General features: G+C 47.6%; 3 protein-coding genes and 1 pseudogene across 11 annotated transcripts in view; 1 reads left to right on the forward strand and 3 right to left on the reverse strand.

Moving 5' to 3' along the window:
* Positions 1–25805: 25805 nt before the first annotated feature.
* TSSK6 (testis specific serine kinase 6) lies at positions 25806–29894 on the forward strand. The gene has a single exon (XM_085638408.1). It carries the CDS (start codon positions 25992–25994, stop codon positions 26817–26819), a length of 828 nt encoding a protein of 275 aa, XP_085494534.1. The 5' UTR covers positions 25806–25991; the 3' UTR covers positions 26820–29894.
* Positions 29895–70297: 40403 nt separating this feature from the next.
* On the reverse strand, positions 70298–468818 carry GATAD2A (GATA zinc finger domain containing 2A). Of its 9 annotated transcripts, none has more exons than XM_085639714.1 (12): positions 468530–468818; positions 353909–354174; positions 283259–283450; positions 281744–281873; positions 213841–213981; positions 213335–213427; positions 206872–207000; positions 194764–194955; positions 165839–166109; positions 121208–121506; positions 74658–74847; positions 70298–72361 (listed from the first exon to the last, which is right to left on the reverse strand). In XM_085639714.1, the coding sequence occupies exons 2-12, from the start codon at positions 354163–354165 to the stop codon at positions 72231–72233; spliced, it is 2025 nt and encodes a 674-aa protein (XP_085495840.1). In that variant the 5' UTR covers positions 354166–354174; positions 468530–468818; the 3' UTR covers positions 70298–72230. The 9 variants fall into 9 exon arrangements, with proteins under 9 accessions (XP_085495840.1, XP_085495842.1, XP_085495839.1 ...); XM_085639716.1 differs by lacking the exon at positions 468530–468818 and adding an exon at positions 447868–447973; XM_085639713.1 differs by lacking the exon at positions 468530–468818 and adding an exon at positions 434385–434596.
* LOC146772255 (importin-5 pseudogene) lies at positions 248877–277425 on the reverse strand (annotated as a pseudogene).
* Positions 468819–523028: 54210 nt separating the features above from the next.
* Positions 523029–576716, reverse strand: part of MAU2 (MAU2 sister chromatid cohesion factor) — an 88999-nt gene continuing 35311 nt past the window's right edge. The window contains 8 exon segments of the mRNA XM_085638915.1: positions 523029–524479; positions 527535–527662; positions 529901–529991; positions 544905–545016; positions 545756–545833; positions 546879–546928; positions 555871–555954; positions 556404–556469. Coding sequence (XP_085495041.1) covers positions 524405–524479; positions 527535–527662; positions 529901–529991; positions 544905–545016; positions 545756–545833; positions 546879–546928; positions 555871–555954; positions 556404–556469 — 684 coding nt within the window. The 3' untranslated portion in view covers positions 523029–524404.

Below are 576716 nucleotides of genomic sequence, written 5' to 3' on the forward strand. Positions count from 1 at the left end.
ATGTCTTAACCCGGTGTTAAATGAAAATTACTACTCAATATCCAAGCCTGATTGATAAAGTATTATTGCGTGTAGTAATGTTAAACTCTGGTGTTAAGTGTGTCTTACACGTTTCTAGCAAAGTGAAGACATGCTTCATGGGAATTCCAACAGAGTAAAAATACCTGCAAAGCAGGCAACTGAGCACCAGTTTGTAAACTGTAAGCTATAGGAGAGTAGAAGGTGAACATAAATGAATTCCTAGTTTAAAGCAAGTGACTACAGCTTTTATGCATTTTGAGGTAGGCTCAATGTTTTCAGATCATTGGTGACCTCTTAACGTGATTAGAGAGGCGAATTTCTACAGTTAAATTCAGGACAAATTACTAAAATTATGCACAACTACATTTCTCTTTAGCACAAACATGAACTATTCTTATGGTGAATGGCATCATGGTGTCACAGAGTTGCTTCAAACATAGGGCATCATTAGGATGGGGGGCGGACTTTGTCCGCCCTCCATCCTGACGGAAAACGGGACCGCCCGCCATATGTGCGGCGGTCCCGTGGGGGAGATTAGGATGCGCCCGCCAAACTGGCGGGCGCATCACACATTTTTAACATTGCGGCGGGCGGTGCTTTCAGCAGCACCCGCCGCAATGGTAAAAATGCATGTTGTGCATTTGTCATGCACAAAGTGGCAGGCACCGCGCGGTGCCTGCCACATTGTGCATGCTAATGCAGGGGGGTACCATAGGTACCCCTCATGTGCACCCCCACCCCCCCTACTTCCTGGGGGCCTGCAACAGGCCCGCAAATGTGAACTCTGCATGCCTTTCCGTGACGGCGCGTTGCCGCCACGGAAAGGCTGCTCTCTGCCTGCATACTAACCATATTAAACCCTTTTCCACCTGGCCGACTCGACAACCAGGCGGAAAAGCGGCGGACGGTCTTCCCGACTGCAGCGGTACCCCCCGCCATACTGATATGGCGGGCGGTAATTGGCATGCGGGCGGTGTAGTATGGCGGGCGGATCCGATCCGCCCGCCATACTAATAGACCCCATAGTCTCAAACTATGTTTAAAGGTGCCTTTGATTAGTAGATTATAGACTAGTAAAGTCCAGGATTTAGCCCTATTGTTAAAGGTACTTTAGTAAGTGTATAGTTCTTTTTATCTGCTAGAGATAAAAATACATGGAGACATTCATACTTCAATACTGGTCTGGCCTGTATTTTTAAGTCCAGGACATTAACATTATTTGGAAAAGTAGTGAATCTCAGTATTTTTTCTCTTTTGAAACCTAAACCTAAAAGAGCATTCTCTTTTGAAACATAAACCTAAAAGAGCAAACAGATAAAGAAATTAGTGAAAAACTATCAGAGAAATGTCTAAATCATTTCAGAATCATTATAGAAAACAGAGCTATAATTGTCATATTACAAATACATCTTGACAATTTACATTAATTATTTCACCTACCAGCGCTTAGTTGTTCCAGAATTGCAAAACAAAAAATGCACAGTATTTATTTCTAAGAGAGGAGGCAACCCTATTTGATATCCAGTTAGAGCTGCGATACCCAGCAAGAGCTGTGATACTGTGGAGAGCAAGAGGGACGGTAAGGTTGAAGGATACACTGAAAAAATGATCACAATTTGCCCCCTCCTTTTTATTTGTATATGTCAGTTTAAGGTGCAGAACATCTTGTTCTACCAATTTTGTTATTTGAAGTAAATAAGTATAAACTGTTTCCTTGAATTGACCCCAGTACTCCCAACATGGCTTCTCTACACTGGCACTGTAGGGACTCAAGCATAAATGGAGCGAAGAAGTTAAGCACTGACTATTTTTAAATTATAACTATATTGTACTATGTAGCGAGTCTACCCCCTACCTTAGTTGGGGTTCAGACCCCAATGAAACACTTACTGTGAAAAAAGCACCAAATTACTAACTTTTGTTCTTATAAACCAGTAATGTATATATTATAATGCATCCCAAGAGAGCATATGTTAAGTTATATTGGAACTGCAATATACATAAATCCTTTTGAAGGTCTAGTTGACAGGGATCCACCAGTCAAGTTCTCTAAATTGTACCTTTAAATCAGTGAATTGTGGGAGTTATCTTTAGCTTATATTTGGAATCTAAGGCACTAAAGACACTAGTGCAGCAAGGTGCTAGATTCTGTTAGAAGTCCGCATGAGATCAAGAGGAATTCCACTTTGCGGGGCAAAGATCAGAAACCAGGCCTTCCTATTTTATATCACAAAGTACTGCAGTGAAGGTAAGTGTTTTGTTCATTAACCATACTCAAAACCTGAAAGATCTAATTTAATAGCTTTGGCACATGTTCTGCCAAAGAGCAATAGATTTTTTAAATGTTCTTTGAAAAATTTATATTTTCAATGTATACTGCAAAGAATATTCCTTCTTTTAATTTATTGTTTATTAGCTCATACTGAATGATGGACATTTCTTTAGAAAGAAATGGAGAGGAATGTGCACATCTGTCCAGAGTGCCCCCTACTGTTCAACCTTTGTTTTGTCGCTAGTGCTCGCCCTCTAGTGCATCTCTGTCTCTAATGATCCATGCTATCTTTCTGTTTCTGATTCCTTTCATTGGGTTTGCTCAGTTGTTTATGTCTGTGCGCCACGGTGGGCTTACTCTCGGGCCCATGGAACATCTTCCTCTGGCACACTTCTGCTTCCAGTGATAGGATTTCAGAGGAGTAGAAACAGACACACTCACACAAGAAAGGAACAGACCCCATAATCTATGATGCTGCTCTGAAGTAACTTGTATGAGAAAACCTGTGAGACAGAGAATCAATTAGAGGAATAATTTACATATTAGTTGTGCAAAATTTCAGTGTCTCAGAATTCTGCATTGAGAAAGTTCGTGAAATTTTGTGACATTTTTTTTAAAGTACCTCCTGTGAAAACTAAGAGCAATCACTTACTTACCCTCACTTTTAAAAGTCGCAGTAGACACCAGAGAAAGATCTGGTATAAAGAGAAAATTTCTCCTGCAGGACATTGCCTGCTATGTGAAGTCTGCATCAGCAGTTTTGTTTAAGTAACGTATTGTATGTCCTTTAGTTATGTTACAATCTCAAATGAAAAATGTGTACAAAAAAGAATGTGCTACCTTTATAAATTGCATCTAACACAGGAATCTCAAGGCTCCACAACGCATTTCTTTTGTGTTTCCGACAGTGAACGCTGTAGAGCGCACATGACCTATTAAAGAAATTATAACCAGAAAGAAGTAGAGCACAATACTTCATTTTCCAGAGTGGATACGAGGCCCCTATTTAATAGACCAGCAGTTGACGCTCAGGAATAATTGTATCTTCACCTAAGAAGAAAAGGTAAATTAGGACACTACAATGCTGAGTTCCCTTGCAGTAGCTCAGCTAAGAGAGAATGAAACCCCAAAAAGAGAGCTCTAAAGAGACTTGTACTTTCACCACCGTGGTTGATGCCCAAATCCTACACAACATCCTTTCCTGAAGAACATATAATCATTCTTTAACTGCAAAAAATGCCAACAAGCACTATTTATAAACATTTTCAAAGAGTACCAGGAAAGCTGAAAGAATTATCCTGAAATAGAAATAATAGTAGTAGTACAGATATAGAACACGAAAGCCATAGGCAGTAAACTGTTTGTAATTGCTAAGGTATCTCCAGTGTATATAGACTGCGTCGAGATAGCTTCTTTGGTGGAAGGTTTGCCCAACTCTTTAAGAGTGTGAGCAGATGGCCTGGTATATGCTGTCCAGTAGTTCTAGTGGATACCTGGTACCAGTCCAAACAATCCTTATTGATAAATAGGTTTAAGACAACCTTTATTGAAAGCTATCCTAGTGGTAGCTATAGGGAGCAGCCTTCAGGCCAAGTCTTGAAGGAGTGTAAAGCAGCTTGGTTTACCAGATTATATCCTCTTGAATAACTAAATGAAAGTAGAACCACACAAGGTATATATTATATGTCTCTATTTCTAAACACTCTCTACTAACCTCTATATGAAGTTAGAGAGCAAGGCACACAATAACACAGTTATTAAACAACAGTAAATAGCAGAATATACAATGGGCCCCAGGGGGAGTCCAAACCATATATTAAGAAAGTGTTATAAGAACCACAACTTGACCAGGCACAGTGCCTAGAGCACGTAGAATCGCTGGGACCCCAAGGAACCACCCAAGGTAATGACACAGGAGACCCACAGGGGACGTGTGCAGTGAGAACACAGCCCGAGCCCCGTACAATTCAATGGGAAAGTCGCGGTTGGAAATGTAAAGAATAAGGACACTTAGAAGAGGACTTTGAGCAAACCCCGTTAGACTTAGAGGGTTCTAGGGCCAGCACACACGGGAGCACCGGAGTACTCGTGTTACCTCACCCAGGGAAGCCGGGTGCATAGGTGTCAAATGGTGTCGGGAATCGTTGTTGATTTCAATGGGGATGTGCTGCAAAGTGCTGCTGCCATGGAAAGGAGAAGTGTCCGATGTGATCCAAGCCTGGATCGAAGATGTGAAGAACCTGAAAGCAGAGGGGACAGAGTCTGGGTTACCTGCCAGTGACCAGGGGCACGATAGACGAATGCCCACCGATGTTGGGTGTTTCAGGTGCGAAGAGGTGTAGCTTCACTCCACTGCCACGGGGACCATGAGGCATCGACGACGACCACAGTCCGCAGGCGAGCTGTCCCACGAAGGATGTCGAGTGCTGGGGGGTCAGTTTCCAGTTTGGAGACCAACAAGCCTTGGCAACTTCAACCCACGCGGTGAGAGGAAAATGGCTTTGGTGTGGACCAGCAAGGTCCTGTGGACTCCCCTAGCGATGGAGAGTCAGGGCACGTCTGGAGCAACCAGGAAAGCCCGTTGAAAATTAAAGTACCCTTCTCAGGGACCCACAAGTCAACGGACAAGGGATCGCGAAGGAACCTTGAGAGAAATCACTAGATACCAGCCCACGGGTCACTCGAGGAGTGTAGGCCAGCAATCTTCGGTGGAATCACTACTTGGGGTCTGGACTACAAGTAGCCCAAAGCACAGCCTCAGGGATCGCCAAGAAGCATATGCTGCCGCAAATGGTCGTAGTGTTCAGGGGTTCGGGTTGCACCGTCCCCACAAGGGCTTCGGATCTCAGAGTTGCTGAGAGCATGGATCAGCCTCGGGGAAGCTTGGAAACCCACCTCCTGTGTTGCAAAATCGTCAGTGTCCTTCGGGAGCATTGTCGATGAAAACCGGACAGATGCGTCTTTGGTGCCTGCCTTGCAGGGGAGTAACTCCTTTACTCCAAGGGAGATTCTTCGGTCATCCAACGTCGTGTAGATAGTAGAAGTTCTGGTAAATCTGTAGCAGAGGTTTGTCCAGGTACATCTAAAGTCCTGTAGTCAGGAGTTCCTACTTTATACCCAAGGAAGGGGTGGGAAAAATTCTGGGGACCCACCTATGGGAGGGTCATGAAAGAGGGGTGGCTACACCCATTTCCTTTGTCCAGTTTCGTGCCATAGCAGGGGCTGGTAGGCCCTGCAAATGGTTTGAGCTGGACTATGAACAGGGACACCAAATGTTACTGGTGTGGGGTATGATTCTAAGGTGTTTGACACCAAACACAACATGTTTCCATGCAGCCATTTCAAAGTTAGCATTTACCGCGAGGTTATAATGTACTTAAAAGTATATTGTTTGGCTGCATCACAAACAACCCCGGAATAAAGGTTCCGAAAGCTGCAGAGCGGCTCTGCTCATGCATGGGCACCCTCTCACATGAAACCCAGCACCCTGCCTTCAGGATTGATAAGGCCTGCCATAGGGGTGAATGATAGGTCTACATGTGCAGTGATATGGAGAGATATAGGTAACCTATATCTCAGTAAGGGGTGTATACACCACCTTACACAGGCTGCTGTAGCAGACCTGTTGTGTCATTTTAAATGGCTTCCCAGGGGTGGCACAATACAGGCTGCAGCCCCTGGTAGGCCTCTGGAGTACCTATGGCCTGGGTATATAGTATACCATATATTAGGGACTTATAAGGGTACCCCAGAATCCAATCTGGAGTGTACCTAAAGTACATGCAATCAATTTAGAGAGGAAGCAGCTATGCTGGGGCCTTAATAGCAGGGTCCCAGCCAGATTAAAGTCGAAAAACAGTGAAACACCAGCAAAAAGTGGGGGTAACCATAAGAAGCAGATCCTACTCTCCTGCACACAGTTTCAGTAAAAGTGGACTACCAGAACAATGGAGAAGGAATGAAGCAAAATCAAATTTCCCGCCTGTGGAGCATTGGCAGCGGTACATGAGCCGCTGAGTACCAATCCATGGGTCTTTAACATCCCATCCAGGTATCAGCTGTGCCCCCACCCCAGAACGTGCTCAAGGGTCATTCTGTCACCCCTGGCGGTAGATTAGGAAAGTTTACCACAATTCTGGCCTCAAGGGTCAAAAAGACACCAGGGATTTAGTTTTTTAGTTCTAGAAAAAAAATTGGTGTGTGTGCTACCCTGGTGTTGGGCTTATTAAAGCACATAACATCCCCATGGCAAGTAAAAGATTCTTTTGGGCATAGGTTTGATGTTTAGATTGGCAGAGTGGGGTACATCCAAATTTCCTTTTACTTTCTATACAGAATGACTGCACTATCTGGGCTCTTGCTTGCCACCACCCATGGAAACCTACATAACCCAGAAACTTCAGAAAACTAGACACACAAGGGAGTACACGTCAGTCTGTCTTGTGTGAGTCCCACTACTTTTATTTACCCACAGCGCTGCAAACCTTAACCTTTGCCTAAAATCATGGATTCTCCTTACATTTCCGTGATGGAAACTTTTGTAATCTGCATGGACCCCCAAAATTACTACCACAGTGTTCCCACACTTGTCCCGAGAAAAATGCTACACCACTTGTGTGTCTTGGCCTAGCTCCTGCAACATAAAGGGCCATAAAACGCAACATAAAAACATTGGCAATAGGGATAGCTGTGGTATTTGGGCCCGGGCTTGGCTGCCACCCAGGGAATCCTATAACACCCATACATTTTTTAAAACTAGACATTCATGGGAGTCCAGGTTGGTGTGACCTGCGTGGACCATATCACGTTTTTGAACCCAAAAGCCCTAGCAAGGCTCAAACTTTGACAGAAAACACACACATTTTTCTCACATTTTTGTTAGGGAAAGTTCTGGAATCTACAGGATCCATAAATATTCTGCCAACCTGCGGTCCCACACTTAGCTCGATAAAAACTCTACCAACAGTGACAGAAAAGACCACAAACAGCAACATGAACAAATCAAAGTTTTCCACTCAAAACTCACCCAAATTCTGCAATGACCCACATTGTTTTTTTGTTTTAAAAAAGTGTTGATTTTGCTGGGTGAAATGTGAGATGTGAGCCACACAAGCTAGGGAACCATTTTTGTCGGGGGGACGCACGGGAACACTGAATAGTATAACATTTAATAATACCAATCGGATTTCTGTGCATTTTTATGTTTGAAGTGTTAGCCAATGTGCATGGCAGAAGTCTTTGCAAAATGCCCTTTGAATCATATGATAATATCAATAACCTCAAATTCAGAGGTGTACAAATTAACCACTGTTGTGTGACTCAGTATTTTGTTCACCTTTCGTAAATACATAGGTTTTATTCATATTTCTTTTTTATTTATTATATTGTATCATATGAATTCAATGGTCGATGCACAATGAAGAATCTTTATAAGCTGCAGCTCTGTTGTTGGCTTTGGGTATCGTGTATTTTTGGAGAATGCAATCCCTTATTATCCTTGCAACCAGAAGGGCCTATGGGACGTAACAGAATACTGCTTTTGTAAATCAGTCATTGTCACAAAAAAATTATATAAAAAACATTGTCACCAATGGCTATATTTTGCTATTTTCACTGCTTTTTATGTCTCGCACCTAGCGATGCAGTGCATAGCACTGATCGCGCAGCGAGAGACCTCTTGTACGGGGTTCTGAAAACGGACCTAGGAATCGCACACGCTCGTGCGTGTGCTTTTCCTTTTGGCCCATGCTATTGGCCTTTGCGTGCGTCTTTTTATGAAAGACAGCACGCAATTGGCCAAAGGCGGGTGCATTGCTCCGCCCATGACATATTGGTGTCTATTACGCGCATCGCATGGCAGCGGTGCACGTAATAGACATGGCTCGCAGTGGCGCGCGCGCACCACTCATAGGCTTGTTTGTTTTGCAATTGTGATCGCTTTCACTACCGTTTTTTTAAGGGTATTTATTTCTCTGGTAATGTTTTCTCACTCTGTTCCACATCGTTGCTTTCTCCTGCCCACACTCCAGTGTTCTCAGAAATGGTTTCCATCAGCACAGGGAATCCTTTTCTGTTGAAAAACCCCGTAACATAAACCTTAGCAAAGGTAAAATGAAGATTCAAAAAGGCTAAAGGAAATTCTTGAGGAGATTTTGGGGAACATGACCTCACATTTTCACAGAGTCCGAAGAGGTCTTTTCTAGGCATTCTGCAGTGCAAGGTTCAAAACAGAGCTGTAGATGTACTTGCACAGAGAGCCTATTACGCCCCCCCCTGGCACTCTCTACTGGCCAGCACGACGAGAACACACCCAGGGATCGTGGCAGCAGGTTCCCACGCCATCGCATCGCGGTGATAATCTCTTACATAATATTTACAGCAGACGCCTCCTGCGCTCGGGCCTCTCGGACACCATTCTCTGCTCCTGGGCTGTGCCCAACTGTTGTCCGACCCACCCAAAGCTCCGTAAACAACAAAACACCCCCACACCAAAGAAATCCAGGCCCCTCACAAGGCCTCTGATTTGCAATTTCTCGCCTGAAAAATGTGCACTTTGGGGGCTCTCGCTGCAGTCCCGGTGGCGAGCAGAGGGATGAGGGGGTCAGCGGGATAAAGGGATTCTGAGCGAAAGCTTCGGTGAGACCTCCCACGTCCGCGGGAGGGACGTGCCACAGCTTTAATGTAATTTTTACTTTAATCTAAGCTTCGAGGAGGGTTTCTAGGCCAGAGGAGGGCATGGCTTGCATTCCTGCAGAGCCTAGCTTCCAGCCCGATGTGCAGTTGGAATAGGTGCAATATCGTGTTGCAGTGAGGGTGGCAAGAAAACAGAAGTAGGGAAGATGTCGCGGACCAGGGCTTTAAATGTAGGGTGACCAGTTTGTCCGACCCAAAAACCGGGACATTTGGCAAAAATAGAGGAAGGACTACAATTTTACATCAACAAAGTGGAAAGAATGACAGCACTCATCAACATAGAAACACAGAAGAGGCACTAAGAAAATAAATAAAATTTAATTTTTAAAACCAGCATCCTACCTCCTAATTAAATTGCTTACTCATAACAACTGCTAATTAGCCCTGCTTTGGTACAACTAAAAAAGTGCCTCTCATCGTTTTCAGTTTACCCTCTCAAATAAGCATTTACAATGCAATAGGTCTCGCATTACTGAAAGCTTGAGCTCTTGGCATTGCATTGTGATGTGCAACGCCAATAGCTAAAACTTGTATTAATGCGTGACCTATTGCATTGCAAATGCTTGTTTATTTTAGCATTTAGTATCTTTGGGAAAACCTTGAGGAATCCACACAAATGAACCCTTGATGAATTTAGTCTTTCAAAAATGTATAGCTATCCGGGATCATTCACACAGGTTTCCGTGACAAACTGCAAGTAGGTTGAAACTATATACATTATGAAAAATTGGGCTACATCTTAGAAAAATGCAAAAATTCTGGTTCAAAAATGTTTTTGAAACATCTGCTTGATCCTCAAAGCTGGGAAATGGTGATCCTAGCACAACACACCTTTAATTGATGTTGTTTTTCATGAAAAACTATACACTTTCTTGCACAGCAGTCCCCCCCCCCCCTTTTTTGCCTCTCCAAAAAAGGGCAACATTTTTCCTATTTTCAGTGGATTCCTCTAGGCGAATCCACAAAACGTTGAAATCATCTAGTATCCCCATGATGTTTGAAAAAAGGACACAAATTTGGCTTAGATACATTTTGTGGATAGAAATGTATGAAGACCTAAGCCCAAATTGCCCCAACATCCAAAAATATCTCAGCATTGGGGAAGGAAAAGCCTCTGCAGCTAAGGAGTTAAAGAAGCCAGGTGTTGCGCCAAAGGTGTTAAGCAACTATCGACCTACCTCCTTGCTGCCACTCCCAGCCAAGATTCTGTACAAAGATCTCATCACATAACTATCCTTGTATCTTCAGTCTCACTCTTTGCTGGATGTCTACCAGTCAGGATTTAGATATCTGCATTGCACGGAGTCTGCAACACTGGCGGTGGAAGACAAACTTTGTATGATTTTAGGTCAGGGAAGTTCTGCGCTGAGCGTACTCAATATTGCTGTAGCATTTCTTACTGTTTTGTATTCTATTGAAATTGTCTTAACAAAAATGGTATCTGCAGACAATTGCTTGGTTGATCTAATTTCTTTCTCTCACAATGCCTGCAATCAGTTATGCTGCCTCCATACTCCTCTGAGGAAATGCTAATTATTTTTGGAGTCCCTCAGAACTCCTTTTTGAGTTTCACTCTGTTGAATCTTATGTCTTCCCTCTGGCCACAATGATTTACATCTTTTTGGTTTGAGGTAAAGTCCCATAATGACGACACCCATATTGTGATTTCCTTCTCAGAATACATTGCATCTACACCGAAACAGTTCTGATCTTGGGAGCGGTTGCCGCATAGATAAAAGCTAACTGTTTGAAACTTAATGGAGAAAAAACTAGGATGCTCTGTTTTGCTTGACAAAACTCTGTTTGGTCTAATAGTTAGTGGCTTGCTGAGCTGGCTCCCACTCATGTCCATTTTGTGTAAAAAACAAACAAACTTGGAATTCACTTTGAACATTAGCGCTCTTATTTTATGAAGATAAATAGTTCAGCCGCCAATTGTTTGTTCTAGCTTATAATGCTGAGGACATTTATTTATTTTTTAATTTGTTTTTATTTTGCAACAAATTACAATCGGTACATTTTTGCATAATAACAGACAGTAGTCATTGTTGTTCCACATATGTATACAGTTACATTTCTGCTTAAACATTCCTGTATTATTTGCTAGTTTACAAATAAGGTATAAAATTAGGTGGGCTTGCCTCTCAATATTAATTTTTCCCATTTTAATCTCCATTAGTCACTAACATCAGATATTGTGTCCTCTTGGGGTGGTTCACATATATTGCTACGGTAAGTGTTCCATTTTCCCCATATTCTGGCCCATTTTTCTGGCATCCTATATGTACATATACTGCTTTCTCAGTTACCATTGCGGTGTCCATATCCTGGCACCAATTTCGCAGAGTAGGAGTCAGCCTTGATCCCCAATTACGAGCTGTCTTCCGTTTTGGCAGTGTCAGGCCAAGCGTTACCCAGTCCTGGCCCGAGTGATTGAGGTCTGTTGGTTCCCATATATTAATGAGGCTTCATTTTGGTTCCGGTAGAATTTCTACCCCCGTGACTTGTGACATTATGGTCATAATTGCTTCCCAGTATGACATGATGTTGGGACATTCCCAGATAGTGTGCAGGAACGTACCAGGGAGGCCGCACTGTCTCAGGCAAAGCGGTGTATCAGTGATTCCCAATTTATGAAGTAGTGTACGTGCGTAATACGTTCTGTGTAAGACTTTTAATTGTAGTAGTCTCAACCTTGACGGGATCGCCACCTCCCTGGGAGATTCCAATGCTTCCTGCAAGTCTGCCTCATCTAGGGGCCCTAACTCTGTCTCCCATCGTTCCTTAAGGGCTAACATGGGGTCTGGCTGATTTTTGACTATTTTTCGGTATACAAGGGAGATGGCTTTCTTATGTAAATGATCTGTGAGGAGTCTATCCTCCAGTGGTGAGGCCTCTGGCAGTTGTGTGCCTTGTTGCAGGGTACTCTGGAGCGCATGCTTCACCTGCAGATATCTAAACATCTTTGTCTGTGCTAATCCATATGTTTCCTGTAGCCGTTCAAATGGGATGATTTCTCCTTTTTTCCAAACATCCCCTACCTTCGTAATGCCTATTAGGTCCCATTGTCGGAATCCCTTCGTATTGCTCAGTTTGCCTAGCCGTCGGGTGTCCCATATAGGTGTGGCCTGTGTAATTACCCCCTCCCATCCCAGCGCACGCTGTGCCTCAAACCAAATTTTAATCGTATGTGCTGGTAGGTCGTCGTTTTTTTATTGTATAATGTCCCCAGAATGCCTTCTTTAGGTCTCGCCTGCGTAGGCTGCGCGCATGCGCAGTCTCGCTGGCGAGATTTAATGAGATGTGGGTATTTCTGTAAGGGGCATTAAGCCCCGCCCCTCTTTTCCATTGGCTGGCGTCACCGTTTATGCTAAACGGTGGCCAGCGATTGGGAAAGAGGTGTTGGTGACGAATTTGCTTGGCTTTCTGAGCCGTCCCATTTGGACGGCCTGGCCTGCTTTGCGTTCGTCGCAAAAGGTTTCTTATCTTTATGGGGCCAAACACATGGCCCCATAAAGACAAGAAACCCATTAACAGGCGAGGCCATCCAAGTGGCAGAGAAAAGCACGAGCAAATACTTCATGGTGATCTGCTCCGTGCCCGCGGTCGACACCTGCCACCAAACCGCCACAAACCGACGCCGCCATGTTGAACAGCAGCTGCCTTCTTGGAGGAGCGAGGAGGAGCGAAGAGGAGCCGCCGTGCTGCAGCTGAGCGTGTGCTGCGGAGGGCCACGCCCCCGCAAGGGGAAGCGGACTGCGGGTGTAGCGACAGCTACAGCTCGGACTCCAATTCCAGCCCCTGCAGCCCGACTGCGGAGTCTCCGCGCTTCCTGGTACCGGAAGCTTCTCCGCCTGCCACCACTGGTGTAATTTAGGAGTCGGTGAGTTCACAACTACCACGGAGAGTGTGTACTAACACAGTCAGCGGCCCAATGCCCTTCATGTGTGCGTCCTCCCATTGCCCTGAATTATGGCTTTCACACCTGAACTTCTCTTTGGCGGTCATGCGTGCTCTTACACAAAACATCCCCAAATTCTCTGTGGGTGAGCACTGCATACATACATCCCCCCGGAGTCATTGCTGGGTGCACAAACACTAATATATTTACTGTTGTAAATAGTGTGTTCACATGCATTAACATCCCATTGTCCTCAGAGTGTGCGCTCATACATGAAAAATCTGTGTTTCCACTAGCATGAGGTCACACTATCACCCGAGAGCGTCCTGAACCGGAACGTGAACTCACACCCTGCACACCCACGAGTCTGTAGTGACTGTGTTCACGCAGATCGTCTAGGAGCACATACGAGTGTTTGTTCACACTCAACATACAAGGGCATGCAGTAAGTGTCTATTGACAAGCTGAGCATCTGCAAATACTTAATGAATGTGAAATCACACAAAGACCATCAAAGAGCCCGTTGTGCGTGCCTGCTCACAGTGAATATTCAAGTGTCTGTAGTGAGTGTGTGTGACACTGGTTATTGAGCAGGATGTTGAGCAGACGCCATGCCGAAGTCAGCATCTCTGACTGTTACGCCACACCCCCCCAAGTAAATATGCTTAGTTAATAATGCCAACACCCCTTCCCATTTGAATATTGCTCCAGAGAGCTGCTAGAAGACATCTTATCTAAGTAGGCGCTTGCAAGAAATTGTATTTGTATCTAGCGCTTCCTATCCCTGAGGATGCGGCTGTGATGCACCAAGCCTTTGTTCCAGAGCCGGAATCCCCTCTCTGCTTGGTCCTCGGGAAAGGATGGTGGCCCTCGTACAGCACCGTCCAGCAGCCTCTTAAAATGCACGGATTCTGCAAGCAGTTGAACTCGCACTGCATCAAAGATTGGCGCTGCGGGTGGTCAAGATCCTGTTTTCAACTCGGTGGTTAGAATCCCATGACGTCACAGCCACACCCCCGACTTATCTTCGTAGTTCTATGTCTTTGCATGAGGTTATTAGCTGACCCGCTGTCTCGAACATCAATAAGGTAGAGAGATTACAGGAAAAGGTGCATAAGAAGGAACTGATGACAAACAAGCACATGAAGACTCAGGCACAAGCAGAGACAGGCATTCACACATACGCTCAGCACACAAACACACATGCATGCATACACCCAAAAACATGTATATACCCTTAGCGCAAACACAGAGGCACACGCATAGCCACGTGCACAAACACGCACAGATGCAAACACGCATTCACAGTTTGACACAAACTCGCACACGCGCACAAAACACTCACCCAAGGCGGATTTCCTTTGTGCTGTCAAACGGGCATTCCTCTCCCACAGCGGCACGCGAAACAGGGCCTTTCAGGGGTAAATAATATATGTCAAATCTACGCGGGAAAGTAGGCCACAAGCCGCCTCACACTAGCCACTGGTGCAGTGTCTGATCAAACACATGCCATCTTGGGCGACTAAATATACACACACAGGGCAGGCTGTGTGGGAGCTCTCACTGTATTTTTACTTGTGACATTTGACACCACCAGCTGGAGTAGCGGCATATAAATGGAAGAACCAATAAATAAAACAAAAGACACTCCGTGCACTGGAAATAATAATAAACAAGCACTGGCACAGCCAATAGGTCTTGTGTTTAGAGAGAGCAATTGGCTTTGTTAAAGTTTTTAATATGTGTTGCAGAGCATTGTGAATGTTGCGCAGCATGTTTAAAAGTTATAAGTAATAATTAAAAAAGTGTTATAACCATTTGTCACTTTATATATATGACCTAGAAAACATTATATACAACTGAAGTATCCTAATACAAGCATTTGCAATGCAATAGGTCTCGCATTTATGCGAGTTTAAGCTATTGGCATTGTAAATGACAATGCTTTTTATTTATGTTTGAAAAACGACAACAAAAATAAAAGGCATCGTCATTTGCAATGTCAATAGCTCAAACTTGCGTAAATGCGAGACCTATTGCATTGTAAATGCTTGTTTTCAAGTAGATGTCTATCCATGCGGAAAGCTGGCTCTTCCTGTGGTACATGGAGCCACTGGTTTAAAACCATAAGCAGCCCATTAATATTGTTTAACATTGGGAAGGGCAATTCCCCTATCGTACCACCACCGCATGAGCTTTTGTAGTACTATCCGACTCACTTTACCATCCCACAATAGCTTGGTCACTTCTGCATTGATCGTTGCGAAATATGCGGGTGCTACTGGGAACGGCATATTTTGAAGGGCGTATATAAACAGAGGAAGCGCCATAATTTTAAAAAGGGCTGCCCTTCCGAGTAGTGTTAACGGCAAGGAGCGCCAATGTTTGACATCGCTTTGGAGCCGTGTTAGTGGTTTTGTGAGATTTTCTGCAATAAAGCGTGTACGTGTATGCGTAATGTATATACCCAGGTATTTGCATCCTTCGGTCGCAATTTGTATGGCGCAGTGTTGTGGGAGTTTTGGCGCAGGTCCGTGCAGTACATAAAGAAGGGATTTTGCCCAGTTTATCGTGTAGCCTGAGGCACATCCATACGCCACGCAAATATCCAGCAGGCTGTTTATGGAGCGTGTGGGGGAGGCCAGATATAGGATGATATCATCCGTGTAGAGCAAGATACAATCTTCCCACCCCATTGCCCGCCGTAGCCCCCGTTTGACCAGATCTTGCCAGATCCATGCCGCCAGGGGTTCTAGCACCAGTGCAAAAAGTAACGGGAGACAGGGGGCAGCCCTGCCTCGTCCCCCTCCCCAATGGTAAATTCATCGAAATACGACCGTTAACCACCACCTGAGCTATGAGGTTTTGTATATAAGAGTTCTACCCATGCACAGAATTTTGGACCAAAGTCCATACACCGAAGCACTGCGAAGAGGAAGGGCCACTCTACCAAGTCGAATGCCATTTGTGCATCCTGTGATAAAATCACCGCATCTTCCTCTATCATGTCTTTGCGTGCCATTATACCATGCAATCTTCGCAAGTTGAGTGCTGTATTACGATTTGGCATAAATCCCGACTGGTCCGGGTGGATTAAAGTCGGGAGGTGTGCCTGGAGTCGCGTAGCTAACGCTTTAGCTAGTATTTTTGCCTCCACGTTTATGAGGGAGATCGGTCTATATGATTCGCAGTCCTCCGGAGGTTTGCCCGGTTTAGGGATAGCAACTGTCGTAGCCAGGCGCTGGTCTCTGGGCAGTTCTCCTTCGTGCAAACTATGAGTAAACATACGGAGCATAGGTGGCATAAGTTGTGTTGCAGATTTTTTTTTTATAGAGTTCTACTGGTAACCCATTGGGCCCCAGTGCCTTCCCTGAGTGTAATGCTCCAACCGCTCGTTGAAGTTCATCACTGGTCAGATCTACTTCTAGATTTTGGGCGTCTCCCGGTCCCAGTAATGGCATTTGTATGTCTTTGAGGAAGTCTATATTTTTGGCAACAGTGGCCGTTGTGATCGGCAAGAGGACATTTTTGTTACCCCTCCATGAGCAAACTAAGAGAACGGTTATTCAGTGATTGATTATTATGTAACTGGATTATGGTAATTACCTTTACTGGTGTCTGCCTAATTTTCTTATCAACTGCCTACAGGCTCTTCAGAAAGTGGCAGTGCATACAATTCTTAAGTACCCTTCACACCAGTCAGTTGCCTCTCGCCTAGGAGACTAAGAGACATTCATTGGCTTCTGATTGTGAATTGCTCTGTTTACAACTATGTGCATGACATTCTGAGCACTCCACAAGACTGAACATCTTTATCTGAGACAACAATTTTCTCTGTATCAGCCTAAGCACACCTTAAGATCAGTGGTTACTAATGTGCTGGTCATGCCTTTTATCAAATGATATGGTTTGGGAGGAAGTCTGTTTTCCTTCCTGGTAGCTAAATGGTGGAACACTCTCTTTGCTGATGTAAGATCATTTCCTTCTTTTACTGTGTACATGAAGAAACTTAAGATCTGGCTTTTTCAGCTCCCCTAATTTTGCAAATAACATGATGGACTTAGGTCAGGGAAGTTCTGCTGCGCACACCCTTTCATGGTAGAAGTATTGTAAACAGCCTATAACATACAGCATGCAGGCAGTGGTGCCACAGCTTGGGGTGGGCTTTGCTTCTCTTGAGGACCTTGTTTTTTTTTTTTTTTTTTTTTTTTTTTTTTTTGACCTTGTCAATGGAGTGTTTTTCTAGGCCGGGGCGGAGCTCATGGAGTTTCACCTTGCAGAATTCTGTGGAGCTACTGAATAATTCCACAGAGTTCCGCAAACATCAGGCGTTGTATTGGTCGGCCACCCCTACGTCCAGAGTCTGGTCTTCAGCTAGGAAGGGACTAGTGAGCGAGGCTAGGCGGTGGCGCTGGGCCTGCTGCCCCCGGTGAACTGCATCAAACGTTTTGATGTGATTTTTGCCAATCGAGTGAAGGACGCTGACTACTGCCACTTGCGCACTGAGTCCTGAACCAATAATGGTGCCACGCACAACTCAAGTAAATAAGTAAACAACACTGTGAGCAGCGCCACATTCAAGCCGTTGCCTCAGTGCACCGTCACACAAAGCCGGCACAGTGACCGCACTCCAGACGCTCCACTAACATCACCAGCGGCTGCTCCTCTGCAAAGGTACTGGCTCAGAGCCAGCAGCTGAAAAATAAAGTGATATTTTATTATTTTTCAGCTGCTGGTTGACCTAGCGTGTGCTGGGAGGGGCGGAGTCGGGCCATGGGAGGGGGAGGAGAAGTGGTTGGTGCACTTCTAAGTGTATGTCTGTTTGGCCGACCGTCTTAGGCCGGCCAAACAGACATGCACAGCTAGGTTTCTCCATCCAAGCTGTATTGCACAGCCGGGTTGAAGAAACAGCACAGACTTTCTGTGCTTGATCGAGCTTTATTCCATCCCACTAAGGCCAATCTCCCCCGCTGCTCTCATGCTTGAAAGCAGAGCGGGAATTGGATGGGCAGTCTGTGATACATTCCTAGGGACTGCTGGGACCAAGAACTGGATGCATAGGAGCGTGAGGCGGCCGCCAGCACCAGGTAAGTTTTTTTAAAAATTATTATTAAATCCCCCCGCCGCACTCCCCCATGCGCTCCACCCACCCCACCACTCTCTATCTTTGTCAGCTGCCACTGAACATCACATTTCAGTGTCTAAAGGCATCTGGGCCCAAAGATGAGGAAGTGCATCAGGTGCGGATGAATATGACAAATGAGCGAGCAAGGACCTAGGGCGCATGAGGATCTTGCTTGTCCTAGAAAGAACATTTGGACTTGCCCCTCTTACATTACTCAAAAGAGAAGCAGCCCTTCCAAGTAAAACACACACCGACTCATCTGGCTTCTCCTCTACCTGCCCCACCCTGGTTGGGACCACTTCCTCCTTAACCTGTGCAGCACCTGTTGTGCTATAGTACTTTATTCCTGATCTAGCTCGTGGCGCCAGGAGCAGCAGGTGAAGGCAAGATGTAAGTAACTGTTCACTCCCAGAAGTGCGCTTTATATAATGACATTGAGACTGCACTGTGTCTATCAGTGAAGATGAGAACTGACATGTTTCCGGATGTGTCCTGGATCGCACATTGAGCCATCGACAATGTATACAAATTTCTTTCCAGCAAATATTTTTTATCTGGCCTTGTGTCCTCGTTGATGCATGCCCGGTCTTGTAACCATGGGTGAGGGAGGGGATGGGGTCAGTGTTCTGAGAGTCGACAGCGGACCAGCCCTTGACCCAGTCATTGGTGGACTGCAGGGAGTGCTCAGCTCGCATAGAATTAAGGGGTATCCAGCTACACCGTTGTTCTTGTTCATCCGGCCTGCTATTTATACAAATGTTTTTTTCTATTGATTTACACACATTCTTGTGCAGCCAGTTCTCCTCAGTGGCCAGATTCACAAACATAATAAATAGAAAATGAACGCCTTTTAAATTTTGTAGAAATCTATTGCATGGATGTTTACAGTTTTGTGGACGCACCACGGTGTAAGGACACTGAGTATCATTTGGAAATCTCTAAAGGTCACTGGTTTATGTGGGTTTCTTACACCACTCTCAGTCTTTTGAGTTCTCTGCAGTGTGAACAAATATGGGATCAGTGTTGGGACTTGGGAAGACTAGAGCCGAGGCTAACATAGTGTGCAAAAATCAAAGTAAAATAAAAAATATACATGCCGAAAAGATGGTGCAGTGAGTCAATTGCTCGCTGCTGGCATTTGCCGTGAACTACAGGACATCAATTGGTTTCCTGGCAGGTCAGCTTAGAATATAATACTTCCAACGTGAATATAGTGACTACCATTACATGGGTAACAGTAGCAGCCAAGGTTGCCAGGCATGCTGGCCTTTTACCAGTTTGACAAGTTTACTCTTTCCTTTACAAGGGCATCTAAACCACATCCTTCCCTACGTCGGTCACTTAACACCGGATTAAAAATTATTTGTGAACGTTGTTAATACATGTCATAATTGCCGATGGACATGTGACAAATGGAGCCTCCTCCCCCCCAAACAACCCCCCTCACCCCTGAAAAAATAACCGCAGTGTGTAAAGGGCGGAGTCGCTGACATTATTTGATGTAAAGCCAAACATGTGGCCCAAATCTGATTCCATTTGCACATATTTGTGAATTTAAAAAAAGGCACACAATGCATGCACTTAAATAAATGGAAAGCTTAGATTGCCAGGAAAATGCGAATGGATATAAACTTATTGTTTCTTTTCATGAGTATGAGCGGTAGGGAATTGTGAGGGGAGGCTAGGCTGGGTAGAGAAGTACTTGGGTCTCTGAAGCAGGAACATTAGGATTTTCCCTGCCAGCTCCTCATCGTACTCGTGACTTGATTTCCCAGAGTCTCCATTCATGGCTTGGGCAAACAACAACTGAGGTCCCTGCTGGCAAGAAGGCTGGAACAGGCCAGAGCCTGGAATGCATCTCCCTGCCACTTCCCTCTCTCATTCTCGGAATCTCAATCTCACATGGTGGACAGGGGGTGGGGTGGTGTGGTGTGGTGTGGTGGGTTGGGCACGGGGACCTGCGGGAACTGTTCCGATATGGTAAGGGACTTGGAGCCAGATCCGAGGAGAGAGCGGCCGCCTCTGTGTGTCTCTGAGACTGTGTCCAGACTCAGGGGCGGGAAGGAGTTGGGAGGAGGAGCAGAAGGTGAGCATCCCCGACAGCCGCTCCCAAGCGACTGCATTTCGACAGACATTGTATTTAAAAAATAGGGGTGAGTATTGAGCAGCAGCACGTGGTGAACTTCGCTCTGCCACCCGTTTGCAGAGTTTTTGTTGAACTCCAAGCGGAGTTGGAAAAATTTTGCAGATAGGGCGGAGTTCTCCCCCCATCCCTAGTGTTCCCTTGGTTGACACTGCTCTTGACACCTCTCACCAGGTAAACATTGGACAAGGAGAAGGATGAACAATCACATGGTACGCCGCAAGCCTGCACACCATATGGGAGACATTACAGGCCCTTGGAGATGGTAATCCGCACGATCAGGCAGAAATCGCTCATTTCCACCAAGATGTTGTTAGACTTACTTACTTACTTTTAGTTATGATTTTGGAACTCAAGTGAGATCCACATAAAAGGATAACACATGGAAAATACATTTTCATGCATTTAAAATCAAAATAAAAACAACAAAAAAAGAACATTTTGAGAACCTCTAGTATATATCTAGAAAGCTTTTAAAAAAGTTGAAGATTTTATAACAAAACATTTCATTGAGGGGATTATAAATGGCGTCTAAGAATGTGGTGGCAGACAAAATATTTAATTTTAAACAAATTGGTCTCAACCACTTACGCCGATGTAAAAGCAGAGCTGGGCAGACAAAGAGTACATGAGTGATATCCTGAGAAGCATTATTACAAAGATTACACATTGCTGAAGAACCATACCATCTAGACAATAAATTATTCAAAGGAAGACGATCCTGCCTCAATAGAAACAAAAAGCGGCATACACCATAAGGAAAGTTCCAGGTAACATAGGGCTGTATTTTCCTTATTAGGCAGGAATCAATGGCCGGGGAAACACCTTTCTTTAAGATGAGGGCTTCCCTATCCATCCCAAAACTTAATTTCCATGTAGCTAGTTTCAAGGTGGACTTCAGCTGATATGCAGATAGTGTAAAAAGTGCTGATTCATCCAATTGTAAAAGATCAACCGCAATTCTGAAATTCTTTACAATTAGGGAGTGCTCTTTTAGGGATCCCAGTAGTTCTTTTTGAATAAGATATCTTAGAGTACCGGGTTCTCCCTTTACAATATTAAAGACCCATCGCACTAGCCCAGCGAGGCCCTGGACCCAACTGCTACGCAGGCCGAATTCCAACCTAAGAGCGGCCACGGTACAAGCGGTTTTAACCGTAGTTAAATACCGCAAGATCTTTCCCTCCGTAACGTTCAAAAAACCCCATTTACCCAATTCAAGTAATTCAATGCCATACAGTAGGGAAGCTGGGATTTTGGCACGGAAGACCTCTAGCAGAAGAGCAAAATGTCTTCTGCCAGTAGATCTATAAAGAGAACTTAAACTTTTACATTGTGCCAATGCCTTCCGGGTATTATTTGCTATATGGGCCTTATCACTTAAATTACCAGATATTGTTTTTCCTAGGAAGACATAAGATTTTACAACTTCTGTCCACCTACAGACCAAGTAAAGCTCCCATATTTCAGCTTTTTCGTTCCCGTCATACACATTACTTTACTTTTAGACACATTTATCCTCAGATAGTGTGTCTCTGCGTAATCATGTAGTGCCTGTAGACGATTGTTTAATCCTCTTGGAGTTAGGTCCAATATTAATATATCGTCTGCGTATAACAGACAGACAATCGGCTTCTCCCCTAATACAGGGGGAATACCATCGCTTAAGGACAGGGCATGGGGGAGGTCAGATATATATAGGGAAAATAATAAAGGGGCCAATAAACAACCTTGTTTTAGTCCATTAACTGAAGAAATAACTTGAGAGAGACCTCTTTCCCCTCCCAATAAAACTCTACACCAGGTATCAGAGTGAAGAGCCCGAACCAGCTCCAGGATCGTGGTTGGCATGCCCAGGTCCGATAATTTCCTCCACAGCAAAGGACGATCTACTTTGTCAAATGCTGTGGAGAAGTCTATGAAGGCTGCATAGACTTTCCCTCCTCGGACTTTGATGTATTTTTCTGATATAACTTGTAAAGCCGTTAAGATGTTGTTAGACCCCAGACCAGGGCATGGCCACGAATAACACAGACACATTGTACGTGGAACTGGATGGGGCCTCAGTGCCCATGCTGCTTTTTAGGTCTCGCCTGAGCCAGTGCGCTTGCGCTGCTCTGCGAGGCTTTTAGTAAGGGCTTTTAAACTCTAAACATACCCTCCTGCGTGTGCTTTTTTTTTTTATCATCCGCAATTTTCCTTTGCATGCGTCTTTCTAAGAAAGACAGCATGCAATTGGTCCAAGGCGGGTGCATGTCCCGCCTTCTCTGTCCCCTGGCCTAGGGTGCTCTGGAACGAGCAGCAGTGCCATCTGTTTCCAATTATCGTGTGGTGTGTAATTATGTGGCACTGAATGCAACATGCACTCCAAATAATACCACTCAGTGCCACATAATTACACTATTCATTGCAACATACACTCCACATAATACCACTCAGTGCCACATAATTACACGCTACTCAATGCAACATACACTCCACGTAATACCAATCAATGTGACATAGTTACATGCCACATAAGTACACTCTACTCAATGCAACAAATACACCCCACACACCACTCAGTACCACATAATTACACTCTACTCAATGCAACATAAATACACTCCACATATTACCACTCAGTGCCACATAATTACGTGCCACAAATTTACACTCTGCTCAATGCACCATAAATACTCAACATAATACCACTCAGTACCACATAATTACACTTATTTCAATGCAACATAAATACACTCTACATAATACCACTGTGGCATATAATTACATGCCACATAATTACTCTCTACTCAATGCAACATAAATACACTTCACATACCACTCAGTGCCATATAATTACATGCCACATAATTGCACTCTACGCAATGCAACATAAAACCAATCAACATAAATGCACTCCACACCATGAAACAATTTCACTAAGCATAATTTCACTCTACACCACAGTTCCAGGCCACACAATTCAACTCCACACATTTCCAATACACACAGCATAATTACACCCCAAACAACATATTTCAAATCCACAACGTACCTCCAATCCACACCATATAGTGTCACCACCTGAGCACCAAACATCATTCACCACCACCATTTTGCATCAGCCCACCACCTAAGCATCACATCAGTCTGCCCTTGGAATCTGGCATCTGTTTATTCTCCCCTAGTGTCCGTCCGCTGCTCCTTTTCTAACTAAATTACTGTTTTCCAACCTCCAATCCCCCGTTACTTATGTCCCGCTCCCCCATAACTAACATTTTTTTTTTATAACAGACAAGCATGAGAACAGGCAGGAAAACGTTGCCAGCAGTTCAAGTACAAAAAAAACTAGAAGACATTGTTAAAATCTTTCTTTAATCAGGTTTTCAGTTGTATATAATTATAATGTCATCTTGGTTTGTATAAAGGTAACATAAATGCTTAACACTTTTTATTATAACTTTTCAACATAATGCACAGCAGCCACAATGCTCTACAACATAGCCAAAAGTTCTGGCTCAATGTCCCAAAGGCGAGACCTATTGGCTATGCCAATGCTTGTTTATTAGCCCAGTCACATGGCTTGTAACATGGGTGAAGATATTGGCGTGTGCATGTGAGTGAGAGCTCAAGGAATAGACAAGGTTTTTCCATACAGGCTGCTTGTGTTCCTAGTAAACCAGTGCAGGCTGCATGAGTTCTTATGAGGCGTGCGGGCTGCTTGTGTTCTTACCTTAGCAGTTCAGGCTGCCTGTGTTCTTACCTGAGCCGTGCACGTTCCTGTGCTTTTATCTGAGCTGTGCAGGTTCCTGTACTTTTATCTGAGCTGTGCTGGCTACTGTGTTCTTATCTGAGCCATGCATGCTGTTTGTGTTCTTATCTGAACCATGCATGCTGTTTGTGTTCTTATCTGAGCCGGTCTGTGTTGTTATCTGAGTGTGCAGGCTGCTTGAATTCTTATCTGTGCCGTGCAGGCTAGTGTGTTCTTATCTGAGCCGTGCAGGCTGCTTGTGTTCTTATCTGGGTCATTCAGGCTGCTTGTGTTCTTATCTGAGTCGTGCACCCTGCTTGTGCTCTTATCTGAGCTGTGCACCCTGTTTGTGTTCTTAGCTGAGCCGTGCAGGCTGCTTGTGTTCTTATCTGGACCATTCAGGCTGCTTATGTTCTTATCTGAGCTGTACAGGCTGTTTGTGTTCTTATCTGAGCCGTGCAGGCTGTTTGTGTTCTTATCAGAGTCGTGCAGCCTGTTTGTGTTCTTATCTGAGCTATGCAGCCTGCTTGTGTTCTTATCGGAGCCCTGCAGGCTCTAGTGTTCTTATCTGAGCCGTGCTGCCGGTCTGTGTTGTTATCTGAGTGTGCAGGCTGCTTGTGTTCTTATTGGAGCCCTGCAGGCTCTAGTGTTCTTATCTGAGCCGTGCTGCCGGTCTGTGTTGTTATCTGAGTGTGCAGGCTGCTTGTGTTTTTATCTGAGCCATGCACCCTGCTTGTGCTCTTATCTGAGCTGTGCACTCTGTTTGTTTTCTTATCTGAGCCTTGCAGCCTACTTGTGTTCTTAGCTGAGCCTTGCAGGCTGCTTGTGTTCTTATCTGGGCCATTCAGGCTGCTTGTGTTTTTATCTGAGCTGTGCACTCTGACTGTTTTCTTACGTAAGCCTTCCAGCATAATTGTGTTCCTATCTGAGCCTTGCAGGCTCCTGAGTTGTTATCTGAGCCATGCAGGCTGCTTGAATTCTTATCTGCACCGTGCAGGCTGCTTGAATTCTTATCTGAGCCATGCAGCCTGCCTGTGTTGTTATGTGAGTGTGCAGGCTGCTTGAATTCTTATCTGTGCCGTGTAGGCTCGTGTGTTCCTATCTGAGCGGTGTAGCCTGTTTATCTGAGTATGCAGGCTGCTTGTGTTCTTATCTGAGTATGCAGGCTGCTTGTGTTGTTATCCGAGTATGCAGGCTGCTTGTGTTCTTATCTGAGCAGTGTAGCCTGCTTGTGTTGTTATCCGAGTATGCAGGCTGCTTGTGTTCTTATCTGAGCCGTGTAGCCTACTTGTGTTGTTCTCCGAGTATGCAGGCTGCTTGTGTTCTAATCTTAGACGTGCAGACGTGTTCTTACCTGAGCTGTGCATGTTGCAATGCCTCTTATGTAATCCAAACTTTGTATGCCATCCATATTCGATGCGAGGAAATTCGGTTTAGCAGCATAGGCTGCGTGTTGTCTGTTTTTTGGGGGTCCGCGTGTTGCTATTCTTCGCATCATGTGTTGCGCTTCCTGCTGTGCTCAGGTCTGTACAGCATTCTGTCCCAAAGTGACGTGTAGACTGGTGTCCTGGTTTTGCAGCCGATATGTGCACACTATACTTTCCAGTCATAGCACTTGATGTTGATCGGGTGGCTGCGCGACGCTTCACGCCAGATCCGATCACGGCTTCCGTTCTTTCCGGTCTGCGCGCGTTCCAGGCCCAGGCCTGCGCCGACGCGCCTTCGAGGCAGCCGCGTGTCCAGCACGTGTCCCGAGCTCGGCGCGCCGGCTCTATCCGTCAACTCGCATCTTTCACGGCCTCCAAGCTCCACTGTGCGGACAAGAGCCATCCCCTCCTGCCCCCCACGGCCCCGCTGGAACGAGGGCCCCCAGACCCCAGCTAGAAGCGAGCCGGCGCCGCGGCCACTGCGCGCCCGTCGTCACTGCTCCCCGTGACGTGCCCTCCACTTCACAAGGGCAGAAATTGTTACAGGGCGGCGGGTCGGCGCGGCCTCGGGCCGCGCGGCTCAGAGGGGGTGTCCGCGCCGGGGGGAGGGATCGCTTCTGCACCCCGTTGTTCCGCACACTATGCCTCTGCCCGCGCCATGGGTTAGACAGCGAACATGTCCGCCACCGACACGCTCCTATCCGACCTGGGCTACAAGGTGGGCCGCACGATCGGCGAGGGCACATACTCCAAGGTGAAGGTGGCCACGTCCAAGAAGTACAAGGGCAGCGTGGCCATCAAGGTGCTGGACCGCCGGCGCGCGCCCTCCGACTTCGTCAACAAGTTCCTGCCGCGCGAGCTGGCCATCCTGCGCGGGATCCGCCACCCGCACGTGGTTCACGTCTTTGAGTTCATCGAGGTGAACAACGGCAAGCACTACATCATCATGGAGCTGGCCAGCACCGACCTGCTGCAGCTGGTGCAGCGCAGCGGCTTCCTGGCGGACGCGCGCGCCCGCGCAATCTTCGCGCAGATCGTCAGCGCTGTGCGATACCTGCATGAGCACCACGTGGTGCATCGCGACCTCAAGTGCGAGAACGTGCTGCTCACGGAGGACCACCAGGTCAAGCTCACCGACTTCGGCTTCGGACGCAAGTCACAGGGCTACCCGGACCTGTGCACCACCTACTGCGGCTCAGCCGCCTACGCGCCGCCCGAGGTGCTGCTGGGCATCCCCTACGACCCCAAGAAGTACGACATCTGGAGCCTGGGGGTCATCCTCTACGTCATGGTCACCGGCTGCATGCCTTTCGACGACTCCAACATCGGCCGGCTGCCCAAGATCCAGCAGCGCGGCGTGATCTACCCGTCCCCGGAGGAGGGCGGCCCCCCGCCTGTCGAGCCCAAGTGCCGGGCACTTATCGGCGACCTGCTGCAGTTCACGCCGCAGGACCGGCCCGACGTGGCGGCCCTGGCCAAGAGCCCCTGGCTGCGAGAGACTTAAGGGAGGCTGGCGGGGGAGGAGGCGGAATGGGGTGATGATGGCTGAGACATTCCTCTGCTCCTACAAGTGGTCATGCCCCCTGAGCATGCCGCGTATCACTCCCTTCCTCTTCCACTGCCACACAAGGCAAGGACCCAAGTCTGTTCATAAAGCTAAGTAATGGCTTTTTGCACCCAGGCTAATTCAGGTGTGTGTCCTTTATTCCAAAACATTAGATGGGGCTAAGATATGCTCATATTCATGGGTAAGGAGAAGAATCCTGCCGCTTTGTAGATATTCATTATGACCCAATAAAAGCAGGATAAATCGCCTTTATAACATGCAATGACAATGTATAGAATACTATGAGTAAAGACTGGAAAACAAAAGCACAGCGGTAGAATGATGTACTCCAAATGTCCTCTGAACTGAGCTTTGTTAGATTGGAACGGGGTAGAGCCTCGTGAAATTTAGGTCATTCTCTCGGGTCTGACGCATGATTTACTCCAGCATTCATTTACTGTTTTCACCAACTCTATACATTAAGCAGAACGGGAATTCAGTGAATCCTCACTTGTGCAAGTGCCCGTGATTCTGATACGCAAAGCTGTTTTCTGTCATTCTGACTTTTCCCCCAAATGAAGGCATAAGGTACTCATAAATCTTGAGTAAATCCAATTTGGAGAACGTAAAATTTATGAATCCGGGCTTGCGATCGTGCTCTGCCAAAAGATAAATTGCACAGTCTATGCCTTGTATTCCTGGGTATGCCAAAATATACATTGATGAAATGATCAGTTGATGCAATAGCCACAAACAGGACATTCTTACAGTCACACAAAAAGGCTGCATTAGACTGATGTATTACATAATGTAACATGAAAAGTAAGTCTGAACATGGCAGGGAATCCAGAAAGTAGACTCCATGCTGTACCTCTGAGTGTAAAGTCCCTTCCAAACTTTAGTGAATTAAAGTATTGTGCAGTTTCAGAGGATTCTGTTAGAGAAGAGCATCAATGAATCATACATTTTAGGATAGAATTTCACACTGTAATTTTATTGCGTCTTTCTCATTTATAAACAAGTTAAAATGGTTATTCTTTCTGGCCAAAACCAGGAAGAGGGACACCACGAGGCCAGAACTTCCTAAGTTATCATGCCTTGCGCTACAATACCTTAAAACAATTCACGACTACTGACAACCTCATTGAACCCGCTGTTGAGTCTATTATTCTTACAGCACACAAAGAATCGCTACCATATCGCAGGGAATTATTCTGTTTCAAGTCTTATAAATAGCATATCTGTTTTATAAAAGCTGTGATGAAGTAACATTGTTCCTTATAAAGTCGCGGAAAAGTGTTGGCGTGAGTTTTTTTGAAAGAATAACCAATTTAATTAAACTCAAGAAGTATTACAATTTTACAGTTAAGAAAAATCCTGTCTTCATGACTTAGGATGCTCTTCCCTACCAGAATCCTCTGAATCTGTCTTCTATCCTTCAACGTGAAAAGAGACTCCACTCGGATTGTCATTTTAGAATGTTTTCCTTTCATATAGTATACGTTTTTGGGGTTCTAGTGGACCTTCTCAAACAACAAGTATGGAAGGGCTGGATAGATGAGGCACTGTAAAAATAATAAAAATCACTCACTTCATGTACCAATCTAAATCGTCTGACACAAGTGCAGTCAAAATATCTAAAGTTCAATACGATGATGCAAAAAGTATGAAAGAAACATTTTTATGTACACAGACTGAGGGGTATAGACTTTTAAATATGTCACAGTAATCTGCTTGTAATATATGTATAAAACTTGGCACAGTTTGGTCTCAGTTTTACTTGCAATCTGTCATGGTTGTCAAAGAAGGCACATTTATTTCAATGGTTCTCAAGTGGTATTTGTTTAGCACTTTCCAAACCTCTTACAAGGTCTTAAGCACTTTGGTGTATTATGTGTTCTGCTGTACAACAACTCGCTCCCTCACAAAAAGACAATTCAAAGTTAATCCTACATACATTAAATAGTATTTGGCCATCACACATGGTTTAGGACTGTAACAGTTTCTTTTCTGTGGTGTCTCCCCGGTGGCTACTAAACACTAGCATGGCAATGCAATGGTCATCCTACTGTGCCAACAAACTCGCTGGTTTACACCCAAATCAGTGACACCTGTGAATTTTTCCATTCTCATTTGGTTGCCTGGAGGCACTGCAGAAAAAAGTGGACAGAATTTATAATATTCCTTTTAACAGGTTAAATTGCAGAATATAGTACAGAGGTTAACTTTTCCAGCTTTCTTAAGAGTACCGCAGTCTAGAGCAGACTGCCTAGCACCATTCCCAAAAGGGGTATTTAACAAATCTAGAATTTCTGCGGTAGCCTCTAACTGGTCAAGCTATAGGGGCGTTGGCGTAACTCGAGTAAATTGCTGTAGCGCAATTATGTGAAATTATAGCTGAATTGTGCAATATTAGGCAAGGAGTGTAATCCTGAATTTAACATTATTTTTTTGGCACACTTGTGTCTAAAATGGACCAGATTAGATTCGGTATGCCATGGTTAATGAAGATCCATGAAGAAAGGGAGGAATAATGGGGCAGGGTTAACAAATGTGGCGTTACCCAATTATAACTCTCATAGGACTCCTTGCTCATTTTTTTTACAGATAAAACACAGAGCATAATTACACTATACTCGGCAGTAAAGTAGAAGTTAACTCTAGTGCGTCTTTGCTGGATTCGGTGTATATCTGTTCCATAGTTTTTGAGAGCTAGCTTTGCAAAAATGTTAGGCCTGAAAGGGTTAAAAAATTAGAGACATTGTCATGTTTGAATACGCGTTTTTTGATTTGCTTATAATTTGTGCTGTATGACAAAATTTGTTACTAATGTAGGATGTTCAGCTCTCCCGGTACAATCAAATTTGAGAAGATTCATAAGGGGGGGGGGGGCATAGTTAAAAGGAGACGTCAAAAAGTGTTTATCTACTGATAACTGATATATCTCAAATCCACAGAAAATTTGACAAATTTAGCACGTTTCGGATGACTGCTTCCTGGTCCCTTGTTGGCATATGTCTAAGGTTCATTTAACGGCAGCTGTCGCACTCACTTAGGAGTTCTAATGAAGTAAAAGCAGGCCTATGTGAGGTCCGCTGTTGTCAATAGAACTCACATTAAAAGTATGATGAATGAATGAAAGCATTTATAGAGCGCACAGCTACTCAACAAGAGGACAATGATTTACAAATGCGGTTTCTGACTGAACCGTGACTAAGACAATGCCAACTCAATTACTGAAGGAATGCATGTCCCATAAAACGTTAGAATTCTGCATCTTGATTGTGTTGGGGCAAAAAGGTCATATTTCATGAGTCTATAATAGCAACTAGTAAACTGCAGTAACAATTTAAAGAACAAGAAAGCCAGCTCTTAGAGATGGATAAAACAACGATATTGGCTGTATTCCCCATCACGAAGTACTGACTTCTCTAAAATTTTAATATTTCAGGAAACTGTTCAAATAACCCTACTACCAAAAAGCTTTTTAATTCTTTGAAGGCTATAGACTTAATATAACAGGTTACAAACACATCACCACTCTTAATAACCAAACAATTGAGATTCCGTAATTCCATCTCTTATTCCAAACTTCTTTCTGTATGTTATGTTCCAGCAAGCTAACACAGGTTTAATCAAGTAGGTGTAAGTCAATGACTTTATCTGGTTTCATGTCTTGTTGAGTGTCGGCTTCTGAAAGTGCAACATTTTTTGTTTTAGATTGTCCATGTATTCTGGAATTTATTAGTTGGATCCCTTAATGAGGTGTTAGGCTCGGCATCCAAATTCTGGATTTTGCATATCCTGGTGTAGCCTTAAGGGGTGGTATCGTTCTATTGTACAACACTAACAATAAGTATTGGATAAGAACATGACCTGTGCTACCAAATATGTCAACAGAGGCCAAGATTTCCCAGTTACTTCCCTCTGGACCAGCCAACCTCCTTTGAGCCATCCCAAGTTGCCCATTCCAGTACACTGGAAGTTAGGCTTTCACACCACCTCCGACACTGGATACAGATAACCAAAGACACACAGGTCTTCTTGGTGGTGAAAAAACGCGATGGTCAACAGCTGCCTCTGCTCCAGTTAGCTTCTCAAGATAATTTAGAGGGTTTTGGGGTGAGGTTCTGCCTTCTATAGCAAATTGTGCTGCTTTCTCCCAATATTTTCATGTAAGAAAGGAGGATGGCTCTGTCTCATTGTAGATCTCTGTGACCTGAGCCAGCTGTTATGCTCCAGAGGTTCAGGTTGTTTACAGAAGCTCACTTTGTGGCCGCTGTCTTGAAAGACAACTGGCTGATGTTAGTGAACTTTGATGATGCCAACTTTAAGCGTACCTATCCCAGAAGAGCTCAGCAAGTACCCCCATTTCTCAATGGAAAACCAGCACTATCTGTTCCAGACACGGATACTGGATTTCAGTGCCACATCTTAGATCGTTACAGCCATCCTGGCCCTACTGCAGCCTTTCTGAAATAAGAGAGTTAATTGTTACAAATAGCTGGACTTCGGTTTCGTTAGAGAAGTGTACAAAAAGAATGCAAAGCCCAGATTAGCACTCATACTCGGGAACAGTTGCTGAACAGCTAGTCTAACTCATACTGGTCCATATGTCTCTGTACTATACCTTGAATGTTGGGCACATTCAACCTTGTGGTGGGGTGAACTTACTGTCTTTGCTCTCCACAGATTGTGGTCATTCCTTGCCTTTCATTGTATGGGGGTGGGTCTCTCCACTTAATCCTTTGTGGAGTAAGTTATGTTCATCCTTGAAGATAAATGTTTTGAGGCTCTTGGCCTCTAGTGTATACCTATTAGAGCAGTCATCCATGGTGGTGATGGTCCACATAGATGAGACATACCCTCTTCTGTCTCAGGAAGCAAGGGAAGCCCAGTCCCTTCAGCTTAGATCCCCAACTCCATCTTTGAGTTTAGGGGTCACCCAAACACTTATGACTGCAGCTCATCTGAACACCAAGTGTGACTATTTCCCTTCTTTGGAAGAAGGGGGTTAGTGAACCAAGGGAGGGCCTGATGTTCAATTTGATAGGTGGATTCCTGTAGGCCTACCTCAAAACTCCTCTGATTCAGAAGGTCTTTCAGACCATCAGGGAGAACCTGGGATGCAGTCACACTGGTGCCTATGGCTTAATCACACCAGGATAAAACGTTCACTTAAATGCACTTTTTGGCACAATGATTTCCTACGTGAGAAAAGGCATGCATAGCATATAGTTAATTGCGATTTTTTTTTCTGGGGTCTCCTTATAGATGTATGCCGTATGGGGGCCATGGTCCAACAGCTCATAAGCTGCCCGGGGCATCTGGTTGCAGAGGTGCTGGTCAGGTTGATAGCTGTGCCCTCTACACTGGTTGAAAAGGGGGTAGGGGAACCTATAAACAGGCTGCAGAGGGGGCTCGGGGACAAGTCCGGGAGCTCCCAACAGGGGGCTCAGGTCACAAGGATCCTGGGGGCACAGCCTGTTCATCGGTACCCAGGCTGGGATGCTCGGGTGCAGCGTGGAAAGACATCTGGGCTCTGCATCTTGGTGCCTTGTGGTCGCCTGTCTTGACTTGAGGGTGAAAAAATCAGGACAGCTGGGGCCACTCTGGAAGTTGGTCTCTGTGGTGCTTACATTTCTTGATGACTGCTTTGTCTTTGAGTCATCTGAGTCCCAACTGGACTCGCACAGTCTGCTTGCTGCAAGGGGTCCAGTACCCCGAGTATTGGTCCTGTGCTGCTCCGGACAGTCCTGGTGTCTTCTCACTTGGTGGGGTAGGACAGATCTGACCTTCAGGAATACAGGGTCCTCTTCCGGGGGAACTACTGAGTCGGCTGGCTGATGAGCAGCGGCTCGGTAGACCAGACTTTGCATTATATGCCCGTGGACTGCAGGGGAGTAACTTCTCTTTTTGATCCATCAAATCAGATTTCTAGTGTCAGGGGTCCCACCTAAATACTCAATTTAGGGCCATTACGTGGATTCTACACTCTCTATAGGACCACTTCCTATAGGAAGTCAGCAAAACACAGACAAAGAGAGCCTAAATTCCTCCAAAACTAAGTTGGTGGAATTTCTCAAGTTGTGTCCACATCTAGTATCCCACCTAGCTAATTTGGCTGCCTGTCCCAGTGACAAATGGGCCTGGGTGGCATTTCACCTATTTGGCAACGCTTTGGGTCGCATATCAAAGGAAGCAGGGCCCTTTAAGCCCACTGCCTTGATATGCTGATCATTTAGCGATCCTGCTTGGAGGAGGTGACAACACCTCCGGCCGGAGCATATATTGTCTACCCTCAGAGAACGCAGGCTGTCACCAGCAGGGGGTCAGAAACTGGTCTGTGGTGGCCGGTTGGTCTACATCAGTCAGCTAGCACACTAGTAGTCAGTAGGTTTTTAGGGGGCACATCTAAGGTGCACTCTGGGTGCATGTATCAGTTCCATCACTGGCATCAGTGTGGGTTTATTAATACAGGATGTTTGGTACCAAACATCTCTGGTTTCAGTGAAGACATCATGTAGCTGGGGGAACTCGTAATTACCAGTGTCCAGCAAGTGTTCAAGAATGGCTTCCCTGTTCATTTATAGTTAGGGCTCCCGGTTTTATGGTATATTTCTCCAGTATTGGGGTGTCTTTCATAGATTCACATGCTTGAATATTACCCGTCCTCGGAGTGGGAGTCCCACGGTAAATAATATAGCAATATATACAGTGATAATATATATATATATACCTATACATACGTAATCATATAAAAACAGATATAAGCATATAATAACCTCAAGAATGTCCCTATATGAAATTTCCATAGAGATACTTGGAAAGAGAAAAAAGACATTTGCAGTCTATCTCTGTCATTATGTTAGTCCGAACTCCAGCCAATCAGGCGCCAGCTCCTCTCTAGAACCTTCTCCTCAGAGCTCCTCACCTCAGATTTTCTACCGCACGTCGTGTGAAAGGGAGTCTCCCTGAGCTCTGCTCAGTTTTTTCTCTTCAGGATGACTTCAAGTAGAAGTCTTTGTTTAGACCTTGTTCTTTTGTGGAAAGCTACGTTATTCTCAGAAGATCCACACAGTAAGTGTATTTACTGTCTTTACCCTAACCATGAAGTGGGTGAATGTAAATTCTGTAGAATTTTTTTCTACAAAAATCTCTGAAAGACAGGGAAGGCCGTCTCTGGTTGTGGCTCCAGAGACTTAAGGATAAAGATGAAGTAATTTTCTGAGGTAGAAAACTTTACTTCTGGCCGTTCCTGTAGGAGAGTAGGGTCTGCTTTCTATGTTCACCCCCACTTTTTGCTTTTGCTTTACTGGTTTTCGACTTAGATGTGGCTGTGGGCCTGCTAATCAGACCCACAGCCCTGCTGTTCTCTCTCTAAATTACTACTATGTACTTTAGGTGCATAACCCATTTGGATAGGATCACCTTATTGGCCCCTGTACAGTGTACCCTAGGTACCCAGGGCATAGGTGTACCCTAGGCCTACCAGGGGCTGCAGCATGTATTGTGCCACCCCTGGCCTGGCCTTCCATTTTGACACAACTGGCTGATCACTCAGCTGGGGCAAGGTCGTGTAATAACCCCTTGCTTAGGTGTAGTATTCCTATACCTAACTTACATATAGACACATGTGTACCTATCAGTCACTCCTATGGCAGGCCTTGACAATCCTGGAGGCAGAGTGCTTGGTAACATGTGAGATGATGCTCTAGCATGAGCTGAGCCTGTCTGCAGCTTTCGGAACCATGTCCTTATAGCTGTTCTATGATATAGCCTACCATATACTCTTAAAGTGCCTTATAATCTTAGACGGTTATGGTAACTATGGTTTGGCTTTATCAAAACATGTCGTGTAAGGTGTCTAACACTCGGGAATAATACCCCCATGCCATTTCTGGACATGAGAATATTATTCCCCCCTTCTAGAGGGAAAGACATGTTAAAATCATACTTCAACTGTTAGCCTCTGACCAAAGCCTCAGCATCACAAAATGGATGCTGCTGCCACGACACAAGTCTGACCTCCTGCAGCTGGGAGTGATCCCAGCCAGGGAGGCCTGGACAATAGGTTTCCTGCTTGGGGAGGTGCTAGCACCTCCCCAGACAGCCTTTAGTGTATTGGGGCAGGGTGGGCTGAAAGGAATGAGACATGCCTGGGGCACACAAGGTGTTCCTTGCATAGTCCAGTTCAAACCGGCGCTGGGGCACTCCAGCCCCAGCTCTGGCGCGAAACTGGACAAAGGGAAGTGGGTGTAACCACCCCCTCCCAGGTCCCACCCATAAGGCGTGACCTAGCAGGTTTCCCAGCCCCCCAGATTAGTATAAGAGTGGGAGTTGGGCCTCAAGACTTTAGATTATCCTGAACCTGCAAAACTGAACAGAAACTCTGGACCTTCGACATTCGACGAAAGAAGAAGACTGAAGAATCTCCCTTGTAGCCAAGGAGTGGCTACCCTGTGCAAACAGGCACCATCAAGTGACTACCCTTTGCTTTGTGAAACGTTCGACGAGGAACCGATTGCAGAGCCCGACCAGAGCCTTGATTTCCAGACTTCTCCGACCCTCATCCACATCTGCAGCAGAGCTGAGATCCGTGGAGGCGACGAGCGACGTGGGACCGGCTACCTGGGAAAAGTGGCTAGTAACTTACAGCGCAGCTTCTGAGGTACCCTCGAAGTTGTGCACCGGGGATTGAGAAGCCCCAACCCCAAGCACCATCTGCACCGAAGACCAGCCCCCCCACACTCCACGAGTCCTGCGTGGGGCCCTTCAGCATTTTCCTGCTTGCCGCGTCTGTCCGGTTGCTTGCCCGCTGGCTAGTGGCCTTTGTGACGACGCTCCCTGAAATCTTCTGCGCTGGTTTGGCTCCTCCAGACTGGCTCCCGCTTCTCTGCAAAGAAGAAGCACCCCAGACCTTCCTGGTCTGCACCAGAAGCAAGTCCTTCGTTCTTCGTGGGTTCCGCTTGCCAAGGCTTGGTGAGTCCTAGTCCAACTTCGACGCCGCCGACAGCAAGAGCCTTCGTGGGACAGCTCGCCTCCTGGTCCTGGTCGTCCTCGACGCTTCCTGGTCCTCCTGGCTGCAGCGACAAGCTTCACCTTCACCTGCAACTCTTCACGACATCGCCTGGTTCCTTCCTGGTTCCACGTGGTCACTGGCTAGTGACCTTGACTCTGTCCCCTCTGCTTGCAGGTTTCTTCCCTTCTTGATCCCAGGCTTGGGATCCACCGGACACTCTCTCCTGACTGCCTGTCAGCATCTTTCTTCAGGCATCCATAGGAGTCGACGACGAAAACGACGCATCTTCACCCCTATGCACCCGCAGCCTGTGGGCTAGGTAACTTGGGTACTCCGGTGCTCATCAGGATAGCGACTATCCTAGTGTCTAGTTTTCAAGTCTCAACTTCCTAGCTACTCCGGAAGTGTCCTAAATCTATCTATTTCTAAACTGTAACATTGCTATTGACTTTTACGCATTACGCGTGAGTGTTTCCACTCTGCACACGAATCCCGTGGGCCTCCCACTTCCTAACTAACGCTAGTGTAGTGTAGCCCCAGCGATTCCCTAGGCCTATTCTATTTCCGTGACAGTGGTTCTTATACCACTTACTTAGTATATGGTTTGCGTGGCCCCTAGGGCCTAACTGTATTACTTACCTGTGTGACTTACTGTATGCATTAATAAGACTGTGTTGTACTTACCTCTAAACTCATAAAGAGTGCTGAGGGTTTGCTTAGAATAAATACACTTTATTTTATATATATATCTGTTGTGGTGTCCTTTCATTTGGTATTCAAGGGATTATATATGGTATCACAGCTGGCTTCACATGCCATTCAGAGTTTAGCCTAAGACTGCTCTTGTCCATGCTACCACTAGGATAGCTGGTCTATAAGGTTGACTTTACAACCAATCACCATAAGGGTATTTGGACTGATATAAGGTGTACACTATAACTAGTGACATCATACATCAGGCCAACTTCTCACATTGGTGAGCAGCGGTTGGGATCTGAGCTTGCTGTTGTAATACCATTGTAATCTTGAGATACTAAATTGAAAGATCACACAGATATTGTCTAGGTACATATAACATAGATTATTATACTTAAGTCCTACTGGACTTCGTAGTTGTAGGTTGAAGGGAATAACACACCCTGACTACAACTACTAGAAAGGTTTAGTAGATACAACTAGTGTAGGTAGGTGCACACACCACACCCTCACTAGATCATGCCTCTGGGAGGAGATCAAGTAGATGCTCTCTCAGGAGGGGCAGGTCTGCAGAAGACCCCCTCTAGGTATGATACCTTAACATTCCAGGAGATGAGACAATTGTGTACCTCCAGAGGAATAAAACAGGGTGCAAACCCTACCCTCCTTCAGTTAAGACAACTCCTAGAGGAGTATGATGCTCAGAGGGCATCTCAGGAAGGTGCCCTAGGCACAGAGGAGGGTCTACCCACCACAGAGGAGTCAGATGGGGCTTCAGATGGGGAGGTAGATAGCCAGAGCCAAGTAAGGAGACTTAGCCAGGCTAACTTAAGTTTACATGGGAGTTTGCATGGGGTCCCCCCATACAGACCCACAAGTAGACATTCACAGAGAAACAGGAAGGACAGATCCCCTTCAGGGGAATCCATCCACTCCCATGTCTCTAACATCTCTAATGCTTCCTCTCACAGGGGAATGACTTCACCTGAGAGAAAGGAGCATGCAGCCAGGATGAGGGAGGCTAATCTGAGGATTCAGAGGGAAGAACTTGCCCTTGCCAAAGAGAAGCTTGCTCTGGCTAGAGAACAAAAGTTAAGTGGGTTAGAACCCACTGGTGGCAGCAACATTCCTAGAGATAGAGACAGGCACTATGATAATAGAAACCTGAGCAAGATTGTCCCTCCCTACAAGTGTGGGGATGACATCCACAAATGGATAACTGCTTTGGAGAGAGCTTGCAAAGTACAGCAGGTACCCCAAAGTCAGTGGGCAGCTATCTTGTGGCTCTCCTTCTCTGAGAAAGGAAGAGACAAGCTCCTCACAGTTAGTGATGAGGATGCAGATAATTACACTGTCCTGAAGAGTGCTCTGATTGATGGGTTTGGCCTAACCACTGAACAATACAGGTTGTTGTTCAGGGATACCCAGAAGACACAGACTCAGGACTGGACTGACTTTGTAGATTGTGCCACTAAGGCTCTGGAAGGCTGGCTATTGGGAAGTAAGGTTAAGGACTATACAGGATTGTATAATTTGATCATGAGAGAACAAATACTTAACAACTGTCAAAACCAGCTATTGCATCAACACCTGATTGATTCTGATCTGACTTCTCCCCAAGAATTGGGAAAGAAGGCAGATAGATGGGTCAGGACTAGAGTTAAGCAGAAAAACCAGAACCAGGGCGGTGATCAGAAAAAGGCAGACCAGAAGGGTAATGATCAGAAACAAAAAGACCAGAAGTCTTCACCAGGCCCCCAAAAGGCTCAGGGGGAGGGTGGTTCCAAAAAGGATAAGAAGAAAGAAGGCCAAAAGAAACCATGGTGCAACTATTGTAAGTCTACCTCACATTGGTTTAGTGAGTGCACCAAAAAGGATAAGCCCCCAGCCACCATTGCCCCTAAGGCAACTGTACCCCTTAGTTCAGCTGTAAGTGGTGGTTCCCAGCAAAAGGGTGTAGTAGGGTTAACCCTGGGAACTGAGGAGGATTCTGGCCTAGTCAGAGTACCTACTCAGGCTGTCCTGATCTGTGATGGGGACTTAGCTTTGTCCTCTACTGTAGGCCCCAGTAACCTGGGCAAGTACAGACAGACACCTTTTATCAACCAAAGAATGGCTCAGGCCTACAGGGACTCTGGGGCTAGTGTCACAATGGTGACACCTGCTTTTGTGGACCCTGGACAGATCATACTAGGTGAGAATTACCTAGTGACCAACGCTAGCAATGCCACTACCTCCCATAGTGTGGCTATTGTTAACTTCTCCTGGGGAGGGGTAACTGGCCTCAAGAAAGTTGTTGTTAGTTCAGACCTTCCTGTAGAGTGTTTACTGGGCAATGATCTTGAAACTTCAGTTTGGTCTGAAGTGGAGTATAGGACCCATGCAGAAATGCTGGGGATAGATGCACATGTCCTTGCTGTGACCAGGTCACAGGCCAAAAAGTGCAACACTGAGCAAGTGCTGGATCCTGAAATTATGGACCAGTCACAATCCAAGAGAAAGAGCAGTAGGGTTAAGGCTGTGCCTTCCCCCCTGCCTCAGGTGGTGGATCAGCCCTCCCAGGAGGATGATTCTGAGAGCCCTGAAGGAACTGTCCTAGAAGAACAAGTGACTAACCTTCGGTAACGATGTATCTGTAAGAAACATTAGTTAGTTAGATTCCTCACCTTAGAATATCCCCAGGCGTCAGACTGGATCCGGAAGATTTTTCGTCAGCAATACCCCTTGCGCGTCGCTAGGCGTCGTCTGCGGCTCCGCGTCCGTCGTCGGCGTCGTCGTGCGCCGGGATGACGTCGGAGTACTTAGACGCCGCCCTCGCGCGCTGACGTCAGTTCTTGTACATAGCCTTCCGCGCCAGGAACGCAGAGCCATGCAAAGACCGACACTGGTGCCAAAAATAAAATCTAGGGGCCTGAAAGGACAACCTTAACCCTAGATGTCAGTTCGCAGAACGGGGAGGATGGGAGGGTCGGTGAGGAATCTAACTAACTAATGTTTCTTACAGATACATCGTTACCGAAGGTTAGTAACTTGTTCATCTGAAAGAAACACGTTAGTTAGATTCCTCACCTTAGAATAGATACCCAAGCAATACCATCCCTGGTGGTGGGTCTGCGAACCAAGATCACACCAGAAAGTCCTGGAGGACAGAACGGCCAAAGAAGCCATCCCTCCGGACTTGGCTGTCAAGGCAATAATGCCTGGCAAACGTGTGTAGCGAAGCCCACGTCGCCGCCTGACAGATGTCCTGCAAAGGGACTCCCCGTCCCAAGGCAGTAGTAGCCGCCGTGGCCCGAGTAGAATGGGCGCGCAGCCCAACAGGAGGGTCCTTTTTAGCCAAGGAATAGCAGATTTTTATACACAAAACGACCCACCGAGAGAGGGTTCGTTTGTGCACAGCTTTCCCCTTCTTAGCGCCCACGTACCCAACAAAAAGCTGGTCGTCCACCCGGAACTGTTTTGTGCGGTCCAGATAAAAGGAGAGCGCACGTTTTGGGTCCAGACGGTGGAGCCTCTCTTCCTCTTTGGAAGGATGCGGAGGCGGAAAGAAGGTGGGCAAGGTGACAGACTGCCCAAGGTGAAAAGGAGTCACCACTTTAGGAAGAAAGGAGGGACGAGGCCGAAGGACAACCTTGTCCGGATGAACAGATAGGAAAGGAGGCTTTGAAGATAAAGCCTGGAGCTCACTCACCCGTCTAGCCGAGGTGATGGCTACCAGAAAAGCAGTCTTTAGAGTTAGAAGACGAAGAGGGCAATTGTGAAGAGGCTCGAAGGGAGCGCACATCAGGAAGGTCAATACCAGATTCAAGTCCCACTGAGGCATTACAAAAGGGACAGGAGGGAACGTGTGTGTAATGCCTTTGAGAAAGCGTGTAACCACAGGGGACTTGAAAAGAGAAGGCTGATCAGGAAGCCGCAAGAAGGCGGAGATGGCAGCAAGATAACCCTTCAGGGTGCCCAGGGCAGAGCCCTGCCGGGCCAGAGAAAGAAGGAAGAGGAGAACCTCAGAAAGAGGGGCGGAAAGGGGATCCACAGCCTTTGCTGTGCACCATGCCACAAATTTGTTCCACCGGCAGGCGTATACCGACTTCGTGGAGGGACGCCTGGCTGCCAGAATGATATCACAGACTTCAGGAGGCAAGTCAAATGGCATCAACTGCCGCCGCTCAATCTCCACGCATAGAGGTGGAGGCTGGACAGGTTCGGGTGGAGGACCGTCCCCTGCTGCTGCGACAGAAGATCCTCCCGAAGGGGCAGACGTATCGGGGGATCGGTCAACAGACTGAGTAGCTCGGGATACCAGTATCTTCGTGCCCAATCCGGAGCCACCAAGATGACTTGGGCCCGGTCGCGCCTGATCTTCTTCAGCACTCTGGGCAGAAGTGGTATAGGCGGAAAGGCGTACAACAGACCGCAACTCCACTCGTGACGAAAAGCGTCGCCGAGCGAGTGCCGCCTTGGAAATTCCAACGCGCAGAACTGCTGACATTGCGCGTTCTCTTCGGTGGCGAATAGATCTAACCAAGGCTCTCCCCACTGCTGAAAGAGGCCTTGCACCACTTCGGAGTTCAGACGCCATTCGTGATCCATCATGCACCGGCGGCTGAGTTCGTCTGCTCTGGCGTTCAGAGAGCCCGCCAGATGTTGAACCACCAGGGTGACGCCCTGGTGTTCCAGCCATGTCCAGAGGCGCAGAGCCTCCTGACAAAGGGTCCACGACCCCACCCCGCCCTGTTTGTTGCAGTACCACATGGCGGTGGTGTTGTCCGTGAACACCTGCACGACACTTCCCCTGACAGAGGGAAGGAAGGCTTTCAGTGCAAGCCGGATCGCTCTCAACTCCAACAGGTTGACGTGGAGACGAGACTCCGCCGGAGACCAGAGGCCTCTGATCTCCGCCTCTCCCATATGGCCACCCCAACCCAAGAGGGACGCATCCGTCACTACGACATGCTCCGGTTGGGGAAGGGAGAGGCTCTTGCCCTTGACCCACTCGCGGTCCGTGAGCCACCACTGCAACTGCTGTGCAGCGCCCTCCGAGATCAAGACATGGTCGGACAGGTTGCCGTGATGCTGGGCCCACTGAAACTTCAGGTCCCACTGCAGAGCCCGCATGCGCCGCCTGGCGTGATGCACTAGTAGGATGCAGGAGGCCATCAGCCCCAGAAGCCGCAACACTAGCCTGACCGAAACCCGGGATAGAGGCCGAAAGATGGGAATCAGGGCCTGTATATCCCGGACCCGCTGTTCCGGTGGATGGACCCGGAACTGCGCCGAATCGAGAACCGCTCCGATGAAGAGGAGCTTCTGAGAGGGACTCAAGTGTGACTTCGGCACGTTGATGGAAAACCCCAGCAAATGCAGGAGATCCGCCGTAGTCTGGAGGTGGGAGACGACTGCCTGGGGCGAGCCCGCCTTCAACAACCAGTCGTCGAGATAGGGGAAGACTGGGACCCCTGATCTGCGCAGATGAGCTGCGACCACCGCCATCACTTTCGTGAACACCCGAGGGGCACTGGTGAGGCCGAAGGGGAGCACGGTAAACTGAAAGTGCTCTTGGCCCACCGTGAACCGCAGGTAACGCCGGTGGGCCGGCAGGACGGGGATATGGAAATATGCGTCCTGCAAGTCCAACGCTACCATCCAGTCTCCAGGGTCTAGGGCAGCTAAAACCTGAGCCAACGTTAGCATCTTGAACCTTTCCTTTCGGAGGAAGGCATTGACGTTCCGGAGGTCCAAGATAGGGCGCAGGCCCCCCTTGCCCTTCTTGGGAACCAGAAAGTAGTGGGAATAACAACCACGACCTACTTCTGGACTCGGAACGCGCTCGACGGCCCCCTTGGCCAGGAGAGCCGAAACTTCCTCGCGGAGAAGATCCAAATGATCCCCCGAGATACGGTGGTGTTGTGGTGGCATGGCTGGAGGGGTCGTCTCGAAGGGGAGGGAGTAGCCCCTTCGGACGATTCGCAGCACCCACCTGTCCGATGTGATGGACCGCCAGTGGAGCAGGTGATGGCGAACTCTGCCGCCCACTGGCGTGGTATGGGCCTGAAAGCTCGGACTAGGAAGGCTTTGAGGCGGATGCTGCCGGGGTGGATGTGGGCTGACCACGTCGGCCTCCATTTCCGCCACGGCGGAAGCCACGTCCGCGACCGCGCGCAGGTTGGTTCTGCGGCTGGTGGCTCTGCGGACGTGAGGAGGCGCCCCTTCCTTGGCCACGAAAGGGGCGAAAAGCGGAGGTGTGCGCCCGCGGAGCCGAGAGGCCCAAGGACTTGGCCGTAGCCCGGGAGTCCTTAAAGCGGTTCAGCGCACTGTCCGCCTTCTCACCAAACAGGCGAGTGCCATCAAAGGGCATGTCCATGAGGGTGTTCTGGACATCCCCGGAAAAGGACGTGGACCGCATCCAGGCGTGGCGGCGGAGCGCCACCGTGGTGGAAATCGCCCGACCTAGCGAGTCCGTGGTGTCAAGCCCACATCTTATGGCGTGCCGTGCTGCATCCCTCCCATCGGCCAGAGCCTGGGAAAGACGCGTCCGGACCTCCTCCGGACACAGGGGCAGCACGTCCTCCACCGTATCCCACAGAGAATGGGAATAACGGTCCAAGAGACAGGCGGTATTTAAAGACCGCAGGCCCAAACTAAGGGACGAGAACAGTTTCTTGCCAAACTGCTCGAGTCTCTTGGAATCCCGGTCCGGCGGAGCGGTCGGGAAGGAGGATTGGGAAGTAGAGGCCTGGATAACCAGACTCTCGGGGGTGGGGTGTTGGGACAGGAAGCTGGGGTCGCCCGGAGCAGGGCGGTGGCGCCTGGCAACGTTCCTATCCACAGGAGGAATTGTGGAGGGCTTGGACCAGGTGCCCTGCAGAACGTCAGTGAGGGCCTCGTTAAACGGCAGCAGAGGCTCAGTGGAGCTTGCTGAGGTTTGAAGCACCTCAGTGAGGATGTTGGTCCTCACAGCCACGGCAGGCAACTCGAGCCCAAGGGCCTCAGCCGCCTTGCGCAGCACCACAGAAAATGCTGCACCCTCCTCCGAAGCCACGGTCGGAGGAGAAGTGAATCCAGCGTCTGGCGAGGTGTCCAGCCCGCTGGCCTCCCCCAGTTCATCTGCCCAGTCCTGAGAAAGCTGTGACTGAACAGCCAGAGGGTCCTCGAACCCCTCCCAGTCGCCCCCTTCTTCCGATTCCTGATAAACAGGAGGAATGATCGGAACCGGACTGTAGAGATGGTAGGTCTCTAGCGGCGTCGGATGCGGCGTCGGCGGACGCCGTGCCGGCGTCGGGTCCGGATGAGGGCTAAACTGGGGCGTCGGCGTCACAGGCGTCGGCGTCGGCGGCGCCGGTGACGGCGTCGGTGGTTCAGGCGTCGGCGCCGGTGGAGGAGTGACAAGGTCAACCGGCGTCGACTGGGGCCCAGGCATGGGCCCCGCGGGGACCTGCGGCGTCGAGACCGGAGCCGTCGACGGCGCCGGGGCCGGAGCCGCCGGCACGCGAGGTCGCCCAGTCGAGCCCGCGGGGCCCGAAGGCGCGCCAGCGGGCGTCGACGGCGGGGCCAGGCTCCTCATGGCCGAGAGGAAGGCACTGATCTCCGCCGGCGCCGCGTCAGCCCCAGGGACCGGAAGGTATGGGGGCGGACGCGGCACCTGCGGCTCCGCCGGAGCCGCGGGGGTGGAACCACTTGGACCCTCGGCCGAGTCGCGCGACCGGCGAGGGGAGTCCGAAGAGCGATGTCGCCTCTTGGACTTCTTTGAGTGTTTGGACTTACCCGACGACTTGGAGCCCGACGATCGATGGTGGCGTCGGCTAGGGCTCCGCGAGCGATCCTTGGACCTCCTCCTGGACCGGGATCGCGCACGACGCGGAGCCGAGTGGCGAAGCTCGAGAAGCTTGCGGGACCGCTCCCGCCTAGCCTTCGAAGTCAGGGCCTGACAGTCGTTGCACGACTCCGCGTCGTGGTCGAGGCCTAAGCAATAGAGGCACCGGCGGTGGTGATCGGTCACCGACATCAGTCGATGACAGTCTTCACAAGCCTTGAACCCAGGCATCCTACCGGCACCAGATGTCGACAGACAGGGATCAAAAATGATCAAAAAGATTTAGTCAAAAAAGACTAAAAGGGGTAGCTCTCCCGGATCTGCGCTTACTGGCGCGGAAAAAAGAAGAACTGACGTCAGCGCGCGAGGGCGGCGTCTAAGTACTCCGACGACGTCATCCCGGCGCACGACGCCGACGACGGACGCGGAGCCGCAGACGACGCCTAGCGACGCGCAAGGGGTATTGCTGACGAAAAATCTTCCGGATCCAGTCTGACGCCTGGGGATATTCTAAGGTGAGGAATCTAACTAACGTGTTTCTTTCAGATGAACTTGAACCTGATCAGGTTGAGTTTCTTGGGACAGGGGGACCTTCCAGGGCAGATCTGAGGCAGGCTCAATTAGACTGCCCCTCTCTTGAACCCCTCAGACAGCTGGCTGCTGCTGAGGCTGCAGGGAATGCTCAAGGTACCCATAGAGTGTATTGGGATGAAGGGCTACTGTACTCAGAGGCTAGAGACCCCAAGCCTGGTGCATCCAGGAGGTTGGTCATACCACTGAAGTTCAGAGGCTTCCTTCTAACCTTGGCCCATGATATTCCCCTTGCAGGACATTTAGGCCAGAACAAGACTTGGGACAGGCTTGTCCCTCACTTTCACTGGCCCCATATGTCAGAAGATACTAAGGAGTTTTGTCGCTCCTGTGTCACCTGCCAAGCCAGTGGCAAATCAGGTGGCACCACAAAGGCCCCCCTCATACCACTACCTGTGGTGGGGGTCCCCTTTGAAAGAGTGGGCATAGATATTGTAGGACCAATGGACCCACAAACAGCATCTGGGCACAGATTCATACTGGTGATAGTGGACCATGCCACCAGGTACCCAGAAGCAATTCCCCTGAGGACCACAACAGCTCCTGTTGTGGCAAGGGCCCTGCTTGGAGTATTCTCCAGAGTGGGCTTTCCAAAGGAGGTCATTTCTGACAGAGGTGCCAACTTTATGTCAGGATACTTGACTGCAATGTGGAAGGAGTGTGGTGTTAACTATAAGTTCACCACACCCTATCACCCACAGTGCAATGGGCTTGTTGAGAGATTCAACAAGACCCTAAAGGGAATGATAAAAGGATTACCAGACAAGCTTAGGCGAAGATGGGACATCCTTTTACCCTGCCTTCTGTTTGCTTACAGGGAGGTCCCACAAAAGGGGGTTGGCTACAGCCCTTTTGAGCTTTTGTTTGGACATCCTGTAAGAGGACCCCTGTGTTTGGTGAAGGAAGGATGGGAGAGACCTCTCAGACAACCCAAACTAGACATAGTGGATTATGTACTTGGTCTCCGCTCCAGGATGGCAGAGTATATGAAGAAGGCTTCTAAAAACCTTGAGGCAAGCCAAGAACTCCAAAAAGCTTGGCATGACCAAAAGGCTGTACTGACTGTTTACCAGCCAGGGCAGAAAGTGTGGGTGTTGGAGCCAGTGGCCCCAGCAGCACTCCAAGACAAATGGTCTGGACCCCACACTATTGTTGAGAAAAAGGGAGAAGTCACCTACTTGGTGGACCTTGGGACTCCCAGAAGCCCCCACAGGGTGCTTCATGTCAACAGATTGAAGGCATATGTTGACAGGGCAGACATGGGGCTACTCATGGCTACAGATGAGGGGCAGGAGGAAGAGAGTGACCCTCTCCCAGACCTGTTGACTCAGAACCCTGATGATGGCTCAGTTGATGGTGTGGTCTTTTCTGACAGCCTCACTGTCCATCAGCAACAGGACTGCAGACAAGTTCTGCAGGCCTACAGACATATGTTCTCTCTGACCCCAAGTCAGACAAACTGGTGCACCCATGAGGTGGACACTGGCGACAGTCTGCCTGTGAAGAGTAAAATCTACAGGCAACCTGACCATGTCAGGGACTGCATAAAAGTTGAGGTACAAAAGATGTTGGAGCTGGGAGTCATTGAACCTTCAGAGAGCCCTTGGGCTAGTCCTGTAGTCCTTGTGCCAAAACCTCACACCCAAGATGGTAAGAGAGAGATGAGGTTTTGCGTGGATTACAGAGGTCTCAATGCTGTCACTAGGACAGATGCCCACCCAATACCTAGGGCAGATGAGCTCATTGACAGACTGGCAGCTGCTAAGTTTTTGAGCACATTTGACCTAACAGCAGGCTACTGGCAAATCAGACTAGCTGAGAGTGCAAAGGCCAAAACTGCTTTCTCGACCCCAGGAGGACATTATCAATTTGTGGTAATGCCCTTTGGTTTGAAGAATGCACCTGCCACTTTCCAAAGGCTGGTGAATCAAGTCCTTACTGGGTTGGATGATTATTGTGCAGCTTATCTTGATGATATTGCTGTCTTTAGCTCCACCTGGGAGGATCACCTGGTCCACCTGAGGAATGTTTTAGAGGCCCTGCAAAAGGCAGGCCTCACTATCAAGGCCACTAAGTGCCAGATAGGGCAGAGCAAGGTTGTATACCTGGGCCACCTAGTTGGTGGGGGTCAGGTTCAACCACTGGAGAGCAAGATCCAGACCATAAAGGACTGGGCTCCTCCAACTACCCAGACTCAGGTCAGAGCTTTCTTGGGCCTGTCTGGGTACTACAGAAAGTTTGTTAAGAACTATGGGTCCATAGTGACACCACTTAATGACTTGACCTCCAAGAAGATGCCAAAGAAAGTTCAGTGGACAGCAAGCTGTCAAAAAGCATTTGATGACCTGAAGCAGGCCATGTGCAGTGCACCTATTCTGAAAAGTCCAGACTACTCCAAAGAGTTCATTGTCCAGACAGATGCTTCTGAGTTGGGTGTGGGAGCTGTTCTTTCACAACTGAATGTAGATGGTCAAGACCAGCCCATTGCTTTTATAAGTAGAAGGCTGACCCCTAGAGAGAAACGTTGGTCAGCTATTGAGAGGGAGGCCTTTGCTGTGGTTTGGGCCCTGAAGAAGCTGAGGCCATACTTGTTTGGCACTCACTTCAAGATTCAGACAGACCATAAGCCCCTCTTGTGGCTAAATCAGATGAAGGGTGAAAATCCCAAACTTCTTAGGTGGTCCATGTCCCTACAGGGGATGGACTTCACAGTGGAACATAGACCTGGGACTGACCATGCCAATGCAGATGGACTCTCCAGATATTTCCACTTAGAACATGAAGACTCAACTGGTCAAGGTTAGTTTAATGTCCCTAAGTTTGGGGGGGGGGGGTTGTGTAGGAGAGTAGGGTCTGCTTTCTATGTTCACCCCCACTTTTTGCTTTTGCTTTACTGGTTTTCGACTTAGATGTGGCTGTGGGCCTGCTAATCAGACCCACAGCCCTGCTGTTCTCTCTCTAAATTACTACTATGTACTTTAGGTGCATAACCCATTTGGATAGGATCACCTTATTGGCCCCTGTACAGTGTACCCTAGGTACCCAGGGCATAGGTGTACCCTAGGCCTACCAGGGGCTGCAGCATGTATTGTGCCACCCCTGGCCTGGCCTTCCATTTTGACACAACTGGCTGATCACTCAGCTGGGGCAAGGTCGTGTAATAACCCCTTGCTTAGGTGTAGTATTCCTATACCTAACTTACATATAGACACATGTGTACCTATCAGTCACTCCTATGGCAGGCCTTGACAATCCTGGAGGCAGAGTGCTTGGTAACATGTGAGATGATGCTCTAGCATGAGCTGAGCCTGTCTGCAGCTTTCGGAACCATGTCCTTATAGCTGTTCTATGATATAGCCTACCATATACTCTTAAAGTGCCTTATAATCTTAGACGGTTATGGTAACTATGGTTTGGCTTTATCAAAACATGTCGTGTAAGGTGTCTAACACTCGGGAATAATACCCCCATGCCATTTCTGGACATGAGAATATTATTCCCCCCTTCTAGAGGGAAAGACATGTTAAAATCATACTTCAACTGTTAGCCTCTGACCAAAGCCTCAGCATCACAAAATGGATGCTGCTGCCACGACACAAGTCTGACCTCCTGCAGCTGGGAGTGATCCCAGCCAGGGAGGCCTGGACAATAGGTTTCCTGCTTGGGGAGGTGCTAGCACCTCCCCAGACAGCCTTTAGTGTATTGGGGCAGGGTGGGCTGAAAGGAATGAGACATGCCTGGGGCACACAAGGTGTTCCTTGCATAGTCCAGTTCAAACCGGCGCTGGGGCACTCCAGCCCCGGCGCGAAACTGGACAAAGGGAAGTGGGTGTAACCACCCCCTCCCAGGTCCCACCCATAAGGCGTGACCTAGCAGGTATCCCAGCCCCCCAGATTAGTATAAGAGTGGGAGTTGGGCCTCAAGACTTTAGATTATCCTGAACCTGCAAAACTGAACAGAAACTCTGGACCTTCGACATTCGACGAAAGAAGAAGACTGAAGAATCTCCCTTGTAGCCAAGGAGTGGCTACCCTGTGCAAACAGGCACCATCAAGTGACTACCCTTTGCTTTGTGAAACGTTCGACGAGGAACCGATTGCAGAGCCCGACCAGAGCCTTGATTTCCAGACTTCTCCGACCCTCATCCACATCTGCAGCAGAGCTGAGATCCGTGGAGGCGACGAGCGACGTGGGACCGGCTACCTGGGAAAAGTGGCTAGTAACTTACAGCGCAGCTTCTGAGGTACCCTCGAAGTTGTGCACCGGGGATTGAGAAGCCCCAACCCCAAGCACCATCTGCACCGAAGACCAGCCCCCCCACACTCCACGAGTCCTGCGTGGTGCCCTTCAGCATTTTCCTGCTTGCCGCGTCTGTCCGGTTGCTTGCCCGCTGGCTAGTGGCCTTTGTGACGACGCTCCCTGAAATCTTCTGCGCTGGTTTGGCTCCTCCAGACTGGCTCCCGCTTCTCTGCAAAGAAGAAGCACCCCAGACCTTCCTGGTCTGCACCAGAAGCAAGTCCTTCGTTCTTCGTGGGTTCCGCTTGCCAAGGCTTGGTGAGTCCTAGTCCAACTTCGACGCCGCCGACAGCAAGAGCCTTCGTGGGACAGCTCGCCTCCTGGTCCTGGTCGTCCTCGACGCTTCCTGGTCCTCCTGGCTGCAGCGACAAGCTTCACCTTCACCTGCAACTCTTCACGACATCGCCTGGTTCCTTCCTGGTTCCACGTGGTCACTGGCTAGTGACCTTGACTCTGTCCCCTCTGCTTGCAGGTTTCTTCCCTTCTTGATCCCAGGCTTGGGATCCACCGGACACTCTCTCCTGACTGCCTGTCAGCATCTTTCTTCAGGCATCCATAGGAGTCGACGACGAAAACGACGCATCTTCACCCCTATGCACCCGCAGCCTGTGGGCTAGGTAACTTGGGTACTCCGGTGCTCATCAGGATAGTGACTATCCTAGTGTCTAGTTTTCAAGTCTCAACTTCCTAGCTACTCCGGAAGTGTCCTAAATCTATCTATTTCTAAACTGTAACATTGCTATTGACTTTTACGCATTACGCGTGAGTGTTTCCACTCTGCACACGAATCCCGTGGGCCTCCCACTTCCTAACTAACGCTAGTGTAGTGTAGCCCCAGCGATTCCCTAGGCCTAGGCCTATTCTATTTCCGTGACAGTGGTCCTTATACCACTTCTTTAGTATATGGTTTGCGTGGCCCCTAGGGCCTAACTGTATTACTTACCTGTGTGACTTACTGTATGCATTAATAAGACTGTGTTGTACTTACCTCTAAACTCATAAAGAGTGCTGAGGGTTTGCTTAGAATAAATACACTTTATTTTATATATATATATCTGTTGTGGTGTCCTTTCATTTGGTATTCAAGGGATTATATATGGTATCACAGCTGGCTTCACATGCCATTCAGAGTTTAGCCTAAGACTGCTCTTGTCCATGCTACCACTAGGATAGCTGGTCTATAAGGTTGACTTTACAACCAATCACCATAAGGGTATTTGGACTGATATAAGGTGTACACTATAACTAGTGACATCATACATCAGGCCAACTTCTCACAGTTCCCACACAGCCTCAAAACGCAGTAGTGTACAGGAGTTACCTACTCCTTTCCTTAAAAAGAAGAAAATGTCTCTGACTATGACATCTGCCACTTCTTCTTCTTTGAATACTGCTGTGTCGCCCATGAGACATAGTTCTCAGGCTAGTGAGGCTTTCAACTTTCCAGTTTCTCAAAGATGGCTTCATCGTCTGCGATGGCTCCGTCTACGATGGCTCCGTCTACGATGGCTCCGTCTACGATGGCTCCGTCGACGATGGCTCCCGTCGACGATGGATTCCGTCGACGATGGATTCCGTCGACGATGGCTCCGTCGATGGCTCCGTCGACGATGGCTCCGTCGACGATGGCTCCGTCGACGATGGCTCCGTCGACGATGGCTCCGTCGACGATGGCTCCGTCGACGATGGCTCCGTCGACGATGGCTCCGTCGACGATGGCTCCCGTCGACGATGGCTCCCGTCGACGATGGCTCCCGTCGACGATGGATTCCGTCGACGATGGATTCCGTCGATGGCTCCGTCGACGATGGCTCCGTCGACGATGGCTCCGTCGACGATGGCTCCGTCGACGATGGCTCCCGTCGACGATGGCTCCCGTCGACGATGGCTCCCGTCGACGATGGATTCCGTCGACGATGGATTCCGTCGACGGTGGGTCCGTCGACGGTGGGTCCGTCGACGGTGGCTCCGTCGACGGTGGCTCCGTCGACGATGGCTCCGTCGACGATGGCTCCGTCGACGATGGCTCCGTCGACGATGGCTCCGTCGACGATGGCTCCGTCGACGGCGATTCCGTCGACGGCGATTCCGTCGACGATGGTTCCGTCTACGGTGGTTCCGTCTACGGTGGTTCCGTCTACGGTGGTTCCGTCTACGGTGGTTCCGTCTACGGTGATTCCGTCTACGGTGGTTCCGTCTACGGTGGTTCCGTCTACGGTGGTTCCGTCGACGATGGTTCCGTCGACGATGGTTCCGTCGACGATGGTTCCGTCGGCAACGAATCTTTCGATGGTGGTTCCGTCGACGATGGTTCCGTCGACGATTCAGTCTACGAAGATCTCTTCAATAGCCTTCTATGCCTCAGAGCCCGTCGACTGCAGTCTCATCGGTGGAAATAAGGGTTTAAAAAAAAAAAAAAAAAAAAAGACGACTTCTGCACAGAGGTCATTAAAAAATCCAAATCTCTTCGACATATACAGCGACTACTTCGTCCTGTGCTGCTGTTCCTTTATTACCATTACCACCGAGTACTTGACAAGATATGTTGGGTGAGGTTATATCGGTGGAGGATTCCCGCCTTCCTTCACCATTGTTTTACCACTGACTCAGATCAAGATTCAGAAGAAAGTTTAGCTGAATCGGTTGTGCCAACAACTATATCGGAACCGGTACCGGCTCCAATACTTTGTGGTAATACCTACAGTACCGCTGAGACATTCTTCAACTCGGACAGTACCTCCTCATGATACTGAAGAAGAAATTCCTCAGGACAGGGAGGATGGTGAGATTCTCGATGATGGTGGCGATGCTGATGATGATGGTATGGCGGAGTGGGATAACTATCATGCCCAAACACCATCTCCCTCTCCGGTGCTACCTGGTGACTCACCACCTGTTGATATGCAAGTTCCACCAGTTAAGGGATAGGCCAGCACTAACGTTCAAATTAACGAAGGATTATTTCCTGTACGATTTCAAAGATCAGCCTGTTAAACAAACACATACAATCCCTATAATCGAATTTATTGGGGAGGAAGGCAAAAAGATTATGGAGGCCTCATAGTCTTCCAGCACGGGTGCCTAGATTGGAGGAAAAGTACAAATCACCATTAGGAGCACCAGCGTGCCTCACTGGTCAAGCGAAGCCAGATTCTGTAGTCACACAGGCAGCGCAACGCCGGGCTAGAAACCCTGCATCTACGATCACTGCACCACCTGATCGTGGTTTTTGTCGTTTGGATGCCATAGGGTGAAAATTCTCTTTGATGGCTTCCACCATGGTGAGAGCAGCTAATGCTTTGGCCATCCTGGGTCGTTAGGACCGTCAAGGGGCAGATATGTCAACACTAGTTGAGCAACTGCCGGAACCGTCAGAGACCATGGCATATGACGAAGAAGAGGTTTATTCGGAAATCAGGTGGATGAAGCTCTCCAATCGATAAAGAAAGATACAGATACTGCTCGCTCTCTGGGCACATTGCAATTTTGAAAACAACCCTTTCGGGGTGCACGCGGACGCGGCACCTCCTCTAATTTTCGAAGAGGAATCAATCAATATAGACCTTATAACCAGGGTTCAAACCGATATTCCTCTAACCAACCGCAAACTTCGACAGCAGTCTTCCAAGACTTACAGAGGAAAATCCTCTTGCAAGGGTTACACTCCTAAGAGACATGACTTCCATCAGTCCCAGAAAATTGGGGATCGAATCTATCGGTACTATTTTCAATGGTCCTCCATACAAGGAACCGTTGGGTTTTGGAAATTATAGAAAGAGGTCACACTTTGGAGTTCATCGAATTCCCTCCACCCACACCACCTACCGGACTGCCACAGGCTCATATCGAAGAACTGTTACAACAAGTTCAATTTCTATAACACAAGGGAGCCGTAGGAGTAGTACCAAGATCTCAAAAGAGGGAAAGGATTTATTCCCGATTCTTCCTGATCACCAAAAGGAAGGGGGAATGGAAGCCCATTCTGGATCTGAGGGCTCTCAGCAGGTATCTAAAGAAACATTCTTTTCGTAGGCGAACGCATGTAGAGATCTTGCGATTATTTTCACAAGGAGATTTCATGGAAACAATCGACCTCCAAGATGCATATTTACATATCTCCATACTACGACAATATCGGAAATTTCTTCGTTTGAGTGGGTCGAGGTGTTTTTTCCAGTTCAAAGTTTACCATTCGGACTACGCTCGGCCCCTCGAGTGTTTACAAGGGTGCTAGCCCCTGTGGTAGCGTCCTACGTTCCAGGGTGTTCAGATCTTTCCATTTCTGGACGACTATCTCCTAAAATCACAATCGAAAGTTCAACTTCTACAACACACACATCTTTGACAGGAGGTGTTTTCGCGCCTTAGGGCTCTCCATAAATACCACAAAGTCCCATCTACAGCCTTCTTATCGCACGGATTTTCTGGGCGCAACTTTAGACAGTGTCAGCAAGGGCACTTCTCTCCCAAGACCGTCTTCAAAAAAAAAAAATTCTCCGACTGGTAACCCTTATCAGATCAAAAAGACCCGTTTCTGTAAGAATATTGAAGTCCTTTCTGAAAATGGCGTCATCATGCATTGCATTGATCCCTCTTTACAGATTACAGACACGCCCCATCCAAGGAGTACTGGAGGTCCAAGAACGCCAGGTTACAGGTTCTTTAAACGATGTTGTAAACGTCACAGATCGGATGAAGTTGGCGCAAAGGTGGTGGACGCAACCGTTAAATCTAACGGAAGGCATTTCTTTTCTGACAATGGTACCAGACATGACAATAACAGACGCCTCTCTGGAAGGATGGGGTGCTCATTTGGAGGATTTATCAATAAAGGGAAAATGGTCAATATGTCAAAAAAACCTGGCACTTCTACAGGTTGGATCTCATGGCTATATATTGCTGGCTCTCAAAGCTTTTCATCCTTTAATCCAAGGAGAATCAGTCCTGATACAGACAGACTATACAACCTGCATGCACTATATAAACAAGCAGGGCAGGATAAAATCTCCGAAACTGTCTCGACTAGCTCAGTCGATTTGGGATTGGTCTGTCAACCATCGCATCATGATTGCAGCAGTTAATCGACCGGGGGTATCCAATATCCTGGCGGATTCCCTGACCAGGTCCTCCTCATCGACCCACGAATGGGAGTTGCATCAACCAACTCTAGAGAGGATATTTCAACGATGGGGTCGCCCACAGCTGGGTCTCTTTGCCACACTAGAGAACCGGAAAAGCGAGATTACGCAAGCTGGCATCCCCACAAAAGATCTCTGGGCAATGCCTTTTTGATGGACTGGTACGATCCGTTTGACTACGTTTTTTCTTCCCCCAATCCCACTCGTACCTCGAGTTTCTGTGAAAGATGCGGAGGCAACCTTGCCATCTACTTCTATAGCCCCCCGTTGGCCTCGGCAGGCATGGTTCTCAGAAATACTCCTACTGTCTCAATGCGAACCAATCATTCTACATCCTCGTGCAGATCTACTCACGATGGACAAGGGGAAAATTTGTCATCCGAATCCCTCCTCACTGAGCTTATCAGCTTGGAACCTGAGCACTGTGAATTTGCCCATTTGGATATTCCACAGGACTGTAGAGACATTTTAGCTCAGGCGAGGGCTCCTTCTACGGTGAAAACGTACAAATTAAAGTGGAAAAGGGTTCTCCGCTGGTGTGCATCTAATGGGGTGCACCCGTTTTCACTCCACACCAGAACAATTGTTACCGTTCTTCTTGCATTTAGCTAACTCCGGGTTCTCTCATGCAACCTTTAGGGGTTTTTTCTGGCGGCAATTTTCCGTTTCCGTCAGGATGGTTCAACTTCCCTTTGTTCTTCAAGGATTATCCATCAATTCGTCTAGGGGTTATTTTGCAAATTTCCTCCTGTTAGACGCCCTCCTCCATTGTGGCATCTGAACATCGTATTGGCTCAACTAATGAGACCACCGTACGAACCGATTCACAAGGTCGAGTTGTAGTATCTAACATCGAAGGTGGCTTTTCTTCGGGCGCTAACGTCTTCACGTCGCGTCCGTGACATTCATGCATTTACAATAAATCCACCTTTTTCCTACAGTTCAAAACAGATTCTGTAGTATTGCGTACAAATCCAATTTTCTTGCTGAAGGTGCCTTCAGACTGTCATATTAACGAACCAGTGATTTTAAGAACTTTCTTTGCTATCCACAAACTCCTGCGGAGCAGAGATTACATTCCCTGGATGTGAAACGATGTTTAACATTCTACATCAGCAGAAGGGCTGCTTTACGAAGGACTGATCAACTATTCATAGCTTATGGACGCTTTCACAAGGGTCGTCCAGTGACGAAACCAACTATTGTATGTTAAATTTTCAGCTGCCATCGTCTTCTGCCATCAAAAGGCAAACAAGCCATTGCAGTCACCAGTGAGGGCTCACTCCACCAGAGCAATGTCTTCCTCAACTGCTTTATTTGCTGGAGTGCCTTTGCATCAGAGCTGCAGAGCAGCTACGTGGTCGAGCAGACACACGTTTACAAGGCACTATTGCTTGACAACTTTAAACGAGGAGGATGCTGCAGTTGGGCAGGCAGTGCCTCGCAATCTTTTTAAATAAGATGAGCCTCTTCCTTCCCTCCTCCATATTGTTTCCATTTATAATTGACATAATGATGCATTTATACTGTTACAGTTATTCAGTACTGTCCTATGCATAAGAAGATTGATTGTCATTACAATTTCGAAGCTGTGTGATCATGGAAACAATGTTATTGTTACTGCTAGCTATTCTATATTCAAGCATGTGAATCTATGAAAGACACCCCAATACTGGAGAAGAACAATTGTTACTTACCTGTAAACAGGTGGTTCTCCAGTATTGGTGTCTTTCATAGATTCACATGCGACCCTCCCTCCTCCCTTCAGAGGCTCTCTTCTCCTCATACACTCTAAAGTCACTATGGTGCTACGAAAATCTGAGGTGAGGAGCTCTGAGGAGAAGGTTCTAGAGAGGAGCTGGCGCCTGATTGGCCGGAGTTCGGACTAACATAATGACAGAGATAGACTGCAAATGTCTTTTTTCTCTTTCCAAGTATCTCTATGGAAATTTCATATAGGGACATTCTTGAGGTTATTATATGCTTATATCTCTGTTTTTATATGATTACGTATGTATAGGTATATATATATATTATCACTGTATATATTGCTATATTATTTACCGTGGGACTCCCACTCCGACGACGGGGAATATTCAAGCATGTGAATCTATGAAAGACACCAATACTGGAGAACCACCTGTTTACAGGTAAGTAACAATTGTTCATATATATATATATATTCACTGAAAAAACCATAGGTTTCACACGTTATAGTTAGCTGGACATTTTACTGATAAAAAAACCAATGAAATTCCCCCGTTATAGTTACTGTAGGCAACTATAACTCACGCGACCGCAATCCTCTGCTGATGCTAATACTGTATTTAGACACTTATTTGCCCATATCTTCTTCCATTAAATTTTAGCTATACATATATTACAAATATTTTTTTTTCATAAAGACACATATGTCATCAGCAGAGGATTACGGTCGCGTGAGTTATAGTTGCCTACAGTAACTATAACGGGGGAATTTCATTGGTTTTTTATCAGTAAAATGTCCAGCTAACTATAACATGTGTGAAACCTATGGTTTTTTCAGTGAATTAGCAAGGTTTTTTAAATGCTATTTCCTAACTATAACGTGTGTGAAACCTATGGTTTTTTCTGTGAATTTGTACGGTTTTTTAAATGCTAAGTTACTTTACGCCATTTGTGGCGTGCGCGCCCACTTAACGCAGTTCGTTCCGTGCACGGTTTTTATCAACTTTAATAAGCCCTGTACATTTGGTGGCCTTCGGCCACCAAAAGCACAGGGGGTGAGGTCAATGTGGATAGTGTTTTTTTTATTTCGATTTTATAATTTCATGTTGCCAAAATTACGTTTTTTTTCTCTATTAATAAGCCCTGCACATTTGGTGGCCTGCGGCCACCAAAAGCACAGGGGGTGGGGTAAGTGTGGATAGTGTTTTTTTTATTTTTATTTTTTTACCCTAAGCGTACGGTAAGCTTACGGTAAGCGTACGGTAAGCGTACGGTAAGCGTACCCCGCGAAATTGCCGAAAAAAAAATAAAACCGTTTTTGCTCTTGGGGGATGTTTGGGGACTCCCTCAACATGACTATGTGGGAGGGAGTTGTCAAAACAGCCCCGTAACAAGTTTTTGGCCATCATGTTTGATAAACAACACTCAGTGCGAGAGACAAAATGGCGGACGCCGCTTCCTGGTTTCGGCCGATTCGAATGTTTACTAAGATCTAAGAGCCAATCAGAATCGCGCTCGCGCACGCCACCGTAAGCTTACGGTAAGCGTACGGTAAGCGTACGGTAAGCGTACCGTAAGCGGGCTCAGATATATATATTGATTTAAAGGCTATTTTCTCAGAATCTACTGAACAGATTTACACCAAACCTACAAAAGGCACTTCCTTGACCTAGGGACTACCTCTCTGCCAAATTTCTAGTAATTCTGTTCAGCCGTTCGGGCTGTAGCTCGTTCTAAAGGTCCTCTGGAAAAATGCATGGGAAAAACGCGTTTTGGGACCCCCCTTTTATCTCAGCCCCCGCTTGACGAATCCCCCCGAGACTTTCAGGGTAGGAGCGGAGCGTAGCGCCCCACCTATTTTGAGAAATTCGCGAGGATTCGTCGACCGGCGCCAAAGTTATTCAAAATAGAATGTTGAGGTTTTCCTATGGAAACGTGGTCCTAACTATAACTACCTACTGGCGACCGCCAGTAGGTAATATATATATATATATATATATTTTTTTTTTTACATTCCCTTCTGTATTTATCCATATTTATTTTTTTGATCATTTTATCTGTATTTATCCACATTTTATTTTGCTGCAAGCAAAAACAGAAGATGCAGCTAGTATTTTTCCACATTTATTTCAATAGGCAATGCGCGCTTGGTTGTTATAGGTTTAGATGGATTTAGGTAGATGGTAAATGGGTAATGTATAGTTTACCTGTCAGTGTAGTCTTGCAGTTTGAAGACTATGTGGAGTCACTATGCTGTGCATTATTCCGCCATCTAGTGTTTGGGTCCAGAATTGTATTATTTACTTCTTTTTTTTTTCGTGGCCCAGGTGGGCGTCGACATACCACCATTTGGTGTCCTTCGTGATGACGCGCTTCCTCCTTTGGTCGCCATCTTCGGATTCTTTTTTCTTGTCTTGTGTTACTTTTTTCTCATCTAACCTTGTAAAGTCTTTCTTCACCTTCTGCTCCCTTTATCCTCCTGTCTCATCTTTCTTGCGGAGGAGGGTGGGTTCGCTAGTGAATCCAGAAAGTCTTCAAGCTGCAAAACTACACAGACCTGTAAGAAACTATAAGTTTTGCAGCGTGAATCTTTCTGGATTCACTGTGCTGTGCATAGACTTTGTAGCGGTTTTTCCTTATAGTGGTGGTTGGGTGGAAGATGAGCACTGGTTACTGAAAATGTGTTGCAAGACCTTCTGTCCCATTTGCGCTTCTTTATTCATTTGGATATCCACACAGTAGTGCTTAGTGAACGTGTGCACTGAAGACCATGTAGCCGCTTGGCAAATGTCTTGAATTGGTGTGTTGGCTAGAAACGCAATTGTTGCTCCTTTCTTCCTTGTTGAGTGAGCATGAGCTGCTCCTTGTAATGGTTGAGCTGCCGGTTTGTGGCAGAGCAGTATGGTTTGTGCAATCCATCGTGCAATGGTATTTTTGGTAACGAATAGTTTCTTACCTGTCGGTGTAGTTTTGCAGCTTGAAGATCTTTCTGGATTCACTATGCTGTGCATTATTCCGCGATCTGGTGGTTGGGTCCAGATTCGTAGTCTTTCTTTTTTTTCGTAGCCCAGGTGGGCGTCGATGTCCCACCATTTGGTGCACCTCTCGTGACGTCGTCGTGCTTCCTGCGGAAGTCCCACCTTTGGGGCGCCATCTTCGGGTTCTTTTTTCCCTTTTGTTTTGTTGTTTTTTTTCTTTTTTTAACCCTAGGCGTTCTCTTAATTTTCCTTTTCCATTTTCCTTTAGTATTCCAAATATTCTGTTCTTCCTTGTCCTTCCACCTCTTTCTCCATCCTCATCTTCCCGGCGGAGGTGGGTGGGTTCACTAGTGAATCCAGAAAGATATTCAAGCTGCAAAACTACACCGACAGGTAAGAAACTATTTGTTTTGCAGCGTGAATCCTTCTGGATTCACTATGCTGTGCATAGACTTTGTAGCGGTTTGTTATCTTTGTGGCGGCTGGGTGGTAGATGAGTGTTGGCTGTTGAATATGTGTTGAAGCACCTTCTGTCCTACTTGTGCTTCCTTGTTCATCTGAATGTCCACGCAATAGTGCTTAGTGAACGTGTGCACTGAAGCCCATGTTGCCGCCAGGCATATGTCCTGAATGGGCATATTTGCCAGAAAGGCAATAGTTGCTCCCTTCTTCCTTGTGGAGTGGGCTCATGGCCCATCCAATAGCTCCTGCCCTGCCAGTTTGTGGCAGAATTGTATTGTCAGTGCAATCCATCGTACAATGGTGGCTTTTGTCACGGGTCTACCCAGGAAACTGGTTGCAAAGGAGACAAAGAGCTGCTTGGTCTTCCTGTGCTCTTTGGTCCTCTCAATGTAGTGCACCACTGCCCTTCTAGCGTCTAGAGTGTGCAGTGCCCTTTCTGCGCTTGTCGTGGGGTTTTGAAAGAAACTCGGTATCTGAATTGTCTGGTTCATATGGAATGCCGACACCACCTTAGGCATAAAGTGTGGGTCCGGTCTTAGAACCATCCTATCCTTGTGTATCTGGATGTAGGGCTCTTGCAGTGTCAGTGCTTGCAGCTCGCTCACTCGGTTAGGACCACGTTCAGGCTCCATGCCGGCAGCGGCGGCATCCTCTTTTTGCCCCCTCCAGGAACCTCTTTACTACCTGTGACGTAAAGAGACTTCCTCCTCTCTCCCCTCGTGTGTAAGCTACGATTGCCGCTAGGTGCACCCTTAGGGAGGATGAGCATAGATTACTTTTTAGTAGGTGTGTGAGATATCTAAGCACCGTTGACTCTGTTGTCATTTTATTCAGTAGTTTATTTGTGCTGCACCATATTGTGAACCTTTTCCATTTCTCCCCATAGCATTTTCGTGTTGTAGGTCTCCTTGCCTCCCGCAGCACTCGCATAGTGCTTGGAGGCAGGTTCAGGTGCGCAAACTAAGTCTTCAGGAGCCATGCCGCCAGGCTGAGGCTCTCTGGTTTTGGGTGCAGGACTTCTCCGTTCTGCATGGAGAGCAGGTCCTTTCTTCTTGTGAATTTGTGAGGAGTGCCTTGTGCCATTTCCACTATTTGAGAGAACCATGGCTGCCTTACCCACTGCGGTGCTACTAGGATCAGTGTCATGTTGCTGGTCCTGCACTTGTCGAGCACCCTGTGTAACAGCGGTATCGGTGGAAAAGCGTAGGCAAATGTCTTTGACCAACTTATCCACAGGGCATTCCCTTGCGATTGCTGTTCTGGTTGTCTGGATGCGAAGTTTTGGCATTTTGCATTCAGGCGTGTTGCAAACAGGTCTATTGTCGGTGTTCCCCACCTTTGGAATAGCCTCTGCGTTTCCTGTCCATTGAGCTCCCACTCGTGGGATGCCGATGTCTGTCTGCTGAGCCAGTCTGCCTCCACATTGTCCTTCCCTGGTAGGTGTATGGCCAGCAGGTCTATCTTGAGTGGGATGGCCCATTTCCAAATCTCCTGTGCCAGAGAGGAAAGGGGGAACGATTGTGTCCCTCCCTGCTGGTTAATATAGAACATGGTAGTAGTATTGTCCGTCTGTATCAACACTTTCTGGTTGTATAGCAGTTTCTGGAAGGCCTTCAGGGCTAGCAGGACAGTCTTCAATTCCAGGTAATTGATGTGTCTGACCGCATCTGCCGGAGCCCACAGACCCCTCACCCTGAGTTTGTTCATGTGTGTGAGAAAGTGCCATCTTTCTTGCATGGTATGCCCCCACTTTTTGCTAAATTGCTGAATGTACTTCGATTGAGTGTACCCTGGGTTCCTGCCAATCAGGTGCCCAGGGCCTATGTTCCTTCCTTAAACCACACAAACTCCAAATTGGCAAACCCTGGCCACATGTCAGCCCCTAGTAAATGGTACCCTAGGTACCCAGGGCCTTGTGGCCAGGGAAGGCCTCTAAGGGCTGCAGCACTCATTGTGCCACCCTCAGAGGCCCTGTACCCTTACACACACACTGCCCTTGCAGGCTGAGTGTCTGGGTGCAGGACAAAACAAAGAGTCGACATGGCACACATCACTGTGTACCATGCCCATCACCTACACTGCCAAGGCATATGTCAGCCACCCCTCTAGCTGGGTGCATTACGCCTATGGTGTGGGCACAGGAGCAGGAGCCCTGTGCCCCTACAGTACCCGGGTCCATTCCTGGGCACTGTAAGTGCAGTGCTGCCATTTAAGAGTACATGGTGCTGAGAGCTTGTCAAACACGAGCTCCACAGCACCATATTGGCAACACTGAAGCCTGGGAAGTTTGGTATCAAACTTCTCAGCACATTGAACCCACACTGATGCCAGTGTAGGATTTAATGTACTAAGCACCCCAGAGGGCATCTTAGAGATGCCCCCCTACAGCTAACTTACAATCCACGTCTGCTCTGAGGCTGCCCAGGCTGCCACACAGCAGACACGTTGCTGGACCCCTGGGTGGGAGAGCCCCTGCTCTCCCGGGCCTGCAACAATGCACATCCTGGGTGAGGTGAGAAATCTCCTCCCCCAGGATGAGCAAAGGGAAGCTTCAAAGGCAGGCCGCCATTTGGAGTTTCCCCAGGCCACTGCAACCCCCCACTCTGGCGGGAAGCTTGGCCGGAAACCCCATACAAGGACAGGGGATGTGCCAGCCTGCCCACCCCACCCCTCAGGTGGGGGAGGCGAGGTGAAGCACATCTCCGGGCTCTCGCCATCTTGAAGATGGGAGGCCCTACCCTATCAGGATTAGGCTACTGCCCCCCTCCCACATGAGAGAGGCAGGATAGGGGGTGTACCCACCCCAGGACAAGGACCCATTGGTCCCTGGCCTTCACCTACCTGTAACGCCCCTAAATCTAGTATTTAGGGGCACCCTGAACCTTCCTTCCTTAGATTCCAGATAGAAAATTACAAGAAGAGCAAGAAGAACAAAGACCTGCCCTGCAGCTGCTAAAAAGAGAAGAAGACACCAACTGCTTAGGCCCCAGCCCTACCGGCCTGTCGACTCTCGAACCTGCACCAGCGCGGCATCTCTCGTGGCCAGCAACCTCACCAACCCCGGAGGACCTGGCTACCTTTTGACTCTAAGCCCCTGGGACTCCCATGAGTAGAGGCTCTACTCAAGAAACCTATTTTTAACCCCTGGCAGCAGCCCGGAACCGCGGACCCAACACACTCTGCACCAGCCAAGCCTGGCCAGTGCCGGAGAGGACAAAGACCCTGAGGACGACCCCACGGCGACTGTGACCCCGAGTCCGGCACCCAAGGACCCCCCTCGACATCCCAGAAGAAGCCTGCAGCCTCAGAACCAAGTGCCACCCCAACCGCGATCAACCAGAGGGTAAAATTCCCGACGTCAAAAGGCACCCCTGCACCCGGCGCCCTGCGGCCCCCTGTGCCCAATCTCGGGGTACCCACCTAACCTACAACTACCCAACTTACCTCTCGAAGTGGTGGTGGCACCTGAAACATCCTCGTCCCCGAGCCTGCAGCCTTTTTCCAAACCGGAACATTCCCATTGATTTCCATTGAGCGCCCGAAGGCTCAAAAGCACCCTGCACCCAGCCGCCCGAGTGGCCCTGGCAGTGCCCTCTCTACACTAACCTACTTCCCCACTTGCCCTGAGTAAGTGACCAGGAGCCCAGCTCCCACAGCCGCGTGGCTTGCCAGACAGCAGCCACCAACCAAGGCCCCCCCTATCCCTCATAGGATAACATTGGGCTTAACTCTCCCTGCACCCGGCCGTCCTGAAACCGCTGAGGGTGAACCAACTGTACCTACCTGACACTGGGGGACCCCTGAGTCCATGCCCAGAATTTCAACTCTGCCAGTCGAGTACTTACCCTTAAACCGCTAACTTCCTTTTCCTCATAGGGTAACATTGACTGGCTTTTTCTTCAAAAATCTTCTAAGTGTGAACTTTTCAAAACTGCAAAAATTCACCAAAAATCAGCCAAGTGACAAAAAGGAATTTACTCACCTGCTCCTAGGTGAGCTCCCAGTGCTGGATCTTGGTGCCCAGCCCTGACCCTGAAAAGTGTTCACAACTATACTTACCTCTAACTCATTTTTCTCCCATAGGAAACCATTGTCTGCTTTTCTGTGAAATTTCTTCTACGGGTCTATTTTTGCAAATTTGAAATATTCTTTTAAAATCGTACCATTTCTGCAAACGAAATTACTTACCTGTTTTTGATAAGGACCCCAGTCCTGGGTCTAGGTACCCAGTCCTGGATTACTAAAGTAACGATAAAGTACTCTACCTGCAATTTGAATTTCTTGCCATAGAGATCCATTGAATGTTTTCTTTGAAATATTTTCTAAGTGCTAACTTTTGAAATAGCTAAATATTATTTAAAAATCATTACAGTTATTAAGTCGACTTTCATCACTTGATTCTGAATACTGACCCAAGGCTGGTTCTAGGAGCCAGACCTGGAATTCCAAAAGTAATCTGAAAAGTAATTTATTACAAATAACCTGAATTTACCATTGAGCTCAATGCATTGTTATCTTTAGGAAATAGGATTGTTTATTGCAACCAACTGTGACTGTTTACACAAATTTATTGCTTAAGACAAAAGTATTTATATTCAACCTCTCATTCTGAGAAAGTATATTTTTACCCCCTTTGTGGTTCTAAAAATAAAACAAGCATATATTTTTCTATATATAAACCATTGGCCTAGAGTTCAGTTATTGAGTGTGTGAAACCATTTGCTGACTGAGTGTGTACAATAAATGCTTTACACTGTCCTCTGGTACTGCCTTACTGCTCGACCAAGCTACCACTTTTGAGAGTAAGGTCATACCTAACTTTGACCTCTATCAGCCTCTGGGGGACTGTGGACTCTGTACACCCTGTACCTATTAGGGAACAGTATATACAGAGCCACTTTCTCACATTGGTGGATCAGCGGTGGGATACAAACTTGCATTTGTTGGACTACTTGGTTACCATCTGATCACACGACAGAACTCTTAAAAATTGCCTTTAGAATTCTGATTGGTTTTTCCAAAATTACTAAAAGTCTTGCTAGGGCCTTGCTTAAGTCCCATTAGCATTTTAGAAAAATAAAAGTCACTATAGTCAGGGTAGAGGGTTAGAACTGTCAGGTTAGAATGTCTCAAACAAACCCAGCTATTAGTGATAATAATAACATGGACCTGGTGGAGGAGCTCGACCTCACACCTTACTTACACTTGTCTTTCAAGGAATTGAGGTCCTTATGTAAACTCAAAAACTTACAAATGGGTCAGCATCCAACCAAACAAGGGCTCCAGGAGCTCCTGGCTGAGTATGCTAAAGACCACCCATCTGAACATGGTGATGGCCAGTCAGATGAGGAAAGGAAAACAGGGGAGGTCGACAGCAACCTCCCCATACTATTCCCTAGGGAGGAGATGGCACCCATACCCTCCAACTCAAGACATAGCATCTGGGCACCTAGAGACCACACAGGTGGCTCTGGTCCCAGAGACAACACTGGGGGACCCCCCAGTGAAGAGGACAGCCTTGTGAGGCTGGCCAAAAGAATAGATCTAGAGTCCAGACTCCTGGCCCTAGAAAAGGAAAGGAGAGAGATGGGTTTAGCACCCATCAATGGTGGCAGCAATAATAAAAACAAGGATAGGGAGGAAACTTCTGACCCTAAAATCCCAAAAGGGATTGTCACTGAATTTGAGGAAGGTGATGATATCACCAAATGGTTCACAGCCTTTGAGAGGGCTTGTGATATCAGGAAAGTAAAGAAACCTCTCTGGGGGGCACTCCTGTGGGAACTGTTCTCTGGTAACTGCAGGGACAGGCTTCTGACTCTCTCTGGGCCAGAAGCAGGATCCTATGACCTCATGAAGAAAGCTCCGATTGAGGGATTTGGATTCACCACTGAGGAGTATAGAATTAGATTCAGGGGGGCTCACAAAACCCAGACCCAGTCCTGGATTGATTTTGTAGATTTCTCAGTGAAGACACTGGATGGTTGGTTAGCTGGACATGGTGTGCAGGATTTTACTGGATTGTACAATTTATTCATGAAGGAACATATTTTGAGTAACTGCACAAATGAAAAGTTGCATCAGCATTTGGTAGACCTAGGTCTAATTTCTCCCCAAGAATTGGGAAAGAAGGCGGACCACTGGGTCAAGACTAGGGTGACCAAGACAACCACTGGGGGTGACCAAAAGAAGGTGGTCACAAAACCTCCCCAGGGGAAAGGTGGTGAGAATCCCCAAGATAAAAAGTCTGAGTCTTCCAAAGGGCCCCAAAAACCTGTTCAGGTGGGTGGGACCCAAACTACTCCCTATGTGCCCCAACCATATAGGGGGAAGAACTTTGATCCCTTAAAGGCCTGGTGTAATACCTGTAAGAAGCAGGGACACCTAACTGTAACTTGCCCCCAAAACAAAGCCCCTAAGGCACCCAGTACAGCCACTCCTGGGGCAGCAAGTATACAAATGGGATCAGAGGTGTACCCTGAGCAAATCTGGGAACACACTGAAGCAAGTTTAGTCTCCTTGGGAGAAGTGGAGTTTGCCACTGTGGCTGTGTGGCCCCCCCAACTTAAAGAAATACTTACAGTACCCCTGGGTAAATGGAACTAGGGTAGAAGCTCTGAGGGATACAGGTGCCAGTGTCACTATGGTGAAAGACACACTGGTTTCCCCTGAGCAATACTTGATTGGGAAGTCTTACCCAGTCACCAACGCTGACAGTGTCACCACTAGTCATCCCATGACCATGGTAACATTAGGCTGGGGGGGGTTTACTGGCCTGAAACAGGTAGTGGTCTCTCCAAAGTTGCCAGCTGCATGTCTGCTTGGAAATGATCTGGAAACCTTAGCCTGGGCTGAGGTTGAGTTAAAGGCCCATGCAGCCATGCTGGGCATCCCTGAATTGGTGTGTGTGCAAACCAGAGCACAGAGCAAGAGGAAGGGTGAAAAAGTAGGTTTGGAAAGGACGCTCCACTCTCTGGACCTCAAAAGGTGTCTTAAGTTAGACATAGACAAAACAAAGAGCTTCAGGAAGTCATCACAGCTATTTGTGGCCTACAGTAGGCCAAGGTTGGGTATGCCTCTAACAAAACAGAGCATCTCACGGTGGATCTCCTCAGCGATAGCATTCTGCCATGACGGGGCCGGACGGCCTTTAAGAGACAGGGTGGAAGCGCACTCCACCAGAGCGATGTCCACATCAGCAGCGCTGTTCGCTGGAGTGCCGATTTTGGACATCTGTAGAGCGGCGACGTGGAAGTCACCGCACACCTTCTCCAGACACTACTGCCTGGATGCCGAACTTATGAAGGATGCGGCAGTGGGCCAGGCGGTGCTTCGCCATCTATTCCAGTGAGGTGAGCCTTCCAACATCCCGCCATCCTGGTATGCACATCTTTTGCTGATATACTGTTTTGACGTATGCCAATGTTTTAAACTGATATGGTAATATGTGTATTATCTAAAATAACTATATGGCATGTTACATCAGAAATGTGCATAATGTATTGCTGACTACTCTGATTCAAGCATGTTAATCTATGAAAGACACCCCTAATACTGGATAAGAAACGCGTTACTTACCTGTAACAGCAGTTATCCAGTATTGGTGTCTTTCATAGATTCACATGCAACCCTCCCGCCTCCCCTAAAAGGACTCACGTCTCTCTCTAACTATGTTACGCCTACCTAGCTTGGTGCGTACGAAAATCTGAGGGACTGAGGCTCCTGTCAGGAAGGTTCTAGAGGGAGGCGACAGCTGATTGGCTGGCTCTAAGAGTTTGGTCCTTTTTACATAAGGACTAGGATAGGCTACTAAGGGGAGGCCCTTAGGCCTATTTTTCTCTATGTAGGTCTATAGGACATTACTTTTTTATGTACCGGAGGCTCCAGTTTTGACGACGGGGAATGATTCAGGCATGTGAATCTATGAAAGACACCAATACTGGATAACTGCTGTTACAGGTAAGTAACGCGTTTCTTTCAAAAGGACTCGCTTAGAATTCACTAGATTATTAGGGGTCCGCATGGTGCCAGAGGCCCACCCTGAAACGCAACCACCTCAGGACTTAGTCCTATTCCAGCACCACCGTCCACGTTTCTTCCGCCTCGTGGGTCTGTTTTGTATCGGCCAGAGTGGCTTCTAGGCTTACCTCGGCCACTACGGCTTTCGTGCAGTCAGGACACGGAGGGGGGTCGTGCCAAAGCGCCAGGCATTCATGACAGCAGTGCGGGGGCTTCCAGTGCGAAAGAAAACAACCCTCCCTCCACCCCCCGGCGAGCAGCGCCAAGGGGACCAGCAACACTAGCACTGGGGGAAAGCAGCTGAACTTGGGTTCCAGGTTATGGCACTACAGGTTCACCCTCACCTGTTTCACAATCGGTAAGATTTGTTTTTTGTCTTCGGCTGCGCCCTCAAGGAAGCAGCCCATGGTATTCTTTTAACACCCTAAATTACAATGTTACCCCGTGTTTTACCGTTTGGTAAATTTAAAACTGTCCCATAATTATCCTGGGACGGGAATGAGAATATTACATTAACTTTGCCTCATTTGCAGCAACTATGCTGCCCTGTGAGCGCAGCTGTAGGCAGTAAACTCAATGCATTGTCTGGAGACTACAGAGTATAGTTACAGGTTATGAGAAAGAACAAACTGTGACGTGCTGCTAACTTCTAATGTGCAATACAGTTCTGGAGTGATTTTATGAGCACATAAGTACTTAATTGACCGCACCTTGCAACATAGAAGAGTTATGATGGGGGGGAACTGATGTTCAGAGTTTGGTATTTTGGGGTGTTATAACACCTGGTGGTGCACTATCCCTGCTCTGGGACATACGCGGAAGAACAGGGACTGTCCAGATGAATACGGGACATCTGATCACCCTATCACACAACGTTGTGATCATGACGCTGACCCGACATTCGTCTGTATCAATTTCGTACCAAGGATGCTGTGGGCTCTAATGCAGAGCTCTCGAGTTTCATTTACATTTAAGTGCGCAAGTCTTTGTTTTGTATTCTGGGACTTCACTTGTGGCCATGTTCATGTTGTAAAATCAGGACTTCAAGTACTAGAATGCAAGTGAATCCAGTGGTGCGCGCGCACCACAGAGGAGCGGGGGAGGGAGCGTGGCAGCAAGGCGAACGCACGCTGCTGCGGGTGCTAGACACGGTCGGGAATTGGCATTGCAAAGGCGGGACACGCGGCCGCCTTTGCCCAATCGCCTGCTTTAAAATAATTTTTAAAAAACACGAAAGCCAATGCCTGCCGGCGAAAGGAAAGCCTGATCACACGCACGAGCGTGTGGTCAGCTTTTAAACCCCCATACATAAGGGCTCACACTACAAGGTAGGCGCGAGCCCTAAAAAAAAAACACGCACGAGCGTGTGCTCAGAGTTAGAAGTCCTTACTAGAAGCCTCGCAGGGCAGCGCATGCGCGCTGGCTGAGGCGAGACCTAAAAAGGACATCACTTAGAAAACAACTAATCAGATGACACTGCCCTGTAGAACCTTCCTGAAAGGAGCTATAGTCCCTCAGATTTTCTACCGCATGTCGTGCTAAGCAGTCTACACTGAGCTCTGACGAAGCTATGAGTCCGAACTTTCTTTGACAGAGAAGGTCCCCCTCGTCGACAAATGGCTGCTCCTGGGCATGCTCCACACCAAAGAAGTCAGGAGTATCGTCAGTGGCTCTGTAGGACATCTCGAATCGACAAGCTCTCCAATCCCGAAGAGTATTTTTGGAGCAGAAGGACTTACAGGTGTCTGACCACTTTGCTGTGCTGGGGGGACGAGCACAGGTTGCACACACAGTGTAGGTCTGTGTGAGGGTGCTTCGCGGGGCAACTCGGACAGAACCGAAAGGGCATTCGTTATATTACCAGTGGAGCATTTGAGAAGATGGGTAACAATGAAGGTAGGCCCTAAAGCGGCTTCAGTTTATCAGAGTTAAACAGGCAGAATTTTAATTGGGAGTTGCGGAAAGAAAAGTGTGAGTGACAAAACCGTAGAGGACAGAGAAAAGAACAGGAAAACCGAAATGAGTTGAAACACCGAGCTGAGGCACATACGTCTGAATCAGATGGCAGAGAAAAGTCTATCCAACAATGGAGTCGATGCCCCCGCGCATTACAACAGAGGAGTCACTCGACATCATGACTGGAAAGACTTCTTCCAAGAAAAACAACTTGCACAACTCCAGACCTAACTCTAGATGGCAGGAGCATGTGTATCTACAGCCACACATGCCGTTAAATAGAAAAAAAACTGATGTCAGTGTGCGGAGGCAGCAGCTATGTAGTAGACCCTGATGTCACAACGGTGGTAGGACGCACCAGAAGTGGAGCCACACACCACCGCCTATCGAGACACAAGTGAATTGCTGAGAATATTCTCTGTATCCAGTCTTGGGGGTATTTACAAGGTGAGGAATTTGCAATTAGAACTATCCATCAGAAATAGGTTTTACTGAAGGAAAATTCATCATGGCCCATCAGAAAAGTAAGAAGGAAGAGGTTGATGTTAAAGACATACCCAATATATGTGTACCATAAAATACCCTTTACCTTTAGTCTACTCACCATTTCTTTGCCAGTGTGCTGAAATCACCTTTCTGGCTGCATTACGTTTTGGACTCATCTTGGGGCGCTATAACAAATATAAGTATCTGCATCAAAGGCAAGTGTGTTTGTACAAGTCTCTCAAACCATAAATGAGTCACAATAAAAGTCTTATGAGTCAAGTTGGTTTTGTTTTATTATTCGTCAGAAACGCAGTTTGGCCCGTGTCATTAAATAGAAATGGCTAGTAATTATCAGTGAGGGTATAAAACAGCTCTCTTGCCAGGCACAGGAAAACGCAAGGAATAGAAATGCTTGCATACTCTAGTTTCTTTGTGCAAAAAAGCACTAAAATTCTCCCACTCCCTCTTGCCCCAAACCTGATAAGTGAATATCCCAGGAACCCTCTGATCGGCCCATCAAAAAACTTCCTTGGAATGAAAAGAAAAACCTCTCGCATCCCATCTAACTTTAACCATACACTTGGAAAAAAGTCAAGTTTTATTCTAGGGGGATTTATATAACAAAAATACCATTTTGCAAAAGTAGGCTCCTAGGTTACTGTATACCTATATATATATATATATATATATATCTATCAAAAATGTTTGCTTAACATTGATATTCACACAACAAAAAAGGGGCTAAAATGTGCACTTGTTAACTTTTTTGCATTCATTTCTAGTCACACTGATGGCTGTATTGGAAGAGGGGACAGGTGGTTTTAAATTAAAGCATATAAATGCAGCCATTAGCATATCATTCCTAGAATATGGGTGAGAAATTAATTGCTGCATGCCTGTGCACCAATGTCCAGCAACCCGCACAGCCTGCATTTTGCAGCAATGTCTGTTTACATCAGCACAGAAGTCCAGTACTGACAAAAATGTAAAAGAAAACCAATTCTAGAACCCTAAAAGTAAAGTTGCTCAATTTGCCTAACTGGGAAAGATGAGAGAGATGGCGGTTCAACTACGTACTACAAACTAATATGTACCAGGAAAACAAAATAAATTAAAATGTCATAACCACACAGAGGTCCCCACTTAAGAATAGTTTTTCTTTTCACACCAAAAGTGGGAATACTGACGTGATGAAATAAAGCAGCAAGCTTGCTTTGTGCGCACTAGGGAACAGATGGTACAGAAGGAGGTTTGGGGTGGAAGGCAGCCAATCCAATCTACAGTGCACCGAGACTCCTGGAACATCTCCTGGAACATGGGTATCAAACCATTTCTCCAACACTGTCAGGAAGTCCCATCTCAAACCCCTAACCTGATTATGAAATATTACCCCCACTAAATATTGTCATAGCTTCCCTTCCACACCACCTCTTTTTACCGCTGCATGGCACTTTCCATAAGGAGTGAATCCCTGACAGATCATGCTGCTCGATTCCTGGAGGGCAAATAAGACTTGAGGTACAGAGCAATGATGAAGTTGAAGTAATTTCCCTGGGGAACATATAAACTCATGTTATGCTTTTCCTTGTGGCCCGTCTAGCACCATGGTGCCCTGCCATAAGAGATACTGCCATCATCCAAACCGTATACCTTTTGTCTCTTAAACCTGATTGAAAAAGAAAACTTGAATTTGCAGCTGTGCCTTTTAGAGAGGGGCAAACAAGGCAGGAGTGATCCCGACACTGCATGATATTTTGTTTCTGTTAATTATTTGGTTTGGTTTCCATGAGCGCGCCCACAGAAAAGCTTCCTGTCAATGTTTGAATACCCAGCATGCGCCATAGGTGGTCCCAACAGAAACAGGTAGAACTTTGTCCACTCCTCTTTTGTGCTGGTGACAAGGAAATAAAACGAACAGAAAGCAAACTGGGGCTGGGAACGTGACATGACCTCTCCATTTGGCAGCCACTTTTGTCCGCAGGGCTGCAAGCCTTAACAAAATATCCAAACAGCCAAGACCAGCATGTTTCCCTAACCAATCCCGCGTTGCTTTAGTCTTTGCCTTAAACGTAAGACATCAAGGCAATCTGGTCTCTTGTTGGTTCTCAGATTAAAGCCTGTGCCACTGAACTTTGTTATAAAACAATGGTAGAAACAGGGGAAGCCTCTGTTGGGATATCCGTGTTCATGTTTTTGCTCTTTGTAATGTTATTTCCACGTGGTGGACTGAGTGATGGACCGTGGAGGGATCATGTCTAGAAGGTATTCACGTTGCCTTTCAACAGCAGATGATGACTTGTGCACTGATAAACTGGGATTCACGAAGGTCAAAGTCCCCCCTAGAAATGAAAAATATTGAGACATTAGTAAAATTAGAGCACACCTCATTTGCATGAAAAATGGCAACATCAGTAAATAGCATCTCGATTAAGCAATAAATGGAACGAAATAACATAGGGAAATTTAAATACCCATGACTCATCCTGAAAAAGGCAGGTGTCGGGTGCCACCATTAAGAGGTTGAAAAGCAACTTTCTTTGTATGAATGTACCACAAAATTGACGGGGGACCGCCAACAAGGTGAGCAAGTGAGATTTCATGAAGGGTTGGTCAACTTTCACCAGGAACAAGTTCATGTCAGCCCCCCCCTGAACTTGATATGGTGCAGTCAGTGGAAAAACAGGAACCGATGAACTCCAGGAGTGCTGTTTGAAGGGCACCACTGGACTCCTACACAATTGGCAGAAGAAGTTACCTACGTGTAATGGTGGTTATACCTCATTCTAATCCTTCCTACATTCACATGTTATTTAGATATTTTACCTATCTGTGATACTCGGTAAGTATATGAGGCAAGTTATTTACAGAAAAGTTTCATTGACACTACCCAGCGGTCAAGAATATCAGCCTTTGCTTCTGCATCATGCTCAAAGACGGTTTAGCAAAGTGGTGGAGTGGGGTTCTTTTTAATTTCCACCACCAGTGTGCTGCTCATTAAAGAGGTATTCGCTCTCTCCATCTTCTATAAAGGGCAGTCACACTTACTCTGTAGCTGGCATCAATCATTGCTACAGGCCCCTTGCAATCTACATGTAGCAACCTTGGCCGCCACTTGTCCCTGCATAGGGAGTCCATAGCGATAAAAAGTTGGGTGGTAGTCCTAAATTAAAAACTTCTGCTGTCCAGTACTCAGTTCACCTTCAACGTTCACTACCTGAAAAACACTAGCAAGGTGACAGCAGAGTTAAAGTCCTCCACTATTTTCAGCATGAACCTTCATGTTTCTGTATGATGAGGTTATCTTCATGAGAGTGTATGAATCTACCAACATCAAAGCTTTCCTCTCCTCCTTTCTGCTGTCTGAAGTGATAGCCATCAGGAAGGCAATCTGTGCTAGGTGATTTTGGTCAATCCCGCTCATCAGCCTGCAGGAATTTAACACGAGGCACCAAATACCACATTGAATGTACCCCCCCCCCCCCCCCCCCCCCAAAGAACATTCAGCAAGCCCTGTATTTCCAGCAGAATGACGAGGGTAGCATGGCCCGTCTCTTTTCCTATCTTGAAATTACCACCGGATGCACTCTGATGTCTGCACTATTTTTAATTGCACTTCCTTCCATTAATATATCATAGCGCCAATAATTGGGGACTAGTCTCATGGTACTCTGGCAAGCTTAGACTTGTGCTATAATGTGGACTATACCAGTCAGATTCGACAGCCCCCCTGAATTGACTCACCCTGGATGCAAGTCATTTTCTACATTTGCACTGTCTGTTTTTAAGGACAGCCTTTCCTTCTACTGCAAAACATACACTTTAATGCTTGGGATTACAACGCAGTGATGTACAGCTTCCTTTCCAATTTGGAACCCTTTGGTCATGATTGAGTTGAAGGGTTCTCGCCAACCCTGCATGAGGCATCCCCATTAAAACCAAGGAAAGAGCACAGAAGCATACAAACATCCATTACATATACTAATCTCTATCCATAGGCTTTGGAACTCCTCCTCGAAGGTTTGCTTCTGCAAAACAGAATCATGATGCAGCTCAAAAAAGTGACCTATAGAGCCAAAAATCGAAACCTTTGTTTTATCATATTATAATCAGTGACAACCTATTTCTTCAGATGCTCTCCACTGAGGGAATACAACACAACTACGGATGTGAATCCATAGGGGACATAATCTCCAAACAGTACAAAAAATTTGTTTTCTAAAGTTGAAAAAATAAGAACGAATAGAAAAATCTGTTCAGAACCAAGCAGCACATTCAGTTTTTTAGTAGTCACTTGAGTGCATTGTTTGAGTGGTCAGGATAAAGGGCTTCAGAATTTCTGCTTCCACCAAAGGACATCAATTGTCCTTGGTGGCTAGCTGTAGCTGGTAGGGTTAGGGACACACCACTAAACCACTATTTATATCTAATCAGCCACTGATTCACGCCCTAAAAATAACTAACAGGTAAGTCTACATCTCATCTATGGCCCAAGTAGCATATGTCTTTACCATAACAAATGCTGCGCCATTATGTAAGATTGGACTTACGGACGAATTTCGACCATTTTACTTAAAACAGTGGCTGAACAAAACAAAAAACCCTTAAATTTCAATGTCTTAAGTGGATTTAATTTACCTGGGTTCATTTGACTCTTCTTCCAGCTGGTGGCAGTCATGTTGCTTTTGTTCATAGGTCTCTCGCCGTGCTTACCTGGCCGATTGATGAGCGCTGCGGCAGCCGCATTCTGAAGCTTTGGCGACTGGCTAAATGCATGCAAAACTCCACGTGGAGTTCCCTGGAGACCTCGAGACAGCTGACTGGGTGTCTAGTAGTCAATGAAAATAGCAAAATGAGCATTCAAAGCATTTCAAACCATAATAGTGCCATTACACTTAGGACTGCTGGGATACTAGAACAGATTAAAATATTGAAAATATTAAGAACCAAAAAGTTTGAAATTTAGAAAACAAAATCAATTATCAGATAATGCTACAGCTTAATTGGGAATTCAGAACGGCACATTAAAGGGCATTACCCAACCAGCTCCCATCAAGCTTGTCCATCTTTCCATGAGCTCAAGATACTGCTTAGTTAGAGAATATGCCAAAAACACATGTTCTCTAAACCTTTTCCGCAGTTTAACTTCAGTTTAATTAAACAAAAAAGTTTGATAAAGGCCATTGTTGTTAACTGTATTAAGGTTTACAAGTGATTCCAAATAGGGTAGGAAACTGAACGGAAGATGGAAATTCTTTTTTTTTTATGCCTACCAAAAGTGGCATAACGCAAAATTATGTGCCCCCCCCCCCCCCTTGCAAAATGTGATGAGGCCCCCCGTGTATCACGTATCTCGCAGATAGTCATGGGCATTGGGGTGAATGCCCCCACCCCTTTCTGAAGCTCAAGCCACTTAAGAGCGCTGCGCCGTCCACTGCAGCTGGGAGGAGAAAGATACGCCTAACCAAGCTACCAGCCAAGACAGAAAAGGTTACTTGTTATACTAGGTGTGTCATGGGGATCTTTAATAACGTTTCAAGTCAATATTACCACTCAAAAAAAGCATTGTGTGGCTTATTTACAAAGAGATAATCACCTAAAATGAATTTTTTTTAAGTGCCTATCTAGAGTAAAGTAATTAAATACTTTGTTTTTATTTTGGGAACTAGCTAAGTAGGACCCTGAAAAAGAAGACTAGAAACAGCGTTCCTGTAGGAAGTTGGCTATTTATATTGTGGACCGAAAAAAGGTACATTGCGTAGAGAGTTCAGGCAAACCCCTAACTGGTTTACAGAGGTACAAATGACACCCCAAATGCTCTTTTGTGGTAGTGTGGGCGAGCGGTTAGGCATATCAGAGGGTAGTGCTAAGCTTTTATGGCACACTACAGCAGTAAGTGAGACAAAAATCAGACACCAATTAAGAAAAATAACATACTTTTATATGAATGTCATTGGAATCGGGTAAGTACTTTGAGTCAAAGTTTTCAAAAGTTTGACACTGCAATTTTTGGGTGCGGTAATATCCTACGGGGTAAAAACATGTACTGCATTGAGGCACTTAACATCAACTTACAGGATTGTTCTCTGGGACTTAAGGTGAGTATGGGCAATGTCCAAGGCCACACCAACAGGTCACTGAAGGAGTGTAGGAAGCTGGTTCTGTATATACTATACTAAAGTGAGGTATAGTGTGCATAGAGTCAAGCGGAACCCCAAAGGTAGGTAGAGGTAAAGTTAGATAGCACCTCACTCTCTGTGTTAGTGTGGTCGAGCAGTAAGGCAGTATCAGGACAGTGTTAAACGTTTGTTGTACACACTCAGTCAGCAAATGAATTCACACATTTAAAGACTGAACTTCAGACCAATTGTTTTTGGATTAAAATATTCTTTTAGTTATTTTATGTTCGAGGCATATGAGCTGCATATTATACACTGTGCATAGATCGCCATCTGGTGTTGGGCCTGGATGTTTGCAGTTTGTTTTTCCTCTTGGAAAGTCTTTGGAAGTCACGAGTTCGGTGACTCCCCCTTTGGTTCGTATTGCGCATGGGCTTCGACTCCATCCTTAGATTGTTTTTTTCCGCCATCGGGCTCGGATGCAATACTTCACGCTCCGGTTCCGAACTTTTCCAGTTCAACGATCGACGCAAAAATCCTCGCTCATCGAGCTCCTTCAAATAATAAATCATCTTAATCACCTTCTCTTCGGCACTTCTTCGATTCCGGTCGTCGACGACGGCCTTCGGGCCTATTCCGGCTCCGGTCTCGGCTGATGGAAAGAACTCCCTTCAAGAAGTGCCCTCGATGTGGGTCCAAGTTTCCCCACACCGATCTTCATGAGGTGTGCAACCTCTGCCTCTCCCCTGAACACGAGGCCCGAGACTGTCCCGCCTGCAAGTCTTTTCGCTCTAAAAAGACTATTCGAGATCGACGGGCTAGACGCATCATGGCGCACTCCTCAGCCTCCGCTCCAGTCGACATCTTCGGGGACGACGTCGAAGCTCCAGGACAGCAGAACATCGAAGAAGAGGACGACGACCTCGTCAGTGCTTCCGAGGTCGACGACTCAGATGTGGAGGACATCACCCCGGCGAAGAGGGTCGTGAGTACAATACCCCCTCCCACACCCATGCCGATACCCAAAAAGGCTTCAGTCACACCTTCGCCTTCGGGCCTAGGCAAGACCAAGGATACTGCTTCTCACACCCCACCTTCGGGCCCGGTAAAGAAGCCTATTAAGCCTTCCGGCAGCTCAGGCTCGAGCCAGCCTACCATCGGTACTGAAAAACACCCTTCGGCACCGAAGAAAAGATCGGCCTCCATCTCCACACCGAACCCAGTACCAAAGCCTTCGGTGTCGAAACCTGCCCTTCCGGTGCCGACCAAACATCACAAGGCCCTCGGCACCGACACTCCCGTGCCGAAGCCTTCTTCGGCACCGACTAAAAAAAACCGGAGGTCCCAAAGAAGCACGGCTTAGACAAGCCTAAAAAGCCGTCGGCCCCGAAAACTTCGGCGCCGACCGAACAACCAGTGTCGCAAGAACTTTTCACACCGGATCCTCTCCAAAAGACACTCACCAAGGATCCAAAAACTGGACATTTGACATTGTCTTCAAAAAAGGGACACTTGGACAAACCAGCTCCACCTCCACCTCCAAAGAGGAAAGACACTGCTACCTCCCCTTTCAGAGTGCCTTCCCCACCTCCTCCACCCTCCCCACCTCCACCCTCTCCACCCCTGCCTCATCGTTCCCCAACCTTGTCTCCTGTCCCAGACGATTTAGGAGACCCTTATTATGATCCAGCAGATGTGCCACAAGACCCCACCCCTACTGGATCTCCAGACCCATGGGACAATTATAACAATCCGGACATCCCAGATGTCCCACAGGATGACCTTTACCCATCTAGGCCATCCCCACCTGAAGATTCCTTAGGCTTTCACCACCTATTACAAAGGGCGGCACACTACCACGGGGTGGAGTTACATACTGACCCAGTGGAGGAAGATTTCCTCCTAGACACCTTTGACAATGCACATAGGTCTACTGCCATTCTACCTATGTTAAAGGGAGTGATTAAACATGCACTGGAGGTTTTTAAAGACCCAGTCAGGGCCAGGGTCCTAAACCCCCGTATAGAGAAAGAATACAAAGCCGCCCCCACAGACCCTTCATACATTAAAGGCCCTGCTCCATTGGATTCTCAAGTGGTATCTACAGCTAGGAAGCGCTCAAATTGTCAGGCGTCAGGCGAAGCACCACCACCTGACAAAGAGTCAAAGCTCCTAGACGCGCCAGGGAAGCGCACTGCGTCACAAGCCGCCAACATATGGCGTATCGCCAACACGCAAGCGCTATTGGCCAGATACGACAGGGCGCATTATGATGAGTTGGAGACCATCATGCACCCTCTCCCTGAAAAATACAAGAACAGGGCTAATGAATTGATCTATACGCTGTGCCCTAGATGCAGCAGATACAGCCTCCAGGGCCATAAACACCAGTGTCCTTCTCCGTCGCCATGCCTGGCTCAGAGTTTCAGGTTTTAAACCTGAGGTCCAAGCCTCTATATTGAACCACCCATTCGACCAAAATCATCTAATTGGCCCAAAAGTTGATGAAGCCCTCGAAAAGATGAAAAAAGATACTGACACGGCGAAATCCATGGGAGCCCTACAGACGCACACTCCTAGGCGCTCTTTTTGCCGCTCTTCCTTTCGGGGCACGGGCAGAGGCTACTCCTCGGATAGTGCATCCACGTCCTACAAATCCCCTCCTCAATCTACCTTCACAAAGGGTTATCAAAGAGGCGGATACAGAAGCAATAATAATGAGGGCAGAGACCAAACAAATACCGCCCGCTCTGCCACACCTACTACCCAATGACTTTCCCCCGCTCCCTCCAGACCATTCCACTCCGGTCGGGGGCAGAATACAACATTTCCTTCACGTCTGGGAGACAATCACCTCAGACAAATGGGTGACCCAAATTATTCAGTCAGGGTATTGCCTAGAATTAACATCTATCCCCCCAAACATTCCACCCAGGCAACGCCCTATGTCTCAAGAACATACTACATTACTAAAACAGGAGGTGATCTCCCTCCTGCAAAAAGAAGCCATAGAGCAGGTCCCCATAAATCAGCACAATTTAGGAGTCTACTCCCTGTACTTTGATTCCAAAGAGAGACGAGACTCTACAACCTTTCCTAGATCTCAGACCTCTAAACACTTACATTCAGACCATTTTCACATGGTAACCCTTCAACAGGTTCTTCCACTCCTCTCCCAGAACGATTTTCTCACCACTCTGGACTAGAAAGACGCATACTTTCACATCCCAGTACACCAGACTCGCAGAAAGTACCTCAGATTTGTGGTGGACGGGCAACACTACCAGTTCAAGGTGCTCCCATTCGGGGTAACAACAGCACCAAGGGTATTCACCAAGTGCCTAGCAGTAGTGGCTGCACACCTCAGAAGACAGCACATTCACGTCTTCCCGTATCTGGACGACTGGCTAATAAAAGCCACGTCCTACGAACAATGTGTGCAACATACCGCCGCTACAGTCCAACGACTTCACCAGCTAGGTTTCACGGTGAACCATCAAAAATCCCACCTGGTACCATCACACACAAAACAATACCTCGGTGCCACCATAGACACCTCAAAAGCCATAGCCTATCCCAATCCTGCCAGGATTGCAAATATACAGGCTTTGCGTCAAAAATTCATATGTCAACACTCTCTCCCAGCAAGAGTGTTTATGCAACTGATAGGGATGATGGCCTCTTGCATCTTCATAGTGCCCCATGCAAGACTCCAGATGCGTCCACTACAAGAGTGCTTAGCGCGCCAGTGGAACCAGGCCCAGGGACAACTGACAGATCTGGTGTTGGTAGACGGTCGCACCCAGCAGTGGTGGAACACCACAAACCTTTCCAGAGGTCGACCGTTCCTGGACCCGGTCCCACAAATAATCCTAACAACAGACGCATCGCTCTACGGCTGGGGAGCTCATCTGTTACATCTCACAGCACAGGGCACATGGACGCCGCGACAGAAGTTACTCCACATCAACTATCTGGAGTTACTGGCAATCTTCCTCGCCCTAAAATCCTTCCAGACGCAGATTTCAGGCAAGGCAGTCCTCATTCGTACAGACAACATGACTGCCATGCACTACATTCAAAAACAGGGGGGCACACACTCTCCACAGCTCTCCCAATTAGCACAGAGCATATGGAGATGGTTAATTCCGCAAAAAATCTTTCTCCTGGCCCAACACGTCCCAGGAGTCCAAAACATCGTGGCAGATCTGCTCCGCAGACAAACGCAGCAGATCCACGAGTGGGAACTTCACCCACAGGTTCTTCACCCGTTCTTTCAGAAGTGGGGGCATCCACACATAGACCTATTCGCCACCCACGAAAACAAAAAATGCCCAAGCTTCGCCGCCAGATATCCACACCCATTGTCCAAAGGCAATGCGATATGGATGAACTGGTCAAACAAATTTGCATACGCTTTTCCACCTCTCCCACTAATTCCATTAGTGGTGCGAAAGCTACAACAGCATTCCCTAACACTGATTCTAGTAGCTCCAACATGGGCCAGACAACCGTGGTACACCACACTGCTGGAACTCTCAGTAGTACCACACCAAAAGCTACACCTATCACCATGCCTCCTAACCCAGAACCATGGAGAGATCAGGCACCCGGACCCAGCTCAGCTCAACCTAGCCATCTGGCTCCTGAGGTCCTAGAATTCGGATACCTTAACCTTCCCCCTGATTGCATGAATATTATCAGGGAAGCTAGACGCCCTACTACTAGAGCATGCTATGCTGCAAAGTGGAAAAGATTTGTTGTTTACTGCCACAACAACACAATCAATCCTTTAAAATGTGTCCATACAGCACATTATAGGTTACCTACTCCATCTACCAAGGTGTAACCTAGCATATACTTCCATTCGGTTACACCTGCTGCAATTGCTGCTTATTTACAGAACAGGCAGCACCTATCACTTTTCAGAGTGCCTGCCATCAAGGCCTTTATGCAAGGCCTCAAAAGAGTAATTCCACCCAGAGTACCACCCTCACCTGTCTGGAACTTGAATATAGTTCTCACAAGGTTAATGGGACCCCCTTTCGAACCATTACATAAATGTGAGCTCCAATTTCTCACATGGAAAACAGCTTTTCTAGTGGTCATCACTTCCCTCAGAAGGGTTAGTGAAATACAAGCACTCACTATACAGGAACCTTATCTCCAAATGCATCAGAACAAGGTTGTACTCCGCACCAACCCAAAATTTCTACCCAAAGTCATTTCTCCATTCCATCTAAACCAGTCGGTAGATTTACCAGTCTTTTTCTCACAACCTCAAACCGTTGCGGAAAGGGCTTTACACACACTGGATGTTAAAAGGGCTTTACTTTACTACATCCAAAGGACACAACCTTTCAGGAAAACCAAACAGCTATTTGTCTCCTTCTCTCCACCACATAAAGGCAACCCTATTTCTAAATCAGGGATAGCTAGGTGGATTGTAAAATGCATACAGATTTGCTACCACAAAGCAAAACGAACGCTGTTTCCCCCAAAGCCCACTCTACAAGGAAGATAGGGGCTTCTATGGCTTTTCTAGGAAACATACCACTAGATGACATCTGCAAAGCAGCCACTTGGTCAACACCGCACACTTTCACAAAACCTTACTGTGTAGATGTGCAAACCAAGCAACAAGCTAGTGTGGGCCAGGCTGTACTAAAAACACTGTTCCAAACAACTGCAACAGATGCCGGTGGTCGCCGCTAGGGTTGGGTACTGCTATATAATCTATGCACAGTGTATAATCTGCAGCTCATATGCCTCGAACGGAATATGCTACTTGCCAGTATGCATCTGTTCTTGTCATGTAGAGCTGCAGATCTATACACGCCCACCCGCCTCCCTGTATCCGTTCCAGTTCATCTTATTTAGATAGAACACACATGGGTTTGTTTACTTTTACTACTACGCTCCATCTTTCCCTGCTGGCGAAAATAATCTAAGGATGGAGCCGAAGCCCATGCGCAATACGAACCAGAGGAGGAGTCACCGAACTCGTGACTTCCAAAGACTTTCCAAGAGGAAAAACAAACTGCAAACATCCGGGCCCAACACCAGATGGCGATCTATGCACAGTGTATATATCTGCAGCTCTACATGCCAAGAACAGATGCATACTGGTAAGTAGCATATTCCTTTCTGGAACCAAGCAAGGCTGGCACAGGTAAGTAATAAATACTTTACAGTATTAATGCAGTTTGTAAACAGTTTGAATTGAAATTGTATATGCGCTTTGATATGACTTACAGTATGGTTTCAGAGAAATGCAATACTTTGTAAATACAGTACATAGACTTGAATGGGCTTTTCAGTAAAAATACAGTTAAGTTCCTTTTGAGATTACTTTTCTTACTCAGAGTAGTATACCTGGATACTAGTCTGGGGCATTTTCTGTAAACGACTAAGTAAAATTGTTTTGTGAATTAGTGCAATTTTAAAGAATTTCTTCAGGTTTCAAACTCCACACAAACTTTTCCAAGAAAAAAAACTGTCAATGTAATTCTATGGAGGAAAATAGTGTTATTGGTTTTAAGGTAAGTATTTGGGAGTGGGAGTTGAGGTTCTGGGGGTAGACTCAGGGATCCCCCAGGGTCAAGGATGCACTCTAGTTACGCCTTCAGTGGAACTAGGGCAGCCGGGCTTAGAGTGCTGAGGTCCAATGTTATCCAATGAAGGATAGGGGGCCTCTGGTTGGTGGCTGCTGGCAAGCAGACCACTTGGTTGTGGGAGCAAAGCTCCTGGACTTTATCTCAGGGCAGATGGGAAAACAAAGTAGAACCTCAGCGGCACTAGGGCAGCCGGGTGCAGGGTGCTGTTTCGACGTCTGGCACCCTGTTTTCAATGGGGAACCTCCGGTTTGCACAGGCACTGCAGGCTTAGGGATGTAGGTCTTCTGGGTGCAGCCAACACTTCAAAAGGTAAGTTGGGAAATTAGGGGTTGGTTAGGCACCCTCTGTTTTGGCACCCAAGGCCATGGGGCGTCAGGTGCAGGGGTGCCTTTTGGGGTAGGATCTTCTTACGAGCTCCTGGTCGCGGTTGGGGGGGGGGGACCTTCTGGATTTAGGCTGCAGGCGTCGGCTGGTGGCTTGAGGCAGGTCAGGGGTCGCCGGATCTCTGGTCAGGATCGCCGTGGTGACCTTCTCGTGGTCTTTGCCCACTCGAGCTCAGGCCGTGGACGGCGGGTGAAGAGTGGGGTGGATTCGCAGTGTCTGGCCGGAGCCAGAGGTTGCAGATGAACAAATCCGGTGTTCATGGGAGACAAAGTCTTTGGGGTGAAGGCAGGCAGGTCCTCCGGGTTTGAGGTTGCTGGCTGCAGGACACAACAGGATTTCGCAGGAGCAGGTTCGAGGTGGAGACAGGCCGGTAGTGCTGGGGCCAAGTCAGTGGGCGCCTTCCTCCGGCTAGCTGCTGCACGGCTGTTCCTTGTAGTTTCTTCTTGTCTGAGGAAGCAATGTTCAATGGTTCCCCTAAATACTAGATTTAGAGGCATTACAGGTAGGTAAAAGGCAGGGACCAATGGGTTTCTTCCCTGGGGTGGGTACACCCCTTATGCCTTCCACGAGGGGGGCATGAGTCTGTCCCTGGTTGGCTAAGTCCCCCCAGCTGTAAGATGGCAGGGACTGAGTTGTGCTTCACCTCGCCTCCTCCACCTGAGGGGTTGAATTGGTAGAGGTGGGCACACCTCTCTTCCTCACTTGTTTTTCCCGCTGGTTCTTCCGCCCAAAGTGGGGGTCAGAAGCAGTGGGGACCAGTTGCTGAAAGCAGCAAGTGGCCTGGGGAAGCTCACAAAGGCGGTATGCCTTAAAGCTTCCTCTTCGTGAACCCTGCCTAGCTTGGAACCTCGTCTGAGGATGTGCATTGTTTCAGGTCCCAGAGAGCCACAGGCACTCGACCCAGGGGTCCAGAAACATGTCTGGTGGTGGCAGCTGAAAACAGCCACTTCGCCTGGACACTAGTGGTAGGTTCGTTTTCAGGGGGCATCTCTAAGATGCCCTATGTGTGCATTTTTCATTAAATCCCACACTGGCATCAGTGTGGGTGCAATGTGCTGAGAAGTTTGTTACCAAACTTCAAAGTTTTCAGTGTAGCCATTATGGTGCTGTGGAGTTCGTAATGACAAACTCACAGCACCATATACTCTTAATGGCAGCACTGCACTTACAATGTCTAAGAATGGCCTTAGACACTGTAGGGGTACAGGGCTCATGCACCTGTACCCTCGCCACTGGTAGAGTACACCCAGCTAGAGGGGTGTCTGTTCCATGCCAGGGCAGTGGTTTGTAGGCATGGCCCACAGGGATGTGTGCCATGTCGACTCTTCACTTTGTTCTGCACCAAGACACGCAGCCTGCAAAGGCACACAGTGTGTGAGTGTAAGGGTACAGGACCTCTAAGGGTGGCACACTAAGTGCTGCAGCCCTTAGAGGCCATCCCTGGTCGCAGTGCCCTGGGTACCATTTACCAGGGACTGACCCGTGGCCAGAGATGCTAATTGGGTTTAGGCTTCAATGCAGTTTTAGTGAGAGAACATAGGCCCTGGGTACCTGATTAGCAGGAGCCCAGGGCACACTCAGTCAAAGTACATCAGTAATTCAGCAAAAAGTGAGGGGCAACAATGCAGAAAGAGGGCACTTTTCTCACACATAGCAGCAGCCTATGTGCCTACATTGCCGTATTGCTCCTTCGCCATTTCCTTTAAAAAGGCAGCTTGTAAACGAGATGTATAGGGAAAGTTGTAGATTTTCTTAGTATGCATCATTTATTTGGCATTTTTAATAATAAATTAAAGTAACTGCCTAATAGAGCCAATTTGATAGTCTGCAAAATGTTCTTATAAGATTATATGGTTATAGTTGGCCTTCCTGAACTAAGGTTCCATGATCCCTGCAAATGGACCGCTGGACTATTCAGCGCTTAGGATTTCAATGGAGATCCCCCAAGAGAGAAATGTCATGATTGCAGATTGTAAAAGGAACCCATGACCTACACCTGCAAGCAACAAACCTTGCTATGGTTTCCAAGGTTGCCAATCTCTTGTAAGAGGAGCAGACAAAGAAGGTAAGCGGCCTTCCTACTGGAGGACGACTACATAACTATGTGCAATACTTCAGCAGTACTTACTTATTCAAGAACTGTTAACAGCATGTGTGTGTGTTCACAGCAGCGATTGTTTCATTTTTGAAAACTTTTTCACACTACAATATACAAACAGCAATATAATTTAAATGGCCAGCATGCAACATAATGGAACAAGCTGGTTAGTTTTTTAACAAGCCAGGATGGATATCTATGGAAAACCACAACTCAATAACAAACCAGGAGAGATTTTGAACCATCAACATTCAGATGGAATTATACATCTCCTAATGTCTTCGCACTTTCTTAGAAATGTCGATCTCTAGTTGGCAGGTTGTTACCCTTACCAAGTAAGGACCTTTCTTTCATGTCAGGATATGGGAATTACACTTCTAAAATAGCCACTTCTCACCCCCTTGGTAGCTTGGCACGAGCAGTTAAGCTCATCTCAGAAGCAATGTGTGAAGCATTTGCACGAAACAGTAATACAGTAAAAACACTACAAAAGGCCACCACACCAGTTTAAAAAAAATAGCCAATATTTATTATCTTTGTAAAACAAGACCAAAGTGATAAAAAAATATCAAACATATAGTTAATCAAGATACCAATAATACAAAAATAGACTTTAAATACTGTTCCTTAATGTCATTTGCTCCGTCCAGGGCCATCACAGCGCCATGATCAAACAAAGCCAAAGATTCAGGCCTGCCGCAACATCTCGGGTCAGCAACTATGTCGACGAGACGCACAAAACAGTGCCTTTAGAAATCCAGGGCATCAAGGACCTCGCGATGAGCTTTGGCAAGCGTTGGTTTTGGGGGTCGGTGCCGGAGTCAGTTCAGTTCAAATACCTTTATTTCGATTCTTTAGAATCATAAAAGTTTACATATATACATTGGAAAAAAACGGTTTAAAAACATTTTTAAAAGTTTCCACATGTTCCCTTCCATAAATCTTTGTGTACCAGTAAAAATGTAATCATTTTTAAATCATCATACCCCTCCCAAACAGTTTATACAATTGACTAGTTCTAAATGATACCTATAAAGATTTTAATTCCTTTGCACAATTCATAACGTTTTCCGATTGAGTGTACAATTCTAATAAAACTAAGCACTGCACTTGAGATTGCAGCTGTAGACAATGACCTCAAGTAGTCAAAGCATTCCTGATGGGAACAGGGCCGAATAGCTTTCAGTACAGGCTTAATAAAGCGTGCTCTTGGGTCTGCATAGAGTGCGCATAACAGCATTAATTGCATTGTGCTCGGTTTGGCCAGATTGTTACAAGGACAAGGGGCTAGTCTCTCACACCAGCCAGCCTGTTTAGGATAGGCCAATAACAAGTTCAGAGTGCCCAACCGAAATCTGGCCCACCTCGGAATGACAAAATGATGTTGGAGAGCTACTAGAGATCATTAATAATCTTTTTAAAAATGTACTCTCTAAAACCTGAATCTGGTAACTCTTATGGGAACCCCATACTCCGGCCCTGTAGGTAGCCACTGGCATTTTGACTTGTACAGAGTTATTTCAGCTACCGGCTTGTGTCCTAATTTACAAGCGAAACGAAACGAACAAGTTACTTACCTTCGGTAACGCTTTTTCTGGTGGATACAGTATCTGCCTGTGGATTCCTCACCTTGTGAATATCCCCTGCACCAGCATTCCACAGAACTTTTTTCCCCAGCTCTCTACGCCGACGTGGACGACGTCATAATGCATCGGCTCCGCTCGCGACTCCATATGACGTCCCCGGAGCCATAACAGAGCCACGTCAGCGTGATGACGTCAGTTCCAACCATTTTTTCCCGTGCCTCCGAGGCGCACAGGTGGACCAACGACAGACTCAAAGTATACAATATACAACCAAATATACACAGTACATAAACAAAATAAGCATTTCCTACAAATGTACCAGAAAGCATAACATCTCAAACAAGACAACTTTTAAGGTATACAAAGGTGGACAACGGGGAGGCGGGTGGGCCAGTGAGGAATCCACAGGCAGATACTGTATCCACCAGAAAAAGCGTTACCGAAGGTAAGTAACTTGTTCTTCTGATGGATACATCTGCCAGTGGATTCCTCACCTTGTGAATAGATTCCCACAGCTGTCCCCACTCCCGGAGGAGGGTGTCCACCTTCCTATACCAGAAAGTCTTGCAACACAGAGCGCGCGAAGTGGCCCTCCCTCCTCATCTAAGAGTCCAAGCAATAATGCTTTGCCAAAGTATGGAGGGAGGCCCAAGTCGCGGCTTTACAAATATCTGCCACAGGAACACCCCGGGCCAAAGCAGATGTAGATGATTTAGCTCTAGTTGAATGAGCCCTAATACCCTCAGGAGGAACCTTACCAGCCAGGGCATAGCAGATCTTGATGGCAAGGATGATCCATCTTGATAAGAGTGCGCTTGTGCACCGCTCTTCCTTTGGAATGTCCAACATAACCCACGAAGAGCTGATCATCCAGACGATAGTCCTTCGTTCTGTCCAAGTAAAAGCTAACAGCTCTCTTTGGGTCCAGGCGATGAAGCCTTTCCTCCTCCTTGGAGGGATGAGGAGGTGGATAAAAAACAGGGAGAGTAATAGACTGCCCCAAATGAAACGGAGTAACAACTTTGGGCAGGAAAGCAGCCCTGGTCCTGAGTACCATCCTTTCAGCATGTAATGTTAGAAAAGGGGGTTTAGAACTAAGAGCTTGAAGCTCACTCACCCTCCTTGCCGAGGTTATGGCTACAAGAAAGACCGTCTTAAAGGAAAACAGCCTCATAGGACAACTATGAAGAGGCTCAAACGGGGACCCCATCAGAAAAGTTAAGACAAGATTAAGGTCCCACTGTGGTATTACAAAAGGTGTAGGTGGAAACTTGTTTGTAAGGCCTTTGCTAAACCTCAGTACAACCGGAGATTTAAATAATGACGGTTGATCAGGTAGACATAGAAAAGCAGATAAGGCCGATAGATAGCCCTTGACATTGGCCACAGCACAGCCCTGCTGAGCCAAGGAAAGAGCAAACTGGAGCACCTCAGAAAGATGGGCTTTTAAAGGGTCAATGGATCTCTCTCCACACCATTTTACAAACTTGGACCACCTGTAGGAGTAAATGGACTTGGCGGAGTGTCGCCTGGCCGATAAAATAACATCCACCACATCAGGTGGGAGAGAGAAAGAACTCAGGTTGCCCCGTTCAATCTCCAGGCATGAAGGTGTAAGCTCTGGAGGTGGGGGTGTAGAACCTGCCCCTTCAACTGCGAGAGGAGGTCTGCCCTCAGAGGGAGACGGAGCGGAGGGCACGAGGAGAGGTGGAGAAGATCTGTGTACCACACCCTTCTTGGCCAATCCGGGGCGATCAATATAACTTGGGCCCGGTCTTGGCGAATCTTCCTCAGAACCCGAAGAATCAAGGGTATGGGAGGAAACGAGTAAAGGAGTTGTGAGCCCCAACTCAACTGAAACGAGTCCCCCAACGCCCCCTGCATCGGAAACTGGAGACTGCAGAATGACGGGCAGTGCGCTTTCTCGCGGGTGGCGAACAGGTCCACCCGAGGGGTTCCCCACATCCGAAAGACGTAACGAACCACCTCCGGATGGAGCCTCCACTCGTGGTCGCCGGAGAACTGACAGTGTGTCCGCACGCACGTTAAGCACCCCGGCCAGATGATTTGCCATCAGATAAATCCGATGGTCCTGAGCCCAGGACCAAAGACGCAGGGCCTCTCTGCAGAGACAATGCGACCCCACTCCTCCCTGCTTGTTGACATACCACATCGCGGTAGTGTTGTCCGTCAGGACTTGAACAGACTGACCGCGAAGGGAAGGGAGGAAGGCCTTGAGTGCCAAACGAATCGCCCGCAATTCCAAAAGATTGATGTGAAGCAACCTTTCCTCTGGAGACCAAAGACCCTTGATCTCCAGATCCCCCAGATGAGCACCCCACGCTAAGGTGGAGGCATCCGTTATCACTGTGGCCACCGATGGAGGTAGATGGAAGGGCTTTCCTTGGGACAGATTGCCCTCCACGCTCCACCAAGATAGATCCGCTGCAGCTTCGCTGGAGATCCTGATCGACTCCCTTAGATCTCCGTTGTGCTGATACCACTGCCTGCGGAGGCACCACTGGAGCGCCCTCATGTGCCAGCGTGCATGGTTGACCAACAGAATGCAGGAGGCGAACAGACCGAGCAGGCGAAGCACCTTCAGAACTGGAACAACCGCTCCATTGTGGAATAAAGGGACCATCTCCTGTATGTCGAGAATTCTTTGAGGAGGAGGAAATGCCCGACACACAGTAGTGTCCAATACCGCCCCTATGAACAGGTTGCACTGAGAGGGCACCAGGTGAGATTTGGGCACGTTTATCGAAAAACCCAATTCGAACAACAGCTGAGATGTTACCTGCAGATGATGCTTGTGAGAAAGTGCCATCTTTCTTGCATGGTATGCCCCCACTTTTTGCTAAATTGCTGAATGTACTTTTACTGAGTGTACCCTAGACTCCTGCCAACCAGGTGCCCAGGGCCTATGTTCCTTCCTTAAACCACACAAAATCCAAATTGGCAAACCCTGGCCACATGTCAGCCCCTAGTAAATGGTACCCTAGGTACCCAGGGCCTTGTGGCCAGGGAAGGCCTCTAAGCGCTGCAGCAATCATTGTGCCACCCTTAGAGGCCCTGTACCCTTACACACACACACTGCCTTTGCAGGCTGAGTGTCTGGGTGCTAGACAAAATGAAGAGTCGACATGACACACATCTCTGTGTGCCATGCCCATCACCTACACTGCCATGGCATATATCAGCCACCCCTCTGGCTGGGTGCCTTATGCCCATGGTGTGGGCACAGGAGCAGGAGCCCTGTGCCCCTACAGTACCCAGGTCCATTCCTGGGCACTGTAAGTGCAGTGCTGCCATTTAAGAGTACATGGTGCTGAGAGCTCGTCAAACACGAGCTCCACAGCACCATAATGGCAACACTAAAGACTGGGAAGTTTGGTATTAAACCCACACTGATGCCAGTGTGGGATTTAATGTACCAAGCACCCCAGAGGGCATCTTAGAGATGCCCCCTTACAACTAACCTAGCCACACAGCAGACACGTTGCTGGACCCCTGGGTGGGAGAGCCCCTGCTCTCCCGGGCCTGCAACAATGCACATCCTGGGTGAGGTGATAAATCTCCTCCCCCAGGATGAGAAAAGGGAAGCTTCAAAGGCATGCCGCCTCTTGGAGTTTCCCCAGGCCACTGCAACCCCCCACTCTGGCGGGAAGCTTGGCCGGAAACCCCATACAAGGACAGGGGATGTGCCAGCCTGCCCACCCCACCCCTCAGGTGGGGAGGCGAGGTGAAGCACATCTCCGGGCTCTCGCCATCTTGAAGATGGGAGGCCCTACCCTATCAGGATTAGGCTACTGCCCCCCTCCCACAGGAGAGGGGCAGGATAGGGGGTGTACCCACCCCAGGACAAGGACCCATTGGTCCCTGACCTTCACCTACCTGTAACGCCCCTAAATCTAGTATTTAGGGGCACCCTGGACCTTCCTTCCCCAGATCCCAGATTCAAAACTACAAGAAGAGCAAGAAGAACAAAGACCTGCCCTGCAGCTGCTAAAAAGAGGAAGACACCAACTGCTTTGGCCCCAGACCTACCGGCCTGTCGACCCTCGACCTGCTCCTGCTCCAGCGCGGCATCTCTTGTGGCCAGCAACCTCAGAAACCCCGGAGGACCTGGCTACCTTTGAACTCTGATTCCCTGGGACTCCCTTGAGTAGAGGCTCTACTCAGAACCTATTTAGTATTTAGGGGCACCCTGAACCTTCCTTCCCCAGATTCCAGATTCCGAAACTACAAGAAGAGCGAGAAGAAAAGAAGACCTGCCCTGCAGCTGCAAAGGAGCGGGAGACACCAACTGCTTTGGCCCCAGCCCTACCGGCCTGTCGACCTCGGACTTGCTCCTGCTCCAAACCCGGCATCTCTTGTGGCCAGCAACCTCAGAAACCCCGGAGGACCTGGCTACCTTTGAACTCTAATCCCCTGGGACTCCCATGAGTAGAGGCTCTACTCAGAACCTACCTTTCACCCCTGGCAGCAGCCCGGAACCGAGAACCCAGCCCACTCTGCACCCGCCAAGCCTGGCCGGTGCCGGAGTGAACTAAACCCACGAGGACGACCACACGGCGACTGTGACCCTGAGTCCGGCACCCAAGGACCCCCCCTCGACTATCCTGAAGAAGCTTGCAGCCTCAGAACAGAGTGCCACCCCAACCGCGATCAACAAGAGGGTAAGATTTCCAACGTCAAAAGGTACCCCTGCACCCGGCGCCCCACGGCCCTCTGTGCCCAATCCCGGGGTACCTACCTATCCTCCAACTATCCAACTTACCCCTCGAAGTGGTGGTGGCACCCGAAGAGTCCTCGTCCCCGAACCTGCAGTCTTTTTCCAAACCGGAGATTTCCCATAGAAATCAATTGAGCGCCCGACGGCTCAAAAGCACCCTGCAGCCAGCCGCCCGAGTGGCCCTGGCAGTAAAAACTCTACTCTAACCCACTTCCCCACTTGCCCTGAGTAAGTGACCAGGAGCCCAGCTCCCACAGCCGCGTGGCTTGCCAGACAGCAGCCACCAACCAAGGCCCCCCCTATCCCTCATAGGATAACATTGGGCCTAACTCTCTCTGCACCCGGCCGTCCTGAAACCGCTGAGGGTGAACTAACTGTACCTACTTGACACTGGGGGACCCCCGAGTCTATGCCCAGAACTTCAACTCTGCCAGTCGAGTACTTACCCTTAAACCGCTAACTTCATTTTCCTCATAGGGTAACATTGACTGGCTTTTTCTTGGAAATTCTTCTAAGTGTGAACTTTTCAAAACTCAACATATTCACCAAAAATCAGCCGAGTACCAGAAATGAATTTACTCACCTGCTCTTAGGTGAGCTCCCAGTGCTGGATCTTGGTGCCCAGCACGGACTCTGAAAAGTACCCACAACTATACTTACCTTTAACTCATTTTTCTTCCATAGGAAACCATTGACTGCTTTTCTGTGAAATTTCTTCCAAGTGTTGATTTCTGCAATTTCCAAATATTCCTCAAAAATCGTATAACATCTGAAAACGTAATTACTTACCTGTTTTGGATAAATGTCCCAGTACTGAGTCCAGACACCCAGTACTGGATTACAAAAGTAACGATATGTAACCTATATTTCCTTCCATAAGTAATCATTGATGGTTTGCTCTGAAATATTTTCTAAGTGCTCACTTTTGAAATAGCTAAATATTAGTTAAAAATCATTACAGTACCAAAGCCAACTTTTAACAGCTGGTTCTGAGAACTGACCCAGGACTGGATCTAGGATCCAAGCCTGGAATTACAAAAGTAATCTACAAAGTAATCTGTTGCATATAATCTGAATTATCATTGAGCTCAATGTATTGTGTTTAGAAATAGAGTTGCCTACTGCAACTATTTGTAACTGTTTACTAAAAAGTCAATTGCATATACAAAAGTATTTTTATGAAACATCTCCTGTCGAGAAAGTATATTTTAATTCCAAGTGTTGGTTCTAAAATAAAACAAGCATATATTTTTTATATACAAACCATTGGCCTAGAGTTCAGTCATTGAGTGTGTGGAACTATTTGCTGACTGAGTGTGTACAACAAATGCTTTACACGTCCTCGGATACTGCCTTACTGCTCGACCAGGCTACCACTTTGGAGAGTAAGGTTATATCTAACTTTAACCTCTGTTAAACCCTTGGGGTCTGTGGACTCTGTACGCCCTGTACCTATTAAGGAACAGTATATACAGAGTCACTTTCTCACAATGCTGCACCATCTCTGGGGACTCTGCCTTCAGAAGCCAGTCGTCCAGGTAGGGGAAAACCGGAATCCCCGACCTCCTGAGATGGTCCGCTCCACTGCCATCACCTTCGTGAAGACTCGAGGTGCGGTAGTAAGACCAAACGGGAGGACCGCAAACTGGTAATGTTGAGACCCAACCGTAAAACTGAGATACTTCCTGTGCGACTTCAGGATTGGGACATGGAAGTACGCGTCCTGCAAGTCGATCGACCCCATCCAGTCTCCTTGCTGCAACGCTTGAAGAACCTGCGCAAGGGTCAGCATCTTGAATTTCTCCTGTTTCAGGTAAAAGTTCAAGACTCTGAGGTCCAGTATCGGACGCAATATGCCGTCCTTCTTGGGAATCAGGAAATACCGGGAGTAGCATCCCTGATCCCTTTCCTGCTCCGGAACCACTTCTATTGCACCCTTTTGAATCAAAGCTAGTACCTCCTTCTGCAAAAGCAGCACATGGTCTTCCGAGCAGTAGCCTTGGCAAGGAGGGTAAGGGGGAGGAAACTTCCGAAAGGGAAGGGCGTACCCAGTCTCCACGAGTTTTAAAACCCAAAGGTCGGTTGTAACAGATTGCCAACCCCGCAGAAAGTGGGACACCCGACCCCCCACAGGTCTTACATGATCCAGGATGGGGGATCTAGTGCTGCTTCCCTGAAGCTTCATTGGGAGCAGAGGAGGCAGAAGATGAAGAGGGGTTGCGGCCAGAACCTCTCCGACCTCTTTGTCTCCCTCTATAGGACCTATAGAGGGGATTCTGCTGTTGCTGCTGCCGGTAGGAGCGAAATGAAGACCTCCCGAAACCCCTGAACTTCTTAAGTCCAAATCCTTTAGCAGGAGCCTGCAGACCTAAAGATTTAGCTGTTACCCTACTCTCCTTAAATCTCTGTAGGGCAGAGTCAGCCTTTTGACCAAAAAGTTTTTGTCCGTCAAAGGGCAAATCCACCAAGCTGGCCTGAACGTCCGTAGGGAAGCCAGACAAACTAAGCCACGCCTGCCTCCTAGTGGCTATAGACGACCTCATTATTCTTGCCACCGAATCAGCCGTATCAAGGCCCGACTGAATGACCAGTCTCGCAGCTGCCTGAGTATCTGCGACCACCTCCATAAATGACGCCTTATCACCGTCTGGCAGCTTAGGGTCTAAAGATTTCATCGAGTCCATCAAAGCATGAACATAGAGCACTAGCAAGCACGTGGCATTAGTGGACTTAAGCGCCATGCTCCCAGATGAAAAGGTTTTCTTAGCCGCTTGATCAACCTTTTTGGACTCCCTGTCCGCAGGAGTCTGAGGGAATGCTCCTGAAGCATGCTTCGAGCATGCCACCTGCACCACTAGACTTTCTGGCGAAGGGTGCGAAGATAGAAAATCCAGATCCCCAGGAGCCACCCTATATCTTCTCGCCACCTGCCTGGAGACCGCTGGTGAAGATAGCGGCTTACGCCAGACTTCCACAATTGGCTTCATAATAGCCTCATTGAAAGGAAGCAAAGGCTCACTGGTCGAGGAAGGCGAATGTAGCACCTCCGTAAGAAGGTTAGGCTTATATACCGCAGAGGGCAACTGCAAATCCAACAGCTCTGCGGCCTTTATCACCATATGATAGGGAGCCAGTTCCTGCGGCGGAGAGGACCTAGTAGAAGAATGCTCCAACTCCGGAGTCGTGTACAGGCCACTAGCCTCCTGAATCCCCTTAAACTCATCAGAGAATGTGTCAACCTCACCTTCCTCCACCTCCACTCTATATCGTTCTTCATCCAAGACCCTTTGGGCCTCTCTTCTTGAGCGGAACCGTGGAACCGGCACCGTACACGGAGTCGGTGGAGCCAGAGACGACGAGGTTGGCGGCGCCGGACGCGGCGCCGAGGTAGACTGCATCGGTGTTGAGGAAGGCTCCCAAGAAGGTCGATCCTTTCGAAGCAGAGATGGATCCCCAGACTGCGCCGGAAACTGCCACAAAGGCGCCATCGGCAGGAAGGGCATAAACTGGGCTGGAGCGTAATGCTGCGGCACTCCCAGAGTATAGGCCAAAGAACCCACGGGACCAGTATGTGCTCCAGATGGGAAGGCAGCCCGTTGGAAGATTCCATACATTGTATTCAAAAAATGTGACGAATCCGTACCCGGGAACTGTGGATAATGGCCTGGTCCCAGATCCCTCTGCGGAGTACCTGGTACCGGCGCCGCAGTGTCCTCCACAGGCGCCGCAGGCTCATCGGGCTCTAGAGAAGGCTCTTCTCCTTGCTCTTGCTCAACCTCAGAAGCCGAAGACTCCACTGGAACCGGTGACGGCGCCGGAGACTGCGCCTGGGACTGCGCTGGAGCCCGCTTCGGCGAAGGAGATCCCCAGGAGACTTAGAAGGAGAAGCAGAAGGAGATATATCCTTACTTCGGCATCGAGGCGAAGTCGATCTCGACGCCTTGTTCTACGAAGACCGGCGCCGAGAGGAATGCTTCCTTTTCTTATGGTGTTTCTTCGACTTCGAAGAATGCGAAGTCGGCGACTCCGGCCTCGATCTCTCCATCCTACCTCTCTTCTCCTTTTTGGCCTTGGCCATGAAGAGCTTCGCCTCCCTTTCTTTCAACGCCTTGGGATTCATCCTCCTGCAGCTGGAACAATGGATGAAAGGCACCACAAACAATCATCATGGTGGTCTGTCAGACATGTGGCCCCCACATTCCCTACAGGGTTTAAAACCAGACTTCCTTGTCGAAGACATGAGAAATCTTTTCCAATAGTAACACCAAACGACTGCAAAGTAGTGAATATGCTACTTACCAGTATGCATCTGTTCTTGGCATGTAGGGCTGCTGACATTCATATCTGTGCATAGATCGCCGCCTAGTGTTGGGTCTGGATGATTGCACGTTGTTGTCCTGGAAGAGTCTTCGTAGTATCCTGGGATAGGTGACTCCTCCCCTGGACTACAGTGCGCATGGGCATCCTCTCCATCCTCAGATTGTTTTTCGCCATTGTGGCAGTGATGGAGTAGATACAGAAAGTGATGACCATGCTTTACAGTAATTCTGAGAGCTGCAGCTGCTACAGACGCCGGGGAGGAGGGAGGGCGATATGAATGTCAGCAGCCCTACATGCCAAGAACAGATGCATACTGGTAAGTAGCATATTCAGTTCGAGGCATGTGGGCTGCTGAATTCATATCTGTGCATAGAATACATAGCAGTGCCCTCTATTAGCGGCGGCTACCAGTGCCAGCTGCAGCGGTCTGAAAAAGAGTTTTGAGAACAGCCTGTCCTACAGCTGCCTGCTGTTTTGATTGTACATCTACACAATAGTGTTTGGTAAATGTATGTGTAGTGGACCAGGTGGCTGCTCTACATATATCATGCAAAGGAATGTTTCCTAGGAAAGCCATGGAGGCCCCTAACTTACGTGTTGAGTGGGCTCGTGGGGGAATCGTTAAAGTGCGTTTAGCCTTTTGATAGCAAATTTGAATACATTTAACGATCCATCTGGCTATACCTGCTTTGGAGATAGCGTTACCTTTGTGGTGTGGGGCAAAGGCAACGAAAAGTTGTTGTGTTTTCCTAAAGGGTTTGGTCCTGTCGATATAATACATGAGGGCCCTCTTTACATCTAGTGTATGGAGTGCCCTTTCAGCGACAGTCTGTGGGTTTTGAAAGAAAACCGGCAGTTCAATAGTCTGATTCATGTGGAACTGCGATACCACCTTGGGCATGAACTTGGGGTTGGTACGTAGTACGACCCTGTTGGCGTGAACTTGTATAAATGGCTCAGTGCCTGGAGTTCACTAACTCTTCGTAAAGAAGTTATCGCTACTAGGAAAGCTACTTTCCAGGTAAGGAATTGAATCTCGCATGAGTGTAGAGGTTCAAAGGGTGGACCCATCAGGCGTGTGAGGACCAAGTTGAGGTTCCACATTGGGGCTGGTGGGTGGCTAGGAGGAATGACTCGTTTGAGTCCTTCCAAGAATGCTTTGATGGCAGGCACTCTGAATAGAGAGAGGTGCTGCCTGGTCTGTAGATAGGCTGATATTGCGGTCAAATGGACACGTATAGAGGTGTACGCCAGATTGCATCGGTAGAGGTGTAATAGGTAACAAATAATGTTTTGGATGGATGCGTCTAGCGGGTTGATGTCATTATTATTGCAATAAATGACGAACCTCTTCCATTTGGCTGCATAGCAAGCTCTGGTAGTGGGTCTCCTGGCCTCCTTAATGATGTCCATACAGTCAGGTGGCAGGTTGAGGTAGCCAAACTCTAGGACTTCAGGAGCCAGATTGCCAGGTTCAGCTGTTGCGGATCTGGGTGCTGAACCTCTCCATGGTTCTGCGTCAAATGCTCGGGTTTGACCCGCAGCCGTTGATGCGGCACCACGGAGAGTTCGAGAAAGGTGGTGTACCACGGCTGGCGTGCCCACGTTGGAGAAAACAGGATGAGTGTCAGTGAGTGTTGTCTGAGTTTGCGTGCCACCAGCGGTATTAGTGGTGCTGGGGGAAAAGCGTACGCAAATCTGCCGGACCAGTTCATCCATATCGCATTGCCCTGCGACTGCGGATGTGGGAACCTGGCGGCAAAGCTTTGGCATTTTGCGTTTTCGCTTGTGGCAAATAGGTCTATCTCTGGATGACCCCACTGCTGGAAGTACGGTTGGAGTACTGATGGGTGTAACTCCCACTCGTGCATCTGGTGGCTGTGTCTGCTGAGCAGATCCGCCATCTGGTTGTCCTTGCCGGGGAGGTGTTCTGCCATGAGGAACATGTTCCTCTGAATGGCCCACTTCCACATGCTCTGAGCCAGATGAGACAACTGTGGAGAGTGTGTTCCTCCCTGCTCGCTAGGCCTCCCAGTCGAGCCCGCGGGGCCCGAAGGCGCGCCGGCAGGTGTCGACAGCGGAGCCAGGCCTCTCATGGCCATGAGGAAGGCACTGATCTCCGCCGGAGTCACGTCAGTCCCAGGGACCGGTGGGTATGGGGACGAACGGGACTCCTGCGGCTCCATCGGAGCCGCGTGGGTGGTACCCCCCGAACCCTCAGCCGAGTCGCGAGACCGGCGAGGGGAGCCCGAAGAGCGATGTCACCTCTTGGACTTCTTGCTATGCTTCGACTTACCCGAAGACTTGGAACCAAGCGAGTGGTGGTTATGGCTGCGGCTCTGCGACCGGTCCCTCGACCTCCTCCTCGACCGGGACCGTGAACGGCACGGAGCTGACTGCCGGAGCTCAAGTAGCTTGCGGGACCGCTCCCGCCTAGCCTTTGAAGTCAAGGCCCGGCAGTCAGAGCACGACTCGGCATCGTGGTCGGCCCCAAGGCAATAGAGGCACAGGCGGTTGTGGTCCGTAACAGACATCAGTCGGTTACAGGAGTCACAAGCTTTAAAGCCAGGCATCCCTACTGGCACCAGAGTCGAGTCGACGAGAATAGAACCAAAGGCGTTCAAACATTTTTTGTCAAAAAGTGACTAAAAGGGTATGTTCTTCACGGATCGGCGCTGTCTGGCGCGGAAAAAAGAACTGACGTCAGCGCGCTAGGGTGGCGTCTAAGTACTCCGACGACGTCATCCCGGAGCACGACACCGACGACGGACACGGAGCCGCAGACGACGCCTAGCGACGCGCAAGGCTATGCTGACGAAAATCTTTCCGGATCCAGCCTGACGCCTGGGGATATTCTAAGGTGAGGAATCTAACTAACGTGTTTATTTCAGATAGACTGTTCGGGTAGCACACTATGGAAATCACAGAAATGTAGTTTACATGTTTACGCCGCCCCATTAACTACATAGGCCACACTCCTTTCAGAGACCCCCCCACACACACACTTTTTAGGTCTCGCCTGACCCAGCGCATGCGCTGGTCTGGCGAGACTTCTTGTGAGGGCTCCAAAAAGTGCTACCAGGCCAGCCTAGAGCTACAGTGCGCAGGCGCGCGCCGCGCTTGACCGCGATTACTTTCACTTTCGTGGCCACGCGGCCGCTTTGCATAGCCAAATAGGTCTCGCTTTTGGACCTTATAAGTATTTAGTTATGCAACTGTTGCATGGCTAAACACTTATAAGGTCCCAAAGGCGAGACCTATTGGCGATGCCAATGCTTGTATACTTTTAGTTCTCGCCTGACCCAGCGCATGCGCTGGTCTGGCGAGACTTTTTGAGAGGGCTCCAAAAGGTGCTACCAGGGCAGCCTAGAGCTACAGTACATGTGCGCGGGCGCGCGCGCCCCGCTTGACGCGATTACATTCACTTTCGCGGCCTCACGGCCGCTTTGATGTTTAATTGCGATCAGTTTCGCGGCCGCAGGGCCGCTTGTTTATTTTTGTGACATGCATGAGTTGCTTTAACCCACTACCTCACGGCCACAGACACTGTTTTTAATTAACCCCCTTGCTGGTTTTAACCCACCTCCTCCTCACGCTCTCCCTCGTGTCCCCCACCCTTTTCCTTTGTGTCCTTTTTAACTTCATTCAGGTCTTTTAGCTGTTTTTGCAGTTGTATATAGTGAAAGCTCAACCCAAAGGTATTGGAGCGCTTTACATGAGCACCAATTACATTACACATGGCCACTTTCATTTGCGTTTTTTTTTTCAGGTACAGGAAAATGAAGAGGTTCTCTAAGAATCACAGGATGTTAAACCAATGACAAGACTCGTACCCGGTTCACCAGTTCCAAGGTCAGCAGCTCTGACCGTGGTGCCATAACCGGTCACTTTTTTATTTCCATTTCCTTTTAAAGAGAAAGAAATTGTGGCGTTCGGAATTGAATTAACATTGATAATGTTATTTGTTTAATCACATAACAAATGAAACGCCAATAGGCTGTGTTGTACATTGTCAGATGGCTGACGTAATCCGATTGCAGCTCACATATGTTCAGTGCACTGTGGTGCCTGGGTGCATGATACGCAGAAGAAATGCGTACCTAAGATTTCACATTATTGGGCTATGTTTTCCTTTATTCTGGCCCAGCACTCTTCCCACCCAACACCCTCACCCCCATTTTAAGTGTGCACAAATTGGGGCGGCTCTTCTCCTCAATCCGGGACAGGGGGCTCATGTGCAGCATTTTATGAGAGCTCAAAGTTCCGGCAGCGAGACAGTTTCTGAGAACCGTCCACAGTCAGACGAGCTTCACCACAGCTTGCTGCAGTGCACTCCTTAAAGTGGTTTTGACCGGCCGTCCAGCAAGAGCCGCTCTCTGACAGGCATCAACGTGAGACCCTGGGACACATGATTAGCAAATGCTCGTACTGAATTCCAAGTGCATTTAAGTAGAGCAGCATGGCTAAAAAGTAGAGTTGTGCCACAGCTATTGTTTTCTTGACTTAAGTCCATGCTGGACAGCAGCCCTCGCTGTTGGGCAACATGTCTAAGTAACAATGACAAAGCCAATAGATCTTGCATAGGCAAAACCTATTGGCTTTACTAATGGTTGTTTTCCCTGATCTCAGCATAGCAATGCCATCAAGAGTCTCACCCCAGGCCGCTGCTCCACAAGGACAAGTCAAAAGCAGCAACCTCCATCAGGGCCTGGCATCCCTCACCCTTCTGCAGGCCTGCAGCACGCACCCAAACCACGACCCACCACAACTCCCATGCGCACCAATCTGCTTCCGGACACTCCTGAGGGGATCTCCCTGGCAGTCAAGTTGGGGGCCATGGGCAATTGCCCACTTTGCCCATGCCTTAAAATGTCTATTGGCAGGATCTTTACAGGGTAGAACCCCAAAGTGGAGGCACGTAGATGTTTTAGCCGATGCCTCAGCTAAAGCGATGAATTTGTTCAAATCATTAATGAATCAAGTAATCCGATTACATTCCATCTGGTCATGGCTGTGAGCAATTCACACCCTTCCAAACTTTTATGAATACTCACAAAATGTCAACATTGCTCCTGTTGGTTTGAATGGCTGCCCTTTTCGCTAACATATCTGTTCTACTTCACAGGCTTATGTAGAAAGATGACCAAGTAGGTGTACTTACCCGCATGAGTAAATCAGTATCCATTTGTGTGAGAAAGTGCCATCTTTCTTGCATGGTATGCCCCCACTTTTTGCTAAATTGCTGAATGTACTTTGATTGAGTGTACCCTGGGTTCCTGCCAATCAGGTGCCCAGGGCCTATGTTCCTTCCTTAAACCACACAAACTCCAAATTGGCAAACCCTGGCCACATGTCAGCCCCTAGTAAATGGTACCCTAGGTACCCAGGGCCTTGTGGCCAGGGAAGGCCTCTAAGGGCTGCAGCACTCATTGTGCCACCCTCAGAGGCCCTGTACCCTTACACACACACACTGCCCTTGCAGGCTGAGTGTCTGGGTGCAGGACAAAACAAAGAGTCGACATGGCACACATCTCTGTGTGCCATGCCCATCACCTACACTGCCAAGGCATATGTCAGTCACCCCTCTGGCTGGGTGCCTTACGCCTATGGTGTGGGCACAGGAGCAGGAGCCCTGTGCCCCTACAGTACCCGGGTCCATTCCTGGGCACTGTAAGTGCAGTGCTGCCATTTAAGAGTACATGGTGCTGAGAGCTCGTCAAACACGAGCTCCACAGCACCATAATGGCAACATTGAAGACTGGGAAGTTTGGTATCAAACTTCTCAGCACATTAAACCCACACTGATGCCAGTGTGGGATTTAATGTACTAAGCACCCCAGAGGGCATTTTAGAGATGCCCCCTCACAGCTAACCTACAATCCACGTCTGCTCTGAGGCTGCCCAGGCTGCCACACAGCAGACACGTTGCTGGACCCCTGGGTGGGAGAGCCCCTGCTCTCCCGGGCCTGCAACAATGCACATCCTGGGTGAGGTGAGAAATCTCCTCCCCCAGGATGAGCAAAGGGAATCTTCAAAGGCATACCGCCATTTGGAGTTTCCCCAGGCCACTGCAACCTCCCACTCTGGCGGGAAGCTAGGCCGGAAACCCCATACAAGGACAGGGGATGTGCCAGCCTGCCCACCCCACCCCTCAGGTGGGGAGGCGAGGTGAAGCACATCTCCGGGCTCTCGCCATCTTGAAGATGGGAGGCCCTACCCTATCAGGATTAGGCTACTGCCCCCCTCCCACAGGAGAGAGGCAGGATAGGGGGTGTACCCACCCCAGGACAGGGACCCATTGGTCCCTGGCCTTCACCTACCTGTAACGCCCCTAAATTTAGTATTTAGGGGCACCCTGAACCTTCCTCCCGTAGATTCCAGATAGAAAATTACAAGAAGAGCAAGAAGAACAAAGACCTGCCCTGCAGCTGCTAAAAAGAGAAGAAGACACCAACTGCTTAGGCCCCAGCCCTACCGGCCTGTCGACTCTCGAACCTGCACCAGCGCGGCATCTCTCGTGGCCAGCAACCTCACCAACCCCGGAGGACCTGGCTACCTTTTGGCTCTAAGCCCCTGGGACTCCCATGAGTAGAGGCTCTACTCAAGAAACCTATTTTTAACCCCTGGCAGCAGCCCGGAACCGCGGACCCAACACACTCTGCACCAGCCAAGCCTGGCCAGTGCCGGAGTGGACAAAGACCCTGAGAACGACCCCACGGCGACTGTGAGCCCGAGTCCGGCACCCAAGGACCCCCCTCGACATCCCGGAGGAAGCCTGCAGCATCAGAACCAAGTGCCACCCCAACCGCGATCAACCAGAGGGTAAGATTCCCGACGTCAAAAGGCACCCCTGCACCCGGCGCCCTGCGGCCCCCTGTGCCCAATCCCAGGGTACCCACTTAACCTACAACTACCCAACTTACCTCTCGAAGTGGTGGTGACACCTGAAACATCCTCGTCCCCGAGCCTGCAGCCTTTTTCCAAACCGGAACATTCCCATTGATTTCCATTGAGCGCCCGAAGGCTCAAAAGCACCCTGCACCCAGCCGCCCGAGTGGCCCTGGCAGTGCCCTCTCTACACTAACCTACTTCCCCACTTGCCCTGAGTAAGTGACCAGGAGCCCAGCTCCCACAGCCGCGTGGCTTGCCAGACAGCAGCCACCAACCAAGGCCCCCCTATCCCTCATAGGATAACATTGGGCCTAACTCTCTCTGCACCCGGCCGTCCTGAAACCGCTGAGGGTGAACCAACTGTACCTACCTAACACTGGGGGACCCCTGAGTCCATGCCCGGAATTTCAACTCTGCCAGTCGAGTACTTACCCTTAAACCGCTAACTTCATTTTCCTCATAGGGTAACATTGACTGGCTTTTTCTTAAACAATCTTCTAAGTGTGAACTTTTCAAAACTGCAAAAATTCACCAAAAATCAGCCAAGTGACAAAAACGAATTTACTCACCTGCTCCTGGGTAAGCTCCCAGTGCTGGATCTTGGTGCCCAGCCCTGACCCTGAAAAGTGTTCACAACTATACTTACCTCTAACTCATTTTTCCCCCATAGGAAACCATTGTCTGCTTTTCTGTGAAATTTCTTCTAAGTGTCTATTTTTGCAAATTTGAAATATTCTTTTAAAATCGTACCATTTCTGCAAACGAAATTACTTACCTGTTTTTGATAAGGACCCCAGTCCTGGGTCTAGGTACCCAGTCCTGGATTACTAAAGTAACGATAAAGTACTCTACCTGCAATTTGAATTTCTTGCCATAGAGATCCATTGAATGTTTTCTTTGAAATATTTTCTAAGTGCTAACTTTTGAAATAGCTAAATATTATTTAAAAATCATTACAGTTATTAAGTCGACTTTCATCACTTGATTCTGAATACTGACCCCAGGCTGGTTCTAGGAGCCAGACCTGGAATTCCAAAAGTAATCTGAAAAGTAATTTATTACAAATAACCTGAATTTACCATTGAGCTCAATGCATTGTTATGTTTAGGAAATAGGATTGTTTATTGCAACCAACTGTGACTGTTTACACATATTTATTGCTTAAGACAAAAGTATTTATATTCAACCTCTCATTCTGAGAAAGTATATTTTTACCCCCTTTGTGGTTCTAAAAATAAAACAAGCATATATTTTATATATATAAACCATTGGCCTAGAGTTCAGTTATTGAGTGTGTGAAACCATTTGCTGACTGAGTGTGTACAATAAATGCTTTACACTGTCCTCTGGTACTGCCTTACTGCTCGACCAAGCTACCACTTTTGAGAGTAAGGTCATACCTAACTTTGACCTCTATCAGCCTCTGGGGGACTGTGGACTCTGTACACCCTGTACCTATTAGGGAACAGTATATACAGAGCCACTTTCTCACAATTTGTGGAAATAGTCTAATTCTGATTCTGCGAAACAGGCTTTACGTTTTATAAACCCAATTGTACGTTTTTGTGCACATATGTAACACGTGTCCACATATTTTAATTAAGTAAGACTTCCAGTGTTACGTTTTTGTTGATTTTCTACACAGCATACAGATGAAAATAGTGGTTTTCCCTGTATGTTTTAGATTTATATTAAAAAAAATACAGAAAGTACGTCTTGTTTTAAGGGACTATCTATGCTGTCTATCGTTACCGTATGGTCAATGTCTGAAGAGACTGACAGTATTGTGGATTTAAAAGGAAAAGGTTTCCTTGTATATGTTTAGATGTACACGATTTTGCAGTACAGTCCTAATGCTGTATTAGATATGTCTCCCTGAAGATCTAAAACCGGTCGTTTAACAGTTAAATCCATGTAGAAATGTATTAGCTGAAACTTATTTTTCACATAACACAATATAAATATGTATGAGCACTAACATCATTTTATTTCCAGAATGTGCGCAATAAAATAAATACGGTTGAATGCAGATAGCAATGTAAAAAATACAAGTAGGACCCTGAATAGGACGCTGGGAGCGGTCTGCTGTAGTCCGGCAGCTGCTACTGAAGAGGCTGAGTGGGCGCCACGAGACGAAGAAGCTGTTAGACCTGACATCCTTGGAATGGTATTTCCCCAAACCTTTTGACTCCAAACCCTGATTTTTGCTGAATTCAATTTCAGGCTAAAATGCTTCTGCTCTCTCGCTTAAACGTGGTAAAATTGCACTACACCTAAGTAGCACATTTAAGGGCACATGCATCATTGGAAATTGAGGTCACAAAGGGGCAGATTCTTGCATTTGGGATGAATCATCCCAAATGCAACAAGCATTGGCATAGCAAATAGGTCTCGCTTTTGGGACCTTATAAGTTTTTAGCCATGCAACAGTTGATGTTATTGCACCAAGGATATTGTGCTGCATACCCAAATACTTATAAGGTCCCAAAAGCGAGACCTATTGGCTATGCCAATGCTTGTTTAAATTAAAATTAATGCCCTGCATAAAGGGAACTAGTTGGTGCAACTAGCAAGGGACAAACTACATGGAAGGCAATGTATATCACTGTTATAAGTGATTGCAGATGAAACGGTCCCTAAAGGGACCTCTCAACGTCACAAACCAGGGGCTGACATGTGGCCAGGGTTTGCCAATTTGGGTTTTGGCTGTTAGGCAGTTTTTAGGGAAGGCACACAGGCCCTGGTCACCTGATTGGCAGGAGCCCAGAGCACAACAAGGAAAAGTGCATCAGCTATTAGGCAAAAAAAGGGGGGGGGGTGGAGGGGGTTACTGCAACAGAAACCCACTTTCTTACACCTACTATATCAGTATATCAATATGAGCAGTATAAACAATGTCAGTCAGTACCACATTATCTTCTGGAGTGATGTTAGGGCCAGATTAATAGCTCTGACCGGGCCAGTCTTGGAGGGCACGCCGCGTTCTGCTTTTGTTGGCGTCACCGCCCCACCAGGGCCCGGGAAGAAAGTGCAGGTGTGCTTGGGGGTCCAGAAACAGCAGCAAAATTACGGTGCCGGTGCTCGCGGTCTCGCCCACAGTCATTAGCCGTACCCTATGTAAGTTATTATGACTTACCGGACCACATGAGGAAATCAGAAGTGAAAAAAGACGGTGCTCTCAGATGGGAGGTGCTGAAAAGTGCTGCCCGAGAAGCACAGGTCCACAGAGCCTCAGTACCTTGAAACCTCCTGCTCAGACTCCTGCTCAAACTCCTGGCTCCCACTCTTTCACCCCTCGCTGTAGCTGTGGGCTAATAAGCTACGAGGACCACTGGAAGCTCCCCTGAGGGAAGCGGAGGTGTAACAGGATTTTTGTGAGGTGGGCAGATGGTACAAGGCAATACAGGGGAACAGGAAAACAACAGAGTGCAGTGAAGAGCAGCACGTCTCCCCCCTCCCCACTGGTTGATCTTCGCCTCGCTTCGTCCACTTAACTCGAGGCTGCTCAGAGCTGCTCACGTCACGTTCAATGCCTGTGTTCAGTGCCACGGGAAGCTTCAGAATAAACAAATGCCATAGTGCGCAGTACCTGTAACAGCCTCTCGTGTCCTCTGGCTGGGCTTCTCAAGGGTTAGCGTGATAGCTCTAATCTCCACAATCACAGGTAGTGGTGAGGTAACGCTGTCACCACGGGAGGTTCGAATTAAATGACAAACTACACAGAACGCATGCGCACTAAAACGGCAGAACAGCAGGAGTCATCGGGCCCTTGAAGTCACATGCATTGCAGATCGAACTCCGTGAGGTTGAAGGCGGGTGAGTCAAGTGTCGGGGCAGCGTGTGAAGTGCAGCTGTGCGGTGCCCTCAGGTCACGGTGCAGGCAGCAGCGACATCATTGTTGAAGCGCTGTCGTGAGCTGATCAACTGGTCTCTGACACCAGTGTCAATGGGCCAAGACTGCGGTGTGGGACGGGCGGTGCATCGTTTAACTTACAAGCGTACCCCCAAACCAAGGTGCAGGCAGTGGCATCGATGTCAGCATGGAGCGGTGTCGGTGGGGATACTGGGGTGGTGGTGTGAAGTGAGGCGGTGCGAAGTGTGGTGTCCACAGGTCACGATGCAGGCAGCAGCGGTGAGACCAGGGTTGCTGTGTGAAATGCTGGGGCTGCCCTCAGGTCACAGAGCCAACAGCGGCGTCGGGTTGCTTTTTCTTCTGCTGCAGCACAAAAAAACAGTTCCTGGTGCTGGTAGCAGATAAGCTTTAAGTCTTTGCTGTCCCTGAGACTTCTTGAACTGGGGGCAAGCTCTACCTCAAGCCTTTGGAGTAACTCAGAAAAATAAGCTGCAGAAAGTCCAATCCTTTCACTGTCCAAGACAAAAGCAGCCACTGCAGGCCAACACAGCAAAGCACACAGTAAAGTGGTAGTCCCTCCTCACAGCTTCTCCAGCTCTTCTTCTTGACAGGTTCCTTAATCCCAAAGAGTTCTTAAATCCTGAGGTCAGGGCCCTAATATTTATACCACATTTCCCTTTGAAGTTGGTACCAACAAAGTTCCCCTGGCATACATAAACCAGTTCTGCCTGGTTCAGCCGAGGAGGGGAGACAGCTTTGTGAGAGGGAGCCACAGTCCATTCAGGTGCGAAAACTCCTCCCACTACTCTAAATGCAGTATGGTCTACTCAGCCTGGCCATGAGTTACCCAGGAAAGGCACGACAACTCCACCTCCCCCTTGTGTCTTTCTAGTGTGAATGCACATCCCCAGCTCCTGACAATCTTAACCCAGACGGGGAATACACCAAAGGCACACGGGATGGTTAATCAAGAAAAGGCCCACTTTCTAGAAGTGGCATTTTCAAACACACAATATAACAAGCATTTACAATGCAATGGTCTCGGCATTGTTAAAGTTAGAGCTATTGGCATTGCTCATGACATTATTTTTGTTTATGTTTTTGTTTTTAAAACATTTAAAGAAACGGCATTGTTATTTACAATGTCAATAGCTTAATCTCTCTCAAATTCGAGACCTATTGCATTTGCACCCACAAACATAGCCACACACACAAAGCCACCCACACACAGAGCCACCCACACACACAGAGCCACCGACACAGCTATTCACATGGAGCCATCTGCACACAAAGAGCCAGCCACACAGAGCCACCTACACACACACACAGAGTTACCCACACACAGACAGAGCCACCCACGCATAGAGCCACCTACAAAAAAAGCCACCCACACAGAGCCACACACACATACGTACACAAGAGACCTAAAAACTGATTTTGATTCTGTTACTATGCATAACATAAGGACAAGACTACTAGGATGAACTATAGACGAGCACCCTGAACAGTTTACACGTGATGAAGTGCTTACCAGTACAATGTTACCCCAGAAGTGGCTTGACAGATTTCTAGCTAAGGAGTGAAGCATTTTTGCCCGTACACACCTTTCATTTTATCTAAGTGATGTTGCTGGCTGAAATATGATTCCCAAATCTCAAAGGATAAAGGATTTCAATTCTTGAATTATCACACAAACCAGATCCCATTTCTATAACCTTAACCCTGCCTCTGCTGCCTGTGCTTAGGACACGGAGAGACAGATGGTTCATCTGAGAGTGCGGGAAGGTGGGACGGGCACTCAGTCCAAGGCTCGCCCTCTCCCCTCCTGCGCCCTCCTCCCTGCCAGCCATTGGCCGGAGACCAGCTCATCCCTGTGACCCAGGGAGCCCGTGTCAGACCTCCCTTCCCCGGTACCTGCTGGAGACAGCACAGCTGGACGCGAGCACCCGCCCAGCCCCCTGCAGGGCTTTGCACACTCACTTTCACTAAACACAAACCCACAGCAGCACACACTAATAGAAACGAAAACAGCCGCTGTGCACCCCCAGAGGCGCTGAACGTCTGTGTGCCTGAGGCCTGGGGTTCTACTTCAAGGGGTCCTAAGACAGCGAGCTCTTGTTACCAACCAGCAGCTACACAGAGCTGAACTCGCAACAAAGTACAGCGCACTGAGGCAGCCTCTCACCGCTGGGTGTGCTCTGCAGGTCCGAATCTTAACCGCTCCTTTCATCCGTGCCAATTAATGCGTGTAGGGTTTGAATGGAGAATCACGGTTTAGGGGAAACTGGCAACTTGACTAAAATAGTAAATGTATGAAAAGCGGACTTTGGGACTCCGTGTGTTGGCAATATTTCACCAAACTATAACGCAAAGAGGTCTGGAGCGCCCCAAGCTACAGAAACATAGCGCTTTCACATAAAGACGTGGGCTTCCAGCAGTGGCTCCCTTAAGGCACCGCCGGATGAGCAATAATAGAATTTTAAGGTGGAACTTGAGATGGACAGGACGGGGTGAAGTTGGTTTCTTTGCTACAGGCGCACTCACCCAGCAGCATCCACAGTCTGCATTTGGGCCGGGCTTGACCAGTGTCCCTGCCGCTGCTGGGCTCCCTCTGAGGTGCTCCTGCCCCATCCGGCAGCGCTAGAACTGTGATTAATAGTAGCAAGAGCGCGCTGGCCTCTCAAGGAAGCGATGAAAACGTCCCACCGCCCACTGAGTGATTAAAGGCAGAGGCCCCGGTGTCACTGCACCTGCCGCACAAATGAACGCTGCGCCCATTTAGGAGAGCGCTGATTCTGAGACCCGAATACAGAAGGTTTCGCAGCCGGCTTTCGGCGTGTTATGTGCCGGCAGTGATCTTTATTTTGAAACCAGCTCTGTCTGGGATCAAAGAGCTATTTATATTTATTTTAACAACAAAATATTAATCTTTACCCTGCTCAGTCCGGATGCCGCGTAATTATTTCGATATTTTAAATACATTTGAAATGTCTTGGTAGCCAAAGGTCAGTTTTTGGTGGGTTCTTGTTGAAATTCGTACCCGAAATATGAAATGGTCTCACTAATTGTTGTGATGCAGATGTAACCCACCGGAATGTGTGCACCGCGACACGACGGAGCAGCCGTGGAGATTATCGAGGTGAATAATAGCATTGACTTTGCAGTTTCTTTAAATGTTTTTTAAAAAAACATAAACAACAATGTCATGAGCAATGCCAATAGCTCTAACTTTATCAATGCCGAGACCATTGCATTGTAAATGCTTGTCTTCCTTGAGGACCGGCCGCAACCTATGGGGGGCGGAGGATGAAGCCAGATTAAAAGCAGTAAAGTCCCTAGGTCCGGGGGCTGCTGTGGTGGTTAGTAAAGGGGTGGGGGTCCCGGCCCTTAACACTTCTAGGCTGCTCCTCCTCGGCAGAAACTGGCACATGTGTACCTAGACAGCAGGACACTCCGACCACCCAGCACAGAGGGGCAAGGGAGGAAGTCCGGAATGGAGTCCGATGTCCACTTGAGAAGCTGGACGAGCATGGAGGGAAAATGAAACGTCGGTGTGTGTCAGAAGGGCGAATACGAATTAGATCCATGCCCCACAGCCACGCCGTGAACTAAAGGACACATAAGCACCAGTCATGTATAGAAATAAAACGTAACGTGGGAGCGCGCGCAGCTAATGAAGAGGATCATGCATGATGAACTCTTAGCAGCCGCTGTGAACAAAAGAAAAGAAGTGAAACACTGTCCCAGTGCCGCTGAGTATTTAAAAAGTATAGTTAAGACGCGGTAATGAAGAGGAACATATGCGAAGATCTATTCAATATTACACACCTTTCCCCTCCAATTTTGAGTTAAAATATGGGGAGTGCTTACCTTAACCGCGGCCTGGGTAAGTTTACAGATTCTTCCACTCCCCCTCATCTATGGCTGGCTGCGTGCCTGAAAGTGACGAAGGCGGATGTTGAGTAGGTGCTCAGTGTTGTGAAGGGGGTCGGGTAAACTGTTTTGGGTGGGTGGGGGCACTGCAAAGGGAATAGGTATGCGGCCTAGGAAAGCTACTCACAACTGGGTCAACATGAGACCACTGGACTGGGTGACCCGCTCGCACAAGAGACTCCATTTTGATATCTGTGCACTGAGAAAGATGGCAGCCCCTCTCAAGCCGACAGTCAGAAGGCCGAATTTGGCCTCGATGTGGGTTAGACCTCAGCATCCCGGGACTACGAGTCCCAGAATGCAAAGAAAAAATCCTGTACTGGAGCAGCGAGTCATACGCGGACTTTGGAAACTAGGACAGCACCTGTAATGTTAATAGGTCTAGATTATGTGTTAACTTTTTGTTGTGGGGGTAAAAGTCCCAGCATGCTTGAATGCCCACTGAAAATACAATAGCGCCAATAGAAGCGCCCTCACGAAGTGGGATCTTTTGATGGCAGTATTCGCGGGTTCATGTTACTTATCAGAGGCGGGGCCAATGATTTGCACGCTTCTGTGGACTGCCCCCCCCCCTCCCCCACCCGATGTGTCCACAGAAGACACCAGTCAGATCGAAGACCTGCAATGCAGTCTAGACTTTAACATACCATAGCAATTGCGGAAGGTTGTGATGTGTCCCGCTAGTGGAACAAAAGCAGACCCCACGATCACACCAGTCCCCACTAGCCACAGCTCCCACTACAATATTCAGATTTTCAATCCATTTCTCTCACTCTCTCCTTGAACACTAAAAACCCAGGCACAACTAAAGCATGCAACTGGTCGAACAGTAAACTACATGCGAAATCGAGACAAAAAAATAAAACCACCACAAGACAAAAATAACCGATTTGCTGTACTAATGTACCGAACGCCAATCGCAGGTGTGTTATATCTTCCACGAGGAGACGTATTTTGAGAACTGAAAAAAACTGTAAACGAGCGTTTTGGATGTTTGTATTCCACTTACGCATATATACTAGAAGCGTTTTGAGTTGAGAAGCTGCGCAAAATGTAAATATCTCATACTATGCCTGTGTTCACGGCACTGTGCCCCTCAGCCAAAACCCTTTCGAACGCTAATTTACTAACACCAGGAAGGGTCACACATTAGGAAACAATACGTATCTGACTGTAAACAAGCTAGCCGCTATGTGGCGCCAGAACGCAATCTATTTCCCACAAACGACCATACTAGTCAATCAGATACAGCAACGAGTAGAAAAAAAAAACAACTGATAACGTATTAATAAAGGGGAATCGATGAGTTATAAAATAAATATACCAGGTTTGAACCGAAAATACTTTTAATAAGCAGACTGGTAAAGTTTCAGGCCAGACCGTCTTGAAATAGTGTTTTTTGAGAGCGAGTGTTACTTATAGAGCGCAATTTAAAATGAAGATGCTTAGCACAGCAGAAATGCCTCGGAGAAAGGCAGCGTCCTTTTCGGATTCGGGGGCGTGTTTTGCTGTGGTCTCCTCCCTGAGACTTTTCGCAAAAAACACGACCCCGATCCGAAAAGGACAGGGCATGATTGGAGTGACGGGACCTCTTCTCCAATGGCTGGCCAGCATTTACTAGGCCAGCCAATGGAGAACAGGGGAGAAGAGGGGCGGGTTCAAGCCCCTCTTCTCCCAAGTCATTATCTCTCGCGAGCGAGACTGCGCAAGCGCAGCCATCGCTAGCCGAGACCTAAAAATCATCTTCACTAAAAGATGCATTTTTAAATTCGGAGTGCAGCAACCCTAGAATCCAGCTATTTCGTCTCAATGGAAAGTTATGCTTGTAAGGTGTTACAAGGCAACTTCCATGGCAACGCACAAGTAACTTACCTTCGGTAACTATAGATCTGTATGAGACGTTAGTTAGTGATAGATTCCTTACCTTAGAATTACCCCCAGGCTTCAGACTGGATCCGGAAAGTTTTCGTCAGCAGTACCCCTGTGCGTCGGAAGGTGGCGTTGTGCGGCTCCGCGTCAGTCGAAGGCGTGATCGCCGGGATAACGTCGCGGCAGCTAAGACGCCGGCCTCGCGCGCGGACATCAGTTCTGTACACTACTTTCCACGTCAGGAACGCAGAGCCATGCAAGATACTGATCACTGGTGCATTGAAACTAGGGCCCTGAAAGGAATGACCTTAACCCTAGAAATCTGTTCGCAGAACGGGGAGGATGGGTGGAGCGGTAAGGAATCTATCACTAACTAATGTCTCTTACAGATATATCGTTACCGAAGTTAAGTAACTTGTGCATCTGAAAGAGACGTTGGTGATGGATTCCTTACCTTAGACTAGATACCCCAGCAATACCAACCCCGGTGGTGGGTCTGCGAACCAAGATCACACCACAAAGTCACGAAGAACAGAACGGCCATAGAAGCAGTCTCTCCGGACTTGACTGTCAAGGCAATAATGCTTAGTAAAAGTGTGCAGCGAGGCCCACGTGGCTGCCTGACAGATGTCTGCAGGTGGACAGCACGTCCCAATGCGGTAGCAGCTGCTGTCGCCCTGGTGAAATGGGCACGCAGCCCCACCGGAGGCTCCTTTTTAGCCAGAGAATAAAAGGCTTTTATACATAAGACGACCCAGCGGGAGACAGTTCTCTTGTGTACAGCCCGACCTTTCTTGGCGCCTACGTAGCCTACAAAGAGTTGGTCATCCACCCGGAACTGTTGTGTGCGATTCAGGTAAAATGAGAGCACACTTTTTGGATCCAGACGGTGGAGCCTCTCTTCCTCTCTGGAAGGCTACGGAGGCGGAAAGAAAGTGGGCAAGGTGATAGATTGCCCTATATGGAAGGTAGTAACAACGTTTGGCAAAAAGGAAGGACGAGTGCGGAGCACAACTTTGTCCGGATGAACAGAGGTTTACAGGAAAGAGCTCACTCACGCGCCTAGCAGAGGTGGTGGCAACCAGGAAAGCAGTCTTCAAAGTCAATAAACGAAGAGGACAGTTGTGCAGCAGCTCAAAGGGAGGGCACATAAAATAGGTAAGAACCAGATTCTAGTCCCACTGCAGCATCACAAAAGGAATAGGAGGGAAAAGGTGAGTAATGCCTTTGAGAAATCTATTTACAACAGGGGACTTGAAAAGAGAGGGCTGATGGGGGAGCCTGAGAAAGGCTGTAATAGCAGAAAGGTAGCCCTTAATAGTGCCCAGAGCAGAGCCCTGCCGGACAAAAGAAGGAAGAAACAAAAGGACTTGTGAAAGAGGGGCAGAAAGGGGAGCCACAGCCTTTGCTGTGCACCATGCCACAAATTTGTTCCACCTGCAGGCGTATACCGATTTAGTGGAGGGACGCCTGGCAGCCAGAATGATATCACAGACTTCAGGAGGCAAGTCAAATGGAATCAACTGTCACCACTCAATCTCCAAGCAAGGAGGTGGAGGCTGGACAGGTTCGGGTGGAGGACCGTCCCCTGCTGCTGCGACAGAAGATCCTCCCGAAGAGGCAGTCAGATCGGGGGCTCCACGCTCATACTGAGTAGTTCGGGATATTAAACTCTTCGAGCCCAGTATGGGGCCACAAGAATGACTTTGGCCCGGTTGCGCCTGATCTTCTTTAGCACTCTGGGTAGAAGTGGTATAGGCGGAAAGGCGTACAATAGACCGCAACTCCACTTGTGACGAAAAGCGTTGCCGAGTGAGTACCGCCTTGGAAATTCCAACGCGCAGAACTGCGGACATTGCACGTTCTCTTCGGTGGCCAATAGATCTAACCAAGGCTCTCCCCACTGTTGACAGAGACCTTGCGACACCTCCGAGTGAAGACGCCATTCGTAATCCATCATGCACCTGCGGCTGAGTTCGTCCGCCCTGGTGTTCAAAGAACCTGCCAAGTGTTGAACCACCAAGGAAATGCATGGTGTTCCAGCCATGTACAGAGACGCAGAGCCTCCTGACAAAGGGTTCACGACCACACCCTGCCTTGCTTTTTGCAGTACCACATGGCGGTGGTGTTGTCTGTGAACACCTGCACTACTCTTCACCTGACAGAGGGAAGGAATGCTTTCAGTGCAAGTAGGATCGCCCGGGGCTCCAGATGGTTGATATGGAGCCTGGACTCCGCTGGAGACCAGAGGCCTCTGATCTCCGCCTCTCCCATGTGGCCGCCTTTAACCAGGAGGGACGCATCCGTCACCACTGTGTGCTCCGGTTGGGGAAGGGAGACTGATCTGCCGCTGACCCAATGCTGGTTCGTGAGCCACCACTGCAATAGTGGTGCAGTGCCCTCCAAGATCTGGATGTACTCGGCCAGGTTACCCTGATGCTGCTCTCACTGGAATTTCAGGTCCCACTGCAGAGCCCGCATATGCCATCTGGCATGACTGGTCAGCAGGATGCAGGAGGCCATGAGGCCCAGCAGCCTCAAGGTCACCCTGACCGAAACCCAGGACAAGGGCCGAAAGATCGGAATCATAGCCCGAATGTCCCGGACTCGCTGTTCAGGAGGATAAACCGAAAACCGCGCCATGTCCAGAACCGCTCCAATGAAGAGGAGCTTCTGAGAGGGAATCGGGTGCAACTTTGGCACGTTGATGGAGAACCCCAGCAGTTACTGGAGGTCGGCCGTAGTCTGGAGGTGGGAAGACGACTGCCTGGGGCGAGCCCTCTTTCAACAACCAGTCGTCGAGATAAGGGGGGGGGGGGGCGGAGACTGAAACCCTTGATCTGCGCAGATGAGCTGCAACCAATCAATCAATCAATCAGAGCATTTGTAAAGCGTACTACTACCCGTGAGGGTCTCAAGGCACTAAGGGATGGGGAAATGCTGCTATTGTTCGAGGAGCCAGGTCTTGAGGAGTCTTCTGAAGGTCAGTAGGTCTCGGGTCTGCCGGAGGCGGATGGGGAGGGTGTTCCATGTCTTGGCGGCGAGGTGGGAGAATGATCTGCCGCCGGCGGTCACTCTTCGGTTGCGGGGGGACAGTGGCGAGGGTGTAGAAGCGGAGTCGGCTGTGGAGGTATGCTGGTCCGGTGTTGTTGAGTGCCTTGTGTACGTGGGTGAGGAGCTTGATGGTTATCCTCTTGTTGACAGGGAGCCAGTGCAGATCTCTCAGGTGGGGTGTGATGTGGCTGCGGCGAGGGATGTTGAGGATCAGGCGTGCAGAGGCGTTCTGGATGCATTGGAGCCGTTTCAGGAGTTTGGCCGAGGCTCCTGCATAGAGGGCGTTTCCGTAGTCCAGTCTGCTGCTGACGAGGGCCTGGGTGATCGTCCTTCTCGTTTCGGTGGGGATCCACTTGTAGACCCTGCGGAGCATGCAGAGGGTGTTGAAGCAGGAGGAAGAGACTGCGTTGACCCGTTTCGTCATGGAGCGGGTGGAGTCGAGGATGACCCCTAGGTTACGTGCGTGGTCGGTGGGCGTTGGAGCTGTTTCTAGTGCGGTCAGCCACCAGGGGTCGTCCCAGGCAGAGGGGGTGAATCAGAGGATAAATAGCTCCGTCTTGTCCGAGTTCAGCTTCAGTCGGCGTTTTCTCATCCAGTCGGCGACGGCCTTCATTCCTTCATGGAGGTTGGTTTTGGCGGTGTGGGTGTCTTTGGTGAGGGAGGATCAGCTGGGTGTCATTAGCGTAGGAGATGATATTGAGGTCGGGCGACGTGGGCGAGCGGTGCCATGTAGATGTTGAACAGCGTTGGGCTGAGGATGAGCCCCGGTGTACGCCGCAGATGATCTCGGTGGCTTCGGACCGGAAGGGAGGGGGGGCAAACGCTCTGTGTTCTGCCAGCGAGGAAGGAGTTGGTCTAGTCCAGGGCCTTCTCTTGGATCCCGGCGTCGTGGAGGCGTGTTCGTAGCGTGCGGTGGCAGACCGCGTCGAAGGCGGCTGACAGGTCATCGAAGTACAGGTTCACTGATCAGTTTAGCTGCTGCATTCGGTCAGCAGAGAAAAAAAAGAGGATTATTTGATTATTAGGATGAGGGCCGCGGTTTCTCTGTTGTCTCGCAGGGTCCTGATGTCGTCTGTGGCGGCGGCGATGAGGACAGTTTCGGTGCTGTGGTTGCTGCGGAACCCGGACTGGGACGGGTCCAAGATGCTGTTCTCCTCGAGGAATCTGGTCAGTTGTTTGTTGACGGCCTTCGATGACCTTCGCCGGGAACGGGAGCAGAGAGATGGGTCGGACGTTCTGGAGGTCCTTGGGGTCTGCCTTGGGTTTCTCGAGTAAGGCGTTGATCTCTGCGTGCTTCCAGCTCTCTGGGAAGGTAGCTGTCTCAAAGGAGAAGTTGATGGCTTTCCGGAGATGGGGTGCGATGGTGGTGCTGGCTTTGTTGAAGATGTGGTGTGGACATGGGTCTGACGGGGATCCGAAGTGGATGGAGTTCATGATCTTGATGGTGTCGTCGTTGATGTGGGTCCAGGAGATCAGGCGGTTGGTGCGGGTGGTGGTCGTGGGGATGGGGGTGGAGGCTTCGGTGGTTGCCAGGGCGGTTGCAGTGTTGAAGCTGTCGTGGAGGTCTGCGATCTTGGGATGTCGTTGGTGTTGGAGAGTTCCTTCACGATGTTGAAGAGCTCTTTGCTGTTGTGTGCGTTGCTGTTTAGGCGGTCTTTGAAGAAGGTCCTTTTGGCAGATCTGATGAGGTGGTGGTGTCTGCGGGTGGCGTTCTTGTCGGCTGCGTAGCTTTCCGGTGTTCGTTCATGGATACAGTTCTTCTTTAGCTTTCAGCAGGTTTGCTTGGAGGACTGGAGGTCTTCGGAGAACCAGCTTGCTTTCTTTCTGGTGTGGCTGTTGCAGGGCGAGGGCGGACATTCGCTGTTCTTTGGTGACTTTGCTCCAGCATCGGCGAGGCATCTGCTGGGTGCGGTGGTGTGTGGCGGGCTTCCGGAAGGTGAAGTGGATGCAACGGTGGTCGGTCCAGTGGAGTTCGGTGGTGTGGTTGAAGAAGACGTGGGAGCTTGCTGAGAAGATGGGGTCCAGCATGTGGCCGGCGTAGTGGGTGGGTGTTGTGACGAGTTGTCGGAGTCCGAGGTTGGCGAGGTTGTCGATCAGGGCGGTGGAGTTGGGGTCGTCGTTGTTCTAGAGGTGGAAGTTCAGGTCCCCGAGGAGGATGTAGTCCGTGGAGGCGAGGGCGTGTGTGCTAATGAAGTCGGCGATGTAGTCGCTGAACTGTGGTCGGGGTCTGTAGACGACGGTTCCTCTGAGGGTGGTGTTGAGGTCGGTGTGGATCTGGAAGTGCAGGTGTTTTGCGGTACTGAGGGTGTCATCGGTGTATGTCGAGATTTTGAGTGTGTTCCTGTGGACGATGGAGATTCCTCCTCCTACTCCATTGGTGCGGTCCTTGTGGGTGATGTTGTAGCCTTCTGGGATGGCTAGGGCCATGTCCGGTCCGAGTAGGGGTTCAGCCAGGTCTCAGTCAGGAAGGCGACGTCTGGGGTGTTGGAGTCCAGTCAGTCCCAGATTTGAACGGCGTGTTTGCGTGCGGAGCGGGTGTTGAGAAGGATGCATCCGAGGTAGTTGGGTTCTTTGGTAGGTGGGTTAGCGGGCCGGACGCTGGAGAATCTGAAGTTCCGGCAGGAGAAGGGTCCTTGGGTGCGCTTCAGGGCGGTCAGGCAGCAGGTGCATGATCATCCGGTGTTGAGTGCGTGGAGGGTGCAGGGGTCGTTGAGGATGTGGTGGCACTTGTGGGATGTGGGAGGGTGGAGCAGCTGGGAGGCGGCAGCGGGCGGCGAATGGGAGTGCGGGGGGCAGGGACGCAGAAACAGGGAAAACGGGCGAGGAACGGCAATAAGGCAAAAAAGGAAATTAAACAAATTAGGTACAGAAAGAAAAACAAATAAGGCACAGGAACACCAAAATGTAAGCAAAACCAATGCGGGTCCGGGCGGCGAGGCAGGCAAAGACGGACAGAGCCGTGCAGCAGCGTGGGGAGCGACCTGCCTGTGAGCACTTTCGTGAACACCCGAGGGGCACTGTCAAGGCCAAAAGGGAGCACGGTGAACTGAAAGTGGCCTACCGTGAACCGCAGGTAACGGCAGTGGGCTGGCAGAACGGCGATATGAAAGTAAGCGTCCTGCAAGTCCAACGTCAAATCCAGTCTTATGGTCTAGGGCAGACAAAACTTGAGTAAGTGTGAGTATCTTGAACTTCTCCTTCCGGAGGAAGCGATTGACGTTCTTAAGGTCTAAGGCCTTTGTCCTTCTTTGAAACAAGGAAGTAGTGGGAACAACAACCAAGACCAACTTCTGGCGTCGGAACGCGCTCGATGGCCCCCTTACCCAAGAGGGCCGCAACTTCCTGCTGGAGAAGTGTCAAGTGATCTCCCAACATGCAGTGGAATTGAGGTGGCATGGCTGGAGGGGTAGACCCTTCGGACTATCTGTAAAACCCACCTGTCCGAAGTGATGCTGCGCCAGTGGGGGAGGCGATGGCGAATCCTGTCGCCCACTGGTGTTTGATGGGCCTGAAACACTGGACTATGAATGTTTGGCGGCAGGGGGTGGTGGTGGATTGAACCGCCCGCTGGCCCCGTGACCCACCTCTGCAGGTCCCACGGTTACGACTGCAGGGAGACTGTTGCTGCACAGGCCTGTGGCTCTTAAACGAACGTGTTTTGGCGCCCCTTCCTTGTCCACGAAAGGAGCAAAAAGCAGAAGTCGGCGGTGTCAAGACCAGAACGAATCGTGAACTTGGCTGCATCTCTCCCTTCAGCAAAAGCTTGGGAGAGCACTGTCCGGGCCTCCTTTGGACACTGAGGCAGCACCTGCGCCACCGTATCCCACACAGAGTGAAAATAATGGCCCAATAAGCATGCGGTGTTCACAGACCGCAACCCTGAACTGGCGGAAGAGAAAATCTTCTTCCCAAACTGCTCCAGTTTCTTGGATTCCCTGTCCGGAGGTGTGGAAGGGAATGCGCTCAGGGATGCAGAGGTTTGGACAATCAAGCTCTCGGGTAGGGTGTTGGGAGAGGAAAATGGGGTCGCCCAGGGCCGGGCGTTGGCATCGGGCCACGTTCCTATCCACAGGAGCTCCTGTGTTGGGCCTGGACCAGGTGCCCAAAAGAACGTGAGAAAGTGCGTCATTGAAGGGCAGCAGCGGCTCCACAGAGAAAGCCGCCGGCTGAAGCACTTCTGTCAGGAGGTTAGTCCGGACGGCCACTGTAGGGAGCTCAAGGTGGAGAGCCTTGGCTGCCCTACGCACCACCACTGATTAAATACCACCCTCCTCCGTAGCCACGGTAGAAAGAGAGTGCGCCAGATTCTGGAGAAAAATCCAGTCCACCTGCGTCCTCCAAATCCTCTGCCCAGTGCGGCTCTAACTTGCATTGGGCTGCGAGAGGGTCTTCAGACCCCTCCCAGTTCTCCCAGTCCTCCGTAACATGCTGGTCAGGGGGGAAAGGAGGTGGAGGATGGAGAAAGGGATAGAAATTCCCCATTGGCGTCGATTGACACCGGTCCGGCACCTTCTCCATGTCCGGGTGGAACCCGGGGATGACATCGGCCGGGTGGGCGACCGGCGGCAGTGCCGTAGACGTCAACGGAGGTCGTACGAGGTCAACTGACGTCGGCTGTGATCCATGCATGGATCCATGGGGGTCTCGCTGCGCCGAGGCCGGAGCCGTCGATTTCAGGGCCGGAGCCGTCGACGAAGAAGGGCGAGGACCCCCAGTTGGACCCACATGGCCTGAAGGCGTGCTGGTGGGGCCCGATGGGCCAAAGAGGCGAGCCATGGCTGACAGGAAGTGCTGCAGCTGGGCCGGAGTTGCAGACGGACCTGGGAAAGGCGAGTAGGCCGTCGGCAACTGCGTAGACTCCGCCGGAGCCACGGGCGGCACCACCCGCACCCTCAGCAATGTCACGCGACAGGCTTCTTCGACTTCTTGTGCTTCGTCTTACGTGGCGCCGAGTGCGAAGACGTCGAACGATGATGGCAGCTCCGCGACCGGTCCCTCGACCTCCCACGGGAACGGGACCTTGAACGGCGTGGCACCGACTCCCGGGCCTCAAGCAACTTTCAGGACCACTGCCGCAAAGTTTTCAGAGCCATGGCCCGGCAGTCTGGGCACGACGTGGGGTCATGGTCGCGCCCGGGCAGTACTGGAGACAGTAGACAAAGTAGAGGATGGTGTGCGGTGTGCTTGGTAGCCCATTTGATGCCGTGCCCAAAAGAAAACTCACTCCACCATCACCACAACTACGGTTTCAAATTTCGACATCACCAATAAATACTTCAGTATTGCTTACACCTTTGCCTACATATTTCTTCCTGCACGTCAATTCACTTCACAGCCATCCTCTGTGAGACAGCTGTTACTGCAAGCTATCCAATACAACAGCTATCTAGGACAGTTTACGTCAGCAGAACTACCAAAACCAAGCACAGAGGGGCAAAGCTCTAAGCAACACACTGCTCTGGCATGAATCTGGGGGTAACTTAGTTGTACAACCTTGACCTCAGCTGTGCAGGGGTACACTTTTACTCACCCTCTTCATTCATGTGACCTTCCAACAGTACCTGCGCAACCAAGCTCTTTGTGGGAGGCTGCTTTCTTTGTGGACAAATGAGTGGGTCAATAAGCTACATGGGGAAAGGAGCACTATAATTCTGGGCATATAACATGGTGTTCAAGACTACTACAAATAAGCACTCAAACAAAAAAGCCCCCAGCCATGTACTTACTGTTCGAACCTGCTTCAGAGCATGATGCTGTGCTACAGATTCCTGCTTGGCTTGTGCGGAGGCAGCAGTCTGCTGAAGTATTCGCTGTTCAATCTCCTGTTCCTGTTGAAGGGCCTTCACAAACGCAGCTTTTAATCGGTTTGTGTGTTCTGCCTTCAATGCCTTCTTTTGGTTTGAGGCCATGCATGTTTCACACATAATAGTGCCGTTCTTCTCCTCCCTCCAGCGGCTAGTGAAGTCAGTTTTACACTGGGCACAGCAGTATGGTTCATGGAAGGCAGCTCCAGTTGAAATTTTGCCTGTAAAGCATGAAAGAACATGTGGTATCAAGAGAAAAAACAGCATTGTCCATAAAGCTCCCATCTTATATCATTCCAAGGCTATCTCTTACATCGATACTGAACAATTATCTCAAGTGTTGTGGATGTTCAATGGCAAAGATCATTCTGCTGCTCAGATGTTAATACATGAGTGTGAGAAAAGGCCCCTCATTAGGTCTCGCCTGGCGTTGGAGCGTGCATGCGCTCCTCGCCTGCGAGAGCTATAGTAAACAGTATGAAGAAGGTGACTTTAATCCACAACCTTTTTAGGTAGTGATTAATGTATTTTCTGTGCTTCTGGTTTGCTGGCTGTCACTTTTGTTGACGCCCTTGCAGTTTTCGGATGCCACCCCTCGTGACAAGTGCATCTATTTTCACTCAGCCCTAGCGCGATGCAAATAGAAGCGGCTGAATGAAAACAGATGGCAAACGTAAAGGCAACGTTTTGCGTGCGCACCACTCTGACACCTGGGCGTGATAATGTCAGAGAGACCCCGCACAGCCATCGCCTGTGCTCTGCAGAGATCCCGTGTTTTGGGCAGCAGGCAGTGGAATTTAATTTCAAGCACGGCTTTGTCTGAAGGGCTCGCGATGCGGGGCTTGGAACAGACGGTGGAATCTACAGAGAGGCTGCCTTGGGGACTCCGCCTCCGCCCCCATCAATCTGCTGCTACCTCGTCTTCATTGAAAACGCATCCCCAACCCTTACTGAGCAGAAAAACAACCTTTCGCAGCCCTGCGCATCCGCTGGGGCTCAGAGCGGCCCCGGCTCTGGGGGGATGTCATCATTCTGAAAGCATCCCTGCCCTTTGATACTCCTGTGTGAAGGTGCTGGCTGCGTGCGAGCCGCTGTGCAGCTTCGGAGCGCTTGTTAAAGCTCACTGGCCAGGTTGCACACACTTCACCACATTAAGGACATTCTCGGCTGAAGGCAAGGGCATATACTGTACCCGGCACCAGAGGCAACAACTGCACACCGCAGCTGGCCGAGGAGAGGGAGAGCCGAAGCGAGGCAGACCGGGAGCACAAGGGAAGACATGAAAGCCAGCTGTAGAGGGGATCGCCCCTGCGCACGGGGACCAGGATTCTTAGCAGCATCGCAGAGCCCCGGACAATCCATCCCTCTTAAATACGTGCCGGGGCCACCCCAGGGGCTTGTCAGTGATTACAGGGACCCGTCTTGCACGGAGGTGGTCGTCGGGTGTCTGCTAGACAATATTAACCCCCTATGTGCTCTCTAGTACTCCTGCCGTCTCACTCCCTTCTCCGGCTGCACCTGTAGCACTCAGTGTCCTGTCCCACTAGAGTTCGGGTGTGGAGGTCCCTCCTGCTGTACCACGGGACAGGCGTGGCAGCGCAAGGGGGTGCTCCAGTGCCAGTGTGTGAGCAGGAGTAGCACATGGGTTCCAGGGCAAGGAATCGGCAGGGGGGGGGGGGTACTGATCTTGGCGCCGAGGTGGAGTAGTTCACGTGCATAAAACAAGGGCCGTGGAGGCGAAGGGATCTGAGGGCGAGTGGGTTACCTTCCCTCGAAGGAGCAGAGCAGGTTCTCTGCATACCTGGGGAGGAGGATGGGTTTTGGCGCAGGTGCTGGAGCCCACGGAGTGTATTTTTCAGTGTACGAGTTTGGCTTCCCCCGAAGGGTGGTAGCATCCACCTGTAGGGGCAGAGGTCAGCGGCAGCCGGACTACAACCCGCCGGCACCATGTTTTTTTGAGCATCCCCTCCACACAGGACCTAATGGACTCCTTTGGAACCCGCTATGTGGTTAAGTAAGTACCGTAAACACTACGGGGCAGATTTACAAGCCCCTTGCGCCACTTTTGCATCACTTTTCCAATGTTTAAAGTGGCGCAAGGGGCTTGGAAATCTGCCACTACATCTGGAATTTAAACGCGCATGGTGTCGTCTAGCCCTGTGTTTTCACTGACTCGGTTGTGCCCTTTGATTCCAGCTTTATTCCCTGTATCCGAAGGGCTTCCTGCTCTGCAATGTGCGCTACAGTGACCTGTACAGGTGGAATGAGAAGGTATGGGACGCAGAGTGTGCTGGGCCTCCTGCTGGGTGTGAGGCGTGCGTCGTGTCTCTGGTAGCGTTACCGGCGGCGTCAGGGCCCCAGGAGAAGAGCTAGATCTGGGGGAAAACATTTCGGGAACCCATAATTTAGGGGTCAGGGTATGGCAACGGAGTGGGGGTGAAATTACGAGGGGCAGAGGCTGACGGGCAATATATATTGTTCTGAAAGAAACTGCAATAAGGACAAACGTCACAGCAAATCTGTTCTTGCCTAAACTGGTCACAAAGGGTGTATTTTAGAATATTTTATGAGGTTGGGCAAGGCTCTTGCTGCAAAGATCTTCGTGTGTGTAGAAAATCCCAGAGGGTATTAATGGTAACATGACTGGTGGTTAGTTAATGCATTTACTGGAGAGATCTGTGTTTTGTCTAGTCACAGTGTGACTCTCAAAGTTGTATAAGAGGATTATTTTCTCATGTAAAACAAACATGTTTATTTTATGTAGATAGATATGTGGGTAGTTGCCCTTGACAAAGTGATAATTTTGTTTTTGTAGTTCATAAATTTCAGTCCTCTTACAATAGCTCATTGAGCTAAGAACCACCATCTAGAAGCTGCATGCAAACTACAAAGCAGGGATGTATACCCTTATTGTTTATAACTCTGGCCCCATTATACAGCTCCTAAAAGAGTTCATTTGGAAACTCCTAATCAATAATTATACACGCATGCGCATCGCGCGCTGCTGAGCCCGGCGGAGCAGCGGACCCTGGAGCTCCGGAGGTAGAGAGGCGGCGGGGGTCATGTCACAGGCCACAGCGCCTGGAGCCCCAGGACTGGTTTCGGATTCCAACAGGCTCCTCGCGTGGGGAGATTTGCACCCGATCTTGTGGTAGGTTTCTACGGGCTCTTTGAACCAGGGTGCCACAGATTTAGTTAGTGGCCCAGCGGGGGCTGGCCGTAGCCCACTGGCTGTGTCCGTTTATTTGTCCGTGGTGGGCAGGCCCCCCTGGGCGCATTCAGCATGATAAAAGGTGCATACAGAGTGGGTCAAAGGTCGGCTCCTTCAATCAGTTATCGAGGGAGGGGTTGATCAGAGACCCTGGAACTGTTAGTAGTTTACCTAAAAGATCAAAATTTAATTCCAATGATCGAGGACACAAGAGGCACAAAAAACTGTCATGTTGGGGATCTGTGGCTGCGCCAGTTAGAGACACCACTCCCTGTATTCTTTTCTTTGTCTCACCCATGACACTCCACCTCCCAAAGTTACTAGACTAGTTCGCAACTACCATAATGCAGATACCTTACTGGGATATTCTGAGAGGTCACAGGCACAGCCGCTGGTGCTTCTGCCATGAAGCCGGCAGGGACATACGCAAAGATCTGCTGTGCACAGTGTAATTACTATGTATATCGGATCAAATCTGCGAAGTGGCAGTTGTGCAGTGCACATTTGAGTAGGATGTCCCAGAAAGTGTGTAAATGTCTACTTTGTTAATGGAGGAAAAAAACGATTTAAATGTCACCCGCAGGACAGCCCTCAGCTTGGCTCAGCCCATGGCTTGCCACTATGCTGCACCGCAGGACAGGCTGCTGTGTCTTCAGCATCACATTGCTGCAGGTAATTCAGGTGCGTCTGCACATGTGTATTTGTTGTCCAGAGCTGCTTTACAGACGATCGCCAGCTCTCTGGTTATGGTGAAGCAAGAGCATGTTCATTCGTAGTCTCCAGAACTGAGTGACTCACTGCTAGAATCGAAGCCTCTGGGGCACACTACCAGTGCTGGGAGTTCGATTTCAGCATACGGCGAGCTACAAGCGCACACAGACCCTGCATATTAGGTGGTAAGTTAGTGTTCTTGGCTGCAGGTCTGTTGGTCTTTGCGAGTAGAAATGTCTTTTTTTTCTTATTTTTGGTATAAAGCATATAAGCGTGTTTTTTTTTTTTACTGTCCTTCCAGTGCTGCATGGCTGAATAATTAAAAGGTCCCAAAGGCCAGACCTATTGCCTTCCTCCCGAGGGAAGAGGAAATGGGCACATTCCAATCATTCCTGCATGAATGTGGAAACCATTGTGTGAAGCAGGAGGGAAGGGGGTGGGGAGGCTGAGTGCAAGGAGACCCCAGGCCTGTCCGTCACGTGTGCCCCAGCACAGGCCAGCCGATCCCTCCTTTGTGCTTCACAAAGGCCAGTTGCCCTTATGTGCCCTTACACGGTGTGGACTGTCACTCTCCTATGGTTTTACCGGGTACGGTCGTTTTGTGTGCCTTTTAAACAGGCCTGTCCCCTAAACAAGGCAACCTCTCAGACTCTCATTCAGGATTGTTTACCATGTTTTTGTGTCCTCATACATGGGGATTCGTCACTGCTCTATACCCATACAAAGGCCGCACTACAACTTGGACTGTAATAACTGTCCTTACAGCTTGTTTATTTAATTTTTTCAGGTAAATTTTGTACAATTGTATAGCGTGGGCACGGGGGCTGTTAGAAAAACCCCACTCCCACACCAGAAGAGGTGGTGGTAACGGGGTCTTCCCAGACATACACAGTGGTAGCTTGGCTCGAGTGGTCAGGGGTCAGGCACCGTGTTAAGCATACGCAATACCCACACAATAACCATGCGTGCATCCGTTCCAAAAACGACACTACACCTTAAAAATTATACTGAAAATATATCTCTTTATCTTCTTTTCTCTTAGTTGCTGATTAAATAAATAATAAGACAATTACAGTACACAAGGCTTTTTCTGTGGAATGGTACGTCAAATAAGTACTGTCTTAACGATTCAATAAATAAGGTAGATCATAAATAATCAAGGCATAAATATAAGTGCATTACATTACAGGCAATTAAATATTATGAGGCAATAAATACTGTACGACAATAAATATTGTGAAACAATAAATACTGTGAGGCAATAAATAGGATAAATACAATAAATACAGTGCTCTCAATAAATAATAAAAGCCAACAGTGACACTTGTAAAATCAGATCACATTTAAAATACTATGGGCTGATTTGGCCCAGTCACAGCTTGTGGTGAGGTGGATGGCCTGAGGGGTATACTCCCTGGCTTGGACAAGGCTGAGGCCTAAACTGAGGTAGATCAAGGGGGAATCTAGAGATCTGGCTCTCCCACACTACACAACCCCTCTGTATTAGTCTCAGCTCACCCCTGGCACAATCAAGCTGGTTCCAGCACCTCTCTAGCCCCTAGGATAGTCTCTCAGGGCTCCACAGGGCCTTAGGCGCCCTCTATTCCACTTACTCCCCTTTTTATGAAGCTCCGACGCCGCTGGAGTCGTGTCGACGCCGTGAGGCGGTTCCGGTTCGATGTCGGCGGCCTCGGCGCTATGTCAGTTCTTGACGACGTCGATAGGCGGTTCCGGTTCGATGTCGGCGGCCTCGGCTCGATGTCGATCTCCGGTTCGATGACGTCGGGCAGTCTTGGCTCGATGTCGACTTCGGGCAGCTCCGGTTCGATGTCGGCGGCCTCGGCTCGATGTCGGCCTCCGGTTCGATGACGTCGGGCTGTCTTGGCTCGATGTCGACTTCCGTCGGCTCCGGAGTGCGACCTCCACTCCCGACCTCCGGCACGATTCTCTTCAGGTTCCGGCGACTCCGGAGTGCGACCTCCACTCCTGACCTCCGGCACGATTCTCTTCAGGTTCCGGCGACTCCGGAGTGCGATCTCCACTCCCGACCTCCGGCACGCTTCACCTCGGTCTCCGGCGACTCCGGAGGGCGGACTTCACTCCCCCGTCGACGCCGCTCACTCGACCTCGGGTGACTTCCTCCTCGACCTCTGGTACTCTCCACGACCTCCGTCGGCGCCCTCTCTCGACCTCTGGCGGCTCCGGGTACGACGTCTGCTTTCCAGTCAGCGCCGCTTCTCCACCTTGGGCTCCAGGTCTCGGGCTTCTCGACGTCGGACTCCAGGGAAACCAATAAACAGGTCAGATTCTTGCTTTGCTTTACTTCTAAGGCCTGTACCTGCTGTCCAGGTCCTTAAGATGGTTTTTCTTGCTTTTTCCCCACACAGGGCTCCAGGCTGGGCATGTGTGTTGTATCTAAATAAGATAGACTGGAACAGATACAGGTAGCCGGGGAGGCGGGTGGGCGTGTGTAGATCTGCAGCTCTACATGCCAAGAACAGATGCATACTGGCAAGTAGCATACTCCGTTTGAGGCATATGAGCTGCAGATTACACACTTATGCATAGACTATATAGCAGTTACCAACCCTAGCGGCGACAACCGGTATCTGTTGCAGTGGTTTGAAATAGTGTTTTTAGTACAACATGGCCCACACTAGCTTGTTGCTTGGTTTGCACATCTACACAGTAATGTTTGGTGAAAGTGTGCGGTGTTGACCATGTAGCTGCCTTGCAGATATCATCTAATGGGATTTTCCCTAGAAAAGCCATAGAAGGCTATCTTTCGTGTAGAGTGGGCTTTAGGGGGAACAGATAGCGTGCATTTTGCCTTTGGGTTGGTACGGAGGACAACCTTGTTCGGGTGCATTTGGAGAAAAGGTTCTTGTATAGTAAGTGCTTGTATCTCACTGACCCTTCTAAGGGAAGTGATGGCTACAAGAAAAGCTGTTTTCCATGTGAGAAATTGCAGTTCGCATTTATGCAAAGGTTTGAAAGGCGGTCCCATTAGCCTAGTGAGAACTATATTTAAGTTCCACACAGGTGAGGGTGGTACTCTGGGGGGGAATTATTCGTTTGAGGCCTTCCATGAAGGCTCTAATGGCAGGCACTCTGAAAAGTGATAGCTGCTGTCTGTTTTGTAGGTAAGCGGCAATTGCTGCGAGGTGTATCCGAATGGATGTATATGCTAGTTACACCTTTGTAGATGGAGTAAGTAGCATATGATGTGTTGTATAGATACGTCTAGAGGGTTGGTTGTGTTATGGCAATAAATAACAAATCTTTTCCACTTAGCAGCGTAGCAGGCTATAGTGGAAGGGCGTCTAGCTTCTCTGATTACGTTCATACAGTCAGGGGGAAGGTTAAGGTATCCGAATTCTAGGTTCTCAGGAGCCAGATCGCAAGGTTGAGCTGAGCTGGGTCCGGGTGCTTGATCTCTCCATGGTTCTGGGTTAGGAGGCATGGTGAGAGGTGTAATTTTTGGTGTGGCACTACTGAGAGTTCCAGCAGCGTGGTGTACCACGGTTGTCTGGCCCATGTTGGAGCTACTAGAATGAGCGCGAGGGAGTGCTGCTGTAGCTTTCGCACCACTAATGGAATTAGTGGGAGAGGTGGAAAGGCGTATGCAAATTTGCCTGACCAGTTCATCCATATCGCATTGCCTTTGGACAATGGGTGTGGGTATCTGGCGGCGAAGCTTGGGCATTTTTTGTTTTCGTGGGTGGCGAATAGGTCTATTTGTGGATGCCCCCACATCTGAAAGAACGGGGGAAGAACTTGCGGGTGAAGTTCCCACTCGTGGATCTGCTGCGTCTGTCTGCTGAGCAGATCTGCCATGGTGTTCTGGACTCCTGGGACATGTTGGGCTAGGAGAAAGATTTTGTGTGGAATTACCCATCTCCATATGCTCTGTGCTAACAGAGAGCTGCGGAGAGTGTGTGCCGCCTTGTTTTTGGATGTAGTACATGGCGGTCATGTTGTCTGTGCGGATAAGGACTGCCTTGCCTAAAATCTGTGTGTGAAAGGATATTAGGGCTAGAAAGATTGCCAGTAGCTCCAGATGATTGATGTGGAGTAACTTTTGTTGCGGCGTCCATGTGCCCTGCACTGTGAGGTGTAGTAGATGAGCTCCCCAGCTGGAGAGCGATGCGTCTGTTGTCAGGATTATTTGTGGAACCGGGTCCAGGAACGGTCGACCTCTGGAAAGATTTGTGGTGTTCCACCACTGCAGAGAGCGATGGGTGCGACCGTCGACCAACACCAGATCTGTCAGTTGCCCCTGGGCCTGGTTCCATTGGCGCGCTAAGCACTCTTGTAGAGGATGCATCTGGAGTCTTGCATGAGGTACTATAAAAATGCAAGAGGCCATCATCCCTATCAGTTGCATAAACACTCTTGCTGGGAGGGAGTGTTGAAGTATGAATTTTTGACGCAAAGCTTGAATGCTTGCGATCCTTGCCGGATTGGGGTAGGCAATGGCTTTTGAGGCATCTATGGTGGCACCGAGGTATTGCTTTATGAGGGATGGTGTTAACTGGGATTTTTGGTGGTTCACCGTGAAGCCTAGTTGGTGCAGTAGCTGGATTGTAGTGGCGGTGTGGTGTACACATTGGTTGTAGGACGCGGCTTTTATGAGCCAGTCGTCCAGATACGGGAAGACGTGAATGTGCTGTCTTCTGAGGTGTGCCGCCACTACCGCTAGACACTTGGTAAATACCCGTGGTGCTGTTGTGACCCCGAATGGGAGCACCTTGAACTGGTAGTGTTGCCCGTCCACTACGAATCTGAGGTACTTTCTGTGGGCATGATGTACCGGAATGTGAAAGTACGCGTCTTTCAAGTCCAGTGTGGTGAGAAAGTCGTTCTGGGAGAGGAGCGGAAGTACCTGCTGAAGTGTTACCATGTGAAATTAGTCTGAATGTATGTATGTGTTTAGAGGCCAGAGATCTAAGATAGGTCGTAGAGTCTCGTCTCTTTTTGGTATCAGAAAATATAGGGAGTAGACTCCCACATTTTGCTGATCGTGGGGGACCTGTTCTATTGCGTGTTTTTGTAGGAGGGAGATCACCTCCTGCTTTAGTAACGTGGAATGTTCTTGTGACATTGGGCGTTGCCTGGGTGGAATGTTGCGGTATCTGAGGAGTAGCCTCTGCCCGTGCCACGAAAGGAAGAGCGGCGAAAGGAGCATCTAGGAGGGTGTGACTGTAGGGCTCCCATAGATTTCGCCGTATCTATCTTTTTTCATCTTCAAGGGCCTCATCTATCTTTGGGCCGAATAAATGTTCCTGATCGAATGGGTGGTTTAATATAGAGGCTTGTACCTCGGGTTTAAAGCCGGACACTCTCAGCCAAGCGTGCCGATGGAGTAGGACACTGGTGTTAATGGCCCTGGAAGCGGTGTCTGCTGCATCTAAGGCACAGCGTATAGAGGTATTGGTTATGGTCTTACCCTTTTGGATTAGTTCATTGGCCCAGTTTTTATATTTTTCTGTGAGATGGTGCATGATGGTTTCTAGCTCATCATAATGTGCCCTGTCGTATCTGGCCAATAGCGCTTGCGTGTTGGCGATACGCCATATGTTAGCTGCCTGTGACGCAGTGCGTTTTCCTGATGCGTCCAGGAGCTTTGATTCCTTGTCAGGTGGTGGTGCTTCGTCTGACGCCTGAGAATTTGATCTCTTTCTTGCGGTGGATACCACTAGGGAATCCAGTGGCGCTGGCCCTTTGATGTAGGCAGGGTCTGTAGGGGCAGCTTTGTACTTTTTTTCTATACGTGGGTTTAGGACCCTAGCCCTGACTGGGTCTTTAAAAACCTCTGGCGCATGTTTTATTACCCCTTTGAGCATAGGTAGTATAGCAGTAGACCTATGCGCTGTATCAAAGGTATCTAGGAGGAAATCATCCTCTACTGGGTCAGTGTGTAGCTCTACCCCGTGATAATGTGCCGCCCTCTGAAGTAGGTGGTGAAACCTAGTGAGTCTTCTGGCGGTGATGGCCTGGATGGATATAGGTCATCTTGTGGGACATCTGGAATGTCCGGATTATTATAATCATCCCAGGGGTCTGGGGATCCTGTAGGGGTGGGGTCTTGTGGCACATCTGCTGGGTCGTAGTATGGGTCCCCCTGATCATCATGGTCTGGAGACTGGGTCGGAGAGCGATGAGGCAGGGGTGGAGAAGGTGGAGGGGGCAGAGGTGGAGAGGGTGGAGGAGGTGGGGAAGGCACTCTGAAAGGGGAGGTAGCACAGTCCTTCCTCTTTGGAGGTGGAGGTGGAGCTGGTCTGTCCAAAAGTCTCTTTTTAGAAGAAAGTGCCAAATGTCCAGTTTTTAGATCCTTGTGTCTTTTGTAAAGGATCCGGCGTAAAAAGTTCTTGCGACTCTGGTTGTTCGGTCGGCGCCGATGTTCGGGGCCGACGGCTTCCTTGGCTTGTCTGTGCCGTGCTTTTTAGGAACCTCCGATTTTTAGATCGGTGCCGATACAGGCCTCGGCGCAGGAGTGTCGGTGCCTTATGATGTTTGGTCGGCACCGAGAGGCTAGGTTTCGACACCGAGGGCTTTGGTGTGGAGCTCGGTGTCGAGGTAGAGGCCGATCTTTTCTTCGGTGCCGAAGGGTGTTTTTTGGCACCGCTGGCAGGCTGGCTCGAGCCCGAGCCGCCTGAAGGCTTACTTGGCTTCGTCACCGGGCCCGAAGGTGGGGTGTTCGAAGCAGTGTCTTTGGTCTTGCCTGGGCCCGAAAATGAAGGCGTGACCGAAGCCTTTTTGGGTGTCGGCGCGGGAGGGGGAATTTTACTCATGACCCTCTGCGCCGGGGTGATGTCCTCCACATCCGAGTCGTCGGCTTCGGAAGCACTGACGAGGTCCTCTTCGGTGTGCTGGTGTCCCGGAGCTTCGACGTCGTCCCCGAAGATGTCGACTGGAACGGAGGTCGAGGAGTGCGCCATTTTTCTTCTGGCCCTTCGATCTCGAATAGTCTTTTTAGATCTAAAAGACTTGCAGGCGGGACAGTCTCAAACCTCGTGTTCAGGGGAGAGGCAGAGGTTGCACACCTCATGAAGATCGGTGTGGGGGAATTTGGACCCCCATCGAGGGCACTTCTTGAATGGAGTTCTTTCCATCAGCCGGGACCGGAGCCTGGAGAGGCCCGAAGGCCGCCGTCGATGACTGGAATCGAAAGTACGTCGAAGAAGAAGGTGATTGAGGAGATCAGTATCTAAACAATACCACAGAGAGCGAGGATTTGCTTCGATCGTTGAACTGGAATGTTCGGAGCTGGAGCGCGAAGTATTACTTCCGAGCCCGATGGCAGAAAAAAAACAATCTGAGGATGGAGCCGAAGCCCATGCGCAATACGAACCAAGGGAGGAGTCACCGACCTTGTGACTTCCAAAGACTTTCCAAAAGGAAAAACAAACTGCAAACATCCGGGCCCAACACCAGATGGCGATCTATGCAAAAGTGTGTAATCTGTAGCTCATATGCCTCGAACATATACTTACAGCATTGAAAGAACGTAGAACATCAAGAGAATGCCAAAGGGCCTTGAGGAACAGGAAAAAGGATGTATTATCTTTTGAAGTGTCTTTGGAAGAGAAATGATTTGAGGTCTGTTTTGAAAGTCCGGGTAAAAGTGGTGGTACGGGGAAATGGAGGAAGAGAGTTCCAGATTCGGACTACATTGCCTGAGAAGGATTGAGCCATCGATATTTCTTTTTTGAAGGTAGGGGGCTCAAACAGCAAGTTTTCAGCATTACGAGAAATACTAGAAGCATTGAACCCTCGCAGAAGCCTGATCGTTTTATCTGTTTTGTTGTTTTTAGTTTTAACTTAATTACTGCTGCTACTGGTTTTAAAATACTGCTGCTACTAGTTTTAAAAATTGTTTCCTGACGTTCACGAGGAGAGCTGTGTTAAAAAGCTCGAGGGTAGTGGGGCATCCCTCACACGCACTTAGGCGCTGGGTCAACCCTCTAGTAGCTGGAACCGATGCATGACTGACACCATATAAGCGCCAGATGACGGGACCGTTCAGCGGGCGTGCCAAAGGCAAGCCCGTATGCGCCTGAACGGGCCCAGGGGCCAGAACCTCTCCTCCCCTAGATTACTACTGTTACACCAGCTCGCAGCTCAAACAGTTAAATAGAATCTCAGGGCCACAATGTGCACACTATCTTGATCGAGACGCTTCCGGACAGGTGTCATCACTTTCGGTTTGAACTTTCTGCACTAGCTGTCTCCCCACCACCCCCTTTGAAATTATATCAATTATTCCTACTTAACTGTAGATCTTTGCACCAACATACGGCGGAAATCTCTATGTTCTTAAAAGACTCCAACCCAGAAGTCCTGTTCCTCACAGAAACCTGGCTTAATTCCAGCTCAGAGCCGGATATTGTCCAAGCACTTCCCCCTGGACATTTAATTCAGAGGGTGGACAGAGCGACAGGCAAGGGGGGTGGTATTGCTATTATTTATAAAGACTATTTGACTTGTCACCTGTCAGGCAGCCCGTTATCTGACTGAGAATTCCCACTTCAATAGAATTTACCCCCACCCTCATTATCAGGTATTCTTATCTATCGCCCACCTGGGGTGACGGGCCAATTTTGCAAATCCATGCTAGAAACAGTTGTCAATCTTGCCAGTGTCACTGCTAATTTTACTCTCCTAGGAGATTTTAATTTGCACTTTGATGACCCCTCAGCGCTCACCGCAACTGAACTAGCGCAAGACATCACGGCCTATCTACTGCTTCAGAAGTTCCAGCAAGCAACCCATGTTAAAGGGCACCTCCTTTTGTCTAATCTGGGAGACCTAAAGGGGAAAGAACCCATCCCCCTTCCGTGGTCAGACCACTTTTTTATCCCCTTCTTCTGGTTGTCATCAAGCACTGTATCACATACTCAACTAACACGAACCCAAATTCGACCTTGGTCCAAACTCTCCCTGGAGAGGTGGACTCGAACTCAAAAAGACTAAACCGAATCCTGATCCTAATCCAGTTGCAGCCAACGAAAGCTTTTGCAATTGGATCGAGGGATCACTCAATTTGGAGTTCCCTAAAATATCAATTCAGAAGAAAGCTGGATCTAACAAGTCCGCCTGGTTTCCCCCAAATTACATATATTAAAACAGCAATGTAAAAAATTGGAAAGGGTCTGAAGGAAAGATTTCTCACCCGAGAAGAAATTGGACTATAGAGCGGCCATTGGACGGTATAAGGCATAAGGCAGAAATAAAAAAAGCCCAAGCCACCTATTATGAGGAAAAGATCGTGTTCGCCGCAAATTCCTCTAGAGAAACCTTCCTCATTGCCAAAAAGCTACTCAAAGTCGCTGGCCCTACGGCTGTACCGGACACCTCAGGTTTCCACTGCAATGAAAACGGTAAAAGTGTTGCTAAAAAAAAAAAAAAACCTGGACCCAGCCGACCTGGGTAACTATCGCCCCATTTCGCTCCTCCCTGGAATTAGCAAGATGGCGGAGAAATATGTTCACCACATGCTCTCCGCGTTCCTAGAATCCAATGATATGCTCCACCCCTCCCAAACAGGCTTCCGCCCACGCCAAGGTACTGAAACCACCTTACTAGCAATGGTGGAAGAATCTAGAAAGATTTTCGATTCAGGAGGGTCATCAGCCATTATCCTCCTTGACTTGAGCGTGGCCTTCGACACGGTATCTTGGTTCACGGCCTCAGGAGTGACAGGCACAGCCCTACTATGGCAACAATCTTTTCTAAGAATAAAGATTCTTCCAGGTGTTTGAAGGCAATACCATCTCAAATCCTATTTCCTTGCAGTGCGGAGTTCCTCAGGGTTCATCCTTGAGTCCCACTCTTTTTATTATTTATTATTATTATGATTTGTAAGGCGCAACAAATCATCCCCAGGGGGATCTCTCAGCACCTATGAAAAAAACAGGTCTTAAAACATCCAGGTTTTAAGCAGTTTCTTGAACTGTGCCAGATTAGAACAGGCTCGGATCTCATCTGGTAGGCTATTCCAGTGGACGGGGGCTAGGTGAAAAAAAGCACTACTGCCCATTTTAGTTTTCTTGATTCTCTGCGTGCAGAGCAATTTCTGGTTGCTCGATCTCAACTGATGCATGGGAATGTACAGCTCTAGTTTCTTCTTGAGGTAGGCAGGGCCCGTCCCCTGAAGAGATTTAAACACTGTACACAGGAGCTTGAAGACTGCTCTTTTCCTGATTGGAAGCCAATGCAATTGACGCAGGAGAGGTAGTGACAGGGTGCATGCAGGTTTGTTGAGGGCAAGACTGGCTGCTGTATTTTGGACTACCTGCAACCTTGATAATATATCTTCCCTGATTCCAACTAGTAGTGAGTTTCCATAATCTAGTCTGCTGACCAGAAGCGCCTGAATAAGGGTTTTTCTGGCCATGAGAGGAATCCAGGGGAAGATTTTTCTCAACATTCGCATTATTCCGAAGCAGGTGCCCGAAATAAGCTTTCCATGGAGGAGCATGTGAAGACTATCATCAATTAATTATGCCCAAGTTCTTTGCCCACCTTTTTGGTGTCGGGGCTTCCCTGAGTTATACCCGCCACCATTCAGGGGTCCACAATTCCTCAGCTTTACCAAACACCAAGAGCTCAGTTTTATTGGAATTGAGCTGAAGGAAGTTCTTACTTATCCATGTGGCTATTTTTAGTATACAGCTTTTGAACTTTGCTCTGGTCACTGCGGGGTCCGACTCTCTGGGGACTATCACTTGAGTGTCGCCCGCATAAGAGATCGTCTCGAACCCGCAGGATCTAATAGAGGCCAGCGGCGCCACATAGATATTACGTGGTCTGAGACACACAAGTGTCCAATTGGACACACTGTGTTCTGTCGGTTAAGAAACTTTGCAGCCTTTTGAAGGGCATTCCTCTGACACCAACGTCTCGTAGCTTATCCAAAAGGATTCTATGAGAGATGGTGTCAAAGGCTGCCGACAAATCGAGAAGAACTAGCATCGAGCGAGTCCCCATTATCCAGTGACATCCTTCTTGTGTCAGTTACTTTCGTCAATGCGGACTCAGTGCTATAGCATGCACAGAATCCCGACTGGGAATGGTCAAGAAAATGATTTTGTTCTAGATAGCCGGAGAGTTATTAATCAATGCCTCCATAATTTTTGAGCAGCATGGGAGGAGAGAGATAGGTCTGTAATTTTGTAGATCTGAGGGATCAGCTAGTGCCCTTTTCAAAAGTGGCTTAATTCGCGCATTCTTCCACTTGCGAGGGAACGTGGCCAACGAAATATTACAGACTTCAGAGAGCGCATGGGAAAAAACCGGGGAAAGTTCTGAAATAATAAAAGGGGGAGCCAGGTCTAACCGAGAGCCAGATTTTGTGTGCGCTAATAAGGACACCACTTGCTCGCTGGTAATGGCTGAGAAAGACTCTAAACCAGGTGATATGGGGTCTTCCAACGGGGATGCTACCCCCTTACAAGCCTCTTCCAGCCTTTTAATGTCTATAGCGGATATTGTATCCCCCTTCAGGATTCATACAGTGACATACGCCGACGACACGCAGCTGGTTGTAGCATTGGACCATCCCGACCAGTTGTCCAGTGACCTTCACTCCTGCCTCGAGGAAGTTGCCAAGTGGATGAGTTTGTCTCACCTAAAACTTAATGGCAAAAAAAACGAGCTTATGATTCTCGGCAACCCTCTAAGCTTTAAAGCAAGAACTATGTGGCCGGCTAGTATGGGCCAGGTGCCGGCCTCCAAAACTGAGATAAAAAGACTAGGAATTTGGCTAGACCAAGACCTTACTTTTAAGGCACAGGCTAGGAAGACTGCTGCCTCATGTTATGGCTTGCTTAGAATGACCCGCAAAGTTCTCCCCCTCCTACATTTTCAAGCACAATTCTTTCAAGGATAGATAATGGCAATGCCCTTTACCTAGGGGCCGCGAACTCCGTGGTCGCGAAACTTCAGATTGTACAAAATTGTGCAGCGAGACTGCTGACGGGGACCCCCTATCGTTGTTCATTAAGGCCCGCGTTATGCTCCCTCCACTGGCTCCCGGTGCAAGAGAGAATTAACTTTAAGGCCCTCTGCGCTGCCCATAAGTCTTTGGAAGGAAGTGGACCTCCTATCAACAAAGCCATGATTCGCCCGTATAGGGCGAATAGAAAACTTCGCTCAGATGAGCTCCACGTAGCAGAGGTCCCTAGGATCAAGAAGGCCAGAAGTGGCGGCCGGCTTTTTTCATACAACGCCGCCATACTCTGGAACACCCTTCCGCTGTATCTTCGTAGGGAACCCAACCAACTTACCTTCCTAAAACAGCAAAATACCTGGCTTTTCCCCTAGGGTGTCTGTTGTTCTAGTTACGGTGTTAGCGCTGGGATGCTCCCAGGTAGCCATGCGCTATATAAACGTCATTTCCTTCATTCTAGAGCCTCCAGAGATTTTAAGTTTATTCACCAGGTATCGAGGGGAGGAAATGTGCAGGGCTTTTTGGGTGATACAGGCAGTCTTGTAGATTGACCTTGTTTCAATGGGAAGCCATTGAAGAGAAAACAGTATGGGTGTGATGTGATAATTTCTTTTTGCCCCAAAAACAAAACGAGCTGCTAAATGGAGTAATTATTTCAGAGGGGGGAGGTGGGATTAGGGGAGGCCAGCAAGGAGAGAATTTCAATAGTCCAATCTAGAGAGAACCAGAGATTGGACCAAGATTTTTAGGTCTTGCTCCGGAAAGAAACGTCAAATCCCCCAGAGAAGACGCAGTTGGTAACGTGCATTCTCTGCAATGGAATCGATGTGGGAGTGTAGATTGAGCCTTTTGTCTAGTATAACACCAATAGATTTTGTGCTGTCGACAACAATAGGTTTGTTGTTGAGTAAATTTAGCTTATCCATCCAAGATTGAACAGGAGGAGGAGAGAGTGAGGTCGAGAGAAAGAGGAATTCAGTTTTGGAAGGATTCAGAACGAGTTGATGAGCTGACATCCAGTTTTGGATAGAGTTGAGTTGTGTTTAGGATCGAGAGGTCGTGAGCGGAAGACACCTTAAGGTAGATTTGGATGTCATCAGCATAGAGGTGGTAACGGAGCTCAGATTTACTAAGGAGATTTCCCAAAGGTTCCAAATAAAGAGGGAGCGAGGATAGATCCTTGAGGGACGCCTTGACCTACCGCTATTGAAGACGAAAGGTTGTTAGAAATTTTAAATCACTAGAGATCTATCCAAGAGAACCCTGTGCCTTCCAAGCCCATTCTTTTTTTAAGGTGTTCAGGAGAGTGTTGTGATAAACAGTGTCAAAGGCTGCAGAAAGGTCTAGAAGAATCGGAAGACAAGACTCCCCCGAGTCAAGAACACGCAGGGCGTCGGTCACTTGCAACAGAGCTGTTTCAGTGCTGCAGTCTTGCACGAAGACGGATTGAAATTAGTCGAGAAGATTGTTATCCTTGGTATGTATGGAAAGTTGTTTCGCTACACATCTTTCTGCGATTTTCGCAAGAAAAGGGAGGTTGGTGATGGGGCAGAAGTTGTTAAGGCCATTCGCATCAGAGGAGTGGGGTAACGTGACCTGTTTTAAGGGTAACAGGAAGGGAGCCTTGCCTGAGGAAGAAGTTAACCAGACTGGTCCAATAGGAAAGTGTGGGTGTAGAAGTCAAAAGCAATGTCACTAGGGATGGGGGGGTCAAAAGAATGGTTAGTGTTTTGTCTCGAGAATGCTTTTAAGGAGGGCATCCTCTGAGATGACGTCAAAGATCTGCCAAATGACTGAGGATTTGCGCTCCTATAGGGGGTAGGGCGAACGACCTGATCCACCAGTAGTTTCACTTTTTCATCAAAGAATATAGATAATTCTGCTGCTTTCATTGGAGGATCGTCAGGCTTGATGGTTGAGGGAGAAAAACTTGTATTTTTGAAGAGGTCAAAAAGTTTTTTTGAGTTGGTTTTTGGCTGAGTCAAGGAGGGTTCTGAAGTGTGAGACGCTTTTTCACGGAAGATGTGTTTGTGGTATTTTGATCTTGAAGAACGTAGATTAGTGGTGGATGGAGATTGTCTCCATTGTTTCTCAAAGGATATCATGTTCTTCCTTTCTTCATAAAGGGCTTTATTGAACCATGGTGCAGAAGGAATAGGCCTTTTCTTCTTGCTTCTAAGTGGAGAAACCTTATCACTTTCGACTGCAAGACTCGAGAGGCATTGGGATGTAAGATCGTTGACATCAGAGTTAGGGTCTAACATTGGAAGAGATAGCATTGAATAATTGCAAAGAGTGTCATGGTCAATGTTTATGGTGTTACGGAACCAGGTGGTAGTCTTTTTAGGTTGGTCAAGAGTTAGAAAGTGAGATCGGTGCAGAGAGAAGGGGATGAGGAAGTGGTCAGACCAGTCTACTTGAATAGGGTCAGCAATAGTTAGCGTATCTGCTTTAGGTATAACAAGGTCAAGAACTGAGCCCTTAGAGTGTGTTGGTTCTGTGCAGAGTTGGATAAGATCATTTGCTGAGAGAAAAGTGGCAAGCCTATTGGCAGCTGAGTCTTCCAAAGAGCCCCAGTGAAGACCAAAGTCTCCCAGAAAAATCTGTCTGTCCCTTTGAGAGTACTGGTCGCTGGCAAAGTTGGTGAATTTCTCAAAGAAGGAGGTGCAGTCACCAGGCGGTGGAAAATGGCATGAAATCTGAAAGGGGAGCAGTGTTTCACTTAATCCAGAGAAAGGCATTTGAATGTACGGAAGGAGCCGTTGGGAAAAACCTTGAATTGAAGGGAGTCTCTGAAGATGACTGCAACACCTCCCCCAACTTAATCTGTTCTGTCGTTTCTAAAGATGGAATAGTCGGTGGGTAGCAGAAGATCAAAAATAGAATGAGAGGTGTCGTTGAACCAGGTCTAAGTGAGGAAAAGAATGTTGTATACATATGAACAGCGTCGAATCTGCTTTGTGCCCACATGTTTAATGCCTGTGCAACAAAAAACATTGTGTTGCCGATTGAGTGAATGTTTCTTAGACCTACATGTTTGATGCCTAGGGAATAAACCACCCCCACTTGTATGAATATTGTTAAAGCAATCCCTAAAACTCTATTTTAACCAACATCACGGCAATATTTCATAGCAAACGGTAAACATTGTGAAGGATATCGTGTTCCCTGGCCTTAAGCCTTTCGTGATGTTTGAAAAGTGAGGAAAGTTTGGGAAACAGGTAAACATCCCCAACAAACAGCATAGTGGGTTTCAAATGCAGCTATAACAAGCATTTGCCATGCAATAGGTCTCGCATTTACGCGAGTTTGAGCTGTTGGCATTTATGTTTTGGTTTTTTAAACATCAATAAAAAGCCTCGTCATTTACAATGCCAATAGATTAAACTCGCGTAAATGTGAGACCTATTGTTTTGCAATAGGTCTCTCATGCTTGTTATATATAGTATTTGTCATGGGGCTCAACAATGCAAAGTCCTGTGTTGCTGTATTTGACACTGGGTCTGCGTTAGCAATATGTCTATCAGTTTGGAACAATGGGACTACTCTTCAAGGGTGTAATAACACTACTCTTGTCCAAACAAATGCTTGGAGAAGAATTATCAGCATAGTGGCGTAACAAAGGGCCCTCTTTCAATAATCTACAAGCTCTTTTAAGGGTAATCACCGCATAGCTGCCAAGGTTTCAGATTCCTATGTGACATTTTCATAATTTCAGTGTAATTATGAGTGACATTTCAATGACTGAGTGACACTTTCTCACAAGCGAAATCAAGCAATGAAGAGGAGGGACACAAATATCAGAAATTACACCCATTTGAGCAACAGGGAACTCCAGGACCATCTTAAAACTGCTGCTAAGCACCAGAAAGTTTCTCTGTCCATGTGGGACCCAGCCCAACAGGAAGGATGTGTGAGGCCCCAACATGAACAAGTTGCACACAGAGGCATCTCAGCTGGTTAAGTGCCACACTCTTAGCTGATTTGCGCGCAGACAGTCTGCCGAGCACCATTTTGCATTATCTAGTCACAGGCTGAGGCCGGCGCAGTAATCTCCCATACAACATAGCAGACAGCTTATGATGGTCAGAAACCTGCTTTAAATTACCCCCAGCAGTTTTGAGAAATAAACCGCAAACATAAAGGAGGAGATAGAAACACACACCTGGTCACAGCTCTAACCACAGCAGTCAGCCAGTTACCCATTAGCTAGTCTCATTCTTTTAGCACTAAAGTCACAAGGACAGTGACATTGAAGACTATACTGTCCTGTTTTGAACATGCTTTAGATTACAGGCTGTTCATTAAGACAGAGTTGAGAGAGGGAAAGAGATCGAAAAAGAAACGGTATAGGTGATATTGGAGGAGAGAGAGAGATGGGCAAAAAGCTTAAATGTTAGTGGAAAAGCAAATGTGAGGCACTTGACATGGCTATTGCAGAAAGTAAATATAGCCAGAGATGCGATGGCCAGCTTGGTTGATTTACAGATAAGATCTCGGTTATGGGATGGAAAACTAATGTGCTCTGCTGTGAATAACTTTACTGTTGCCTTGAAGCTGGGCGAGCACCCTGCGCCTTCCGATAAGTAGTGTCTGTGGATCCCCAAATGTAGGTCATGCAAAAAGTGTTCCATATTTGCTGAAGGGGCCCTGTCTGTATGGGCCCCACAGAATCTGCTGTGCATCCTAAACTAAATGGTTCTGAGCATTGAGGTTGCCAGGGAGTGGTGAGCAGAAATGGTTCAGGTGCAACAAGTAATCCTTTATGTGTTTTCTTTGTGCTCTACATTTAAAGAGACAGTTGGCAGTGAGTTTCAGACTCCTCTCCTCCAAGCTGGAGGAAATTGCTCCAGCACTGAGCTCATTCCCAGCTTCTGACAGAAAGATCCAGCGTTACCAGACCACAGAAGTACGAGTTACTTACCTTCGGTAACGATGTATCTGGTAGAGTCTATTCTAGCCACAGATTCCTTCACGTAGCATTAACCCCAGGCGTGAGACTGGATCCGGTAAACATTTTTGCCCAGCATCCCTGCGCGCTGGGGGAACGGCATCATGCGACTCCGCCAAGGCGTCGTCCGCGCACGGAATGTCAGCGAGGTCACGCAAGTCACACCCGGCGCGCCTACGTCAATTTTCTTCGGAGAACTTTTCCGCGCCACAACGCAGAGCCAGCAGACAATACTGCGAGAGTACAGGAACAGTGTGCGAAAGAGCAGAAAAAGGAATGGTGAGGAACAACACCATAAAGAGCAGTGCCCGGCACTGCAGTACCCAAAGGCAGGGAAAGACTAAAGAACAGAGCAGCAACCCTGTCAGTAAATAACCCCCCCACCTCCCCCCCGGAGACAAGGGACATGTGTAACAAGCATTGGCATAGCCAATAGGTCTCGCTTTTGGGACCTTATAAGTGTTTAGCCATACAACAGTTGCTGTTGTTGCACCAAAGATATTGTGCTGCATCACTAAATACTTATAAGGTCCCAAAAGCGAGACCTATTGGCTATGCCAATGCTTGTTTTTTTTTGGGGGGGGGGGGGGTTTACCACAGGCAGGAGGCATCTTAGGACTTTAACAACAGACAACTAAAAGCGGTCTATAGATGAGGTGCAAAAAGGCGCCTTCCCAGATGAAGCAGAAAGGGATTTAAACTACAGTAAAGAACATCTGACAAACATCGGTGTGAAAAGTCAGAGCTCTTTTAAGACAGACAGCAGGGAAATATGAACCGAAACATTGTGGACTTTAATTGCAGCCCCGCCTTCCTACAAATAAAAATGAACTTAAGTCACTCACGGGAGGACTCGTGTATTCATGCTCTGATGTCCCTCTGCTGAACTCTTCTTCCAAAAATATCTACCCCAAAGCAGCTGCACGAGACACATTTGGTCTTTTGTGCTCTTGCGTCATCACTTCCGTCACGGCAGACACATTTTAACACGGCTTCTCTGTGTAACAACTAAACATCTGAAAACCTCTCTGGTTCTTCTCACATCTGCAGATGTTGCTCTGCAGGGGGACTTTGTTATTGCCGAGCATTTAATAACTTGCAGACTAGGTGTATACATTTAGTTTAATACACTCTTAAAATGTTTAACGTTCAGAACCGATTTTGAAATTGAAAAACTGCAAGTTTGGTGGTTTAAATGTGATATTTAATAAGTACCTCGCCATTCTAGGTAGAGGAATATCCTACCTCGATCACCACCTCCGTTCTGTAAACCAAAAGCTGCATGACTACAACTAAAACAAGCCCGGCAGAGCGTGGCGCGCCCGTGCTTGGGGGCGGGGGAGCGCATTCCAGGCGGGGGAGCAGACCCTTTGAAGTGCTCCCAAAAAGCGGATTGCATGGCGGCACGATGCGCGTGCTTGTGCGCGTGCTAGCCATGCAATCCGCTTTTTGGGAGCACTTTTAAAAGCACCTATAGTCTTGCTTGCGATCGCTTACCTAACAAGCATTTGCAATGCAATAGGTCTCGCATTAGTAAAAGTTTGAGCTTTTGGCGTTGCAAATAATAATGCAACACCAATAGCTCTAATTTTTAGTAATGCGAGGCCTATTGCCAACAGACAGCTACACAAAAATAACGATAAACACAAAAATCACTCTCAATAGAAAGCAACAAGCTCCAGACTCCAATGCCAAACAATTGCTTAACCTCAGAGTGACGGGGTGCCAGGTCGAAGATTCGCAAAATGTTTCAGTTACTCTCTCCATCTCGACGGCAGGATACAGTATTGTTGCATAATAACAAAATAATTAATCATAAATAATTTGTAAAACGTGAAAACTTGTGCCGTGGTTGCGTTGAAAGGTGGGCCAGGCGTTCCTCCAGTGATTGCGGCCTTCAAATGCACAGGATGTCTTTTTAATTCAACTGCTGATTAATGTAATTAAATCCAATTAAAGAAACGAAACAAAAAGCTGAATGCTGGCAGTACTGACCCAGCCTGAATCGCCCGGGGACACGTGTAGGTTTCCAAGAAATTTTTGTTCCATTTACTGCTGCGCTGTGAAAGGCGTTAACGAAGGGGTTGTGTGGTGCCCGAGGCGGATTCTTAGATCTTAATCATAAAAGCCTTACGCACGCACACCCAGATTGACTTAGATAGAGTGGCACAGACATCCATGCCCATGCACTTTTAAAGAAATACACAAACCCGCACACTCAGCTAGAAGGGAATTCACACACAAGGCGGCCAAAAAGATTACATTATGGACTTGGCCCATTTAGAGGTGCTGGCAATGGTAAAATCGACCGAAAATTATGTTTTACTAAATGTAAATGCAGGTACGTAGCTTCAGATGGGCTGTTTGGGCGGGACACCCCCTTATGATTTCTCAGTCCGGTCATGCTGCGAATTGCCATGCCAGGGTGCAAGGCGGGCGATCAATGGGCAGGTACCGCCGCCATGGCACCTCATTTACGAAGAGTCAAGAGAACAGTTAATGCAATTTACAACCAGCTCTGATAATATGAAAAAACAAGCGTGACCAAGGCGGACCGCACTGAAAGCGGACCACGCTGAAAGGAATATGCTACTTACCAGTATGCATCTGTTCTTGGCATGTAGAGCTGCAGAGTTGTACACTTAGCATAGATCGCCATCTGGTGTTGGGCCCGGATGTTTGCAGTTTGTTTTTGTTCTTTGGACAGTCTTTGGAAGTCACGAGTTCGGTGACTCCTCCTCCGGTCCGTACTGCGCATGGGCTTTGGCTCCATCCTCAGATTGTTTTTCGCCAACAGGGAAATGATGGAGCGTAGTAATAACAGTGAGAAACCCATGTGTGTTGTATCTAAATAAGATGGACTGGAACGGATACAGGTAGCCGGGGAGGCGGGTGGGCGTGTACAACTCTGCAGCTCTACATGCCAAGAACAGATGCATACTGGTAAGTAGCATATTCCGTTTGAGGCATATGAGCTGCAGATTGTACACTTAGCATAGATTATATAGCAGTACCCAACCTTAGCGGCGACCACCGGTATCCGTTGCAGTGGTTTGAAAAAGTGTCTTTAGTACAGCCTGGCCCACACTAGCTTGCTGCTTGGAATGCACATCTACACAGTAATGTTTTGTGAAGGTGTGTGGTGTTGACCATGTGGCTGCTTTGCAGATGTCATCTAAGGGTATGTTCCCTAGAAAAGCCATCGAAGCCCCTAACTTTCTAGTAGAGTGGGCTTTAGGTGGAACAGATAATGTTCTTTTTGCCTTTTGATAGCAAATTTGTATGCACTTTACAATCCACCTAGCTATCCCTGATTTAGAGATGGGGTTGCCTTTATGTGGTGGAGAGAAGGAAACGAACAATTGTTTAGTCTTCCTGAAAGGTTGCGTTCTTTGTATGTAGTACAGCAAAGCCCTCTTAACATCAAGTGTGTGTAAGGCCCTTTCTGCAACAGATTGAGGTTGCGAGAAAAAGACAGGTAATTCCACCGATTGATTGAGATGGAAGGGGGAAATGACCTTGGGCAGAAACTTCGGATTTGTACGAAGTATGACCTTGCTGTGATGTATTTGTAAGTAGGGTTCCTGTATAGTGAACGCTTGTATTTCACCAACCCTTCTAAGGGAAGTGATAGCTACGAGAAAAGCTGTTTTCCAGGTGAGGAACTGTAGCTCGCATTTATGCATTGGTTCGAAGGGTGGACCCATTAGCCGTGTAAGAACTACATTTAGATTCCATACAGGGGAAGGTGGTGCCCTGGGAGGAATTACTCGTTTAAGGCCTTCCATAAAGGCTTTAATAGCGGGCACTCTGAACAGTGCTAAATGCTGTCTGTTTTGTAGGTAAGCAGCAATCGCTGCTAGGTGTAGGCGTATGGATGAATATGCCAGGTTACACCTTTGGAGATGGAGCAGATAGTATATGATGTGCTGTATGGATGCATCTAAAGGGTTGATTGTATTGTTATGGCAGTAAACTACAAATCTTTTCCACTTTGCGGCATAGCATGCTCTAGTGGTTGGACGTCTGGCTTCCATGATAATGTTCATGCAATCAGGGGGAAGGTTAAGGTATCCAAATTCTAAGATTTCAGGAGCCAGATCGCCAGGTTGAGCTGAGCTGGGTCCAGGTGCCTGATTTCTCCATGGTTCTGGGTTAGGAGGCATGGGGACAGGTGCAGTTTTTGATGTGGTACCACCGATAGCTGTAGTAGTGTGGTGTACCACGGCTGCCTGGCCCATGTTGGAGCTACTAGAATGAGTGTGAGGGAGTGTTGCTGTAGCTTCCTTACCACTAATGGAATTAGTGGGAGAGGTGGAAAGGCGTATGCAAATCTGCCTGACCAGTTCATCCATATCGCATTGCCCTTGGACAATGGGTGTGGGTATCTGGCGGCGAAGTTTGGGCATTTTGTGTTTTCGTGGGTGGCGAAGAGGTCTATCTGAGGATGCCCCCACTGTTGGAAGAATGGGTGAAGAACTTGTGGATGCAGTTCCCATTCGTGTAGTTGTTGCGTTTGTCTGCTGAGCAGATCTGCCACGGTGTTTTGTACGCCTGGAACGTGCTGTGCCAGGAGAAAGATGTTTTGGGGAATTGCCCATCTCCATATGCTCTGGGCTAAGCGGGAGAGCTGGGGAGAGTGTGTCCCCCCCCTGTTTTTGGATATAATACATTGCAGTCATGTTGTCTGTGCGAATGAGGACTGCTTTGCCCGAAATCTGTTTTTGAAAAGATTTTAGGGCTAGAAAGATCGCCAAGCGCTCCAGATGGTTGATGTGGAGCAATTTTTGCTGTGGCGTCCATAGACCTTGCATTGTGAGGTGTAAGAGGTGCGCTCCCCAGCCGGAGAGCGATGCGTCCGCTGTTAGAATCACCTGAGGAACCGGGTCCAGGAACGGCCGCCCTTTGGAAAGGTTTGTGGTGTTCCACCACTGCAGAGAGTGATGGGTGCGGCCGTCCACCAACACCAGATCCGTCAGCTGACCCTGGGCCTGGTTCCACTGTCGTGCTAGGCACTCTTGTAGTGGACGCATGTGGAGTCTTGCATGGGGCACTATGAAAATGCAAGACGCCATCATTCCTATGAGCTTCATAAATACTCTTGCTGGAAGAGAGTGTTGAGGAAGGAATGTTTTGCGCAAGGCTTGTATGCTTGCGATCCTGGCTGAGTTTGGATAGGCAATACCTTTGGAGGTGTCTATAGTTGCCCCGAGATATTGCTTTGTGTGAGATGGTAGGAGGTGGGACTTTTGGTAGTTCACCGTAAAGCCTAGCCGGTGGAGTAGTTGAATGGTGCTGTTGGTGTGTTGCACACATTGGTTGTAGAACGTGGCTTTTATGAGCCAGTCGTCTAGGTAAGGGAAGACGTGAATATGTTGACGCCTGAGGTGTGCTGCTACAACTGCTAGGCATTTGGTAAACACCCGTGGTGCGGTGGTGACCCCGAAGGGGAAAACCGTGAATTGGTAATGCTGACCGTCCACCACGAACCTGAGGTACTTCCTGTGAGAAGGGTGTATTGGAATGTGAAAGTATGCGTCCTTCAGATCCAAGGTAGTGAGAAAGTCTCCCTGACAGAGGAGCGGGAGGACTTGTTGTAGGGTGACCATGTGGAAATGGTCTGAATGTATGTACGCATTTAGAGGCCGGAGGTCCAGAATGGGCCTCAGGTTCCCGTCTTTCTTTGGTATGAGGAAATACAGGGAGTAGACCCCTAGATTTTGCTGATTGACGGGGACCTGCTCTATACCGTGTTTTTGGAGGAGGGAGAGCACCTCCTGTTTGAGCAGTGTGGAATGTTCTTGAGACATTGGACGGTGCCTTGGTGGGATATTGGGTGGGGTAGATGTTAGCTCGAGACAGTACCCTGACCGAATAATTTGGTTCACCCATTTGTCCGATGTTATGGATTCCCATGCGTGGATAAAGTTTTGTAGTCTGCCCCCGACCGGAGTGGCATGGTCTGGGGGGAGTGTAGGGAAGTCATTGTGCGGGCAGGGTGGCAGAACGGGTGGTGTTAGTTTTGCCCCTGCCCTTATTGTTGTTGCCTCTGTAACCACCCCTTTGGTAGCCCTTTGAAAAAGTATTTTGAGGAGGGGACTTGTAGGAGGTAGAGGCGCTATCGGTGGAGTAGCCTCTGCCTGTGCTACGAAAGGATGAGCGTCGAAAGGAGCGTTTAGTGGCCTGTGATTGGAGTGCCCCCATAGACTTTGCTGTGTCTGTGTCCTTTTTCATCTTTTCTAATGCTTCGTCCACCTTTGGCCCAAAGAGAGTTTGTTGGTCAAAGGGGTGGTTTAGTATGGACGCCTGGACTTCAGGCTTGAACCCTGAGATCCTGAGCCAGGCATGGCGACGAAGCAGGACGCTGGTATTTATGGCTCTAGAAGCGGTGTCGGCTGCATCGAGGGCACACTTAATGGAGGTGTTTGTAATTAGTTTACCCTCCTGTATCAGCTCATGAGCCTTGCGTTTGTGTTTTTCGGGGAGATGCTGCATAAGAGCCTCAAGCTCGTCGTAGTGTGCTCTGTCATAGCGCGCAAGTAGCGCTTGTGTATTTGCAATGCGCCACATGTTTGCAGCTTGGGAGGCGGTGCGCTTGCCAGAGCGTCTAGAAGTTTGGATTCCTTATCTGGCGGTGGGGCTTCTCCTGAGGACTGGGAGTTAGCCCGCTTTCTAGCTGTGGACACAACTAGGGAATCTAAGGGAGCAGGGCCCTTAATGTATGCAGGGTCTGTGGGTGCTGCCTTGTACTTCTTTTCTATTCGAGGGTTCAATACCCTGGCCCTGACAGGGTCTTCGAACACCTCTGCAGCATGCTTGGTGACACCTTTAAGCATGGGCAAGATAGACGTGGACTTGTCCTGAATGTCAAATGTGTCCAGTAGGAAGTCGTCTTCCACTGGTTCACTATGCATTTCCACCCCATGGTAGTGTGCTGCTCTCTGCACTAAGTGATGAAACCCTAAGGAGTCCTCAGGGGGAGACGGCCTGGATGGGTATAGGTCGTCCCGAGGCATATCTGGTATGTCAGGGTTGTGGTAGTCCTCCCATGGGTCAGGGGTCCCCGGTGGAGTGGGGTCCATTGGGGCGTCCGTCGGGTCATAATCTGGATCCCGTATTTCGGATCTGGGGACGGGGTCGGGGAGCGATGAGGTAAGGGTGGCGGAGACCTGGGGGGGGGGAGGGGGTGGAGGAGGCAGAGGAGGAGGTAGTGGGGAGGCTACTCTGAGAGGAGAAGTAGCAGAGTCCTTCCGCTTGGGTGGTGGAGGAGGAGCCGGTGTGTCAAGACGTCTTTTCTTGACAATTAAAGTCAGTAGCCCAGTCTTTGGATCTTTAAATAGAGTCTTTTGCAAAGGGTCTGGTGTAAACAGATCCAGTGGCGCCGAATCGTCCGCTGGCGCCGATGGTTTCGGAGCCGAGGGCTTCGATGGTTTCTGTGCGCCATGCTTTTTTGGAGCCTCCGGTTTTTTCGGCGTCGAAGGAGTTTTCGGCGCCGGAGCGTCGGTGCCGACAGATTTGTGTTTGTGTTTGGTCGGCACCGAGAGTCCAAGCTTCAGCACTGGTGGCTTCGGAGTCGAACTGGGTATCACTTTCTTCAGTGCCGGATGGTGTTTTTCGGCACCAGGCATTGGCTGGCTCGAGCCCGAGCTGCCGTGAGACTTTTGAGGCTTCGACACCGGGCCCGAAGGTGGGGTGATGGAAGCTGTGTGCTTGGTTTTACCCAGGCGTGCAGGCGAGGGTGTAACCTGAGTCTCTTTGATTTTGGGCGCGGGGGTGGGAGGGGGTACAGTACTCACGACCCGCTGCGCTGGTGTGATGTCCTCCACGTCGGAGTCGTCGGCCTCGGAAGCGCTGACGACGTCGTCCTCCTGCTCGGTGTGTAGTTGCCCCAAAGCTTCGGCGTCGTCTCCGAAGATGTCCGGTGGAGCTGCGGTCGATGAGTGCGCCATGGTGCGTCGAGCTCTTCGATCCCGGATGGTCTTTTTTGATCGAAAAGACTTACAGGCGGGGCAGTCTCTGGCCTCGTGTTCTGGAGAGAGGCAAAGGTTACACACCTGATGGAGGTCGGTGTGGGGAAATTTAGACCCACATTTTGGGCACTTTTTGAACGGAGTCCTTTCCATCGGCCGGGACCGGAGTCGAGGAGGGCCCGAAGGCCGGTGCCGATGTACGGGATGGAGAAAAGTGCCGCTTCGAGAGATGAAGATATGATGAAGAAACTCGAAGAACGAGGATTTTCCGTCGAGGCTGGAACCGTAGAAGTTCGAAGCCGGAGCACGAAGTATCACATCCGAGCCCGATGGCGGAAAAAAACAATCTGAGGATGGAGCCGAAGCCCATGCGCAGTACGGACCGAAGGAGTTGTCACCGAACTCGTGACTTCCAAAGACTGTCCAAAGAACAAAAACAAACTGCAAACATCCGGGCCCAACACCAGATGGCGATCTATGCTAAGTGTACAATCTGCAGCTCATATGCCTCGAACATAAAGATACAAAATACCATCACAAAACACATGCCATCAGGGGGAGGAGAGGCTGTCAGGCCGGGGGCACCCACCTTCCTGCGCAGCCGCAGCAGGCCGGTAAGGATCGCCAGCAGGGTGGGGTCAGGCTCCTTCACACTCACGCACACATGCCAGCACGGGGTGTCAGGCCGATCACGTGCACATGCCAGCAGGGGGTGTCAGGCTTGTCCACACTCACTCACACATGCCAGCAGGGGGGGTGTCAGGCTCGTTCCAACTCACTCACACATGCCAGCAGGGGGGTGCCAGGCTCGTTCACACTCACTCACACATGCCAGCAGGGGTGTGCTAGGCTCGTTCACACTCACTCACACATGCCAGCAGGGGTGTGCCAGGCTCGTTCACACTCACACATGCCAGCAGGGGGTGTCCGGCCGATCACTCTCACATGCCAGGAGGGGGTGGGGAGGGTGTCTGCCGGGGGCACCCACCTTCCTGCGCAGCCTCAGCTGGCCGGTAAGGATCGCCAGCAGGAGCATCTTGAGCAGCAGTGTGTTCTCCATCCTCGTGGCCGTGCGAGGGCTGCTCTCTGCCGAGGGTCACCGAGCAGTGCGTGGCTGCGCTGGGAAGAGGCACTAGGTAGTCAAAGGGGGGAGGAAGGTGACTCAAAGGGCAGGGAGTAAGACAAAAGGGGGTCGAAGAGGAGGCAGGGAGAGGAGGGGAGAGAGCTGCGAGGGAGGAAGAGAGGGGGCCTCAACGGGCGGGAGAACCTGAGCGTGGGCTGAAACGCCGGAGGGAGGGAAAGCGAAAGCACGCCATGCGCGCGTTGAGGGATACGCATGCACTGGCTGAGGGCGGCTGGTGCGTGTGTGTTTGTTGGCGCAGGGGGCGTAGAACTCGGCGAAGCAGGCGCTGCAGGAGTTCAGCAGGTGAGAGCAGGCCGAGTCGGAGTACAAGATGACCAGCGGGTCTTCCCGGGAGTACATGCCGGCCCAGCGACTGCGAAATATTCGTTGTTGCTTTGAATTGCGCTTGCATTAGTGGTTTGCCTACCAGGCACTAGGACCGGGGGCTCATGCCGATATGTTTAGCTGCCCGGGGACTGCCCCAGGGTAGCCAGCGATGGGGGTGGCTGGCCCGCTTTGGATTACACTTGGGCAAGACTGCCCGCGAGTTCTCTCCTCGCTTCCCCCTTCAGCCAGACCGGGTTTCCTGACAGCCGGGATCACAGATCCTTTATCCTGTCCCTAGGGGGGGGGTGATAGCGCGACGGCCTAGGGGTGCAAGGCACACTACACGCGTTGTGTAGAGCAACACAACATAATGGCTAGAGCGTGGGACTTTGAAGCTGGGGAATCCAGTTCGAGTCTCGGCACCGACCCTCAAACATCCGGTGATTCTGGGCAAATCGCCTAGCTCCCAGCGCTAAAAACCCTCCCGTTTGCTATTAGCGGATGTAGCGCGGCATATAGTATGACGGAGCGCGCATAAGGCTCGAACCTGTTAATATGTACACATTGAAATGGCGCAAGGGGCGCGAGCACTGGAGTTCGAGGGCTAGGTAATTACCGCAGCATGTGGGTACCAAGGTACAGGTGGCGCAGGTCCATCGTACCTCTCTGGTGTGGTTCTTGTATTTTTACCGCTGCGCCATAGCCATAGTTCAGGAATTGAGAGGGGCCCGAGTCTTTATGAGCGCGTTCACAAAGAAACTACTGCCTCGAGCCTAATTAACACGGCACCAAGCACCAGCTGTACACGTTACATGCAAGCGCCAAAAGCCCTGCGGATGCCCAAATGCTGCGTTTTTAACGAGTGAATGTTCACGAAAGTGAAACTGCATGCTGACTTGCGAGGGAAGGGGGGCAGGAGATGTGCACGCCGCGTGGCTGTAAGCGCGTACACCAACTCAAATCCGCCAAGAGCCTGCGCGTGCCCATCTCCTGTCCCACTTCCGAGGCAAGTCAGCAACAATAGATCTCGCTGGCGACAGCGCTTCGCGCTGCGTTCGCCAGGCGAGACCTAAAAATGACACGATAACATGCAACAGGACAAAAACCCCAACCAAAGACAAGTAAGGGGAACCAGTTGGGGACACACAGGGAACGACAAAACCCCAAGACATCCCCATCACAGTGTGACAACCCCCATCAGGAACAAGGGCAGAGGCACAGCCAAAAGACCCCAACCTCAAGGATCGCAAAGAGCCAGAAGTACCAACAAACCTATCCTCCCATGTGACAACGGGAAGGAAAAAGGGACAGCCTGACAGAAAGAGAGAAAGAATGCACTCATACAAGACACAGCCACCCACAGGGAAGAGAGTGCAAAAGACCAAATCACAAGCCCTCGCAGAACGGGGAGGAAGGGCGGGCCATGAAGGACTCTGCGGCTAGAATCATCTCTACCAGATGCATCGTTACCAAAGGTAACAAACTCGTACATTTGATAGAGACTACCAGCCGCAGATTCCTTCACGTAGAATAGATACCCTAGCCATACCCAAGGGGAAGGAGGGTCTGCGAGAGGACCCCACCCACCTGGGCAGAACAGAGAACCGCACGGGGGCAGAGTCCAAAAACAGGACGAGGAGCCCCGTCCCCCAGGCAAAGGGAAGAAGAAGAGAGCCTGTCCCCACTCACCAGAGGAAACAAGGCAAGGCGCAAAGAGGCCAAACACCCCACGCCCACGTGGGGCAACAAAACCTCCGCCCAAGGCAAGGAAAGGAGCACCGAAGGAGAAGAGCCACCTAGAGACTCCAAGGAGAAGAGGCAGAGCAACGGCAATCACAAGACAGAATGGCACCGAAGGAGAAGAGCAACCGAGAGACTCCAAGGAGAAGAGGCAGAGCAAAGGCAATCCAAGACAGGATGGTGCCGGCAGCAAGAAGCAGACGGAAGCCGAAAAGGGAAACTCAAGATCACCCAGGAAGAATCGTCCAACGCCCCGCAGGGACAAAAAGCGCCCGCAAGAGGGTCCAGAAGCCAGGGACCATCCCCCCCAGAGGGAGAAGAGGTAGAACCTAGTGCAAAGCCCACTGGAAGCAGCGGAGAGTGCAGGATGACAGTCCCACTAAAGCCCGAAGAAGGCACAACGGGGCAGAAAGAAAAAGAGGCAGCACTGGCAAGCTCCACCAGGGACACCACAGAATGAACACTCAAAGCAAAAAAGCGAAGAAGGTTGCTTCGGCAACCTACCATAACGCCACGAAGAGCAGAAGCCCGCAGGCGACCACAACTCCCCAGCACATACCAGGGCTATATAACAGTCAACCCTGCCCCACATAGGGCATGTCATATCCCAAAACATGGGAACCTCTTAGGAAGAAACTTCCGCAGCAGAGAACAAGAAAAAAGACCTTCGGCAAAAAACCCCACAGGAGGCCTATCAAGCAGCCAGAGGGGAAACGCAGAAGGCCCAATCTCAGGCCCAGCACGGTGTAAAAAATCCAAAGGAAAAACACACTTTCAAACAAGCATTTGCAATGCATTAGGTCTCGCATTTACACGAGTTTGAGCTATTGGCATTGTAATGACAATGCCTTTTATTTTGGTTTTCGTTTTTAAAACCTAAATAAAAGGCATGGTTATTTACAATGCCAGTAGCTTAAACTCGCGTACATGCAAGACCTATTGCAGTGCAAATTCCTGTTTGCGCGGCCACTTCCGAAGGTGCGTGCTTTCTCTCTCGGATCTTCATCCTGTCACGAGAACAATATCTACCCGAGCATGCCAAGTTTGGTGACAGCCTTTGATCTTTAAAAAAATCAAAGCGACAAAGTCAGGTGGGGGAGAAAGCGCATCTGCGCAAAGCGGGCCTTTCTGTTTTGCCGTATTAGCTGAATACTGGGAAAACTGATATAGTTAGATAATTAATGACCCCCCCCCCCTATATGCTATTGAAGGCCCTGTTCTTATGACAAATGTTTATATTCCCCCAATCTCCTTTATTCGCAACGTGGGTGTGACACGGAAGAAAAAAGGAGCCCTTGTGCATTTTTGATGAGTTAACCTGCTGATAATGTAGGCCCCACCTCCAGAGTAGGAAGCCATTTTATGTGTTTTACTTGTTTTTATTGTTTCAGAATAGTGTAGTTATATATAAGAAATACTGATTTTGAACAATGTTTGTGGCTGTTCTTTAGCCCATTTGTGTGTATGATTCTGTGCGTGATTGGTTGTGTTTTTGATCCTGTGAGTGTAGGTAGGAGGGAGAAATGCATTGTGTAAGAGAATGGGCCTGAATGTGTGGGAAAGACACACATTCTATTTAAGCGTTGGGCAGATGTGGCCATGTGCCTGTGTGTGCATTTGTGACCACGCATATGTGGTTGTAAGGTAACATGTGTTGTGGAGTTTATAATTAAAAGAACTGAGTATGCATCATTTGTTTTAATGTATTTCTGCTTTTCGTTGTCTTTGTTTTCTGTTAATGGTGGTTTTATGGTTCCCTTTTTATTGTGACATTTGGCTTACCAATTTGAAAAGTATTTGGCCCTGGTGAAGAGATGAGATTTTATACGTCGCGACACATAATGGCCCTTTTTTCCCAGTGTAATCATTCAACAAAAGGCTTTTTCTTTTTTAATGATCGAAAAATAGGCCTATACGCGTGTTTATGTAAAAAAAAAAAGATAAAAACATCATGGACCTTTAGAAACATAACTAGTCTCGTGTTGTTTAAACACTACACAATCTTTACCTTAAGAGTAGAATCTTGAAGAAGCTACCATTATCATAGTTTAACATTACTTCGGCGCAACACCTCAAACATTGTCCTTGTATGTTCCGGAGTTGAATTTGTGTGATGTCTTGTGTTTGTTTGGTATTTGCGATTGGATGGTCGCAATGGTGGGTTTACTGCATGTACTGAGTATACATGCGTGTGTGCGCCCAAGAGATTGTGTGTAGATTGTGCTGTGCTTTGCTTCCTGCCCGCTACACATGTGAATTATCACACCCAGACACCATTGTCTTTCTCATCTAGCTGTGCACAACACTTGTTTTTCACGAAGCGCTTGTCAGTGTGCAGAGTAGGCCGCAGCCGTGCCCGGTCGTCGAGGACCGCCGGTCTCCACAGCAAGAGCTGTTAGACTGTGGGAGGCAGTGCTGCCGTATGGTCACTAGCTAGTGGGGTCAGAGCCCACCATCTGAATGTTGGTTACACAGGCCTGGGAGGGTCAGAGCCCTGCATTACAGCGAGGGACCCCGAGACGGACATATGGTAACCATGGAAACCGTTCCCACCGCAAGGCCGCTGCTGAGAATGTGAGGGGCTAGGGAAGAGTTAAAAGGGACGGGCAGGGGAGGCTAAGGGGACAGGGTACTGAGGGTTGACGGAGTAAAGAGGCATGGAGAGTGCTGTGGGACTGTGTCACAGGGTGAAGTGTAATAAAAAGAAGGGGCGAGCATTTGGCGCAACAACCAGAGCAGCCAACTTTGGAAATGGGGAAGCCACCCTGTGATTCTGGGAAAATCATTTGCACTAAATCTCCCCGTGCCTACAAAAATGTGACGTAACTGGTGCACAAATAAAGCGCTCCATTACCCTCGGGTCGAGTTAGCACGATATAAAAATGCAAACAAAAGAGGGCAGAGTAAATGAAAGAAGGGCTGGGTTAAAGATGAGAGCTGAGTAAAATTAATGAAAAGAGGGTTATAGTGGAGAAGCCTGTGTTAGGGAACAGGAAGAGTGCACTCAGGTGGTCAGGACTAGGTCATAACAAGACGAGCCCGGCGGAGCGTGGCGTGCACGCTTGGCGGGGGGGGGATGGCGGGGGAGCGCATTCCACGCGGGGGAGAGGACCCTTTGAAGTACGATGCGTCTTGGGGTAATCTGCAGCCCTTGATATAAAGCAACCGATGTAATGCTGATACTCGAGATTTGGTGGGGTGGGGGCTTCAGAAATCGTTTATGGAAAAATTGCATGTGGCAGGCGATGCCTCCTGGAGGGAAAGATCTTGCAGACAATCTCATTGCTGGGCAATTCCTTCTTCTGGACTCTAGATCATCAGCGACGCGCGGCCGCGAGACACGCTCTGTGGTGGGGGAGAGGGGGGAGGAGCATTGAGGCGCAAAAGGCAAAGCAGGCTGGCTGGCGTGGTGCGAAGTGCACGCACCATGACGAGAGAAAAGCCATATGGCGCCTCTGCTCGTCATTGTGCGCGTAACCGCACGCCCGTCACCAGTGCACGCTCCAGTGGGCTGAAGCGCTTCCCCAAAAGTGGATTGCATGGCGGCACGATGCACGTGATTGTGCGCGTGCTCACCATTTTTGGGAGCACTTTTGGGAGCCCCTTACAGTCTCGCTGAGCTATCGCTTATGCGATAGCCAGGCGAGACCTAAAAATATATTTGTAGCGGACGGATAGTGGGGTCGGAGGGCAGGGAGGTTAAAGATTAGGTATCCGTATTCAACAGAGGCTACTTTTGCCATAGTGTTTACCACTTTACTTTGTTTACCTTGTTTAAAATTGTTGCCTGCATTTAATGTTTTAGGTGCGGCCATTTTAATTATTTCCTTTTTAATCCTTTAAGACGTATCGATTTTTTTGTTTGGTTTCAGACAACTCAAATTTGTTTGTACAATTTTCCTTCCTACCTTTTTGTTTTGCACATTATTCATTGGCAGTTTTCATGTGAGTCATTTCTAAAAGCCTTCTATCTGATCCCATAATCCTTTGCATTTCTGCTCTGTGATGGTGCTTCCTTAGTGTGCCTTGAGGCTGCCGCCTGGTGCCCTCAAGTGTAGACCTGCTTCCCCCTTGCCAGTGGCCTTGTCCTGGGTGCCCCTCACTTCCGGTTTCAAACGGAAGTCCTGTGCATCGAGCACCGGCTGTTACGAATGTGTCACCTTCTCCAGAGCTAACGTCGTTCTGTCGTTCCTTCTGCTTTGAGGTTCTCAAGAAGCTCTAGTGCAAGAATTTTCAATGTACATTTAACATGACATTTTACTGTTTGGGTGCTCCCTCTCCAGTACCAAAAAGCCACGTTGGATTCATTTTGGTGCAGTTCGACCTGTCTCCTGGTCATTGCGTTGGCTTCAAAAGGCAGCTGGCGACAGTGCCGAGGAGCCCTCTGAACAGCCAGCGACAATGGACGGACATGGATGCGCAATGCATCCATGCCGGGACACACTAAACTTTAAACAACTTGTTTTCAGCTCCGCTAAGTGAGGAGGATAAACTTGCAGGTTTCAAAATAAAAGCTAGTAAATAACACCGGATGGGAATAGCATGACAGTTGATGGGTGAGTGTCGAGGGTTGCCCAGAAACCAAAATAAATTACAAAGTGAAAGATTACTAAACGGGAAAAACAAGCATTGGCAAAGCCAATTTTGGGACCGGTTTGTCTAAAAATTGTCTTTTGGCGTTGTTATACAATCGGCAAAAAAAATGTACAAATACAAAAAGGGTGCATGACTTGATTACGTGACTGCTGGTGGTTGCGTCATTTTTGGATTGGTAAACCTGAAAGCTAACATTTTTATTTCCGAGTCAAACCGCATCCAACGTTTATTAATGATACTTTCTCAAATATACATGACAATTCAGGCGAGGCATGGGCTGTAACATTACAACTCAATACCCCACGCCCTTCCTCCTGCGGAACTGCAAACAAATGTACTATAAAACCAATGAAAATAAAATCTTTCCGAACAGAGTAGAGGCGAGTGAGGGTGGACACTGCACATTCATGTTCTCCAACAGTTCACGAGCCTTCCCTGACCAAGGGACGTTTAAAACTGCAGAAAGGAGCCAGGATATAAAATGCATGTTATTCCATATTACAAACACGTTAGAGCCTTGGGGAAGTCGTGCCCTGTGCTAACCCAGAAACCTCAACAAATGGCAATTAAACAACTTCACATCTTCAGCTTAACTAAACATTTTCCAACGGAAAAGAACTAAAAACAAGCGCGCACTGAAGTTGACGAGGAGGGAGTGGGAGGGGGGAGTGGGGGCGGGCACAGTGGTGCGGGACATCAAAGGGGCCGCGAAAGTGAAAGCAAACAAGTGCTTTCAGGCCTCCAAATGGGGCGCGCGCCCGGACGGCGCACATGCACTGTATTTGGAGGCCTGCAAAGCCACTGTTTGCACTGCCAAAACTCGCTTACTATAAGTCTCGCCAGAGCAGCGCTAAAGCGCTGTCTCAGGCGAGACCTAAAAAGGGCTGGCCAGCAGCGAACAGAACCACAACCTCAGCCAGACAACCGGGGCGACCTGCCCCAACGGAGGAGCTCCAAGAACCAGAGCAACACGCAGGTCACTGAGGAGGAGAAGGACGAGGACGAAGCCCCGCGAAAAACCTCTGGATGGCGGAGTCTGCAGGGTCATGGAACAAAAGAGCCCCATCAATGGGAAGGTCCACCAGCCGTTCTCAAACATTCTCCAGGAACACACTGTCCCAAAGCCAGGCATGGCGACGAAGGGCAACCGAAGAAGCCATGGCACGATCCAGCACCTCCGAGATGTCCGGAGCGAAGGATAAATGCCGCCAGCTCTCGACCATCCAAGACATGATGTCGCAAATCCACACAGGCACCCTCTTGAGAAGCGGCAGACATAAGGGACGCTGCCGAGTCCCACAAGCAAGAAGTGGCCCTTGCCAAAACACACAGTGTGTTAAGGGCAAACATATTGCACCCCAGGAGTCCAGCCAGCGGGCCTCCCGTGAAGGGGGAGACAACAGCAGCGGCAAAGCAGGAAAGGCAGACTGCAAAAAGGGGCCTCTGGTCGAAGGGTGAAGAGAATGGCACACCGGATCATACGGTGCCGGATGATGGCGGTGCAGAAGATGCCGGGGCACCGGGTCCCCCGTGGCGGGACGGCCCCAAGTCCCCAAGAGAGAAGAGTGGAATGAACCCTCGAAGGGAAGCAACAGTTCCCTACCACCAGAGCCCTGATGGAGAACCTCCAGAAGATGAGCTGCGGGAAAATAAGTAGCGGGATCACCCATGCGCAAAATCCCTACAGCGTAGAAACAGCGCGGATGAAAGCCGCACACACCTCCGTAGGGCCCCACGGAGGGGAAAGCAGCTCCTCGTTAGGCGACGGCTGCAAGCTAAGGCGGCCATCCCCTAAGCCAACCGGAGGAAGGAAGGGCCAAGGCCGAAAGGAAGGAAGAGGGACCGAAGAGTGGGGGACTTGCGGCTCCTCCAGGGAAGACCGCGGTCGTGGGGACAGCGAGGAGCCGCCTTTAGATGACGTCGGGGATAAAGCCACGATATGGCGGCCAGTCTCCAGCGAGGACACCCGCAACCCCCGAACCTCTGGAGAAGAGGAGGCGTCCGAAGACGAGTCAACAACCTGATATCGGCCCGGCGCCGAAGAGTACGCAACCTGAGGCAGGACACAGTCGCCGACCGGCGCCGGAGGAGATGCTGTGGCGACCTCCGACACAGCGCAAGAGACCGGAGCTTAACCAGAGCCGGGGTGGCGAAGGGACGGTGCCGACCCGACCTCCGACAGATGCGACTCGTGACAGGGCGAGACGGGCCCTCCGTCGACCCCTGTGGCGCCGCCAGGGCCAGCAGCTGCCTGCGCCGTAGCGGCGTCACCTCGGCCCCGGACAAGGCCGCCGCCTGTCCTGAGGACCGAGAGGGGCTTGGACAAGAAGGGCCCTCCGCCGACCCCTGTGGCGCCGCCAGGGCCAGCAGCTGCCGGCGCCGTGGCGGCATCACCTCAGCCCCAGACAAGGCCGCTGCCTGTCCCAAGGACGGGGAAGGGCTCGGGGGTGCGACCCGAGCCCCGACAACCTCCCGCCACACCACAGGGACTCCTGCGGGAGTTTGCGGCGAAGCAGAGGCGCCGTGGTCCGAAGGAAGGACCCGCACCCCAACGGCACCACATCCTCCGAGCCTGGATCTGAACCAGTCGGTGCCGGGGAGGGCCCCGCACACTGCAAGGGATCCACTGACATCCCAGGAGGGGAAGGAGGAGGAGGAGAAGCCAGCGAGGCCTGCAAAGCCGCCGCATATGTCTTCATCTGGGCTCTGGTCGCCCCCACACCGGGAAACGGCAGATAAGGGGATGACCCGCGGGGCCGCGCGACCTGCGGAGAGCTCACGCCCCCAACAGGCCGTAACGCGACCCTTGGGGACAAACTGCGACACCAAGAGGTGAGCGGCGCACTTGTGACCTGGGAGAAGATCGAAGTCGGCAAGTGGAAGCCACGGGTCCGAGAACCCTCCTTAGGGGCCGGGCGAGGTGTTGACGCCGACCTGGACACACGAGCCGAAAGAAGTTTCATCCGGCACTACCGCCGGGACTTCGGCTTAATCTGCGGACACGCCTCACAATCAGTGGAGTCGTGGTGCTCCCCCAAACAGCACATACCGATGGGGTGGGGATCCGTCGCCGACATGAGGCGGCCACACGACGACAAGTTCTAAAAGCCCGAAGGCATGCGCACACTGTTCCCACAAACACAGCAAACAGAAGGGAAAGGCCTAAACAGGCCCAGAGCACAAACTGGATCCGCGTTGCACGCGGAAAAGGAAAAAACTGACGTGGGTGGGACTTATGTAACCTCGATGACGTCATGAGCGCAGACAACGCCTGGGCGGAGTCGCGTGATGCTGTCCCCCCCGGCGCAGAGAGATGCTGGGCAAAAAAGTTTTCCGGATCCAGTCTCATGCCTGGGGATAATTCTACGTGAAGGAATCTGCGGCTAGTGGTCTCTATCCGATTGTAGATTCTTTCAGAAAGCAGGCTGCAAGCATTAAAAAAATTCCTTTTTAGCCCTGTGGAGGTGACTAGTTAGTAGCAGGTTGACAGGTGAGCGATGTGCAGGAACCAATGGGCACACCACCCTTGGCAGACACTCACCCTCAGACTGTACCCAGAGTCTGTTTCTCCGATTATTATATTTTTGAGCGTGAGGCGGAGGGGCCGGGAGGCTCCAGGCTGAGAGCTTCTGGCAGTTCTAGGCCTGTGAGAGGCAGCCCGGGACCAGAATGCAGCCTGATCGGCTCTGTGCCTGCGGAGCAAACCTGGAGGGGATCGCAGGAGGGGTGCTCGGAGATGGGTCAGAAGGTACAGGTCAGCTCACTGAGGCATGGGAAAGAAGGTTAGGAATTAGGGAAAGTCTTCAGGGAGGCAGACAGCAAGCAGGTACAGGTCAGCGCACAGAGCCTTCCCCTGGGGATGGCAGTTTTAGTGATTAGGGAAAGTGTTCAGCGGAGAATCCAGCAGGGCCGGTATGAATACACGTGTGAAATCACATTTACATTTTAAAATTAGATTATGTATATAATAAAGGGTGTCGATCGACATTAGATCATGCAGCCACGCCAGGACACTACAGAACTTCTGAGCTTCAGTAAGTTCTGTACATGACTGGCATCCACTGACTGCAGGCAGCTGCCAATCGCGCGCTGCCTGAAGGAATTGTTCAATCGCACACACAGTGTTTTAGCTGCATTTCACCACTTTCTCACTTACTTCTCTGCCAGCAATTCTTGCGGGGACTCTGCGCTGCGCGATAGGCTCAGCCGGCAGGCCTCGAGCCATCATGCAATTACCGTTTGCCTACTCAATTCTCCGAGCCAGGCCTGTCGGGTCCAGTGACAGTCCTGTCACTGCTGCTGCAACGGTCATTGCATGATTTAGGCCCAGGTCTCTGTACTGGGGTGAATGTATGACATTGCTCTGCATTCTGTCCATCAACAGTTGTTTTTGCATTTGTCACCCTGAGTGGGACGGGTATGCTCAGACGTGAGTCCTCTGCTCTCCATGCCACTGGAATCAAGCGATCCTGGCTGAAGAGGGGTGAAACCCCGAAACCGGTCCTAGGATGCTTGGTTCCAGTCCAGGGAGGACCTAGCTTGGCAGTTCGGGCTGGACTGTTCCCATGAGGCACAGGGTCAAGACTGATTTGCATATGGCTGTGTTCAAACTGGAATGGCATGGTGAGCAAAAAAACGATAGATTTAGGCCCAGATCTCTGTACTGGTGTGAATGTATGACATTGTTCTGCATTCTGACCATCAGCTGTTGTTTTTGCATTGGTCACACCAGTATGGCTCTCTTTGCAATTTTAAATCACCGCGGGCGGCTGGGGCTCAAATATTTAGGAGCTCTAGCACCCAGCTGAACTAGCTTGATTTAAATGCTTCATAATCAGATCAAAGATCTGTGTATATGTTAGGTGGTTATGGCATACACTCACATCACCTCCGTAGACACTCCCCAAAAATAAAAACACATTCTTGGGCTCCTTTATTCCAAACAGGAGACAGCACCCGCCAGAATAAAAGACAGAGTGGAACGGTAGAGGATGAATCAGCACTGAACTGCAAGACCATAACGAGGTGGAAAAATCACAAAATCCTACCGGTGCAACCCCTAGTGCTTCTAACGGCACTGCAGACTCCTGATGAAGAGCATAGCCTAGCGCCCCCGCTCAACATAAATAATACAGAACAGCGCCCAGCTCGAGTAAGCACTCACTCACGTCATTACGGGCATTTTTTCATTACTGCACCTTTCATCTACAAATCACTGATTTAAAACAAACAGAGCGCGGTGTCCCTTAAGTGGGCGCCGCGCTCCAAAGTAATAAATAAATAAACAGAGCTCGTGCAGAGATGGGAAACTGTGGGATCGCGAAGAGTAAAGAAAGTGAAGACACGTGCTGCTGTAACAGGAAACGCCCGGGGAAAGCAAAGCAGCGCGTGCATAAGTCCTGTCCAGGCGCGTGCACATGCTGTGTCCCAGCAGGCACGCCGAAGAAAGACAGGGAGGGAACCAAACATGCTTCCCTCCCAATAGAAACCACGGATTTGGCGGGCGTGCCAGTAAGAAGCGTGGGTGGAGCTTCCAACCTCGCTTCGCAAGAAAAGCGACGACAATAGATCTCTCCTGGAGCGAGCAGCGCATGCGCTACGTAGCTAGGCGAGACCTCAAATGCATTTAAGTGCGTTCACAAAGTAATAAAGCATAATAGGAACTGTGTAACAGCACATTGTAGTAAGCATAGGCATGCTAGACATGCTGATATTTACAGACGTTTAACACGCTGTTGATTTTTATCAAAAAACTAAAAGGTTAAATAAAAGCGCATTCTCTTGCTAGTGTTAAGTGTTGTGAAGGATAATGTGCATCTCCAGCCTAAACTTTTAGCGATGTTTGAAAAGTAAGGAAAGATTAGGAACCAAGTAAACATCCCCAAGAAAATACAGCAGTATTTCAAATGCAGCTACAGAAAACCTTCAAGTGCATTTCCAAAGCAATATAAAGGCTAATACGAGGTAACAGCACCTTGCATTAAGCATAGGCCAGCTAGACATGTTTAACCTTTTTTTGGGCTAATGCAGGGAGCAGGTCACACGTGTTCCTGCTCCTATAACATAGTAAAAGGGAAAATTCTTACCTCGTCCTTTCTAGTTTTTTAGATAAAGCATGAGGTCCCTGCCTCACATTTTCCAAATACCTCGAGAGTATTTTCTAATGGCAGGGAACGTGTACTTGCCTACTTGCATGAGGAATAACGTGAGCAGTGCCAATCAAGCTGCTTTCTCAAGATTAACCCCTGATGCAACCCGCACTTCTCTCCCTTCTGGTGGGTTTCCTTTGTTGCCTGTTTCTGCTGCATTATTTTCTCCGCAGTCTGCGGGGCACCGCTGATCTCCTTGGCAAAAGATATAATCTGAGTATACACACACACACACACACACACACACACACACACACACACACACACACAAGGGGGGCGGTAGGCGAAGCCTGATGGATCTGGATTCTAACACCCATTGACAATAACCAAGTACAAGCAGCACTTTACGACTTCAAGCACTAGATAACGGAATATTCATAGTATGGGAATTTAGAAGACGTCCATGTTGGAAAATTACCGCTACCACTGCTACTGCCTCCGCTTCACTCCTTATGATGAACCTTTGGTTTTTTATTAGTGCTGACAAGAAATATGGTGGGGTGCCGATGATGTATTCACCAAATGTGACACTATGGTAATGAACTTGCCACTCTGTTGTGCTCCAGTAAGGGGCAGCTTTATCAGTATGAGTAGACTAGGCTATTAATGTATAATGTGATGTGGTTAAGTTATTATACTGAGCATTCTTAGGCTGCAATGGGAATCGTTCAACACATTTTAATCTACGAACCCCACCAATGTTGGCAAAGTGAAGTTTTGATAAAAACCACTTTCTTTTTGGGGATTCACAAACAGTAGTTACAATAGCACATCGGGATCGACTGGACACCTAAAGCAGGTGCAGCAATGTTGCACTTGCCAACTGGGCCTCAATGCAAGAAACTTTCAGCTGTCAAAGTTGAACAGAACTCAATGTTCGTTCAGATGACCTAAACATGTTGCCTCGGACCAGTCAGTCAACATGTAACAAAAATGTACACATTTGCAACTGACATCTTAGGCATCACAAAAGAAAAGTCCAACTTTAACATACAGGATGCACAACCCTTTTAAAATCCCACGCCCAGCTAAAATCAGGCCATCAAACCCCTCATCCAAGCGAAAAGAATATGCACAGAGTGTAGACCAAGTGCAGTAGCTCCTAATGAAATGGTACAAACAAGTTGACATCCTTGTGAAATGTACTGAAAGCGCTGGGAGATAAGGACAGCCTATTTCAAATGCAGGCTGGAAAAATAAAATACTTAACTCGTCCTAACAAATTAACAAACCAACAGCATACCTGCAGATGGCTACACTATTCAAGGAGTCACACTATGCAGCCAGTTCCAAAAAGACAACAAATCTAGCTGGCCATCGAAAGAGTTTAACACTATCTGGTTATGTTTAGTTTTGATTATATGTGAAGTACAAGTCATGTAAAGCAATCAGTGTAACACACATTTTGAAAGCACAAGGTCTGTTCGGAGAGGTTTCTGGGACCAGCCTCCCAAATCTCCAACGTTTTCCACCAATTCTCCATGAGTTGCCTTTTAACCGCCTCACCAATAGCAAATCCAACCAGATATCTTAGACCGTACAGGATTATAAAACAGTTCAAACACTTGAACAGCGATCCACCTGAAAGTTCTGTAAAATCTGTCCATTTAACTGAATACATATCAAACCAGGTACAGCCATATATAGATATTAACTAAATTCAAAGTATTTTAACTGATACAACAAGAATTACAGATATCAACACTAGTCCTAATAACAGACTTTTCCAGTTACAAAAAATGTGACGTACTTCGAAAAAGTGATAAAAAAAATTTTGATGCTTCAAAAAATTGTAATCGGAGGGGAAATGAGGCCAATATACCTTGAGTCTCTAGCAGATTCTGCACCACCGCTTCCAGGCCCACCAGGTAAATAAACTCATTGTTGGCTGCACTTGGCAGGAAGTTCATCTCTGGGGCAGGGGGTTTGGGGGGTGGGATCTCTAGCAAAGTCTTCTCCAGCTGCTTGCGCAGTGCAAGTTTATCTGCTGCTTGCCTGCTGGCGGGTGAGAAATTTGAGTTTACTATGGAGGAGATTGTTGTCGTAGCGTTGCTGGATGTCACTGTTGTACCTTTCATTGAATTTGGAGAAGCCTGAAAAAATAAAGGATGAAAGGTAATTTTGATAGTGACATCATAATGAAATATTATACAATAGTTGCATGCATGAAAAACGCAGCAGGGTGGTATGCTGGCTCTTAATCCAAAGTGGACACTCTTTACATGTTTGAATCCAGCTACAATACGACAACGGTTGACTCTTCGACTCACCAGTGACTTATATAAACATACCCCACCCATCTGCCCACATCGGAGCAGCAAATGTGGCAATCTTATGTGTGGCCAAGCTGGACCCACTATTGATGCCTAGCTCCTTACATTACACCACTATAGCTATTCATTTTATTTTAATGTAATAACTTATTTGCATGCTGCAGAGTTATTGTGCAGATGATAAAGCATGTATTTGCCATACATGCAGCTTAAGCTCAGAGACTCGATTCTAAATGTGGATATGGTGGACTGATGGCATGTATGAAAGTTTTATGCTAGTTAATGTCATAACGTGTCATACCCAAAAGAAAGCTTAATTTACTTACCTTCAGTAACTCTTATTCAGATGAATACATCATCTTCCTCTACATTGCTCACCAAAAGTACTTTCTAAGAGTCTTACTGGACCAGTAATATTTTCCCCAAGTCAACTTTCTGGTGCCGCAAAGGAAATCATCCTAGGAACAATGCATAAATTGCCTCCAGATGCCAAGTGCCAACTCCATGAACCAGAATCAAGAATATCCTTCCCAAAAAACGTCCTCACTCCAGAGGTCAGAAATAAATTCCCAATACAAAGAATACCATGATGAAAAATGTAACAAAGAATTACAAATATACATAAGGGTGCAGTGGGCGAATGATAAGCAATTTACTAGATTATGAATTATCCACCAGAAAGAAAATTTTTGATAGCAGGAAATTATTTTCTGTTAGATAAGTCTTACTGCAGATTGCTCATCCATAAATACTCCCAAATCAGATAGACTGGAAGCTGGATGATCAGAATACAGGAATAACCAGTCAAATAGACAAAGTGCTTTTGAAAGAGCTAGACTAAAAGAGCCTCATTTTTACAACGTAGTTGATATATTGCCAAAATATGTAATTATCACTATGTAGCCAGTTGACATATTAAGCACAACAGACTCTGGTAAGTTAATAACAAGCATTGAAAATGCAATAGGTCTCGCCTTTGATTAAGTTAAAGCCATTTGCTTTGCTAATGGTATTGTATAGCAAAGCAAATGGCGTTAACTTAATGAAAGGCGAGACCTATTGCATTTTTAATACTTGTTAAATACAATCATTCAATTGTCTATGGGAAAAATGGCAGACTGGTGGCTCACTGTACCGGCAAGCGGAGTATACTCGTTGAATTTTGTTAACACTGGGTACTTGGTTTCTATAGCATGTAGTTTTTTTAACCCATGAACACCAGCATGTCGTCAAAGGACGCTGGTAAAGAACGGGATACCTTTGAGCACATAGCATCTTTGTAGACTACGCAGTAGCTTTTTTTGTGAACACCAACATGCCCGCTATAGCACAGACTATTTTTTAACATCAGCACGATGGTAAAGCACATCTGTAAAACACGGGACACCTTTGAGCATGGGGTATTTTTGTGTGTACCGTGCTAACTTGCTTTGTGAATACCAGCACGCTTTGTACTACATGGACTATTTTTAAATACACAGCTGTCAATGCAGTAACTTTTGTATTGATTGCATGCCGTCTAGACCCTTGAGCACATACATGGGGATATACACGCGTGGCACTTGTTAACGCGATAGATGTTTCAAAACACTGCAAATTCTAGCGTAAGCACCAGTTGGATGTTGTTGGATCGCTTGTGGGGATGCTTAAGCAACAGATCACTGTGTCAGCTGAAGAAGGGCCAACTGTAACGTGTAAGTTTAAAGCAACTTATTGCACATGGTCAAAAATAGGCAGACTGCAGTCGGTGGTTTGGGGGGTTTGAATGTCACAGGAAACATCAATTAAGAAGGCTGTGTCTATGTATGTTGTTGTTTCCTTCTTTATTTTTTCGCTAACACGTTTAAAATGTTAATTGAGTATTTAGGCAGGATGCCTCGGTGTTTGCCAGAGTGGGGCCTTATGTCTGTTTCCCCTGTAACGCTATACAATGTTCCATTGGCGAATACAATTATTTGTTTTGAATTCCATGTTTAGAGGCAGGAGAGGTTATTTAGCAATGCAGGGAACGTAGAAACTCCTTTAAAAGATTGCCCAATGTATGTGTTGTTAACACACCACATTTTATTTATCTAGCAGTGTAGTTAAAAAAAGTTCTGGCTGGAACGTCTGAGGGCAGCAGTGCGTGTTACAAGCTGGCTTTGAAGAAGGTCATGCAGCGCCTAGAGTGGACCAGATGGTCCTGTTTATGACCTACAGATAGGCGTGTGAAGTGGGCGCAGATGAAGTGATTGGGGGTGAGGGGGTATGCAGCCTGTTGTGCTGAAGCCTGTAAGAAAACATGGCGGGGGAGAGATAGGCGAGAGGCATGTGTGTGTGGCAAACACTGTTGGGGCGCGTGACATATCGATCTGGGCAAAGCTGCAAAAAAACATATGGTTACTTAAATCCTGAGACGCAGAATTATTGGAGCTCATGTTATCGACCTTAGAAGGATGAAAAGGGAATGAGCGCGGCCTATGTTAAGTTTGTAAACGCAGAAAGCGTGCAGGGTAAACTATTTTTTTGGGTTGTTTGAGACGCAGGGGTGCGTGTGATCAGTGCCTGTGTGTGTGAGCAGTGGGGCTGTGTGTGTGAAGTGCCTAAAGTTACAAGAAAACATATGGTTATTTAAATCCTTAGACGCATAATTAATGGAGCTAATGTTATCGACCTTAGAAGGATGACAAGGGAATGAGTGCGGCGTATGTTAACTTTGTAAGCGCAGAAAACGTGCAGGGCAAACTTATTATTTTGGTTGTTTGAGACTCAGATCTGGGCAAAGCTGCAAGAATACACAGAGGGGGAAGGGCGGGCTGTGTGCCGAAAGGCAAAGAGAACACGGGCATGAAAGTGAAATCGATGGATGGCAATGCGTCCGTGAGACTAGCCCTGTGGTGGGGGAGGGACAGTTGTGAGAGGCGCCATGAGGAAACAATCTCTCGGCATGCGGGGCGGGGAAGCGCATTCCAGGCGGGGGAGCGGACCCTTTGAAGTATGATGCTGAGGCTGTGGCTACACGTGCACGCGCCAGTGGGCTGAAGCGCTTCCCCAAACGGATTGCATGGAGGCACGATGCACGTGATTGTGCGCGTGCTCGCCATGCAATCTACTTTTGGGAGCACTTTGGAATGCCCCTCTTACTAGAGTCTCGCATAGCCATTGCGTAAACGCAATAGCTAGGCGAGACCTAAAAATGGATGCAACAATGGTTACATGTACCCCAATGCCATATGTTGGAGACATTTTACACCAAATACCAGGGCAGAGTAAAATTCACATGCAAACGGTTTACTTTGTAGTTTCTTGATCGTTCTTCCCTAACAATTGGTCATGTGCTCTGCAGGTAAATTCTATAATATATATATATATATATATATATATAAACACACACACACACACACACAGGTTACAGCTTCTTGTATAATTTATTAAATATCACCAAAAAGTGTGTGCAGACAAGTGTCCGCCCCGATCTTGATCACCTGACGCGCTGGTGACGGGTATCCATTTTTAAACAGATTCCAACCAATGGAATTCGTAAAAACAATTTATTCTGTGTAAATACAGAAGAAAGAGTAAAAAGACTAAATGCACAATTAGAGAAAACATCCTAATTACTTTGTCTCATTACAATTATGATAAGTAATGTGGCTAGCACATAGATTGAAAAGAAAGAAACCATTCATTTTTGCTGAATGCCCTCGCCGCTAATTCACGAAGACAGGGACTAGAGCTTGTATCTAGCCATGCTCATCTTATTTTAGTCACAATGAACATTTCAAAGAACAACATTACGGAAAAAAATACTCAGCTGTCGATTGTCTAATAGCCAGAAAACATATTCTGGCAGTAAAATGATGATTGGCCAATGCCAGATAATTCACCTCCCATATTGCATTCAATGAATTCGGCTGATTATAAGAATGTTTTAGACAAGTGCCTTGTAGTTGCCTGATCGTTCTCCACTAACAATTGGTCATGTGCTCAGCAGGTAAATTCTGTATTCGGTCTTCACTTGAGGAGTGCAGACGATATCAGAGCACAGCAATTGTCAGTATTATATATATATATATATATATATATATATATATATATATATATATATATATATATATATATATATAATCTCCTGTATGCATCTGTTCATAGTATGCAGTAAGTCTTTCAAGTAATGAGGTGCATTGTGACTTCTCATTAGTGGGCAATGCGCATGGGCACCTACTCCATGCTATATTGTTTTTCACATAGCAGGTGAGAGCATGTCGCCCCATGTGTATTGTCAACCAGGTAATGCCAGGAGAGAACCGCAACAAACATGCTTACGAGGAGTGATTTGTATGTAAATCTACAGCGCTATATGCTATAAACTGATGCTTATAGGGTAACACTTTCTGTTCTTAGCACTTGTGGCTGTAGATCAACATGCTCTGCATAGACTATAAAGCAGTATCCTCCATATGCAGTAGACAATGAGCGGATGATGCAGATGTCCATACAGTCTTAAGGACTTTATTTCAGACAACCATAGCCTGCTGGCGGGCTTAGATGGCTACACAATAGTATATACTAGAAGTGCGTGAGGTTGACCAGGTGGCTGCGTTTCTATTTCTTTTTTACCAAGAAAGACATGGTTGCCCCTTTCATACAGTTAGTGTGTGCCATGAGGGAGAACAGGTAAGGCTCTTTTAGCATTATGAAAGCATGTTTGGATGCACTTAGCTATCTATATAGTCAGCCTTAGAAATAAGTTGGCCTTTGTGAGGTTTTACAAATGCTACAAAGAGCTGGTCTGACTTGAGGAAGGATTTGTCCTGTCAATACAATATACGAAATCCCGCTTAACATCTAAGGTGTTAAGAGCTCTCTCTGCTTAAGAGTTTTGCTGTGGAACAAAAACTAGAAGCTCTATGGTCTAATTGTGTTAAAAAGAAAATTCCACCTTAGGGGTGTACGTTGGGTTAGTTGTAAGAACAACCCTGCCCCTGTGAACCTAAATGAAAAGCTGTTGCAGGGTCAGCACCTATAGCTCATTCATATATCTGAGAGGAGTTATGGCTACTAAGAAATCCACCTTCCAAGAAAGGAATTGTAAAGGGCAAGAGTTGAAAAGGCGGACCTCATGCGCCTGGTGAGAACTACATTATGGTTCCACACAGGTGTGAGGGGTACTCAGGGAGGTATGATCCTTTAAAGGCCCTTTATGAATGCCTAGACTATTGGAATTCTTAACAGGGAAGGTTTTTCCCTGTTGTGCATGTAGGCTGAAATAAAGGCAAGATAAGCCATGTTGAATAGTGTAGTAGAGACCGGACTTATGAAGGTGCAAGCGGTAGCAAATTATGTCCTGGACGGTGGGTTTCAGAGGGTCCAATGGTGTGTGTAGGAATGCCATAGTGGACACACCTTTTCCACTTTGCAGCAGAACAGGCCCTTGTGGCAGGCCTGTGATCTGAACACAAGGTAATCATGCATCATATGGGAGATGAAGGTACCAAACTCCAAGACCTAAGATGCCACATTAAGCTGTCTGGGTGCCTTATCTTGCCTTGATTTGCATCAGTAGTTTAGGCATGGATTGGAGCTTCTCATGGGAGCGGACTAACATAGGAATATCAAGTGTGTCTGGTCCACATGGAGAACACCAGAATGAGTATGACGGATGTTTGCTGCATCATACTCATCGCACACTGAAGGATTGGGGTAGGAGGAAAAGTACAGGTCTTCCCCCAAACTAGTTCATCCATAGTGCATTGCCCATGGACTGTATCTGGAGTCAAAAGTCGGACACTGTTCTCGGGGTAGCGAACAAGTCTGTCTGTGGGTTGCCCCAGCACTAAAAGTGACTGAGTAGGACATACGGGTGGAGTTCACACTCATGGAATTGTTGATGCGTCCTGCTGAGCAGATTCGCAAAGTCACTATCCACCCCCTGTGAGAAAGTGGCTCTGTATATACTGTTCCCTAATAGGTACAGGGTGTACAGAGTCCACAGTCCCCCAGAGGCTGATAGAGGTCAAAGTTAGGTATGACCTTACTCTCAAAAGTGGTAGCTTGGTCGAGCAGTAAGGCAGTACCAGAGGACAGTGTAAAGCATTTATTGTACACACTCAATCAGCAAATGGTTTCACACACTCAATAACTGAACTCTAGGCCAATGATTTGTATATATAAAATATATGCTTGTTTTATTTTTAGAACCACAAGGGGGTAAAAATATACTTTCTCAGAATGAGAGGTTGAATATAAATACTTTTGTTTCAAGCAATAAATTTGTGTAAACAGTCACAGTTGGTTGCAATAAACAATCCTATTTCCTAAACATAACAATGCATTGAGCTCAATGGTAAATTCAGGTTATTTGTAATAAATTACTTTTCAGATTACTTTTGGAATTCCAGGTCTGGATCCTAGAACCAGCCTGGGGTCAGTATTCAGAATCAAGTGATGAAAGTCGACTTAATAACTGTAATGATTTTTAGATAATATTTAGCTATTTCAAAAGTTAGCACTTAGAAAATATTTCACAGAAAACATTCAATGGATCTCTATGGCAAGAAATTCAAATTGCAGGTAGAGTACTTTATCGTTACTTTAGTAATCCAGGACTGGGTGCCTAGACCCAGGACTGGGGTCCTTATCAAAAGCAGGTAAGTGATTTCGTTTGCAGAAATGGTACGATTTTAAAAGAATATTTCAAATTTGCAAAAGTAGACACTTAGAAGAAATTTCACAGAAAAGCAGACAATGGTTTCCTATGGGAGAAAAATGAGTTAGAAGTAAGTATAGTTGTGAACACTTTTCAGAGTCAGGGCTGGGCACCAAGATCCAGCACTGGGAGCTCACCTAGGAGCAGGTGAGTAAATTCGTTTTTGTCACTTGGCTGATTTTTGGTGAATTTTTGCAGTTTTGAAAAGTTCACACTTAGAAGATTTTTGAAGAAAAAGCCAGTCAATGTTACCCTATGAGGAAAATGAAGTTAGCGGTTTAAGGGTAAGTACTCGACTGGTAGTGTTGAAATTCCGGGCATGGACTCAGGGGTCCCCCAGTGTCAGGTAGGTACAGTTGGTTCACCCTCAGCGGTTTCAGGACGGCCGGGTGCAGAGAGAGTTGGGCCCAATGTTATCCTATGAGGGATAGGGGGGCCTCGGTTGGTGGCTGCTGTCTGGCAAGCCACGCGGCTGTGGGAGCTGGGCTCCTGGTCACTTACTCAGGGCAAGTGGGGAAGTAGGTTAGAGTAGAGAGGGCACTGCCAGGGCCACTCGGGCGGCTGGGTGCAGGGTGCTTTTGAGCCTTAGGGCGCTCAATGGAAATCAATGGGAATGTTCCGGTTTGGAAAGAGGCTGCAGGCTCGGGGACGAGGATGTTTCAGGTGCCACCACCACTTCGAGAGGTAAGTTGTGTAGTTGTAGGTTAGGTGGGTACCCCGGGATTGGGCACAGGGGGTCGCAGGGCGCCGGGTGCAGGGGTGCCTTTTGACGTCGGGAATCTTACCCTCTGGTTGATCGCGGCTGGGGTGGCACTTGGTTCTGAGGCTGCAGGCTTCTTCCGGGATGTCGAGGGGGGTCCTTGGGTGCCGGACTCTGGGTCACAGTCGCCGTGGGGTCGTCCTCTGGGTCTTTGTCCACTCCGGCACTGGCCAGGCTTGGCTGGTGCAGAGTGTGTTGGGTCCGCGGTCCCGGGCTGGTGCCAGGGATAGCAAGTAGGTTTCTTGAGTAGAGCCTCTACTCGTGGGAGTCCCAGGGGCTTAGAGCTAAAGGGTAGCCAGGTCCTCCGGGGTTGGTGAGGTTGCTGGCCACGTGGGATGCCGCGCTGGTGCAGGTTCGAGAGTCGACAGGCCGGTAGGGCTGGGGCCAAAGCAGTTGGTGTCTTCTTCTCTTTTTAGCAGCTGCAGGGCAGGTCTTTGTTCTTCTTGCTCTTCTTGTCGTTTTTCTATCTGGAATCTGAGGAAGGAAGGTTCAGGGGGCCCCTAAATACTAGATTTAGGGGCGTTACAGGTAGGTGAAGGCCAGGGACCAATGGGTCCTTGTCCTGGGGTGGGTACACCCCCTATCCTGCCTCTCTCCTGTGGGAGGGGGGCAGTAGCCTAATCCTGATAGGGTAGGGCCTCCCATCTTCAAGATGGCGAGAGCCCGGAGATGTGCTTCACCTCGCCTCCCCCACCTGAGGGGTGGGGTGGGCAGGCTGGCACATCCCCTGTCCTTGTATGGGGTTTCCGGCCAAGCTTCCCGCCAGAGTGGGGGGTTGCAGTGGCCTGGGGAAACTCCAACTGGCGGCATGCCTTTGAAGCTTCCCTTTGCTCATCCCGGGGGAGGAGATTTCTCACCTCACCCAGGATGTGCATTGTTGCAGGCCCGGGAGAGCAGGGGCTCTCCCACCCAGGGGTCCAGCAACGTGTCTGCTGTGTGGCAGCCTGGGCAGCCTCAGAGCGGACGTGGATTGCAAGTTAGCTGTAAGGGGGCATCTTCTAAGATGCCCTCTGGGGTGCTTAGTACATTAAATCCTACACTGGCATCAGTGTGGGTTCAATGTGCTGAGAAGTTTGATACCAAACTTCCCAGGCTTCAGTGTTGCCAATATGGTGCTGTGGAGCTCGTGTTTGACAAGCTCTCAGCACCATGTATTCTTAAATGACAGCACTGCACTTACAGTGCCCAGGAATGGACCCGGGTACTGTAGGGGCACAGGGCTCCTGCTCCTGTGCCCACACCATAGGCGTAATGCACCCAGCTAGAGGGGTGGCTGACATATGCCTTGGCAGTGTAGGTGATGGGCATGGTACACAGTGAGGTGTGCCATGTCGACTCTTTGTTTTGTCCTGCATCCAGACACTCAGCCTGCAAGGGCAGTGTGTGTGTGTAAGGGTACAGGGCCTCTGAGGGTGGCACAATGAGTGCTGCAGCCCTTAGAGGCCTTCCCTGGTCACAAGGCCCTGGGTACCTAGGGTACCATTTACTAGGGGCTGACATGTGGCTAGGGTTTGCCAATTTGGAGTTTGTGTGGTTTAAGGAAGGAACATAGGCCCTGGGCACCTGATTGGCAGGAACCCAGGGTACACTCAATCGAAGTACATTCAGCAATTTAGCAAAAAGTGGGGGCATACCATGCAAGAAAGATGGCACTTTCTCACACCCCCGCAAAGTACTCTGCCCAGAGGCATATGCAGTGGCAGATGGTCCAGTGCCAAATCTCCTGCGCTAGTGCAAACAACGAGGCAGTGTGTGTTACGTCTTGTTTAATGAGGTAATACATGAAGGTCATTTTGTCTGTTTTGATGAGAACAACCTTGCACAGAATGACTTGAAAGGCAGCTTTGAGAGCTAGACACGTGGCCAGCAGCTCAAGGGGTTTAATGTGGGGCACATGATATTTAGGGGGACACATTCACTTCACAGTCATTTCCGAGATGCAGAGCACCCGGCCTGAAAGAGCGGAGATCAGCGCTGACTGCTACCAACACCATATCTTCGCAGAGACCCTTCACATGTGACCAGTGTGTCGAAAGACATTCCTGCAATGGTCGTATAAGGCGCCTGGCATGAAATATAATGGAGATGCAGGAGGACATCATTCCAATGCGGCACAACATGGTCCTGACTGCAAGTTGACCACTGGGCTAAAAAATAAGGAGCAGCTACTGAAATGCAAACAACCGGTTTGCTGGGCTAGGCTTGGCTTGTGATTGTATTTAGGACTTACCCTATGAAGGGCTGGACCTGCAGTGGCAGAACGTGGGACTTAGTAACATTTATGGTGAACCTTTAGCTGTGGAAGAGGGAGATTACAAGTTGAGTGTGGTCTAGGCATTGCTGTCTCCACTCTTGATCAGCCAACTATCGAGGTACGGGAAAGACACAAGTTCCCTCCCCCGTAAATAAGTGTCTACCCCCGCCAGGCATTTTGTGAAGACTCATCGATTAGTGGTAGCCCCAAAGCAGAGTCCATTGAAGTGGTAATGTTGTCCATTTATCACAAAGCAAAAGTACCAACGGTGTGAAGGATGGATGGGTATATAAAAGAAAGCATCTTTGAGTTACAACGCTGTCAAGTAGTCGCCTTGTGGGAGCAGAATAATAATGGGCTGCAGGTTATCATGTAAAAAAGTTCAGATCAGATTTGTTTGTTTAGATGTTCTCTGCTGAGGATGTGTGAGCAGGGGGGAAGTATTTAGGGGTTGTGTGAAGTTCTAGGCAGTTGCCATGGTGGACCTCCATTAAGACACACATATATGGTGTGAATTCCTACCAATGGGAGAGGAAATAATGCTGTATCAATAAATTAAACTTAATAGTAAATCAAAAAAGATCAGTAAATAAAAATGAAAAAGTAGAATTCAAGAACCTTTTTCTTTAGGTAGAAGGTCTGACAGAAACAAAAAAGGGCATGGGGTCAATGGAAAAGGCATGAGAAGAAAGCAACGGGGAGTGGGCGGTGGCAGGGAAAAGCAGCATGAGGGAAAACACTGTGTGCGGGACGGAACACACGAGCGAGAAGGCGGGGGGGTAGTTTCACAGGGAAAAGCACATGAGAGGGCTTTGAACATGTGGTCAACCGCAATATAGGCATGGGGCGGGTGTTTGGTGGGGCGGAGAAGCACATGAGTTAGAGGGCTGGAAAAGGCATTCACTCACGGACAGTCCTTAAGCTAAAAGAAAACCATCCCATAAGACTCAGCAGAGAAAGCATAAAAGCCAGTCAATCACGGAGAGCAAGACAAACAAGGTGGCAAGCTGTGGCAAAGAAAGCCATCAAAAACAAAGCAAACATATGAGTGCGAAAGTCAACCAATTGTAAGCAATGAGGGCTATAATCCTCAGTAAATTCTTGGTAAGCCTACAATAGGTATTTCGCAACCAAAGAAATTACCCTATCTAGTAGACTCAACCTAAATATACACACGGTTCACGGGAGGACTACAGATGAGCATAAGAATTCCGACTGTGCAATGCAATAACTTCAGGCGATTCTCAAAAACGAACTTGTGTCACAGATTAATACAAAGCGTGCGTCTCCAAGAAAACATGAGTATTCTTGGGAAGGGTGGGCAATGTCTACCGAATAGTTGATTCCAAAACAAAAACTCTCCACCTTGTGAATGCACTGTTCTCTGGGCACCTTCTTTGGAGAATCCTTATAAAAAAAATAAGAGAAGCTCCAAGCTCCCCTTCAGAAGCTCTGAAAGGGGGGTATGAGCAAAGATCACGGGCAGATGCAACGCTACATGCATACTTGGCCATAAACATGACAGGGTTCAATTTAGTACAGCTTTCCTCAAACTGAAATCCAGAGTTTTAGAGTGGTCAGATTAGTGCAGGACCAATCTCAGATGTACCGCATTTTCACAGTGAGTGCACATTAGGCTAGAGTGAGCAGCATCATCGCCTAAAATCTTAACAGGGATATATGAAAAGCCACCCTCTGTTGAAAACCTTAAAGTGGAAATTTGCTTAGGGGATTGAATTTCTCAAGGGCAGGGGTGAGTTATTCCTAGTAAGGGTAGCATTAGATGCACTGGTGACAAAGCCCAACGCTAATGCAATCTCACACATATGTAGAACCGGATCAGGACTACGGGTGTTCTCTTATATCACCCCTAAAACGGAGCGATCTCCCACTTCATGATGAGAAACTTCTAATAGGCGGTGAGAACCCAGCTTTTCAATTAACAGACCTATCCTAGGAAGGGCTAGGCACGCACACAGCTGCTCAGTTGGCTTTACAAAATACACATAACATACTGAGACAAAGAACAAGATATGGGTGGATACCACAAGCAGAGACTGCCTGGATGCAGTTGTCTTTTTTCTCCTCCGAGTAATGAGTACCATGTGAAAAATGGCTCCATGACAGTGCAACACGGTATTTAACTGGAGAGCAAACTCAATGCTTCTCTTTCCTGTAGAGTCACAAATCCTTACCATCACTTGTGTCTGAGTTGCAAGCGAGTACACATGGCATATGTCTCAAACTTGTGGTCAAGATCCAGAAATTACATGCAGCAGCCATGAATGCCCAGCTTAGGCCGAGCTTGCTGACGTTTGTGCAAAGTTTGAAGGCAAAGGAGTTCGGGGGCAGCATGTTGCTGTCAAAAATAAATGGAAAAAAAGGTGATGAAAACTGAGAACACTGAAGCTCTGAGTTCTTAGCATCTGATGCGTGCAGACAAAAGAAACGAATGGCTACCAATTTTATTAAACAAAATGGCTACTTACCAGTAGTAGCAGTTTTGCAGCTTGAAGAGTTTCCTGGAATTACTTGCTGTGCATTAATCCGCCATCTAGTGTTTGGGTCCATAATCTTCTTGTTAGTCCTTTTTACCCTCCCTTTGTTGTTGTTGAGCGTCTTCATCTTCAGATTCTTTTTTACCCATTGGCGACTTTTGTGTAATTTGGCTTCCTGTGTGTGCCCTCTTTATCTTGCCTCCTTTTTTCCTTGGGGAGGTGGAAAGTTGCATCTAAATCCAGAAAACTTTGGATTCACATACTGTACATTGATTTTGTAAAAGTATCACTGGCTTCGGTTAGTGGTGGTGTGTGAGAAAGTGCCCTCTTTCTGCATGGTTACCCCACTTTTTGCTGAATTGCTGATGTGCTTTGACTGAGTGTGCCCTGGACTCCTGCTAATCAGGTACCCAGGGCCTATGTTCTTTCTCCAAAACTGCATTGAAGCCTAAACCCAATTGGCATCTCTGGCCACAGGTCAGCCCCTGGCAAATAGTACCACAGGTACCCAGGACAGGCCTCTAATAGCTGCAGGACTTATTGTGCCACCCTTAGAGGTCCTGTACCTTCACACACACACACAATGTTCTGCACCAAAACACGCAGCCTGCAGAGGCAGAGTGAAGAGCTGACATGGCACACATGTGTGCCGTGCCTACTGCCCTGGCATAGCTCAGTCAACCCTCTACCTTGGAGCACTATACCAGTGGTGAGGGTACAGATGAATGAGCCCTGTACCCCTACAGTGTCCAAGTCCATTTTTAGACCTTGTAAGTGCAGTGCTGCCATTAAGAGTATATGGTGCTGGGAGTTAGTCTCCGCAGCACCATAATGGCTACACTGAAGACTGGGAAGTTTGGTATCAAACTTCTCAGCCCATTAAACCCGCACTGATGCCAGTGTGGGATTTAATGAAAAATGCACACAGAGGGCATCTTAGAGATGCCCCTTAAAACTAACCTACCACTAGTGTCCAGGCTGAGTGGCTGCTTTCAGCTGGCACCACCAGACACATTTCTGGACCCCTGAGTAGAGAGCCTGCTGCTCTTGGTGGCCTAGAACAATGTACATCCTGGGACAACGTGCCAAGCATCCGCCCCCAGGATGGGCAGGGTTCATGAAGTTGAAGCTTCAAAGGCTTGTCGCCTTTGTGAGCTTCCCTAGGCCACTAGCTGCTTTCAGCAACTGGTCCCCACTGGTTCTGAATCCCACTTTGCGCGGGAGAACCAGCAGGTAAAACAAGTGAGGAAGAGAGGTGTGCTCACCTCTGCCAACTCCATTCCTCAGGTGGGGGAGGCGAGGAGAAGCACAACTCTCAGTCCCCGCCATCTTGCAGATGGGGGGACTCAGCCAACCAGGGAAAGGCTATTGCCCCACTCCGACTGGAGGGTGGCATAATAGGGGGTGTACCCACCCCAAGAAGGGACCCATTGGTCCCAACCTTTTTACCTACCTGTAACTCCCCTAAATCTAGTATTTAGGGACAACCCTGAACCTTGCTTCCTCAGACCAGAACCTGCAACAAGCAAAGAAGAAGGGTCGAACAGCCGTGCCGAAGCCAACAAGAGGAAGACGCCTACTTGACTTGGCCCCATCCCTACCAGCCTTTCTCCACCTCAAACCTGCTCCTCCGAAATGCTGTGTGTCCTGCAGCCAGCAACCTCGAAAACCCCAGAGGACTTGCCTGCCTTCAACCACAAAGACGGTCTCCTTTGAACACCGGATTTCCATGATAGTCAAACTAATTCTAAATAAATCTAAATCCAGTATTAGTAAAGCGCAAACTACTCACCCTTACGGGTCTCAAGGGGCTGGAGGTCGTCGTGGAAATTAAGTGAGCTATTGGCCAGACTCACATGGTGCTGAGCTGATCTACCACTGGAGCCGGGGAACGAACCGTGAGCCCTGTGCTCCAAGGTCAGCTGCCCTAGCCGCTGCACCACACCTCTCTCCCCAGTGGAGTGGACAGATACTTTAATGCTCCGTTATTATTGGTTTAGTATGGTCCTCAAAAAGAACGGAGGTGACTGCATCTGGCTGAGAATGATGGGATATTGATGGTCTCTGCTCTAGAAGGCACAGCCTACTTTTTAGGTCGAGCCTAGAGCAGCGCGCATGCGCTGCCCTGCACGACTTTTAGTAAGGGGCTTCAGAAAGCTGACCACACGCTTGTGCGTGTGTTTTTGTTTTTCTCACAGGCTATTGGGCTTTGCGTGCGTCTTTCTAAGAAAGACAGCACGCAATTGGGCAAAGGCGGGTGCATGTCCCGCCTTTGCTCCGCCCATGGCCTTTTGCTTGCGGTTAACCGCACGGACGACATCTGTTTACAATTATCGTGCCCAGACGTGTCCGCGATAATTGGAAAATAGATCCCTCACACAAGCGTGCGCGCTCGCTCTCGAGCACCACTCACGGGCTTGTTTTAACCGTCCCCGTGTAAAGGGTTCATACCAGGTCATCTCTTAATAGCAGAAACTAACAAAACTACACTCTGATTTGTGCTCCATTTTCGAATTGCAGAACCCTTTTTGTGCCAGACAAGTAGAACACCAGCCTATGCAAACATCACTTAAGAACTCTTGGTGCAAGGTGAGCTTGCAGGCAAAAGAATTATGCGTGCACGGACTCCGGCGCTGCAGCAACAAAAAGAACATCCCCACTCCAAAGGACACCATGTACACCAGCCAACACTGGGAGCAGATCACCGGCTCAGCGGCGGTACAGGATGCGCTGGCACCGAGCCAAGTCTTGACAGAAGCTTCTGCAGCAGTGCGAGGCTATCCCTGCCGGTGACGGGAGGGGGCGCTGCTGCTGCCAGCAAGATATCAAGAGGGCTCAGGCAGCGACCGGAAACTTCCAGACCTGTCGCGCGGGCACTTCTGCACACCGGAGCGCACGAGCCAAACACGGCCATAACAGTTAGACCCTGTAAGACCGGACACTTACAGAAAGTGCTAATTAGAGGGCGGTCTGAACCGGCAACAAAAACAAAGAACACGCTTTTCAACCCGAGCAGCTCAGTCAGTCTGCACTTCAGTGACGGAGGTGGGCAGCCTGCCTTTGATCTAGCTGCCGGATTCTTGCGCGCAGTCTGAAAGTGCCTCGGTTTAGTATTTTGCACTTGCGGTGGAGCCTGAATTAGAAAAGCACACCAGCGAGGCCGGATGAGACCTCGATGACATCTGTGGAAAGAACTTGACAAAACATCGGCTCAGATTCAAATTTGACATAAGGTCCACATCCTATTCCAGATCTGAGCCTGCTACAGTGGCGCCCGATCTATATTTAGCATAACTCTACTTTTAACAATATAATAATTTGCAGTTTTGTTGCCAGAATCCTAAAAATTCACGGAGCGCTCCATCCTTTCACTCCACATACCTGTGAGTTGAACTAAGATTAGATAGGAAAATGATGATATAAAATCTGAGGTGAAATGAAAGCCCCAATTAGGAATTTGTGCTAATCACCAGTGTGTCAGATATGGTTTTCAAAATGTTTTACAAACGCATTGCTTTGTAAGCCTGGAAGGACAGTGCTTAATTTCAGTCAGTGTTTGCTGGTGGGATATGTAGGAAAGTGGCTCTGTATATACTGTTCCCAAATATGTACAGTGTGCACATAGTCCACAGTCCCCAGAGGTTTGGCAGACGCTAAAGTTAGATATAACCTTACTCTCTAAAGTGGTAGCTTGGTCGAGCAGTAAGGCAGTATCAGAGGACAGTGTAAAGCATTTGTTGTACACACTCAGTCAGCAGATGGTCTCACACACTCAATAACTGAACTCCAGGCCAATGATTTGTATATAAAAATATATGGTTGTTTTATTTTAGAACCAACAGTAGGTATCAAAATATACTTTCTCAGAATGAGATGCTTTAGTTAGATACTTTGCAATAGGCAATTGACTTATGAATGCAACAGTTACAGTTTGTTGCAATAGGCAACACAATTTCAAACACAATAATACATTGAGCTCAATGGTAATTTTAAGTTAAATGCAATTGATTACTTTCAGGATTACTTTTTTAACTCCAGGACTGGATCCTAGATTCAGTCCTGGGACAGTTCTTGGAAACACGTGAGTAAATACGTTTTAGTTACTGCTGTGATTTTTAAGCAATATTTTGGTATTTTAAAAGTTGACACTTTCTAATCAAATTACCAATGTTATCCTAAGGGAGGAAATTCACTTAGCAGGTAAGTGGGGTTATGGTTACTTTTTCGGGTTCAGTGTTGGATCCTAGATCCAGCACTAGTATACCACCTGTAAGCAGTTGATAGAATGCGTTTAGGTTATACAGGCGATTTTTGACGAATATTTGTAAGTTTGCTAAATCGACACTTAGAAGAAATTTCACAGAAAAACAGTCAATGGTTTCCTACGGAAGAAAATTGAGTTAGTAGTAAGTACGGTTGGAAGTACTTTTCAGGGTCAGTGCTGGGCACCAAGATCCAGCACTGGGATCTCTCCCAATAGCAGGTGAGTATTTCCGTTTTCGTTACTCGGTTGATTTTAGGGGAATATTTTAAAGTTTAGAGACTCCAGACTTAGAAGAAATTTCAAGAGAAACCAGTCAATGTTATCCTATGGAAGAAAAGTGAGTTATCGGCTTTTGGGTAAGTACTCGACTGGCAGAGTTAATGTTCTGGGCATAGACTCAGGGGTCTCCCAGGATCAGGTAAGTACAGTTGTTACACCCTCAGCGGCACTGGGGCAGCCGGGTGCAGAGTGAGTTAGGCCCAATGTTATCCTATGGGAGGCAGAGGGCCCTTGGTTGGTGGCTGCTGACTAGCCGGCCACGCGGCTGTGGGAGCTGGGCTCCTGGTCACTTGCTCAGGGCAAATGGGGAAGTAGGTAGGAGTACAAGTTACACTGCCAGGTCCACTCGCGCGGCTGGGTGCAGGGTGCTTTTGAGCCTTCGGGCGCTCAATGGATTTCAATGGGAAAGCTCCAGGTTGAACAAAGGCTGCAAACTCGGGGACGAAGATTCTTCAGGTGTGACCACCACTTCGAGAGCTAAGTTGGGTAGTTGGAGGATAGGTAGGTACCCAGGAGTTGGGCACAGGGGGCCACAGGGCGCAGTGGTGCCTTTTGGTGTCGGGAAATCTTACCCTCTGTTGATAGCGGTTGGGGTGGTCCCTGGTTCGGAGGCTGCAGGCGTCGTCAGGAGCATCGAGGTGGGTCCTTGGGTGCTGGGGGGACGTCCTCGGGGTCTTTGTCCACTCCAGCACAGGCCAGGCTTGGCAGGTGCAGAGTGTGCAGGGTTCGCGGTTCCTGGCTGATGCCAGGGGTTGGTTACTTGCTTTGAGCAGTGCCACTGCTCGTGGGAGTCCCAGATGCTCAGAGTCACAAGGTAGCCAGATCCTCCGGGGTTTGTGAGGTTGCTGGCCACAGGAGTTGCCGGGATTTAGAGTGCAGGTTCGAGGGTCGACAGGCCGGTAGGGCTGGGGCTAAAGCAGTTGGTGTCTTCCTCTTGTTAGCAGCTGCACGGCAGGTCTTCTTTCTTCTTGATCTTCTTTGCTGTTTTGGAATCTGGAATCTAAGGAAGGAAGGTTCAGGGTTCCCCTAAATACTAAATTTAGGGGCGTTACAGGTAGGTAAAGGGCAGGGACTATTGGGTCCCTGCCCTGGGGTGGGTACACCCCCTATCCTGCCACTCTCCTGTGGGAGGGGGGCAGTGGCCTAGTCCCCATTGTGTAGGGCTCCCCATCTTCAAGATGGCCAGAGCCCGGGGATGTGCTTCACCTTGCCTCCCCCACCTGAGGGGTGGGGTTGGCAGAGGCTGGCACACCCCCTGTCCTTCCTTGGGGTTTCCGGCCAGTCTTACCGCCAGAGAGGGGGTTTAGAACCAGTAGGGGCCAGTTCCTGGGTACAGCAAGTGGCCTGGGGAAGCTCACAAAGACGGCATGCCTTTGAAGCTTCCCCTGCCCATCCTGGGGGAGGAGACCTAGCACCTCGCCCAGGATGTGCTTTGTTGCAGGCCCAGGAGAGCGGATGGCTCTCTACCCAGGGGTCCAGCAACATGTCTGCTGTGTGGCAGCCCCTCAGACCAGACGTGGATTGTAGATTAGGTTCAGGGGGCATCTCTAAGATGGCCTCTGTCGTGCATTGTACATTATATCCTGCACTGGCATCAGTGCGGTTTTAATGTGCTGAGAAGTTTGATATTAAACTTCTCAGTCTTCAGTGGAACCATCATGGTGCTGTGGAGTTTGTGTTCAACGAATTTCCAGCACCATATACTCTTAAATGGCAGAACTGCACTTACAGTACCCAGGAATGGACCTAGGTACTGTAGGGGCACAGGGCTCATGCTCCTGTACCCACACCACTGGCATATGGCACCCAGCTAGAGGCGTGGCTGATGTATGCCAGGGCAGTGTAGGTTGTGTGCCATGTCGACTCTTTGTTTTGTCTTGTACCCAGACACTCAACCTGCAAGGGCAGTGTGTTTGTGTCAGGGTAAAGGGCCTCTAAGGGTGGCACAATAAGTGCTGCAGCCCTTAGGGGCCTTCCCTGGTCACAAGGCCCTGGGTAGCTAGGGTACCATTTACCAGGGGCTGACATGTGACCAGGGTTTGCCAATTGGGTTTTAGGTTTCAGCATAGTTTTTAGGGAAGGAACATAGGCCCAGAGCTCCTTATTGGCAGGAGCCCAGGGCACACTCAGTCAAAGTACATTCAGCAAATGGTGGGGGCATACCATGCAAGAAAGACGGCACTTTCTCACAGTGTGTGTCAGGGTACAGGTCCTTCAACGGTGGCACAATAAGTGCTGCTGCCCATAGGGACCTTCTCTGGTCACAAGGCCCTGGGTACCTAGGGTACCATTTACCAGGGGCTGACATGTGACCAGAGATGCCAAATGGGTTTTGGCTGTTAGGCAGTTTTTAGGGAAGGAACACAGGCCCTGGGCACCTGATTGGCAGGAGCCCAGGGCACAACAAGGAAAAGGGCATCAGTTATCAGGCAAAAAGTGGGGGGGGTTACTGCAACAGAATCCCACTTTCTTACAGGATGCACTCAGCGGCGGCTCCTCTGCAATGTTGGAGGAGCGTCGCCCCACTGCCTGGCGTAGAGCCAACAAATGAAAAACAAGCACTGGCATAGCCAATAGGTCTCACCTTTGGGACCTTATAAGTGTTTAGCCATGCAACAGTTGATGTTGTTGCACCAAGGATATTGTGCTGCATAACAAAACACTTATAAGGTCCCAAAGGCGAGACCTATTGGCTATGCCAATGCTTGTTCTTTACTTATAATGGCAGTCTATGGGCTACATTGCCCTGCACTTCTTCATTTCTACTTTCTCATAGCAAAAGTGTTAGGGAAGGTTCTTTTTTCTGTGCCATTACAAAAAATTCATTTACTGAGAGCATATGTAATTACAGTCTCTTCTTTTGCCATTCCAAGATGAAGAATTCTGACCACTGTAGCTAACCCCCAGGCTGCATTATGACTAAGTGACTCTTCAAGGCCTCCCTGAAGAAAGGCTAACGTCAGCACTTAAACTTATATTGGATAAAGTGCTTCGGGGTCCCCGCAGATGGGTGGGGCTATTCAACACATGACTATACATGGAAATACCCCTACAAGAGAACTGGAGTTACAGGTGAGTAACTAATGTTCTTCTTCCCAGTAGCTGTGGGCATAAGCGTTGAGGAGTGGGTTTGAATTTGCGAATCTCCACAATCACAACCCCCCTGTCAAGTTTTTGGCCTACCATCTCCACGCTGTCACTCCTATTCTCTGGAAGGTGGGCCTGTGGATATTGCTAAGTTGGCCCTTTTCCTCGCCGTGGCCTCAGTGATGTTGTCTACTACTGCATTCCCTTTGATGTATATGGGGTCATTTGAGGAGTGTTTATATTTCTTCTCAATTCTTGGTATTAAGGCTTGCATGATACTGGTTCATTAAAAGCTCCCCTTCCATGATCCAGAATACTTGGCAGCATGGGAAGATATTGGTTCCTGCTTTAGGATGGCAGGATGGTCTACAGGAGGAAGCTGGCCTGAGTCTTCTTTTCTAACCATACTCCACACTTGTCCACTGCTCTTTTCACGACTGCACTGTACATTGCAATGTTGTCGGGCGATGATGGTCTTGATGGGTATGTGTTCAACAATTCTTACTGGGAGTTTGCCTCAAGGTCTTGCTGCTGCCAGTTGCCGCTTTTGTAAACTTGTCCGATAACGTGCTCTTCAATGTCTACCTCGTCATAGGGATCCAACTAGTAGTGTTGTTGCGGCACAGGGGTTGCCGGAGGCACGAGTTCACTGTGTTCTTCCTCCCCTACAGGTTTGACAGAACCTGTATTCCTTCATTGTGGCTTCAATTTTTTTTTATTTTGCAGTATCACTGCCATTTTTGACTCAAGCCACCTTTTCTTCCTCTTGATTTGCAAGGGTTCGATTTTCAATGTCAAAGGTTTTCAACTGTCTTGCTGGAGCCCAGCGCAGTCGCCTTTTGACGAAGGTGTTTTCTAAGGGCCGATAGCCATCGGTGACCCCCAGCAGGTCCTGTGTTGGTCTTTTGGCCTCGACTCCCCTTTGGTCACGGAGTGCTTCGTCAACGAGGCAGCCTTCAGTTTCAATTCTGGAATTTTTGGCTCAGTCCTCAAATGTTTTTGGGATGTTACCTGGCTCTCTTTTCAAGGAACTCCCTCCTTGGACTTCTTTGTTGGCTGCATGGTCACTGTTTCGCTGACCTCCTTTACTTCATCACAGCCCTCCACCGCTGCTACTTCTGTCTCCTTAACATTGTCGTCTTCCTCACTTGACAGTACGAGACCTCTCGGCGAGAAGCAACATTGGTTTTGTGCTTGCATGCTTGTCTGGTGTTCTCACTTCAGTTTTTCCCTCACACAGGGTCTTAGGCCTGAATTCAGAGCACACTCTGCAGGTCTTAGTATCATGGTCTCTTGGTAGGCAGAGGTTGCAGCCCTATTGGTGGTCTTTCTACCCGAATTTTCAGTGGCAGAGGGGGCAGAACCTGAAGGTGTATTTTCAATGTCCCTGGGTGGCTGGCTCTCTTCTCTGACTGGTCGAAAGCTTTTGCAGTCTACAGTGTTCTTCTATCACCTTTTTCAATGCTTTTGGTGTTCTCACCTTCTATGGATAGCTTTCTCCTTTTATCTGGTCAACAAACCATAGGATTGTGGGGAAGCTTATCTCAGCACCGTCGGAGCTTCGGCAGTTGCTCCCAGACCAAACGGTGGCAAAAATAATAAGTTGAAGATGACAACCACACACAAGGGCTTCTAGGGTGTATGTCTGATGTCACAGGAGGATGGGAACAGCACAAATGGCTGCTGACTAAACTGCCCCCCCAAAAAAAAGAGGACTAAAAAGAAGATTTTGGACCCAACCACTACACGGCGGAATAATGCAGAGTTTGTGAATCCAGAAAAGGATTCATGGTGCAAACCTGAAACTTACAGCTGAAGACTACCGGGTAGTGACTGCAAAGTATTTGTGTCACCAGGCACTCAGCAAGGTAAGCTGAAAAACCAAATCCATGTCCCAGCGGATATCTGTCAAGTGCTTATAGATGAGAGACCTGCACAAGTCAGTATCCATTAGAAACAGAGCGGGATTATATTAAGGAATATGCTACTTACCAGTATGCATCTGTTCTTGGCATGTAGAGCTGCAGAGTCACACACTGAGGATAAGATCGCCATCTGGTGTTGGGCTCGGATGATTGCAGTTGTTGTCTTCGGAAGAAGCCTTTGGTCACGAGGTTGGTGACTCCTCCCCTGAAGAAATTTAGGGTTTGTCCTAAGAACCACTTTGTTACGGTGTAGTTGTAAGAAAGGTTCCTCAAGTGTAAGGGCTTGTATTTCACTTACTCTGCGCAGGGAAGTGATTGCGATAAGGAAAGCTACCTTCCATGTTAGGAATTGCAATTCACATTTGTGCATAGGTTCAAATGGGGGACCCATGAGTCTTGTTAGAACCACATTGAGATTCCACACTGGTGCAGGTGGCAATCTTGGGGGAAGAATTCTTTTGAGACCTTCCATAAACGCTTTGATGGCTGGTACCTTAAAAAGGGACAGGTGTTGCCTATTTTGCAAGTAGGCTGCCAAGGCTGCTAGGTGTAAACGTATAGAGGAATACGCTAGATTGCATCTTTGCAAGTGTAGTAGATAGCAAATGATGTTTTGGATGGAAGCATCCAATGGATGTATGTCATTATTAGCGCAGTAGATGGCAAATCGTTTCCATTTAGCGGCATAACACGCTCTAGTAGTAGGGCGTCTGGCTTCTTTTATGATATTCATACAGTCTGGAGGGAGATTGAGGTAACCGAACTCTAGGACCTCAGGAGCCAGATCGCTAGGTTCAGTGTTTGAGGATCTGGGTGTCTGATTTCTCCATGGTTCTGGGTTAATAGATCCGGGGAGAGGCGTAGCTTTTGATGTGGAACTAAAGATAGTTCCAGAAGTGTGGTGAACCACGGTTGACGTGCCCAAGTGGGAGCCACTAGTATTAGTGTTAGTGACTGTTGTTTCAGTTTGCGTACCACAAATGGAACTAGTGGGAGAGGCGGAAAGGCGTACGCAAATCTGCCTGACCAGTTCATCCATAGGGCATTGCCCTTCGACTGTGGGTGTGGAAACCTGGCGGCGAAGGTTGGGCATTTTGTGTTTTCGGGAGTGGCGAACAGGTCTATGTCTGGTTGTCCCCACTTTTGGAAGAAGGAGAGTAGAACCTTGGGGTGTAGTTCCAATTCGTGGATCTGTTGTGTGTGGCGACTTAGGAGGTCGGCCACTTGATTGTGGATCCCTGGGAGATGTTCTGCTAACAGGTAGATGTTTTGGGGAATTGCCCATCTCCAGATTTGCTGTGCCAGTTGGGACAGTTGGAGAGAGTGTGTCCCTCCCTGTTTCTGTATATAATACATTGTCGTCATGTTGTCTGTGCGTATGAGGACAGTTTTGTTCTTTAGGTGAATTTGAAAGGATTTTAGTGCTAGGAACACTGCTAAGAGTTCCAGGTGGTTGATGTGGAGCAGTTTTTGTTGACTGGTCCATCTGCCCTGAGTGGTATGGTGAAGGAGGTGGGCTCCCCACCCCGTGAGAGATGCGTCTGTAGTTAGCACAACTTGTGGAAGAGGCTCTAAGAACGGTCTCCCTTTGGACAGGTTGATGGTGTTCCACCATTTCAGTGAGCGAAGTGAGCGACTGTCCACCAACACCAGATCGGTAAGTTGTCCGTGAGCTTGGTTCCACTGTTGTGCTAAGCATTCCTGTAAGGGACGCATTTGAAGTCGTGCGTGTGGGACTATGGAGATGCATGACGCCATCATGCCTAGGAGCTGCATGAACACTCTTGCTGGAAGAGATGGATGAGTTTGAAATTGAGAGATGAGATTTTGTATACTGGCTATCCTGGCTGTGCTGGGATAGGCAATGGCTTTGGATGTATCTATGGTTGCTCCTAGATACTGATGTAAGTGGGAAGGTTGTAGGTGGGATTTGGGGTAGTTGATAGTGAATCCCAAATCGTGGAGAGTTTGAATCGTGCGATGAGTGTGGAGAACGCATTTTTGGTATGTATTGGCTTTTATGAGCCAATCGTCCAGATAGGGGAAGACATGGATCTGTTGTCTTCTGAGATGCGCTGCCACGACTGCTAGGCACTTGGTGAACACTCTGGGTGCCGTTGTTACTCCGAATGGGAGAACTGTAAATTGATAGTGTTGCCCATCTACCACAAATCGTAGATATTTTCTGTGAGCGGGATGCATAGGGATGTGAAAGTATGCGTCCTTGAGGTCCAATGTGGCGAGGAAGTCTCCCTGTTGTAAAAGTGGGAGGACTTGTTGGAGAGTGGTCATGTGAAAATGATCCGAATGTATATACTGGTTTAGTAGTCTGAGATCCAGTATGGGCCTTAGTGTTTTGTCCTTTTTGGGAATGAGGAAGTATAGAGAATATACCCCTTTTCCCTGATGTTGAAGGGGGACTGGTTCTATCGCATGTTTTTGTAACAGGGATTGAACTTCTTGTTTGAGGAGAGAGAGATGATGCGAGGACATTGGACGTTGTTTGGGCGGTATGTTTGGGGGGGATTGTATGAGTTCGAGGCAGTAGCCAGACTGGATAATTTGTCTTACCCACCTGTCTGTGGTGATGGAAGTCCAGACAGGTAGGAATTGTTGGAGTCGCCCCCCGACCGGAGTGGAATGGTCTGGGGGGAGTGGTGGCAAGTCACTGTTTGGTGGCTGGTGAGGTGCGGGTGTTGTTGTTGTTGCCCCGCCCTCGACCTTTGTTATTGTTTCCCCTATAACCTCCCCGGAAATAACCTCTGTTAGGGGATGTTTGTCCAGAATTTTTAAAGGTGGACGTGGTCTCAGTTGATGTGTTTTTGGAGCCTCCTCTATAAAAGGAGCGACGAAAGGAACCCCGGTTTTGAGGAGACTGCAGTGCTCCCATAGACTTGGCAGTTTCATTATCCTGTTTCATTTTTTCTAATGCAGTATCCACTGCAGGGCCAAATAGCTGCTCTTGGTTGAAAGGTTGAGCTAGAATTGCGGTTTGAACCTCCTGTTTAAAACCGGAAATACGGAGCCAGGCATGTCGTCTGAGTAAGACGCTAGTATTGACCGCTCTAGAAGCAGTGTCTGCTGCATCTAAGGCGCATTTAATGGAGGCATTAGATATTAATTTGCCTTCTTGGATGAGGTCAGAGGCCTGGGACTTAAAGGGTTCAGCCAGATGTTGCATAAGGTCCTCAAGTTGGTCATAATGCGCTCTATCATACCTGGCTAACAGGGCCTGGGTATTCGCAATACGCCAATGGTTAGCCGCCTGCGCGGCGACCCGTTTGCCTGAGGCTTCTAAAAGCTTAGACTCTTTGTCTGGGGGAGGCGTTTCTCCAGTTGTCTGTGAGTTAGCGCGCTTCCTGGCATTTGATACGACTAAGGAGTCTAAAGGGAGCTGGGCCTTAATGTATGCAGGGTCTTGCGGGGCTGGTCGGTACTTTTTTTCGATGCGTGGGTTGAGAACCCTAGCTCGAACAGGGTCCTTAAAGACTTCAGTAGCATGCTTTATAACCCCTTTGATCATGGGCAGTATGTGAACAGTCTTTTGTGACTGCTCAAAGGTATCAAGGAGAAAGTCCTCTTCAAGGGCGTCTGTGTGCATTGTGACGCCGTGGAATGTTGCTGCCCTATTTATAAGTTGGCCGAACCCTAGGTGGTCATCAGGAGGGGAGGGCTTGGAGGGGTAGGTAGTGGGGTCAGGCATGTCAGGTATAGGATAAGACCAGTCATCCATGGGTGCTGGGTCTGGGAACGTAAAAGGGTCGTTTGGATCAACAGGATCATTAAATAAATCAGGGTCCGCCCCTCCCCCTAAGTCATCATTATCATCCTGTGGAGGAGGTGAATGATAGGGAGATGGTAAAGGTAAAGGTAAAGGAGAATCAGGAGGAGGAGGGGGGGACGGGTTAGGAGGTAAAACAGGAGAGGAAGGACGAAGTGGTGAAGTAGCACAGTCCTTTTTCCGTATGGGAGCTGGGGGAGGTGTAGTGTCCAGCTTCCGCTTTTTATATGGGATGGCAGTCACATGTCCCGTGTTAGGATTGATGTAGATCCGCTTTTGAGTAGGATCTGGTCGAAAAAGTTCATCTGGCTCCGAAGGTGGTGGCTGCGATGTCCGCTTCGGGTCTTTATGAGCTTTTTTCGGCGGGGACGCAGTTTTCGGCGCCGATGATTTTTTCGGGTCCGATGGATTTTTCGGAGCCGACGGATTTTTCGGTGCCGACTGAGTTTTCGGTGCCGACTGAGTTTTCGGTGCCGACTGAGTTTTCGGAGCCGACTGAGTTTTCGGTGCCGACTGAGTTTTCGGTGCCGACTGAGTTTTCGGTGCCGACTGAGTTTTCGGTGCCGACTGAGTTTTCGGTGCCGACTGAGTTTTCGGTGCCGACTGAGTTTTCGGTGCCGACTGAGTTTTCGGTGCCGACTGAGTTTTCGGTGCCGACTGAGTTTTCGGTGCCGACTGAGTTTTCGGTGCCGACTGAGTTTTCGGTGCCGACTGAGTTTTCGGTGCCGACTGAGTTTTCGGTGCCGACTGAGTTTTCGGTGCCGACTGAGTTTTCGGTGCCGACTGAGTTTTCGGTGCCGACTGAGTTTTCGGTGCCGACTGAGTTTTCGGTGCCGACTGAGTTTTCGGTGCCGACTGAGTTTTCGGTGCCGACTGAGTTTTCGGTGCCGACTGAGTTTTCGGTGCCGACTGAGTTTTCGGTGCCGACTGAGTTTTCGGTGCCGACTGAGTTTTCGGTGCCGACTGAGTTTTCGGTGCCGACTGAGTTTTCGGTGCCGACTGAGTTTTCGGTGCCGACTGAGTTTTCGGTGCCGACTGAGTTTTCGGTGCCGACTGAGTTTTCGGTGCCGACTGAGTTTTCGGTGCCGACTGAGTTTTCGGTGCCGACTGAGTTTTCGGTGCCGACTGAGTTTTCGGTGCCGATGGACTTTCAGGCATCGTTGTTGAAGAACGTCTCGGTGCCGGTGGAGACTTCGGTGCCGAGGAACGTTTCTGTGCCGAAGGAGATTTCGGTCTTGGAGCCTGTTTCGGTGCCGACAGTGGGTTTTTGGGTGCCGAGGGTGTTAAAGGCACAATCAGGTGAGGTTTGCTCGAGCCCGAGCCACCCACAGGCTTAGATGTCTTCGGAGCCGGGCCCGAGGGCGGGGCTTCTGAAGAGGATTTCCGGTCGCGACTGGGCCCAGCTGGCGGAGTCTTGACCAATGCTTTTTTGGCAGGGGCAGGGGGGGTGGTACTCACACGCTGCCCTGGAGTGATGAGGTCATCGGAATCGTCGGCCTCGGACACGATCTCTTCGGTGTCGTCTTCGGGAACATCTTGAGCAAAGATGTCCTCCGGTTCTGGAGCTGGTTTGGCCATAATATGGCGTCGAGCTCTTCGGTCCCGGAGGGTCTTCTTCGAACGGAAAGCGGAACAAGCTGGACAGGTGGACTCGTTGTGTTCCGGCGACAGGCAGAGGTTACAAACCTCGTGGTGGTCACTGTGGGGGAACTTCGCTCCACACTGGGGGCATTTTTTGAAGGGTGTCCTGTCCATCAGCCGCTTGCGGAACCGGTCCGAGTTGAGTTCGACGTCGATGGAATGAAGATTAAGTATTTAAAATGATTGCTAGAAGTTTTCTGCTGGAGCGGAAAAAAGTTCATCCGAACCCAATGGCGGAAAAAAACAATCTGCCGATGGAGTGGATGCCCATGCGCACTGTTGTCCAGGGGAGGAGTCACCAACCTCGTGACCAAAGGCTTCTTCCGAAGACAACAACTGCAATCATCCGAGCCCAACACCAGATGGCGATCTTATCCTCAGTGTGTGATCTGCAGCTCATATGCCTCGAACCATACCTTTCCTGATAAACAAGCTATGCTGTGGAACTTCTACTACTTCACAAGTAGACAATACATGTTCAGGCGAGTCATAGTCTATGTGAATCATTCAGTCACTACTTCTCAATGTTATTTATTAATCCTATATATTTTTTTAATGTTACACACTCCATATAGGGTTCTTGCAACAAACAGCCTGTCTTATCAGAAAACAGCCTAAAAATACAAGAAGAAATAAACAGTGGCACATTTTGTAAGTGAAAAAGCAATGTACACGTAGTGATCTTTAGGTCAAAGACGTCGCCTAGTCTTGAGGAAAAGAAAAATCAACTTGGTTTCAGTTTTCTTTGGAACATGGTGACTTGGTACTGAAGCACCTGTACCAACAGTACTTTAAGGTGAGAATAAAGCAACCCTGTCTGACAGCAGCTTTTGGTGACCAGTGAATTGAGGAAAACTAAAGGCATAAGAAAACGTACGCTGGTTATGTACGCTATGACTCACATTTGCGATGTGTGGTTGTATTTATATTTAAACAAATCTGTAAATTAAAATACTAAAATAAAATAAACACCACCATACAACTGCTGGCCGTAGTCAGCATTTGTTTACAAATTACCCCTTGTATTTCTAACAATCCAAGCAAATGTGGAGAGCACGGATTATAACTCCACATTCACTTACCCACAAAACCATTCACAATCTCAGGCATGCTCTATTGACTAAGATTTTAAAAATTCAAACGGACCTCTCAATTGTGTCATCTATACCACAAAATCTTGTTCATGCATTTTGTGCCCCATCTCAGCATCCCTAACTTGTCTTAAGTTACACAGGAACTGTGATTTGTAAAAGGCAACTTGAAAATTCAAAAAAGAAAAATATCATCAGCTACTCACCTGGGGTATGTTGACAAGTAGGCTCGTATTAGGCACATTAGCAACCCGGATAAGACCCTGCTGGATAATTCGCTGACCCTGAATTTGTACACTTGGTACAGATGCCCGAGGTGCTAACAGCAGAGGAGGGGGCCCCGTGCTGGAGTGCTGTCGGATACTGGGGATCTGTTGCTGTGAGACAGAGATTGGCTGCTTCCAAAGGGCAAAAAATAGTGAAAAAACAGGAGGAAAAACCAAAATAGTGCAGTTAGCCAACCCAACATTTACTTAATGCAGACATAATTACAAACAATGTCATAAATGCCATGAGAGCACCACAGAAAACAAAGTATACACTTTAAAAGAAATGACACTCAATGGTCAGTGAAGTTTTTTTAAATGCCTACTTGTGAAGACCGAGGAGCCACCAATTTTCTGACTGACCAGTACATTAAATGCTTCAATTACTTTATCTCTGTATTGATGCATATTGGTAACAAACCAGGTTCTTATTTTTCTGTCACCATGGTGATCGATTCTGCTGGCTAGCAAACCAGTTTGAGTTGAGGTATAATTTAGTTTTCCCATGTGTTGGGTTGGCTAATTAAAGTCACCTTCAAAGATGTGCAACTTTGAAATTTCATGACCTATGGGGCGCATTGTACTCTTAATGAAGCAATTTTGCCGTCTCCAGTATTAGATCTTCCATCATTGCGGTCATCCGACTGGAAACCTATAATCAATGCTAGCATAGCAGTTTACCATTACACTTAATAGCACTGAAAAAAGCCGAAGACTATAGACCAAACCAGTCCACCTCATTATGTGACCAAACTTCAGGACTCGCAGCACTATCTTTGACAGAGGCCAGATTTTCTACTATATGTTCAGGTATATGAAATCCTTTACAACTGTCCATTTGATTTTTAGGTCTCGACCTTGCGATCGCAAAGCGAGACTATAGAAAGCGGGTTTGAAAAGTGCTCCCAAAAAGCGGATTGCATGGTTAGCACACGCACAATCACGCGCATCGTGCCGCCATGCAATCCGCCTTTTGGGAGCACTTCAAAGGGTCCGCTCCCCCGCCCCCAAGCGCGTGCGCGCCATGCTCCGCCGGACTTGTCTTGTTTTTCTTTTTTTAACTTCAAGCGCGAGGCGCGCGTGCGGCCAATGCTTGTCTTTCTCTAGTGCTGTATCTTCCTCTCTAGCCTACGTCCCCTGTTGCATTATTTCACTGTTCTTAAATTGTGTTTTGTTCTTTTTTCCGATATCCTTTTTCTTCCCCTTTCTACGTTATCTCCTCCCTCCCCCCTCTTTCTGTCTCTCCCCTCTTCGGTATCTACCACGTCTGGATGTTTCTTTCTCGCCCTCACTCTCTTAAACGAATCTCTCTCAAACTCCCCTCTTCATTATTTTCTTCTTTCCAATAGCTGACCTAATTCATCTCTTACTCTTGCCGTCTTTCTCACCTTGACTCCGTTCTCTCTTTCTTTACAACTTTACTTATCTGCCGTATCTCTACTATCACTCTTTCTGTCCCCACTTCTTCTCCGATGCTGTTTTACCTTTGCCTATCTTCCTTCAAATAATGTCTGTTACTTCTTCACGATTTTTTCTCGGACTTTCCTCTTTTTAGCTCCCTCGCTCATTCTATTTTGTCTGTCTTCTCTCTATTCTACGCCATCTCCGCTCTTTACTTTTCTCTTCTCGCTCAATACACTTAGCTTTTTCTACTGTTTCGCTCCTCACAAGTCACAACTGTCTTTTCATTTTGAATCGCGTTCTGTTGTCCGTTCCCCCTGCATGTTTCATTTGTCTCAGTGGGTTTTTCTCTCTCCCTCGCCTGTTTCTCCCTTAGCCTCTCCGCGCCTTGCTCCCAACCTGGCTCTCTCCACCTGTTGGTTTCCCAGGCCAGGGCGTGGCGGGTGAAGGGGAGTTGCATCGGTCTGAGACAGGTGGACCGAGGTAGGCACACAACGCCCATTGGTATGAAAGGGCTTCGGTACCCACACCTACACCACCAACCCCTCCTCCCTAGAGTGCCTCAGCTCGGGCAGTTGTAGCTTCCAGGACACACACAGTTCTGAAGCTGGAGTGAAAAAGCGCTTCGCCGCCTCCCCTGAGGTAGTAAGCGGTATAAACGTGTAATTACAATACAAGGTGTGTTGGTCTGCCTGGACATGTGGCCTCAATGGCAGCCTCCTACAAAGTATTTCCTACGTCATCCAGAAGTTGAGATGCATAACAAAAGACCTATGGAACTCTGATCCTGAGAGGAGTCTTGGTGATGTGACTAAAAAAAGAACACAATATTCTGAAAATAGTTTGTTGACTTTCACCTAGAGGTACAAACATATAAAATATAATGCAAACACTTTAAATGAAGAATACATTTTAAAATACAATAATTTTTAATTTAAGGTGAGCGCATTATATTCTATATGTGGAGTAAAACATGCACTCTTTTATGTTCTGAAAGATTAGTTGGTCAGTTTGGTCACTGTAGATGTATGTGAATGCAACTTGCCAAAGAACTGAATTCTGCTTGTGTCACCAGTAGAATAGTGGCGTGCACTTATAGTTCCTCGAGGTCCCAGCCTGTGACTGAAAGCACTGTGAATGTGCACGTCATCTTTTAAAATTGTATTACACGCAGTAAAAGAAAGGCTGTCAGAAATGTGCGAGGAGACTTAGGGTCAGATTTACTAACTTTTCACACAAGGCAGCCCAGCATCCAAAATTGCTGTATTCGGTTGAGTGAATAGGAGAGAGCGGAACAACATCACATCTGCCTAGACATGGTGCTGTTGTCTCCCTGAGGTGGCACACTTTAGGTTGACATGCCAATTCCTACACCCCTTCGTCAGAGGGCATGGGTGTGTGTGTGCTGTTCAATCAGATGTTTTGTACTTGAAGGGTATTTTTCCAGTGCAATAAAAGTGTGCTTAAATATAGATTCAACACTTTTCTCACGTTGTACATGTGCTGTACAGTGCAGCACAAAACATGGAAAGTTGGAGAAGTTTAAAGAAATAAAAAATTTTCTCCAATGTATAGTGAGCCAGTTCAACAGTTTGCACCGGCTTGCATCACTTTTGTTACCAGGTTCAGATTGTTAGTAATTCTGTCCCTACATACTTTATAAAGCTATATTTTTAGTAATACCCAATCAAACTGGACCTAGTGCAAACTTTTTAGGTCTCGCTGAGACAGCGAAAGCTGTCTCTGAGACATTTTGTAAGTGGGCTTTCAAAAGTGCTACCCACATGGTTTTGCTGGCCTAGGGCTTGAGTGCACGATGGCGTGCAGGTGCACAGCTGCTCCTCTGCTCCTTGCATTCCCCCCTCCCTTCTCACCAGCCCTTTGATGCTCTGCTCGATTACTTTCACTTTCGCCGCTTTGATGTTTGATCGCAAACGTGATCACTTCCGCTTGGCATAGCCTGTACTTGTTCTCTTTGTCCTCACACATGCTCTTCCCTCTTTGTTTTTCTCTCTGGTCTCACATGTGCTATCCTCTCTGTATATTCACTCTGCCCTCACATGTGCTTTTCCCTCTCCATTTTTAGGTCTCGCCTGAGACAGCGCTTTAGCGCTGCTCTCGCGAGAGCTTTTGTAAATGGGGGATCTGGAAGTGCAAACGAGTGCTTTAAGGCCTCCAAATACAGTGCATGTGCGCCGGCCGGGCGCGTGCACCATTTGGAGGCCTGAAAGCACTCGTTTGCTTTCACTTTCGCGGGCCACACGTCAGTAAAGATCGGCTGTAAAGATTGCAATCTCTTTGTTCCCAGCATCAGTGAGATGCAAATGAATAAACAGCGTGAGGCCAAAGGTCTTATTTTTTTTAAAAACAAACCAGGTCACTGCTACAGTGAAAGGAACAACAAGCATTTACAATGCAATAGGTCTCGCATTTACGCGAGTTTGAGCTATTCACATTGCAAATAACAATGCCTTTTATTTGTGTTTTCGTTTTTCAAACATAAATAAAAGGCATCGTCATTTACAATGCCAATAGCTTAAACTCGCGTAAATGCGAGACCTATTGCATTGCAAATGCTTGTTCTCTCTTTCCTCACACATGCTATTCCCTCTGTATTGGTCTCTCTTCCCTCACATGTACTCTTCCCTCTGCATTTTTTTACTCTATGCTCTCACATGTGCTCTTCGCTCTGTATTTTTTTCGCTGCCCTCGCATGTGTTCTTCTCTCTATATTTTTCTCTCTGCTCTCACATGCTCTCTTCCCTCTATGTTTTTATCTCCGGTCTAACATGCGCCCTACCCTCTGTATTTTTCGCTTTGCTCTCACATGAGCTCTTCCCTCTCTATTTTTCTCTCCTCCCTCACATGGACTCTTCCCTCTGTATTTTTCTCTCTGCCCTCACGTGCTTTTCCCTCTGTATTTTTCTCTCTGCCCTCACATACTCTTCCCTGTATGTTTTCCTCTTTGCCCTCAAGTGCACTCTTCCCTCTGATCACATGCATACACAACTATGCACACATACAAACACACACATGCATTTACACACACATATGAACATATACAAACACACACAGGCATGCATAAACATATGCATATACATACACACCAACCCCACATACACATATAAACAAGCACGCACACCAACATACTCAAACACATATACATACACACAAACATGCATACACAGACATAGGTATACACACAAACATATGTGTACACATCCATGAAGACAAATGAACACAATGACACACCCATACTTGCACACCAACACACACATGCATACAGATATATACATATAGACACACACACTATGCACACACACGTATCTCCCGTACTGTCTCAGGGGAAGAGTCGGTGTCAGCTGTCTCCTAGAGGGCGATCTCGCATGAGACAGTAAGACTGAGAGACATGTGGCGGTGGGGAGAGACAGACATGCCTCCCTTTAATTGTGTTGTTGCAAGATGGTGACTATCTTCTGCCACTGGTGCATTCAGATAAGCGGCAGGAAGTTCGTCGGACACGTGCACTGGTTTCAATTTCGAGAAAGTGGGGTGAACGTTTCACAGATCGAGAGTGTGTGTCAACACGTGTTTCTCCTTCACGGCAAGGCCAATCAGTACGTTTTGTTTAACCGTGTGGTCATGAATCCTTTAATTGCATAAGTGAGCGGGTATGGATGTAAACAAAAATGTAACACTAATACCACATTTTCTGTCACTCTTGTGAACAGGTTTGCTGTGAATGTATGAATGAGAATGGCGTTTTAGAATATGTTGCATGGAAAAGGGTCAACATGGTGTATACGTGTTTTTGGGTGTTTTTATATTTTTTTAATTTATTTTTTATTGCATGGTTAACGTCATGATATACCGGATTCGGATGCTTCATTGCAGCTCAGTTGTTTGGCCCGTGGTTATTTACGAGTTTGGAAAATACTTTTGTATTGTTTCGATTCTTTTTGTCTCTGCCCTATCTCTTGGCTGCGTCCTTACTCTCTCCCATCTTCTCTCTCCACCTCTTTGCTACATGTTCTCTCGTAATGTTTTCATTTTCCCCAACTCTCCTCTTTTCTCTCTCATTCTTTTTTTGCTCCTTTTCTGTCTCTGCCCCTTCTATCTTCCTTCTCTCCCCACCTGTCCCTTCTCTAACCCCACTCCTCTTCCTCTGCCCCCCCCCCCCCCCCCATCCCTCTCTCTCGCAGTACTGCAGCATAGGCAGCACCAGGTCTCTGATGCCTTCTCAGTGTTGGCCCTGGGGGTGGAGGAGGTAAGTCAGCCCCCCCCAAGTGAATCCCATTATCAACAGATAGTGAACCTCTATTTACCAACAAGTACGGAGCGGTCGCAGGTGACGGCTGATGCGAACAGTGATCTGCTCTCGGCCCCGGCAGGGCCTGTGGGGTGGGGGTGTTACCTTACACTAGGAGAGGAAGTAAAAGTGATATCCTCCCCTCCCCCCCACTCCACCACTGTCTCTCCTTACCCTCCACCTCCGTCTCCGTCTCTCCTTACCCTCCACCTCCGTCTCCGTCTCTCCTTACCCTCCACCTCCGTCTCCGTCTCTCCTTACCCTCCACCTCCGTCTCCGTCTCCCCTTACCCTCCACCTCCGTCTCCGTCTCTCCTTACCCTCCACCTCCGTCTCCGTCTCTCCTTACCCTCCACCTCCGTCTCCCCTTACCCTCCACCTCCGTCTCCCCTTACCCTCCACCTCCGTCTCCGTCTCCCCTTACCCTCCACCTCCGTCTCCGTCTCCCCTTACCCTCCACCTCCGTCTCCGTCTCCCCTTACCCTCCACCTCCGTCTCTCCTTACCCTCCACCTCCGTCTCCGTCTCTCCTTACCCTCCACCTCCGTCTCCGTCTCTCCTCACCCTCCACCTCCGTCTCTCCTCACCCTCCACACGCGTCTCTCCTCACCCTCCACACGCGTCTCTCCTCACCCTCCACACGCGTCTCTCCTCACCCTCCACACGCGTCTCTCCTCACCCTCCACACGCGTCTCTCCTCACCCTCCACACGCGTCTCTCCTCACCCTCCACACGCGTCTCTCCTCACCCTCCACACGCGTCTCTCCTCACCCTCCACACGCGTCTCTCCTCACCCTCCACACGTCTCTCCTCACCCTCCACACGTCTCTCCTCACCCTCCACACGTCTCTCCTCACCCTCCACACGTCTCTCCTCACCCTCCACACGTCTCTCCTCACCCTCCACACGTCTCTCCTCACCCTCCACACGTCTCTCCTCACCCTCCACACGTCTCTCCTCACCCTCCACACGTCTCTCCTCACCCTCCACACGTCTCTCCTCACCCTCCGCCTCACCCTCCACATGCGTCTCCTCCTCACCCTCCACATGCGTCTCCTCCTCACCCTCCACACGTCTCTCCTCCTCACCCTCCACACGTCTCTCCTCCTCACCCTCCACACGTCTCTCCTCCTCACGCTCCACGTGTCTCTCCTCACGCTCCACGTGTCTCTCCTCACCCTCCACGTGTCTCTCCTCACCCTCCACGTGTCTCTCCTCACCCTCCACGTGTCTCTGCTGCACGCCTCACACTGCTGCACGCCTCACACTGCTGCACGCCTCACACTGCTGCACGCCTCACACTGCTGCACGCCTCACACTGCTGCACGCCTCACACTGCTGCACGCCGCTGTACGCCACACACTGCTGCATGCCGCTGCACGCCACACACTGCTGCATGCCTCACACTGCTGCACGCCTCACACTGCCGCACACTGCTGCACGCCGCACACTGCTGCACGCCACACACTGCCGCACACTGCTGCACGCCACACTGCCGCACACTGCTGCACGCCGCACACTGCTGCACGCCGCACTGCTGCTGCATTACTCACTGCCGCATGCTGCACGACACTGCTGCACGCCGCACACTGCTGCACACCGCTGCACGCCACAGTGCTGCATGCCTCACACTGCTACACTAAACACTGCTGCACGCCGCACACTGCTGCACGCCGCACACTGCTGCACGCCGCACACTGCTGCATGCCGCTGCAAGTCACAGTGCTGCATGCCTCACACTGCTGCATGCCTCACACTGCTACACGAAACACTGCTGCACGCCGCACACTGCTGCACGCCGCACACTGCTGCACGCCGCACACTGCTTTTATGCGAGTTTATGCTACTGACATTGTAAATGACAATGCCTTTTATTTGTTTTAAAACCAAAACATAAATAAAAGGCATTGTAATTTTACAATGCCAATAGCTCAAACTCTTACAAATGCGAGACCTATTGCATTGCAAATGCTTGTTCCAGGTGGTTTTCCCATAGATATCCAATTCCTACAGCTTCAGCTGTAATTTCTAGTAGCAAGGCGTATTCTGCCCTGTTTTTGTCACTGGATTTCTTTCTTCCTTTGCAATGGCAAAGGCCGTTTAGGGTCAAACTTCTGGTCAGCCGTCGAAAAGCAGGCAGAAAAGGATAGACACCCTAGATGCACAAAACAAGGAGGTGAGTGTTGCCATGTCTAAAGTTGCTATAGAAAAAGGAATATATTACTTACCCTGTAAACATCTCTTTGTAGCATGTAGCACCATAGATTCATATACTTACCATTATCCTGCCGTCTAGTGTTGAAAATTGACAATTACGAGTAAATTTTTTCTTTAAAGCAGTCTTCGAGTCACAAGATATAGTGACTCCTCTGGAGTGTATTGCGCATATTACCCTGCTGCTTTAATATTTTTTGGGCTCATTTGGTGACAGCAATAAAGTGACAGAATAAAGAAACATGCGTATAATTGTGAATGTGTAAATTAGGTTTATAAATATTAAGTAATGCAACCCAAAGCTTCAAGGGAGGAGGGTGGGTGCATATGAATCCACTGCACTACACGCGATGAATAGATGCTTACAGGATAAGAATATTCTATTGGTAGCATCTGTTGGCCATAGATACATAAGCTTAGCATCGAATGCAAAGCAGAGCTCCCCTTTATGGTGGCTAGCGATTGGTTCGAAGTACTTGATTGGAATTATGTTTTAAGTACAGCTTGCTTGTTGATGAGTAAATACATCAACACAGTAGTGCTTAGTGCAGGTATGTGGATTACTCCATGTTGCTGCTTTACAAATATACTCTAAAGGGATATTTCCTATGAAAGCCATAGGGGCTTCTTGTTTATGTGTGGAATAAGCCCTTGGTGGTATTGTAAGCACCTTTTTGATAACATGTCTGAATATATCTGACTATCCATGTAGCAACTCCTACTTTGGATATTGGTGTCCCCTGTTGAGGTTTGTTAAAAGCAGCAAAAAGCTGTTGTGCCTTTCGAAAAGATTTTCTTCTGTCAATGCAGAACATGACAGCCCTTTTAACATCAGCTGTATGTAGGGCTCGCTCTGCTCCTGTGACTGGTTTAGAAAAAAACCTCTGTAGTTTGACTTGTGTGAAAGGCTGAGACTGCTTTAGGTAGAAATTTTGGATTCTCCAGTATTGGCTCTTTCATAGATTCACATGCTTGAATCATCCCCGGAGTGGGACACGGACTAGCTATAGTGGTATATATATATTGTAGGTTTACGGGCGCCACACAGGAAAATAACACAAGTTCGAAATTGTAAGAGATAATATCTGGGTAACGGTGCTAACAGGTGAGGAGAAACCACCAAACTCCTCAAAGCTTTGTGACCTGGGTCAACAAATACATTCAAAATTTCTTGACAAGTCCCCAGCACACGTCAGAACAGTAAATTTTATAGATTGGAAATAAAAATGCGAATGAGTAAGCACAAAATATCTCAGACATATGTAAGTTTTCTAGTTTTTTTTAAATCCAGTGTATCTTCAGGCTGAAAGAATCTCCTTGGGACATAAGCAGCAGACACGTGTTTCGTCGCAAAGGGACAGTATCCCGATACTTTTTCAAGGCTGCAATAGACAAATACACCAATGTATCCCCTTACAACATCGGGAGAACCTAGTCTAGAACATTTAACAAATGACAAAGACAGAAGTCTGAGAGATCAGCATACACATATTAAAACAAGGAAGATCTTATTAGGGACTAAAAACCGCCCCGAGTAGAGATGGAGAATACCGGAAGCGATAGAAAGAAATGTGACCAAATGCGATAAGTGAAAAATATGAGTAAGATCTGTAAATGATCAGAAATCATCTGTATTTACTGGAAGACACCATACCCGGTGAAACACTACAGCTATGAGTGTCCACAAAAGTAATAAATAACGCTGGTGAGAAAATATCTGTAAAATCAGGCATGCAGAAGTGTCGATTGTACAAGTATCATTCAAAACAATGTGCAAATGTGCACCATGTGTGACCCATATTATCATTAAATAGTTTGATGGGTACCAATATAAACCTCCGTCCTTTATGAAAGAAGATTCTGTGAATAGAAATATGAATACTCTATCAGACAATGAATAAAAAGGACAATAAGCAATAACCTCAGTGACATGGTGCCAAACCAAAAGAACCTGGAACCTACATGAATCCTGGTTGTAATTCCGTCCCACGAGGGATAAAAAATCTGCTCAATTTAAGTTCAATAATGTTCTTAGGGTCCGGAAAGCATGAGTAACGCAGTTAAATCATCTGAGAAAGAAAATAACCAGGCTATAACACTAGTGCGTGATGTTAATTATGAGCGTTTCAAAACTAAATTAGAAAGCCAAACAAAGGCGAGCTAAAGTAAACATGCAAAGTTAAGGCAGATGCGACCGTTCTGTAACCTGCAATTTCATCCAAGTAGTGTCCAGGATTAGTGTACAGTTACCAGTCTCTAAGGCTATTATTTTGGAAGGCCAAAACTTCAAATAAAGTCCAAATACGCGCATCGAAAATAAGCAGATACCACAGTAATAAGGCAAGTAACCCCTCCAATATTATGTGCTACACGCTTAAAAACACAAGCGTTCACGACTGAGAAATTAATAATAGAGCTCCAAATGGGTCTTGAAATGCTATCTGCATATGAAAATAGCGTGCTAAAGGAATAAATGAAGACAGCCTAATGTCAGCACGTACGTCAACAGACCGTGATCTAAAATCTGCGCCCAAATTTGAGTAAAACAGTCGGATATTCATCAAGTCCTCCTTACTAAAACGATATCCTCCTAATACTCCAAAGGTCCAAAGATTGTATACATAAAGGACATCAAGTCTACATATAACGGTGTACAAGTATCTCTCAGCACAGTAAGGAAACGAAATGGTCTGAGACAACAATACGCGCTATGCGCCTACGTCTGCAAAAAGGTGTCTATGGCCACATGTATAAAAAACGGATAAAGTGTCAGGGTGAGATACTCCTCACTGCAGCGTGCTTACCTTATAGCTGATGCGAGGAAGGCGAGTAAACGCAACCAGGCTTAACGCGAAAACAGAGTACGATCAACAGGTGGTGTTCCATGAACGGCGCTTTTGAAGTGAAACCAAAGACCACATCTCTTGGAGACGCCACGTCAGTGCCGGTGGACGGAAACAAAAATGAAAAAGGGACTAGGACGTCCAATGCTAATATGGCGGCCATCTTCAAGTAGTGTTATTAACCCCTTGTGTGCCCCGCCCTGTGCCGGGCGTTGAATTAGCGGGCGGGGTTCATGACGAGATAGTCTCGTCATGGGCACAACGCAACCGCGGCCCATGACGAGACTATCTCGTCATGGGCACTCAAGGGGTTAAAAAGGAAGGTGCTGAACTCATCCAAACATGAAACTATTGGTCAGTGAGATATGAATAGGCAACACAACGCTTCTTAGCAACGTCATATTAAAAGATTCTGTCTAGTGTGTGTAGTCAATAATAAGGATTAGAAAGTAATAGGTTTGATAGAAATGTGTTGGCAAAGAAAGTATATGCTCCATCTCTCCCAAATTTGGTAGCAAACCTACAAGTATTAAGACAAACACACCAGGGCAAAATCAAGATAAAATTGAAATAAGCAAACCTAGCAAGCAAAAGTAAATATATGATTATATACATCATGTAATAGTCTATGAATTGTCAGCATGAAATATTCATTCACATAGGCAGAATAGCAAACATTTTGATACCGAAAGGTAGAAGGACGGGGAGTGGCTTCCCCATGTCTATTATTTTCCTAAGAAATAATGCAATTCCTGGTCAATGTTAAGCCCTATGTCAGTACTACGCAATCTGAGTATCCACATTGCCTCTCTCTTGCGAAGGGCTAGTTCTCTGTTTCCACCCCTCGGATGTCGTAGTGTTTGTTCTATGCCAAAAAACTCGAAGGATGTGTGTGTAGATTGTACAGTACACTGCGCAATGTGTGCTGAGATGGGATACTTCACATCTCCTTGTTTGACAGCTCTTATATGTTCATTGATTCGTTCTTTTAATGTTCATATTGTGCTACCCACGTATTTCTTTTTACATTTACATTCTATGGCATACACAACATACTTCGTAAGGCAGTTGATGTTAGTGTTTATATCATAGGTTCTGTTTCCTGGTCCATCAAAATATTTTTTTCTTGCAGGCCCATTTGCAGGCTGCACAGTGTCCGCATCCATAGAAGCCTCTAGTGCATTCTGTGAGCCAGTTGTCCCTTGACTCCTCCCTCGAGTAACTAGGACTAAGTATGTTCTGCATCACAGAAAACACTGTTTAATCCTACTACAAAAGCTTACCTGTGCGCCTCTAACCAGAGGTGGCATGACTATCTGCGTACTCTGTTGAGGCCCCATCTTAGAGGGCATCTGCTGCCCACCACGCACCAGAGGAGGAGGGATAATAGTTCCTGAAATTCGCGTTGTCGCCTATGGATCAAAAAAAAAAGAAAAAGAAAAATCAGAAATTCAAGGCTGAAGCATTCCAGGTTGTTGAATGGATTAAAACTCTGCTCTATATGGCGCAAATTATCACATAAAACACAGATTGGTTCTATGCACTATGTGTACATTTGTCCTAAGTCAGTGCTGCACTGAGGTTTTGGCTAGTGAAGAGAACGAATAGTTTCTTACCGGTTGGTGTACTTTTGCAGCTTGAAGATCTTTCTGGATTCACTATGCTGTGCATTATTCCGCGATCTGGTGGTTGGGTCCGGATTCGAAGTCTTTCTTTTGTTTTTTTGTAGCCCAGGTGGGCGTCGACGTCCCACCATTTGGTGTACCTCTCGTGACGTCGGCGTGCTTCCTGCGGAAGTCCCACCTTTGGGGCGCCATCTTCGGGTTCTTTTTTCCCTTCCTCTTTTTTTTTTTTTTTTAACCCTAGGCCTCAAGTAATTCCCTTATATATATATATCCTTTCAGTTTTATCTTGTTATTTCGGTCTTTGTCCTTCCACCCTTTTTTCTCCTGCCTCATCTTCCTGGCGGAGGTGGGTGGGTTCGCTAGTGAATCCAGAAAGATCTTCAAGATGCAAAACTACACCGACAGGTAAGAAACTATTCGTTTTGCAGCGTGAATCTTTCTGGATTCACTATGCTGTGCATAGATTTTGTAGCGGTTTGTTATCTCTGTGGCGGCTGGGTGGAAGATGAGCGTTGGTCGTTGAATATATGTTGGAGCACCTTCTGTCCTACTTGTGCTTCCTTGTTCATCTGTATATCCACGCAGTAGTGCTTGGTGAACGTGTGCACCGAAGCCCATGTTGCCACCAGGCATATGTCTTGAATGGGTGTATTTGCCAGAAAGGCAATTGTTGCTCCCTTCTTCCTTGTGGAGTGGGCCCGTGGCCCCTCGGATAGTACTGGCCCCGCCTGTTTGTGGCAGAATTGTATTGTTAGTGCAATCCATCGTGCGATGGTGCTTTTTGGCACTGGTCTACCCAGGAAGCTCGTTGCGAAGGACACAAAAAACTGCTTGGTTTTCCAGTGTTCTTTTGTCCTCTCGATGTAGTGCATCACCGCCCTTCTAGCGTTTAGAGTGTGCAGTGCCCTCTCTGCGCTTGTTGTTGGGTTCTGAAAGAAACTTGGTATTTGAATTGTTTGATTTATATGGAATGCTGACACCACCTTTGGCATGAAGTGTGGGTCCGTTCTCATTACGACTCTGTCCTTGTGTATCTGGATGTAGGGCTCTTGTAGCGTTAACTTGCAGCTCGCTTACTCTGCGCAGTGAGGTTATTGCCACCAGAAAGGCTGTCTTCATTGTTAGCATTTGAAGGGAGGCCTTGTGAATGGGCTCAAAGGGCGCCTTCATAAGTTCCGTCAGGACTATGATGAGGTTCCATGCCGGAGGCGGCATCCTCTTTGGTGGCGCTATTCTTTTTGCCCCTTCCAGGAATCTCTTTACTACCCGTGAAGTAAAGAAGCTTCCTCCTGTCTCACCTCGTGTGTAAGCTACGATCGCCGCTAGGTGGACCCTCAGCGACGATGAGCATAGTTTCACCATTTAGAAGGTGTGTGAGGTATCTAAGCACCGTTGATTCCTTTGTCAATTTATTTTGCAGTTTATTTTTGCTGCACCACATTGTGAACCTTTTCCACTCTTCCCCATAACATTTTCGTGTTGTTGGTCTCCTTGCATCCCGCAGCACTCGCATAGTGCCTGGAGGTAGTTTAAGGTGTGCGAACTCTATGTCTTCAGGAGCAAAGCTGCCAGTCCGAGGCTCTCTGGCTCTGGGTGTAGAACCTCTCCGTTCTGCATGGAGAGCAAGTCCTTTCTTTTTGCGAATTTGTGTGGAGGTCCCTGTGCCATCTCCACTATTTGTGAGTACCATGTCTGTCTTTCCCACTGTGGTGCCACCAGGATCATTGTCATGTTGCTGGTCTTGCACTTGTTGAGTACCCTGTGTATCAGTGGTATTGGTGGAAAAGCGTATGCAAAAGTCCTTGACTAACTTATCCATAGGGCATTCCCCTGGATTGTTTTTCTGGTTGTCTGGATGCGAAGTTTCGGCATTTTGCATTCAGGTGTGTTGCAAACAGGTCTCTTGTCAGTGTACCCCACCTTTTGAATAGCCTTTGCGTTTCCGGTCCATTGAGCTCCTACTCGTGGGATGCCGAGGTGTGCCTGCTGAGCCAATCGGCTTCTACATTGTCCTTCCTTGGTAGGTGTATCGCCAGCAGGTCTATTTTGAGTGGGATGGCCCATCTCCAAATCTCTTGTGCCAGAGTGGAAAGGGGGAACGATTGTGTTCCTCCCTGCTTGTTGATGTAGAACATTGTGGTAGTACTGCCCGTCTGTATCAACACTTTTTGGTTGTATAGCTGCCTCTGGAAGGCCTTCAAGGCTAGCAGTACGGTCTTCAATTCCAGGTAGTTGATGTGTCTGACCGCATCTGCTGGAGTCCACAGACCCCTCACTCTGAGCTTGTTCATGTGCGCTCCCCATCCTATCTGGGATGCGTCTGTGGTAATGGTCACAGTTGGGCTTGGTGGTGTCAAGGGCCTTCCTATAGTTATGTTCTTCCTGTTCCACCATGCTATCTCCTCTTGCACTGCATGCGTAACAACCACTAGATCCTCCCAACTTCCAGTTGCTTGTGACCATTGTTGTTGCAGCCATTCCTGGAACGGTCTCATGTGAATCCGTACATTGGGGACTAGGTGAATGCATGACGCCATCATACCCATGACCTTGCTCGCTGTTCACTGTCAGAGCTCGCCCCTTCTGGTAGAGACGAGTCTCCTTCAGCAGGGCTATTGTTCTCCTGTCGCTGGGCATGACCGTTTTGTCCATGGTGTTGATCTGCGCCCCCAGGAAGATCTTCACCTGTTCTGGTTCCATTGATGACTTCCCCCAGTGTATCGGAAACCCCAGGTTTGTTAGTGTTCTTGTCACCCGCTCTGCGTGTTCCTCGCACTTGTCGCGAGTACTTGCTTTGATCGGCCAGTCGTCTAGGTAAGGATACACATGAATCCCTTCACTCCGTAGGTACGCTGCTACTGCTGCAAGGCATTTTGTGAAAACCCTTGGGGCGGTACTTTTGACCGAATGCCAGGGTTGTGAATTGGTAATGATCCTGGTTGATGTTGAACATCAACAGGTTTTTGTGGCGCCTGCTCATCGGGATGTGCAGGTAGGCATCTTTGAGATCCACGGTGGACATGAAGTCTTTGCCTCGTATTTGAGGTAGCACTTCTTGTAGCGATGTCATTTTGAATTTTTGCGTCTTTATTAATTTGTTTAGGAATCGTAGATCCAGGATGGGTCTTAGTGTTTCGTCCACCTTTGAGACCAGGAAGTAGTTTGAGTACACTCCCTTGTTCCTTTCTCTGCATGGCACTGGTTCTATGGCCTCCTTTTGGAGTAGTTGTAGCGCATCTTCTCTGAGTTGAGCAAGCTCAGCTCTTGACCAGAGCGTTGTCTTCTCTTTGGTTTCTTGCTTGGAGGTCTTTTTTCCAACTCTATGCAGTATCCGTACTGTACGACGTTGAGTATCCATTTGTCTGAGGTTATTTTTTCCCATTGTTGAAGGTAAGGTCCCAGTCTTCCGCCTACTGGTGTTGCATGCTCGTAGGCGTTTGGTTTGTGTACCCCCCCTTACTGTGCTTACTTTGTGCTTCACCCCTCGGGGTATACGGAGGGTGAGCATTTTCTTCCGTGCGAAGTCACTTTGATGAGGGTTGGTCTCCCCTCTTCTTCTCTAGCCACGTCCATTTCCCCTACCGCGAAAGGACTGGCCTCGAGGCTGGTACTGCCAGTTTTGTTTCTGCTGTCCCTGCTGGCGGTGACTTTCACCCCGCTGTCCTTGCTGAAATGTCTGGTGTGACGTTCCCGGCTGGTTTCCTCCCCTTCCGTAGGGTCTCCGAGCTGGGGTGCCTCTTCTCATCCCTCTGAATTGCAGGGCCCCCATGGACCTTGCCGTCTCATTTTCTTTCTTCAGTTGGGTGAGTTTTTCGTCCACCGGAGCACCGAACAGCGTCTCACCGTTGAAAGGGGTGTTCAGTATGTTGATCTGGACCTCTTGCTTGAATCCTGAAATTCTGAGCCAGGCCTGCCTCCTTTCAGTGATTCCTATAGCCATCAGCCTGCTCGATGTCTGCCCCGTCCAATGCTGTCTTAATGCATGAGTTTGCAATATTCTTCCCCTCCTCCACCAGATGGGAAGCTCTCTGCTGGTATTGCTCGGGGAGATGTTTGATTAGGTCTCCCATCTCGTCCCAGTGCTGGTACTGGTGCCTATTCAGTAGGTCATTGGAGTTCGCCATGCGCCAGTGCATTGGCGCATTTCTCTCAACCTTTCTCCCGGTGAGGTCCATCCTTCTGCTCTCCTTGTCAGGAGGCGGCCCTGAGGTTGCCGGTACATTGGCCCTTTTCCTGGCCGTGGACGCAATGATGGAGTCAGCTGTGACTGATCCTTTGAAATATGGCGGGTCCTGTGAGGAGTGCTTGTATTTCTTCTCTGTTCTGGGAGTGATGGATCTGCAAGTTCGTGGGTCCTTGAACGCCTCCTTCCCTTGGTTCATTACGCTTTGGAGCATGAGGAGGAACTGGCTCCTTGTCTGGATGGGGAGCAGTGTTTCGAGTAGAAAATCTGCTTTCGGCTTCTCCTCGTCCAATTTCACGCCAAAAGCTGCTGCAGCGCTCTTGACGACCATGTTGTATGCCCCAATGTCGTCTGGCGGCGAAGGCCTCGATGGATCGGTCTCCACGGGCTCTTCGGGATTTTCGGCGTCAATGTCCTGCCATTCCAGCTCATGTGTCGTCGACGGCGCCGAGCCGTAGATCGACTGCTGCTCCTCTTCCTCATCTTCTCCCTCATAGTAGGGGTCTTCTTCCTCCTCTTCAGGATCGCTCGACTGCTCTTCGGCATCTAACTCTTCCTGTTCTTCGATCACGACGACATCCGTCGACAGTTTCGTTGGGATTTTGAATTTTTTCATTTTCTCATCGAACTCCTTCTTCCTCTGAAGGATGCCCTCCATCTGCGCCTCGAGCCTTCTCTTTTTCTTCTCCATTTCGGAGGCATGATCGGCGTCGAGCACTGGTCTTTTCGACGGAGCTTACGAAACGTGGCCTTGTCCTTTGTCGCCGAAAGCCCCACCTCGTGGGCCTGCTTCGACAAACTCTGTTTCTCGGCGGCCTTCGGCACCTGGGAGTCCTTCTCGAAGGATCCGCTGGGCCTTTCGTCCTTGGATCCACTCGCGGTCCTCGAAATTTTCGGCGCCGGTGTTCCTTTTGAGGACTTTGACTCTGTTTTTCGAGAGTCACTCTCAGATTTTCGGGGCCCTTTCGGGGGTTTCGTACTCGACGTGTCTCCTACTTTGTCAGGCGTTTTCTTATCGGTCTCTGCGACCGTGAAGACATCAGGTCCCTCGTCGATGTTGTCTTCATCGTGGGTGGAGAGGCCCAGTTCGTACAGCGACGGGCCTTACCCTTGCCTTCCATGTTGTAGTTGGCTCTCCTCTGCCTTTCTCTCACCCGGAGTGTCTTTGGCGTGAAGACGGAACAGGCGTTGCAGTCCTTGCTCTCGTGGTCGATCGGCAGGCAAAGGTTGCAGACCAGATGTTGGTCCTTCTGCGCCTATTTGTGGTGGCAGTTACGGCAGAATTTAAAGGGTGTCTTGTCCATTGCGCTCAGAGTCAGAGTGCGCATTTTCCGATGGGCATCGAAGATTGAGGATCTCCTCCTTCTTCGTCGTCCCGGCTGTATGCTCTTCCTCTCTGTAGTCTTCTATAAATTCTCCATCGATGAAACTCGTGTATTTTTCTTCTTCCTTCGTTAAAAACTCTGGAGCTTCTCGATGACGATCCAGACCCAACGGCGGAAAAAAGAATCTGAAGATGGCGCCCCAAAGGTGGGACTTCCGCGGGAAGCACGCCAATGTCACGAGAGGTACACCAAATAGTGGGACGTGGACGCCCACCTGGGCTACAAAAAAAAAAAAGGACTACGAATCCGGACCCAACCACCAGATCGCGGAAAAATGCACAGCATAGTGAATCCAGAAAGATTCACGCTGCCAAACTTACTTGTAAAAGTGCTTTTTAACAGTTACAGTAGGTGATGTCTTATGATGAACCACCCGTAGCTTGATGGGGAAGCATACTATTGCTCTCAAATAATCGATGCAAACACCTGCACCACAATGCAAACACCTGCACCACAATGCAAACAAGGCTGTAAGAGCTAACTGCACGAGTTTAGTCCCAGCGCAACCCTGCAATCAGACTAGGCAAATCAAACTTTAGGTGAGACTACTGACCTGAAGAGAAGGCGGCTTCGCTGGAGGAATGTTCTGTGTCCCTCGCACTAGCGGGGGAGGGGTGGCCACTGAACTTCCAGAAGAACAAGCAGGCTGCAACAAAAACAAGAGGGCAGTACAGACATTTGAGAAATGTTACCTTCTGAATTTTTAAGGGCATACTGTGAATGTGGCAAGAACCAACATCACAGCATTTGAGTTTTCCAGCACAAGCATTTTGCAACCAACTGAACGAATCAGCAGAATAAAAGACATAACACACAACGTATTGCAATGAGAAAACAGAGCTTTGTACCTGCTGAAAACCGAATTCACATTTTCCCAAGGTTATCAATAAACCAAGCTGGATAAGAAAATGACATTCCAGATAATTCCTAAATGAAATGTCATTACCACAGAAATTATGTGCAACAATTGTAATATGCCAACAGTGAGTGCTTGACACATCGCTGCTTTGACTGATAATAAGTATGAAAAGTATTAGGAATCCTTGGAAAACTACATACCTTCTGCGTGTTGGTCTCTTTCTGGATTTGACTTTGCCGCAGTTTTTTTAAGAGTACTAACTTTGCTTCTTCTAATCTGAGCTCTTCTTTCAGTTGTTTAATCATCTTCTCCCTCTCGGCTGGACTACTTTTTTTCAACAACTGTGGAGGACAAAATGGGTTAGCTTTTAAGTATAGCAACCACTGAGCCATAATGCCAATGTCGCACACTAACTGACCAGCACATACATGATGAAGCATCACAAATTCACAATAAATGAATAGACAGCAGGCAACTATGGATAACAACGTGCCTTGTTACGTAAAGTGATAAAATCTTTAAACAGGTTTACATAATTCCCACCAATGGACGCTTCAAAAATCCTCAAGTTCGGAGTGAAATAGTGACTAACAAAACAAGAGCCAGAACTCTGAATGTTATCAGCGGAGGCCTGGTCTAATTCTTTGTAGACACAACGTCTAGATACAACTTGAAGATATAAAAAACAAAAGCCATTGGCTACTGTGAGAAAGTGGCTCTGTATATACTGTTCCCTAATAGGTAAAGGGTATACAGAGTCCACAGTCCCCCAGAGGCTGATAGAGGTCAAAGTTAGGTATGACCTTACTCTCAAAAGTGGTAGCTTGGTCGAGCAGTAAGGCAGTACCAGAGGACAGTGTAAAGCATTTATTGTACACACTCAGTCAGCAAATGGTTTCACACACTCAATAACTGAACTCTAGGCCAATGGTTTGTATATATAAAATATATGCTTGTTTTATTTTTAGAACCACAAAGGGGGTAAAAATATACTTTCTCAGAATGAGAGGTTGAATATAAATACTTTTGTTTTAAGCAATAAATTTGTGTAAACAGTCACAGTTGGTTGCAATAAACAATCCTATTTCCTAAACATAACAATGCATTGAGCTCAATGGTAAATTCAGGTTATTTGTAATAAATTACTTTTCAGATTACTTTTGGAATTCCAGGTCTGGCTCCTAGAACCAGCCTGGGGTCAGTATTCAGAATCAAGTGATGAAAGTCGACTTAATAACTGTAATGATTTTTAAATAATATTTAGCTATTTCAAAAGTTAGCACTTAGAAAATATTTCACAGAAAACATTCAATGGATCTCTATGGCAAGAAATTCAAATTGCAGGTAGAGTACTTTATCGTTACTTTAGTAATCCAGGACTGGGTGCCTAGACCCAGGACTGGGGTCCTTATCAAAAGCAGGTAAGTAATTTCGTTTGCAGAAATGGTACGATTTTAAAAGAATATTTCAAATTTGCAAAAGTAGACACTTAGAAGAAATTTCACAGAAAAGCAGACAATGGTTTCCTATGGGAGAAAAATGAGTTAGAGGTAAGTATAGTTGTGAACACTTTTCAGAGTCAGGGCTGGGCACCAAGATCCAGCACTGGGAGCTCACCTAGGAGCAGGTGAGTAAATTCGTTTTTGTCAGTTGGCTGATTTTTGGTGAATTTTTGCAGTTTTGAAAAGTTCACACTTAGAAGATTTTTGAAGAAAAAGCCAGTCAATGTTACCCTATGAGGAAAATGAAGTTAGCGGTTTAAGGGTAAGTACTCGACTGGTAGTGTTGAAATTCCGGGCATGGACTCAGGGGTCCCCCAGTGTCAGGTAGGTACAGTTGGTTCACCCTCAGCGGTTTCAGGACGTGCAGAGAGAGTTGGGCCCAATGTTATCCTATGAGGGATAGGGGGGCCTTGGTTGGTGGCTGCTGTCTGGCAAGCCACGCGGCTGTGGGAGCTGGGCTCCTGGTCACTTACTCAGGGCAAGTGGGGAAGTAGGTTAGTGTAGAGAGGGCACTGCCAGGGCCACTCGGGCGGCTGGGTGCAGGGTGCTTTTGAGCCTTAGGGCGCTCAATGGAAATCAATGGGAATGTTCCGGTTTGGAAAGAGGCTGCAGCCTCGGGGACGAGGATGTTTCAGGTGCCACCACCACTTCGAGAGGTAAGTTGGGTAGTTGTAGGTTAGGTGGGTACCCCGGGTTTGGGCACAGGGGGTCGCAGGGCGCCGGGTGCAGGGGTGCCTTTTGACGTCGGGAATCTTACCCTCTGGTTGATCGCGGCTGGGGTGGCACTTGGTTCTGAGGCTGCAGGCTTCTTCCGGGATGTCGAGGGGGGTCCTTGGGTGCCGGACTCTGGGTCACAGTCGCCGTGGGGTCGTCCTCTGGGTCTTTGTCCACTCCGGCACTGGCCAGGCTTGGCTGGTGCAGAGTGTGTTGGGTCCGCGGTCCCGGGCTGGTGCCAGGGATAGCAAATAGGTTTCTTGAGTAGAGCCTCTACTCGTGGGAGTCCCAGGGGCTTAGAGCTAAAAGGTAGCCAGGTCCTCCGGGGTTGGTGAGGTTGCTGGCCACGAGGGATGCCGCGCTGGTGCAGGTTCGAGAGTCGACAGGCCGGTAGGGCTGGGGCCAAAGCAGTTGGTGTCTTCTTCTCTTTTTAGCAGCTGCAGGGCAGGTCTTTGTTCTTCTTGCTCTTCTTGTCGTTTTCTATCTGGAATCTCCGGAAGGAAGGTTCAGGGTGCCCCTAAATACTAGATTTAGGGGCGTTACAGGTAGGTGAAGGCCAGGGACCAATGGGTCCTTGTCCTGGGGTGGGTACACCCCCTATCCTGCCTCTCTCCTGTGGGAGGGGGGCAGTAGCCTAATCCTGATAGGGTAGGGCCTCCCATCTTCAAGATGGCGAGAGCCCGGAGATGTGCTTCACCTCGCCTCCCCCACCTGAGGGGTGGGGTGGGCAGGCTGGCACATCCCCTGTCCTTGTATGGGGTTTCCGGCCAAGCTTCCCGCCAGAGTGGGGGGTTGCAGTGGCCTGGGGAAACTCCAAATGGCGGCCTGCCTTTGAAGCTTCCCTTTGCTCATCCTGGGGGAGGAGATTTCTCACCTCACCCAGGATGTGCATTGTTCCAGGCCCGGGAGAGCAGGGGCTCTCCCACCCAGGGGTCCAGCAACGTGTCTGCTGTGTGGCAGCCTGGGCAGCCTCAGAGCAGACGTGGATTGTAAGTTAGCTGTAAGGGGGCATCTTCTAAGATGCCCTCTGGGGTGCTTAGTACATTAAATTCTACACTGGCATCAGTGTGGGTTCAATGTGCTGAGAAGTTTGATACCAAACTTCCCAGGCTTCAGTGTTGCCAATATGGTGCTGTGGAGCTCGTGTTTGACAAGCTCTCAGCACCATGTATTCTTAAATGACAGCACTGCACTTACAGTGCCCAGGAATGGACCCGGGTACTGTAGGGGCACAGGGCTCCTGCTCCTGTGCCCACACCATAGGCGTAATGCACCCAGCTAGAGGGGTGGCTGACATATGCCTTGGCAGTGTAGGTGATGGGCATGGTACACAGTGATGTGTGCCATGTCGACTCTTTGTTTTGTCCTGCACTCAGACACTCAGCCTGCAAGGGCAGTGTGTGTGTAAGGGTACAGGGCCTCTGAGGGTGGCACAATGAGTGCTGCAGCCCTTAGAGGCCTTCCCTGGTCACAAGGCCCTGGGTACCTAGGGTACCATTTACTAGGGGCTGACATGTGGCTAGGGTTTGCCAATTTGGAGTTTGTGTGGTTTAAGGAAGGAACATAGGCCCTGGGCACCTGATTGGCAGGAACCCAGGGTACACTCAATCGAAGTACATTCAGCAATTTAGCAAAAAGTGGGGGCATACCATGCAAGAAAGATGGCACTTTCTCACAGCTACCACAAACCTCAAGAGCTGCATCATCTCTAAAGGATAACCATGTGCTTGTCAAGCACAATTCTTTTAATGGTAGCTTTACCACTGGAAAGCAGCACTGTGAGGAGCAAACCTTTGAATGACGCTCCTGTAAGTTACCTTCTTTGCAGGTTTAAATGACAGGCTGGCTACACGTGCACAACTTGCTGAACAACCCTACAGTTATTATTGCTGACATTAGCGCAATGGAAGAAGTTAACGACATTCTAAGAACTACAACTGCAAAAGTTCTTCAAAGAAACACTCCAATATCAAAAAGTTAAAGCTAGTGTTAACATTTTGTAAACATGCTTAAAGCACCACCAGTATGTGTTAAAAAAACAAATAAAAAATAAAAAAAGTACTGTGGTTGGGCAAGGAGAGATGTAGGCAGAGAAACTGGTGGTAAAAAAAAAAAGGCTATTAGAAAAAACAATTAAAGTCAATTAGTTTATTTTTGGTATTATTGTCGTTTACATACTCAAAAATTAAGAAGTAAACAGTTCTTAACTTTACCTTGCCACGTACAAATTTCAAAGACTTTCAGACAGCCTTTTCAGCTGTGTGTGTTACAACATTAACTTTCCCAAATGAACATATATACATGGCTTTTAAAAAAAATGTAATTCAGCGTGATTTATTGAGGGGTGAAGGACATATTGTCAGACATGCCAAAGACACTTCACATTCAAGGCCTATTGCTTTCCAAAGAGTCACTACACAAGCCCTTGCAAAAAAGAACTAAACGTGACATTAATATGAAATCTTCATGTTTATTTCTTTTACTTCACTTTAACTTTGGATTTAATATTTTGCTGGGTAGAAAGTCTATTTCCACCGTCCAAGTATTCACACGCCATTGAATGCATTTAACACCAGATGTACCAATTGAATTTTCTGCTACAACGAACATCACTTCTTGGGAACTTCTAGCTTTGTCAAATGACATTTCCACACTTTCCTCATTTAGTTCATACTAGGAATGACTTATTTTAAAAAATACTCTGCGTGGGTTGTAGGGCTTTGCAATGAACTTTAGTCCTAAACACGAGTCTTTAAAATTAATTTGCTTCTTGCTACTGACAACTTGTGGCCTGTGTAGAAATGGTCTACAAACACTACAATTATTTTGCTCAAAAAAGAAACAAAGACAGCTCTACACCTGGCAGATTGGAGGGCAGACTTGTGTATCCTACCCTCAATGCATTGACACTGACATGTCCTTTGCCCTTCGACACTACTCTACCCATCCCACTACCTATACATGGGATCACACTTAGCACTTAAATTCCTCACATGGAACGTCAACAGTTTGGGGGACAAAATTAAGCGAGGGGTGGTCCTTCAATACTTGAAACGACAGGCGCCGGACATTGTTCTACTCCAAGAGACACACTTAATTGGTCACACTTGCAGCGCACTGAATAGATGGGGATACCGTTTGGCTGCCCACTCAGGGTTTACATCCGGCTCTCGGGGGACGGGGATACTCTTATGCAGGGGATGTCCCTACTTAATCAACAGAGTCTGGTCGGATGATCAAGGTCATTATGTGATGCTCTCTGGCACATGGTAGGGACAGGTCATCAATGTTATTTCCATGTATGCCCCACATGGAATGCAGCGTCCTCTGTTGCGAGATCTCGGGACGCTTCTGCTTGACCTACCCCTGGAGCTGCTGGTGTGGCGGGGGTTAAACCTTGTTGTAGATAGCACCGTTGACCGCCTTCCGGCCCGCAAAGACCTCCCCATGGGGGTCTACGCTGGCAGAATTCTTGGCTGCCGTAGGCCTGGTCGATGTCTGGGGGAGACTAAACCAGACTACCGTGCAGTTTACATTGCATTCCGGCGCCCATTACAGTCAATCACACATTGACCACATGCTTGCTCATGATATTTGCATGTTTACGGATTCCAGGTGCCTCGCACGTGGAATATCTGATCATTCCCCCATCCTTACGATGCTTTCATCTGGCCAGCCTAAAAGTATGCTACCCTCACTATAAACCCATGGGTTCTCCAAGTGCCTCACATTAAGGAGGCATTGATAAAAGAAGCTGACCACTATTTCCAGGAAAACGTGGGGTCGGTTACCTCAGCCTGCATCCTATGGGGTGAGTTTGGCGCAGTTATGAAAGGCAGAGCCGTGTCTTTGATGGTTGCCCACAAGAGAGAACTCACCAAGAGAATCATAGAGCTCGAAGAGGACATCCTAACTCGAGAAAAAGCCCTGACGCTTACCCCTGATCCAGAGATGCAGCACTCACTCTCGATGGTGCATCTCGATTACACTCAGCTCTTGACGGAAGCAGCCAAAGCAGGCTATACCTCCATGCGTCATAGAATTTATGAACACGGAGACCGGACGGGCAAATTCTTGCTTGGTTAGAAAAAAAGAGAGCAATCGTCACGATGGGTGCACTCAGTACGCGGGACGAATGGGGATTTAATCACCGATCCTCAACAGATCGCTGACACATTGCTTCCCACTTCTCAGCGGTGTACACGCCATCTGCCACGTCCCAGTCATACGCGGCTGTGGATCTTTTCTCGACCATCAAAGTCGCATGTCTATCCCCACAGAATCGGGATTCTCTGGAGGGCGCAATAACTGACGCTGAGATTCAGAAAGCAATACAAGACGTCCGCTCAGGTAAAGCCATGGGGCCCAACGTACTCCCTATTGAATTCTTGAAGCCATTGGTGTCTAAAATCTCCCCCTACTTACTCCAAATGTACACTGAAAGTTTAGATGCTGGGGCTCTACCGGCTGATGTCCGAACGGCCTCCATTGTGGTCATCCACAAGCAGGGCAAACCGCCAGATGACTGTAGGGTATATTGTCCAATCGCACGTTTGACAGTGGAGGCTAAAATTTTGGCTAAGCTACGAGCCAACAGACTTCTCCCTTGCATTACAGAGCTCGTGCACCCTGACCAATCTGGGTTCATGCCAGGGAGAAAAACGGCTTTAAATTTGCGGCGACTCCACGCGGTCCTGGGTTGGCGTGATACGATTAGGGAGGATGTAGCTCTACTTTCGTTGGATGCATCCATGGCATTTAACACTATCGAGTGGGTGTTTCTCTTCGCAGTTTTAAATAGGATGGGGTTTGGTTCAAATTTCATAAAGTGGATCCGCCTGCTATACGCCAACCCAACCGCACAGGTGACAGTCAACAACCAGGTTTGAGGCAATTTCCACTAGGTAGGGGTACTAGACAAGGATGCCCTTTGTCACCCTTGTTGTTTGCCTTAGTGTTGGAACCGTTAGCGGTATGGATCAGGAGCGACCCGGAGATGAGAGGGGTGAAGTGGACGGAAGATCATGAAGATCGCATCTCCCTGTACGCGGATGATATCCTCTTGTATTTGGTCTCGCCCTCACGGTCCCTTCGCCGGGATCTCCACATCTTTCATATCTTTGGCTCCCATTCGGGTTATACTATTAACTGGACTAAATCCCAGCTTTATGTGTTGTAGGGAGAGCCGCCGTGCTGCCCCCGTGGATACGACATACCAGTAGCTGAAAAGGGCTTTAAGTATCTTGGCATTTGTGTCACTTCAGACCCGACTTTGTTTCATGAGTTCAACCAGCTTGCACCCCTGACTCACTTTCGGTCTGATGCCAAATAATGGCGGTCCCTTCCCCTTACTCTGTTGGGGCGCGCGGCCCTTTTTAAGATGCTAGCACTGCCGCGTTTTCTTTGTGTGTTGCAAAACACACCGAATAAGGTTCCCGACTATTATTTTGCCGGTATCGAGGGTGTTATATGTGGGCTGCAGTGGGACGGACAGGCCCCTAGGATTGCCAAGGCAAAATTAACGATGGGGTGGTATGACAGGGGTATTGCTTTACCCGATATCAGGCTCTACTATCAGGCCTCTCAACCGGTCGCAATCAATAAATGGGCGCATGGGGAAAATGACAACTTAAACTTTTGCACTGACCATTGGCTTCTGGGTCGGGGGGGGCTACGCCAGGGCACTCTATACAGATCCTCGCAGATAGCCCTCACGGTCCCACGGCACGCACAAAGGAGGTTTGGCACGGCGTGAATAGAAAATGGGGTTGGCATGGCATGATCACGAAGGCCACACCACTTTGGGAGCCAGACCTGTTGGGACAGCTTAGTAAATGCCCAGGTTTTGACAAATGGGACATGATGGGCATATCCACAGTGGGGGACATGTGGATGGGGGGTAGGTTAGCCACATTTGCAGATCTACAGAATAAATATCAACTAGCACAATCTGAGGCCTTTCGCTACCTACAAATCAGCCATGCAATCAAAGCAGCTATGCCCAAAGATACCCCTCTCCCTGAGGCCTCTCCACTGGAAGACAGGCTTATACTTGACCCCATGCACAAAAAGGCCATATCTCTCACATACAAAAACTAATCAACAATCGTCCTTGTGAGAAGTTGGCCTGATGTATGATGTCACTAGTTATAGTGTACACCTTATATCAGTCCAAATACCCTTATGGTGATTGGTTGTAAAGTCAACCTTATAGACCAGCTATCCTAGTGGTAGCATGGACAAGAGCAGTCTTAGGCTAAACTCTGAATGGCATGTGAAGCCAGCTGTGATACCATATATAATCCCTTGAATACCAAATGAAAGGACACCACAACAGATATATATATAAAATAAAGTGTATTTATTCTAAGCAAACCCTCAGCACTCTTTATGAGTTTAGAGGTAAGTACAACACAGTTTTATTAATGCATACAGTAAGTCACACAGGTAAGTAATACAGTTAGGCCCTAGGGGCCACGCAAACCATATACTAAGTAAGTGGTATAAGAACCACTGTCACGGAAATAGAATAGGCCTAGGCCTAGGGAATCGCTGGGGCTACACTACACTAGCGTTAGTTAGGAAGTGGGAGGCCCACGGGATTCGTGTGCAGAGTGGAAACACTCACGCGTAATGCGTAAAAGTCAATAGCAATGTTACAGTTTAGAAATAGATAGATTTAGGACACTTCCGGAGTAGCTAGGAAGTTGAGACTTGAAAACTAGACACTAGGATAGTCACTATCCTGATGAGCACCGGAGTACCCAAGTTACCTAGCCCACAGGCTGCGGGTGCATAGGGGTGAAGATGCGTCGTTTTCGTCGTCGACTCCTATGGATGCCTGAAGAAAGATGCTGACAGGCAGTCAGTGAAGAGTGTCCGGTGGATCCCAAGGCTGGGATCAAGAAGAGAAGAAACCTGCAAGCAGAAGGGACAGAGTCAAGGTCACTAGCCAGTGACCACGTGGAACCAGGAAGGAACCAGGCGAGGTCGTGAAGAGTTGCAGGTGAAGGTGAAGCTTGTCGCTGCAGCCAGGAGGACCAGGAAGCGTCGAGGACGACCAGGACCAGGAGGCGAGCTGTCCCACGAAGGCTCTTGCTGTCGGCGGCGTCGAAGTTGGACTAGGACTCACCAAGCCTTGGCAAGCGGAACCCACGAATTATCCTACTGAACGCTCCTACCCTCGTTTGGGCTGTGAATTCATTTCTCTTGGTCCCTGATCCCTGGGTGCTTGTTTAGACCAGGTCCAGGGCTCGATCCCATTTTGGCGGCCATCTTAGGTGGGGTCACATTGGACGACCGGTCTAGTTGCCCTATAAAAGGAGGGCTTAGCTACCAGACCGGAGATAGAGCATTCTTGAGAGGCTGCTAGTCGAGCGCTCAGTGCTTATTTTAGCTGCATTTGATTTTTCCCTTGTGTCCGATCCCCCCCTGCACCTGAACCACATTTTTAGAATCATTTTAGGAATCTTCAAAAAAACGGAATTATTTTAAAATCATCTTTAGAATTATCCTACTGAACGCTCCTACCCTCGTTTGGGCTGTGAATTCATTTCTCTTGGTCCCTGATCCCTGGGTGCTTGTTTAGACCAGGTCCAGGGCTCGATCCCATTTTGGCGGCCATCTTAGGTGGGGTCACATTGGACGACCGGTCTAGTTGCCCTATAAAAGGAGGGCTTAGCTACCAGACCGGAGATAGAGCATTCTTGAGAGGCTGCTAGTCGAGCGCTCAGTGCTTATTTTAGCTGCATTTGATTTTTCCCTTGTGTCCGATCCCCCCCTGCACCTGAACCACATTTTTAGAATCATTTTAGGAATCTTCAAAAAAACGGAATTATTTTAAAATCATCTTTAGAATTATCCTACTGAACGCTCCTACCCTCGTTTGGGCTGTGAATTCATTTCTCTTGGTCCCTGATCCCTGGGTGCTTGTTTAGACCAGGTCCAGGGCTCGATCCCATTTTGGCGGCCATCTTAGGTGGGGTCACATTGGACGACCGGTCTAGTTGCCCTATAAAAGGAGGGCTTAGCTACCAGACCGGAGATAGAGCATTCTTGAGAGGCTGCTAGTCGAGCGCTCAGTGCTTATTTTAGCTGCATTTGATTTTTCCCTTGTGTCCGATCCCCCCCTGCACCTGAACCACATTTTTAGAATCATTTTAGGAATCTTCAAAAAAACGGAATTATTTTAAAATCATCTTTAGAATTATCCTACTGAACGCTCCTACCCTCGTTTGGGCTGTGAATTCATTTCTCTTGGTCCCTGATCCCTGGGTGCTTGTTTAGACCAGGTCCAGGGCTCGATCCCATTTTGGCGGCCATCTTAGGTGGGGTCACATTGGACGACCGGTCTAGTTGCCCTATAAAAGGAGGGCTTAGCTACCAGACCGGAGATAGAGCATTCTTGAGAGGCTGCTAGTCGAGCGCTCAGTGCTTATTTTAGCTGCATTTGATTTTTCCCTTGTGTCCGATCCCCCCCTGCACCTGAACCACATTTTTAGAATCATTTTAGGAATCTTCAAAAAAACGGAATTATTTTAAAATCATCTTTAGAATTATCCTACTGAACGCTCCTACCCTCGTTTGGGCTGTGAATTCATTTCTCTTGGTCCCTGATCCCTGGGTGCTTGTTTAGACCAGGTCCAGGGCTCGATCCCATTTTGGCGGCCATCTTAGGTGGGGTCACATTGGACGACCGGTCTAGTTGCCCTATAAAAGGAGGGCTTAGCTACCAGACCGGAGATAGAGCATTCTTGAGAGGCTGCTAGTCGAGCGCTCAGTGCTTATTTTAGCTGCATTTGATTTTTCCCTTGTGTCCGATCCCCCCCTGCACCTGAACCACATTTTTAGAATCATTTTAGGAATCTTCAAAAAAACGGAATTATTTTAAAATCATCTTTAGAATTATCCTACTGAACGCTCCTACCCTCGTTTGGGCTGTGAATTCATTTCTCTTGGTCCCTGATCCCTGGGTGCTTGTTTAGACCAGGTCCAGGGCTCGATCCCATTTTGGCGGCCATCTTAGGTGGGGTCACATTGGACGACCGGTCTAGTTGCCCTATAAAAATAGCCCGTTATGGCTCCGCGCAGCGGACGCGCGCAGGGGGCGCGCCGGACTTGCGCCGGAGTTTCGCCAGAGTCAAGCCCGTCTGTGCCCGTCCGGGCCCAGACGGGACCAGGGCCATTGGTTATGCCCGACTCGAGCCCCCATCTAGCCTCTTCGGTCAGATACACGAAGGAAGAGCTTTTATCTTATAGAACACCAAAGCATGTCACATGCTGCTATACCGCTAAAGGGGGAAAACGTTTCAGGGGATGCAGAGTCTGCCAACCGGATTTAGGAGTAACTATCCCCACTACCCTGCGTCGTCTTGCCCTGCTGAATTGCAGATCCCTTCCCTGCCACGCTACGGAGATTAATTCCCTTCTCCTGGACCACAAGGTTGAAGCCTTGTTTCTCACTGAGACTTGGCTATCTGACGCCTCGGGTCCGGATGTGGTTACAGCGCTAGCGCCGGGATATTTGATCTACCATCTTGACAGAGGCGCAGGGAGGGGGGGAGGCTTGGCCATTATCCATAGGGAATCACTGGGCTGTAAAGCATGGGAGGCAGGGGTGAAAGATTGTGAGAGCTGCCAATTTTCCCTTAAATTCTCCCCTACCTGCACGTTGACAGGCCTCCTAGTTTATCGTCCACCTGGGAGTGTGGGGGAGTTTACATCTTCGCTTATGGAAACTACCACTCTCCTGGCCTCAGCTTCGTCCAACTTTATTCTGTTGGGAGATCTCAACTGCCATTTTGATGAGGCAACTGACCCAATGGCAACTAATTTAATGAGCGAGCTGACCGCCCTGGAGATGAATTTGATAAACACCGGGCCCACACATGTTAAAGGGCACCTTTTGGACCCCTTTTTTACGAACATGAGGGGTTTATTAGCTATGCCCCCTCTCGTTCTTCCCTGGTCTGACCATTCACTGATCATGGCAAACTGGGAGGTAAAGGAAGATGATACCCTCCCGTCCAGGAAATTTAGAATAGACAGGGCATGGTCAAGGCTCCCGGTAGAGGCCTGGAATGCCCGGTTGGAGGGCTCCCAGCCTGAGAAAGGTCAGGATCCAGTGACTGCAGACGCTATGATGAGGAACTGGCTGACCAACGCAGTGGACCATGTGCTTCCACTCAAGAAGATGCTTATTAGGGATAAGAGAGTGGGGTCTGCCCCATGGTACTCCCCAGAGCTTAGAACCCTGAGAAAGAACTGTAAACGGGTGGAGAGACTATGGAGGAAGAACCCAGAGACAGAGAGCAGGGAAAAATACCGTAGGGAATTAAGGACGTATAAACTTGCTATACGCGCAGCAAAGGCCTCCTTTTTTGGGGAGAGAGTGAGTCATGCTGCGTCCTCATCCAGGGAAGCCTTTCTAGTGATGAAGGAGCTTCTTAAACCACAGGATCCCATTCTTGTCCACGACAGACCACAGGAAAAATGTCTGGAATTGGCCACTTACTTCAAAAATAAAATTGACACCATTATTAGTTCTCTCCCTCCGGTGATGGGAACCCCGACTTCGTCTGAAGACTTAAGCATGTCGGAAAATTTATTGACGTCTTTTGGCCCCGTAACCTCAGGCGAAGTACTGAAGGTCCTCGGGAGCTTGAAGAGTGGCTCGCCTCGAGACCCAGTCCCAATGCGGTATTTAAAGCAGGCTGCCCCATCGATAGGAGAGCCTTTGACCGATTTGGTCAATCTCTCCTTCGCTCATGGCACGGTACCGCCAGACTGGAAGAGCGCAGTCGTTAAAGCGCTTCTGAAGAAGCCTGGCTTAGATCCACAGAACTTAGCCAATTTCAGGCCCATCTCCTTGCTACCAGGGATTAGTAAGGTTGCCGAGAAACTGGTTAACCGCCAACTGTCCAACTTTCTCGAGGAGAATGGTCGGTTGAGAGACTCCCAGACGGGATTCCGACCGGGTCATGGAACCGACACGGCCCTGCTAGCAGTTGTAGAGGAGGCCAGAAGCACTTTGGATACAGGGGGGTCAGTGGCAGTGATCCTCCTGGACCTAAGTGCGGCCTTCGATACTGTCAACCATGGAGTGTTGACACAACGCCTAGCAGAGACAGGAGTCACAGGAGCGGCCCTGGAATGGCTGGCCTCTTTTCTGGAGGGGCGTACCTTCGAGGTTTGGGAAGGCAACGCAAAATCTCCTCCCTTTCCACTTCACTGTGGGGTGCCTCAGGGCTCATCCCTAAGCCCCACGTTATTTAACGTGTATATGGCACCCCTTGAGGGTGTGGTGTCTCCGTTTGGCTTTAAGACCATAAGCTATGCGGATGACACTCAGCTAGTGGTGGGTCTGACACAGCTGGAGAAGCAGCCTGAAACGCTCCATTCATGCTTAAGAGAGGTGTTTGACTGGATGACCAGGTCATCGCTCAAATTGAACGGCTCAAAAACTGAGCTGATGATCTTGGGCCACTCAAACTTCGCCCTCTCGCCGAGCAGCTGGCCCAACTGTATGGGCACTCCGCCTGACCCAAAGAAGGAAATTAAGAGCCTGGGGGTCTGGCTGGAGCCTGATCTGTCCTTTAGGACACACGCCAAGAAGATCGCTGGCGTGTGTTATGGACTGCTCCGCTCGGCCCGTAAGGTTCTCCCCCTCTTACCGGAACTCTCCCGGAAGCTGTTAGTCCAAGGTCTAATCATCTCACGCCTGGACTACAGTAATGCACTCTTTCTCGGAGCACCGGAATCAACGTTCAAAATCCTGCAACAAGTGCAGAACGCGGCAGCCAGGCTGCTGCGGAACGTTCCGGCCAGGCAATCAGCCAGGCCCGCTCTAAAGGCACTCCATTGGCTCCCGGTCAAAGAGAGAGTGACCTTCAAAGCCCTCTGTATTGCTCACAAGAGCATTCAGGGGAAAGGACCTGCTATTCTGAAGGACATGATTCGGCCCTATAAGCCCACCAGAGCCTTACGCTCCGATAATAAACACCTCCTTCAGATAAAGAGAATTAGGAGAGCCCGTTCAGGTGGCAGGAGCTTTTCCATCCATACTGCACACGCCTGGAACTCCCTCCCACTCTCACTACGCTCTGAACCAAACCTGCTCAGGTTCAGGAAACATTTGAAAACTTATCTATTTCCAGAATAATTCTAAATCTGTTCTGCTTCACACAGGCAGCTTGCTCTGATTCTCTATAAGCGCTGGGATGCCTCTGGGTAACCGTGCGCGGTACAAAATTCGTTAATAATAATAATAATAACAGGGGACTTGCTTCTGGTGCAGACCAGGAAGGTCTGGGGTGCTTCTTCTTTGCAGAGAAGCGGGAGCCAGTCTGGAGGAGCCAAACCAGCGCAGAAGATTTCAGGGAGCGTCGTCACAAAGGCCACTAGCCAGCGGGCAAGCAACCGGACAGACGCGGCAAGCAGGAAAATGCTGAAGGGCCCCACGCAGGACTCGTGGAGTGTGGGGGGCTGGTCTTCGGTGCAGATGGTGCTTGGGGTTGGGGCTTCTCAATCCCCGGTGCACAACTTCGAGGGTGCCTCAGAAGCTGCGCTGTAAGTTACTAGCCACTTTTCCCAGGTAGCCGGTCCCACGTTGTGAGAAAGTGGCTCTGTATATACTGTTCCCTAATAGGTACAGGGTGTACAGAGTCCACAGTCCCCCAGAGGCTGATAGAGGTCAAAGTTAGGTATGACCTTACTCTCAAAAGTGGTAGCTTGGTCGAGCAGTAAGGCAGTACCAGAGGACAGTGTAAAGCATTTATTGTACACACTCAGTCAGCAAATGGTTTCACACACTCAATAACTGAACTCTAGGCCAATGATTTGTATATATAAAATATATGCTTGTTTTATTTTTAGAACCACAAGGGGGTAAAAATATACTTTCTCAGAATGAGAGGTTGAATATAAATACTTTTGTTTCAAGCAATAAATTTGTGTAAACAGTCACAGTTGGTTGCAATAAACAATCCTATTTCCTAAACATAACAATGCATTGAGCTCAATGGTAAATTCAGGTTATTTGTAATAAATTACTTTTCAGATTACTTTTGGAATTCCAGGTCTGGATCCTAGAACCAGCCTGGGGTCAGTATTCAGAATCAAGTGAAGAAAGTCGACTTAATAACTGTAATGATTTTTAGATAGTATTTAGCTATTTCAAAAGTTAGCACTTAGAAAATATTTCACAGAAAACATTCAATGGATCTCTATGGCAAGAAATTCAAATTGCAGGTAGAGTACTTTATCGTTACTTTAGTAATCCAGGACTGGGTGCCTAGACCCAGGACTGGGGTCCTTATCAAAAGCAGGTAAGTAATTTCGTTTGCAGAAATGGTACGATTTTAAAAGAATATTTCAAATTTGCAAAAGTAGACACTTAGAAGAAATTTCACAGAAAAGCAGGCAATGGTTTCCTATGGGAGAAAAATGAGTTAGAAGTAAGTATAGTTGTGAACACTTTTCAGAGTCAGGGCTGGGCACCAAGATCCAGCACTGGGAGCTCACCTAGGAGCAGGTGAGTAAATTCGTTTTTGTCACTTGGCTGATTTTTGGTGAATTTTTGCAGTTTTGAAAAGTTCACACTTAGAAGATTTTTGAAGAAAAAGCCAGTCAATGTTACCCTATGAGGAAAATGAAGTTAGCGGTTTAAGGGTAAGTACTCGACTGGTAGTGTTGAAATTCCGGGCATGGACTCAGGGGTCCCCCAGTGTCAGGTAGGTACAGTTGGTTCACCCTCAGCGGTTTCAGGACGGCCGGGTGCAGAGAGAGTTGGGCCCAATGTTATCCTATGAGGGATAGGGGGGCCTTGGTTGGTGGCTGCTGTCTGGCAAGCCACGCGGCTGTGGGAGCTGGGCTCCTGGTCACTTACTCAGGGCAAGTGGGGAAGTAGGTTAGAGTAGAGAGGGCACTGCCAGGGCCACTCGGGCGGCTGGGTGCAGGGTGCTTTTGAGCCTTAGGGCGCTCAATGGAAATCAATGGGAATGTTCCGGTTTGGAAAGAGGCTGCAGGCTCGGGGACGAGGAGGTTTCAGGTGCCACCACCACTTCGAGAGGTAAGTTGGGTAGTTGTAGGTTAGGTGGGTACCCCAGGATTGGGCACAGGGGGTCGCAGGGCGCCGGGTGCAGGGGTGCCTTTTGACGTCGGGAATCTTACCCTCTGGTTGATCGCGGCTGGGGTGGCACTTGGTTCTGAGGCTGCAGGCTTCTTCCGGGATGTCGAGGGGGGTCCTTGGGTGCCGGACTCTGGGTCACAGTCGCCGTGGGGTCGTCCTCTGGGTCTTTGTCCACTCCGGCACTGGCCAGGCTTGGCTGGTGCAGAGTGTGTTGGGTCCGCGGTCCCGGGCTGGTGCCAGGGATAGCAAGTAGGTTTCTTGAGTAGAGCCTCTACTCGTGGGAGTCCCAGGGGCTTAGAGCTAAAAGGTAGCCAGGTCCTCCGGGGTTGGTGAGGTTGCTGGCCACGTGGGAGGCCGCGCTGGTGCAGGTTCGAGAGTCGACAGGCCGGTAGGGCTGGGGCCAAAGCAGTTGGTGTCTTCTTCTCTTTTTAGCAGCTGCAGGGCAGGTCTTTGTTCTTCTTGCTCTTCTTGTCGTTTTTCTATCTGGAATCTGAGGAAGGAAGGTTCAGGGGGCCCCTAAATACTAGATTTAGGGGCGTTACAGGTAGGTGAAGGCCAGGGACCAATGGGTCCTTGTCCTGGGGTGGGTACACCCCCTATCCTGCCTCTCTCCTGTGGGAGGGGGGCAGTAGCCTAATCCTGATAGGGTAGGGCCTCCCATCTTCAAGATGGCGAGAGCCCGGAGATGTGCTTCACCTCGCCTCCCCCACCTGAGGGGTGGGGTGGGCAGGCTGGCACATCCCCTGTCCTTGTATGGGGTTTCCGGCCAAGCTTCCCGCCAGAGTGGGGGGTTGCAGTGGCCTGGGGAAACTCCAACTGGCGGCATGCCTTTGAAGCTTCCCTTTGCTCATCCTGGGGGAGGAGATTTCTCACCTCACCCAGGATGTGCATTGTTGCAGGCCCGGGAGAGCAGGGGCTCTCCCACCCAGGGGTCCAGCAACGTGTCTGCTGTGTGGCAGCCTGGGCAGCCTCAGAGCAGACGTGGATTGCAAGTTAGCTGTAAGGGGGCATCTTCTAAGATGCCCTCTGGGGTGCTTAGTACATTAAATCCTACACTGGCATCAGTGTGGGTTCAATGTGCTGAGAAGTTTGATACCAAACTTCCCAGGCTTCAGTGTTGCCAATATGGTGCTGTGGAGCTCGTGTTTGACAAGCTCTCAGCACCATGTATTCTTAAATGACAGCACTGCACTTACAGTGCCCAGGAATGGACCCGGGTACTGTAGGGGCACAGGGCTCCTGCTCCTGTGCCCACACCATAGGCGTAATGCACCCAGCTAGAGGGGTGGCTGACATATGCCTTGGCAGTGTAGGTGATGGGCATGGTACACAGTGATGTGTGCCATGTCGACTCTTTGTTTTGTCCTGCACCCAGACACTCAGCCTGCAAGGGCAGTGTGTGTGTGTAAGGGTACAGGGCCTCTGAGGGTGGCACAATGAGTGCTGCAGCCCTTAGAGGCCTTCCCTGGTCACAAGGCCCTGGGTACCTAGGGTACCATTTACTAGGGGCTGACATGTGGCTAGGGTTTGCCAATTTGGAGTTTGTGTGGTTTAAGGAAGGAACATAGGCCCTGGGCACCTGATTGGCAGGAACCCAGGGTACACTCAATCGAAGTACATTCAGCAATTTAGCAAAAAGTGGGGGCATACCATGCAAGAAAGATGGCACTTTCTCACACAACCCCCCCCCAAACGAAAGGTGATGAGACTAACCTTGTCCTATGGAGTCTCCATTGTCTAAGTGGAAGAACCTGGAAAGTCCATCTGCATTGGCATGGGCAGTCCCTGGTCTGTGTTCCACTTCAAAGTCCATTCCCTGTAGGGAGATGGACCACCTCAGTAGTTTTGGATTTTCCCCTTTCATCTGCATTAGCCATCTGAGAGGTCTGTGGTCAGTTTGAACTAGGAAGTGAGTGCCAAACAAGTATGGCCTCAGCTTCTTCAGGGACCAAACCACAGCAAAGGCCTCCCTCTCAATGGCACTCCAACGCTGCTCTCTAGGGAGTAGTCTTCTGCTTATAAAAGCAACAGGTTGGTCTTGGCCTTCATCATTGGTCTGGGATAGGACCGCTCCTATCCCTAGCTCAGAGGCATCAGTCTGCACTATGAACTGCTTGGCATAATCTGGAGCTTTTAGAATTGGTGCTGAGCACATTGCTTCTTTTAGGGTGTCAAAAGCCTTTTGACAACTAACTGTCCAGTTAACTTTCTTGGGCATTTTCTTGGAGGTGAGTTCTGTGAGGGGGGTCACAATGGACCCATACCCCTTCACAAACCTCCTGTAGTACCCAGTCAAGCCAAGGAATGCCCTGACTTGGGTCTGGGTTGTTGGAGCTATCCAGTCCATGATGGCCTGGATTTTGGGTTGTAAGGGCTGTACCTGGCCTCCACCTACAAGGTGGCCCAAGTACACCACAGTGCCCTGCCCTATCTGGCATTTGGATGCTTTGATAGTGAGACCTGCACTCTGCAGAGCCTCTAAAACCTTCCCAAGGTGGATCAGGTGATCCTGCCAGGTGGAGCTAAAGACAGCAATATCATCAAGATAAGCTGCACTAAAGGACTCCAACCCAGCCAGGACATGGTTCACCAACCTCTGGAAGGTGGCAGGGGCATTCTTTAACCCAAAGGGCATCACAGTAAACTGATAATGCCCATCAGGGGTGGAGAATGCTGTCTTTTCTTTTGCTCCTGGGGCCATGCCAATCTGCCAGTACCCTGCAGTTAAGTCAAAGGTACTGAGAAATTTGGCAGCCCCCAATTTGTCTATCAGTTCATCTGCTCTTGGGATAGGGTGAGCATCTGTCTTGGTGACAGAGTTGAGCCCTCTATAGTCCACACAGAACCTCATCTCTCTCTTTTCACCCTGTTGATGAGGTTTGGGGACCAGAACTACTGGGCTAGCCCAGGGGCTCTCTGAAGGCTCAATGACCCCTAACTCCAGCATCTTGCTGACCTCAGCTTTGATGCTTTCCTTGACTTGATCTGACTGTCGATAGATTTTGTTCTTGACAGGTGCACTGTCACCAGTGTCCACATCATGGGTACACCAGCTTGTCAGACCAGGGGTCAGGGAAAAGAGGCTAGCATATTGTTGCAAGACTTGCTTGCAGTCAGTCTGTTGTTGGGCAGAGAGGGTGTCTGAGAAAATCACACCATCTACTGACCCATCTTTTGGGCTGTAGGATAGGAGGTCAGGGAGTGGCTCACTCTCTGCTTCCTGTTCTTCATCAGTCACCATCAGCATGGTGATGTCAGCCCTATCATTGTAGAGTTTAAGGCGGTTCACATGGATGACCCTTTTGGGTGTCCTGCTAGTGCCCAGGTCAACTAGATAGGTGACCTCACTCTTTCTCTCTAGGATAGGGTAAGGGCCACTCCATTTGTCTTGGAGAGCCCTTGGTGCCACTGGCTCCAAAACCCACACCTGTTGCCCTGGTTGAAATTCAACCAGTGCAGCTTTTTGGTCATACCAGTGCTTCTGGAGCTCCTGGCTGGCCTCAAGGTTCTTGGATGCTTTTTCCATATACTCAGCCATTCTGGACCTTAGGCCAAGCACATAGTCCACTATGTCCTGTTTGGGTTCTTGAAGAGGCCTCTCCCAGCCCTCCTTTACAAGACACAGTGGTCCCCTTACAGGATGACCAAACAGAAGTTCAAAGGGTGAGAAACCTACTCCCTTCTGTGGCACTTCCCTGTAGGCGAAAAGCAAGCATGGTAATAGGACATCCCACCTCCTTTTGAGTTTCTCAGGGAGTCCCATGATCATACCTTTCAATGTCTTGTTGAACCTCTCAACAAGGCCATTGGTTTGTGGGTGGTAGGGTGTAGTAAACTTGTACTGCACTCCACACTCTTTCCACATGTGTGTTAGGTAAGCAGACATGAAGTTGGAACCTCTGTCTGAAACCACCTCCTTAGGAAAACCCACCCTGGTGAAGACACCCAGGAGGGCCTTGGCTACTGCAGGAGCTGTAGTAGTCCTAAGTGGAATTGCTTCAGGGTACCTAGTAGCATGATCCACTACTACTAGAATGAATTTGTTCCCTGAGGCTGTGGGAGGTTCGAGTGGACCCACAATGTCCACACCTACCCTTTCAAAGGGGACCCCCACCACTGGTAGTGGAATGAGGGGGGCCTTTGGGTGGCCACCTGTCTTGCCACTGGCCTGACAGGTAACACAGGAGCTGACAAACTCCTTCACCTTTTGGTGCATCTGGGGCCAGTAAAAGTGACTCACTAACCTTTCCCAAGTTTTGGATTGCCCCAGATGTCCAGCTAGGGGGATGTCATGAGCCAAAGTTAGGAGGAACTCCCTGTACTTCTGTGGCACTACCACCCTCCTGGTGGCTCCAGGAGTGGGGTCTCTTGCCTCAGCATACAGTAATCCCTCTTCCCAATAAGCTCTATGGGTACCACTGACATCTCCCCTGGCTTCTGAAGCAGCTTGTTGTCTCAGGCTTTCAAGAGTGGGACAGTCTTGCTGACCCTGGCACAGCTCTTCCCTAGAGGGTCCCCCTGGGCCCAAGAGTTCAACCTGGTAAGGGTCAAGCTCCATGGACTCAGTTCCCTCAGAGGTATCTACATCCTCTCCAGGGGGAGAGGGGTTCTGAGTGTTTGGCTGTACAGAAGCTGGTCCCCCAGTCTTCTTGCCCTTCCTCTTGGTTGGTTGGGCCATTATTCCAGGCTCCAAACCTACTTTTTCACCCTTCCTCTTGCTCTGTGCTCTGGTTTGCACACACACCAATTCAGGGATGCCCAGCATGGCTGCATGGGCCTTTAACTCAACCTCAGCCCAGGCGGAGGTTTCCAGATCATTTCCAAGCAGACATGCAGCTGGCAACTTTGGAGAGACCACTACCTGTTTCAGGCCAGTAACCCCCCCCCAGCCTAATGTTACCATGGCCATGGGATGACTAGTGGTGACACTGTCAGCGTTGGTGACTGGGTAAGACTTCCCAATCAAGTATTGCTCAGGGGAAACCAGTGTGTCTTTCACCATAGTGACACTGGCACCTGTATCCCTCAGAGCTTCTACCCTAGTTCCATTCACCCAGGGGTACTGTAAGTATTTCTTCAAGTTGGGGGGCCACACAGCCACAGTGGCAAACTCCACTTCTCCCAAGGAGACTAAACTTGCTTCAGTGTGTTCCCAGATTTGCTCAGGGTACACCTCTGATCCCATTTGTATACTTGCTGCCCCAGGAGTGGCTGTACTGGGTGCCTTAGGGGCTTTGTTTTGGGGGCAAGATACAGTTAGGTGTCCCTGCTTCTTACAGGTATTACAAAAGGCCTTTAAGGGATCAAAGTTCTTCCCCCTATATGGTTGGGGCACATAGGGAGTAGTTTGGGTCCCACCCACCTGAACAGGTTTTTGGGGCCCTTTGGAAGACTCAGACTTTTTATCTTGGGGATTCTCACCACCTTTCCCCTGGGGAGGTTTTGTGACCACCTTCTTTTGGTCACCCCCAGTGGTTGTCTTGGTCACCCTAGTCTTGACCCAGTGGTCCGCCTTCTTTCCCAATTCTTGGGGAGAAATTAGACCTAGGTCTACCAAATGCTGATGCAACTTTTCATTTGTGCAGTTACTCAAAATATGTTCCTTCATGAATAAATTGTACAATCCAGTAAAATCCTGCACACCATGTCCAGCTAACCAACCATCCAGTGTCTTCACTGAGAAATCTACAAAATCAATCCAGGACTGGGTCTGGGTTTTGTGAGCCCCCCTGAATCTAATTCTATACTCCTCAGTGGTGAATCCAAATCCCTCAATCAGAGCTTTCTTCATGAGGTCATAGGATCCTGCTTCTGGCCCAGAGAGAGTCAGAAGCCTGTCCCTGCAGTTACCAGAGAACAGTTCCCACAGGAGTGCCCCCCAGAGAGGTTTCTTTACTTTCCTGATATCACAAGCCCTCTCAAAGGCTGTGAACCATTTGGTGATATCATCACCTTCCTCAAATTTAGGGACAATCCCTTTGGGGATTTTAAGGTCAGAAGTTTCCTCCCTATCCTTGTTTTTATTATTGCTGCCACCATTGATGGGTGCTAAACCCATCTCTCTCCTTTCCTTTTCTAGAGCCAGGAGCCTGGACTCTAGATCTATTCTTTTGGCCAGCCTCACAAGGCTGTCCTCTTCACTGGGGGGTCCCCCAGTGTTGTCTCTGGGACCAGAGCCACCTGTGTGGTCTCTAGGTGCCCAGATGCTATGTCTTGAGTTGGAGGGTATGGGTGCCATCTCCTCCCTAGGGAATAGTATGGGGAGGTTGCTGTCCTCCTCCCCTGTTTCCCTTTCCTCATCTGACTGGCCATCACCATGTTCAGATGGGTGGTCTTTAGCATACTCAGCCAGGAGCTCCTGGAGCCCTTGTTTGGATGGATGCTGACCCATTTGTAAATTTTTGAGTTTACATAAGGACCTCAATTCCTTGAAAGACAAGTGTAAGTAAGGTGTGAGGTCGAGCTCCTCCACCAGGTCCATGTTATTATTATCACTAATAGCTGGGTTTGTTTGAGACATTCTAACCTGACAGTTCTAACCCTCTACCCTGACTATAGTGACTTTTATTTTTCTAAAATTCTAATGGGACTTAAGCAAGGCCCTAGCAAGACTTTTAGTAATTTTGGAAAAACCAATCAGAATTCTAAAGGCAATTTTTAAGAGTTCTGTCGTGTGATCAGATGGTAACCAAGTAGTCCAACAAATGCAAGTTTGTATCCCACCGCTGATCCACCAATGTGAGAAAGTGGCTCTGTATATACTGTTCCCTAATAGGTACAGGGTGTACAGAGTCCACAGTCCCCCAGAGGCTGATAGAGGTCAAAGTTAGGTATGACCTTACTCTCAAAAGTGGTAGCTTGGTCGAGCAGTAAGGCAGTACCAGAGGACAGTGTAAAGCATTTATTGTACACACTCAGTCAGCAAATGGTTTCACACACTCAATAACTGAACTCTAGGCCAATGATTTGTATATATAAAATATATGCTTGTTTTATTTTTAGAACCACAAGGGGGTAAAAATATACTTTCTCAGAATGAGAGGTTGAATATAAATACTTTTGTTTCAAGCAATAAATTTGTGTAAACAGTCACAGTTGGTTGCAATAAACAATCCTATTTCCTAAACATAACAATGCATTGAGCTCAATGGTAAATTCAGGTTATTTGTAATAAATTACTTTTCAGATTACTTTTGGAATTCCAGGTCTGGATCCTAGAACCAGCCTGGGGTCAGTATTCAGAATCAAGTGAAGAAAGTCGACTTAATAACTGTAATGATTTTTAGATAGTATTTAGCTATTTCAAAAGTTAGCACTTAGAAAATATTTCACAGAAAACATTCAATGGATCTCTATGGCAAGAAATTCAAATTGCAGGTAGAGTACTTTATCGTTACTTTAGTAATCCAGGACTGGGTGCCTAGACCCAGGACTGGGGTCCTTATCAAAAGCAGGTAAGTAATTTCGTTTGCAGAAATGGTACGATTTTAAAAGAATATTTCAAATTTGCAAAAGTAGACACTTAGAAGAAATTTCACAGAAAAGCAGGCAATGGTTTCCTATGGGAGAAAAATGAGTTAGAAGTAAGTATAGTTGTGAACACTTTTCAGAGTCAGGGCTGGGCACCAAGATCCAGCACTGGGAGCTCACCTAGGAGCAGGTGAGTAAATTCGTTTTTGTCACTTGGCTGATTTTTGGTGAATTTTTGCAGTTTTGAAAAGTTCACACTTAGAAGATTTTTGAAGAAAAAGCCAGTCAATGTTACCCTATGAGGAAAATGAAGTTAGCGGTTTAAGGGTAAGTACTCGACTGGTAGTGTTGAAATTCCGGGCATGGACTCAGGGGTCCCCCAGTGTCAGGTAGGTACAGTTGGTTCACCCTCAGCGGTTTCAGGACGGCCGGGTGCAGAGAGAGTTGGGCCCAATGTTATCCTATGAGGGATAGGGGGGCCTTGGTTGGTGGCTGCTGTCTGGCAAGCCACGCGGCTGTGGGAGCTGGGCTCCTGGTCACTTACTCAGGGCAAGTGGGGAAGTAGGTTAGAGTAGAGAGGGCACTGCCAGGGCCACTCGGGCGGCTGGGTGCAGGGTGCTTTTGAGCCTTAGGGCGCTCAATGGAAATCAATGGGAATGTTCCGGTTTGGAAAGAGGCTGCAGGCTCGGGGACGAGGAGGTTTCAGGTGCCACCACCACTTCGAGAGGTAAGTTGGGTAGTTGTAGGTTAGGTGGGTACCCCAGGATTGGGCACAGGGGGTCGCAGGGCGCCGGGTGCAGGGGTGCCTTTTGACGTCGGGAATCTTACCCTCTGGTTGATCGCGGCTGGGGTGGCACTTGGTTCTGAGGCTGCAGGCTTCTTCCGGGATGTCGAGGGGGGTCCTTGGGTGCCGGACTCTGGGTCACAGTCGCCGTGGGGTCGTCCTCTGGGTCTTTGTCCACTCCGGCACTGGCCAGGCTTGGCTGGTGCAGAGTGTGTTGGGTCCGCGGTCCCGGGCTGGTGCCAGGGATAGCAAGTAGGTTTCTTGAGTAGAGCCTCTACTCGTGGGAGTCCCAGGGGCTTAGAGCTAAAAGGTAGCCAGGTCCTCCGGGGTTGGTGAGGTTGCTGGCCACGTGGGAGGCCGCGCTGGTGCAGGTTCGAGAGTCGACAGGCCGGTAGGGCTGGGGCCAAAGCAGTTGGTGTCTTCTTCTCTTTTTAGCAGCTGCAGGGCAGGTCTTTGTTCTTCTTGCTCTTCTTGTCGTTTTTCTATCTGGAATCTGAGGAAGGAAGGTTCAGGGGGCCCCTAAATACTAGATTTAGGGGCGTTACAGGTAGGTGAAGGCCAGGGACCAATGGGTCCTTGTCCTGGGGTGGGTACACCCCCTATCCTGCCTCTCTCCTGTGGGAGGGGGGCAGTAGCCTAATCCTGATAGGGTAGGGCCTCCCATCTTCAAGATGGCGAGAGCCCGGAGATGTGCTTCACCTCGCCTCCCCCACCTGAGGGGTGGGGTGGGCAGGCTGGCACATCCCCTGTCCTTGTATGGGGTTTCCGGCCAAGCTTCCCGCCAGAGTGGGGGGTTGCAGTGGCCTGGGGAAACTCCAACTGGCGGCATGCCTTTGAAGCTTCCCTTTGCTCATCCTGGGGGAGGAGATTTCTCACCTCACCCAGGATGTGCATTGTTGCAGGCCCGGGAGAGCAGGGGCTCTCCCACCCAGGGGTCCAGCAACGTGTCTGCTGTGTGGCAGCCTGGGCAGCCTCAGAGCAGACGTGGATTGCAAGTTAGCTGTAAGGGGGCATCTTCTAAGATGCCCTCTGGGGTGCTTAGTACATTAAATCCTACACTGGCATCAGTGTGGGTTCAATGTGCTGAGAAGTTTGATACCAAACTTCCCAGGCTTCAGTGTTGCCAATATGGTGCTGTGGAGCTCGTGTTTGACAAGCTCTCAGCACCATGTATTCTTAAATGACAGCACTGCACTTACAGTGCCCAGGAATGGACCCGGGTACTGTAGGGGCACAGGGCTCCTGCTCCTGTGCCCACACCATAGGCGTAATGCACCCAGCTAGAGGGGTGGCTGACATATGCCTTGGCAGTGTAGGTGATGGGCATGGTACACAGTGATGTGTGCCATGTCGACTCTTTGTTTTGTCCTGCACCCAGACACTCAGCCTGCAAGGGCAGTGTGTGTGTGTAAGGGTACAGGGCCTCTGAGGGTGGCACAATGAGTGCTGCAGCCCTTAGAGGCCTTCCCTGGTCACAAGGCCCTGGGTACCTAGGGTACCATTTACTAGGGGCTGACATGTGGCTAGGGTTTGCCAATTTGGAGTTTGTGTGGTTTAAGGAAGGAACATAGGCCCTGGGCACCTGATTGGCAGGAACCCAGGGTACACTCAATCGAAGTACATTCAGCAATTTAGCAAAAAGTGGGGGCATACCATGCAAGAAAGATGGCACTTTCTCACACACGTCGCTCGTCGCCTCCACGGATCTCAGCTCTGCTGCAGATGTGGATGAGGGTCGGAGAAGTCTGGAAATCAAGGCTCTGGTCGGGCTCTGCAGTCGGTTCCTCGTCGAACGTGGGCAAAGCAAAGGGTAGTCTCTTGATGGTGCCTGTTTGCACAGGGTAGCCACTCCTTGGCTACAAGGGAGATTCTTCAGTCTTCTTCTTTCGTCGAATGTCGAAGGTCCAGAGTTTCTGTTCAGTTTTGCAGGTTCAGGATAATCTAAAGTCTTGAGGCCCAACTCCCACTCTTATACTAATCTGGGGGGCTGGGATACCTGCTAGGTCACGCCTTATGGGTGGGACCTGGGAGGGGGTGGTTACACCCACTTCCCTTTGTCCAGTTTCGCGCCAGAGCTGGGGCTGGAGTGCCCCAGCGCCGGTTTGAACTGGACTATGCAAGGAACACCTTGTGTGCCCCAGGCATGTCTCATTCCTTTCAGCCCACCCTGCCCCAATAGACTAAAGGCTGTCTGGGGAGGTGCTAGCACCTCCCCAAGCAGGAAACCTATTGTCCCGGCCTCCCTGGCTGGGATCACTCCCAGCTGCAGGAGGTCAGACTTGTGTCGTGGCAGCAGCATCCATTTTGTGATGCTGAGGCTTTGGTCAGAGGCTAACAGTTGAAGTATGATTTTAACATGTCTTTCCCTCTAGAAGGGGGGAATAATATTCTCATGTCCAGAAATGGCATGGGGGTATTATTCCCGAGTGTTAGACACCTTACACGACATGTTTTGATAAAGCCAAACCATAGTTACCATAACCGTCTAAGATTATAAGGTACTTTAAGAGTATATGGTAGGCTATATCATAGAACAGCTATAAGGACATGGTTCCGAAAGCTGCAGACAGGCTCAGCTCATGCTAGAGCACCATCTCACATGTTACCAAGCACTCTGCCTCCAGGATTGTCAAGGTCTGCCATAGGAGTGACTGATAGGTACACATGTGTCTATATGTAAGTTAGGTATAGGAATACTACACCTAAGCAAGGGGTGATTACACGACCTTGCCCCAGCTGAGTGATCAGCCAGTTGTGTCAAAATGGAAGGCCAGGCCAGGGGTGGCACAATACATGCTGCAGCCCCTGGTAGGCCTAGGGTACACCTATGCCCTGGGTACCTAGGGTACACTGTACAGGGGCCAATAAGGTGATCCTATCCAAATGGGTTATGCACCTAAAGTACATAGTAGTAATTTAGAGAGAGAACAGCAGGGCTGTGGGTCTGATTAGCAGGCCCACAGCCACATCTAAGTCGTAAACCAGTAAAGCAAAAGCAAAAAGTGGGGGTGAACATAGAAAGCAGACCCTACTCTCCTACAGTCCTGACCCCATAAGTCGTCTACGACGACTTTGGGAAGCAGATTTGGGAGACCTAGAAGATGAGGACTGGCTTGATGCCCTAGCCTCTCCCAAGGAAATGGCTATCCCTATGAGATTGCGCCTTGTTCAATTAAAAATCATGCATCGTATATATTTGGACGCTGGGATTTTGGTTAAGATAGGAAGGCAGATTGATCCCCTGTGCCTCCAGCAGTGTCACCAACCAGGAACCTTTTTTCATGTTCTCTGGGATTGCTCAGTGGTGCAACAATATTGGAACAGGGTCACGCAGCAAATGGAGAGGGCGGATGGTAAATCCCTCAGGGCCTCCCCCCAACTGTGTTTCCTAAATATCTGGGAAGCTACTGATTTGACGCAAGTTGAGCAAACGTGAGCTTCACTTGGGTGGGCCATTGCTAAGCGTAACATTGCCCAGAAGTAGGGTGTGGGGACGGTTCCGGCCCTACGCGATTGGGCAGTTGCCATGGACAGGGCAATGCTTGCCGAAAAGGATGTCTTCAAACATAGGGGATGCCCCAGGAAATGGGACTACAAATGGGAGAGGTGGAACAGATACAGGGGTACCATTTGCCTATCCCCCACAATAGAACTACAACAGGAAAGGGGCAGAGTGCTGGAAGTCTCTGGGGTGGATGACATGCCCCCTCCTAGTACAGAATGAGGTAATCTCTGGCATGTTGGGTATCGAGAGTGTTCCTCTTATCTGGGTGAATCTATTATGCACTGTATGGTCTACACATTGTATATGCCTGAACGACTTGATCTGATGGGATGGAGGTGTTTCTACTGTATCTCCCTGGTGTCAAATGTATTGGAAAATGATACGCGTATGCTGTGGACTGCTATACTGCCATTTTGCTGCCTTATGTTTCTTCTTTTCTGTCATAATAAAAAAGGAATATGCTACTTACCAGTATGCATCTGTTCTTGGCATGTAGAGCTGCAGAGTTGTACACTTAGCATAGATCTCCATCTGGTGTTGGGCCCGGATGTTTGCAGTTTGTTTTTGTTCTTTGGAAGTCACGAGTTCGGTGACTCCTCCTTCGGTCCGTACTGCGCATGGGCTTTGGCTCCATCCTCAGATTGTTTTTCGCCAACAGGGAAATGATGGAGCGTAGTAATAACAGTGAGAAACCCATGTGTGTTGTATCTAAATAAGATGGACTGGAACGGATACAGGTAGCCGGGGAGGCGGGTGGGCGTGTACAACTCTGCAGCTCTACATGCCAAGAACAGATGCATACTGGTAAGTAGCATATTCCGTTCGAGGCATATGAGCTGCAGATTGTACACTTAGCATAGATTATATAGCAGCACCCAACCTTAGCGGCGACCACCGGTATCCGTTGCAGCGGTTTGAAAAAGTGTCTTTAGTACAGCCTGGCCCACACTAGCTTGTTGCTTGGAATGCACGTCGACAGTAATGTTTTGTGAAGGTGTGCGGTGTTGACCATGTGGCTGCTTTGCAGATGTCATCTAAGGGTATGTTCCCTAGAAAAGCCATAGAAGCCCCTAACTTTCTAGTAGAGTGGGCTTTAGGTGGAACAGATAATGTTCTTTTTGCCTTTTGATAGCAAATTTGTATGCACTTTACAATCCACCAAGCTATCCCTGATTTAGAGATGGGGTTGCCTTTATGTGGTGGAGAGAAGGAGACAAACAATTGTTTAGTTTTCCTGAAAGGTTGTGTTCTCTGTATGTAGTACAGTAAAGCCCTCAACATCAAGTGTATGTAGAGCCCTTTCCGCAACAGACTGAGGTTGCGAGAAAAAAACAGGTAATTCCACCGATTGATTGAGATGGAAGGGGGAAATGACCTTGGGCAGAAACTTTGGATTTGTACGAAGTATCACTTTGCTGTGATGTATTTGTAAGAAGGGTTCCTGTATAGTGAACGCTTGTATTTCACCAACCCTTCTAAGGGATGTATGACGTTACAACGCACACTTTTACAACGCATGCACTTACAACGCATTTTTTACAACGCATAATCCATTACAACGCACTACACTTACAACGCATGACACTACAACGCATTTTAAAAAACTACCATTACAACGCATACCATTACAACGCATAATATTTAATTGCATTTAAGGTAAGTATTAGATAGTATAGGGGTAAAAATTACTTTTCTAACTCCAGGGGGTGCAACAGTAGGGTAAGTGTTGGATAGTATAGGGGTAAAAATTACTATTCTAACTCCAGGGGGTGCAACAGTAGGGTAAGTGTTGGATAGTATAGGGGTAAAAATTACTATTCTAACTCCAGGGGGTGCAACAGTAGGGTAAGTGTTGGATAGTATAGGGGTAAAAATTACTATTCTAACTCCAGGGGGTGCAACAGTAGGGTAAGTGTTGGATAGTATAGGGGTAAAAATTACTATTCTAACTCCAGGGGGTGCAATAGTAGGGTAAGTGTTGGATAGTGTAGTGTAATATTATGCGTTGTAATGGTAGGCGTTGTAATGGTATGCGTTGTAAAGGTATTTTTTAAAAATGCGTTGTAGTGTCATGCGTTGTAAGTGTAGTGCGTTGTAATGGATTATGCGTTGTAAAAAATGCGTTGTAAGTGTAGTGCGTTGTAACAGTTGCGTTGTAAAGGTTGTTCCCCCTTCTAAGGGAAGTGATAGCTACGAGGAAAGCTGTTTTCCAGGTGAGGAACTGTAGCTCACATTTATGCATTGGTTCGAAAGGCGGACCCATTAGCCTTGTAAGAACTACATTTAGATTCCATACAGGGGAAGGTGGTGCCCTGGGAGGAATTACTCGTTTAAGGCCTTCCATAAAGGCTTTAATAGCGGGCACTCTGAACAGTGCTAAATGCTGTCTGTTTTGTAGGTAAGCAGCAATCGCTGCTAGGTGTAGGCGTATGGATGAATATGCCAGGTTACACCTTTGGAGATGGAGCAGATAGCATATGATGTGCTGTATGGATGCATCTAAAGGGTTGATTGTATTGTTACGGCAGTAAACAACAAATCTCTTCCACTTTGCGGCATAGCATGCTCGAGTGGTAGGACGTCTGGCTTCCTTGATAATGTTCATGCAATCAGGGTGAAGGTTAAGGTACCCAAATTCCAAGATTTCAGGAGCCAGATCGCAAGGTTGAGCTGAGCTGGGTCCGGGTGCCTGATTTCTCCATGGTTCTGAGTTAGGAGGCATGGGGACAGGTGCAGTTTTTGATGTGGTACCACCGAGAGCTGTAGTAGTGTGGTGTACCACGGCTGCCTGGCCCATGTTGGAGCTACCAGAACGAGTGTGAGGGAGTGCTGTTGTAGCTTCCTTACCACCAATGGAATTAGCGGGAGAGGTGGAAAGGCGTATGCAAATTTGCCTGACCAGTTCATCCATATCGCATTGCCTTTGGACAATGGGTGTGGGTATCTGGCGGCGAAGCTTGGGCATTTTCTGTTTTCGTGGGTGGTGAAGAAGTCTATCTGAGGATGCCTCCACTTGTGGAAGAATGGGCGAAGAACTTGTGGATGCAGTTCCCATTCGTGTAGTTGTTGCGTTTGTCTGCTGAGCAGATCTGCCATGGTGTTTTGTACGCCTGGAACGTGCTGTGCCAGGAGAAAGATGTTTTGAGGAATTGCCCATCTCCATATGCTCTGGGCTAAGCGGGAGAGCTGGGGAGAGTGTTTCCCCCCCTGTTTTTGAATATAATACATTGCAGTCATATTGTCTGTGCGAATGAGGACTGCTTTGGCTGAAATCTGTTTTTGAAAGGATTTTAGGGCTAGAAAGATCGCCAAGAGCTCCAGATGGTTGATGTGGAGCGACTTTTGCTGTGGCGTCCATAGGCCTATCATTGTGAGGTGTAAGAGGTGCGCTCCCCAGCCGGAGAGCGATGCGTCCGCTGTTAGAATCACCTGAGGAACCGGGTCCAGGAACGGCCACCCTTTGGAAAGGTTTGTGGTGTTCCACCACTGCAGAGAGTGATGGGTGCGGCCGTCTACCAACACCAGATCCGTCAGCTGTCCTTGGGCCTGGTTCCACTGTTGTGCTAGGCACTCTTGAAGTGGACGCATGTGGAGTCTTGCATGGGGCACTATGAAGATGCAAGATGCCATCATCCCTATGAGCTTCATAAACACTCTTGCTGGAAGAGTGTGTTGAGGAAGCAACGTTTGACGCAAGGCTTGTATGCTTGCGATTCTGGCTGAGTTTGGATAAGCAATACCTTTGGAGGTGTCTATAGTAGCCCCGAGATATTGCTTTGTGTGAGATGGTAGGAGGTGGGACTTTTGGTAGTTCACCGTGAAGCCTAGCTGGTGGAGCAGTTGGATGGTGCTGTTGGTACGTTGCACACATTGGTTGTAGGACGTGGCTTTTATGAGCCAGTCGTCTAAGTAAGGGAAGATGTGAATATGTTGACGTCTGAGGTGTGCTGCTACAACTGCTAGGCATTTGGTAAACACCCGTGGTGCGATGGTGACCCCGAAGGGGAGAACTGTGAACTGGTAATGTTGACCGTCCACCACAAACCTGAGGTACTTCCTGTGAGAAGGGTGTATTGGAATGTGAAAGTATGCGTCTTTCAGATCCAAGGTAGTGAGAAAGTCTCCTTGAGAGAGGAGCGGGAGGACTTGTTGTAGGGTGACCATGTGAAAATGGTCTGAATGTATGTATGCATTTAGAGGCCGGAGGTCCAGAATGGGCCTCAGGGTCCCGTCTTTCTTTGGTATCAGGAAATACAGAGAGTAGACCCCTAGATTTTGCTGATTGACGGGGACCTGCTCTATAGCGTGTTTTTGGAGGAGGGAGAGCACCTCCTGTTTGAGCAGTGTGGAATGTTCTTGAGACATTGGACGGTGCCTTGGTGGGATAGATGTGAGCTCGAGACAGTACCCTGACCGAATAATTAGGGTCACCCATTTGTCCGATGTTATGGATTCCCATGCGTGGATAAAGTTTTGTAGTCTGCCCCCGACCGGAGTGGGATGGTCTGGGGGGAGCGGAGGGAAGTCATTGTGCGGGCGGGGTGGCAGAACGGGTGGTGTTAGTTTTGCCCCTGCCCTTATTGTTGTTGCCTCTGTATCCACCCCTTTGGTAGCCCTTTGAGAAGGTATTTTGAGGAGGGGACTTGTAGGAGGTAGAGGCGCTATCGGTGGAGTAGCCTCTGTCTGTGCTACGAAAGGATGAGCGCCGAAAGGAGCGTTTAGGGGTCTGTGATTGTAATGCCCCCATAGACTTTGCTGTGTCTGTGTCCTTTTTCATTTTTTCTAATGCTTCGTCTACCTTTGGCCCGAAGAGATTTTGTTGGTCAAAGGGGTGATTGAGTATGGATGCCTGGACTTCTGGCTTGAACCCTGAGATCCTGAGCCAGGCATGACGACGAAGCAGGACACTAGTATTTATGGCTCTAGAAGCAGTGTCGGTTGCATCGAGGGCACATTTAATGGAGGTGTTAGTAATTAGCTTTCCCTCCTGTATCAGGTCATGAGCTTTACGTTTGTGTTTTTCCGGGAGGTGCTGCATAAGAGCCTCAAGCTCATCGTAGTGTGCTCTGTCATAACGCGCAAGCAGCGCTTGGGTATTCGCAATGCGCCAGATGTTTGCGGCTTGCGAGGCGGTGCGTTTACCAGACGCATCTAGAAGTTTGGATTCCTTATCCGGCGGTGGGGCCTCGCCTGAGGACTGGGAGTTAGACCGCTTTCTAGCTGTGGACACAACTAGGGAATCTAAGGGAGCAGGGCCCTTAATGTATGTAGGGTCTGTGGGTGCTGCCTTGTACTTTTTTTCTATTCTAGGGTTTAAGACCCTGGCCCTGACAGGGTCTTTGAACACCTCTGCAGCATGCTTGGTGACACCCTTAAGCATGGGCAAGATAGCTGTGGACTTATCCTGAATATCAAATGTATCCAGTAAGAAGTCGTCTTCCACTGGTTCACTATGCATTTCCACCCCATGGTAGTGTGCTGGTCTCTGCACTAAGTGGTGAAACCCTAGTGGGTCCTCTGGGGGAGATGGCCTGGATGGGTAGAGGTCGTCCTGAGGCACATCCGGTATGTCAGGGTTTTGCTAATCTTCCCATGGGTCTGGGGTCCCCGGTGGAGTGGGGTCCATGGGGGCGTCCGCCGGGTCATAATCTGGATCCCCGTAATCCGGATCTGGGGACGGGGTCGGGGAATTATGAGGCAAGGGTGGCGGAGACCTGGGAGGGGGAGGAGGTGGAAGAGGTGGTGGAGGAGGAGGAGGAGGTGGTAGTGGGGAGGGCACTCTGAGAGGAGATGTGGCAGAGTCCTTCCGCTTGGGCGGTGGAGGAGGAGCTGGCGTGTCAAGACGTCTTTTCTTGACAGCTAAAGTCAATAGCCCAGTCTTTGGATCCTTAGATAAGGTCTTTTGATAAGGATCTGGTGTAAAAAGGTCCAATGGCGCCGAATCGTCCGCTGGCGCCGATGTTTTCGGAGCCGAGGATTTTGGTGGTTTCTCTGCGCCATGCCTTTTTGGAACCTCCGGTTTTTTCGGCGTCGAGGTAGTCTTCGGCGCCGGAGCGTCGGTGCCGAGGGATTTGTGTTTGTGTTTTGTCGGCACCGTGAGTCCAGGCTTCGGCACCTGTGGCTTCGGAGTCGAGCTGGGCGTTACTTTCTTCGGTGCCGAACGGTGTTTATCGGCACCAGGCGTCAGCTGGCTCGAGCCCGAGCTGCCGTGAGACTTGTGAGGCTTCGACACCGGGCCCGAAGGTGGGGTGATAGAAGCTGTGTGCTTTGTTTTACCCAGGCCTGCAGGCGAGGGTGTAACCAGAGTCTCTTTGGTTTTGGGCGCGGGGGTGGGTAGAGTACTCACGACCCTCTGCGCCGGTGTGATGTCCTCCACGTCGGAGTCGTCGGCCTCGGAAGCGCTGACGACGTCTTCCTCCTGCTTGGTGTGTTGTTGCCCCGAAGCTCCGGTGTCGTCTCCGAAGATGTCCGGTGGAGCCGCGGTCGATGAGTGCGCCATGGTGCGTCGAGCTCTTCGATCCCGGATGGTCTTTTTTGATCGAAAAGACTTACAGGCGGGGCAGTCTCTAGCCTCGTGTCCTGGGGAGAGGCAAAGGTTACACACCTGATGGAGGTCGGTGTGGGGAAATTTAGACCCACATTTTGGGCACTTTTTGAACGGAGTCCTTTCCATCGGCCGGGACCGGAGTCGAGGAGGGCCCGAAGGCCGGTGCCGATGTGCGGAATGGAGAAAAGTGCCGCTTCGAGAGATGACGATTGATTAAGAAACTCGAAGAACGAGGATTTTCCGTCGAGGCTGGAACCGTAGAAGTTCGAAGCCGGAGCACGAAGTATCACATCCGAGCCCGATGGCGGAAAAAAAACAATCTGAGGATGGAGCCGAAGCCCATGCGCAGTACGGACCGAAGGAGGAGTCACCGAACTCGTGACTTCCAAAGACTGTCCAAAGAACAAAAACAAACTGCAAACATCCGGGCCCAACACCAGATGGCGATCTATGCTAAGTGTACAATCTGCAGCTCATATGCCTCGAACAAACGTTTATTACAAAAAAATAAACAAAGAAACCTAAACAAGAGGGGTATGATTTATTGAGTTAGTTTTCTTCGATATTTTGTACTGATATTAAGGCTCTTCATGCAATGCACAGGTGGTCCTGTAAAGCCTTCAGCTGTGTTGTATCCAGTTGTGATTTGCATTCTGTCCACAATCCTCCAGATCCTTGTACTTGACGAACCGCACTGGCTAGCAGTTTGCCACACGCATAGTCGTTCTTCAGCGAATCATTAACAAAGCCATCGGAGAATATTCTTAGAATTTTGGGCAGATTGGAGTTATTGGGTCCCAGGACTGTTGGGTGATTACTTTCATTCAAGCCACATAAGTAATTCAAGGTGTGACCAGCTTCTTTGTATTCTTGTAGTGGTAGCCAGGATAACCAATGAGTAAGGACTTCATCCACATTTACACATTCAGACCTAAACTTCATCGTCTTCTCAAACGCTTAAATGCAGTACTCTGTGGCATTGATATTTTCTTTGGTTTTTGAATTGGGAGCCTGTATCACACTAACCATTTGTGGAAGGGACTCTGTGCCTAAAAGCTGGTAGTTTTCACCACCAAATGTGTGCCATGACTCTGATGCCATATGCTGATGCTTGCCGGACTGCAAGGCTGCTATCACAGATCGACTGCAGCATCAGCCTTAATAAGTATTCTACCTATTTGAAGGAGGCAGGACTGCAGTGCTCTATAATGGCTGCAAATATACACAATCCCCAATGTGTCTGGCCCGGGTCGTGTGAACAAATTAAATTTACTATCAAAGGAAGTAGCTGTTCAAACCACAGGAGAACTTTCTTTGTAGCTGCTGAACAAGGACTGTAATACGTCAGAGACCTTGGTAAGAACATACACATCACTATCATTCCCATCTTGAAGAGACTCTTCAATTTGCCCATCATAGTCCTCATCTTGCCTCTTAACCTCCCTCAGTTCTTGATTTTTGAAATCGTCCTCCAGCTTGGCTTTCAGGATACCTCCAAGTTCAGAAAAGTGTTCATTGTTAAGGCACCCAGGCTCCATTACTTCTATGCACTTAGCAAAAGAGTGCATCACTTTGAGAGAACGTCTGAATCTGGCTCTGTTCCAATAGCCTTGATAGGACATTACACATGAAATGCCACATGTATGTCTAGTATTCCGGACCACGTACTTTTGCACATTCAAGGAGTAATGGCATGATTTCTGCAGCAGCAACACACACACCATCATGAAAGTAAAATTTAAGCAGCGGCACTAAGTTTCACAACTTGCTCTGTATGCTCCACAAAACCTTCTTTCAGTTCCTTAGTGTAACAAACCAACATTTGGTAAGCAGTTGCTTTTTCTTCAAGGCATGCCGATTTTATGCCAAAGCTCTGCTGATCATCAAGGTTTACAAATTCCGAGCCATCATCACTCATGATCTCCATGTCTTGTGTATCGAGCAGTGCAACTTCATGCTTAATTGAGGCAGTCTTCATCAAGGCTCCCATGACATCAGGGAGGTATTGCTGAAACTCTTTCCCTAGGATCTTGCACATTCTTGCCCACACAGAAATCATATATACATGGCTTTATATAAAAATTAGAAAAAGGACTACAAGAGAAATCTGGGGAAACGACAACAAAACATACATCAAGATCATCAATTGTTAATAAAAAGAAAACCGCATACATAGGGAGTAGTGTAGGAAGCTGGCTCTGTATATACTATACCAAAATGAGGTATAATGTGGGTGGGTGGCCACACAGCTAATGTGGCAAACTCAACTTTCCCTTCTATGACTAGAACTTCAGTGTGCAACCCGATTTGCTCTGGGCACACTGCTGATCCCATCTGGAGACTGGCTACACCAGCAGTAGCTGTAGGAGGACTAGGGGGCTTCTTGTTAGGACAAGTAGCATCACCAGTTAAGTGTCCCAGCTTCTTATAGTTCTAACACCAGGCATTTGAGGGATCAAAGTTCTTTCCCCTGTACCTTTTATTGGACAGGGAAGAGTTTTGGGTCCCGCCCCCCGTGCTGGTTTTTGGGGCCCTTTTGAAGAGTCAGGCTTTTTATTTTGGGTATTCACCACCTTTCCCCTGGGGAGGTTTTGTAACCCCTTTCTTTTGGTCACCCCAGTGGTTGTTTTTGTCACCCTTGTTTGACCTAGCGATCTGACTTCTTTCCCAATTCTTCGGGAGAAATTAGACCTAGGTCTACCAAATGCTTGTGTAACTTTATTAGTGCAATTACTTAAAATATGTTCTTTCATAAACGAATTGTAAAGTCCATTGAAATCATGCACATTGTGTTCAGTTAACCAACCATCTAGTGTTTTAACTGAGTAGTCTACAAAGTCAATCCAGGATTGGTTTGGGGTTTTGGGAACACCCCTGAATCTAATTCTGTATGCTCCAGTTGTGAGTCAAAGCCCTCAAACAGAGTTCTCTTTATGAGGCCATAAGACCCAGCATCTGCCCCTGTAAAGGTCAGGAGACTGTCCCTGCAGTCACCAGGGAACAGTTCCCAAAGGAGTGCCTCCCGTGTGGCTTCACTTTTCTCATTTCACAGGCCCCCTCAAACGCTGTGAACCATTTTGTGATATCACTCTCTTTATATATAGGGTCAATCCCTATGGGGATTTTAGGATCATGAGATTGCTCGTTATCCTTATTAAGTATATTGCTGCCACCATTGATGGGTGCTAGGCCCATCTCTGCTCTCTCTAGAACCAGGAGTCTGGTCTCTAGGTCCAATCTTTTGGTCAACCTGGCTAGCAGGCTATCCTCATTGAGGCTGTCCTCAATGTCATCAGTAGTACCTGATGACATTTTTGTGGGCTATAAGCGCTGAGCGGTTTATTCTTGGAGTGAGGGCCACTGGGGCCCTTTTCTCCCTAAAAAGTGTGTTGGGGGGGCGGGGGGGGGGTTAGAAGTTATCCTAATCCCCCCCATCTTCTTCCTCTTCTGAGAGGTCCTCACCATTTTCAGAGGGATGGTCCTTGGCGTACCCTGCCAACAGTTCCTGGAGCTTTTGTTTGGAAGGATGGGACCCTTTGACTATACGTTTGATTTTGCATAGAGACGTTAACTCCCTAAATTCTAAGTGGAGTTAAGGGGTGAGGTTGAGGTCCTCAACCTGCTCCTCTGTGTCATTGTGGTTATTTTCACTAACAGCTGGGTTCTTGTTAAGAGACATTGTTAAAAAGAAAACTCTAACCCCTCTTATTGTGAGAAATTGCCCTCTTTTTGCATGGTTGCCCCCACTTTTTGCTGAATACCTGAATGTGCTTTGACTGAGTGTGCCCTGGGCTCCTGCCAATCAGGTACCCAGGGCCTATGTTATTTCTCTAAAACTGCTGCTGCCAGTGTGGGATGTAATGGATAATGCACACAGAGGGCATCTTAGAGATACCTCCTAAAAAAAGAGCTACCACTAGTGTCCAAGCTGAGTGGCTGCTTTCAGCTGCCACCACCAGACATGTTTCTGGACCCCTGGGTCGAGAGCCTGCTGCTCTCGGGGACCTGAAACAATGCACATCCTGGGAACAAGGTGCCAAGCCACCTCCCCCAGGATAGACAAGGTCCACGAAGGGAAAACCTCAAAGGCTTGCCGCCTTTGTGAGCTTCCCCAGGCCACTTGCTGCTTTCAGCAACTGGTCCCCACCGGTTCTGACCCCCACTTTGGGCGGGAAAACCGGCGGGAAAAACAAGTGAGGAAGAGAGGTGTGCCAACCTCTGCCAACTCCACCCATCAAGTGGGGGAGGCGAGGTGAAACACAACTCTCAGTCCCTGCCATCTTGCAGATGGGGGGGGACCAGCCAAACAGGGAAAGGCATATGCCCCCCTCTCACTGGAGGGTGGCATAATAGGGGGGGTACCGACCCCAGGGAAGGGACTCATTGGTCCCAACCTTTTTACCTACCTTGAACGTCCTTAAATCTAGTATTTAGGGGCACCCCCTGAACCTTGCTTCCTCAGACAACAACCTGCAAGTAGAAAATTTGAAGAAGAACCAAACAGCTGTGCCGAAGCGAACAGCTATTCTACTGTCTGGTAGATACACGTCGAAACAGAGATATTGAACGGGGATGTTACTTTATGCTCGGGTTTGAAAAAATACTGATCTACTTAAAGTGGTTCCCTATCTGATGTGTGTTTCATATTAATTAAGAGACCGATTGCGGGCCCTGATTTGCACCAGAGTATTATTGTGACTACGAATTCTTATCTCATACCTTTCTGGCTTATTTTTGAATACCTTTCGGAAATTGTATAGAATCTCACGAATATGTGAAGCTGAAGATACAATTCTTTTCTCGACATACTGCCCTTACAGGACCTACTTACATTAGTTTGGTCTGCTTAAATACACTTGATATTACTAGCAAGCCCTGACCAAGTTCCCAAGGCACTAGGGAATGAAACGCATTGGCTGTGTGCCTGTTTTTTATCAAGCAACTTCAAATAAAAAGAAGAAACTATTTCAACTACAAGTGGTGGTCTTGTATGACTTCTAACAGAGTGCACCTTCCTTTCTTTTGTGGTGCTGGAGCTAGGCAACTTCACTCAGGAAGTCACAGAATTTTATAACGCCTTCACCCTGTCATTCGCCCTCCTCCCTCCTCCCTCCCCCAACAGATCCCGACTCTTGTGGAGAGTGAGCAGTGGCGTGGAAAGGCGCAAGAGAAGGCTATTATCTTCATGAACTAGAACTGTTTCAGTTGACATTCTGCCTGCTAAAGGATGAGACTTCAGTTTACTCGTGGTTTATTAGGTCTCGCCTAGGCAGCTCTTATGCCGTCTCTTCGCCACATGCTGTATTCAGGATGGACTGTAAGCTCCGCACACTCTTTGCCCATCTTTTTAATTGGTTCCTGTCATTGTCTTTTGTAAACGCTGGCCTTTGATTTGTTAATAGGCTTATTGGTGCCTCCTTAGAACCTCCCTGTCTTCTGTTACATCCCATCAGGAGAACCCCTGTTAGATGTAATCTTACTCCGTAGATTTTAATTACAGCCTCCAAGCACTCCTTTGTTAAAGGGCTTTCTCCTACCTGCAGAAGCAGACACGCTCTCCCACAATGGTTTATTTAACTAGCTCAGCAGCCTTAGCACTACTAATAGCCGCCGCGCTTTCTTTTTGCTTATTGCAATCGCCGATCACTGCTGCATACCTTTTTTTCTATTTACATTTTATTTTTTACAATGCCGCGATTGCTTTAAAACTAAAGGGAAAAAATAGCTTTTTTTTCTATTTCTTAAATGTTCAAGAAATCTCAGCACCCGCGCTTTAGTTTACAATGTTCACAGCCTAAGAGCGGGTGCTGCCATTGTAACAAAAGTAAACAAATAAAAGAAGAATAGCGTGTGGCTGCAATTTTTTTCTGTATTTGCTTACTTTTGTTATAATCGCAGTACTTGCGCTTTAGCTGTAAACATCGTAAGCAAAAGTGTGGGTGTCGTGTTTACTTTTTAAGCAATCTAGGCACCTGCGCTTTAGCTTAGGATCTTTAAAGCGCGAGTGCCACAAAGAAACAAAGCTGTTAGCTGCCGGCAGGAGGCCACACCCAGAGTCATCAGGTCCAATTAATAAAGGGGAGCCGGGAAAGCAGGGAAGGAGGGCAAAAGACTGTGCCTGTAAGCAAACTAGCAACGCCCACTGGCAGTAGACCCCGGCTTCTCACCTCCCTCCCGGCACTTCCAAACACTCAAAAGTGACACTTCCTTATCTTTGTAACGCATTTGTAAATTATGGCTCTGCAACGCACACGAGTTGAGTAATTAATGTGTACACAACTCACTTCTGCTACTAACAAACGCACACTCTCCTTATTCCCTTGAAGTTTGCGTATTCCTACATTAAGATTTTGTCACACTAAAGACAGTAGTGAGCCTGCAAAGTATTCTTTCCTTCTGCCCCTTGGTAGACTACATTTGCCAGCATAACTTGTTTTGGGCGTTTTCTTAACCCGCCTTTCAATGAGGCTGCAGAGTGTCTGTCGCACAAGCCCAGCAGGCAGGATAGACTGGCTGATAAAAGCAAAGGGCCCAGAAGGTCACCTCACACCTGTCAGCAGCAATAGGACAGTGCAACCCAGCACACCGTGTGCCAAATACCAAAGAAAGAAGAAAGTAAAACAATAATACGAAAAAAAACCAGACGGAGAAGTAGTCTCAAAACAGCAGAAAAAAACTGTTTGTTTTTAACTGTGCAGCTTTTGTTTCCTGGAAGTGGAAATGTTTACAAGGCAATACAAATTAAATGTCCAGAATTCCTTGTGTAAAGTAATCTTGTGTTTTGAAGGTTCTGTCTTGACTGCTTCCCATATCAGATTCCAGGCTATCAGCATAGACTGTGGATGATTCTCGAGGGCTGAGAATAGATTTTAATAACACAGAGGAAACAATTTCCATGACTGTATTAGAACGGCAGCTGGTAAGACAGCTCACTAGGTTAATGTACCTGCTGCATTGCCATACGCATATCTGAAAGAAACACATTAGTTAGATTCCTCACCTTAGAATATCCCCAGGCGTCAGGCTGGATCCGGAAGGAATATGCTACTTACCAGTATGCATCTGTTCTTGGCATGTAGAGCTGCAGAGTCACACACTGAGGATAAGATCGCCATCTGGTGTTGGGCTCGGATGATTGCAGGTTGTTGTTGTCTTCGGAAGAAGCCTTTGGTCACGAGGTTGGTGACTCCTCCCCTGGACAACAGTGCGCATGGGCATCCACTCCATCGGCAGATTGTTTTTCGCCATGATGGGAAAAGATGGAGTATATAGAAAAGAAAGAAAGGATGTCCATGTGTAATGTCTAAGTAAGACGGATGCTGGAACAGATACAGGTCCCGGGGAGGCGGGCGGGCGTGTGTGACTCTGCAGCTCTACATGCCAAGAACAGATGCATACTGGTAAGTAGCATATTCCGTTCGAGGCATATGAGCTGCAGATCACACACTGAGGATAGATTATACAGCAGTGCTCCCCTTAGCGGTGGTCGCCTGTATCCGTTGCAGCAGCTTGAAATAAAGTTTTTAGGACAGCCTGGCCCACGGAGGCCTGTTGTTTGGCCTGCACGTCAACACAATAGTGTTTAGTGAAGGTATGCGTGGTAGACCATGTGGCTGCCTTGCAAATGTCTTCTAACGGAATATTGCCTAAGAAGGCCATAGAAGCCCCTATTTTACGCGTGGAGTGCGCCCTAGGGGGAACTGTAAGTGTACGTTTAGCCTTGAGGTAGCATATTTGGATGCATTTAACTATCCACCGGGCTATTCCTGATTTGGAGATGGGGTTGCCTTTGTGTGGTGGCGCGAAAGCAACAAAGAGTTGTTTTGTCTTTCGGAAAGGTTTTGTCCTGTCGATGTAATAAAGCAAGGCTCTTTTGACATCTAAGGTATGTAGGGCCCTTTCAGCTACCGAGTCTGGATTTGGGAAAAAGACCGGTAGTTCTACTGATTGGTTAAGGTGGAAAGGGGAAATCACTTTTGGAAGAAATTTAGGGTTTGTCCTAAGAACCACTTTGTTACGGTGTAGTTGTAAGAAAGGTTCTTCAAGTGTAAGGGCTTGTATTTCACTTACTCTGCGCAGGGAAGTGATTGCGATAAGGAAGGCTACCTTCCATGTTAGGAATTGCAATTCACATTTGTGCATAGGTTCAAATGGGGGGCCCATGAGTCTTGTTAGAACCACATTGAGATTCCACACTGGGGCAGGTGGCAATCTTGGGGGAAGAATCCTTTTGAGACCTTCCATAAACGCTTTGATGGCTGGTACCTTAAAAAGGGACAGGTGTTGCCTATTTTGCAAGTAGGCTGCCAAGGCTGCTAGGTGTAAACGTATAGAGGAATACGCTAGATTGCATCTTTGCAAGTGTAGTAGATAGCAAATGATGTTTTGGATGGAAGCATCCAATGGATGTATGTCATTATTAGCGCAGTAGATGGCAAATCGTTTCCATTTTGCGGCATAACACGCTCTAGTAGTAGGGCGTCTGGCTTCTTTTATGATATTCATACAGTCTGGAGGGAGATTGGGTGTCTGATTTCTCCATGGTTCTGGGTTAACAGATCCGGGGAGAGGCGTAGCTTTTGATGTGGAACTAAAGATAGTTCCAGAAGTGTGGTGAACCACGGTTGACGTGCCCAAGTGGGAGCCACTAGTATTAGTGTTAGTGACTGTTGTTTCAGTTTGCGTACCACAAATGGAACTAGTGGGAGAGGCGGAAAGGCGTACGCAAATCTGCCTGACCAGTTCATCCATAGGGCATTGCCCTTCGACTGTGGGTGTGGAAACCTGGCGGCGAAGGTTGGGCATTTTGTGTTTTCGGGAGTGGCGAACAGGTCTATGTCTGGTTGTCCCCACTTTTGGAAGAAGGGGAGTAGAACCTTGGGGTGTAGTTCCCATTCGTGGATCTGTTGTGTGTGGCGACTTAGGAGGTCGGCCACTTGATTGTGGATCCCTGGGAGATGTTCTGCTAACAGGTAGATGTTTTGGGGAATTGCCCATCTCCAGATTTGCTGTGCCAGTTGGGACAGTTGGAGAGAGTGTGTCCCTCCCTGTTTCTGTATATAATACATTGTCGTCATGTTGTCTGTGCGTATGAGGACAGTTTTGTTTTTTAGGTGACTTTGAAAGGATTTTAGTGCTAGGAACACTGCTAAGAGTTCCAGGTGGTTGATGTGGAGCAGTTTTTGTTGACTGGTCCATCTGCCCTGAGTGGTATGGTGAAGGAGGTGGGCTCCCCACCCCGTGAGAGATGCGTCTGTAGTTAGCACAACTTGTGGAAGAGGCTCTAAGAACGGTCTCCCTTTGGACAGGTTGATGGTGTTCCACCATTTCAGTGAGCGAAGTGAGCGACTGTCCACCAACACCAGATCGGTAAGTTGTCCGTGAGCTTGGTTCCACTGTTGTGCTAAGCATTCCTGTAAGGGACGCATTTGAAGTCGTGCATGTGGGACTATGGAGATGCATGACGCCATCATGCCTAGGAGCTGCATGAATACTCTTGCTGGAAGAGATGGATGAGTTTGAAATTGAGAGATGAGATTTTGTATACTGGCTATCCTGGCTGTGCTGGGATAGGCAATGGCTTTGGATGTATCTATGGTTGCTCCTAGATACTGATGTAAGTGGGAAGGTTGTAGGTGGGATTTGGGGTAGTTGATAGTGAATCCCAAATCGTGGAGAGTTTGAATCGTGCGATGAGTGTGGAGAACGCATTTTTGGTATGTATTGGCTTTTATGAGCCAATCGTCCAGATAGGGGAAGACATGGATCTGTTGTCTTCTGAGATGCGCTGCCACGACTGCTAGGCACTTGGTGAACACTCTGGGTGCTGTTGTTACTCCGAATGGGAGAACAGTAAATTGATAGTGTTGCCCATCTACCACAAATCGTAGATATTTTCTGTGAGCGGGATGCATAGGGATGTGAAAGTATGCGTCCTTGAGGTCCAATGTGGCGAGGAAGTCTCCCTGTTGTAAAAGTGGGAGGACTTGTTGGAGAGTGGTCATGTGAAAATGATCCGAATGTATATACTGGTTTAGTAGTCTGAGATCCAGTATGGGCCTTAGTGTTTTGTCCTTTTTGGGAATGAGGAAGTATAGAGAATATACCCCTTTTCCCTGATGTTGAAGGGGGACTGGTTCTATCGCATGTTTTTGTAACAGGGATTGAACTTCTTGTTTGAGGAGAGAGAGATGATGCGAGGACATTGGACGTTGTTTGGGCGGTATGTTTGGGGGGGATTGTATGAGTTCGAGGCAGTAGCCAGACTGGATAATTTGTCTTACCCACCTGTCTGTGGTGATGGAAGTCCAGACAGGCAGGAATTGTTGGAGTCGCCCCCCGACCGGAGTGGAATGGTCTGGGGGGAGTGGTGGCAAGTCACTGTTTGGTGGCTGGTGAGGTGCGGGTGTTGTTGTTGTTGCCCCGTCCTCGACCTTTGTTATTGTTTCCCCTATAACCTCACCGGAAGTAACCTCTGTTAGGGGATGTTTGTCCAGAATTTTTAAAGGTGGACGTGGTCTCAGTTGATGTGTTTTTGGAGCCTCCTCTATAAAAGGAGCGACGAAAGGAACCCCGGTTTTGATGAGACTGCAGTGCTCCCATAGACTTGGCAGTTTCATTATCCTTTTTCATTTTTTCTAATGCAGTATCCACTGCAGGGCCAAATAACTGCTCTTGGTTGAAAGGTTGAGCTAGAATTGCGGTTTGAACCTCCGGTTTAAAACCGGAAATACGGAGCCAGGCATGTCGTCTGAGTAAGACGCCAGTATTGACCGCTCTAGAAGCAGTGTCTGCTGCATCTAAGGCGCATTTAATGGAGGCATTAGATATTAATTTGCCTTCTTGGATGAGGTCAGAGGCCTGGGACTTAAAAGGTTCAGGCAGATGCTGCATAAGGTCCTCAAGTTGGTCATAATGCGCTCTATCATACCTGGCTAACAGGGCCTGGGTATTCGCAATACGCCAATGGTTAGCCGCCTGCGCGGCGACCCGTTTGCCCGAGGCTTCTAAAAGCTTAGACTCCTTGTCTGGGGGAGGCGTTTCTCCAGTTGTCTGTGAGTTAGCGCGCTTCCTGGCATTTGATACGACTAGGGAGTCTAAAGGGAGCTGGGCCTTAATGTATGCAGGGTCTTGCGGGGCTGGTCGGTACTTTTTTTCGATGCGTGGGTTGAGAACCCTAGCTCGAACAGGGTCCTTAAAGACTTCAGTAGCATGCTTTATAACCCCTTTGATCATGGGCAGTATGTGAACAGTCTTTTGTGACTGCTCAAAGGTATCAAGGAGAAAGTCCTCTTCAATGGCGTCTGTGTGCATTGTAACGCCGTGGAATGTTGCTGCCCTATTTATAAGTTGGCCGTACCCTAGGTGGTCATCAGGAGGGGAGGGCTTGGAAGGGTAGGTAGTGGGGTCAGGCATGTCAGGTATAGGATAAGACCAGTCATCCATGGGTGCTGGGTCTGGGAACGTAAAAGGGTCGTTTGGGTCAACAGGATCATCAAATAAATCAGGGTCCGCCCCTCCCCCTAAGTCATCATTATCATCCTGTGGAGGAGGTGAATGATAGGGAGATGGTAAAGGTAAAGGTAAAGGAGAATCAGGAGGAGGAGGGGGGGACGGGTTAGGAGGTAAAACAGGAGAGGAAGGACGAAGTGGTGAAGTAGCACAGTCCTTTTTCCGTATGGGAGCTGGAGGAGGTGTAGTGTCCAGCTTCCGCTTTTTATATGGGATGGCAGTCACATGTCCCGTTTTAGGATTGATGTAGATCCGCTTCTGAGTAGGATCTGGTCGAAAAAGATCATCTGGCTCCGAAGGTGGTGTCTGTGACATCCGCTTCGGGTCTTTATGAGCTTGTTTCGGCGGGGACGCAGTTTTCGGCGCCGATGATTTTTTCGGGTCCGACTGAGTTTTCGGCGCCGACTGAGTTTTCGGTGCCGACTGAGTTTTCGGTGCCGACTGAGTTTTCGGTGCCGACTGAGTTTTCGGTGCCGACTGAGTTTTCGGTGCCGACTGAGTTTTCGGTGCCGACTGAGTTTTCGGTGCCGACTGAGTTTTCGGTGCCGACTGAGTTTTCGGTGCCGACTGAGTTTTCGGTGCCGACTGAGTTTTCGGTGCCGACTGAGTTTTCGGTGCCGACTGAGTTTTCGGTGCCGACTGAGTTTTCGGTGCCGACTGAGTTTTCGGTGCCGACTGAGTTTTCGGTGCCGACTGAGTTTTCGGTGCCGACTGAGTTTTCGGTGCCGACTGAGTTTTCGGTGCCGACTGAGTTTTCGGTGCCGACTGAGTTTTCGGTGCCGACTGAGTTTTCGGTGCCGACTGAGTTTTCGGTGCCGACTGAGTTTTCGGTGCCGACTGAGTTTTCGGTGCCGACTGAGTTTTCGGTGCCGACTGAGTTTTCGGTGCCGACTGAGTTTTCGGTGCCGACTGAGTTTTCGGTGCCGACTGAGTTTTCGGTGCCGACTGAGTTTTCGGTGCCGACTGAGTTTTCGGTGCCGACTGAGTTTTCGGTGCCGACTGAGTTTTCGGTGCCGACTGAGTTTTCGGTGCCGACTGAGTTTTCGGTGCCGACTGAGTTTTCGGTGCCGACTGAGGTTTCGGTGCCGGCTGAGGTTTCGGTGCCGGCTGAGTTTTCGGTGCCGGCTGAGTTTTCGGTGCCGGCTGAGTTTTCGGTGCCGACTGAGTTTTCGGTGCCGATGGACTTTCAGGCATCGATGTTGAAGAACGTTTCGGTGCCGGTGGAGACTTCGGTGCCGAGGAACGTTTCTGTGCCGAAGGAGATTTCGGTCTTGGAGCCTGTTTCGGTGCCGACAATGGGTGTTTGGGTGCCGAGGGTGTTAAAGGCACAATTAGGTGAGGTTTGCTCGAGCCCGAGCCACCCACAGGCTTAGATGTCTTCGGAGCCGGGCCCGAGGGCGGGGCTTCTGAAGAGGATTTCCGGTCGCGACTGGGCCCAACTGGCGGAGTCTTGACCAATGCTTTTTTGGCTGGGGCAGGGGCAGGGGGGGTGGTACTCACACGCTGCCCTGGAGTGATGAGGTCATCGGAATCGTCGGCTTCGGACACGATCTCGAGATCTTCGGTGTCGTCTTCGGGAACATCTTGAGCAAAGATGTCCTCCGGTTCTGGAGCTGGTTTGGCCATAATATGGCGTCGAGCTCTTCGGTCCCGGAGGGTCTTCTTCGAACGGAAAGCGGAACAAGCTGGACAGGTGGACTCGTTGTGTTCCGGCGACAGGCAGAGGTTGCAAACCTCGTGGTGGTCACTGTGGGGGAACTTAGCTCCACACTGGGGGCATTTTTTGAAGGGTGTCCTGTCCATCAGCCGCTTCCGGAACCGGTCCGAGTTGATGTCGACGTCGATGAAATGAAGATTAAAGAGTTAAATTGATTGCTGGAAGTTTTCTGCTGGAGCGGAAAAAAGTTCATCCGAACCCAATGGCGGAAAAAAACAATCTGCCGATGGAGTGGATGCCCATGCGCACTGTTGTCCAGGGGAGGAGTCACCAACCTCGTGACCAAAGGCTTCTTCCGAAGACAACAACAACCTGCAATCATCCGAGCCCAACACCAGATGGCGATCTTATCCTCAGTGTGTGATCTGCAGCTCATATGCCTCGAACAGATTTTTCGTCAGCAATACCCTTGCGCGTCGCTAGGTGTCACCTGCGGCTCTGCGTCCGTCGTCGGCATCGTGATCGCCGGGATGACGTCTGAGTACTTAGACGCCGCCCTCGCGCTCTGACGTCAGTTCTTTTTTCCGCGCCAGTAAGCTCCGATCCGGGAAGAGCATACCCTATTAGTCACTTTTTGACTAAACCTTTTTGTACTCTGTTGGTTCTATTCTCGTCGACATCGACTCTGGTGCCGGTAGGGATGTCTGGCTTCAAGGCTTGTGACTCTTGTAACCGAATGAGGTCGGTCACGGACCACCACCGCCGGTGCCTCTATTGCCTTGGGGCCGACCACGATGCCGAGTCGTGCCTCGACTGCCGGGCCTGGACTTCGAAAGCTAGGTGGGAGCGGTCCCGCAAGCTACTCTAGTTCCGGCAGTCGGCTCCGCGCCATTTAAGGTCCCAGTCGAGGAGGAGGTCGAGGGACCGGTCGCGGAGCCGCAGCCACCACCGCTCGTCGGGGTCCAAGTAATCAAGATCCAGTAAGTCGAAGCACAGCAAGAAGTCGAAGAAGCGACATCGCTCTTCTGGCTCCCCTCGCCGGTCGCACGACTCTGCTGAGGGTTCGGGTGGCACCACCAGCGCGGCTCCGTCAGAGCCGCAGGGGTCCCGTCCATCCTCATACCCTCCGGTCCCTGGGACTGACGTGACTCCGGCGGAGGTCAGTGCCTTCCTCATGGCCATGAGGAACCTGGCTCCGCCATAGACGCCTGCCGGCTCGCCTTCAGGCCCGGCAGGCTCGACTGGGAGGCCTAGTGAGCCGGCGGCTCTGGCCCCCGACGCAGTCGTCGACTCTGGTCCCGACGCCGCAGGTCCCCGAGGTGCCACCCCCGGCGCCGCCCTCGGACGACACCGTTCCCCGGATTAGTCCCGGACCGGGCCCGGCATCGGAGCAGCGCCGTCCGACGCCGCACCCGACGGGTGGCAATTTCTCTTCCGCCCGGCTCCGATCATTCCACCTGTATACCAGGAATCGGATGACGGTGACGACTGGGAGGGGTCTGAGGACCCTCTGGCCCCGTAGGGCCAGTTATCTCAGGACTGGGCAGACGAACTGGGGGATGCCAGTGGTCTTGACACCTCCCCTGACACTGGCTTCATCTCTCCTCCGGCCGTGGCATTCGGAGGAAGGTGCTGCATTTTCTGTGGTGCTGCGCAAGGCAGCCGAAGCCCTTGGGCTGGAGCTGCCTGCTGTGGCCGTGAGGACGAACCTCCTCACCTAAGTGCTTCAACCGTCAGCAAGCTCCTTGGAGCCTCTGCTGCAGTTCATTGAAGCACTCATTGACGTTCTGAAGGGCACCTGGTCCAAACCCTCCACAGTTCCTCCTGTGGACCGGAACGTGGCCTGGCGCCACCACCCTGCACCGGGCAACCCCAATTTTCTGTCCCTACACCCTACACCCCACGCCCGAGACCCTGGTTATCCAGGCCTCTACCTCCCAGACCTCATTCCCGTCTGCTCCCCCGTATCGGGAATCCAAAATTCTAGAACAGTTTGAGAAGAAACTGTCCTCCTCCCTTAGTTTGGGGTTGCGGTCTATCAACACCGCGTGCCTTTTGGACCGTTACTCCCACTCCCTGTGGGATACAGTGGAGGACGTGCTGCCCCAGTGTCCAGAGGAGGCCCGGGCACGGCTCACCCAGGCTCTTGCCGAGGGGAGGGATGCGGCACGGCATGCAATCCGATGTGGACTGGACACAACGAACTCGCTGGGCAGGGCAATGTCGACCACGGTGGCGCTTCGTCACCACGCCTGGCTACGGTCCACGAGTTTTTCCGGGGAACCAGAGCACCCTCGTGGCAGTCGCCTTTTTGGCGACAAAGCGGATAGTGCGCTGGAGCGCTTTAAGGACTCCAGGGCTACAGCCAAGTCCTTGGGCCTTTCGGCCCCGCGCCCGCAAACTTCCGCTTTTCGCCCCTTTCGTGGCCAAGGAAGGGGCGCCCCCTAACGTCCGCCTAGCCACAGGCCGCAGAATTCATCTCCACGCGGACGTGGATTCCGCCGAGGTGGTACAGGGGGACAATGTGCCGGTCCATCCACATCTACCCCAGCGGCATCCGCCTCAAAGCCCTCCTAGTCCGAGCTTTCAGGCCCATTCCATGCCAGTGGAAGGCAGAGTTCGCCATCACCTGCTCCACTGGTGTACCATCACATCGGACAGGTGGGTGCTGCAAATCATCCAAAGGGGCTACTCCCTCCCCTTCGAGGCGACCCCTCCAGCCATGCCACCAGAGTGCCACCGAATTTCGGGGGATCACTTGCAACTTCTGCAGGAGGAAGTTACGGCCCTCTAAACAATTCTCTTTACCATGTGGAGTTCCACAGGGCTCTGCCCTGAGCCCCACACTTTTTAATCTATATGTTGCACCACTTACCTCAATAATAAAAAAAAAGCAGGTTTCGTCTTGGCTTCTTATGCTGACGATACACAGATTGTGGTGTCTTTAACAAATGAAGAAAAACACCCGGGTGAAGCCTTTAAGAACCGCATGAAGAATGTGAGCGATTGGATGGATGTCAACTGTCTAAAGTTGAATGCAACTAAGACAGAGGTCATCATCTTTGGTAATAAACCCTCTCTCTGGACACCTGATTGGTGGCCACCTGTACTTGGAGTGCTTCCAGCACCCGTAGTTAAAACTAAGGATTTGGGTATTATCATCGATAAAGAACTTAAATTCAAGGCCCAAATTAACAAAATCACAGTCATTTCTTTCTGTGCCATTAGATTAACAAAATAAAGCACTTTATACCAGAGCATCTCTTAAAAACAGTAACCTTGGCCCTGGTCCTTTCCCGTCTAGACTATTGCAATAGCCTTTACCTTACCACCAACTCAGGCCTGCTTAACAGGCTCCAGATTGTACAAAATGGGGCAGCACGCCTCATCTTGAACATTCCTAAAAATTTCTCCGCCAAAGAAGCCATAAAAAAATACATTGGCTCCCAGTCAGGCAGAGATGTCAGTTTAAAGTCTTATGCCTGGCTTTTAAATCACTGCACAATCTCTGACCAAAACAGTTTAGAAATAAACTAAATTGGTATGTTCCTAACAGAACCCTGCGGTCCGGAACAGCTAGGAACGTGACTATCACCCCTTTCAAAAAGGCTACTTGGGGAGGCAAGAGCATCTCTAGATCAGCAGCTAGGTTGTGGAATACATTACCCATCACCTTAAAGTCAGCTCCTTCCTTGATCCATTTTAGGAAAGGCCTGAAAACATGGCTATTTACACAAACCGCCTAAACTTCTAACTCCGATTACGGCTTTCTTCATGTTTCTGTATGTTTCCAGATCATGCACAGCGCCAAGACGCCTTCGGGTATATGCTGCGCTCTATAAATTTAATTTCAATTCAATTTCAATTCAACTCTTGGCCAAGGGGACCATCGAGCGCGTTCCTGGTCCAGAAGTAGGTCGTAGTTGTTATTCCCACTACTTTCTGGTTCCCAAGAAGGGCAAAGGCCCTATCTTGGACCTCAGGAGCGTCAACACCTTACTCCGGAAGGAGAAGTTCAAGATGCTCACCTTAGCTCAGGTTCTGGCTGCCCTAGACCCTGGAGACTAGATGGTAGCGTTGTTGGACTTGCAGGACGCTTATTTCCACATCCGTCCTGCCGGCCCACCGGCGTTACCTGCGGTTCACGGTGGGCCAAGAGCATTTTCAGTTTACCGTGCTCCCCTTCGGCCTCACCAGTGCCCCTCGGGTGTTCACGAAAGTGATGGCGGTGGTCGCAGCTCATCTGCGCAGATTGGGGGTTTCAGTCTTCCCCTATCTCGACTACTGGTTGTTTAAGGCGGGCTCGCCCCAGCAAGTCGTCTCCCACCTCCAGACTACGGCCGACCTCCTGCATTTGCTGGGGTTCTCCATCACTGTGCCGAAGTCGCATCCGAGTCCCTCCCAGAACCTCCTCTTCATCGGAGCGGTTCTGGACTCGGCGCAGTTCCAGGCCTATCCTCCGGAACAGCGGGTCCGGGATATTCAGGCTCTGATTCCCATCTTTCGGCCTCTATCCCGGGTTTCGGTCAGGTTGGTTATGCGGCTTCTGGGTCCGATGGCCTCCTGCATCCTGTTGGTGCATCACGCCAGATGGCGAATGCGGGCTCTGCAGTGGGACCTGAAGTTTGTAGGCCCAGCATCAGGGCAACCTGTCCAACCACGTCCCTATCTCGGAGGGCACTGCGAGACAGTTGCATTGGTGGCTCAAGGACCGCGATTGGGTCAGTGGCAGATCCCTACCCCAACCGGAGCATGTAGTGGTGACGGTTGCATCCCTCCTGGGATGGGGGGGGCCACATGGGAGAGGCGGAGATCAGAGGCCTCTGGTCTCCGGCGGTGTCCCGGCTCCATATCAACCTTCTGGAGCGGAGGGCGATCCGACTTGCACTGAAGGCATTCCTTCCCTCTGTCCGGGGAAGAGTAGTGCAGGTGTTCACGGACACCACCACCGCCATGTGGTATTGCAACAAACAGGGCGGGGTGGGGTCGTGGGCCCTTTGTCAGGAGGCTCTGCGCCTCTGGACATGGCTGGAGCATCCAGGCATCACCCTGGTGGTTCAACATCTGGCGGGCTCTCGGAACGCCAGAACAGACGAACTCAGCCTCTGGTGCATGATGGATCACGAATGGCGTCTAAACTCGGATGTGGCGCAAGGCCTCTTTCGGCAGTGGGGAGAGCCTTGGTTAGATCTATTCGCCACTGAAGAGAACGTGCAATGTCAGCAGTTCTGCGCGTTGGAGTTTTCAAGGCGGCACTCGCTCGGGGACGCCTTTCGTCGCGAGTGGATTTGCGGTCTGTTGTATGCCTTTCCGCCTATACCACTTCTGCCCAGAGTGCTGAAGAAGATCAGGTGTGACCGGGCCCAAGTCATCTTGGTGGCTCCGGATTGGGCACGAAGATACTGGTATCCAGAGCTACTCAGTCTGTCGATGGATCCCCCGATACGACTGCCTCTTCAGGAGGACATTCTGTCGCAGCAGCGGGGGACGGTCCTCCACCCGAACCTGTCCAGCCTACACCTCCATGCGTGGAGATTGAGCGGCGGCAGTTGATGCCATTTGACTTGCCTCCTGAAGTCTGTAATGTTATTCTGGCAGCCAGGCGTCCCTCCACAAAGACGGTATATGCCTGCAGGTGGAACAAATTAGTGGCATGGTGCACAGCAAAGGCTGTTGATCTTCTTTCTGAGGTTCTCCTCTTTCTACTTTCCTTGGCCCAGCAGGGCTCTGCTCTGGGCACCCTTAAAGGACATCTTTCAGCTATTTCTGCTTTCTTACGGCTTCCTAATCAGCCTTCTCTTTTCAAATCCCCTGTTTCTCGATTCTTTAAGGGCATTACTCACATGTTTCCTCCTGTCCCTTTCGTAATGCCTCAGTGGGATTTGAATCTTGTAGTGACCTTTCTGATGTGCGCTCCCCTTGAGCCACTTCATAATTGTCCCCTTCGTCTTCTCACTCTTAAGACTGCTTTCCTGGTTGCCATCACCTCTGCTAGACGGGTGAGTGAGCTCCAGGCTCTCTCTTCTAAGCCTCCCTTCCTTTCTGTCCATCCAGACAAAGTTGTTCGCAGGTCTCGTCCTTCCTTTCTCCCTAAGGTGGTAACTACCTTTCACATCGGACAGTCTGTTACTCTGCCCACCTTCTTTCCGCCTCCGCATCCCTCAAAAGAGGAAGAGAGGCTCCACCGTCTGGACCCAAAGCGGGCGCTGTCTTTCTATCTGGACCGCACCAAACAGTTCAGGGGGGGACGAGCAACTCTTTGTTGGCTACGTGGGCGCTAAGAAGGGGCGGGCAGTGTACAAACGAACCATCTCTCGGAGGGTCGTTTTGTGTATCAAGGCCTGTTACTCCTTAGCTAAAAAGGAACCTCCTGTAGGGCTGAGGGCCCATTCCACTTGGGCCACAGCGGCGACCACTGCCCTGGGCCGGGGATTCTCCTTGCAGAACATCTGTCAGGCAGCAACATGGGCCTCGCTGCACACGTTTGCCAAACACTATTGCCTGGACGGCTTCTTTGGCCGTTCTGTTCTCCAGGACTTTCTGGTGTGATCTTGGTTCGCAGACCCACCACCGGGGTTGGTATTGCTGGGGTATCTATTCTAAGGTGAGGAATCTAACGTGTTTCTTTCAGATGAACAAGTTACTTACCTTCGGTAACGATATATCTGTAAGAAACATTAGTTAGATCCCTCATCGCCCCACCCATCCTCCCCGTTCTGAGAACCGATATCTAGGGTTGAGGTCATCCCTTTCCGGGCCCTAGCATTTTTTGGCACCAGTGTCGGTCTCTAGCATGGCTCTACGTTCCTGGCGCGGAAAGCTATATACAAGAACTGACGTCAGCACGCGAGAAAGCGTCTAAGTACTCCGACGACGTCATCCCGGCGATCACGACGCCGGAGTCACAGACGACGCTTAGCAACGCGCAAGGGTATTGCTGACGAAAAATCTTTGCGGATCCAGCCGGATGCCTGGGGATATTCTGAGGTGAGGAATCTAACTAACTAATGTTTCTTACAGATATATTGTTGCCGAAGGTAAGTAACTTGTTCTTTACCTGCAGATGAGAGATTTGAATTTTGGCACACTAGTTCAGTAGCTAAACCACTGAGACAAGTAAATCTGAAAGTGGCAGTTTCCTTTCACAGTAAAAGACCTTATCTAATCTGTCTGTTCTAAACTGTAAGCATTTGTTGTGCACCTACACAAATGGCTACTGGAATTAAACATGCCAGTAATATTTCGACATTGTTATTTTAGCACACATTAATAGGGTCTGGGCAAAAGTTTCACCTCATTGGTGCCAAATCCACACTGGACCACAATAATAGAAGTACCTTTTGACTCATGAGATTGAATCAGCATTTGCTATTGAAATCAGCAAACACTAAATCAGACGAAGTTTGAGGCAAGTGAAGTAAACGTTTAATTCTCTGGAATCAGAGCAGCCTTAGAATCACATAATTCCAGGGGCCATACCTATATTTCTCATGTTAAACTCTCGGACCAGGCAGCATAGTTCAGTTTAATAATCAATCTATAATATATTACAGGTAAATTGTTAGCACCCTATTCCCATCTTAGTAACACAGTTCACGTTGTTGACCGGCCAACTTAGGTATAGGTCTTGAATAAAGATTAGGGAATATCGTTATACCTTAATATCATATCCATAATATTGAGGACCTTGGACTATGCAATGCACAGAGTACCTTCTAACAATTTATAAACAACATAACCTAACATGCATTTGTAAAGCACACGTTCACCAGTAGGTATCTTGGTGCTGAATAACAAATGTTTGTTACTCAATGGTACTCATTTTACCCATCTCAGATGGATGAAATGCTGGGTGGACCTGCACGGATTTGAACTTGTGACCATGAGGATTGATTAATCCTTCTTGTCCCTTTATCTGTATGTTTTCATTTCTTTGATCTTTTCCATTTTACCCCCTCTTCCTCCAGCCTCATCTTCCTGGCGGAGGTGGGTGGGTTCGCTAGTGAATCCAGAAAGATCTTCAAGCTGCAAAATTACACCGACAGGTAAGAAACTATTCGTTTTGCAGCGTGAATCTTTCTGGATTCACTATGCTGTGCATAGACTTTGTAGCGGTTTTCCTAATTCTGTGGCGGCTGGGTGGTAGATGAGCGTTGGTCGTTGAAAATGTGCTGAAGCACCTTCTGTCCAACCTGTGCTTCCTTGTTCATCTGAATGTCCACGCAGTAGTGTTTCGTGAACGTGTGCACAGATGCCCAAGTTGCCGCGAGGCATATGTCCTGGATGGGCGTGTTCGCCAGGAAGGCCACGGTGGCCCCTTTCTTCCTTGTGGAGTAAGCCTGCGGCCCCTCCGCTAGCTCCTGTCCAGCCTGTTTGTGGCAGAATTGAATAGTGAGGGCAATCCACCTTGCGATGGTGCCCTTAGTCACTGGTCTACCCATGAAGCTAGTAGCAAAGGACACAAACAGCTGTTTCGACTTCCTGAGTTCCTTGGTTCTCTCAATGTAGTGCATCACCGCTCTTCTGGCATCGAGGGTGTGCAGTGCCTTTTCTGCGTTTGTAGTTGGGTTTTGGAAGAAACTTGGTATCTGGATAGCCTGATTTATGTGGAACGCCGACACTACCTTGGGCATGAAGTGTGGGTCCGTTCTCAGGACTATTCTATCTTTGTGAATCTGAATGTAGGGTTCCTGCAGCGTTAGTGCTTGAAGCTCGCTCACCCTGCGTAGTGAGGTTATGGCCACCAGAAAGGCTGTTTTCATAGTCAACATCTGCAGTGTGGCCTTGTGAATGGGTTCAAACGGTGCCTTCATGAGCTCCGTCAGGACCACATTCAGATTCCATGCCGGCGGCGGCAACCTTTTCGGGGGGGCCATCCTTATGGCTCCTTCCATGAATCTCCTCACCACCTGCGAGCTGAAGAAACTTCCACCTTTTTCACCTCTGGTGTAGGCCACGATGGCCGCTAGGTGTACCCTTAGTGAGCTCGAGCAGAGGTTACTCTTTAGAAGGTGTGTGAGGTACCTCAGTACTGTTGAGTCTCTTGTCATTCTGTTTTGCAGGCCCTTTTTCCGGCACCACCCAGTGAACCTCTTCCATTTTGCGCTGTAGCATTTTCGTGTAGTTGGTTTCCTCGCCTCCCGTAGCACTCGCATCGTGCTCGGCGGCAATCTTAGGTGTGCGAACTCTAGGTCTTCAGGAGCCATGCCGCCAGGTTGAGGGTCTCTGGCTCTGGGTGCAGGACCTCTCCGTTTTGCATTGAGAGCAGGTCCTTCCTCCTCTCGAACCTGTATGGGTCGCCTTGTGCCATTTCTTGAATTTGTGAGAACCATGTCTGCCTCGCCCACTGCGGAGCCACCAGGATCAGGGTCATGTTGCTGGTTCTGCACTTGTCGAGCACTCTGTGCAACAGGGGTATCGGTGGAAAGGCGTAGGCAAATGTCCTCGACCAGCTTATCCATAGGGCATTTCCCTTGGATTGCTGATCTGGTTGCCTGGACGCGAAGCTTTGGCATTTTGCATTGTGGCGTGTTGCAAAAAGGTCTATTGTGGGAGTCCCCCATCTCCGGAAGAGTTTCTCCGTTTCCTGGCCATTGAGCTCCCACTCGTGTGATGCTGAGGTCTGCCTGCTTAGCCAGTCTGCCTCCACATTATCCTTCCCCGGTAGGTGAATTGCCAGTAGATCTATCCTGAGAGGTATGGCCCATCTCCAAATCTCCTGAGCTAGGGATGTGAGCGGGAACGACTGTGTCCCCCCTTGTTTGTTGATGTAGAACATCGCCGTGGAGTTGTCTGTTTGGACCAACACCCTCTTGTTGAACAGGTGCCTCTGGAATGCCTTCAGGGCTAGCAGGATTGTTTTCAACTCGAGGTAGTTGATATGGCGGACCGCATCTGCTGGGGCCCATAGACCCCTCACTCTGAGGTTGTCCATGTGCGCTCCCCATCCCTTCTGCGATGCGTCCGTGGTAATGGTCACTGTTGGGATTGGTGGTGTCAGGCTTCTCCCTGCTGTTATGTTGTCTCTGTTCCACCAAGTTATCTCCTCCTGCACTGCGTGCGTAACAACCACTAGATCCTCCCAGCTTCCGTTTGCTTGTGACCATTGTTGTTGTAGCCATTCCTGGGATGGTCTCATGTGCAGGCGTACATTCGGCACCAGCTGGATACAGGACGCCATCATCCCCATCATCTTGCTCACAGCCCTCACTGTCAGAGCTCGCCCCTTCTGGTAGAGCTTCGCCTCCTTCAGTAGAGCCTCTGTCCTCCTCTCGCTGGGCACTACTGTACTGTTGCGGGAGTTGATCTTTGCCCCCAGGAAAATCTTCACCTGCTCCGGTTCCATCGATGATTTTCCCCAGTGGATCGAGAATCCCAGATTTGTGAGGGTGTCTGTTACGCGTTTTGCGTGCCTCTCGCACTTTCCGCGTGAGTTTGCCTTGACCAGCCAGTCGTCCAAGTAGGGGTAGACATGTATTCCCTGCCTTCGTAGGTGCGCCGCTACCGCCGACAGGCATTTTGTAAAGACCCTTGGTGCTGATTTTAATCCGAAGGCCAGGGTCGTGAACTGGTAGTGTTCTTGTTCGATGTTGAATCTTAGAAGGCCCTTGTGCCTTCTGTTTATTGGGATGTGAAGATAGGCATCCTTGAGGTCCACGGTGACCATGAAGTCCCCTTCTCTTATCTGTGGCAGAACCTCCTGCAGTGAAGTCATTTTGAACCTTTGCGTTCTGATGAACTTGTTTAGGTAACGGAGGTCTAGTATGGGTCTGAGGTCTCCGTCTACCTTCGGAACCACGAAGTAGTTTGAGTAGACCCCTTTGTTGCGTTCTCTGAACGGCACTGTCTCTATGGCTCCCTTTTGCAGGAGTTTCCGCGTTTCTTCTCTGAGTATTGCCAGTTCTTGGGCCGATCTCAGTCTTCCCCTTGGTTTCCTGTTTGGAGGTCTTTTCTCCAAATCTACGCAGTACCCGTACTGCACAACGTTCCGTATCCACTTGTCTGTGGTTATACGCCGCCACTCCTGAAGGTAGAACCTCAGTCTTCCGCCTACTGGTGTCGTATGCTCGTAGGCTCTTGAATCTTCTCTTCCCCCTGATGACACTTTTTTGCGCCTCACCCTTGGGGTCCTGACGAGGGTAGGCGTCCTCTTGCGTGCTGAGTCACTTCGTCGAGGGCTGTTCGCCCCCTCTCCTCCTTTGGCCACGTCCGTTCCCTCTCCCGCGAAAGGACTGGCCCCGAGGTTGATATTGCCAGTTTTGCTTCTGCTGACCTTGTCCGTGACCTTCACCCTGCTGACTTTGTTGGAACGCCTGGTGCGACGTCCCCTGCTGGCTTCCTCCCCTACCGTAGGGTCTTCGAGGGATTTCCTCGCCTCATTCCCCTCAGCTGTAGGGCCCCCATGGACCTCGCCGTCTCGTTTTCTTTTTTCAGCTGGGTGAGCTTGTCGTCCACTGTTGCTCCGAACAGTGTCTCTCCATTGAAGGGGGTGCCAAGGATGTTGTTCTGCACTTCCGGTTTGAATCCCGAGATTCTTAGCCATGCATGCCTCCTCTCTGTGACCCCTATGGCCATGAGTCTTGCTGAAGTCTCTGCCCCATCCAACGCCGTCTTTATACAGGAGTTGGCGATGTTTTTGCCTTCATCTATCAGGTGAGAGGCTCTCTGCCGGTATTCTTCGGGGAGGTGCTTTACTAACTCCCCCATCTCATCCCAGTGCTGGTATTGGTGTCTATTGAGGAGTGCATTTGAATTCGCCATGCGCCAGTGCATTGCGGCGTTCCTCTCGACCTTTCTTCCTGTGAGGTCAATCCTCCTGCTCTCCTTATCCGGGGGTGGGCCCGAAGTTGCTGGTACGTTGGCCCCTCTCCTGGCCGTGGAGGCTATGATGGAGTCCGCGGTCACGCTACCCTTGATGTAAGGGGGGTCCAGGGAGGAGTGCTTATATTTCTTCTCTGTCCTGGGCGTGATCGACCGGCAGGTCGCAGGTTCCTTGAAGGCTTCTCTCCCCTGATTCATCACGCTTTGTAGCATGGGGAGGAACTGGCTCCTTGTCTGGATGGGGAGCAGTGTCTCGACGAGAAAATCGGCTTTCGGTTTCTCCTCGTCGAGTTTGACGCCGAAGGCCATTGCTGCGCTCCTGACCACCATATTGTAGACCCCGATGTCGTCGGGTGGCGAAGGCCTCGAAGGGTACGTGTCCACGGGCTCCTCCGGGTTTTCGGTGTCGAGATCGTGCCATTCGACGTCGTTGCTGGTAGATGCCGCCGATTCGTAGAACGACCGTTGGTCTTCTTCCTCGGCTTTTCCCTCATAATAGGGCTCTTCTTCCTCTTAGAGTTCCCTTGTCAGCCCTTCGGCGTCGAACTCGTCTTCGACCTCCTCGACGTCCGCTGATGGAACCGTTGGAATCTTGAATTCCTTCATTCTGGCGTCGAACTCCTTTCTTTGAAGGATGTTCTCCATTTCGGCCTCGAGCCGCCTCTTCTTTTTCTCCATCTCGGAGATGCTTTCGGCGTCGACCGCGGGTCTTTTCGATGAAACTTGCGTCGACGTCGAACGTTCTTTCTGCGTCGATCGGCCCGTTTCATGGGATGCTTTCGACGACCCTTGCCTTTCGGCGTCTTTCGGCACCAGGGAGTCCTTATCTAAGGATCCGCTCGGCCTCTTGTCCGTGGTTCCCCCTTTGGACGTCGAAGTTTTCGGCGCCGGGGCTCCCTTCGTGGACTTTGACTCAGATTTTCTCGAGTCACCCTCGTGTTGTCGAGGTACTTTCTGTTTTGCGCTCGACGATTCTCTTACCTCGTCTTCTTTTTTCTTGTCGGTCTCTACGACCGTGAAGTTTTCGTCTGTCTCGGCGACGTTGTCCTCGTCGTCCGAGGAGAGGCCCAGAGCGTAGAGCGTCGGGGGCTTCCCCTTGCCATCCATGCTGGCGTTGGCCCTTCTCTGCCGCTCTCTCACCCTGAGTGTCTTCGGCGCGAAGGCTGAGCAGGCGTTGCAGTCGATACTCTGGTGATCGACCGGTAGGCAGAGGTTGCAGACCGGATGCTGGTCTCTCTGCGCGAACTTGTGGTGGCAGTTTGGGCAGAACTTGAATGGCGTCTTGTCCATTGCGCTCAGGGTCTCTGAGCGTGCATTCTCCAAGGCCGTCGAAGAAAAAGTGCGCTGGTCCTCCTTTCTTCGCGCTCCTGATGAAATCTTTTCCTTTCCTGATATCTTCTAGTGTTTCTATCGACGAAACTCGCTTTTCTTCCTTCTTCCTTCGAGTGTAATTCTGGAGCTTCCCGATGACGATCCAGACCCAACGGCGGAAAAAAGAATCTGAAGATGGCGCCCCAAAGGTGGGACTTCCGCAGGAAGCACGACGACGTCACGGGAGGTGCACCAAATGGTGTACGTCGACGCCCACCTGGGCTACGAAAAAAAACCCAAAAAAAAACAAAGAAAAGACTACGAATCCGGACCCAACCACAAGATCACGGAATAATGCAGCATAGTGAATCCAGAAAGATTCACGCTGCAAAAGGACTTGTACCGGCGAACCGACACATTTTTCCTCTGCAGCACTTGACAAGCGAAGGTGATCAGCTTGCGTTGACGCTCCTCCGACGGACGAGCGGTGCATAGTGTCGTGTCCAGAATAGCTCCAAGGAACCTTTGGGACCTGGAAGGTATCAGCACCGACTTGGATCTGTTGAGCTGAAGACCCAAGTGGGCGAACAATTGAATGCAAGTTGACACGGCTTGAGAAGTTGCCTTGAGCGACGGAGCCTTGACGAGCCAGTCGTCCAAGTATGGGAACACTTCTAGGGATTGCTTTCTGAGAAAAGCAGCGACTGGTGCCAGCATCTTCATGAATATCCGAGGTGCAGACCGAAGGCCAAACGGAAGCACCTTGAACTGGAATTGGCTCTTGCCTACTGTGAAGCGTAGTTATTGCCTGTGAGCTGGGTGGATTGGAACGTGGAAGTACGCATCCTCTAAATCCAGGGACGCCAAAAAATCGCCCGGATTCAGTAGACGGCGAATATCCTGGAGAGTGACCATCCTGAAGGAGAGCTTGATGAGATAGGTGTTAAGCTCCCTTAGGTCTAGTATAGGACGCCACGTATCTTCCGTCTTCCGAACCAGGAAGAACCTGGAATAGAAACCCTTGCCCCTCTGCGAAAGAGGTACTGGTTCTATCGCCCCCTTGATGAATAGTTGGTGGGCTTCGAGATGTAACAGTCGGAGATGTTTTGAGGGACGGGCGTCCGGAGCTCTCGCTGGAGGAAGATCTTGGAATTCCAACGTATGGCCACTCTGAACAATATTCAAAACCCACCGGTCCGATGTTATAAGGACCCACCTGTCCAGACAATAGGAGATCCTGCCCCCCACCGGTGTTCTTGGTAGGGGAGGAACAGTAGTCAGAGCCAGAAGGCCGCTATTGCCTCTTGGCATTGTCTCTTCCCTGACGATTCTGACGTCCTCTCTGGGACTGACGAGAGAAAGACGCCGATTGACCTTGGCGTTGTTTTGAGTACTGATTCTTATAGGACTGTCCTGACTGTGTGGAATACTGACGTTGGTTTCCTCTATAAGTAGAGAACCCTCGTCCACGTGCTCCTCTGAATGGAACCTTGCGATAATTTAAGGATCCTAAGGACTTTGCTGTGTCCGTGTCCTTCTTTATGCTTTGCAGAGCCTCATCGACATGCTTACCAAAAAGCATTTCTCCGTCAAAAGGAAGGTCCAAGATCTTATTTTGGACCTCCTGACGGAACCAGGTTTCTTTTAACCAGCCTTGACGGCGCAAGACCGCTGACCCTGCCAAAGCCCTGAAAGCAGTAGAGGCTATGTCCATAGCACAGTCAATGACTTCAGAAGAACATCTCTCTCCTTCCATGAGAACCTGCCTGGCCTCCTCCTGACTCGAATCTGGCAGTAGATCCATAAACGGCTCCATGTCGCACCACATCTGGCGGTCGTACCTGCCTAGAATGGCTAATGAATTTGCCGCTCGAACCAACAAACTGGCCATGGTGGAAAATCTCTTCCCTACATTGTCCAGCCGCCTGCCCTCCTTATCCGGAGGTGTAGTCAAAGGTGTTGACGGATTCTTGGACTTGCTTTGTGCGGCCTGAGGTATTACAGAGTCAGGCTTTGGTTGTCCTAGAAGACATGCAGGACTGCCCTCAGGGGCCTTGTATTTCTTCTCCAGCCGGGGAAGAACTGGGATGACCGTAGCTGGGTTCTGCATAGTCTTAATTCCCTCATCCCACACATGCTCAATGATGGGAATTGATCTGACCGACTTTTTATACTGCGCCTTAAAGTCATACAGAAAACAGTCCGACTGTTCCACTGTAAGAGGCAGACGAAACCTCTTGGATGCACGCTCCATAAGATTATGGAACCCCCCAATATCTGCCGGAGGCGACACGCTCGTCTCCCGCCCTGCAGCATCTGGATCTTGCATTCCAGAGTCATCAGGATCCACATCCGGATCCCCTGGATCAGTTAGTGGGACCACGTGCCCCTCATCGTCATCATCCGTATCCACATCCTGTGTATCCTCATTGGTAGGTTCCGGATACGAAGTCTGAGGAACCACTACTGGTACCACCATTGGTGAGGTACGGGGTATGTTTTTAGGAAGAGGTGGCAAGTCCACTGCCGGCCCTCGCGGAACCACTGATGTAGATGGGTGCACTGGTGGGACGTCAGGGTGTGATGGAAAACGAGCTCTGTAGTCCTGCAACATCATGCGCAAGTCCGTAACCAGAGCAACTGGTAAAGCTATCATGTCCTGCCTCAAAGTGCGAGGATGTACTTCTTGTTGAACATATTGTTGCTCCTCCTGCTCCTCTTGACCATAATACTCCTCAGTATCAGTCTCTTGCTGCTTTACGTGCAGATCTGAGGGACTGTAGGCATCCCCATACTGCTCACCCTCATCCTCGTCCTCCGACTCATCTAGAAGCATAGATGGTGGTAAAGGCGTAACCCGCCTAGGTGAAGTCATGTCCGGTGTAATTTTCAACCTCTGTATTAAAAATCCAGAATTTTTCGCCGTCGACGGAGTCGTCGTCGAAGGAATCCCAAGCGTCGACGAAATAGACGATGAAATCGTCTACGGCACGGTAGTCTTCGTCGACGGAGTGTGAATCGTCGTCGACAATGAGGTCGTCGACGATGCCTGAATAGTCGTCGACGGTAGGATCGTCAACGGAGCCTTCTTCTTCGTCGACGGCAAGCTCGTCGACGGAGCTTTCTTCATAGTCGACGGGACAACCGTCGACGGTCTCATCGACGACGACGCCGTCATCGTGGTCGTGGTCTTCGTCGGCGACACCGCCGTCGAAGACGAGAATGAAGCTGTCGTAGACGATGAAGCAGACATCGTCGACGGTCCCGTCGACGACACCAAGGAAACCGTCTTTACTATGGAAATCGTCGTCGACGTACCTGCTTTAGTCAACGTCGACGGACGCTGTTTCTTCACCGGAGCCATCTGTGGAGTTCCTGCAGAGTGTTTCTTCGCAGGCTTTTCCTTTTGGGACGGAGGAGAAGATATGGAAACCTCCATTTTGTCCCTAGAGGCTGTGTCCACACCAGCAGCCTGTCCCTGCCTCTCCTTTTCACTTCCGTGAGGAGATTTCATGGGACCAGCCTCCTCAGACCTTTCAGAGATCCCGTGAGGGGCTTTGACAGGGGGTTCCGCAGAGATGGAGGGAGATGACCTACCCCTCTTCTTTGATCTCCTGGATGAGGTGCCAGAAATCGAATCCTCCTCATCTGAAGAGAGAACCTCCTTCCTGGTCTTCAGCTTTTGCAGCCATGTTAGCAACCGACCTTCTCTGTCCCGCAAAGTCTTGGTAGATAAGGTCCGACAAATCTTGCAGTCTGTGGCCTTGTGTTCCGGGTATAAGCAGTAAATACAACTCTCATGCTTATCCTCAATGAAAAGTCTCTTCTTTCCACAAGAAGCACAGGGTCTGAATAAGGCTTTCTTTTCCTTTTCTGACATAATGTCACTATAGATGGTAAAATGTAGATTTCTAAGAGAAAATTTGTGAAAAACTGAGCAGAGCTCAGTGGAGACTCCCTAGCACAACGTGCGGTAGAAAAATCTGAGGTTCTGAGCTCTCTCAGGAAGGTTCCAAAGGGTGAGGCTGTGCTGATTAATCCTGGCAAAAGTTTGGGCTCTTTTACACAAAGAGGGTGATATACTACAAAATGAGATGAGGCCTAAGCCTATTTTCTCTTTTGTTTCTATGGTTATGATATATTTTTTGTTTACCGAGGCTCCCATTCTGACGACGGGGAATGATACAAAGCATGAGAATCTATGAAAGTTCCAATACTGGAGTAAGTTGCACTGCCAGGGCCACTCGGGCGGCTGGTGCATGGTGCTTTTGAGCCTTCGGGCGCTCAATGGATTGCAATGGAAAAGCTCAAGGACGAACAAAGGCTGCAAGTTCGGGGACGAAGATTCTTCAGGTGTGACCACCACTTTGAGAGGTAAGTTGGATATTTGGAGGATGGATAGGTACCCAGGAGTCAGGCACAGGGGGCCGCAGGGCGCCACGGTGCCTTTTGGTGTCGGGAAATCTTACCCTCTGTTGATCGCGGGGGGGGGGGGGGTTCATTGTGTCTGAGGCTGCGGGCATCGTCAGGAGCATTGAGGTGGGTCTATGGGTGCCGGATTCGGGGTCACAGTCCCCGGGGGGACGTCCTCAGGGTCTTTGTCCACTTCAGCACAGGCCAGGCTTGGCGGGTGCAGAGTTCGCGTTTTGGGGCTGATGCCAGGGGTTAGATACTTGTGCTCGGGGGAGTCCCAGATGCTCAGAGTCACCAATTGGCCAGGTCCTCCGGGGTTTGTGAGGTCGCTGGCCACAGAAGGTGCTGGGATTTAGCAGGAGCAGGTTCGAGGGTCGAGAGGCCGGTAAGGCTGGGGCCAAAGCAATTTGTCTTCCTCTTCTTAGCAGCTGCATGGCAGGTCTTCTTTCTTCTTGATTTTCTTTGCTGTTTTGGAATCTGGAATCCAAGGAAGGAAGGTTCAGGGTGCCCCTAAATACTAAATTTAGGGGCGTTACAGGTAGGTAAAGGGCAGGGACCACTGGGTCCCTGTCCTGTGGTGGGTACACCCACTATCCTGCCACTCTGCTGTGGGAGGAGGGCAGTTGCCTAGTCCCGATTGGGTAGGGCTCCCCATCTTCAAGATGGCAAGGGCCCGGAGATGTGCTTCACCTCGCCTCCCCCACCTGAGGGGTGGGGTTGGCAGAGGCTGGCACACCCCCTGTCCTTACTTGCGGTTTCCGGCCAGTCTTTCTGCCAGAGAGGCGGGTTTAGAACCGGCAGGGGCCAGTTGCTGGGTACAGCAAGTGGCCTGGAGAAGCTCACAAAGACGGCATGCCTTTGAAGTTTCCCATGCCCATCCTGGGGGAGGAGACCTAGCACCTTGCCCAGGATGTGCATTGTTGCAGGCCCAGGAGAGCGGATGGCTCTCTACCCAGGGGTCCAGCAACAGGTCTGCTGTGTGGCAGCCTAGGCAGCTCCTCAGACTAGACGTGGATTGTAGGTTAGGTTCAGGGGTCATCTCTAAGATGCCCTCTGTCGTGCATTGTACATTAAATCCCACACTGGCATCAGTGCGGGTTTAATGTGCTTAGACGTTTGATACCAAACGTGTTGACGACCTCCCAGCACCATATACTCTTAAATGGCAGCACTGCACTTACAGTGCTCAGGAATGGACCTGGGTACTGTAGGTGCACAGGGCTCATGCTCCTGTGTCCACACCACTGTCTTAGGGCACCCAGCTAGAGGGGTGGCTGATGTATGCCAGGGCAGTGTAGGTTGTGGGCATGGCACACATGGATGTGTGCCATGTCGACTCTCTGTTTTGTCCTGTACCCAGACACTCAGCCTGCAAGGGCAGTGTGTTTGTGTTAGGGTACAGGGCCTCTAAGGGTGGCACAGTAAGTGCTGCAGCCCTTAGAGGTCTTCCATGGTCACAAGGCCCTGCGTAGCTAGGGTACCATTTACCAGGGGCTGACATGTGGCCAGGGTTTGCCAATTTGGCTTTTAAGTTTTAGGGAAGGAACATTCAGCAATTAAGCAATAAGTGGGGTTTACCATGCAAGAAAGATGGCACTTTCTCACTGTTAGGTCATCTGATACACAAGGTTTTCTTTATATGCGCATCTTCCATCACATTTGTGAGCCCCACACTTATCTGGTACCATGCAGACATTGGTTTTAGGACTTCATACTGTGAAGCCTTGCATGATCTCATCCATTTACTCTTACATTTTTTTTTTAACCATTTAACAACTTTCATTTTCTTCCAATATAATAAAGCTCACTATCAAGACTTACGACAACAACAGAAAATGTGTCCAGCCTTTTTCACTAAACATATGGGTAGTTAACCTTCAAAAACTCCCTCCTCCAGTGGACACTCCTCAAGATCAACTATTTAAAGATCATAACTCGGGGGGGGGGGGCAAGGAAAACATACCAATTACGGTAGTTTGCAGTCAAAGGTATTGTCCTGAGTGTCATAAGCAAAACTCTTGCACCCAATATTAAATAAACTACACATTAGTTTAAAAAAAAAAACTTGCTTGGGGCAAAGTATTTTGGGGGCATGCTAGGCAACACAATTTAAGAAATGTAATTTGGAAACTAATTTACGAGACACTTTCAGAGATACCCCATCATAAGCTCCTGTTAACAGGAGATTATGGTTTGAGACAAAACATTCATTAAGTTGAGCAACTACTCCATATATTAGAAAGTTATTCCACTGCTCTTATGCATTACAGGTGGCCTCCTACTGGGAAGAACAGTGGCAATTTATGGAGTATGAAAGGAGTTCAAATAGAACTGCTCCTAAACCTGTAAGAGATCAGGTAGATGGTCTTATCTTTGACCTTGAGAAAGATCTAAGTTAGGCACATATTGACCATAGGGAACTTGTCACTTTAAATTCTTCTTGAGCACATATTGCCTCAGTCATTACTTAAGGACGCACAGACTTTTGTACTAATGTTCATTTGTAGAAGGTGTCTCATGGCCCACTCCATTAAAGAGCAAGATTAGAAGGCTAGAAATAGATTTCCTCAGAGGTCCAATGGCATGGACTAGTAACTTAAGTGGTTTTAACTTTCAGCTCTTAAGTTTCCTTATAAAAGCATTTTACCGGGTCCCTGGAAAGTAAGCGAATGCAACACTACAGTATTTCTTCCTAAGTCATTCAATGCCCTTGTCAAAAGGCTATTACATTAAAAACTTACCAACAATGCCTCCGTGTTAGTGTCTCTAGGTGGGTTTTTCATTAATCCGTTCACCCGTGGACTGGATGGTTCATTGTCCGACAATATGATGACGTCTGGCGACGTTGCTCTCTTTTCCCGCTTGATTTCACTGTGGGATTAAAGAGATTAAATCAATGATAAAGGCACATTCTGTCAATTAGCATTAAGACTGTGACAATAGTTTTTTGTCCCTATGCATGAATATTTTCTGCAACCCTCCATCAAAATACTGCGGAGTCTGATGAAACTAATTAGGCTATTTCAAGGTGTGCCTTCAATGGAATAAAAAGGAATTAGCAAAGCAAAGTGGCCTCTCAATGCAAAAGGTTGCTGGTTGCCGCCATTAGCTTTGTTAATACTTGAGAAATTGTGCCTGCATTGGCAAAGTAAAAACCATACCTGCAAGCTGTCTATCTGGAAGGATTTCCTATATTTCCCAAGCCAGCGGTCAATTTGCATATAGACTCAATGTGGCAGCCATTTTGGAACCTTTTCCAGAGATTCAGGATGGCTGCTAGATTAAAACTAGTAGTTCCAAGATGGCAGCCACGTTGGACGGTATAAATGTAACCCTTCAACATGGCTAAATGATTTTTCTATACTTTCAATATACAGCCTTTGTCAAAGGCAATAGATTAGGGCAGAGAGAGAGGGGCAGAGAATTGGAAAGACACCAAGACGTGCAATGCTTTGTGTCAGGGTGGAGGGGGAACATGGAGGCAGTTTAGAGGACCAACAGAACAGAGAAACACTGGGCTGGGGAGACAGAAGGGAATGGAAGAAAGAGAAAACTAGCAAGAGAAAAAAGGACGAGGACAATTAAGTGCTTAGTCACAAATGCCATAGAGAAACACAAGGAAAATTGTTCCTGGATAACAGTGCAAGGATCCGCTGAAACAATTAAAAAAATGTTTTTAAATCAGGATGAAATCTGAATGCTCCTTGGTTGGAACAAACAAGAATAGGTATGAAAGTCAAACAAATCAGAATTAGGGATTAAATAAAGAAAGCTGTGCATGCAAGAGCATGGTGCGGACCTAAAGCGAACTTTACGTGTTCCTTGAAGTGTTGGTTACGAGGCTGGCTCTGAAAAGGCATCCAAAGCAGCCTGTAGATAGCTCCACAAAGAGTTTTGGAAGTTGAAGGGGGTCTAAAGTACTGCAGAAGAATATTTTGTGTTGTGACCAAATACATAAGTACATTTAATGAAGATATAGGGCTGAACAAATAGACAAATACTCTTCATTACATATAATAAACAAAAACCTGGTATACAAATGGGTGCTGAATGGGTATTGCTGCTTTAGTGATTTCAGTTCTGACTCTCATGCCTTGAAGAGTCTGTTACCAGTTTATAAATTAACTACGTAAGATTATTAAAACAGGACCAGAGAACATGGTGGCCACGTGTTAAGGCAGCTGTGGGCGCCAGCGAGGGGAAAATGGAGCCGCAGGCACTGAGAAGCTCCTGACTGCATTGCGGAAACGACGTACCGGTTTGCGATGGTGTAACCGGCTGAGTCGGCAGGTTTCGGGCCATCGAGTTGCTGGGATTCAGGATCGTGGTGGAGAGAGGCGGCCAAGGAGCTTCGGCGCTGGAGGGTGGACGGCGTTGGGGTCGGTGGCAGAGGCAGCACAAGTCGTACTCCAGGACAAAGATCCCTGCAGTCTTCCTCTCTGGGGGACCTGAGATGGGGAAAGCCGGGAGAGAGGAAAAACAGCACTAAAAAAAAGAGCGGGTAAGAACTCTTCAGTCCCTACCTATGGAGAAAGGTGAGGCTGGTGATAACAATTCAATGTATACCTTGCTAACTAGGAATATCAGCGGGGCAAGGTAAGACATTTACAGTTTTTTCCAATAGAGTCCCCTCTGGGTACAGTTCAGGAAGCAAAGAACGTGACCAACGGAAGGCGGGGTCGGCAGGGTGGGGGCGACCAGGGCTTTGCAAGGCAGGAAAACCGGTAAATCCCCATCAAAAAACACTAGGGAAAGAACTAAAAAGCTAACAACCCTACCAATTAAAATAACACTCTTGCTCAAGTCATTTTTCAGTGTTTTACCCAGCCTTCAGAGAAGGGGAAGCTCTAAAGAAGTGATCTCTGTTAAAAGTGTGGGAATGGAGGCACCTAATTTGGTTTTGAATGCTATAGAGAGTGACAAGAGTAGCGCACCCCCCTCAAATTTGGACTAATTAGGTCGGAATTAATTCCAGAATAGCCCAAATGAATATAGTCACAGTCCCCACTAGCAACAGGTTTGTAGTTTTGGCAGTGACTGAATCGCCAGAGGAGGCTGAAGATCCTTATACACGGAGGGATAAAAATGGCGAAAGCAGATAGGTGTCCCTGGGAAAAGCAGATCACTCACTGAGGAGTATCCTATTGGAGTTAAACGAAATTAAGAGTTGTTTTGAAGTTTCAGAGGCTAATCAGCTCTGCACACAAGCTTCATGCTCCGAGTTAACACAAAAATTGGATGAGGTTACTTTTCACACTAAGGCCTTGGAAGATGAGGTTGGACAAATCAAAAAAGATATGACAAAAAAATGCAACTGAGATCCCCAAGTTGGTTAAGCAAAACTAAAGGCTAAGGAATGATTTTGAGAGACTGGAGAATAACTCACGATGAAACAACCCACGGGTTTTCGAATATTCCGGTAGCAGGGGAGGGTACGGATATGAAGGCCTTTATAATTAACATACTAAGGAACACAGTCCTAAAGGATAATGACATCAACCTTGAACAAGAGATCCAAGGAGCCTTTCCGACAACCCCCAAAGGATCAAACCCAGGAAGATCTTAGTGAATTTTCTTTCATACTCTGTTAAAGAAGCAATCCTTAGCAGGGCCCTAAAAGATGGGCCATATACAGTGAAGGGATTTCAAGACAAGACCGGAGGTTATAAATATGCAGATTACTTTTGTGAGAAGTTGGCCTGATATATGATGTCACTAATTCTAGTGTACACCTTGTATCAGTCCAAACAACCCTTATGGTGATTGGTTGTAAAGTCAACCTTATAGACCAGCTATCCTAGTGGTAGCATGGACAAGAGCAGTCTTAGGCTAAACGCTGAATGGCATGTGAAGCCAGCTGTTATACCATATGTAATCCCTTGAATACCAAATGAAAGGACACCACAACAGATATATATATAAAAATAGAATGTATTTATTCTAGGCAAACCCTCAGCACTCTTTATGAGATTCGAGGTAAGTACAACACAGTCTTATTTAAGCATACATGAAGTCACACAGGTAAGTAAATACAGTTAGGCCCTAGGGGCCACGCAAACCATATACTAAGTAAGTGGTATAAGGACCACTATCACGAACACAGGATAGGCCTATGGAATCGCTGGGGCTACACTATACTACCAAAGGTTAGGAAGTGGGAGGCCCACGGGGTTCAGGTGCAGAGTGGAAACACTCACGCGTAATGCGTAAAAGTCGATAGAATTACTAGCAGTTAGAAATAAGCAGTTTTAGGACACTTCTGGTATAGCTAGAAAGTCGAGACTCGGAAACTAGACCCTAGGATAGTCAATACCCTTGTGAGCACCGAAGTACCCAAGTTACCTAGCCCACGGGCTGCGGGTGCATAAGTGTGAACTTGCGTCGGGTTTCGTCGTGGACTTCTATGGATGCCTGAAGGAAAGTTGCTGACAGGCAGTCAGTGAAGAGTGTCCGGTGGATCCCAAGGTAGGGATCAAGAAGGAAGGAACCTGCAAGCAGAAGGGACAGAGTCTAGGTCACCAGCCAGGAGCCGGGAAGGAACCAGGCGATGTCGTGAAGATGTAGGTGAAGAGGTGAAGCTTGTCGCAGCAGCCACGGGTACCAGGAGACGTCGAGGACGACCAGGACCAGGAGGTGAGCTGTCCCACGAAGGCTTTTGCTGTTGGCGGCGACGAAGTCGAGTCAGGACCCAACAAGCCTTGGCAAGCGGAACCCACGCAGGATGGAGGACTTGCTTCTGGTGCAGACCAGGAAGGTCTGGGGTGCTTCTCTTTTACAGAGGAGCGGGTGCCAGTCTGGAGGAGCGGGACCAGCAAGATGAAAGTAAAGGTTCGTCGTCGCAGAGGCTACTAGCCAACGGGCCAGCAACCGGACAACACGTCGAGCAACACAGGTGCAGAAGGGCCCCACGCAGAACACGTGAAGTGTGGGGAGCTGGTCTTCTTTGCAGATGGTGCTCGGGAGTGGGGCTTCTCAATTCCCCAAGCACAGCCTCGAGGAAGCCTCAGAAGTCGCGCTAGTCAGTTACTAGCCACTTTTCCCAAGTCGCCGGTCTCACGTCCCTCGTCGCCTCCACGGGTCTCAGCTTCGGTGGAGAGGTGGATCTGGGTCAGAGGTGTTTGGAAGTCACGGCGCTGGTCAGTCTCTGCAGTCGTCCCTCGTAGGATCAGTCGCAAAGCAAGCAGCGGTCGCTGGATGGTGCCTGGTTGCCCAGGGTGGTCACTCCTTGGCCACAAGGGAGATTTCTTCAGTCTTCTTCCTGAGGTCGAATGTCGATGGTCCAGAGTTTCTGTTCAAGTTGCAGATTCAGGTTAATCTAATTTAGCAGGGCTCAACTAGCTACTAATATACTGGGCTAGTGGGCTGGGCTACCTGCAAGGTCCCTCCTATGGGTGGGACCAGGAAGGGGCGTGGCTACACCCCCTTTCCTTTGTCCAGTTTCGCACCAGAGCTGGGGCTGGAGTGCCCCAGCATCAGTTTGAACTGGACTATGCATGAGACACCTTGTGTTGCCCAGGCAGTGTCTCGTTTCATTCAACCCTCCCTGCCCCAATACACTAAATCCTGTCTAGGGTGGTGCTCGCACCTCCCAAGGCAGGAAACCTATTGTCCAAGCCTCCCTCGCTGGAAGGACTCCCAGCAGCAGGAGGTCAGACTTGTGTCTGTGGCAGCAGCATCCATTTTGTGATGCTGGGGCTCTGGTTAACTTTAACCGGGTAAGTAGGTTTCAACAGGTCTTCTCCCTCTAGAAGGGAGGAATAATATCCTCATTGCCAGAAATGGTATGGGGGTATTATTCCAAAGTGTTAGACACCTTACACGACATGTTTCGATAAAGCCGAACCATAGTTACTGTTAGACCTGTCAGCCCTTTGGGTGGTCCCTCCTCATCATTATTTATTTTGTCCCACTTTTGCCTCAAACCCTGTTAGTATTTTTCCTTTTTGGGAACCACCAGACTTTTTCGTATTGATGCAGATTCAGGGAGCCATTTTATCTACCCCTGGAACTTCTGTCTGAGGGCCTGGAGCACAAAATGGTGGCCACCTGTGACCTCATCAGAACCCACTGGAACCTACCAGCACCTTCCAGAACATTCCAGAACCCTGTGACAGTTGGAGGCGGTTTGGAATGTTGAGAAGCTAAAGCCAGAGTTGACAGTTGGAGCTGGCAGTTGGCACCTGACTGGTGAAGAGAGAGGAGCAGAAACCTGAAGGAGGAAGGAGTGAGGCAGCAGGGGTGGAAACTTGTGCCTGGAGTGGGGTCCATAAACCCACCCTTGATACTAGTCCCTACTGACTGAGCCCAGCCTGGAGCCCTGTGTGGGACAAAGCAAGAAAAACCATCTTAAGGACCTGGACAGCAGGAACAGGCCTTAGAAGTAAAGAAAAGCAAGAATCTGACATGTTTATTGGTTTCCCTGGAGTCCGACGTCGAGAAGCCTGAGACCTGGAGCCCGAGGTGGAGAAGCGGCGCTGACTGGAAAGCAGACGTCGTACCCGGAGCCGCCAGAGGTCGAGAGAGGGCGCCGACGGAGGTCGTGAGGAGTACCAGAGGTCGAGGAGGAAGTCACCCGAGGTCGAGTGAGCGGCGTCGACGGGGGAGTGAAGTCCGCCCTCCGGAGTCACCGGAGACCGAGGTGAAGCGTGCCGGAGGTCGGGAGTGGAGATCGCACTCCGGAGTCGCCGGAACCTGAAGAGAATCGTGCCGGAGGTCGGGAGTGGAGGTCGCACTCCGGAGTCGCCGGAACCTGAAGAGAATCGTGCCGGAGGTCGGGAGTGGAGGTCGCACTCCGGAGCCGGCGGAAGTCGACATCGAGCCAAGACAGCCCGACGTCATCGAATCGGAGGTCGACATCGAGCCGAGGCCGCCGACATCGAACCGGAGCTGCCCGAAGTCGACATCGAGCCAAGACAGCCCGACGTCATCGAATCGGAGATCGACATCGAGCCGAGGCCGCCGACATCGAACCGGAACCGCCTACCGGCGTCGTCAAGAACTGACATTGTGCCGAGGCCGCCGACATCGAACCGGAACCGCCTCACGGCGTCGACACGACTCCAGCGGCGTCGGAGCTTCATAAAAAGGGCAGTAAGTGGAATAGAGGGCGCCTAAGGCCCTGTGGAGCTCTAAGAGACCATCCCAAGGGATAAAGAGGTGTTCGAACCAGCCTGGAAGTGCCAGGGGTGGACTGAGACTGATACAGTGACCTGTGTGAGGGGTGGTGTAGTTTGGGAGAGCCAGATTCCTAGATTACTCTTGATCTACCTCAGTTTTAGCCTCAGCCTTACCCAAGCTAGGTGAGACACCCACAGACCATCCACCTAACCACAAGCTGTGACTGGGCCAAATCAGCCCATAGTATTTTAAATGTGATCTGATTTTACAAATGTCATTGTTGGCTGGTATTATTTATTGAGGGTACCGTATTTATTGTATTTATCTAAATTATTCCTGTAATGTATTTATTGTCCTGAGCTAACTTATTCCTGTACAGTATTTATTCCCTCACAGTATTTATTTGACCTGAACCTATTTATTGCACCTGTAAAGTGTTACTATTTATTTGACCTGCACTTTTTAAGGAGAAGCCTTGTGTTCTGTGATTGTATTATTATTTATTTAATCAGCAACTAAGAGAAGAGAAGATAAACACAGAGATATTTTCATAATTTTTAAGGTGTAGTGTCGTTTTTGGAACGGATGCACGCATGGTTATTGTATGGGTATTGCGTATGCTTAACACGGTGCCTGACCCCTGACCACTCGAGCCAAGCTACCACTGTGTATGTCTGGAAGGACCCCGTTACCACCACCCTTTCCGGTGTGGGAGTGGGGTTTTTCTAACAGTTACCATAACCGTTTAAGATTATAAGGCACTTTAAGAGTATATGGTAGGCTATGTCATAGAACAGCTACAAGGACATGGTTCCGAAAGCTGCAGACAGCTTAGCTCATGCTAGAGCACCATCTCACATGTTACCAAGCACTCTGCCTCCAGGATTGTTAAGGACTGCCATAGGAGTGGCTGATAGGTACACGTGTCTATATATAGGGTAGGTATAGGAATATTAAACCTAAGCAAGGGGTGATTACACGACCTTGCCCCAGCTGAGTGATCAGCCAGTTGTGTCATAATGGAAGGCCAGGCCAGGGGTGGCATAATACATGCTGCAGCCCCTGGTAGGCCTAGGGTACATCTATGCCCTGGGTACCCTAGGTACACTGTACAGGGGCCAATAAGGTGACCCTATCCAATTGGGTTATGCACCTAAAGTACATAGTATTAGTTTAGAGAGAGAACAGCTGGGCTGTGGGTCTGATTGGCAGGCCCACAGCCACATCTAAGTCGAAAACCAGTGAAGCAAAAGCAAAAAGTGGGGGTGAACATAGAAAGCAGACCCTACTCTCCTACAACTTTTATTGCCACCTCCTTGCAGCACTTCAAAGTATTACAACTATGGAAGCTGGGGGCCAATGTCCAATTAAAATTCCCCGCAATGCTTTGCATAATGTGGGATAACCAAACGTATAATTATCGCACAGTTGAGGATATCGACGCATTAATGGATAAAAGAAAAAAGAAAAAGGAACTTGAAAAATGATAAGCAGTCTACTAAGGACCGGCTGATTCAGGAATATGGAAAACGAAACTTGGATTTGTTGAAGTGCGGCAAGTTTGTTTATTTCTCCAGTATTGGGGTGTCTTTCATCGATTCACATGCTTGAATATTCCCAGTCGTCGGAGTGGGAGTCCCACGGTAAATAATATAGCAATATATACAGTCATAATATATAAGTAATCATATAAAACAGAGATATAAAAGGGTGATAAGCATCAAGAATGTCCCTATATGAAATCTCCATAGAGATACATGGAGAGAGAAAAAAGACATTCGCAGTCTATCTCTGTCATTATGTTGGTCCAAACTACAGCCAATCAGGCGCCAGCTCCTCTCTAGAAACCTTCTCCTCAGAGCTCCTCACCTCAGATTTTCTACCGCACTTCGTGTGAAAGGGAGTCTCCCTGAGCTCTGCATCTTCAAGTAAGAAGTCTCTGTTTAGAGCTTGTTCCTCTTGTGGAAAGCTGCGCTTATATTCAGAGGATCCACACAGTAAGTGTATTTACTGTCTTTACCCTATACCCGCCGCTGTGAGCTTCCCCAGGCCACTGCAACCCCCCACTCTGGCGGGAAGCTTGGCCGGAAACCCCAAATAAGGACAGGGGATGTGCCAGCCTGCCAACCCCACCCCTCAGGTGGGGGAGGCAAGGTGAAGCACATCTCCGGGCTCTCGCCATCTTGAAGATGGGAAGCCCTGCCCAATCAGGACTAGGCTACTGCAGGATAGGGGGTGTACCCACCCCAGGACAAGGACCCATTGGTCCCTGCCCTTCACCTACCTGTAACGCCCCTAAATCTAGTATTTAGGGGCACCCTGAACCTTCCTTCCCCAGATTCCAGATTCCGAAATTACAAGAAGAGCGAGAAGAAAAGAAGACCTGCCCTGCAGCTGCGAAGGAGAGGGAGACACCAACTGCTTTGGCCCCAGCCCTACCGGCCTGTCGACCTCGAAACTGCTCCTGCTCCAAGCCCGGCATCTCTTGTGGCCAGCAACCTCAGAAACCCCGGAGGACCTGGCTACCTTTGAACTCTGATCCCCTGGGACTCCCATGAGTAGAGGCTCTACTCAGAACCTACCTTTCACCCCTGGCAGCAGCCCGGAACCGCGAACCCAGCACACTCTGCACCAGCCAAGCCTGGCCGGTGCCGGAGTGAACAAAGACCACGAGGACGACCCCACGGCGACTGTGACCCAGAGTCCGGCACCCAAGGACCTCCCTCAACACTCCTGAAGAAGCCTGCAGCCTCAGAACCAAATACGATCAACAGAGGGTAAGATTTCCCAACACCAAAAGGCACCCCTGCACCCGGCGGCCCCCTGTGCCCAATCCCGGGGTACCTACCTATCCTCCAACTACCCAACTTACCTCTCGAAGTGGTGGTGGCACCTGAAGAGTCCTCGTCCCCGAGCTTGCAGTCTTTTTCTAAACTGGAGATTTCCCATTGAAATCAATTAGGCGCCCGAAGGCTCAAAAGCACTCTGCACCCAGCCGCCCGAGTGGCACTGGCAGTGAAAACTCTACACCTACCTACTTCCCCACTTGCCCTGAGTAGGTGACCAGGAGCCCAGCCCCCACAGCCACGGGGCCTGCTAGCCAGCAGTCACCAACCACGGGCCCCCTGCCTCCCATAGGATAACATTGGGCCTACCTCACTCTGCACCCGGCTGCCCCTGTTCCCTGAGGGTGTAACAACTGTACTTACCTGACTCTGGGAGACCCCCGAGTCTATACTAAGAACCTTAACTCTGCCAGTCGAATACTTACCCAAAAGCCGATAACTCACTATTCTTCCATAGGGTAACATTGACTGGTTTCACTTGAAGAAAAAAAAGTGTGGAGTTTCTAAACTTTAAAATATTCACCTAAAATCAACTGAGCAACGAAATCGAAAATACTCACCTGCTATTAGAAGAGATCCCAGTGCTGGATCTTGGTGCCCAGCACTGACCCTGAAAAGTAATCACAACCATACTTACCGCGAACTCAATTTTCTTCGATAGGAAACCATTGACTGTTTTTCTGTGAAATTTCTTCTAAGTGTCGATTTTTGAAAACTGCAAATATTCTTTAAAAATCGTACCAGCTGTGAAAACGTATAACAGGAAAACAAAATAAGCTTTACGAGAGAGACAATAGTATTGGCCCATGAGTAGTCACATGACAGGGGTGACCAATAAGGCAACGAGTCTCTTAGAATAAATAGAAGACTGCGGGAGATAACAGCGGAAATCGCAAACCGCATGAAGGAATTATCCCCGCATGGACGAAATAGCCTGCATCTCATAGGTAAGAGAAATAGGAGGGTAAAACAGATTGCGAGATCACTTGTTTTCGCTGGAATCTAGTAGAGGAACCGTTGGCTTTATTATAACTTTGCCAGTGGTTAACATAACTTAGAAACCCTTCAAAAACTCTTTTCTCATTATAGAACAGGGGAATTAACAAACAGAGGACGTCTCATCTAGTGTCGGTCCTCACACAGATCCTATTCGAGCCTAATACTACAGATTGAAAGAAAAGGGACAACATGCGGGCCATATCATAACATCAACAAGAAGGTAGGAATGGATCCAATATATTGAGGGGCGAATGAGATGAGTTTAGAAGGTCGTATATAGAATGGACATGACCCCAACATGTATGCATTATAGATCAGGATATATTGACAACAGCAGCCGGGATAACCGAACAAACAAGAAACAGTTCCCAACATCCCATGACAAGCCGTAGCAGAATAACTCGAGCGAAAACGGAAATAAGGTGAGAATATCTAGATCACACAACCCAGAAGTATGGGGTAAAGTAGTGCAGTTTAGAAAACGCAAAATAGACTGGACATGATCAAATCTATATGCCTTACAGATTATCTAACAGCGACTAACGAAGGCGGAACATCTAATCCCGAAAAAAATAAGAAATGTTGCCCATCTATCTATAGTGGGTTGCAATAATAAGGATAAAAGAAAGAAGAATATACTCAGGTGAGAACATCCATTATATATAGTTTAAAAAATATGAACATGGTGGGTCTAAAAGAGGAACTTGGAGAACGCAAATCAAGCACCTATAGTTAAGGTGAGGGAACCTAAGACAAAACTCTTGGATAGCGAATGACCTAGACAGAAATATAGAAAAGAGGGTAATAAATGGGCCAGTCTGGATAGCTTAAAGTTCAAAATAAACAATCAGGAATAAGGCTTATATTGGATAATTGACCAATACATAATTATAAAATCTTTTTTCCTTTAGCCGGGAATTTATAACTTAACACCGAATGAGAGAAAACACCGATCACTGGTCTTGATAAAGATAGCGGCACAAAGACAGCCCATCGAAATGCGTCGACGCATAGGACAAACACAATCCAAAGAAACGGATATCCGCTTGTAGAGATAAAGAGGTCCAAATTTCACAAGTGTTTAATCCTTAGAATTGTCTAAACTGGATGTGTAGCATATGACAAAGTGTAGTGTCTTTTTATGTTGTGTTCCCTCTGTTATGCGGGTTCATAATAGGGTTATGTATTGTATTTTATTTGATCTTTTGACTTTCTTATAAATTATACAGTGAACGCTCCTAGGTCGCAGTTTTCTTCGTGTGAACTTTCACTTTAAAAAGAATTTTGCTCCTCTTAAGTTGCTTCAAGGGAAGAAGGTAGCCAACAGCCATCCACTTTCAAAGTCGCAAGACAACGCGATTTAAAGTTCGTTCCCGATGGGAATAAAATTGGCATCTTTTTTTCAATTCCAACTAGCGTTCGTGAGAAAATATTGTCAGATGGTGGGGGAAAACTACAGAGGGCGTAAATGGCTGAAAAGCAGCATACTGCACATGCCAGTAATCGGGATGTAGATGAGACCGTTGTAATGAAAACTTCAGAATCCCTTTAACGGACCCATGAATTTACTGGCTAGGAAGTCCGCCGCTCTGGAAACCCGTGTCAGACATTGAGGGGCTGTAATTCCCCAATGAAAAAGTCCTGCGGAATGTTGTTCTCGCGGTCTCCCGGTTAAGGGGACCGCATCTGGCACCAGTAGGCTGCCTGGCACTCCAGGGGACTAGAGAAGAAAACATGCGGCCTCTTTTGTCGGTGAACTTTTCTTTATGGACTGCTGGAGATGGAGTGAGTGCAAGCTCTTTTGTGTAGCGCCGGGAGTAGGAGGAGGATTGGAGCCACCCAGAGGGACTCGAATCCTCTTCACCGGCTATTGCTGTCTTTGCTCCTTTGCAGACAATGCGCCTTAAGCCGTTAAGAGGGTCACGGCTTGGGCTGGAGTTTTAGCCAGGCCTGATGCCTTCCAGTCTGGGGTGACGCAGTTACTCCTCTGATTGGCCACTTTCCTGGGTGGTCGACTTTCGCAGCCAATAAAGGAATAGCAAAGCCTATGGGTGATAGGGAAGGCGGGGGTAGTGGTGGTGAGGACCTTGCTACTTGGGGTGAAGGCAAAGAGGAGGGTGTCGTGTAACGAGCACATCTACGATTTCAATGAATGGAGGAGGGGAGTAAAGCCTGTCACTGAACGGGGTCTCCTATTTGGGCTGCAAAGGCAGCCGCAATCTTACATTGATTTATTTGGGGGGGGGGGGGGGGGGTGTTTAGGAGCTGCACGTTGTGGATGAGCCGAGAAAGAGCTGCATTCTTTGCAGTGCTCGAGGTGTCGAGTGGCATTGAGTGTGTGTTAGGGGGTCCAGTCATGTGAAATGGGATAATTAAACGCTACTACAGGGTGTGTCCTGGGTTAATTGCATGGCAGGCCCAAGAGTAGTGCAGTCTTGCACAGTTACTGCGTACTTACGATCATAATTGTCAGGCACCGCCAGGATATTGTGGCATTGATTTGAAAATTTTGCGGCATAAAAAGGAAATTTTCAGGCACACAACTGCATTTATAGCGGCATTTTGCACCAAAATTCGTGGGTAGACCAAATCTGTTTTACTGTTCTATCGTTGAAGTAACGGACAGATGGGTATCCTGTGTGCCCATTGATTAAAACACATCTATAGCTGGATTACAAATGTCCTGTTTGCGCAAGGATTACAGTCACAAGTATTGATGATGCACGTGATAGTTGAGAGGTGCGATAAATATCTTACTTACCCTTTTGTTAAATTTTGGCTGGGAAATCCTGCTAGAATTTAACAAAGGGGAAAAGACTCCATATTTGGTGTAGCAAGTTGATTTTGGAGCAGTGAGCACAAAAATCCACGCGTTAGTCCCTAAAACATCGGAATAGGCTATCATTATCGCATCAGATGCATCTAAACACTTCAGTGCTGGAATGTGATAATTATCGCATTCAGCCCTACACGGGTCACTTCTAATCAGGACCATAGTCTCTAGCTTTATCTAACCTGTGTAGAGCTGGAGGGTCTATATTTCTTTTCCTCATGCAGCAGCTTTACATTGTAGTCATATTACTAATGCTCCACTGTTACATTGTATCCTATTCTTTATTCTGTTGCTTTGCCGTGTAGTCATATGCCTAATGCTGCAGTGTTGTATTAGAGTAATATTGAGGAGACGTTGCCTAGCCCTGCCTGTTTCCTCTCGTGATTGCATTGGCTCTCCGACAAGGCTCAGCCCTTTGAGACAACGAATCCCTCTGCAACTTTGGGCAGAGTACTCCTAGCCTCCTGCCTCCTTTTCTTTGCCTCACCCTTTGCCTCTCAGCACTTGCCTCCTTGTGCTTCTTCGGACTCTCTGCTCTTTCTCTTGCCCCTTTTCGCCACATTATCCACTCCTTCCTGTGTGCCTTTTTGCACTGTTTTCACTCTCCATGCTCTGCTTTTGCGACAACTTGTTGCTTTTTTGCTCCTTTTTCCCCTCACTATCTCCACTGCCTCACATTTGCGTTTCTTTTTACCACTTTTGACTGTTTTCACCCTTTCTCGCTCTTTCTCACCTTATAGCATTTTTTCCGATTGTGTTCACCCTCCTTCACGGGTTGCCTACCTTCACCTGCCCTCCACTGCCTGCCGCATTCTCCTGCTGCATGCTCCTGCCCCCCCCCCGCTCCCCTGGACCTTCTTAATGGCAGCCACAGCTGACTCTCGCACAGACGTGTGCCAATGGCCAGTCCAGCCACTGCACTTTTGGTCCTTTCTACCAGCATAACTACTTCGCCACAGCTCTCCACACTCTGAACCCCAGACACATCTCTCCACGCTGCTTTCTGGCCGGCTCCCAAGATGCATTCTCCTGCACCGTCTGCAGCTTCTTCTGTGCCCTCCTAGCATTCTGTTATGTCATCTCCTTTCCTACTGTCACACTCGCTTATCCGCATCTTGTGACAGACACACAACACCAGCCCCGATTTTCTTTGAGGTTGAACCAAAACTACTGCTGGAGACTAGTACAATTTATCTCCCTCATCCCTAATTCTCCCCTGGTGAATGATCATGTGCGCACTGTTCTACGGGCCCAGCCAATACTGAACAAGCATTTACAATGCAACGGTCTCGGCATTGTTAAAGTTAGAGCTATTGGCATTGCTCATGACATTTTTTTTGTTTATGTTTTTGTTTTTAAAACATGTAAAGAAACGGCAGTGTTATTTACAATGTCAATAGCTTAATAATCAGTGTGTGTGTAGGTGGCTCTGTGTGTGGGTGCAAATGCAATAGGTCTCGCATTTGAGAGTGATTAAGCTATTGACATTGTAAATAACAATGCCGTTTCTTTAACCCCTTCCCCGCTCATGACGGAACCACTCCGTCATGAGCCACGGTTGCGCTGTGCTCATGACGGAGTGGTTCCGTCATGCTACGGCCGTTGGCGGACGCTTCACCCACGCGGCGCTAATTCCCCGCCTGTGCGGGCGATTAGCGCAGTGGGCGGAGACGTGACGGAACCACTCTGTCATGAGCACAGCTCAACCGTGGCTCGTGACGGAGTGGTTCCGTCACGAGCACAGCGCCACCGCGCTGCCCCCAAACCCCCCCAGCGCCGCGCCGGAATTCCTGCCACGGCGAAGGGGTTAAATGTTTTAAAAACAAAAACAAACAAAAATAATGTCATGAGCAATGCCAATAGCTCTAACTTTACCAACGCCGAGACCATTGCATTGTAAATGCTTGTTTACGCTCTTATCGAGGAATTAAAAACCCCACTTCCAGGCCCTGTTCAGACGACCGTTAAGGAATGCGCTTACCCGAGATAGGGCCCCGATTTATGAGGCCTCCGTGCTCGACATGAAGGCCCCTTGAAGTTTACCATTCTTGTTTTCGGCCGGATCAGAGGAGTTTTATGCCTATACAGTGGAATGCCAGAAGCCTCCTCGATGCTATGTTATCAGTGGGGGCAGGGGCGGTGTTGAAAATCGTGCTCCGTGCAAAACAAAAGGTTTGGCTTTGCCGCTAGCTAAACTCGGTCTTTAGTGCTTTTATAAATGTTTGTTATGGCCACTAGTTAAATAGTAGGGAATTAAATACCCTGCTTTGTTGAAAACCGTTTAAAAGAGTCTTAAATTGTCTCTTTAAGCAAAGCTGAGTTCTAGCTATGGCTGAAAACGAAGTAAAGACTGGGAAATATTTGTGCGTTTGAAATGCACTACCAAAACCTTGCATGTGTACCAGCACGGTGCTGCAAATACAGGCACATTAGACTAGTATATATTTCGAATTTGTTTAAATAAATGCGGCTTACATTATTTAAAGTCCTGCGCTTGCGCGTGGAGCAGTTAATCAGTCATGATGCTTTATAATATAGAAAAGAGGAAATTCTTACCACGTTGGTGGATGAAGTATTGCTCCGTGCAGAGCATCCCCTTAACAGTCTAGGGACAGTTTTGTAAAAAAGGCAACAAAAGTGAACTTGCCCTGCTGCATGAGGAATAATTTGAGCAGCGCCAAACAAGCTGCTTTGCTCAATATTTTTCCCTCATGCAACTTGGTATTACCACTTATCTCCTTGGAGTTTCTGGTGGGCCTCCTCTGTTGCATGCGTCTGCTGCTGTCTTTTCACGGAAATCTTTGAGGCACCTCTGATCTCCATGGTGGAAAAAATAATCATAGCTTGCGCACACACACAAGGGGGGTTGTTGCCTCACCAGAGGGATCAGGTTTCGCAACCTCCCAACACAAAAAAAAATAAAAAGCACTTTCCGACTCCAACCACTAGATGGCGGAATATGCACAGTTTGTGAATCTAGAAGACGTCTATGCTGCAAAACCATGGTTTCCGGGCCCATGTTGGAGCAACTAGGATCATTTTGAGAGACTGGTGTTTGAGTTTGCGCACTACTAATGGAATGAATGGGAGTGGCGGAAAAGCGCACGCAAATCTGCCTGACCTATTTATCCATATCGCATTGCCCTTGGACAATGGGTCTGGATACCTGGCGGCCAAGGTTGGACATTTTGCGTTTGCGTGTGTGGCAAACAGATCTATGTCTGGATGGCCCCACATGTGAAAGAATGGATGAAGAACTTGAGGATGAAGTTCCCATTCGTGTATCTGCTGTGTCTGAGGACTGAGCAGATCCGCAATCTGATTGTGTATCCCTGGAGGATATTCTGCTAGAAGGTATATCTTTTGTGGGATGGCCCATCTCCATATGTTTTGCGCTAGTTGAGAAAGCTGCAAAGAAGTGTTCCTCCTTGTTTTTGTATACAATACATTGCTGTCATATTGTCCGTGCGGACAAGGACAGTTTTGTTGGTGAGATGTGGCTGGAATTATTTTAATACTAGAAAAAGATTGCTAGTAACTCCAGCTGGTTGGTGTGGAGCACTTTTTGTTGAGGGGTCCACCTGCCCTGAACGGGGTGGTTTAAGAGATGGGCTCCACAGCCGGTGAGTGATGCTTCCGCTGTTAGCACTATTTGTGGAACTGGGTCTAGGAATGGCCGTCCTTTTGAAAGGTTTTGTGTGTTCCTCCACTGCAGAGAGGAATGTGTGCGGCTGTCCAACAACACCAGATCTGAAAGTTGACCTCGAGCCTGGTTCCACGGACGTGCTAAGCATTCCTGTAAAGGGCGCATCTGCAGTCTTGCATGGGGTACTATGAAAATGCAAGAGGCCATCATTACTATGAGCTGCATGAACACTCGAGCTGGTAGTGAGTTTTCGGGTTGAAATTTTGTGATGAGGGTTTGCATACTGGCTATCCTGGCTGGATATGGGTGTGCAAGGGCTTTGGAAGGGTCTATTGTGGATCCTAGATACTGATGTATGACGCTGTATCTTAAAGCATTACATTGGCTCCCAGTTAGGGAGCGGATACAGTTTAAGACCTTAGTAATGTTCTTTAAGGCTCTTCATGGCAAAGGGACCAGCTACCTTACAAGACGTGTTGGTTGGTACACTCCGACTAGAGCACTTAGATCAACAGAGGGGGCACTCGCCTGTGTCCCAAAGTTCGCCTGGCAAATCTTTCAGCCTCTTAGGGGCTTAGGCATGGAACAAACTTCCGCTGCCCCTTAGACATGTGAGATCTGATGAGTTTTTAAAAAACTGTTGAAAACCTGGCTCTTTGGAAGTTAAACCATCTTTGGGCTACCAGCTATGTGATTCTGCAGTGCAGGGACACTCCTTTTGGAGTAGCTGATTGCTATATAAACTCTTTCATTCATGTATGTGGGAGGGATGGAGATGTTATTTGGTGAGGTTTATGGTGAACCCCAAGTTGTGGAGCAGATGAATTGTTTGGTAAGTGTGATGAAAACACTGGTTGTATGACTTGGCTTTTATCAGCCAGTCGTCCAGGTATGGAAACACATGAATATGTTGCCTCCGTAAGTGGGCGGCTACCACCTGGGTGCTGTGGTTACTCCGAATGAGGGAACCTTGAACTGATAGTGTTGACCGTCCACGGTAAACCTTAGATATTTCCTGTGAGCAGGGTGTATAGGCATATGGAAGTAGGCGTCCTTGAGATCTAGAGTGGCAAGGAAGCCGGCTTGATGAAGCAGTGGAAGGACCTGTTGAAGAGTATTCATGTGAAAGTGACCTGACTGAATGTAGATATTGAGAGGTCTGAGGTCCAGTATTGGCCTGAAAGTACCGTCTTTCTTGGGAACCAGAAAGTAAAAAGGGACTAAAGGGCAACATTTGTGGATGAAAGGGTGCATTAGGAAATTAATTTAAAACTGAATTTATGCTGTTCCTCAGTAATAGATAAATTAGCAAAGTCCCGATACTCTCAGTCACACTATTGCCCTGGGTGGATCAATAGGTGGGAATCCATATGTTGGATTTGAATGCCCTCACACACCTTTGCAGGGGTCATGCTTCATCATATGGGCTGCTCCTCGTGGGGTCGGCGGTGCAATACCCCACGGGCTCCCTATAGTAGGGGCTCTTTGTCGGAGATCTTTTATCCAACAGCCGTATGGTGAAGTGCGGGTGTGGGGACAAGGCTGTGTAGACGTAGTGTAATGGTTAAAATAGGATTGGGAGTACCTAGAGGGGCAATTTTATTCTGGGGGTCTCCTACCCTAAGTAAAAGCAGTGAACGAGGCACTCGATTGAGTATTGAATCTCACGTGATGGTGTCCTCGTTTTTAAAGCGTGTGGGTCAACATGTTTCTCGCTGTGTGTCTTAATCAACTTGCGATTCTTCAGGACCAAAAAATAAGTGAACTATCTACATCTATTGTTTTATGGCATGAAGTTTTGCTCATGACAGTGTTTATTACTAAATGTACCTGTTTGTAACCTAGAACTACCTGTTAGGGGAGACAAAAATTATAGAGGTATCATTCATAGAGATGCTATGCATCACAAGTTTATGACAAGGTTACGTGACTATACAAAATTAAGTTTAAAATATGTGGTGAACGCAACGGCGTTTTGAGGACAGCTAAAAACAAAACATTTTAAAACAAGTGGTGAGTTGCCCCAGTGAGCTAATGTGACTAATGGCCCCTGTGGACAAACATTGTTAAAGCAGAAACACATAATCCTGGACCCACCCAATAAGTAAGGTCCCTAGGCATCAACAGTACCCGATGGATTCACGCACAAGGCATGGCTCCTGTGTGTGAAGGACTGGTAAAGTGGAAAAAAACAATATCTATACAGCAAACAAGTTTATTTCTGTATTGTTTAAATCACATTCATTAAAAGTCATCAGGAATCTGATCTGTAGTGGAACTGTCAGATATAAGGTGACATCCTTATGCTGCCAACTGTTATGTAGTGGTTTATAGGAGGAGTGCACTTCACTAAAATGTTCAATTGAGAGTGGAACACATGGTCATAGTGTAATGGTGTTTAGATTGGTGTTGTCAGATAGAATGAGTTTGTTGATCACATAAGATGACCAAAAGTAGTCGTTGTGATTAACAGTAATATCTGTTAAAGAAGCTAGTACGATTTGTCAAATGCCCGTTTATAGCACTCCAATGATGTGACGGTGTATACTGGTGTATCATTCAGGTTGTTGACAAAGAGGAATTAGGAAATTGCCAAGGTGTCGGGGCCACCATTGAGCTAGCTGGTGGCCTCTCTACTGTCTCCTATTATTGCCTCCACTACCTCTAGCGTGTGTAGGCTGTTCTGAGGAATCGGAGTCGCTAGGCCAACCCTCTGATCCGGAGGATGAAGAATTCGAACCATATCTTCTGCCTTTTTTAATAAACTCAGGTGGTACATAGCTGTCGTAGGTGTCAGGATACACCTTCTCTAATGAAACGGGCCAAATCCTTTTCAAACTTTTCGATCTTCGTTAAAAGAATGCTGTCTTTGAATTCCTTGTTCGATCTGTTAGTTTCCTCAAGATTTTTCTTGAAAGCTACGTTAGATAGTGTAGTTTTAATCTGACCCTCAAGTACCTGGATCTCAATAAGTATGGCATCAGCGATGCATTTCACGGTGCTGCTAATGAGGATCAGCCAATCACGGGTGCACCGCCAAGCTATTAATGACCAATCCTTGAGGAACAATGTGTCATGCAGAAATAGTCTAGGGGTGTTTGTGACGATAAGACCAGTGGGCGCACAGTTACCACGGAAGTACTCCGTCATAATGGCACCATGGATGCTTGTGCGAGTATGCGATTTCTTAAGGACCAATAGTTTGGACCAGTCATCCCCGGCATTATCCCCTACACCGGGAATCGAGTCAATAATGCTGGGAGTAGTGGTCAAAATAGCTCTAGCCATATCGTCGTCAAATGCAAGACCTGTGAATTCTGCCTCTATACTTGCATCCCACAGTTAGAAACACTAGATGGTGTCAGGGCTCTCCTTGACCTAAGACCTGGCACGACCAGTACACCAGTTCCTTTCATAATGGAATGTGCCAGGCTGGCTATGAACTTCTTCAGAGTTGAAGACCGGATCTACCTCCAAACATCAGGTACTTCAATGGGCAGTCTTTTTGCCCCCAGCCTGGCCAACTTGTATGTACATCTATTTGAACAAAATTGTGTACTCATCGAGAACAACCCCTTTCGGAGCCACATAATTGAGTGGAAGCGCTATATAGACTATATACTGGTCATATGGAGAGGAGATGCGGCTGCACTCAACTCATTCCATTCCTGGCTGAACTCTCAGAATAACTAGCTCAAATTCACAATGGATGCGAGTAAAACGAGTCTGCCGTTTCTTGACCTACGCATTTTTTCATCTGCTAGAGGTTTAGAAAGCGAAGATATACTAAACCCTGTGCTTATGACGAGTATCCCCTGGAAGAGAACTCCACCTTTTCCAGATGGCTGTCCCTACCAAAAAGGGGCCCATCTGTCACCACTGTCAACTTTGGATGGGGTAGAGAATAGAGTCTGACGCTGATCCAGTCGCAGTCCAGAATTGCACCACTGCAGAGCTTTTGCAGTCTCCAAGATCTGGACATGGTTGGAGGTGTCCCCTTGATGTTGGGCCCACTGAAACTTCAGATCCCACTGCAGAGCCTGCATATGCCACCTGACGTTTTTGACCAGCAAGATGCAGGAGGCACATCAGTCCCAGCTGCCTCAGAGTCAACCTCAAATCTAGGACAGAGGCTGAGTGATCAAGATCATACCCTAAACGTCCTGGACTCTCCATTCCAGGGTAAAGGTACGAAATTGAACTGTGTCCAGAAAGGCTCTAATGAAGAGCCAGCGTATTAGGAGTCAGGTGTGACTTCTGCACGTTGATAGTGAACCCCAAAGATTACAGGAGGTTGACCATAGTCTGGAGATGGTTGCTGATTGATTTCTGAAGGTACGTTCACCGCAGGCAATCGTTCAGCTAGTGAAAGACTGGGACCCCCTGACCTGCAATGGTGTGTTGCTACAACCGCCATCGCTTTTGTGAACACTGTAAGGGCAGTGGTGAGACTAAAAGGGAGCAGTGCAAACAGAAAATACTCCAGTCCTGCAGCAGATAGTGCAGATAGCTCAGCAGGACAGGTATATGAAAATAAGCATCCTGCAGGTCTAACCATCCAGTCTCCAGGGTTAAGAGCTGCCAGTGTGATCATCTTGAACTTCCCCTTCAGGTGGAAGGCATCGAGAGGGCCCAGGTCTAAAATATGATGAAGGACTTGCACCTTCTTCAGCACTGGAAAGTAGTAGGATTAATACAACCAACTTCTTGTTTAGGTACCCTTTTGATAATGTCTTTGGCCATAAGGACTTGCACTTCCTTCCATAAGACGGAAAAGTGGTCCTGCATCAGTCACTTAGGGGATGGTGGAAGGTGCAAATGAGTAGCAATGAAGGGAAGGTGTAACTTTTTTGGACCATGCGCAGGACCCATCTGTCTGATGTGATGGTCTGCCAACCTGTCAAGAATCTGCCTTGGCGCAAAACAGGAGAGTCTTGTCAAAGGGCATGTCTATACGATAGGTCACCGTCTGAAAAAAACAGTTGACTGCAGCCCGTTGTGGCAGCGAATGGCAAAACTGCTGCTAGAGGCCTGCTCAATGGAATCAGTGATGCACAAGCCACAACAAATAGTGAACTTGGCCACATCATGACCATCCTGGCTGGCATAGGGGAGGGCAGGTCGGACATCTTCTGGGACACCTGGGAGGACTTATGAAACTGAATCCCAAAGAGCATGGGAATAGTGGCACAGGAGGCGTCTGGCTTTCAAAGACCAGAAAGTCTAGCTGGTGGAAGGGAATACCCTCGTACCAAAAGTCTCCACACACTTGGCTCCCCATAAGAGAGGAGTAGTCTGGGAGGTATTCAGGTTCGTCTGACTTCTAGACACCTGCACCACAAAGCTTTCAGAGGAGTGATGCATAGACAAAATTGCAAAGTTGTCCAGGATAATAGCGTCTCGCAATCTGTTTTTAGATGAGGGGGGGTTGCAGCAGAGCAAGAAATGGTCCAAGTCCCCAAAAGGGTACCTGCAAGTGCCTCTTTGAAAGGAGGAGCTCTGTGGATTTTTGCCCTGGCTGAAACACTTCTGTCAAGATGCTGGTTTAGACCTCTCAGGTGGGGAGCTGGTGGTTGAGAACTTCAAAGACAATGGTCATGGATAGGAAAGCTAAAGCACTCTCCTCAGTGAGAGGACCACTTAAGAGGAGGCCCAACTCGGGGAAGTATCAAGGCCACTGGCTTAATGAAGGTCATCATAACAATTTTCCTTGCGTTATGGTTGCCCTATTTTATCACCATGCCAAGTAAGGAATAAAATTATGGAATCCTTCCTTGTGGTGGTGCAAGTCCAGTAGTATAGGACACACCTCAATGGATGCAGAAAGCAACCTCAGTCAAGGTCGTAGCAGTGCCGACGGAGAGCACAATGGGCACCTCAGCCTCCATCATCAAAGGAGTCTGCATCAGTGTCGAGGCTACAGGGTAAGGCGTGAAGCCGGAGGCAAAACAGGAGCTGGAGGAGGCATAGTGGTGGATTCAGAGGGTCTAATTGGTGCTGATGGTACCCCAGATGGAGGGCTTCTATGAGACAGTAAGGATCCAAACACAGAGCATTTCCTCATGGAACTCGTTGGTCTGCCACTGTCGTAGACAGCCTCTGAAACTGGTTGTGGCAGGACAGGTTGTAGGACAGGCGACAACAATACACTTCTGGAGCGAGATATAGATGCACGGTGTTGCCCTCAACAGCAAGGAGCAGAACCCTCCTTGGAATTTCATTTTCTTTGACAAAGCCGAAGAACCTAACGAGATGACGACAGATGTCAAGAAAGACTCCTGCGACTTCTGGACCAGATGAGTGGTCTCATAGTTTAGTCTTCCGGCACTTGCAAAAGTTTCATCTCACGTGTAGCGTATGGCTTTCGGGTTCATCGAAGCTCAGTCACTGCAGGCCTTTAGAGTGGTGGCTCGTCGCAGGCTTTATTTATTTATAAGGTTTTATATAGCGCAAACGTGACCCACAAGGGTATCAGAGCACTTTACAGTACAAAAACAAATTTGGTTGCGGTAGTATACATACATTCAAAAGTGTCAATTCGTACAAAAGGAATAGAAGATTTATGATTAACAAACAGAGGACCATGATACTGTAGGAGGTAGTACAATATACAGTTAAAGAACCTTAGATGAGTGTGCTAGCAAACATACATATTATAACCATGGTCGGATCCCAGTGGATAAGAAGTGTATAGATAAACCCAAGAGAGACCCACCACTAGCTAAGCTTTACACTACATACAGTAATTGAACAGTAAGTGTAGTGATATTCGTCATACATAATGAGGACTCAACCATTCCACTTGACGTCGGCAAAAGTATTCCGATCATAAAGATGACTCAGTGACAACATAGAAATCAGACTTATGGTATGTATTTGTTCATTAGTAGTGTTTTTACTTCTTTTTTGAAGGCGGTAAGGGAAGTGATTCCACAAACTGCTGGAGGTAGGGAGATCCAGATCCTTGGTGCAATCCCTGAGAAAGCTCTACAGCCGGTTCTCTTCTTATGGAAGGATTGGGGATTCAGAAGGAGCGTGCTCGCACTTCGAAGTAGTCTGCAGCCTCCAGACCTTTCCAACTTTAAAGCCAGATAACTAGGAGTATTGTTGTGAATTGCTTTGTGTGTGTCATGAGGGCCACTTTAAGGTGTATTCTTGCCTCGTAGGGCAGCCAATTCAAGGCTTTCATCAAGGTTGGAAAGATGCAACATTTTCTCTTGGTTTCAGATACCAGTCTAGCCGCAGAATTCAATGCTGCTCTTAGCGGAGCCAGCTTGTATTTAGGAAGACCACAGAGTGTGGTGCTCCTAGAACCTAAACTGGGTAACACAAGGGCTTGTACTGCCATTTTTAGATCAGCCTGAGGAAGGAAGGGTTTGAGTTTCCTTAATATACTCAGCTTGTAATTAGCTCCCTTGGAGGCATTAGAGATGTGCGACTGCATATTCAGATGTTTGTCTAAGGTGACTCCTAGTGATTTTGCTGAGTCAATGATGAGGGGGATGCAGTCAAAGAAGTTCGGTGTTTTAACCATAAGTCTAGCTTTGGTGTGTGGCTCGGTGGCGAGAGGAGGATGAATTCCGTTTTTTGGGAATTCAGCATGAGGTGGTTGTTAGTGAGCCAGCTTTGCGTGTTCAGTAGAATAGAGTTGAGTGCAATGAAATCTTATGGCGAGGTGATTTTCAGATACAGTTGGGTGTCATCCGCATATAAATGATACAGGATGTTCGCAGATCTCAATGCGTTCGCCAAACGCTCCATTAGGAGGTTGAAAAGAATGGGTGATAGGGCAGATCCCTGAGGAACACCAAGGGTGACCAAAGAGGATTGCGAGAGTGAGTTCCTCATCTTGAATCTTTGAGTTCTGTTATTCAAGAAGGAGGAGAACCATTACAGCACTGTGCCCGGGAGGCCCATCCTTCGTTCCAGTAGGGACAAAAGTTTGTCATGCTTGACCGTATCGAAGGCAGAGGAAGATCAAGAAGAATCAGTAGGCATGATTCATTGCAGTCAAGTATTTTGAGGATGTCATCCATAATATGGGTGAGTGCAGATTCTGTGCTGTGCCCTTTGCTGAAGCCTAACTGGTGAATATCTAGGAGGTTATGGTGTTCAATGTGATTGCATAATTACATTTGTACACATTTCTCCAATAGTTTTGCCAAAGTAGGGATGTTGGTTATGGGCCGGTAGTTGTTTAGCTTAGATGGAGTGGCCTCCGCTTTCTTAAGTACAGGTGTGACCTGCCCTGTTTTAAGGCAGTCCGGAATGACACCTTGACTTAGGGAGGCATTTATAATTTAAGCCCATAATGGCAGGATAGATGGTTTTAAAATGTTGAACAAGGCGGGGCAGGGGGGTCAGAGAAATGATTGGAGGGGTTGATTGCTTGAAGAGGTGGTCTATGATTTGCTGAGAGATTGGCGAGAAGGTGTGCCAAGAGGCATTGTTTTTTGTGACTTCCCCTGGATTATCAAAATGTACTTTGAATTAATCGCTACAGTTGGAATCTTTACCCTTAGTTTGCGGTAGCGCCAACTTGGATTTTATATAAAGTTCGATGGACTTGGTCTTTTCGTGGAAGAAATTGGCAAGCACATCACAGGTAGGTATGGCCAGGTCGTTTGAGTCCATAGAGTTAGTTGTATTGCATGATTGTTGCTTGACGATTTCAAAGAGTTTTTGTGGCCGGTTGCTAGCTTGGTTCAGCTGAGTTCTGAAAAGGTCTGCCTTTGCCTTAAGAATATTCCTATTGTAAGAGTTCCTTAATCTTCTCAGGTGCTCAAAATTATCAGTGGTAGGAGCCGATTTCAATAGACGCTCTGCAACTCTTAGGTGTCTACGCTCCCCGTTCAGACCCTCGTTGAACCATGGGTTTGGAAATCTTAGTGGATATATTTTTTTCCTGGAGGGGAGCTGTGGAGTCCAGTATTTACAGCAACGAGTCATTGTAAAAGGTTGTGAGGTCATGTACATAAGTAATGTCCATCCTGGGGGTCAGAGCGGAGTTACACCAGTTTAACAGGGGGATGGGGTTGATATTTTGTAAGTTCCTTTTCCATTGCCTTGTTTTTGATGGTTGGCCCCTTTTTTGAGTAACTTCGATAATGATGGAGAAGAGGATGCAATAATGATCAGTCCAATCGCATGGGGTGATGGATTCTAGTAAGACGAGGTTTGGTTTTGCAATGATGAGGTCCAATGTCTCTCCCTTGTTATGAGTTGGGCTGTCACAGAATTGAGATAGCTCCCGTACTGACAATCTCTTCGAGACAACCTACAATATGATTGTTTGCGTTGTTCCAATGAAGGTTAAAGTCACCCAAGAAGATATGATTAACTTGTAAGTTGACATTAGAAGCCATGATTTCCATTATCTCATCAATACAAGTCAAGTAATCCCCAGGTGGGTGGTAGAATATGTGTAGGTTGCTGGTGATGCGCTTAGTATCAGAGATATTAATGCATAGATAATCACAGGTAGAAAGCTCAATAGAGTCCGCTTGCTTGACTGATATTGAGTTACGATAAATGCAAGCTACCCCTCCCCCTAGTTTCCCAATTCTATCTAATCATATCAGGTCGTGGGAAGGAGGAACAAGTAAGTCGAGGATGGGTGAGGAGAAACTATTCAACCAGGTTTTAGTGAGGACCATGATATCTAATCATTTTCCAGAATGAGATTGAATATCTCCGTAGCATGTTTGCTAGCAGATCTGCAATTAATGAGCCCACACTTCAACTTATTAATAGAATGGTTTAAGGTAGTCTGTTCAAGGTTGATATTTGTGAGGTTGTCTATTTATAGATCTGTTGTTGAGAGTCGGTTTCTGAGGGGATTGGTTACAATGGTTTGGATGGTGTCACATTGGGACTTACTGCTATCAGAATCCAGGGCATAGGATGAGAGCAGGTCGTCAACGTCACTATCAGTTAGTTCATCGGATGACCTCCTAGGACACGTAGGGGAGGGTAAACTACCCGGATTAGCATTATTGGGGAGTGTGACCTTGGGTATATATCTAGTGCTTTGGATGTTGATTTGGTTATACGGACTACTGTTCTCCGAATGATCCTTCATGGGAGTGGAGTTTCTTATTTGGAGACCGATTTGGTTAACGGTGCCATTGCTTGCTCTGTGTAGGATAAGCAGTTTTTTAGTGATAGTAGAAAGGTTATGCATTTCATCCATGAGATGGGATAGACCAGGGGCTAGCTCGCTAAGTTGCGTGCTCCAGACTGAATTGGGAAAGTAGGTAGAAGGTGAGGACGTCTGATCAGTTATAGAGGACGAGCCGCTCGTATGGTCATAATGCATGGTCTTCAAATGCTTGTGGATATCTATATTAGGTCTGGGTGCAAGGCCCGTTATGGAAGGCGAATTTCCAGTGTGTTCTGATTGCAAAGACATTTTCTCCATTTGGATTGGGATAGCTTCATTGGATGTCAACGAAGGAGGTTGAGCCAGGAAGTTTAATGTGCAATCCACATCCATGAGTGGAGTGGTATAGAGGCTAGACAACTGGGAGGGAGCATCCACCTGAAAGGTCACTGTGTTCAGTAAATGGATGGGCGGGGTGATTTTATCAGGTGAAAGAGTTCCCTCATGTAACGAGGAGGACAGTGGTTGGGAGGAGTCCAAGCGATCCATTTTGAATGAAGCATTCACATCCCTGGGTGGAGCGGAATAATGGTTAGACAGCCGGGAGGGGGATTCCTCCTGAAATTGGGGAAAGGTCACTGTGTTCAGTGAATGGATGGGAGGGGTGATAGTGTCGGGTTTAAGAATTCCCTCGAGTAGCGAAGAGGACAGTGGGTGCGTGGGGGTCTAAGCGATCAGCTAAGAGTGCGGGGGGGGGGGGGGTGGAGTGCCGTGTTAGTGGCATCTCGTTTGGTGCCATCCTGCGAGAAAGGCAGGGCTAACAAGATTGCGTCAGACATGATGGGATCAGTAGCAAAGCATAACCTGGACTCTTCTGGTCTGGAGGATCCGGGAGAGGACTTGTCCAGTGAGTCTAGTTGGTAGTGATTAGTGGTGGTTTCTGCATTGTAGAGGTTGGAAACATCCGAGTCATAACTGGGACAGGAAGCCCCTGCGTGTTTGGATCGGCTATGTATGGGGGGCTAGAGAGAATGTCAGGGTCGACATAGTTACGAATGGGCGAGTATGATGTGGTATTTTGAGGAGGAGTTCGGGAAGCCACTAAATCCTGGGGATGCAAGGGTGTGGTGAGTGTGCTATTCTTATTATTTACTGCTTTCTTGATAGTAGGAAAGAGCCTGTCAATGATATCGAGATTATCGTTAGAGGCTTGTATAAGAATATTCCCATTGTTTTAGATAGTAATGGTAGCATTCACTGGGCAAAGGTCCGAGGGGGTAACCGTCAATTTGAGGGCATGAGAGGATTTCTTAGTTATGGAAATTCGGAGCATAGCGTAGAAGGTATTTCTCCATTGGGCACGTTTTTTCGTGTGAAAGATAAGGTCATTGGAAATAGTGCCTTTGTTTGTGCTGAAGTATGTATGTATCTAGAACAAGAGTCTCAGGATGATTTATCAGAAGCCTGTGCTTGAACGTTTTAGAAGCATTTTTGGAGAGATTGGGTGGCTAGAGAATGGTGTAGGCATTGTGGCCTGCAGGTTCAATGTCTATGGCCATCCTATATAAATGTAATTCCTTTTATTTTCATTTTTATTTTGTTTCCGTTTTTTTTTGTTTCCCCTATTCACCTACTTTTTCTCTCTGGACTAGTGTAGGAGTTACAAATTTTTCATTATAAGGTATTATGAGAGAGAAATAAAAAGGGACCTACTACAGTGTTGATACAGTGAGGAGGAGAGACCCAGATAACTTCGGGACTCTATGTCGGCAAACAGGACGAGCAGCAGTCAATTCCTCACACTCTCAACAAAGCACCTCCTGCAGATTACAAGATGAATACGCCACAGGAATACGCCAAAGAAAGCCTACCCAGGGTCAGAAAGGCAGGGCAGTCAATACGAAAAGATGGGCAAGCTAGAAAATGGCGCCCAATCAATTTGACCACCGGAGGGGAACACCTTTGCCACTCACACGATTCAGCAGCTCCACAATCCAACATCTAATGTTGAGCGTGAACCGCGCTCCAGCTGCTCCCGCCTCATGCCAGACCCCGGAACAAAACTGATTTAGTGCGCAGTGATCTCATACACCTTGCTGCCACATGCGAGTTGGAACGGGCATCAGGTGTAGAATCCACACTCAGTGACCCTTTTAACGTTAGGGGGTGACTGTCCGAACTCATAGTAAAGCTTGGTTAGGATGCCCAGGTACCGCGAGTGTCGGCTGCCATTTTTCAGACCACGTTGACCCGATCGCCTGACAACGATCAACACAGATCATAAGACCCACCCGGTAGCCATAACCATGGAGCAGCACGTCGATCTCAGGCGTCGCACCCACGATGCAGGATCTGGTTATCGAGACCCCAGTGCACCGAGGTGAGCTCACCGCAAGCAGCGCTGGCCAGGTCAAGTGGCAGTAATTCGAAGGTTTATGAGGATCTGTCACAGACATATGTTTGAGACAGTCCTTACAGTCCTCAGTTTGGACCCTGCTCTAAAGAGAACAGACCAGCCCAAACTGCCAGGCCTTCCATTTGTATGTTTGATGTACGCCTTAAGTGGCAAGAGTATCCCTAACTTTGTTCCTGAGCTCACTTTGCCACAGGAAGCAAGCTATACCAGACTCGTGGGTCCTAATCAGAGTGAAACTGGTCCTAGGTTGCTTGTGTTAAAGTAGAACCTGGCTAGGGAGCTTGTGCTGGACTGCTCACCTATTAGGAGCTGCGTAAAGACCGATTTGCATATGCGTGGGTTCAAACTGAGGTAAAAAAAAAACAATGGGCTGGGATTCTACGCTGAGAGCTTGCCAGTGGTTAGACAAATTGCAAGCGTTCCTCCCATCACCTTTTGTGTTGCAATCTTTTTATAAGCAGCTAATTACGTCAGAAGTAAACTGGAGGCAACATAAATTGCGCAAATGAATAAAGAAACAATAGTTCTATCAGGAAACCCCCTATCTGAGGTGATTTATTTACGAAACAATTGACACTGTCCCTATAGACAAAATTCGGGCCGGCAACTCACCAAGCAGCGTATGTGAAACAATCCAGAAATCTAAGACTATGTTGTACTCTTTAAAATGCCCTCTAGGGGGTGGACGTGCCTAAAAAATGAACCATCGAATACAGCCGAGCCCTCGCACAGCAGCAGCCTCTGTTGTGCGGAGCCTAGACACTGCCCGAGGCCAGGTTGGTCTCAATGGGCCTGGCACAAGAGGGCCTCTGCCAGTAGAGCGTTCTGCGGTGTGCAAGCGCTCTCCTGGCAGCGCCTACCTCTTCCAGTAGTAAGTGCTTGACACTGCACCAGCTTCAGCCAGCTTCATACACTTAAACCACCGGACACTGCCTGAAGCCAATGCTGCGGGGATGGCATGGGACATCCACTGCCAGCGTCGTGCTCTGGTGTGGAGGCGGTCCCGACTGGCCTGGCAGGCTCCAGTGCTAGCCCCGGCAGCATCTTTCTGTAGCAAGAGGCTCTGCGGCCTGGAGGCACTCAACTGGCAGCGCCTACCTCTACCAGCAGGAATTGTTTGGGAAGGCAGCAGCCTCAGCCTGCTTCATTCTCGGGCCGGGCGGGACCCAGTGCTAGCCCCGGCAGCATCTTTAGTACCAGGAGGCACTCTCCTGGTAGCCGATGTCTCTCAGTATGGACAGTACTAAGTAAGCCAGGCTGGGTCTGGAAAGAGTCACTCAGCTGTGGTCCCCTTGCTTAGCACCGGCCTCGGGCTCTGGTGTGGGGCGGTGCCCTTTCAGCAATTGCCTGGGATGCCCAGGGGGAAGCTGGCCACCGACAGGTAGGGTGGGGGGTTGCACTTCTGTGTTAATGTGCTATACTCCCAACACAAGGGGAGGTTGGCTCCTGCTAAGGTGGGGTGGAGGTCATAGCTCCCGCCTCTACCAGCCACGGGTTCTGGAGTGGAGGTGCCATACTGCCAGCCGCTTCCTCTGCCAATGGGGATGCCCAAGGCAAAATTGGTAACTGGTGGGATCAGAGCTCCAGCCTCTGCCAGCTTTATCCTCTGGGACAGAGGTGCACTCTTGACAGCTGTTGCTTCACCCAGAAAAAGATGCTCAGTCTGAGGCGGGCCACTGAGAGGGTTGGGTGAAGGGGGCAGAGTGCATTCCTCTCCCAGCTCCATCCTCTGGGGTGGATGGGCTGTCCTGAAGGGATGCCCGAGGTGAGCTGGTCAAGAGTGCATTGCACACAGCACACAACCAGCATCGGACTTCCTCAGCTCGCACAGGAGGCAATCCTCAGCCGGGGTGTGCGAGCAGTCACTTATCAAGGCATCCTCGAGGGAGCCAACTTCCTGTATGCTAAGCAGGCCACCAGGCAGTCACGTGACGATGGCATGCCTCTGCCTGCCCATGTGACCCAGCACAGCTGCTTCCAACGTGGAAACCATGGCAACAGCCAGTTCAAACCGGTCGGTGACACATAGCCTTCATTTTGTGCCGTGAGATAGGGTTCAGGTGCCGAGGGAAAATGGAGCTGCCTGGGAAGTGAGAGGGGCAGCCGGGGCGAGCTGGCCACGAGCCTGGCACAAAACAGGACACGAGTGCCGACAGGGATAGGCAAATGGGAGGGGGTTCGAAGGGGGACAGGCACTAGGCCAAGAGTGCAGAGGGGAGGCGGAAGAGGCACAGGCCAAGAAAAGGAGTCGGACCAGATATAACGACAGTACTATATACAACCCTGCTGTCGTTTCTGCGTGATGCAAATATTACCCGATTTATCGTACTCATTATCAAGCCATGTGCTTGGGAGGTGGGAGAGACCAGACCACGACTGCACGTAGCATCCTCAAAGAGGTCGAGAGTAGGCAAGGCGACGAAGAGGACTACAGACAAGGAGGAGAGAGCTAGAGACTAGGCAGGGCGACGTCGAGGACTAGAGGATAGGTTGAGAGGTAAAGATAGGAACGGTCACACAGACTGTGGATACCAAGCACAGATGGCAGGACAGAGCCCAGGAGAGGTAGAGACTAGGCAGGATCAGGTAGGGGACTAGAAACTAGGCCATTTCAGAGGGTGGAAGCAGCCTGGCAGAGGTGGAGACTAGGCAGGATCAGGTAGGGCACGAGAGATGGAGGCTAGGCCAGATCAGCCGGTGGAATGAGCCTGGCTGAGCTGGTGACTAGGCAGGATCAGGTCAGGCACTAGAGACTAGGCCCAGAGGGATGGAGTCTAGGCCAGATCAAAGGGTAGATGGAACCTGGGAAAGGTGCAGCCTAGTAGTGACCAGGTGGGGGGGGGGGGGACTAGGCAGAGGGAGATCTAAAAACCAGGCCAGTAGCCCGTGCCAGGTGGAGAGTTGGAAGGACTAGGCAGGGAGAGATCGAGACTGGGCCAGATTAGAGGGCAGGATACCAAGCCAAGTCTGTAGGAAGGAGCCTCGGAGGAAGCAGGGATTAGGAAAAAAACTGCTAAATGGTTCCCTGGGAGGGGGAGGGGATTGTAGGCCAGGCCAATACTACCAACAAACAGTGGCCTGGCAAGACATAAGTGGCAATTGTAGGAAGGAGTAGGGGAGGGACCACATACTAAGTCCAAACTGCGACACAATCCAGGAAGAGCAAGTGCAGAGGCCAAGCAGGCAGGTCCTTAATGTCACTTCGATATTTACACACCCCTGAATCTCCCTTTATTTATTTTAAGAGTTTTAAATAGCGCTGGCTAGATCCGTAGGTATCAGAGCGCTTTACATAAGGATCAACAATGTTACAGCAATGATAACAATTACACGTTACATCAAATGTATGCAACACCTTAAAGAGCGAGAGGGAGAGAGACAGAATAGAGCGGTAAGGGGGAGAGGGGTAGTGAGAAGGAAGAGGGGGTGGAGGTATGAGAGATGAAGGGAAAGTCTGCCCAAAGACCATCTAGGTAGGAGACGGGCGAGGAGGGAATCCACAGCCAATCACCCCTATAGCTCTCACGGTAGTTCCATCGGTCATCGGATAGATAGGAGACCAGGAACAAGCAGAGTTACTGAAAATAATAAGGGGGGGGGGGAATGGGCGAGACAGGGAGAAGGGGAGAACAACTGTTCCCAAAGTCCGGCTGGGCAGGTGACGGTCTAGGGGGATGAACCAAGTCCAATCTCCTCAATAGCTGAACACAGCAGCGCCACCGGGCATCGGACATAATGCTCAGACTCCGCCGTCAGGATAGTGATCAGGTGTACTCAGAGATTGTCAGAATAGCGCGGTGGAGGGGGCGGGGGTGAGTGAGAAACCATGGACCAAATGAAATCCAGACGCCATCTTGAGGTCAGGCACAGTCCTAATAGGGTTAAGTAAGAAAGAGTTTGGGGAAAGAAAGTCACCACTGGCAGCCATGTAAGGGTCAGGCTCCCATCAGCCTTGAGTAAATAGTGGCCCCAGGGACTTAGACTGGGGCTTAAAAAGAAGGCCTAGATATATGCGGGTAGCCAGCACTATGGGGCCGATGGGGGAGGGGCCCAACCGTGTGCTCCGTAATGAACAAAGTTTGTTGCACACTTTAACTGGCGGGGGTCAGCCTCCCTCCCTCTCTCACCTGAATGTTTCATGGGGACCCTCGATGATTCTTAAGGGGAGCCTCACTCACACTGGACCTGGGGGGCCGCGAAAGTCTCAGTAGCTGCATCTGGCCGGCATCCCCACTAGCTCAGGTACTCACGCCCCGTGGCTCACTGATTCACCAGGGCGGGATGGCCGTCTCAGCTCGCAGGAGGCTTGTCTGCTCTCGTTGGTTCAGGGGTCCACAGCTCACGCCAGCTCAGTTTAATTGGCGTTTCGCAATCCAGTATAGTAGGTGTATTAGTGGGGCACCAGCGCTCACAGTAGCAGTCCGCTAGGGCGCCACTCCATATGCCGCGAGGAGCGGGCCGCTGTCTTGCTCAGCAGGATGAGACCGTGTCACCGTCCCGGGGAGCCGCCATTTTAGAGTCAGGCAGCCGTGATCGCCCGTATCTCAATCCTACTGCTTTTCGTGGACAGCACCTCACACATATCATAATGTAGTTGTACTTGTGGCTTAGGTTGTCCATGAAGAATTGGTCACTTTGTTTTGTAGTTCTGAAGTCTAACGCCAAGAGCTACTTCTTCACCAGAAGTGCAGCATTCATATTCCGACATCCAAAAAGGAAAGTACCAGCCAAACTTTCTTGCCGCAAAGGTGCCATGGTCACCTCACCCAACACTTTCATCAGGGAATCTTATTCGCCTACCCAATTCGAGTATTCATCCCAGTAGATGAGATAACTAATTCACTATTTCTTAAACTCTCCATTGATCTAAATTGCACTCCTTACACACACATCACATTTCTTTGACACACTATCAGTTTTTCACAACCTCACGTCCTTCAACCAGACCACAAACCCTCCGTATCCCAGCACACAATACTATACACATCATAGCCTAAACTCATCCATGTCTCCTTATCAATCTGTGCTATTTCAAATCTAAGAACCCATCCAAAACTATCACAGCTTTCTTATCAACAAGATTTGTAATATCATAACTCTACCCAGACCACATTACCTACTTCAACACAGTACATGACGTATCACTGCAGCATCATGACCATCTCATCACTGCACAATATATAGCATATATATCTCATCCCACTGCAGATCATAAGCTCTACCATTGCAGTACCACAGAACCTATTAATAAACTCAATGCCCCGAACTTTACAATGTATGACAGTGCGCCTCTTATAAAGAATCCACACACGGATTCTGCAACAATTCCAAAATGTCCTGTATGACTACCAATCTGGCTTCGGACCACGCTGCAACCTAGAGACAGCAATCTTACACACTGTAGATGATGCCCATCTGACCACAGATAGGATTCCCTATAACCTGCAGAGTTTCCCATGGTTCCATACTACCCCTTGTCCTCTTTAGCCTCTATACAGAGACAACATCAAGATTCACTAACATGCTGATAGTACACACCTCTACCTAAAAAAATCTCCTCTGCACCAGGCATCCAACGCCTCAAACACTGCCTGCACGTCGTCCAAAACTGGATGTTCAATGCCACCTACCTGAAGCTTAATACATCCAAGACATTCCTGTTATTTGCCAAAAACACCACCCAGGAAACAGTACAAACCTGGCTCAAATATGAACTTTGATGGTATTAAAAGGAATATGCTACTTACCAGTATGCATCTGTTCTTGGCATGTAGAGCTGCAGAGCCACACACTTAGGATAGTAGATCGCCATCTGGTGTTGGGCTCGGATGCTTGCAGGTTGTTGTTGTCTTCGGAAGAAGTCTTTGGTCACGAGATAGGTGACTCCTCCCTTGGACTACAGTGCGCATGGGCATCCACTCCATCCTCAGATTGTTTTTCGCCATGATGGGAAATGATGGAGTTTGTAAAAATAAAGAAAGGATGTCCATGTGTAATGTCTAATTAAGACAATGCTGGAACAGATACAGGTCCCGGGGAGGTGGGTGGGCGTGGGTGGCTCTGCAGCTCTACATGCCAAGAGCAGATGCATACTGGTAAGTACCATATTCCGTTCGAGGCATATGAGCTGCAGACAACACACTTAGGATAGACTATATAGCAGTGTCTCCCCTAGCGGTGGTCACCTGTATCAGTTGCAGCAGTTTGGAATAAAGTTTTAAGGACAGCCTGACCCAGAGAAGCTTGTTGTTTCGCTTGCACGTCAACACAGTAGTGTTGAGTGAAGGTGTGTGTTGTAGACCATGTGGCTGCCTTACAAATATCTTCTAAGGGAATGTTTCCTAAGAATGCCATGGAAGCCCCTATTTTGCGTGTGGAATGCGCTCTAGGGGGGAACTGTCAGTGTGCGTTTAGCCTTGTGGTAGCATATTTGGATACATTTAACTATCCACCTGGCTATTCCGGATTTGGAAATGGGGTTGCCTTTATGTGGTGGAGAGAAAGCAACAAACAATTGTTTGGTTTTGCGAAAAGATTTGGTTCTATCAATGTAATAAAGCAGGGCTCTTTTAACGTCTAAGGTATGAAGAGCTCTTTCAGCTACAGAGTCTGAATTTGGGAAGAAGACTGGTAGCTCAACTGATTGGTTAAGATGGAACGGAGAAATGACTTTTGGTAGGAATTTAGGATTTGTTCTAAGAACCACTTTGTTACGGTGTAGCCGTAGGAATGGTTCTTGTATGGTTAAAGCCTGCATCTCACTTACCCTTCTAAGGGATGTGATAGCAATACGGAACGCTACTTTCCATGTAAGGAACTGTAGTTCGCGCATTTATGCAAAGGTTCAAATGGGGGACCCATGAGCCTTGAGAGAATAATATTTAGGTTCCACACTGGAGAGGGTGGTAATCTGGGAGTAATAATCCTTTTAAGACCTTGCATGAAGGCTTTGATCGCTGGTACTCTAAATAATGACAAGTGTTGTCGATTTTGTAAGTAGGCTGCTAATGCTGCTAGGTGGAGACGTATGGATGAGTACTCTAAATTACATCTTTGCAAGTGTAGTAAGTAGCAAATGATGATCTGGATCGATGCATCCAGTGGGCGTATATCATTGTTAGTGCAGTAAATGGCAAATCTTTTCCATTTTGCAGCGTAGCAGGCTCTAGTAGTAGGCCGTCTGGCTTTTTTAAATAATATTCATGCAGTCTGGTAGTAGGTTGAGGTAACTGAACTCTAGGACTTCAGGAGCCAGATTGCTAGGTTCAGTTGATGTGGATCTGGGTGTCTGATTTCTCCATGGTTCTGGGTTAATAAGGACTGGGAGAGGTGCAGTTTTTGGTGTGGAACTAGAGAGAGTTCCAGCAGTGTTGTGAACCAGGGTTGACGCGCCCATGTGGGAGCTATTAGTATCCGCTTGAGAGACTGTTGCCTGAGTTTGCGTACCACGAATGGAATGAGTGGGAGAGGCGGAAAAGCGTACGCAAATCTGCCTGACAAGTTCATCCATATTGCATTGCCCTTCGACTGTGGGTGGGGAAACCTGGCAGCGAAGGTTGGGCATTTTGCCTTTTCGTGTGTGGCAAACAGGTCTATGTCTGGTTGGCCCCATTTTTGGAAGAATGGGAGTAGGACTTGTGGGTGTAATTCCCATTCGTGGATCTGTTGAGTTTGTCGACTCAACAGGTCGGCAATCTGATTGTGAACTCCTGGAAGGTGTTCTGCTAGCAGGTATATGTTCTGGGGAATGGCCCATCTCCAAATGTTCTGTGCGAGCTGGGACAGCTGGAGAGAATGTGTGCCTCCTTGTTTTTGTATGTAATACACGGCTGTCATGTTGTCCGTCCAGATGAGGACAGTTTTGTTCTGGAGATTTAATTGGAATGATTTTAGTGCTAGGAATACTGCCAGTAGCTCCAGGTAATTGATATGGAGCCCTTTCTGTTGAGTGGTCCATGTGCCCTGAGTGGTGTGTGTTAGGAGATGGGCTCTCCATCCTGTGAGAGATGCGTCGGTTGTCAGCACTATTTGTGGAAGAGGCTCTAAGAACGGCCACCCTTTGGACAGGTTTATAGTGTTCCACCATTTTAGAGAGCGATGTGAGCGGCTGTCCACCAACACAAGATCTGCCAGTTGTCCGTGAGCCTGATTCCACTGACGTGCTAGACATTCTTGCAAGGGACACATTTGAAGTCTTGCATAAGGCACAATGAAGATGCATGACGCCATCATGCCTTTGAGTTGCATGAACACTCTTGCTGGAAGAGTGTTGGGTTTGAAATTTTGCGATCAGAGCTTGTATTTTGGCTATCCTGGCTGGGCTGGGATATGCTAGCGCTTTGGAGGTATTTATGGTGGCTCCCAGATATTGATGTATGTGGGAGGGTTGGAGATCAGATTTGGGATCGTTTATTGTGAATCCCAAGTTGTGTAAGATTTGAATAGTTTGGTGAGTGTGTAGGATGCATTTCTTGAATGAATTGGCTTTTATGAGCGAATCGTCTAGATACGGGAAGACATGAATTTGTTGTCTTCTGAGATGCGCTGCTACTACTGCTAGGCATTTGGTGAATACTCTGGGCGCAGTTGTTACCCCGAATGGAAGGTCTGTAAACTGTTAGTGTTGTACGTCCACCACAAATCTTAGATACTTCCTGTGAGCAGGATGCATGGGGATGTGAAAATAGGCATCCTTGAGGTCTAATGTGGCAAGGAAATCGCCTTGTTGTAGTAGTGGGAGTACTTGTTGAAGAGTGATCATATGGAAATGATCTGAGTTTATGTACTGATTTAGGAGGCGGAGGTCCAGTATTGGTCTTAGCGTCTTGTCCTTTTTGGGGATTAGGAAGTACAGTGAGTATACCCCTGTACCCTGATGTTGTAAGGGAACTGGTTCTATTGCGTGTTTTTGAAGCAATGAGAGCACTTCTTGTTTGAGGAGCGCAAGATGGTCTGGTGACATATAGCGTTGCTTGGGTAGAATGCGGGCGGGGGGGGGTAGTGGTGAGTTCCAGGCAGTAACCATACTGGATAATTTGTCTTACCCACTTGTCTGTTGTGATGGAGTTACAGACAGGTAGGAACTGTTTGAGTCTTCCCCCGACTTGAGTGGAAAGGTCTTGGGGGAGTGGAGGAAAGTCACTGTTTTGTGGCGGGAGAGGTACGCGTGTTGGTACTGCCTCGACTTCGTCCCTTGGTGTCGTTTCCTTTATATCCGCCTCTAAAATATCCTCTACTGGGGGATGTTTGTGTAAAGGGTTTGAATGTGGAAGAGGTCTCTGCTCCAATGTTTTTGGAGGCTCCTCTGTAGAAGGAGCGTCGAAAGGAGCCACGTGGTTGTGGAGACTGCTATGCTCCCATGGATTTAGCAGTCTCTGTGTCTTTTTTCATTTTCTCAAGTGCAGTGTCTACTGCTGGTCCAAACAGTTGTTCTTGATTAAATGGTTGGCTAAGTATAGTTGTTTGTACTTCTGGCTTAAAGCATGAAATGCATAGCCATGCATGGCGTCTAAGGAGTACACTTGTGTTTATTGCCCTAGAGGCAGTGTCTGCGGCGTCAAGTGCTCATTTAATTGAGGCATTTGAGATAAGGTTTCCCTCTTGTATAAGGTCATTTGCCTGGGCCTTGTATTGGTCTGGTAGGTGTTGTATCAGGTCTTCTAACTGATCATAGTGAGCCCTATTGTAGCGTGCTAATAGGGCTTGGGTGTTGGCGATACGCCAATGATTAGCGGCTTGTGCTGCTACTCTTTTGCCCAATGCCTCTAATAGTTTGGATTCCTTGTCGGGGGCGGTGTATCTCCCGTAGTTTGGGAGTTGGCGCGTTTCCTTGCGTTGGAAACGACCAGAGAATCCAGAGGGAGCTGTCCTTTGATGTAACAAGGATCTTCTGGGGCAGGTCTATATTTTTTCCCAATTCTTGGGTTGAGTACCCTGGCCCGTACGGGGTCTTTAAATACTTCTGTGGCGTGTTTTATGACCCCTTTAATCATGGGTAAAATTTGAACTGACTTCTGAGACTGTTCAAAAGTGTCTAAGAGGAAGTCTTCCTCGGGTGCATCGGAGTGCATGGTGACGCCATGATAAAGTGCTGCTCTGTGTAATAGTTGTCCAAACCCCAGGTGGTCATCTGGAGGTGATGGTTTGGAGGGATATGGTGTAGGGTCAGGCATATCTGGTAGAGGGTATGCCCAGTCGTCCAATGGTACGGTATCTGGATTTGTGAACGGATCATTAAGAACATCAGGATCACCCCCTCCCCCTAGGTCATCATCGTCATCCTGTGGGGGGGTCGTGTATGTGATGGAGATGGTAGAGGTAAAGGTGGTGTAGGCAGAGGGGGTGGGTTAGGAGGTGGTACAGGAGAGGAAGGAGGAATTGGTGATGTTACCGAGTCCTTCTTCTTTATAGGAACTGGGGCAATTGTTGTATCCGGTTGCCGTTTCCTACAAGGTACAGCAGTGACATGTCCAGTTTTTGGATTATTATAGATTTTTTTTGTGTTGGATCTGGGTGGAAAAGTTCTTGGTCTTCAGGAACAAACTTTGGCGCCGATTTTTTTGGTTCCGATCGAGGTTTTGGGTGATCGGTAGAGTCTTTGGCTTTAGGAGGTGTATTATAGTCCTTAGCTGGTGGTTTCGGCGCCGATGAAGGTTTCGGCGCCGATGAAGGTTTCGGCGCCGATGAAGGTTTCGGCGCCGATGAAGGTTTCGGCGCCGATGAAGGTTTCGGCGCCGATGAAGGTTTCGGCGCCGATGAAGGTTTCGGTGCCGAAGTTGAGTCTTTGAGCTTGGGAGCTTTCGGTGCCGGTTTGTCTATGGGCCTCGGTGTCTTCGTTGCCGAAGGTACCGGTGGCACAATGATATGTGGTTTGCTCGGGCCCGAGCCACTGGAAGGCGTGTTTTTCTTCGGAGCCGAGCCCGAAGGCGGGGCTTCTGAAGGGTGTTTTCGGTTTCGACTGGGGCCAGCTGGCGAAGTCTTGACCAATGCCTTTGGTTTTGGAGGGGTTGGGGAAGGGGCAGTGGTACTCAAGCGTTGCCCCGGAGCAATGGGGTCGTCTGAGTCGTCTGCTTCTGAGATAATTTGAAGTTCCTCGGAATCTTCTTCCGGGACATCGGGACCCTCATCGAAGATGTTTTCTGGTTCGGGGGCTGGTCTGTGTGCCATGATATGGCATAGAGCTCTTCGATCCCGATTGATCTTTTTGGATCGAAATGCGGCGCAGGCTGGACAGGTTGCAGGACCTTATGATGGTCACTGTGTGGGAATTTAAACGGCGTCCTTTCCATGAGCCGTAGGCCTCACGGCGCGGATAGGTCCAATCGCCCGCGTCGATGTCCGGAACCGGTCCGATGAATTAGATGTCGCGTGAAGGTACCTAGATGTAGTTTAGTAAAAGTTTTTCGCTTCGAAAGCTTGTTTTTGAAGTTTTCTACCAGAGTGGAAAAGTTACATCCGAACCCAATGGCGGAAAAAAACAATCGGAGGATGGAGTGGATGCCCATGCGCACTGTAGTCCAAGGGAGGAGTCACCTATCTTGTGACCAAAGACTTCTTCCGAAGACAACAACAACCTGCAAGCATCCGAGACCAACACCAGATGGCGATCTACTATCCTAAGTGTGTGGTCTGCAGCTCATATGCCTCGAACATCAACTTTCAGTGAAAGCCATATCATTTGGGTTCTTCGTGGATTCCAAAGTCATCCTTCACGAACACTCACCCTCCCCCTTCAAAGTTTTCGTACCAGCTTTCTGGAACAGTTTCTTCCAAAAAATAACTTCAGAACCACTATTCAAGCATTTGCACTGTCACATGTGGATGGTGGCCTCCTGGACAGGCACCCTTTAAGTACAGCACATCTCACACAGGGCTAGAATAAAGAAGATCACATCAGCTCTCATCCTGAAGGAGCTTCATTGACTTCGCCCCTCCCCCCCCCCCCCCCCCCACAAGCCTGCCCCACTTTCAAAATCAGCTGCATTATTTACCAACCCATCACAACGAGTACCCACTTATCTTGCAGACAATCTCGTCATCTCTGACGCACACAGGACAACAACAACTGCAGGCCAACGGTGTAAAAAATAATTTAAAAAAAGAAACAAGGTAGCAGACCTTTTCCAGCTATGATCCCAGATGTGGAACAGCATCCCAGTATCCATTAGACCCACCCCACTAATTTAGGAAAAAGAGTTGAAGACACACCTCTTTAAAGAACACTACATCACAATGCATTAGCAGTCCATAATCCAGCTCTCGTACCACTTTTTGAATGTATACTGGACTTTGACCATCTACAGCTCTCTGCTGCTTTCTGGTTTGGTTCACACAATAGAGATATTCATACATACGACACAGGGTCTCCAGCATCTCTCCAATTCCACCCAAGTTATCCAGCATTTCTTCTATTTCAGCACGGGTTCTCCTGCATCCCTTCATGGCACTACAAGGACCAGAATCCTTTCAACAAAAGCTATCCAGCATCTTCTCCATTTCACTGTAGGGTCACCAGCATCTCTTGCATTGGATCTTAGGCCATCAACATCCCTCATATTCCATCCAAATCTTTAACATCACAACCATGGAAGAGGACTCTAGCATTTCATTCATTCCATCATAGGCTTTCAGCCCCCTGTCCATTCCATCAGAAGCACCGATATCTGTCCTTTTCCATCAAAGGGCTTCCAGAACCCCTTCTGTTCCATCAAAGGGACCCCAGACGTCCTCAGTTAGATTCTAGCATTCCCTCCGTTCAGTCTAAGGGCCCCTGACATCAGTTCCATTCTGTCAAGGGCCACCGGCACCCCTTCCATTCCCTCAAAGAACCACCAGAAACCCTTCCTTTCCCTCAAACAGCATCTGGCGCGCCCCTGTTCCATCACAGGGCCTCTGGAATGCCACATTTCCAGCTCAGGTCTTTTGGAAGGTCCTTGTTTCGTCACATGACCTGCAGCATGTCTCTGTTCTATCACAGGCCCTCCAGCCTCACTTTGCCTCCTTTCCATCACTGAGCCTCTATCATTCCATCGTTCATATTGATGCACTTCGCTGTGTATTATTCTAGTGTATATTTATGTTAAACAGTTTGCATAGTGTGTTGTAATGAAGAAAGCTATGTGGTCTGTGAGAGAAGAAAGTCAGAATAGGAGAAGAGGGCGAAGAAGGTTGGGTAACACACTGAACAAAATCAATTCAGTCTACAAACTCACTTGACACGTCATGAAGCTCATCCCTTAATCTGGAGCACTATTCACTGGGACATTCCTCTATGAGCACAATCTAACTGACCATTCACAAGCACCACCACTACAAACTATTCTTCGCAGGACAAAGCAAGAACACCCTGTCAATAGTATGCCCCCGTGAATCAAAACAGCAGTGAGATCTTGATCTCTCAATGCTGTTTTAGCCAACGCCCCCCCTACACAATAACAAAATAACACACAGAATAGTGCATGAAGATGAGGATTTGTAGTTTGCAACAGATCTGTGATTTACAAGGTATTGTGTAGAGAGACGAGGCGGCACACATCGTTTACAGCAGGGGTTAGAATGCACGGTGCTTACTTGTCAATGAGGAGTGCAATGAATTCTTCTCTATGTTGAGAAAGGTGGAGCATTTCTTTTTTTGGGCTTATGAAGTGCTGTAGTATGATACATTTGTGGTGCAGGGTGTCTTGTAGTGAGGACGGGGTGCAGTGCAGCCTTTATTTATGGTGAGATGGGCATATAAAGTTAGTAAGGTACAGGGATGTCTCCGTTTATGGAGTATGGTGCTGCCAGGAAGCAGTTGTCTCCATTTAAGGTATAAAGGTGCGATGTTGTGCCGCTTTGGTACAAAGGCACAAGAGTGGTTTCTAGCTGTGGTGAATGCGGTATGATCCATCTTTCTGACGCGTAGGTGCTGTGTGAAACATGTGTACAGATGGTGTAGTGCGGTCCCTCTTTCTGGAGAAGAAGTGACAGGTGGTTGACTTCTGTGATAAAATAAGTTCAGCAAAGACCATCTGATATGAAAGCAGTGCATTTGAGCTTGGGGTTTCCCTTGTGTGTAGTCCCTCTCTGGAATGAGAGTTACAGTGTGGTGTGATGCCCATATATTGAGAGTATGGCATATACGGTTGATTCGGGGTTTTGTGAAGGAACGCTTGGAGGTGAAGAAATGTCATGTAGTGCCTCATTAGTGACAAGGCGGAATTTGGTCACTACTTGGGGAGGGTGGGTTGCATGTTATTCTCTGTTAGATGTGGTTAAGTGTGCGATCTCTTAGTGAATAAAGTGACAGCGGTTGCTATACTGGGGGCCTAATTATGGTGAATGGGGCATAATGGGAACTATGGAGTTAACATTATGTGCTGAAAACGATGCAGGAAGGTTCTTTGAGGGTTAAGGGGAGCAGTGTAAACCCTTTGTGGATACTACAATGTAGTATGAATCCAATGTGATGAAATGGGTGCACTATGATGTCTACCGTAGTGAAAAGTGGTGCAGTGGTAAACTGGATGTTATGTACTTTCTCCTTGAATAGAGAGGGGTGCAGTGTTGGTCCCGTTGATCTGAAAGGTGTGCAGTACAGTGTTATGTTAGACTCTGCGCCTTCCGGACGTGATGCTTCTCTTTGTGCTGAGTGGGGTGCGGTATTGTCATTACCTCATCTGTAATATTAGGCTGTGTTGTGGTCATTTTGGGTTCACTGTGGCCCTTCGTAGCGTAGAAGGAGAGATGTATGGTCTCCCTTTGTGATGAGAGGTGCAGTAGCATCACAGCCTCAACGTTAAAAGAAGGGCGTTGCAGTGTCACATTTGTGATTAGTGCGGCCCCTAGTTGTAAAGAGAGAGGGGTGTTAAGTTCCTCTGTGTGGTGACTGGGATGCGGCAATGTCCTCCCCTGAATGGTAAGGGTGGGGTGCTGTGAGGTGCATTTTTGGGTGGGGTAGTAACCTCCCATGAGTGTCTAGACAATGATTACATAGGCAACAGTGCTGTCCTCCTTCAACAGACCGCTGAGCCTGTCCCCCGAGGCTCCCAACTACTTACCCCGGGCGGGCAGGGTCTGCTAGTCTCCGGGATCCCTTACTCCTTTTCCATGGCCCGATGCGGACTCACTCACTGCAGCCCGGAAGCAGGCGGGGAGCAGCCGGGCGCATCGTCTAACGCAGCCAAAATAACTATTTCCAACATATCCTAATCAACCTGCGCTTCACAGAGTACTTTTGCCAACCACCCGGGGCTTTCCTCTGCTCTACATTACACCCACTATTGAGCCCTTACCCCATTCATTCCTACCACAAACAGAATCCTAAAATCATCAGCTTCAAAGAGATACCTTCACTAAGTTTGTAGTTGACAAAACCCTTCACGTTCCTTCACACACTGCTTCAACCACTGATTTAACCTTTCATCAACACACTGGTCGTCGAGTTAACTGCCCATTCGTGATAGGGTTAACCCCCCATGAACATGCTCCACACTGCCTGCATATCATCAAAGCCCGAATGCAGCTCTGCCTTAAAGTTGTTCAGCACCATGAAATCCCTCCGCCACTTCTTTTGCATGAATGATTATTGTTTGATCGAACTTAACCAGAGAGTCTGTAAAATAAATAAAAACACACCTCACCACCTTTACTTACCCTCATCTACACCCACTGGACTCGCAATCTGTTATACTCTAATTTTCAAATCGCCTAAACTAACAGATAATCCCCCTTTCTGTGCCCCCGCTGTCCTCATCCATGCAATAAACTTAACCTACTCTTCAAGAATCTTGATCTGTCCATCCTCTTTATTCAACCATTCTCCACTCTGGCATTTACCCATCTGCTTTCATTCTGCAGTCTCTTTTCTAGTACAAGATGATCTCCGTCGACACCTCCTTTATGGCCAACTACTGCATTGCATCTAAGATGCCATTCATAGAATGCAACCGGTCTTATGTCCACTCATTACAATCACTTGAACCTCTGCAGCATCCCTTGCCATTGAGTGTCATTGCTTACCCTAAACCCATACCACGGTCATCCCCTATGTAACAGTTTGCAGTCCCCTTCGTCTTGCAACGACAACACTTCCCACTGAGATCTAAACTCCGCTGACTTTTCCTCCCACCTTCAATCAAAGAAGACAGTTGCTTTACAGAGGTATAAAACTGGAAGGCAATTTGCTTCGTCATGCTCAATTCATTTATGACTGAGATTATTCACTTGCCAGCAAACTGCATTCAGAAGCCACATTTCGATCAGGTTTGCCCTGGACGTACAATGACAATCAGTAAGGGCTCTTGATGTGCTCATCAGCGCCTCTAATCCACCAGCTTGGTTGCCGGGTTCTCATTACGCAGAATTGTCAACACCTTACTTTCCAGAGCGCCAAGCTAGGAACACTTCGGTAACCAGCACTAATACAACCACAACAGTGAGACTCAAATACTTTCACCCCCCAACAAAAGCTCAATTTTGCAATCATGAGTTTTTCAAAATACACAAAAACAACCACTTCCAGCCACAGACCCCCAAGACAGTTGGCCTCTTGCCTGAATTATCCATAACTCTCCCAATTTATCACATCTCAGTCACTCGTGTCCGCTCAGCTAGCCTAAACCTGCTCCAGGTACCACAATCCTAAAAGTGCTCCTCCAAGATAACTCTACAATGACTCCTTTGCCCAACTTAGCAACTAACTTTCTCCGATGGTGGGATGCTATGTACCATCTTATACACCCCAAAAACCTTTTTTTTTTTTTTAAAGTGCAGTTAATGACAATTTTTTTGAAGCAATAAAGTCTTCAAATGACCTTCAGAAAGTCAAAAGCCATATAAAATCCCATCAAAGGAGCGCTACATGTGGAATTAATGAACATTCTATTTTACATCCAAGTGGTCTAAGTCAAATAAGAAACTAAGGATATCTTTCAATCTGTGCTTCTGATTAATCACTTGTGATGCTTGATTTCTTCCAATGTAGTCAAATTTGGTGTAGCAAAATGGCTCAGAAGAAAACAAGTTACTTACCTGTAACTTTGGTTCCCCAGTATTGGTAACTTTCATAGATTCTCATGCTTTGTATCATTCCCCGTCGTCGGAATGGGAGCCTCGGTAAATAAAAAATATCATAACCATAGAAACAAAAGAGAAAATAGGCTTAGGCCTCATCTCATTTTGTAGCATATCACCCTCTTTGTGTAAAAGAGCCCAAACTTTTGCCAGGACCCATCAGCACAGCCTCACCCTCTGGAACCTTCCTGAGAGAGCTCAGAGCCTCAGATTTTCGTAGCCGTTGTGCAAACAGCCACTACCTCAGTAAACAGGCAGAGCTTTCCCAGGGGAGGTGGGTGGGCGCATGAGAATCTATGAAAGTTACCAATACTGGGGAACCAAAGTTACAGGTAAGTAACTTGTTTTCTTACCCCAGTATTGGAACTTTCATAGATTCTCATGCTTTGTATCAGAATAGCTAGCAGTAAATCACAAAAGCACATTTTGGTAGACACTTGGCCTTACATAACCATCTCAATTTACAGTAAAAACTAGTACATGGTAATCAAGAAAAAACAATCACTGAACCAAATGTGCTTACCAGGATGGAGGGATTGTAGGGTAAGCTCACATCTCAATGAAAAAGATTCCTGAGGACTGCTTGACCAACAGCAGCGTCATCTCGTCCCACCGATTCCAGGCAGTAGTGTTTCGTGAAGGTGTGTACACTGCTCCACGTTGCTGCCCTGCAAATGTCTCTGATAGCAACTCCAGCAAAAAGAGCCACTGAAGATGCCATCGCTCTTGTAGAATGAGCACAGGACCTTCTGTCCAAAGGTTTGCCCGCAGCCTGATGACAGAATTGAATTGCACTGGAGATCCAGCGGGAAATGCTCTGTTAGCGAGAGGCAATCCCTTCCGTGGTGCACTGTAGGAAACAAATAACTGTGTAGACTTCCTGAAAGATCGTGTGCGCTCGAGATAGAATTTCAGACATCTCTGGACATCCAAAGAATGCAATGTTCGTTCCGCCTGGGTAGAAGGACGTGGAAAAAAGGACTTCAAAATCAAGGGTTCATTCAGATGAAAATCCGAAGGCACCTTCGGGCTGAATTTTAGGTTGGTTCTCAATATAAGCACATCCTTTTTGAACTGAAGAAATGGCTCCACTATGGACAGAGCCTGGAGTTCACTAACCCTCCTAGCCGATGTCAACGCTAAGAGGAGGGCTAGCTTCCAAGAGAGGAACTTCAAGTCCGCCCTGTGAATTGGCTCAAAGGGAGCTTTCATGAGCTGAGCCAGTACTAGGTTGAGTTGCCAGATCGGTGGAGGTGCTCGGACCGGAGGATACATCCGAAACAACCCTTTAAGGAACTGTTTTACAATCCTCGCGGACCATAGAGATGGCCCGATGTCCTTCGTCGAAAACGCGATATGGCAGCCAGATGCACCTTGACAGAAGAGTGCGCCAGACCTGATTTAGCCAGCGACAGGATGTAAGGTAAAACCTGATGTGCCAGGGATTTATAAGGATGGAGTTTGTTCCTCTGGCACCACAGACAAACTCTTCCATTTTGCCCTGTATGTCTTATTAGTGCTTGGCGCCCGCGCCTGAGACAAAACATCCCTGCACTCCCTGGAGAGATTCAGATGACGGAATTCTCTGCATTCAGGAGCCACGCTGTCAAGTGTAGTGACTTCGGATCCGGATGGAGCACCTATCCCTGATCCCGCGACAACAGAGATGGAATCAGCGGTAAGCGAATTGGGCGATCCTGGGAGAGAAGCAGGAGTTCCGTGAACCAGAACTGCCGGGCCCACGCTGGAGCAATGAGAATCATCTTGCACGGTTCCGCCTTGACCTTCCTGAGAACTCGAGGAATGAGGGGAATGGGAGGCAAAGCATAGCAAAATGCGCCGCACCAAGCAATCGAAAGGGCATTCCCCAGAGATCCTCGATGGGGAACCTTGCTTGCGTAAAACCGACATTTGGCGTTCTCCGGGGACGCAAAGAGGTCTATGGTCGGAGTACCCCATACCTCGAACACTCCCTCCAGCGTGGCTTGGTCTAATTCCCACTCGTGAGTCACTTCCGTCTGACGACTCAGAGCATCCGCCGTGATGTTGAGGCATCCTGCTAGGTGCTCGGCTTGTAGGTTGATCTTGTGAGAAATTGCAAAATCCCAGATCGTCTGAGCTTCCTTGGACAGAGTTCGCGATCTTGTTCCCCCTTGCTTGTTGATGTAGTGCATGGCCGTCGTATTGTCCGTCCGGACCAGCACTGCACGATTCTGAATTCTGGGAAGGAACGCCAGCAAGGCTAAGCGAATAGCCATCAGCTCCAAGAGGTTGATGTGGTTTAAGCTCTGTGCTGGACTCCAGTGACCGCTGATTTGAAGCTCCTGGAGTACCGCTCCCCAGCCTTCTAAGGAGGCATCTGTGGTCACCACCATAGGAGACGGTGGAGTCCGGAATGTTAATCCTACTGCGATGTTCTCCTTTACCAGCCACCACTCGCAGGCCTTGCGCATACCTGGTGTTACCCACACCTTGTCGTTGAACGACCCTTCTGCCTGGCGCCATTGTTTGTCTAACTCCTCCTGCAGAGGACGCATATGAAGCCTGCAATGCGGTATTAATGGTATGCAGGATGATATCGATCCGAGTAAGGACTTGTACAGGCGAACCGACAAGTATTTCCTCTGCAGCACTTGACGAGCGGAGGTGATCAGCTTGCGTTGACGCTCCTCCGACGGGCGAGCGGTGCATAGTGTCGTGTCCAGAATAGCTCCAAGGAACCTTTGCGACCTGGAGGGTATCAGCACCGACTTGGACCTGTTGAGCTGAAGACCCAAGTGGGCGAACAATTGAATGCAAGTTGAAACGGCTTGAGAAGTTGCCTTGAGCGATGGAGCCTTGACGAGCCAGTCGTCCAAGTATGGGAACACTTCTAGGGATTGCTTTCTGAGAAAAGCAGCGACTGGTGCCAGCATCTTCGTGAATATCCGAGGTGCAGACCGAAGGCCAAACGGAAGCACTTTGAACTGGAAATGGCTCTTGCCTACTGTGAAGCGTAGATATTGCCTGTGAGCTGGGTGGATTGGAACGTGGAAGTACGCATCCTCTAAATCCAGGGACGCCAAAAAATCGCCCGGATTCAGTAGACGGAGAATATCCTGGAGAGTGACCATCCTGAAGGAGAGCTTGATGAGATAGGTGTTGAGCTCCCTTAGGTCTAGTATAGGACGCCACGTATCTGCCGATTCCAACGTATGGCCACTCTGAACAATATTCAAAACCCACCGGTCCGATGTTATAAGGACCCAGCTGTCCAGACAATAGGAGATCCTGCCCCCAACCGGTGTCTTTGGTAGGGGAGGAACAGTAGTCAGAGCCAGGAGGCCGCTATTGCCTCTTGGCATTGTCTCGTCCCATACGATTTGGACGTCCTCTCTGGGACTGACGAGAGAAAGTCGCCGATTGACCTTGGCGTTGGTTCGAGTACTGAGCCTTGTATGATTGTCCTGACTGCGTTGAATACTGACGCTGGTTGCCTCTGTAAGAAGTGAACCCTCTTCCACGAGCTCCTCTGAATGGAACCTTCCGATAATTTAAGGATCCCAAGGACTTTGCTGTGTCCGTGTCCTTCTTGATGCTCTGCAGGGCCTCATCGACATGCTTGAAAAAAAGCATTTCCCCGTCAAATGGAAGGTCCAGGATCTTATTTTGGACCTCCTGACGGAACAAGGTTGCCCTTAACCAGCCTTGACGGCGCAAGACCGCTGACCCTGCCAAAGCCCTGAAAGCGGTAGAGGCTATGTCCATAGCACAGTCAATGATCTCAGAGGAACATCTCTCTCCTTCCATGAGGACTTGCTTGGCCTCCTCCTGATTAGAGTCTGGTAGTAGATCCATAAACGGCTCCATGTCGCACCACATTTGGCGGTCGTACCTGCCTAGAATGGCTAATGAATTTGCTGCCCGAACCAACAAACTGGCCATGGTGGAAAATCTCTTCCCTACATTGTCCAGCCGCCTGCCATCCTTATCCGGAGGCGTAGTCAAAGGTGTTGAAGGATTCTTGGACTTGCTCTGTGCGGCCTGAGATATCACAGAGTCAGGCTTTGGTTGTCCAAGAAGACTTGCAGGACTGCCCTCAGGGGCCTTGTATTTCTTCTCCAGCCGGGGAAGAACCGGGATGACAGTGGCCGGGTTCGGCATAATCTTGATTCCCTCATCCCACACATGCTCAATGATGGGAATTGACCTGACGGACTTTTTGTATTGTGCTTTAAAATCATATAGAAAACAGTCCGACTGTTCCACTGTGAGAGGCAGACCAAATCTTTTGGATGCACGCTCCATAAGATTATGGAACCCCCCCCAATATCTGCCGGAGGCGACACGTTCGTGTCCCGCCCTGTAGCATCCAGATCTTGCATTCCAGTATCATCAAGATCCACATCCGGATCCCCTGGATCAGTTAGTGGGACCACGTGCACCTCATCCTCTTCATCTGTATCAACATCCTGAGTATCTTCATTGGTAGGTTCCGGATACGAAGTCTGAGGAACCACTACTGGTACCACCACTGGTGAGGTACGTGGTATATTTTTAGGGGGAGGTGGCAAGTCCACTGACGGCCCTCGCGGAACCACTGATGTAGATGGATGCACTGGTTGAACGTCAGGGTGTGATGGAAATCGAGCTCTGTAGTCCTGCAACATCATCTGCAAGTCCGTAACCAGAGCAACTGGTATAGCTATCATGTCCTGTCTCAAAGTGCGAGGACGTACTTCCTGCTGAACATATTGTTGTTGTTCCTGCTCATCTTGTCCATAATAATCCTCAGTATCAGTCTCTTGCTGCTTTACATGCAGATCTGAGGGACTGTAGGCATCCCCATACTGCTCAACCTCATCCTCCTCATCTAGCAGCATAGATGGTGGTAAAGGCGTAACCCGCCTAGGTGATGTCATCTCAGGTGTAATTTTCAACCTCTGTATTGAAAAAACAGAAATTTGACCCGTCGACGGTCCCGTCGACTGAGTCGTCGTCGAAGGAATCCCAAGCGTCGTGACGGCACGGTAGTCTTAGTCGACGGAGTGTGAATCGTCGTCGACAATAAGGTCGTCGACGATGCTTGAATCGTCGTCGACGGTAGGATCGTCGACGGAGCCTTTTTCTTCGTCGACGGCAAGCTCGTCGACGGAGTTTTCTTCATCGTCGACGGGACAAATGTCGATGGTCTCGTCGACGAACTCGTCGTCATCAGCATCGACGACGACGTCGCCGTCGTTGTCATCGTCGTCGTGGTCTTAGTCGTCGAAACTGCCGTCGACAGAAGCTTCATGGAAACCGTCGACGACGACAATGAAGCTATCGGAGACGATGAAACAGGAGCAGACATAGTCGACGGTCCCGTCGATGAAACCAAGGAAACAGTCTTTACAGTGGAAATCGTCGTCGACGTACCTGCTTTAATCACCGTCTACGGACGCGGTTTCTTCACAGGAGCCATCTGTGGAGTTCCTGCAGAGTGTTTCTTAGCAGGCTTTTCCTTCTGGGATGGAGGAGAAGATCTAGAAACCTCCTTTTTGTCCCTAGAGGCCGTGTCCACACCAGCAGCCTGTCCCTGCCTCTCCTTTTCACTTCCGTGAGGAGATTACATGGGACCAGCCTCCTCAGACCTTTCAGAGATCCCGTGAGGGGCTTTGACAGGGGGTTCTGCAGAGATGGAGGGAGATGACCTACCCCTCTTCTTTGATCTCCTGGAGGAAGTGCCAGAAATCGAATCCTCCTCATCTGAAGAGAGAACCTCCTTCCTGGTCTTCAGCTTTTGCAGCCATGTCAGCAATCGACCCTCTCTGTCCCGCAAAGTCTTAGTAGATAGGGTCCGACAAATCTTGCAGTCTGTGGCCTTGTGTTCAGGGTATAAGCAGTAAATACAACTCTCATGCTTATCCTCAATGAAAAGTCTCTTCTTTCCACAAGAAGCACAGGGCCTGAATAAGGCTTTCTTTTCCTTTTCTGACATAATGTCACTATAGATGTTAAAATGTAAATTTCTGAAAGAAAAGTTGAGAAAACTGAGCAGAGCTCAGTGGAGACTCCCTAGCACAACGTGCGGTAGAAAAATCTGAGGCTCTGAGCTCTCTCAGGAAGGTTCCAGAGGGTGAAGCTGTGCTGATTGTGTAAAAGAGGCCAAACTTTTGCCAGGACCAAAGAGGGTGATATGCTACAAAATGAGATGAGGCCTAAGCCTATTTTCTCTTTTGTTTCTATGGTTATGATATTTTTTATTTACCGAGGCTCCCATTCCGACGACGGGGAATGATACAAAGCATGAGAATCTATGAAAGTTCCAATACTGGGATAAGTAAACATTCTAACAATCTGACATCCTGAAAAAGGAAATCTGATGTTTACAGTAAGCACAGGTTGTGTATTGACCTTCATAGGAAATGCTACCAAAGCCAACCCCGCTGTTTAACAACCATAGCTGTGACCAAGTTTAACGAGATGGAGTAGGTGACTGATGAAATGGCCATCTCTTGGAAGCTACTGGGGGAAAAGTACATATGTTACAGGAAGCGGAGATATATATATATATTACCTACTGGCGGTCGCCAGTAGGTAGTTCTAGTTAGGACCACGTTTCCATAGGAAATCCGCAACATTCTATTTTGAATAACTTTGGCGCCGGTCGACGAATCCTCGCGAATTTTTCAAAATAGGTGGGGCGCTACGCTCCGCTCCTACCCTGAAAGTCTCGGGGGGATTCGTCAAGCGGGGGCTGAGATAAAAGGGGGGTCCCAAAACGCGTTTTTCCCATGCATTTTTCCATAGGACCTTTAGACACAGCTACAGCCCGAACGGCTGAACAGAATTACTTGAAATTTGGCAGAGAGGTAGTCCTCAGTTCAAGGAAGTGCCTTTTGTAGGTTTGGTGTAAATCTGTTCAGTAGATTCTGAGAAAATAGCCTTTAAATCAATATATATATCTGAGCCAGCTTACGGTGCGCTTACCGTACGCGTACGGTGACGTGCGCGAGCGCGATTCTGATTGGCCCTTAGATCTTAGTAAACATTCGAATCGGTCGAAACCAGGAAGCGGCGGCCGCCATTTTCTCTCTCGCACTCCGACAGGGGGTTGAAAAACAAAGCCCCAAAACATGTAAAGGGGCTGTTTAGACAGCTCCCAAGCACCTAGCCATGTCCATGGAGTCCCCAACGATCCCCCAAGGGAAAAAATGCAATTTTAATGTTTTCGAAAATTTCGCCGATTACGCTTACCGTACGCGTACGGTAATAAATAAAAAAAAAAAAAAAAAAAATATCCACACTCTCCCCACCCCGTGTGCAAAAGGTGCCCGAAGGGAAACTTTTGTGCATGGCTTATTAGCCGTAAATCTCACACATTTTTTACCGATCACAGCGATGCTCATCATATTTCCTCCATGTGCGCACGGTGCGCGAAGCGCACCGTGCGCGCACGGAAGGAACTGCGTTAAGTGGGCGCGCACGCCACAAATGGCGTAAAGTAACTTAGCATTTAAAAAACCTTGCAAATTCACTGAAAAAACCATAGGTTTCACACATGTTATAGTTAGCTGGACATTTTACTGATAAAAAACCAATGAAATTCCCCCGTTATAGTTACTGTAGGCAACTATAACTCACGCGACCGTAATCCTCTGCTGATGACATATGTGTCTTTATGAAAAAAAAATATTTGTAATATATGTATAGCTAAAATTGAATGGAAGAAGACATGGGCAAATAAGTGTCTAAATACAGTATTAGCATCAGCAGAGGATTGCGGTCGCGTGAGTTATAGTTGCCTACAATAACTATAACGGGGGAATTTCATTGGTTTTTTATCAGTAAAATGTCCAGCTAACTATAACATGTGTGAAACCTATGGTTTTTTCAGTGAATATATATATATATATATATATATATATATATACACACACATATACACACATCTTCAATCGATACTGCTGCTCCCACAATCAAGACGCCACACACAATCGTATTCTCCTTTTATTGCGGTAGGTAGCAGCGAACTTTGTCCAAACCTCACAGCGTGCTATGCGCCATTGACGCGAAACATTTTGGGTCTTCTCCCTTTTTCACTGGCATGGCTTTGTGGTGGTAGAACAGCTGGACACTTAACTAAATCACTATATACACACATATAGTTTGCTGTCTGACACCAGTCAGAGTAGATTTGCACTGAACATTGATTTCTGAATTTTGTGACTAGCAGAGAGGAATTAAAACCTTGAGGCATTGTTGCAGGTATACTCTGCCAACAATTACTACATGTACATAAGATATATTTTTAGATGCCAAACTGACGCGTGAAAGAAAGGTTTCCTCCTCTTGGGTTTCCCTCTCTTTCATACTGCTGATCCTCAACCCTGAGCTACATCACACACGTTAAAAAACATCTATTTTACATGTATTTATACCTGGAAAGAGTATATTTAAAGGATTGATTCCCTTACCAATGCCTTAAAAAGGAACAAGTGGAGGAAAAGGGGAGTTGTTAAAAAGAGATTTAATGGTGTTGCTTTGTACCACAATCCTAGTTTGGTCAAATGTAATTGGCTACAGAATAAAAACATTGCCCAGGCAAGATGAAGTGCTACAGAAAAAAAATGATTTCATTAACTAAATAAGATGGGATGATAGCACTGTGTGTCAATTAATACGCCACAGCCTGATGTGTATGAATGAACGAAACACAAAATCTGAATGCTGATGCAGGGATGCCTAATCAAGACTTTTAACCCGCATTCCCAGCCGCCACTTACACTTGAGACCAGAGTCAAACGACCAAATTAGAGACATTCTTGAGAAAAGAACTGCTTCGACAATCCTTACTGAGGAATTAAATACTCCAATCACAGCAATAACTAAAGCTGAAGGGCATGCCAAAGTTGAACTGTCACTGCAATATATACTCCTGAAGGTAGCAGAGAACATACTCCAAATACAGCATTATCTGAATAATCGACCCAAGACTATGTTATAGTGGTCAATAGGTGGCATATGTTGGCAGAATAGAAAACATTAACACAAAAGACAAGACAAATCTATACTCTATTTTTCACTACCATCAGAAACCCATTAAGACACAAGCCTTTCTCATTAAAGTTACTGAATCAGAGATATTTATTACTTTATAACATGCTCAGTGGTTCCAGCAATGTAGAAGTGATTACCAACTTGAAAGAAAACCAGAGGGTAGCTGCATGAGGTAAAACGGAAAAAAGCACATCAAATAGACAAGGCCTCAAACTTCCTTAAGCATGCATACATTTCCTTTACAGTTTCACCGGACGTGAGCAACCATTACTGCAATTAAGACTTTCCTTTTGTAAGTCTCTGAATTTTTCTGAAGGATCTTCTGGGAGTTATGAAATTAAATAGTCACTGCTTGCATCAGATGACATTCCTAGATATATCCAACACCCACAATTCATAAGAAATTAAACACTAGTTACGGCATCTGCACAAAAACACATTAGTAACTGCCTACAGATTAACTATAACAGTTCAGGGTCTACATAAGAATCTGGTGGTAGTAAAATTCATTGCGGTGGGCAGGATGAGAAGATTGTGGAGGGTGGGAGGGCTGAACGGTGGTTAAGATGCATTTGTGGAGAAGTTGAGGAATAATATCAGAGTTCAGACAGGGAAGCTCCCGTTCTACTAGAAAACAAAAAAGTCGTAAGATGCTTGGATAGTCATTCATAGAGCAGAAGCCACATGTGACTTTAAGGCTTTAGGGAGATGTGACCATCTTCTAGTAAGACGCTCTAAGCACTGTTGCCTGCTGAAGCTTGGGAAAAATTGTAGAGTAACAGGGGCTCAGTGCAGAAGCACAACGTTTGGCTTCTGTGTAGTTTGGACAGAACCAAAAGTAAAATTTGCCAAAGCAAATCAATGAAGGAAGGGCTAAGGACGTGGTGGATAAAGAGAACCCCGACGAATGCTACAAACATGACAAGTCAACTTCAGCAATGTTGCGTTGATTGAAACGTCTTAAAGCATCACTGTAAGGTGACAGAGGAGAACACTAAAACAAATGAAAGTTGGTCCTGGGGCAAAGGAAAACATATTTGACAACTGTGGTTGAGGCAATAGCCCGGCAGCATGCAGGACACCTTTGCTCCTTTACCCACACAACTCACATGGCTTGCTGTATAGAGTTACCCAAAAGGTGAGGACACCGCATTTGGGTAGGGAATGAATACTGAACTACTCGCACTTCAGAGGTGACCAGGCTGTTTAAGGCCAGGAAGATTCCGAGAATATCCCTGCTTCAACATGATCACCTACACCTCTCTTTACTGGAATTTGAGATTTGGGGTGTTCTTGCTGTGTAGGAATGATAGAGTAGGTGACCCTACAAGTTTCCAGATTTCTTGTAGTTTAAAGTTCACGAGAGGCAGACATGATAAGTTATTACTATCCTCTAAAAACCTCAATCAAAGACATCTGTGAAGACTGAGCTTGTGCCTTACAGCTGCTGCACTAAGCATCCAGACACAAGGGATAAAGAACAAGAGGCACTGAGCGTCAGACCAGGAACGAGACCATGGTGAATGGAGCATTCTTCACCACTACCAAGGATTTAACCTTTGAGCATGAACCCGGAAGAAAAGCAGCTTTGTGCACAGTGCCATGCTTCTAAGGAGTAGCCACCATGAACACTCAGCTACACCCATACACTCCACATTCTCCAATTGTGACTCAGCAGTTGAATTTTTTTTAAAATGGTTACTTCCAACAGGTTGCTCAAAAATATCTATGTGGAAGCGATGGCGATAGGCAGAGCCACTTTCCTGTGATTTATGCACCACAGTTAAGATTGTTTGCTTAAACTTATCTAGTTACTTTTGGTCTAAAGTCTGGAAAAAAGAAGCAAGCGTAAACAGGCACACCCGAGAGTGGGCCAGCTTTCATATCGGGGTCTAAGATTAGCAGTTTTTGACACCGGCAGTGAATAACTACTTCCAGACCGAGAACGAAGCAATAAAAAAGGACCACATTTGTTTTATTAACGTATTCTTAAAAAATCTAACAAGTATGCTGGAAAATGACAGTGCAAATCCACAGGGTCCTGAACCAGTCTGGAATCATAGCCACTGGCAATCGCTCGGGCCACATCGCTGACCATCGTTTCTTACCCACCATGCCACCTCGGTTTAGACCAGCCAAATGTAAATCAGCCATGACTCTGCTCAAATAGAACAGATGGAGCCAAAGAGTGAGGCCCTACCTGAACTGGAACACAAGCAATCTAAGACCGGTTTTGCCAATCTCAGGGCTCATCAGTCAGGTATAGCTTGGCTCCAGTGGCACAGTGAGCACAGGACCCACGTCTGGGTATATCCTTCGCACTTAAAGCATCAACTGCAGCAACGTGATGGTGGTAAATGCCTGAATTAATCTTAACCACATGTAATCGCTAGGGCTGAATCTCAGGCCATTGTTTTCCTCCTTAGTTGCCGGCAATGGCAGACTATAGACCAGAAGTTTTTATTTAGTATACAACGATAAATACCAATGAAGTCAGTGTCCAACAGGATGCGTCTTCGAAACATCTCCTAGCTTCCTCCCTTTGATGCACAATACCCTATTTTCCTTTAGCTACCTGATGTTCCAACTCATTGTTTTGCATTTCTACAAGCATACAGCACCTAACTGCTCCGACACAACATAGGCAGGGCCATCAACACTTCATTCTCAAATACCTTCAATAACATAGGACTAAAGCACGGGAGAATGTAAGTAAGTGACATTTTAAGTGTCCCCCAACCACAAACCTTAAAAATACCTGTGAAAATTCTAGATTGTGACCCATTCAAAGCCCTCGAAAATCTACCAGTTCTATCAATCAAACGCATGCAAGATCTTTGTGGTATTGATTTAAGAATTGCAGGTCTACCGTCTCGAGGAGACCCCTCTTTCCTTGGACACCAGAAAATACTAAATAATTGTCTCAGTACCCGTAGCAGCGCTTGCCTATTATAAGCAGACTCTCGGTCATCAAATGGTTTCGCAACAGAGGAAGGTGAGCTACGGCTGGGGGCTACCTCAGTGGTGGAACTTATTTGTGGGCAAGGCTAGACCCACAGTGCACTGTAGCCCTGCTTAAATAGCTCAAGTGAATACTCTGCTTTCTCCCAAACCACTTTCATAAACGAGAGACATACATAAGACTTATCAAACATCTGCCAAGAAAACAGTAGCTCCTATTTTTGGATGACAGCACACTTTCATGAAACTGGCTCAACAATCCACCAAACTCAAACTGCATTTCAGGCGAAAGACTAAATTCACCACTTTCTCATAAAGTCTATGAACAACATGAAAGAGGTTGACAGCATGCAACATGAAGCTGTCAGCAGCACAAAATCCTGCCAGCACCATCTTTTCCTGGTACTCCCAGTCTGGTGCGACCGACTAGGAATCCTCAGACTTCACTTTGGCCAAAGAGGACAGTTCAACTGAGCTTTGGGGAGTGAAAGGGCACTGAGAAGTTCTGGGTTTCAGTGAGGCTATCTACACTTCTCATCGCCTTGCTGTTGATACATAAGAGGAGGGACCCAATTAAAAGAAAGCAAAGGCTCAGATGTTTGTTTAGAAGGATCAAATATTTCTACAAGTGAATTCGATATATCTCTCAGAAGAAATGCTAGAAGACCAAGGTTTGACCTGGCTTAAATAGGATTCCTGCGAACGACTTAAAACACCGTTTCTCTTCGGGTTAGGTAAGTAACGTATCCATCTGAACAGAATAGACCTTCAAACCATGTCCTTTAAGTGTGGGTACCTTTTGGCAATATTCAAAACAAAATCTATAACCAGCACTAAGAGAAATCTAAGAGGCTGATGCAGTAGCACCTGGTGTCAGAATCAATTCAACCATAACCAGAGGCTTACACAGCAAATTTCAAAGTTAAGCTTATGCAAAAAAAACATGGCACTAGACAGGGACAAGAGAGTCGGCAGGACTCCGAAAAAGCTTTGCTCATATTTTGGCTATTGCTTTTTGATGATTGAATTTGAACCAGATGACTACTTATCTCCAGATATTTTTTGGGGCCAAAGAGGACTTAAAATGCGAAAGTCTGGAGTGTGATGCAAGGATGGAGAATGTGAGCTTCAATGTCAGAAATGCATCCTAGAGCAGAGAATCCAGAACGGGCATACTTTGGAGGGGAAGTAAGACTTGGAACCCTTACTATGATGGTGGAAGTCAACAAAGTATCCTCTGGCGGTTTAAAGTTAACTGATCATTGCATTTAAGTCAGAAGCATCTGCTTCATGAACTAGAATGCAGCACAAAGCAGCCTCCACATGCTAGTCACATACATGTCCGTCCTAGAAAGTACCCACATCTTAAAGAGTTTTGATCTTCTTACCAAAAAATTCTTACGTTAGAATGGTGAGGAAACAGATGGTGACTGTGCTCTGGATTCCTAGTTTGTGGCATGCAGAGGTACAGCTCAATTGTGATACAGCTTAATTGTGACAGTCACCAAAACTCACCAAGCTTCTAGCCGCATGACGAGTTACTCAGCAGCTAACACCAACCAGATAAACTACTTAAAGGCAGCCTAAAAATGTATGGAGTGATACAAAACAACCATTAAAACTAGGTTTAAAAAAATAATTCTCCTATCTATTGTAATCCTGGTTATATAACCGGAATTAATCAACAGCTCGCCCTCAGCAAAGACCAATGAATTGAAAACTATACAATGTTAACAAGAAATAAATAAACCGAACACAACCACGGACTCTGGAGAATCCTGCTCCCTTAAATGTTATAAATACAACAAGGCTAGTCTGGAATGATGACTGGAGTACTTTTAGGCTGAAGCCCGCTATATGTTCATGGTTTCACAAACTGTTTTGGAAACCCTTTTTAGGTCTCGCCTGACCCAGCGCATGCGCTGGTCTGGCGAGACTTATTGAGAGGGCTCCAAAAAGTGCTACCAGGCCAGTCTAGAGCTACAGTGCATGTGCGCGCGCGCTGCGCTTTACCGGGATTACTTTCACGGCCGCTTTGATGTTGAATCGTGATCGCGATCACTTTCACTTACAGGGCCGCACGGCCGCTTGGCCTAGCCAATAGGTCTCGCTTTTGGGCCCTTATAAGTATTTATTTAAGCAACTGTTGCAAGGCTAAACAGGTATAAGGTCCCAAAGGCGAGACCTATTGGCTATGCCAATGCTTGTTCTGTGGAGGGGCAGGGTCTGTATGCAGCTAAAAGGTGGGGCTTGGCATTGTTTAACAAAGGTTCGCTGAAGAACCAGGGATACAAGTTAGCTTTTTTTTTTCTTTGTAGACCGCATTTCCCCTGATTAAGGTCCCAGTTTGATGCAACGTAAGACAGACTTCTACAGACTGACAGTTACAGTGTACATCCCTATATGTGCCATGTTCCTAAACCTTGTTCTGTCACATGGAAAATACAAAAACAAAAAAATCCATATTAACCTACAAAGACTGAAAAACAAGTCTTTTGGAACAGAAGATTAAGGATTCCATCAAAAACCGCAGTATTTTTTTCTTTATAGACCGTGCACATTACATAGAAAGGGTAATGTTAGAAACCAGAGTTTATATTAAGCGATTGAGAACCGTATTTTACACCATTCATGCAATGTTGTGCAGTCATACAGGAAACCAACACAACTCTAATTTTGTGCAAATCTTCCATAGTAAATAACTTCCTTCGGTTAAAGTGCACACCATCTGTGGAAGCTCCAGCTCAGCAATGCTGAACACTATATGAAACATGAACAATCACTAAGAAACCAATAAAGCTTGACTTTTCGCAAAAGCATTATCCAAGTGACGGTCAAACAACAAATCTGACTGGTCGGCACATGCTACATGCTTACAAATTCTAACAAGGACTGGCAAAGCCAACAGGCCTCGCCTTTGAGCACTAATGGCTTTGTCAATGTTTTTTGTTTATGCTGTAAAGCATTGCCAAAAATGCGTATGTTGTACAGCATAAACAAAAGGGCAAAAAATAAAAATTTGAGGCCGCTGTGCCATTTTGTAGGAGCGTGCAAGTATCACGACGCATGCGTGTAACAGTTTTTTTTTTTTTACCCATCCCATATGGATCAGAAAATAAAAACATTAAAATGAAAGAAAGCAAAAGCATTTTTATTTATAATACAGAAAGGACAGCAGCAATTAGAGGTCTGATCCAAAAAAAAAAAAAAGTTCATTAAACAGAAACCTTCTACAGGACATGACCACTGATACCGGTGAATTCATAGACCCAACTGCCCACACTACGTGCATTTCCTGGTATTTCAGAGGTTCATTTATTTGGAAAACCATGTGTGAAAATTACAGTGACTGGGGGAGTGAAGAGACTTTATTCTTCACAAACACCAATTGTTACAGCAAAATCAATCTCATCTAACACATGCATACAACTCTGAAAACACAAACATAGCTCAAACGTGCAAATAGCTTGCTATTATAGTACCCAGCAGCGCATGCCTTCAACTGGACATTCGTGTTGACCGGCAACGATCTGGTGTCACACCAACTCATTTGCACACCTGATAGCATCTCCACAAATCAAACTCTAATCTTGAAAAAGAACACACAACCTCCCAACAATTCAGAATAATCGCTGGACTACTAAGAGTGCTGTGATGCCACAATGATTTTCAGATTGCACGCTTTACAAATAAAATCAGAAAGGGGCCCTACTGAACCAAGAGGCTTCCATATTTTGACACAGATACAAGCTAAAAGCATCTTGCAACTACAGATGTTCATGAACCTGACGAAAAAGAAATGTTTTCTTTGCCCTGAAAAAGCTTATAGCCCCTATGCATAGTGCCCGAGATCACTAAATTGAAGTCAGACTATCACTCGTATTAAAAAAATAAAATCAAAAGCAATGTTGTGTAACAGGTTTCCTTTTTCAAAATAGCATATGTTTGCATCAAAATTGATTTCTTTGCAATGGAAAGGCGTTTAAATACTATTGCGATGAACAGGAAAAAGTAACCTGTGGGGCAAGAGCAAACATCTGAGGATATAGTTAATCTTGCCCACCGGCAAAGGGGAAACAAGACAAACAAGCATTTGCAATGCAATAGGTCTTGCATTTTTTTTATTTATTTTATTTTTATTTTTTTATTTTTTTAGAGTTAGAGCTATTGGAGCGGGAATGTAAATGTTTTTAACATATGTTTTGGGGTGAAGTGGATGTATGTGATGGTAATTGTGTGGAAAAGGATAGAAGCAGATTATGAAACTTTATTTTGGTCCTGGGGTGAGAGGTCGTTATTGGGCAGATAAGCAACAGTATCTGCCATGGGTATCGTTAGTATTTCAGATTTTAAGACTACTTATTTTAACTTGGATGATGGAGTTATTCATTTTGTAATTGTGTCTTTTGAACAGTGCTACTAGTGAGTGGCGAATGGTTACTTCAGGTGGTGGTAAAGAGCCTGGAACTGAAATACAGTATGACACACTAATTAAACTTGATAAGCTACATATCCGGCCAAGTGACATCTTTTAAGGGGGCCTGATTTATAAAAGGGGTTATGAAATTAAACCTTAACAAGCATTTGCAATGCAATAGGTCTCGCATTTACGAGAGTTTAAGCTATTGGCATTGTAAATGACAATAGCTTTTATTTATATGTTTTGATAATTAACACAAAAATAAAAGGCTTTGTCATTTACAATGCCAGTAGCTCAAACTCTTGTAAATGCGAGACCTATTGCATTTCAAAGAAGTGCCCGCCATTGTCTCGGGCTGCTTGGATAATGAAAGCTCACATGGTGTGCTGAATGTTGCAGGAAAGCATGTCCTGCATGCAGTAAGTGAAACTCATTAAAGAAAAGAGTGCTTACAGACTAAATAAGACATACCGTGTAACAAAAGTAAAAGGGACAGTCCTCATGAGAGGTTACAAATGAAGACAAGGCGATACTAAGGAGGGACTAACAAGCCTATTAACGAATCAGAAGCCAGCATTTACAATGAAAAATATGGGCGGAGCGTGAGCTGAGCTTCACCTCCATACTCAAATACAGCATGCCCCACAGAGCAAGGCATGTGCTGCCCAGACTCAACCTAAAAATGGACTCAGTGATGCTGTACTGAGGTGCCGTAGCTAAGCAGAACAATCAGCTGCATAGTAAATGCTACAGAACCAGGAGAGAGATTAGGGTACCACTACATTACTCCTAAAATTATTATGAATGCGTACCCAAACACGTTATTCTATGCTCATTTACTTAATTGGAAGAACAGTGTAGTGCAATTAGTACTATATAATTGTTTAATTTTTCAAGTTGAATCCTGTGACATTTAACTTATGTGAGTGATTCAAGCTTAGAAGGTTTAATATCTTAGAGAGAGCTCAAACGCAGAGCACTTCTTTTTCCTCAAGTTCCTCAACTCTTTTCAGCCTTGGCACAGTTCCTAGTAAAAATCTGGATGTGAACGGCACTATTCATTGCCACTCATCATTGTGTCTGTGATCTGAAAGATGGAACGACAGCAAGCCTTAGAGGGGCGAGTACAGAATCACCTGACACGATCTGGATGTAAATTATCCCCAGTTTGCCTGCAGTGGGGCATTCCCCAGTTCCCCACGGCTCTTTCATATTTCCAGAGCTAAATGCCTGTCCAGGCAGGCATAGCAAGAGTTAACCATTGTTACTGGGAGCCATCAGCCAATCAGCAAGGCCTAAACAACCGATGTTCCAAAACATCTTTGGCTCTTTGCATAGTCTTGGTTTGATGTTCAGTAAAACAAGAGTATTCCTGGATTGGTGAGGTGGTCAGACCACCAGACGGCTTGTAGTAGTCTATACCCTAAAGAATAACAATTTTCTGTGACTGCAGATGCGAGTCTGGAAGCGGTACGAGGAATCCGCAAACTTGGGGAAATTAATGCAAGCCACCTCTAACAATGTGTTCACACAACTCCCAGGCGTCCCATGCCATACGAGTCCCTGCTTTTTAGTGAATAGAAGCTCAGAATGTTTTACAAAATGCTTTCACCTGAATGCTTTTGTAGTAGCAAGAATTCCAAATCACGGGAACAACTGTGAAGTTCAATGTCCATAAAAAAATACAAGTTCATTTTAACATGTTTCTAAATATTTATAGTTACCAGTAGTTGTTTCTGTAAGATCCATACAAAGACACACAGATTCACATTCAACTTGAAGCAGGGAGGCTAGCGCTCCCATCTCCTCTGAACCCTGCAATTGACCCCTGCTGGACTCCTGAACTCGACCAGGACATATTTTGCCTCCCACATTCCAAAACAGTCAGGATGTTCATTCAAACGCTGCATAGCTTCCACACAAAATATACCATAACAAATATAGTGAGGGAAGTTAAGAAAAAAGTGAGGAAGAAAGGGGACTTTCTGAATACTGATCTAGTAGCCCTCAGTGTCTAGGGCAATGGTCTTCAAACTTTTTAATGCCACGCTTGCAACCTTGTGTACAACAAATGTATCACCAGAAAGACAAATATATTTTTTGCAATTATTCTATAAAGCGGTCAGCTCCATTATCCCTTTCAGTAATGCACGGTTACCAGCATTCTGTTGCCAGCCAGGTCTCCCTAAAGTTTAAACAGATCCGTAGTGCGATCCTTTATCAGAAATAGGGGGAGTGACCTCGAGGGTTATTTGGAGACCCACCAGCACACATACCTTGACACGTACTCCCAGCCATGACAAAAGACTATGTTGAAGCAGGAGTCCCTGTTTCTGTCTAGCGTGTCATCCCTGTTCAGACATGTGCCTTGGTCTGTAGGTTCTGTAGGTTCTGCAGTATTGGTCTGTGTAGGTTTTGCACTTTCTAGTGGTTGAAGTTCATACTGTCTGTTTTCAGTGGAATGTATTTATACTAAACTGTACCTTGTTATGTATTTGTCTAGATGTAAATATGTGGGTTGGGTGTTTTCTCTGCATCTTTCAGTGGTTGGGCCCTGGTGAATCTATCGGCTGTTGATGTCCCTTGAAGCTTGTACCTTCCAGGATTAGCTCTTTGTAAATAATAAAGAAACAGACAGTTCTCTAGAGGATGAGTATCTGCCCCAAGTCTCCATGATAGCGGGAGGGGCTGGGTGCTGCTGAATGTACTCTTACTGGATGGCGGAAGCTGGGCTCCTTCGGGCAGCATTAACTACATCAGGAGACCGTGTGCTGGGGCCACAGAAATGACCGTAGCAGCAAAGCAGGGTTTGCATTGCCAAAAAAGCACATAGGCGTTTATTCTCAGTTGTATCAAGCGTTTCAGCAGTTAGTGTCATTTTCAATACAGGCTTTGCTCAGAATGTCTTCTGTTACTGGCCTCTGTACGTGGCACGGGCATCGCACCAAAAACTGGACTTGGAGCAGCAGGTGTGCTCTGCGGTGCAAGAGAACTATGCGCTGCGGGCGCAGGTGGAAGGGATGAGAAGAAAGGTGCTGAGTCGCGAGCTGATGGAGCCCGTGAGCTGGACTCTGGCCGGGCCGAGCCCGCCATTCCTCCTTGAATGTTGTGACTGTGTGTGATGGCAGAGAGCGTGTTCTGTCGCAAGGGCCTGGAGTGCCTTCTTTGCCAAAGTTAAGGTCCAACCACCTGATTTAGAGGCTGGCGGACCCTGAGAATGTCGATGTTGGTGCCTGTTCTGGCGCCGTCGCTGACATACTCCTCCGGCAGCCCCACGGAGTGCGACCCCTCGGATGTTAGCCTCCACCTAACTGCCCATTTAAGAGTAGGTGTTCAAATGGATTTTTTGCTGTCCATCCCCTCCAAGTAATACCGGGGGTCAGGGACAGTGTGTGGTCTGGTGAGTCCCCAAGTGAACCCTGAGTAACGTGGAAGCTCAGAATGGCCCAGCCCCCGCTGTGATGCACCCCCCCCCTCCCCGAAGACAGCCCAACCATACGGCAGACTCCATCCAGAGGCAGAACTCTACTCTCATTGCACTTACTCAGTGGGCCAGGGCATGTAAACGGGCACCCCACTCCCCCCAGAACCCCTGCTTAGCGAGCAAACCTACAACTAATCTGCGCCAGATACCAAAAAGGCCAAGTAATTGGCGAATGTGCGCCGTACAAAAAACAGAAGACATTACATTTCACGCCCGTTCCAAACATGTATTACGGTTTACGGCCGAACAAAGAGGGGGCACAAGTTAAATTATATTGGCGCATCGCAAAAAGGTCCCATGTGATCAGAACGTAAACAATAGACAATAGGAATCCCGCCCTCAAAAAAAGGTTCGTGCCTCGCCTAGTTCCTCCAGTTTTGTACAATGTGCGCGCGGGCCACTGCGATCTGTTTTTAATTATCCCGCCCTATTGTAAAAAGAAAAAGAAAAAAAAAAAACATGCTCGCGAGTGGTGCGCGCGCGCCACAGGGAAACATGTGTTTTCAATTATCACGCCCGTGTCTGGGCACAATAATTGAAACCACATGGCCTTTGGTGCGCGTAATAGACATCAATAGGCCATGGGCGGAGCAATGCGCCCGCCTTTGGCCTATTGCGTGCCTTCTTTGTGTAAAACACGCACTCAAAGGCCAATCGCGGAAGCCAAAAGGAAAAGCACACGCACGAGCGTGTGAGATTCCAGGCTCCCTTTTGAAACGCCATACAAAAGGTCTCTCGCTGCGCGAGCCCTAAAAATTAGTGTCAGAATGCATAATACCCGCTGTTCTGATCTGTCTTGACTGCAAACTGTTGCTGTGTGCCCAAGTATTACGACCTCTGCGAATAACCTAATACGTCCAGGCAGCCTGGTAGCTTCCCAGCCTGTATGAAGGAAAAGTGCTGCAAGCAAAGCGCCTATAACACAGCCAATAAGACACAATGGATTTGAAAGTGTGAATTAGCTGGGGCGTTAAGGTTTGGGGGGGGGGGGGGCGGGGTGGAGGGAACGAAGACATGAGAAGGCGGAAGGCAGACAGCTAGTTAGGGGCCGGGGTGGAGCCGTTGGACAGAACTGAACATCGCCAAGGAGGAGACGGGCTGGATTATGAATAGGGCTCCCGGTTTTCCGTTTAAACGGATTTTTACATATAAATACAGACGGGAAACAAGTTTTCCTTTGTCTGTATTTATATTTAGAAACGGAAAAATACGGGTAAATTTTGCAGCGCTGCCGTGATTCAGAGTTGCCGTGCCACGCCCCTGTTCTGATACTGGGAATTCCTTTCAGTGACGTGCTGTGGTGTGGACCTATTGGCTCAGGGTCTTCTAGTGACGGCCGTGACCCTGAGCCAATCCTGGTCGTATTGAAGCATCTATTTTAAACTTTTTTTTGTTGTTGTTGCTTGGGCGAGAGTAAATGAGCAGATAGTATGGGAAATAGTAAACACAAAGCAACGTATTGCTTGGTAATGCAACCGGCTTCCAACCTAGCCCGCTAAAGAAGAGACTCGTGGCAGGAAAATTTCGCGCTATTACACGGAATTTCACCTAAAGACCGTATTTTTCGCGACAAAGTGATACTTTTAGAGCTAATATTTTTCCGAAGACAAGTAATTGTATTTATGTGGCGCTTAGTAGTAAGGTGTAGAACTATGAGCACAATTTCAAGAGCTAAACGAGAAGACACTTTATTACTACGAGTGTATATTTATTGTCTACACAAGTGCTCCTGGCAGGCTGTGGAGAGGGTCGTAGACTTGCACAGTTTTGCCAAATGACGCGGGCGGCTGCCTCCTGAGGCTAGGAAGGGCCACAGATCACCGCTCCCCCCGTTTTGATTTATATTTTTTAGCTGACACCAGCATGTATATATTTCCGAATCGAAAGACCAAAATTAAATGTTTTGGGAACACATGCGTCCAATAAATCAAGCAAAAGGAACAATGGGTTTTCCCTTTTAGTAGGTGAAGACGTGAATTTAAACAGTGTCAGCTGTGTCGTCATGGATGTTGCGGCCACTGTAACCACCGTGAAAACGTCTGCAGCTGGTCCCCAATTGGAGCGTGCACACGCACATATTAAATTACGCGACTGTTTGCCTGGTGAATTTTATTGGCCAATGGTCTTAACATAAGCACAAAGCCGTCCGGTGGTAGGTGAATCTCAGTTGAGGCACGCACACACACTCTACTGTCACTCTCCTCTCCCCTTCCTTTAAACTGGAAGGCAGGTCATCTAAACGTATGCTTTCCACTGTGACTCAACTCAATTTAAAATGCAAAATAGTTAGAATTGTGAAAATGTTTTCAAATGTAGAGTTTAGGTAAAGAAAAACACGTAAAACCAAACATTACATAAAGGAAAACGGAAGAAAAGAAAAAAACGGCAGAATTGTTTTTCATCCTAGACATTTTTTAGGTCTCGCCTGACCCAGCGCATGCGCTGGTCTGGCGAGATTTATTGAGAGGGCTCCAAAAAGTGCTACCAGGCCAGCCTGGAGCTACAGTGCATGTGCGCGGGCGTGCGCGCCTCGCTTTACCGCGATTACTTTCACTCTAACGGCCGCTCTGATGTTTGATCGTGATCGCAATCACTTTTACTTTCGCGGCCGCACGGCCGCTTTGCATAGCCAATAGGTCACGCTTTTGGGACCTTCTAGTATTTAGTTATGCAACTGTTGCATGGCCTCGGGTTCCTGCCCTCCCTCCCCCACCCCATGGGGTTCTGGCTTCATGTGGTAGTGTCCAGGTTATGTTGCACATATAGGTGTTCAAGATATTTACTGGGTGACCTTGGGCACTAAAAAGCAGCGCTAGTGGCAATTTTGAAAGAAATCGAGCAGAAATGATGGGTTGTGGCTCCGTCCTTTTGGTGATAGAGCATTGTGGATTACTGTAAGGTTCTAGAAAGGTCAAATGAGATCCAAGATATTTTCAATATGGGATAGCAGACTAGAAGAGTGGCTGGAGGAGATGGTATTTGGAGCAAGATGTTGGGCTTGAAAGGTATTGTGTACTACAATGGCAAAGTTTTCAGATTAATGTATTGTGTTGACCAATAACAACCGAGCGCATGTGTGCATTGTTGATTTAAATAACTGCGGAAAAATACTAGCTGTAACGTCGTCTTTAGCTTGTGGCAAAAATAAATGTGGATAAATACAGATAAACTGGCCCAAAAATAAATATGGATAAATACAGACGGAAATGGCCGAAAAATAAATACCATAAAACCGGGAGCCCTAATTATGAAGGATCGTGTCTGCCGGCAGCTGCAAGAGTACACTTTCACCCTTGCTGCCCGCGACTTTCTTTTCTTCTGTGCGGCTTGGCCAACTCAATTTTTTCCATTATATTATATAGGGGCGGCCCCCATTGTTGAAGTGCAGCATGCTGTGCTGCTTAAGAAAAACATACAATATTGAAAAAAATCAAGATGGGCGAGTCGCGCGGCACCCATTGTTTAAGATGAAGTGAGGTGTGCAACGCTGCTTAAAAATATATAAGGAAGATAAGAAAAGGAAATATTATCGCCTCCCAATCCAACACATCAAGAAAGGATCTTTTGAGGAACTGTTTACCTTTACATGGGATTAACTAACTCCAGCCATTTTAAGTGCCTGCTAAAATCCTACTTCTCGAAAAAAAACTCTGAAACAATATGACCTGGCAGATAGTCGCTCGTTAGAAAGGCAGTTTCAAAGATGCTTAATGTGGAAAAACCCTTGCTTTGGTAAAAGAGTTTATTGAAGTGTCGCCCTGAAAAACTTTGGAATACATTTCTTGTGTAGTGCTGATGTTATACCACACTTTCTCTAACTACTTCTACAAAGTATGTTTAGTGACCCGATGCAACACCCAGTTATTTGAGTCAGAAACGCCTACAATTTACAAATGAATAAACTGTGGATTCCAGTTATGTTCTCCAAACCCCTCCTCAATGTCCACATAAATGAAGATCTACAAAAAAAGAAGCGAATGTATCACAGAGTGACTGGATGTCTGTGTAGGTCTAGGGTCTAGTCAATGAGTCGCCAACATATAAAAGATTAATGCACACTATTATTTCCAGCCTTGCTCCCTGTTTCATTCTTCCTCTTCATCTGATACTTGCCGTTCTAGCACACCCACCTGCTGACCCTTTTGTTTGGGTTTATTGTAGTTGTATTGTAGTCCATAGGATCGTGGGACCCCAAATTTAAAGACAATTGCAAAGACAGTAGGAATGACATGACACCTGTTTCTTTTTTCTATTACGTTTAAAATATATTAACTGTCTGCAGTCTGAGAAAGTATTTTCGAACAAGTTGCCTATACTTAAAAAGCAAACCCGGAACAGACACTACTGCACCAGACGTCAAGTGCCCCATGACGTTGAAACGCTCAACTCCTCCCTTCTGAATGTATGTCCTTGTGTAGGTCACACCACATGCGCGAACCTGCCGTAACATCTAATGGCATGTAACTAAGAACACACAACTAGACAGCGCATCAAAGAAGGAAACCACATCATTTAGGGAGCGGTTACGTCACTGGAACATTCTTTTGCCGAGTGTGATACACTCGGCTATCCAGCAGCTTCTCCTCTCTTACTAGGTGCCCAGGGCTACCCCAAGGAGCGCGCCAACAGGTGGACGGTAGGTGTGCCAGACAGAGACTATTGCAGACATTTCGGTATTAAAGAATGAAGGCGGCTAACTACTGAGCTTATAAATCTGTATGTGTGAATTGTGTACTGTTCCGACCATATTAACTATGGCTGGACGTTAGATAAGCTGAAAATTAAATTCAACGATAAACACTGATTCAGAAAGCCCTTGAGCATGCCGACTTAGCGTCCCGCAACGCACGGAACCCGACTTGTCCTCGGCGTGGTATTGCTAGTTTTTTGCCTTCACTTTACCGTGGGAGCGGGGCAGCATTGCAGGCTGTGCTTGGCCCACACTTTCTCGGTTACCATTGGACGGAGCTGAAGCAGGCTTGCCAATGGGCAATTCAGTCCAAGATTTCCTGCAGTTCACTCTAACAGCATGTATTCTATATGCTGCCCTCGTGGCACCGAGCCACTCGAGAGGTCACTGGTGCTTTTTTATTTTCAAACAAGTTGTGCAAGCCGCACTGCGGCTGCTGCTGTTAAAGCTTAAACCAGAGCTACTGAAATTAAAGCATAATATTTTCAGCGGCTGAAAAAGTACATTAAAAAAGTGCTTTGTGCTGCGCTGCTTATATAAACAATATGTTGCGAGCAGTCGCAAGATCGAGTTAGGTGAGATGCTGGTTAAACAAGCAAAGAAGCCCTGGAGATTGCATTGTCTCTACAAGTGCTGTTGAGGTGGGTAACGGTGTCAGTATTGATCTCTATAAAAGTATTAAAAAGAAATGCAGATACTTTTTTATGTTCTTTATAAAATGCATCTATGAGAAAGAACAGAGGATTGCCTTTTTTAGATTTAAAATAATTCCTCGTACTTTGAGATGCAAACACTCTGAAGATGGATGAACAATACACCTAACAGCCAACGTCATGAGAGGAGTGAAAAGTACTACCCTCGGCAGAGTCCAAGCCCACCCACTATTTATATTTTAAAAGAATTGCTAACTATAGGTCTACAGACAGATGCAAAGTCAAGTCTGACCTAAAAAGGGGTATACAAGTTAGGCTTAAACCGTTACATATCATATCTTCCCAGTACTGGGTCATCCCAAGGGTGCATGTGGTGCCACTGGATGAAGAGAACACTATTTTAATTCTCTTTTCAATCACCAGAAGCTAATCCAGCAACAGCTTGACACACTATGGGTTGAAAAACGAGCTAACATTTTGCCAGCATTCAATTCCTGTTCTCCATCTTTAAACCCATTATTTCCTTCACCTTACATTCAAAATGGGCCCATCTCTCTTGGACACCCCACATATAGAAGGGACAAGGAGAAGCTGCTGGTCAGACCGAGCCAAAAGTCTGGGCACAGTATTAGAGGCTGGAAAAATAGTCCGCAACAATAAACTTACTTTTTTGAATTTGTCATGTCCACAGGTTCCTCTCCCGTCAGTACTTCCGCCTTCACAGAAGAGTTCAAATCTTCACTTCTCGATAGCCCCAGCGATCTCCCTGTCCCTACTTCCGTCTTTATGAAATGTTCCCCTCCACTTTTGGGGTCTATTAGCCCTTTTTCCATTTTTATTTTCTTATTGTCCAGATTGTTAATGGGGGGATCCTGCTCGAGAGCCCGCTTCTGACTCCTTGTCCGGCACGCCTCCTCAGTCATGATAGATCTCTAGGATGCAAACATAAGAGACGTTACCAAAACCAAAACCTGACACTTTTGAAAAAGACTGCTCAAATCAACCAATATAGCGCCAACCAACACTGTTACAGCGTCATGACATAGTGCTGCGGATCGGGGAGGGACAAAGGGTCAACAATTGGACTGGCTATTACATTTATTTGTGGTGCTTGTACTGGTAAGCATGCGATTTGTACAGTTTTACATTTTGAAACGGTTTGTGTGAGTACGGAAGCAAAACGTCCGATTCATGCAAATGTGAATGGTGGAACAATACGAAAAAACGTTTCTGCGTGAAACATGCACGTCAAATGAGGAGTTAGACACGAGCACTACAAAACAGCAGCCACAACGAATATGAGAACAGCGGACACAGAAAACGTTAAGCCTGCATGTGAACAAGGGATACAGAGGGAAGGGGTACTATCTGCTTGACTTGAGGCAGCAGGCGCCAGTCCTACAGGGAATCAGCGACAGGCACCAGGAATGCTGCAGTTGGATCAGACCCTATAATACTGCCCCTGCCCGAATGGCGGGTTTTTCATCCACACAGCACAGGAGCACTGGGCAGCAATATGACACTTTAACCCATTTCCCACTCGTGAAGATACTGAATGCCAAAGGCACCACACTGGAGCCCAGACAGCCATGTCATTCTGCTTGCGATTGTCCGATTCAGGTGCAAGTAGCCACATCTCTACAGTGAACGCTCTACCTGATCCCTGCCTAGAAAGTGCGGAAAGCTAGAGCCACTGACCACCAGTGGTAGACAAGATGTCAGTGCAGTTAACCCTCAGGAAGGCAACCTTTCCTCATCCGCCACACTCAAAGATGCAACTCCCTGGTAATGGGCCTACCAAAAGAACTCTTCTAGACTCACCTCCGCCATCAGTCCCGCAATTCCTCATCACCAACCCCCTTGTGCCAGTGAAACACAACACCAGACACCTCCAGCATCAGTCCAGCAATTCCTCATCACTAACCGCCTTGTGCCAATGAATCACAACACCTGACACCTCCAGCATCAGTCCCGCAATTCCTCATCACTAACCGCCTTGTGCCAATGAATCACAACACCTGACACCTCCAGCATCAGTCCCGCAATTCCTCATCACCAACCGCCTTGTGCCAATGAATCACAACACCAGACACCTCCAGCATCTATCCCGCAATTCCTCATCACCAACCCCCTTGTGCCAGTGACTCACAACACTAGACACTTCCAGCATCTATCCCGTAGTTCCTAATCACCAACCTCCTTGTGCGAGTGACAACACCGTAAACCTCCAGCATCAGTCCCACAATTCCTCATCACCAACGCCCTTGTGCCAATGAATCACAACACCGGACACCTCTAGCATCAGTCCTGCAATTCCTCATCACCAACCCCCTTGTGCCAATGAATCACAACACCAGACACCTTGCCACCCAAAGCTAGTTTCCCCCCACCCCAGAGACACTCTACCCCATATATATACGAGTGTAACACGTGCAAGCCTTCAACTGAGGGCAGCCAGACCATGGGACCGAACAGTCATCAAGTACAGAGTGCCAAGCGAATGACAGTTCACTGACCACAGAAAGTTTAAGAGACAAGTCTTCAACAGAGTAGCCAAATCATGGGAGCAAACCATCACGGAGAGCACACAGTGCAAGACAGTGACCATCCACTGAGCACAGACAACTTATGGGACAACCCTCAACAGAGAAGATGCATCACAGGAATGAACAGTCACTGATCACACAGTGCCAAAGGAACGGTCTGCAATGGAGTGTAGAGAAGTTTATGGGATAGGTCCTTAGCAGCCAGGCTATATACACAAACTGTCATTCAGTACACACAATGCAAGGGAATGACCATTCTCTGAGCAGAGATAATCTGTGGCTCAGCCATCAGAGTAGACGACCCATGGGAACGACTGTTACACGGCTACCAAAATCTCCTTTTCTAGTGGATATAACTCCTCCCATGCACCTTACGCCAGTTCATTTTCCCAGGTCCTTGTCAGACTAGTAATTCACTTCGGGGACATCTTGATACCATAAACCGTCTGGCCCAATCTGTGTACTATTAACAAAAGGGAGCGACCAAGTGCACAATCTGTGAACTTACACATTTAAGAGTGGGTTACGTTATTAAGGCATGTGCCTTAAAGTAATGACAACAGACCAGGTGCCGAAAGTCCTGTGGGTAGCTCAGTTGTCAGGGGTTATGTGAATCGGACCTGCAGAATCATACGAAGTCACTGATGAACAACCCTGACTTAGACAGTGGCTGAATTATTTAACAGTAGTCATTACAAGTCATCTTCAGCAAACCATCTATCTTCTGTGAAGATACAGTAACAAAGTGGTTCTTAACCTTCTGACTTCTGTGGACCCTGACTTTATGATTACTAGAACCCAGAATCCCCACGGAATCTTTATTGGAATCCAAGGATCCCCACTAAGTCATTACTAGAAAACTGAGACCCCGGCATAAGCATTGTCAAGGATCTGAACGACAAAACAAAGAACACAGAAGCAAGCATTCATAAAATAAATACACCAATGATAAAATATTGCATTCTCAAACATTTTATAAAAAAATATAAAAATTGAAATTTTAATGCAAAGGTTTGTGCTGAACTACAATCAAATGAGGCCACTCGCTGTCCATACTGTATTCTGTTTGATGCGCCCCACAAATTAATCTGAGGATACCAACTTAATTTTTTGCCTCCAATTTCGAATGCTTCTACATTTACTAAATGTTTTACCGGTTTCAATTTTGCTTCGTTAGTGATATGCATTATTAATCTGTAATTGTTTAATTTTCTAAGCATTTGTACACCCAGAGTGGGTTTTGCGGACCCCCGGACAGCAGGTTAAGAACCACTGCGGTAAAGATCATCTCACACAAACTTGTTTTCTTTTTGTTACGTGGTGGACACTAGTTCAATGCATCGGCAGGAAGGCCTCTGGCTTCACGGTCATTTCAGAGCCCCCTTTCTAAGTTATGCGGTGGACACTAGTACAAAACATCGGCAGAAAGGCCTCTGGCTTCATGGTCATGTCAGAGCCCCCTTCTAGGCTCAAGGACACATCCACTCCAAAGGCTCCTTTTGTTTGCTATGTAGCTACAGCGTCTGCTGCTTGCTGGCAAGGACTACGGGTTCCGAGAAGGACACAAACAGTAACGAGAGATTCATTCCCGCGCTAGAAGCGTTCTTAATCAGCTGGCCTGTGGAAGGCGGCTAGAGGCAGACTTAAAAGACAAAAAGATCTACTTTCAACTACTGACACCACAATGCGGAAGACATGTCACATCAGAAAAAAAAAAATATTGTTTTTTTTTGTTTAGTACTTCAAAATGTAGTATACTCCGCATCGCCTTGTTTCTAATAGGTACTTGTAATATCTGGAATTTCACTAAATGTTACAATAAGCATACTGGTAGTGTCAGTGATATTTCCAAAATGGAGTTTGGAATTCCACGGCGCATATGCAAATAAACAGAGGAACAAATAAATAATACAATTAGATCTGATCCATTATTCTGAACAGTCGTCTACTACATTCAGGCAGCAATTCCTACAACCGATCACACAGCACACATTTGTAGGGATTAAAACTTTCTTGCATTTCCACTAGGGGTTGGGGATTTGGCACCTTGATGGTGACAGACAGTGCACTGGCTTTAGAAAAGCTTCGAAGGGGAGCTATTGATAAACCATGCTCGTCCCTGTAGATCATGGTGGCTTCGATAACAGGACCAGAAAATAAATAAAGGTGGTGATCGGCGATGCGCACATCTCATACCTTACAAGGACCCTTGCATATTGTTCCCACTTAACATACTCTTGGGATGAAATGGTCAAACAGCTTGTTTTGCATGCAGTGCCACCACTGTAGCGTGCACACAGATTTATTTAGGAGCATGGCAACCAGAAAACAAAATTCCCTACCAAATATAGGACTCTTCACCGCTACAATGCAAAGGGGGGGGCAGTTGGGAAACACTAAATGACTGAGAGGTGTAAAAGTAACCCAACCTAATGAAAACACAGACAGAGACGGTCATGCAACCAGCATGGCAAAGTAGGCCAGCATCCCAAATCTGCAATGAATAAAAAAACGCTATCCCTACATGGTGACATCCCGCCCCCCCCCCCATGTCCAAGTGGATGGAGGTGCCCAACCTGAGAGTCTTGAATCCTAGGGGACAGTAGGAAAGTGGGGACACCGCTAGTTTCCCTGGTGTTCAATTCTCACTGGCAGGCCAGGTGCCAGGGATTCATTACATTAGCAGTCAGGGGAACAAAGATCCCCTCAGACAAGTTTTTACCAACTCCTACCCCCATGATCGATCGGCGTACTATATGGATCAGTGTGGGGGAGGGAGGGGAGAAAAGGAGCATACAAGGAAAAGGGTCACCGAGTCTGCCCTCTGATCATCGAGAAACCAACCTGTTCTAATTATTCACACCACACACACATCATTTGTATGAATGCAGAGCTCATTACCAAAGGGATCCAGTGTCTATGTGTTCGTTTGTCTACACCCGTCTCTGAACAATACTTCTAAAGTCTACGGGTTTAAAGTGAATTGCACATATGACTGCCATACGGACAAACAAGCAGTCAGAATTAGAATGGGCCCCCAGGCACATATGGACACAAGCAAAGGAGGCAGGTCAATAACTTGGAAGAGGACCTTATGTGCATTCCCCAGAGCATGCGAAGGAGTATGGATCCCACCTCCCTCACCATGATGCGCCAAGTCGCCAGGTTCCCACCCCTCTCACCACGATGGACAAAGTAGCCAGGTTCCCACCTTCCTCACTACCCTGCACCATGTAGCCAGGTTCCCACCTCCTTAACCACGATGCACCAAGTAGCCAGGTTCCCACCTCCCTCATCAAAGTGCACCATGTAGGTAGATTCCCACCTTCCTCACCACGATGCACCAAGTAGTAAGGTTACCACCTCCTTCACCAAGATGCGCCAAATAGCCAGGTTTCCACCTCCCTCACAACAGTGCACCATGTAGCCAGGTTCCTACCTCCCTCACCAGAGGGTACCATGCAGCCAGGTTCCCACATCCCTCGCCACAGTGCACCATGTAGCTAGGTTCCCACCTCCCTCGCCACGATGCACCAAGAAGTCTGGTTCCCACCTCCCTCACCAGAGTGCACCATGTAGCTAGATTTCCACCTCCCTCGCCACAATGCACCAAGTAGTAAGGTTCCCACCTCGTTCACCACGATGCGCCAAGTAGCCAGGTTTCCAACTCCCTCACCACAGTGCACCATGTAGCCAGGAACCAACCTTCCTCGCCAGAGTGCACCATGTAGCCAGGTTCCCACCTCCCTCGCCATGATGCACCAAGTATTCGGATTCCCACCTCCCTCACCACAGTGCACCATGTAGCCAGGTTCCTACCTCCCTCACTAGAGTGCACCATGTAGCCAGGTTCTCTTCCAGGGGATCCTCATCAATAGTCATAAGCACTGAATATTCCCGCCCATGTGCGGGGACCCCGGAAATAATAAAATTATATATGAAGAACATATATATACAGCTCTGTATATGTATAAACATATATTATTTATTCCCAAGCAAATGCAGCCCTCATAGGAGGCTAAACAATGTAGACACAAATATCCAATAATGCACCATAGGTATAATAATACACCTAAATCTCTTTTCTTTTTCTTTTTTTCAATGAGGCAAAAAAACTCATGATAAAGGAAAAAAGAACACTGTGCAAACCACAGATCCACAAAACATTGTTAGCCTGCAGGCTGCATTGCAATACAATACCATAGAGACTGAAAAGCCTTGTACAGGTAAAAACTGGCACCGTGCCTTTAAGGCAGCCCTGACTCCAATATCCCATCATGCCTCAGGGGTGAACGTTGGGTCAGTTGTTCTTTCGGGCTCCTTCAGTCAGGACCCTGGAATTCAGCTCTCTTCTTTTTTGACTTTTCAGTCAAGAATTGTTACTTTTCTAGTAATTTTTTGGGCTTCCTCTGGTTAAAGTCTGTCGGGGAAGCGTATTCCTGTGTTTTCTGACTAAATTTAACAACTTTTTCTGTCAGAAAAATGCCTTCTTTATTCATGCAGTGTCCATTCTGTGGCAAAAAGAAGGCTTCTTCAGACACACACGAGGTGTGTATCGTCTGTCTACCAGATTCTCACTCTCCTGCATCCTGTCGTCACTGCAAGGACCTTTCAAAGAGGACTTTGAAAGAGAGAGAGAGAGAGAGAATTAGGCTTTATGGCCTTTCGGAGCGGTCGATGTCGAAGCAGCTGGTCTCTGTCTGTTCTCCATCGGCGTCGGGCTCGGCGTCGAAGACTCCAGCGACGGGATCGTCGCTGAGAGGTGAGGAGTCCAGGGGGAGTCATGCTTCCAAAAGAAAGTCCACGTCGCCGCTTGATCCGGCGGCGAAGCGCATTTGTTAGTCGTCGGCAACTTCGACGTCGAGAAAACATCATTCGACGTCAAGACATCGCTCAACGTCTAAGTCGACACCAAGAGAGAAGTCGACGTCGCATGAAGAGCACAGACGTTCGACGTCGAAATCTACATTGACGTCGAGGCAAAGATCGGTGTCAAAAGATCCTGCAAGATCTTCGACGTCGAGACCTGATTCGCCGTCAAGGGAAAGACGATCCTCTTCGAAAGTGCCGACGACGTCGAGGCAAAGATCATCGTCAGAACATTCGACGTCGAGGCAGGTGCCTCCGTCGTCTAAGGTCTCCAGATCTTCGGAGAAGATGGTGACATCGAGGCGAGATTCCCCGTTGGGTTCTAGACCTCCGTCCAGGACAAGTCCTCCGTCGACAAGGCTCTCGACGTCGAGGCAGGACACATCGCCGGTGATCCATTCGGCGTCGAAGTCCAGGTCTCCGGTGATAGGCCTATCACCGTAGAGATGGTCCCCCGAGGAGGGATACCAGGAGACGTCACACATTCGTCTGACTTTCAAGAAAGTATCAAGGCGCAAATCTCCTCATAGAGTGGTATATACCACATCGGAGCACGATTCATCGCGTCCGATCTCAATTTCACCCTCAGCCTCTCAAGGCTCGAGATCAAGATCCGGATCACCGGAGGTGTTGGGTCTATCTCTAGCTCCTCCAGTGGAGCATACATCTCAAGACGAGGACCATGCTCTGCCTCAGAGCACCATCAGGGAAATGCCTCAGAACACTGCAATGATTCAGGCAGTTAAGGATTCCTTAACAAGACTAAGGACTCTGGATCAACCATCACGACCAGCAAGATCCCATTCTCTAGGAAGAGAATTGCAAAGGCGCTCATGCTCGCCCAGCAGGCGATCCAGGTCTACCTCTCATAGAAGAGAATCAATCAGATTGGGGAGAAGGCGACGGAGGTCTCCTTCATCTTCCTTGTCAAGCCGTTCGTCCAGAAGGGATTATTCACCCACACTCTCAGATACTCCACCATCTAGAGTGTCGTCAGTGGACGACATCACCACTTTCCAAGATGTGTTGTGCAGAGGAGCAACAAAGTTGAACATTCCTATGCCTGTTTAAGACACCACCTCTTGTGTCATCTTCAAGACCCTTCATGAGAGAGCGGTGTCTCGTCCACTGTTGCCTTTAGTCCCTGGGTTGCTTCAACAGGTGATGGATATCTTCCTCACGCCAGCGACTATCAAATCTGCGCCGGCGCTGATTCTTAAGAAATATCGTCCGGCTCCCAAGGATCCTCTATTTCTCAAGGCGGACCCTCCACCGGACTCTGATCACGGCTACTGCCAGAAAAACCCATTCAGTGGTGTCATCATCCACAGTGCCGCCGGATAAGGACAGTAAATCACAAGACTCTTGGGGGAGAAGAGTATGTGGCTCGGCGGCCTCTTGTCTGAAAGTGGCTAGTGCCTCAGCGCGTCTGGTGCGCTACGACAGATCACTATGGGATTCCCTGCAGCGATTTATAGAAAAAGTGCCTTCTGAAGACAGAAAGGACTTTGAAGAGATCCTGCACGAGGGCAGCCTAGTTTCAAACCAAGTGATCAGCGCAGCAGCGGATTGAGCAACGTTGGCAGCGCACTCAAATGCTCATGGGATTTCCGCCAGAAGATCCTCTTGGCTAAGGCTGACTGCCTTGAAACCTGAAGCACAGCGAAGAATTCTGAATCTGCCTTTCTCGGGTAGTTCGCTTTTTGGTTCTCATGCGGATGAAGAAATGGCTCGGATGAAGTCAGAACTCGAGACCATGAAAGCCGTGGGCCTAGAGAAACGGAAAGAATTCCGTCGCCGTAGGGGAACGGACAGGCATACCAGCAGAGGGTTCAAACCCCTCACTGGCAGAAAAATCAAGACCAACAAGGGCAAAGAAGTAACAATTTCAGTCCCGTAGACCATCCAGGGGACGTGGAAATAACCGCCAGGGCGGCGGTGGAAACAAGGCTCAAGGAAAGCAATGAGAGCCTGCTTCCTCCGATGCTGTCCACCGCTCCGGTGGGAGGAAGTATTGCAAACCATCTCAAAGGACAAGTGGGTTTTGAATATACTGCGACATGGATACTCGCTCCGTTTCCGGAGCCCTCCTCCCTCGATCCACCCTGTACAATCATCTCAACACCTCAAGATGTTAAGAGAAGAAGTAGCGACCCTTCTGCTCAAATCAGCAATAGAAAGAGTTCCCAGGGTGCAGAGAGGGAGAGGAGTCTACTCCAGATATTTTCTAATCCAAAAAAGAAATACAAAAGCAGAGTTCAGACCCATCTTGGACTTACGAACACTAAACAAGCATATCAAAAGAGAAAAGTTTCGCATGCTTGCGCTTCACCAAATATATCCGCATCTCCGGCAAGGCGATTGGATGTGCTCGCTGGATCTGCAAGACGCGTACTTTCATGTTCCCATCGTACAGAGTCATCGGAAATTCCTAAGGTTCGTAGTGGGGACCTCTCACTATCAGTTCAAGGTCCTACCATTTGGCCTGAAATCGGCCCCTCGAGTATTTACAAAATGCATGGCAGTAGTAGCGGCTGCACTAAGGCGTGCAGGAGTATTCGTCTATCCCTATCTAGACGATTGGCTGATAAAAGGACCATCGCCTCAGAGTGTACACTCACAGCTGGAACGCTGCCTGAACCTGTGTCACAGATTGGGGCTCAGGGTGAACTTCAAGAAATCAAACTTCACACCAACCCAAAGGATACACTACCTTGGTGCAACTATAGACTCCGCAGTAGGAAAAGTGTTTCCTTCGGAGGAGAGACTGTCATCCCTGATCCACAAAGGCAAGGAGATTATCACCAACAAGCGGTCTACAGCGCGACATATTTCGTCCCTGCTAGGGGCCATGGCATCTTGCATATTCCTGGTGCCCAATGCCAGGTTGAGGATGCGTCCTCTCCAACAAGATCTGGAGGACAAATGGGACCAAAGGAATTCACTGTGGGAGGAAACAGTCTGTCTTTCCTCAGCGGCCAGGCAATCAATCAAGTGGTGGTTGAAGCCACTCAATTTACAGGTGGGACTTCCTTTTCATCAGGAACCCCCATCTCAGACGCTGATCACCAAAGCATCCCTACAGGGTTGGGGTGCGCATCTGGGATCCCTACAGACGCAAGGACTGTGGTCCAGCAGCGAACGGTTGTACCACATCAACATGCTAGAACTCAGGGCAGTCCACCTAGCCCTCAAAGCGTTCTTGCCCGCAATCAGGACGAGTCCCATTCTAGTACAAACAGACAATACCACCACAATGTACTACCTGAACAAACAGGGGGGTACTCGGTCCAGGACGCTCTCGCTGGAGGCTCAGTCCCTGTGGCACTGGAGCTTAGCAAGGAACATTTCGATAAAAGCGGTGCACCTGCCAGGAGAGCTCAACGTAAAAGCGGACTTGTTCAGTCGTCATTTTCAAGATCCAGACGACTGGGTACTCAACGACGAGGTGCTAGAGGACATCTTCAAGGAGTGGGGATGTCCGCAAATGGATCTCTTCGCGGACGAACACAACGCGAAATGCCGAGGCTTCGCATCAAGATACCATCGGCCAGGATCCATATGGGAATGCCCTTTTGATCGATTGGTCAATGACATTTGTGTACGCCTTTCCGCCTCTCCCACTGATCCCCAAGGTGGTGACCAAGCTGCAACACTCGGCTGCCAAGATGATCTTCATAGCACCGGACTGGCCGAGGCAGTGGTGGTACACGAAACTCCTCTACATGTCGATCCGACCTCACAAGCTCCTGCCGTGCAGACCGGACTTGTTAACCAAGATGCAGGGGAAGATTTACCATCCCAGTCTTCCCTCGCTGAGCTTAACAGCATGGCTCCTGAAGTCCTCCAGTATGGCCATTTAAACCTTCCCCAGGAGTGTATGACCATACTGAAGGAGGCTAGGAGGCCTTCTACAAGACACTCTTATTTCTGTAAGTGGAAGAGGTTTTATGTATGGTGTATGCAACATCAGTATAACCCTACAAAATGTCAGGAGGAAGTGATTTTGGCCTTGTCTTCTTCACTTAGCCAGGGTGGGGTTGAAATTTTCATGCATTAAAGTTCACCTAGCGGCCATTACAGCATATAGGCGCTCCCCTTCGCAGCAGTCATTCTTCAAGCTGCAGGCGGTGAAGGATTTTTTACAGGGGCTGAAAAAGGTTTACCCCCCAGTAAGGTCTCCCTCGCCTTCTTGGGAGCTGAACTTGGTTCGATCAAAACTTATGAGTTCACCTTTCGAGCCCATACATAAGGCTACTTTGCAGCACCTTACATGGAAAACAGCTTTTTTTAATAGCTATCACTTCAGCACGTAGGGTGAGTGAAATACAGGCCCTCTGTTCTAAAGAACCCTACACAATTTTTCATCTGAATAGGGTAGTGATGAGAACTCGTCCATCTTTTTTACCAAAGGTGGTGTCAGATTTTCATGTTAACCAGACTATCTCCTTACCAACCTTTTTTCCCAACCCCTCATCACCAGCGGAGAGGGCGTTGCACTCTTTAGATGTTAAGCGGGTTCTAAAATTCTACCTAGATAGGACTAAGGCTGTCTGACCACTTATTTGTTAACTATGGTGCTGTCCGCACAGGTTTTGCTGCATCTAAGCGTTCCATTGCTAGGTGGATTGTGTCAGGCATTAAATTGGCTTACCAGCTGGCGCATTAGCCACTGGTCGCTCGACCTAAAGCGCACTCCACAAGAGGAAAGGCGGCTACTGCTGCTTTTCTCAATAATGTTCCACTCTCCGAGATCTGCAAAGCAGCCACTTGGAGATCTGTCCATACATTTACGAGGCATTATTGTCTGAACTCGGACACCAGAGCAGACACTCAAGTAGGACAAGCCTCCTTGAGGAATCTGTTCAATAACTGAATTAGTCAATGGTTTTTTACTCCATGTATAGTGCAGTTCTCATTTGCCTGCAGGTGGAAGGTGGGCTTGCTATTCTATTCAGTGCTTATGACTATTGATGAGGATCCCCTGGAAGAGAAGGATAAGTTACTTACCTGTAATCCTAGTTCTCTTCCAGGGGTATCCTCATCAAAGTCATAAGCAACCCACCCGCCTCCCCAGGCAATTATGAGGAGTGGATTATTTAACATGGAGGAAATATATCTTTACAGTCCCGCAAAGAACAACTGACCCAACTGTCACCCCTAAGGCATGATGGGATATTGGAGTCAGGGCTGCCTTAAAGGCACGGTGCCAGTTTTTACCTGTACAAGGCTTTTCAGTCTCTATGGTATTGTATTGCAATGCAGCCTGCAGGCTAACAATGTTTTGTGGATCTGTGGTCTGCACAGTGTTCTTTTTTCCTTTATCATGAGTTTTTTACCTCATTAAAAATAAAAATAAAGAGATTTAGGTGTATTATTATACCTATGGTGCATTATTGGATATTTGTGTCTACATTGTTTAGCCTTCTATGAGGGCTGCATTTGCTTGGGAAAAAATAATATATGTTTATACATATACAGAGCTGTATATATATATTTGTTCTTCATATATAATTTTATTATTTCCGGGGTCCCCGCACATGGGCGGGAATATTCAGTGCTTATGACTTTGATGAGGATCCCCTGGAAGAGAACTAGGATTACAGGTAAGTAACTTATCCTTCCCACCTCCCTCGCCAGAGTGCACCATGTAGCCATGTTCCCACCTCCCTCACCACGATGCACCAAGTAGCCAGGTTCCTGATGCCCTCACCACGATGCACCAAGGAGCCGGGTTCCCACTGCCCCTTACCAAAAAGTTTGCCGGTGTCCAGTTCCCATCACACAATACGCAAAGAGGCTAGATTTCCATCACCCACCACCAGACGCAATGGAGCCAGGTGTCCATCTCAACAAGCAAAGGAGGAGGGTCCATCACACAACTACCAAGGGAGCAGGGCCACCGCCCCACAAAACAAAAAGGGAGCAGGGCCACCGCCCCACAAAACAAAAAGGGAGCAGGGCCAACGAGAATAACCCAGAGCCCTTGGCTTGACAAGATTATAACCGCAAAACATCCAAAAAACAGAAATGTCTAAGCCAATAGGTGTGGCATTGGCTTAGAGCCTTTGGGCTCTGCCAAAGGTTTGTCATTGCTTTCGCAGAACTTTGGGAGGGGGGGGGGGGGGATGCGCTGCCGACTTTCAGCCACAAAGTCAAAAAGCACAAATTACCTTAGTGGCCGCTCTTTCACAAAAAGCACATCCGTAACCTGTACAAAACGTAAAGACATGGTCACAGTGAAGTTAGCCAGTCTAGACAGTCACTGAAGTGGCCTGAACGGACCCATTGCCCCATGCTGCAGTGGATGGAATTTAAATGTGACTAGCACAACAAAAGACTATGAAGGGGGCTGGCTGAAAGCCCTTATAAGTATATTCTATATATAGTTTTTGCAAAAATAAAAAGCTCTTGGCTTGAATTAAGATGCTCTAAGTACACACAAACGAATGAAATTAAAACGGTCTAAAAAAAAAGCCCTGGGGTGCATGTGTGAACTGGGCCGGTGGGGAGGCGGGAATGACAGTGAACGTGGCTGCATGCAGGTGAAAAGCTGGATTGCCAGGCTGCTTCCTGCACGCAGCCCTGCTCCCTCCCCCTCGGCCCACGTCCACTCCAGCCTGCTCGCTGACGTCGACTAGGCCGATCTGCGCGACTCACAAAGGGTTAAGCCCTGCCATTTTGGTGCCATTCACGTATCTGTCCATTAAGGGAGTTGCATAACAAAATGGCAGACCTTAACCCCTGGTGTGCCGCACTGTCCCTCTACGGCGCACACTGCACAGGGTGGGAGGCACGTTCAAACAGCCCCAGGGGGGGATGTAAATGAATCTACGTGTAAAGAAAACGAGGAATACTTGAGCAGAGGTTTAACAGCCGATTGTAACAACACACGAATATTAATGCGACAGCTCAGGCGAGTGATCAAGGTAGTTTAGAAGGCAGGAAAGGTACGGTACGCCAGAGTCACAGGCCCACCACGACAGTGGCTTTTAACAGAGAGCGCAGCCCCGGCTTGTAATCTAAGGCAACTAATATTCTCGGGCCTCAGTAAGAAATTTAAATAAGGGAGCCAGACGTCGGAACAACAAAAATGCATCACTTATATGCAGTACACATCTTGTTTACAAAGACAAAATAAAAGGACAGCTAAAAAGAACGAGGTTAACGGCAGCTTTAGTTTGTGTGGCACTGTTTTCAAAAGAATTCAGTGGACTGACCTGTTGATGCCCCAATCGGTCTTGCTGCTTCCTGGTACCGCTTTTAAAAGTGATCCCATTCACACTAGTGGGGTCGGGGGCCTCGATCACTGTATGCCTCTTCTGAAACATTATACCTCACCGTAGTGACTCGTTAAAGACAACGCCATAAATCTTGATGAAGACCACTGAGCTGCCCCCCTCCCCTGCATTATTGGCGTTAAGGCATTTTCTTAACGCGTACCCAAAGGCCACACTAGTTAGTGATTTTTCTTTAGAGGAACCTATCTTGACTGATTCTTCCGTAGATGTCAGCCCCTTATTTCGAGGTCACATGTCTTCATAGATCCTTCATTAGAGACGACTTGTCCTTGCTCACTCTTACGTAGACAAGTCTACTCTTTGTGTCTTTCCACAGAAGAAATTGGCCTCAGAGTCACCATTAGTTGTCACTTGTCCTTGGTCACCATTCCTTAGAAACAAATTACCTTTAATGAGCCTTCCCTAGATGTAGGGATTAAACCCACTTTACTCATTCCTTAAAGGAACCTTTTCCGCCTATCAGCAACACACAGCACAGTGGACCACATTACACTGCTGAGCACTTTTACTCTTTGAAGCCGCATCCCACCTCAACTACTTTCTCACTGGGTTTTAATCACCTGGTTCTCCGTCGAGATGACGGCCTTGATCGTTTTCCTGCTGCAGACGTTGCGATCACTGAGATGATCTCCCCCGATCAGAGTGGAGAGAGCGCTCTGGTTTTACAGTCTTCAGCCTTTTTTCACCCCCCTGGCTGCCCCTTGTACGGTCCAGGTGTAGGATCAGCCTTTTCTTCCCTGGTGAGTCATTTGGGGGTACTAGGGGTCCCTTCCCTACGTTATTTTGGCTGAGGTTCTTCTTGGGTTAGGCGATCACTGACTGAGCCCTCCATCTTGGAGTTGGGAGGCTTTTTTTCTTTCCTACGAGAGCAACTCTTGCAGCCTGTCCCACTTCCAGTGTTCCAACTACAATATGCCACTCTTTCTCCCCCTCCGCTTTCTCGTCTGCTTCCGGTTGGTCAGTGATGACAGGTGCAAGGCGGCCATTTTCCCCCGCCTCTAACGGCCCTCGCGGTGATTTGCTTGTTTTCGGCGATTGAATCCCTCCTGCTGCGCTGCTGTGCCTCGACCAAAACCCTCCTGTGGGTTCCTCTCCTGTTTCATATTAGACTGCCAATGTTCGTGCCCGGTGGGATAGACTGACCTCGGGTCCCCCCTGGTTAGTGCCGGTCTACTGGACTTGAACTCTCCTTCCTACTACCGTCTGCCTTATTCCCGAACCCACTCTCCACTTTGCTAAGTGTAACTGTGATCTTTTCCTTGCTCAGGTGCACTTTTAGTGTTTGACATTGATGTTTTTTATCTATTGTATGTAACCTGTGTTCTACCTTATGTAAAGCGCTCTGATACCTACGGGTCTAGCCAGCGCTATATAAAACTCCAACAATAAATAAACTCGAAAAATGGGTCGGTGGTCACGTGAAGTGCCTTCAAATTGCTATCATTTGTATCGAACACAAATCAACAAATTGCAAGGTCTCCTACGCTTGACCCATAAATCCAAAATCACATAGGCTCCCACATGGAGCTCCATGGTGACTTAAACTGTTCAATATTAATTGGAGACCCTTGGCTCAGCAGGTGGCTCAGGGCCTACTTAGGGGCCAAATGCATGCAGTTTATGTCACAAGTCATTTCTGGATGGGAAACCAAAAGCTACAAAACATCCCCACATGCCTAAGACAAGTTTAAAGCTGGATGGAGGAGAGCTATTTTTGCCTGAACTGCAACAGAGTGAGCAGATCGCAGTCTGCTGTGCGCCTAGAAAAGAAGTCTTGTGCACAGTGATTAAAACATGGACTGTTAACACCCACCAGTATTTAAGGGCCTCAAATCAGGCTAGTCAAAGGAAACTATACAATCCAGATACAACTGCAAGAAAGGTAGCGTACGATCGACCTGGGCATTGGCTCTCAATTCTGGAATTAGTTGAATCTTTCCAATCTGGTTTTGCTTAAGAAATAACTAATTCAAAGAAAAGCGTCCATTCTTCAAAGGACAGTGCCAGGGAGAGTCAAAACTACTGCAGATGTAGTCTGGTAACTTAGCAAACAGTGAACAGCTAGATCCTGCACAGCACCTGTTCATACTCCACTAATTAATGGGGGAGGGGTACCCCAGGATCTCTCTCATCCGAGCTTCATTCCTTGCTATCAAGCTGCTCCAGTCACAAGTCAACGATTTGAAAAAGAAAAAAAAAACCTTCCCTTAGTGATCATTACTTTGAGTCTCCTGCCACTGGAGATCTTTCTTAACAACCTACCTAGGACAATCATTCATTAGAAAAATTCCATCCCTTTCGACATCTAAATCTCCATTCACTTAGTCAACACCTGTAAGGTGACTAATTAACATCCTGGGGTGTTTTTAAATTGTAATCTCAAACCAACATGTTAGACTTGGCATCTTTTGGCGTGTTTACCCTGAGTTTTTGCTTTCTGACCTCCCGGTTTTGACTCGGTTTTTGCTGGCAGTGTTTCTGCGCACTTTTCACACTGCTGATCAGTGGTAAAGTGCAAGTGCTCTGTGTAAATTGTGTTATGGATTGGTGTTTCCAGGATTGGATATTTGATTTACTTGCTAGTCCCTAGTAAAAGTCCACTGAGTGTGCCAGGGCCTGTAAATCAAATGCTACTAGTGGGCCTGCAGCACGGATTGTACCACCCACGTGAATAGCCCTGAAAAGGTAACTCAGACCTGCCATTGCAGTCAGCGGGCAGTTTGTAACTGCCATGTCGACTTGGCCAGTGCACACACTTGCCAGTCCCCTAACCTTTCCTTTTCTTCCATATCAGGCACCCCTAAGGTAGGCCCAAAAAACCCGTGTGGGCGGGGTGCAGTGTATGTGAAAGGTAGGACATGCCCTGGGGTGTGGCATGTACGGATAGTGAATTACCGACAATTTCGCTTTTCACTATTGCAAGGCTACCTGTTCCTCATAGGACAAAATGTGGAGTTTGTTTATAACATCTTATAGACATAGCTGGCCCAGGGAATTAGGTAGGGAAATAAAGTTTAGTATGCCTTAACTCAGAATCTAAAGATGCATCTTTTAGTGAAGGTGATTTTTACATTCTGTATTTGAAAACACCACTTTAGGAAAATAGGTATTTTCTTGCTCAGTCATCCCGTGTGCCACATTTGGAATGTGGATTGCCTGTCTGGGTTTTGGATGACAGAAGGCTGGGGATCAAATAAGGCTCCAGATAGTCTAGGTAGGTCAGGAAAGGGCAGAATAGACCTGGGCTGCAATTGAGGAAGAGGGGAGGAGATTTGCTTGCACCTCAAAGGGCCTAGTTTGCCTCTGACCGTGCAGTCTCCACCGCCTGCCAGGATGTCACACCAGAGAAGGCAGAACTGGTTCTGGCTGGGCACAGACACTCTCTACCTAAGAGATCAAAGGATTTCGGGATATAAATATTGGGGCCCAGACCCCTGAACTTTAGAACCCTTTCGGACCAAGAAGACTGACAAGAAGAAGAGCTGGAGAAGCTGTGAGGAGGAACTACCACTTTGCTGTGTGCTTGGCTGTGTTGGTCTGCAGTAGCTGCTTCTGTCTTGGGCAGTGAAAGGACTGGACTGAACTTACTGCAATCTACTTTCGTGAGTTTCTCCAAGGGCTTGAGGTAGTGCTTACCCCCTGTTTAAGAAGTCTCGGGAACAGCAACAACGGGAACTGTGTGTTTTGTGCTACAACAGAAGAAAAGCAACCCAACAACTTCTACGACGCCGCTGCCGACTCAGTGTCCTGAAGGCACCGCAGAGGGCACCGCGACCCTGATCTCACAGACGCCTGCTGATGCCGTCACCGAGACGCTGCTCGCACTGCGACCTGTGAGCCACGCACTCCGCACCGCCTTGCTTCACGACGACGCCTCGGTATCCCGGACGACGACGCTCCATGCCAAAATAGACGCCGCTGCTTGCACGGTGGTTCGAGGGCACCGCTTGTAAAGTTACGACAAACCGTTCTCATCTCACACCACAGCCTTGGCCTACCGCCCGGCGCCATCGACTCCAGTTCGTCAACCGACAGCGCTTCAGCAACGACGACGGCGCTGCTTGCACCGCGACCGGCCAGCACTGCAACAAGCACCACGTTCACTTTGCGCCGTGACCCTGGTCTCACCGGCGACGCCATCTGACGCCGCCACCGAGCCCCTGCTCGCACTGCTACTTGAGGGCACTGCACACCGCACCGCTGCACTTCACACCGCCGCACCAGATGCCTGCCAGCGCTCCTGACATCAACAAAGAGGAGTTCGATCTGCAACGTGTGTGACTTGGAGGGCCCAGACAACTCCTACACCGACCCCAGGAACAGACGCCTGCAGACGCTGAACGAGAGGTCACCAATACCCTGCATTTCTAAAAGTTACTGTTTGCGGGTCTTCACGACACCGTAGCTGGCCCGCGACACCGCAGTCAGACAGAACTGTTTGGATTTGTTTGCTAACGACGCCGTGATAGCCCCGGATGGAGCTAGCGACATCAAGGTACTGTTTTTCAAGCAAATTTTAATAACCGAAGATTTTGAAGTACTGTACTGTGGATTTTTATCGTTTTAGGTCTTAAGTATATAAAAAAATTGGATATTTTTCTAAACTGGTGTGGTGTCCTTTTGTAGTGCTTACACTGTATTACTTTTGGTTATGTGCAAATGCTTTACACACCGCCTCTAAGATAAGACTGACTGCTCGTGCCAAGCTACCAAGGGGGTGAGCGGGAGTGTAACTCCCTTATCCTGACTAGAGTGGTGGTTTCTGCCTGGCTTTGGCACATGCCCTCCTAGCCTACCAAAAATCTAATTTCTAACACAACATAACATGGTTTTTGTAACACTTCGAAAACTGACACTTTAATGAATTGTATTAAAGTGCAGTAGTTTTAGGTGAACTCTAACAGCTATAGAGCATGCTGGACCATGGCAAAAAAAAATAAAGCCATAAGACCTCAGTCTTCAAATATTATAGTTTGCCTCGAACCAGAAACTTTGAACCTACATCACTATTCAACAGATGTGTGCATTCTGTGCCATGATCACCAAAACAAATGACATGTGCACATACCACCAGATGTATATAAAGCAGAGACAGAGAAGACAGGCCCATAAACCTGTCCAGTGACCGGTAGTCTACCCTCCTCTCGTCAGAGCACAATGCTACAATGGGTAAAGCTATTTTGCCCATTTAGGGGCCACTAGGTGTATTAGCTACAGAGCTTTGAGAAAAGAACCCAACCATATACAGGAAGATTGTTCTGCAAATGATCAAGCAATTCTCTGCATTTAGGCACATGCATCTGTGCCTTTCTGTGTCAGAGGTAGTAAAGCCCACTACCAGTGGCGACGCACTTCAAGACACATGAGGATAATCCAAGATAAACAGCACGATATTTCAAGTGTAACATCCTGGGATTTTATTGATAATAATGTGAATGAATGCCAATGAATAGAAAGTACATATCTATTATCCAGTGCATATGGCTGGAACCAAGCTGGGTTGGCATGATGAGCAAATGAACAATGGATTTAACTCAGATCTGTGACGGGGGGTGAATGTTTGACAATGTTCAGCATTCCGTGCATCATCTTTTTGAGTTGCTTTAGAGAGTACCCACAACAATGTGTCCGTTTACCAAACTATCAAGAAGAGCACGGCTACACACCACCCAAAACAAGCATTCGCAATGCAATAGGTCTCGCATTTACGCGAGTTTGAGCGATTGGCACTGTAAATGACAATGCCTTTTATTCATGTTTTGCTTTTTAAAACATAAATAAAAGGCATTGTCATTTATAATGCTAATAGTTTAAACTCGCGTAATGCGAGGCCTATTGCATTGCAATGCATGAAGGAGACCCTTACTGCTCCATGCTAAAAATTGAGCAGCTGATGTCAGCTTCCCCTCCAGGCATGGAGGTAGACCATAGTGAGCTTCTAAGTAGGGGTGAGAAAGCGGTGTAATAGAGGGCTGGCTGTTAGAACCTCCTTGGTGTTAAACAGTAATGGTGTTTTTATCGTCAACATGGCTAGCTTTCCGTTGGTTGTTACGCGCTAGCACTTTTGCAGTAGTCAGTTTGATACGCTGTAATATTCCTGGTAATGAAGCCCAGGAAGCTGCTTTGATGCCTCTGGTGCTTTAAGCCACTGAGCTATCTTGCTGCCCTTTGAAGTTGCAATATGGCGAATGCTCACAGATCTCTGAAGTAGAGGTTCAAAATCGTAATTTAGTTTACTACATATCACTGGAAAGTTATGTTGGACCAGTATTTCCATAGTACATTAACCTGACAGAATGAGAGTTATCCTAATATGCCATTTATGGTAAATGTAAATAGCCGACGTTACTAATACCAACTTTAGCAGCACTCTATGTATCGACCGCAGAAGGCTAAACCCTCGCGTTCACCTTGCCAGATACGGAGCTTGTGAACTGTAGCAGACAGCACCGATGTCAATGCGGGCGCTTAACTCGCTGAGCCGAGAATGCTGTACTGCCTCATTTTACAGAGCAAGGGATTGCTAACTGGATAACTCTGCCTCGTGACCTTACAGTGTAAAGTAGCAAGCTCACGCATTGTTTACTGGAGACATTTCCTGTTGTCAGAGAGTGAGGAAAGTGGAAACTGCAGCGTGCACTCTAAAAGCAAAGATGACTGCTTAAATAAAACTTGTATGCAGAACAGCCAGTGAGGCATTGTTTTCCTCATTTTAGGTTTATAGCACTTTGCTCCAGATTTGTTCTCACTAGCGCCGATGCAGTGTTTATAGCACTTTGCTCCAGATTTGTTCTCACTAGCGCCGATGCAGTCGAATATTCACTTAATATTTGGGCATTGCTGCTTTAATGTCTTGTGTTTTCAGCGCAGCTGTTGGCTACTTTCACGTACATGTACGAAAAACCCGCTCTGTGTTATCTATAACCGAAGTCACTGATTGGGGCTTCGATTTCATTACCATCCCCCGACGTCGATTGCGTTGCGAAGCCACCTTCTTGCAGCACCGTCTAAAATTGCATTTTTCTCTCTCCACAGAATTTTGGCTTTGAGAGCGCAGAGTAGCAGCAGGGAGAAGATGCATGCAATAGTAAAACAAAAACCAGCCATGCCTTACACGGTGACGACGAGCGGGACTGAAAAAAGAAGTGAAACAAAACAAGCCCGGCGTGGCGCGCGCGCGCTTGGGGGCGGGGGAGCGCATTCCAGGCAAGGTAGCGAACCCTTTGAAGTGCTACCAAAAAGCGGAGTGCATGGCGGCACCAAGCGCGCGATTGTGCGCTTGCTAGCAATGCAATCCGCTTTTTGGGAGCACTTTGAAAAGCCCTTTTACAATAGTCTCGCTTTGCGATCGCTTACGCGATAGCAAGACGAGACCAAAAAACGGTTCATCATGAGGCTTCCAATTAACAGACAGCATATCTCAACTGAGCCAAGAATTCAGACTGCGTCTAATACTAACTACTAACAATGTGACTTAAGTATACAGAAAAAGAATAGCATCCATGTCGGCTACTCAGTAAGTGATGGCCTTATAAAGACTGGAGTGAGTTCCACTAAACAAAAAAATGCCCATCATGGCTACTCCTCTTCAATCACGGACCGCCAAATGACAGAACTGAGCAAACAATGTCCAACATGGGTCCTCTTCACCAAACGATGGCCAGCTATGACGGGACTGGAAAAAAAAAAATGCCCAGAATAACTCCTCTTTACTGAAGAGCAAAATCACAAAAACACCACTATAGAAAATTACTATCAACATCTGAGGTCAGGCCTTTTTACCCCGCTTCCATGTTGTCCCCTACCATTTTGGAACAACTTAACTGACAAACGCTACATAAAATCATAAATAAGTAGGTCCCAATGTGCACAGATATCACTATTACTTTAAATCACAAATATATGAAAGGCCACAGCCATTGAAATTGACCTTCAGATGGTCTACACCGCCCTGTAGTGATCTTGTACTCATTTAGGGCAAGGTATAGCAAGTTTAGTTTAGCCATTTGTAGAGCGCCTGGTTACACCACCGGTGTGTCCCCGTGCTATATACGGCGATCTGAAAGAGATATGGAAGGCAGTGGTGCATGTAAACTCTCTCGTCCTAACCTTCTTCTGTGTCCCTCATTCTGAGTCTCTCTATCTCATTCACTCTCCTTTACTAACCCTCTTTGTCCCTGCAGTTCCCCTGTCTCTCTCACTCTATCACCCTCTCTGTCTTTCTATCCACCCATCTGTCTTCTGTGCTTCCGTTTTTCTCTGGGCCGCTTTATTTCCCTGAGCCTGTGTCCCTCCCCATAACACCCGAGGCCGATCACCAAAGTAGGATTGAATCCATTGGGTAAATTGCTTTTAGAACATGAGTGACGAAATAAAAATATTTAACTATAATTAAAACTACATTTGTATGGGTTCCATTGAAACATATCCATAAAAAGCATCCTCATAACCTGTTCACGGTCTGTAATGTAACTACATTTAAAAAGACAAGCATTGGCATAGCCAATAGGTCTTGCCTTTGGCACCTTATAAGTGTTTAGCCATGCAACAGTTGATGTTGTTGCACCAAGGACATTGTGCTGCATAACTAAATACTTATAAGGTCCCAAAAGCAAGACCTATTGGCTATGCCAATGCTGGTTATTAATATGGTCTACTAGTTGATTGTTCACTAATTTCTCCACAATTTCAGCCACAAACGGTAACAAGGAAATAGGGCGTAAGTTTTCCAATATGGCATGGTCTACTGCCGGTTTCTTTTTCAGGAGTCTGACTGTTGCTAGTTTCCATTTTGTGGGGACCTCTCCTGTTTGAAATGAGCTTTTGATAAGCTCAAAGATTTGTGGTACGATGAGGTTTTCTCCCTGCATTATTATCTCTGGGCGTGCAGGGTCTAGTGGGGAGCCAGACTTAATTCCTCTTGAAGCGTACTCGAGTTGTATCTCCTGGATTTTAAAAGCCTCCAGGGTTTCACCTCTAAGGGTGGTTGTCCGTTTCATTACTGTGTTTAACCCTAATCGTGCTTCCACTGGGTAAGTGTCATATATTTTGGTCACTTTATCAGCGAAGAAATCGGCTACTATATTACAGTTTTCAGCAGAAGCACCAGCATCATTATTCTTATTCTCACTTTCAGAGATTTCAAAATGGCAAACATTTCTTTGGGGGAGTTACTGGCCTTTTCGATTTTCTCTGTATAAAAATCACAACATGTTTTTTTGATTAAAATATGATATGTTTTCAATTCCTCTTTATAGTCCTCTTTAGTCTTGCTGTCATAATCTTTGCGCCACGCTCGCTCGCGCTTTTTGCAGTCTGTCTTAGCTCTTTGTAGGGCCTCATTAAACCATGGCTGGGAGGCTTTATGCCTTCTAGGTACCTGTGTGTTCCATGGAGCTCTCTCATTCAGGGCCTTTGTTACCCAAGACTCAAATTGACTATTAGCTCGATTGATATCTTTATCTAGTATGTTATTGTTATTCTTCTGAGCCTGTGTAAATGTATTTGGATTAAAATTGCTCCATTTCCTTTTCGTGATTTTCTGTGTGGCTCTCTCTGTCCTCTGCCTCTTACCAGGCACAGTAAAAGGGACTAGATAAGGATTAACCACGGTGTTTCTACCTCCAACTCGATGAAATTGGGAGAAAGTTGCATCCAAGGTGTGACCTCCTTGATGTGTTGGCAGATGTACTTTTTGTACCAGGCTCAATGATAATAGGTCCTTGCCTATGGATTGTGCTTCTCTATTTTGCTTCTTATCCATATGGAAGTTCAAATCGCCTAAAATTACAAACTTATTATGTCTGAAATCTGGGTGCACTACTTTCTCCTCTAAACTTATCGTAAATTGTGCTGCTGGGCCTGGCGGGCGGTAGATTAGAAAACCTGTCATAGTATTCTCTACTGTCGCTGATAGTGTAAAAAGGAGTGCTTCACAGTTTCCTATGTTCGCCTCCTTAATATTACACTTCAGCGTAGGATTATAAATTATGGCGATTCCTCCGCCTATATTCCCTATCTGATCCCTTCTTGCTATTAAGTATTCATCTGGCATTGCATCCAAGACATCGGGGGAGGAGTTCTCATTCAGCCATGTTTCTGTCAGAAATAGCGCATCAAGAGATTTTTCTCTTAATAAATCGTGGATCTCATATTTGTGTTTGGCCAGTGACCTGCAGTTTAATAGCGCCATATGCAGTTTTCCCTTATCATTGGTGTAGTGTAGTTTAGGAGTAAGACTCTTCTCACAATTTTGACATTTTAATATTCTGGTATCCACACTAATCTTACGTTTTACACAGTTAATTGACAGGCTGAAGTATTTTATATAGTTCTTCTCTCGTGTACATAATTTTCTTTTGGGGTCTCAAACTACCAGGGGGTCTGGCTCTTGGCCACGGTCGGGCGCAGACTGGCTTGCCTTTGGCGCGCCCGCTGTGCGTCTGCAACAGGGCTCTCGTTTTTGTAGCGTCCTTCCCTTGAACCACTAGCCCTCCAACCCTCCCAAGATGGCAATCCTCAGGCGTCTCACCAAGCAAAACGCCTCACCTCACCCTGCAATATGCAGCGGTGTAGGGGGCTGGCCAAGACACAGGAACCACCAGCAAAACTAGCAGCAAGTAAGACCGATCAATGGAATATTGAGATTTTCTTTTTTTAAACGTGTAAACAATGTATTTTAAAAATTTAAGGAGAGATTCCACTTTGGTGACTCACTACACCAACGACAAGAACAACCTTAAAAATCCCCGCAGTCGGTCAAAGGAGAGGGGTGTGATTTCATGCATGAGGCAAGAGCACTTGTGACAGCTGCAAGTGTGGGATGGGAGGGGGTTGATGGGGGTGACCCTATCCCAAGCAGCTACCAAGAAACTTGAATGAATTCCTTTAAGACGCTGTACACATTCATGATAAAGTCCACTGGCCAACCAAAAATTACTATTTCATGAGAATAAACGATTAATGTTTCATTGTCAGATCCAATTTGGATTATTTTTGCAAAAAACAACTCAAAGAAATTCAAAGCAAATGCTGGAATATTCATAGTATAGAACCAGCCTTTCAACATGACAGTGGGTCATTAGCAAAGAAAAAAAAAAAAAGAAAGCTTCACTTACACCAATGGCCACGCCCTGGCTAAATGCTAACCACGATCACCAGTGCCCCCAATGACTCGTCAAATGTGGAAGCTGGCCTTTTCTCAACCTTAGACATCTTAGCCCTATAGACATAGTGGGCACATGACAGTATATCGGTTCTGTAGCTTGTAAAGAGGTGAACACCCATACTGGGCCGGATAGGTAGCCGCCTTCAGTAACAACCCCCCACTGATGCATATTCCATATCAAAACTGGTTTGTGGTCATCTCAACAGACGCACCCTTAACACTGCAAAACAGTGCAAGGAAGTCGCACACCCTTCACAACACACATTACACTTCCAAAAACCTCCCTTGAAAACCGACTTTAGATCTACATCTGTCACATGTAGCCCCAAGATGGTTAGCAACCAGTGAACATAGACCATAAAAAACAAGTTTTGGCAAAATCCAATGGTCTCACTGTTACCTTCACCAATGCTCTTCTACAGTGACCAAAAATAAAATGCTTGTTTGCTGATTTGGAATAGCATCAGGGCTGAATAACACCTGCCAAAAATACCATCCCAGAGAATAGGTCTAACACAAGTACTGAACACAGAGTAATCTTACTTATATTAGAGCACGTCTAGTGAACCCAAGCACACACACAAAAAAAAGTAAAACCAAAACGTTAATAGAAGATATGGCTGTCCTCTAAAAGCGGCTTGATGTTCTTTCCAAATTTTGAGCAAAATTATGTAAATCCACAAGTGCAATATCTTTGTATTAATGCTCTAGATGGAGCGTCTGACTACTAAATACATTTCTGGAAAGCATCAGAAGTCTGATAAATCACACAGATGTAATTCAGTTTGTAGGGAACTACTAACTTACCTTGGGTAAATATCTTTCTGGGCGAGACTATCGAGAAGCAGATTGGAGAATATTCAAAAAGTTAGCAGACATCAAACTACATCCAGAAACTTTTCAGTAATATCTCTACATACCAGAATTTGGCACCTTACGGCTCCGCACGGATGCCATTCCACTCCGAAAATGACATGCAGAGAATATATAGGGGCTACTGCTGCACGCCGACATCAGTTCCAGAACTACCCCTCGCTTGTCTGAGACTTAAATATGGACTTAAATAACATTTTACAATGTGCAAGGGATGTCTACCCCTAAAACTACAGATTTCAAGTCCTGTAGGAACTGTCCAAAACCAATGTCTAACAGATTCCCATCAGGTGTGCCGGTGGAGCCTAAGGCCGATTCACGACTCAAAGACCTGCAGCAACTGCTAGACAAACATGAAGGCCAAAAGGGAACAAGAGGTTAAACTTTACGCCCCCAAGCATAAAAAGACTGCACTGGGACCGCTCCAAGTCTCACAATCGCAGTGGACTAAGTCACTCCAGAATTTGGTCACAGTTGTGCTAAATATCCTTACTCAAGCATTAGAAACATGTCAATGCGGGATTCTGCTCCCTCGTACCACTCGCATTCACCTGAGCAAATGTGGGAGCAGCACCACCCCTCTCGATCCCACTCCCCAAGTCAGTTGACTTTGGGGCAGATTTCACTGCTGGTTCTGGGACAATGTGAGCTCCACACAGCCATACTCCGACTCCAAGGATCCCTGGCCACTCCCTAAGTCCCCGTCAGAAGTAATTATACAGTTTGCAAGGTTGTAATTACAAATTTCCGTGATATTAACAAATGACACATATAGGCTTCTCATGCAATATGGTCCTATGGTGCGGAGGGTTCTGGTGACCTAATCAATGACAAGGTTCTAAGCAGAGTGGTTTGTAAATGACACCAGAAGTGCAAGATGACAATGTAAGGCCATATTTGCCAAAAAAGGACTTTAAAAACCCATCAGAGTAGTAAATGATATATACAATATTAGAACATTTGAATTTTGAGAGCTCTGATGAAGACAATGGATGGCTGGTATAAGCCTTCTGCTCCAACGTTCCAATGTTTGTCTCCATGTTTCTCCCTTATTAATTTAGAACATTCTACCCTTAGCTGGTGGAAGGTTCTAATAGCCTTAGAGCCCTTCTGCCTCAGGCTATACCAGTCATTAAAGGCCCTCTCTCTCTCTGGTCATAGCCACTCGCCTGCAGCTCAGGCCTGTAACTCAGGTTTAGAACCTTTAACAACCTGTACTCTCTCTGAAGCGGGAGAAAAGGGTATTTGACATCTTACTGTTATCAATTTTTAGATAACATTTTTATTTTGCAGCATTTAGCTTAAAAGGGTATCTTTCATCAAAGAAATGTTCACTGAAAACATTACATGAAATCTAGTTATACAACATATGAGTAAATACTTAAGATTTTAAAGTGGTAAACTTTTGGGGAAAAACACCACTTGCTTTCTTACAAAAATAAAGGATTCCTTCAGTGGGAGTGATTGTTAAAGCTGTTCTCTGCAAGGTGCAGCTAACAATGGGCACCGATTTAAATTTTAATTCAGGTTAGAGGAATAGAATGTGGATTAAACAACGGTAAAGCTCTTCGAAATGGTTTGAAGCTTTGATGAAACCCATTATTTCACTGTGACCTGTGAAATCGTTTCTTTATTAATTGTCCCCTATGAAATATAGATTTTTGTATCACTGCAATTTGATCAATAAAATACCCAAAACATTTTATACATCTACTTTTTTTTTTTAATAACATTTTTATTATTTGCTCTTCTCATCTCCACAGCGTCTTCTTCACATTTGTTGCCTTCAATACACAGATATAAGTTGCCCTCCCCTGCACCCGCCCATAGGTGTCATATTGTGCAACCATAAAAGTTTACATTATTACCCTCACTCTCGTTACCTACCTCCGCAAGCTCTTGTCCTTCAGCACCCCCTACTATCTACTTCTCCTAATTCCCCAACACCAGAACTACTTTCCCTTCCCTCCCCCGTCCCTACCCTCCCCACCAGTGTGCTCCCCCAGCAGTTGTCAATCTCAATTTGTCTTGATCTTTAGGTATATGTCCACTTTGCGCCTTTGCTGTTGCTCGGCCTCTCCCCCCGCGGGCGCAAAGTACTATTTACCCCACCCCTACTCACTACAAACAATGGTGGCAAGGAAGTGTCCACTCTCAAGGCCTGACTTATAGTCGGCAGAAGTGGCAAATGAAAAGCGCACTTGTGACAGGCATTTGTGTTGTCATTTTGTCAACATCATAAGCTTCACTTTCTATCATATCATGATTATCGTCGTGAGGAGGCTCCAGAGCCGCATTCGCAATTATATGCCTCAGGAGACGCGTGCTGTAACCCTCTGGCCCAGGGTGCCCCTCATGGCATGGACCACAGTGCACCCATTTGTAAGACTGGAGGCACAAAGGTCCCAGGCCGCACTGAGTCAGAGGGGGAAAATCCCCTTGGTACGTTCAAAGGATCTCAACACACGCAAATACAAATGCGCGGATGCTGTCCGACACTAGACCTACATGGATCCAAGCAAAAGCAGAGAATAACCCCCATCTGAGGGCAAAATTAAGGCGTGCTTTATACAAAGTCGGCCAGATCGGCGAGTTCGACAGTCAATGTTTACATCTCGGAGAGGCAGGAAAACCAGACTGAAGCGCCTAGACGGGCACTGCAAATGCCATCGAGAGAATCCTGTTAACTAAATAAACCATAAACGAAAGTCCACTGGCATGGCGTGTATTTAATTCGAAGTTCTGTGCATTCGACTTTGCTCAACGTGTAATTTGCAAAGTGGTGAGATTAGGTCAACGTCCCCACGCACCCCCGCCCGCGTCCCTGGTATCCATTCAAGATGGCCCCGGACCAGGCATGCATCAGCACCTCTGTAAAGCACGGATCGCCTGTCGCTACTGCGTGTGCGTTGACTTTACAGGGGGAGGCTCCCTTCCCGGGCAGAGGGGAGGGGACAGGCCCAGTACAGGCGGAACAACCCAAGGTCTGGAGGGCGGCTCAGGTTTCGGGACCAGGCTGTGCGGGAGGAGGGGTAAAGGGCCTTGTTCAACTGTCACGGCCCTGCTAAATAAGGAGGACAACAAACACACCGCACCCAGTCTGTGGGGGCAGCAGAAAACAGCATGCCACGAGGCGGAGACGCAAACCCCCAGTCTAAACGGAAAGTACAGTAAATTACTAGAGCGTCAGTCAGTAAAAATCAATTAGGCTTCTTGGCGCTTTCTGCACAACCTATGCCCAGATTTCAACCTTTGGGGACACTGTAAACTGCCCCTTCCGGCTTCAAACCCCACTGCCTATACGTGCAGTGGTTAAGACTGCCCATCAGAGGGACAGCACACCATTCTGAGCTCTACTTCAAACCCCACTGCCTCGGAGGGCAGATTTAAGGACTGCCTGGAGGATCGCCCTCTCTTAGGCACAATCTTTTTCTTACTTTCACTACTAAAAGCTTTCCTTGCAACGTCATGCCCGCACACGCCCAATAGTGGTAACTCTTTCCACTAGCTTTCTTGTGCGCACCCCAAGGGCCTGCCCTGCCCCTTCAGATTGCACCCCAACACGTCGTTTGCATGGGTGTTAGTGGGTAACCAGTTCCTCGATCACTTCTCAGTAACAAAGAGTTGACAGTCTCCCCAACGTCTGTTCCAGGGCTTCAAGCCAAAGACATTGCTTGGTCGCCATCTTGAACTCAACATTGTTTTGGGGTTAGTGGGTGATACTAGTTAGCGTTCTCCAATGTCAGGACAAACACATTCCACACACACACATTGGCAACTCGGTATAGCTACTGTATAAGACGAAGCAGAACTAACGGACTTGGTACAGCAATCAACCCTCATGACGGAGACCAAGAACATTCACTCACAATTCTTTCAAGATGACACATTCACCTCACATTGGAACATGGACAACCACACTTAGGATAGCAAATCGACATAATCGTGGCAGGCTGATGACTCAAAACTGGGGCAGACCCTGGAATGTGGCGTGGGAGCCTCTGAACCATTAGTAAAGTCACCACCGGATCAATAGCACCACAATGCTGCATCAGTGACAGAGGTGCACCACGTTTTTTTGATGAATTGCCATAAGATTTTACCGCGAAGATGATCGGTCATGGGAGCAGGTCCACACTTTCAGCTTCAACCTGCAGCGGGATCTGCGTGGAGCCTTGCGGTGCTTGGCATACAAAGCTTTCCTCAGGTAACAAACACCCTTCCTGATTATCTGGGAGCTGTCGTCACAGGCCTTGGAACCGTGCACCAAACCCAAATACTATAGACACACCATGTGATGATTGGTCCAAGACATCTGTATGCAACAGTCCTAGCAAGGCTTGAACCATGTAATATTAGAGGGTAACAGGTTCTCCTGCACCATGCGGAGAGAAAAACGGACCTCAGCACTCAAGTGGCGCTTATATGCACATCATTTCATCACTTCTGTAAAAGGACGACATTGGCACTATGACAATACCTTCTGGTCATGGAAAGGATAGACCAATGAATCCCAAAATAATATTAAGAACATCAATGAATGAAAGCACTTCAATCCTGCCTATCACCATTTTCGGCACCAACTCAGTTGCTTTATTAATGAAATCACATGTCAACACAAGTATCACAATTAAGCTAGTTTTGAGACCAAAGGTCACTCTTGCTGCTGTAAAGATGGATCAATCATTTAAGCCTGAAGAGCAGTTTAGGAATGCGTTCTTGCTGGGCCGGTTATACAGAAGTATGCAGGGGAACTCACAAACAAACTCAGGTGGACATTGCCAGTAGTGTACCAGGACTGGACAATGCAAATCGTGCCACACCAGTTGAGCACCCCAGTGCTCCCATCTATCATAGCTGTACCTACAAACACTTTATAATTAAACAAGGAATATACCTGAAACGCTACTACTGCAAGCACAAGTTCTACAAGTATTGACATGCAAGAGTTAAGGCAAGATGGCCGTCGGGTAGGAGCTCAGCCCGGGAGCTCCTGGGTCAGAGATCAGCAAATCAGTGAAATTCCCCTTCTCTACCCAGCCATCTGCCTCCCATCTTCCCACTTCCAACTCCCTTTGACATTGGACTTGGTTCTACAGCGTGGCGTACCTCCGGGGACGAACTCCAGGACCCAGACGTTCCTTTCGCCTTGCCTGCCGCACCTCGCCAGGTTTGGGCTATCCGAGCCAGGCGTGGGGCGACTGACTCCCACTGTCGTGCCGATTCGGGGTTGTTCCTCTGTCGGACACGCAGCACCATCGCTGGACAAATTTCCTCCGGACTGGGCATGCTTCTACTCGTCACCTTTCCCCAGTCTGCGCTGACGCAGAGGATTGCCCAGACGGGTGCAATCGCCAGAGTGCCACACCACTGGGGCTGCTCCTTGTTGCTGGCTCTCCGTTCGGGGAACCTTTCGGTCCAAGCCGCTGCCTCCGTCCCAGAGCGGTAGCATCCGACATCATCCTGCAGTGTTTCTGAAGCACCAACCACATCCCACACATGCCCATGAAACGCCGAAAGTTGTGCGACCTTCCGACAGCCTCCATCTTGGGAGGGACAGAGGAACCGGTGGTGCTTTTAGGAGGCCGTGATCGCCTGTTTGCCTTGGTGGGGACCCATACGTCTGGAGAGGATTCATTGCACTTTTCACGCCAAAAAGCATGGAAATGTACCTGGGGATTGGCGGCAACGGTGGCGGATGGCACTGAGGCGAGCAACATCATCCAGAAGTAGCCAGACGGCAGCCGATTAGCGGAGGATTGGGACGCGGCAGACAAGGCCGGTGACCCGTACAAGCCCTAAAAAGGCCGAACCGGTGATCCGGAGACCTAGCAGCCAGGCGCCCACACTCAGAGCTGTCCTCTACCGGTGGAAGATGAGCAGCAGGTTTGGCTCCACGCTCCTGTGAGTGTGAGAAGCGTGATACTGGACGAGCAGCAGAAGCAGTTTCCTTGCCACGCGCCACACAACGGGGTTTGAAGAATAACCCCCGTGAAAGCCGTGAAACAGCTACCCAGCGGCAGCAGTAAACTCTGCAATGCCCGGTACTTATGGGGGGTGGGGGCTTGGGGCTTTCCATATAATAAACCATAACCGAAATAGAGGTTGTGCCTCTGCACTCATACAGCCGACATTCTACTGCGCTCCGCCTGGTCTTGGTACTGTAGCTATGTCCCCCCCACGACCCTATTCGACGGAACTCTGCTCTCTTGGATCTTTTTGGGATCATGCCTTGTATGTATCTTGCCTTTTTGAGATGGTTCCCTTCGATACCCACGACCCGGATCCGCCACCTTGTTGAACTTTGGCCTCCTTCGTTCCACTGGACTCCATCCTGTCGACCTTCAAAATTTCTCTCTTGCTGGACTGCCTTAACTCGAACTCCCCCTCAGGTCCCCCTCTCTCCTCTCACCTATCTCAGCTTCTGACTCTGGCCCCCCCTCAGCTCTCTCTACTCCTTTTGTTGTTTTATTTCTCCGTTCACGCCACCTACTAATAATGCTTTCTTCTGTAAAAATTAAGCTTATATCCGTTCCCTGTGTTCCTGTTCCATGATTTCTCACCCCGCGCTACTCTGACACTCCCTGAGCACACCTGTGAACTACCTTGACAGCGGAGTCCGAGCATTATGTCCAACGCCCGGTGGAGCTGCTTGGTTCAGCTATTGAGGAGATAGGCCCTGGTCCATCACCTCGGCCTTCACCTACCCAGCCGGACATTGGGCGCAGTTTCTCCCCGTTTCTCCTTTCCCTACCCCTCCCATGACGAATTTTCAGTAACTCTGCCCTTTTTCTTTGGTTACTAAGTTTTGATTGCTTTCGATTGCTTTTAACAAATGTAACACGTTACCCTGTAACTCTGATCCTCATTGTGTAACTTATGTAAAATGTGTAACTTGCAACTCGCTGTTCCTTATGTAAAGCACTCCGATACCTACGGGTCTAGCCAGCGCTATAGAAAACTCAAGATAAATAAATAAATGCACCCACCAATGACCCCAAAAACTGTACCACTGTCCCAATGAAGGCCACAGATTCTCCCGAAAACCAAAACAAACTGATACCAACTCTTGTACTAAATGTAGAAGCCTGCTGCATACATTTTTTTAAATACTCTGTTTTCAAATAACATACATTTACAAACCGAATATAACACTTGCCTGGGACCAATACGGTCTTACATTACGTGCACTCTAGTAAAAGCAGTGAGAAAGTTCTTTTGTTGTCAGAACGCCCCATAATTGCCCTTTTTCCCCAAACAGAATCCCATTCTTGGGTTACAAAGGGGGGAATAAGATTTTTCCACTCTTCTTAAAATACCGATATAAGAATTGTACTCAAACCTCTAGCCCGAGGTAAATATGTCCAGGGCATCAGGTTCAGCCTATGAAAGTGCCAATATTTATAAGTAGTGAACTACCATTTACTGCAGTAAGGATAAAGCGCTCATGAGCTCTAGCTTAGAATCAGTCTTGTGGCAAGTGAAGCTCAAATTCAATAAGAAATATATTAAGGTGTACCGGTATCCTAACAACCTGGATTATGATGCCGGTTTAGAATGGTTAATAGGGTTTCCAAAAGAAAATAGTTTTTTACCTGATGACCTGAATATCAGAATGAGGCCAGCTTAAGAGCTAGAGTAGTTAGTGGACGCCTCTTTAGTCCTGCATCCTGTGAGCTGTTACTAGGAATATTCACAGTCACACTATTATAATAAGTTAGCCCAACCGAGGCAAGGCTTGGTACTCCAACAAAATACACCCATGCCGCCTTTTCATTTCTGACAACAATCGCATAGATTAATTTGTCCTCTTCATTGTGGGGAAATGGTAAGGATTTTCAGATAGTTTAAAGGAGTAAAAGTGATCACAACCCCCACGGCAGAGTTTGGCATATTAGAATTACCAAGTATAGATGGCCATGAGACATATCACGCAAGGTTGAATGCAAGACTATGAATTTTGAATAGACACTTTGCCCCTTCCAATGAGTGAGGTGACCTAGTTGATCTAGAGAGTTGGTCTGCGGTGAAGTCACTGTCTACTAACAATTATGGAAAGTCTGGTCTCAGAATTACAGACATTGTCCAGACGCGGCCATGTTGCTGCCTGACAAATGTCGAGGACTGGGACACCACGTTGCAATGCCACGGTAGCAGCCTTAGCACTGGTAGAATGAGCCCTTAAGCCTTCAGGAGGCTGCTTTTTGGCCGGAGCATAGCAGATTTTGATGCAAAAGATGGCTCATCAAGAGATCGTCCTTTTCAGCACCGCACAACCCTTCTTCGCTCACCCGTTCCCCACAAAGATTGTCATTTACCCAGAACACACTTGTGCAGTCAAGGTCGAATGACAATGCTCTTTTTGGGTCCATGCAGTGGAGTCGTTTCTCTTCTTTATAGGGATGCAGGCGAGTGCAGAAAAAGGGCAGGGTGACAGAGTGCCTAACATGAAATGGTGTAACCACTTTCAGAAAGAAAGAAGCCCTAGTGCGAATCACCAACTTGTTATGAAAGATCGTCAGGGTAAGAAGGCTTAGATGACAAAGCCTGCAATTCGCTCACCCTCTTTGGCAGATGTTATGGCCACTAAAAAGGATATTTTTATGGTAATCAGCCTGAGGCAGCAGCTGTGCAAGGGTTCGAATGGAACACACATCAGAAGGGTAAAAACCAAATTACGGTTTCACTAAGCATTAAGGGGCAGGTGGAAACATATGTATAAGCCCTTTGAGAAAACTCTTTACAATAGGGGATTTACATAGAGAGGGATCTGACAACTTCAGAAAGGCAGACAGGGATAAAAGGTATCTTTTGAGTGCCCAGAGCAGAGCCCTGCTTGGCAAGGGTCAGAATAAGGAGTAAGACCTGAGAGAGGGAATCAGAAAGACAATCCATCAAACTTTGTGCAATATTTTACAAATGTATTCCATCGGCAGGCATACACTGTTTTGGTGGAGGGCCGCATGGTCGCCAAAATAACATTGCAAACATCGGGAGGAAGGTTGCATGCTATCAATAGCCACTGCTCAATCTTCATGCCAGAAGGCGTCAAGTTGGCAGGTTTGGGTGGAGGACCCTACCCTGTTGTTGCGACAGAAGATCCTCCCGAAGGGGTAGCCTGATCGAAGGATCGATGCTCAATAGGAGAAGCTTGGGATACCAGACTCTCCATTTCCAGTACGGAGTTACAACAATGACTTTGGCCCAGTCGCTCCTGATCTTCTTAAGCACTCTGGGTAGGAGTTGTATGGATGGAAAGGCATAAAGGAGGCCGGAGCTTAACTTGAGATGTAAAGAGTCTCCAAGCAATGCTGCCTTGGAAACTCCAGCGTGTGAAACTGCTCACATTGCGCTTTCTCCGCAGAGGTAAACAAATCTAACCAAGGCCCTCCCAACTGCTGAAACGGACCATGCGCAACTCCAGATGGAGACCCCATTCGTGATCTGGTAGGCATTGAAGGCTTAGTTTGTCCGCCCTGGCGTTCAGGGAACCTGCCAGGTGTTGAACCACCAGGGATATGCCCTGTGTTCCAGCCATGTCCAGAGATGCAGGGCCTCTTGACAAAGTGTCTATGACCCCACCCACCCGGTTTGTTGCAGTACCACATGGAGGTAATGTTGTCCGTTGACACATGAACCAGCTTTCCCTTGATTGAATGCCAAAAGAAGCACTTGCAGCTTCTGCTAGTTGATGTGGAGTTCGGATTCTGCCAGAGGACAGAGTCCTCTGAGCTCCACCTCTCCCAGATAGCCGCCACATCCCAGGAGTGATGCATCTGTCACTAAATCTTGGCCTGTCACAAGCAGGATGCAGGAGGCCATGAGGCCTAGCAGTCTAAGAGTCATTCTCACCGAAATCCAGCAGAGAGGCTGAAACCTATTCATCTTGCCTGAATAACGGACTCGCAGTTCCGTAAGATAAGCCCTAAACTGCACGGTGTCCGGAACAGCACCAATAAAGGGAGCGTCTGAGAGGGAGTCCGGTGTGATTTCAGCACGCTGATAGTGAAACCCAGCGAATGCAGGAGGTTGGCCATAGTCTGGAGGTGGGAGACGATAGCCTGGGGGGTGGGGGAGGCTGCATCCAGCAGCCAGTTGTCAAGATAGGAAATGACTGGCCTCCCTGATCTTCGCAGATGAGCTACAACCACTGCGATCGCCTTAGTGAACACCCAAGGGGCGCTGGTAAAGCCAACGGGAAGCATGGTAAATTGAATGTGCTTGTGGTCTACCAAAAAAACAGACCGATATCGCTGATGGGCAGGCAGGATAGGAATATGGAAATAGGCATCCTTCAAGTCCAATGCCATCATCCAGTCTCCTGGGTCTAGGGCAGACAAGATCTGAGCCAGAGTGAGCATCTTGAACGTTTTCTTTTTGTGGAAGCAGTCGGGGGCTCGGTGAGTCAGACTAGGTCACAGGCCCTTTTCTGTATTTCAGGACCAGAAATTAGCAGGAACAACCACAGCCTACTTCTGGTGCCGGAAGCCTCTCTATGGCTTCCTTGGCCAAGGGAGTCATAACTTCCTCCTGAAGCAAATTCAGTTGATCTTCCATCTGCAGGTCATAAGTTGGAGGCATGGAGGGAGGGGATATTCTCGAAGGGGACGGAGTAGCCCCATCGGACTGTCTGAGGAACCCACCTGTTCGATGTAATGTTCTGCCAGTGGTGGAGGGGATGGCTAATCCTGCCACCAACTGGCCGAACATTATCTTGAAGGGCCAGACTAGGAGGGTTTGGAGGCTGAAGCTGAAGGTGGGGTGGGTGTTCTGACCTGACCTTTGGCCGCCCGACCCACGGGGTCGTTACGAGCCACGCTCACGGCTGCGCAGAGGTTGTTGAACTTGTTAGGTCTGGTGGCCTGGGTATGGCTGGCACAGCTGCAAGCCCCTTCCATAGCCACGAAGGGATGAAAAGCAGACGCGGGACGTGTGGCCACTAAGAGGCCCAAGGACTTGGGTGTAGCCCATGAATCCTTAAAGCGCTCCAGGGCCATGTATGCTTTGCCTCCGAAGAGTCGGGTACCATCAAAGGGCATGTTCAAGAGAAAAGCCTGGGCATCCCTAGAAAATCTAGAAGTTCTCAACGAGGAGGGTGTCGAACAGCCACAGTTGAGAAAATCGCTCTGCCCAGCGAGTCTGTCGCGTCAAGACTAGGCCTGGGCGTTGAACTCCACTCCGTTTTCCGAGTTTTCTGCACTCTACGGAGCTCGCAGAGTGTAGAAAACTCTGCTCTGCGTAGAACAGCTGAGTGTTTTCCTTGCTCATCAATGGTTAGTTGGCGAGCGCGAGCTGCAGCTCGGGTAGAATTTCTACCCAAGCGGCAGGAAAATCAACGCGAACAGCCGTTCGCGCCACACTCTGCCGCTTGCAGAACTCCGGAGTTATGTCCACCAAGGCCTAGACAAGACCACAACGAAAGGCGAACTTTGCTGCATCCCTCCCATCCGATACCACTTAGGAGAAGACGGCCCAGTCCTCCTCCATGACTTGTGGCAGCATTTGCGCTACAATTTTCCACATGGAGTGGGAGTAACGGATCAATATGCATGCACCCCGAAATGTAGAGATTTGGACCACCAACCTCTTGGGGCTAGGGTGGATGGTGAGGAAGTTTCAGTCACCCGGTGCGGGGCGATAGAAGTGGGGGATTGTCCTACTCACAGGAGCTCATGTGCTAGGTTTGGACCAGGTCCCCAGTAGGACATCGGTCAAGGCTTCATTAAAGGGCAGGCGGGTTCTGAGCAGGAGGAGACACCCGGCTGCAAGACCTCTGTCAAGATATTGTCTTGACCACCACCGAAGGTCCAGGACCTCAGCTGGCCTTCACAACACCATAACGTAGGACGCTCTCCTCCGTAGCCACGGTAGGAGGAGAAAGCAGACCAGAATCTGGAGAGGTATCCAGTCTACTGGCCTCATCCAATTTCTCATACCAGTCCATAACTTCAGGCTGGTCTTGTAAAGGGTCCAGCAACCCCTTCAGAATACGGCTGAGGAACCGAACTGGTACCAAAGTGTTTAGTCGTCAGCAGAAGCAGCGCCAGTAGGTGCCGATCCAGCCCCAGGTCGTTGGGGCTGAGACAGTCAGTCATGTCAAGTCCACTATAGATGGTTGTGCTGCATCTCTTTCATTGGCAACAGCCTCTGAGTACAGGCCGGACCTCTTCCAGAACTGTTGGCAGCACCTTCGCAACTGTGACCCACAGAGTGTGGGAATAACAGCAAAAAAGGCATAGGAGGTTCACGGGCCACAATGCCAGGCTGGCGGAAGAAAACTTCTTGCCCAAAGAGTCCAGACTCTTAGATTCCCTATTCGGGGGGGGGCAGTAAGGAATGCATCTTCGGATGTTGAGGCTTGGATCACCAAGCTCTATGTGGTAGGGTGAGAAAGTTCAGTCCCCCTAGGGAGGGGCAGTGGTGGCAGGGAATTTTCTTATTCACAGAATCGCCTGTGTTGGTGTTTCAGTGAGGGCATCGTTAAATGGGAGTAGCGGTTCCGAGTGGAGGACTCCCGATTGCAGCACCTCTCACAAGACGCTTGTCTTGACTGCTACTAAAGACAACTGAAGGTAGAGGACCTCAGCCGCCTTCCACACCACCACTACATAAGAAGCTTCCTCCTCTGTAGCCCCGTCAAAGGGAGAAAGCATACCAGTATCTGGAGAAGTATCCAGTCCACTGGTTTCATCCAGTTCCTCACACCAGACCATGTTGGAGTTTTCTTCACATGGCTGGTATTTCTCAGGGTGCAGCGACACCTCCCATTCCTTCCCATGTCCTAACCGAATGGAATAGAGTTCAAGCTCCAACCTAGGAGGCAAGTCTTCTGTTGGCACAGGGTACAGCATTGGGCGATGGCCCTCCTACTCCATATCTGAGTTGGGGTTCAGCATCGGGAACAGCATCGGGGGGAAAGTAATGATGGCACGACCGGTGCAGGATCCTTCTGACCGAGCTGGGGCCACCATTGCGAAATCAGATGGGGCCACTTGCGATCCCGTGGGGCCCAAAGGCACGTCTGTGTGGTCCGGCTGCCCTGATATGAGGCACATGATCTCATAAAAATCCTTTAGTTGGGTGGGGCTTGCTCCAGCTCCTGGGAAGTTGGGGAGGTGAGAAGCCAGGCCTCCAATGTTGGCACTCCGTCAGCTGACAGACGAAGAAAAGTCGGATAACTCTTTGACGACTTCTTGTGATGCCTAAAGTTTAGGATTGAGGCGAAGATCTCCGACTCTGCGACCACTCCCAGGCCCTTCCGCTATACCGTGAAGGTCATGGCATCGCACTCTGGGCCGCTATGAGCTTGAAGGACCGCTCCCACAAGGTCTTGGGATTCATTGCCCGGCAGCTGGAGCTCAAATTCTGCCCATAGTTGTGCTTGAGACACAACAGGCATACGAGATGCATGTCCGTCACAGACAACGGTCGATGACAGGCTCCACATGTCTTGAAGCTGGCTTTCCTGGAGTACATCTCTGCCACACCAAGGGCAAAACCCTACCAAAAAAAAAAAAAAAAAATCAACAAAAACAGACAGTGACTGAAGGGGTAGTTTGTCTCTGGATCAGCAATGGCCGGCATTGAAAGAAAAGAACTGATGTTAGCACGCCTTGGCGGCGCCTATATAGGTGCCATGGAAGTCCTTCCGGCACGGAGGATGCCAACAACGCATGCAGAGCCAAATGACGCCACCTATCGGTGTGCAGGGGTACTGCTCACAAAAAATCTTATGGATCCAGTCTAACGCCTGGGAAATTCATGAGTAAGGTATCTGCGGCTAGAAATCTATCAGATATTCCCAATGTACAGCACTGTTTCAAGTGTTGTATATTTGGGGACGCAAGAGAAATTACTCTGCAAGAAATGTGATCTATCCATACCTCTCAAAAGCGGATCTATGCGAGGAGACTATGAACTGTGTCTGAGAACATCACGTCTGCTGCTGTTGAATACAATATTTTTCAAAATGGGTTTGAGTTGTGAGCCCATGTCCTGGAACAACAAAGAAGGGGAGTCAATTTTGTGGGCACACTACTAGTCATGGGTATCAGATTAATAGTTCAGAGATGGAAGTCGCGGAGAATAAGGAAGATGAGATTTTGTGCTCTTGTTCCAGTAAACCCCAATGGACACGACCACCACTGGATCTGGATAAAAGATTACTTGGAGTAGGTGGAGAGCCAATGACGCATGATATAGCACTGTGCCTACCATAAATATGACGACTCTACAGGACCCATTCAGGACTACGGTTCTAATACATTGAAAGGCAAGCACTTCCAACACAGTTTCCTCTCTACCAGTCTTCTTGCTGCACCTGTCCCTCAAGATTGTGCAGGGTAACCTGCCTATAAAGTATATGTCACCCCTGTACAGCAGTGCTTCTTTGTAGTTAGGCTCACAATATAAAAGTATTGCATGTTAGATGTAAACTAATGCTTTATAGAGCGCCAAATTATACAATAAATCGGCACATGTTCAATAGTAAATAAACTACGTCTTACATAAACACCTACAATCTTGGCATCCTCGGAATTTCCTACTAAGCCTTCAGCTAGTACCCACGGCATTCTACATCTTGGCAGAGAGTTCCTCTTGCATTTGCCACCTAGACTTCCAAGTTCTTTACCTGCCTGGCAAACTGAAAATCACAGTGGCATCGCGTGGCACAAATAATGATTACATTGGGCACTAAAAGAAGGTATTCATGTCATGAGTCGCAAAGTCTGGCATGTGACGAGTCCCTTTCACAGTGACAAAAAACCCAATGCATAGGCAGCCACACGGACATGCACGACGATAAACACGGCTCTCCTTGGCTGGTGGAGACACCAGGCTCCGTTTACACCACCAGACATTGGCAATGACTGAGTACTGAAACTTTCCAACCACTCACTCCAGTCACAGATCTGGGTTTAATCCATCGTTCTTTTGCTCACTATGCTACACCAGTTTGGACCCAGCCATAAGCAAATCAGTCCAGCCAGAACTGCCAGGTCAGGGACACCCTGGAACGGAAACAAGCACCATAAGACCGGTTTCAGGGTTTCACCCCTTCACCCATCAGCCAGGCTAGCTTGAATCCAGTGGCAAAGTGAGCACGGGACCCACGTACATTCCTTCCATCATCTTTTATTGTGATAAATTAACTGCACAGAGACGCAATCTTCCGGTTACATTAGCAACACAGTTAATGTGCTGACACTAAAAAGAAAACTAGACTTCTATGTACAGAATCCTGCAGGCGAGAAAAGAGCCCTTTTAACCCCATTCCTTCAAGCTCCACCTTGCCTTGTGTCCCCAGTCTCGGACCCACCCTGATGTATTTACCGACACAACAGAAGACGGGTAAATTCCGAAAACACTCACAGGACTCGTGCTCAGTAACTGCCACATAAGTGAGGGTCACACACAAGATGTTACAGTGTTCACTGCCGCGTCCCAGATTTGGAAAGCGACCAGCTTTTCCCACCACGCAGCCGGAGGGGAGAACAGATGCTAAGCGGTAAAGTGCACAGGCCTGGAGCTGGGCATCTCGAGGCAACTCCTGGGGATGCGGCCATGTCATCACTTCAGAAGCTGACCACAAGGCAGGAAGCACAACACATTCCGGGAAAATCTGTCTCCCCACGTGACTGCCAGGCTGCACGCAAGAGTGAAACACCGAGCACCCCAAAGCAGCTATCAATGGTCGCCCCGCAGAGGCTGGCAGGACAGGCAAAGAGAAGGTCAGAGACTAGACAAGCCCGCAGATGCAGAAAAGAACATAAGAGGCAGGTCCGATATGTGACAGCCACTTAAGTGTCTGCGACAAGCCACTCCACCGCTGGAAGAGCATCGAGTGGTGCTATGAATATCTCAACTCTACTGAATTCAACGACTTCTGAAGCATGAGAGGTGCGGTCACCCAGCTGCAGGCTCGATAGATGTCAGCAGCAGGCACCTACACTCTCGAGCTATCGCAGCATCTCTAATTGATCAAGCGCTGTACCTTGGTGCGCCCCACTTCTAGGACTCGATCAGCCCGACGGGCAAGGAAGCAGCTGCACCCCCTGCCCACGGCGACTGGCACGAGGCCCCGAGCTCCGCGTGGCCGGATGGACACCTTCAGGGGCTGCTGCGCCCCCGCCCACCCCCAAGGCCAGGGCACTTCCTGAAAGAGGAGCCTCAGACTGCAATACTCCGGTCGGTCCAGGAAGTGACAATGCGCCCTGGACACAGGGTGGGGGAAGGGAAGAGGTGTGCAGAGCACCCCGCAGCAGCTGCGGCACCCCGAGGACACGAGCAAGGGCAGCTGGTGCCGGGAGGGTGGGGGCAGGGAAACTAGAAGCAACGCCTGACCCGACGGCTCTCCCCGGCCATAAACCCTCCTTCCCGCTGTCTCAACAGAAGGCACTCACTACCTGCCTACTACATCAGACACCTCCGGCACTCACACAACAGTAGGTGCGCTCTACTCCATCTCTGCAGAGTCACCTCTCTGCCACTTCCTGCTGTCTCGACAGTAGGCACTCACTACCTGCCTACTCCACCACAGACGCACCTCCTGCGCTCACACAACAGTAGGTGCGCTCTACTCCATCCCTGCGGAGACACCTCTCTGCCACTTCCTGCTGTCTCAACAGTAGGCACTCCCTACAAGCCTACTTCATTATAGACACCTTCAGCCCTCACACAACAGTAGGTGCGCACTACTCCATCCCTGCGGAGACACCTCTCTGCCACTTCCGGCTGTCTCAACAGTAGGCCCTCACTACATGCCTACTCCATTACAGACACCTCCTGTGCTCACACAACAGTAGGTGCGCACAACTCCATGCCTGTGGAAACACCTCTCTGCCACTCCCTGCTGCCTCAACAGAAGAGACTCAATGCTTCACACCAGACTACCTTGCTACAGCAGACACTTCCTGCCACTCCCTCACCACCATAGATACACAGTGCCCATGTCATACATGATAGTAAAGCAGTACCGCCCCACAGAGACTAGTTGACCATGGCATCGCTTGGGTCCGTTTATCTAGGACACAGTCCAAATCCTGCACAGTGTAGTCACAAGGCTGTTTAACTTTAGAAGGAAGGTGGTATGGAACCTTCTGCTAAGTGCTACGCATGGTGGTAATCCACACCTGGACTGCATGCATATTCCAGTTTGCGCACAGCCCCAGTGCGAAGTGACGGTACCATTTTTAGATCTCGCCTGAGCCAGCGCATGCGCTGCTCTGGCGAGACATTTAGTAAATGGGGTTTTGAAAGTGCTACTCCATGCTTTGGCTGGGCTAGCGCTTGCGTTCACACGGGCTTGCACGCACGCACGCAGCCGCCATCTGTCTTTCACGGGTAATTAAGTGAAGTGCATCGCGATCACTTTCACAGCGGCGCCATCTGGCTTAACTCTCATCCTCCGTGTGCACGCGCACCACTCGAGTTTTCAGGTACTTTCTTTCTCAGCATATACTTGACCTTTTGATGGTGCTCAGAAGCGTTCGTCCTCAGTCCCTAGTATCTAGTTAATAATGATCCGCTCTCTGCGAGCAGCTCCTCCCCAGTACCACTCATTCCACTCCCTTCCCCTCTTTTGAATTTCTCTTCAACTCTTCACATTCGCATGTGCAAATCTACTCATATGTATTGTTTACATAATAGTTGCTAACCGATTGGAAGCAACAGCATGCTCGCTTTAATAATACCACCTTCTGAAATACCATCAGGCACTCGCTACTCCCTCTTCCTCCATCATGTATCCAGTCTGGGGGTAGGTATGGGGCGCCTCCCACTGGCGCTCCCACCTATCCTCCTGCATCCCTCTCCACATACCTAGCAGCGACTTACCCACCATCCACTGCTACCTCAACTTACCAGGCGGCCGCATACCCGGCGATTTCCACTTACCCAGCTACCGCTGCCTACCCAGCAATTACAGTAGCCTCCACCTACCCGGCTGCTACCACTTATCCAGCAGTTACAGCTGCCTCTACTTACCCAGCGGTTTCCACCTATCCTGCCACAACTGTAGCTTCCAACTACCCGGTAACTACTGCGGCCACCACCTACCCCACCGCTTCTACCTATCTGGCCGCTACTACCTATCTGGCCGCTACTGCCTATCCGGCGTCCACCACGGCTACTACCTATCCCGGTGCTACCACATACCCAGCGACGACGACTGCCTCAACCTACCCAGCAACTTCCACCTATCAGGCCACGACTGCGGCTCCTACCTATCCTATAGCCACTGCGGCTTCTTCGTTTACCCCGTCGCCTTCAACATGCCTTTAACAAGGTAAGTATGTTATGTCCATTTAATGCTGTGTAGGCACATGAGACAAGCTGGGAGCACTGCACTGTGTCTTCTCGCAGTGTGTGTGTGTGTGTGTGTGTGTGTGTGTGTGTTCGCTGCCCCTGAGACAGGCACTAAGGACCCGATTACATATTATCGCATCCGAAAAACATGCACCACCGCCGCGGTGTTCAGAACCTTCGATAGTTACTGCCTGTCATGACTGCACCGAAGTCCAAATGTCCAGTTAATATTGTGCCTTTGCTTGTGTTACATTCTGGCCGGTTTGACCTGTCGAAATGTAACAGAGTGTGATCGATATCACACCTGGTAATTACCGAGCGCGATTAAAATCTCACTGCTTGTATCGGCAGTCTTTGTGCCAGAGTCGCAGTTAATGGCCACTTTTAGTAGACACAATTTGTTTTGGAGTTTTGGTGCAGTCAGGCAAGCAGAGATTGCTGTCCCTACACCATACTGATGAAAACTTAGACCGTGACTAAAAGTGACCTGGATATTCTGGTGGGCCCGTAACACGAGTAACATCAGAATTACAAGGTTTAGTTTTACACATTGAAACTTTGCCTCCTGAAAGCTACTGAAATCTCTGTGAAAAACACAAAAAAAAAAAACAGGAATTAGCTCTGATGCACTGACTCCCGGATGCCATTCCCCCAAAACGTTTTATCCCAGTTATATCCCCTACTCCCCCCCCCCCCCACACACACACACACACACACACACAGAAGGAGTTAGTCTATTTGTTTATGTTTATCATCCATTTGTACACTGCTCTGATACCCTTGGGCCATGTGCACGCTTTTTAAAATACTTTGAATAAAAATATAATAAAAATAATGGGTCAGGAAGCAGGCCTGTTCGCCAATGCTCCATCTTGGCCGACCTAAGTTGAGTGAACGAGCTGCAACCGCTCTCTATAAGGAACCCCAGAGCAGCCATGACTGAACATTTGAAAAGCTAGAGTTTTAGAGCCTTATTCTGTAGCTCTGGAACTGCAGAAATGTTGTGTGTGCTTTCTAATGTCTATAGAGGCCAGAGGTTTCAAACTAGAGCATCAAAACTGAGGGGTGCTGTTTTATAATAAACTCTACAACGCTGTGGGTAGTTCAAACAAAATAAGTTAAAACATAATTTACAGATTATTTTTTTTATTGTGGGTGCACTGCCCTACTATCCCACCACATACTGGAGGATGTTTGGGGCTACATTGTCCACTTCTCACTACACAGCAGGGGGATGTTCGAGGGTGTCCTGCTCATTCCCTCACCTACCACAGATTATTTGAGGCTTTACTGCTCTCTCCTCCCAAAACATCCATCAACCTCTCGTTCACACCAGTGCTTTAAATGGAAAAATTAAGTGCAGGTACTCACCAAAATAAGATGTGGACTAGGAGGCGGGGTTAGACGGCAGGGCTATGGGGGCAGGGCTACAGGCAGTGCTAAGGGACCGGGCCAGAGGCACACATTTAATTTGGAGATTTAATTGGTGCGCAGATATGCACACTGCAGACAGCACTCACTCATACAAGAACACGCACAGGGACATAGAAGCTGACAGGGCATTTAATTAATGTGTTTAAGAAATGCATTCTCGCTGATGTCCACATTACTAAACCTTTATTCCCCCCCCCCCCCCCACCACCACCACCACCACGCTGTGGTACAGCATCACCATCACCACCTTTCTCCTTGATCTGGCTCCAATCAAGTGCTGCCTTGCTCTGCCAGCAGGAAGCCTTCTCTTAGGTTTCCCTGAGTCACAAGATGTGCTTGTTAGCAGGCCCTTTTCAGACACCTACAGTGCTATTGTCTCCACAGAGACAGAGTGGACACTGTGAATAATCACAGTGTGACTCGGGGTGGCCACCCAAACTCTCTGCCAGCTCTGAATGAATGCATATGTGTGTTGCTCAATTACCACATAGTAAGGGGAGATTAGCACTCGAGTGCTTCATGAACAAGCATTGGCATAGCCAATAGGTCTTGCTTTTGGGACCTTATAAGTATTTAGTTATGCAGCACAATATCCTTGGTGCAACAACATCAACTGTTGCATGGCTAAACACTTATAAGGTCACAAAAGCTAGACCTATTGGCTATGCCAATGCTTGTTTACTATTCAGGGTGCTGTAGTAATGTGGGTGGTTGCGTTTCTACACGAAAATTAAAAACAGCAGGGCTAAGTACTTTACACACGGAGACATCTGATAAGTTCTCACATGGTTAAAGAGCATCTCACTGCTGCACAGTTTGATACTGAGAGGCTCACTTTTAACCATCTGTTCACATTGCAGTTTTAAAGGAGTGCAAGCTAGGATCACAGTTAAGAGAAAATGTCATTTCTAGAATAGGTGAAACTTGAAAAGAAATGGCGTTCTTGACAGTACAGACTGCCCTCACTACCTCAAAGCCTTTCCTTCAAAAAGGCGTGGGAGTCTTGCAGTAGGTCTGTTCAAGTGGCTATGCCATTGACTGGGGTTCCCAGTCTCCTACGTTTGCAAGCTGCTTGTGGAAAGACTACTGTAAGAAACTTTACAGCTAAGGCTGTGGCCTGGTTTTTCATCAACCCCAAGAGATTCGCTCCTGCTCTTGTAGAAAAAAGGTATTTTTTAGAAAATACCATCGATACACAGGCACTCACGACTAATATCTCTTACCAGGAGACAGATGGACTAATTAAAAAACAGTACTGGCTGAAGCCAGATGGAGAGGGGGGGACATGAGATAATTCCCAGCAGAAAACGCCTTGAGTTTTTAAAATTCAAAGGTTCAAAACCACACAAATAGATTTGCTGAGAGTAGAATCTCGTGCATGCTTCTCCCAGGCTGTGCCATTCATTTGGTGTCCGCAATTCCACTAGTGTTCTTGGACATATTTAGAATGACCACAAACTATAAGCACTTCGTCCACACCGTGACAACGTTTGATAAAACAGCTCTGCCAGTGGTCAGAGGCGAGGTAGTCGAGGTGGTGACTTACTGGATAGAACACAAGAAAGGCAAGAGGGTCTCAGAAGCCTAGACTGCTATGGATCAACAGGACAGGGCTGCACCCATAAACTTAGTATTTTCCATTATGGAATCTCCTGCCTGAAATGCAGTGTACCACCTTTAAAAGCGAACTACAATTTCTATACCATGTGGTGTTTTGCATACACAAATAGTCTATACACTGCATTGAGAAAATTAATTATTTTGATGTCACAAATTCATATGGAGAACCAGACATTGCATATTGGAGTTGTTAGAGGACGTTTGTATGACACGGAACTGCAGCTTGTGTGGCCTGTATGGCCTAAACTTGTCGGAAATGTTACAAGCCAAAACGTGCATGCATGGCTGGAAGAGTGCATTGGACTAAAGCGAAGCAAAAGAACCAGGCGATTCAACGACACCTGCAACTAAAAAGGGCATAATATCACGGAAACTGGAACACTTCAACTTGTATTGATGCTCAGGTGGGAGGCAGAGCACAGTTCAATGGTACCAACTGTCCGCCATGCCTGCATGCCGCCAAAGAGCAGAATGCACAAGTTGGGGAAAGCGAAGCAACGCAAACAATGACAACACACTCTTGCAGGGCAGCTGCATGACAGACAAATTAGGTGTACCCATCAATCATCGCAAATTGAACCTACACATAGGTGCTTCAGGCTGCTTGTTAAATGCACGCCATTGAGGGAGCCACTAGCGAAAACACCATACGTGTATTAACACAACAAGGGATCTGTGACGGGTCAACAAAAGCAATAGACTTACAGACACGACAAACAGATGAAAGTGGTTTCAAGCAGCAATTCCAATTCAAGACACCAGCACAGCAGACACAATTAACTGCAAAAGGCAGGCAGGGAGACACACAACCCTGTTCAAAGACCACCAAAGCACAGAGGCCAAAGTACTAAGAGCTGAAGAACACGAGAACCTCTGTGCAACGTCCTATTTATCCAAAAACACAACTTTATCAGCTTTCACTCAGTGCTCTCGGGAACTGCTTTGGAGCCAAAGACCTCTAGCAGAGCCATAAGATGTAAACCCCTCATCACATCTCAATAAGTCAACATGGCTCTCTGTGCATTGTCACTGGGGCAAAAGTAATGCTGGGTCCTTTGTCCAACTCTTTTTGAATACATGCAGCTGTCCTTCAAGCATCTAAGGAGAGATGCAACCTCTATAAATGTTGGCTACTTGCTATTGTGGCATAGTAGTGATGAGCGGTACAAAAGGGGGTGGTGATGGACGGAGCATCAGAACCAATCAAACACTCACACCCAGTCAACAGATCTGGGTTTGATCCATCACCGTTCTTTAGCCCACTCTGCCACCCCAGTTCAGACATGGCCCTATGCAAATCAGTCTGACCCTGTGCCTCATGGGAACAGTCCAGCCCGAACTGCCAAGCCATGCCTTCCCTGGACCGGAAACAAGCTTCCTAGGACCGGTTTCTGGCATTTCAGCCGTCTTCAGCCAGGCTTGCTTAAATCCAGTGGCAAAGTGAGCAAGGGACTCACGTCTGAGCATACCCTGCCAACTTATGGCGAACAAAGCGGTACAAAAGGGGGTGGTGATGGACGGAGCATCAGAACCAATCAAACACTCCCACCCAGTCAACAGATCTGGGTTTGATCCATCACCGTTCTTTAGCCCACTCTGCCACCCCAGTTCAGACATGGCGCCAAAGAGCAGAATGCACAAGTTGGGGAAAGCAAAGCAACGCAAACAATGACAACACACTCTTGCAGGGCAGCTGCATGACAGACAAATTAGGCGTACCCATCAATCATCGCAAATTGAACCTACACATAGGTGCTTCAGGCTGCTTGTTAAATGCACGCCATTGAGGGAGCCACTAGCGAAGACACCATACGTGTATTAACACAACAAGGGATCTGTGACGGGTCAACAAAAGCAATAGACTTACAGACACGTCAAACAGATGAAAGTGGTTTCAAGCAGCAATTCCAATTCAAGACACCAGCACAGCAGACACAATTAACTGCAAAAGGCATCCAGGGAGACACACAACCCTGTTCAAAGACCACCAAAGCACAGAGGCCAAAGTACTAAGAGCTGAACAACACGAGAACCTCTGTGCAACGTCCTATTTATCCAAAAACACAACTTTATCAGCTTTCACTCAGTGCTCTCGGGAACTGCTTTGGAGCCAAAGACCTCTAGCAGAGCCATAAGATGTAAACCCCTCATCACATCTCAATAAGTCAACATGGCTCTCTGTGCATTGTCACTGGGGCAAAAGTAATGCTGGGTCCTTTGTCCAACTCTACTTTTTGAATACATGCAGCTGTCCTTCAAGCATCTAAGGAGAGATGCAACCTCTATAAATGTTGGCAACTTGCTATTGTGGCATAGTAGTGATGAGGGCCCAAGCAGCATTCCTACAGATTGCACTATGTCCACTCATAAGACAGCAAGGCGTTAAAACAGACTCAACTACAACCATGAGATTTTTCAAACTGACACAGCAGCACCTGTGTGACGTAACGTGCAGAGCAAATAGTGGCAAGAGAAAAAAAAAAAGTGTCCTCATGTAACGCAACTGATGCAATGTAAAGCACTCTGAAGCCAGATACCTTTGGGTCAGGTTCACGCTATATAAAACTCCATAATAATAATAAAAAAAAAAAATATATAATAACGTATTAATACAAGGCAGGCTCATACTGAATCGAGCACAACTTTTCAAGATGTCAGAAAACCTGAGGGACTAGCAGCAAACATTGCAGAAACCTCTACCTATCATGGCCTTGCAAGGTTTGCGCCCAGCTATCTTTTTGATCATAAGTTTGTCTGATGGCCTACAATCTACAGAAAAAGAAGGAGAGGATGTAGCGTTACGGCTAGAGCGGTCGACCTCGAAAGCAAAGACGCTCAACATCCTGTGATTCTGGGCAAATCATTTAATCTCCCCGTGCCTAACAAAAATTAATGTGTCCTTGTGTAACAAAACTGGTGCGATGTAAAGCGCTCTGTAATCCAACCTCTTCAGGTCTAGTTTGCGCTGTATAAAACTCTACAAAAAAAAAAAATTTACTTATCAAAGAATGTGGCCATCACGACTAGGATGTGCTTCTCCAAATGCAACCAGGGACAATTAAATAGGCGAAAAGTCAGGCTAAACCCAAAGTTGCGCTCTACCAGAAGAATTTGTTTGGAAGGCAAATTCAAATAATGCAAAACTAAATTCAATGTCAACGGCAGCTGTAAACGCAGAGTTCTGAAAAAAATAACAGAGCTATGTTTTTCCCCCTTGCTCGCGCTTAGTCCTGACCACTCATGTTGCGAAACCATCCGTTCGCCTTGAGGAAGCTGCCGCTCGAGTAGAACATCTACCTGAGTGGCAGTAAGCAGGGCCGTCTTGCGCTGCGCATGGGGACGTATGCGCTGATTTTCCAGCGTGGGACTAACACCCGCGCTAAAAATTAGCGCGAACAGCGTGACCTAAAGAACTCCACCACTTGCGGAACTCAGCACAGCAGATTTTTTTCCGCATAACTTGACTGCCCAGACCTACCTTGAAGGCCAGTCAGTGCCTAACAGGACTTTGTACCCCAGAAAGGGGAACAGACCATAAGCGAGCTAGGGTAGGTCTCAGACCTAGGTCTGCAAGGAGAACACAGTGATCAATGCATGGCCTTCAAGTCTGTTGCCACCTCTGGGGCCAGCTCAGGCGTTCAATGATTTCCAATACAAGTAGTGAAGAACCCTAGAGCAGCAAACATTATGCAGGACACCCATAGACCCTTCGGTGACATGTGCCTACAACACTACTGCAAACCTCCAATATGTCCGCTCATCTTCACCACATCCAACAAACCTTGCATATGGAATCCTCTAGAAAATTCACTTATGCTAATCTGTTATTCTTGAATTTACACAATCGGAGCACTCTAATATGAAGAGCTACCCCGAAAACATACTTATTGGCACCAAACTTTGTCTGCGAACATTTAAACACTAGTACATGTGCAAATCGTAAGGTAGCTTCATATTGCACCCAAACTATGGGTATTAAACTCGCTGTGGCAGTGTCTTGTTTTGGGTGCTACACAGAGGTGTGCATCAGTGACTCTAGAATATGGTACCAGTCCAAGACTTATGTTGTTTCGGTTCCAACTTCCAACACTGCTTGGCCAAAGATGCATATAGTGTTACCAGTACAAACATCTGCCTCTCTCTGTACCATTAGCAGCCTCCCACCGGTATATAAAAGCACTTTCTGTATGGCAGAATTAACAGTAGAAGGTGTGGAGGGCGGGAAAGTCCCTGCTCCTTGAACTACAAAGGTTACAATCATAACAAAATTAAGATGTTGGGAGGCTACTTCCAGGATTAAGAACTCTGGAGAACAAATCTCAATCCCACTGTTGTGCACAAAGCTGTTCTCCTGATCCTGGACTCTTACCCCCCCAAAAATCTAAAAAGTCAGTGCCTGGTAAATACTTATTTTCATGGATAACCATGGTATTTTTAATCAGCAAACATGTTTCATGGCGTTAAAGGCACCGCCAGACTGCCTAAATTAGGAGCAGTGATTTAGTTTAGTATCTGGGCACAGAAAAGTTGGCTAGAATGCTGGTTGACACATGTAAAGCCTAAAGTGAGGGTAATTTAACATCCACAGACCGTCCTACCAATTAAGCTACGAGGAGGACAGATGGCAGCAAAGCTCTTGTACAATCAACAGGCTTAATCCAGCTCTGGTGAGCAGTGATGGCAGCAGAGCACGTCTACAATCACCCACAGACCTCCTAATCCAGCTCCGGTGAGCAGCGATGGCAGCAGAGCACGTCTTCAAAGACCCACAGACCTGCTAATCCAGCTCCGGTGAGCAGCGATGGCAGCAGAGCATGTCTACAATCACCCACAGACCTTCTAATCCAGATCCGGTGAGCAGCGATGGCAGCAGAGCACGTCTACAATCACCCACAGACCTCCTAATCCAGTTCCAGTGAGCAGTGATGGCAGCAGAGCACGTCTACAATCACCCACAGACCTCCTAATCCAGCTCCGGTGAGCAGCGATGGCAGCAGAGCACGTCTTCAAAGACCCACAGACCTGCTAATCCAGCTCCGGTGAGCAGCGATGGCAGCAGAGCATGTCTACAATCACCCACAGACCTTCTAATCCAGATCCGGTGAGCAGCGACGGCAGCAGAGCACGTCTACAATCACCCACAGACCTCCTAATCCAGTTCCAGTGAGCAGTGATGGCAGCAGAGCAAGTCTACAATCACCCACAGACCTCCTAATCCAGCTCCGGTGAGCAGCGATGGCAGCAGAGCACGTCTACAATCACCCACAGACCTCCTAATCCAGTTCCAGTGAGCAGTGATGGCAGCAGAGCACGTCTACAATCATACACAGACCTCCTAATCCGGCTCTGGTGAGCAGTGATGGCAGAAAACCAGGTCTACAATCACCCACAGACCTACTAATCTAGCTCGGATGAGGGCAGATGCCAGCAGATTATTTCTACAAATTACTGACAGACCTAATCAAGCTCCAATAAAGAGCGACGAAAGCAGATAATGTCCACAATCACGTAGAGACTTGAAATCCAGATCTAATGAGGAGTGACGGGAGCGGAGCACTTCTACAATCCTCCACAGACCCCCTAATCAAGCTCTGATGAGCGATAGAAGCAGATCGCTTCTACAATCACACACAGACATCCTTATCCAGCTCTGATAAAGCACTTCCATCTAAAATCAAATCATGTCATTATTCTGCAAGTAAGGAGGCTTTTTAACTGCCAACCTACTTCATAAAATGTGCAACTGAACCCCCCCCCCCCCCCAAGTGACTCGCACAGCTACCCAGCTTAGCTTCCAGCTCAACCTTTCTGACTCCTAATTTTCCTCCAGGGAGTCACAATGGCCTCCTCTCCTAGTTACCTGGCAGTCTCTGGGTGGCAACCATAGAACATGCACAATTTTGCAGCCGGACAGACGTCACATTTCAAGTCTTGCTGCTGCAGAGTAAGGATACATATGAAATCTATCTAGACCTCTCCTTAACTGGGGGAGTCTCGACGCAGAACGTGGTGCAAGCGATGCCCAGCTCGTCAGCAGCAGCATAACCTCAAAAGAAGCTCGGAGGGATTCAACACGGCCCCTTGAGATGGAGTACAGCTAAGAGCATATCCTTGCTGCGGGACCCTGGCATAACAGAACAGAACCACCCACAGACACGGAGCAAGAAAAGGGCAGGCTGGCTTTAAAGTCCGAGGGGCAAAGTTTGAGGAAGCAGCGACCTCCCAAACCAAGCTAGCAGTGGCGTGAAGCCAGAATATGCACGTGTGAGGCCAGTGAGAAGAAGAATGCCCACCACCCCACCCATGGGATGAAGCAGAGTTTATAAGACAGATCACTTAGCAAAGAGGGGACAGAAGCACCGCTTACCGACCCGTGAATTGGGAAACCCCCCCCCCCCCCCCCCCCCCCCCACCATTTATGCTCACACTGGCATGTTTTAGAAGGCAATCCCCGGAGCTGTAGGCTCGGGTAAGCGGCACGGCCACGGCTGAAGGCAGGATGTCCGGGGTAAAACTCGAAGCAGAGCTGCCCGCGGGCTGCCATCTCGGGCACACGCGCCTCTTAGGAGATAAAGGACAGCAGAGGGGGAGGGGAGACTCTTATTCTGACACATGATCCTGCCTGGCTGCCAGCCGGGTGAAGAGTGCCACGACTTGGGCTCAGGAGACACACATTAGTATCATCTCCCTTAGTCACCCTCCGCCCCCCCCCCCCATCCTTAGCCCCAGAGGCCTCGGGCCCAAGCACCGCAAGATAAAGCAAAGATATCATGCTTGTGGGCACCGCTTAGCAGTCCCCTGCTGTAGCCCTGCATCAAAAGACAGTACACAAACCATGGGCAAGACCCGCAGCCAGATGAGGCACAGTGCCTACTGGACAGGCCCTTTAACAGTAGCACAGAGGCTACGGTCCCCAGAGCCCCCCACGGATCGATCCCCAGACCAAACCAGGGCACGAGCCGTAGAATTCCGCCACTACACTAGACAAGAGCACGCCAAACCCGCCACCAAAAGGCACAGAACCATCCACTACACCCTAGCACACAGCTGGGCACTAGAACAGGGCAGACACGTAGGATGCAGAACCCACCAGCTTCACACGGTAGAGGAAGCAGAACCCACCACTGCACGGTCGGTCTACCATAGCAAAGCACGAGACGCAGAAACCCACCGATGTACTGTTGGGGATACAGAACCCTCCACAGCAGCACCGACACCACCAAAGCACACTCAAGGAGAGAGACCTCCACTACACAAGAGCAAAGACCCTCCACCACAAAGTAACGCCCGAACCAGAAATGTATAACTAACCACGGTGCAATACTGCAAGGAGCAGAACATTCACTACACCAGACCACAGGAGAGGGATCTTGTGAGAAAGTGGCTCTGTATATAGTGTTCCCAAATAGGTACAGGGTGTACAGAGTCCACAGTCCACAGAGGTTTGGCAGAAGCTAAAGTTAGATATAACCTTACTCTCTAAAGTGGTAGCTTGGTCGATCAGTAAGGCAGTATCAGAGGACAGTGTAAAGCATTTGTTGTACACACTCAGCCAGCAAATGGTCTCACACACTCAATAACTGAACTCTAGGCCAATGGTTTATATATAAAAAAATATATGCAGGTTTTATTTTAGAACCAACAATAGGCATTAAAATATACTTTCTCAGAATGAGATTGCTTTGTATAAATACTCTTGCAATATGCAATTGACTTTTGTAGAAAGTTACAAGTGGTTGCAATAGGCAACACAATTCTAAACACAATAATGCATGGAGTTCAATGGAAGTTTCAAGTTATTTGCCACAGATTACTTTTAGGATTACTTTTGGAATTCCAGGACTGGATCCTAGATTCAGTCCTGGGTCAGTAGTACTTGGAATCAAGTGATAAAAGTCGACTTAATTACTGTGATGATTTTTAAACAATATTTTGCTATTTTAAAAGTTGACACTTAGAAAATATTTCATAGAAAACAGTCAATGATTCCCTATGGCAGAAAATTCAAGTTGCAGGTATAGTATGTTCCCGTTACTTTTGTAATCCAGTACTGGGTGCCTAGACTCGGTACTGGGACCTTTATCCAAAACAGGTAAGTAATTAGGTTTTCAGATATTATACGATTTTTAAAGAATATTTAAAGATTGCAGAAATTGACACTTAGAAGAAATTTCACAGAAAAACAGTCAATGATTTCCTATGGGAGAAAATTGGGTTACTGGTAAGTACAGTTATAAGTAGTACTTTTCAGAGTCAAGGCTGGGCACCAATATCCAGCACTGGGAGCTCACCCAAGAGCAGGTGAGTATTTTCGTTACTCAGCTGATTTTTGGTGAATATTTTAAGTTTTGGAAAGTCCACACTTAGAAGAAATTTCAGGAAAAAACAGTCAATGTTACCCTTTGCAGAACATTGAGTTATCGGTTTAAAGGTAAGTACTCAACTGGCAGAGTTAAGGTTCTGGGCATAGACTCAGGGGTCTCCCAAGGACAGGTAGGTACAGTTGGTTCACCCTCAGCGGCACAAGGGCTGCCGGGTGCAGAGAGAGTTAGGCCCTATGTTATCTATCCTATGAGAGGTAGGGGGGGCCTTGGTTGGTGGCTGCTGACTAGCAGGCCACACAGCTGTGGGAGCTGGGCTCCTGGTCACTTACTCAGGGGAAGTAGATAGGTGTAGAGGTTGCACTGCCAGGGCCACTCAGACAGCTGGGTGCAGGGTGCTTTTGAGCCTTCGGGCGCTCAATTGATTTCAATGGGAAATCTCCGGTTTAGAAAAAGACTGCAAGCTTGGGGACGAAGATTCTTCAGGTGCCACCACCACTTCGAGAGGTAAGTTGGGTAGTTGGAGGATAGGTAGGTACCCCGGGATTGGGCACAGGGGGCCGCGGGGCACCGGGTGCAGGGGTGCCTTTTGGTGTCGGGAAATCTTACCCTCTGTTGATCACGGTTGGGGGGGCACCTGGTTCTGAGGCTGCAGGCTTCTTCAGGAGTGTCGAGGGAGGTCCTTGGATGCCGGACTCGGGGTCACAGTCGCCGTGGGGTCGTCCTCGTGGTCTTTGTTTACTCCGGCAGAGGCCAGGCTTGGCAGGTGCAGAGTGTGCTGGGTTCGCGGTTCCGGGCTGCTGCCAGGGATTAGAAGTAGATTTTGAGTAGAGCCTCTACTCATGGGAGTCCCAGGGGGCTTAGAGTCAAAAGGTAGTCAGGTCCTCCGGGGTTTGTGAGGTTGCTGGCCACAAGAGATGCCGGGTTGGAGCAGGAGCAGGTTCGAGGATCGACAGGCCGGTAGGGCTGGGGCCAAAGCAGTTGGTGTCTTCCTCTTCTTAGCAGCTGCAGGGCAGGTCTTCTTTCTTCTAGCTCTTCTTCGGATTTTGGAATCTGGGGAAGGTTGGTTCAGGGTGCCCATAAATACTAGATTTAGGGGCGTTACAGGTAGGTGAAGGGCAGGGACCAATGGGTTCCTGTCCTGGGGTGGGTTCACCCCCTATCCTGCCTCTCCTGTGGGAGGGGGGCAGTAGCCTAGTCCTGATTGAGCAGGGCTTCCCATCTTCAAGATGGCGAGAGCCCCGAGATGTGCTTCACCTCGCCTCCCCCACCTGAGGGGTGGGGTTGGCAGGCTGGCACATCCCCTGTCCTTAATTGGGGTTTCTGGCCAAGCTTCCCGCCAGAGTGGGGGGTTGCGGTGGCCTGGAGAAGCTCACAGAGGCGGCATGACTTTGAAGCTTCCCCTGCCCATCCTGGGGGAGGAGATTTAGCACCTCGCCCAGGATGTGCATTGCTGCAGACCCAGGAGAGCAGGGGCTCTCCTACCCAGGGGTCCAGCAACATGTCTGCTGTGTGGCAGCCTCAGTACAGTCGTGATTGTAGGTTAGGTTTCAGGGGGCATCTCTAAGATGCCCTCTGGGGTGCTTGGTACATTAAATCCCACACTGGTATCAGTGTGGGTTTAATGTGCTGAGAAGTTTGATACCAAACTTCTCAGTCTTCAGTGTTGCCATTATGGTGCTGTGGAGTTCGTGTTTGACGAGCTCCCATCACCATATACTCTTAAATCGCAGCACTGCACTTACAGTGCCCAGGAATGGACCTGGGTACTGTAGGAGCACAGGGCTCCTGCTCCTGTGCCCACACCATTGGCATAGGGCACCCAGCTAGAGGGGTGGCTGATGTATGCCATGGCAGTGTAGGCGGTGGGCATGGCACACAGGGATGTGTGCCATGTCGACTCTTTGCTTTGTCTTGTACCCAGACACTCAGCCTGCAAGGGCAGTGTGTGTGTGTGTGTAAGGGTACAGGGCCTCTAAGGGTGGCACAATGAGTGATGCAGCCCATAGAGGCCTTCCCTGGTAACAAGGCCCTGGGTACCTAGGGTACCATTTACCAGGGGCTGACATGTAGCTAGGGTTTGACAATTTGTGTTTTAGGGAAAGAACATAGGCCCTGGGCACCTGATTGACTGAGTGTGCCCTGGACTCCTGCCAAAGTACATTCAGCAAAAAGTGGGGGCATACCATGCAAGAAAGATGGCACTTTCTCACAGATCTCCACTACACAGGAGCAAAGACCCTCCACCACAAAGCAGCGCCCGGACCAGAAAAGTATAACTAACCACAGTGCAATACTACAAGGAGCAGAACGTTCACTACACCAGACCACAGGGGAGGGATCTCCACTATACAAGAGCAAAGACCCTCCACCACAAAATAACGCCCGGACCAGAAAAGTATAACTAACCACAATGCAATACTGCAAGGCGCAGAACATTCACTACACCAGACCACAGGCGAAGGATCTCCACTACATTAGCACCAGGGCCCAACAGCGCAGGACCCCACCCATACTGCAAAGAACACACTACTACTCCTCCCAAACCTCATTCACTACTATGAACTTCCAAATAATCCTTTCTAAACTCTACCCTCGTAGTTGTCATCCATATCATGTTTGTCCACATAATAGGCTCACATGTCCACTACTCCCATTAACAATTACATTTCCCTCTACTAATCCACCACTAACCCACCTTTGGGTTCCAGAGTAGCAAGACGCTCACCGGAAAGCGATTCAACACCTTGTCAGGGATAGTAAGCGCTATATAAAATTAAATCAGACCACAGGGCACATGCAGAAATCACCAGTGTAGAACAGTGAAGCCAGCAGAACCTGCTCCTGCAGCACTACAAACCAAACCAGGGCACAGAATATTCCAAGGGCACAGCTTCACAAGATCCTCAACCACACCATAACAAATACAAATAAAGCTACAGCAGAGCACATATGCCTCGACTACAGGACAGAATGGAGCCCAGAGCACTCTACCACACAAGAAAAGGAGCACTGGACAGAATCCATCACAAAGAATAATCTTCAGCCAAACCAGGAAATAGAATCTCCCACTACCCCTCAAGGAACAAAGGCACAAAACGATCCACTGCATAACAGTAGTGGTCAGAACCCTCCACCACACGAAAGGACGCATAAACCTTTATTGCACCAGAGCACAGGGCAACGCACTGTCCACTACACCAAAGCACAGAACACCCCACCGCAGGACAGCACAGGAGGCAGAAGCCTCAACCACACCACCAAAGCTCAGACATCGCTACTTCAGAGCATATGATCAAAACCCCTCTACGGCCGAGGGAAGAAACCTGCCTGAGACATATCACTCCACTAATTCAGGGCATAGAACTCTTCATCATCTGACAGCACAGCAGGCAAGGATGCACTAGCACCAGATAACAAATAACTCACCAGACAGGTCATAGTACCTTTTGTCTAACAGCAGCGCAGGAGAAAGACCCATGCATACCAGAGCCTACCAGAGCCTGAGAATCTACTAGCGTTCAACAGCAGATGCTCCCTAAAACAGCATAGAAAATGAAGACATTCACTACATCATATCATTGGAGGAACCAGAGACCCCATGCCACATTGCTTTGTAGGTCTTACCTCAAAACTATGCACCACAGAAAAGACAAAAGACAATCCACACCACCGCAAGACAGACCCTCCGCTATACTAGAGCCCTCCACTGCACCACAGAAAAAAAAAGAGCCAGTCTGGGCAAATAGTCCTTCATGGAACTTGGAAAACAAGCAGCTCATTATAGGACAGAGGCGTTGAATTAAGCTAAATACAAGGTTAGGTTTCCCCTCTATAGTCTAGCATGGAAGTCATCGCACACACACAGAACGGATAACTCTCACCTGCAGGGCCAGGGAGTCCCAACTCTACCATAGCACAGGACGAAGATCCCCTGCTACACAAACTTGAGGGTCTCCAACTTTTTCTGTATTGAGAGATACTCCTGTTTAATGAAACACATTAACAGCTACTAATATTATTAGTACTATACAGTTTCAATTTTTTTATATGTATAATAATTTAACCAAGAAAAAACGTTCTAGTGTAATGAGCTGGGCTGCACACAGGTGAGCTACTCGGAGGTAGCAGGAGAGATACAGTAGCTCACAAGCTACTAGTTGGAGACCACTACTTAACTCTATAAAGGTCCATGGCAAAAGATAGATGAGCCCAGTGTGCAACAGGAGACTGGCTGTTAGAAATGGGCATTCTGGTTAACTAGAGTATGCACCAAGTGTCCATTTTATTCAGGGCAAGTAAGTTAAACACCAAAGACAACCTGTGCTCACCCTCTGGTAGCTTGGCGCAGAACAGGCAGGCTTGTTATCAGACGCAATGTGTAAAGCGTTTGCACAACACACTCACACAGACACACAATGAATACACTACAAGAGAGATGCCATACAGAATTATATAAAATATATATTTTATATTGTACATAATCATAAATCATGAATCAAAAACTGTGCATGCTATGCGGTCACAAACTACTTGTTATCCTGAACAATGCGTGGCAAAAACAACATACAGCAGTGAAAACTTAGGATATAAAATAGAGCAGATTATGACAAGCATTGGCATAGCCAATAGGTCTCGCTTTTGGGACCTTATAAGTATTTAGTTATACAACTGTTTCACGGCTAAACACTTATAAGGTCCCAAAGGAGAGACCTATTGGCTATGCCAATGCTTGGGGAAATTCTCAATAATATCATTTACACCATACACTGCGCAGGTGCTCGAATAATCTTGATTACAAAACTCAACTATATGCATTTTATCAACCTCAGAGGGATGAAAGGTTAAGCCAGCTCTGCAGTGGTCCAACGGTTTCATACGGATTTTTAGAGCATGCAGCCCACAGAACCATCGACTTTCGGATGATATCAATGGCAGGGCGCAATACAGTATGTAAATGAGCATTGGCAAAGCCAATAGATCGCGCTTTATTTTTCTGTTAGATTTGTCAATCAATGTGTTTGCCGATGCTCTGCAGCATCGGTAAAAAGCAAAACGCTTGCTGATGTTGTATAGCAAGGAGAAAAGTGAAATTTAATATACGCTGCTGTCGTTATTATTCGCGGCTGTGCCATTCCCTGTGAGGATGGGCCTAGAGAGTCATTTCTGTACAAGACATAATAAAAGCAGGGAGGGGCTGGGGCAAGCACTGGACCAGCTTGGGGCAGGGACGAGAAGCAGCGTGAAGGAGGGTGAAGGGAAGCACGGTGTTTAGGGATGAGAAGCAGCGTGAATCACCAGGGTGAAGGGAAGCACGGTGTTGAGGGAGGAGAAGCAGCGTGAAGCAGGAGCAGCGTGAAGCAGGGTGAAGGGAAGCACGGTGTTTAGGGAGGAGAAGCAGCGTGAAACACCAGGGTGAAGGGAAGCACGGTGTTTAGGGAGAAGAAGCAGCGTGAATCACCAGGGTGAAGGGAAGCACGGTGTTTAGGGAGGAGAAGCAGCGTGAATCAGGAGCAGCGTGAAGGGAAGCACGGCGTTTAGGGATGAGAAGCAGCGTGCAGCAGAATGAAGGGAAGCACAGTGTTTAGGAATGAGAAGCAGCATGAAGGGAGGTCCGCTGTCCGAGAGGAGAAGTAGACACGGGCGGGATAGAAAAAGTGCACTCTAATAGAATGCTGACCGAAAAAGACAAGCATTAGCCGCACGGCCATGAAATTAACGCCGCACGGCCATGAAAGACAAAGTGAGCCACAGGGAAGGCTGACATATGGTGAGCACTTTCGCGGCCGCTTTGATGTTCTCAGTGGCCGCGTGGCTCACTGAGAACATCAAAGCGGCCGCGAAAGTGGTCAGCAGGCTAACAAATGGTGCGCGCGCCCGGCGCACATGCACTGTAGTTGGCGGCCTGAAAAGCACTCGTTTGCACTTCCAAATCCCGCTTTCTATAGCTCTCGCCAGAGCAGCGCTAAAGCGCTGGCTCAGGCGAGACCTAAAAAAGCGCACAAATCACTCCATTAATGCAAACAACAACGTTATTTGGAGACAAAATACACACATCATACAGAACCATAGGGCGCAGGAACACCTGTGCTTCAACTAGGGTCATTGCAGTTTATTTTTGTGAGCCCTTCTGAAAGGATTAAAGTCCAGCATACAATGTAGGCCGCAGGAGCTCCTGCGAGCCTAGTGCCCGTTCTAAAGTACCAGGTGAACAACATGTTGAATGCGGGATCAGTATACCCCCTTCTACTTTATTTTTGTTTCATATAGCGTGAACTAGACCCAAAAGGTAACAGAGCGCTTTACAGTTCTCCAGCTTTGAGGTCGACTGCTCTAGCAGTTAGGTTACATCCTCGCCCCTACATGGGGTTTTACGACAACCCCACAACGATCCCTGGCCGAGATCGACAGCCGTACTGTCCCTCTGCGAGAATTGAACTGCAACTCTACCACAAGCCCAGGAGTCACAGTGGAGGGGGCATCAGGAGACAAACTGTAATGTTTCTCGGGGTGATCTTGCTGGGTCCCGCCGCGATGCAGAATTGCACCAGAAAACACAGGGAAACTTGATGTACAGAGGGTGCGGGGGGGGTTGGATCATACTACTGCAAAAGGAGCGGTCCTCACGCTCCTGGAGCCACACCATGGGGAGCTCCCAAGCAGAGAAGGCAGTACTGCATCAGCTCCACTGCGGGGCCAGAGGCTTCCCTTCCCCTGATGCTTTTGTGGAAGTAAGGCCTTTGCGCGTTTGCCAGGCCCCGCCTACCACACGACATCAGCGGAGCACCTCCGCTCTCGACCCTCCCTGGGGTTTCTATTGCGTCTGCGGCAACTCTCTACCACTGGAGAGGGTGGCGTGGGGAAAACAGAGTGAACGGGAGATCCTTGCAGCCCAGCAGGCCAACAAAGCAGTAGTTCAAATGAGGGTTCCTCCTGGAAGCAGTGCATTCCTCTAGCAATGTGAAGTTTGTAGAGCCAGCAGCGTCTGGTTACATGTTCATGCAGTGTCAAAAAAAACGGCTTGCCCCTACCAAACAGTGCCTTCCTCGGTCTCTCTCTCTCAGCACCCTAACCTCTCCCCCTGCCGGTGCCCTCTCAGCAGACAACACGTGCCCCTGTCAGTGCCTACCTCGAGCTCTTAGCACCATGACCCCTTCACCTGCCGGTGGCCTCTCAGAAGACACTATGTGCCCCTCCCTAGCAGTGCCTCCTCGGGCTCTCTAGACCATGACTCCTTCACCGGTCAATGCCCTCTCAGCGAACACTATGTGCCCCTACCTGTCAGTGCCTCCTCAGCGCTATAAAACCTCTACCTGCCAGTGCCCTCTCAGCACACACCGCGAGCCCCTCTGGCTCTCAGCACCATGACCTCCTGGTCAGGAAACTGCTCTCCCACCACAGGTTTGAGCCCCTGTGCTCCGGTCCTTCGTTTCGATTCTGCCTTCCTTAGCTGCACCTAGTTCTTCTTTTTTTGCTCACATTCTGAGTGACTTTTGCTCTTTGCCTTGGTTTTCTTCTACTTCTGCTGAATCTTCTTTCCTCCCATTTCCCCGCTGCTGCCTGTCCGCGACCAGCGCCTGATACCCTGGTCCTCCAACCCGCCTGCGCTAAAACTCATCGGCACCCCACGCACTCAACAACTACTGGCTCTCCTCACCAAGTGACACCCACGGACCTTTCACCTGCTGCCACTGCCGCCACTCGTTCTCCTTTTCTGACCCACAGGACCTATCTGAAACCCTACCGCCGCATCTCCACCGCACCCCAAACCCTCCAATATATCCTCATCGTCCGCTCCCTCCACAGACACTCCACAGTAATCTGGGACCTCTTCGCCAGCACCTCCTCAGACGCCGCCTTCCTCACAGAAACTTGGACGAACGTCACCTCGGGACTGGACGAGCAAAGACTGCCTCAACCGCCCTGGAGGAAGCATCACCATCTTTCACAAATCCAACGTCCGACTTAGCACCCGAACCAACAGGCCCACAGACCTGATGGGACACCTTCACTTCACTTTTTACATTTATCTGTTCACTGTTCTCCTTAGGGTTTCCACGTGCTAAAATTGTTATTTTGATCCACATTTTCCCCCCTTTTGTTGTGTTAATCTTGGTATGGCAACAGCAAACTTTATGATTTTCCATTATTTTACTTAATGTTTTGTATCTTCCTGTCAGGAATCCCCTCCCGCACATGGATTCCCTCCCACGATGCCACTTCCGTGAACCTGGTGCGCTTGGAGGAGAGCGGACTACAACTCCCAGAATGCCCTCCGGCAACAATTGCCTTATGCAACTCAAGAGTTCTGGTTACATAACACCAAGGGTAACGCCTAGTTTTCATGTTATGCAACTCAAGATTTCTGGTTACATAACACCAAGGGTAACGCCTAGTTTTCATGTTATGCAACTCAAGAGTCATGGTTATACAACGCCGAGAGTACTACTTAAGGAGAAGACTACTGGGACTCGGCGTCGGATATTCTGATCTTTGCAGGAGTACCTGGTTGAGGTACACGGACCCGTTGGTGAGTTGAGCGGCGGAAGGAACATTCTAAGGAGCGGAGGAGAGGTGCTGGCGTGTGCTTCCTGCCCGTGTCGTGTCCCGTTCTGAGAGCCGTATTCAACGTCATTGGGCACAAGTCCTGTTGGTAGAGCCGAAGCTCCCAACGGCCTGACAATTTGGAGAAAACGAGGTTGGTGCGAGCCGAAGCTCCCAACCCTCGTTCCTTGGGTAAACACACGCTTATAGCTAAGACGCTATCCAGGAGGTGTTTCCGCGTCTTAGCCATCGACACTCGTAGGAGAACTGGGATAGGTAGAGCGGCTGCTCCCATCCATTCTCTGCGCCACCTTGGGTATCATCACTTAAACCCGGATACAAGAGACGCACACTAGGAGGTGTTCCCAGCGTCTTTGTGTTGTGGCAGTACTCTGGGGGATACTGGTAGAGCGGCTGTTCCCAGGTGGTAGAGAGCCCGGCCGGGTGACTCCCACGTGCCCCCCCGTAGATTCCACAACCTTGGAGCTACCCTTCACAGCGGTCGAGTGGCATTGTCGGCCACTGCTTAGCACTGTGCCCTCCGTTGGAGCATACCGGGTCCGGTGTGCATGCGGAGGACGGTTAGACGAGCTGTGAATGGGTATCGTACTTTAACTGGTGATTCCAGTACCGGTATTCTTTGTTGTCTGTAGTTGTTTATCTGTTTATTAAATTATCCTTAAACCTCCATTTCTCTGGTCCGTCGTCTGTTTGTCCCAACCCCGAGAAAGCCAGGACGTTACACTTCCCCAGCCCTGAAGTAGTCACGGGTTACTTCCCTCATGTGACTAAACACGTAATGGCTGGTTGTTTTTTAGGTCTCGCCTGGCAAAAGCAGCGCATATGCTGCTCCCCTTTTGTAATAGATTCTGTTAATGGCTTTCGTGCACGCGTCTGCATGGACAAACATGGCTGCTCTTGCCATTTGTCCATAGCAGACAGCATGCGTGTGTCCGTACGGACTGTGGACAGTCCGACGCCATTTTGCGAAGAAGCTTTCGTTGTCATAGCAATGAAAAGGCCGCTTCCTGTACGCAGCTTGTTTGTTTTACGATCGCTTTCACTTTCGCAATCGCTTTCTCTGATCGCTTTCACTGCCACTTCTTTGCATTTGCCTTGGAGGATGAATAACTAGAGTACAGTTATGACAGTTTGCAGAAGGAGGGGTAAATGTACTTCCAGCCTTTGCCGCCGCTGCAGCCAGGGCCCCCTGGCCCTCGAGGCCCGGGGGCGCTCTTTTTCGGCAACCCCAGAACCTTTATTATGCTTTGATTTTTTTTCTTATTTTCTTCTGGGTAATAGTTTTTTTTATTCTACGCCTGTAGCTTCTCCTGCCAAATTATGAACTTTCTATATTGCCGTCTCTAAGACAGTAGCTTCATCGCAAACCTGCCCACTGGATACATGACCAAACTGCAGCACCCGGAGCTGCAGCCACCGCCACCTGCTGCGGTGTCTGCCGCTCCTGCTCAGCAGCCTCCTCCCACCGTGCCCTCGCTGGCCCCTTAGAGACGCCAGTCTGCCTCAGTCGGCAGCAGCTTTTTCACTGCACTATCCAATGCCGTGAAGCAAACGGCGGCCGCTGCCTCGGTGGGGCTGGTAGAGCAGACCATGGCGGCGACAGGACAAGCCAAGAAGTTCAAACAGCTCCTGGTCAATGACAGCCACGTGTTAACTGGTAAGTGGTGCATGGCATGCAAGTGTCTGGCACAGGCAACATGACTGAGTCCTGTGCCCGCCCAGCTTGGTGACCACAGAGAGAACATACAACATCCCCATGGGGGTGCGAGGACGAGAGAAAGCAGGCATGTTCAACAGACGGGTAGTCTAAGACATCCTTTTGCGTTTAGAGGCATATATACAAGTGTGAAAAACATCTGCCATGTAGGTTCTCTCTCTCTCCCCTTTATTTTATTACACAGAAGTATTAAACTCTGGTACTCCGGTGCTTGGAGTTGGCCTACAGTTCTTTCTGGATTGCAGTCAACATTGCATCTTCATTGCTTTTGTTGCACTGTCCTTCATTGTGTCTTATGGGGAAAGATGCGAGCCTCGGCGGACTTGCATTTTATCAACATAGCCATTATTGGAAATTGCAGGCAAAGGGTGGTTCTCGCTGAATAATAAGAGGGGGGTGAAATGAAGTCTCCACTGCCCCACATAATAGGATATTCATTTATGTGAAAGAAACCAGACTAAAGGGTTTCTTTACTTACTTATATTGTAGCAGGGGTGGATACTGAAGAGCTAATCGAAAGCTCAACTCTCAAGCTAATCGAAGACCAAGTGGAGATGCTTCCGCAGACACAAATTCATTGCTCCGTCTCTTGGCAAATGGAGCGGCGCTGCTTGAAGCCTTCAGGAGACTCATGAAGGTGGGAATACATACGCATTCAGGTTCAGGGAGCAGAGGGACTACCGGGCAAGAGATAGAAGCACACAACCAGGAGCACATTATTAAGGATGCACCCAAGTTAAGGCAACGGCAATAGATACATTTTTTATTCTTGTAAGCTCCCATGCAGATCACCTGTTGGGGATTATGCGCGTATAGTCATCTTATGGTATGAACAGCCGTGCCAACCTCCGTGTGTCACGCAATATCAATGCTCTATGCCTACTCTCAAGGTGAAAAGCTGATATCACACAGTAGGTACAACGTGAGCTGGAAACCCACGCAGAGAGCAAGTTCGTGTTTGGGGGATGTGGGTGCTCACTGTCTGTTAGGGGCTTTACAACCTCCGCAGCACGCTGGAGACTGCCTCAGAAGCCTCTATTTGTTTATAGAGGAGTGCCCCATCATTGTTGGACAACTGGAGATGGACTAGGGGGCTGTTACCGCTGCAGGTCCCATCCCTTTGAGGCCTCGCACAATCAAAACAATCATCAAAGTGGAGAGGTCTGCACCTATAAGGAAGGATCCAGGATAGGCTGGAGAGTTGAAGGGGACCTCTTTTTTCCTTACATAGGGTCATGTTGTTGTCCCTCAGGTGACTTCTCCCCAGATTAGTGCGAGTGACTTGATTTTCCCTCTGTGCCTGTGCAGAGTGGGAGATGTTCATGGCAGAACAATTAGTTAGCCTGCACCCTTCCGAGTTCAACCTACGGAAGCCTCAAAGAGCAGAGTGTGATCATCACTATAAGAATGGGTGCCAGGCTCCTGCTTCCTTTCTTAGTGCAGTCAATTTTTTCACCAGGCTGCTCGTAAGGCGTGTATCAATCAGTTTGCTGTGTGCTATGCTGAACTGTAATCACAGCTGAGCGCCGGTATCTTTACATTGAACACCTGTTAGTGATTGGTTTGCTGTCGGGTCGGCGGAGGCAATCGCAGTGGGTCAGTTTGGATGGATTGTCCAATATTTCCAGCTAGGCGGAGTTATTAAGTATTTCTTGAGATGGGCCTGGGCAGCGGCAGCCAGGAGTCCGCAGCACGGATGAGCACTGCTTCGAGCCAAGACCATGATGAATTGCGCTGTGAAATCTAGAAATGGGGGCTCTTGTGTTAGCTTTAAGGTGCACGACACCTCCATTGGCGCTTTTCATGCCTGCAGAAGGCTTTACAACAGCCCAACAAACCTCTGGACGTGGCAAGAAATTGTAAAATAGTTCGATAAAAATTATCTTCCTTTTAATGGCGTGATTTAAGGCACCCCGTCTTTGGGTTTAATTCAGTGTTCATCATGGCCTCGAACGCACTTTCAAGATAACTGCTGTCTGGGAAGTACTCCAGTATTTTATAAAGTGCTTTTTTTGACCAGCACTTGTCAGGAAGAAGGCTGACACGAACACGGGTTTTCCTGAATGGATATAAACCAAGAAATCACTTCCTCTTCAGTCTGAACGCCACGTTAATGCCCCTGGGAGCTGCTTAGGTCGAGCCAGGGTGCACGCGCTGCTCTGCGAGGCTTCTTGTGAGCACTCTAAACTATTCCGTGTGGATCTGACTCCTTCCACGCATAGGATTGGCTTATTTTGTGGGTCTTTCAATAAAGAAAGCACACAAATGGCTAAAAGGCGCGCGCACATGTCCCACCTTTTTTGATGATCACTCCCACAGCGTTTTGCTCTTGGGAGCGAGCAGCAGAGCGCAGGGTGGCAGCTGCATTCCTCGTGGGTCAGGTTACACAACGCGCCATGCTTTTGCTTGTTTTACAAGCATGACTGACAAAACGTGGATGCAAGTAAAAATCTGAAATGTTTTGGCTTCTCATACTCAACAAGGGGAAACTTAGGATTGCACCTCTTGGAGATCATTCATTTTCCGCTCAGCTCACGTTCATTTTCATTGTGTATATTGATAAAGCACTTATTAAATTCAAGTTTCATGAAGCGCGGTAGCCGTGTTGATGAAAAAGGTGCACAGCCCCCAAGCTCCATCTTCCAGCATGGCGGCTGCACCTTTCTTTCATTAGCGCGGCACCCACTTGTTTTAGGAAGATAAGAGGTAAGACTGACGGGTGCGCTGGGTCTCTTTATAGGAGTGGTTAATCTCAATGGAAACTTTACGGGGAAGATTTTAATTAATTCACAAACTTTGTGGGAATGTGCACACACGCTTCTTTGAGCTGCCTTGTTTTCCGTTTTAGCCCTCCCTCCCTCCCGTTAGTATATGGAAACAATAGCCATGCTACTGTACCCGGTCTTTATCGCTTACTCTCCAAACACAAGCAGCATCTCCTGGCTTTCTCTGTGTTGGCTAACGGCACAACTAGTGTGTTAACGTTTATTTCCCCCTCACCCTTCCTCATAACGAAGGCTGCTTTTCTCATGACAGACATAGTCACTGCCTGACTGAATTGGCCAGTTTAGATTAATACTGCAAGCATGTTGGTGCTGATAGTGCCAAAAACGCATATATCGGCGTTGGTCTCCCTCTCTTAAAAAGACACAGCAGTCTTCTTGCTCGGCGCGAAAATAGTGCAGTCCTACCCTGCTTACGGTAACGGCACATCAGCTGCGGGCACATGTTTTCTTCAGTTTTTGCCTTGTTATCTTTAGTTATTTCATTTCTTAACTCAGCCTTACCCCTTAACAAAACGCCTTAAACAAGCATTTACAATGCAATGGTCTCGGCAATATTATAGGTAGAGCTATTGGTATTGCTCATTTATCATTTGTCATTTATCAAATGGCATTGTCATTTCTATTGGCATTAGCTTTTTTTTTGCATATGTGATACCTATTGCATTAGCAGTGAGGTAGTGAGAGAGTGAGGTAGTGATCTTTTTAGAGAGAGAAGTAGTGAGGTAGTGATATAGATAGAGGGGAGTAGTGATGTATAGAGAGTTATGTAGTGAGAGAGAGAGGTAGTGAAAGAGTGAGTTAGTGAGAGAGGTATTTTCTGACGTAGTGAGATAGAAAAAGTGTGTGAGGTAGTGAGAGAGAAAGATTGAGGTAGTGAAAGAGAGAGTGAGGTAGTGAGGGATGTTGTGAGGTATTAAGATAGAAACAGAGAGTGATGTAGTGAAGTAGTGAGATAGAGTGAGGTAGTGAAAGAGTGAGTGTAAGTGACTTAGTGTATTTGAGAGAGTGAGGTAGTGAGATAGAGAGAGTGAATTAGTGATTTAGAAAGAGAGAGTGAAGTTGTGAGGTAGTGAGAGAGTGATGTAGTGAAGTTTTGAGAGAGTGTGTTGTGAGGTAGTGAGAGTGAGATAGAAATAGATAGTGATGTAGTGATAGAGAGTGAGGTAGTGAGATAGAGAGAGAGTGTGTGGCTCATCGATTCCAATATAATATACTTTAATGAACTCGAGCGCAACTCGCCCCACCCCCGACGCCATAACCACACTCTTAAACCATCTACCTTACCGAAGCACATGTATCACATTGAAATGCCTTTTACAAATGCCTCAGCCTTTCTGCTCCAAGCACGGCAGACGATCCCCTGCCCCCGCGTGTGCACCAATCACTCATTTAGCCCCCAACTAGCCTGCAGCTTCCATCCGTCGGACCCGGTCCCGTGCTCATCCTCTCGGCATAGAAGCGCAGCTCGTCGGCGCGAGCCAAGGTTGTCTGTATGCGCTCGTGCCGCACCAGCGCCGTCAGCAAGTTCCGCAGCAGGTCCAGGCACGAGCGGGGCCCCTGCCCCATGCGGCGAGCTACGCGGCCATGAGAAATCCACAGAGCAGATGAGGAGCACACACGCTGCTGATCTTGGCTCCGGTGGGAGTAGAACTTTTGCTTGTTTTCGTGTAGAGTGTTTGTGCAAGGTAAGTTTGCACATTCACGCTGGATGCGTGAGAAGCCACGGCTTCTTATCTCTGCAGTCCGGATGATGGTATGTAGGAAACTGATCCAAGCGATAAGAAATCCGTCCATGGCCAAACTGATGCCCCGCCTCTTGCCCCCAGCCCCACGTATGTACCGCTTCCAGCCCCCACTGATGGGGCCGGCCCCATACCCCGCTTCCAGCCGTAGAACACACTGCACCAAAATCAGCTTTCGGCCTTCTGCACCACCGATGTACCGCTTCCGGCCCCAAGACCCATTGTGCCTCAGTCTGCTTCCGGCCCAACGATCCACTGAGGTACCGCTTCCGGCCCAAGGACACGCTGAGTCGCAGCTTCCGGTCAATGATGCACTGATTCCAGCCATATACAGAGCCTCAATACATAAAAATACACTCACTCCCGACCACGAAGAAAGAACGTGACTATGGAACGGATGTAACAATAATAAAAACGACAATAGTAGCAACGAAAACAACAACGATATTAATATGAATCAGAGTATTTATACTAACTGCAGCAATATCGGCGCGCACGCGCACACCTCCGCAAAGATTAGCTCGTATTTTACACCAGAGAGTTGGCAGTTCGCGGGCTGCAACACGTTTGCTTCTTCCGAAGACAATGTGTTTTTGTTGCAAAGCCGTCTGTTTACTATGATTCTGACACAAACATACCAAGGCTCCTAAAACATTACACGTTTTTGCTACAATCCACTTTTGGGAGGGGTTTTCCACCTCAGCAGATTCGGCATGAGGCGCGCGCTGCGTTCTTTTCCGATGTTGTTTAAGTTAATATCACTTTGTTTGTGGAAACATTCAAGCTTGAAGTGGTCGGCGATCAATTCTTGGCAGAAATACCAACACGCCTCAAAGCGAATCCCTCTGATGGTTTTGACCAAAATTGATAAATCGGTTGCACGTGAACTTAATCCGAGGAGGATGCGTTCAGTTTCACAGAAGAAAATTCATATTATAAATTGGGTCAGTGACGTCGGTTACGCGGTGCATTATTGCAAAACAGTTTCCTCAACAGATGGAAACGTTTTTAGAGTTGGGAAGAGTAACAAGCACACCGCTGCCTTTCTCCGAGGCGAAGCAGAAATGCCTCGGAGAAAGGCAGCGGCGGTTTCGGATTCGTGTTTCTTTTTCTCTCCTCTTGCCATTGGCTGGAGGAGAGAAAAACACGCCCAAAAAGGGCGTGGCTAAAAAGTGGCAAGAACAGCACGGAACACGCCCCCGAATCTGAAAAAGACGGAGCCTATTTGGAGGGACGGCTCTCTCCTCCAATGGCTGGCCTCCGTTTAGGAAGCCAGCCAATAGAGGAGAGCCAAAAAGAGAAGCGGGCTAAATAGCCACTAAGAAACATAAGATCTCCGGACTTCCGGTTCTGCCTTCGGCAGACCGGATGGTCCCTCGACCTAAAAATGTATTGTTGCAATTGAACTGTGCCGAGTCAGATTAAAAGATGTGCACTTTTTATTGTTTACAAGGCAGACAAATAAAATCCCTCTCCTATGGGCTCACCATACTTGTGATCATTACGCACTGTTAACAGTGAAACAAGACCCTCGATAAAACCCTTCTCCGTCTCTTTCACTTGCCATAAATGACCTTTTAAGAGTGCCACACTTGTATGTTGATCTCAGTGCTGCATGTAGAACACATTACTATGTGCATGCCTCGTACTTTACGTGTGTGTCTCAGTGTGGTGGCTGTCCAGCAATGCCCGACCCCAACCCCGGAAATGTTTTCATTTACAAAGATGTGCTTCATTACAGTCGAAAAGTTGTACATACATCACCAACATCTACACTTTTCTACAAAATTAATGATTTGATTTCTGTCCATGTTTTCTATTTTTTAATGTTAATCCCTCTTTTATGCCTTTCCCTGAAACAAATTCCCTTCTCCGTGAAAAGCAGGTTCTTTGTCAGACATGCGCTGCAGTCACTGAATTTGTGCCTGAGAAATGTAGTATATTTTACCACCACCCACCTCCTCTCCCCCACCGCTCTCCGACCATTCGCCAAATATAACTTTGAGCACACTCAGTTAATGTTTTTTCTTTTGTCTTCCTTGACAAGTCCCATCCAAGGCTTAACAATAAAGAAAGAGGAGACGGAAACCATTCCCTGTGTGGGAGGAGTTGCGCTTCAGTGATTAAGTTGTTTACTGTGAAACATGGAAACCAGAGTTGTAATCCCAGGTTCCCACTGAAACATTGAGTAATCCTGGGCAAGTTACTTTATCCGCTTTTGCTTATCAGCCTTCTCCCCATCTCCAGTTCTTTGATGTACCTAAATATTTAAGATTAACTTACAAACATCCCTAGTTACAATAGCATGCTAAATCCATTTCCTAAGTATGGATAGAACAGTCTACCGGTGGGTACATAACCCCGTCGTACTGTGGTTTCAAAGGTGTTGTCTGCTGTCTTGACTTGCTTTATTTGCCTAGTACCACATACCTTGTTAATAGCTTTGGGACCATACTTTTCTAACCACTATACCTCTGTTTAGGTGGAGCCTGTGCTGACTGCTTTGCGAAGGACTTCTTGGGTTACTTCCAAAAGCCTCCTTGGGAATGCATTCTGCCCATTACTTACAGTTGGCTTCATGTTTTGTAATTCACAGTTGCTTGCTTTCTGTTTGCTGGCTTTATTTATTTTAGGCTGTCCAGCATCTACCATCTTTGTCCCACCCATGGTGCATAGCCTGTTTATTTTGTGCTGCATAACTAAACACTTTAAAGGTCCCAAAGGCGAGACCTATTGGCTATGCCAATGCTTGTTCTTTGTTGCAATATTAAAGCCATTTGAATAACATACTGGTGTTGACCACAGATATTTGTGCAATACGAAACATTTCAACCATTGTTATAACCCCATTACGTGTGCCCAGGACAATGTTTTCATTATTCGCGTGGGTTTTCAACTCCCACATTTACGGGGGTTACAGGGTATTTCCCCTGACCTGGCAGCACCATGCATACTCTGAGCATAGCAGACACCACGCAAACTAGTCTGAGCGCCAATCTTCCTGTCTTTTCTAAAAACCCTACACCGACAAGGCACCTTCACTTCACGATACAGACCAACCAGACCACCACCCTTCGAGGCATCCTCATCTACAGACCTCCCCCCGCACCCTTCACCGACATCATCCTGCAAAGCCATCACCTCCACCGACTACACCTTGCTGGGAGACCCCAGCTTTCACTGCAACAACCTCCAAAACATTAACTCCTTCTCCCTCCTGGACAACATCCTCAACATCTGACTCAAACAGATCATACCAAAAGCTACGCACTCAGCAGGACACACCCTCGACCGCATCTTCACAGCAGGAAACTCCCATCACCTTTAGCCACACCTCCGAACTCTCATGGAAGGACCCTCACTGCGTCTACTTTACTTTCAAAACCATCATCACCAGCTCACTGCCTCTCAGCAGTTCTGCTCCCACCGGCTCGAACGACGACCCTACCACCGCCGCCCAAACCCTGCACAATTGGCGCACTAACTGCGCAAACACCATCGCCACCTAAAGAAAACTACCGACCCACACGCCAAGAGAGACAGCTGGTTCTCTGTCAAACTCCAAGTTTCAAGACGATCCTGCAGATGCCTAAAAAGATATGGAGGAACTAAAAAACTGCAGCGGACTTTTACAACTTCAAAGTAGCCACCACCATCCACCACAAGCTCATCAGACACACAAAGAAGAAAGCACTCCAGGACAGAATATCCACCCACGCACACAACAGCAACGAATTCTTCGGCATCATCAGTGACTTTGCACAACCCAACAGTGAGACTACCGCCATCCCCCCCCCCTCCCAGGACCGCTGCGACAGACTCAGCATCTTCTTCCGCCAAAAAAGCAGGACCATCTACGACAACTTCGACGACTACAACCCACACCCGGATGCCACACTCACCATCCCCGACACCACGCAGCCAACACTCAACAGCTGGACTGTCCTCTTCATCGATGACACCGTGAAGACCCTGAAGTCAATCACTCCAGAAGCCTCATGGACCCCTGCCCCTACCACAAAGCAGCTGGCATCATCGCCCCCGAGCTTCGACGAATCATCAACCGCTCCTTTGAGACCGCCTCCTTCCCCGACGACTGGAAACAGGCAGAGATCAACCCTTCTCCTTAGAAGACCCTCGGTTGACCCCACCGACCTCAAAAACTTCAGACCAACCTCCTTACTCCAGTACCCAGCGAAAGTCATTGAAAAAGCCAACTAGTCTCTTTCATAGAAGAAAACATCTTCGACTCCTCCCAATCCTGTTTCAGGAAAAACCACAGCACCGAAACGGCCCTAATTGCCGCAACAGACTACATTCGCTCCCTCCTCGACTGAGGAGAGACTGTGGCCTCATCCTCCTGGAACTCTCCGTGGCCTTCAACACCGTATCTCACAGCTCCCTAGCCAGAAGACTGCACGACGCAGGAATCCACCACAAGGCCCTCTACTGGATCCAGTCATTCCTAGCCGGCTGAACACAGAGGGTCAGACTCCCACCATTCCTCTCAGACCCAACACCGACCACCTGCGGAGATCCCCAAGGACCATCCATCAGCCCCACCCTGTTCAACGTCTACATGGCTCTGCTCACTCCCCTCGTCAGATCAATGGACTCAACATGGTACCCTACGCAGACTACACCCAACTCATCCTTTCTTTATCCAACGAACCCCACATAACAAACACAACTTCCAAGAAGGAATGGAAGCAGTCGCTAGGTGGATGAAGAACAGCTGCCTACAACTCAACTCGGACAAAACTGAAGTACTCATCATAGGCCCTCAACAAGATGCATGAAACACCATCTGGTGGCCCCCCACCCTCGGTAAACCTCCCTCCCCATCCAACAACACATGCAACCTTGGACTCAACCTGGACTCCAACTCAAAATGACCCATCAAATCAACACTGTCACCTCCGCGTTTCCACACCCTCCACGAAAGAACTGCAACTGGATTACTCTCCAGCACAGGAAAACCATCACCCACGCTCTCATCAGCAGCAGACTGGACTACGGCAATGCACTCCACTCCGGGATCAACAAAAACCTCACCAGCAAACTCCAGAATGCCTCCGCCAGACTAGTCCTCAACCTACCTCACCACTGCCACATCACAGAACACCTGCGGGCACTACATTGGCTCCCGTGAAAAAGAGAATCACCTTCAAGCTTCTCACGTACGCCCACAAAGCCCTCCACAACCACCGCCTCTAGTTCCACGCACCCCAGAGATCCCGCCTCTCAGCCCAGCTCTCCCTAGCTAGAGTGCCGCGCATCAAGACAACCAGAACAGAAGGAAGCTAAGACATGGAACACCCTACCACTCCACCTCTGTCAAACATCAACACTCTCCAAGTTCATGAATGACCTTAAAACCTGGTTCTTTGACGAACCCTAATGAACATCCTGGAGCTGCGCCCCCAGCGCCTTGAGTAGTTGCACTTCCCCAACACCGATTGATTGACCTGCCAGTGTCCCCTCAGCAGACACCGCGTGCCACTACCTGTCAGTCTCTCTCTCTCTCGGGCTCTCAGCACCATTAACCCCCCACCTGCCAGTGCGCTCTCAGCAGGTACTGTGTGCCCCTACCCGTCAGTGCCTCCTCTGGCTCTCAGCGATATAACCCCCACCCGCCTGTGCCCTCTCAGCAGGCACTGTGTGCCCCTACCCGTCATTGCCTCTCAGTGCTATAACCCCCCACCTGCCAGTGCCCTCTCGGCAGGCACTGTGTGCCCCTACCCATTAGTGCCTCCTCGACTCAGCACCATGAACCCTCCACCTGCCAGTGCCCTCTCAGCAGGCACCATGTGCCCCTACCTGTCAGTGTCTCCTCGGGCTCTCAGCACTATGACCCCTACACCTGCTAGTGCCCTCACAGCACACACTGTGTGCCCCTGTCAGTGCCTCCTCGGTTTTCAGCACCATGACCCCTCCACCTGCCAGTGTCCTCTCATCAGACACCATGTGCCCCCGTCAGTGCCTTATCATCTGTACTGTGTCCTTACATCCACATTGGTCTGGAGCATGGACCCCTAACTAATGTTGGGGTTGTTTTATTATTGTTTCGTGTTTCGTCTAATTGCAATCCAGTTACGGACTCACACTGTACTGCCTGTTGTAAATACTTTAAGTTGCTTCTCTTATCAAGACAAGGTGCACCTTGTAGCATGGGGTAATCATGTTTTATATTAATCTGCTCCAATACCACTTCTCTCTCGCATCTGAACACACCAACTATTTTCCTCTTTATTATGAATTTGTTTCCCTCAAGAACTATTTTTGCTTCGTTTAGGCAACCCTCTTTTTGCTTAATGAGTCATAATTTCACTCTTCACCAGTTTATTGACCTAATCCTCGTTTTCAAGACTGTGCTACCCTACGGTTTTCAGTTCTCTAGAATGTCTATTGTCAATTGGGTTTTCCTTGTTTCTTTTCTTGTTGGTTTATTTAGGCCACCTTAGTTTTGTTTTTGAATTTTTTTGAGTGACTTAATTTAACTTGTGGAGGCGTTTAACCTTCACCCACATCTTGACTTAGCCCTTATTCTGTAGCAGGGCCTCTGCGCATTCACGTGCTTTTTTCATACTCACTTCCGGTTTACTGACCGGGGTTTGAGTTAACGCTCTAGTCCCTTGAAACTTTTTTCGATATTTAAACGGAAGCCATTATTTCCTTACTCTTCCGGTATCGAAGGATCGCTTCAACCCATATAAGTACTCGCCTGTACCCTATTCCAGGATCACGAAAGGTAAGCCTTGATTCCAGATAGAATTTGGCTCACATTATTAGTTTAACTGTATCGTAGTCTTAGACTATATTCTGACTACGTAAGAGTTCACCGGTTACCATTTCCACAGCTGTGAACACGATCATTTAGACGGAATCTTGTTCCGTTTCTGAACTAGTTACCGTTATCAAAGTTGTGGTGATAGTTTCACTTTTAACGCTTGCGCCATGACCCTGAGATTAATTTTGCCACCATTACGATTTACACATTTTTGGACGTGTGTATTTATTACCTTCTTGATTAGTCCCAATAGTTTGACGTTAATTGTAGCTGAGGTGCTCATGAGAATACTTTGTTTTACCTCAGTTAAGCATACTACTCTATGGAGTACTTGTATCAACCGTTCCCAACTTATCATGACATGTTATGCTCTTAATCATGGGCCTTACGGTTGGCTCTTGTTTTTGTTACATATATTTTTTGTCACTGGTGATAGCTCTCTATTGTTCCATTATATAGTTGGAGACTGTTGACCGCTCATGTTTGACATACAGGGTCTCTAAACGCTCATTGGCATGATTTACCTACCAAGTGCAAGCATACATACCCAGTGCATAGTTGCTATGTAAGCATTTTTTTATTCTCACGATCCCCTTTTTCGCCTAATTATACTCATATTCCATATCCTTCTTTCTTCTCCAGTGCTCCTGTCCTGGTACTTACCTTAATTTATTCATTGCCCTTTGCTGTTAATCACCAACCTATTCAGCCGGGACGGAATTACAACCGGCGGAGAGGTGAGCGTTTGTTGCATCCTCTCAGTGACCTACTATATCTCTCACCATATTTATTGACTAGGCTTTCAGCCATTTTACTTAATTTCAGAATCTCCTATCTCAGACGATCTGCCCTACTGGTAATATGTATCCCTAGCATTTCTTTCACACTCTTTTGGAGCATTTGTGCATTATATTTTACCCACGGGTTATTTTTCTCTGGTGAAGGTCGCTTTCCCTCTAGGTTTGATCACACGTACAGATGTATCACTTATGGTCATACTGTTCAAAAAATCATTTCTTTATTTTTTATTGTAGGTCATCAACTACCATGCGGTTTATATTGTGGTATTTTTATTCTGGATGTTTTTCTTATAAATGGATTGTGTAATTTTCAATATATAATACATGTCACGTGCATTAAACTCATAGGGTTAGACACCAACACCGAACCTTGACTGAAGGCACTGTCCTTTTGTGTCTCGATGTCACATCTAGGTGACGGTCCTTTTTCTGCACTGGGAACCTTGCACATTATTGTCACACTGTATCGCCCTTTATTTCTACAGTATATTCCAATCATGGTATACTATGCTAATACATTGCTGTTTGTACATCTTGTAGCCCTGAAGAAGTCGTGGGTTCACACCTTGACGGAACACGTGTTGGCTGGGCATCTAATCACCGATTAAAACTACAAAGAAAGAAAACGCTACTTGACTGCTGTTATAATTGTATTCTTTGTGACTGACAGTAATTCAAACTGTTGATACTATCATGTGTGCACAGGTCATCTGTATTACTTAAATCGTAAGACTCCGGTCTACTTTGGGGGTTCAGGGTTATCCCCCCACCTGTAGCACCGTGCTAATTTACTTTGCTATATACTTTGCATACACCCGAGAAGGTGCCACCGCATACCGCATCACTTCAAACCCCCTGTGATATCTTGTACTGTGCGCCCCTGTCAGGGCCTCCTTGGTTTTCCGCACCATGATGCCAACACATGCCAGTGTCCTCTCATCAGACACCATGTGCCCCTGTCAGTGCCAACCTCTGGCTCTCAGCACCATGACTCCTCCACCTGCCAGTGCCCTCTCAGCAGACACCATGTGTCCTTCTCAGTGCCAACCTCGGGCTCTCAGCATCATGACCCGTCCACCTACCAGTGCCCTCTCATCAGACACCATGTGCCCCCCTACCTGTCCGTGCCTCCTCGGCTCTCAGCGCTATAAACCCTCCACCTGCCAGTGTCCTCTCAGCAGACACATGTCCACCTGTCAGTGCCAACCTCTGGCTCTCAGCACCATGACCCCTCCAGCTGCCAGTCTCCTCTCATCAGACACCATGTGCCCCTGTCAGTGCCTCCCTCGGGCTCTCAGCACCATGACCCCTCCACCTGGCAGTGCCCTCTCATCAGACACCATGAGCCCCTGCCAGTGCCTCCTCGGCTCTCAGCACCATGTCCCCTATACCTGCCAGTGTCCTCTCAGCAGACACATGTGCACCTGTCAGTGCCAACCTCTGGCTCTCAGCACCAGGACCTCTCCAGCTGCCAGTCTCCTCTCATCAGACACCATGTGCTCCTGTCAGTGCCTCCCTCGGGCTCTCAGCACCATGACCCCTCCACCTGGCAGTGCCCTCTCATCAGACACCATGAGCCCCTGCCAGTGCCTCCTCGGCTCTCAGCACCATGTCCCCTACACCTGCTAGTGCTCGTTCTCAGTCGGAAGCAGCCCTCCCTTCCCTCGGGCTCGAGTGCCCTTCCAGCTCCCGGGTCCGGGCGGCGGCACCGGGAGCGGCCACTCCACCGCTGACGCCGGGGTACCCAAGAGAAGGGAAGGCGTTTGTTATGGAACTAATAGAGGGAAAGTGGGGCCTTTTTAAATTCAATAAGATTTTATTGAGGTTTAACGACAAGACAATACAAAGTATTGAAGTGTACATAGAGAATTATCATCATAAATAAATATATTTGCTATATCAAGAAACATTCATAAATTTAAAACTAAACATTACAATAATGTAAAACCTCACATTCTAGGAATAATAAAGCATTTCTAAAGGGGGGGGGGGGGGTGTTGGTAAAGGGGGAGAATTAATGTCCCAATGCAGAACACAAATGGTAAGATGCGTTGGTGGAAGGGGTGGGGGGAATAAATAACCCCCCTCCCCGGAAGGAGCTCAGACACCCTCTGATGAGGAACTGAACACCGAGAGAAACAAACCGTGGGGTCCTCTGGGCAGGGCACTGGAGACACAGCCCAGGCCCCAGTGGAGGAGGGGACCCGGCCACCCCCCAGGCACAGCCCTGAGCACACCCCCGAGCACACCCCCGAGCACACCCCCGAGCACTCCTTCCTGCCCCACACCCAGCCCCCACTCTTACCCAGGGCCGCAGGCGGACAGGGACCCCTGGATCGGACTCCCCTCCCTCCGCTTCCGCCGCCGCTTCCTCCGCCGCCGCCGCCGCTGCTGGCAGATAATGCGCCCCTCACACATGGAGCCGCGGCGTCACATGGCCACGGAAGACAGACTGGAGAGGGGGGGGGGGGTACAGCGGCGAGGAAGACAGACGAGGGCCCTAGACAGCGACGACAGACTGCGGGGCAGAATGGGACCGTGGAGAGCAAAGACAGACTGAGGCACCCGACGCCCATGGAGAGCAAAAACAGACTAGAAAGGCAAGCAGCAGCAACTGCAGGAGGTTGAGAGGAAGAAGCCCCCTCTGGATCTCACTAAAGAGAAAACACTGCCCGCTTCAACTATCCAAGAGTGGGTGTGTACATTCGAAACTAGTCAATTTTCGACTTCAGAGCTGTTTTCACGTTTTCCATCTTTAAAACGTTTAAAGCGACGCTTAACTGAAGCCAAGAAGCTCTTACGCTTGCAATCCTGTCCTAGGAGTACTGCGGAGTGCTTGCCATTCCCACAGACATCCTGTGTATCATACCATTCCTTCCACTGCGTCCAGGGTTCAGGACAAGAGCGTTGCAAAGGTTTCCTCAAGGTTGAGTTCCCCGAGTAATAGTTTTAATACCCATCAATTCGATTGCAAAAATAAAGCACAGGGGCGTCTTAATAGGTACCTCGATTGCAAGTCTTATGTTATACCGAACATTTCCAAATATGCTCCTACTTTTATGGCACGGCTGCAAAGGAGGCTCACGAATAAGGCGAGGTATATTTGCAGTAGTGATAGTCTTCATTGCTCTTCCAGGCTCTTTCTAAAGATGGCCGCCACGACTACAGTTATTCGCCTGGGCTTTTTATTCAGTCCCATTTCTTTTTGCCATGCAGCAGCTCTGAAGCCTGCCACCGTCCGAGCATGCGCACTAAACCAAGCCCGTGCCCGCTAGCCGTGAGGGCATTAAGGAGCCTGCCCCGAAGATCTCTTAAAGGGACAGGCACAGCGTACTGGAACCAGATAGATGGGTTGCATATTACTGTGCTCTCCCTCCTCCCACCCGCGAGTGCAGTGCTTGAGGTGAGAGAGACAGAGCTTCACTCAGCCCCTCCCCGCAGTCACTCCCGCCCCTAACATAGCCCCAATCAGTCCACCCCACACCTTTCCCATTAACGTCTTCCACGGATCTGACACCCAGGTCACTGCTGTTCTTCCAGGCACTCCTTGGTCACCCGAGAGACAAGTCAAGTGACATATCACAGCTACTTCAATCACAGCCACTCGACTCCACCCACTCAGTCCCATCTCCCAGGTACTTCTTCACTCCCATATCCGCAGCTCTCCCAACTGACATGTACTTTACCCCTTGTTATGCCCCTACCCGGATGTGCTTCCACAGCCACTCTTGTTCCTCGCCTACCTTACCTGTGCACACAACCCTATCCAATCCCAAAAACAGTGAGGCAGCTACGGGCCACTCCTAGCCTTACCATATTTTTAAATCAGTCCCATCATTTTCCTCCCATCATGGCCCTAGTCAGTCCAACATTACAGCACATACTCTACCCACTCATGTTTCCGCACCTCACAAAAACATATACACTTTCCAGCACCCACATACTAGTTCTGCCCTACGTTCCCCAACCACTCCTTCACTGCCTAGCACCCAGGTACGGAACCTTCCTCCAGTCTACTTCACCCACACATTATAGTGGGGTGGACCACCCTAGGGGAGCCTTAACTGATCGGGTGGGAGGGAGGCTCTGGTTAAAAGAAGCATCATGCTGACAGCAGTACTTTGTTTAAAGCTGAAAGCAAATGATCCACAGTAAGCCACGCTGTAATGGGTCATTACTAACATCTTTTGTCATTTATATCTGGCTAGGAGTATGTGTCAAAAGAGCAGGGATTCCAAATATTCTTCAAACCTCTGCTCCCACTTCGGATAATCACACTCTTCCAAGTTAGAAAGGCCTAGCTAACCAGAATAGTATGTTTGTCACACGTATTTGATTGCGTTTTAAAAAGGTTTAACATAACTGTATTGTTTAAATAAGTCTAGACATATTTAAACATTGGAAATTTAACTGAATTATTGTGAAAAAGTCTAGGGGGCCCCTAATGATTTTTTGTTGTACGGGGGAGCGCAACATTTAAACATTTTAAGACCACAGCAATATAGACGTCTTTCCTTGTCCCAGTTGCCCATTCCTTCCTCAGCAATACCCCCACGCCCCCATTTACAACCACCTTTTTCCTCCCGAATGCTTCTCCGTTGCATTACCATCGCTTAGAAAGTTTCTCTTAGATATTATATATTCCCACCATAGCCGCACCTTTTCCATTTTCCCTGCCAATACCCTTTCTCTAGCTTCCAACATACCTTCCCCGCTAGGACCTTCTCGCACACATGCATCTGATTAACTATGGTAACCTTTACCTACATATGTATCAGACATTGTACTTTAATTCTTATTTGTCTATTCTATTATCCACTTATTTTAACTATCTTTCACGTTTCGAAAGGCCTTGATCTTTTCCTTTCAAGCAAGAGGTGATAGAGGTCCCGACTACCTTAAGCACCGACTCGGGCCATATTATCAGGAACAGACGCTAAGATCTAACCGCCCGGCTGGTGAATCCATTTCGGTCAGGACCATAAGACTGTGAAACTCTCTACCAGCATGCTTGCGTCAACTTGACTCTGAACTCTAGTTCAGGAAGGCCTTAAAAAAGTGGCTTTTCAAGCAGGGATAATACATATCAGCTGTGTGCTCGCTGTTGTAGTCTGTGTAGCGCCGAGAAACCTCAGTTTGAGGTATCTGCGCACTTTAGAAATGCTTTATTATTATTCCTAGAATGTGAGGTTTTACATTATTGTAATGTTTAGTTTTAAATTTATGAATGTTTCTTGAAATAGCAAATCTATTTATTTATGGTGGTAATTCTCTATGTACACTTCAATACTTTGTATTGTCTTGTCGTTTAACCTCAATAAAATCTTATTGAATTTAAAAAGGCCCCACTTTCCCTCTATTAGTTCCATAACAAACGCCTTCCCTTCTCTTGGGTACCCCATTTACTGGTTCCCCTCTTTCAGGCCCAGAGTATGCCTCTGCTTAGCCTCTTCTTTCTAGTAGTTTCTCATCCCTCTTTCCTAACATCCATAACCACCTTTTTCAGTCTTCTATATTATCCATACAATTCTTCTCCGGCTACTATTTTGCCGATTCAGTTTCTATCCCAGCTAATCTTCCCCCCCCCCCCCCCCCCCCCCCCTCCGAGCTCTCCTGCATCCCCTCCACCCAGGTACTTTTGCTGCCATCAGTCACTCCATCACATCATTGGAACACCCATCTGCAACTTAATATCCCATCTCAATAGCCCTCAACCAGCCCTTCTCTTGTAAAAGCTCCACTCAAACGCTTTGATGCCTTAAAGTCCCAAATCACTCCTTATACCTTCAGAATACCCCTTCAGTCCCCTATAACCAGTTCTCTCATACTACACCTCTGCTAAGCCTTCCCTTTTCTCTAGCTTCCCACCTATAGATCCGCTTTAGATCTCCTCTACCCATCTCAAAGCTTCTCCAGCAAAGCCCTCAGCCATCACCTCTCCTAGCACTTTTCCAGCCACTCTTCACTCTATCAGATACCAATAAAATCACATGTGAAGCGGGCTCAACATAACCATAGAAAAGCTGAAATGACATTTATCCTCGTGTAGACTTGTAGAGTAGATATGTACAACATGCCACAAACCTGAGAAATGTGGTTATTGGCAGCTGTTTAGATGTGTGAAAACAAAGACTACAGTCGACAGCCTAGCAAGTACAGGACTTCAGATACCACAGCAGATAAGCCACGCAAGGGCCTGGTTCTTAGAAGATATGAATCACATTCAACTTATTTTAAGTACTCATTTCGTCAAGTTGAGGGCTTGACGGGCAACAAAAAAAATCTGCAACTTCTGTGTCCAGTACATATTTTCTATAATAGGTGCATTACCTAGCTTTTTCCGTGGCTTGGAGTCATCTTAACACATGCCGGGCATGAATCTGTTAAGTCATACCTGACACTACAAGCATGAAGATAGCTCATGATTAAAGTAGCAGCTTATTGACTACTCTGGACCCTAATGTGCAGTTCAGGTGACCTTTGGTGCAGTATAACATCCTTTGCCTACAGTCACTAAGCAGCGAGTGAAATACCCAAAACCGAGTAAATAGATTTGTGGCCAAAAAACATGTATATTAGAAATTTCACTGCATCCCTTTTTCTCACGAAGTCTATCTATGCTGTGCCTCCTAAAAATGCAATTAGATAAATCGGGAGCGATAACCTAATGGGCGCTGGCAGTTATAACATTGGAACCAACTAATAGGGTTACGTCAATAGTTAATTCCTTTAATTTTCGAGACATTGTATTCCCTTTTAGACAGGTATGGAGTATTGTATTGTAATTGCATTTATATAGCGTGTACTACCCCTGACTAGGCGTCTAAGCGCTTTTTCGGCGAGTAGCACGCTACTCCGGAACCCATAAAGGATTAGTGGTGAATTAGTACAGTGAAATATGAAAGTAATTTGAGTGGTTGATATTAATCAGTTATTTGGATTTAGAAGGATAGCGGAGGGATAGAAGAGGGAAAAAGGTTTGCATTTATATAGCGCTTGTTACCCCCGATGGGGTGTTTAAGCGCTTTTTTGGCGAGTAGCACGCTACTCCGGAACCCATTGAAGGATTAGTGTACACAGGCAGACACCACCTAGTAGCAAAGCAGAGCTTTCCCAGTCTTCGGGAGGAAAGATTCAGCTGTCCAAATAAAACTATGATGTTTTCAGTTGGCAATGTTTTCTAACCAGATGTATTGGAAATTATAAAGCTCCAAGCAGAGGCGCAAAGTAGCACCCTACGCTGATGGGTATGAGATAGTGGTCAATATGTTTTTTAGTCTGGGGCTGGGTCTCTTCTGCTTGAGGTCAGGGTGGGCACTGAAAAAGACTGAATCCCAGCTTATGTTCATGACCGTATAGTAGACTGATCTTGGGCAAGACATGTTACATTTACTTTTGCAACCAGTTTGAAAGCCAGTTTTGCTTAGTGTAGAAAAGTCTAAGCCCCTTTGTTACATTTATAATCTATGCTGTAAGCCTACAGCTCTATTTCACCTAGACGACTTGTTTGCAAGTCAGGGCAAACATTGACATTTAATTAAAGTGAAAAATAACTACAAGCCAAAAATATATTATTAAATGAACGTCCAGACCTAGAAACCTGCCCTCTGACAAGGCCAATTCGTAGGGTCATTCAAGACACTCGGGAAACTCGTGCTGCATGAATACAATTTGGCTTAAATCACAGCATCAGGTGTGGCCCATGTTTTCAATATTAGTCAAGTTCTGCCATGTCAGCAAGCAGGCCTAGCACCAGGGAGACTCCATAGGCAGGGTGTGTCAAAGAGTGACGGCCTCGGTGCTAGAAGGGAAGGCACCAGCTAAAGTACATTAATGGCACTCCAGGGGGGGAAGGGGCAAGGCTGACATGGGTGACTGGTCCGGTCGTGCCGGCTTTCCTAGCCCAGGGTGTGTTGGAAGAGAGGTGAAGGGAAGGCTAGTCTGCACATGCTAGGTAGAAGAAATGGAAGCCCAAATGACTAGTTCAGAACCTGCAAGGTATCCAACGTTTTCTTTTTCACTTATGATTGAGTGAGACCCTCAGTGGGTTACTAGTCTCCATTAATACCTCCAAGGACACCAAGCAAGGAAATGGACAAGCTTACAGACGGACACCATAGACTCCAGTTAACAAACGGAATTACAAAGCAAACAAGACACACACCCATCGAGACTCCTAAAAAGCCTGGACTTGCAGAGATCCATTTTGGCACAAACTCCAGGACATCAAATAAAGACTCGGGTTCAGAAGCCACCTGCTCATGCAACACCCATTCCTGCATTGGAATAGCGGCGCTCTGAGCTTTCGTAAGGTGATTTTCCAACGTTTGCACATCACAAACTCCAGAAGCTCAAGTGTACTAACATTATAGCATGTTCTAGTCAGTGGATGAGCCCTTCAGTCCAAAGAGAATACCATCAATCTATTATCCAAATCTAGTTTTGCGTAGGGAAGTAGGTTAACAGAGCTCCAGAAGTACACCATAGGACAATCACACTTAGTGACGAAAAGTCCAACGTTGGAAAGTGTGAAAGAACCTTTAGAGACTGGATGGTAGATTGTTCGAGAAAAGCCATATACAAGGAACATGGTTCATTACACATTTAGGCTAAAGACATCATAACAAAGTATCCTAATCCATATCCCCTTCACACACACAGACCATCATTTAGCTGAACCTCAGCTACCGGTGTCCTGAAGGCCAACATATTAGTCCAGTCCCTCGCCAAAATGAACCTTAAAAACACGAACATTCCACACTAACCATGAAACCATAAACCTTCTCATGGAGGTAAGGGCGTCCTTCGCACTTTCACAAACTAGCTGACTTATGCCGTCTTTGGTTAATAGTAAACTTTAAAGTTGACACATCCTTGGGAAACAAAGCACTTTCTAATTCCTATTCGGTGTGTGGCATTTAGGATGTGCTCTTTCCAATGCCGTTTTGCTGCATCGATTGTGATCAATGCTTTATTTAGTCTTTTTTTCCAGAATGGGATGATGGTTGGTGGAGCCCACGCATTAAGAGTGACAACACGAAAACGCTGAATTCTTGTTGCTTGGTCTAAGATCCAAAGCATATAGATAAGAGACCAACTCGAGTAAAATAATGAGCTATTTCAATACATAGAAAATACGTTCATGGAAGGATGCAAATAAAAACAGTCAAGCCATCAGCCCAGTCCAGAGCTTGAATCACAAAACCAGACAATACAACGGAGTGGACACAAACAGAGCCTTAAACACAACTTAAAATCCACATAAAATCCACAAACAGTAGAGTTGTGCATATCCACAGAAGAACCCTCGTGGGGGGCTGCAGAATAGTGTAGGAAGCTGGCTCTGTATATACTATGCCAAAATGAGGTATAGTGTGCACTGAGTCCAGTGGAACCCCAAAGGTAGGCAGAGGTAAAGTAGATAGCGCCTTACTGTCTATTTGTGGTAGTGTGGGCGAGCAGTAAGGCTTTATCAGAGGGTATGTTAAGCATTTGTTGTACGCACTCAGGCAGCAACTGATATCACACACTCAAAGACTGAACTCAGACCAACTTCTTTGTATTAAAATTATTTAGTTATTTTATTTCTAGAACCAAGCCAAGCCTGGTGCAGGTTAAGTGAAATAATACTTTGCAAAATGTTATGCAATGATTTACAGTTGAATGCAGGTTCAAATGCAGTTGGTAGAATTACAGGTAAGTCAATATTTCAAAATTACTTTTCAGTTACTTTTACAGCTATGTACATTACTTTTTTAGATGACTTTTCAGACTACTTTTGCAAATCAGTGTGATATGACTAGATATCACACAGACATCTCCTAGACAAAAGGTAGGTAATTCACTTAGTACATCAGCAGTTTTTCAATGTTTCATACAAACCAACTCCACACTTGAAACAATTTGAGGAAAAACAGTAAATGTATTCCTAGGGAGAAAAATTATGTTAACGGTTGAAAGGTAAATACTTGTTTGTGGGTGTTGGTACTCTGGGGTTAGAGCCAGGGTTCCCCCAGGGTCCAGGATGCACTCTTGAAACACCCCCAGCGGCACTAGAGCAGCCGAGTGCAGAGGCCCAATGTTATCCAATGGGGGATAGAGGGCCTCTTGTTGGTGGCTGCTCATGAGCAGGCCACAGGGTGGTGGGAGCAAAGCTCCTGGTGTTAGGCTAAGGGCAAAGGGGGATCCGAGTTAGCACCAAAAATACACCAGCAGGGGCAGCTGGGTGCAGGGTGCTGATTTGGCGTCGGGCGCCCTATTGTTTTCAATGAGGTTTCTCCGTTTGCAACAAGGACTGCAGACTCAGGGAGGAAGATCTTCTGGAGGTGACCACCGGTTGGAGAGGTAAGCTGGGATGCCGGGACACCGTCTATTGGGCCACCCAAGCCGTGGGACCTCAGGTGCAGGGGTGTCTTTAGGCATCAGGTTTTCTTACCAGCTCCAGCATTGGATTGGTAATGCGGGCACTCGGGCAATGCCCGAGGGGCCAGTATCAAAATTCCAGCTGTGGGCTGCTTTTTTGAGCAGCCTTGGGGGCCGATTTGGGCAGGGTCTCAGTTGTTGGATGCGGCCAGCGGCCCAGTGGGCACCTGAGTGGCCTTTCTGGAGGTAGATGAGCGTTCATTACCTCCCTATTATCAACGGCAGAGGTGTCACTCCCTGGCCGGCCCAGTAATATATGCATATTGAGCGGGGGCAGGGGGCCTGAGCAAAAGTGGCCTCACTTGTTTTCAGGTGCTTTTCACCAGTGTACACTAATCCATATATATTTTTTTTTAAACCTCCCCCCCCCCGCCCCCCCCCCCCTCTTTTTTTAAATAAAATGTTGCCCAAGGAGTGTTTTGCATAAAGGCAATATGCAAATGTGGGCCACTTTTTTTTAGGGTGCCTGTGCCGATTTTTAATCCCAATCCAACCCTGACCAGCTCCGGTCAAGGTCGTGGGGGTCCTCCAGAAAAGAGACTGCAGGCGTCGCTTGGAGAGTCAAGGCAGGTCAGAGATCACCATATCTCAGGCCAGGATTGCCAGAGAGACCTCCTCGTGGTGTTGGGCCACTCAAATTCTGGCGGTAGGCGTTGGGTGCAGAGTGGTACAGACTCAAAGTTTTGGCTGGGGCCAGAGTGTTGGTGAGCAAATCTGATGCTCACTGGAGACAAAGTCCTAGATTTAGAAGGCAGGGCAGGTCCTTCGGGTTCTTGAGGCTGCTGGCTGCAGGATTTCACTAGAGTAGGGTCGAGGTGGGGACAGGCCGGTTGGGCTGGGGCCAAGTCAGTGGGCGTCGTCCTCTTCTTTGATTCAGCACGGCTTCTTTGGTCCTTCTTCTGGTCAGTTCTCGTCTGAGGAAGCAAGGTTCAGGTTTGCCCCTAAATTCTAGATTAAGGGGCATTACAGATAAGTAAAGGTTGGGACCAATGGGTCCCTTGCTTGGGGTGGGGGGAGGGGGCATATGCCTTTCTCTGGTTGGCTGGGTCCCCCCAACTGCAAGATGGCGGGGACTGAGAGTAGTGCCTCACCTTGACCCCCCGCCTCCCACTAGAGGGGTGGGCTTGGCAAATGTGGGCACACCTCCCTTCCTCACTTTGTATTCCTGCCGATTTTCCTGCCTAAAGGGGGGGGAGGGATGGGGGGGGTCAGAACCAGCTGGAAGCAGCAAAGGGCTGGGGTGGCTCATAGGGACGGCAAGCCTCTGAAGCTGCCACTTTGTGGACCCTGCCCATTCTGGGGGAGGAGGCTTGGCAACTTGTCCCAGGATGTGCATTGTTTCAGACCCCCAGAGAGCAGCAGGCTCTCGACCGAGGTCCAGTATCATGTCTGGTGGTGGCAGCTGGCGAGCAGCCATTCAGCCAGGACACCATTGTTATGTCGTTTTGCAGGGGCATCTCTAAGATGCCCTCTGAGTGCATTTTTCATTAAATCCCACACTGGCATCAGTGTGGGTTTAATGTGCTGAGAAGTTTGATACCAAACTTCACTGTTTTCAGTAAAGCCATTATGGTACTTTGGAGTTCGTAATGAAAAACTCCTGGTACCATATACTCCTAAAGGCATTACTGCACTTACAATGTCTAAGAATTGGTCTAGACACTGTAGGGGTACAGGGCCCTTGCACCTGTAGCCCCACCACTGGTATAGTGCACCCAGCTAGAGGGGTGACTGACTTATGCCAGGGCAGTAGGTTGTAGGCATGCCACGCAGGATGTGAGCAATGTCTACTCTTCACTTTGTTATGCACCAAAACACGCAGCCTGCAATGGGGGGGGGTGTAAAGGTGTGTAAAGGTGTAAGTGTGTGTAAAGGTACAGGGCCTCTAAGGGTGGCACAATCAGTGTTGAAGCCCTTGGAGGCCTTCCCTGGCCACAGTACCTATGGTACCATTTACAAGGGACTGACATGTGGCCAGGGAGTGCTAATTGGGTTTTGTCTTAATGCAGTTTTAGGGAAAGAACATAGGCCCTGGGTCCCTGTTTGGCAGGAACCCAGGGCACACTCAAATTACATCAGCAGTTTGTTTACCCAATGGCACTACTATCCTCAGCCATCTTGTTGCCCGACTGAAGAGCAATGAACGCTTAGAAGCAGAGGTCATTACTTACGAACAACCATCTTCTTGCAGATCGTTACCAGTTAATTGGCTGATCAATGATTGTAAACTGAAGTGGGGCCCATTTGGTTTTAACTTCTGAAATAGTGGCATGGGGCATCGAAGGGGCCAGGTGAGCTTTGACTCGCACCACAGCGCTGATTAGCTTGGTTCCTAGTTCTGTCAATTACAGTGAAGGCCCAAAGTATGGTTTGCTCGCTGCACTTCACTAATGGACCCACGCAAGTTTCAACACTACCCCGATAGCAAAAGACTCTGCCATGCCCTACCTGTCCACTTGCTCTTGTGGCACCAGAGTGGTCAATGTCTCTAGATCGCTGATCAGGTCTCCCATTTTAATTCAGATTTCTTCCCTGTGCTACTATGAAAATGTTTGAAACCCCTAATCTGTAAATTAATGATTCCTCAACTGCTGCTAAAAATACTTCTTCAACTAACAAGTTTTGGAACAGGCTCTAAAAACGCTTTTTTCTTTTCTTATTAACACTTTAAGCCCTACAGGTAGATATATTTTTCTGCTATTCCCAACTCTACAAGAGCGCAGGGAGATGGTTAGTCTCCGCTTGTGAAGCCAGCAAGCAGTTCAATCCTAGAACAAGAAGATAATTTCAGCATCACTTCCCTTTGGCTGAACTATTATCCAGCTCAGAGGCTGTTGTACCAGCCACATTCTTACCAGTGACCCAGCATCCATCCTAACCAGTCTTTGAAGACAAAGATCGGATTGGAAACAGAATTAAGCGATTGAGAAAAACAAACATCCAAAGCCACTATGAATAACAGATTATGTAAAAAAAAAAAAACAATGATGATTAGGGAACAGATTAAAAGGGTAGGATTTCAAGCGGTGATAGTTGTAGAAAGACGTTTGTCCTGTGCTGAAAGTTAATATGCAACAGGCTCTCCGTCATCCATTCATATATATCCCATATACACACACACACACACACACGCTCATACATCCCCGAAGACCGCACTCTCACTGACACACATGGCAGCCCTGTGACAGTGCACTTAGTCAAAGGGGCTTATTTACAAGCCCCTTGCGCCACCAATGCCTCACTTTTTATATGGGGTAAAAAGTTACACACAGACAGTGCAAGGGGCTTGTAAATAAGCCCTAAAGTATTTTGTTCAAAACGTATCTGGCTCAATGAAGCTGGGCATGAGAGTGTCTGGTAACAATGCGTGTGTTATTTAGCCTTCAGTAGCTCACGATTTTCACTTATCATAAGTAGCTCTCGCTACAGAAAAGGTTGGAGACCCCTGGTCTAAAGAGACCAACAGAAATAAGCAATCCCCTACACAAACTCAGCACAGGCAGATTCTCATTAGTTGGTTACTCAATAAGGCACATTTATAAAATGTGTTGATGGATGTTAGTATTTCCCCAAAAAATATTCCTAAAGGGAAATTGGTATAACCAGTTTCAACAAGATTATAAGCAACATTGAAATAAACAAGCATTGGCAAAGTCAGTAGGTCTGGAATTGGTGGGCAGCCTATTGGTTTAGTCAATGCACGCCTTGTTTTGGCATGGTTTTTATAAAACCTTATTGGCGTGGGAGCTGCCGGGGCCGCACCATTATAACTAGCATTGGCAAAAAGCACAAAAAAATGTTGGTCTCAAAAAGCACACACTGCCACTTTAGTTCCTGGCACTGAATAAAACTGCTTTGTGTGTCAATATGCTCCTTGTGAAAGGGCAGAATGTGTCTCTCATAGTATAGCCAGCCGATAGATAGAATTTTAATTAACACAAAAGGTCTTGGTTAAAGCAGGACCTAATTGGGGTCCCACTAATTAAAGAAATCTCAAAAGTGCACCCGTGGTAAATGTCCTTGCATTAGTGCAGACTTATGGCTTGCATGAATTTGCAATAATTTACAGAAGTAGGTCAAGAAATCATAGTACTAGAAAATGTGTGAACTGCATTTTAGCGTGAGCAAACATGCATGTGTAGATTTGCTCATGCGAAAATCTGTTGAGCGTTTGCAAGTTCACTTTCCCTCCACTTTTTTCTCCAACCCTGGAAGATGTTGTACGTCTGTCATTGTCAAAAATAGATTTCCTTTCTCATTATGGGAAAAAACTAGAGAAGAGCTGGTGGAAAACCATAAAATATGCAAGTTAGTAAGTTTGCACAGACTGAAAAGGGCATTCCAGCCCTGGAACTATTGCTTACCACTATCTTCGGCATCCGTATGTAGATCTGCGGAAACATTGGAAAATAAGGGAATTTATAGTTTTTAAACTCTACCATGGTATGAGCCCTGGCATAATCTATGATGCTATATCAGAGCTCTTCTAAAATGAGATTGCTGCCATAATGTGTCCCTACACTTGACATGGCTTGAAAGGGACAAGTGTATTTTGTTACATGGCAAGTAGATTAATGAAGTAACTTGCCCCATGGACAAGTAGATATTTTATTAAATAACACCCCCCACACACAAGCACTGCTGCTACGTCCTCAGTATCTACCCGGCTGTCACTGACGTGCAGGGCCCACAAGCCTCCTCTAGCCAGAACAGACAAACCACTATTACAAATGTCTACTCAGCTCACCGTCAACCTTAACCTCTAAACCAAACACAACGACTGTTGGTATAACAACTATTAGCACCCCCTGTCTCTGCAAACTCACTTGCACTGGCCAGTGGGGCCACTCCCACTTGCCCCAACTTAACCAGAAGTCCACCAGAACACAGGCCAGGGTACCCCCGCCATCTTTCTACAACGAAGGCCTTTTACAGCCTCACCAACAGAGGTCTCCACACGAAAGTCCTTTCGAATAGGAAATCTCGCTGATCCACCAGAAACCCTCTCTAGATCAACCTACCCACGCAGAGGGCGATGCTGTGCAGCCCCGTGTGCACCAGCCTGCCGCTGCTGCTCATTTCAGAGCACCTTCTCTTTCAGTCACTCATCCAGGACTGCGCTGCACACTCTGAACGTTCTCCGCCGTCCAGCAATGCTGCTAGTGCCCTAAAATACGTTGTGTGCGCGCAGATGAATCGGATAAAGCGCCGTCAGCAAGCCGTCCTTATCCTCCAGTTCACACTCCTGTACTAGCAGCAAGGGGTGCATTTCGGAGCTGCAATTGCTGCAGCAGCCTGCTCAGTGGCAGTGCCAATGATTGTTCTTGGGAGGAGGAAGGCCGAGTCTGCCTTCGAGATGCTCGTACCTGCGGGTTGCACACGCACCAGGCCTGCTTGGTAGTCTCAGAGGTAGGAGGCGAAGTGGCCAGAGTGAGCAGGAAACGCGTCTCCCCTCATCTTCCTCCCCGTGCCTCATACTTTGGCAAAGACAAGCTCTGCGGTGACACGGCCTCCCAGCATTCACAGCAGACCGGATGCAGCGACAGACCTTTGACCACACCCGGGGCAGGCCTCTCAAACCTCGGGCAGGGCCAGGGAGCCTCACCTCTATACACAGCAGTGCCCGCCAGAGATGGCACTCTCAGCCGAGAGGCCCATCACTGAACGTACCAAGCAGCTGGGAGATTTCCTGACAGACTGGTTTGTCAGTGGAGCGGGGGAGTCAGTCAAGAGTCATATTTCAGTCATGGGGACGACCAGAGTCTGACCCAGGCCCAGCTTCCAGACTGAGCATTGCGCCCTGGTCATTTTTGGTAGACAGGGCAAGAGAGTATTTCATATCTCACAGGTGGGCGTGCGCCAAATGCTCAACACAAGGATAGAGGCGCCATTACTAAGGTTAGGTCCAACCTAGGCTTGTGAAAACACGTTCAAATTCAGAATCATGAACACAAATTGCTTTTACTTGCGAATACAGGAATTGCTGTTTTTTTATTTTTTATTGTTTAGAGTTTTGTATAGCGCGAACTCGACCCGAAGGTAAACTGGTTATCGAAGTGCTTTACATAATTGATAGAAAACCTTTGCCCGAGTTACATACTGATAAAGACATTAAGTATGCGCAAATGCATAGCGGCCGTACACACATTAGTATACTTAGCCCTGATTTTGAAAACCCTCTCACTGCCAAAATGAGCCCAGCTAGGGCACTCATTTATAGCCCCTGTTGACCAATGACGTCCTCACCATGCAGATTCCACTATCGCGCGAGTCTCTTGTCTATCACGAAGAGCAAGAATGGTTCATCTGTATTCGAACTAGTCTGCGGGTCTCAACTAGTCACAGACAGGATTACCAGATATTTATACACACCTTGGTAGAACAGGCCAGGGTGGAAATGCTTTACTGACGCATTTGATTTCCTGGGACTATTAAGGCGGGTTGGGTTGGCAGACCAAACACCAGCTTGGACATTCACAGTATGTAGCCCTGCTTTGATGCCTGCATTTGGTTTCTATCCCCCTCCCAGCACTAACAAGGTCTTATCACTTATTCCACTCGATGTCCAAGGACAGACCGACAGCTCTGAAATATATATTTGGAGGTTCACTAACTGTGGAGCATGGCAATGCCTGGTCACCAAGCACTGCACCGTACAAAAGATATGGTTCCACTATTAATTCAACAAAAGACATAAAACAGTGTTACTGAAGAAGCAGAGACCTCATTCTATGTGCACAAAAGTGGCAACATCCCGCCTGCACTGAAAGAGGTACCCTTAGTGGTGGAATCTAGTCTCTTGGTCTCGCAAGCAGTGCCACTTCTAAGGGGGTCTCAAATGTGGCTTCTCTCTTGGGGAATCTCAGTTTATAGTCATAAGCATCTGAATAGTTCCGCCTGTATGCTGGAATCCCAGGGCACTTCTTCATAGAATATATTAGGTGGAGTGGTTTGCCTTCTTAAGGAAGGCCTGCAGGAACACTTCAGAAAGAACATAATATGCAGCCTAGAAAACAGGCTACAGTGGAGAAATTATTCAGAGGGTCAGTCCTTTACCAGGGTTATTAGATCTTCCTCTGAGGGACATGGAAGGTCCAAATAGAGGGCAACAGCCTGAAAATGAAATTATTCCATATCGACGTAGAGACCAGGTTTGGCACAGACTTTCTCGCTGTCCAAGACTGGCTCGCAGTCGATGCAAGGTAAAGCTCATGCGCTGCCAATGCACTCCTTAAGATAGACGTTGAGGTGGGGCAAGGCCAAGGAGCTGTTTGATGTCAAGATGTCAGAGGAGAGAATCATTGAAGGGAAGGTAGACGTGGAGTCGTAGACAAAATTCATGTTGACATCAAGGACACAAAAAGAAAAGGATGCAAATCTATTAGTCACCTGATTCGGAATACTTGGGGGCCTACTCCCCCGCTTCCCTGATAGTGCTACTGAACTCTCTACCACCTTCACCTCCGCCGCCGCCTCCTCCACCTCCTGTGCCTACTTTTCCAGGCGCCAATGCCTTTCCCTTTAGCCCCGTCAAGGCCTAGAATGCGCCATCAGTCGTGCTATCACAGGAGTCATTAAAGACATTCATCCTCGTCCAGGTGCTCTTGCCATCGATCACGATCCAGGACATGTACATCCTCCTGACACAGATCGAGACACACAAAGCCCTCTTCTACTTCAATGGACGATTTTGGCCAACACTGTCCGATTCTCATCCTCGCATCTTTACGGTGGATGACATCACCACCTTCCAGGAGGATCTGGTGAGAGGTGCGGCAATACTGAATATTCAGACGCTGGTCCCTAGACCTGCCACATCTGTTACATCGGAGACTCTACACCAGCGGTCAGCTTAAAGACCTCCACTTCCAGGTCTTTTGGAGGCAGCAACTGAATTCTTTCTGGAGCCAGCAACTGAACTCTTTTTGACCCCCAGCTTGAACCAAAACCGCTGCTTCGAGGCTACAGAAAAAAAATAGGCCTCCTGAGCAAGATCCTCCAATCGGATCAACCTCCTGACTCGCTGGTAATTCTGGCGGCCACAAAGCATCATGCTACCACCCCTGCTTCTTCAGTTTGTCCTGAAAGAGAGCAAATAAATTCGACTTTGTGGGTCATAAGGTTTGTAACACGACCGCAACCACAGTTATAGCAGCCAGTGCTACTGCCCTCCTGGGCAGATCTGATAGAGCGCTCTGGGACTCTATCCAGCAATTTGCGGTCGGTCTTCCCAGGGACAGAAGGGACGATTTTCTGGAGATTGTTAATGATGGCCTTATGGTGTCCAACCACGTCATCAGTGCCACAGAGGCCTCCTCCTTGTTAGCGGCACATGGGCATGGTCATGGGGTTGCCTTAATGCAGCATTCTTGGCTCAGCCTCACATTTCTTAATCAAAGGATTTTAAATCGTCCCTTCTCTGGGTCTACCCTTTTCGGAAGCCACACAGACTAGGAGATGGATCGCATGAAGTCTGAAATGGAAAGTCTTAAGGCTGTTGACCTAGAAAGACCACAAGAGCAAAGGCGTTCCTTCGTGCCTTACCAATACCGGTTTTACCATCAGAGGGTTCAAATACTTCATTGGTACCAGGGTTGCTAGCAGTGGCCATACCAGCAGCAAAAGTGACAGCAATCTACAGGACGTTCCTTCCAACAGCCCACCACAGGCGCCAAACCTTGAATCTTCCCCGCTTCCTCTTTCGTTACCCGCTCTGGTAGGGGGAAGCATCTCATACTTTTTGACAGTAACAGAAAAAGAGACACCAAAGACGCCTGGGTTTTGAGTATTATTCAGAATGGCTATTGTCTCAGATTCACCTGTCCGCCCCGACAATACCACCAAAACCATACAGCCATTATCTGCACATGCTTCGGGAAGAAGTCAACATCTTGCTACAGAAGCATGCGATGAAGCAGTCCCCCACCAACACCGGGGTACAGACGTCTACTTCAAATATTTTCTGATGAAGAAAAAAAAAACAATAAGAACAAATTCATACCCATTCTCAACTTAAAAGCTGCCAACAAATGGATTAGGTGCAAAAAGTTTTCAGATGCTGGAATTACATCAGATCTATACCAAATTACACCAAGGGGGTGGCTCTGTTTTGTAGACCTCCACGGCGCATATTTTCAAATACCCATCACCAAGAAACACTGAGGTTTGTAGTGGGACAGGTCCATTATCGATACCAGGTCCCTCCATTTGGCCTCAAGTTGCCTCCCAGAACTTTCTCGAAGTGCATAGCAGTAGTTGCAGCTCATCTAAGGAGGCACCAAATTTTCTTCTATCCCTCTCTAGGCCATTGGTTAATCAAGGAGTCAACTTCACAAGAAGCCCAGTGGCATTACAAAAGGACATGTGATGTCCTCCAACGGTTGGGGCTTCATATTAACCACAAGTCAATCTCCACTCCGGTTCATACTCTGCAACACTTGAGGGTCACCATCGACACAGTGCAGACAAGAGTGTCTCCTTCGGAAGAAAGACTTTTTTTCAATATGTCGGAAATATCACTAATGAAAGCATCTTATCCCACTGTAATGTCAGTGTCATCCCTCCTAAGCTCCATGGCCTAATGTTTCTTCCTCACTCCGAATGTATGTCTTCACATGCAACCCCTCCAGGAATCTCTCGAGGACCAGTGGGACCAGGAAACAGGCAACTGGGAACACAAGATCACCCCCCCCCCCCCTCCAGTGAAGTAATCTCTGATATGGTGGTGAACCTGCCACAAGAATAAACGGCTGTCGACCCGTACAGCATATGACTTCAAACGGAAGAGATTTTGCATTTGGTGTTTATTCAGGGACATAGACCCTGCATCATACCAGTAAGAAATTATTCTTCCCTACCTCTTCCATTTGGCAGAATCTGGCTTGTAATTCTCTGCATTAAACATTCACTTGGCGACTCTTACCGCCTACAGAAATTGTGCTGCACAGACAGGTTTTTTTCAAAATCCCAGTAATTGAAGATTTCTCAGAAGGGTTAAAGAAGGTCTTCCCTCCCATCAGGCATCCTTCTCCTCCCTGGGAGCCTAACATACTCCTTTCTCATCCCATGCAGGAACCTTTCAAACCCATTTATAAGGCATCCTGCAGAATCTCTCCTGGAAAACAGCTTTCCTGGTAACGATCACATCAGTTCGTAGGGTTAGCAAAATCCAGGCATTATGCTCTCATAAACGTTTCACCGTCTCCCACTCTAAAAAGGTAGTTATGGAGACTCACCCTAAATTCCTCCCTACGAGTATTTCAAATTTTCATGTCAGACGATCTTTGTCCACTTTTTTTCAGAATATATCTACACTGGCTGAAAGAAAGCTTCATTCCCTAGATGTCAGGCGGGTCGTGAAGTTTTATCTAGATAAGACACGTGACATCCGCAGATTGGACCAACTCTTTGTCAATTATGGCCCAGTCCATATAGACTAAACCACTTACAAACAATCCATCTCCTGATGGATAGTATTCAGCGTAACTTAGTTGTTAGCTAGACCCAAGACCCATTCTACTAGGGGAAAAGGAGTTACAGCTACTTTAATAAGAAATATCCCTTTTGGCGAGATTTGTAAAGCGGCCACATGGAGATCTGTTCACACATTCAAACACTTATGTGGATTCGGATGCTAGAGCAGATGCGGAAGAAGGACAAGCCTCCTTCAGAAATGTATTTGCTTAATTCAGTCCTATCTTTTCTCCTCTGTTTCCACCGCGATTTGTAGGGATGGGCTTGCTAGTCTATTCAGATGCTTAGGACTATTAATGGAGAGCCCCAAGAGAGAAGGAATGGCTTCTTACCTGTAATCCTGTTTCTCTCTTGGGGGAATCTCCATTAATAGTCCCGTCCTCCTCCCCGGTGGACACAGCAGAGGATTTTCTTGGAACTTACCTATCACTGACACTTCTTGTCAAAAAGAACTGAGACAACTGCTACTTACTGAGCATGATGGGATAGTGGTGCTCTGTGGGCCCTTAAAGGCAGAGTCTCCATTTTAAAACCACATAATAGCAGCCTATGTGGCTACACTGTCCTACTATCTCTCATCTCCTACTTTACGGAAAAGGAGTTGTGAAAGAGATTTGAGCTGTTTTGTAAGTCATTTCCCTCAAATTATACTTTTAAATGGTACTTTAACCCGTTTCCAAGGACAGTCTGAAGAATTTATTTCACTACTGCAGCCTGTTTTCTAGACTGCATATTATGTTCTTTCTTAAGTGTTTCTGCAGGCCTTCCTGTAGAAAGAAAAATGTCTACACTTGAGAAGGATATTCCAATAAGTGCTCCGGGATTCCCACACATGGGTGTAACTATTCAGGTGCTTATGACTTTAATGAAAGATTCCCCCCAAGAGAAAACCAGGAGTACAGGTAAGAAACCCAATCTTCTGTGCTCCCTGCAGTAATCCTTGCAACTCCCTCACCCCCCATGCTGGATACTATACTGCAAACGGTTTAGGGTTTCTTCATGTAGCTACAGACATTTAGCGACTTCATATTTCACTTGTTACCGGTGCAATGAACCCATTTGTTCTGCCTCTTTGGTGAACTGCTTTCAGCACTGTGCCCTTAATCAAGACCTTTGGTCTGACAGTATGAGCCCATAATAGATCTACCTACTGAGGCCAATCGGGCACATAATCGGGCCCCAAAGTTCATGCAGCAACACTTTGAAGTCCATAGCCTAAGAGGTCTTCATCAAAACAAACATCCTATGCTTGGCCAACCGAGTCCAAACTAGCTGCTTTTACAGTCAATCACCAGACAGCACCATGATTTCAAGTGTACAGCATTTTGCTAAATAAATACAACCCAACGACACAGCTTGTCCAGAAATCTCCCAATGTATCGATAGGCTGGTCTAGCAGCATGAAGAGGTGAGAGTCAGAGAGGGCAGCCAGCTTCCTCCAATGGTGTTGTGGGAGCACGACATGTAGGGTACAGCCCACCCCCTTCCTCTCACTATGCACTCTTTGGAAGCCTAGCCCACCTTTGTGTACAGCACCAGACGATCTGCACTAATTTATACCTGTACTGTACACAGGCTCATAAGCCATAATTTAGTTCATGCGCTGCCCACCACTCGTCACGCACAGTGATGAATGTTAGGCTGCTCTGTAATTAGTGGGCTAAGTATACGGGGAGGTTTAATGTGAAGTGACAGCTCCATTAATTAAACTGGTACCACTCTGTGAATGCCAGTTCTCACTAAATAGCATGTTTTCTTGGCAGCAGAAGCCGGTATAAGAGGGTCCCGTGTGCTCCTTGCCCCCATGCATGGGATACAAAGCACGGTCTCGGCTCTGCCCATATCCAGTATGCCTGGGATCAAACAGCAGTCAGTCAGTGGTGGCCTTCATGGTGCGAGGAACCACACTTCGCTCTAAGAGACCAAAGACTTCATTTAACAAGCTTCGACAAAGCCAAGAGGTCTGGGTTTTTGCTCAGCTTTGGTATGATAAAGTCTTGATTGAATGCGTCTCATTGCTCATGCTATATCTGCTTCTATGTGGAACACCACATTGAACATTTTACCCCCCAAGAGGTGGAATCTCGTTATCTAAGCCTCTCCTACTCTGAAAAGACTGATGAGACCCACTTCAGAGTCTGGTGAGTGATTCAGCAGCCGGTCCCCAACCTTGGTGCTAAACTCAATGTGTCATTTCGGCCCAGGCAGTTACAAGCATATCCACACCAAGGCCGCAAACTAACACAGGCACCAACATTCTGGAACGATATTCGTTTGCACAGGGTTGTCCTCAGTGGTGCCGTTCAGGGCACAAGCACCCTACGCTGCACCCTTCCCCTCCATTCCGACTCACTAATACTGTGTTTGTTCATTCATACACATTTATTGTCTAAAGATCTCATTGTAAACGCATCTGCATGTCCCTCGGTCTTCTAATGCAGCCTACAAATCCTATTTCTACACACAGCGATGCACTGCCATCTGGGATTAGGTGTGGGTTTATAAGTACTCACAAAAATATAAAAATGTTACTAGATCACACTCTAAGCGCTCCCCAGAGAGGATGACAAGAGCCCACTCCAATTTCTTTAACTTTCTAGTGAATATAGCTAATAATTCTCATTACTTTACTTACTCATCAATACATCACAGGAGATACTGATTAATTCGCCCACTTACAGAAAAGATTACTTTTATAACTTTAGCCTGTACTGTAGAATCAAAGATTACTCTGTTTTTCACCACCAGTTTAGCCACAGAGGGTAATTTGATTACTTTAACCTCAACTCGAAAGCAAACGTTTAATGCAATGACCATCCTTTACTAGTTTAACAAAAACACTGCCAATAAATTCGATTACAGTAGGAGATTATGAACGACCTTAAACCTCAGAGTAGGACAGATTACTACAATATTGTTTTCTTGAATCGGATTACAGAATGATGCTCCTCTTTTCACTTTCCCCTGCTTTAGACAAAAAAAATAAGCTACTCTGCATTGGACCAACGAAGGAGATTGTGCTCATTCTTACACATATGCTAAGTCAAAGCTTCGCATTTGTGCAAAACCCATTTAAAAAGTGTACTAGCTCAGTAGCCACTGTGTAGCCGAGGGTGGCAACAAGCTGCTACGCTTTGTGGACTAGGGCAGACTATGCTGGAAAGCCCAGGTTTTCTTATTTATGAAGCAAGAATAAAGACAGAATGGATTTTTCACACATTATTCGAAAGAGTCCACACATATTATACATAGTTACGCAGACAAATACCACAGCAAGTATATTTCGTACTGTAATTCAGCCAAGCCTCCCGTCACTTAGACGGAGAAACCATCTTCCCAGAATGTCAGAACTGCTCCAGCTCCAAGTGAAGCAAGGAAATGGCTGCTTTTCCAACATGGACGATAATGTTCGCATCTGCAACGCTTACAAAAAAGAAGGGAAGTGATGCACAGCAAAGGGCTGCACTCTTGTAAGCAGACAAAGTTTAGTGTTTTCGTTTTCTTCATGCCCAGACTCTAACAATACTGATGCAGTAGACTACCAGTGGTGGTACCAAAGCATCAGGAGGCCAAGGCTAATACTTTGCAGTGTATAAACACAAAAGTCCAGGGGTATGAAACAGCAAAAAAACAACAAACTAAACAGACCAACAGGTAAGCAATGGAACTCAAAGAACCTGGATAGAATTATGCTAAAGCCAAGTAAAGTCTAATTCAGTCTGACGTTTTACGTCACGTTGTAGATTGACACGTCCAGTCGATTGACACGTCCAGTCGCGGCCTTTTGTTTTTGTATATAGGTAGTAGTATTATCCCGCCCCTCCTAGTGCTGCCACAGCTGTTCAATTAGTACTGACAGCGTGTGTTGCCGGTCTGGCTATTCGCAGGGGAGCTATGACCTCTCGTACGGGCTGTGTACGAATCTTGTACATACCATGACATGGGTTTACAACCCTAGAGGTGGTCCTCTCTAACCATGTACTGCAATGCATTATGTATGAACCCTTTATCGTTTAGTCATTATAAGGGGGCTACCACAACCCTATATACAGCAGGGTATTTCTGCTAGTTTGGGGCTAGTTCCCTCTTTTTGTGTTTAATGCTGAGGTGCCCACTGGTCTGTTTTCGTATTCACACCTGTACACATGCTTGGAGACTCAGTGACTATAGACGAGAGATTGGGTCTGCATGCTGTGGGATTGCTGATACGTACTTTAGCTACTACTACTTTTGAAGTGCCCTTTGTGGCGGGACTATCTGGCCGTGGGCTCACTGTGTAGCGGCTGAGCGAAGGGGGTTATTCCCCCGGATGGCTCCCTCCTAGTTTGTGGAGAGTTCTGTTTTGTATCCTGTTTGGTATAAATAGTGACCAGCCTAGCATCTGGTCACTCTTCTGTTGCTGTTTAGATACTGTACTATACGCTGTATTTCTTTTTTACAGAGCGTTGCCTCACGCCCTGAGTCGCTACCAGGAGCGGCAGGCGTAGTCCCGATTTAACTACGGGTAAGACTGATATATAGCAGTCCGATTGGCCCAGTGGATGTGGGCTTGAACTTGTTTGAATTGCATTGCCTAGTCACTAGTTATTATTTTCATATGTTTTATTTTAATGACAAAGGTACTTACCTTCCTGACCGGTAGGATTCCAAAAACTTTTGAAATTGATCCTGCGGTACAAGGTTGTATCGTTTTTTCATTACTTTGACATAAGGTCACGTGAGTGCCTTATACACTCCTTTGCAGTTGCAGTAGTCTGTTGTTGTGGTCCTGATGAAAGCCTTGATCGTAATTCGTTGATCGTTTTAGGCTGAAACATGTAGACCGTTTTTTGGTTTATTGTAAGCGCGTTTGGTGAATCGGCCAGGCAGCGCCACTACTTTGCTTTTAACATTGGCACAGGGACATTCCCAATTAAAGTTTTTTATGTTCCTGTAGTTAATTTTAAATCACTTATTTCTACACTGCACTTTAGGTCCTCACCCGACTTAGGCTAGCCTCATCGATCTTTAGGAGATCCTGTTCCATCAGCGTAGACTAAAACATCCGCGAGCTCCTCCCTTAGTTGTACATTGGGAGTAGTAGCTCCTCAGCCAAACTAGGTTTGGTTGAGAGGAGATCCCATATGATGAAGCATGCCCCCTTGGTGGGTGATGGGATTACGTCCTCTTTTTGAGGACTTTTTTTACTTGGCTTTAGCATAATTCTATCCAGGTTCTTTGAGTTCCATTGCTTACCTGTTGGTCTGTTTAGTTTGTTGTTTTTTTGCTGTTTCATACCCCTGGACTTTTGTGTTTATACATTATCAGTAGGGGGACTTGTCCAGGCTGGTTGTGTGATCCCTCAGACCCTCCTGTTTACCGTTTTTTTTAATACTTTGCAGTGCCAATACTTCTGGCTCTAAAGTGCATGTGCTTGGATGAGTTCGCAATTTAAAGCAAGGGCGATTGATTATGCCCATGCCGGCTTTTCTGTGCCTCGCCGTGTGCGGACTTGAAAGCGCCACTTCAAAATATAATACAATTATTATTGCCTCAAAAATACAGTGCTACAAACACTGAAAGCAAAAGACACACAATTGATGGACCGAATGCAGAACAAATCAAAACATTCACCCCCAGTCAAGAGATCTGGGCTAAATCCATCATTCTTTTGCTCACCATGCCACCCCAGTTTAGACCTGGCCATATGCAAATCAGTCTTGACCCTGTGCCTCATGGGAACAGTCCAGTCCGAACTGCCAAGCCAGGTCCTCCCTGGACCGTAAACAAGCATCCTAGGACCGGTTCACCCCTCGTCAGCCAGGATTGCTTGACTCCAGTGGCACAGTGAGCCCAGGACCCACGTCTGGGCATACCTGGTGCACATTAGGGCGAGTAAGCAAAAGACAATTGATGGACGGAATGCAGAACTAATCAAAACATTCACCCCCAGTCAAGAGATCTGGGCTAAATCCATCATTCTTTTGCTCACCATGCCACCGCAGTTTAGACCTGGCCATATGCAAATCAGTCTTGACCCTGTGCCTCATGGGAACAGTCCAGTCCGAACTGCCAAGCCAGGTCTTCCCTGGACCGGAAAGAAGCATCCTAGCTGAAGAGGGGTGAAACCCCGAAACCGGTCCTAGGATGCTTGTTTGCAGTCCAGGGAGAACCTGGCTTGGCAGTTCGGGCTGGACTGTACCCATGAGGCACAGGGTCAAGACTGATTTGCATATGGCTGGGTTCAAACTGGAACGGCATGGTGAGCAAAAAAAACGATGGATTTAGGCATAGATCGTGGTACTGGGGTGAATGTATGACATGGTTCTGCATTCTGTCCATCAACTGTTGTTTTTACATTTGTCACCCCGAGTGGGAAGGGTATGCCCAGATGTGGGTCCCGTGCTCTCCATGCAACTGGAATCAAGCTATGCTGGCTGAAGAGGGGTGAAACCCCGAAAACGGTCCTAGGATGCTTGTGTCAGGCGCTGATCTAGGGCGCCTACCGAAAGTACAGTCAGAGGAGGACTACATCCCCCAGAATCCCCGGCTGTACGTAGGCGTGGCCAAGACGGGTAAATACACGCGTTGCGAACCAATCGAGGCGCGTAATACTGGATTGTGGTTTGGTGTTGGAGAAGACGCCCAACAGGGAACGAGGAAGACGCGGGTGTTCGCGTCTGCTACATCGTTGGAAGCTGGTACCTGGCCGTGGCAGAGTGCCGCCGTGAGGTACACGGCTCCGGGAAGTTTTGGTTCTGGCTTCAAGAACTCCACGCGGGACGCTGACGTAAGCGTCGCCGCGTTTCAAGACCTCAGAACTAGGAAGAGGTTCGGAGCGGTTTCATCCCATCGGACGTTGAGGGTGACGCGTTGGGACTATCAGAAGGAAACAGGTATCTCCGGAACCCAGGAGGGGCGGCTCAGTTCGGGACAGTATAATTTGCCAGAGAGGAGGAGTTATAGGGGATAAGGAGTACGAGACATTTGGTCATCCCTTTACCTTTGTTCTGGCGAAGAAACAGGAAGCGCTAGAACTCTACATGGAATTAATGCTGGAGTAGTGACTTTGGGATTAGGGCAATCGAGCATCATTCTGAGAAACGCTCAGTAGTGCCACTTAAACCAGGGGAAGCAAACAGGGGAACGAAGGGGAGAAAGGTCTGACAGATCCTGCTGGTGTTGGAGGGGGGCTTGTCCTCTCGAGTCTGAGCTTAAGGCTAGATAAGCTACGGGTGCAATGGTATGTCTGAGGTGACACATTTGGTATGTACACTTAGTGAGACCTAACTGAGAGTAGTTTAACTTGTGGTCGTTTCCTATGTTCTTTTATGTTCTTTCATTGCAGGGCTCCCACTCCCCGCTGTCCCCCTCCTATTCCTTTACCCTCGCCCGATTGCCCTGGTACTATGTGTTTCTGTAAACCAGAGCCGGGGACGTCGGGAGGTGGAACCCTTGTGCTTCATTCGGATCTACAGGAACAACAGCGGAACGTGACAGCTTGTTTGCATTCCAGGGAGGACCTGGCTTGGCAGTTCGGGCTGGACTGTACCCATGAGGCACAGGGTCAAGACTGATTTGCATATGGCTGGGTTCAAACTGGAACGGCATGGTGAGCAAAAAAAATGATGGATTTAGGCATAGATCTCTGTACTGGGGTGAATGTATGACATTGTTCTGCATTCTGTCCATCAACTGTTGTTTTTGCATTTGTCACCCCGAGTGGGAAGGGTATGCCCAGATGTGGGTCCCGTGCTCTCCATGCAACTGGAATCAAGCTATGCTGGCTGAAGAGGGGTGAAACCCCTAAACCGGTCCTAGGATACTTGTTTGCATTCCAGGGAGGACCTGGCTTGGCAGTTCGGGCTGGACTGTACCATGAGGCACAGGGTCAAGACTGATTTGCATATGGCTGGGTTCAAACTGGAACGGCATGGTGAGCAAAAAAAACGATGGATTTAGGCATAGATCTCTGTACTGGGGTGAATGTATGACATTGTTCTGCATTCTGTCCATCAACTGTTGTTTTTGCATTTGTCACCCCGAGTGGGAAGGGTATGCCCAGATGTGGGTCCCGTGCTCTCCATGCAACTGGAATCAAGCTATGCTGGCTGAAGAGGGGTGAAACCCCTAAACCGGTCCTAGGATACTTGTTTGCATTCCAGGGAGGACCTGGCTTGGCAGTTCGGGCTGGACTGTACCATGAGGCACAGGGTCAAGACTGATTTGCATATGGCTGGGTTCAAACTGGAACGGCATGGTGAGCAAAAAAAACGATGGATTTAGGCATAGATCTCTGTACTGGGGTGAATGTATGACATTGTTCTGCATTCTGTCCATCAACTGTTGTTTTTGCATTTGTCACCCCGAGTGGGAAGGGTATGCCCAGATGTGGGTCCCGTGCTCTCCATGCAACTGGAATCAAGCTATGCTGGCTGAAGAGGGGTGAAACCCCGAAACCGGTCCTAGGATACTTGTTTGCATTCCAGGGAGGACCTGGCTTGGCAGTTCGGGCTGGACTGTACCATGAGGCACAGGGTCAAGACTGATTTGCATATGGCTGGGTTCAAACTGGAATGGCATGGTGAGCAAAAAAACGATGGATTTAGGCATAGCTCTCTGTACTGGAGTGAATGTATGACATTGTTTTGCATTCTGTCCATCAACTATTGTTTTTGCAACAAACACTGAAAGCAGCGCACACAAGGAATAATACAAAAAAGTAAAACGCGCTATAGAACAACAAAAAACACAAAGAAACTAATTTGTTTTATCACTGATTGCACCTCCAACAACTGAAAATGTAACTATCCATGAGTTTTCAATGGCCCAGAGACACTTTCACTACTGCATGTTGTAGTGTGTGTGTGTAGTGGCACTACAATCTTTCCAGGCAGCAAATGCTGTCTGGCCAGACCATAAAAATGGGCACGTTAGGTTTCCGTTAGTCCATGGAACGTCCAAAGTAGCTGCTAGCAGTGTCAGTTCCTGCTGACTAGCGATCACCTCATACTAATAATAATAATACAAAGACCTAAGGCACACGGATCCCTCGTTACTCTCTCATTTCCATATTAGGCCTGATGTACCATGGTGTGCACGATAAAGAGGCTTGCACCACACTGGTCTAATTTGACAGTTCTGAGAATTAGTCAATTCTTATTTAAACAAAATCTAAACAAATACTTGTATGTTGGGGGTGGTGGGTGTAACTTTTATACACTACAGGAACCTCAAAGATATTGTGTACAATCCTCAAAAGAGCGTATGGATTGCTAGTTATTTATTTAATTCACAAAATTAAATATGCCACAGGTTAAAATGCATTGCATTTGTTATGTAAAACCGTTTAATATTTTCAAGCAATTCCAAAAGAAGCGTTTTCAGGGCTTTAAACTTGCCGTTTTAATTTCCTTAATTAGGATACCAGTTGGACATTCTAGAGTGCTAGATCTAGAAAAGTTGTTTGTGTGGAACAAGAATTCAAGAAGAGACAGACGAGGTGCCCAAGGGAAGATAGGCATCAGGTGGACGGTGGAGATGAGGTGAGAGGTTACTGTCGGGAGAGATAGTGGAGACGTGGAAGAGTTGCAGCCGTGACGTGGCACGCCAAGTCCCGAGGCCACAGCACAAAGTTAATGTAGGCACTGTAAGATGAAGGCAATTCTTTTTTTCGGGGTTTAACAATAAAACACACTTATGGGGCTCCTGAGTACCCCTAGCACACGAAGCATGGAGGTGCAGGATGAATGAACCAAGTACCTTGAAGACTCCAATGGTCTGAAAAGTTCATAGCATAAAATACTCGAACAAGCATAATGTGTGTCACTGGAAAGACTTTTGCGAATGTTGTCATTCGCAACAGTACAGCGCTATCCACCATTATCATTGCATCGTAGCGCTTTGTCTGCCTGGGCACACTTCCTTGCGACTCTGGGATACCACCACTGAGGCTGGAGGAACCACTGGTTGCCAAGGTCTCTTTGCTGCTGTTTTGTGTGGCTGCAAACATATAAAAGCATCTTTGTGGCGTCTGTCTGAGTGTGCATGTGGGAAGGGAGCTCCGTTTTTTTCTCTCTGAAATGGCGATTGGTGGAGGGCCGGTTTAGGATGGACTGTCCATTCCCCAACAAACATTGTGGGACCTCTTATATATGTGTCACAGCCAGGTTTGCCCCCTATAAAGCAATTCTGTGTGTGTATGCTAGTTTTAAAGTCTAGGTTTGTGTTGGTATGGTGTGTGGCGGCATCAATCATTTTGCAACACTCTGGTGCTGTGTTGAGAGGGTTGCTTCTAGCATGTTGTCTTATTGTTGGGTGTAGAATGATGCTGGATGTATAATGAAACCTCAAATAGGGGTTATAGAACTACTGCAAGTGTGTTAACCGCATGTGACAGGGACTGTATAATGTATTTATAGCAGATTTGTGCCCATTCTGGGCATGCACGGAGTAGACTGTCAAAAAATATGTATGTTTTTCGCCAAATGCAGTCACTTATAAACATTAGTTGAGTCCTACTTTGTTGTGTAGGGTAGGTTAGCCCCGATTGTGATCTGAGGGAAAGTAGAAACGCACAAAGATCCAGGCAAACTTCAAAGTCACAGATATGCAAATGTTGGAGTAGTCAAGCAACTAGGCTAAACATAATATATTCCAAGCAAGTGACTATCAAGCCACTGGCTACTCTTATGGTCATAATGATGTCTTCATGGTAAGAAAACACAGGAAGCGAGACCAACCTGTAAGTAGCTGTTATTTTATTTGAATAGCATCTTCATCCACTAATATATCGTTATAGCGCTTTCTTAATGCGGGCACCCTTTTTGTATGGTCTGTAAAAAGAAATACACGAGGAGCGAGTCAAAGAGGGGAGAGAAAGGGAGAAATGACTGACGTCTGTCCTACCTAGGATGGGTGGTGTCTTTATGTAGGCAGAAATCTTGACCGAGGATCAAAACAAAAGGTAGGCCTAATAGAGAGATTATGGGGCCCTGGAGAGTCCTCTGGGAGCTAATCTTCCACCTTCTCCCCTCTGCTGTTTGCACTCGCACAACTTCCCTTTACATCTCCCTGAACCATACATGCATCTGATGGCCTGCAAGCTGAAAAAAGAGATGTTGGCAGTTAGAGTTAATGGTGCACTACCTTTCATTTTCTCATATGCTCTAAATTCTGTGAGGCAGAGGGGTGCAGGTTCAAGCAGGAGTACTAGTCAGAATGCTGATGGTACCGTCTAGAAAATCACCTGGCTTTGAGTGCCTGTACTTGAAAACAAGAATAGGGCCTCACTCTATACCGCCTCTGGAGTGCTCTAGTGAAGCCCCAAAATGGGTTTGGGTTCGCATTTAGGTAGGAGGAAGGATGCAGGGCACAGATTCCTGCCCGCTTGGCAGTACAACGGCACAATCATGGGCTGCTAAGGGAGAGCGATTCAAAGCTCTAGTACTGTGCCATGCAATATAGTGGCGGCGGGTTACAACACCCTGGCAGGAGTTCCAGCAGGCAAAGCTACAGCAATATTTAAAGTTGCGTAGAAGTTCACTTATAAAATAATAATTAAAAAAAAAGTTACAGCCTCGATTCCTAGAAATATTAAATTCATCTGTGAAACTGATTGAAATGGGATAACTCAAAATAGGCAGCTCCGTAGTTGACAGTGATAAAATAATCTGGTTTATAAGAGCAGACTATGACCACAGACCTCCATGCTCTATTACTTCAACAAATCCTATACCTGTAAAATACACTTGTCGCCTTCAACTGAGACAATGATGTATTAACTGAAAGACCTGAAGAAGCACCAGTTCTTCCCAGGCTGCCCTGGAAATTTCCAGCCATTCCTATTCTATTGGAGTGGATACTACAGCTAAGCACTGCTGAGTAGCTAGAGTACTGAGAAAAGCAAGCACACTCCAGCTATTTATCAGTCAAACCATAAATCATCGTCCCCAAACAGCTTTAGTGTCACTGCTCCGCAGACACCACACTAAGTGAATCATTCACACCTTCCTTCACACCAACATGGCCATCACAAGTAGTTGTCTACAAGCATCAGGGGAGGGTGGTGGACCCCACCAAACCACCTACCACCATAGAAAAGGAAATGTAAACTTAGCAACTACAAAGCTTCATGTACACTTTTAAAGGAAGAGTCACCACCTAACTACTGGATGGAAAATCATCTATCTTGTTTTGAAAACCCAGTAGAGACAAGCACCTACAAAATAGTTGGAGCAAAACTGGCCATTCTGAATGTACCATCTCATTAAAAATCTATCACCACAAAAGGGTTCAGAGAGGTCAGGATGAGGACTCAAGCTAGGTGTACTCTACCATGGGATACTCATCAATAGTCATAGGAACTGAATAGCCCCGCCCAAGCGTGGGGACTCCGGGGCACGTATCAAATACAATATATATGTATGTTTAAAGCCTTAAAAAGTATGAAGTACCTAAGACATGCATGTATAAAAGCACATATATAAGCAGCCTACCTAAAATTAGGCAAGAAAATACCAACATTGCATCGAATTAGTCATTTGAAATAACCATACACATTTAACATATCCTTCATTTAAAAGGAAAAAGCGAGATGTTCTTCTTGGGCCATGACCCCTACGTATGTGGCCTCCACAATTACTTCCTCCTGTGTTGTGTGTTTTTTTTATTCTTGTTTGTATTCAGATTTTAAAGCGAGATACAATTGAAATAATATTTGCAGTACTGGTTATATATCTACAAATCGACATATAAATGGGCTTTGCAGGTTACACTGAGAAATATGGCATGTCAAGAAGAAAGAAATTAAACAAACAGAACCCCAAAAAATTCTCAGTGCAGGTTCGAGTTGAAATGGATCTTAAAACATTACATTGCAATTGGCCAGCTATCATCGCAATCGTCATTAGTGGAGAGACACATCAATCAGTAAGTTCGGGATGGAGCAGCAAGTAGGAGCGAAGCAGTTGACAGATAATTTTTGGCCGGGAGGTAGGGGAAAGCAAGAGTGCATAGACATCACTGGTAGTGTCACAATACATCAAATCCCGGAGCCATGCCTTCACCAATGGTGGGGAAACATCACCCCAGTGCAGAGAGACTCGTCTCTTGGCCAACAGAAGTGCAATTGCAAGAAAACGCCTAATGTCAGCTCGCAAGGGAAGAACGAAGCCCAGCAGCGCCAGTAAAGGCGAGGGAGTAAGAGTAGTTTTGACCATTAAGCCAAGATGTTCAAAGACCGACACCCAGAAGGTCAAGACAGCAAGTCAATGCCACACCAAATGGATGAAATCGGCATGTTCCATCGCACATCTCTGGCAATTGTCTGGTTTAGCGTGATTAATCTTGGAAACCAGCATGGGGTGACATACGTTCTATGTAAATACTTAAAATGTAGAAGCTTGTGCTTATAATTATTTGAGACATATCTAGTCTGTTCGCAGCAATAGGTCCACATTTTGTCAGTCAGAGGATGTGCCAAATCTCCCTCCCAAGCCGTCCGTGCACGCCCGTCCTCGGTCAGAGTGTCTGCGCAAGATGGTACAATCTAAAGACTAAATGTGTATTGTTGGATGTGGTGAGGGGCTGGAATTCAGGGGTTTTTGTCTCCAATTACCTTAATGCTGTAATTAACGAGGTGCGCATTCGATGTATCAGGAATCAGTCCACTGTAGTCACATCCCTATGTTTCGTCAAGTCTGCCATGGAGCGCATTTGTCCGTTGTCACACATGTCACCCACAGCCTGAAGGCGGCAGTAGGCAAGTGTCCGCTGCATCAGTGCCTCGGTAGTAGGGGGCAGCCATAGGTTGTCCAGTAGGGGCAACTGCGGAGAGTACAAATGCTCAGTCCCTAATTATTTACAAAGACGTCTCCAAGCCCAGCTAGTGGTTTGTTAGGTGTGAATTTCAGCAGGAGTCCTAGTGAGCCCGAATGGGAGAATAGAGGAGAGGGGAGTAGGGCGTGCCTGGGTGAACTCCGGCTTAAGAAACTGCAACCGTGTACTTTCTCCTGGTTGACGGGGCTGATGCAGAATGCCTAAACGGCGTGTCTCCACTGTCTAGTGTTTTAACGTGGCTACTTCTTTTGATGAGCGATCTGACGTCGACTGAGGCGCCAATGGAGAGCACATAGGTATTTATTGCAACATCGACCTCCTACCTGCCGATGGAGATAGGTGTTTTTGTTGTCTTTTTTCCATTCTTCCCATGTTCAGGCTTTCCGTGAGTGGAAGGCTCTTTGAATGGGATTTGAGACCCTCCAAAGCCATTTGAAGGTCAAACTTATCCTCTCTTGTAAAGCATGCAGCCACATTTTCTCTCTGTCTCACAGTTCTTCTGGAAAAATGTTGACAGTAGTAGCAAGACTCTGCTTGATGAAAAGATGGCAAACACACAATACAAACAGTGTGGATCAGATTTTTAAAATCTTCTTGCCACACGAAGGGCCTTTGTTTAATAACAATGGCATTTTCTGACTGAGAATATTTTTTTATTTAGTCAGAAAAATGGTTACAAGTACAGCAGGTACTAAAAAAAAAAACACAAACGCAGAGTTAGCAAAAAATGTGGTTTCTTGATAGAAATTTCTCGACAGGAATGACGAAGCTCAAGAGCTCCGAGCTCAGTGCGCCAGGATCCTCCTAAAAGCAGCCGGAACAAGGCACTGACCCATCTGTCACCTGTGGAGCATGATGGGACTAGAGAGGTCATAAAGGCACAGCGTCAGTTTGCTTTATGTCTGCAGTCTATTGGCTACTAATGGCTTGTATTCCCTGCCTTTTTTCTTTTCAATAAAAGATATGTTCTGAAACTTAAGGTGTTCGTGTTCTATGTAGTAGAAAAGTTAAATGTGTATGGAAATTTTACATGACTAATTTTGTAATGTTGGCATTTTTTGCCTAATTTTAGGGAGGCTGCATAAATATGTGGTTTTATACATATATGTCTTAAAGTAATATGTAGTTTTTAAGGGTCTAAAACATACATAAAAAATGTATTTGGTATGGACTGAGAAACTCTGCTTTAACTCATATCAAGGATACAGTAATATGGGAAACTCTCCTATATATTACGATAGTTAGCTTTTTATGAATAAATTTAAAAAAAACATTAATTACATGAATTTCCCTTGCTTACTGATAAACATTTATTTCAATACATCACTACTGGTTAAACCACAAACTGAATTAGCTGTGTCCTTTAAAAATGTAACTCTAAAAGTAACTAGATATTACATTTCCTCTTTGATGTGACTTAATGACAGGTGTTTTCCTACTTACGCTAACAAAGTAGGGATTTCCAACTTTACAGGCGAGAGACTCCCCTTCCCACAACCACACCGCTGACAGGAAATTAAAACAGCATAGAGCAGGTATTCGTGGTTTAGAGCTGTAAAATGTGAATTATCCTAAAACAAGGCAGTCAGCCTGCGCTCACCCCAGGTGGAATATTGAGAATTAAGTGTATCAAAAGTCCACTCAGAGGAGTAAACTTCTATGGGCCTGAATATTTATTTGTATACATCTGCATACATTAAAACATCACAAATGATTAGGCTCTTAGGCCGGACTCACCTCCTCCCAGCTCCGAGGTAGGCCTCAGGCCTCGGCCTTTCCTTGATGTTCTTGCCGCCCTAAGCGAGGGGGTTCCCGGGTAACGCTCTAAGCGTGGCCCGGGGAAAGATGAGTTTTTGGAACAAATGGGGGGGTTTAAGAGAAGACCGACCGAGAAGTATGTGAAGTCACACACTCGCCCCCACCGGGAAAGGGTGGCGGGGGTGAAACCAAACTTAGCGCTCCGATCCCGGCTTCCCGGTTGCTAGGTAGATTCTCTGGCCATTGACGCCCCGCTTCCGGGTCCTAGCGGCCCTAACAGACAGCTCTGTGTAACCAATGGGCGTAATGGAGGCAGAGATGGGCGGGACAAACACTTCAGTGTACCAAAAAGAGAAGAAGGACGACAAACGAGCCTCTCATTGAGACTTCATCGCCGTTAATGCAAAGCGATAGTAGCTATCGACATGGAAGAGGGCAAGGTGACGCCCGCATGGTGCGAATAAATAGCTAGAGTGCCAACTCTCGAATTTAATTATGGCCAGCACTCTGCGCCAAGCTACAGGTAGAAGAGGTTTTGATGACCGCGTTACAACAGAGCAGGTCATGTAGGTAGGTGACTGCAGGTTATTTATAAACATTTTTGATTTTTTTCCCACTCTGTGAAAAACATTTTTAGACATCAGAATCTAACGGTGTTTTCTAAAGTATGCTTTCTGCATATTTTATAGCCAGTGTGTAAACTAAAAAGCCACACAGTTGTTACAATCAACAATTAATTATACTCACCCTAAGAAAAACCGACAGCATAATATAGATTTTGCACAAAATACAACCTTCCAATAAATACACAGTGATTCCATCTGCTTATCCAAATCCTTTAAAAATAAATAAAATAAAAAAAACAGTGATTACAGAAAACTGGAATATAAACTGGCAGCAGAACCTGCAAATTAATGCTATTGAGTCAGTTACATAAACAAAAAAGTTCCACATGTCACCTTGCTCTATCAGCTTTTATACAATTCATAATTGTATCAAAACAATGTAAGAAACACAAGACTAATTCAAGATATTCTGTTAAGTAGCTGTCTATTTTAACATTCATAATGTAGGCCTAGATTTTAAAATGGCTGCTGCTGTCTGTCACCATCTTTCTGTCCTTTCCATACTGTTGAATTCAGCCTAAAATAGATATTTTGTAACCAATGTTTTGGACTTAACATCACTCTCTCATTTACAACATGAAGCTTTGTTCTCAAGCTTTTATTTCATGCAGTGTTAACATAGTCCATTCTTTCCCAAGATCTCACCTATAGGTACCCCAAATGAGTCGCATGAGACCTTGATTTGTAAACATGTTTGTACTAATTACTAAAGTGTTTCAGGAGCACTGGGGGTGGGAACTACATTATATGAATCTGTGGGATTGTTCTGACAAATGTTATTTAAACTGTATCATTCTTTCTGTAACATGATTGGATGGCATTTGGAAACCTCTACATATTCACAACAAATATATTAATCTTGTTACATTTTACCCTATAAAATTAATCTTCCTTTTGACAAAAACAGATCTGCATCGAAAGTACGGTGCCCTCAGTACTGCCCATCTTTCCTATCATTGTCTGGCTTTATTAAGCTTACTCTGCATCCATTAGCATTTTGAACCCAAACCTACTGGTTTTGCTTATGCGTGTAGGTTTTCTCAGTAAACATTCCAGTAGAGGAGCTTACATTAGGAAATTATCCACCAAACCCAATAGGATGCAAACTTTAAACATTCAGTATTGGTTTCTTTTGTAAACAGATATGTCCGCAGATGCTCTTGAAATATTTTAATTTGTCTGCCTCCACATTTCTCTTGAGATGTAGATGGGGTGGCTCTGGTAATCTGCCAGGGATGGATTTCCGACGACCTTGTTTTAATAAAACATTTGTGTGACACCATCCATGAATATTCAAAACTTAACACTCAGAATATAATTAATTTTTTCATACACAGAAGAATGGACATGAGCTACTGATGTCTCCTATTGGTCTCCCTACACTTCCAAGGGGACCTACTTGAATACAGGAAAGTCTTATTTATTTAATTTATTTTGAAGGTTGTATATAGCGCGGACAAGACCCTTGCAGGTATCAGAGTGATTTCTAAGCAGATATAGTAAACAAAAATGGTATTGCGAGAAATAATTATGTTCCGTGCATACCAAACGATCGAATTACAAGTTATAAGGAAAATGCTACTTATCAGTATGCATCTGTTCTTGGCATGTCGAGCTGCAGAGATTCACACACTGTGCATAGATCGCCATCTGGTGTTGGGCTCGGATGCTTGCACCTTGTTGTTGTCCTGGAAGAAGTCTTTAGTAGTCACGAGATAAGGGACTCCTCCCTTGGATGATAGTGCGCATGGGCATCGACTCCATCCTCAGATTGTTTTTTGCCATGATGGGAAATGATGGAGTTTGTAGAAACAGAAACAATGTCCATGTGAATGTATTTAAGTAAGATAACACTGGAACAGATACAGGTGCCGGGGAGGTGGGTGGGCGTGTGAATCTCTGCAGCTCTACATGCCAAGAACAGATGCATACTGGTAAGTACCATTTTCCGTTCGAGGCATAGGAGCTGCAGAATTCACTCTCTGTGCATAGACTGTACAGCAATTTCTCCCCTAGCGGTGGTCACCTGTATCAGTTGCAGTGATTTGAAAAAGTGTCTTAAGAACAGCCTGGGAGGAGCCTAGCGCGCAACCAAGATGGCCGCGTAGGTGCGAGGCTCCCGAGGACCTCCGCGACCTCCTGCATAAATCCTGACCATATCCTGTCCTAGACGAGGGGACTGTGTTCGTGAGACCGAGCTGAGGTGCCACCCGTTTTCCGTTTCCAAATCGGACCTCGGACACCGGCGGGAGCATCGATTGAGGTTTGCGGCCTTCTCCACGCCGGCCCCCCGGATTGGAGTTGTGGGGCGATCCGGGGACAAAGTGAACAACAGCGGCGGGCGAGGCTGGGCGATTCGCGTACCCCGCACTTTCACTTTCGCTTTCGCGCCCTCCTTGCTGCCAAGCGAGGTAGGGTCGCGAGGCGGCGTGCGGTGGTGTGGCTTCATCGGGGTGCCCTGCTGGCCCGCCAGCTGTGATCCGCCCTTCGGAGCCGTGGTCGCCCTCCCCCGGAGCCCGTGAACTGGTTTGTCAGCCCCTTTCAAGGTGATTGGCACGATTTGGGGACTGGAGCCATGTCCACGAAACAAGATGGCGACCGGGCAAAGGTGAAATCGACCCGCCGTGGCGCAGCCCCTCAGTCTAACAGCATGGACCGCTACACCCTCCAGAAGGGCTCTCCAGAGGCGCCGCGTAAGTCCCCTGTTGGCCCGACTGATGCTCCTGCTCTGCCCGCGGATCTGACCCTACGGGACGTCATGGGCGCCATCGCCGAGATGAAGGCCTCAGTTGACCAGCGCTTTGACACTGTGGCGCAAAAGATTGACTCGGTCCTCGTGGATGTGGGCCTGGTGAGGGCCGATCTGTCCAAGACGAATGACCGGGTCGACTCTTTGGCCCACACCACCTCGGGCCTCACAACGGACGTGGCGGCCCTCCAAAAGGAGGTGCGCCGACTGGGCCAGGCGAGCGCCCTGATGGATCGTCGACTGGAAGATTCCGAGGGTCGGGCCCGGAGGAACAATGTTCGCATTGTCTGGGTGCCGGAGGGACGTGAGGGGGAGGCGGCGGATCTGTTTGTGGAGGACCTGATCCTCACCCGTCTCCAGCCCCGGGGGCTGAGTAAACTCTTCGCAGTGGAACGTGCCCACAGGGTCCCCGGAGGGAGACCTAAGGTCGGAGCCCCTCCGAGGCCTCTCATTGCCCGGATCTTCAACTTTCGGGACAGAGACGCTATCCTGCAGACTTCTAGGCAACAAGGACCGGTCAGACTCGACAATATGGACGTCAACTTCTATCCTGATTTTACTCCGGCGGTCCAGAAGCAGAGACTGAGTTTTCTCGGAGTCAAACGTCGCCTACGGGACCTGAACCTCAAGTATGCGATGCTTTTTCCAGCGAAGTTGAGGGTAGAGGTGGATGGCCGCACGCACTTTTTTGATCGTCCCGAGGCGGCCGGGGACTGGTTGGACACTTTGCCCGGGGATCGGGGCCGGGGGGGTGGGGGGGGCGCGGTTGGTGGGGAGGGCTTGCCGGATCAGGACTGAGGGACTAATAGTAGGCCTTGCTCTGGACAACATTATTGTCATCATTGACTGATTGTGTAAGTTCCCCTCCCGTGGAGGTCGTACGGGGTCTCTTGGGGGCTTTCCCTCCTCCTCTGGGGGACTAGTTAGTGTTTTCATCTATGGGGCGACAGGCACACTGCACTTTGGGGGGGCTGTTTGGGCTCATGCAGGGGTGCAGGGAGGGGGGAGTTCTGTTGGGACGGGTGGGTTGGGGTGGGGTGTTGTTCGTTTTTACCGCAAGGCAAACCCTTTACTGTATTGGTGTTTTTGAGGTGCTCTCGGGGGGACGAATGATGGCTTCTGTATGTGATGGGGGGTAGGGATTTGACTTTGTTGTCTTGGAACGTTAATGGACTGGGGGATAGGATTAAGCGAGGTGTGGTCCTGCAGTATCTGAAACGAATTTCGCCAGATGTGGTCTTTCTGCAGGAGACACACCTTATTGGTAATTCCTTTTGTGCCATGAATCGGCGTGGCTATCGTTTGGTGGCCCACTCGGGCTTCACGTCTGGCTCGCGGGGGGTGGGCATCATGGTTAAGCACTCGCTCCCGCTGGAAATAGATGAGGTGCGCCATGATGAGAGGGGACGCTACACTGCCTTGGTGGGGAGAATGGAGGGCAAAGTGGTTGTCTTTGTTTCAGTGTATGTCCCACCGGGGCTACAGTCCACCACTTTTGCGGACCTGGGGCGCCTCCTCCTTGACCTTCCGGGGGGGCTTCTGGTGGTTGGGGGGGATTTCAATGCGGTGGTTTCTGGGACTATGGATCGTCACCCCCCTAGGGACCTCCCCCGGGCGCAGGCGTGGCTGTCCGGCCTCTTAGATACATTGGGATTGGTGGACTGCTGGCGCTTAAAACATCCCACGCAGCTGCAATACACCTTCCATTCGGGTGCCCATGGTAGCCTCTCGCGGCTTGACCATATCCTTGTCCCTGCGGCTTATGCTGGGAGGGTGGGAGAGGTGCGCCATCTAGCGCGGGGTATTTCAGATCACTCCCCGCTCCTGTTGCACTTTGGTGTCCTCCCGAGGGGGGAGGGCAGGGTAGCTCCAATCAATGCCTGGTACCTGCGCGACCCCACTATTCGTGCTGACCTGATTAAATCCTTGCAGCGGTATTTTGAGGAGAATGTGGGGTCTGTCCCTTCGGCTATCTCCCTCTGGGAGGCCTTCAAGACAGTTATTAGGGGGGAGGCCCTCTCCTTCATATCCCATGCCCGGAGGCGCGAGCAGGAGGAGGTGACCCGAGTGGAGGCCGAAATTACTGAACTAGAGGGTGATTTGGGGAGTGGGGTGACGGATGCTGCACTGCATGTTCTACACCTTAAGCAAGCGGCCTATAGGGCCCTCGTCACGGAGGCAGCCAGGGGCCTCAGTAGAGAGCAACAGGGGCGACTGTATGATGTGGGTGATAAGGCTGGTAAATTGATTGCGTGGTTGGATAAAAAGGAGAGAGCGAGTCGTGTGGTTCCGCTGATTGAGAGGATGGATGGTGTACGTGTCACCGAGCCAGAAGACATTGTCTCTTGCTTCGCGGATTATTTCCGCGAGGTGTATTCCCCGGTTTCTCCCTGCTCGGAGGCGGATTCTCATGCCCTGCTTCGAGATATCGTGCTGCCCTCCCTTTCGGTGGAGGACAGGGAGTCGTTGGATGCTGCTCCTACCTCGGACGAAATTGCCCTCGCTATACGCTCGGTCGCATCTGGCAAGGCCATGGGCCCGAACGGCATCCCTATCGAGTTGTATAAGCTGCGACCGGACGTACTGGCACCCCACCTCCGCGCGATGTTCCTGGCGGCCCACTCGCGGGGCTCCCTCCCGCCGGACCAACGTCTGGCTACAATCGTGGTGATCCACAAAGAGGGGAAACCCCGAGACCGGGTTACCTCCTATCGGCCTATCTCGCTCTTGAATGCGGAGCCCAAAATCCTTGCCAAGGTGCTCGCCAACCGGCTGGTCGGCGTGGTGGGCGATTTGTTCCACCAAGACCAGTCTGGCTTTATCCCCCATCGCAACACGGCCCTCAATCTGCGGCGCTTGCACGGGGTGCTCGCGCGTGTTCCGTTTGTGCGGGAGCCGGCCATCTTGGCGTCCTTAGACGCCACCATGGCGTTTGACACGCTCGAATGGCCATACATTTGGGCGATGCTGGCGAAATTTGGATTTGGACCTGGATTCATCAGCTGGGTCAAATTGTTGTACTCGGGCCCGTTAGCACAGGTGGTAGTGAATGGGCGAGTCTCGGCCCCGTTCGCGCTGGGACGGGGCACGCGACAGGGTTGCCCCTTGTCGCCGCTCCTGTTTGCATTGGCCTTGGAACTCCTGGCGGAGTGGCTGCGGTGGCACCCTTCCATCCGTGGTCTCCGTTGGACCCCCGAGTATGAGGACCGCGTGTCCCTCTACGCTGACGATATCCTTTTGTACCTAGCCTCCCCGCGCAAATCACTGATTGTCCTGGTTGATGTCCTGCGCTCCTTTGGCCGTAACTCAGGCCTTGTCATCAACTGGGCTAAATCATGTGTCTATGTGCTTTCCGGGGAGGCTCCCGTCCTCCCGCGGGGATGTCCGATCCAGATTGCCTCACAGGGGTTTCGGTACCTGGGTGTCTATATCACGCTGGACCCGGAGGCCCGCTACGAGCGAAACTTGCTTCCCCCCCTCCAGCGCCTGAAGGAGGACGTCGCGCGCTGGCGGCGCCTGCCGCTTTCGCCGCTCGGCCGGGCGGCATTGTTTAAGATGATGTCGTTGCCGCGCTTCCTGTACGCTCTCCAGAACACTATGGACCTAGTCCCGGCGCGCTACTTCCGTGAGGTGGAGAGTCTACAGCGCCGCCTGTTCTGGGACGGGAGGCCGCGTATAGCCCTGGCGAAGTTGACGCTCCCGTGGTATGACGGGGGGATTGCCCTCCCGGACATTAAGCGGTATTACTGGGCCTCCCAGCTAGCTGCAATTAATCACGGCCTCTATGGGCCCGCCTTGAACCCGGCATTTGAAATGGACAAGATGCTCCTGCCCGGTGGCGACTACAATCGAGCGCTCTACTCTGGCGCGCCGGATCCCCGCTTGACGGGGCCCACGCGTGTCATGGTGCGGGTGTGGCACGCGGCCAATGTAGCTATGGGGTGGAAGGACCGTTTGACCCGGGCGTCGCCGTTGTATGCGCCTCAGCGGTTGGGCTCCCTGTGGACCTCGAAGGGCTTCGAGAAGTGGGACACGATTGGCATCAGTAAAGTGGGGGACCTCTGGACGAGAGGGGGATTTAAAACATTCGAGACGCTGCAGACGGAGTATCAGCTGCAGGGCAGTGAATACTTTCGGTACTTGCAGGTCCGTCATGCGCTGGGCTCCGTCTTCCCAGACGTCGCCTGCATCCCGGAGTCTTCCCCCCTGGAGGATAGAGTGCTGGATGGCCACGTTCCGGATAGCACGATCTCCCTCATTTACAAAAAATTGATTAATGACCGCTCGGGCCTGCTGACCGGCCTCCGTGAGGCTTGGGTTGCTGACGGGCTGGAGTTGGACGACGAAGACTGGATTTCCGCGGTGGCCTCTCCGAAGGAGGTGGCCATACCGGCTCGCCTTCGCTTCGTCCAGCTTAAGATACTCCACCAGGTTTACATGACGGGGCCACGGCTTCTGCGTATGGGTTATGCCGAGGATGGGTTGTGTAAGCGTGGGTGTGGTGCTTTGGCGACTTTTTTGCATATTTTGTGGGAATGCCCGAAGGTGGAGCGATTCTGGCGTGGTGTGCATGAGGTCCTGCGTCTGGTTACGCATGTCGCGCTGTTGCCTGAAGCGAGGAGATGCTTGCTGAATGTGTGGGAACCAACTGATTACTCGGTTCCGCAGACGCGATGGGTGACTCTGGGATATATGATTGCTAAGCGTGACATCGCTCAACTGTGGGGATCCCAGCGGCCCCCGGCGGTGTCGGCCTGGAAAGAACATATGGATTGGTGCATGTTCCGAGAAAAGGTGGTGTATGTGGCGAGGGGCAAGCCTGGGGCGTGGGTGAAAATATGGGGCCCCTGGAACGCCTACCGCGGGGGTATCTGCGAGCCACCACTGCTGCCTGCTGCCTCACCGGCTCCGTCCCCCTAGTTGACCCCCTCCCCCAGCCCCGGGCACAGAGTTCCCCCAGTCCTGGACTTGTTTCCCTTCCCCCTCTCTAGACTCCTGTGTATGGTTGGGGTCCCTCACTTGATGAGCACGTGTGGTTACCTTCGATTGCGGGTTGCCTTGCGGGTGTGGTTTTTCTATGTTGTTGTGTTTGTATAAAATGAAACCGTGTTGTGGGCTTAGAGTCATGTGGCCCACGTTGTTGATGCCTCCTGATTTACTTCTCTGTAACGCCAAGTGCCCTTTTGTAAGTTTGTCAGGTGCTCCTGTCACTCTAGCGGCCGGCCGGAAGGTTGTAGGCCCATACTTGTATATACTTGAGATTGCAATAAACGGTTTCAAACAAAACAAAAAAAAAAAACAAAAAAGAACAGCCTGGCCTACAGAAGCTTGTTACTTTGCCTGCACATCTACACAATAGTGTTTGGTGACGGTGTGTGTGTGTGTGGTAGACCATGTCGCTGCCTTACAAATGTCTTCTAGGGGAATGTTCCCTAAGAATGCCATGGAAGCCCGTAGTTTGCGTGTTGAATGCACTCTAGGGGGAATTGTTAATGTGCGTTTAGCTGTCGGGTAGCATATCTGAATGCATTTGACTATCCACCTGGCAATTTTAGTTTTGGAGATGGGGTTGCCTTTATGAGGTGGAGAGAAAGCTACAAACAGTTGTTTCGTCTTTCTATAGGCTTTAGTCCGGTCTATGTAATAAAGTAAGGCTCTTTTGACGTCAAGCGTGTGGAGAGCTCTTTCCGCTACCGAATCAGGGTGTTGGAAAAACACTGGTAACTCTACTGATTGATTTAGATGAAAGGCAGAGATTACTTTGGTAAGGAATTTTGCATTTGTCCTAAGAACCACTTTGCTACAATGTATTTGTAAGAATGGTTCTTGTATGGTTAAAGCCTGGATCTCACTTACTCTTCTGAGAGAGATGATTGCGACAAGGAAAGCTACTTTCCATGTAAGGAATTGTAATTCGCATTTGTGTAAAGGCTCAAATGGGGGACCCATGAGTCTAGTAAGAACAATGTTTAGGTTCCAAACCGGAGAGGGTGGCAGTCTGGGTGGAATTGTCTTTTCAGGCCTTCCATAAAAGCTCTGATAGCAGATACTCTAAACAATGACAAATGTCTGTTTTGTAGGTAGGCAGCAAGGGCAGCCAGACAATCTTATAGATGAATATGCCAGATTGTATCTTTGTAGATGTAGCAAATAATGTTTTGAATTGAAGCATCTAATGGGTCAATTTTGTTGTTATTGCAGTAAATGACAAATCTTTTCCATTTAGCGGCATAGCAAGCCCTAGTAGTAGGGAGTCTTGCTTCTTTAATAATGTTCATACAGTCGGGTGGGAGGTTGAGGTAACTGAACTCTAGGATTTCAGGAGCCAGATCGCTAGATTCAGTTGTGCTGGATCTGGGTGCCTTATCTCTTCATGGTTCTGCGTGGGCAGCTTTGGGGAGAGCCGTAATTTTTGATGTGGAACTACTGAGAGTTCGAGTAGTGTTGTGAACCATGGGAGCAACCAGCATCATCTTGAGAGACTGTTGTCTGAGCTTGCGTACTACTAGGGGAATCGGTGGGAGTGGCGGAAAAGCATCCGCAAATTTGCCTTACCAGTTCATCCATATCGCATTGCCCTTGAACATCGGGTGTGGGAACCTGGCGGCGAAGGTTGGGTATTTTGTATTTGCGGCGAACAAATCGATGACTGGTTGTCCCCACATTTGGACAAAGGGTTGAACTTCCGGATTAAGTTCCCATTCGTGTATCTGTTGAGTTTGACAACTTAACAGATCCACAATCTGATTGTTCACTCCTGGCAGATGTTCCGCCAGAAGATGTATGTTTTGTGGAATGGCCCATCTCCATATGCTTTGCGCTAGGTGAGACAACTGCAAAGTGTGTGTCCCTCCTTGTTTTTGTATGTTATACATGGCTGTCATATTGTCCGTGCGAACTAGGACAGTCTTTTTGAGGAGATGTGTTTGGAATGACTTTAATGCTAGAAATATTGCCAGTAGTTCTAGTTGATTGATGTGGAGCGCTCTTTGTTGGGTGATCCACCTGCCCTGAATTGTGTGGTTTAGGAGATGGGCTCGCTAGCCGGTGAGTGATGCATCTACTGTTAGCACTATCTGTGGAACTGGCTCTAGGAACAGCCGCCCTCTGGAAAGATTTTTTGTGTTCCTCCACTGCAGAGAGCGATAGGTGCGGCTGTCCACCAACACCAGATCTGTAAGTTGACCTTGAGCCTGGTTCCGCTAACGTGCTAAGCATTCTTGTAAAGGGCGCATCTGAAGTCTTGCGTGAGGTACAATGAAAATGCAAGAGGCCGGCATCCCTATGAGCTGCATAAACACTTGTGCTGGAAGAGAGTGTTGGGGTTGAAACTTGGTGATGAGAGTTTGCATACTGGCTATCCTGGCTGGATTGGGTATGCTAGGGCTTTGGACGTGTCTATTGTGGCTCCTAGATACTGATGTAGGTAGGAGGGCTGAAGGTGTGACTTGGTATAGTTGACTGTAAACCCCAAGTTGTGTAGCAGTTGAATGGTTTGATAATTATGGCTAACACATTGGTTGTGTGACTCGGCTTTTATCAGCCAGTCGTCCAGGTATGGAAATACATGGATTTGCTGCCTTCGCAAGTGCACCGATACTACCGCAAGGCACTTTGTGAATACCCTTGGTGCTGTGGTCACCCCGAATGCGAGAACTTTGAATTGATAGTGTTGGCCGTCCACTGTGAACCTTAGATATTTCCTGTGAGCAGGGTGTATGGGAATATGGAAGTAGGTGTCCTTGAGATCTAGTGTGGCAAGGAAGTCGCCTTGTTGAAGCAGTGAAAGGACTTGTTGAAGAGTGATCATGTGAAAATGATCTGATTGTATGTAGAGATTGAGAGGTCTGAGGTCCAGTATTAGCCGTAAAGTACCGTCCTTTTTGGGGATTTGGAAATACAGGGAGTATACTCCTGTCCCTTGATGCTGTATGGGGACTGGTTCTATGGCATGCTTTTGAAGCAGTGAGAGAACTTCCTGTTTGAGGAGTGTCAGATGTTCTCTGGACATCGGACGCTGCTTGGGTGGTATGGTGGGGGGATTTGCAGTAAGTTCCAGGCAGTAACCATACTGGATAATTTGTCTTACCCACTTGTCTGTAGTGATGGAATTCCAGACAGGTACGAACTGTGAGAGTCTCCCTCCTACCGGAGTGGAATGGTCTGGAGGGAAGTCACTGTTTATTAGTGGGAGAGGCACAAGTGTTGTTACCTCGGCCTCTACCCTTGTTTTTATTTCCTCTGTACCCACCTCTAAAATATCCCTTATTGGGGGATGTTTGTGTGGTGTTTTTATATGAGGAAGCAACCATGTCTGTACTGATGTTTTTGGATGCTCCTCTATAGAGGGAGCGTCAAAAGGTACCTCGTGTGGATGGAGACTGTAATGCTCCCATGGATTTAGCAGTCTGTGTCCTTTTTCATTTTTAGGTCTCGCTGAGCCAGCTCATGCGCTGCTCTGCGAGACATTTAGTATCTGGGTTTTCAAAGTGCTGCTAGAGGCTTTTGGTGGCCTAGCGCTTCAATTCGCACGAGCGTGCACGCGCGTAGCCACCAACTGCCTCCCTTCCAGCGCGATCACTTTCACGTGCTGCTGCTGCGCACGCACATCACTAGCGTATTTTTTTTAATTTTTACATTACTACAAGCTTCCCACGGCCAATGCTTGTTATGTAGGTCAGCTTGTCGAGTCTAAGCGCTGTACAGTCGGCGCACATGCCTTCTTTATATACGCTTGCCCAAGGCACCCAGTGTGTATGCTGCATGTGTGTGGGCATGCTCTGTGTTTGCATGCCCCGCTCATTAAACGCATCATGTCAGGCTTAGCTTTTAAAGGATATTTTCCAGGGTAGATATTAAGACAATCCTCTTTGTGTTCCGAATAGTATACGCATATGTTTACAGTAGCATGCACACTCTTTGTGTATGGTATATTTTGTGTGAGCTGTGTATGAGTAAAGTATAATGCGTGCATACTATTAAAGTACACATATTTCCATCTCATGTCTGTATATTGTATAGGGCGTGTGCAAACTGTGTGGTATACTGCGAGTGCACGGTGTCTGCCCTGTTTATGTTGTGTGCATGTCAGCTTTGTTCAGTTAATTAAGTGTACATTGTATATGTGAATACCATATACTGTAAGCGCGCTCCTTTCGCAATATACTTTGTGCCCATGCCATGCATGTATCTGTATGATGTGCATTAGGCATGTTCACACCCTAAACATCGAACAAGTTGTTTCTTCGGTGTCTCTTGTGTGCATGGCAATTGTGCAGAATAATGTGCTTGCATTGTGTGCACAACATATAGTGTTTACAAGATGTGTGATCAATCCATTGGGTCTGCGCCACTCAACATGTGCACCATAGACATGTAATACAGATCATAGTTTATAGTGTACATTGCATTGTGTGAGTATGTATGCCTTCCATGCATTGTGAATAATGCCACTTGGTGGACAGTAGGCTGTGCTCTGTAGTCTATTTAATTAATTGTTTGTGCGTTCTGTTGATTTACAAAATGACGTGGGCGGATGCCGCCTATGCAAGGCACAGATTGTACACATTCCACCTCTACCTGCTGTATGTTTAGAGTATATTGCATGTGATTGGCCTGTGTGTTTAGCACATGTCTGCAGGCTGTTTTTGAACAGTATAGCCTGCTTGAATGATATATGCATGCTATAGGTTTACAGGATACTATAGAGTGTACATGATGTGTTATACAGTGTACTGCTTGTGCATGTTTGTTTTGTGTTGTATGCATTTTGGTAACTGTATAGTGTATTGTGCGTGCAAACTCTGTGTCTGCAGCAGCAGAGTGTGTTTTTACAACACACCTTGCAAGCAGTTTTGTTTTTTTACAATTTGTTCGTGCTGATTGCACTGTATATTTCGTGAACGTGTCCTGTGTTTTGTGTGTATACCTCTCGCTATTTGTACAGAATATTCAGTGTTCACACCGTCTCGAGGCGCTGTGCATACATTGTCTTTTTTCTTTACTGCGTTTCTCACCATTCGCGCGTCTTCTGGGGCTTTTCAATGACCCCTGGCCTAAACAATGGGATCCCCCGATATTTACACATTTCAATCTGCCATTTATAACCCGTGGCTGCGGACATCTTGTATTGTTACCGATGCATAATGGCCTATTCTATAGGGCGCAGAAGCCCGGCCGCATCCACTGTCAACGTCTTAATACCGGCTCCACAAAACGCGTCAGACGTTAATCCGCGTCTGAGTGTCGTGGGGAGCGGGGTGGGGGAACTGACGACTTACATCCCAATGCATCCCACCATGTGACGGTCATTGTACCCCTAAAATGTCTCTGTGTCACTAAATGCAATAGACAAGCATCTTGATCTCGCTGTTTCACTCCATTAATGATAAACACCCCGGGCAAGTGTCTGTCAGCGAGTCACAGATGGAAACAAGAGCACCCCTGTTACTTCTAGGAAATAAAGAGACCCCAACAATGTCTGTCACACTGCCCCACTGCAGTAACAGAGGGCACCCCCTGATATGTCTATCGCACCGCGTGACTGCTAGAAATATAAAGAGCACCACAGACGTGTCTGTCACACTGCATCACTGCAACAAACATACAGCATCTGCATACAAGTCTAGCTCAGTGCATAACTGCAATAAATATAGAGCATCCCTGAATATGTCTTCCCTCTGCAATACTCCGAGAAATAAAGAGCATCCCCAGGTGTGTCGATCACCCTGCACCACTGCAATATAAATAGAGACCCTCCAGATATGTCTAAAATATAAAGAGCACCGCAGACATGTCTGTCTCACTGCATCATCCCCTAAATATTAAACTGTGCTAGTAACTGTGATAGATAAGAGTACCTGTGGGCATATGCATCACTATGCCTATTCACAGCATCAATATGTTTTATACAGGGCCACTAGAATTATGCGATTGTGTGGCCACTGCGATTTTCGCATGATAGATTTGCCGTATTTGCCATATAATTCATCATCTGCTGCATAATCTGCAGATTTTAACCCAAAAAAGTTGTTTCTGGTTCAAAGGTTACTAAAAATGCGACGGCACACGTTGCTGCGTAGTGGAAGGACCTTTGCAAAGCTGGACTGGTCAAATATTGCTATATTTTTGTGTTTAATTGGTACTAACGTAATGCAACCAATGCCCAGAGAGTGTTACCAAGTTTAACAAGCATTGGCATAGCCAATAGGTCTCGCCTTTGGGACCTTATAAGTGTTTAGCCATGCAACAGTTGATGTTGCACCAAGAATATTGTGCTGCATGATTAAATACTTATAAGGTCCCAAAGGCGAGACCTATTGGCTATGCCAATGCTTGTTTCTAAAGCTGTATCTACAGCTGGACCAAAAAGCTGTTCCTGATTGAATGGCTGACTGAGGATAGTCGTTTGTACCTCCTGTTTGAAACCAGAAATGCACAGCCAGGCATGTCTTCTCAGTAACACACCAGTGTTGACTGATCTAGATGCGGTATCTGCTGCATCAAGGGCACATTTAATTCATCTATTTGTTATTAATTTGTCTTATTGAATGAAAGCATTGACTTTGGTTTTGTATTGATCAGGCAAATGCTGCATTAGGGATTCAACCTCATCGTGATAAGCCCTATCATAAGAATACTACAAATTGAAGTAGTAAGGTTTCTGAAGAAAGTAAAAGAGAACCTAAAGATGATGACATTCAACCCACTGTTTTTGCCCTGAAGAAGTCCAAAGGTGGACGAAACGCGTCGGCTGCTTTGGCCGTTTTTGGAAGTTTTAAAGATTGCATGATAAACTGCATAATAAAGAAGAAGTTTTTTGAAAAAGAACAACCTTAATGATTTGGACTTATTTAAATTATACAAGCTGAGTGGTGCATTTGGTGCTGTTTTCTTACATGTATATTCCAATAATTGGAACGGCATTGTGCTGGCGGGTGCTAATCTTTCACCAATAGATATATTGAGTTACTCTTAAATCCGGTGCTGTCTTAGTGGGATACCGCTAGCTTTGTGTATTTTATTCATAAGCCCTATCGTACCTGGCAAGTAATGTCTGCGCATTGGCAATTCACCAGTGATTAGCTGCCTGGGCAGCAACTCGCTTGCCCGAAGCGTCTAATAATTTTGACTCCTTATCTGGAGGTGGAGCATCACCGGAGGTCTGAGAGTTGGCACGCTTTCTAGCGTTGGTCACTACTAGGGAATCTAAGGGAAGTTGAACTTTGATGTAGGTGGGATCATTTGGGTCAGGTTTATATTTATTAATTCTAGGATTCAGAATTCTAGCCCTTACAGGGACTTTGAATATGTTGGAGGCATGTTTAATGACACCTTTTAACATGGGTAAAGTTTGTACTGTCCTTTGTGACTGCGCAAACGTGTCTAGTAAGAAGGCTTTTTCTGTGGGGTCCAAATGCATTTGAACACCATGGTACTGGGCAGCCCTATCAATGAGCTGACTAAAGCCAATATTGTCATCTGGGGGAGATGGCTTTGTCGGGTATGCATCGGGATCAGGAAGGTCTGGAGGACCTCCTGGGTCATCATAGTCCTGTGGCACGTCTGTGTCATCATCAGGGTCAGTGAAAGGGTCATTATTCCCTCCTACACCCCTTAAATCATCATCATGTGGTGGTGGTGAGTAGTGCGGAAGTAAGGAAGACTTTGGAGGAGAGAAAGGCTTAGTAGGAAAAACAGGAGAAGAGGGTCTTAAAGGTGAAGTGGCACAGTCTCTTTTCTTTACAGGCACATCAGGCATGTGTGGGGTGTCCAATTTCCTCTTCCTGTGTGGAACGTTGACAATATGGCCTGTCTTGGGGTCCACTTAGAGAGTTTTCGGTTTTGGATCGATGGGATCCGGCTGAAAAAGTTCTGACTCTTCGCTAACCGCTTTCGGTGCCGATTTTTTTCGGTCCCAAGTGAGGTTTAGATTTCTGCTCTGGAGCCTTTGAAGGGGTTTTTAGATCCTTTGGCTTCAGTGTCGAGTCGGAAATCTTCACTGGTTCCGAATGTTTCGGATCCGAAGCAATTTGCTGCTTCGGTGCCGAGGTGTTTGGTGCCGATGTCTTTTTGGGAATTGCGTGAGTAGGATGAGCTCCCGGCTTCGGTGGCGATGGTGTCTGGGGGCACTGATATGCCGCTTGCTCGGTCCCGAGCTGCCGGAAGGCTTTTCTTTTGTCTTCTGAGCCGAGCCCGAGGGCGGGGCTTCTGAAGCTTTGTTTCAGTCACAACTGGGGCCTGCAGGTGAAGTTTTGACAGGTGCCTTCTTTTTCTCGGGTAAGGTCGGGGCAGGGGCACTTGTACTCATTTGTTGACCTGGAGTGATGTGGTCATCGGAGTCGTCTGCCTCGGAAATGATGTCCAGATCCTCCGAATCTTCTGCCTCAGGAACATCGGGACCTTCATCGAAGAGGTCTTCTGGTACGCCATAACGTGTCGTCGGGCCCGGCGATCACGGATAGTCTTCTTGGAGCGGAAGGAGACGCAGGCTTGGCAGTTTTTCTCCTCGTGCTCGGGTGAGAGACAGAGGTTGCAGACCTTGTGTTGGTCGCTGTTTGGAAATTTAGCTCCACACTGGGGGCATTTTTTTAATGGAGTCCTTTCCATTAGCCGTAGGCCCAAATGGCGCCGATAGGCCCAGCGGCGGCGACCGGAATCGAGTATTTGAGTAGAGCATTGAAAAGCACACGATCGAAAACAATACAGTCGAGTTTGATATGCTTTGCATGTCGAAAAGGTTTGTATAACACTGTACCAAACCGGAGCGCTGAAGTTGCATCCGAATCGGATGGCAGGAAAAAACAATCTGAGGATGGAGTTGATACCCATGCGCACTATCGTTCAAGGGAGGAGTCACCTATCTCGTGACTACAAAAGACTTCTTCCAGGACAACAACAAGGTGCAAGCATCCGAGCCCAACACCAGATGGCGACCTATTCACAGTGTGAATTCTGCAGCTCATATGCCTCGAACACATAGTTCATGTGAATTTGGATAAGAGGATAGATTTCACTTCTTTTTTGAACGATACAATAGAGGGATTCAGTCTGGTTTCTGGAGGCAGTGCATTCCAAATCTTGGGAGCAATCCCCAAGAAGGCCCGGTTGTGTGTTTTCTTCTTGGAAAATCGTTGTGTACCATTTTCTGACCTCCGGGCACAGCAAAGGAAGGCACAGTCCTCCGTCTCATGAGGTTGCAGAGTCTTAAGTTTACGGATTGATACCTGCTCCCTTTTCTGCATCACACTTCCCTCTGCTTTTCGTCCACTTTTCAGCTACTTCTACCTTTCTTCCTTCCTATATTTATGCATTTTGCCAACATTTCAAAGATAAACTGTTCTTTCTAAGTCACACCCTAGACCTCTTCTAACTCATCTACTAATCCCACCTATGATCTGAACGAGCTCACACACCACGCTACCGATGGTCACACCACTAACTTAATCCACCACAAAGACAATGGAGAATATGCACAGAATGCTCCCAATCATCTTTGCATCACAGAAGGAGGGAGGGGTCCAGGCCATTTTCGTACTACAGAACCAGCTTGATCGCCGATGTAAGAAGATTATTTTGAAGTTCCTCTGGAATCTTTAAGAACCTCTGAAATCTTGAACGAGATGAATTATACATAAAGGGGATTTTGGGCAAAAACATCAGATATGCTTCCAGACCCATCAGTCAGAATTACTGGAGGCTACTGACAAACCAACAATTCTCTCCAATAATAAATACCTTATCCAACATGCAAATCTGAAGATCATGTCCCCAGCCAAGGGAAAGTCTAATTGGTTTTATTGAAGTCCAAGTGGAATCCCAGGTGGAAGTACCCCCATGTAGGCTTACATTGAAATCTACATTTGTCAGATGAATCTTGCTTCAATGTGTGTGAACAGAAGCAGCATATTAACATCACACGCTACAGTTAATCCTACTCAAATAAAAAATACTGTGAAAAAATCTTCAAACATGTTGCCACCATTGCTCCAGTCCAACTACTCGACAAGCCTAAACTAGTGGCAGTAGAGTACTATACTAAGGTCTGAAACTTAACAGGCTTTTTATTAACCTGAAATACACAGAAGTCTGACAGTAATAATGCTGTTGAGGTACAAAGATTAGAATGCACAAAAATAGAGCAGTTATTACATCTTTCTTAACCTTTACAGCATTTCTACGGTTGATGGGAATAACATATGTTTGTTATCAAATAGCTGTTTCCTAACTTGGTGCAAGAAAGATATATATAGTCTTTTGTAAATCTGGCCATCATGCCAAACAGATTAATTTGCTGTTGGTGCAAAGCAGTCCCTTCGGAAGCCAATAAATCATTAAGAGTCTGAAAGCTTTAGACCCTATCAACATTTAATACATACATGAATAGGCGTTATATCCTGGTCCATGTCTTCACATCTGTCCTATAAAAAAGAGTGATGGAATTAAGTGCTTGAATTAAGCTCATCCATTCTGATCACTTGGGACACACTCAAGGCCCTCATTGTTTTAACCATTATGACACTTTAGATGGAACCTAGCCATAAGCAAATGAGCCTTTAGCTTGATCAAATAGGAGCAGTCTAGGCCAACTACATGGCCATGTCCCCTTCGGGTGGGAATATCAGCAAATCCATACTGGATCTGGCCTCCGTTGGCATAGTCTGTGGGGTGTAGCTTAAGTGCTATGGCACAGTAAGCTACTTTTTGTTTTCCTTTTTTAGACTGTCAGATATTGACACCTCAGAGAATCCAGACCCATTCCTATACAATGAGCTGTAGTAATTACTGTACACTGCACAGAAGGATAAGTTACTTACCTTTGGGAATGCTCCATTTGGTGGATACACTAACTGCAGCTTCTCACTTAAAGAATATTCTCGGGCGTCTGACTAAATCCAGAATTTTTTCATGGCAGTGCTCCCATGTGTGACTAGGTGGTGGGTGTGGCTTCTCATTGACTTTGTTCTGCCCCAGAATGGATGGAGCAGAGACACACATAATTATCACCTATGTCAGGGAAACCAATTAGAGATACCACAGTGCAGATCTCTTATTTGTGACCTTCTTAGATGGTAAAAATAGACCACTCACCAAAACATGAGGGAAGGTAGTGAGGCACCTGAAGTAACATAATACCCTCTAGAAGTAACTTCTTACCACAAATTCCTCACCTTTAGAAGAGTTCCCAAAGCAGTATTTCCCAAAGGTGGTGGGTCTGTTGAGTTGGCTCAGAGCAAGAGAGGATGTGCTGCAGTGGACCGAGCTGCCAACTCAGGACCTGGGGATCCAGGTTAGAGTCTCAGCATAAGCCCAACATCCTGTGATTCTGGGCAAATCACTTTTGACATGGCCACTGTAGAAAGCTGGCTCTGTATATTCTACACCAAAATGACAGTGAGTCCAGTGGCACCCCCAGAGGTAAAAGTAGATAGCACCTTACTCTATTTGTGGTAGTGTGGGTGAGCAGTAAGGCTTTATCAGAGGGTAGTGTTAAGCATTTGTTGTACACGCTCAATCAGCAAATAATGGCATGCACTCAAAGATAGAACTCGGACCAATTTAATTTGTATAAAAATATTTAGTATTTGTTTTCTAGAACCAAGAAAACCTGGCACAGGTAAGTGTATATGATAATTTTCAAGGTAGGTTGAACAATACAAGCAAGCTGAATGAAAATGACTGTTAAAGATTTGTAAATACTGTCAATACAGTGGAAATTACAGTTAAATTACTTTGGATTGCTTTACAGATTACTTTTCCTACTCAGTGTGATAAACCTAGATATCACACCGACATATCCCAGAGAAAAGGTTAGTAAGCAGTTTTTATTTGAAGTTTTTCAAAGTTCTATAGAATACAAACTGCACACGAAGAACTATTTTTAGGAAAAACAGTCAGTACCCTCACCACTGGTATAGTACGCCCAGCTAGAGGGGTGGCTTACCTATGCCAGGGAAGTGGGTTGCAGGCATGGCACTCATGGATGGGTGCCATGTTGACTCTTCACTTTGTTGTGCACCAAAACATGCAGCCTGCAAGGGGTGTGTGTGTGTGTGGATGGATATATATATATAGAGAGAGAGAGAGAGAGAGAAATATAAAGGTACAGGACCTCTAAAAGTGGCACAATAAGTGCTGAAGCCCTTAGAGGCCTTTGCTGGCCACAGTGCCCATGGTACATTTTACAAGGGACTGACGTGTGGCCAGAGAAGTGCCAACTGGGGGTACAAGGTACAGTTTGGGGCAACAGTACATGCCCTGGGAACCTGATTGGCAGGAACCCAGGGCACATCAAGTCAAAGTGCATCAGTAGTCTGGCAAAAAGTGTGTGGGGGTGTTACTGCAACAGAACAACACTTTCCTACATGGGGGAGCCACCTAAATAATATATATAGGGTCATTTTAAGGTAGTGTCCGGTACTCTGTATGGCTTCCCCAGCACTTACAATATCTAAGAATGAACCTAAATATTATAGGGGCATATTTCCTCATGCAGATCTGTCCACATCTGTGGTATAGTGCACCCATCCTTAAGGCTGTGAGGCATGCTAGAGGGGTGACTTAGCTATACCTTAGGCAGTGTTAGTTGGCAAGGCACAAAGGCAGTGAGCCATGACGACTTTGTTGTTTTGTCTGCACCAGGCCATTCATGCTGCAGTTGCAGTCTGCATGGCCTAGGTGAGGGGTCCCTCTTCAGTCCCAATTCCCTAGGTACCCAGGTGCCACTTACTAGGGTATTAAAGGAACCTGAAGGTCCAACAGTCGAACATTTTTTGGGAAGAAGCACTGGCACAGGGGACCTGGTTGACAGAGGCCCTGTGCACTACAATTGAAACCACATCAAATACCAGGCAAAAAGTGGGGGCTAACCATGTCAAGAATGGCTACTTTCTCACAACAGCTACACTGACACTTGAGGGGGTTGTTTGAAAGAACAGCAAGGCTTTTACAAATGTGGCAGATGCAAAGCCTGTAAAGCAGTGGCGGCTGGTGGAATTTGAAACTGGTGAGGTGTATGGAGACCGAATGAACGTATGCGAGCGAGCTCGACGGCAATAAGGGGTGTTCGGGGGGTTCTCCCCCCGTGAAGACATTTTTACAAATGGACATCTTTTTGGTGCGATTTTCAACACCATTTCTGTAATAAATGGACTAAAAATTCTGTTCTTCTAGGCATTCATAAAAGAAAACTCGTATTATTTCAGAGAATTTCTGGGTTGCCAAGCAAGTCTGACTTCTGAACAGGGGTAGGGTACTAAGCTAGACTGCTTTGGCTCCACCCTTTCCAATAGTAAACACTAGTTAGCAATGTGAACAAGTTCAATGGACCAATCTGGGGTCTAGGGAGAGTCCGTCTACTGAGAAAGAAATTTAAAAAAAGATTGGCAAATGGTGCATTTTAAAGCAAATAAATGCAGCAATAAAGCAAGGCTTATTAAGCAGTGGGAACGTATAGTCTTTAAATATTAAACACATTAAAAACTGCCCCGTATCTTCTTGCATTAATTTGTTCAACAGTTACTGTAATATGTAAATTGCTTCCCAAGATTACACATGAAAATTCCCCATACAGCTCGAATGAATGCCTTCTGCAAAAATCTGTGTAAATGTTACAGGTTTACCATCCTTCTGGGATTAATAAAGTCTGAACTGCTCGTGTTGGGTGACAAACGCAGTGGATTGTTCACACGCCATCACTGCTGCAAACGACTTGGATACATAATTTATGACAGGGGTGCAGAATAAAAGCTATAAATGACTTGGATGCATCGCATATGACAGAAATGCACAATACTTTACTAGAAAGCGCTATAAATGACTTGGATACAAAAGGTATGACAGGGTTGCTGTCAGAATCAAAGCGCTGTAAGTATCTTGAATGCATAGCATACGACAGGGTTGCAGAATACTTTAAGGGCAAAGAGAGCTTCGTACGTGGTTTGAATGCACAGAATATAACTGGGATGCATAAAACCTTACTGCGAATGACTGATGAACATTTAAATCATCAAATGCTGTAACATGCTTTCATTCTATAAATATTTTTATAATTCCTAACAAAAATACACTAGAGAGGAGAAATACAATGTCACTTAAAGGCCTGGGTAAATGACTTACTAATTATCAAGTACGCATCAAGAATCAGCCTCTTGTAATACACAGTCCCTCATTTATTTACCACATCCTCGGTCAGAAATAAAATCCAGTTTACATTTCTGCTGCTGAACTGTGTGCCTTTTATGACGGACACACACACAAGACCAAGTACTTTGAGGGTTACACAATACACAGCTTACTTTATCCACACGAGGTCTTTGAAAGCTTACTTTGAAAATAAAAAATTTCCATGACCATCTATTTGTAATACTACTGAGCAACGCAATCCTTGGAAAGATAGATACCGGAGTGACATGCAGTATGTAGCACCTTTTCCAATACCGCAAGAGTGAGGCTGCTAAAGAACGTCATGCCAAAAACGGTTTCTTAGCGTCATGAGGCTTGATCCGATATTCGTCCCTAAAAAGTATTTCCCCCACAAAGACATCAGAAAGTCTGTGGCTGACGCCCAAGAATAGCAAATCCTGAGAAATGCTTCCAGAAGAACAAGCACAAAAGGCAGAGCAGCTCTTGTGAGGGAATTTGTGCTCTTACTGCATGCGATAATAGAAAGAGCCTCGAGCAGTAACAGAAAGCCGACTTTGAACACGTACCTTCAATGCATGTTCAACATTTCTAAAGCGCGCGCGCTCGAGAGGCGCCATGAGTCACCCGACAGAGGTCCGCTGTAGAAGGCTCATTTACTGTCATGCTACCATAATACATTACCTAATTACCCCAAATACACAATAACGCTCAAAGTGACCATGCAACTGACTATTAACTCAATGGAGTAAATAAAGACGCAGACTCACAATGACACACACTGAGTAGTGCCTGTACGCCTCTCTTGTCCTGTCATTGCTATCTTATTGGCCTGCTTTCTCCTCACCCCACCACATTTTATTCAGTCCTCTTCCTTCATGTCGTTTTCTCCCTCTTTCAACTGAGTATCGATGCTCTAATTTTTTCTCCCCCCATCTCTGTACCCCCTTTCTTCTTTTCCATCCCTCTCATCTATGTACCACATCTCTATTTTGCCCTCCATCCAATCCCTTCATAATACATATGCCTCTCTCTTCTTTGTAGCCTCTCTTCTGTTTTCGCTCTTCTTATCCCACCTCATTACTTTCTGCTCTATTCCCTCTCCTTCCCCCTCCGCTTTCTCCCCGGTGTTCTCTCTGTCGCCCTTCTATGCCTCCTTTGTGTCCTCCTTATAGCGGTCATCTTCTTTCTCCTCTTTGCACTTTCTCTCCTCTTTTTCCTCTTCCCCTTCCTCTGTCTGTTCTCTATCTCTCTCCACTCCCTCCCTGTGCTTTTTCTGTCCTCCATTCACTTCTTTCTATGCTGCCTTCATTGGTGTTTTTCCCCCTCTCTGTCCTCGTGCACTCTTTCTTACGTGCCACCGCTGTCCTCATCTCTCTACATCGAACTACGGCCTTCTCTCTTTTTACTAATCTGTTAGGCCATTTCCCAGTCTTCGCAGGCGCTGTGGTGTGGCAGCTAAGCACTAACACAGGGAGCAATGGCGTTCCTGCTGACCAGGACACTGCAACGCGACCGAGCAGGATAGCGTGCGGGAGATGCTGAGGGGACACCCAGTTCGACCTTGACAAAGCTGCTCCGCCCACACAACTAACCTAGCCTCTCTGCTCTGGTACAGGTCAGAGTACTTAAACAACCCCTGCCCTGTCTCTATCATACCTCGCCTCACTTAAGCACCTCAGCCCTCTCCCACATCTCCGCTTACTTGGACAGCTCCATTGCCGATAAACCTCTTCACACAGCTTTGTTAGTAGCACAACTCAATTCTCTGACACGACCCACCAACACAGCTCGCCTTCCTGTTTGAGTCCCCCCCCCCCTCACAATAACCGCACTGTTGCCCCGCTCCGTGTTACTGCTCCCATGAAAAATCCCTCCTCCCTAGCACAGCTCCCTTCTCTGTAGCACAGACCTTTTGGGCACCTCTTCCTGACTTCGCTGGGCGCAACCAGTGAGCACAGGACATGACCATTTAACACGGATTGTGACATCAATCTGCAGGTGAACTTCCACCTTGAAGGAAGCCTTTAAATCACGACCACAGATGTCGTTGTATGTCTCCTGAGGAACACTTGAGTGTGCAAAAAAACACATAAAATTACCCCGGGTTGTGGTGTCAGTCTGAAGGGGGATTCAATTAACAGTCACTGATGTCGTCGCCGAACCAGTCATTTGACAAGGCCCGAGCTGTGGAAGATGAGCAGACCTACAAAGGACGTGGTGACAACACTGTGTGGGTGAACGTTCACTAGTGCAAGTCACTCCAAGCCCACCCGCCTGCACAATGACAGAATCAAACACAGCTGTACCAAAATCAGCCCGAGCTGCAAAGCAAAAACCACCTGCCACTGGTATCTTAATCAAACCTTGCTAAGAACACGAGAGTGGGTTTGCACAGCAACCTAGGCACAGTAGATTTCAAACCGCCTGCCTTATTCTCCTCTCTTGGGGTTTTCCATGCAGAATAAGACTGCAGTTCTGGGCTGCTGTCATGTGTGTTGGGAAACAACAACAGGGCGTTACAAGGACAGAAGGTAGCATTGCTAACCATATGAGCCCGGTTGCAATTTTACATTAAATCTCGCACCCACAGGCACAAGGATAGATCAGGAAACTGCAGACGTCAGCCATTACGCGGTCAGTTCTGCGACGATCCTTGAAAGCTCACAAAGGCAGCAAGCCTTTGAAGCTTTCCCTTCGTGGACCCTGCCCATCTTGGGGAAGGAGGCTTTGCACCTCGTCCCAGGATGTGCAGTGTTTCAAACCCCTGAGAGCAGCAGGTTGTCGACCAAGGGGTCCCGAAACAGGTTAGCTGGTAGGCAGCCACTCAGCCTGGACACTAGTGTTAGGTCGTTTTTCAGGGGGCATTTCTAAGATGCCCTCTCTGGGTGCATTTTTCATTAAATCCCACATTGGCATAAGTGTGGGTTTAATGAGCTGAGAAGTTTGATAAAAAGCTTCCCAGTTTTTAGTAAAGCCACTGTGGTGCTGTGGACTTTCTAATGACAAACTCCCAGAACCATATACTCTTAATGGCATTACAGCACTTACACTGTAAGAATTGCCTTAGACACTGTAGGGGTACAGGGCTCACCACTGGTATAGTGCACCCAGCTAGATGGGTGGCTGACCTATGCCAGGGCAGTGGGTTGTAGGCACTTTGTTCTGCACCAAAACACGCAGCCTGCAAATGCAGTGTGCGTGCGTGCGTGTAAAGGTACATGGCCTCTAAGTGTGGCACAATAAGTGCTGCAGACCTGAAAGGCCTTCCCCGGTTACAGTGCCCTTGATGCCTGTGGTAGTAACATTTACAAGGGACTGACCAGTGGCCAAAGAGTACCAATTGGGTTTAGGCTTCAATGCAGTTTAGGGAAAGAACATAGGTCCTAGGTACCTGGTTGGCAGGAACCCAGGGAACACTTAGTCAAAGCACATCAGCAGTTTAGTAAAAAGTCGGGGTAACCATGCAAAGAGGGCACTTTCTAACAGCCACCCCCATGTTTTGCCTTGTATCGTGTGCAAGTTTGACAGGCGTGCACTGGGTTCCTGTTAAAGAGGTCCCCAGTGCCAGATCTTTCCTTAAAACTGTACAATTATTCCCCAATTGGCAATACCTTTAGCACCCCTCTTAAGACCAGAGTAAATAGTACCCCCTGGTACCTAGGGAAAGGAGGCTAAAGAGAATCCCTGAGAACTGCAGCATGTACTGTGCCACCCTAAGGGACCCCTCAAAACCAAATGCAAACTGCTATTGCAGGCAGCATGCCATGGTGCCGAGAAAAGTGAAGACACGACATGCCACACCTCCTGTGTGCCATGCCTGCAGACACTGCATGCAGCATAGGTAAGCCACCCCTGAGGCAGGGAGCACTATACTACATATGTGGGCATATACGCCTGAGCAGATAGCTAGATAGTTAGCGCTGGGATGCCTCCGGGTAATCATGCGCTCTATAAGGAATATGCTACTTACCAGTATGCATCTGTTCTTGGCATGTAGAGCTGCAGATCTATACACTGTGCATAGATCGCCATCTGGTGTTGGGCCCGGATGTTTGCAGTTTGTTTTTCCTCTTGGAAAGTCTTTGGGAGTCACGAGGTCGGTGACTCCTCCTCTGGTTAGTATTGCGCATGGGCTTCGGCTCCATCCTCAGATTGTTTTTCGCCAGCAGGGAAAGATGGAGCGTAGTGGTAACAGTAAAGAAACCCATGTGTATTGTATCTAAATAAGATAAGACTGGAACGGATACAGGTAGCCGGGGAGGCGGGTGGGCGTGTATAGATCTGCAGCTCTACATGCCAAGAACAGATGCATACTGGTAAGTAGCATATTCCGTTCGAGGCATATGAGCTGCAGATTATACACTGTGCATAGATTATATAGCAGTACCCAACCCTAGCGGCGACCACCGGCATCCGTTGCAGTTGTCTGAAACAGTGTTTTTAGTACAGCTTGGCCCACACTAGCTTGTTGCTTGGTTTGCACATCTACACAATAATGTTTTGTGAAGGTGTGTGGTGTTGACCATGTCGCTGCTTTGCAGATGTCATCTAGTGGTATGTTCCCTAGGAAAGCCATAGAAGCCCCTATCTTCCTTGTAGAGTGGGCTTTAGGGGGAACTGATAGCGTTCGTTTTGCTTTGTGGTAGCAAATCTGTATGCATTTTACAATCCACCTAGCTATCCCTGATTTGGAAATAGGGTTGCCTTTGTGTGGTGGGGAGAAGGAAACAAATAGCTGTTTGGTTTTCCTGAAAGGTTGTGTTCTCTGGATGTAGTAAAGTAAAGCCCTTTTAACATCCAGTGTGTGTAAGGCTCTTTCCGCAACTGTTTGGGGTCGCGAGAAAAAGACTGGTAATTCTACCAACTGGTTTAGATGGAATGGAGAAATGACTTTGGGTAGAAATTTGGGATTGGTGCGGAGTACAACCTTGTTGTGATGCATCTGAAGAAAAGGTTCCTGTATAGTGAGTGCTTGTATTTCACTAACTCTTCTGAGGGAAGTGATGGCCACTAGAAAAGCTGTCTTCCATGTGAGGAATTGCAGCTCGCACTTATGTAATGGTTCGAAAGGGGGTCCCATTAACCGTGTGAGGACTATATTCAAGTTCCAAACAGGTGAGGGTGGCACTCTGGGTGGAATTACTCTTTTGAGGGCTTCCATAAAGGCTTTGATGGCAGGCACTTTGAAAAGTGAGAGGTGCTGCCTGTTTTGTAAATAGGCAGCAATTGCAGCAAGGTGTAACCGAATGGAGGTATATGCTAGGTTACACCTTTGTAAATGGAGTAAATAACATATAATGTGTTGTATGGATACATTTAACCCCTTCAACGCTCATGACTGAACGGTTCCGTCATGAGCGTCGGTTGGGCTGTGCTCATGACGGAACCGTTCCGTCATGAGCCCGCCCGCGCAACGAACCTTCAGCGTGGCGCGGGAATCCGCGCCGCGCTGAAGGGGTTAAGGGATTGATTGTGTTGTGGCAGTAAACAACAAATCTTTTCCACTTTGCTGCATAGCACGCCCTGGTAGTAGGGCGTCTAGCTTCCCTGATAATGTTCATGCAATCAGGGGGAAGGTTAAGATATCCGAATTCTAGGACCTCAGGAGCCAGATCGCAAGGTTGAGTTGAGCTGGGTCCGGCTGCTTGATCGCTCCATGGTTCTGGGTTAGGAGGCATGGTGAGAGGCGTAGCTTTTGGTGTGGTACTACCGAGAGTTCCAGCAGTGTGGTGTACCATGGTTGTCTGGCCCGTGTTGGAGCTACTAGGATCAGAGTTAGGGAATGCTGCTGTAGCTTCCGCACCACTAATGGAATTAGTGGGAGAGGTGGAAAGGCGTATGCAAATTTGTTTGACCATTCATCCATATCGCATTGCCTTCGGACAATGGGTGTGGGTATCTGGCGGCGAAGCTTGGGCATTTTTTGTTTTGGTGGGTGGCGAATAGGTCTATGTGTGGATGCCCCCACTTCTGAAAGAACGGGTGAAGAACCTGTGGGTGAAGTTCCCACTCGTGGATTTGCTGCGTTTGTCTGCTGAGCAGATCTGCCACGGTGTTTTGTACTCCTGGGACGTGTAGGGCTAGGAGAAAAATCTTTTGTGGAATCGCCCATCTCCATATGCTCTGTGCTAACAGAGCTGTGGAGAGTGTGTGCCCCCCTGTTTTTGAATGTAGTACATGGCAGTTATGTTGTCTGTGCGAATGACGACTGCCCTGCCTGAAATCTGCGCCTGGAAGGATTTTAGGGCGAGGAAGATCGCCAGTAACTCCAGATGGTTTATGTGGAGTAACTTCTGTTGCGGCGTCCATGTGCCCTGTGCTGTGAGATGTAACAGATGAGCTCCCCAGCCGGAGAGCGATGCATCTGCCGTTAGGATTATTTGTGGGACCGGGTCCAGGAACGGTCGACCTCTGGAAAGGTTTGTGGTGTTCCACCACTGCAGAGAGCGATGGGTGCGACCGTCTACCAACACCAGATCTGTCAGTTGTCCCTGGGCCTGGTTGCACTGGCGCGCCAAGCACTCTTGGAGTGGGCGCATTTGGAGTCTTGCATGGGGCACTACAAAGATGCAAGAGGCCATCATCCCTATGAGCTGCATAAACACTCTTGCTGGGAGAGTGTTGACATATGAATTTTTGACGCAGTGGCTGTATTTTTGCAATCCTGGCAGGGTTGGGATAGGCTATGGCCTTTGAGGTGTCTATGGTGGCACCGAGATATTGTTTTGTGTGTGATGGTACCAGGTGGGATTTTTGATGGTTCACCGTGAAGCCTAGCTGGTGAAGTAGTTGAACTGTAGCGGCGGTATGTTGCACACATTGTTGGTAGGACGTGGCTTTTATCAGCCAATCGTCCAGATAGGGGAAGACGTGAATGTGCTGTCTTCTGAGGTGTGCAGCCACTACTGCCAGGCACTTGGTGAACACCCTTGGTGCTGTTACCCCAAACGGGAGCACCTTGAACTGGTAGTGTTGTCCGTCTACCACAAACCTGAGGTACTTTCTGTGAGATTGGTGTACTGGGATGTGAAAGTACGCGTCTTTCAAGTCCAGAGTGGTGAGAAAGTCGTTCTGGGAGAGAAGTGGAAGAACCTGTTGGAGGGTTACCATGTGAAAATGGTCTGAATGAATGTAGGTGTTTAGAGGTCTGAGATCTAAGATAGGTCGTAGGGTCTCGTCTGTCTTTGGAATTAGAAAGTACAGGGAGTAGAACCCTACATTTTGTTGATTTATGGGGACCTGCTCTATTGCTCCTTTTTGCAGGAGAGAGCTCACGTCTTGTGTTAGTAGCGCAGTATGTTCTTGCAACATAGGGCGGTGCCTGGGTGGAATGTTGGGGGGTGTAGATGTTAATTCTAGGCAATACCCTGACTGAATAATTTGTGTCACCCATCTGTCTGAGGTGATTGTCTCCCAGACGTGAAGGAAATGTCGTAGTCTGCCTCCGACCGGAGTGGAATGGTCTGGAGGGAGCGGGGGAAGTCATTGGGCAGGAGGTGTGGCAGAGCGGGCGGTATTTGTTTTGCCTCTGCCCTTATTATTATTGCCTCTGTATCCGCCTCTTTGATAACCCTTCGTGAAGGTAGACTGAGGATGGGATTTATATGACGTGGATGCACTGTCAGAGGAGTAGCCTCTGCCCGTGCCCCGAAAGGAAGAACGGCGAAAGGAGCGCCTGGGAGTCTGTGTTTGTAGGGCTCCCATAGATTTCGGCGTGTCTATCTTTTTTCATTTTTTCCAGGGCTTCATCTACTTTAGGACCAAATAGATGATCTTGGTCGAATGGGTGATTTAGTATAGAGGCTTGAACCTCTGGTTTAAACCCTGAGCCAGGCATGGCGACGGAGAAGGGCACTGGTGTTTATGGCCCTGGAGGCTGTATCTGCTGCATCTAGGGCACATCGTATCGCGGTATTGGTTATTGTTTTTCCCTCTTGAATAAGTTCATTAGCCCTAGTCTTGTACTTTTCAGGGAGATGGTGCATGATGGTCTCTAGCTCATCATAGTGCGCCCTGTCGTATCGGGCCAACAGTGCTTGCGTATTGGCAATACGCCATATATTGGCCGCTTGTGACGAGTGCGCTTCCCTGACGCATCTAGGAGCTTGGATTCTTTGTCAGGTGGGGGCGCTTCGCCTGACGCCTGAGAATTTGAGCGCTTCCTGGCTGTAGATACCACTAGGGAATCTAATGGTGCAGGGCCCTTAATGTAAGAAGGGTCTGTAGGGGCGGCTTTGTATTTCTTTTCTATCCGAGGGTTTAGGACCCTGGCCCTGACTGGGCGTTTAAAAACCTCAGGGGCATATTTAATTACGCCCTTTAACATAGGTAGAATGGCAGTGGACCTGTGTGTATCGTCAAAGGTGTCTAGGAGGAAGTCCTCCTCCACTGGGTCGGTATGTAACTCCACCCCGTGGTAGTGTGCCGCCCGTTGTAACAAGTGGTGAAAACCCAAGGAATCTTCAGGAGGGGATGGCCTAGATGGATAAAGGTCATCCTGTGGGACATCTGGGATGTCCGGATTGTTATAATCATCCCATGGGTCTGGAGATCCAGTAGGGGTGGGATCTTGTGGCACATCTGCTGGATCATAGTAAGGGTCCCCCAAGTCGTCTGGGACAGGAGACAAGGTGGGGGAACGATGAGGTGGAAGGGGTGGAGGTGGAGAGGGTGGAGGAGGTAGAGGAGGTGAGGAAGGCACCCTGAAAGGAGAGGTAGCAATGTCCTTTCTCTTTGGAGGTGAAGGTGGAGCCGGCTTGTCCAAGTGTCTCTTTTTTTAAGACAATGTCAAGTGTCCAGTCTTTGGATCCTTAATGAGGGTTTTTTGCAAAGGATCCGGTGTGAAGAGCTCCTGTGACACTGGTTGTTCGGTCGGCGCCGAAGGTTTCGGGGCCGACGGCTTTTTAGGTTTGTCGAAGCCGTGCTTCCTGGGAACCTCCGTTTTTTTGGTCGGTGCCGAAGAGGGTTTCGGCACGGGAGTGTCGGTGCCGAGGGACTTGTGATGTTTGGTGCCGGGTTCAGTGTGGAGGTGGAGGCAGATTTTTTCTTCGGTGCCGAAGTGTGTTTGTCGGCACCGGTGGCCGGCTGGCTCGAGCCCGAGCTGCCGGAAGGCTTAGAAGGCTTCTTTACCGGGCCCGAAGGTGGGGTGTGAGAAGCAGTGTCCTTGGTCTTGCCTAGGCCCGGAGGCGAAGGTGTGACCGAAGCCTTTTTCGGTATCGGCGTGGGAGGGGGAATTGTACTCACGACCCGCTGCACCGGGGTGATGTCTTCCACATCTGAGTCGTCGGCCTCGGAAGCGCTGATGAGGTAGTCGTCCTCCTGTTCGATGTCCTGCTGTCCCGGAGCTTCGACGTCGTCTCCGAAGATGACTGGAGCGGAGGTCGAGGAGTGCGCCATGTTGCGCCTAGCCCGTCGATCTCGAATGGTCTTTTTTGAGCGAAAAGACTTGCAGGCGGGACAGTCTCGGGCCTCGTGTTCTGGGGAGAGGCAGAGGTTGCACACCTCATGGAGATCGGTGTGGGGAAACTTGGACCCACATCGAGGGCACTTCTTGAAGGGAGTTCTTTCCATCAGCCGAGACCGGAGCCGGAATAGGCCCGAAGGCCGCCGTCGACCACCGGAATCGAAGAAGTGCCGAAGAGAAGATGAATAAGATGATTTATGTCTTTGAAAAAGCTCAATGAGCGAGGATTTGTGCGTCGATCGGTGAACTGGGAAGTTCGGAACCGGAGCGCGAAGTTTTACATCCGAGCCCGATGGCGGAAAAAAACAATCTGAGGATGGAGCCGAAGCCCATGCGCAATACTAACCAGAGGAGGAGTCACCGACCTCGTGACTTCCAAAGACTTTCCAAGAGGAAAAACAAACTGCAAACATCCGGGCCCAACACCAGATGGCGATCTATGCACAGTGTATAATCTGCAGCTCATATGCCTCGAACATACTCTTTAATTCATTCATATACCCCTGTGATATGTAAGTCAATTCTTTGATTTTACTAGTTAACAGGAAAGCCATTTTTAGGACCTGTGCTGGACATCATTGAACGCGAGTTCCCAAACTACATGATGGCTTCACTGAAACCATAAATATTTGGTATCAAACAACTCATAACAAAGCCACTCTTATTCCAGTGATGGATTTATTAATACATGCACCATTCACCCAAAGGGTACCGTGGAGGTGCCCCCAGAAATCCAATTACTAGTGTGCTGGCCGACTGGTGTAGACCAGCCTGCCACCTGTGGCAGGTTTCTGACTAGCACCCCCCCTTTGCAGGTGAGAGATGCACCCGAGGGCAAAAACAATGCCTGCTCCGGCTCGAGGTGTTGCCATCTCCTCCAAGTAACATGGCTAAGTGATCTGCATATCAAGGCAAGCGACTTCAAAGGAAATGCCACCCCCTGCCACAGGCCCATTTGGCACCAGGACAGACAAACTTAAGTAGTCAGGAAACGTATTCCCCTCTCAGGCTAGTACCACCCCTGAGGTAGGCTACCGGAAGCGGACACAACTTTTAGAATTCTACCATCTTAGTTTTGGCAGAATTAGGCTTTCTGGTTCAGGAAGTGGTCATATAGAGTGTAGACGCCCTAAAGCTAAGTAGCCCATTGCCTACTATCTGGCACTCCCTATGGCACCCCTAAATTGAGTATTTAGGTGGCACCTCTGACACCAGGAACTCCAATTCGACAGATCAAAAAGTAAAGGACACTTATAGCCGCAAGAAAAAGCAAGAACTGAAGACTGCTGTGGACTTTTTGCGCAAAACACTGCCTGTCGCACTAAGTCTTGACAATCGCGACCATGCGACTTGTCCTGCAGCTGAACTCCTGCCAAGAACCCAGGTGGGCTCCCAGCACTTAGTACATTGCCGCAATCTCACTTAGAGTTGAACTACTCCCCTTCAGTCCGCAGGCACCGAAAAGTAGAGTCTGGTCTACCTAGCTGCCACTCCTTTGCCAGCCCGAAAAAGCAGCTCCCAAGCAAGAGGACCCTGTGCTTCTGAAGGTCAGATCTAACCCCCCCCCCCATATCAAGTGAGATGACACCATGACCAACCCGAGCCGCACATGAGCGATACCTGGGTTACCGGACCCCTGGCAAGAAAGACAGTGACTGTTCAGTTGGGACTCCAACACAAAGCAGACGTTGGAGGTAGTCAGCACGGCAGAGACCCACTTCCAGAGTGGCCCAGCTGTCCTGATTTTTGCACCCTCAACCGGCGAGACCGACAACCACAAGGCACCAAGACACACAGAGCCCAGCCGACCTTTCTAAATCACCTGGGCACCCATGAACCGTCTGTGCTCTCTTGACCCTTGTGGCGTAAGCCCCCTGTTGCGCGCTCCCCCTTCTTAGGGCGAACAAAGCAAAAGCAAAACCAAAGGGGATGACGGACGGAGTGTTGAACATTGGAAGCACTCACCCCCAGGCAACTGATCTGGGTTTAATCCATCATCATTCTTTAGCTCACTCCGCCACCCCAGTTCAGACATGGCCATATGCAATTCAGTCTGACCCTGTGCCTCATGGGAACAGTCCAGCCCGAACTGCCAAGCCATGTCTTCCCTGGACCGGAAACGAGCATCCTGGGACCGGTTTCGGGTTCACAACCCTCTTCAGCCAGGCTATCTTGAATCCAGTGGCAAAGTGAGCAAGGGAGCCAAGTCTGGGCATACCCTGCCAACTTAGGGCGAATAAAGCAAAACTAAAGGGGATGATGGACGGAGTGTTGAACATTGCAAGCACTCACCCCCAGTCAACTGATCTGGGTTTAATCCATCATTCTTTAGCTCACTCCGCCAGCCTAGTTCACTCCGTCCATCATTAAACGGTTCGAGTGCAACCGGTGGTGTTACCTGGTTTTTGACTTTCCTGCTAGACAGTAACACCACCGGTTGCACTCGAGAACCGTTTCGAGACAATTTTATTCGGTACTCGTATTATGGAGTTGTACCTTTAGTATTGACAGCTTGGCTGAAGCTTGCCGTTTATCATCCGGTCTGCATTCCTTTTTGAAAAGCACACATTATCTAAATATGTTTGCCTGTGGGACAGTGCGTACGATATTTTGAAAGTCCAGTACAGGAAGGATAACGATTTTTATTCAAGTGGACTTATTACTTAGATTCACGGTGCTCTGCAGCCAACCCATATCTAGTTTGCCTGGATGTGTCTTCTACCGTTGTTTTGAATAACCATCAGTGATGTTCCCTACATATTGATCGCCTTGAAAAAGTCTTAGTAAAAGACGAAACAAGTGTCGGCTAGATCATGTGCTGGGATTCCTTCTTTAAACAATAAAGACGACAATCTACTAAAGTTGAGGGTTTTTGGATTTTTGTTGAACGCGAAGACGACCGAGTGATTGAATTGATCTCCCCTACATGTACTGAGTACATGTTTTGTTATGTATACTCATCAACATATACTAATGTTGGACTGATTTATTTACATACGGGTGTGCTGTTCAGGCTTCCTCTAATTGCTAATATATGCATGTTATGTTTTTAATATGCTGGTGATGTCTAAGTAGTAGATGTCCAAAAATTGCTTTGAGCACCCCGATCTAATGGACAATATTTTATAAGGAAAATTTGTCCAGAACACACTTTTTGCTATATTCTGTTGTGCGGTTTTTCCTTTTCAAGGAACACTACCACCTATCTTTGTGTCAACTGTATGCTATACATGCCTTTTCTCCCATAGGAAAGTATTATACGTAAGGACGCATCTAAATGAACGAAAAGTTTCTTACCTGTCGGTGTAGTTTTGCAGCTTGAAGATCTTTCTGGATTCACTATGCTGTGCATTATTCCGCGATCTTGTGGTTGGGTCCGGATTCGTAGTCTTTTCTTTTTTTTTTTTTTTTTTTGTAGCCCAGGTGGGCGTCGACGTCCACCATTTGGTGCACCTCCCGTGACGTCGTCGTGCTTCCTGCGGAAGTCCCACCTTTGGGGCGCCATCTTCGGATTCTTTTTTCCCTGTTTTTTTTTTTTTTTTTTTAACCCTAGGCGATTGATTAATCTTTTTGTCCATATTTCTGTACGTCTCCACCTATTTGATCCTATCCATTTCACCCCCTCTTCCTCCAGCCTCATCTTCCTGGCGGAGGTGGGTGGGTTCGCTAGTGAATCCAGAAAGATCTTCAAGCTGCAAAACTACACCGACAGGTAAGAAACTTTTCGTTTTGCAGCGTGAATCTTTCTGGATTCACTATGCTGTGCATAGACTTTGTAGCGGTTTTGCTATTTTTGTGGTGGCTGGGTGGAAGATGATCGCTGGTCGTTGAAAATGTGTTGTAGCACCTTCTGTCCGACCTGTGCTTCCTTATTCATTTGAATGTCCACGCAGTAGTGCTTTGTGAACGTGTGCACAGATGCCCAAGTTGCTGCGAGACAAATGTCTTGGATGGGCGTGTTTGCCAGGAAGGCAACTGTGGCCCCCTTCTTCCTTGTGGAGTGAGCTTGTGGCCCCTCCGTTAGCTCCTGTCCAGCCTGTTTGTGACAGAATTGAATAGTGAGGGCAATCCACCTAGCGATGGTGCCCTTGGTCACTGGTCTACCCATGAAGCTAGTAGCAAAGGACACAAACAGCTGCTTCGACTTCCTGAGTTCCTTGGTTCTTTCAATGTAGTGCATCACCGCTCTTCTGGCATCGAGGGTGTGCAGGGCCTTTTCTGCGTTTGTAGTTGGGTTTTGGAAGAAACTCGGTATCTGGATACTCTGATTCATGTGGAACGCCGACACTACCTTGGGCATGAAGTGTGGGTCCGTCCTCAGGACTACCCTGTCCTTGTGAATTTGAATGTAGGGCTCCTGTAGCGTTAGTGCTTGAAGCTCGCTCACCCTGCGTAGTGAGGTTATGGCCACTAGAAAGGCAGTTTTCATCGTCAACATTTGTAGATTGGCCTTGTGAATGGGTTCAAACGGCGCCTTCATGAGCTCCGTCAGAACCACGTTTAAATTCCATGCCGGCGGCGGCAACCTTTTCGGGGGTGCCATTCTTTTGGCTCCCTCCATGAATCTCTTCACCACCTGCGAGCTGAAGAAACTTCCACCCTTCTCACCTCTGGTGTAGGCAACGATCGCTGCTAGGTGCACCCTTAGGGAGCTCGAGCAGAGGTTACTCTTTAGAAGGTGTGTGAGGTACCTCAGCACAGTTGAGTCTCTTGTCATTCTGTTGTGCAGGCCCTTCTTCCTGCACCACACCGTGAATCTCTTCCACTTTGCGCTGTAGCACTTTCTTGTAGTAGGTTTCCTTGCCTCCCGTAGCACTCGCATAGTGCTCTGAGGTAACCTTAGGTGTGCGAACTCTAGGTCTTCAGGAGCCATGCTGCTAGGTTGAGGGTCTCTGGCTCTGGGTGCAGGACCTCCCCGTTTTGCATTGAGAGCAGGTCTTTTCTCCTCTCGAACCTGTACGGATTGCCTTGCGCCATTTCTTGAATCTGTGAGAACCATGTCTGCCTCGCCCACTGTGGGGCCACCAGGATCAGAGTCATGTTGCTGGTTCTGCACTTGTCGAGCACTCTGTGCAACAGGGGTATCGGTGGAAAGGCGTAGGCAAATGTCCTCCACCAGCTTATCCATAGGGCATTTCCCTTGGATTGCTGATCTGGTTGCCTGGACGCGAAGCTTTGGCATTTTGCATTGTGGCGTGTTGCAAATCGGTCTATTGTGGGAGTCCCCCATCTCCGGAAGATTTTCTCCGTTTCCTGGCCATTGAGCTCCCACTCGTGCGATGCTGACGTCTGCCTGCTCAGCCAGTCTGCCTCCACATTGTCCTTCCCTGGTAGGTGAATTGCCAGTAGATCTATCTTGAGAGGTATGGCCCATCTCCAAATCTCCTGAGCTAGGGATGAGAGGGGAAACGACTGTGTCCCCCCTTGTTTGTTGATGTAGAACATCGCCGTGGTGTTGTCTGTCTGTACCAACACCCTCTGGCCGCACAGGTGTCTCTGGAATGCCTTCAGGGCTAGCAGTATCGTTTTCAACTCGAGGTAGTTGATGTGGCGGACCGCGTCTGCCGGAGCCCATAGACCCCTCACTCTGAGGTTGTCCATGTGCGCTCCCCATCCCATCTGCGATGCGTCCGTGGTAATGGTCACTGTTGGGCTTGGTGGTGTCAGGCTTCTCCCTGTTGTTCTGTTGTCTCTGTTCCACCAAGTTATCTCCTCCTGCACTGCGTGCGTAACAACCACTAGATCCTCCCAACTTCCGTTTGCTTGTGACCATTGCTGTTGCAGCCATTCCTGGAATGGTCTCATGTGCAGGCGTACATTCGGCACCAGCTGGATACAGGACGCCATCATCCCCATCATCTTGCTCACCGCCCTCACTGTCAGAGCTCGCCCCTTCTGGTAGAGCTGCGTCTCCTTCAGTAGGGCATCTGTCCTCCTGTCGCTGGGCACTACTGTACTGTTGAGGGAGTTGATCTTTGCCCCCAGGAAAATCTTTACCTGTTCCGGTTCTAGCGATGATTTTCCCCAGTGGATGGAAAATCCCAGATTTGTGAGGGTGTCTGTTACGCGTTTTGCGTGCCTCTCGCACTTCTCGCGTGAGTTTGCCTTGACCAGCCAGTCGTCCAAGTATGGGTATACGTGTATGCCCTGCTTTCGTAGGTGTGCCGCTACCGCCGACAGGCATTTTGTAAAGACCCTTGGCGCCGATTTTAATCCGAAGGCCAGGGTTGTGAACTGGTAGTGTTCCTGTTCGATGTCGAATCTTAGAAGGCCCTTGTGCCTTCTGTTTATTGGGATGTGAAGGTAGGCATCCTTGAGGTCCACGGTGACCATGAAGTCCCCTTCTCTTATCTGTGGCAGTACCTCCTGCAGTGAAGTCATTTTGAACCTTTGCGTTCTTATGAACTTGTTTAGGTAACGGAGATCCAGTATGGGCCTGAGGTCTCCGTCTACCTTCGGAACCACGAAGTAGTTTGAGTAGACCCCTTTGTTGCGTTCCCCGAACGGCACTGCCTCTATGGCTCCCTTTTGCAGGAGTTTCCGCGTTTCTTCTCTGAGTATTGCCAGTTCTTGGGCAGATCTCTGTCTTCCCTTCGGTTTCCTGTTTGGAGGTCTTTTCTCCAAGTCTACGCAGTATCCGTACTGCACGATGTTCCGTATCCACTTGTCTGTGGTTATACGCCGCCACTCCTGAAGGTAGAACCTCAGCCTTCCGCTTACTGGTGACGTATGCTCGTAGGCTCTTGAATCTTCTCTTCCCCCTGATGACACTTTTTTGCGCCTCACCCTTGGGGACCTGACGAGGGTAGGCGTTTTCTTGCGTGCTGAGTCACTTCGAGGAGGGCTGATCGCCCCCTCTTCTCCTTTGGCCACGTCCGTTCCCTCTCCCGCGAAAGGACTGGCCCCGAGGTTGATATTGCCAGCTTTGCTTCTGCTGACCTTGACCGTGACCTTCGCCCTGCTGACCTTGTTGGAACGCCTGGTGCGATGTCCCTTGTTGGCTTGCACCCCTACCGTAGGGTCTCCGAGGGATTACCTCGTCTCATTCCCCTCAGCTGTAGGGCCCCCATGGACCTCGCTGTCTCGTTTTCCTTCTTGAGCTGTGTGAGCTTTTCGTCCACCGTTGCTCCGAACAGTGTCTCTCCGTTGAAGGGGGTGCCAAGGATGTTGTTCTGCACTTCCGGTTTGAATCCCGAGATTCTTAGCCATGCATGCCTCCTCTCTGTGACCCCTATGGCCATGAGTCTTGCTGAAGTCTCTGCCCCATCCAACGCCGTCTTTATACAGGAGTTGGCGATGTTCTTTCCTTCATCCACCAGGTGAGAGGCTCTCTGGCGGTATTCTTCGGGGAGGTGCTTTACTAGCTCCCCCATCTCATCCCAGTGTTGGTATTGGTGTCTATTGAGGAGTGCATTCGAATTCGCCATGCGCCAGTGCATTGCGGCGTTCCTCTCGACCTTTCTGCCTGTGAGGTCGATCCTCCTGCTCTCTTTATCCGGAGGTGGGCCCGAAGTTGCTGGAACGTTGGCCCTTCTCCTGGCCGTGGAGGCTATGATGGAGTCTGCGGTGACGCTACCCTTGATGTAAGGTGGGTCCAGGGAGGAGTGCTTATATTTCTTCTCTGTCCTGGGTGTGATCGACCGGCAGGTGGCAGGCTCCTTGAAGGCTTCTCTCCCCTGGTTCATCACGCTTTGTAGCATGGGGAGGAACTGACTCCTAGTCTGGATGGGGAGCAGTGTTTTGATGAGAAAATCGGCTTTCGGCCTCTCCTCGTCGAGTTTGACGCCGAAGGCCAGTGCTGCGCTCTTCACCACCATATTGTATACCCCGATGTCGTCGGGTGGCGAAGGCCTCGAGGGGTACGTGTCCACGGGCTCTTCCGGGTTTTCGGTGTCGAGATCGTGCCATTCGACGTCGTTGCTGGTAGATGCCGCCGATTCGAAGAACGACTGTTGGTCTTCTTCCTCGGCTTCTTCCTCATAATAGGGCTCCTCTTCTTCTTCGAGATCCCTTGTCAGCCCTTCGGCGTCGAACTCCTCTTCGACCTCGACGACGTCCGCCGATGAAACCGTTGGAATCTTGAATTCCTTCATCCTGGCGTCGAACTCCTTCTTCCTTTGAAGGATGTTCTCCATTTCGGCCTCGAGCCGCCTCTTCTTTTTCTCCATTTCGGAGATGCTTTCGGCGTCGACCGCGGGTCTTTTCGAAGAAACCTGCGTCGACGTCGAACGTTCTTTCTGCGTCGATCGGCCCGTTTCATGGGATGATTTCGACGACCCTTGCCTTTCGGCGTCTTTCTGCACCAGGGAGTCCTTTTGTAAGGATCCGCTGGGCCTTTTGTCCGAAGTTCCCCCTTTGGACGTCGAAGTTTTCGGCGCCGGGGCTCCCTTCGTGGACCTTGACTCGGTTTTCTTCGAGTCCCCCTCGTGTTTGAGGTGTTTTTTGATTTGCGCTCGACGATTCTCTTACCTCGTCTTCTTTTTTCTTGTCGGTCTCTACGACCGTGAAGTTTTCGGCTGTCTCGGCGACGTTGTCCTCGTCGTCCGTGTCGAGGCCCAGCTCGTAGAGTGTCGGGGGTTTCCCTTTGCCATCCATGTTGACGTTGGCTCTTCTCTGCCTCTCTCTCACCCTGAGTGTCTTCGGCGCGAAGGCTGAGCAGGCGTTGCAGTCGATACTCTGGTGATCCACCGGTAGGCAGAGGTTGCAGACCGGATGCTGGTCTTTCTGCGCGAACTTGTGGTGGCAGTTTGGGCAGAACTTGAATGGCGTCTTGTCCATTTCGCTCAGGGTCTCTGAGCGTGCATTCTCCAAGGCTGTCGAAGAAAAAGCTCGCTGGTCCTCTTTCTTCGCGCTCCTGATGAAATCTGTTCTATTCCTGATGTCTTCTCTTGATTCTATCGATGAAACTCGCTTTTCTTCCTTCTTCCTCCGAGTGAATTTCTGGAGCTTCCCGATGTCGATCCAGACCCAACGGCGGAAAAAAGAATCTGAAGATGGCGCCCCAAAGGTGGGACTTCCGCAGGAAGCACGACGACGTCACGGGAGGTGCACCAAATGGTGGACGTCGACGCCCACCTGGGCTACAAAAAAAAAAAAAAAACAAAGAAAAGACTACGAATCCGGACCCAACCACAAGATCGCGGAATAATGCACAGCATAGTGAATCCAGAAAGATTCACGCTGCAAAACATTTTACTTACCTGCTGTAGGAAGCTAGCTCTGTATATGATATACCACTAAGTGGCTATATTGGGCATGGAGTCCAGAGATACCCCCGGGAGTGTACAGGGCTCAATGTTAACCCAAAGCCCTCTATTTGTGGTAGTGTGGGCGAGCACCTTAGGCCTAACAGTGGCGTGTAAGACATTTGTTATGCAAACTGTGATTAACAAATGACAACTCAAAAAGGAGATTCACACCAATTTTAGAGAAATAAGCTTCTTTTAAGATATTTTAAGACCAAGATGTACGTTAAAAGGTAAGTATATTTTAAAATAATACGTTTCACTTAACAAAGTGGACAAGGTGCAATTTTCAGGCTGTGCAATGTTAACCTATGGAGGAAAACAAGGCGGCAAGGTTCAAATTGGTACCAAGATTGGACCACCAGTGGCACAGGGGCAGCCGGGTGCAAAGGTCAAAGTCAGGCGCCCAATGTTAACCAATGGAGATTGGGGGTGATTGAAGATGCTCTGCTCACAGGTGAGTGAAGCGGAGTCAGGGGTTGATCTCCTGGAGTTAAGGTAAGTACAGGGAGGCCACAAGGCAGCACCAAACTTATACCCTTTGCGGCTCAGGGGTGGCCGGATGCAGAGTGTCAACAGTGTCATGCAGCCAATGTAATTCAATGGGGTAGATCAGTTTTGGAAAGACGCTGGCCAGGAGGCTGCACAAAGAAAATCCACAGCTGCCCAGGTAGGTTCTATGAATATAGAAACACAGTTGGTCAAGCTCCCGACGGCCCAGGGAATTTGGGTGCAGGGGTGTCCTTTGGCATTAGGAACAGCTTACCAGGCAGGTCGCCGTCTGGGGGAGTTTTCAGATTCAGGCTGCAGGCGTCAAGGTAGTCTGGCAGAGGTAGCCCACAGTGCACTTTAGCTCAGAAGCGCTGAGGAACCTTTGCAGGACCGGTGGACTGCTTGGGCCGTGTGCAGAGGTGGGTCTGGAGGTGGTTTTGCGGTTCCTCAGAGCCGAGTTCCTTTTCTTTAAAGTTTGTTTCAACTTGACAGGTCTGCTGTTCACGGGAAATCTTGATCTTTGCCGAAGGCAGGCAGTCCTCCCAAGGGTTTGGAGGTTGCTGGGCTGCAGGACAGGTTATCTTTTGGCGCAGGTTTGTCGAGGGCTGCAAACAGGCCGGTGGGGCTGGGGTCAAGTTGATTGGTGTCTGCAACCTTCTCTGCTGTTGAGAGGCTGTAGTGTCCGGGTCTTCTTAGGTCATCAGGATTCTGATTTCAAGGTCTGGGGGAGCCACCTTAAAACTAGATTTAGGGGCGTTACAGGGACCAATGGGTTCCTTACCTACGGTGTCTACACCCACTATTATTCCACCCTCCTGAGAGGGGGGGGCATAGCCCTAGCCCTGATTGGATATGTCCCACCATCTTCAAGATGGTGGGCACTGAAAAATGTGCTTAACATCGCCTACAGCACCTGAGGGGTGGAGTTCGCGAAGGGGGCACACCACGTATTCTTTCACAGTTTCCACCGGTTCTCCCACCAAAAGTGTGGGGTCTGCCATCTGCTGCTGGCAACAGAGGCTGGGGTCATATTACAAAGGCGGTAAGGCCTTTGAAGCTCCCTTCTCGAACACTGTGCTCATCCTGGGGGAGGAAGGGTGACACACATTCCCAGAATGTACTTTGTTTCTAGCCTAAGAAAGTAGGGGCTCTCGACCCATGGTTCCAGAAACATGTCTGGTGGTGGCAGGCTGCCTAAAGCCGGTCAGATACCACACCATGGTTGGTAGGTTTTCAGGGGACACCTCCGAGGTTCCCTCTGAGTACATGTTTTATTACAAATCCAACACTGGCATCAGTGTTGGTTTATTGAGAGGAATTGTTTGGTACCAAACACTCCTGGGTTCAGTAAAGCCAGCATGGTGCTAGGGATCTCAAGGTGTCGAGTTTCCAGCCCATGTACTTTTTATAGCTTCACTGGTCCTCCCAATATTAAGAATAGACTTCAATATTACAGGGGCATATCTACTCATGCATTTATGCCTACACCGGAGATATAGTGGACACTGCCTTAGAGCTTGTAAGGTCTGCTAGAGGTGTGACTTACCTATACCTTATGCCACGCTGCTTGGCATGGCACAGGCCGCGTGCCATGTTGACTTTCTCGTTTTTCTCTGCACAAAGACGTGCAGGCTGCAGTGGCAGTTTGCATGGCCTTGGTGCGGGGACCCTCTTGCCCTAGGTACCAAGGTAACATTTACTAGGGACTTACAGGAGGGTCTGAAGTACCAATCGTGGTACAGTTCAATGGAAAGAACACTGGTACTGGGAAACTGGACAGCAGGAACCCAGCACTGTACAGTCAAAGTTGCATCAAAGGCCAGGCGAAAAGCGTGTGTGGGGGGGGAGGGGGGTACTGCAAAAGTAACTTACTTTCCCACACCTGCTAAAAATCTATATTTTACTAAGTACTTACTGTAAGAAAGAGCCCTTTTTTGCATGGTTGCCCCCACTTTTTGTCAAACTGCTGATGTACTTTGACTGAGTGTGCCCTGGGTTTGTGCCTACCAGGTACCCAGGGCCTGTGTTCTTTCCCTAAAACTGCCATTAAGGCAAACCCCAATTGCCACTCTTTGGCCACTGGCAGTCCCTTGTAAATGGTTCCATAGATACCAAGGGCACTATGGCAAGGGAAGGCCTCTAAGGGATGCAGCACTTATTGTGCCACCCTTAGAGGCCCTGTACCTTTACACACACTGCCATTGCAGGCTGGGTTTTTTGGTGCAGAATAAAGTGAAGAGTCGGCATGGCACACATCCCTGTGTGTCATGCCTACAACCGCGGCGCCACACCTCTTCCCAAGTGACCTCTGCAACAGGCCGCGCTAGGGCCACTGGTGGTGGTGCAGTACCTACCTGGTCCTGAACCTTGCCCTGTGTTGTTCCAAACCCCCAAAGCCTTGGAAAGTATGTCAAGTACTTACCTGCAAACTGTTTAACATTGTTTTCCTCCACAGAATTACATTGTAGCTCATATATTGCACCGAACTGTCTAATCTCATCACTGCAAAATCCTACCACTGTACTTGATCGACATTTACAGAAAACATTAATACTGTAAAGTAAATAACTGCATGTACAAAATATTACTGCATTTTCTAACAGTTTTGCTACTTTTACAACACAAACTTACATTCACTAAGTGGTTCTAGAAATAAAATAACAAATTAACGTTTTGTACAACCCATTGGTCTGGATTCAGTCTGAGTGTGACATCATTTCTTGCCAGAGGGTGTACAATAAATGCTTAACACTACCCTCTGATAAGCCTAACTGATCAGCCCAGCTACCACTAAATTGAGAGCAAGGTATTATCTACTTTAACCTCTGCCAAACGTCTGGGACTCGCTGGACTACTGTGCACACAATACCTCTTTTTGGTATAGTATTTACAGAGCCAGCTTCCTACATTCTCCTATGTCAGCACAGAGTCGCCTGCACTTTTCCACTGTGCAGTTTGCACCTTATATGAAGAGCAATATCATTTCTACCAAGGAGTGAAGTGTTGGGTCCTGACTAAGGTTTGTATGATTATATATCAACTGAACGCTAATCTTCGTACAGTTCAACTGAATATCTTGTGTATTAAATGGCCCCTTTTTGCATGGTTACCACCCACTTTTTGATGGATTCTGAAGCACTGGGTCCCTGCTAATCAGGTTCCCAGTGCCTGTGTTTTTCTGCTAAACTGTACCTGTGTTCCCAGAATCGGCACACATCTGGCACACATATAAGCCCCTTGCTTGTAAAAGGTACCAGTGCTACCAAGGGCCTTGTGACCAGAGAGGGTGTCTAAGGACTGCAGCATGCATTATGCCACCCTAAGGGACCCCTCAAACACAAACCCACTGCCATTGTAAACTGAGTGTTTTGGCGCAGCTAAAACTGAAGAGTCCACATGGCACACATCCCTGTGTGCCATGCCTACAAACCACTGCCTGTGGCATATGTAAGTCACTCCTCTAGTCCTGAGAGCCCTGAGGCATGGTGCACTATAGAACAGGTGAGGGCATAGCTGCATGAGCAATCTGCCCCTATAGTGTCTGAGTCTATTCTCAGACATTGCAAGTACAGTGAAGCCATACTGAGTAAATGGGCTGGGAGGTTGTCATTATAAACTCAACAGCTCCATGCTAGGAAGTTTGATATCAAACATCTCAGCATAATGAATCCACACAGGAGATGCCCCGTGAAAAATGACCAACTCTCTAGTATGTAGCTGACTGGTCTGGACTAGCCTGCCACTTCCAGACATGTTCCTGACCCCCTGAGGTGGAAGCTGTGTGCTCTTGTGGGTCATAAACAAAGCCTGCCCTGGGTGGAGGTGCTTCATACCCACCCCAAGCAGGAACAGCATTCAAGGTCAGTGATCCTCAAAAGCTTCCTTCCCTTTGGTATGCTAGCCAGGGCCTCTCCAGCTAGTAGAGATGCCCCCCCTCCCGATCAAGACACACCAAGGTCGGCAGAAACATTAATGATCAAAAAGAGGTCTGTCACCTCTCAGCCAGGACCACCCCTAAGGAGTCCTGAGCTGAAGAGCCCCCCCCCCCCCCCCGTCTTTGAAAATTCTCCATATTGAATGAAAGGTTTTTAGCCAACAGGATTAGGGGATGCCCCCTCCCCAAAGGGAGGAGACATACGTTAAGTAGCCCATTGGCTACTACCTGCTAGTACCTGTAACACCCCTAAATTGAGTATTTAGGGGCACCCTGATTCTTAGTTCCTAGTGACCTAAAGAAGAGACCGAAGAGCTGTGCAGCAGTGAAGACTCCAGATGACAACTGACTTGGCCCCAGCCCTACCATCCTGTCTGGAGCCCTTGAAGAAACCTGCTCCTAACAGCGAACCGTTCCACAGGACCAGCGACCCCCAGAAACTCTGGGAGGACTACCTGCCTTGCTTTAAGACCAAGAGCTCCCGAGGACAGCAGCCCGGTCCACAAAGAAACCAACACCAAGGACTCCTTTGCCTTTTAGAACCGCGAGTCCTGCCCACTCTGCACCAGTAGCCAATGGCCAGAGTCTGATTGGCCCAGCAGTCCAGTTAAGTCTCCCCAGCGATCCTGACCTAAAATCCATCCAGACCTCAAATCCACTGGTGGATGACCTCACCTGGACACCATGAAGAAGCCTCAGCACAAAAGATTCCCCGACCGCTACCGGCCTGGGTGAAGATTTCCCAACGTCTAAAGGCACCCCTGCATCTCCAGCCCCCCACTCTGTGGAGCCCAGCAGACGGTGCCCTGGCGTCCATGACATCTCAACCTGTCTGCCAAGTCATTGGGCACCTTCGTCCAACTTCCTAGTCCAAGCCTGCACCCTCTACTAAACAGAGTTTCCACATTCACAAGCATTGGGTGCCCAAAGGTTTTTCTGCACCCTGCTGACCCTGTGCACTGGTGGTGTAAGCTTGCTGCTGCTCCCCACTCCGTGCTTGCTTAAAACCCAGGGTCCTGTGCCCTGAAGCAGCGGGTACTTACCAGCAAGCCATGCATCCCTGATCACCCCCAGTTGCCAGATACCAACATTGGGCTCTGGGCACCACCTTTGACCTCTGCACCAGTCTGCCCCGGTGCTGATGGTGGTGCAGATTTAATGTCCACTTGAACCCTGCCCTGTGTTGGTCCAAACCCCTAAAGATTGGGATAGTAAGTTGTGCACTTACCTGTGCATAAATATTTCCTTCCTCAGGATTACATTGAATTTCTGTATTGACACCACAAAGTATTTCTAATACTACTGTAAAGTATGGCTATTGGTATTTGCAACACATTCCTACAGTACCTGAAAGTATTGCTCTTTTTAAACTGGTACTGACCTGCAACTGAGTTCTTCCAGGTTCTACAATAAAATAAAACTACTTGGGTTTAGTCATTGAGCGTGTGCCTCATTTGACAATATGTGTACAACATATGCTCAGTTTTATCTACTTTAGCCTCTGAAAAGCCTCTGAGGAGCCACTGGACCCTGTGCACACTATACCTTGCTTTGATATAGAAAATACAGAGCCAGCTTACTACACCTTGAAGTTAACTGAAGATATTCCTGGAATGAGTCCCAAGGGACAACTGTTTTTTTCATTCCATTCAATTACCGTAGTCCCTGTGGACATTAAGGGTTGCCTTTGTATTGCTTATACACCTTTTTAAAAAGCAAAAAGCAGGAAAAAAGCAGCACCCTCCAAAACAAAAGGTGTGGCAATCCCTACATGTCAGGTGGAAAAAATAGCAAAGGGGTGTAGCTGTAAGGGCGACATATCCAAGACAGTCACTATAGCACAAGCAGTTGTAGCGTATGCAGACTGTGAACGTTTTTGAAGCGGTAAGGTTATTTTTAAAGGAGATTTCTAAATCCCTGCCTCGGAGCACAGAAAATTAGCAAACCACTGTAAGAGAGCAACACCAATACAGCAGATTCCACTACAGAACCACCATTCCCCCCATCATCTCAAGCGGATATTTTATGTTTGTGTTCCTTCAGAATACAGCTAAGCCAGTAGGTCATTCATAAAACACGCGATAAGAAGGACTATACTGAGGTAGAACTAAACAAAAAAGCAGAAAAAAAGCATTTTAAATGTCACTTGACGTTTCAATATCCCAGAGTACTAGTTGTGAACATTAAATGAGAGAATACAATTTCATTAAAACTTTTTTATTTAAAAATTCTTCTAATATATAGAAAACAAGATAAACCAAATGCAATGACAAGCTAACATCTACGCTTCGAATTACTTAGAATTCCAGTGCCTTATGTACATTTTACAAGGTTGATATTTAAAGGTGTGGTTAAAAGCATTTTTCTGGCATACATTTTAGTACAGAACTGCAATCGCACTAAAAACAGGTAGAAAATACAATGTACAGACCCGTCAGAGCATTACAAAGTGTGTATCGTCGCAGAAAAAACAATTATACAAACAATAGTGTACTATGGACATCTACAGTTGCACGGATAAAAGGAATCCTCCTGTTTCAATCCAAACATCACATACTATTTACAAGTTGAACACAAAAATATTTACTCTGAAAGCAAGAAAACATGGTTTTCCAAGGAAACTGAAGTGCCCACACTAGATTTTGGACTTTGAATTTTATCATGGATTATTTTTCAAAAAGGTCATCACGCAAGTCGCAATAAAGGGACTGAGCTGTCTTAGACTTAATAGAGAAAGAAAGGAATTCAATGGCATGCACTGGTATAAACAGGAACTCGGGGTCTACAAACCCATTATTTAAGGATCAAACGTATACTTTTGTACCAATGGATGAAACATTTATTTCAGAGACAGAACGGGTTAACCAACGTATTCACCACATTTCCAGTCCTGGGCTTTCTTTTTACAAGCCACTTTAGTAAGGAACAAACACGTTCAAGGGGAAGGGGGGGGGGGGGGGGGGAGGGGGGAAATCAAGGATAGAATCCCAAGAATTACACAAAGAAATCCCCAAACCGGAAACACTGGTACCATATCAGATGATAGTCCTATAAACCATTAAAGTTAATTCTCAGTTATAAGCAATCCAATGCTGCATTATACTAAATATTGTCTAAAATTATAGCAATGTCCAATTCCGAAGGGCAATATCAGATTCAAACCTGCAGGGACATCAGCTTATTATCAGTCAGGTTACATGAATCTTTCAGGCTTGTGCAGCCAATATGCAATGTGCAGAACCACACAGTGTGTAAAGTACAGATAGAGTCAATGTTGCACTCTGTTATATTAAGTGTGCACATAAGCAGGAACCTCAAGGGAGATACAGCTACGGCAGCTGTTGGCGAACTCAAACATCAGCGCCGATGTGCCAAGGTGAAGCTAACAACCCTAAGTTAGTTTCATTAATGCAAGTGATACTCATTTATTGTGGCCATTTCTGCAGTTTAATTTTGAATTCAAGACAATGGAGGACAACCCTGCCAGATAGCAAAATAAGAAAAACTGAGGCCTGGATTCCAAAGCGTTGTAGACACATCAAACAGTATCGCCCCAGAAAGATATTTGGCTGCTGTGTTTCAACCAACATTGATTTGTGGTTGCTAGTCTACTACTGGCCTTATCCTGCACACTAAAGTGATCTGCAAGGTTTTAAATTAAAAGAATCAGGATCCACTGACACCCCAGAGCACAAAAAAAACCTGTCAATAGCATATCGAATTTTCGGCACTCAGAAAATACGATACATTTGAGGTCAGAGATACAATTTTAATTTAATTCTGTCTTAATATGTTTTGTTGAGATTTTACAGCATCTAAAAAGGTTGCCTTTTAAAGCTCTTAATCCAAATAATTCATACAAAACATTTAGTACAATTATGATAAAAATAAAAAATTGTGATACTGAACAGTCTGAGAAAAGCTTGCCATGGTTAAAATATGCAAATAGCTCTTACAATTAGGCCATTTAATTTTCACCAGTAAATAGCACACTATGATAACACAAACCAAATGGAACTTCAAGACCACAATTTAAAGTCGGTGTCAAATTTTCTCTTTTGTATAAGGGTTGGGGTTGTAATTTTCTTAGAAACCAACCTGTGCTGAACATTAAAATGAACATACGTGCATATGTACTCAAATGTCACACTGAGGAAAAAATATAGAATTATCCACTTCACATATTAAAGTAAATCTGAACACCGCAAACCAACAAATCTTGAAATCATTACAATGAACACTACAGAACGTGTCAAAAAAAGGGGAAATTCTGTGTGCCATCGGAAAAGAAAATGGAAAGTGATCTACAGTTACCTGTCCTAAGGAAACCTAAAGGTGCATCTAGGATGTGTACTCTACTCCTGTATCTTCAAAACTCATAAACAAGCTACGATCTCCGGTTTTGCCAAAGTAATGTGCACAATATACATTTACATACAAAGAATGTTACTGAGAATTATTTGCAAAATGAACATTTTCTGAATAGCCAGCTGTACAGGGGTCACCAAGCAACCCTTCTTGTACAATATAGGGCCTGAATTTGTTTACATGCTGGCATGCATTGGTGCACACTTGGAAATTTCACCATGGTAAAGATAAGACTTATTGGTGCATACTATATTGTCAGCGTGGTCTCAATACAAGATGCATAAGGCTGGTAGGTAAATTGTATTTCAACTCCTGCAGCTTTGTAAGATGCAAAATGTACTTTAGGATTTATGACTAATTTTGACCCATCATGTTCTCCTTAGATGCTTTGTAAGATGCAAAATGTACTTTAGGATTTATGACTAATTTTGACCCATCATGTTCTCCTTAGATGGCTTATGTTGACTCGCCCTACTTCTATTAAAGAATACCCTTAATAGAAAAAAAAGATTTTCACTGAAGTCCACACCCGTTAAGCACACTAGCTTTATCTCCGGGTACAGAGAGGAAAAAAATACCCAGGAAAAGAATCCATCCCTAATAATTATTATTCAGCATAAGCACTGTGAAGAGGGTGGGCCAGTCCATTTAACTCCACACACAAAAAATATTTTCAATTTCCTAACCAGCAGACATACTACCTCCTTTTTCAATAAGAGGTGAGCTCAATGTCCCTCACAAAGTGCTCGCATTCAATACTTCAAAGTGAAGAACTGTGTGTTCATTTGAGAAAAAAACAAAAGCAAACCATTTATTGTTCCATCATACACATTACAATCTCCAGAAGTCCAACCTCATAAGCATACACATATCAGGACAGGTTTATATACGATTCTGCCAGACGTATTCAGCAGCTGACACTGGCCTTCCTGATGGGTAGTTATCTTGTTTTCCCCTTGCTTTTATCATCAAAAAAATAACCATCAGTTCAAAACTGCGATATCCCTGCCTACCAAGCATGCAAACTAATTGAAAAATACATGATAGGTTGTTGCCAAAAAGGTCTAAATTTGCAAGAACCACTGTAGCATCTAAATTTAAAAACACAATCACCCTTCATTAAAAAAAAGTTAAGACATGGCGTTTTGGATACTGTTGCCATAATAGCTTGTTTGTTATATAAGCCAAATTAATTAGTTCACCCGGGCTACTGTAGAGCAATCAAGTTCAAAAAAAGGAAAAAAGCAGCAGTGCATATTTTCATCAGTATCCTACAAAAAAGCATTCCTTATCTTTCATTTAATGCACGTTCTCTAAACATACCAACATAATCAGCATTCTTTCAAGTGAGGAGTTCAGGAGACAAAGTTACTAAAACAAAATCATAGCGCAGGACCAAAAGGCATTGTAGGTTTCCATGTGGTTTGCAGGAGGCATCGTGCCCTTTGGGCCTGAAGGACCTTAATGGCCAGCCCTTCTGCAGAAGAATGGTAGAGCTATATATCCGTGTGCTCCAACAAATGCTACTCTGTACAATTTATTTTTTACATTATCTACAGGACCACAAACAAATCTGGTTAAAAAAATCTCTTTAAAAGGTTGCTACAGAAACTGTACAGTTTATTTTGCTAAGATTTTCTTATATAAAAAAGATTTGTATGAAAGACTATATATAATCGAAAGATGCAGTTAAAGGTGTTTAAATTGAATACAGGGATTGGATATTTAAATAAGGTTACAAGGGATTTAGGTATAATACAAAAGTATTTATTTCTTTTACACAGTGTTACCTTGCTGTTTTTTTAACTATAAACATCAGGTTTACCAGTCAAAACGTGATCAGAAAAAATTATGTTCTCAAGCTCACGCATTTATAAATGGTAAGGTCTGAAAAGAGAAGATCATTCATTTTAAATCAAAACATGAGTGGATCTACAAGCTGATGCGAAGATGTACATACAATCATTAAATAATTTAATATACACAAACATAAAACGGCTATACAAGAGGATCCTGGTCCCTCACAGGGTGCTTCTGAGATAGGCGAGAATAAGACAGGCAGGTTTCTTACAATGAGCAAGAAATCACAAATAAGAGCACAGATTTGCCTTTGGAGTCCCTTTAGTTTAAGGGAAATATATGAGTTAGTGATAGATGTATGTATTTGTCTGAACTAGCCCTGCAAACACTGAACTCTTTTTGAAACAAAGTGCTGTAATAAAATCCAACCACGATTTGGTGTGCTACTGGCAGACATGTGCGCTCTAGGCTGCATTACATTAATGGGCAAATGAGCCAAGTGAATTAAGGTTTCCCCGAACCCGCTGAATCCATCATCTTCCTTTCAGTCGCCTTAAATAAAAATGTTGTGATATCACAGATTTCAGCAGTGCAAAAATCTAAACCTTGATGAACACTTGTAATGCAGACCAAGTCGCTTTCAAAATGGTACAGGGTGCCTCGGATACTCTACAGACATTACAAGGCATCACAAAAAAGCTCACAAAAATGTTTTAGCCACCCATTTTTACGGTCCTGTGTATGCAGAAGTTTTGCCTGTTTTCTTTAGAGACTTGTGGACTTCTCATGGGATTACTAAGGCACTGTGCCACACACCTGCTGCTTCACGCCCTGCAGAGGCAGTCTGTTTATTATTAGCCCATTTACACATGATAAATCTCTACTTCACTTTTAAAGAAATGTCCTTGAGGATCGCCCACCCTTTTTACTTCACCCTAATATGGTTATACTCAAATGCTGTATTTCTGAAACAGCAACACGATGAGCATTTATATGCCTTAAAGTTAGCATGCCAAGTAATCAATGATTGCAAGTAAAGCTAAAACCACTCCTTCTGCTCTCTACAAACTGTTGCTGTTGAATTGCAAGTCCAAGTGGATTACACCTTTCATAAAGGATCCCAACGAAGGCTGAACTCATTCCAGACATTTATGGACCTACAATTTTAACTGGGATGTTGGCATAATCAGAGGTGTCTGAAAAGGCAGAGAATGTTAGGCTTCCAGACCCATCAGCAAAGATCTTGACTTAAATACTCTTCTACAATAATCCCCCTCCCCATTGCCCGTTTGTCTACACACCAAATGCCTCAAAGGCAATTAATGGGGAAGGAAATTGGTAAACTGTATGGCAGTCAGATGTTCAAATAAGCATGTAAATGGTGAAGTTCCATTTTTGGCTGCTGGTAACACCCTTGCAGTGCAGAGTTAGGCATTTCTCCTACCTTCTCTTTAAAGCAACTATTTATCTAAAATAAAAGTGTCCATGGCACACAATGAGCTGGGAGCAGACTACTACAACTCCACCCAACTAACAAAAGTGAAGCCTGGCTACAAATCCATTTAAATGTTGGGAATCCCTTCCTGTGACCATGGTCAAAATTTGCTTTTCTTCAATTTCTTTCTAGTTATTGAATGTACTAACCCTACATTAAAAAGGATCCATTTGAGAACACTGTGCCTAGTCGTATAATCAGAACGGATCAACACCACAAAATGACAGCAAGTAAGAGAATGTGCTAAATGAACAAAAACAAAGGTTTGGGGGCCAAGAAAGGGGCAATAGGAATGGCGTTAACTTGTAACACACCCAGGACTGTGTACAAAGAACGTCTTCTACTTAGTAGCACTTGGGATGTTCCACAGAATACTGTGGGAGTCTTATATTGTAACAGAGTCTGGTCTAATTTTAGCACCTAAACACAGATTCCACTGTAGTCTCTGCTAACAAAAGCTCCATTACCAGTAACTCATGTTGCTATGAAAAAAGGAAATTGTGCTTTAAAAGTATTTTGCAATAACAGAAGTAACTGAATTTCCACAAGCCAAAAAGTATGAAAGCTACTAACGTATCGACTTCTCCAGCAAAGAAGCAACCTAGAAGTGGCAAATACAGTGAAAATTGCTGCACACTAGGTTTTCACCAGGAATTATGGGAGACAACCAAGCACAGCAGGAGGTAAAGAACAGATCTAGATATGGGAGATTTAAGAGAAGGTCAATGCAGACACTGAAAAACTAATACCCTTGCTGACAAGCTTCCTTTTCCTGACATAAAGCAAAACATGAGAATAAAATGGAAATAAAAAAAGCAGTGTGTCAGAGTCATTTGACTTGACAGACTAACACCACACGTTGTAGCCGACCGCTTTTCATTAGCTATAACATTCTCAACTCATTTGGGATCCTCCACACTTTTACACCACAATCCGGTAATGGGATTGTTGAGGAAAAACCCCAAAGTACCTGAAAGTGATCTATTTTCATACCTGTTAACTCCTCTTCACATTAACGTCAAAACAGGCTTCATTTTGCACTGGCTGAACATACCAACCATGCACAGCAAAGAGCAACTCAATGCAATCAGAGAAAGGAGCTTTAGAAATCACAAACCAATTCAAACACTTAATTTTTCAAATACACTAGGACACAGAAAACCTTTGTATACTTAAAGCTAAATATTTTATGTGCAGTGTTCAAACTGTTTTTATGAACCATCCTCCCCCAACCTACGAAAAAAGTAAAAAAAAAACAGTTTGGTTTTTAAAAGCATCCTACAGTGCCCTTTTCAGTTGCTTATTGTGGAAATTCAGACCTTGAACCGAATACAAATGATGCATTATTGGGTTCTTTGGGAAAGGTTTTTGCTTCCCTTAAAAAAATGTTTTTGCAGAGTCTTAAGGAAAAACATGGCACACTTAGGACCCAAAAAGTCATACAGAAACATTAATGGAAACAAAACCAGACATTCTGTACTAACAATCTGACCATCATCAAGAATCTTTTCCCACTGCACATCACACTTGTGAGTCTGCCTGCGAAGACGTGAGAATGCCGATCTGCCCTGTGCAAACCAGGGTTTTGTGCTGGAAGTAAAACAAAGTTGAGCCAAGCACACTCCTTTCAAAACAAATGTTGACAAGCCTTTCGCAAAATTTGGAAATTATGCACAATTAAAAGATAAAAAAAAACAGCGGATAAATCATGACTCTTTCTTACGTTGCCCGATTGCACTGTGTTAAACTGCAAATACTACCGAAAACTGGCCTAAAGGTTTACGCACTGGCAAGAATGAGGCAGGGAGATCTCATCGTGGCATGAAGTTTGAATACCATTTGATTCCTGAAGCCACAGCTGAAGGTCTCCCAACCCGGCAACATTACTTACATGATTTTCCTGCACATTTTTATAATCATCCTTCTCGTAACCTGTAATGTTAGCAATGGCTAGATAGCTTTTGCTCATTGAATGGCAACTTCAGGTTGCAATTTTCTTACTTTAAGATTCAACTATGGTGGTGCAAAGGGTGGCAGAGGGTGCTACAAAAGAATGTTGATATAACCTATAATTATGGTCTTCACTCAATTGAAAAAAGCACAATCCAGACCAGGTGTTTCAATTGAATATGTAGGCGATGAGCGCTTTATCGTGTAGTGGGTCGGATCAATAACAGATCCACAGTCCTCATATTTTTTTTTTTTCACCTTGTCCGTCTGCCCATCTCATCCTCCTTTCAGCTGCAAACCCTGCATCCTAGCAACCAACCGGCAGCTTTCACACACAACTGCCTTGCGGTCATAACCCTTGATGCTGCTTAGAGGGTTCGTGGAACACTTCAGTGGTGTTTGAAAAACCCAGCTAATATTGTGGGAAAGAAAAATAAAGGCCAGGTTCCCCCTTTGTATTAAAGTGTGCAGTGCTTGCTGGTAGCACCATCCTCAATCCCAAGCATAGTTTATTGAGGTGGGGAAGGGTCCCGGCGACGAGGAGAGGCTGCAGTTTAAAATGTGCATGGTACACATACATTGCTGTCCTTCATAGGAGGCTGGCTAGGCTTGTGGTTGGGCCGTTCTGAGCTTGGAACTGTACCGGAGGAGGTCCATCCGTCCACTGAAAAACACAGAACTGAGTATTACAACAGTAGTGCAAAATAATGGTAAACGCTTCTCACAAAAACATCACACAAACTACAGCATGAAAAAACCAGTGGCATGCAGCATGTCTTGATTGAGAGAACATTGCAATCAGATGCATGCACCTAAAATGTACAGCTTCAAAACAAAGAAGCAAATTTCCACTTTTAGAGCATGGGCAAAGCTGTGGTATCGAGCACAATATTAAAAGTTACTACAGAGTTCAAGTTCAGTCACCTTTTCAGAAATAGATCTACTAGTGCTGAATATTTTGATACAGCAATTTAGAAACCAGGCTCGCATGCTGTTCAAGTCAGCTGGCAGTCTAGAAAGAGCCAATCCTGAGCTGAGGAAATGATAAGCAGCTGGGTCGACAGCATCCTCTTCCCTTACCTGCATGTGGGATTTGTGTTAAGGGACAGATTTTACACTGCACATACCTATGATGACATTATTCCTGATGCATATGATTACTCTTGCAGAGAAATCATTTGAACCCCTTGTCTCCCCACCAAAAAAAAGCACTGGCAGCAAAGCACATTGTCTCACGCCACCTTGTGACACTTGTGCTTCACCAATGATATCTAGCTCTGACAAACCTGTCTCATTCTCATTCCCAACTAGATCAGAATCAGACAGCTCAATTTGTCTGCCTAGAGCAATTGCCACAGGCTTAGGGGTTCTGTGCATTAAGGGAGAGAACCTCCCGATACCCCATTAGTGGTTGATCTACTAAGAGCAGTTTAGCTGTCCCTTGAGATTGCGTGCTCTGCCTTTGATTAAGTGTTACGTTCTGAGTTAATCTGACTGCTCTCAAATCCAGAATGTTCGTGCGCAGGCTCAACTATTTCGATCACAATACCTTGAATGTTAACTCCTGAAGGTGAGCAGCACAGACTTGAACTAGAGTGATGCCTCATTCAAAGTAACTGCTATCTAAGAGGGTGAAAGAGCTCCCCTTTCTTCTCAAGGCTTCTAGAGTCAAGACTTCTACCATTACAAACCTGTCACCAACTGAATTTCGAGACAGACCTTGTCCTTTTACCCCATGAAACAGATTCCACTCGAGACTTGGTTCTTATTAAAGAAGTCTGAATCTTAAATGAGACTGGGGTGCTAAGAACAAGATAAACATCAGCCTCACTAGACAGAACAGACCTGGCTGGCTGAACCAGATTGTCTAACAAAAGTATAATCTCTTCAACAGACCAAATGCTTTCTGGAGGAGGAAAGGCTTTATAATACCAGTGTTCAAAATTACACCCATGTGTCGAATATTTTACACTAATTTTGAGATTGAACCAGAAAGCCTTTTTCCCAATGATCACCCCGACTGCTACAAAATAGTGATTGTAACCACTAGACATTTGCACACGAAAGAACGTGAACTGGCAGCGATGGGCCAATGATCTAGATATGGCTAGATGAAAAGAGACTGTCTTCTCAAATGATCTATAACTTCCACTATGATCTTGGTAAACACTCTGGTAGCAGTAAACGGTAATACCTTGAATTGAAACTGGAAAACGCCAACTGAAAACCTCAGACATTACCTGTGAGAATGGATAATGGGACTGTGGAAGAGGATAACCTGGAAATGTGAGACGTATTTTGGGCTCGTCCCTGAAGCTCAATTTGTTTTAAAAAACTCAGAACCAAACCAGGTCACAAACCCCACTCCACTCGTGAAGTCTGAATATATGCATCCTTTCCCTTTTAGAGAGGGCAGCACCAACTCCATGTCACCCGTCTTACACAGCACCACTACCAAAGGCACAGGGTGGTGAGGACGATCAGTGACTAATGCCCATCTCCTGCTTGTTTTACAAGACTTGAAGCCAAAGTTTTTGGGCTAGACAAAGCGTCTGTTGGAGTCATGGAAAAAATGAATTGACATTAAAGCACACAAAGCATCTTATGTGGTAATATCACTTCTTGTGGAGGTAGGACTGAGAGATGACACTGCTAATACTATGCTGACACCATTAATAGCAGTGATGGAGAGTATGATGAAACATTTTGAGATGTAGTCTGGGGGTGTTATCCATCAGAAATTACTTATCTTAACTATTTAAAGTAACAATACGCTGTAACCACTAAAAGTATTTTTTTGCACCAGTACCCTTTGCTATTCTACAGCACAACACAGATGTGTGGCTTTATTTAACCATGCTTGCAAATTTAATTTAGTGGGAGATTAATTTGTGGATCAGAAACATCAAATATGGGGTATGGTTGGGAGCAAAAGAAATCGGCAATACCAGACCTACACTATTTTACATATGATCATAAATTTACCCACCCATCAGCTATGCCCTCCCCCCACTCTTTTCTAACCATCCAATGAACAATCTGCAAATCTCAATCAGAAAATGTTTAATGCTTAAATGGATGGAATGAAATGCATATCTGACAACAGTATTCAAGTACCTTTAAAGAATCAGGAACGGAATTGATATACCAAAAAGACTTGCTTGTTGTCTGATACAACATTAACCTACCCATGCTAGATTGGAAGATACCTTTAATAGGGTGAAAGTTCCCCATTATGGTGGCAGTCTGTGGAGTTGCGAAACCTTGTCACCTTTTGCTTTAAACTTGTGTGAACTGTACTGAGGGGTTTACCAAAGAGGCGGAAGGCAAGGACAGTGTTAGGACTCTCAGTCTTATGTCTAACCACCGTCAATTACAGCAGCGCTGTCCTTCACTGTGGCGGTCCTTATATCTTCCTGTTAGCTATTGGTTGTGTCAGTCTTTGTTGCGTGCAGTGCTTGTGACTTAGTTTTGTCCAAGTGTTCTAGATTCTGAACTAGAGTGTTAATGCGTTTTTGTTTTGCGTCCGTCCATGAAGAAAAAAGAAAGCAGACCTTTCAAGAACTTGGGAATGTGGGGTTTGTGTGAGGTAGGCAATAACCACAGACTTAACATACTGACTAGAACTTTGAACCCTGATCTTGCCATTAGTATATAAGACACCCTCCGAATCGTTTAAGCACAGTCAGTAACAGGGCAAGTTCGAAAGCTTGGTGTACCGTGATAAGGTTGTGTTCTGGAAGACTGCAGGCTTCAATGTGATCCTGAAGAAGCTGCTGGGAAAAGTTCTGATGCATCTGAGCTGCCTCGTGAGCATCGATGGTGTTACCACAGGCTTTGTTCAGATCTAGGAGCAAAAATAGAAGAGTCCAAATGTGACTATAATGAGAATAAGAAGGGTACATTAACACAACAGGCAGACCAGTCATTGGCATAGCCCATCACTCCCTCTGCATAGAAAGTAATATCCAGTTTATTTGTGTTTTTTAAAAGTTTGTTATATAGTAATCACTTGCCACAACATTTTGCAAGAACCCACTGTGAGTCCCTGTCTACTTATCAGTGCAGGACTAGGCCAATAGGTGTGGCCGCAAGAGTGTTCACCTAATGATATCATGGTCCCTGGCCTCCATTCATTGCTACTAATATTCTGGTTCAAGAATTAAAAGAGGGCACATAACGCAATCACTTTACCATTAAAAAGTCTTAAAGAATAACCATTGACAGACCTGGGCTAGTCAAAGTGAGGGTCCCTTTCTTTAAACAAACACAGTAATCCCATTATTCTAGCCACCAGAATGGCATGACTTGACTTTTGTAATTAAATCTTCCTAGGTCTCCCCAAAAAAACAAACTACTAGTTATAATATCTCCAAAATGCCTCTGCTTGATTACTGTTGGATATTAAAGAATTCGCCTCAATCTACTCTCACCTTAGGGTCCCCTTTGACAAAAGATACCTATTCAAATACCTCTGCATCTACTATTGTGTGGTCCATATATAAGCTTATTCATATTTGCAGGATCTGCTCCACAGATACGACCCTTCAACTTCAGTAATCCACAGCCATGTTACTAGTGATTTCTCACTGTCTAAGCGCCAGACTTGGCGGCGGCTTCTTTGGCGGACAGCAACTGCCTGGAATACTCTACAGATGCATCTCATCAGCACCATTTCTCATCTAGAGTTCAGGAAACTTCTAAAATGTCCTCTTTTCAAACTTTAACCATCCTTTTTCTTCTCACAGCAACTGTATACATATCACAATGGCAGAGTACCTATACGGGTTAATAGTGCACTCTATAAGCATGCATATCAAATCGTGGCTACCCAATGCCAACCGAGTGATGAGAAAAGATGGACCTCGTGAAAAATAGGGGGGCGCAAAGATTATAAAATACATTAACAAACCATGCCACATACCCGTTCTGAACAAAACAATATAAGCTGCAAAGGTATGCCTTTTCCACACTTCTTGCAAATGGCCAAATGATCATTTTCAATGGCGGTCACCTTTTTGAAAGTCTAACAAACTGAAGTAAGTACTTCTACTGCATTTACAAATTAAAATTAAGAGACAATGTCAAAAGTTATGATCAAGCATGGTACAGCACATTCTTATACAAAACCGTGGTAGTTAAAAAGACCATTAGCAATATATTTCTCTGCAAAGTTGGACCACCAGCTCAGATGGATACCAGGACGGATGTTTAAGACAAAGGGTATTTTTTAATTTAATTGTTACAAAGTGTCATTGAGCCCAGAGTGGTTTTCAATTGTGTAAAAGATTATCTGCCTCAAGACCCTGTAAAATCAAAGTTATAACACAAAAGGAGGTCCTCATTCCCTATGAACAAACAGTTTGAGGGTTAAAAAACAAATCACGGTGTAAGGGGTACGTTTGGAGACATTCGTACGCGTGGTTACAAATCCCGACACATACAGGATAATTTAGTTCCAAAATCAACGAATCAATCTAGCTAGGGCCATTCTAACATTTTCTTAATTGGGTACTGGAAAAAGCCTTGCTGAGAAAAGTGTAGAATAACAAAGTACCAGATTCGCCGGACAATTTTAACTCCACCATCCAGGCTGTCTTTACAAGAACCCGGATAAACATGAAATCTGGAAACAAGACATCCCTGCAGACTACCACAACCTACTGTCTCACATGGATGCTTAGTCTGAATGAGCCCAGTAAAGAAAAGGTGCAAGTCAGTTTTGTTTAAAAAAATCTTCTAGTTTGAGTCTATTCTTTTTTTCTAAACCGGCTTCTCTGTACTAATGAACGTTTTTTTTTTTTTTAAATCTAGCCCTGTAGAATTTTAAGCTTTACCATTACCGCCTACTATAGAAAGGTTCTTTTTTTGTCAACATAATATTATCAATCATATTAAAAACACCTAATCCTACCCAATGTATTTTCAACCTCTTAATTATCTCTTCCTTTGGTTTGACCTCCCCCCCCCCCTTTGCCCCACAAAGCATTTCAGAAGGCCTTCAAAAAAGAACTAACTTTTAACAAAAAAGCTAAATCGAGCCTTCAAATACACAAGCTTAAGCAGAGACAGATGTCTTAACTACCTCTCAGTAGAGCGGAGGACCACAGCTGAACAGACATGTCGGGTATCTTGCTTGCAAGCTGCATGGCTGGTACCACCATGTTGTTGCTCTCCTGGTAAGGACAAAGACATGAAAATAGTTTGGTATACTGTAGCTTACTTTTGGCTCACCATGGATACAAATGCACGTCACAAATGGCAAAAGTTAAATTGGCTACTACAGCTACCTATAGATCTACCCACAAGTGTGGATGTTTGAGATGGAAAGCTGGTCACCTCGACATGTTTACAGCCAAACACGCATTCAAGTACAGTATACCTATCAAGCCCTCAAATTGCAACAAGCGGTTTGAAAGGAGAAAAAAAAACATGCAGATGGTGGACAATTTATTTTTAAATCTGCCGAATCTTTACACCCAATATTAACTGTGAATGTAAACACTTTGTTAGCCCACCATGAAAATCTAGGATGTCAGTTTTCCACTCAATTGTGAGCAAAAGTAAAACGGAGAGAAAAGACTGGAAAATTAATTGTAATCTGGGCGTCTTTTTAGTTTCTACTATCACATCAGTCTGTCGGCTCTTGCCTGCCTAAATGACGAGAATTTGGCAATAGAATGTTGAGGAACCAGGATTTATGGGCACACCCAAATTTCAACAATGTGACAGAACCAGACACATATAGAAAGAAAATAGTCGATTCAAAACGGGTGTTTATTTAGACCATCTTTAACACTTAAATACATAAAATGAATTATTGAATACAAATTTGTTATAAAACCATTCCAGCTAAAACCATATCTATAACCACAACAGGTAGCTTAAAATTTCATAAAATAAGCGCGCCAATAAAATACTCAAACATTTACAAACAATTCATTCACATACCGTAACAATTGCCCAAACTACAAGATACAGCTATAAATTGCTTTAACTATACATTGGCCACTTGCCACCTTCTCTAATTCCATACGTTTGTAAAATAGGTTTCAGAAATCATTTACGGTGTCCTAAAAATCACAGACAAACTTAGTAAAATGTGCATTAGTTCCCCTTTCATATTAAGACCACATTTACAGATTTTCTTCTTTAAAAAAAAAAAAAAAAAGCCTTGCACTTGAGAAAGTAAAATCGGATTAATACCACATCTAAATTTCAGGCTCGGTCTTAGACATGCCTTTGGTCAATGTGAGAAAGTGCCATCTTTCTTGCATGGTATGCCCCCACTTTTTGCTGAATTGCTGAATGTACTTTGACTGAGTGTGCCCTGGACTCCTGCCAATCAGGTGTCCAGGGCCTATGTTCCTTCCCTAAACACACAAAACCCAAATTGGCAAACCCTGGCCACATGTCAGCCCCTGGCAAATGGTACCCTAGGTACCCAGGGCCTTGTGATCAGGGAAGGCCTCTAAGGGCTGCAGCACTCATTGTGCCACCCTTAGAGGCCCTGCATATACACACACAGCCCTTGCAGGCTGGGTGTCTGGGTGCAAGACAAAACAAAGTCGACATGGCACACATCCCTGTGTGCCATGCCCATCACCTACACTGCCATGGCATATATCAGCCACCACTCTAGCTGGGTGCCTTATGCCAATGGTGTGGGCACAGGAGCAGGAGCCCTGTGCCCCTACAGTACCCAGGTTCATTCCTGAGCACTGTAAGTGCAGTGCTGCCAGCTAAGAGTATATGGTGCTGAGAGCTGCTCAAACACGAACTCCACAGCACCATAATGGCAACACTGAAGACTGAAGTTTGGTATCAAACTTCTCAGCACATTAAACCCAGACTGATGCCAGTGTGGGATTTAATGTACCAAGCACCCCAGAGGGCATCTTAGAGATGCCCCCTAAAACCTAACCTACAATCCACGTCTGTTCTGAGGCTGCCTAGGCTGCCACACAGCAGACATGTTGCTGGACCCCTGGGTAGGAGAGCCCCTGCTCTCCTGGGCCTGCAACAATGCACATCCTGAGTGAGGTGCTAAATATCCTCCCTCAAGACGGGCAGGGGGAAGCTTCAAAGGCATGCCGTCTCTGTGCGCTTCCCCAGGTCACTGCAACCCCCCACTCTGGCAGGAAGCTTGGCCGGAAACCCCAAATAAGGACAGGGGATGTGCCAGCCTGCCAACCCCACCCCTCAGGTGGGGGAGGCGAGGTGAAGCACATCTCCGGGCTCTCGCCATCTTGAAGATGGGAAGCCCTACCCTATCAGGATTAGGCTACTGCCCCCCTCCCACAGGAGAGAGGCAGGATAGGGGGTGTACCCACCACAGGACAGGGAGCCATTGGTCCCTGCCCTTAACCTACCTGTAACGCCCCTAAATCTAGTATTTAGGGGAACCCTGAACCTTCCTTCCCCAGATTCCAAAATCCGAAGGAGAGCTAGAAGAAAGAAGACCTGCCCTGCAGCTGCTAAGAAGAGGAAGACACAAACTGCTTTGTCCCCAGCCCTACCGGCCTGTCTACCCTCGAACCTGCTGCTGCTCCAACCCGGCATCTCTTGTGGCCAGCAACCTCACAAACCCCGGAGGACCTGGCTACCATTTGACTCTAAGCCCCCTGGGACTCCCAGGAGTAGAGGCTCTACTCAAAATCTACTTCCAATCCTTGGCAGCAGCCCGGAACAGCGAACCCAGCACACTCTGCACCAGCCAAGCCTGGCCTGTGCCGGAGTGAACAAAGACCACGAGGACGACCTCACGGCGACTGTGACCTAGAGTCCGGCACCCAAGGACCTCCCTCCACACACCTGAAGAAGCCTGCAGCCTCAGAACAAGGTGCCCCCCCAACCGCGATCAACAGAGGGTAAGATTTCCCGACACCAAAAGGCACCCCTGCACCCCGCGGCCCCCTGTGCCCAATCCCGGGGTACCTACCTATCCTCCAACTACCCAACTTACCTCTCGAAGTGGTGGTGGCACCTGAAGAATCCTCGTCCCCGAGCTTGCAGTCTTTTTCTAAACCGGAGATTTCCTATTGAAATCAATTGAGCGCCCAAAGGCTCAAAAGCACCCTGCACCCAGCCGCCCGAGTGGCCCTGGCAGTGCAACCTCTACACCTATCTACTTCCCCACTTGCCCAGAGTAAGTGACCAGGAGCCCAGCTCCCACAGCCACGTGGCCTGCTAGTCAGCAGCCACGAACCAAGGCACCCCTATCCCTCATAGGATAACATTGGGCCTAACTCTCTCTGCACCCGGCCGCCCTAGTGCCGCTGGGAGTGAACCAACTGTACCTACCTGACCCTGGGGGACCCCTGAGTCTATGCCCAGAACCTCAACTCTGCTAGTCGAGTACTTACCTTTAAACCGATAACTCAATTTTCTTCATAGGGTAACATTGACTGGCTTTTTCCTGAAATTTCTTATAAGTGTGGACTTTTCAAAACTAAAAATATTCACCAAAAATCAGCCGAGTAACGAAAACGAAAATACTCACCTGCTCTTAGGTGAGCTCCCAGTGCTGGATCTTGGTGCCCAGCACTGACTCTGAAAACTACTTACAACTGTACTTACCAGTAACCTAATTTTCTTCCATAGGAAATCATTGACAGTTTTTCTGTGAAATTTCTTTTAAGTGTCAATTTCTGCAATCTTTAAATATTCTTTAAAAATCGTATAATATCTGAAAACGTAATTACTTGCCTGTTTTGGATAAAGGTCCCAATACTGAGTCTAGGCACCCAGTACTGGATTACAAAAGTAACGAGAACATACTATACCTGTAACTTGAATTTTCTGCCATAGGGAATCATTGACTGTTTTCTATGAAATATTTTCTAAGTGTCAACTTTTAAAATAGCAAAATAGTGTTTAAAAATCATCACAGTAATTAAGTCGACTTTTATCACTTGATTCCAAGTACTGACCCAGGACTGAATCTAGGATCCAGTCCTGGAATTCCAAAAGTAATCCTAAAAGTAATCTGTGGCAAATAACACGAAACTTCCATTGAACTCAATGCATTATTGTGTTTAAAATAGTGTTGCCTATTGCAACCACTTGTAACTGTTTACAAAAGTCATTTGCATATTGCAAAAGTATTTATATAAAGCATCTCATTCGGAGAAGGAATATGCTACTTACCAGTATGCATCTGTTCTTGGCATGTAGAGCTGCAGATCTACACACTTTTGCATAGATCGCCATCTGGTGTTGGGCCCGGATGTTTGCAGTTGTTTTTCCTCTTGGAAAGTCTTTGGAAGTCACGAGGTCGGTGACTCCTCCCTTGGATCGTATTGCGCATGGGCTTCGGCTCCATCCTCAGATTGTTTTTCGCCAACAGGGAAAGATGGAGCGTAGTAATAACAGTGAAGAAACCCATGTGTGTTGTATCTAAATAAGATAGACTGGAACAGATACAGGTAGCCGGGTGGGCGTGTGTAGATCTGCAGCTCTACATGCCAAGAACAGATGCATACTGGTAAGTAGCATATTCCGTTCGAGGCATATGAGCTGCAGATTACACACTTTTGCATAGACCATATAGCAGTTCCCAACCTTAGCGGCGACCACCGGTATCAGTTGCAGTGGTTTGAAATAGTGTTTTTAGTACAGCCTGGCCCACAGTAGCTTGTTGCTTGGTTTGCACATCTACACAGTAATGTTTAGTGAAAGTGTGTGGTGTTGACCAGTTAGCTGCTTTGCAGATATCTAATGGGATGTTCCCTAGAAAAGATATAGAAGCCCCTATCTTTCGTGTAGAGTGGGCTTTAGGGGGGGAACAGATAGCGTTCGTTTTGCTTTGTGGTAGCAAACCTGGATGCATTTTATAATCCACCCAGCTATCCCTGATTTTGAGATGGGGTTGCCTTTGTGTGGTGGAGAGAAAGAGACAAATAGTTGTTTGGTCTTTCTGAAAGGTTGTGTTCTTTGGATATAGTAAAGTAAGGCTCGTTTGACATCTAGCGTGTGTAGAGCCCTTTCTGCAACAGTTTGAGGTTGCGAGAAAAATACCGGTAATTCTACCGATTGGTTTAAATGAAAAGGGGAAATGACTTTAGGTAGGAATTTTGGGTTGGTACAGAGAACCTTGTTCTGGTACATTTGGAGAAAAGGTTCTTGTATGGTAAGCGCTTGTATCTCACTGACCCTTCTAAGGGAAGTGATGGCTACAAGAAAAGCTGTTTACCATGTGAGAAATTGCAGTTCGCATTTATGCAAAGGTTCGAAGGGCGGTCCCATTAGCCTTGTGAGAACTATATTTAAGTTCCACACAGGTGAGGGTGGTACTCTGGGGGGAATTATTCGTTTTAGGCCTTCCATGAAGGCTTTAATGGCAGGCACTCTGAAAAGTGATAGGTGCTGCCTGTTTTGTAGGTAAGCGGCAATTTCTGCGAGGTGTAGCCGAATGGATGTATATGCTAGGTTACACCTTTGTAGATGGAGAAGTAGCATATGATGTGTTGTATAGACACGTCTAGAGGATTGATTGTGTTGTTATGGCAATAAACAACAAATCTTTTCCACTTGGCAGCGTAGCAGGCTCTAGTGGTAGGGCGTCTAGCTTCTCTGATGACGTTCATACAGTCAGGGGGAAGGTTAAGGTATCCGAATTCTAGGATCTCAGGAGCCAGATCGCAAGGTTGAGCTGAGCTGGGTCCGGGTGCCTGATCTCTCCATGGTTCTGGGTTAGGAGGCATGGTGAGAGGTGCAGCTTTGGTGTGGTACTACCGAGAGTTCCAGCAGTGTGGAGTACCACGGTTGTCTGGCCCATGTTGGAGCTACTAGGATCAGTGTGAGGGAATGCTGTTGTAGCTTTTGCACCACTAATGGAATTAGTGGGAGAGGTGGAAAGGCGTACGCAAATTTGCCTGACCAGTTCATCCATATCGCATTGCCTTTGGACAATGGGTGTGGGTATCTGGCGGCGAAGCTTGGGCATTTTTTGTTTTCGTGGGTGGCGAACAGGTCTATCTGCGGATGCCCCCACATCTGAAAGAACGGGAGAAGAACCTGTGGGTGAAGTTCCCACTCGTGGATCTGCTGCGTCTGTCTGCTGAGCAGATCTGCCATGGTGTTTTGGACTCCTGGTACATGCTGGGCCAGGAGAAAGATTTTGTGTGGAATTGCCCATCTCCATATGCTCTGTGCTAGTTGAGAGAGCTGTGGAGAGTGTGCCGCCTTATTTTTTTAATGTAATACATGGCCGTCATGTCTGTGCGAATGAGGACTGCCTTGCCTAAAATCTGTGATTGAAAGGATTTTAGGACTAGAAAGATTGCCAGTAACTCCAGATGGTTGATGTGGAGTAACTTTTGTTGCGGCGTCCATGTGCCCTGCACTGTGAGGTGTAATAGATGAGCTCCCCAGCCGGAGAGCGATGCGTCTGTTAGGATTATTTGTGGAACCGGGTCCAGGAACGGTCGACCTCTGGAAAGATTTGTGGAGTTCCAATACTGCAGAGAGCGATGGGAGCGACCGTCTACCAACACCAGATCTGTCAGTTGCCCCTGGGCCTGGTTCCATTGGCGCGCTAAGCACTCTTGTAGTGGATGCATCTGGAGTCTTGCGTGAGGCACTATGAAAATGCAAGAGGCCATCATCCCCATCAGTTGCATAAACACTCTTGCTGGAAGGGAGTGTTGAGGTATGAATCTTTGACGCAAAGCCTGAATGCTTGCAATCCTGGCCGGATTGGGGTAGACTATGGCATTTGAGGTGTCTATGGTGGCACCGAGGTATTGCTTTATGTGGCTTGGTGTTAGCTGCGACTTTTGGTGGTTCACCGTGAAGCCTAGCTGGTGAAGTAGTTGAATTGTAGTGGCGGTGTGGTGTACACATTGGTTGTGTGGCTTTTATCAGCCAGTCGTCCAAATATGGGAAGACGTGAATGTGCTGTCTTCTGAGGTGTGCCGCCACTACCACTAGGCACTTGGTGAATACCCTTGGTGCTGTTGTGACCCCGAATGGGAGCACCTTGAACTGGTAGAGTTGCCCGTCCACTACAAATCTGAGGTACTTTGTAAGCATGGTGTACCGGAATGTGAAAGTATGCGTCTTTCAAGTCCAGTGTGGTGAGGAAGTCGTTCTGGGAGAGGAGCGGAAGTACCTGCTGAAGCGTTACCATGTGAAAATGGTCTGAATGTATGTATGTGTTTAGGTGCCGGAGATCTAGAATAGGTCGTAAAGTCTCGTCCCTTTTTGGTATTAGAAAATATAGGGAGTAGATCCCTAAATTTTGCTGATATACGGGAACTTGTTATATTGCCTGTTTTTGTAGGCGGGAGATTACCTCCTGTTTTAGTAATGTGGAACGTTCTTGTGACATTGGGCGTTGCCTGGGTGGAATGTTTGGGGGGGTAGATGTCAATTTGAGGCAGTACCCTGAGCGAATAATTTGGGTCACCCATTTGGCTGAGGTGATGGTCTCCCAGACCTGAAGGAAATTTTGTAGTCTGCCCCCGACCGGAGTGGGATGGTCTGGAGGGAGCGGCTGGGGGGAAGTCATTGGGTAGGCGGTGTGGCAGAGCGGGCGGTATTTGTTTTGCCTCTGCCTCTATTGTTATTGCCCCTATAGCCGCCTCTTTGATAACCCCTTGTGAAGGGGGACTTGTAGGAAGTGGACGCGCTATCTGAGGAGTAGCCTCTAGCCGTACTCCGAAAGGAAGAGCGGCGAAAGGAGCGCCTAGGAGGGTGTGACTGCAGGGCTCCCATAGATTTCGCCGTATCAGTGTCCTTCATTTTCTCGAGGGCCTCATCTACCTTTGGGCCGAATAGGTGTTCTTGGTCAAAGGGATGATTTAGGATGGAGGCCTGTACCTCAGGTTTGAAACCTGATATTCTCAGCCAAGCATGGCGACGGAGGAGGGTGCTAGTGTTAATGGCCCTGGAGGCTGTGTCTGCTGCATCTAAGGCACAGCGTATTGAGGTGTTAGTTATAGTCTTACCCTCTTGAATTAATTCATTGGCCCTATTTTTGTATCTTTCTGGGAGGTGGTGCATTATGGTTTCTAATTCATAATAATGCGCCCTATCGTATCTGGCCAATAGCGCTTGGGTGTTGGCGATACGCCATATATTAGCTGCCTGTGACACAGTACGCTTTCCTGACGCGTCCAGTAGCTATGACTGTCAGGTGGTGGTGCTTCGCCTGACGCCTGGGAGTTTGACCTTTTCCGTGCAGTGGAAACCACTAGGGAATCTAGTGGCGCTGGCCCTTTGATATAGTCAGGATCTGTGGGGGCAGCTTTGTACTTTTTTTCTCATTTATGCCTAGTTTTTATTGTGATCACACTGGTTTGTTAGCTTTATTTATTTTTGTAATGACTCGTTGGTCGAATGGTCTGAGTATTTCCTAAATTAAGGTCTATATCAACATTTACAATGCAAATGTCATTCGTAGATTTTTCAAGCTAACCATGGAGTTACAGTACATTCTATTATGGTTATAGAATTATATTGACCTCCTAGTTCTTAGCCAGATACTGCATTAAATCTGTTCCTGGTATGAAATAACACTCAGATGACAGTCATATGCTGATACAACACATATGTGTTATTTATTTCCTTACAGATATCCTTTCGGAGTTGTGGAAGGCATATAGCGAAACCGTGAGTGTATCGGTTAACTACACCTGAGGTTAGGATAAGCTTTAGTAAGCTTATACCGCCAAGGTGGATTTTTTGGTTAGGTCCTGAAGAAAGCTTTGTGAGTTACACACAATAAGCTGAAACATGTCGACCAAGATGATCTCAATAGGATGTATCTGACCCACTTATAGTCAGTATTACACATCCTTCACTGTTTTTAAAAACGTTCAGGCTTCATCACAATTAAATATATCGGTGGATGAATCTTGACATTTTAACTTTCTCACTTTTCACTAGTAATCACTACCCCTTTAGTCTGACTTTGCTGCTCCGCCTTAACATAGCGTTGAAGCACACTGGAGGTACACAAGGTACCCCCAGGAGAACCCCATGATGAAGCATGTCACTAACTATGTTGGCGAGTGAGGGTTCCATAGGAACATCAGATTGATTTGCAGTTTCATTCATCTATTTTATGAACCACCAGTTTTGTTTATATCTAACTTATGCCTCTGCCAAGCCTCTGGGGACTGTGGACTCTGTACACCCTGTACCTATTTGGGAACAGTATATACAGAGCCACTTTCTCACAGTCAATTATCGAAGTACGGAAATGTTTCCTCCTGCATCAACAAGCCCATCAGGGGGGATACAAATTCCTGGTTTCAGAAACAACTCAGGTCACCATCCCTGGCTTTATCTTTGTTCAACTTTCTAATCTCAGCATACTAACATTTGATAATCATACCCAATAGCTTTTTATTTTCAGTTTCTTACATATATCTTCAATCCTTGTCCTGGCCAATCTTGCCCAATATAATTCACTTCCTAAAATGTAATTCTTTAAAATTGACGATATTTTTAGGAGCTCCGTTGTTTCTAATCAAGACCAGAATTTTAACGTTTCTGCTAAAGCTAGCTAACTCCATGCTGTTAGTAGCCCTGTTTCAATCCTGATGGCCTGGATCATAGTAGAAGGTGGTAAAGAAAGTCATCTTTTTAAAAATCTACCCTTATGCAGATTACCTCCACACCATATTGGAACTGTGGCTTAATCATCCTTGGGTATGCCATCAACACTGGTCTTAGAGAGGCACCTCCATACATTTTTATCAAATTTCTTGAGTCTCCCTACTGAAGAAAGCTTTTGCCTGCAGAGAAACAATATGCTCTTTCCATGATAACACAAAGCTTCCTAGACTTAAAAAGTATAACTTAACGGTCTCAATTTTAACATTTTTTGAAAACCATTTAAACTTGGATTTCTTGTTCCCAGATGTTAGCACTTTTGTTTTCTCCAAATTAATCATTAGTTTTTTCTTATCACAATAATCCGAAAAACTCATCTAACTTTCTCTGTAGACCAATTTCTGTTACATACCAGATCGTCTGCATAGAGGAAACAACTGATATGCGAACCATTCATTTTGGGGCTGAGACTGTTAGATAAATCTAATAGTTTTTGGTAGATCTGCCAAAATTGTAGCAAACAGTATAGGTGCAAAAACGCAGCCTCGTCTGTGGCCATTTCGGATATCTATTCTCTGTGAGACAGAACCATCAACAACCAGTTCCACCTGGCCCCAATTACCTCTATGCAACTCCTGCCAGGTAAAAGGTAACCCATGTGGGATACCGTAGTTTTAGTGCTTTCCATAACAGGGCCCGATCAACTGTATTGCGTACTGAGCGGACATCTACAAAACAGCGGTATAGTCCTTCATGTTGCTCTAATGATTTATTGGCTATAGCCCATAAACGAATGCAGTGGTCTGCTGTGGAAAGTCCCCTCTTTAAACCACCTTGCTCTATTTTCTTAAGAACCTCCGGAAACTCCTAACCATATTTGTGGGATACCTCTTCACGTTATCTGCAAAGATGCATCGCTGTCAACTACACTTACATTGACAAAGTGTAGGATGCTGGCTCAGCATATACTATACCAAAGCAAGGAATAGTGTGCACAGAGTCCAGTGGATCCCCAAAGGCTAACAGAGGTGGAAGTAGATAATACCTTACTCTTTATTTGTGGTAGTGTGGGTGAGCAGTAAGGCTTTATCAGACGGTAGCGTTAAGCATTTATAGTACACACTCAGGCTAGAAATGATGTCAAACACTCACTTTTCTGATAATACAGTAGAATGCAGTTGAATGTAGATACAGGTAGTGCTCACGAGCAGGCCACAAGGGGGGTTAAAGTAAGCACACAAAGTGCACCCACAGCGGCACGGGATAGCCGGGTGCAGTCTGGTGAAGGGTGCTGTTTTGGCGTTGGGTGCCCTATTTTCAATGGGGATTCTCCGGTTTCAACAAATACTGCAGGCTCGGGGACGAAGATCTTCTGGAGGCCACCACAAGGTGGAGAGGTAAGTTGGGATGCTGGGACACCGTTGGTTGGGCCACCCAAGGCTGTGGGACGTCGGGTGCAGGGGGTGTCTTCTGTCGTCATGATATTCTTAGTGGCTCCAGTCGCGGTAGTGGGGATCCTCCAGAAGGGGCTGCAGGCGTTGTTGGGAGACTTGAGGTACGTCAGGAATCACCAGATCGCAGGTCAGGGCCACCAGGGAGACCTCTTCGTGGTGTTGGGCCACTCGAACTCAAGCCGTGGTCGTCGGGTGCAGAGTGGAGCAGACTTGCGGATTTGGCCGGAGCCAGAGTCTGTGGGTGAGCAAATCCAGTGCTCACGGGAGACTAAGTCTTGGTCTGGGAAGGTAGGGCAGGTCTTCCTAGTTCTTGGCGGCTGCTGCCTGCAGAACACGCCAGGATGGCGGTGGAGCAGGTTCGACATGGGACAGGCTTTTTTTTTTTAGCTCAGCTTCTTCGGTCCTTCTCTCTTGTATGACGAGGCAATGTTCAAATACTCAATTTAGGGGTGTTACAGGTCAGGATCAACAGGTCCCTTCCATGGGGTGGGTACAGCCCCTATTATGCCACCCACCAGGGGGCATATTCCTCACTCTGGTTGGCTGGGTCCCCCCCATCTGCAAGATGGCAGGGATTGAGTTGCGCTTCACCTCGCCTCCACCACCCGAGGGGTGGGGTTGGCAAAGGTGGGCACACCTGGGAGCAGCAAATGGCTGGAGTAGCTCACAAAGACGGCAAGCCTTTTAAGCTTCCCCTTCGTGGACCCTTCCAATCCTGGGGAAGGAGGCTTGGCACCTCGTCCCAGGATGTGCATTGCTTCAGGACACAAAAACAGCAGGCTCTCGACCTTGGGGTCCAGAAATACTCAGCCAGGACACTAGACTTAGGTAGTTTTTCAGGGGGCATCTCTAAGATGCCCTCTGCGTGCATGTTTCATTAAACCCCACAGAAGCATCAGTGGGAGTTTAATGTGAAGAAGTTTGATACCAAGCATCCCAGTTTTCTGTAAAGCCATTATGGTGCTGTGGAGTTCTTAATGACAAACTGCCAGTACCATATACTCTTAATGGCATCACTGCACTTACAAAGTCTAAGAATTGGCTAAGAAACTGTAGGGGTACAGGGCTCATGCACTTGTACTCTCACCACTGGTATAGTGCACCCAGATAGAGGGGCAGCTGACCTACGCCAGAGCAGTGGATAAGGAAGCAAAAAGACACACAATTGATGGACGGAATGAAGAACAAATCAAAACATTCACCCCAAGAACATGGGCCCTGGGCACCTGTTTTGCAAGAACCCAGGACACACTCAGTGAAAGTACAGCAGCAGTTTAGCAAAAAGTGGGGGCAACCATGCAAAAAGAGGGCACTTCCGTACAGGTGTTCCACCCCAACCCCCCATCCCTGAGATTGACGGCCAGGCTCCAGAGTTCTTCCAATATGAACATCTAGGTCTCTCGTCAGGATGTATTAATATTCTGAAAGAAGCAAGGAGACAATCTACGAGGAAGTCATATGCTTTCAAATGTAAGCGCTTCTATCTATGGTGTACAGCCAATGGCCATAATCCAATACTTGGGCAGGAACAAGTTATTCTCCCCTACCTATTGTATTTGGCTAAATTAGGTCTCCAGTTAACTTCTGCAAAAGTGCACTTGGTGGCCATTACAGCTTATAGAAAATCGCCAACGCCGGTTTCTTCTTTTCAGATGCCAGTAGTTAAGGACTTCCTTGAAGGGTTAAAAAATGTCTCTCCTTCGGTTAGGTCTCCCTCTCCTCCTAGGGGGCTTAATATAGTCCTTTCTAAATTGATGGGTCCTCCTTTCGCACCCATTCATAAGCATCACTTCAGCACATGAAGTGGTAGGCCGCTTTCTTAGTGGCAATTACCTCTACTTGCAGTTAGCAGGATCCAGGTGCTATGTTCTAAAGAACCGTATCTCATTTCCCATGCTAACAGTGTGGCTCTGAGAACCCACCTTAGTTTTCTGCCTAAGGTTGCTTCGGATTTTCATATTAATCAGTCAACTACATTACCCACTTTTCTCCTGAACACTACCACCCCTCTTGAGAGGGCGTTGCATTATTTTGACCTCAAAAGCTTTCTAAAATTCTACCTGGATAAAACCAAGAGCATAAGAAAATCGGACCGCCTATTTGTGAATTATGGTCCTATATGCACTGGTCTTCCTTCCTCTAAGCAATCCATCTCTAAATGGATAGTGTCCTGCATTACCTTCTCTTATCAGTAAGCTAACAAGCAATGCCCTGGTGGACCAAAGGCTCATTTCACCAGAGGGAAGGCCACCAAATACAGCCCTTCTCAGAAATGTACCCATTGCAGAGATATGTAAAGCTGCTACATGGCGATTCATACTCACTTTTGCTCGCCACTACTGTCTAGATTCTGATACTCGGGCGGATGCTCAGTTTGGACAAGCCTCTTTAAGGAATCTGTTTGGATAACTTACCACCAGGGAGCAGCAGCTATACTGTTCGTCCACAGGATTCTGGGAATGGGCTTGCTACTCGAATCAGTGCTTATGACTATTGAGGAGTATCTCTTGGAAAAGAAGGATAAATTACTTACCTGTAATCCTAGTTCTCTTCCAGGGGTATACTCATCAAAGTCATAAGCTACCCACCAACCTCCCTGGACGAATACCATCTATAGTAGCACTCTGTCTCCTTAGTATCACTACACAGTGTAATATGCAGTAAAAAACAGACCTGACACCTGTGGGGCCTGATAGGAGTTTATTGGTCTTAAAGGCATGGCACCAGTTTTCGTCTGTTGTGTTTTATCTATGCAGCCTATGTGCCAACTGCTTGCTATTACTTACCTTTTTCCTTGAAAATAAAGGCTATGTTGAAAGAGTGAATGTTTCTATGTCACACACATTAAATAGATATGTGATAAATTTAAATGAAAAATACACGGCAATTTAGCTTATTTGGTGGATTAGGCTGCATGCTTTTGTTTGTGTGTGTGTGTGTATATATGTCCAGTTACCACTCCAAAGTGCATCCAGGTACCAAAAAAGAGACGGACAACTCCAATCAGCTGTTTTGCTTGCAGAGTTGGCGTTTAATGTTGCAATTTAGCGGTGCATTCCGTCAACGCGTTTCGGCCAACGCAGTGGCCTTGATCACATATATATATTTGTTTCATGGTACGGAGTGCTAGATTTGGGTTAAAAATACATGCCTATATATGGAGTAGTTTCTTACCTGTAACTCTAGTTCTGTAGTAGGGGTATCTCTGTTATAGTCATAACCAACCCGCCCTACTCCCCGGTGGATGAAAATGTACTATCCTGAATGCAGCAGGCCTGGCTTTATACATCTTCAAAAATAACTGAAAGTAACTGGCCTTTGGCTGTGCATCATGGGATACAGAGGGTCTCTGGAGGGTTCCTTAAAGGCACGGTATCCATTTACAGACACAATGGCAGCCTATGGGCCTTGTCTGTCCAACCCTTCCTCTCTATCATGAACAAGTGATCTTGGAGAAGGGGAGTTTCTCTATGTGTGAAAGTTAGCAAAATGATTAAATGTTATCTGGCTATCTTTTTCACTTCAGGATGAAGTACTGGCCAGTGTCGCCTTGTTGGTTTCAGGCTGCATTATTTGTCTTTTATTTTCTCTTAAGTGTCTATGCAGGATTGCAGAAGAGGACAACTTAAGAGACTATTTCTATTGAAGTGCTCCGGGGTCCACGCACATGGGCGGGACTATTCACATGATTATGACTATACACAGAGATCCCCCACAACAAAACTATTTTTGTATATGCCCAGGGTCCCCGCGCGAGAGCAAGACTATTCAGTGTTTATGACTTTGATGAGTATACCCCTGGAAGAGAACTAGGATTACAGGTAAGTAACTTATCCTTTTTAAAGACCCTGAACCAGAGTTTTAGACCCGAGCCGCCGATGAGGGCTTTTAACATGAAAGAGGGTCTTTATCAACTATTATAGCCTGTAGTAGAAGGTGTAGTAGAAGGCCAATAAGGCTATTAGAATATCACAAGGAAGAAACAAAGATACAAATTCCAATGCTGAAGCAGAAGGCTTACATCGGCCATCATTGACAAATGAGTGGTGTAAAAACATAACATGGCCTTACCCTGTGATTCCCGAGCACATAAAAAATATGACCCAGCAGCACCAGCGAGCAGGCCGTTAATCGATTCAAATCTTCTGCATTGGACATTTTGAGGGTTTCCCGCAGAAATCGCCTACCAAACAAGTTACAATTAGCACATTCTCTGTAGGACATACATAGTGATGCAGGCATAAATGGGTAAAAATAAATATAACTAAAGCTTTGCTGTTTCCCTCTATGTCATCTCCATTTTAGACTTCAAAGTACTGTGGAATACCTGATGAGATTACCTCCTGAAACCCTTAAACAGTTAGCATACTTGAGCACGAGTTCTTCACCAACCAACTCACAACACCAATCATGCCAAAAACAGTTCCGTAACAATTATTGTACACAGCAATAATGTAGGCCTGTTCCCCTGACACTCAGGTTCTGTCATAAGCTTACATCTGTCACACTCCGTGATTTCTCCCTGTTATAAACCTTCCTGGTGTCTACTATTGCCTAACCTCTGATGGCCCAAGATACCACTACGTCCCACCACCTCTTGCCATTATGTAGCAATTTAAAGCCCTTCACCGCTATTCATCACTAGATGACAATACACTTTTTTTTTTAAACAGTCCTTGTGAATCAACCCACTATGGAACACCAGGGCAGCTTCACTGCCACATTTTCAGTACTGTAGTAGCACTACAAGCACCCCCCCACCCAATGCTAGTGATAGTGCATAGTACCACTCACAACCACACACACATTGCTTTTAGACTATGATGATTTGTGGTGCCACATTCACATATTTAGTTATGTAAACATTGCAAGCCAATACATTACCACTAAAAAAAAAATGACAAAGGGTAGCAAGTACTCACTTGGCTTCGTTGTATCTTCCTTGAAAGAAGGAGAAGAGGCCTCTGATGTAAAACGCTGCTGCCCTGAGACAATGGGAGCTTAGGCGAAAAAAGGGATATATTGAAAACAGAGCCACTTGATGAATGTCACTGCAAGTGTAGCCTAATGCGTTCAGATGAACAGAGTGCCCTAGGTGCCCCAATTCTGGCAGCAATCTCAGCTTTTACCATGAAGTACCTAAAAATAAACTGCATTCATAAAGTGCAGCAAGAAAACAATATAAAGGAGCACTCTGATTTCAAGTGAATTCAATCTAAAAAGGCAACTTCTAGCCCTCATCAACTCCAAAGGAACACATTAGAATGTTGGAATTTGCAGGAGTGCTGACAGCTTTAATATCTGACCAATGATGGTGCCGGTCTACTGGAAACATTAGTAAATCAACACAGTATGTGCTTCTCCCCATGAAGTGTCAGCCAGTGACCACAGAAGAAAAGTAAGTCCATCTTGTGGGGCTTAACCTTCATATTTGACTATTGCGGACATTACATTAGTTCCCAATCAAAGGTACATGGTTTCTGGCAGGAGCAGCACGCACCATGTTTAAAAAAATATACACTGACTGCAACAGAAAACACAGTTGTCATTAAGACAAACCCAGAAGCCATGGCCAACACCAAAGGGTACACCACAACTAGTCAAACTGAGTTTCTCAACCTAGCACAACATTGGCTGAGATTTAGGACTGAAACTGACAACTGGGACTGCAAAAATAAACATAGCTTTTTCCAAGAAATATCTAAAAAACAAAAAAAAAAAATCAAAATGTCATCCTTCTTCACCCAAGCAAGCAAAGCTTTCATCCCTTTTTCCAGCAGTGTAATTAAGGTTTATTCAAACCTGACAGAAGCGAGAGTACAAGCAACAGTACGAGAACATTTGCATTCAATATTAACCCGCAACCAGTCACTCTCAAATCTACATGGATACAAGCAGAACTTGAGGTAACGCTGAACCGATTATGTCAAACCCAATGGACTGATGAAAACACTACTACATACCCCTGTCCTCATCCCAGGGACTGCGCTTAAGTAGAATGCAAATTGGTGTAAAATGTATTTTAAAAATCCACACCCATCTTACCTTACAGGGAAGTTGTGATCTGGGTTTATCCTTTCCAACAAACTGAACAGCTACAACACAAAAAAGAAAAAATATGTAAGAAAAGAGATGTGAAATAGCATCTGCGATGCTTGCTCCCAAGATTATCATGCAAGTATCAGAGAACCCGATGAATCAAACAAAAAAGTAAGCAGAGAGCTAAGGACTTTTTATTTACTTCAAAACAGACTTGTGAAAATGTTAACAAGTTTACGGCAGATCTTTCTTTTAAGAAGAAAACAGGCCATTGGGTAGACTGATGTTGCAAGTGGAAAACAAGACTGCCAGCAAGGAAAGTGTGGGAAAGTGCCATCTTTCTTACATGGTATGCCCCCACTTTTTGCTGAATTGCTGAATGTACTTTGACTGAGTGTGCCCTGGACTCCTGCCAATCAGGTGCCCAGGGCCCATGTTCCTTCCCTAAAACAAACAAAACCCAAATTGGCAAACCCAGGCCACATGTCAGCCCCTGGTAAATGGTACCCTAGGTACCCAGGGCCGTGTGACCAGGGAAGGCCTCTAAGGGCTGCAGCACTCATTGTGCCACCCTTAGAGGCCCTGTACCCTTACACACGCACACACACACACACTGCCTTTGCAGTCTGGGTGCAAGACAAAAACAAAGTCGACATGGCACACATCCCTGTGTACCATGCCCATCACCTACACTGCCATGGCATATATCAGCCACCCCTCTAGCTGGGTGCCTTATGCCAATGGTGTGGGCACAGGAGCAGGAGCCCTATGCCCCTACAGTACCCAGGTCCATTCCTGGGCACTGTAAGTGCAGTGCTGCCATTTAAGAGTAAATGGTGCTATGAGCTCATCAAACACGAACTCCACAGCACCATAATGGCAACACTGAAGACTGAGAAGTTTGGTATCAAACTTCTCAGCACATTAAACCCACACTGATGCCAGTGTGGGATTGAATGTACCAAGCACCCCAGAGGGCATCTTAGAGATGCCCCCTTAAACCTAACCTACAATCCACGTCTGCTCTGAGGCTGCCTAGGCTGCCACACAGCAGACATGTTGCTAGACCCCTGGGTGGGAGAGCCCCTGCTCTCCTGGGCCTGCAACAATGCACATCCTGGGCGAGGTGCTAAATGTCCTCCCCCAGGATGGGCAGGGGGAAGTTTCAAAGGCATGCCGCCTCTGTGAGCTTCCCCAGGCCACTGCAACCCCCCCACTCTGGCAGGAAGCTTGGCCGGAAACCCCAAATGTGCCGGGGATGTGCCAGCCTGCCAACCCCAACACCCAGGTGGGGGGGGAGGCGAGGTGAAGCACATCTCCGGGCTCTCGCCATCTTGAAGATGGGAAGCCCTACCCTATCAGGACTAGGCTACTGCCCCCCTCCCACAGGGGAGAGGCCGGATAGGGGGGTGTACCCACCCCAGGAACCCATTGGTCCCTGCCCTTCACCTACCTGTAACGCCCCTAAATCTAGTATTTAGGGGCACCCTGAACCTTCCTTCTACAGATTCCAGATTCCAAAATACAAAGAAGAGCAAGAAGAAAGAATACCTGCCCTGCAGCTGCTAAGAATAGGAAGACACCAACTGCTTTGACCCCAGCCCTACCGGCCTGTCGACCCTCGAACCTGCTCCTGCTCCAACCAGGCATCTCTTGTGGCCAGCAACCTCACAAATCCCGGAGGACCTGGCTACCTTTTGGCTCTTAGCCCCTGGGACTCCCATGAGTAGAGGCTCTACTCCAAACATACTTCTAATCCCTGGCAGCAGCCCGGAACCGCGAACCCAGCACACTCTGCACTAGCCAAGCCTGGCCAGTGCCGGAGTGAACAAAAACCACGAGGACGACCCCACGGCGACGGTGACCCCGAGTCCGGCACCCGAGGACCTCCCTTGAAGAAGCCTGCCGCCTCAGCACAGGGTGCCCCCTCTACCGCGATCAACAGAGGGTAAGATTTCCCGACACCAAAAGGCACCCCTGCACGCGGCACCCCGCGGCCCCCTGTGCCCAATCCCGGGGTACCTACCTATCCTCCAACTACCCAACTTACCTCTCGAAGTGGTGGTGGCACCTGAAGAATCCTCGTCCCCGAGCTTGCAGTCTTTCTAAACCGGAGATTTCCCATTGAAATCAATTGAGCGCCCGAATGCTCAAAAGCACCCTGCACCCAGCTGCCCGAGTGGTCCTGGCAGTGCAACCTCTACACCTACCTACTTCCCCACTTGCCCTGAGTAAGTGACCAGGAGCCCAGCTCCCACAGCCGCGTGGCTTGCTAGTCAGCAGCCACCAATCAAGGCCCCCCCTTACCCTCATAGGATAACATTGGGCCTAACTCTCTGCACCCGGCCGCCCTAGAGTCGCTGAGGGTGAACCATCTGTACTACCTGACCCTGGGGGACCCCTGAGTCTATGCCCAGAACCTCAACTCTGCCAGTCGAGTACTTACCTTTAAACCGATACCTCTATTTTCTTCATAGGGTAACAATGACTGGCTTTTTCCTGAAATTTCTTCTAAGTGTGGATTTCAAATCTTAAAATATTCACCAAAAATCAGCCGAGTAACGAAAACGAAAATACTCACCTGCTCTTAGGTGAGCTCCCAGTGCTGGATCTTGGTGCCCAGCACTGACTCTGAAAAATACTTAAAACTGTACTTACCAGTAACCCAATTTTCTCCCATAGGAAATCATTGACTGTTTTTCTGTGAAATGTCTTCTAAGTGTCAATTTCTGCAGTCTTTAAATATTCTTTAAAAATCGTATAGTATCTGAAAACGTAATTACTTACCTGTTTTGGATAAAGGTCCCAGTACTGAGTCTAGGTACCCAGTACTGGCTTACAAAAGTAACAAGAACATACTGTACCTGCAGCTTGAATTTTCTTCCATAGGGAATCATTGACTGTTTTCTCTGAAATATTTTCTAAGTGTCAACTTTTAAAATAGCTAAATATTGTTTAAAAATCACAGTAATTAAGTCGAATTTCATCACTTGATTCTAAGTACTGACCCAGGACTGAATCTAGGATCCAGTCCTGGAATTCCAAAAGTAATCCTAAAAGTAATCTGTTGCAAATAACTTGAAATTTCCATTGAGCTCAATGCATTGCTGTGTTTAAAATAGTGTTGCCTATTGCAACCACTTGTAACTGTTTACAAAAGTCAATTGCATATTGCAAAAGAAATTATATAAAGCATCTCATTCTGAGAAAGTATATTTTAATGCCAAGTGTTGGTTCTAAAATAAAACCAGCATATATATTTTTTTAATGTATAAACCATTGGCCTAGAGTTCAGTTATTGAGTGTGTGAGACCATTTGCTGACTGTGTACAACAAATGCTTTACACTGTCCTCGGATACTGCCTTACTGCTCGACCAAGCTACCACTTTAGAGAGTAAGGTTATATCTAACTTTAGCCTCTGCCAAACCCTTGGGGACTGTGGACTCTGTACACCCTGTACCTATTAGGTAACAGTATATACAGAGCCACTTTCTCACAGAAAGCATTTGGACAGTATGCATTCCAAATAACCAAAACACGACTTAATTGATTGGTTAACCCTTTACACCACTAGCAATGAAAGACTAGAACAGCCCATTGCAAAATTACCAAAATCAGTAAAGCAAGCAAAAATGTACTACTGATGGTAAAGCCCCCCTTAGAGGAGGCTCTAGTATGTAGGGGGGGAAATAGAGTGATTCCAACAATGTTTACTAAACAAATTCAAAGCCCCCATACTGGTACATCATTGCCTCCCACTGCTGAGAATATTATTTTGAGGGATCATGCTGCTATTCCAAATTTAAGTTCTAGTCCCACCACTCCAAAGACACTGCATCACTGTGAAGGCAGCAAACAACTCGTATGTTCTAACAGGTTTGCTATCTTAGATCATACTGATGATAGTATGCTGCCATGATTAGGTAATGATTCACCTTTTGTAGCCTCTGTTATAGAGCCAAAAATGGGTTATAAATGCGCTATTTCAGTTGAAAGGCTGTTACAGAAGGTCGATTTTCTTCAAACTGAGGTAACATCTCTCAAAGCATTAGTGAACGATCTATCACGTAGAACTGAGCAGCAACGATCTACTCCTCTCCCCTTAACTACTCCTATTATGTCAGCATTAGGAGTACCATCTAGACATATTCGGGGGGAGGTGGAGAGTTCGAGCCTAGTCCCGGAAACTCAATCCCAGGGCTCTTCTATTGCTGTCATGGCCACTCTACCTAGATCTATTGGATCATACGCTGAATCCCTTAAAGTACATAGATCTTCGGATCAAAATAGAAATCCCGTAATTTCCAATAGGCCACTTTTCTATAATAAAGATCTTATCAGATCAAATTTGCAAAGAAGTGCTGTTCGTGAAGGGACCAACTTACCAACAATTTACTTGACCAAGATCCCCAAATCTAAACATAATTGTACTCACGAAAGTAGTGAATCCCTCTGCAATAAAACTATTCATTGGCTAAGACACGTAAGGGGGTGCAGGTCAATTATACGGGATGATATGCTGGCAGTAAGGAGGATCACAATGGCAAATTCCCAGACTGACTGTATAGAGATGAAAGTGACTACTGTTGAATTAGCTTAGAATTTATTGGCTTTGGAATATCGCACCTCTGCCCCAGGGCACTCTGCAATCCAGATCAGATCCTCCCCTGTATGGACATTTGCAAGCTCTGTGGGGTTGATCGAACAGGGCAAGGTGGGAATTGAGTTCGGGCTTAATGCCATAGACTGACTCGAAAAGGGTACCCAGCAAGAAAAGTTCATTATAGGGTCAGATGTTAGTTGGGGTGTTTTGGGTTCCCATTCAAAAAGCCTAGATGTGAATAGAATGGAGATGGCTATACGAACTGTTGAGCCGATGGACGGGGTAGTCGAGGCTAAAGAGAAGGGGACTAATAGACATACCTCAAGGGTGACCCATGTTCTCTCGTGGAACATAGCAGGCCTTCAGAATAAACTAGCTCTCCCTGAGTGGAATGAACTTATCGAGAAGTATGATGTCTGCATGTTCCAGAAGACCTGAAGCACGGTTCCCCTATACAAATCTGGGTATACTACATTTTTTGTTCCAGCTTCCTGGTCAGGGAAAGGCCGTCCATCAGGGGGCCTTCTCATATGGATTAATATTTCTCTGAATTGGTCAATTGCCAAGGGTAATCTCTATTCAGCAGACTTATTACATTTATTGATTAAAGGTTCAACCACAAATAAAAAAAATGAGCTTTTTAATATCTATGCTCGAGGGTCTCCTGGGGCCCAAGTATCCTCAACCCTTGCTGCTCTACATCGAGAGTTATCACTTCTTTATCCTCTTGCTAATATTATTGTAGCGGGAGATTTTAACTGCACCTTCGAACCATTGAGTAGTGAGGACCTGCTGGGCACGAATGAGACGGATAACAAATGGGATATCCCAACTCTTAATATAGCCCCTATCAAGAAGTGGTCCCAAAGGGCTATTCAAATGAACGCCTTAACGCTCGAATATGACCTAAGAGCAGTAAATGGCCAGACACCCTCAGAGCAGCTTGGGGCTAATACTTTTAATAAAATCAGTTCACCATCATGCATAGATTATATCCTGATTAGCGCCCATTTATGGGGTGATCTCATAGATATGGCAGTAAAAGACACCCTGGATAGTGATCATAATCCACTCTGTATGCACATAAAAAATAAATGGGGACCCAATGATTCTAAAGCGAAGGAGCCCCTTAGATTGGTAACAAAAGAGTTTGAGCCCTCTAATTGTAACCGTCGGTTAAATGGCGCAAGGTTGCAAATCAGGATGACAAGCTTTTCAGCATAACTGAATTGTTGAACCACAAGATCAAGGAGCTCGACTCGATAGGTGACAATTTAGAAATAACTCATGACTCATGTTTTCCTGATTTTTACCAAAATCTAATTACAAGGGTGGGACAATTTTTTACCATCAAGGTCAGGAAAGGGAAACCGAATATCGCCCAAGAATCCTTGGTATTCGGTTGCATGTAGGGATAAGAGGCAGGCGCTATCTATAGCCCTTAGAGGGAAAGATGTGGGCTTAATTGGAATGGCTATGAAGGACTATGCTAGATCCCAAGTGGCAGCAAAGCGCGAGTGGGAAGAGGCCCACTGGCAGGAGCTTAAGTCAGCCTCACGGCAGAAAGATCCAATGCTATTCTGGGAGATAATCAATAAGGGGACTCGTAAAGGATCTGAGCCGGTACCCAACCATATTACGGGGCAACAATGGTATGATCATTTCCATGACCTATACTCTGGTAAGGTGGATGTTTCATATATAGAAGATGATCACCCCTATACACTGGGAGATTCCTTATCGGTAGAAATTTTTGACCTACAGGAGGTAGCCCGGGCAATAGGAAATATAGCCCCCGGCAAAGCAGCGGGTCAGGATGGCATACCTGGCGATCTCCTTTTGTATGACCAAAAATCTTGGGCACAGTTTATTTTACGGCTGATGAACCTTATAGCTAGAGGCCATGCAGTCCCTGAATCCTGGAAGGGGGCGGAGGTGGTTGTGATCTATAAAAAGGGGGATAGGGAGGACCCTGCCAACTACAGGCTGATCAGTCTAATAGATGTGATACAAAAGGTGGTTGGCAGGGTGCTCCTTATGAGGTTAAGGCTGTGGATGGAGGAAGGTGATATTTTGTTGCACTTCCAGGCTGGTTTTAGTGGGCGAGTGGGTACGATGGATCAGGTCTTTAGATTCTTTATGATCTATTGGAAGACCGTGGTCATAGGGAAAGGCAGTTTGTATTTGGCCTTCATTGATCTGAAGACTGCTTTTGACCTGGTCCCCCGCCCCAGGCTTTGGCAGGTGTTGCGTGAGTTTGATACCCCATCCATGGTTCTGGATTTTATTAGACGCCTCCATGAGGGCAACTATGCCAGGATTAGGTGGGGGACTCAGGGACACTTAACAGAGGATCGAGGTGAATAGGGGGGTACGCCAGGGCTGTGTATTGGCGCCGACCTTGTTCTCCCTCTTTGTGAATGGGGTGGTAGACCATTTGAGGGAGTTTACGGCCGACGCACCAGTCCTGGCAGGTGAAAAAATCCCGACCCTCCTGTACGCAGACGAGGATGGTCTCCAGAGGCTCTTAGATAGATTTGGCCTGTTTTGTTCTGGGTGAGGCCTAACCATTAATACTGCTAAAACAAAATTGTTGACTATATCCCCCTCGAAGCGGTTTAGAAATAACTTCACCCTTGAAGGAAAACCATTAGACCTAGTTGAGTCTTTTGACTATTTGGGTATAGGGGTCACTAGTGATATGAAGTGGAGTTCCCATTTGACAAAAATGCTTCTAAACCACAAGCGGGTATCCGGGGTGATCTTAAGAGAACAACAACTCTCTGCAAGCAATCCAATATCTCCGGCCCTAGTGGTTTATAAAGGTAAAGCACTCCCCTCAGCCCTGTATGGGGCCGAACTCTGGGGTTTTGAGAACACCACTGACCTAGTGAGATCGGAGAACAAGTTTTTTAGAGGTCTGGTTTCCCTTCCAATCTTTACTCCACTAAAGCCCCTGTATTTAGATCTGGGCAGACGTTCAATCAAAGATATTGCATGCCTCCGCCCTCTACTTTTTTGGGCCCTATCAGATCGACCCCAGAGCTGTCCTTCTATGCAGCAGCCTTTAGCGATATCATCCAAGCGGACATAGGCCAGAGGGTCAAATGGATCTCCAATTTGAGGCGTCTATTATCGGACATAGGTCTAGGGGAGGCATGGTTTAGCCAGACCCCGCCTCCCGAACAGGTTATAAAAAAAGCTAATTGGGTGTAGGGGGTTCAAGAGACCAACGCGGACAGGGGAACCCTCACTGAGCAGTTCATGGAATACAAGCCTGTTCGGAAGTTGGAAGCATATCTTGATTTTATCCAAACTCCTAGAGATAGGAAACTGAGAATCGGAACTCTTCCTATTAATGATTTAATAGCGAGCTGGAGGGGGATCGATCGATTGGCATTAGTAACAGCAGCAGCGCCATGCCCAGGATGTGGAACTCGTACCGAGTCCATTGCCCACTTTGTTTGCCTGACCAATTTACAGACATAACAGAAGCAAGTGGTTAAGACCCGTTTTGTATATTGCTGGGCTCAAGAAATTATCTGTCTGTTTTACGTGTTCTCAGGACAGATACTACCTCTCTCACTGATCTGCGGGGTGGCGAAATACCTGGGATGCGCATGGGTGCTACGTTCAAAGTTTTTGACACTAAAAAATATGGATTAGGCCTATACGAACCGTTTTGCACTATACTGATGTATATTACTTTTATGATACTTACATTTTAGGGGTTTTCCCCATTTCTTTTATCTTTTGTTTTTATATATAAAATGGATTTTATCTTTCAATTATTAATTTGTAAATGATTTGTCATTGCTAGTTCTATACCAAATTATTTCCATGAATTGTATAAGAATTGATTCTGCTTTTATGGTATATTTTGTATCGAATAAAGCTTCTATCTTCTTCTGTAAAGCCAATCAAACCAATAAGCCTCTAGTCTGCACTCAAACCCTCGAAAAATGCTCACAGGTACCCAAGAAACATTGTTATATGGCACACTACACAAATAAAACCTACCATTTGAGCTCATTAGCAACAAAGCAATTCTTAAGTTAATAGGGAAACTGTTATGCGAGTCAGAACATTTAACTGGGCAAAGAAATGCAGATTTTACTCTATTTTGTAGTCCGCAAAAATTGAGATTATGCAGACTGTAGACCACTGTAAACTGAATACGTTTTTCATGCAATCTCTACATATTCTTGGCTCAACTTAGAGCGACTGTAACGAGCAGGCTCTCGGTCTTCCAAGATAATCCCTTCACAGTGGAGATTGCTGAGGTTTGCTGGTCGAATCGGTCAACAGCACGTTACAAGTGTCCTCCCCCTTCATTGCAGCACGATTTCAAACTCACTCTAAAAAAATGATCCAGGGGAGATGATCTCCTTACCTCTTGGTGTCTGTTGCCTTCCCGTATGTAGACACTGGCAAGGTTTGTTACGATGAAGGCCCATAATTCCTGATGCGTCGTGAGCTGTTAGCAGAAAACAGAAACCACCGTCAGGAACCTGGGTGCTAAAAAGTCTACTCTGAAACCAAACTCCTTTAAGGACTCTGCTGGGTCACTTCTCATTGCAGTTCAAATACATCTGGAGTATATGTAGCTCTCTAGAATGAAGTCATCAATCTACACACAGGAGCAATGTCAAAAGTATATGTACCAGACTGGCACCAATGACATGGAAGTTCACAATTCAGCAACAGGGCATGGTTCACCTAACTACGACTTCAATATCAAAAGAGTTGTACATAATGTGGCCTAAAATGTTCCTCCCAAAAAGTGGACTACTGATGGGGGGGGGGGGGAAATCTGAAGTTACCAGACTCCAAATGGAACTTCTGGATCCATTAAGTGTGCCCCAAGCCCCGCATTAGCCTCATGTTAACGCGTCTAATATAGCAATAGTGCAAATCAAATCTTACCCGGAGTGCTGTCGTAAACTGGGCTTCTGCATTGTCCATACAGTTCACAGAAATGCAGTAGAGACCCTATGAAAGATGAAAACTGCCATGTTAGAGAAGTCAGATAGGACACCACAGCATGTTGCACAAAGCTTGCTTCTGATGCAGACAGTTCTGACATTAAGCAATTACATGCCTGGTAAATGTCAAGCACACAAATGACCTCAATGCGCACAATTCTTAGAGGCCCCTCACTTTAAAGAGCTGTGACAGAAGCTTGTGTTCTTCCCAAGACAGACCCCGCAGGATATTGTGGCATGGAATAGCAAATTTAGCAGCACAAATACAGAAATTTAGCAGTATTTTATTTGACTCAATCATTCACTTTCCGCCAAAGGTAGCGCGTCCATTTTATGCAAGGGAACTGGAATTATTTGCATGGCAGGAACAAATTAAGCAAGTGTATTGTCTAATTCATTTATCAAAAAAGCTAAATATGTGGCATAATGTGGGACATGTGTGACAGTATTGTCATTTTTACCTTTCAACACTCTCTGGGCAAAGGTGTCATCTTAATACTATCAGTTTGACACCTAAATCCTGCAGTCAGCGACTAAAAAGACCCTGAGTGACTGCATCTGAAGCGCAGGCTGTGGCTCTCACATCCAGCAGTAGAAAGCCTCTCCTGATGACCGGGGCACTACCTTCACTCCCTCCTCTGCACTCACCTTCGCATCACCTCAGCTCCCCAGCAGTCTCCCCTCACTAGCTCGCCCCTCCTGTAGGAGCAGAATCTCGCTCTCCTCCTCAGTCCCCTTTTATTTCATCTCTCCTCACTCGCCTCCCTACCTACCTACTGGTCCCCCTCTCACATCAGGACCGGTCTTCATAGCTCTCCTCACCAGCACCTCCCCTCTCCAGCACCTCCCTTCACAGCTCCCCTCGCCTCTCCAGCACTTCTCCTCACTGGCCTCTCTACCTGCAGAAAGGGAGCAGAGGATGAAAGGGAGCATGGGATTTCAAATGTCACTTAAGCGAATGCCAAAGTGACATGCCTAAAAACAGCCTGCCTGCTAATTGAGCAGCAGCCGAGACCTAAAAACAGCAATAGACGCTACCTTTCAATCTATCCCACTCCACGCAGCTCCCCACTACTCTTCCCTTCCTTCTTAGGTCTCGGCTAGCGTGGGCTGCCCACATGCGCAGTCTCGCTGGTGAGATTTAAGGTTTGTACGTATTTTCTGTAAAGGGCTTTAAGCCCCGTCCCTCTTTTCCATTGGCTGGCGTCGCAGTTTATGCTAAACGGTGGCCAGCCATTGGAAAAGAGCTTTTCGTGACGTTTCTGTTCGGCTTTTTGAGACAGCCCACTTGGACAGGCTCGTCTGATTTACGTGCGTCGTGAAAGCTTTCTTTTCTTTATGGGGCCATGTGTTTAAACACATGGCCCCATAAAGATATGCTCCACAGTGGCATCGGGCAGAGCAGCTGGAGGTATTAGAGACCGGTTTTTGAGGGCCTAGTGGTGCCGCTGGTTCGTCAAAAACAGTCAAGCTGCCTGGGTCTTATCACTGATGTGCCTCCCCCTCCCTTACAATCAATCATGTGGCTCTCTCAGGAAGTTCTATTTACGAACTCCTCTTTATATCGCACTGACTTCAAAGTCGTCTCTAGGCGCTCTACGGCGGGCGGGCGTGCGAGATTTCAAACAGGTAGTAATGTCTTTACAGCTTTTGCTGAGGACCGCAGATTAAAATACACCAGATTAAAATATGCTGATCGCATTAATGCATGGATACAACACACTGCTACAATAATTTATATTGCGCTCGGTGCCTCAGAAATGTGGCTTTGTGGCAGAGGGGTGGCTATATATAGTGCACCAGGTGCAGTGGCACCGGGCAGAGGGGCTGGAGGTATTAGAGACCGTTTTTTGAGGGCCTAGTGGTGCCGCTGGTTCGTCACCAGTCAAGTTGCCTGGGGCTTAGGGTGCAAGCACACCAGATGTGAGAAGGGAGAGAGAAGATAAAAAAAAGTCTCCGGTTCCTGTTAACATTTCCCTAGAGTTGCTTTTGGTTGGTTTACTCCTGTGTGGGAAGTGTGACCACGTGGTGCAACTATCGTGATACGGACGCAGCGCGACAAATGAAGACGTGAGAGAGAGACATTCAGTCCATGGTTTTAAGGATGCTGGCAGATGATGAGGAAGGAATAGGAGTCTCACTCGACTGACGTGGTCTAGCGATGGAGGGTTCAAGTGGAGCAGTTAACGACCTCTTTAAGGCCCCGCTCACTCAGACAGGTGAAGGCATTACACATCCGAGGCGTGGAGCATGAGCCGCTTAGGGAACGGGTTCTGCTGGAAGCGCTTTGCCCTGCGCCTCATTTTCACATATGGGGCCTGGAGCATGAGGCGCTTAGGGAACGGGTTCTGCTAGAAGCGTTTTGCCCTGCGCCTCACTTTCACATCAAGTCAGGCTGTTATTTACAGTGCTTAGAAACAAAAACACTGGATGAAGCGCTATATGTTAGCAGTACTATTGCAGCATAGAGCGCGCAGAACACCCCGGTGTGCACTCGCGGGTTCCTATGCCCATCTGCGGCACGTAGGCACATCCGAAGGCTGTGGCGATGACAACTTTCCACTTCCAATGACGACAGACCAGGCTTTGTATGAGGGTAAGGGTTGCACTTAGGGAAGTAGAGCTGTTATTTACAGTGCTTACAAACAGAAGCGCACGGGGAGGACGGCGAGCGCTTGTTTTAGGTATGTTTAGGAGCACAGCGAAGTTAATTTGATAGAAGGAAAAGAGAAAATTAGGAGCCATGCGACCAAGAGCATTGGCATAAGTAAAGGAAATGTACATAGAAGAACGCATTGATCAAAGATTACAGCGGGCGCTCGTCATCTGCGCGAAGCGTCCATTTCAGCATTTAGAGGGCGGGCGGAAGTTTGATTTGAAGAAGATCACACGATGCTTCAGTGAAAATGCAGACCTCGTCAGGCGCACCCTTTGAAATTTACCTCAAGCCGGGCTTCGTATTTTAACTTCTCATATACTATGTTACTATCTGCGGCACAATTAAATGAATTAAAAACTTGGCGGTGGGTGAGCCCAATATTGATGGTGCTCCTAAGAAGAATTAAAACCTCGACCAGTGTCTGCATGAACGTTTCTTTAATTGTTAGCACTGGCCTAATGAGCGCTTTACGCCTGTTAACCTCATGTGATCATAAAAAAATATATATAAAAAATACTAGTTGGCCTCAATAGAGACTTTTGGTCAACCCTGTTCAGCCGTCATTTTTCTCTCTCAGACTTTTATATAAAGCGAACTTGACCTGAAGATTATCAGAGCACTTTACATGAGCACCTTTTGCATTACAGACTGACACATTCATTTTCTTAGGCACCAGGAGATTAAAAGATTTGCCCAGAATCACACAATGTTGAGCGTTGCAGTCAAGACTCCAACCGCTTGCGCCGCTTCGAGGTTTCCTGCTCTCGTCGTCAGGCTACAGCCTCGCTGCCTTTCACAGTTCGGCCGTTGGAGCTCACACCACAGCCTACGGCATGAGACAGTGTGGCGGTTGGTCAGCCCACTTCCCCACCGACTCTCTTCCACTGTTAGTGAGGGCATGTTTCCCGTGTGCTCAACTGCCTTAAAAGAAGTGCTCTTCAGTGGCGGACCATTATGGACAATACTTCGACAATGTTTTTTCTTTCCACTCTTTATTCTTTTTAGTTAAAGTAGCTGTTATAATAAAAGTTATCTGGGAGTCGTTTAAATTTAAAAACTGCATTGCAAGCATATGGCTCCACGTTTAATGCGCATGCTTTGGTATTTTTTATTTTTGTGACATATGCTTCTAATAAAAAGTAATTTAAAAAGTAATCCTTTCAAGTAACCTTTGCACCAGCCTATCTGGCATATTGGCTTTGCCAGTGCTTGTTGACTGTGCTGCCGAATCCTGAGGGCCTTTGCCCCTATTAGTATCGTGTGTATTTCTTGCTCCTATGGCGTGAGGCTTTTTACGTGACCGTGCGTGCCCTCTCGCCTTCTTTGTGTGCACGCTGTGCTTCCTCATCACTGAATCCTGCATGGAAGGCTGGGCTTGTAACTTCCCTTCCACCCATGTGAGGGTGCTGTGGTCAGGGCCCCCACATGGGAAAGAGTGGGTCATCCCCTATCACGGGCCGCCCTGCTTCAACAAAAGTTATGTACATTTACAAGCCCATTGCGCCGCCTTTGCATCACTTTCATTGACTACCAGCAGCGCAATGAGCATTCCCATATTTACAAGACCATGTGAAGTCACCCAGAGTGACTTTTCATGGACTTGGAAATATGTTTCCTTGTTTTCCTTATGTTAATAAACGTTTGTAAACAACTGGCGCATGCACAGAGCGGGAGCAAGCAAGGGAAGGAGTGGACACAGGAGGGAGCTGGAGAGAAAAGAAAGGAACCTGGGAGTAATGTCACAATGGCACAAAAGTTGCCCTAAATTTATAGTGCTCCTTAGTACTCAAAGGAGGCAGTGAGGTAAGGAGAAACAAGGGGGAAGGAGAGTAGGAATTGGAGAGAGGGAACAGGAAAACCCGATATAATATGTCAGCAGTTTGCATAGATAGTGCTTATGCCACATGTAGATGGGGTCAGAGCGCTCCATGTGAAGGGAAGAGGTACACAGAAGTGACGAGGGGAGGATGTCACTTTATGTAATGTATTTGCTTGTATAGTGCTTATTCCGTTTAAGACATCTTTAAAACGCTGCAATGCAATTGAAGAGGGAATGACAGGGCATGGAGGAGAGGGAATACTCTAGTCTAGAGAACTGGAGTAGGGATCATGATGCTACGTCACACTGCTTGCTTGGCTGGCGTCTAACCCTAAACTGCTCCAGAGCATCTCTAGAGGGACAAGAGCTGAAAGGAGGGGACCATAGAGAAAGGAAGGAAAGGACGGAGCATTATGCCTGGTTATACTGCTTCCTGGTATGTGCAGCGCTACTGCCAGCCCTGCAGCTTCGTGGCTCAGACCGGAACGGGGAAGAAAGGCAGGACATTAAATGAAAGAAAGTGGGCATGAGTTACAGAAAGATCTCGGAAACAGGAACTATAACCAGAGTTGTTTTACAAGACTAAAGCATTGGGTGAAAGGCGGAGTCCGCTATGTCCGTGACCTGGAAATTCCGCACGAATGTTGGCAGTGTATTTGGCTTCAAAGCACTAGTCTAGAATAAGTAACATAGCAGCAGGTCTGCATGGATGAGGAGAGGGTAAAGAACGTGCACTGCCGCAGGTTTGGAGGTGCACACCTTGTCAGCCCGCCTCCCCTAGTGTCCAGCGCTCCCCTGCCTGCAGTCATTGATTCTCCTGGCGGTCTAGCAAACAGCATTTAGCCACGAAGAGTAAAGCCATGGAATTTAAATCCAATCACAGAGCATTAATCGTGTACTGGCTAATAACGGATTCAGCTGCCAATAGATTAAAGTGTTTATTCCAGTGATTAAACCTCCATCTTCTGGTACTTTAAGCGCTATATCGGGTGCTGCTCATTAATCAAATGTAGTCTTCCTGAACGTAAGGTGTTCACATACACAGCACAACCTCAGGGGGCAGACCACTGTCCTCCCAAGGACGGATGTAAGAGTGACGGCTCTGGTTTAGTGAGGAGGACGAGAAACATCACTGAGGTGTAAAAGGCTTGGGCCAAGATCACACAGTGCATCACGGGGTTTCACTGGCTAATGCTATTTTCTAATTCAGAGCCTGGGCTACATCTTTGCAACTCTCTCCCTCTCTAATCTAAACCTGAAAGAAAGCGTCCCCATCACTGCCGTGTCAACTTTTGTTGTTTCTTCACTGCGAACAGCCGCACTCTGCCTTGTGCTCTCCTTATGTGCAGCCCCGGCTGTTTAAACAAGCATTGAAAATGCAATAGGTCTCGCCTTTCATTAAGTTAAAGCCATTTGCTTTGCTAATGATATTGTACAGTAAAGCAAATGCCTTTAACTTAATAAAAGATGAGACCTATTGCATTTTTAATGCTTGTTCAACTTGTGTTTGAGGATCCCATTTTCCCCTCTCTGCCTTTTTGCCTGCTTCTCTCGTGTCCCTTTCACTCTGTCCCATATCTCTTATCTTTCCTCCCTATGGTGCTGTACGAATACATGTAGTGACGTGTTTTCGTACAGCTAATAAGAAGCCACCATTTTCTTTTAGGCATGCCAGGAGACTGTGTGCGGCCGAAATAGTAAATTCCGCAGCTATCGCGCTACTCCGCTGATTGTGATTTTTTTAGTGATTCGCAAAATCGCGAAATGCTGGAGGGTCTGCTAAGAGAGGAATCATATATCATATATATTGGCACTTATCAAAGCATCAGGTTTTCCCAACTTAAACAATGTGTTTTAAGGCATTCAGACCCTTTACCACACCCTTTACACAATCAAAATCTCACATGGATCAAAATACTTCTGAGTGCCACTGCTTACATGTGAACTAAACAATCAGTGTATAGGTCATGACAAATATGGAAAAGTTACCTGTAATACTAAGTCTCCACAACAAGTATCCTCAATAAGGAGGAATTGGCAGGTATACATAGGTGGAAGCAACATTCTAAATCATGAACTGTCAAACACTGCAGATATATGAAATTCAAATCATAACTTTTTTTCTAAACACATTTTTGAAACAGATTTTAATTTTGACCCGACACTGGAAATATGACCAATTTCATTTCGGGATTCTTATTTTTCTTGTCGAAGTATATTGTTCAAACTTTGCAAAAAACTATTTGACTGGAAAAACATATGGAGCTACTATTGGACTGGGCAAATCTCCTGAACTGGACTCCAGACATTCTACGCATATTGTCACTTAAAAAGCTAGTTTTCCCATGATGAAGGAATGTTTGGGGCAGGGGTCTGGAACCACGAGCTTGTGAGCTACTGTAGCTCTCCAGCTACCTCAGAGTAGCTTACCTGTGTGTATTGGAAACATTTTGCTTGGTTGAATTATTATACAATTCAAAATTGAAATAATACAACACTAATAATATGAGTAGCTCTAAATGCATTTCATTAAACGTAAGTTGCTCTCAGTACAGGAAAGGTTGGAGACTCCATCAGGGCATGGATTCAGAGGCTGAGTCAATGGGAAAAGGGCAGTGTTGGGCAATAAAGCAGGAGAGCTTGGCACCTATTGAAAACAGTAGAGCAATACTGCAAGTATTAGATATCTTTACATTTGTATTGCGTTCCACTTATTTACCAGCTAAAATCCTAAACGTGACTAACAAGATGCAGACGCAAGCAGGACCTGGGTTGACCATAAAATTGGTAAAAAGGAGAAAAACATATTTCCCAATTCTTTAAAACCAGGACCTGAAAATCTACATCTGATCCATTACAAACCGAGAATTTCAATTCACCTGACATGCTGCGAACCCAAGCTCAAATTAATTTTAGCTGGTTTTTTTTGTTTTTCAAACGAGATGCAGCTAACAGAAGCTCCTGTGAACATGACCATGCTCCGGGGCTAGTAGAATTTGTATTTTGTGCTACTATGCTTTTTGTAAAACTAAAGATAGAGCCTCTCTGCAGCACAAAATCTTACAACGCGGGATCCTGCAAGTGGCTTAAACAGCTGGTACAGGGGAAGAGTCTACAGTGTCATAAAATGTTCTTTTCCTACAGGCTATTCAATGCAATAAAGTTTATCCGATTTTGAAAGTGTTTTTTTTTTTGTACTATTCTTCCAACTGACATTAGCTAGGTCTTTTTTTTTATTTGTAATATTTTAACAATTAATGATTTTGTTTTCTTTTGGTTATAACTTTTGACCAACAAATGGCTAGATGCCTCCAGGCGACACCCGCAGCCTCAAACCGGAAGGTACCCCCAACAGCGACCAGGAGCTGGTAAGAAGATCAGACCCTAAAAGGCACCCATGCCCTTGGATGACCAAATAAACGGTGCCTAACCAACCCCCAAGTTCCCAACTTACCTTTCCAAGTGATGGTCGTACCCAGAAGACCTTCGTCCCCGAGCCTGCAGTGCTTTTGCTAACCGGAGACTCTACATTGAAAGCTACAGGGCTTCCAAAGCCAAAACAGCACTCTGCACCCGGCCGCCCCAGTGCCACTGAGGGTGCAACTTTTGTGTTGGCCTAAACCCCCATTTGCCCTGAGCTTAAGTCCAGGAGCTTTGTTCCCACAACCCAGTGGCCTTCTTGTCAGCAGCCACCAACCAGGGGCCCCCCTATGCCCCCATTGGATAACATTGGGCCTCAGCACTATGCACCCCGATGCCCTAGTGCCGCTGAGGGTGTAACAAGAGTGCATCTTTTACCCTGGGGGACCCCTGAGTCTAACCCCAAAATGAAGACCTGGCTTGGCAGTTCGGGTTGGACTGTTCCCATGAGGCACAGGGTCAAGACTGATTTGTATATAGATGGGTCTGAACTGAGCTAAAAAACGATGATAGATTCAACCCTGATCTGTGACTGGAGGGGAGTGTCTGAATAGTTTCAGCACTCCGTCCATCATCTCCTTGTGTTTGCTTTGCTCACCCTAAGTTAGCAGGGTATGCCCAGACGTGGGTCCCTTGCTCACTTTGTCACTGGATTCAAGCTAGCCGGGCTGATGAAGGGTGTTACCCAGAAACCGGTCCCAGGATGCTTGTTTCCGGTTCAGGGAAGACCTGGCTTGGCAGTTTGGGCTGGACAGCTCCCATGAAGCACAGGGTCAAGACTGATTTGCATATAGCTGGGTCTGAACTGAGGTGGCAAAGTGAGCTAAAGAATGATGATGGATTCAACCCAGATCTGTGACTGGGGGTTTGTGTCTGAATAGTTTTAGCACTCCGTCCGTCATTTCCTTGTGTTTGCTTTTTTAACCCCAGAACACCAACTCCCACAACCAAGTACTTACCTTTAAACCAATAACACTATTTTCCTCCAAAGGACAACACTGACTGTTTTTCTAAGAAAAGTTTCTAAGTGTGGAGTTGGAAAACGTAAAGACATTCTTTAAAATTGTACTAACAAAAATGCTTTTACTTACCTCTTTACAGGAAATGTCCCAGTGCAGTATCCAGGCATATTGCACTGTGTAAGAAAAGTAATCTAGAAATAACTTACCTGTTATTTTACAAAAAATCCTATACAAAGTATATGTAATGTATTCTGAAAAGCATTGCATTATCAGGAACACTACTGTACTAAAAAGCTCATTACAAAGTATTGCATTTCTCTGACACCAAACTAAGTCAAAACAAAATGCATATACAATTGCAATTCAATCCATTTACCAACTGCATTACTACTGTAAAGTATTTATTGCTTACCTGTGCTAGGCTTGCTTGGTTCTAGAAAACAAAATACCTAAAAGAATATTTTTATACAAAAACAATTGGTCTGAAGTTCAGTCTGAGTGTGTGAATTAATTTGCTGCCTGTGTGTGTACATCAAATGCTTAACACTGTCCTCTGATAAAGCCTTACTGCTCGGCCACGCAACCACAAATGGAGAGTGAGGTGCTATCTAACTTTACCTCTGCCTACCTTTTGGGTTCCACTGGACTGTGCACACTATACCTCACTTTGGTATAGTATATACAGAGCCAGCTTCCTACATAGTGATTTTGCATATGGTGGTTCTATTCAGTCCAAAGAATCTTCTTGCAGCATTATATCTTTAATACTAAGGAACCTGCATGTCAATTCCCCTGCACTTCTCATGTTTAGCCAACTGTCCTCCACATAGGTCCAATATCTCTTTTTGAGGAGCTTTAGAGACCTTTTTTGGATGTTGCCGGGGTTTAGCCATAGATCACTCATACCCAGGTTGACCAACCATGCCTTTATATAATTGAACACACCCTCTAGTGTCTAATGATAATACAACTTAGAGTGATTCTTTCATAGGCAGTGGTGAATCGGTTAAGGGCATGAGGGCACTCGCATGGGTGACGCTCTTCATGCCCAGATCTAAGCGCATTGATGTCAGTGGAGCATTTCGGGGGAGCTCCAACACGGATCACATGACTTTATTTTCGTTTTTTTCAATGGGGGCTACGTTAACGTGTCCCCATAACTCCGCACCATAAAGTTTGGTTCCTATTCCATTCGCTTGATATACTTAAATCACTGGGGTCACCGGTCTGTAAGTTGACTTTAACTTTTTGGTTGAGGCGTGCTGTGGCGAGAGTTGGCTTTTTAGTAATTGTGATGACCGTGTTAGTAAGCCTCACCCCTAAATAATCAAACTGTCACCTCCCCTAGTGTAGTTGGGCCCAGCTTTATACTTTTTTTTGAAGGACTTATGACGGTTGAAAACCCTGAATTCTGTTATTAAGGTATTCATTTCTAATCCATGTTCCTCACAGCCCCTCCCAAACTGGTCCACTAAGTTTAGAAGCCCCACCAGGGACCTGAAAATGAGCAGGGTGTCGTTTGCAAACAGTAGTGCAGGCAACTCTTGCCCTGCAAGTTTAGGGGGATCACCCCTATGATCTGTTAGTTGTTCAATCACTCCATTTATTTAGAAGGTAAAGAGGGTTGTTGCGAGGACAAACGCTTGCCTGACTCAGAGACTCACTCCATTAGCCCACCCTCACTCCCCCATCCAATTTGGGCATCATTATTTGTGTGAAGTCTGATAATTTGCAGGAGCGTTTTGGGGATATCAAATCTGGTGAGAGCTCTCCAGAGTTTTTCCCTTGGCACTAAGATGAATGTGGCGCAAAGATCTACAAATACTACGTATAAAGTGCCTTCCTTGATTGTCACATATTTCCACAAGATCAGAAGGCAGCGAAGAAACTGATCTATAGTGCTTCTCTTCCCTCTGAATCCTGCCTGCAGGGGTGATTGTAAATTCCCTTCCCTCATCCAGTCATGGATCCTATCCAGCAGTTGCAGACAGAATATTTTCTGGGCAATAGCAATAAGGCTGAAGGGCCTGTCATTTACTGGGTCACTTGTGTGTCCCTTTTTGCATATAGGAACTACTTCAGTACCCAGTCATGAATCTGGGATTTCAGCCCCTTTTAGTATAACGTTGAATGTACAATTTAAACTCACACCCTATATTTGGGGCTCAGAAAGATTGAGATCCCTCGGAATTTGGTCTAGGCCTGGTGCTTTCCCCCACTGCAAGGTTGTAATTGCATCTAAGGTTTCTTCTACGTTAAGTGAGGTGGTCTGTGTCTGTTCCCAGTTTAATAGTTTGAAAAAAATGGGGACCCCTACATTAACAATGAGTACTTGCTAGCTAGTAGGGAAAAGTATATCAAGGGAAAAAAAGACTAGCTACTCACAATTATGAAAATTGAGAATGATATCAGGACATCTTACACCTAATTAGACAGTGCTGAATTATCAAAAATAGGATTTTATTTTGTTTTATATATTTTTTCATTTTTTTCCTTGAATATCAAAAATACAGATTTCTGTATGTTTTATACTCACAATGTGTGAGAAAGTGGCTCTGTATATACTGTTCCCAAATATGTACAGGGTGTACAGAGTCCACAGTGGCTTGGCAGAGGCTAAAGTTAGATATAACCTTACTCTCTAAAGTGGTAGCTTGGTCGAGCAGTAAGGCAGTATCAGAGGACAGTGGAAAGCATGTGTTGCACTCACTCAGCCAGCAAATGGTCTCACACACTCAATAACTGAACTCTAGGCCAATGGTTTATATATTAAAAATATATGCTCGTTTTATTTTAGAACCAACAATAGGTATTAAAATATACTTTCTCAGAATGAGATGCTTTATATAAATACTTTTGCAATATGCAATTGACTTTTATAGAAAGTTACAAGTAGTTGCAATAGGCAACACAATTCTAAACACAATAATGCATGGAGTTCAATGGAAGTTTCAAGTTATTTGCCACAGATTACTGTTAGGATTACTTTTGGAATTCCAGGACTGGATCCTAGAGTTAGTCCTGGGTCAGTACTTGGAATCAAGTGATAAAAGTTGACTTAATTACTGTGATGATTTTTAGACAATATTTTGCTATTACTCGACTGGCAGAGTTAAGGTTTGGGCATAGACTCAGGGGTCTCCCAGGGTCAGGTAGGTACAGTGGTTTCACCCTCAGCAGCACAAGGGCGGCCGGGTGCAGAGAGAGTTAGGCCCAATGTTATCCTATGAGAGGCCTTGGTTGGTGGCCGCTGACTAGCAGGCCACACGGCTGTGAGAGCTGGGCTCCTGGTCACTTACTCAGGGCAAGTGGGGAAGTAGATCGGTGTAGAGGTTGCACTGCCAGGGCCACTCGGGCGGCTGGGTGCATGGTGCTTTTGAGCCTTCGGGAGCTCAATTGATTTCAATGGGAAATTTCTGGTTTAGAAAAAGACTGCAAGCTCGGGATGAAGATTCTTCAGGTGCCACCACCACTTCGAGAGGTAAGTTGGGTAGTTGGAGGATAGGTAGGTACCCCGGGATTGGGCACAGGGGGCCGCAGGGCGCCGGGGTGCCTTTTGGTGTTGGGAAATCTTACCCTCTGTTGATCGCGGTTGGGGGGGCACCTGGTTCTGAGGCTGCAGGCTTCTTCAGGAGTGTCAAGGGAGGTCTTTGGGTGCCGGACTTGGGCCACAGTCGCCGTGGGGTCGTCCTCGTGGTCTTTGTTCACTCCGGCACAGATCAGGCTTGGCAGGTGCAGAGTGTGATGGGTTTGCGGTTCCGGGCTGCTGCCAGGGATTAGAAGTAGATTTTGAGTAGAGCCTCTCCTCATGGGAGTCCCAGGGGTTTAGAGTCAAAAGGTAGCCAGGTCCTCCGGGGTTTGTGAGGTTGCTGGGCACAAGAGATGACGGATTGGAGCAGGTTCGAGGGTTGACAGGCCGGTAGGGCTGGGGCCAAAGCAGTTGGTGTCTTCCTCTTCTTAGCAGCTGCAGAGCAGGTCTTCTTTCTTCTAGCTCTTCTTCAGATTTTGGAATCTGGGGAAGGAAGGTTCAGGGTGCCCCTAAATACTAGATTTAGGGGCGTTACAGGTAGGTGGAGGGCAGGGACCAATGGGTCCCTGTCCTGGGGTGGGTACACCCCCTATCCTGCCTCTCTCCTGTGGGAGGGGGGCAGTAGCCTAGTCCTGATAGGGCAAGGCTTCCCATCTTCAAGATGGCGAGAGCCCGGAGATGTGCTTCACCTCGCCTCCCCCACCTGAGGGGTGGGGTTGGCAGGCTGGCACATCCCCTGTCCTTATTTGGGGTTTCCGGCCAAGATTCCTGCCAGAGTGGGGGGGTTGCAGTGGCTTGGGGAAGCTCACAGAGGCGGCATGCCTTTGAAGCTTCCCCCTGCCCATACTGGGGGAGGAGATTTAGCACCTCGTCCAGGATGTGCATTGTTGCAGGCCCGGGAGAGCAGGGGCTCTCCCACCCAGGGGTCCAGCAACATGTCTGCGGTGTGGCAGCCTAGGCAGCCTCAGAGCAGACGTGGATTGTAGGTTAGGTTTAAGGGGGCATCTCTAAGATGCTCTCTGGGGTGCTTGGTACATTAAATCCCACACTGGCATCAGTGTGGATTTAATGTGCTGAGCAGTTGCATACCAAACTTCTCAGGCTTCAGTGCTGCCATTATGGTGCTGTGGAGTTCGTGTTTGACAAGCTCCCAGCACCATGTACTCTTAAATGGCAGCACTGCACTTACAGGGCCCAGGAATGGACCTGGGTACTGTAGGGGCACAGGGCTCCTGCCTCTGTGCCCACACCACTGGCATAGGGCACCCAGCTAGAGGGGTGGCTGACGTATGCCAGGGCAGTGTAGTTTGTGGGCATGGCACACAGGGATGTGTGCCATGTCGATTCTGTTTTGTCTTGTACCCAGACACTCAGCCTGCCAGGGCAGTGTGTGGGTGTTAGGGTACAGGGCCTCTAAGGGTGGCACAATGAGTGCTGCAGCCCTTAGAGGCCTTCCATGGTCACAAGGCCCTGGGTACCATTTACCAGGGGCTGACATGGGGCCAGGGCTTGCCAATTTGGTTTTGAGGTTTTTGTTTAGGGAAGGAACATAGGCCCTGGGCACCTGATTGGCAGGAGTCCAGGGCACACTCAGTCAAAGTACATTCAGCATTTCAGCAAAAAGTGGGGGCATACCATGCAAGAAAGATGACACTTTCTCACAAGTACCACGAAACATAGGTATCTGAATGATGCAGAGTGCACGCTTCCCTCGCTCAGTCTTGCAATCCGAAACCAAGAGGGGTAGCCCAACCTCCTCCGGGCCCGCCCTTGGCTGATATGCGTGGTGAGCAGGCGCAGTGGCTGGCGGGAGTGAGTCCCCAGCGAAGCCTCTCCCCAGCAGGCAGAGCAACCAGGTTCGTTGGTGGCTAGAATTGTTTTGAAACAAGTCCCTACGCTGTCCACACTACAGTCCCAAGTTGGTCCTTCCACTCGGTCTTCCTTCCTTTGCACAAAGCATTCCTTGTCGGACTTCATGTATCTTGTTTGGATCCATCGTTTCCTCAGTTGATTTTTGCAGCCACCATGTTCCCAGCTTCAACATTAAGTGTTGCTAGATTTGACTTTTTTCCTTAGTACAGATTTTGCATAATATATATATATATATATATAAATTATTTGTAATTACACATGCAATCTTAACTTACTGTTCAGATATTTTCTCCGATGTATGCTTCATTGTGCAGGCCAAAGTGACCAAGGTGAACAAATGTATGGTCTGGAACGTGTGTACCATGGCTCAACCAATCACTTTGACATACATGGTACTACAAGTCAATCAAGAGCTATGGACTGCCAGTTCATGTATTAACACAGCCATAAATACCAAACTATGATTTTGATTTATTAATCCCGCCTTGACTAGGTAGGCCTCCACAGCCCACAAAGTATGAACAGGGTGTTTTTTCTGGGCAGAAAAGGTTTAGACAAGCATTGGAAATGCAAACGGTCTTGCATTTATTGGAGTTAGAGCTACTGGTATTGTAGTGGCAATGTTATTTACCTATGTGTTATGGAGTGTATGTATGTGGTGTGTAGTGGAATTATGTGGGTTGGAATTGATTAGTTATTTGTGTGGTGTGCAACTGTGTGTGGAGTGGATTTGTGTAGCAGAATTATGTGGTGTGATGTGGATAGTAATTATGTGGTATTGAGTGTACTGGAATTATTTGGAGTGGGATTGGGTGTTATGGAGTGGAATTATGTGGAATGTTATTTTGTGGAGTGGTATGTAGTGGGGTTCAATTATGTGGTGTGATGTTGAATTTTGTGGCACAATGTTGAATTGCGTGGTGTGGATTGGATGTATGTGGTGTGTAATTGTGGTGTTGAGTTGTATTATGTGGTTTGGTGTTAAATTATGTGGTGTGGATTGGAAATCTGTGGAGTTGAATTGTGTGACGTGGAACTGTGTGGATAGCTTTGCGTTTTTGGTGGCGAAGAACAACAAATAGGTAGGAGCTAGGCTCCAGATCCCTGTATTTGGATGTTAAAAAAAAAAAAAAAAAAAAGAGTTGGCACTATTGGTGTTGTAAATGTATCTTACTTATGTGTTGTGGAATGGATTGGAACCTGTTTGTTCGTGGTCAGGGAAACAACAATGATTGCCGGTTGACATTGATAGAAAACAATGCACACTGGATGTGTGTAGCACCTGAGCATTTCCAGATTATGTCAATCTGTTTTGCAGGCATGCTTCTACTATCCTCTTTTTGAGATTAGTTTCAGATTCATGGTAATTTACTCTTGAAATGACTCTGCAATGAATCCACCAATAAAATGCCTGATGACCGGTGAAGTAGTAATGCATGCTCTGAAGGACATGAGCAGCCCCTGGCCATTCTTCAATAAAAAAAAAAAAAAGGACTACTGCTGTGCTAGATAATGGCAAAAAAGGACTGCTTTAACAGAGTTGTGAATGTGTGATGCCAGAGTTCATTTCTAAGATGTCAAAATGCATGAAGCCGCGCACTCACTTAGCACACAAAAGTGTTTTTAGTCAGCCAGCAGGGCAGACGCCTGAAACCTGTTTCTCATGGTATGCCAATTTACAATGTGTCAGTATACTCAGTCGTAATGCAGTATATGAATTACTAGAGCTTCCCACACCTCTGCGGGGCTAAAGCACTCACTGTGACAGCCCCACGTTCTACTACACTTACACTCTGCATAACACTTGTGCTTTCAACCTACGAGTTACAAATGAGAAGAACTCTGCTTATGCAGATCAGGAGACGGCTCCCCTTCCTAGTCCGCATGGAACAAGACTTTTAGGCGAGTACTGGCAGTGAAGACCCACCTGACTCGTGCACTTAGAGCTCCTAGTCACAACACGCATAACCAGGCAGTGCTACACCACACATCTCAAGCACAGCTTTGAGACAAGCGCTTCAAACTATTACCAGCTTGATTCAAACTCCTTAATTGCCGCAATCGAACCACAACAATCCTAAGCACAATATCAAACAATAGAATAGTTAAAACTGACTGTTTTGTACACTCAACCGTGCTCCACCCAGACAAAAAAGTAATGGTGTATCTTTGCACAAGTGTTCAAAAATTCAACTCAGACAGCCTGTTTTACCATCCCACAGAGGAAAATCAAAGAGAGTAAAGTGCAGAATGAGACTCGAGGGAATGGTATACCTTTACAAGGGGGCCTGCAGGGTGAAGGTCACAGTAGAGGTCGAAGGGAGGGAGCCCCTGGCTACCTGGAGTCCTGGGAAATGAAGTGCACCGCGTTACTGTGGAAGACCTGGCAGCCTTCCCACGCCTTCTTCAGAGAAAGCACGTTTCTCTATACATCCACTGTGCGAGGCGTTGCATAAGAAGTCCACCGGCGCTGGGGGCCAACAAATGAGGTGTCAGGCTGCTAAAAACGTCAGAAGCACAAGCCAACGAACCAAAAGCTTCCCTCAGACACAAAATCAGCCCCTTCTCAGGCTTTATCGGGCCTCTGTTTTTCTGCTCATTAGTTCATGTCAGTCATGTCTTTGCAACACAGAGGGCAGCAGGGGTACCTTGTACGCTTATCAATTCTGTAGAGCCAGCATCAGCGTCCTGCAGAGACATTCTTAAGCAGCAAGGTAGCTCTGTCTGTACATGTCGCAGACACCTGCGTTCAGGTTGTGGGTCAGAGGTTCAAATCTTAGCAGCCTTTCCTCAGCCACTCATCGTTGCGAGGATGATTTTGAGTTTCATGGAGTTGGATCATTGTAGCATCTATTATTTATAGCCTCATGGGACACTTGAGCTAATTGTTTATTTTATTTCAGTGTATTGTTATAAAAGACAAATGTTGCTGACCAAAACAAGCGGGAGGGGGGTTCACGGAACAGAACAGGCACCCTCAGAAGGCTCCGATAAGCAGCTAATAAACACCGCAGAATTTTTTTTCATGCCCTAGACAGCAAGCTCTGCTGGCAAGCAACAGTCTGCATTTTTTCTGAAAAGTGAAACCTCCATTGGTGAGGCCTTATAGAACAATAAAAACTGTTGAACCACTTAATCAAACAAGCATAGGCATAGCCCAATAGGTCTCGCCTTTGGGACCCTATAAGCATTTAGACTATAATACAGCAATACATACAGGAGTGCTTCATAGTATGCGTCTGCCATTTTTAGGAGCTGGAATTGTTCAGGTGTTATCGTCCGCTTTAATGGTGCTGAATTTACCTACCTAAAAAGGATGGGGGCTGGGTTCTGAAATCCATTTTTGACAGTAGTCCGTCAAATTATAACTGACGCTGCAGGGCGCTGATAGTCCAGAGTAGCACCGCAAGCACAGAGAGGTGCGCTAGGCACGATCCAGGCTCCTGGGACCCTCACACATGGTGTTTTGTTTACCGGGGAACGTTGCATTTCTGCTAAAATTGCACAGTGCATGTGCTTTTAAATTAAACTCTTAAGTTCTTCCTGCGAGCACATTGGTTACATGTTAATGTCATTTATATAGCGCTTCGTACCCCTGATGAGGTGACGCGTTGGCAGTGAAGTATAGCAAGGATGTAATCATAGATATATATATTTATACTTCTTTTCATGAAGTGGTGCATTGCGCGAAATGGAGCGAGGGGTCGAGGGTGCACTCATTAGTTTTCGGGCACGGAACAGAAACATTTTCACTATTTTGACAATACTGTAGTTATTTTAAAATAAGTGTTCCACGACGTCATTGTGAGGAACACTTCAGTGCATGTTTATGGTGTAGCTTTGCTAAACTCAAAGTTTGGAAGCAACCGGTTTGTTGCCCCAATTAATTGAGAGTTTTGGGTAAAGATGCTTTTGCTGGAGGCTAATATTGTCAGGCACCTCATCGGACTCGCATGTGCTGTCTGTGCGCAGAGCCGATACAGCTCTTCCTCACGCTTTAGTCAATACAATGAGCCCTAAAGAAATCCCTTAATACACCCTCATGTTTAAGCTGCAAGAAAAGGCTCACTTAGAAGGCAGCAAATTAACCTAATAGGCTGTGACGGGTGACGCCCACAGCAGGTGCCAAATTAGAAAAAAAGCGCACGTGGTGAAAAAGTGTGTTTAGAGTTTACCGCATGGATCCCTGAAAAATTGAAACTTTTTGGGAGCTTTCCCTAGACGTTTTGTAATCCATGCGATGGCTCTCGTGCGTGATCCTAAAATGTTTGAAACTTACACTAGGAGGACTTATTTGAGATTGTGCAACATCCAAACATCTGTTGTGCAGACAGGAATAACATTTTCAAAACTAAAATTGGCAACAATATTGCAAACTGGATTACCTTTGCCATCAATTATTAATAACTTCAAATGTCAGTTGGCGGGCAGCATCACAGACGTACATTTAGCCAGCGATTATGCGATTGGTTCAACACTGGCACTTCCCGACAACAACCCCGGCCTTTCTGCTCTGCAGACGGGCCACTCTGAAAAACAAAGCTTGGCAGGCTGCCTTCCCACAAGTCTCGTCACCCACAATCACAGGTATGCTGATCGGCCATGAGGGCAGGGGACACAACTGTACTCCCATCCCAAAATGTGCGCTATAGAAATACCACTTACAAACATACCAACATTCCTCTCTTAGGCGAGACCTAAACAAAGCACCAATTAATTAAAGTTGTGAGGCTACAGCCTGCGCTAGATGGAGAGAACCCTCAGCTGTAGTCAACATATCATGAAATATACCCTCTTCATGTGTGTACCAAGTGTGCAGAATCTGCGGAGCCACAGCACTGCTCTTTTGTACTCCCTCCAGCTGATAAGTGAATGCAGCGGCACGGTCATTTGCAATGAGGTGTTAATTTGTAATAGCTGCAGCATAATGCCATAATTACCGGATGAAGCGGGAAACAAAACAAAAAGCAGCCGAGCTGCCACTTACAGCTCCAGCGCTGCAGTGATTACCAGCCATGTCTCATCTCAGCACAGAGGCTCTCGCATCCGCTTTCTCAATGTCCATTCGAGTGACAGAAGCCGTGTGCTCCATTATGCTGTTGGTTCAACACTGGCACTTCCTGACAACAACCCCGGCCTTTCTGCTCTGCAGACGGGCCACTCTGAAAACAAAGCCTGGTAGGTGGCCTGTCTTCCCACAAGTCTCGTCATCCACATCACCGCTTCAGAAGGGCTTCCATTGGCTGTTCTCGCTCTCGGGTCTGTGTCTGGTAATGTTTTGAATCTCAAAGCCCGTCTAATGCCTTTTTGTAGAGATGACCTTTTGACAACGCACATATCATCAGACAGAACCAGCTGAGTGCAGACGAAGAAGTGCAATAAAGAACAAGGAGGAGGAAACTATAAACAAGGGCCACTTGGCAGCAAAAGTGACCGCGCTAATTGGAAAAAGATGGCACCCTGCGCACCGCCGCTGCTCGCCCTCACAAACTGGAGGCCGTGTTTTGTAAAAGTCTGGAGTGATTCCAAGAGGCCATCTCCTAGAGCAGCGAATTCGCGCTGCGCAAGGCTCGACCTAAAAAGAATAGCGACTCCTGGCATTTGGAAGTAGTCATTGCATGTTGCGTTTTTGGCCTCCGCAACAAGGTCTTGAATTTGCCTTAGCAATTTAAGAGAAGGTGAAAGTGAAGCCTTGCCTAGGCTACGATCGAGAATTAACAGCCAGTCAGCTGCCAGAGAAAATTCCATGTGAAACAGAAGGATCACTTCTTGGGGCATAGTGCACTCTCTCTCTCCGTTAAGCTGTTTTACTTTAATTTTTATAGTTTAGAAAAAATATCGAAGTTTAAAGACTGAGAATTCTCCACAGGTCAAAGCCTTTCTAGTTCTGGTACACAGTAATTACTATTCTGGGTTCATGAAGATCAGGGAAGTTTTTCTATGACTGCATGGCCAAGCCTTTTTTTTTTTAAAGCACTTGTTTTGTGATCAAT

The sequence above is a fragment of the Triturus cristatus genome, chromosome 12, assembly GCF_964204655.1.
Source record: "Triturus cristatus chromosome 12, aTriCri1.1, whole genome shotgun sequence".
Lineage (NCBI taxonomy): Eukaryota > Metazoa > Chordata > Amphibia > Caudata > Salamandridae > Triturus > Triturus cristatus.

Bases quoted from the DNA above. Each gene is read 5' to 3' on its own strand.
- TSSK6 (XM_085638408.1), top strand. From the start codon at position 25,992: ATGTCCGCCACCGACACGCTCCTATCCGACCTGGGCTACAAGGTGGGC.
- GATAD2A (XM_085639714.1), bottom strand. From the start codon at position 354,165: ATGACTGAGGAGGCGTGCCGGACAAGGAGTCAGAAGCGGGCTCTCGAG. The intron at 281,874-283,258 runs GTACGTCGTTTC...TTAATCCCACAG, and splicing joins GGTTACACCATCGCAAACCG to TGAAATCAAGCGGGAAAAGA. The intron at 213,982-281,743 runs GTAAGTTTTTAA...TGTCCTCCACAG, and splicing joins CTAACACGGAGGCATTGTTG to TTGTTGAAAAAAAGTAGTCC.